General features: G+C 46.7%; 8 protein-coding genes and 1 pseudogene across 15 annotated transcripts; 4 read left to right on the top strand and 5 right to left on the bottom strand.

Moving 5' to 3' along the window:
• Window positions 1-27,100: 27,100 nt before the first annotated feature.
• On the bottom strand, window positions 27,101-79,754 carry TRIP4 (thyroid hormone receptor interactor 4). Of its 4 annotated transcripts, none has more exons than XM_074965943.1 (14): window positions 79,598-79,754; window positions 77,114-77,280; window positions 76,738-76,874; window positions 67,826-68,056; window positions 65,631-65,709; window positions 63,070-63,199; window positions 59,996-60,211; window positions 58,347-58,473; window positions 56,775-56,962; window positions 55,476-55,600; window positions 53,987-54,078; window positions 34,814-34,916; window positions 33,561-33,690; window positions 27,101-27,902 (listed from the first exon to the last, which is right to left on the bottom strand). In XM_074965943.1, exons 1-14 carry the CDS (start codon window positions 79,681-79,683, stop codon window positions 27,116-27,118), a joined length of 2,598 nt encoding a protein of 865 aa, XP_074822044.1. In that variant the 5' UTR covers window positions 79,684-79,754; the 3' UTR covers window positions 27,101-27,115. The 4 variants fall into 4 exon arrangements, with proteins under 4 accessions (XP_074822044.1, XP_074822043.1, XP_074822045.1 ...); XM_074965942.1 differs by lacking the exon at window positions 79,598-79,754 and adding an exon at window positions 78,085-78,197; XM_074965944.1 differs by lacking the exons at window positions 33,561-33,690; window positions 79,598-79,754 and adding an exon at window positions 78,085-78,194 and having other exon boundaries at window positions 27,708-27,902.
• A 32,228-nt stretch (window positions 79,755-111,982) lies between these two features.
• PCLAF (PCNA clamp associated factor) lies at window positions 111,983-117,955 on the top strand. Its single transcript, XM_074964718.1, has 4 exons — window positions 111,983-112,182; window positions 112,280-112,357; window positions 113,169-113,337; window positions 117,327-117,955. The coding sequence occupies exons 1-4, from the start codon at window positions 112,140-112,142 to the stop codon at window positions 117,388-117,390; spliced, it is 354 nt and encodes a 117-aa protein (XP_074820819.1). The 5' UTR covers window positions 111,983-112,139; the 3' UTR covers window positions 117,391-117,955.
• A 72,970-nt stretch (window positions 117,956-190,925) lies between these two features.
• On the top strand, window positions 190,926-422,692 carry CSNK1G1 (casein kinase 1 gamma 1). Of its 4 annotated transcripts, XM_074965938.1 has the most exons (14): window positions 190,926-191,010; window positions 242,399-242,796; window positions 266,331-266,371; window positions 278,146-278,215; window positions 328,947-329,098; window positions 352,042-352,276; window positions 355,439-355,524; window positions 365,104-365,188; window positions 369,870-370,018; window positions 380,103-380,210; window positions 397,422-397,532; window positions 407,921-408,027; window positions 410,878-410,901; window positions 414,542-422,692. In XM_074965938.1, exons 2-14 carry the CDS (start codon window positions 242,619-242,621, stop codon window positions 414,594-414,596), a joined length of 1,401 nt encoding a protein of 466 aa, XP_074822039.1. In that variant the 5' UTR covers window positions 190,926-191,010; window positions 242,399-242,618; the 3' UTR covers window positions 414,597-422,692. The 4 variants fall into 4 exon arrangements, with proteins under 4 accessions (XP_074822039.1, XP_074822041.1, XP_074822040.1 ...); XM_074965940.1 differs by lacking the exon at window positions 397,422-397,532; XM_074965939.1 differs by lacking the exon at window positions 410,878-410,901.
• On the bottom strand, window positions 332,280-341,644 carry LOC141994623 (uncharacterized). Its single transcript, XM_074964857.1, has 4 exons — window positions 341,062-341,644; window positions 340,269-340,482; window positions 340,044-340,214; window positions 332,280-332,346 (listed from the first exon to the last, which is right to left on the bottom strand). The coding sequence occupies exons 1-4, from the start codon at window positions 341,642-341,644 to the stop codon at window positions 332,280-332,282; spliced, it is 1,035 nt and encodes a 344-aa protein (XP_074820958.1).
• A 1,441-nt stretch (window positions 422,693-424,133) lies between the features above and the next one.
• PPIB (peptidylprolyl isomerase B) lies at window positions 424,134-434,022 on the top strand. The gene is made up of 5 exons (XM_074965934.1): window positions 424,134-424,323; window positions 425,670-425,783; window positions 427,273-427,366; window positions 433,057-433,241; window positions 433,656-434,022. The coding sequence occupies exons 1-5, from the start codon at window positions 424,165-424,167 to the stop codon at window positions 433,776-433,778; spliced, it is 675 nt and encodes a 224-aa protein (XP_074822035.1). The 5' UTR covers window positions 424,134-424,164; the 3' UTR covers window positions 433,779-434,022.
• A 1,799-nt stretch (window positions 434,023-435,821) lies between these two features.
• SNX22 (sorting nexin 22) lies at window positions 435,822-444,681 on the bottom strand. Of its 2 annotated transcripts, none has more exons than XM_074965936.1 (6): window positions 444,552-444,681; window positions 440,597-440,680; window positions 439,545-439,649; window positions 439,260-439,354; window positions 437,778-437,851; window positions 435,822-436,529 (listed from the first exon to the last, which is right to left on the bottom strand). In XM_074965936.1, the coding sequence occupies exons 1-6, from the start codon at window positions 444,621-444,623 to the stop codon at window positions 436,402-436,404; spliced, it is 558 nt and encodes a 185-aa protein (XP_074822037.1). In that variant the 5' UTR covers window positions 444,624-444,681; the 3' UTR covers window positions 435,822-436,401. The 2 variants fall into 2 exon arrangements, with proteins under 2 accessions (XP_074822037.1, XP_074822036.1); XM_074965935.1 differs by lacking the exon at window positions 444,552-444,681 and adding an exon at window positions 442,626-442,937.
• On the top strand, window positions 442,927-443,086 carry LOC141995479 (U4 spliceosomal RNA; annotated as a pseudogene).
• Window positions 444,682-474,106: 29,425 nt separating the features above from the next.
• On the bottom strand, window positions 474,107-514,412 carry SNX1 (sorting nexin 1). Its single transcript, XM_074965933.1, has 15 exons — window positions 514,236-514,412; window positions 495,697-495,799; window positions 494,329-494,465; window positions 492,431-492,497; window positions 491,198-491,241; window positions 485,784-485,925; window positions 484,918-484,996; window positions 483,612-483,687; window positions 480,990-481,103; window positions 480,743-480,836; window positions 479,741-479,946; window positions 476,938-477,081; window positions 475,824-475,904; window positions 475,126-475,197; window positions 474,107-474,515 (listed from the first exon to the last, which is right to left on the bottom strand). The coding sequence occupies exons 1-15, from the start codon at window positions 514,353-514,355 to the stop codon at window positions 474,465-474,467; spliced, it is 1,530 nt and encodes a 509-aa protein (XP_074822034.1). The 5' UTR covers window positions 514,356-514,412; the 3' UTR covers window positions 474,107-474,464.
• An 18,570-nt stretch (window positions 514,413-532,982) lies between these two features.
• Window positions 532,983-549,810, bottom strand: PATL2 (PAT1 homolog 2). The gene is made up of 19 exons (XM_074965932.1): window positions 549,684-549,810; window positions 547,389-547,491; window positions 546,643-547,052; window positions 546,164-546,232; window positions 544,809-544,874; window positions 543,632-543,799; window positions 543,093-543,179; window positions 541,306-541,460; window positions 540,621-540,701; window positions 539,171-539,312; window positions 538,146-538,266; window positions 537,966-538,063; window positions 537,504-537,548; window positions 536,494-536,642; window positions 535,800-535,959; window positions 534,915-535,055; window positions 534,594-534,691; window positions 534,307-534,456; window positions 532,983-533,444 (listed from the first exon to the last, which is right to left on the bottom strand). The coding sequence occupies exons 1-19, from the start codon at window positions 549,705-549,707 to the stop codon at window positions 533,405-533,407; spliced, it is 2,307 nt and encodes a 768-aa protein (XP_074822033.1). The 5' UTR covers window positions 549,708-549,810; the 3' UTR covers window positions 532,983-533,404.
• Window positions 549,811-551,165: the final 1,355 nt, after the last annotated feature.

Genomic DNA, 551,165 nt, shown 5'->3' with positions numbered 1-551,165 from the left:
TGGGTGCAAGGTGGGGCCCGCAGGCTGTGGGGCTCAGAGCATTTACATTTCTTGCTGAAGCTTTAACTCTTTGGAGCCTTTGCAATTTTTTTCTAAATGCCTGGTTGAACCCAGCAATTGAACATGTCATCACAGTATCCTCAGGACTCAGCTTTCTTGGATGCGCAGCAGCCTTCTGCAAAGTGCTTTTAGACATGGCCACCCCCTTTAACAGCCTGTTCAGTCTCTTTCACCCAGTCTGAAACCAAACCAATCCAGGAAGTTTTTTGTTCTTTCAGTGTATCTGCTCTCACTTCACTCCTCACTCCTAGCTGCTCATTTCCTTTCTCAGGTGCTTTTTAACAGGTTTACAATTCACATAAAATGTTTCCACTTTGTGTGATAGCTGAATGTCAATTAGGTGACTTTTTTTTTTTTTTCCATTCACGGTAGCTTGTTCTGGCCAGAGACCAACTTGTCATAGTCTAACAGCCTGTACTTTAACTGTGGGAAATGTCTTCTGCCTGATCTCTTTGCCGTGGTCAGTTATTTGTCATGCTTTGGTCATTTCCCATAGCTGGTAATCCCATAGGTACGTGGCTGTTACGTAGAAAGACTCTTCTATACTGCAGTGGTGTGTTATTGTTTATGGATAATCTTTATTGTGATAGCACCTAGGAACACACAATAAAAAGGCAGATTATAAGCCCTTTGAGCAGGGACAAAGTATAAGAAAGAGGTAACGGTAGAGACAAGCAGACAGGGGAGCCCCAGGAAATGAGACAATATTGGGCCATGATCTTAGCACTCTGGCTCCCAAGTGGTTGTCAGAGTTTTTGTTGGCCTCTTGTCAAAGGAGAGACTGAAGGAGGGCAATGAGGTGGGTTTGCAGATGTTCATTCCTTATTGGCTCTGGCTGAGGAGACACAACATATGAGAGAAGGTACAAAGGTGTGGGTCTGCCGCTGACTAGAGCTAAGTGTTAGAACTGGTCAGAAAATAGAGGGTTTTTTCCCTGGAAAATATATTTTTCAGTTAAAATTCAAATATCAAAAACTTTCAGTCAACCCCCCATGTCACCCCCACCCACTCTGTTCTGATTTGGAAACACTGCTGTGTCCTTCACGCTCCCATTCTTTGTGATGGGCCAGGCTCTCTGGTCAAACTACGTCTCCCATAATGCACCACAGTCTCCTTTCTTGAGAAGGGTGTCATGGGAAGTGTAGTCTGGCCTGAGAGCCTGGCTCTTAGAGGCAAATATCGGGAACGTGCAGGTAAGGAGTAGTTGTTTTCTCCATCCATTATTTTGTCTTACTGCTGGAAGGTTTACTCCTTAGCTGCCTCTCTCTCCAGCTTGTTCCAGAGCAGTACAATCAACCTTTCCAGACAACTGCACCCCTTTCACGAGTCTGATTTGTCTTGTGTGCTCCCAAGTTACACCTCACTTAAAAACTACTTGTTTAGAAAATCAGACATAAAACTACAAAAGTGTCACAGTACACTAGTACTGAAAAATGGCTTACTTTCTCATTTCTACTATAGAATTATAAAATAAATCAACTGGAATGTAACTACTTTACTTACATTTCAGTGTACAGTAGATAGAGCGGTATAAACAAGTCATTGGCTGTATGAAATTTTAGTTTGTACTGACTTCACTGGTGCTTTTCATATAGCCTGTTGTAAAACTAAGCAAATCTCTAGATGAGTTGATGTACCCCTTGGAAGACCTCTGTGTACTCCATGTTGAGAACCACTGTTCCAGAGGATCCAGTTATGTGTCATCACTCTTGACAGTGTGTCTGCAATTACTAGGCAAGACCTTGGCTGGAACTTCAGGGCCATATCATGCTTTCAGAGTAATTGAAGTTTTAAGTGTTGCTTCCTCAAGTCCTTTCATGTGATTGCAATCAGTGGCTTATGGTCAGTTTTATCCTTGAAGCTAGACCATAGAGAAAGTCATGAAACTCTATACAGCCATATGCAAGGCCCTACTGTCTCTCATTCACTTTGCATATGCCTCTTCTTTTCTCTGCCTCAGACTCTTGCAGCATCCGTACCTAGGCAGCCATTCAGTCCCACATCTGTGACCCAGCAGGAAGTATTGACCTGGGAATGTTGCAGGGGAGTTTTACTGGGACTGTCTGCACTGGGGATGGGAGACTTTCCTTGAGGGAAGATACCTGAGCATGTAACATGAGAGCCCAGGAGAGGGGTTGGGGCCCGGTGACACCTTCTGCCTGGGAAACTGGACAAAGGCTGGAGGAGGAACCAGGGGGAGAGGGTGTGAGACGGCTGGAGGGAGTTTCAGTTTGGAGCTGGCTGGGGAAACAGAGGGAGCCCCTGGACTGGGGTCTAAGCTCCCTGCCCCCCAGAAGGACTTGACTGAGGGGTCCTGGTTGTACCTACAAGCTCTGTTTGGGACTGTGTTCCTGTCATCCAATGAACCTTCCATTTTACTGGCTGGCTGAGAGTCACAGTGAATCGCAGGAAGTGGGGGTGCAGGGCCCTGACTCCCCCACACTCTGTGACAACTGGTGGTAGTGGTGGGATCTACTGCACCCTGTGGATGGTGCTTCCTGCAGTAAGTGACTGGAGAGCAGTAAAATGAAGGGGAATTGATCGGACCAGCTGTGCTGAAGATTCAGAGAGGAGCAGTCTTGGGGGGGCGGAGGAGCTATGCTTAACCCCTAAGAGTATGTGACCAGCGAGAAGGACTGTTGCAATAATGGGGTCCCCCTGGGGACTGTGGCGAGCAGACTTGGGGCAGAGGAGTCTGCAGCTCAATGCTGGGACAGAGGTGGTGACCTGGAGAAGGGTTGGCACACTAGGGGTTCCTCCTGGAAACCGTGGGGAGCTGTGAGCACACATGCCTGCAAGTGGCCAACAGGAAAATGTATAACTGTTGCCTTAAGGGCGACCTGGTCGAGCTGTGCAGGCAGAGGGGGCTGCACATTGGATAGCTCACCAAAGAACAGCTGATTGCCCAGCTGGAGGAGGAGGATCACTTGGATGAACTGATCCTTGTCTCTGAGGGGAGCAGCCTGGCAAATACAAGGTGCGCACCAGTGTCTGTCCCAGCTGGGAGGGGTCAGACTGCTACCGAGGGCATCCCAAGACCCCTCCTTCCTATGCCTAGGGTAGGGCTGGGAGGAGCCCAGTGAATACCAAGGGCACTGTGACCCCTGCAGCCAGCAGGGGATCCTCCCAGCAGAGCTCCCCATCCCTGGAGCTGAGGTGGCTGGAATGGGAGAGGGAGCTAAAACAGAGAGCTGGAAGATCATGAAAAGCAGCGACAGCATGAGCTGGAGGAGCAAGAAGAATGGGAAAAGCAGCGGCAGCATGAGCTGGAGTTGGCAAGGCTGAGCTTTGACAAGTGTATCCTGGCCCAGCGTAAGGAGCGGGAGGACATAGATGACTTCCTGAATGCTTTTGAGAATGCCTGTGAGCTGCACAGGGTTGACCCAGCAGACAGGCTCTGGTTTCTCACCCCTTTACTGGACCCCAAAGCCATGGCGATGTACAGCCAAATGGAAAGGGAGGAGGCAGGGGACTACGAACTATTCAAAAAGGCCTTGCTACATGAGTTTGGGCTGACTCCCAAGATGTACTGGGAAAGGTTCCGAAGTCAGCGTAAAACCCCTTAGGTCACATATCTACAACTGGCCATCCGAATGCAGGGATATGCCCACAAATGGGCAGATGGATCCCGGACGAAGGAGGACCTGCTTGACCTAATTGTACTGGAGCAACTGTATGATCAGTGCCCATCCGACCTGAGGCTATGGTTGGAGGACAAAAAGCCAGGGAACCCAAGACACACAGGGCAGCTGGTCGACAAGTTTGTGAAGAGCCTGTCAAGGGGTGGCAGGGAGGAGTCCCAAAGGAACAGGCCCACCATGATGCAGAGAGTCACCATGGGACCTCCCAAAGGGAGAATATGGAGAACCCCTTCCCAAGGGGAATATCCAGCATCAGGACCAACTGACCAGCTTATGTCAACAGGACATGAGCTGCTATCACTGTGGCCAGAGAGGCCACATACGGACCCAGTGCCCCAAGCTCAAGGACAGACTGAGCAGACCGAACCCACACAGGGTTAACTGGGTAGGGACACAGCCAGACAAGGGGCAGGCTTCCCAGGGAAGCGGGGCTGACAGCTTTCGAACTGCTCAGGAGGGAGGAGTTTCTCAGACCAGCTCCTCTGGAGGGCTGGGTGCTCCGGATTCAAGGTTCTCTGTTTATAGGGTGGCAAGTGCCTTGTTCCCCTGGAGGTGGCTGGGAGGAAGGTCAATGGATACGGGCACAGAGGTGACGCTGGCCCAGCCCAAGGTGGTGGCTCCAGATTGGTGATGCCCAACACCTACTTGATCCTGACGGGGGTGGGTGGGACCCCATTCAAGGTGCCTGTGGCGAGGGTACATCTGAAATGGGGGGCCAAGGAGGGCCCCAAGAATGTGTGGGTGCACCACCATTTGCCCACTGAAGTGTTGATGGGGGGGGACCTAGAGGACTGGCCAAGCAACCGCCAGAATGCCCTGGTCGTGACCCATAGCCAGAGCCGGTGAGGGGCACTGCACCCTAACCTTGGGAAGGGTACCTTACCAGAGGTGCAGGACCCTACCCTGGTGGGGAGGGAGTGCCCAGGGACAAGGCTCAGGGAGGCTGCCGCTTCAGACCCAACCGGCGAGAGAGAGCAGGTCTCCATTCCTTCCCCAGCTGCTGAGTTCCAGGCCGAGTTGCAGAAAGATCCTTCCTTACAGAAGCTAAGGGACCTGGCTGACCTCAGTGCGGTACAGAGCATAGGGAGAGGTTGCCAGGAGAGGTTCCTGTGGGAGAAGGGGTTCCTCTACCGAGTGTGGGCTCCCCCAGGGGAAATGGAGTCATGGGGGATCAGGAGGCAGCTGGTGGTCCCACAGAAATATCACCACAAGCTACTGTACCTGGCCCATGACATCCTTCTCACAGGGCACCAGGGAATCCAGCGCACCAGGCAGAGGCTGCTACAGAACTTTTACTGGCCTGGGGTCTTTACCACTGTCCAATAGTATTGCCGATCCTGTGACCCCGTCAGAGGGTGGGGAAGGCCCGGGACAAGGGGAAAGCGGCTTTGAGACCTTTGCCCATCATAGAGGAGCATTTCCAGAAGGTGGCTATGGACATAGTGGGACCTCTCAGCAAGACGACATGGTCAGGGAAGAAATACATTCTGGTGGTGGTAGATTTCACCACCTACTGCCCCAAGGCAGTGCCCTTATCATCCATTGAAGCAGACACCATGGCAGAAGCACTGATGACCATTTTCAGCCTAGCGGGGTTCCCCAAAGAAGTCTTGATGGACCAAGGATCCAACTTCATGTCAGCCTTGCTCCAGTGCTTGTGGGAGAAACGTGGAGTCCGGCACAGTTAGGCCTCAGCATACCACACCAATCCAACAGGCTGGTGGAGAGGTTCAACAGAACGCTAAAGATGATGCTGAAAACCTTTATGAATCAGCACCTGCAGGATTGGGACAAGTACTTACCTCACCTGCTGTTTGCGTACAGGGAAGTACCCCAGGAGTCTACCAGGTTTTCGCCTTTCGAACTGTTATATGGAAGGAGGGTAATGGGGCCCCTGGACCTGATGAGAGATGAATGGGAGGGGAAGGCCACTCCCAATGGAGAATCAGTGGTGGAGCATGTCTTAACCTTCTGAGAAAGACTTGCTGAGCTCATGGGCCTGGCCAAGAAGAATCTGGCCAGAGCCCAGAGGAAGCAGAAAGTCTGGTATGACCACATGGCATGGGCCCACGCCTAAGCCACTGGGGATCAGGTGATGGTTCTCATCCCCGTGAGAAAAAACAAACTACAGGCCACTTGGGAAGGCCCTTTTAAGATGGTCAAGCAATTAAATGAGGTAAAGTATATGGTGGAGCTGTCTAACCGGGCGCATCACCACCACCATGTGAATATGATGAAACCATATTATGACAGAGGGAATGTGGTGTTGGCTCTGTGTGGACATTGGGAGGAGCAGGGAGATGACCTTTTAGTAGATCTATTCCCTGAGACAGGAGCTGGTTCCTCCCAGGAAACAATTCCTCTCCCTGATCGGCTAACCCCTGCCCAGCAAGCTGAGATCAGAGCTGCACCTATACCGATAGCTGTTTTCCACCCACCCTGGACTCACTAATCTGACTGTTCACTGGGTGCAAACAGGATTGTACCCACCGATAAGATGCTTCCCCTTCCGAGTCACAGGGAAAACTGCTCAGGACCTGGAAAGAGAGGTCAGGGACATGCTGGCTTTGGGGGCGATCCAGCCATCTTTCAGCCCTTGGGCCTCGCTGGTGGTGCTGGTCCCCAAAAAGGACAGGTCGATCCGGTTCTGTGTGGATTTTCGGAAGCTCAATGCCATCACTGTATCTGATGCCTACCCCATGCCCAGGACTGACGAGCTCCTAGACAAGCTGGGAGGAGCTCGCTACCTTACCACTATGGATCTTACAAAGGGCTACTGGCAAGTGCCACTGGATGCAGATGCCAGGCTGAAATCGGCCTTTATCACCCCTCTGGGGCTCTATGAGTTCCTGATCCTGCCTTTCTGCCTCAAAGGAGCACCGGCCACCTTCCAGCGCTTGGTGGATCAGCTACTGAGGGGGATGGAGAGTTTTGCTGTGGCGAATATTGATGACATCTGTGTCTTTAGCCAGACCTGGGAGGATCATGTGTCTCATGTTAGACAAGTGCTGGACCAACTCCAGGAGACTGGTCTGGTCATAAAAGCGGAGAAGTGCAAGGTGGGGATGGCTGAAGTATCCTACCTGGGCCACCGGGTGGGGAGCAGCTGCCTAAAGCCAGAACCAGCCAAAGTGGAGGTGATCAGAGACTGGCCCGCTCCCCAAACTGAAAAGCAGGTCCAAGCCTTTATTGGGATGGCAGGGTATTATCGAAGATTTGTGCCCCACTTTAGCGCCATAGCTATGCAAGAAGGGTAAGCCAGAGAAGGTGGTCTGGACTGAACAGTGCCAGAAGGCTCTCTGGGCGCTGAAGGAGGCTCTGGTCAGCGGCCCAGTTCTGGCAAAGCCAGACTTTGACAAGCCCTTTATGGTGTTCACCAATGACCCACACACAGGGCTGGAGGCGGTGTTAACGCAGGAGGATAAAAAGGGGGAGAGACATGGCATTGTGTACTTGAGCGAGAAGCTGCTACCCCGGGAGCAAAACTATGTGGCCATCGAGAAGGAATGCCTGGCCATGGTGTGGGCCCTTAGGAAACTAGAGCCATATCTATTTGGTCAACACTTGACCCTTTTACTGGCTGGCTGAGAGTCATGGTGAATTGCAGGAAGTGGGGGCGCAGGGCCCTGACTCCCCCACACTCCGTGACAACATCCCTGTAGCAATGCAGCTTTCAGCCCTTTCAGAAGTGTCTGTGGAAAATCTGATCACTTCAGTGGGTCAAAGATGTGCAGCAGTGGTGTTGATGACAGTACACGGTTCAGCTCCGTGAACTCTTATGTTCTGGTATCTATGCCCATTCTGGTTATTTGTGAAGGAGTTTTCTTAGAGTTGTTTGAGCAGCACAGGGAGTGGGAATTTACTGCCGATTCAACATGCCTGCAGTCTTTGAGTTTCTTTATCTTTGGGGCTCTGCAATGTTTGCTATTGCTTGACCTGCAGCCCTGGTCTACACTGCAAACGTATGTTGGTATAGCTGCATCCACACCCCTGAGCGACGCAGGTATACTGACCCAAGTCCCAGTGTAGACAGAGGGCTTCTCCCATCAACCTAGCTACTGCCTGTCAGGGAGGTAGAATACCTACACGCACGGGAGAAACTCTCCCATCAGTGTAAATAGCGTCTTCACTAAACACTACAGCTTTGCCACTGCAGTGCTGGAGGTGTAGGCAAGCCCTTAGAATCATGAGGCCCTGAGAGATCAATTTCCCCCTAAGTAGGTGATTTCAGTTGTTTGAAATTGACAATTGACCTTGTTTAGTTTCTCCTTGATGTTCTCAGCCACTCCACAAATTTCCCTGGTGCTCTGTAGTAGTGCTGCCCCAGGCTGCTGTCAGCAACGGGCACCTTCACTCCTGTGAGAGGTTCACGTGGTTGGGCCCTTGTGTGTGGAGGTACTTCAAGGGCTGAATGTACTCTGAGAGGCATCTGACAGTGTACATCTGGGATCTCTCGGTGTCTGAAGGAATCTGCCAAACCCTGCCCAGACATCTGACTTGCTGAAGAACCTAGCTCCTGCCTTCTCAGCAAACACACACTTCCAAGTGGAAATGTTCCCTGCCTAGGTTCTTGTTCAATTCCCTGGGGCCCATACAAAGTCCCCACTACAGTTCCTGAGGAATGGGAGACCCAACTGACAGGCTTCCTTCTCAACATGGTGCTGTCTGCAATCACGCCCTGCAGCTCCCCCACTATGTTCAAGTGTATGGAACGTTTCTGATGGGGAAACAGGCTCCGTGGCTCCATCACTGAATCTGGTATGACACCAGGGGCTGCCTCTCTCATGGGAACCCTTCTTCATGGGATTTGAGTTTACTTCTAGCATTGCTATTCTGATGACCATCTATGGCAAACATCCTCTTACTAGACCATGTTTAAACCCAAGTCTATCTGCTTTCCTCATGGTGCTACCTACTGCCAGCTCTTGCTTCACTGTTTGCGTTGTACCTTGGTGACAGTCTGCCCTTGCCCAGGAAGGACTGCAGTTTGTTTTCCCCTGGCGGATTACAAGACATAGACTTTTTGAGCTCTTTGCAGTTTCACCTGTGCTCCTTTTTCTCTGACACAAGGCAGCAATTGGGGCATATTGTTATTAGCCATTCTTTCGAGTTGGCAGCTGTGTTTCTGAACACATTTCTTGAGGAATCCACCTCTTCCAGCCATATTTAACCCATACAGCCCCCTGCTTGATCTTCACATTTTTGCAAGGTTTACTCATTTGTGCACAAGCAAGATTCTTTCTATGCTTGTGTCCCAGCTTCACTGATGCCTGACTTTGCTTGTGCTAAACAATCTGTTCCACCTTGTATTTAGCTGTGAAGCTTGGGGTACCTTTACCAGTCCTGAAGAAGAGCTCTGTGTGGCTCGAAAGCTTCTCTCTCTAACCAACAGAAGTTGGTCAAATAACAGATATGACCTCACCCACCTTGTCTCTAATATCCTGAGACTAACACGGCTACAACTACACTGCACATATGGCCTTGTCTGTGTCATTCACCTTTTGATTTTCTGTAAACTGTCCCCTTCCTTGTTTAACTCTGGTGTTTACAGATGTGTGCTCTGGGCCTCTCTCTAGGGCCTTTAGGCGTGTTTCTGTGTCATTCTTTTGCTTGCTAAATGCCTGTTGCCTTCTCTGGGTCCCTGCATAGCCTTTCATATGCGTCTGTATTGCTGCAGCCCAGAGCTGTTTGGCTTTTAAGGTAGGAGTCATTTAATATGTCAGAGTCACAAGTTATTTTTGTTCCTCTCCCAGCCCCTTCTTCCTGGGTCCTTCTCTATGAAATGTGTCTTTCCCAGGTACCATTCCATTCTAAGGGCACAGTGATCCTCAAACCGCTCCATTACTCCTCAGAACAGTGTGTGTTTCATACACCCATTGCTCTAACAGCTGTTGCCACCAAGCAAGCCCACTCTTTAGCTTCCCTTCCATGGCCCCAGCCCCTAGGGCTTTCCTGTAGCATTAGAGCAGCTCCTCCCAGCAACAGAGGAGCCAACTGGCTCTCAGCCCCTTTCCCTCCCAGCCTCTGGTCCCCAACTGCCAGGGCACCTTCCCCGGGGCCATGTTCCATCCCCTTTCCTGTTGCAGGAGAAATGCCTTTTGTGTTCCACCCATCCCCTAACATGTTCTCCTGGCTGCCTGGGCAGCCACAGCGAGGATCAGCCCACGCTCGCTGTGAATGCCATTCTACCTGCGATGGCTGCATGGCACACGGCAAAGGCACAGCTCTGTCACCAGAACGCTGCCCCAGCCGTGGAACCAGCAAGCTGGATGCTTGGGACGGGGCAACTCTGCGCATGCTGCAGGAGGCAGTAAGAAGCTGCTGACCCCAGGCAAATGCTAACTGGGGCCAGTAATATAACTTCCCTGGGAAAGTGGGGATAACATACAGGGCTTTTGCTTCCAAAGCACCTCTACCAGCAGCCAAAGGAGAATCTCCTTGAACCTTTACATAGGCTAGATTCAAGGCCACAAGGGACCATTGTGATCATCTAGGCTGACCTCCTAACACGGGGCCACTGAACTTCCCCCAGATAATTCCCAGAGCAAATCTTTTAGACAAACTTCCAAGCCTCATTTAAAAATTGTCAGTGATGGAGAATCCACCATAACCTTTGATAAGTTGTGCCAATGGTTAATTACTCTCACTGTTAAAAATGTACGCATTATTTCCAATTGGAATTTGTCTAGCTTCAGCTTCCACCCATTGGGCTGTGTGATACTACGAGAAGTGGCTGAGTATCGGTGAGATTTAGAGAACCGTAGCTAGTAAGTCCCACTGAAACACAACTGCTTTTCCAAGTTGAGATGCAGGCTAACATCGTTAGCTAAATTTAGCAGGTGGAGCTAATGCCTGCACATAGTTGAGTTTATTTCAGCCTTAGCTAGCTTGTCTTAACTAAACCTGACCTTTTCCCTCGTCTAGAAAAAGCCTTAAATGACAACAGTAGAGGGCCCATAACTCGTACATGAAAAGTTCTGAGTCGATCCAGGAGACTGAAGGGACACAACAGTCCCACTAGCCAGTTCAACTCCACTATCCCCAGTAGTGAATTCCACCAGCTCGTGATAAACTGCTAGAGCATTATTTCCTCTTAAGCCATCCCGGTTGTTTTGGCGAGCGCTTCCTTGTTTTGCTATCACAGCTCAGGATGGACGGAGGCTGCCCCAGGGTATGTCTCAACTAGGAAAGAGGGTATTTGATTTTTCTTGTTAATCAAGTTACAAGGGTATGTTTCTCCCTACCCACTGGTGGAATTATGTTTAGCACCTAGTCTGGATGCAGTTTAACCCTAGAATCAATCCCCACCAGCTACAAGGCTTGTAAGATTAGATTAGGCCTTTCTGAAACAAAACAAAAAAGCCCACACACAGTGTCACACATACAATCACACCCACCCCTCCCCCGGTTAGACACCCCTGCTGTCCAGCTCTGCCCCAGGCATTGGCCTGTAGAAATCCACCCTCTCTTACTCTTCTTTCTTTCTGAGTGGGCAGGACCCAGTTTCAGGACTCAAAGCACAGGGCAGTTTACACCTGTACAAAGCAGGAGCCAGTCTGGCAGCACTTCGCACTCCCTCTGTGTGCGTGGAATGACAAGGTGCAGTCGATGCCTTCTCTATCCTGCTCCCCTTTCCCAGGCCTTGAACCCCCCAGCCCACGGGCAGGATCTGGGCATGAGGGGGACACATGGAACTTAAAATTGGCATGACATCCACAGAGAGGAGCCAATGGCCAGCTGCTCCCCAGCCCCCGTCTGCCGCTGATCACGTGCTCATGATCTCCTCTAGCTCTCTGGGACACCTAGACCCAGGCTGAGATGGGTCCCCCACACCATGATTCTTGTTCCCTTAGTTAATGTCACTTCAGATTTGGGAGATTCCCTAGGTAGGTGCGGCTTTTCTGAGTCCTCATGTGGATCCACACTGACTCTCCTGGCTTCACTACCATCACCTCCTTACTCTGCTCTGCTCCTTTTTCATCACTGAATTGGGAGCTGCGGTCTCCTTGTTAGGCCCCATCTTATCCACCTTCCAGGGCCCAACACAGGCTTGTTCCCTCTATGGGTGCGTCTATTCTGCAATTAGACACCCATGGCTGGACCCGTGTCAGCAGGCTCGGGTTAAGGGGCTGTTTAATTGCCCTGTCCTTTGTGGCTCCAACTGCAGCCAGGGCTCTGGGACTCTCCCACCTCACGGGGTCCAAGAGTCTGGACTCCAATTTGTCTTTCCCCTAGCCCTCAGGGCTCCTTTGGGTGCTCCCAGCTCCTTCCCAGCAGCCACTCCCAGGCCTTCCTGCCTGGAGTCTTTTCTCCCAGGTCTCCTACACCTGCCTCCTTGCTCTCTGCAGTCCTCTACAGCCTTCTCCCGGTGCCACTGTCTGTTGTCCCCAGGGATGTCACTACCTAGGCCCTTCCCTGAGTTATATGACCCCTTTTCCCCTCCTGGGGAGGCATGTTAAATATGTAACAGGTGGGGCTGAGACCCATCACCCCTTAAAGGGCCAGCCACCCTGTGGCATTCCTGAGGACCCAGGCTTTGGCCAGGCTGATGTTACAAGGCCAGGCTGATGACAGAGCTTGTCCAGCATCTCGGGGCAGGCTTTGCCTAAAATGACATACTGATTATCCAGAGAAATAGAACACCACAGAGCTACAGCCATAAATATCCTCCGAAGTACAAGTGCAGCGCTATTACCTGGGGTGTGAGTCATTGCAGAGCTCACCCAAACAACAGGGAAGGAGGTACAACAACATTAATGCAGGGCAAGCCATGCGGGGTCTCATTTATGTAAGACTGATGAAGTTCTTGGAAGGCAATAAATCTCCCCTGGATATAAAGTTGTTCTAAAGATAACATGCTGCTGTGGGTTAGCACGTTTCCCTCTGGCTTAAGGAGCTTTATTTATTGTATAATTGGATGGAAAAATCTAAACAGAAATCAGCCCTGTAAATCCTTGCCCAGATGAGAAAGGGTTGGTCTCCTCAGCCAGGGACTGCTCTGGGTTAATACAAGGAAAGGTTGGGCCCCAGGAATTCAGAATCCCCATCTGTGCCCGCAGAGAGGGAACATGTGCGTACGCACATGCACACTTCAGTGGGCTGTTAATGGTGATTTAATGTCTATGTTACAGTGGCACCCAGGGAACGGGGACCCACGGTGCTAGCAAAGACAGAGTATCCCTGCCCCAAGGAGCTGACTCCTAAGGAGCTTACAGTCCAGGCTAGGATACAAGCTGTTTTTAATAAAATTAGCTAATGCTTGTGAAAATTCTAGCATAGACAGGGCAAGTTGTATCTGACAGTGTGTTAACCAATCGAGGAGAGCCCTAGGTTCCCACCTGGGGGTGGGGCTCCCCCCGCTGAACTGAAGTATTATGATGATTTGTATCGTGGTACGGCCGAGAAGCCCTAGTCATGAACCAGGACCCCATTGTGCTAAGGAAGAGTGTACAATCTAAGTACAAGGTGTTAACCTGTGTCCTTACTCGGGAACAGGTCAAGGTGATTTAACATGTTTTAACTCCCCCTCACCTACCGTTGGCCACTGTCCCTACTCTAAACAAACCCAAAGAACGGTTCTCCAGAACCTGCGTCTACTTCTCTCCAACCCGGCCTGCGTCCAGACCACTCTGCACATACCAGTCACGTGACGTCTGTGAAAGTCACTGCTGTGAAATGCAGGCAGTATGGCTAATTCAGCGGATGTGCAGTGGAGAGAGATTAGTATCAGCACAGAGTGTTAGTGAAAATATGATGGCACCGATAGTGCATTTATGGTTGCAGTTAGATAGTTGCCTCATCCCCTGACTTGCACCTAGCAAAGGCTTTAAGGAAAATACAAAATACCGGGGCGCTAGTAACATTATTAAAGTGCAGAGCGGGGAGTCTGTGCTGCATCTCTAAGGCTAATTCCCCACAGTGCCCTCCCTGGGCTGCTCTGGAGAAATGGAAAGCCCCCCCCGCGTATTTGAAGAGAGTGCTTGGGGTTTGAAGGAGTTCGGGAAGCCTCCTAGGGCTGCCATAGGGGCCCCAGCACTGCTTTGAGTCTGCACAGCCCTACATGATGCAGCGCTACTCCCGACATGCCAGAGCTTGAGAAGGGATCCCCTCTGATCCCCAGGGCCTGCACAGCAGCAATCCTCCCTCTGCTAGAGCCAGGGCTTTTACTGGCCCTCTGTGCTGTTCAGCTCTCTGACCTAGTAAAGGGGCCAGAACTGGGGTGATGATCCCACTCACATGGGAACGTAACGTGTAAAGCACCAAAAGAGTACAAAGAACTGAGAGCCACTGCAAGACAATGGGAACGACATTGCAGGAAGTTACACACATATGGAACAGTGTGGAAGAGATGGTGTGACTTTACATTGTATTATTTGGGAAACAGACCATATAATTAGCCTGCAGTGTGATGCATACATATAAGGGGCAGAGTTAAGGTTGAATGTGCTGCCTTAACTTTGGCATTTCTGTAACCTGAGCAGCCTCATAACTCCCTGCTATTAAATTATACATTATAATATATTCCAGGTTTTTTTAAAATCCATGTTAACTGCTGTAGTTAATGTAACATAGTAGTTTCCATTTTAACCTCTGTTTCCCACCACTCATAACTTTCTGAAACCTTCCCCTTTTGGTGTTAGTCATCCTGGCTTGGTCTCTGCTCCAAGAGGAATGCAAAGTTCAAGCAAAATGGTTCTGCTGTTAGTGAATGCAAAGTGAGTGGAGTGAAAAAATACCCTTGACACTTTCCCTGTTATAAAAATTATTTTTGCAACCTTTTTAAAGTCTGTCCTGCCACTGAGCATGGGAAGGCAAGATTTGGTGCGTCCTTGCTGCAGAGGAAACTGGCTTGACTGTCACTGTGGTATAAGCCCTTAGAGATCACATACCTAGTGTTGCCAACTCTCATGAGTCTCCTAATATGTGTTTGTGTTTCTTAAAGCCCCAGCTCTTGGAGTCATGGGATTCCATGAGAATCATAACTTGCATGGGAAGGAAAAAGTAAATTTCTGGCTTTTGTGGTTGCAGAGAAAAGCTTTAGAAGTGAACTCTGAAGACCAAGACCCCATCATGTCAACAAAAAGCACCACAGACATATTACTGTTTACAGTCTCATGGTTTTTAAGCCAATCTCATGAGCTTTGGCTGCTGGGGATGAGTCACACCTAAGGTTGCCAACCCTCCAGGATTGGCCTGGAATCTCCCAGAATTCGCATTGATTTCCCGGTGACTATCGAAAGCAATCCGGGAGATTTTAAAAGGATATTTTAAGAGAATGACATTACATCATGTTAGGGAAAAAAAAATCTCCCAGAATAGCTTCAGTCAGAGTTGGCAACCCTACACCCCATACTCAGCATGCACAATGGAGGTTTTCTCACCAAGTCTGCAAAGTGCAGAGTGAAGGATGTCGTCACTGCGCAAGTCAGGTACGTAGTGAAAGGTCCAAGCAGCTACGTTGCTGGCACTGAGCAGGGCTAGCAGGGGAAAAGGCTCCTGCAGATCTTATGCAGTGCAAAGGGGCTGCCCTAAGGTGTTTGTATAATATCAAAGGAAGCCCAGGCACACAGGCCTATACATCTTCCCTATATCGCCCCAAGGGAACCTAATGGGGAATCAGCAGCAAACAAGAATACCCAGTACTCAGACAAAACAGGGGTGGGGATGGGGGTGAAAGCCCCAGCTCTTTCTATGGGGATTGTAAAGAGCCAGAGCTGTGCACAATTCAGCTGCTAAGAGGTAACCCACTGCTGCCACCTGGCTGGGGCATGAGGCACCTGGATGAATTCCCTGTTTGCAGTGAGTCTCATGCAGAGGGACCATAAACCAGGATCTCTGGGTTGGCAGATTAAACACACTGGGGGACACTTGCTGGCAGATGGATCTTGGCCCAGAAGGGGGTAGGCCAGACAGAAGGACTGCATTTTCAAAGCTTGCCCTGTCTGATAACTGAGAAGGGCGCTATCACCCCAGCAAACAATTCTACCTGCAGAATTCCATGAGAGGCAGTGATGGGTGGTAGTTATAACAGGGAGTCAGGACAGTTGGGGGTCTATTTACAGCTTTGCTAGTGACTTGCTAAGTGACCTTGGGCAAGTCACTTCAGCTGCCTGTGTCTCAGTTTCCCCATATGTAACATGGGATGATAACTCTCACTCACCCCCTCGTGGAGAGCTGTGACAGTTGGGTCAGTGCTTTGAGATCCATGTGCCAAAGGCACTAGAGGAGGGCAAAGGGGAAGTATGTCACCAACGAGTGCTGGTTGCTTTTGTCCAGCGATGCTATGAAGCATCAGGTTTGGATAGTGCTGCATCCCAGGAGTCCACATGGTGTGTCACGTACACGCTCGGTGAAGAGTGTCCCAGGGTCCCACTCACCACAAAGGCAACTGCTCCTGGTTGCTCCGGGGATCGGCTCCACTCATGTCCAACATCCCCTTCTGCTGCTCGTTTGCACACCCTGCTGCCTCTTTCTCTGCCACTCAGGGTGCCCCCTGCAGCTTGGCCCTCCTGCCAAGTCATCCTCATCCTCCCCTTCCAGGATGGCAAAGTCCCACTGGACGACTGTGCTAGGCAGTCTGCTGCTCCACTGCCCGGTCTGCACCACTTCCCCACTGACTGGTAGGGGAACCTGGGCCCAGCCACTACTCCAGGTTCCAGCCTAGGGACCCTACAACCAGCAGCCATGGTCTGCACTGTCCCAAACCTGGCTGCTGGTCCCCTGGCTACTCCTACTTCACTTCTATCAGGTTCTTTGCCACTATCCTCCTTTGGGTATCCCCTTCCACCAAGGCTAGGGCCGCAAGTCATCGTTCTCCTCTCCCTTTCCACAGCTAGAGACTGGCTGCAGGCCTCCCTGCTGCAGCCCCTTCTGCTTCCCTCTCCCTGGCTTTATTGTAGCCCTGCCTGCTTCTTCTTAGCTGGGTTCCATCCCTGGCCAGGGGTTGCTTATCCAGCCTCATTCCCCTCTAGTGTGGCCTATTGAGTTAATTGGTCCCCTTCACAAGGCTGGTGTGTGGTAAACAGAGGATAAGGGAGTGGCATGCACAGGCTCTGTTACAGCTAGGCCTGTGCGTGTGCTGGGGGTCAGTGCATCTGTGGGGAGTTCCCCAGAACAACACCCTTCTGTTCTGGTTTCTGAAAAGGGCGATTGTCCTGGGCTGGGGGCTTGATTTTTCTCCCCCCCTCCCCACTTTAAATGAAAACAGCCGTTTTCTGGTGGAAGTGGCTGTTCAGTCAGTGAGGCGTTTTCCCTCTGCAGTCATTGGGGCTGGCTTTGCTCTCTGGGCGCTGACACCCGCTCCCTGGAGAGGAGCCGGCTCTGGTGGGTTGCTCCCCCTCCAAATGGTCAAGGCCCCCTTGGCCTTCTCTGTCCCCTGTATAGGTGAAGCAGCCAGTTCCAGCTGGTGCACTGCCCTGGGGTCAGCTGTTTGCAGGCAGCTGTGCTTGGCAGTAGCCGGTGCAACAACCCCACGCCCCACTCAGCTCAGTGCCTAGGGGGAATCTGGCTGGGCAGTAGGGGCTGAGCTGCTCAGGTCCAATCAGAACCAAATTCTGCCCAACTCCCCAGCCTTTCCCACACCCTTTCTCCAGGAGGCCACTGGCCTCGTGCTCTCACACAGGGCTAGCTCCTCCTCCCCAACCCAGCGTGTCCTCCCAATGCACCTCTCCCCTGTGCTGGTTCTTGGCTCAAGGGGAGGCCAAGCCCCTCAGGAATGCAGGCCAGGAGAGGACTGGTCCTAGCAGAGCAGGACTCAGGCCAGGCACTGCTCTTGTAACCCGGGGTGGGATGGGGTAGATGTTACTGCTAAAATGATCAGCAATGAAATAATTGACAATCCATTCAGTTGTCATCATTAGGCATCAAAGTTAACAAAAGCAGTGTCCCATTGAGATGACTGGGAGCCATCTCTTAGAGTTATTGGGACAAATCCATCCCTGGTGTAATGCCACTGGGTGCCTTAGATGAGTCTGGGGGATGGACTGTGCTGACCTGCGTGCAGACTCACAGAGGCAATGCTGCATTGGACCATGCTCGGAAGGTGCTTGCAAGTCAAAGCTGGAATGTAATTTTGTTTCTTTTAATGAAATCTTAATTTCAATAGCCACTGCTGGGCTTCCCCAGTGCTACATGCCAGCCAGCCCCACCCTGCAACGCAGACAGCCACTCGGCCATGCTGCCTGCTAGGAGCTCCTCTGCCAGCCCCCAGGACCTGATGACTATATCTCAGTTTGCATCCATCCCGACGTGACCGGTGCCATCACCTCTCCATCCATCACACATGCTGGGGGAGGGGGATGCTAGCCAGGAGCAGCCCCTCCTCTGTGAATCATCACCTGGCTGTGGAAGAAGGATGGTGGAGAGGTCTTCCCCACTCAGTTGCATCTAAACAGGGGCTGTGCGGCTTTACCTACACTTTACCTTCACAATGGTACAACATTTGTGTGTAACTAAGGCCTTAATTGCTTTTACAATTCCCAGCTGGCTTTGGGGCATGGAGTGGGGCTAATTTATATGTATTGCTATGAGCAGAGGTGGATGGCACCAGTGTCCCAGCTTGAGTCTAGCCCAGGAAAATAGGGTCTGAAAGTTGTTTTCCTTTGAGGGCTTTTTGGCAGTCAAGGTGAGATGAGTTCTTAGGTCCCTGCCAGGCTGGGCCTGCTCTAGTATTGCTAACCCCATGCATTCAAAAATCTTCAGTTGGGCCTTAAAAACCAGGTGATTTGTTTTTTAATGAATCAGTGCTGGGTTCTCATTCTTTGTCGTCTGGTTTCTGAGCCTTCAGGTTGCACTTGGGTCACATTTTCAGCCTCTTCTCCACAACCAGCAGGAGCAGAAACTTGAAGCTGAGTTTCTTGTGGCCTCATGTGATTGCAGAAGCTGGGACCCAGGCTCCTGAGCCCTGTGGTAAAATCACAACTGAGCGCATGTGTAAAGAGGGTAAAAAGGGGGTAAAGAGCTCCCTGCCCAAAGCTGTCAGTCTGACACTAACTTCACACTGAAGTGAAAAGTGAGACATCTATGCCTGACGACTGTCCCACTCCTGGGGGCCCCGCAGCGTCATGGCTAAAGCCCCTCAGCTCTCACTAAACATTATGCTTTTAGCCCTCACAGTTACAAAGAAAACTCTGAAAATGTGAATGGCACGTGACTGACACAGCGATAGCTGCCTGAGTCTGAAGAGAACCTGAATCAGTGACTCCCAAAGGGGTGAGCCACGCCCCCCCCCCACATCTCAGAGGAGTGTTAGCTCAGAAACATAAAGGCCACTTCTTAAAAGTCAACATTGTCCATTTCAGGGCAGATCATGTTCGTTAATGTGCTGAGCCCACCACCCAACTGGCCGGATGAAAAGCAAGTGTCCTGAAGAGGCTCCCAGGACAACGGAACATCGCACACCGGAGTACGGCTGTCCTGGCACAGCTGAGCTGCCCCCTCACTTGGGGTCTGTCGACATGGCAGCTGGCAGCGAGCCTCCCAGCCCAGGTAGCCAGACTCACGCTAGCAGGGCTCACACCAGAGCACTTACAGGAGCAGCTCAGGAGGAGGCTCAGGCTAGTCCCCTGAGGTGAAGCCCACCCTACCCACTGGCTCTGAGCTTGGGTGACTTGCCTGAGCCACGGCTGCTGCCACAAAGTGCACAGAGCGATTCTGAGCGTGCTAGTGTGAGCTCCGCTCCCCAAGACTCTCTACACAGGCTGGGAGGCTTGCCGGGGGGATAGCCACTCGGCAGGGGCATGGGGCTGAGATGCAAAGCATTCCCTCCCCCCATACTTGGGGCCCCTGACCCAGCCCCCAAGCCATGTTTTTAGCGGACTATTTGGTACACAACACATGGGCTACAATAGGACTTTCTCCCTGGACCACCTCCCGTTCTAACCCAGAGCCTCCAACCCTCCCCAGACTAAGCCCTTGGCTGTGCCAGCCAATGCCCTGCCCCAGTCCCCTGTGCCCATTGCTTGGGCAGGCAGAGATCAGTGCCACGCTGACACTCCTGGCAGGGCGAGCAGAGGGTGGGAAGGGTGGCTGGGTTCTCACTGGCAGGGGGAGCTGCTGCAGGGAAGGGAGCAGCCTGGCAGGCTCCTTCTCAAACCCAGGCCACGGGGAAAGGCAGCACAGTGCCAGGGCTGAGAACAATCACTAGCTGTCCAAGTGCGCAATGGAGTGAGGTGACCTAGCGGGAGGGAAGAGGGGATCTCAGCAGGGCCAGGGAGATCAGAGCTGCCGAGTAAGCACCTGCAGCCGTGTGCGCAGCAGGAGTAATTTATAGGCTGATCTCCTGCAAACCTCCCCTGCTCAGCTCGTTTTCTCCCAGGATGTGGCGGCAGCGGGACTCGCTCGTGCTCTCACAGCAGCACTAGCAATAAAGGGTCCCTGAACAGGTGGAGGAGAAAGCGAGTGCTGGGCCAGCAGCAAGGAACGGGCAGACACAGCGGGGGGGAAGGGGGAGCTGTGTACTCCCTCTGCAGGCTCCCAGGGCAGGCTGGTCCCCCTCCTGCCCCGTCAGTGGCTCCAGCCGCAGCCCTAGAAAGGCCCAGGGACAGGTCCTCCACGTAGTGCCCACCTTGGGGCCGAGCCAGTCACCCACCAGGCTGCGCTCCATGCACCAGAGCCCTGGGCAAAACCAGTCATTCTGCCAGAGACACGCAAATACCGAGAGAGAGAGAGAGAGAGAGAGAGACACACACAGGCAGACAGACGCAGAGACACACTTTTGGGGGAAGGCATACAGACGCATACAGGCAGACACACATGGGGCAACCCAGTTCTCCCAGAACAAGCAGTTTGACTCCATCCTAGGCAGCAGATTCCCAGATTCCAAGGCTGGAAGGGACTATTGTGCTCCCCGATATAACAGAGGCCAGAGAACTGCCCCACAATAATTCCTGGAGCACGTGGCAGCAGGCTTTGCCATCGTCACTGAGTCACCATCTCTCCCCTCCAGGTGGGATGTACTGTAAGACGCCCTTTGTGCATCTACCACATGACCTGGCCAAATCACCAGAGCCGCCTCTGTCTTCTGGAGGCCACAGTGTGCTGCGCCGTGTGACGCAACCCAGACACAGTGACAGGGCCTTTCCCCAGGGACTCCACCTTGCCGTGGGATGGCTTGTGCGCTCTGAGGACCCTATGCCACTGGAGGTGTAACTCTTGGTAGGGCCATGCAGGCCAGACAGGGTGGAGAGCAGGAGCCAGGCTAACAGCTGCCCCCACCAGGCCACTTGGCACTGAGTCAGGCTAACAACCTGGCCACACAAAAATGAACCCACCCAAAAGCAAGCCGAGTCTGTCACAATCTGCGGACACACGCGCATTCGGGGGAAACTGACACACACTTGCTTGCCTGCAGGCAGGTAGGGCCACACAGCCAGACCCAGAGAGGAGGACAGAGACACACTGACAGACTCACACAGACACCCCCGCCACACACCGGGCTCTGCTGCAGTAAGTACCAGGCCAGACGTGTGCAGCCTCGCTGCTCTGCCCCGGCAGCTGCGTTGCTCTGCTCTCGTACAGTTGCCTCCCACGGAGCCGCGCTGCAGGCTGGAGCCCGGGGGCGACAGGGATGCCAAAGGGAGCAGACGGTGGTGCCAGTTCTCGCCGAGCCCTGCGTAATCCTGTGCACACAGTGGCGCTCCCTGAGCTGGCTTCATTCACTGCTGTGAAGTGGATTCATCACCCTTGGCCTTTCCTCGGATTTATCCGCTCTCCATGGAGACCCGCCGGCTCCAGCCAGGACGTGGGCACTTCAACTCAGAGCAGGCAGGCAGCACTCAGAGCGCCCATCTCCCTGGCAGATGGGCTGGACTGACAGGGTGATGCCGACAGCTTCAGCCTATACACTGAGCTAGGACAGCAGCCCTGCGGAGAGGGCACTCCAGTGCAAGGCCCCATTGGGCCAGGCCCCCTCAGCTGGCCGACACATGGCCTGCGGGTGCGCGTGTGTATGTGGCAATGCCTCTTTTCTTCATGTGTGTTTTGCTAAACAGTAGGTTCCCTGGAAAAATGGAGAAATGGAACCACAGATGTCGTGGTGACAGGGTGCAGCAGGTCCCAACGCCCAAGGGGTTAACTCCACTGCCCTGCTTCTGCAAAGGGCCCGCTCAGTGCCCCAGAAACAAGGCCAAGGAGATGAGCGCAGGGAGATTTTAAACGTGCAGGCTGGGTGAGGGCGGAGCAATCTGGGGGTGACGTTTGTGGTGCCAAGGCTCCATTCAAAGGCCTGCTAGACATATGCGGCCCTCTCCAATGCACTTTCAATGCTGGTGAAGTGCAGGATGGCTTGCTGGGGGTGTGGGGACCAGGCAGAGGAGTGATAGCTGTGCAGGTTGGTGGACCGTGTGTCTGGTTCAAACAGAAGGCCCCTTCTCTGCTCTAGTCCAAGCCACGGAGTACTGCACAGCCCATATGTGTTGATGCCCCATGGGCGCAACACCTGGGAGCTTAGTGCCAGCCCAATGGGACCAGCCTGCTCTCCCTTAAGGAGGGGACTCATCTCTCCCTGACGTGTCTGGTCAAACATGGCCAGTCCCCCCAGGACCCCACACACACCATGGCTGAGTTCTCCAATTGTGAGCCCCAGCTCAGACTCGCCACAGGACCACTGGGAGACAGCTGGGAAGAAAACAATTTCCCACCCTCTTGGGGCTCCTGAATGACCTGGCTTCTCGCCAGCCTTCCCCAAGGGGAGGAGTCCAAGCACGAGAAATCAGTGCCTCCCTGGTTACGAGGGGGAGGCAAGGCAAGGCGATTGGGAAGATACTCAGAGCACCCAAGGGCTGCTGTAGCCTCAGCCAGAGGGGTTACTCAGTCTCACTGGACTTTTATCCCTGCTGACCCCGGAGGCAGAGCAGGGGCCCCCAGGGAAGGTGAGCCCCTCAGGAGAGCAAGGAGGTGGAACTCAGCAGCCTGATACAAACAAGGGAAGTAGATGGCCTCAGGCATCACACACTCCTCCCCGCCCCCAGCACACATTGTGCTCTGGTTGCTAGTACTTCAGCTTGCCAAAGTTTTGGAGCATCGCCTTCCCTGCTGCAGCCCCTTCCCACAGCCCTTCTCCCTCAGTGCAGTCTCTCCCTGGGGCTGGCAGTGTATTTTGTGCTGGCCATCTGTGAAGTCCGTAAGCTTTGGGGGAAAGACTGGCTCCTCTTCTACGTCTTATGCAGCACCATGCACAAGACCAGCACTTCAACAGCAACTGCTAGCAGCCACGAGGCAATTTGGACGGGGAGACAATTTGGTTTAGTGGGTAGGGCCCTGCCCTGGGTTCAATTCCTGGCTGTTGCATTAGTCCGCTGGGTGAGCCTGGGCAAGCCACTTTCCTGCTCTGTGCTTCAGTTTCCCTACCTGTAAAGCCGTTTGAGATCTATAGCTGGAAAGCACTAGAAGATCAAGGGTTGTTAGTGGACTGTGCCCCCCATGGTCTAACCTGCTCCAGGGAGTCAGTCTAGGGCCTTGGGTTAATTTCACATCACAGGGGCTCCCTGATCTTCCTGTCCCAGGGGTGTTTCTTACAGGGGCTGGTGCCAGGCTCACGGCTCAGCAGTGCCTGATATCTGCTCCCTCTCACTTTGGCTTGGCCTTTCTTCGTCACCGCACCCAAAGGACTTTTACCCCCAACCCTCTCTCTCAAGCACTGGCTTGTAATGTCAAAGGCCAGTGGGGTGAGGGACTCTGGCGGCAGGAAATGGGCATGCGTCAGCGCAGAGGGGTTGCATCTATTGCAATCGCACAGTAGCTGGTCAATGCAATAAGAACGGGCAAGCAGCCATTGCGGCCTCAGAAAGCTGCCACCCAGCTGGGAGCTAGTCCCTGTGGCTGTGAGATAACAGTGGGGCCCAGAGGCCAGGCAGGTATCTGGGCACCACTGGAATACCCATAAGGAGTTAGAAGTAGCAGTAGGTACTACTAGGGGGTAGGTCAGGGACTGGAAGTCATGTGACCTACAGCCAACTTGAGCTCTGCCACTGTGATCTTAGACACATCACCTTTGGTTTCTGGGCATTTTCCTCTCACCCTGTCGCTTGAAACTGTAAGCGTTTGAGGCCAGGGACCTGCTGCGTATCGGCGCAGGGCCTGGCACAAGGAGTCACTGATCACAGCTGGGGTTGTCTAAATGCTAGTGCACTGCAACTCCCACACCACCACCAGTAACATAAAGAAGGCAAAGGCACTTTATTCCCTATAGGGTCTTTCATACAAACTGGAGCCAAGCTGGCTTCAGACAAGATCATGTGCGTTGTAAAACATGGGGAAATGACGGACATCATGAATAAATTAACTTGTGGGAGGGACTTTGAGAGGGCATGAGGGGTGCCTTGCAGGGCAGATTTCAAACAAGGGGGAGAGCTGCTAAGGCTGCGCACTCAAGGAGACTGCCCCGGAGAGCAGCAGAGGAGAAGGCTCTTGCATGGCTGAGACTAGAGAAGGGATGGGGGTGGGGGGAGATAGCAGCCAAGTGAGTGGGTGCAGGAGGGAGATAAGGAAAATTCAGTCCTGGAGATGGAAAGATCCTGATCTCCTAGCTAGCCCAGCTCCCTGGGGCAGTGGAGGGCTGTGACTAAGGCAAGCAAATCCAGGAAGAGATCCAAGGAACACTCCATGTCCTGCTCAGATTTGTTCCAGTGCCTCTGCTGGCTCCAGGCTGGGGGCACTCAGGGGGACAGAGCAGAAGCTGGCCCCAAGAGGTGATTCTCACCTGGATCTCCCACAGACCCAGGGGAGCTGTGTGAGAACAGGCTGCAGGTGGCACACGGCTCTGTACGTATGGGGAGAAGGGGGGCCAGCATCCAACACACACCCCGAGAGGGGCCTGGGGAGGGGAAGGGCAGATATCTTGGCTTCATTCCCCGAGTACCTTTCAGCCTTTGCAGTCATAGCGTCCAGTTCTGCTCTAACCTCCTGCACTGGGGCTGGATGGCGTGGCTTGGCACGTACATTACATGCCTAGACAAGGCTCACTTCCCTCAGCATCGAAATTCACCCACCACTCAGGAGCTGCACCATGGACCTGGGGGTACCAGATGGGAGCGAGAGCATAGGCTGCTTGCATGGAAAAACCATGAGCAGCACCCGCACCCCAAGGCAGAGCCCCCAAACCTCATGCCAGCCTTGGCTCCCTTTCTGCCCTCACCAAGGAGCTGGGGATGGGCAGGCAGGCTGTGCTGCGGGGGAACTCGCTGGCTGCCAGGTAACACTCAGTCGGCTGCGGGTACGGCGCTGGTGGGGGTTGTGTGTGAGGCTGGTGAAGTACAGATGGGACCAGGTGCCCGCCCCAGTTGGGGGTGGGGGAATCAGGGCAGAGCACTGTCTCCTGGAGGAGTTTGCACAGTCCTGTAGGGCAATAGCGGGGCAGGTCAGATCCTTGCTAGGGGATGGACACGCCCAAGGGATGGTCAAGAGGCCAGCACAGACTGAGGCCCAAGGCAGGGGCCCCATGTCCACCCTGGACACAAGCTGGCCCCTGTCAGTGCGTTGGGGAGCCCAGGGCTTCACGGGGTGCAAACCGGCCTGTCCACACTTCACCCCAGAACCGCGGCCCATGCCCATCACTACTCCAGTGCAGCTGAGGCCGCAGGATGGAGGGCAGGCTGGCTCCCCTTGGTTTGTGAGATCCCTCGCTAGCCCATTGAGCCTTCCCACACCCCTGAGTGGGGCACTAGCCCCACTTTACAAACAGGAAAGCAGAGGCACCGAGAGACCACATGACCTGCCCAAGCTAGAGCCAGGGATAGGGGCCAGAGCCCAGCACAGCCAGCGGGGAGGCGATTTGCCACCTTTACCGCTAGACTCAAGGACTCATAAATGGCAAGCACAGCGGGCAGCAGCATAGGCCAGAGCAGCAGCGGGGCCTGCTCGGCTGCTCCCCATGGAGTCATGCTGCATCCCCGAATAGCCTCCCAGAGTTCTTCACCAACGCTTGAGCTGCTCAGCACGTAGTCTACTGGGGGCTGGTCTAGGCCTGTTCTGGAAGCACCACACCACCTGGTGAGAGCTGTATTAACCACATACACCCAGAGAGTCAGTGCAGGGGGCTGCAGGGCCCCAGATCTCCTGCATCTGCCACCAGAGCAGTCTATATCTCAGCCAGTACAGGTGAGTCTCTCCTCCTTTCACAGGCCCATCAGCTGTCTATCCCCAATCACTACGGAGCAACTGCCTCTCAGCCCCTCTGATCCACCCCTCCACCTCCAGCTCAGATCTCTGCAGTCCCTGGAGATGCTTGGCTTAATCTTAAGAGCACAGATACTCTGGGGCAGGCAGCAGGTGAGGTTTGGGCAGCATCCAGCAAACCGGGGCCCTGACTGGAGTGGAGGCCATAGCTGCCTCTGGAGGAGAAACAGTTACCAAGAAAGCAGTTAGCATGAGGGTGCAGGGCTGCTAGGTCGGGAGGAAGGGCCTGGGGCCAACGTCCAGCTGGAGGGATTTTACCAATGGGTGAGCAAGGCCAGGATGGGAAGGGGGAATTTTACAGGCTGGGCAGGACCAGCTGAGGAAGGAAGGGAGAAACCCCCCCGTTTCTCCCCGTCCTAGGGAATAGCAGCTTCTCTGCAGTAACCTCAGAGCCAGCTCCAGGCAGAGCAGAGCTTGGACACCTTGGCTGAGATCTACATTTACTTGACTCCATAACAACCAGAGACAGAAGCTCAGACACAGAGTGACACGCACAACACAAACCCAGCAAAGGATGAGCCAGGAGATGGCGCCGAGGCCGAGGATGGCATTTGCATGTCGCCTGAGCTAATTCCCTTCTAGCTGAGACTGCCTATGGCTCCGGCTGCTCACCTCCCGAATACTGAAGTGATGCGCTGGGCCTTCTGCTGAGAATGCTCCAAGCCCTCCTGGCTCCCAGTGTGTTGTGGTAACAGACAAACAGAGCAGCAGGATCAGGGCAACTTAACCATTATCCGCATAATGAACTGAGTGCATCTAAACCTTGGGACTCTGGCGCTCCTCTCGGGGGATTTGCTGCGCACCGCCACTCTGGGCAGAGAAGTGACATCGCTCCGGGTTAGCGCTGTCGTCGTTGGAATGTGCGGGGGGGAGGTTCGGCTGGGAATCAGTAACGCTTAGGCCGTGTTGAAAAGGCGCCTGGAGCAACGCAGCACGGCAGGCACACAGCCCAGTGAGCACCAACGCACACAGGCATGTCACTGCACAGAGATGCTGAATATGAAGGATTAAAGACAGGGAGAATCAATCTTACTCCTAACACAGGGGGCGGTTTTTTTCCAAGTCATGAACGCAGCTACTGGAGGCGAGCCAGCTCTCACGGGCAGGCAGCTGGTTGGAATAAAAGCAGAGCAGAGACTGAAGGCTGGCCAGCTGCTGAAGATGCCAAAAGCTGCTACTAATCGCTCAGGGGAGCAGCCTCGCAAATAAAGCTCTGAGCAAGAGGGGGCAGAGCATCGAGTTCACCTTTCCCCTCCCACAGCTCCTCCTCTGGTCTGCACTCGGCAGAGGCAGGGATGGGGCTCGGGGAAGGGGCCCGGCCTTATGACATTCAGCCCCATCCTACTTTGCTCCTTTTTGACCAGTACGTCTCCTGCTATAACAGAGCGCACTGCATGCCAAGGCGGCGTTGGGCAAAGCCTCTCTGTGAGCAGCTGCAGCACAACTCCTGAGAGCCTGGTGCTGTGATGTGCCTGACCCGCTCTGGCCAATGGACCTGGAGTCACAGTCTCTCGTCCCCTAGCTGCCCAGGGAGAGGAGACTGACACCACCAGGGCTGAGCCAGCTCGGAGCTGCTGGCTGATGTTGGCCTGTTTCCGAATCCTCTGACCCAGTCCGGGGCGTGCTTTGAGTGCCATGCCCCAGCAGACAGAGCCAGATGCCAGCACTCCATTGAGCTTGCCATCAGACCAGCCTCTGCAGCCAAAGCCCCAGAGGTCTTTTAAGACCCAGGATTTCACCCGGAAACTCCAAGCTGCCAGACTGACTGGGTTCTGTGCACGTAGAGAGCGAGGCACAAGGCTCTCCTCGTTTAATGGCCTTGGAATACAACAGTCAGATATTTTAACAAAGCTTTCCTCTCCGTCCCCCTGGAAGCACCTGCCTTTCAGAACCTTCCACCTCCTCTCTGCTCCCAGGCCGGGGAAGAGCAGCTGGGCTGGGCTCCTGGTGGGTGGGGAGTTCAAACAATCTCCTTCTGCTTCATTAACCCCTTCTTTGCTCCCTGATGAATCTTTGAATCCAGTTTCCCTGTAGAAGGGGGGGAGAAAGGGAAAAAAAACAACAGAACATCTCATCACTTTATTTTTAAGCATCATTTGCAATGCAAATCAGCTGGAGGCAGCGAGGTCTCCTAGTTAGTGTGTTCCTGTCACATTCAATTATCCTGCTTCAGAAGCCAGGCATTTCCAAACTCATCCCTTCGCTCTGCAGGCGTGACACAGAGAGCGGGGAGGCACTGTGCACCACGCAGAAAAGAAATCCTGGGGGGGTTTCAGCAAAGAGGAGAGGAAATTAACATCCATTGCTCCCGCCGCTGCTGGGAAGAAACAGATCGTTCTGCTCACTGGTGTGACATGACATGTTTTAAGGAAACACTCGTACCCAGGTATCTTCTCCAAACTCTGTGCAGGAGAGACATCCCTGTGTGCTGGCCCAGTGGCCCCCTGTCAGAGCAGAGCCCCTGCTGAATGAGGGCAGTGACCTGAAGAAGCAGAGCAGAGCAGACTGGAGCCCTGCATGACTGCCCTACTGCCAAGTGGGAGAGGTCAGAGTTTGAAGCCTGCAGGGCTCCCAAGTGTAAAGCCCAGCCAAGGGGCCTCTCTGGGCTGCAGCCAGAATAGACTAATGGGAAGCACATCTCTAGCATCCCCCACCTCCCTCCTGGGAGCAGAGGGGGCCAGCAATTGTGAACAAGCAGGCTCACAGACAGCTGCACCCCGCTGGCAGCAGCAGGACCCAGAGCCAACACTACCTTCCTTGGGCTTTGCTAGCAGACGGGCTACGGCCCTGACAGAGGCTCTACCATGATTCCCAGCCTGCCAGCCTGTGCTTCCAGCCTGCCAGCCTGTGCCAGCCTGTGCTTCCAGCTTCCCTTCCCCAGCATGGAGGCAGGGGCAGGCCATTAACAAACGTGATCCAGTAACTGAAGCACAGACCCTGTTCAGGCCAAGGGCTCATGCAGAGGCACTGGGGGGGAGCAAGCTGGAGCCCAGAGTGCAGGGGCAAATGTTTGCCTCCCTGGGTCATGCCCAGCCCCCTCTTTCCCCTTACTTTCAATCCACGTTTTCCCTTCCATGTCACTCTCTCCAAAGCAATGCATGTGGCAAGGGCTGGTTTCCCTCCTGCCATGGAGGCCTTTGTTTGGAGGTGAGGGGAGGGTGCCCACTGCAAATTTACGGTGGTACACAAATGGGTCAGTACATCATCACATATCACACTGACAGCCCCACCCAGGGCAGTGCCCTGAGACCCTTCCACGAACTGGGGGACCACCACCAGTTAGGATAATCCCACATGGTCTCAATCTCTGCCCTAGCTTTCTAGGGGAGGCGCACTTAGCTCCACCCCCCGCCCGCCCACCATGCAACAGCGGGAGAGAAACAGGGAGCCCTCCTAAGCTGCCGTGCTCACTCCAGAGAGGGCCACGGGGTTGATGGCTCTACGTATGTTCTTTGATCCCTGTCAGACTGATGGAGGATGCACGACATCATCCCAGCCTGAATGGCAACGGCTCTCTCACTCCCCAGCACTGGCTGGCTCCTCTGAATGAGCATTGCTTCCCCCTGCTGACCAGCCAGCTTCAGCGCTGGGCGACAACAGCGCCTCCGAACAAGGCCATGCTGTCTACCCCAGGCCCCCTCCTCCCTGGTCCCAGGACTGCACCACCCCTCGCACTAACATTCATCTCACCGTGTAGAGTCACAACCCCGCCCCGCAGGGTTCTGCATGGTGGCGGGTCCCACCCTTTGCAAATACAGAGCTTGTCTTTGGCTTTTATAGCTGCTGTACACATTCTCCGCTGCCATTTGTATTCCTTAATCAATGTGCTGCAGAGCCCCTGACCATTGCTCCACACACAGAGCAATTCATCAGGGGGAAGCAGCCTGCACTGATCTCGGCTCTGTCACAGCACAAGCTGACTTTAAACACGCTCATCCATAACCAGCAGTAACTCATTAGCGCCATCCGTGGGGTCAGCTCCGTCTGCCTGCAGACACAAGCGGCTGTCCCAGCGGTGCTCCGACTGGCAGAACTGAGCATGCCCACTGTGGTTCAGAGGCGCGGCACAAAGGCGCAGGTGCTTGCGGCTGCCTCTAGAGGGAGCTCTAAGCAGCATGGAGATGTCAGGCAGTTTTACCAGCCTGTCTGCGAGCAGCAAAGGGCTTCTGGCTAGGACGGGTGCTATTGAAGACTGGTAGATAAAGGGCAGTTACCTGGTTGAATAGCAACTGCAGGCATGAGTGCCCTTAAGAGCAAAGAAACAAACCCTGCCCTGGAGTGCAAGGAACACAACAGGCAGAACTGCACTGGGAGAGGGGCTGGGGAACAGGCCAAGGAGCCAGAGCTGACATGCACTCCACTCTCCGGGTTACTCCATCTCCCTTCTGGGGGTTAATCAAGGTACCATCCCAGGACACGTATGATACTGTTCCAGGCAACAAGGGCATGTCCACTGGGAAATGGGACCATACACGGCCAGCTGTGTCTCCCCCTGAAAGAGCCGTGCCGCTGCAGCTGAGCTACACCTCAGCAGTGGGGGCCTTCTCGGGCCGGGGCAGCTGCGCGCATTTCATAGAATATCATGGTTGGAAGGGACCTCAGGAGGTCATCTAGTCCAACCCCCTGCTCAAAGCAGGACCAATCCCCAACTAAATCATCCCAGCCCGGACTTTGTCAAGCCTGACCTTAAAAACCTCTAAGGAAGGAGATTCCACCACCTCCCTAGGTAACACATTCCAGTGCTTCACCACCCACCCAGTGAAAATTTTTTTCCTCATATCCAACCTAAACCTCCCCCTCTGCACCTTGAGACCATTACTCCTTGTTCTGTCATCTGCTACCACTGAGAACAGTCTAGAGCCATCCTCTTTGGAACCCCCTTTCAGGTAGTTGAAAGCAGCTATCAAATCCCCCCTCATTCTTCTTTTGTTCAGACTAAATAATTCTGGTTCCCTCAGCCTCTCCTCATAAGTCATGTGTTCCAGTCCCCTAATCATTTTTGTTGCCCTCTGCTGGACGTTTTCCAATTTTTCCACATCCTTCTTGTAGTGTGGGGCCCAAAACTGGACACACTACTCCAGATGAGGCCTCACCAATGTCAAATAGAGGGGAACGATCACATCCCTCGATCTGCTGGCAATGCCCCTACTTATACATCCCAAAATGCCATTGGCCTTCTTGGCAACAAGGGCACACTGTTGACTCATATCCAGCTTCTCGTCCACTGTAACCCCTAGGTCCTTTTCTGCAGAACTGCTGCTGAGCCATTCAGTCCCTAGTCTGTAGCGGTGCATGGGGTTCTTCCGTCCTAAGTGCATTTCCATGTGTTTAGCTATTAACATTTCAGGGCTAGCTCCAAAATACAGCAAGCTGCTTGGGTTTGTGCTGGAGTGGCTGGGGAAGTGCCCTTGCCCCAGAGACAAACCCTGCGCCTGCCCAAGGAACAATGGTGTCTTGGGCTAACTGGCCTACTAATTCCAGCGCAAAGCAGCGAGAACCACATGCATGGCTACCATGAGAGGTTCTTGTTCACACCAGGCAGCTTTGCTCAGAACCTCCCACCAATAATGGGAAGAATCAAATCCCAGAGGCTTTCTCCTCCTGCCTCTCTCTCTCAGGTCCCCCTAAATCTCCCTGAAATTGGCTTCCCCTCCTTTGGCCTAGGTTCTGGGCTAAGTCTGGCTAGTCCTCTGCTACAATCTACACTCCAGCAGAAGCTTTCCGGGAATAGGGATGCACGGACTTTTCTGCAAAAAGGAATTTGCAAAAAGGTGTCAGCAGCTGACGGCAGTATCCAGCATGCAGATCACCTCTGCCAGGGTTTGCAGCCATCACCGGAGCCAGAAGCAAGGTAAAACCATGCTTGGGAAATTGGAGTGGCCATGGCCTGGGAGGATCTACTGCTGCAGGGAATCTGCACTGCCCTCATTCTCCTTCTGGTGACAGGCCACATCTAACAGCTGTCCCAGCCCTAGAGTCACCTCTGGCTGAAAAGAAAGCGTGATTAGCCACCACACGTCTCAGCAGTTGTGAGCTCACAGTGGCCGGACTGCCCAGTAGCCTCGCATGTCAGACCAGCGTGTTACCGAACGGAGGGCTCCTCACAGAGGAAGAACAGTAGTGGAGCTACAAACTTAGCTACACGCTTCCATCTCACATGGCCAAGAGCTCTGCCAAGCCTGGAACATCTTGGCTTCACATGTGGCACCAACTTCATTTACTAGTCTCAGGTGCAACTGCTTCTCCTTATCTCCAGAAACCAGGCTGATAAGAAAACACCCAGCACTATCAGCTAGTTAAAAAATTGTCAGCCAGTGGGTAACCTGGAGCAAGGACAGAGATAAGCACAAGTCAAAGGTGAATAGCGAAGAACAGGCATCAGGAGTCCGGTTCTCTCAAAACTTGATCAAGTCATTAAATGCCTTTCTATCTCACATTCCAGAATCCACGGAATGCCCCACATGCAACCTCTGCTCTCTGAACCCCAAAGCTTCCTGGACCGCTGCGTTCTACTGGAATGTCCGACCAATAGGGGGAAGCTCGTGAATGCAGGCAGCAGGACTTCTACAGGAGCTGGGCCTAGACTGTGGAACTCACTGCCACAAGAGTTAAGGATGAGCACAGGCCTCCTACACTCAAAACTAAGAGAAAATGTGTTTCTCCAACTCAGCTTTCCCTCAGTGAGTTTTGCCCACACCGCCTGCCCAAGCACACAGAAGCAATGGAGCTATTTCCCCTCCAATCTGGGGATGGAGAGAGATTGCTATTGCTATTTGTATCCCCCTGGGAGGCACTTGGACACCACAGTGATCAGGATCAGATCTCTACACGGATTAGACGGAGCCTTTCCTGCACAAGCCCCATTTCTGTTTGATCGAACTAGGGTCTCGTTTCCCAACAATGGGACAAACAGGCATTTGGGTCCCTGGCTGAGTGACGTTTACAGGAGACCCTGTAGCAAGTCAGTGTGCTCAGGTGGGGATGCTAAAGTGACCCGTACTCAGGGCCTTGTTTTAAGGCTCATGAGGCGTTATGCTTTTGAGGTTGACTGTATCCGATCTGAAGCGTGCCTCTATTATGACAGTGCATTACTGTGGTGAAAGCTCAAAGGTTCTCTGCTCCTTCCCGCACTTGTCACCAATATCATCTGCCTGGCCCAGAATGACTATCTCCCCGCTGAAGGGGAACATGAATCACGGCTGCTGCTGCTCTGCTTTACCCTGATGACAGATCCTGTGCAGAAGGAGTCAGGGAAGGCAAAGCCAGCAGTGGGAGTGGGACACTCAGACACCCTCAAGCCCAGCCGGCGTCCTTCCAGTCTGTTAAACTGCTCCCTCCTCAAGCAGGAAACTGTCACAACACAAAGGACGCGATGTGGCAGCCGGCATTTGTACGTGGAGCTGCAGTCAGCCCCTGCCCACACTGCACATCAGCATTCCACTCAGCCACTGCACCCTGCAGCCTCCTTGCCAGAGGTGGCTTGATGGAGGGAGGTGCGGGGAGTGCGGGCAGAGCATGAATCAGAGAGGGGAAGGATTGGACAGGGTTGGGGTCAGGCAGCTGATGCCAAAATAAATCACACTTGTAAGGATGTTCCAGCAACACAAAAAGCCCCTGTTACAAACAGCTCCTTTCACTCCCACATACATCCACCAGAATTGCTGCTCAAGGAGTTAGAGCACTCACCTTCCACATGAGGATGCTGGTGCCCGTAAAAGGAAATAAACCAAACAAAGCCACCTTGACCCCGGGCTCCTCTGGAAACATGCGGTGGGGGAGAACGATCCGCATACAGCCAATGAAAGGCAGACTAAAGCTACAGGGAGGGAAACATTCCTCTCAATCAATGGAGAGAGAAAAGACTCCAGACTGTACGTCAGAGGAGGTTAACTAGTCCCTAGAAACCCTGCTGCTTCCGAGTCTAACTACTCCCAGTGAAACACACTGCAAATTTGAAAGAAGACCTAGTGATCAGCTAGCGAAACAAAGAGCAGAGATTAGTTTTGCTTATGCTGATTTGAGCCTGTCAAATTAATTTTTCACATCCTCTGGAACCATGTGTGGTCCCTTCCCAAGGCTGGGAAGTGGGGATGCTGCTAATAAGGCCAGAGCTGACTGCAGGATCCCCAGCTGCTGCGCCCCTTTTCCATTCTCTTTATAGGGATGGGCAGTAATAGCCAGCAGCTGCGGATGGTTGGTTGCTCATAAAAGGGACTTACAGCACTAGCAAGCATAGAGTGGACAGATGCTCTGCAGCGTCCCTCACAGCTCTGCCAAGGTAGTTCTGCCTAGACCTGCACCCTCTTGCTATTTCACTCCTGGGTGTCCCATACTGATAGCCAGTCAAGCCAAACTGGGTGGCAATTTTGTAATGCAGACAAGTGTCTACTAGGGACTAGCCTAAGACCCATCTAAGCCATGTTCTTTTGATGGCAAGTTGAGACTTGAATCCAGGTCTGTGAAGGTGGAAGAGGAGTGCTATTACCCCTGTACCAGTGAGACACCATTCCCTTCATGCACATGGCTAGCATGGTGGGATCTGTAAGTTTGCTACTTGTCCTATTTGAAGGGATACTTTTGGCTACAAACGTTTATCATCGAATCAAACAACCTGGCATCCTCAGCCATGCTCCATGTGGTCGTGCCAAAAACAGATCAACTGCAAACATGTGTTTCCTACTTCCATGTGATGAGTCTTAAGCCTCTAGGAGCCTTAGCAAGGGAGAGGGAGAAGTCATGTGTTTTCAATGAAGCATCAGCTGGGGATAAGGGAACTGAAGAGGAAGCTACTACAGATGTGTTTGCATTATTAAACAAACACCTATGGATCAAAGCCTGTGAACAGCTACACAGAATGCAAGCAGAGCTGGAGGACAAAAACTGACAATAGCCTGCCAGAAAGGGAGAGAGGGGTGTGTCTGTGGGGTGCCATGACTTACAGATTTTGGGTTTTCCTTTGATGGGAAACTTCACGATCATCTCCTGGGGATTAGTGCAGACATAGACGAACGGAGACGCAGACTCCTGGCTCAACTCTGGATACTGAAAAGAACAAACACAAACTGCCTTAGACAAACTGCAGCGGGTGCGAGAGCAGCTCTAGATTCAAAAAGAGCACAGCGGGCAGGAACATTTGTGCGGCATGAGAAGGTAACTCAGAATTTAAGGGCTTGTCTAAACACATTGGTTGCACCAACTTAAATAGGTTTAAAAACTACACTGGGGCAAACCCTGGGTGGCTCTGATATCAGCTGGGCTTGCGTCTGATAAACGCCAGCTTTGGCAGATAAGAGTTGAATCCATTCACAAAGTTTAACCTGTTTAACTGAATCGCTTTTATCACTACTATTCAATCAGACCTATTCTTGCTGTAGAATGGACCTGTCTTGAGAACCTTCTGCTTCTGAGGAGTTGTTGACAGAATCTTGCTGGTATACGTAATGGTTTGCTGAACCCATCAAATGACAAGACCCCTCTTCCAAGGAGTTTATTCTAACTCAGGGTATGTGACTGCAGCATGTGTAGACATACATGAGTCAGCTTTGATCTAGATAGCCACGGCAGCATGGTTTAGCTGCTTCAGTCCATACCCACGGTCCCAGGAAGACTTGTGCAGCCCATGTTGCTGCAGATTCACTACTACTGTTATTGGAGCCAGCTAGATCAAAGCTAGCTTGGGTATGTCTACACATGCTGCGGTCACCCCTCTGACTGCAGTGTAGACATACCATCAGACTAATGTGACACTAGGAGCAGGTCTGCAGTTTAAAGAGGAGCCAGCACCCAGATGCAGTTGGGGAGGAGAACTGTTTTCTCCTTTTGAAATCCAGGGCATCTTCTGGAAGGAACTTACGTAAAGCAACTTCACTGCAATGAAAACATCTGGGGAATTTGTACAGGAAACACAGTCAACAGAGCTCTTCTCTTGCTAGCCAAAAAGGAAGGATTCACCAAGAAAGGGAAGGCACTGAAGCTCTGTCTGGACACAACTAGTTTAGTTGCACTGATGTTCAGAAGGTGTGTTTAAGTTCCTAGATGAGTAAGAACTAACACACACTGAGACATCTGCAGTTACAAGTCGGTAGGATACAGTCTCACCCCACTGTTCACCAATTACATTTGTGATTGGAGAACTAGTAAAGCTAATAAGTTACTTAAGTGAACCCTGATTCTTACTGGATGTTTTAGATTGCAACCAAATTACGAGACCAGTCAGACTGGAGAGAGACACCAATGACTGAAGTGGCAATTTAGAAATGCACTTGAGCAAAATTGAGAAGGCTATTTGCTAAATCTGGTGAACCCAAGGCATGAATGATCACCTACTCTGCTGGATCACCACTCCTAGGGACGTAAAACATCTTTGGAGCATCTAACATCAACTAGCTGAAGCCCCTCATTATTGCTATTTGAGCAAGCATGTTGTCCTCTCTCAATCTCTTGGGCTATCTGTAGCCTGACCTGGGGGCATGCAATGTAACTGATATATGTCTGTATTCTTCTGACTCGGCATTTGTACCAATCGGGTCATGATGTACGATGCTCTCTGGTCAGAACTGCTATCTCACCAGATACTATGGAATCTTGTGGGTGCAGTGGCACTCCCCCACTTCTACGACTTCATCTGTCCTTCCTGAATAATTCAGATCCCAAGTACTAGAGAATCCCATTGATATTTATCCTGCCACGCTTCTGAGCTGTCTCTTCTACCGCCGAGCAGTCTAGCTCCCCTACTTTTGCTTTTCAGCTTGCGCTGTCTGACAGAGATGCTGGCAGTAGAACACAAAGGTACAGTTTTCAGAAGTGCCTAAGTGAGTTAGGAGCAAAAGTTCCATTTCCCCCCCCCAGAAGTGACTTAGGCACTTAGGAACCTAACTCACACTGACTTTCAATGGGACTGAGGTTTCTAAGTGCTAGTCACCTTTGGAAATTTTTACCCTTTGCTTAGTTATATGTAACTTCTTTATCTGACCCCGTTACCTTTCTTGGATTGTACGTCTGAGCCCTCCTGCCGCTTCGCTGAGGCAACTGGAATGTCTCTCCTCTCCACTATGAGTGGACTCAAACACAGCTAATAGCAAACCCCAAACAAAAAGAGAAGGAGTACTTGTGGCACCTTAGAGACTAACCAATTTATTTGAGCATAAGCTTTCGTGAGCTACAGCTCACTTCATCGGATGCATACTGTGGAAAGTATAGAAGATCTTTTTATACACACAAAGCATGAAAAAATGGGTGTTTACCACTACAAAAGGTTTTCTCTCCCTCCACCCCACTCTCCTGCTGGTAATAGCTTATCTAAAGTGATCACTCTCCTTACAATGTGTATGATAATCAAGTTGGGCCATTTCCAGCACAAATCCAGGGTTTAACAAGAACGTCGGGGGGGGGGGGGGGTTAGGAAAAAACAAGGGGAAATAGGCTACCTTGCATAATGACTTAGCCACTCCCAGTCTCTATTCAAGCCTAAGTTAATTGTATCCAATTTGCAAATGAATTCCAATTCAACAGTCTCTCGCTGGAGTCTGGTTTTGAAGTTTTTTTGTTGTAATATCGCAACTTTCATGTCTGTAATCGCGTGACCAGAGAGACTGAAGTGTTCTCCGACTGGTTGATGAATGTTAACACTTCAGTCTCTCTGGTCACGCGATTACAGACATGAAAGTTGCGATATTACAACAAAAAAACTTCAAAACCAGACTCCAGCGAGAGACTGTTGAATTGGAATTCATTTGCAAATTGGATACAATTAACTTAGGCTTGAATAGAGACTGGGAGTGGCTAAGTCATTATGCAAGGTAACCTATTTCCCCTTGTTTTTTCCTACTCCCCCCCTCCCCCCGACGTTCTTGTTAAACCCTGGATTTGTGCTGGAAATGGCCCAACTTGATTATCATACACATTGTAAGGAGAGTGATCACTTTAGATAAGCTATCACCAGCAGGAGAGTGGGGTGGAGGGAGAGAAAACCTTTTGTAGTGGTAAACACCCATTTTTTCATGCTTTGTGTGTATAAAAAGATCTTCTATACTTTCCACAGTATGCATCCGATGAAGTGAGCTGTAGCTCACGAAAGCTTATGCTCAAATAAATTGGTTAGTCTCTAAGGTGCCACAAGTACTCCTTTTCTTTTTGCGAATACAGACTAACACGGCTGTTACTCTGAAACCCCAAACATGATCTAGGACTAGACGAGCACAGCCACTCGCACAGAAGCCAGGAATTCCTGGCTCGTTCCACCCACACCAGAAAGATCCAAACCCCAGTCTAAACAAGAGCACTGGGGGGACCTGAGTTTGTTACTAGGAGGAATTAAGGAGATCTTTTTCTCCTGCTAAACAAACAGACAGAGCTTGAGGCTAAATGCAGCATTTCAGTATCAGCTGGAAGTCAGCTATCTAGTCAGCTCCACAGAAGGCAGGCTGCCTACAGCTCCCACACTCCCTATGGATTCAGAAGTTCGAACACACAGCAGGTGGCTATCAGCCACTCCACACAGCCAACAATCAGGATGGAATCCACCACACTGAATGTTTCCATCTCTTTGCTCTTGACCTCTCCCCAGCATGCCGTGACCAACCTGTTCCATGGGGGGCCATTTTCATCCAGTCAAATTTAGCTAAACGACAATTTTCTGCACTTTGTCTTAATTCAGGGGAGCAGTGGAAACCCTGAAAGAGGCCAGGAAGGGGAGGAACTGAGAGCAATAGCTGTAGCTAGGGGGTGTGCAGATTACCCCAGAGATGCTTGGACATAACACATTTGGCAACAAACACTGGGTCAGATACTCTTGGCCTACTCTGCTACCTCATGCAGTTTAGCAGCATAAAGGAAGCAAAGACTGACTGCACCACTCAAGCTGGGATTCCCCTGGCACAGGAATTGCCAGCAGGCATAGATTGATGCCACTGGCTCCTATGCCACTCTTCCTGTAGCCCACCTGAGAAGGAGGCACAACTGGAGCACACTGCACTCCAGCTATTTTCAGCAGCAGGATGATTCCCAGGGGACTATTACTAACTGCGAGAGTTCAGAGTAGCCCCTCACAGCTCCCTCTCTCTGCTGCACCCAGCACAAACTGGATACAATAGATGACCTAGCCCATTCAGATTTTTTCCCATCTCCTTCTCATACTAGAATATTTGAATTTTCATATTATTTTACACAGGGTATTCCTGCTCCCTCATCCCATTTCTCCTTGTATTCCCCCACCTCCACTTCCCCACCTCCAGCTGATTACCAGTCCAGCGAAGGAGGGCTGGACAAAGCTCCTTGGAAGCCTGTAAACCATTACCATGTCATTAGCCTGAATGGGGCTCTCCCCATCCCCACCTCCAAGTCCCTGGCTCTACAGTGCGGAGTTTGCCGGTCTAAAAGGTGTCACAAACCAAGGTGGGCGGAACTGAAACAATCAAGGAAAGAAAAGTGCTAGGAGAACACAAATCACTCAGGCTGTGTCTGCACTGCCACTTTCAGCGCTAAAACTTTAGTCGTTCAGGGGCATGAAAAAACACCGCCCTGAGCAACAAAAATTTTAGTGCTGAAAAGCACCAGTATAGACAGCGCTTCCGCTCCCAGCGATAAAGCTACCACCCCTCATTTGGGGTGGTTATTTTTTATTGCTGAGAGCGCTCTCTCCCAGCGATACAGCGTGTCTACACTGCCCATGCCACAGCGCTGTCGCAGCCACGCTGTAATGTGGGCAGTGTAGACATACCCTGAGAGAGACCTGGTGTGGTTGAATCCTATCAGAAAACAGAGGCACAACCCATGATGGAGCAGAGGTTCCAGAGAACAAAGCAGGGAGCAAAACCTTTCCCAAGGAGTTTTACTAGTGACCTTTCAGGCTATTCTTTTGGTCTGACTGAGGTCTTAAGACAGGAAAGCAGAAGAAAATAAACAAATGCCCCAGAAAAGACCAAGGTATACAAATAATGTGTTAATAAGCCTAGTTCTTTTCTTGTCCCTGTCTTAAAGAAAGGCCGGCCTACAGAGCTCTGCAGTGCGGCCTGCCATCTTTAATATGGAGCTGTACAGGTCCCATGCTGATTGAATCAAGATGGAGAAAACTGCACACTGGGACCTGTAGTCTCTGAGAGCAGCTGCCATCTGTTCTATCCCATGGATGTTAGGGGTGGTCCTCAGACTCCTGGTAAGGTGCCAAAGGAGCCAGTTTGAGAGCCCTGGGGTACCAGAGAAAGGTGGGCATGCAGAGGGGATAGGGGCTAATGATGGAAACAGCTGAACGGCATTGACAGCTTTCCTTATCCGGGCCCAGAATGAGAAACAAACCTAAACTTTGTCACCCGCTGCTGATCCAGGCAGCCATCTTGAGGTCTGGGCTTCATCTCCCCTCAGTGCTTCTAAATAAAAGAGGCTACGCCAGAAAGCAAGGCTGTCTGGAAGGAATAAAGGCCAGCAGAGCCCATGTGCTAACATCAGAGCTGGGTTATTTCTCCCCAGGAAATCTAGTTCAAAAACGTCTTGGCAGTGATTCAGCCCCTCGGAAAGAGCATAGGGCTGCTGCGGCGGGGCCTGTGTGTCAATAAATCAGCCATCTGTGGCAGGCAGAAACACCCCATACTCCGTGCTGCCTGCTCCAAGAGTTAGAGCGAGAAGCCACTTGGCTGTCCCCAAGTCAGGAGGCTGGGAAGCAAAGCGTTCCCTGCGAGAGGAATGCGAGGGCTGAATAGCGTGCTTGTGACCGAGGACAGCCGGGGGAGGTTTGGGGAGCATGCTTGGCCAGCGGGCAACTTACTTCACCCAGTTTTCAGTGTGATTTGTGGGAAAGGCGGATCCACTCTTTTTTCATGCCTCATAAGCTTCATCGCTGTCAGACTAACATAACAGGTAATTAACTACTAAAGAGCCGTTTTCGCCTCCTCTCCTGAGGGAAATTGCTCACCATCCAGCTAGAAAATGTTGCTGTAGCGGTTTCCAAAAGAGAAAAAAAATTCTCAGCAGTTTCTGGCAAGCAGCATGGGAGCCGCAGCCAAACAGCAGCATTTATGCCAGCACTTGTAACCTGCTCTCCAACCCCACTACAAATGTGACCAATGGCTGAGAGGCAGAATAAGGAACTAGAGACCAGTAAAATTACACCAATGCTTATCTCGACCCCTTGCTTTTTTGTACTCCAAAAGGCCAGGACTGGGGTAGAAACACACAGACAGCGAGCAACAACTTCAGTACAATCTAGTGGGTAGCATGGGAGATCCCAGATCTATTGCTAGCTGTGCCACGGTGCGACCTTCCCCACCTCTGAAACCCAGAGCCATTTGTCAGTGTTCATAAGCCACTTTGAGAGCATCTGATGAAAAACAGAGAAAGGCGAAGTGTTGGTCTAGTGATGGAGCAGCTTGGCTTCTGGGGGCCATTCCAGGGAAGGGATCCAGACTTGGAAATGCCCAGTTTTAAATGAGAAATGTTATCTGCATGGGCGGTGTTCATCTGGCGTTGACTGTTACTCTCCAGGGCAGGGTTTCCACCATGCAAAATAATGGTGCTAGAACAACAACAGGGCAAACAGGAAACAAATGTTGCAATGATCATCCATTTTTTGTGTGTGTCAATGTCCTTTTGCTAGATCAAGCTTCAACTTTAAAGCATCATTTTCAGAATAACCCTCTCTAGCTGTTAGCTGCAGGGCCTGGAAGCAGGAGAATGCCAGATGCTTCTTATCCCAAACAACCCCTACACAGAATGCTAGATTTTTCAGATTATTCCTTGGGTAAATCATGCAACCTAGCCAGGTTCCTGTTCCAGGCACTGCACGTGAGTGTAGCATCTTGTTCTTGGCCAGTCACAGTCTCCAACGTTGTTTTTCTCCGGGATCTTGAAAATCCCCCGTCCTTGAAACTGTCTTCAGGAGGCTAGAGGGAAGCTCTAATCTGAAAAGCAAAGCTAAGAATGGCCTCTTGGGGTTCCGTTATCATCTCCCTGGCTTCACAGAGGAAACGTGCTCGGATTTACCAGTCAGAAGGTGTGTTTCTCTGACCGCAAGTGCTGTGAAGTCTGCCTGGTCTCAGAGAAGTGCTAGAATAATTCTGGCTCATACCTAAGCACCAGTAATCAAGATTCTGTCAGCCAGACTGTCCCCTCAGCCACACCAAGGTCTTCCACAGGGTTGCCCAGGTGTAACTGAAGGCAGAATTTGACCCAGCAGCTGGAACTCAATGAACCGATCTGCTCACAGTGCCTGGGCCAGACTTGGCACTGCAGGGCTTCAGGTGGTTTTTAAACCAAAGGGAAAACCCTTTGGCTCAGAAAGTCAGCAGCCCTGGTGCCGAACACACACCGAGAGCAGGTCTGTCGGTAAGGGTGCTGCCATTTTTAGTCACTTTCCATGACACCTTGGGCAAGAACTTCACCTCTCCTTGCTTCAGTTTCCCACCTTTGTAAAGTACTGGATTGAAGGAGCTAGGTGAGTGCAAACTGTTACACCTGAGACACTGGTTTCTCTCACAACACATTGGGGGATATTGGAACTTTGCATCTTCAGAGATGTTCTCTGCTCTGATTGCTGTTCCATCCATCACTATCTTCTCTAATTTCTCACTTCCACAGAGAGTCTATTGACTGCGATGAGCAGAGAGCTTCCCTGATCCGTACGAGGGGAGGCCAAACTTCAATGCCAAGTTTACTAGCCCAGAAACAAAGTATCCAGTATTCTTGCCAGAGATCTGGACTCTTATCGCTGATGCCCCATTTACCACCTCTTTGGGATCGAGAACCCAGATAACTGTCCAAAGCCACTGCATTAGCCATATGGCTGATGGGAGGGGAAGTGTTTCAGTGCAGTGCTGAGGCAGGCTGGGCTAGAAAGCAGCTAATCAGTGATATTCCACTCAGTTTGACAGGACTGGCAGAAGGAAAAGGAAGATTACAAACCAACAACAAAAGCTGCCAGCCAAACTTTCGTTTGAAAGCCTGTTCGGTCTAGACTGCAACAAGTGAGGAAGGAACAGCTCAGAACCACAGCTGCTAATGGTTATGGATTTGGCAATCAAAATGTCTTTGCTAAAAAAAGTTAACTGCCTTACCACTGAGGTTACAAACCACAGCCTTGATGCATTGTTGCAGTCAGCATCCTCCCTGCTGTTTTTGAGAGCTTACATCTGCTGCTGGCGGATCATATGCTGGCAAGCGGCACCAGCTCCTTTCATGGGGCCGCACAAGGAGCTTTGCTAGGCTGCCTTCATTTCCCCTTCTTCCCACAACTATGCCCTTCAGGTATCACATTTTTTCTCTGCCTGCTTGTGCAGTATTCCGTTATTCCGGAGCACAATCAGATCCACAAGCAGGAGGGAGGATAGGCGTGGGACACTGCTGCATTCTCTCCAGGATGGCCTTTTCCAGTCAAGCACCACTGCTTTCCTGGGGTGCTCTCTGCATCAGAGTTCCCAGCCCAGATCTACACCACAGCCTGTAGCTTGGTTGTGTAAGGTGCAGGGGGAAGTAATTATGATTTAATAGGAATGGGGCTTCAAAAGGTAGATGAACATTTAAACTAGTTGAACGGCATTTGATTTTAAAATGCTGAACAGACCCACACTGCTCAGTTCTCAGAAGGCTTGGAGGATGCAAGGGTGCCAGAAAACCTGGAATGTGAGCCGTCCTCCTCTGCTTTCCTAATTCCCAAGCTCACCACTGCCAAGTGATCGAGTGCCACTTAAGCCCTCAACATCTCTATTCCCTACCTGGAAAAACACCTGCCCGCCGTGAGCCAAGCAAGCTACATTTGAATGGGTTTGACACATTTGCTGGATGACTGATGACCAACAGGAGAAACTGGGTGGAACTGGAAAAACATTCACCAGTATGAAGGCCAAAAGGTACATTTCACACGTTTTCTTGTTCCATGCCATCCTCTCTTATGGCCAGACAAAAGGCGGGAGCAGGAAGAAAACAGGACTGGAATGGTGGGGGAAAGAGTGCTTGCTTCTACATTAGCAACTCATGGTAGCATTGTGGGAGTGCTTCTCTCAGCAGAATAAAGTCCTTTTATAAATGACTTTATAAAGGAATTAATAATTCACATTCCAACAACCACGTTAGGAAAGGGTTAAGGAAAAAAGCAATTGCAGAGTCCAGCTAATGCCATAAACAATCACACCCATTACTTACAAAAATTTTGCACCTTTAAGAAAAAGACCCCTTGGCTAGAAATTAACAATTAATGTATCCACCCAACTCCTTGCTCTGGTAAACTTCATCACTCACAATCACTCTACCCACCCAACCTTGGCTTTGACCCCTAACGTTGCTCTGTAATGAAAGCAAATTGTTAGATGCATGCTGTTTGTTTTCGATATTGTTGATTAAATTATATCAGAGTTCCACCAATTCTCACAGTGGGATGTACTGGTGGAATCCAGATATTTTTATAAATGGATTTGGAAAGATTGACCTGTTTGGGGTTATGAAATGTATTAATTACATGGTGATGAAGGCTTATATAAGTACATGTAGTCCTTGCACATCTGTATTTGAACTATATTAACTGTGTTGAATAACAGCTAAAATATTCCTCTCTCCCTCACACACACACAATAATTTTTCACTTGTGGGTAATTCCCTAGCCTTTTAAATCCATGTCACTGAGCAGAGTTTACTTTTTGGGCCCAGTCTTTAGCAGGACCTTATAGCAGGCCGGCAGTATTTGCCTGAAACAACCCAACGTCTCACCTGCTGCGGAATGCTAAGAGGGTTCTAATCATACAAGTGTAGGACTGGAAGGGACCTCGAGAGGTTATCTAATCCAGTCCCCTGCACTCAAGGCAGGACTATGTAATAAGTAGACCATTCCTGACAGGTGTTTATCTAACCTGTTCTTAAAAACCTCCAATGATGGAGATTCCACAACCTCCCTAGGCAATTTGTTCCAGTGCTTAACTATCCTGACAGTTAGGAAGTTTTTCCTAATGTGCAACCTAAACCTCCCTCATGGCAGATTCTTGTCCTATCCTAAGAGGTTAAGGAGAACAATTTTTCTCCCTCCTCCTTGTAACAATCTTTTACTCACTTGAAAACTGTTATGTCCCCCCTCAGTCTTCTCTTCTCCAAACTAAACACACCCAATTTTTTCAATCTTCCCTCATAGGTCATGTTTTCTAGACCTTTAATCATTTTGTTGCTCTTCTCTGGACTTTCTCCAATTTGTCCACATCTTTCCTGAAATGTGGCATCCAGAACTGGACACAATATTCCAGTGGAGGCCATATCAGCGCAGAGTAGAGCAAAAGAACTACTTCTCGTGTCTTGCTTCAACACTCCTGTTAATATATCCCAGCATGATGTCCACTTTTTTTCCCCCGACACCGTTACATTGTTCACTCATATTTAGCTTGTGACCCACTATAACTCCCAGATCCCTTTCCACAGTACTCATTCCTAGGCAGTCGTTTCCCACTTTGTATGTGTGCAACTGATTGTTTCTTCCGGAATGGAGTACTCCACATTTGTCCTTATTGAATTTCATCCTATTTATGTCACATCATTTTTCCAGATCATTTTGAATTTTAATCCTATCCTCCAAAGCACTTGCAAACCCTCCCAGCTTGGTATCATCCACAAACTTGTGACGTTTAATGATTCACTAGAATCATAGAATCATAGAATATCAGGGTTGGAAGGGACCCCAGAAGGTCATCTAGTCCAACCCCCTGCTCGAAGCAGGACCAATTCCCAGTTAAATCATCCCAGCCAGGGCTTTGTCAAGCCTGACCTTAAAAACCTCTAAGGAAGGAGATTCTACCACCTCCCTAGGTAACGCATTCCAGTGTTTCACCACCCTCTTAGTGAAAAAGTTTTTCCTAATATCCAATCTAAACCTCCCCCATTGCAACTTGAGACCATTACTCCTCGTTCTGTCATCTGCTACCATTGAGAACAGTCTAGAGCCATCCTCTTTGGAACCCCCTTTCAGGTAGTTGAAAGCAGCTATCAAATCCCCCCTCATTCATCTCTTCCGCAGACTAAACAATCCCAGCTCCCTCAGCCTCTCTTCATAAGTCATGTGCTCTAGACCCCTAATCATTTTTGTTGCCCTTCGCTGGACTCTCTCCAATTTATCCACATCCTTCTTGTAGTGTGGGGCCCAAAACTGGACACAGTACTCCAGATGAGGCCTCACCAGTGTCGAATAGAGGGGAACGATCACGTCCCTCGATCTGCTCGCTATGCCCCTACTTATACATCCCAAAATGCCATTGGCCTTCTTGGCAACAAGGGCACACTGTTGACTCATATCCAGCTTCTCGTCCACTGTCACCCCTAGGTCCTTTTCCGCAGAACTGCTGCCTAGCCATTCGGTCCCTAGTCTGTAGCGGTGCATTGGATTCTTCCATCCTAAGTGCAGGACCCTGCACTTATCCTTATTGAACCTCATCAGATTTCTTTTGGCCCAATCCTCCAATTTGTCTAGGTCCTTCTGTATCCTATCCCTCCCCTCCAGCGTATCTACCACTCCTCCCAGTTTAGTATCATCCGCAAATTTGCTGAGAGTGCAATCCACACCATCCTCCAGATCATTTATGAAGATATTGAACAAAACCGGCCCCAGGACCGACCCCTGGGGCACACCACTTGACACCGGCTGCCAACTAGACATGGAGCCATTGATCACTACCCGTTGAGCCCGACAATCTAGCCAGCTTTCTACCCACCTTATAGTGCATTCATCCAGCCCATACTTCCTTAACTTGCTGACAAGAATACTGTGGGAGACAGTGTCAAAAGCTTTGCTAAAGTCAAGAAACAATACATCCACTGCTTTCCCTTCATCCACAGAACCAGTAATCCCATCATAAAAGGCGATTAGATTAGTCAGGCATGACCTTCCCTTGGTGAACCCATGCTGACTGTTCCTGATCACTTTCCTCTCATGTAAGTGCTTCAGGATTGATACTTTGAGGACCTGCTCCATGATTTTTCCAGGGACTGAGGTGAGGCTGACTGGCCTGTAGTTCCCAGGATCCTCCTTCTTCCCTTTTTTAAAGATTGGCACTACATTAGCCTTTTTCCAGTCATCCGGGACTTCCCCCGTTCGCCACGAGTTTTCAAAGATAATGGCCAAGGGCTCTGCAATCACAGCCGCCAATTCCTTCAGCACTCTCGGATGCAACTCGTCCGGCCCCATGGACTTGTGCACGTCCAGCTTTTCTAAATAGTCCCTAACCAGCTCTATCTCCACAGAGGGCTGGCCATCTCTTCCCCATTCTGTGATGCCCAGCGCAGCAGTCTTGGAGCTGACCTTGTTAGTGAAAACAGAGGCAAAAAAAGCATTGAGTACATTAGCTTTTTCCACATCCTCTGTCACTAGGTTGCCTCCCTCATTCAGTTAGGGGCCCACACTTTCCTTGGCTTTCTTCTTGTTGTCAACATACCTAAAGAAACCCTTCTTGTTACTCTTGACATCTCTTGCTAGCTGCAGCTCCAGGTGCGATTTGGCCCTCCTGATATCTTTCCTACATGCCTGAGCAATATTCTTATAATCTTCCCTGGTCATATGTCCAACCTTCCACTTCTTGTAAGCTTCTTTTTTATGTTTAAGATCCGCTAGGATTTCACCATTAAGCCAAGCTGGTCGCCTGCCATGTTTACTATTCTTTCGACTCATCGGGATGGTTTGTCCCTGTAACCTCAACAGGGATTCCTAGAGCAGATGGTTCATTACCCCACTCTGGAATAAGGGAGCTGGGACTTATTCTCTAGAAATTGAAGATCGAGGGTGAGGGCTGAGCAGTCTGGAGGGAAGAACTCTAGAAGCACCGAAGTCTAGGAAGGTTTGAATTGAATTTTGTTACCTTATCTTTACTGTCAGTATTAGTAAAATCAAATACCAAGAAGGAGGTGAGTTTCGACTCTCCATAGAGTGTGGACTGTGTTTGAGAGCAAAGTTAAGTCCCGAACCACTGACTAGCTTGCTAAAATAGTAGCAAAGGCTAAATCTACAATCACCATTAATTAAGTCATATGCTTCGGCTTTAGCCTCAGTTCTTCCCCAGGGTCTCTGAAACCAGAGAAGAGGGCATGCTAGCCTCTATCAAATGCTGTAAAACTAACATTCAGTTCCTTTTGGCATGCTAATGTGTTCCTAAATTAATCATCAACTGGCAATTTCTCCTGCATTTTAACAGATTGAGCAGTAAATTTTTTATAACTGCTGGCTTATGCTGGGAAGCTAGAGTATCAGAACAAGCTCTTCTGAAAACTAGAGAGCTTTGGATAAGGAAAAATGCTAAAGGCCCTGGAGAACTAAAATCCAAATTAACTGTATTCCTAATTTGTTCTGCTTTGTCACAAATAAGCAAGACCCTGGAGGAGGACTCTCTTGCCTGAAAAGTATACTTAGAAATCTCAAACAGGAGGGTTGGTATAAACATACTCTTTGCAACATCTGTAGGACTCTGCAAGCCAGAATTAGACCTTATTCAACCTGATCTAGAATTAGATTACATGTGATCAATCCAGGTTCAGACACTGCTAATTTTGTGGGCCCCTGAGTTAGAAGGGCATGGATGCTGGCTACAATTGTTAACTGTGGCATAGATACATTACTTTCTGCACCAGGCTAGTCAAGTTCCAAACAAATCTCAAATCCTTGTGGAGACCTTTTAATGGTAGACATGTGCAACTTGGCAGACTCTCATCGGGAAGTAGAAGGTGTTAACTGCCACAGTGAGAAACAACGTCATTACTCCATCTTCAAAACACAGATCACCCGAGATGTGAGATGGAATTCCTACCCCCACAGAAAGTACACGCACACCAACAGACAGATGTTCTCACATGTGGACTGCCACTGCCTCTCACACATAACCCTCTTGTTTGAACCCTGTGTCAGGAAACTTTTACAGTCAGAAACTGAAACATGAGAGGGTCTTTGCAGCTCCCCCAGGATAACTCCTCTGAAATGTTGCCAAATCTCACAATTTTATCATGAGGCTCACAGTATTTGGTGTTCTTAAAGACCCAGCTCTTGGGATCAGATAACTGAATGAGAATCTCAGTTTTCTTTTAAAAAAAGGGGGGGGTGGGGGAAATGACATTCATGGTTACAGAGAAAAGCTTGAAACATGAGCTGAGTGTACCCTAAAGGCTCAAAACCCAGAGGGCAAATAAAATTTCCAAATTGACTGGTGGTTTGTTTTTTTTTTAATCTGATGATTTCTGAACACTTGGGATTGGCAATACTGCATCAGTGTGATTTTTACTTTGGACTTTTAGAATAAAATACTTAGGACTTGCACTCATTTTATAGTCACATGTTCCGGAGATGGTTTGTGCAGTAAATTATTTACATCTTTACATATCTATATCGTTTCACTATTTTATATTGTATACTTCAGTTACTGTGTTCCTGTTTGATTTCTTGTTCAGGAGCTGATTACTAGCATGTATTGGGACTGGTCTACACTACTGCTTAAGTCAACCTAACTTACGTCGCTCAAGGGTGTGAAAAAGACACCCCCCTAAGCGACACAAGTTACAGTGACCTAAGCGCTGTCCACACCGGCACTATGTCAGTGGAAGACGCTCTCCCGCTGATATAGCTTCCGCCTCTCGCGGAGCTGGAGTAATTATGCCGAAGAGAGAATGCTCTACTGTCTGTATAGCACGTCTTCACCAGATGTGCTACAGCAGCACAGCTGCATCGATGCAGCTGTGCGGATGTAGCGCTCTAGTGTAGACTTGCCCTTAGTCTCTCATCTGTAAACATTCCGAAGAATGTTATCTTCTGGATCCTAAGTACAGCAAGACCCATTTACTGTATTCCTGCATGGGATATTAATTGTTTCTTGTACTCCTGGCACCCTAGTATTTTTGGGGCACCAGGTTCAAACTCAGTGGAGTGGGAAAAGTAAAGCCTGCTGAAAAGGCACACTTGCCCTTCAGGCACAAAAATTTAGCAAAGCCCCCTTACACAGATTTAAAGTGGCAGGTGATTTTTCACTCACATGTGAAAAATAAATTCCTAATTTCTTTCCAGCATCATTATCTTGTATTTAATACCAAGGTTTGATATCTATCTGTAGTCACCCACTTTCAAAACCATTTAGAAATACTTAAATACCTGATATGAAAATGCTTTTTGGTAATTAAAATAAAAGCTGCTTTAGATCTCAGATCATCAACAGAATATGAATAGACCTCAGTGCATTAATTGTAAATCATCTCGTTCTTTATTTCCCTGCCAAGGCCTGCCTGTAGCATTCTGTGTTTCCCCAGTTACAACAGATGAGCTCACTAACACCTAACATGGGAAAAGGAAGGCAGCTCTCTGCTCTGCTTGAGGTGTTGGTGAGGTCAGCCTGGAGCAGGGAAAAGCAGCCCCTTAACTCAGCTCTTGGCAGGTCACAATTAGCACAGCTAAGTGCAACAAAGGGACCATTTGAAGTTGAATTTCCATTTTTTGAGGCACCCATTAATGAAAGCAAGTGAACCCAGAATACACTCCAGGAAGATGGGAGATCTGTCAGCACAGCCCAGACATTCAGAGTTAAGCCTGCCACATCTCAGGCTGTCTGAGCAGCAGAGCAGACTGGTAACCAGGCTGAGTGATGGGAGGAGTTACAGCTTCACTCTACTGTTGCCAGTACAATTCAAACCATTCATGTCAAGTGGATGTTGTATCTGATGATAACCCTTTGTATTCCGATCCAAGGATCACAAGGAATGACATCAGCCTCGCACCACTTCTGCCAGGGAAGGAGTACTCCATCTTACAGATGGAGACACAGGCACGGAGAGGTTAAGTGACTTGCCCATGTTCACACAGAAAATCAGTAGCACAGCTGGGCTTAGAGCCCATGTCACCTGATTGCAGGTCTGTGGTGCTTTTAGCCTCAAGACCATCTTTCTTCCCTAAAACCCCCCTAAGCCGCCGGGCATGTCATTAACACAGGGCCCAATCCTGCAACTCTTCCTCATACAGTTAGTCCTTAATCATGCAAATTGGTGCACTAAAATCAATGCGACCAGTCATGCAAAAACTACACCTTAGAAAGGGCTGAAAGATTGGACCCACAGCATTGATCTGAACATACAAATTCACAGTATACATACAGTAAGTCCTCAAATTAACAACTAATAAAGAATACACCAATTAGACTGTGAGATCTCTGAGGTAGGGACTACCTCTACCCGTCTGTTTGCTCAGCACATCGGGGCCTCATTCTGATTTAGCCTTCTGAGCAAATCTGTAATCTAAATATTAAAGGATGATGAGGAGTGAAAAACAGCAGCAGGGTGTCATGGAAATTAAAAGCTGGGTTTTACTAAACTTCATTAATACCTGACGGAGGAAGCAAACAGCAAGGAAAGAGAAACACCTTTGCCTACAGAAAAGATTAGACACAAGTAAAAACAAACATGTTGATCTTGAAAAAAACACGGCCTCCATCACCAGGCAATGTGCACACTGGGCACTTATTTAATTTTCAAACCATCATCCACTGATGTGGTCACATGGGATCTGTGTAATTACTCAATTTCCTGGAAATGTGAAAGACGTATCAAATGGGAGCTGAGGGGGTGGGGGGCAGATAATCAAAGGAGAATGTTTGCAAAGAAGTCTAGCATGTCTTGCTCTCATGGAGGGATCTCTGCTGCCAGGTTTGCACTGTTTAACTTACTGTATTGTCAGGTTTTAAAACATTTTCATTGGCTTTCTCCTATGATACAAATACAAGTGTTCAGAAAACTAGGTGCTCCACCCTGCTTACCCTGAAGCCAGCAGGGCTTTGTCTGCACTAGGAAAGGAACCCATTGCAACAGCTGGCTTCTGTATCAGGTGCTGCTAAAACTGTGTTGAAAATAGATGAGAGTAGACAAAACCACGTCACATGCAGCAGCGGTTCAGAAAGCAGGATTGAGCCCTGCTCCCAACAAGGTTCAATTCTGGTTTCTGATCGAGTGCTGAACATGGGTCGGTCCTGTCTACATACTAGGGATGTAAAATGTTAACCTGCCTTAACGGTTAACCCCTGGACCAGCCCGCCAACCCTAGTGACCCCACACCAGCTGGCCTGCCAACCCCAGTGTCCCTGCACCGGCCGGCACCGTCCAGAGCAGCCCCAGCCCCAGCCATGCTGGCCGGCCCTTTAATCAGTTAACCGTTTAAACAAAATATTTTTAATCGTTTAAATGGTTAACTTTCTAAACAAGATTTACATCCCTACTACATAGACTCAGGGTTAAACTGTTTTCACTCTGATTCAACTGCACTCATTATTGACAAGAGGCAACAACATCCTCATCACTAATTTAACTGGGAGCACACTCAGGTCTTCATATTAAATTCAAGCCAATACCTATGGGGCAAAATACCAAACCCACAAATAGTGACTCCTGGATAGCATTAATTCTGAAAGAGACAGCAAATTAGAGAGGATATACATTTACAATGCAGTATGGTAACAGAAAAAAGCCAGTGTGATTTTGGGCTGGACATGTAAAGGTAACATAGTACTGAGAGGAGAGGAAAGGAAATTATACAACTCTGGCGAGACTGCTCCTGGAATAATGTGTTCAATTCTAGTGCCTCAACAAAACAGAAAGATGACAGCAAACTGGAAGGAATTGTAAGACAGCAACAGAACTGATTAAGAGTCTGAAGGGCTTGATCTATGAGGAGAGATTAAAGGCTAATTACATACAGCTTGTGTTAACAAAAACTAGGGAAGCGCTATGACAACTGTCTACATGTACCTACAGAGAATAACCACCAAGAAAGAAGAGGAATTTTCCAGGGCATTTCCCAGGGGGTGGAACTAGGAGTGATGGGATTCAATTAAAAAAAGAAAACATATAGGCTGGAGATCAGGACATATCTCCTATCAATGCAACTGATTAGACTGGTGGAAGTTTCCCAAGGGCAGCTGGGAAAGGAAAAAGGCCCTCGTTTGAAACTAGACTGCACAGGGCATTGGATAATATAGCGTATGGAACAATCGTGCTCTGGCCCCAGGGGATGGAGGTGATGATCTAATTGGTCTACTCCCTTCACTTCCTGGGATTCTGTAACTCTAGGCAGGCTGCATGGTCATGACATTTAAGTGGCCTTTCTGATACCTCAGTCCCAAGGCGCCCTCTGCTGTTTAGGTTCTAACAGTCCTGTCCCAATTCTGAAAGCCAAACAGATGACAGGGAAAAGAAAAATCCCATCCAGTTCAGTATGTCGCCTTTATCTCTAGTCCCCAGCCACCACTCTTCCTGCTTCTGCTTGGTATAAACTCACAGGTCTGCGGGGGGGGGGGAAAGGGGAGAGCTCTCCCTCATGTGAAATGATGTCACACTGATCAGCTGCTTTTCGCAGCCCAAAGGAAACTCATCGCTATGGTATGTTCTGCTTTAACCAGAGCATTGTTCTCCTGGACAGCCACTTTATCAGCTTCTCTCCCAAAGAATCCACTTAACCTATGGATAGGGACTGGCAGTGACTGCTGCTTAACTGGGATAGCATTCACATAAATTCCTCTTAATAGGGACCAGTCAAGGAAATAAATGGTGTTTAATCAGATGTCACCTGGTGTGAAGTTTAAGCTCGTAGCTCTTAATACAGCTGGTGCCAAACAAAAGCTGAAATGCAGTGAGTATCGCTTTAATCCAGGACAGCAGTGCTTCTCATACAGCGGTTTGCAGAGTGTCAGCAGGTGTGCAAATGAGCCACATCTGTCACAACAGCCTTGTTGGCACCAGGAAAGCCAAGAACACCTTTCAGCATTAGTTCCCCTGAACCAGTGTTGACTGGATTAAACAGAGACAATAAGAATAATGTAGACTTGACAAAACTACTTCGAAAGCCATACTGGAGTCTGGCTTCCACCAGCATTCCATCATGCTCCCAGCAGCAGCAAACCCTGTTTTGTCTAGTCTGTACCAGCACTTAGACCACTTTCCACACTGGTCCAGAGGAAACTCTTGCTGAAATGTGTTCTCTTCCCAGTGCACACAAGAGTAGTGGTCTCCTCATCTTAATTTAAATCCTTTCTTCAGTATTCTCCTTACTTTCCCATGGATCAATGTACAGATACGAGTCAGGGTAGCTTGAAGGCAAGTAGGTAGACAGTTAAAAAGTCAGCTCAGAGAGGCTGGTTTTCCTAACTCACCTGCTCCTTGAATTGTTCTTGTGACAGACAATCAGCCAAGTCCACACAACCCAGGAGGCACCCAGAAGGATAATCTCTGGGAAATTCCACATCTGTGTCAAGAGAGAGAAAAGGATTGAAAACACACACACTCACTGTGATCGTCCCATTTCTCAGTAAGCTCTTAACTGGAAACACACGCTCATTTGCTCATCTCTCCCACTCAAACTTTTTGAGGCACAAGAAAATTTAGTGTTTATTTTCTGTAATTCCTTTCATATGTAGGGACACATGGTACACAGCTTAGGAAACATGGTCTTGGAGAACTGGCTTAAGCCAGACAGATGATGGTAAAGACAAAGACTGTGCATGGCTCTGCCAACACATCTCCATCCTGCCCTGCTACACCTCTGCTGTAACGTACCTGGGCTCCCAATACACTCAGTCCATGCACCTCGATCCTGATATTCACCACCCACATTATTCCAATCCTGAGCCAGCCCTTTAGCAGAAACTGCCGATGAGCAAACTACAGTGTTTTAGATCATGTGGTGCTTTGGAGATGGAGGCAACTGTCAACTGCCAGCTGAGCCAAAGTGACCTTAATAAAAATAAAATCTAGCTCCTGTAAAACACCGTCCGTTTGTAGATCTCAAAGCACTTTACAAAGGAGGTAAATATCATTAACCTCATTTTACAGATGGGGAAACTGAGGCACAAAGCAGATAAGTGACTTAGCCAAGGTTACCCAGCCAAGAATAGAACCCAGGTCTCCTGAATCCCAGTCCAGTGCTCCAGCTACTGGGCCATGCTGCTTTAAAAGCAAACACGCACAAAAATCCAAGATGGCCTGAAATTTGGGGCTCTCATTCCTAGCGAGGGATGGCAGCATCATGCTTTTGTGCATCTCCCCCCTGTTGTGGCTTTTCAGGGAGCAGTATGGCCGATGCACAGTGAATGCACAGTTCCTTGCTCTGGTGAGGCAGGAAGAAATCCCTAGGCATATTTGGGCTGACTAATATCCAGAGGAGCTGCACCAAGAGGCGACATCTCCTTGGCCATGCAGCCTGGACCAGGCTAATGTCTCAGGCTCACCTAGCCTCACAAGAGAGAGAGATCTGCATGCTAACCTGCAGCTTTTTATTCCTGGCCTCCAGGAGGCCAGAACATATGATAGCATTTGAACTTCAGAGCACCAGCTCCTTCGTACATTCACATGCAACGACTATTGCCTGAACCAAGAACGAAGAGGCATTGCTGCCAGGAGGTATTGTCAAAGTCAGATGCAATTCACTAGTGCTCACAGCTTCTGACTAGCCAAGAGGACAGAGTTGATCTGCTCCATGACTCCCTTGTGGCTGAAGAAATGCAGAAAGGAAGAGGGGAATTGAAAGGAGAAAGGAAGGTTAATGAGAGAAGCAGCAATAACTGCCCAAGAGTGCCTGCTTCCTGCCTCTGCTCATTACACGACTCAAGGTACCAAAATCAGAGACCCAATAGTGAGGTTCACCTTCCCGGAGCAGCATTCTGTAGGTGGCCTCTAGCTCAGAGATTTCTTGAGGGGATGGTCTTTTAGCAGTAGCTGCTATCCACAGCCGCCCTCTGTGGGATGTGTACCAGGTTCTGCCCTCCACCCTAGAGAGAACAGAAGAGAATGCAGAACTGACATGCCAGCTGAGATCACACATGGCCCAGTCTTCAATGGAACATTTCACCCTGTGATTCCTGTTACCAAGCTTTGCCCTGGGAAAGGACATTTTCCTCTTCAGTGAGGAGGGCTGTTAGTGAGAAGACTTCTGGAGCCAGTGAATCTCATCAAGCAACTTATTTACACGGTTTAGTCACTCTACTCTGACTTTTCAATACCCAGAAATCAAGTCTCTGTACTCCTAGGAGCTAGGCAGTGGTCAGTATGCAATCTAATGGGCAACATGGCCCACAGACGTAGACAAAGCAGTCAGCGTCTGCCCTTTTCTTTAGGTGCAGCTCCCAGAGACTATGGGAACAGGATGAAAGGCTCCACCTTTATCAGAGTGGCTGGCTTGCAGCATTCCCAGGCTGCTCAGATCCAGGAGCAGGGTAAGATGGGATCTGAAGTCTCTACAGCCTGAGGAACTGATAAGTCTGCTTTTCAGAATTAAAAGTCATCTCCTCAGAAACTTCAGAGAAAAAAAAAAAAATCTACAGAAATTCAGGGATTTCCCAAGACACACCAATTACACTGGAACAGGGAGACAGCAGCTGATTTGTCTGGAAAACTGCCTTGTAAAGGGGAAGCTTGTCTAGTAACGTCTCCTGGCCCTCCCTGAGGAACCCTGCTCCTAGGCATGGAGCACCACGATGCTGCAGGTTATCTACCAAGGAATTTGTACAAAAATAGCAAAATACTGGAGTATTTTCAGGCCTTTGTTAATTATCATCATAAAGAAGCTGACTCTTTCCAGCCTGCTCAGTTCCGAAATCAACAGCATGCTCGGATGAAGAAGTGCAGCTCCCTGTTCGTACATATCCTGCCCAAATATTTCCCCCAGGGAAGTGGGCTGTGTGTGGAATTAGAGCGCTAGATGGAAAGTGCCAGTGGGACTGTACTGAGCAATAGCTTAGGGCCACTGAAGTCCTCAGCACGTATCAGAACATCACTGCAATGTAACTGAATTCTATCCTTACTGTATGAGTTTTGGGAACTGTTCTCATTGTAGGCACTATGTTTTGGAGGGTGAGAAGGGAGGCGTGGATGGGCCATTACAAAGCTGTTGGCATAACTGCATATTGTTTAGGACATATCACAGTTCCATGTCTTTATTTTTACCTTTTGATTCCTTTTACCAGCAAAGAAGCCCAAGGCTGGTGCATGCTGAGACACCAGCCATCATCCGAGATCTCTTGTAATTCTCGATCCTGAATCCGTAACCTGTTCCTTTCGGAGGCAGACTCATGCCCAGTTTCTGCAGAATGGGCAGTTTTTCTGTGCAGGAGCAAGCCAGTCTGGTCTACCCACTTCACCATGTTCAAAACAAACACATAACAGAAGGTTTAACTCTTGGTCAAAATCACTAAGTTTTTCCTTTACTTAAGAACAACAGTGCAGAAGGCACCATGGCCTAGCCCTCCTGCTGGATTAGATCTTTGGCCCTCTGTATCAGAACCCTGCTCTTATCATTCTCTGGCTACTGCTGGGTAAGCCAGACTTGAACCCGAAAGGGGGGGGGGGGGGGAATCTAACCTGGGATGGTGCCAGTGCAGCCCAGAGCAAGGTGTGGGTCAGGTGGCCACCTTTGTCATGCCCCCCAGAGAGACCACAAGCCAAGCATACAAAGAGTGCAGACCACTCATCAAATGGAGCACTGCATGCCAAAGCCTGGAGTCTCTGCATGCCACACCCTGGTAGCAGTCAAAGCAAGGGAAACCGTAATCTGCTCTATGTAACCCTCACATTGGCTGCCCTTGAACTAAATGGCAGATTTAAAGAGTAGAACTATCAACCGACATTGTCCCACAGCATAGACGGCACATACATAGTGTGTTCACAACTGAGCAACACCCAGTTGGCACCACCTGCACTGGGGAGAGTTTAAGGGAGGCCAAAGGGATTGTTCAGACAACCAGCTGACGCAGCATCCTCCCCCTCCTCGTGGACTGCCATATGGGATATTGGCATTCAGAGCCAGCCTTCTGGTGCAGCCACAGACCCCTTCTGGGTGCACAAACAGTACACATGGCCACTTATCACATGCCTTTTCCTCTTGAGAGGGAATGAGAAAAAACAACCAGCTATAGCTCAAGAGCTCCCACAACTCTCGAAAAATACCTGGATGTAGAAAAACAGTTAAGTGGAGGCAGGAGAGGCACAAACCCTGGTATGAAGACAGGGATGGGTTTAAATTGCATTATCTGGCATGGCCTGTCACAGACTAAGAATAAGTGTATATTAATGCTTGGAAGTGTCTGAGCACAAATGCATGGTGCACAGGAACCAAAGAAAGACAAGAGGGGACACTAGCAAGTGGAGAGCGTGACTGAGGGGGCACAACTGAAATCTGGTGGGCAGATCCTTACAAAGGGAATTTTAAAAGGGAAACTCCTTTAGACTGAATGTCAGGAAACCTTCCCAAGAGCGAGACGCATCAGGCTGAGAAAGGGGGAGGAAACCCACTGCTCTGAGTTAAATACGCCACTGGCAAAAATCCTGCCCAGGCCGAGAGTTTGGGATGGACTAGCCCACCTAGCTGGCCGTGTCCATCTCTCGCTCAGATGATCCTAATCCCACAGAGGAGGCTTGGGGACAGGGAAGAGATGCCATCAACACATGGGAAGTTACAATACTTGGGCGCATGTCTCTTGGCAGCCACTGCTCGGGGAGGAATCAGAAATCGGCACTAACCAAGGGGGCAGGCTGGAGAAGGTGGGGATTCACCAGAAGCCCAGAGCTCACTTCAAACTTCCCCTGGGGTCTCCTCAATGGCTTGCTCAGAGTGCCACAGTTAATGGCATCAATTGTCTCATCCAACCTGCAAGGACACACAAACCACGTTAATACCCCCCGGCCTCCCGTCCCAGAAGCACTTCCTGCCATTTCTCCCAGCCAGGCTGCTCCCCCTGCTGCCTCCCTCCCTCTGATAGTCGGGCTCCTGCAGACACTCAAGGCATGTTTGCTGTAGATATACAGCTGCTCTGCTCTGTGTTCTCCCAGGGAGCTACCGGCCCGGAACGCTCACAAACGTGCCAGCTAAGGACAGTTCTGCCTGTAAGTCAGACAGAGTGCAATTCAGCAGGGACAGTCAGTACTGAGAGCATGGCCCTGCACAGCACAGGGTAGCCCTGTAAAACTGGCATCCAGATCACCCCTGGTCAATAATGATCCCAGGACACTGGTCACGAAGCAAGACTATCTAAAGGGACCCCATTTATCTGGCACCCCGTAGTATCTGAGCTTCACAGTCTTCAACAGCCCTGTGAGATGGGGATGATGGCACATCCTAATTTTACAGATGGGAAACTGAGGCACGGACACTCTAAGGGCAGGTCTTCACTACCCACCGGTTCGGCGGGTAGTGATCGATCCTCGAATGCGCTCCTCGTCGACTCCGGAACTCCAGCTCGCGAGAGGCGGAAGTGGAGTCGAAGGGGGAGCAGCAGCGGTCGACTCACCACCGTCTTCACAGCCAGGTAAGTTGACCTAAGATATGCCGACTTCAGCTACGCTATTCGCGTAGCTGAAGTTGCGTATCTTAGGTCGACCCCCCACTTCTAGTGTAGACCAGGGCTAAGTGACTTGCCCAAGGTCACACAAGAAGTCTGTGGCACAGCAGAGACTTAAACAGTCCCAGGCTTGTGTCCAAGCCACTAGACTAGCCTTCTGAGAGCCATAGTGGCCTGGCCAAACCCTAATGTGGGCAACTCCATTTGGAATGTGGTATTCGTCACTCCACCTCCTAAAAGCTGGGGGGGCAGTAGTGTACACATAGAATGGCTGCCATGTTCCACCCCAGAGGATGCTGAATTTCGTTTGTAGCGGAAGTGATCCTGTTACAGCGAGTCTGGAAGATGCCCAGGTATGCAAAGCTCTACAGAACATCAAGTTATTATATTGTTGCTTCCTTTTTGCCTCTTCTTTATTCCTAGGTATATTTGCACACAAGCAGATTTTTGCTCCTTAGGAGAGTAATCTGCTCCTGAAGCACAAACCCCTAAACTCTCTGTTTGTGCGTCATGACTATGGCAGATGTCTGCAACACCACAGACAGAGGGATGAGATTGCGAACAGGGAAATAAGCAGCAGGAGCAAATCGGTTGCTAAAGAGCTCAGGATCCTGTTTGTCCCAAACAATGAGATACAGGGAGAAGCACAGAACATTCTAACCGAGTGGCAGGGCTGCCTCTCAAGAGAATGGGCTCTGCAGTTTGTCGTCTGTTGCTGTTGACGGTAGCTCAGCTGCCTCGCTAACAATCACAGACAGCGTTTCTCCTCTCTCTGCTCTCCGGAGCGTACTCTGCTCCCTGCCAGCTTGGTGGCTGGTGCCACCTACTCACTTGTTGTGATATTCAGCCATGCTGTCCTGCTCCTCCAGGATCTGCCTGCCAGCAAAGTCGATGGTGATTTTTCTGGCAAGTCGAGAAGCATGGCGCAGCTCTCGCAGCTCCTCCTCTCTCTTCTGCAGTGCCTCACGCTCTTGTTTGGACAGCCACTGATTGGAGTCTGTAGCAAAGTAATCCGACTCATCATCGATGACTTGAGTACGGCGCACGCTGGTGAGAGACAGCCACAGAGAAAAAGCAGAGTGGTACCAGGTACGACAGCAAACAGCCCCAGACATACCTGGAAACATCACATCAGTCACGCAACCACCCCTCCCCATGCTCCCACGACCCCCTTGTCGTCTCTGGAGAACATGGCTTGTCAGTAACACGAAGCCAGATGCATGAAATTTTGCCCTTTTGAGGACCATGCTGACAACTTGTCAGGAACTCGAGGGAATAAAACGGAAAGAGAGCACAACTACTTCCATCTTAAATACAGAGGAGAACCTGTGGAGACTACACACAACAGCAAGCCCTGGACGCAGCTCTCATGGATTGAGACAGGGCATTATTGTTGTAGTGGCATGAATGTAGTAGAGTGTGATTTGTTCCCTACAGAGGCTGCCTCAGTGTCCTTTACAGATCCCCAAGATCCGCCCCCACTCATGCCCTTCCTAGGTTAAGGCCCCCTTTCCCTTGTAAGCCCCATTCTTCTGGCTGAAGGGGACTGAACAGTTCTCTCTTCCCCATTTCCACCCCAAGGTAGAGAGCACTTAGGCCAAAGCACCAGCAAACCTCGCAGACCTAGCAGGGGATGAGAGACCAGACAGGGAATTAAGCCCAAGGCTCCTGCAGAGCCCTGCCAACAGACCACCTGGCTGGCCCCTGGCCTCAACACAGTGCTTGAAAAATTCACTCAGTATGAGACTTCTTCCACCTGGTGACTGCGATCACGTCTCAAAGGGCAAGGATAGTGAGGCGTTTATCCACTGCAGAACACAGTCTGTCAACCCAAAACTACTTGTGAATTTCACACATGCCACTGGGCTATGGAAGATTCTGGGGCTGGGCTCTCTCAATCTCTCCAGCTGAAGCTGTTCCACTTTTTCAGTAAAAGAAACCAGGAGTGGCCATGGGGCTGAAGCCAGCGTCTGTCCCCCCGCAAAAAAGCCGGGAACAGCTTGGGGCTGAAGACAGCATCCCTCCTCCCCCCGAAGCTGGGAGCAGGTGCGGGGCTGAAGCTGGGAACCCCAATGGCCCCTCACGCCCCCACAGCTGAAGCTGGGAGCAGCGCGAGACTGAAGCCCCCAGCCCTGGGGCTCCCCGCAGGCAGAAGCCCTGAGCCCATGGGCAGAGTTCTGGGGGCATAAGGGTGTTGTCCCCCCCACCAAACTGCAGTGACTTACACAGAGTGGGGCAGTCCGGGGGCAGCTCCACCCCCCCACAACACAGAAAGCAAGGTGTCCTGCTGAGGTGAGTCACAGGGTGGAGGTAGCGCTCTCTCCCTGGACCCCACTGTGTGGAGCTGGCCCAAGCCCCGCCAACTCTTGCCCCCTCCAAAACAGAAGTCATACTACACCTATGCCCAAGGGTCCCCACCCTTGGCCCAGAGCCCTGAATCCCCCCACCTACCCCCATTGGGCCCTTGAGTTTTTATAGCATGTTGAGGGGGGGGCTCAAAAAGAAAAAGGTTGAGAACCCCTGGTTTAGAGTCCCCAGCACGGAGTTCCCACAGCTGCTGCAAGGCGAGTGCCGTCAGAACAGACTCAAACATCAGCAGTAGCTGAAAGGCATGTAAGGTGTGTGGTTATGTAGCAAGATGGTCATCTCAGCAGGAGAATTTTCACACCACTGCCTTTGCAAAGTTCCCATGGTTTTCCTTTAAAAGTGAATTGTCGGGGGGGGGGGGGGGAAGAAATGGGCTTGAGTCTTTCCGCGCCTCCGCCCACCCAACAACAGCAGCAAAAGTTTGTTCTTGTTTTTATATCAGAAATTCAAGTCTTGTCTGCCCTGGAACACCCTGTGGTGACCGGGAGAACGAATGAAACAAGATCACAAGAGAGTGAAAGTGGCAGCCATTGAGAGGGGAAGGGAATTTTACTTTGGCTGTTTAAAACTCTGTTTTTGCTATCATCTATTGAACTCCAGTGGCTACGGCTCATGGGAAAGAAAGGGTGTGTCTGTTAAAGATTCATCACCGCTGGCCTACAGCTAACTTGTAAGAGCTCACAATACACATCCTCGGAGACCCCCAAGAAAGCCGCACCAGAAAAGACCAGACTTGAAATTCCTGATCACTGCAAGGTAGTAAAAAAACTACTTAAAAACAACCACCACACCTCATTTCAGGCCTTCTTAACACATCAGCAGAAAAAAAGAGGAAAATACCAATTTTTTTAAATGTCCTTTGCTGGTCACCTTTAAATGACATTCTCCATTTAGAGAGACAATCTGTTCAGAGGGAAAAAACATCAGGAAAAGAAGAAGATGGACAAGCACAAAATTTAGCACCACAACAAAGACTGTAGCTCAAAACAAGAACCATCAATGGGTCAAAGAGAAATTCCTGTGAGAGCCAGGGAATCTGGGCAAATTTCATGTGACTGATCCAGCCAGCTGATGTACCACTTCCCTACCAATCTCAAGTCCAACAGCCACAGAGGAACCATGTTTTCCAGCAGAAATACTGTTCTCAGCAGTATACAATACCGGTGTGACCACCTGCCGGCTGGTCAGTGGCCAATATGAAATGTACTGATGCTTTCAGTGCAATTCCTAGTGGACAAAACTACTACAATGGGTGCACTTGCTGGAAGTCTCACCTGAGAGGTTAGGACTGGATGAGTCACAGAGACTAGACTCCCCTTCCCCACTACAGGGCCTCCATCTGGGGCAGGAGGCACCAGCTTGCCTGGACCACTCCCGTCTTGTGATATTTTCTCCATGATTGTGATCCCACCTATAAATTCAGGTTTAATAGATTTGCAGCCAAGGCAGTTTTGGAAGGGATGGAATGCTGATACTATTTAGATCAAAAGTGACTCTGGCCTGCAGGATGGTTTGTGCTATTTCAGCAAGCACCATACCTCATTCTGTCAAATTCCAGCAACTTGTCTTTATGTTTCACGGCCATCTCCAGACCTGTCTTAAGCCGAGCTTCCTGACGAGGCAGCAGGTCCTTGCTGAGGATCTCCATCTGCCCAGAACTCTCAGTACCTAGGATACACAGACACAAATCATGATCAGGTTCTTGGGGATGGGCTATCAGTTTAAACACTGCTCCTGCTGCAGCTGGGCACAGAGATACTCCCAAGAACATGTGACATTATAGGAAACTGAAGAGGTCACTTGTCCAAAAGTCCAGCACTTTTGAAATTGTCCTAACCCCCACCTCCCTGCTTCCCCTCTTCCATGTTCTCCTCTCATCCTCCTTTCTCCAGCAACAAATTAAGTGCTCAGATACCATGGTGATGGGCCTGGGATAAAAATCTAGACAGAAACCATTTACCCTTGCTGCTCCAGTCACTTTCCCCAGTAACTTAGTTGTTTAGTTTCTGTGGGAAGTAATTCTGCCTGTGTTCCCCCACTTCCCCTTATTTCCCTCAATTTTTGATTATGTCCCCTAATTCAAGCCCTCCTCTGGAAGCCCTGATTGTTCTCCTTTTCAGTAGGAACAGAATAGGGATTTCCAAAACCCTGACTGTAGAGTTCTTTGCCACAAAATGCTGCTTTTATTTTATTTTCTGATCCTCCGATTTCTCTTTTCTCCTACTCCCCACACCTTTCAACATGCAACCCCCCCCCAATCCTCCTCTTCCTCCTCCATCTAGCTGGCACTGTTTGATAGCCCCCCTGTGTCTTACACTGACTGTCCTCTGTCCCCATGCTCAGCTCCACAGATGTCTGTCCCTCATTAGCTATTTTGATTGGACCGCTCCACCTGAATCTTGCACGAGCCTTGTTTTCCAGTGGGATTGAAATCCAAAAGGCCTGGCAGAGCGACATGCGTTTCCAAAGTGGGTGATTTGAGAGGTGTGTGACATCTGTGGGTCAAGCCTGCCTTATGGGCTGAACATACTCAACCATTAACAGGACAGGAAAGCAGGGAGGAGATTGCAGCAGCACCCAGCCGGGGGAAGCAAGCACAGTTCCTGAACCAGCCAATGGGATTTTCCTCTCCGTTTCCTCTTCAGGAATATATCTCTTCTATTAGGGCCTACTCCAAAGCCTGGTAAGTCAATGGAAAGATTCCCATTGGCTTCAATGGGTTTTGCATCAGTCCCTTAGCAGATCCAGAAGCTTGGGGTCATTTCTCCTCTATGGCTGGACACTGGGAGCAGGTTTCATATTGATGGATATTTTACTCCTGGGCGTGTGGCTCTCTGTAACAGCCAGACACAAATCTGAAGAACTAGCTCAAGCACTGTAAATACTTAGGGATTTAGATTCTTTCCTGCTCGCAGGATGCTAATGAAAGCCTTGGTCCTGTGACAAGGACAGCCACACTCCAAGCAAAGTCTAGTGGCACTTGCAGGGAGAGGGGCAGAGCTGAGCCCTAAAGATGCCAAGTTAGGAGGCTAGTTCCATTGACATTTGTAAAGGAAACTAGGCTAGAGGCCCCCCCAATGAAATGGAGTTCAGCTCCTGTTCCCCTCCACCCACACCAGCAGCACTGTCTGAAATCAAATATGCAGCAATAAAGACAGGGAGATACTGAAAACACCTTTTCAGCAAGCTGGGGCACTGCCACTTAGCGCCAGCTCCTGCACCTCAGTCACTAGGAAGAGAAGCCTACATTGAGACCATAGAAGACTAGATTCCAGGCTCTAACCAGAGGACCTGGAAATCCAGATGTTTCAGCAAAATTAATGCAGACGGCCCCAGAATCCATAGGATTTCACCAGGGGGTTAAGTGTTGTTAGCTTTGCTTCTCCTCTTGGTCCTGTTCCTACATTTACCACCTCAGAAAAGTGTCAGACACAAAATTGTTCCAAAATATTAATATCAGCTGCTTCCATAGAAACCTCACAAGTCCCACTGCTGTAATCCCAGTCCCCGGCAGCAGACACTCTACATGGGACTTTTATTCTAATTTTTAAGGACTGCTGCAAGTGCCTCATTTCCACAAATAATTCCAGGCTGTCTAATGGCCAGCCTCGGTGCTTTGCGGTCAGTGCATCATGCATTGCCACTCAAGAAATTCAGACACTACACCCAGACCTGGTCTCCCCCGGCTAGTGCCTGGGAACCATGCAGAAGGGGAAGCACAACATGCTGGGCAAGAAACAGGACTGATGAGCTCCAGTGAGATTCTCATCCAGCCCTCCAAGGCCAAAGAATGCTGCCACAGGACTGCAGTGGCTTGGATACATTTTGGAGAGCTTTGGTCATCTTCTCCAGGGAGTTCAAATTCTGTAGAAAGCGTCCAGAGGGAGTCCCTGAATCTTTGGGAACTTTCCCACACACAGTTTTCTAGAGCCCCTCGCTATAACCAGAAGGAACAGATCTATACTGCTAAGAGACAAAAAAGATTTAGGCCCTGTCTACTACATAACACCAGTGAAAACATAGGCATAGGCTCTAGTCTAATGTAACAGTAGAGCAGAGCTGGAACGGTTTAACTGCATTACACATGATTGCTACCAACCTGCCATGAGCTTCTTCAGCAGCTTCTGGCTCTTGTTTGAGTCACGCTGCAGAATGTCCTGCTCTTCATTCGTGCACACCTAAAAGACAACAAGAAGATCAAGGCTAAGAGTGATACTTAGCACCTCATAGCCTCAAAGCCATTGACAAAAGTTAAGGGTGAGCTGTAAAGGATAATGAAGAGTGGGTCCACAGGATTTCACCAGGGTCCACAGGCCGTGGACCCTTCTGCATCTTCGCTGTGTATGGAAAGAAGACCTTGTTCTCTGCTCACCTTTTTATCTTAGGTTTCAGAGTAACAGCCGTGTTAGTCTGTATTCGCAAAAAGAAAAGGAGTACTTGTGGCACCTTAAGTGAGCTGTAGCTCACGAAAGCTTATGCTCAAATAAATTGGTTAGTCTCTAAGGTGCCACAAGTACTCCTTTTCTTTTTTATCTTAGACATCTCAGCAACACCAAGACTGGTTTTCTCTGTTTTTTTGCTGAAGGATTTCAGGGATGTGTGGTTCTCTCACAACTTCATTAAAGAGGTGGGTGGCATTTAACAAAGGCATCCTTTCTCTCAGGTGGTCACTAGGCACTGGAGTTAAACAGATATTTAAAATACTCTGATTAAAACTTCTCTCTCCTCTTACCTATTCAGTTTTCACTCTCTTGTGAAGTCAATTGTACTGGCTTTCCAGTCACTACACTGTCCGAGGGAGACAAAAAGTTCAAGGGTTTTTGTTGTTCTTTTAAACAAAATCCATCATAACATTGTGGGGAATAAAAGGTCGGACACCGATTCCCCTCCCCCTCCCCCCCCCCGGCTACCTTTAAAATGCCTTCATTTTGGTTGTTTTAAATAACATATTTAACTCCATTTTGTAGAGAACTCTCAGGAGAAAGGAACTCTCTGTTAAAGATCTAACCCTCCCGCCATTTTCCCTTCAAATAAGCAGATAGAATGCACAATATGCTGTGAGACTCCCGAGAATTCTTTCCTGCAAAACAAAGGTAGGCCCAATTTGACATTTTTCATATTCCTAAGGTAAAAATAAATTTAAAAATCCTTTTAAAAAAATGACACCTATGCACAGCCTGCCATAACCACCTTTCAGGGCTTCATCCATCACGAAACAGAAAAAAAGGGCCCAACCCCAATTTTTATTTTACTTTTCTTTATAGAGCTCTTTTAATTAATTAATTCCCACCCACCCTAAGGAATCAGAGAGCATCAGTCCATTTTATAAATGGGGAAACTGAGGGCCAGGAAAATGAAAACGCAACTCGTGTCCTCCTGTGGAAAAACACACATGAGCTTGAATGGCAAAGAAAATCTGATCACATAAAATCCTATTTGGGAGGCACCTTCTGATCTGACCCTGTATTGTCTCCCAGCCCTTCCAGAATGCAAAGATCATTAAAAAAAATTCTAAATATAGGAATGGAATGGTCATTTCTGCTCCAGACTCTTTATACTGGGTTAAAGGGCCGAAGTAGCATAAATACCCTGGTTCCAGCTGGAGAAGACTTCCCCCCCAGTGCAAGCACTGTGGAGGACCCCACTGCAAGCTCCAGCAGGCAAAGGGAGTGTGCCAGGGGGCTGCAGTACTGTGGCCCACAGGGAAGCCGCAGGAGGCTGCCATAATTTAGGTAATTTAGAGCTCTGTAAATTATGTCAGCAGCCTCTCCAGCCCTTGGAGTCACCCAAATTCAGAAGGGTGAACAGATGGCTTAAAACCACCTTACTCCTCCCTGCGCCGCAAGTTGGGTGCAGCACAGACTCTCACCCTACAGCCTGAGCGAGGATCCAGGTTCTAAAGCAGTGGTTCTCAAACTTTTGTACTGGTGACCCCTTTCACATAGTAAGCGTCTGAGTGCGACCCCACCCCCCTTATAAATTAAAAACACTTAAATATATTTAACACCATTATAAATGCTGGAGGCAAAGTGGGGTTTGGGGTGGAGGCTGACAGCTCGCGACCCCCCCCCATAGTAACTTCACAGCCCCCTGCGGGGTCCCAACCCCCAGTTTGAGAACCCTTGTTCTTAAGGGACTTTGATCTGAGCAGGCCAATTCGGAAGGGGGAAGAACTTTGCTAATTTACAGGAAAGATAAGAAACTAGTGGGGCTAATTCAGCCACATGCCATCTCCAAGACCCAAGCACGAAAGACTGCAGTTAAGTATGGCAGATAGAAAACAGTGTTACATACCAGTGTACTACAAAATAAGCAGGGGCCAGAGCCCTCCTGTTCGCAGACAATACGGCCACAGGTCAAACAGTTATTGATGAGTTTGTGCTTCTGACCCAGGCACTCACAGGAGTGGCGTCCAGGGATCAGGACTGCCAGTTTGTCCTGACCCTCCTTGGTGTACAGGTTGACGAATTTGGCCTTTTTCTTGGAGGTACTGCTGACGCTGCCACCACTGCCCATCTCTTGTGCCTAATTTAGAAAGAGCAAACAGTGAATTTAATCTGCATTCTCACTGCAACACAAACATCAGAAAGAAACAGGGGCCCTTTAAACAAAGAATGGGGATAAACAGCCAGACAGATACCTGGCCAGCTTGAGTGAAAGTGGGACCAGACTCCAAATTCAAACCAGGATGATATCACTGAACAGAAGCAAGCCTCAGAAAAGGTCAGCACCATTTACATGAAAGGAGGACTGCTCAGCTTCATGTTCTCTCTTTGCAAACTGGAATTGCCTGGGTTCTATGTGCCGGAGAGAAAGTTCTTGGATTCTGCGACCAAGAACCTACATTAGGTTTTGTTAAATCAAACAAAAACTATAGAAAATCAGACCAGCAATCAAAAGCCCAGCCAACACATTGCTGCAAGACACACTGCTAGTGCTGAACAAGGTGGGCAAATGTTATAGCATGGTAAATCCACATTCCTGACACATCTATAAAGTAACCTATGCACCTAAACGCAGATGGAAATCACAAACACCTGAGAGAGAAGAGACCTTTTAGCTCACATAGATTATGTATTAATTATATTGATCAGTTATGAATTCCCAGTAATCACTCAATTGACAGGTTCTTGTCCCAAGATCAGGCCAAGTATTATTACAATTACTGTTCAGTTAGGAATCCTGATGTGCACAGTTGCAACACTCACACTTTAGGAACGCTTCTGTATTTACAAATAGTTTATTAATACATTTAGCAAAGTCACAAACACGCTAACCCAGCAAGGTAGATAGATATGATACAGAACGTACCTCTGAACATCAACATACACTATCCCTTGCAGAACAACCTGAAATGTTACCCAATACCTTCCTCATCACCAGTAGCCATCATTCTGGCACCTTCCAATGGCTACCTCTCTCCTCCTGCCCACAGGCTGGATACAACTTTTATAATATGTTACACTGATACCACTATGCCAAATGCCTATTCAGTAGGGGTTTCTCCCCTCTTCCTTACTTGTATTTCCTCACACTACTAAAGTTGAGGTGTCCTTCTTCGGTAGGTTAGTATATTAATGATCTCAACTTACCACATACGTCAATTCATTACCATGGCACTCTTGTGGTCAGACCGCTGCGGATGTTCTATCCAAAAGAGGGCATTCGCTCATGTTCCTGTGGTTGGCTGGTGTTGTTATGGGCAAAATTCCCCTTTACACACTCTATTTCCAGTTCCCCAGAACATAGGGGTGATCGTTAGACTATTTATCTGTGCCAAAGTTCACAGGCTTCAAGCCCTATGCTACATGCTGAAACCAATGTCTTACAGAACACAGTCCTGTAGGTTTCTTACTGCTGAACAAATGAATGCTAAAGCTAGCACTATGGGCTACACATCTAATCCACAACCCACCTCTCCCACCTGAGAAGGATTTCTCTATGCAGTGTATATTCTTTGGCAATTTGACATACTGTAATTTATTATTGTTCTCATCTGAGGCACAATATTAGCAAGATTGGCATGTTACTTTGGATGTTTGTCTCTCTCAGGTGTATACTTTGTCTTATGCCAAGGTGACTCTGATGATAGATGGGACAGGATACCATGGATGATAGCTGCATGAGTGGCTGGTCAGTGGAATTCTCAATCTTTTCCCTCAAGTCCTCTTTCACCTTGAGCACTGAAATGAGTTCTCGCTTCCTTCAGGTCTCTAGCAGGCATTCTATAGGTAATGTTTCTGATAAAGTTTGCCTCTCAGTTATAGATTCCAAGGCCCTCACATCATGGAACACAGAAATTGCTATAACGGAACCAAACGTATCTCTAGCCTAATGTTACTTCTCTGATAATGGCCAACACCAGATGCTTTGAAGGAGGGTATAAACTTACAATAATGTGTCTTTGTGTGCAACACCATCCCCTGAGCCGAGGGGGAGGCAGATTTTCCTGATCCCAGCTGATAAGCAACTCATGGGTTGAAGCCTGAGGATCGATCACCCTTATTTTATCCTCACAATTGTCACTCCAGATTCTAGTCATGTTCAAACAGTGAATCTAGTCTCTGCCTGTTGTTTATCATCTGTGATATGCTTGAAAATCCTCTTGTGGTGCTGGACAGTTTCCCTCTGCCTCTATTCTTCCTAGTCTCTCCTAGACTTGGGGGAAGGGCCATTTCTAAGAATCCCTCCTCAGTACGGCCTGGCTCTATCACAGATGTAACACTTCACTGGCTCTGTTCACTGTATGTTGTTAACAGATCACTCCAACTTCCTGAACTTCACCCCAGCTACTGTTGGTTCTAGGTTCCCAGGTCTCCATTGTTGCTTCTGCCTCAGATGACGCCAGGTAACAGCATCAGGACACCTTCTCTCATGTCTCTTTCTTTTCCTGTCTCTGTTGCGTACAATGTTCTGACTCACTCCTCTTGTTTCAATGGTGCTGAGAGTCTGGTTTAGGGTTTAATGATGGGTGCTTCCTCCATCACCCCTGCTCTGTCCAATCAGCGCTATTTCCACAACCAGGCCAGAGCACTGCTTTTATTAACAAGAATGAAAAGAGACACAGTGACCTCAGTTTGCAGGCCTTGCCAGAGGTTTCTCAGCACCTTAATTAGGGTAACAGAGAAAACTCTAAGGAAATAGCTGAAACCTCCTAAGCCTGTTTGTTTAACCCCTTCATTTCCAAAACAAAGTCCATATTCCTTTCCCTTTCAGACGATTTAAAAACTTTAAAGGTGTTTTCAGCATTTTAAAGTATTCCCATAGAAAAACCTCTATTTATATTAAATAGTAAAACAGGGATAGCCAAAGTGCAACCCATAAAATTCTACAATTTGGCCTGTGGCAACTCTCACTTTCAGCATTCAGCTGTAACCCCTGGGGACTACATGTCCCAGCATGCAATGTTCCATCGTGAGCCAAAGGACTCAAATCAAGAACAATGCGTACTAGGACCCTTAATTTTTTGCAGGTTGCTCCATCACATTAAAGAGAACAATGGCTGCAACCTGCTCTATTTGATACAAAGTTATGGCTCCTATTCTACACCTGGACTGTGGCATAGGTTAACTGCTCAGGCCCCTGGTAAGCTGCCTATAAGTCTCCAAGTCAGATGCCCTGTGCTAGAAGCAAAGCCCAAAGAATGAATCTGGAAAACTGCACAAGATGACAGCAAAGATTCTCATTTCCTTAATGTGTACCCTGAGAGAGAGAGAACTATGGAACTGAAAGAGAAGGCGTTAGTGTGCTGTGTTTGTGTGTATCCCAGTGGTAGGGAGCTAATGCTTGGAGACTAGGATTGTGTCGGTTATGAACAATGTCCTAACTTCAGATTTCCTGCTTTGTAGGTTTGCATTTCAGTGTATTTCCACTTTGGTGACATATGCATGGGCAGCCTTAATTCTAACGGAACAAAGTTTTGTTTGCAAGTTTCCTAGGTTGGTTTTAAATGTAGGAAGCTAAGGACGCAGGGCTAGAGATGAGCTGCTAGGCTGGAAATGGGGGCTAGGCTGGGGCATAGGTGCTGTGAAGCCAGTTAAATAATCAGATCTCCTCCGAACTTTGCAGGCCAGTGGAGAAAGCTTTAACCAATGCTTCAGCTTCCTCTGTCTGGCACTCAAAGCTTTTCAAGTGAAGCAGCAAGAGCCGGAAAAGCTTTGAGTGCCCACTAAATCTTTGCCAGAGCACATATAAAGCTTTAAGCCAAGCAGAGGTGACTGTTTCACCAGCACGCCAGTTTCTTAGCCCTGCACCTGGACCAATACCCTACCAAGGCCCTCAGCCTTCTCCTTCCCCTGCTGTAAGCAGACACCTTCCATTGCTCACTATCTATTTGCATGTGTCCACTGCCCCATCCAGTCATCTTATAAAATAAAGCACTGTCCACACTGGCAAGTTCCTGCACAGTAAAGCAGCTTTCTGCATTGTAACTCCTGAGGTATAAAAAAAACCACCTCAACGAGAGGTGTAGCGCTTTCTGCGTCAGGGCTACGACGCTGCAGGGCCAGTGTAGACACCATGGCGATTACAGCACTGCGATTGGCCTCTGGGAAGTGTCCCACGATGCCTGTTCTCACCTCTCTGGTCATCGGTTTGAACTCTACTGCTCAGGCGATCAACCGTCATCCCCACCTCGTACATCCTTTGCAAATTTGAAAGTCCCCTTCCTGTTTGCTCGGTGATGCGTGCAGTGGTCTCAGCGCATCTTTCCAGATGGCCATGCCTGCTCCTGCCATGCACCAGGCGATCCCCCGCTTGGAGCAATGCCGAGCTGCTGGACCTCATCAGCATTTGGGGAGAGGAGGCTGTGCAGTCCCAGCTGCGCTCCAGCCATAGGAATGATGATACCTATGGACAGATTTCACGATGCATGATAGAAAGGGGCCATGACTGGGACACACTGCAGTGTAGGGTAAAAGTGAAGTAGCTGCGGAACGCCTACCACAAGGCACACGAGGCAAACCGCCACTCCGGTGCTGCACCCACGAGCTGCCGGTTCTACAAAGAGCTGGACGCGATACTCAGTGGCAACCCCACCTCCACTGCAAAGACCCTGTGGAAACTTTGTTGGCTTGCATGCCAGTCAAGAGTGGACCGAGCCAGAGGAGGAAATCTTGGATGAGGATGTGGAGGGGAAGGGGGACCCAGAGGCAGACATGCATGCAGCCAGGACCTCTTTTCTACTCTGGAGAAGGCTAGTAGGTCACAGCTGTCAGATGTTGGCGAAGCGCAAACAGGAGAGGAGGCCCCTGGTAAGTGGATTTGATTTTGGGAATTGCTGAGGCGAGTTGTCAGTGGCAGGAGGGCTGCAGAAAGCAGGCTTGTCTCTGTATGATGCAAGTACCACCACATGCCTAGTCTGAGTGGCAGAACAGGCTGTTGATTGCCTCAGAGATCTCCAGGAATCTCTCATGGAGATACTGGGCAATCTGCTGCTGCAGGATCCTCGGCAGAGCTGCTTTGTTTCTTGCCCCATTAACGGTAACTTTCCAGCACCATCGTGCCATCACTTGCGGGGGACCATTGCTGCATACAGGTGAGCCGCATAAGGGCCAGAGCAGAAGCCTTGGAGAAGACCCTCCCTTGTTTCCCTGCTCACCCTCAGCAGCAAGGTATCTTCCATAATGGTCAGATCCTGTGGATAACGTGGGGACAGGAATGATTATCAGGCCCCTCCTACAGTAATGGGTCTCCCCCAGAGCCACGTGCCCAGTGTACAGCAGGGTCCGGGAAGAGTGATTTACCCTGTCCCTGCGGCTACTCACCATTTTGGCCGTCTTGTGGCTCATTGTGCTTGCCTGGGGTCAGCCAGTTAGTGACAGGTGTGTGAATACTGGCTGTGTTTTAAATCACTGAATCAGTGTTCTCTGTGTTGCAAACAATACTGCTTCTGTAAAATGTTGCGTTTAAACTTCACAGAGATGACCTTGGGAGCCCAGCTTCCCTCTTTGTTATCGGTGGCTGAATGGCTGCGCAGAATTAGAAAGCGGCCAAGAAGAACTAAGGAGGACTTTCTGCGTGAAGTTATGATGCACTCCGCAGCTGAGAAAAAGGAACTGAAGGAGTGGTGGGATAGCGAGAAGAGGGACCTAACGGAGAATGCGGCATGCCAGAATGAAGCCACAGAGCAGCTCTTAAACGTTATGGAGCACCAAGCAGACATGTTCCAGGCGATATTCACATTGCAAGCTGAGCAGCTCCGCACCCTCCCTCCCCTGCAGCCACTGTCGCACAACTCTTTCCCATGCACCCCCCAGACACCACCAACAGACTCTTGTCAACCTCCTGGCTCCAGTCTTTACCCATGGCATTCCACTCCTGCCCCATCACAGTCCAGCACTGTGGATTCCCACCACCCACTGCACTCAACACCCATCCCTCTGCAGTTTGGCCCTGCTGAAGTACAGTACCTGCTGCATTGTACTACAAAGGAGAAGGTTGGATATGATCCCTGGACATACACAAATCTTTAGCCATCCTGGGATCCACCTCCTCCCACATCCCCCTCAGTGCTGATGGGATATTTTGTTTGACTCTCTCCTCTGGTTGTTGTTTTTTAATAAAATAATTGTGTTGGTTTGAAAGCAATCTTTATTCTGTTAAGTGAAAGCAAACAGATCTGTGCAAGGCGACAGGTAATTTTCTTAAACCTTCATAGTGCATCATCTGCACCAATCACAATGACCTCCTAGCATTACAAGCACTGCACTCCTGAGCATAGCAACAAACGTTAGTGGCTTTCAGCTTCAAATTGCTGCCTCAAGGCATCCCTGATCCTTATGGCTCCACGCTGCGCCCCTCAAATAGTCCTGTTCTCTGGCTGTTCAAACTCAGCCTCCAGGTGCTGAGCCTCTGCGGTCCAGCCCCAAGTGAAGCTTTCACCCTTCCCCTCACAAATATTATGGAGCGTACAGCATGCAGCTATAAGCATAGGAATATTGTCATCAGCCAGGTCCAGCTTCCCATATAGGCATCACCAGCGGGCTTTTAAACTGCCAAAAGCACACTCAACAGTCATTCTGCACTTGCTCAGCCTGTTGTTGAAATGCTCCTTGCTGCTGTCAAGTTGCCCCGTGTATGGCTTCATAAGCCACGGCACTAAGGGGTAGGCGGGGTCTCCCAGAATCACAATGGGCATTTCGACTTCCCCGACGGTGATCTTCTGGTCCGGGAAGAAAGTCCCTGCTTGCAGCTTCTTGAACAGGCCAGTGTTCCGAAACATACATGCGCCATGCACCTTTCCGGACCAGTCCGCGTTAATGTCCATGAAACACCCATGGTGATCCACAAGCGCCTGGAGAACCATTGAGAAATACCCCTTGCAATTAATGTACTCGGTGCCTAGGTGACTGGTGCCAGAATTGGACTATGTGTGCCATCTATCGCCCTTCCGCAGTTAGGGAAGCCCATTTGTGCAAAGCCATCCACAATGTCACGCACATTTCCCAGAGTCATTGTCTTTCGGAGCAGGATGCAATTAATGACCCTGCTCACTTCCCTCAACACGAGTCCAACAGTCGACTTTCCCACTCTGATCTGGTTAGCTACCCATCAATAGTAGTCTGGAATAGCCAGCTTCCACTGTGCAATCACCACGTGCTCCTCCAGTGCAGGTCAGCTCTCATTCTCGTGTCCTTGCACTGCAGGGCTGGGGCGAGCTCATCACACAGTCCCATGAATGTGGCTTTCCTCATGCGAAAGTTCTGTAGCCACTGCTCGTCATCCCAGGCGTGCATGACGATGTGATCCCACCATTCAGTGCTTGTTTCCCGAGCCCAAAAGCAGCGTTCCACTGTGGTCAGCACCTCCGTGAATGCCACAAGCAATCTCATGTTGTAGCTATTTCGCGTGGTGTGATCAATGTCACACGCCTCTTGCCTTTGTAATTTAAGGAATAACTCCACTGCCACTCATGATGTGTTGGTCAGGACGAGCAGCATACTGGTCAACAGTTCAGGATCCATTCCTGTAGACCAAAGAGGCAGAGCGTGCAGTACACTAACCGTTGAAAGCTGGCACCAAATCTGGACAGAAGCACAGGGATTGCTGGGATGCAAAGAAATGCATCACAGGGCATTGGGACTGGACCCATGATACCCCGCAACCCCATCCATCTTCCCACAATTCCTAGCGGCAGAAGAGGAAGAGATGCTCTGTGGGACAGCTGCCCAGAGTGCACTGCTCCGAATACCGCTGCAAGTGCCACAAGTGTGAACATGCTATTGTGCAGGCAGCTGACAGTGTGAACACACAACAGCGGTTTCCCTTCAGCACTCTCTGAGCGGCGCTGCAACTCCCAGCACTGTAACTGCCACTGTAGACATACCCTTAGACATGAGCCAAAATCTAAGATACATGCTACTTTTTCCATTTCAACATTAGCTGTGTATTCATTAACACTGCCAGGCACAATCATTTATGTTGCTTCTGGGGATTGATATCTTCACTGTCTATTACATATATTAATCCAAGCTTTCATTTTTAAAAAAAAATTATGTCTCTTGTCCCCATGGTTGTGCAGAGAAACTTGAAAATATAAACAGAGTATAAGCCAATGGAGTGCTGTGAGCATGAGTCTGCGGAGAGCCTGAAACAACAGTCCTAAAATGTGTGACCTGCCCCATTCATTCCAGTGGGACTATTTACTCTAAGGGCTAGTCTACACTGGCAGCGCTTTCATGTGGCTTGTGCGGTCGCGGCAGAGCACTAGGAGAGAGGTCTCCCAGCACTCTAAAAACACTACCTCCATGAGGGGCATAGCTACCAGCGCTGGTGCACTGTCTACAGTGGCGCTTTACAGCGCTCAAACTTACTGTGCTCAGGGGGGTGTTTTTTCACACCCCTGAGAGCGAAAGTTGCAGCACTGTAAAGTGCCAGTGTAGACAAGCCCGAAAACTTGCTGGAGATTTCTGCTAAAGTGATCAGCCCTGAAGGTCTGCTTTCTGCGGTCTGTTTGATCTGCTACCCTAGTCCAAAGTGGTATTGCTCCATGCCATGTTACATGCAGTTGTTTAGTAAAGACTGTCCCATGCTAGCAGTGCTAATGAGTCCCCAGAACAGTTACATCTGTTCACACAGTTAGCTCCTATTGCTGGAAGTCAGTTGCGGCTTGCACAAAGCCATCTGTTTCCTTCTGCTCCTCTGTGAGACCCATTTGCTCCGCATTCCACAGTTGCCACTCTGCCCTGGCTGCCAGGCACACTCACCTTGGCCAGATCAAGGGGTGTTTTTAGTTCCTCTGCAGGCAGATTGGGCTCAGCATACAGAGATGTTTCTTGCTTGTTCCTTCCTTTGCGCCTCCCCCTCTTGCCTTGGTCTCCAGCCCGATGCACATCTGAAACCTCTAAAGGGTTGTGCAAAGAGAGAGGAAGGTGTGTTAGCTAGCAGCAGTGAATATTGCTGACCTCTTGGAGAGAGTGATCACTTGGCTTTAAACCTTCAAAATGGGCAGAAAGGGAGATCCAGAACTAGCTGCAGAAGATGCTTCGTGGCCCTACAAGCATCTGCTGATCAAGTAATTAAGACAAGTTTTGGTTACTTTTGATACTTTCATCCTACCACCCACCCTCTACTCTGACCCACCATCTCTTTTTCTATATATTGGCAAAGGGTCGGAAGCCATCTGAGAGGACTTTCTCCATCGGGTTACCAGCTCTTCTATAAATCGACTTTTCTTCCCATCTGTTCCCTGGATGAGGTCAATTACATACTCTCGGATCTCCTCCTCATTTTCAATTGACAAGATGTACCTGGAAGGGGACAAAAAGAAGAAAACTGATAACATGAGTATATTTTCCAAGAGACAGGCAACACCAAAGCTAACCTCAACTTTCCCTCCACGCTCTTTGAATCAAGTTACTTCAGCGAGCATGGGAGAGAAGACGTTACAAAAAAGGCCCAAGAGGAAGACAAATATCTGAGGAAGATACGCTTAGAAAAATCCCTTGTTATTTCCGGACCAGTGAAAACAGGGGAAGGTCAGATACCTTTCCAACCCACCCCCTCCCCACCAACAATGACAACTGCACTCTTCCTACTACCAAAGGAAATTAAAACCACACTGGGATTCCTGCTCACTCCATACTCTCTAATATCGAACCACAAATGAAGTCCAAGACAATCTCATGGGTTTAAATATTATTGAAATAAATATTTCCTCCTTCTACTTGTCTACAAACGTCAAAATCTTTTGTCCTTCTCTTTCACCTTCGAATGGAAGAATATCAAAGCACTTTACAAACAAACACCCCTTCCCAAATACATGGCAGATGGAGTTAATCCTGATCTATTTCACAGAGAGGTTACCTGATATGCCAAAGATGATGCAGGAAATCATCAGAACCAGGAATACAAAAACCCAGGGCTAACAACTGCTTCATAACCTATACACACACAACACATCAAAACTAGATTGCCCACATAGAACAGACTGGACCTTCACTTTAAAAGTGACTGATGAAAGTGACGAGCGGCGGGGGAGGGAGAGGAGGAGGTTGTGCCCATGTTTGTTTCTTTATACTGCATAACAAAGGCCTGAAACATTTTACACATACTGGAGAATTTCCTGAGGGTCCCAAAGAGGTAGACTGAGAGCATGCCAGTCCTTCAGGTGCAGGAGTCCTGATTTTCTTCCAACTGTTTGTACCATAGTAGTTGAGTTACACAGGTGTTGAACAATAAACAAAATTTTAAACAATGTGAATTATCTGTCCTTTGCAAATCAAGTTGCACTTGCTTGGTATCTGCAGTGTCATAAGCCCATTAATTCTCTAATCACTCATAGTGTCTTCCAGGAAAAACAAGAATTTTGAATATAAAAGAAAGCAGGTGTAGCGGGAGGAGACAAAAAAACAAAACAAAACAAAAAACCCCACCAACCTTTCAGATTATCTTTATCCATAATAAAGAAGCAAAAGAAGAGCACAAACCCAGTTTTTCCTTTGCACGTAGCCTTACAGGGCTCATCCAAAGATGCACAAACAGTAAACTGCACAGGAGCTGCACTTGGAAGGCTGAAGGGCTAAATGAGCTCTGCTAGGAATCAGATACAACTAAGCCATTGCCTGTCCTGAGACACCCAGTGTCGCATTTAGAGGCTCGCCCTAGTAGGTTACAAAGTTACCTCTGGATTTGGACAAGGACTTCAGGTGAGGAAATACCAGCATGATTAAAATTGTCTCTCCCTTGGAAAGGGATACAAATCCACTTCATAATGTCTATATGAGAAAGACTGCAGGTGTGATGGGAGAGAATAACTGGCACATTGATACTATAGGGAGAGAGACTACAGATGGGTCTTTACAGCACAATTAGCTCGAAATAGCATACGCAAGTTTACTGCACTCGAGTACCTATCGAGGATCTACAATTGAATGCCTACTTGGTGTGGTGCTCTGTCCCTCTTTGGTAGCACTAGACTCAGGTTGGTCACCCCGGCCTGAGAAGGAGCCAGAATTTACCAATGTACATTGCCAAAGAACCACAGTAATACATCAGCAGCCCGGTCGATCAGCGCCTCCCCCTCCCTCCCCACCATAGGCGCCGACTCCGTGGGTGCTCCGGGGCTGGAGCACCCGCAAGGAAAAATTAGTGGGTGCTCTGATTAACCAAAAACCTGAGCCAATAAAAGAAAAAATGGAAAAGAGCAAAGACTCCTTTTCGCAAGAAAAGCTCCCTCTCTTCAACATCCAGGGAGCTTTAAGCCCATGAACAGTGCAAAACAGATGTATGTAGTAGAGTAGTTCCTGGCTCCCGGAGCTCCCAGGGACCAGAGAGTCAGAGGCAGAAGTCCCATCAGGGACCATCCAGGCCACCCCAATCCACACTGGGCGGGGGCCCAAGTGGGGTCAATTGACCCCTACAGCAGGATCTGTAGAGCTGCAACCTGACCAGTCCAATCTGAATCGGTCCTTGTCTCTTACCCCCCCCTCCCCAACGACCCGACCCGACCCGACCCGACCCGACCCTCTCCCTTCCCCTTCCCCTTCCCCTACCGACTCTCATCCCCTCCCCTCCCGCCATCTACCCGAGCCTCTCCCTTCCCCCGCCCCGCCCCGCCCCGCGCACCCCACGATCTCCTCGCTGACATCCAGCCCGAAGTCGCCGCGCAGCTGCTGGATGCACCAGGCCAGGAGCGCCCCGGCAGCGGCCATCTCGGCCCGGGGAAGGGAGATCTAGGCGCCCCGCCGGCGGCTCTGTGCAGCACTTCCGGGCCGCCGGGCAACACGGGCCGCGGCGCGGGGTTCCGCCGCCTCGCTGCGCCCAGCCTGAGCCAGGCCGCGGCAGCCGCGGAGGGGCAGGGCCTGGGGTGGCCCGGCGGGGGAAGCGGCCGGAGGGTGGTGCCCCCCTGGGCCCGGACGGGAGCACTGGGACCAGCGCGGCCTGGGCCGGGTCCTTCACACAAAGGCCTGGAGCGAGGCGGGGGCGCGCCGGGCCGCTCAGCCCCGTGGGGGGTCCTGGGGACAGTCATCCCCTGAGCCGGGTCGGGGCCTGCACTGGGAGGGGGCGGGGCCAGGTGGGGCCTACACTCGCGGGGGGAGGAGGGTGGGTCTGTAATGGCTGCGGGGGCGGGGGGGGGGGGAGGTGATGGACTGCATTGTCTGGGGGTTGCCAGGTGGGGGCCAGTACTGGCTAAGGGTGGGGGAGGTGGTGACCGTGGAGGATGGTATGAAAAGCAGGATAGCTTAGCAAAATAGCCTCGTGTGGAGTCCACATTGGGCTTTAGCTTCATTGCAAAAGTGCCGTTTTATACTGAGGTGACTAACTCGAGGGAGCACATTGCTGTAAAATCCTGGTGGAGACACGGTACAGGTTTTTCCAACCAGGCAGCTAATCTAGTTCAACACTGTACCCCTGACCTGGGGTTTATTTTGACTAGATTCATTGAGGTACAAACTACAGCTCTTGTCTCTGCTAGGATTTTACACTGAGACCCTATCTCAAGTTAGTAAAAACACTTTTTTCTGCAATGAAAATGTAGCCTAGGTGGCTGGCAGGAAGATAAGGACTTGGACTGGAGCACAGGTTAAATGTGCAGGAAATGGCAAAGGGAGAGAGTAGGTTTTGTTCATTTCGTTTCTGGCCAAGAGGGAGGTGAGTGAGACAAGTGGCAGCATTCTACCGAGTGCAGATGGGTTACAGCAACTAAATAAGTCTTTCATTAGTGGTATTAGTACTGAGTTCCTAGAAATATGCCCACCAAAGAAGAGAGGATTCTTGAGAGCCTAAGAAGGGTAGGAAGTGAAAGCTAGTTTCCCCCTCTGTGTGACAGAACTCATAGGCTCAGTGACAAACAGTAACAATCATAAACGTACACCAAGCACCACAAAATTAATAGGTGCATTGACAGTGTTATATTCATAGTTATACACCAACGACCACACAATTCCTAATAGGCACCAAAACTGCAGGATCAGATTGAGCACGGTACACCATAATGCATTACAGTGGCTCACTGTTAACATGCGCTTTCAAGGCTTCCTTCCCTCAGCCGTATAGCTCCGCATTGAGGTCTTCAAACACCCCTGGTGTCTGGCTGTTCAAACTCAACAGACAGCCCCTTCACCCAGGCAGCAGTTTCCCCCCTTTTGCCTCACAGACCGTATGCAGAACGCAGCTGGAGGCTATAACCACTGGAAAATTTTCCCCCCTTTGCCTCACAGACTGTATGCAGAACGCAGCTGGAGGCTATAACCACTGGAAATTTTTTCCCACAGAGATCTAATCTTGTGAGTAAACAATGCCATCCTCCCTTCAGTCTACCAAAAAAGTACATTCAACTGTCATTCTGCAGCTCCTGAGCTGGCAGTTGAATCTTTCCTGGATGCTCTTGAGAGGGCTGGTTTATGGCTTTGTGAGCCAGGGGAGGTAGGGGTAAGCTGAGTACCTGAGGATCACTACTGGCATTTCTACATCACCAATGGTAAGCCATCTGTCAGGAAAGAAAGTCACTGCTTGCAGCTTTCTAAATAATATAGTGTTCTGAAAGATACAAGTGTGATGCTGGCAGACCAGGTGCCAATTCAGATCAAAGCCCCTAGGCCTCAGCCAAACACTGACAAATACACAGGACACTACTAGGCTGGCAAAGTTACAGCGCCGGCAGTTAAAGTGCCACTCAGAGAGTGCAGAAGGAAAACCACTGTTGTGTGTTCGCATTGACAGCTGCCTGTGCAATAGCGTATTCACACTTGCGGCACTTGCTGCACTATTTGGAGCGGTGCACTCTGGGCAGCTATTGCACAGAGCACCTGTCATAACCATACAGCTAAGGGTAGCCTAGAATTCCTCCTTACCTGTAAGGGGTTAAGAAGCTCAAATAACCAGGTTGGCACCTGACCAAAAGGACCAATGGGGAAAGAAGATACTTTCAAATCTGGGGCGGGGGAGGCTCTGTTTGTGCTCTTTGTTTAGTGGGTTCTGTCTTGGGACTGAGAGGGCCAGGCAGAAATCCATCTCCTCCAAACAATCCTGAACAAGTCCCTCATATTACAAAAATAGTAAGTAAAGCCAGGCAAGGCGGGTTAGGTTATCTTTTGTTTTAGCTTGTTAATTTTCCCTTTGCTAAAGGGAGGTTTATTCCTGTTTTTTGTAACTTTGAAACTAAGCCTAGAGGGAGTTCCTCTGTGTTTTTGAATCTTTTGTTACCCTGTAAAGTTACCTTCCAACCTGATTTTACAAAGGTGATTCTTTTACCTTTTCTTTAAATAAAATTCTTCTTTTAAGAACCTGATTGATTTTCAGTGTCCTAAAGACCCAGGGGTTTGGGTCTGTGCTCACTTTGTAACCAATTGGTTAGGATATTATTCTCAAGCCTCCCCAGGAAAGGAGGTGTAAGGGCTTGGTGGAATATTTTTGGGGGAATAGGAACTCCAAGTGGCCCTTTCCCTGAACCTTTGTCTAAATCACTTGGTGGTAACAGCATACCGTCCATCCAAGGACAAATACAGATTTGTGCCTTGGGGAAGTTTTAACCTCAGCTGGGATAAAGAAGCTTAGGGGGTCTTTCATGCAGGTCCCCACATCTGTATCCCAGAGTTCAGAGTGGGGAGGGAACCGTAACAGCACCTCTTTCTCTTTTGCTGCTAAGACTTGTGGGAAGGCGGAGGGGGTCACGGGGCATCCTGGGTCCAGTTCCAATGCCTCATGATGCATTGCTTCACATCCAAGCAATCCCTGTGCTTCCATCCGCATTTGGCACCATCTTTCAACCGTTTGTGTACTGCATGCTCTTCCTCTTTCAGGCTGCAGGAATTAATCCTGAACTGCTGACCGGTATGCTGCTCTCTCTGACCAACAGGACACAAGTGGCAGTGGAGTTATTACTTAAACTACAAAAGCAAGAGGAGTGCGACATTGATCTCACCAGGCGAAGTAGCTACGACATGAGATTGCTTGTAGCATTCACAGAGGTGCTGACCACAGTGGAACACCGCTTTTGGGCTCAGGAAACAAGCACTGAGTGGTGGGATCACATCGTCATACACGCCTGGGATGACGAGCAGTGGCTGCAGAACTTTCGCATGAGGAAAGCCACTTTCATGGGACTGTGATGAGCTCACCCCAGCCCTGCAGCACAAGGACATGAGAATGAGAGCTGCCCTGCCACTGGAGGAGCGCATGGCGATTGCACAGTGGAAGCTGGCTATTCCAGACTGCTATAGATCGGTTGCCAACCAGTTCAGAGTGGGAAAGTCGACCACTGGACTTATGTTGAGGGAAGTGTGCAGGGCCATTAATCACATCCTGCTCCAAAAGACCTTGACTCTGGGCAATGTGCGTGACATTGTAGATAGCTTTGCACAAATGGGCTTCCCTAACTACGAAGGGGTGATAGATGGCATAAACATTCCAATTCTGGCATCGGACCACCCAACCACCGAGTACATTAATTGCAAGGGATATTTCTCAATGGTTCTCCAGGCGCTTGTGGATCACCATGGGCGTTTCACGGACATTAGCACGGGCTGGTCCAGAAAAGTGCATAGCGCGTGCATCTTTCGGAACACTGGCCTGTTCAAGAAGCTGCAAGCAGGGACTTTCTTCCCGGACCAGAAGATCACCGTAGGGGAAGTCGAAATGCCCATTGTGATCCTGGGAGACCCCACCTACCCTTTAATGCTGTGGCTTATGAAGTCATACACGAGGCAACTTGACAGCAGCAAGGAGTGGTTCAACAACAGGCTGAGCAAGTGCAGAATGACTGTTGAGTGTGCATTTGGCCATTTAAAAGCCCGCTGGTGATGCCTATATGGGAAGCTGGACCTGGCAGATGACAATATTCCTATGCTTATAGCCACGTGCTGTACACTCCATAATATTTGTGAAGGGAAGGGTGAAAGCTTCACTCAGGGCTGGACTGCAGATGCTCAGCACCTGGAGGCTGAGTTTGAACAGCCAGAGACCTATTTTCGGCTATTAGAGAGGCACAAGGGAAGATCATAAGGATCAGGGATACCCTGAGGCAGCAATTTGAAGCTGAAAGCCACTAATATTTGCTGCTAGGCTTGGGATTGCAGTGCTTGTAATGCTAGGAGGTGACTGGTGCACATGATGCAATAAAGGGGTTTAACATAACTGCATGTTGCTTTGCAGTGCTCTTTTTGCTTTCACTTAACAGAATAAAGATTGCTTTCAAACCAACACAATTATTTTATTAAAAGACAAAAACTAGAGGAGAGAGACAAACAACAAAAATACATCAGCAGGGAGGGGAATGGGGGAAAGGAAAGTCTCCAGAGGAGGAGGGGTCCCAGGATGGCTACAGATTTGTGTATATCCAGGGATCATACCCAGCCTTCTCCTTTGGAGTACGATGCAGCGGGTGCTGTACTCCAGCAGGGCCAAACTTCAGAGGGATGGGTGTTGAGTGCAGTGGGAGTCCACACTATTGGACTGTGAGGAGGGAGGAGTGGAATGCTGCAGGTAGAGAGTGGAGCCAGGAGGTTGATAACAGCATGTTGGCGATGTGGGGAGAGGGGTGCACATGGGAAAGAGTTTTGTGACAGCGACTGCAGGGGAAGGTGGGCATGGAGCTGCTCGGTTTGAAGAGCTAGTATCGCCTGGAACGTGTCCACTTGGCGCTCCGTAGCCGCTCCGTGGCTTCTTTCTGGTGTGCCACATTCTCCTTTCGGTCCCTCTTCTCGCTGTCTCACCACTCCTTCAATTCCTGTTTCTCAGCAGCAGAGTGCATCATAACGTAACGCAGAAAGTCCTCCTTAGTTCTTTGTCTGCGCTTTCTAATTCTGCACACAGCCTCCTCTCCCCAAATGCTGATGAGGTCCAGCAGCTCGGCATTGCTCCAAGCTGGGGATCGCCTGGTGTGTGGAGCAAGCATGGCAACCTGGAAAGATGCACTGAGACCACTGCACACATCACTGAGGCAACAGGAAGGGGACTTTCAAATTTGCAAAGGAATGCATAGGCGCCAACTTCTCCTCACACTGGTGGGTGCTCACGCTCCCCATCTCTTCCGCTGCCTCAGCCCCATTCCAACCCCTTTCACAAAGTCCCCGCCCCAACTCTGCCCCCTTCCTGTACCTATTGGACTCCTTCCCCAAATTCTCACCCCATCCCCACCTCTTCTCCACCTCCTCCCCTGAGCATGCCACCTTCCCGCTCCTCCCCCTTCCCTCCCACAGCTTGTTACACCATGAAACAGCTGTTTTGCGGCGGCAAGTGCTGGGAGGAGAAGTGGGGAAGGCACGTTCAGGGGAGGAGGTGGAGGCGAGCTGGGGCAGGGAAGCTGCTGGCGGGTGCAGAACACCCAAAAATGTTTCCCTGTGGGTGCTCCACCCCTGGAGCACCCATGGAGTCGGTGCCTATGAAGGAATGTACGGGGTGGGGCTGATGGTTGGTCACCTGAGGGCAGGCCAGTAGAGTTCAAACCAATGACCAGAGAGGTGAGAACAGGCATTGTGGGACACCTCCCCGAGGCCAATCGCAGCAGTGTAATTGCCATGGTCTCTAAACTGCCACTGCAACACTGTAGCCCTGGCGCAGAAAACTCGACGTCTCTCATCGGGGTGGTTTTTTTAGAGCGTTACAACTGCACAGTTTTTGCGCACTTAAGTGGCTTGGCAGCATGTGCACCTCGGGAGTTACAGCACAGAAAGCTGCTTTACTGTGCAGAAACTTGCCAGTGCAGACGGTGCCATCGCTGAATTAGTTGGGAGGAGGTATTGTTTCATAGTCTCTGTGTATATAATGTCTTCTGCAGTTTCCACAGTATGCATCCGATGAAGTGAGCTGTAGCTCACGAAAGCTCATGCTCAAATAAATTGGTTAGTCTCTAAGGTGCCACAAGTACTCCTTTTCTTTTTGCGAATACAGTGTTAGGCTGTTACTCTGAAATTTACCTCACTTATGTGTCAACATTGTTAAAAATAGATGTTAAAGTCTAGACACATTCTTACAAACTTATCAGAGTAGCAGCCATGTTAGTTTGTATCCGCAAAAAGAAAAGGAGGACTTGTGGCACCTTAGAGACTAACAAATGAGCTGTAGCCCACGAAAGCTTATGCTCAAATAAATTTGTTAGTCTCTAAGGTGCTACAAATCCTCCTTTTTTTTTTTTTTTTTTTTTTTTTTTTAGACTTTATGAAATGCTTGTAGGATCCTGCATGTATTAAGCACATTTATAACATCTGTATCCCCTACAAGATATTGTGATCCTCTGTAATTGTGTAACTCAAACAGGAAAGGAGCATTCATTGATGTAAAATGTTGGCTTCCTAGAAAAGGTGTTAGGTCCTGCCCACCAAGAAGGCCCATTGAAACTAAATGGCCTATTGTGAAACATCAAAGAACAAAGACTTTGTTAACTGCATTCCTTCCCCACATCCCCATGAAGAGGAGACATGCCTGTGAACTCATGCCATCAGCTTGAACTCTGGGGAAAACAGAATAAAAATCTCTTAACAAGAAGGACTTATCTCGATGTATAGCACTACAGCGGCACATCTGCACCAGTGGAGCTGCATTGCTGTAGCACTTTAGTGAAGACGCTACTACACCCATGGGAGAACTTCTCCCATCAGCGTAGTTAATCCACCTCCCTGAGAGGTGGTAGCTGAGTCAGCGGGAGAAGCTCTTCTGTTGCCATAGCGCTGTCTACACAGGGTGTTAGGTCAATATAACTATGTTGCACAGGGGTGTAGATTTTTCACACTGCTGAGCAACATAGTTATATCGATATAGGTCTGTAGTAGAAACATGGCCGAAAAAACTGCAATTCTACGTTGCATAGACTTTGGGAGGGCAAGGTTTCTAAGCATAAATGAGGGATCCCCAGCTACTTAGAGGGAGACCCTCAGGGATTGTTGAGGTTTACTGCCAGGGGGCAGCACCCCAGTGGGAGGAGGCACCGGATCCTGGGAGGGACTGGGGCTGGCGGTAAGGCGGATCACAGGATAGCAGAGGGTGCTCCAGAGGCTGACAAGCTAATTCCCAAGGACAACCAGCAGGAGATGCCGCCGGGTGAGTTCAGCTCTATTACAGACTGGGAATAACCAGAATATTTTTGGCATAAGGGGCCACTTGTCATAAAGGCAAACTTGCCTAGGTGGCGAGATAGATCAGAGTATCTAAGGAGACTGTCTGTGACTCCATGATAAAGCTAGGTTTCAGAGTAACAGCCGTGTTAGTAACAGCAGTGTTAGTCTGTATTCGCAAAAAGAAAAGGAGTACTTCAAGCATCCGATGAAGTGAGCTGTAGCTCACGAAAGCTTATGCTCAAATAAATTGGTTAGTCTCTAAGGTGCCCCAAGTACTCCTTTTCTTTCTCTTGATAGGCCCTGGGGAAATGTGGGCTAGTGCCAAAATAGGGACATGCACGCCACCTGTTGCTCCACTGCAGTTAATGGCCCTGCACATTTACATGACCATAACGCCACAGTGGATTTTCAAGTCCAAAGTGATTTTCCACTGACCAGTAGCAATCCAGTTTTGCAAGTTTCCACAGCATGAGCACCATTTGCTTCTTCACTGTCAGTGCAGCTCTCGGTCTGGTGTCCCTGCGCTGGAGGGCTGGGGCGAACTTGGCACACAGATCCAGGAATGTGGCATTGTGCATCCAAAATTTCTGCAGCCCCCTTTTCATTGCCTCAAATCTGCAAACTGGACTGAAAATCAACTGCAGTAAGACAGATATCATGACCTTTAATATTGCCTCACCAGTATGGATAGAGGATTATGTCCTTGCCAATGCAGAAACATTCACATACTTGAGCAGCACCATCAGCCCGGACATCCGGAACAAAATCAATAAAGCCAGATACACCTTCAGGAGCTTAAATACAGTCTGGAAATCAACAAAATACAACACCAAAACCAAACCATAGTTTGTAGTGTAGACATGGCCTGAAAGAGGGAGGTTTAAACCCATTTAGACTATTACTTTGGAGCCCATGTGGTCAACAGCCAGAATTAGTCACTAGAATAACTGCATAATCTTCCCACCTGATGTCATGGTGAGTGAACAAAAGAGTTCTGCACCCCTGTGTGGGGTCCTGAAACTTGATACCCTGTTACGGGGCTTTCCTCTTCTTGACAAGATACAGCTGATTTCTAAGCGAGGCCAGGTGCACCAGAGGACTTAACTCCTAGAGGTCCCCATGCAGGGACAAATGGAAGAAAAAGTGTTGGAACTCTACTTGAGTCCCAGTTCTCATGCACTCTCCCCTTTGTCTCTTCCTTCCCTCCAAAGAATACACTATAGGAAACATTCCCATGGTGACTACAGCATGAGAATGTTTAGCAATTCACTCACCCTGATGTATCACCTCCACTGGTGCAAGCAATGGGGGACTTCCACCAGCGTGTTGTCTAACACTGCTCAGAGCTAGACGATACCATACCTGTAACTGATCTATACTAGCACTTCCATCCGTGAAGATAGATCATTGCTCAATCAAAGTGGGAGAATTGATATAAATTCTCAGAGACAAGGCTAAAGAAAATAGAGATTCCCTCATCTAAGGACTGATCTAATATTAAAAATTAGATTGACCTAGCTACATGACTCAGCGGTATGAAAAATTCACACCCCTGAGTCCCATAGTTAAGGTGACCCTGACCCCCGGCGTAGACATGGCTAAATTGATGGCAGTCTGACCGAGCTGCTGCTGCTCAAAGAGGTGGGTTAACTACAACGATGAAAAAACCCCTTCTGTTGCTGTAGGAAGCATCTATACTACCCCAGCACAGCTGCAGCACCGTAGCTGTGTTGTGGTAGCAGCCATAGCATAGACATGCCCTAAGATGTCTGTGTCTCTCATATTTCTGTAAAATCCCATCATGTTTTGTGGTTCAACCCAGACCAGTGAGAGGTTCTGTCCCCACTTGTCCTGTAACCCTTGGTACCTTACAATGCTCTCCTGATGTAGCTCCCTGTATGGATGTTCCCATCCAGCATACAACCATCCACTCAACGTTTGCATGTTTAACTGCCCTGGTTCACCAATTTTGCCTACAGCAGCCTGCTTGTTCCATGACTGCCACACTCCAACAGCCTTGGTTACTACTAGCCCAGTGACCCCAACACACCCCTAGTTTCCACTTCCAACGAAACAGTCTGTCCTGAAATGTCCAAACTTCTCCTAGAACATTCAGAGGAATAATGAGGTCCATTGCTCCTTTAAAGAGACAAAAACATAACGGCTTGTAGCTTTAACTGGAGTTAACAATCACCTCAAGCACAGTACTGGGGTGGTTTAGATTAACAGTAAAGCAACTATTTAATCAAAAAGGGAGGCTCTGAGTTCAAGGATAAGGTATAAACACAAAAAGGTTACATGCAAATAAAAGTTAAAAATGCTTTCTAGTTGTTAAGACTTAATAAGCTACAGCATTGTTCCAAAGTAGATATATTCCCAGTCTCTCTTCTTTCTGGTCATGGACTCTCTCTCTCTCTCTCTATCAGGAGCTCAGGGGCAGATTTACCATGAAACACATAGTGCCCTGGCATGGGGCCCACCCAACAACAGGGGGCCGTAGGGCCGAGCACTCGGGCAGCTCAGCACTGGTGCACCCCCTGCGCGGGTGCTGCTCCATGGGAGGGGAGCTGCACGGGTAGAAGCTGTGGAGAGCAGGGAGGGAGGCTCACCCGCAGCCTCAGGGGTGCAGGTGGTAGGAGCGATGCGAACGCGGGCCAGAGGACTCAGGAGGAGCACAGGACAGCCATGCAGCCGGCCGGAGAGAAGCAGCGCTTTGAAGGGGAAACTGCTGCTTCAGGGCCGGATTAAGACCTTTAGAGGCCCTAAGCACTGAAAAAATTATGGTGCCCCCCATATGTAATTCAAAATAAAAATACTATACCGTAAAATAAAATTTTATTTTTCGAAATGACACAACTTACATGTATGCTGAAATTAAAATAGCTTCTTTCTAGATTTTCTGATGGCAACATTCTGGATAAGTTCATCGAAGCTGACTTGACAAAGCATGTCCGCTTCCATACACAATAGGGAAAGTGAATCAAGTCTGTCCTGACACATTGTTGTTCTGAGGGTTTTTTATTTTCAGCTGAGAAAAAAAGCATTCTGTGGAGCAGTTAGTAATCAATGTTAGAAAAATATGTAGTGGGATCTGTACGTTTGGAAATACATTGTATTCCGTCTTTCAATATTGTGTCATGAAGTTCGATGTGACTGAATTTCATTTTTCCTGTTTCATTAAACTTTGCTTGCATATAACAGTGGAACTGCTGTACTTCTCCAGAGATTCATGTTCAAGTCAACAGGGTATGTATGAGTCAACTAGCTTTTGGGAACCTTGTGAATATTGTTCGTCAGATAAGTCCCTATCATTTACAAAAGAAAATCTACTTGATACTACTTTGTACACTTCACCTCTCCTCTTCAAGTGTATCAATTTTAGCGTAGTAAGTAGATACTCAAAATTTGGCTCTAGGATTCAATGCTGTTTCTGTTGCACTGCTATCATTTGCTTGTTTTTTCCTGATTCGCTTGTGGGACTGGGCTTCTTTGTAGTTAGTATCAGGCAAGATATCTTTTTTGATAGGTCTTCAAATCTTTCAAAGTCATTCCTCAAAGTGTGTACGTGGTCTGCTAATGATTGACAGAGGTCTGCACATGTTTTCAAATCCAATTCTTGGAGAGCTTGACTTGTGTGGTAAAAGTGTTGTAAAATTTCATTCCACATGGTCAACATGAATACAAACTCTAGTTCTTGCATCTTGTTTGCAATGTTTTCTGCCTCTCATATAGTTTCTCCCTTTTGTGGTTGGTCTTCAGCTATACTTTCTAATGCATCCACAATCTTTGAGTAGGACTCCAGAATTGCACTTGTTGCCACTGCATGTGCCTCCCAGCAGGTATTAGAAAGTGATTTCAACGCACGATCATTGCCCAAATAAGTTTTAAGAACTGCCCATCAGTGTGCTGAGGCAGAGAAAAACGTATAAAGTAACTGGACTGTTAAGGAAAACACTTACTGCCACCGGACAACAATCAACAGCACTGCGGCCAACAAGATTGAGAGAGTGTGCAGCACATGGTAAGAACATGGCATATTTGTTCTGTTCTAAAAGCTTCTTCTGCGTTCCTTGATAACGCCCTGACATGTTGGCAGCGTTGTCCTAAGAAAGAAAAAAATGAATCAAGTATGTATAACTCAGAAGAATATATCAATAATAAAACAAGTTTATTGCAATACATGACAGGATCTGATTTCCTCGCATTATTTCGATCTACTTTAGTAGGACGCCCCCCGGTTTAGGTGGGGATAAGTAATAAAAAGAACAGAAAAACGGGGGAAGTGTGTGTAGTGGAGTGTAAGGAAGTCTAACAAAGTTCTGATTTTTCCCATGATGACTACTTCAATGTTTTTGAAATATCGAGTATCAAATTTAAAAAAAATTTTTTTTGCTGCCCCCTGCTTTGCTGGTGCTGTAAAGCACGTGTTTAGTCTGCCTATTGGGTAATTTAGCCCTGCGCTGCTTCTCTCCAGCAGCGTGGCTGCCCCTGTTCCTCCTCAGTCCTCCAGCCCATGCTCACAGGGCTGGATTCAGAAAGGGGGTGTGGCTTTAGGGGTTGCATCCCAGGGCTCCAGGGCCCACTTAACCCTGGGCTGCAGCCCCTAAAGCCCTTGGGTTCTGGCTCTGCCTGGCGTGGGGGAGGTGGATCCGAGAATCGCGGCCAGTTGGAGCTGCGGGGGGCAAAGGGGGTGGTGCCTGTGGGGCAAGCACAGGGCCTCACGGAGCCACCTGAACTCCCACACCTGCACCCTCTGCACCAAATGCGAGCTGCCCCAGGTAAATGCTCTACACCCCAACCCTCTGCCCCAGCCCTGAGCCCCCTCCTGCACCCTAACTCCAGGCCAGATTCCCCATCCCCAGCCTGTTCCTGCACTCTCACACCCTCCCAGAACCTGCACTCCCACTCCCACACCCTAACTCCCACCCAGACCCTGTAGCCCAGCCCTGAGCCCCAGGAGGAGAATGAAGGGGAAAAAATGAAAAACGGAGAGATAAGAGAATGCTCCCCCCTGTGGCGGGGGTGGTGGCAAAAATGAAGCTGAGCACAGGGCCCCACTAACTCTAAATCCGCCACCTCAGGAGCTTACACAGAATTTAAAGGAGTGGGTTTCCTTTTCTTCCTAGGTGATAGATCTTTGCCTAAGCAGGTTTCTCACCTATATTCAATTCCCAGAAACTTCAGCTCCTTTGGCTGAAGGACCTATTTGTCTCCACTTGCAAGACCTCTGGCCCCTCATGTCTATCCAGTGATAGATCCCAAGATGGTTTCTTCTGTCTTTGTATCTTCCTAAGATCACTGTTTTGTCCCCAGACTCAGGAGGACCATATGGCGTTCTTCCCATCCCCTTGCTGATTCATATGTAAATAGGTCTTGTGATGGGGTGTCTACCCTACAGAAGACAGAACAGATTGAGGTAGGTCATTTAACCTCATATGCTGCATCTGGAGGAGATCAGGGCTCAATAACACCTAATGGAAGATGAAGTTCAGCTTGGAAGAGGAGGTTGTGCCTGTATAAAGGGATGAAGCTGAGACTAGAAGGGGCCTGTAGGGGTAGTAGCCTGTAGTTACTTTTTGGGAGAAGGGAAGTAGTCTATAGTTTAATCCCTGGGGTGCTAGAGTTTGGGCTGGTAAATTTAAGGGGGCAAGGAGATAGAGAAGGGAAATAGGAAGGAGTCTAGGGAATAGTGACAGGGTCTTGGAGCAAACAGATTTTAGTTTCTGGGCATAGGGTCCCTAGGCAGGAACCCAGAGTAGTGAGCAGGCCCAGGCTCCCCTATCAGCTACTGAGAAAGTGGCACAGGCCAGGACCTGGTCCTAAAGCAGAAGTGTGTCTGTCTGGAATGGCATGTAGACAGTAGATCCTTTGGGATTAGGACTATAGCAGGACTATACAGTGAACTGGCTGGAGGGCTGAGCCAAGAAGATGGAGCACTCTGATCTTGGAGAGCAAGGGAGAATACAGTACAGTAACTCCTCACTTAAAGTCATCCCAGTTAATGTTGTTTTGTTGCTGATCAACTAGGGAACATGCTTGTTTAAACTTGTGCAATGCTCCCTTATACCGTCATTTGGCAGCCACCTGCTTTGTCTACTGCTTGCAGAAAGAGCAGCCTGCTGGAGCTAGTGGTGGGGGCTTGGAACCAGGGTGGACCAGCAGCCCCCCTAAGTTCCCTGTGCAGCAGCTGCCCAGCAGGCCATCTATTGCTGGGCAGTTCAGCTGTCCCTCCCTGCACTGCTGTGTGCTGCTCCCAGGAGCCTCCTGCTTGCTGTGCAAGGGGGGGCAGAGGGGTGCTAATGTAAGGGTGTGTCCCCCTTCCCCCCCCCACTTTACCCCATTTCCACAGAGCCGGGGGAAGACATGACAGGGCTCAGTCTTTTGTCTGTCAAAAAAAAATTTCCCTGGAACTTAACCCCCTCCCCATTTACATTAATTCTTATGGGGAAATTGGATTTGCTTAACATTGTTTTGCATAAAGTAGCATTTTTCAGGAACATAACTACAACGTTAAGCAAGGAGTTTCTGTATCAGTATTCATTGGAAGGGAAGGGGGTGTCAGACCTGAAAGGAGCTAATCCCCAGCCATGACCACAAGGGGATGCCCCACTAGTGAGTGAACCATGTTACAGCGCTTCTATTGTTTTTGGGGGGGGTCACACCTTGCTTAATTTCATTAGAGACAGGTAGGTAGGTGGCTGCCTTCCATCCTGTCTGGGAGAAAACCCATTTCTCCCTCTGTTTGGTGTGGCAAGATGGCCAATGTTAGTATGGTGGGTCCTGTGCTTTTCTTGGCAGGGGGCTAAGATGCCACCCCTTTCCCCTGCTCTTGGGCTGCTGAGGTCCCCAATAGTGGCCCAGGAAGGTAGTAGAGGAGGGAAGTCAGGGAGGGGTCTGGGTTTGCTCCTCACTCTGAGGCCCAGCCCTCTCAACCCCTGCAGGTTCTTACCCTCTTCCCCCTTGGGTGGGGAACCTTTGGCCCTTCAATGTTGGGGGAGGAAGTCTCCCTCCCCTGCTGGGGCAGGGTCTCCCTTACTTCAGTTCTCTGGCTTTTTTTAAATCTTACAACACACCTCCAAGCTCCAGTCCTGTGTGTGTCTGTCTGTCCTCCTCCACTGCCTAAAGCAGGGAGTTTCATTAGGTTCCTGACAGTGCTTAATTGATTACAGGTGCTCCAATTAACCTGTAGCAACCCTCCTAGTCTACGGGAACCATGCCTTAATTAGCCTAGGGCTTATATATTTCCCCTCTACCACTGGTCCCTGGCCCTCCTGTATCACATTGGTTACAGACTTTGAAGTATAATATACTGAGTATCCATAATTCCTCAGATAGTGTTACTGCATACATTTTACGATGGTATTAATCACCAGTGTATCATTGTCTTTAATAACAAACCTTACTTGATACCCTTTTTTTTTTTATAATTAGTTGATTCAGTTACTTATATCTGAGGTTCAGACCCCCTGTTTTTATAGCTAAAACAGATGCTAGCCCCGCAACTTGCTATGTTGATGGCTTTGTTTAGTTTTTATGTCTTCTTTGTTACTGCCTCATGACCAGACTGGTGAGGCAAGCAAATACACATGCTATTGTCTAGGGCAGGCTGGGTTTATAGGTTGCTTGCCAAACACATTTTAAGAACACAATTCTAGCACATATCCATAACTTTTTGTACGCACCACCTACATACATCACACAAGAATACTAATGATCAGTGGGCTCTGCGTTTTATACCATAACAACAGTGTACTGAATGTGTCAAGTCTGACAAGAGTTGCTGACACAGAGTAGTGAACTATAAATGGGCCCAGTGAATAAGCACATTAGCAGAGAAGTAATTTATGGTGTTATGTAAACTGCCATCCTCACTGAAGTGAATGGGGCTGTTCACACACACCTCCTGGAGTTATTGCTTTAGGCCAGTGGTTCTCAACCTATTTACCATTGTGGGCCACATATTCAGCTCTCTATATGTCATGTGGGCTGCATCCACACACATATATATGCTACCTATATGGCCCTGAGGATGTCATGGGCTGCAGCTGTGCACTGATCGGACTGCAAGCGCGCTGTGGGTTAAGAGCCACTGCTTTAGGCTATCTCTCTGCAGATTCGGGATGGATGAGATCCAGGCCATCACTTGGGTAGGGGGAGAGGACATTCCCCACCCCAAAAAAATAATCTTCAAGAGACCCCAAATTATCGTCAGGCTGAAATAAGTACAGGCGTTATCCTTTATATCAGTGGTTCTCAATCTGTGGTCTGTGGACTCCTAGAAGCCTTCCAGTATAATTAAGGGGGTCCATGAATGTGCCAGCAACCAGAGGTGACATGGGAGGGCATGTGGGGTGTGATGCTGTGTAAAAATTACTAGTTATACTATTACAATAACCATTGTTACAAAGTTGCAATAAATCTTGTACAAAGTACATCATGTAAAGTGTCAATGGAAAAGTTATGATTTGTCAAGTACGATGATCCTGTTTTCTGCATATATCATTTTTGTATCTGAAGTTATGAATATTGGCTGTGTACTTGTCACTTAAACATGCGTTGAAGTCATGGGTGATGCCCTCCAGATGTAAATCTATGTGTAGATGGCCCATTAAGGACACTTAACTCTCACAATGGGCCATAGAAGAAACTCATCCTGACAAATATGGGCATGGCTACACTTGCAGATGTAGAGCGCTGTGAGTTAAACCAGCCCTCGGAGACCGCAGCAGGGAAAGGGCTGCCGTGTGTTCACACTGTCAGCTGCAAGCGCACTTGCGTGGCCACATTTGCAGTAGTTGCAGCAGCATTGGGAATGGTGCATTATGAGCAGCTATCCCACAGAGCACCTCTTCCCATTCTGGCACTATGGCTTGTGGGTAGGGGGATGCGGGGCATTCTGGGTCCTGTCCCAGTGCCCCATGATGCATCGCTTTGCATCCCAGCAATCCCTGTACTTCTGTCCACATTTGGTGCCATCTTTCAGTGGGTTTTATACTGCGTGCTCTGTCTTGCCTTTCGGTCTGTGGGAATGGATCCTGAACTTGTGAGGAATATGCTGATGGGTTTCACCAGCACATCAGAAATTGCAGTCGAGTTACTCCTTAAGCTACAAAGTGACAATGAGGAGTCAGCCGATGATGTTGACTTGCATAACGCATATGACATGAGATTGCTTGTGGCATTCATGGACAAGCTCACCACAGTGGAACACCGCTTTTGGGCTCAGGAAACACTCACTGAGTGGTGAGATCCACGCCTGGCTGAGCAAACAGGCAGGGGAATTTCAAAATTCCCAGAGAATTTAAAGGGCTGGTATGATTGGTCACCTGAGGGCAGGGCAGTAGAGTTCAAAGTGATGACCAGAGTGGCTAGAACAGGCATTGTGGAACACTTCTGGAGGCCGATCAGAGCGTGTCCACATGTTCCCCAGCTGAAGCGCCGCAGTGCCAAGCAAGCTTTATGCTTCTCATGGAGGTGGATTACCGGGGCGCTCCAGCTATGGAGTCCGGGCGCTTTACATGCCTTGCCAGTGTGGACACCTCAGGAGTTAGGGCGCCCGGGGCTGATTTAATGCGCTCTAACTTGCAAGTGTAGCCAAGGCCTAAGCCTTTCCTGTGGATGCCTCAGACAGCATGGAGCCAATGGCTGCCCTTGTGAGTCAGCAAAGCATGTAAGGACATGTGATCCAAGATTCCATCTTAGGCCAGTAACTTTTCATACACCTGGTCTGAACATATGTAAGTGGAAGCTGTGACATTACTGCTTTGTCTTCATTTCCTGCTTCCAGTCTCTGGACTGGATTTCTAAGAAGGAACTGAATGGCCTCCAATCTGGGTGAATCCAGATTTACGTCGTTGTTATGATCCTGACCTGCACGCTCGGAAAATCAGTTGTAATGCATATGATTCCTTAACCATTTGATAACTCTCTACTTTTCTTTTTTATATCAATACATCTTTAGTTTTTAATTATTAAAAGATTAGCATCGGCCTGATTTTTGGGTAAGATCTGTGTTATATATTGACCTGGTTAGGTAGCTGATCCGTTGGATTGGAAGTACCCTATATCTGATGAAACTGGTTTTCAGTAACCTCTCATCATAAAGTCCAGTTGTCTGGGTGATGAGCCAGTGGCTGAAATGTATAAGGAGACTCCATTTATGACTTCTTGTTAACCAGTGTGATGATACAGAATTCACTTTTGTTACTGGCTTGGTGAAATCTAATGATAGAATAGCCACCAGTCCGGGGTGTGTCTGGCCTGTTTCTCAGCAGTCTGTCCTGAATTTGGTATTCTCAGCTGAAACCCATTGAGGCATAGTGACATGGGATCATGTGTGCCCTCAGATTTCTGCCTTCCATTTAGCACAGAGGTTTTCAAACTGTGGGGCATACCCCTTGGGGGACATAGAGGAACATTTTGGGTTTCAGCTGGCAATGCCAGGTGGGGTTTGGGAAGGGAGCACCATGTCCATCCCCAGCAGGTCACCCAGCTTGTCTGGATTGGGGGGGTGCAACCAAAAACTAACTCAAAGGGGGGACTCAGCTCTAAAAGTTTGAAAAAGGGGAGTTGGGAGTGGCACTGCTGGCCTGAGCCCCCTGAACTAGGGGTGTGTGCCCTACAGCTGGAAAACCTCTGTGCTAAATGGAAGACAGAAATCTGGAGGGCATGTGATCTCATGCACCCCACACACATGCCTTGCCTCTACATTCAAGAATGAATGTTGAAGATGACCTTTGCACTTGCCTAACTCAAATTACTCAGCCAGACAAGCTGTGGGCCGTCAAACAAGCCCAAGGATTGCATTAGAATTGGGTAAGCTGCCAATATTTTAATTTGCTGTGGTTTTTATTTTGTTGATCTGTTCAAATAATTTCTCTACAGTAATATTCATAGCTATGAAAGAAACAAATTATGAGCAACAAAATAATCCGGGAGAGAGCTCGGGGTCTGCAGGTTTGTCTACTTAAGTTTAGGGGTCCCCGGGTAAAAAAGGTTGAGAACCATTGTTTTACGTGAACTATAAATCACAACACGATACTGACAAAGTAGCCAAACTTTACTTTTTTAAAAAACTCTTAATATCTAGGATTTTCCAGGAGGTCCAAGTAGTCTCTGGACTCCTGTTGGTTTTTATTTTATTTATTTATTTAAATTGTGACAGCCAGTGACCCCAAAATACCCACTTTCCCTTCCCCTTTGAACTGGCCCTGATGAGATGTAGTAGGTTACATCCATTCCACAACCCTCCTTGCCCAGTGCAGGATTTTTCAATCCAGACTGAAATAGCAAACACCTTTAAGGATTGACTATTTGGAAGTTGCATGTAATTTGCATGCTGATGAGCAGTTATAGAAACACTTAACACTTCTGTTGGGCTTTATATTTTCAAAATATAAAGTCTTGTCTGCTCCCTCTGGGTTCAGCAGGGGCAACCTCTGCTAGGGGAAGAACTGCAGCCTGTATCTTGGGGAATGTCTACACTACGAAATTAGGTTGTATTTATTAAAGTCGACATCTAGCCTCCGATTTTAGAAGGTCGATGCTGCATGTCCCTACTATGCACATTCCATTGGCAGAGCGCATCCTCACTACCATGGCAAGCATCGACTCACGGAGTGATGCACTGTGGGCAGCTATCCCACAGTTCCTGCTGCCGATTGGAATTGTGGGTTAGGCTCCCAATGCCTGATGGGGCGAAAATGTTTTTGTCCCAAGTTGTTTTGGGTACTTATTGTCATCCTCACATGATGCATTTGCTTCCTCCCTCCCTGAAAGCAACGGCAAACAATCATTTTCGGGCTAAGCCTGGGTTACTAGTGCAGACGCCATAGCATGGCAAGCATGTACTCCGCTCAGCTGTAAACTATTGTTGTGAGTATCACAAACACCTTGCACATCATCCTGTGGTATTTGCAGAGCCTAGCCAGGAGCCGGCATGTGGAAGAATGTGATGCCACGCAAATAACCATGCTGGAAGCCATGGAATGGAGCAGTGTGCACATGCTGGCGCGATGGCAGACGGGCTTGTTGTTGACACAGTGGAACGCTGCTTCTGGGCCCGGGAAACAAGCACAGACTGGTGGGACCACATCGTTCTGCAAGTATGGGATGAGGAGCAGTGGCTGCAGAACTTTCGAATGCATAAGGCCACTTTCATGGAACTTTGCAAATTGTTTTTCCCAGCCCTGAAGCGCATAAATACCAAAATGAGACCGGCTCTGACAGTTGAGAAGCGAATGGCAATAGCCCTGTGGAAGCTTGCAACGCCAGATTGCTACCAGTCAGTCGGGAATCAGTTTGGAGTGGGTAAATCTACTGTGGGGGCCGCTGTGATCCAAGTAGCCAGGGCAATCAATTCACTTCTGCTAAGAAGAGTAGTGACTCTGGGAAACGTGCAGGACATACTGGATGGCTTTGCCCCGATGGGGTTCTCTAACTATGGTCGGATGATAGACGGAACGCATATCCCTATCTTGGCACCAGACCACCTTTCCAAAGAGTACATAAACTGCAAGGGGTACTTCTCAATGGTGTTGCAAGTGCCAGTGGATCACAAGGGCTGTTTCACCGACATCAGCGTGGGATGGTCGGGAAAGGTATATGACATGCGCATCTTTAGGAATTCTGGTCTCTTCAGAAAGCTGCAAGAAGGAACTTTCTTCCCAGAACAGAAAATTATCGTTGGTGATGTTGAAATGCCAATAGTTATCCTTGGAGACCCAGCCTATCCCTTGCTCCCATGGTTCATGAAGCTGTACACAGGCGGCTTGGCATCAGTAAGGAGCAGTTCAACCATAGGCTGAGCAAGTGCAGAATGGTGGTAGAATGTGCCTTTGGACGTTTAAAGGGGCGTTGGCGCAGTTTACTCACTAGGCTAGACCTCAGCAAAAGCAATATTCCCATTGTTTTTGCTGCTTGCTGTGTACTCCATAATATCTGTGAAAGTAAGGGGGGAAAGTTTCTGGCAGGGTGGGGAGTTGAGGCAGATTGCCTGGCAGCCCATTTTGAGAAGCCAGATACCAGGGCCAAAAGAAGAGCACATCAAGGAGCACTGGGTCTCAGAGAGGCTTTGAAAACTAGTTTAATGAATGATCCAACAGTGATGTGACAGTTCTGTGTGTAGTTCCTTACCAAGCCACTCCCTTTTTTTTGCATGTACTGCCCTGTAAATTAAACCCCCACCAACCACAGTTTGCACAGAGAATAAAGAGCCTCTTGTCTTCAATTCATGCATTTTCATTATGCTAACAAACACTGAACAGAGACAGCAATGAATAGCAAAGATAACCCGGGTCTAAGGGCCTGATAAAACAGGGGGGAGGGGCAAGGACACGTAGCTTACTACAATTGCACTATCTTGCAATCAAAGCTGTGGGAATGAGAGCCTTCTGCTTCATGAACCATCCCCTGGAGTTGAGTTCAAGGGATAACAGTACTCTTCCCCCCCACTCCCCAGCATTCTAGGATGTCTGGGAGAGGAGGATATGGAACTTGGTGAGGAGGGCAGCTGGTTCATCATTGGGTGCAGCGGGATTCTAAGGTCTAGCTGCCTTTCCTGCACCTCAACCAGATGCCTCAACATGTCCGTTTGCTCCCCCATAAGCTGCAACATCTCCTCTTGTGTGTTACGCTCTTGATCTCTGTATGCTTTCCTGCCCTCTTGGTCAGTGTGCATGCTCTCCGACAGTGTAAGCATTCAGCTGGGCCCAGTCAGTCTCGGAGGAATGCATCAAATCACAGAACATGTCTTCTCTTGTCCGCTTTTTTTTCGCTTTCTAATCTGGGACAGCCTTTGTGCTGGTGTGGTGAACACCCACAGACAAGGTTGAAGCTGCAAGGAAAAACATACATTGTTGAAAACAGAAGGTTAACTCTTGCAATGAGTGAAATACTTCAGCAGTAGATACATTCCCTGAGGTACACGGTCACATTTTGTCTTTTAAAAGAAGTGCCTATCAGTAAGGTACAAACACATGGCAGAATGCTGGGCAGCAGATTTCGGTTTGCAGGCAGGCATGTAAACACACAAGAAAGGGTAGGTGATGTCAGGGCACACCCAGGGACATTTTTTAGTGCGGAAACTCTTGGCACATAAACAGACTTTTCCAGGGAGCACCCTTTGCGTAGCTGGTCTGGCCGCCACTGTATCCCAATTGTTTACCTCAGCTTAAACACAATTGCATTTAACCACTGTAGAGTGATTATAAGTGTGCACTCACCAGAGGTGCCTGCCCCACCCTCAGAGTCCCGCAACTGTAGGTTCTGGGAGGGGATTGCCTCCAGAGTTAGGAAAAGATCCTGGCTGTCGGGGAGAATGGATCCTCCATTCGCCTGCTGTGCATTCTCCTCCTCTTCCTTATCAACAATGTCCTCCTTGTTACTACCCATGGCTGCCTGGGCCCCTGGGAGGTATCCACGGAGAGTGTTGGGGTCCTGGTGGGGTCCCTGCCTAGAATTGCATGCAGCTGCTCATCGAAGCAGCATGTCTGTGTCCAGTGGAGTAGCTAGGGCAGGAGCGGGGCAGCGGCCACTCCCACACTGAGCACAAGTGGCGCCTTGTCAATGTTTGGCGCCTTCTAAATTTTCCTCTGAGGGAACAGGGGGAGCGATCCACAAAAAACGTGCCACCCGCTGCAGCGCTCCGGGTCTTCGGCGGCGGGACCTTCAAAGTGCTGAAGACACCCGGAGTGAGTGAGGGCCGGCCGCCGGAGCGCCGCCAGGTGAGTAAAAGCGCTGCAGCGGATGGCGCCTTTTTTTTTTGGATTGCTCCCCCTGTTCCCTCCCCCTGGCTACGCGGCTGCCTGTGTCTCAGAACCAGAGTGACTGTTCACTTCCTTTGTCTTCTAGTAGGCTGGCCGGAGCGCCTTTATTTTTACACGGCACTGCTGTGAGTCCCTGGTGTAGCCTTTGTCCCCCATGCCCTGTGCAATTTTGGCATAGGTGTCAGCGTTTCTTCTGCTGGTTTGGAGCTCTGCCTGCACAGACTCTTCTCCCCACACAACAATCAGATCCAGTGTCTCCTGTATGCTCCATGCTGGAGCACATTTGCGGCCTTCGGCAGGCATGGTCAGCTGTGCTGGTGAGCTCTCCATGCTGATCAAACAGGAAATAAAATTCAAAAGTTCCCAGGGCTTTCCCTGTGTACCTGGCTGAAGTGCAGTGGAGTTGAAAGTGCTGTCCAGAGCAGTCACATTGGAGCACTCTAGGACACTTCCCAGAGGCCAAATCTGTCAAATGACAGAGTTGTGTCTACGCTACCCCTATTTCGACCTGGGAAGGTCAACTTTAGCACTACTCCTCTCACCAAAGCGGAGTACAGGCAGTGATGAGCTGCCAAAATCTTAACAACGGGTTCCCTCCTCACCCCACGAGGGGGTCATTGCCCACCCCTGCCCCCCGGGACTCCTGCCCCATCCAACCCCCCCGTGTTCCTTGACACCCCATCCAACCCCCCCGTGTCCCATCCTCCCCCCTCCCCTGTTTCCTGACTGCCCCCAGAACCGGGCAGGAGGGTCTCGTGGGCCACCGTAGTGGGTGCCCACCCGACCCCTAAGAGCCAGAGGCACCTGCCAGGGGGCGAGGGGGGAGTCCCGACAGTGCCTACCTGGGGCAGCTCCCAGGAAGCATCCGGCAGGTCCCTCTGGCTCCTAGGGGCGGGGGAGCGTAGCTAGGGGGGGAGCGGCCGCTCCCTCCACTGATCACATCAAAAGTGGTGCCTTAGGCGCTGATTCCCTGGGTGCTCCAGGGCTGCAGAGCACGCACCGACAGCTCCCCGCCCGGCTCCAGCTCACCTCACCTCCACTCCGCCTCCTCCCCTGAATGCACCGCCCTGCTCTGCTTCTCCGTGCCCCCTCCCCTGGCTTCCTGCGAATCACCTGTTCGGCGGGAAGCGGGGGAGGACTGAGAAGCAGGCTGCGGCTTCCCGCTCAAGCTGAGGGTGGCGGAGGTGAGCTGGGGCGGGGGTTGGTTCCAGTGCATGCTCCCCCCCCCCCCCGGTTACCTGCTGCGGCATGGGCCGCCCTCCTCACGCCCTCCCCCGCCCGAGCTCACCTCAGCTCTGCCTCCCTGGGCCTGAGCAGAAAGCCGCCGCTTGCTTCTCAGCCTGCCCCGGCTTCCTGCGCGAACAGCTGATTCATGGGAAGCCTGGGGTGGGCAGAGAAGCAGAGCGGGGCGGTGTGTTCAGGGGAGGAGGCGGAGGCGAGGTGAGCTGGGGGAGGGGCAGGGAGCTGCCAGTGGGTGCTCTGCACCCACCAAATTTTCCTCTTGGGTGCTCCAGGGCTGGAGGACCCGTGAAGTCGGTGCCTAAGGCGCCACTTTTGGCTGGTTAAATTTAGAAGCCCTTTTAGAACCGGTTGTCCCTCATGGAACAACCGGTTCTAAAAGGGCTTCTAAATTTAACAACCAGTTCTAGCGAACCGGTGCAAACCGGCTCCAGCTCACCACTGAGTACAGGCATTGATTTTTCAAGCTCTTTAGGTTGGTGGAAAGGGCTCAGTAGTATAGACACACACATTATAAATTTGACCTAACATGGCATATGTCGATCTAATGCCGTAGTGTAGACCAGGTCTTGCTTCCTGAGGCTTGGTTCCTAGAGCATATCCAATAAATGCATTCACTATCTCCTTTTGTGCAGCAGCTCCTCCTCACTTTGCTTAGGAATGAAGCTTTCCTGTCAGTGCATCCCCCACTAGTCTGTTTTTCCTCAGTTCCCATGTCTGTGTCCTGCTCCGTCGGGGCATTCTGAAAACTTCTAGTCTGATATTTCCAGGCATTCTGCATCCCTGACTCCAGCAAGCAATGCTGTCAATAGAGCAGTGGGGTTCGGGGTGGGGGGAATCCGGATCAATGTGCTAATGTTGTGCAGCTCTAGTGTGGGAGGATGAGCCAGAACCATGTACATGAAGCAGAAGGATGAAAGGCAAGGCTGTCAGTGTATGGGGGTGACATTGGTCTGTGTGGGTTGCTGTTCTGGGAACATTTGGCAGCTGGGTGGTGGATCAAGATGCTCATCTGGAGTAGTCGGAGGGGTAAGGGAGGAGGATTTAGCAACTGAGAGAGAGGATTAGAATGTTTTGTCTAAAGGAGGAGTGACATGAGAGGATTTGGCAGTTGGGAGAAGGAAAATCAGATTGCACAGAGGAGGAAGAGGAACATGCACTTGTCTGGGATGGCTGTGTTGGCACCAGGGGCCACTGCTACCCCTGAAATGGATCTTTACTGGCTCCCAGTGGCGCAAATTACTGTCCTATCAGTGAAAAAGGTCCACAGTAAATATCTTCAATGCACAGCAGTTTATTGAGTAGGAATTATACAAGCGATAAAGGGTTACATTAAGAACATAACTCCTATGTTAGACATTAAGAACTATACATTAAGAGCTATACATTCTTCTTAGTGAGCCTGTCCTTCACAAACATACACAAACAGGCCCTGCGCTAGCTTCACGCAGCTCCTGCTTGGCAAACAGAGAAGGTGATTACCAATTCTATGGATGCTGCTTCTCTCCAGGTCTGGTCTCCTCAGCCCTCTGGTCTATCTTGGATTTCTTCGAGGCAAGTCCTTGGCCTGGAAACCCCTCTGGTCACAGGTTTCAGAGTGGTAGCCGCATTAGTCTGTATCAGCAAAAACAATGAGGAGTCCTTGTGGCACCTTAGAGACTACCAAATTTATCTGGGCATAAGCTTTCGTGGGCTAAAACCCACTTCATCAGATGCGTGGAATGGAAAATACAGTAGAGAGGTATAAATACACAGCATATGAAAAGATGGGAGTTGCCTTACCAAGCGGGGGGGGGTGTCAGTGCTAACGAGACAATTCAGTCACAGTCCTACTCAAGCCCACGGAGCAGAGTTTTGGCTACTCTGTCAAACAGCTTCTTCAAGGGTCAGTTAAGAAATCCCAACAGTAATTTAATTTGCTTGATTTTTATACTTTTTCCTCAAAGGAGTCACATGTCTCAAAGGCATGCCCAGTGGGCATGAGGTTATTAATTTTATCTGATTAGTATTTTAGTACGGGCCGGGGAGTGGTACTGAATGAAGATCACTCCACGTTTACTCACTCATCAATCATCCACTCTGGCTCTCTGCATGATGTTATAAGGTCACTATAACCAGGTCGACCTATGCTCCTTGCTGGAACTTTATGCATGTGATGTTTACTTTTGCATGGCCCATACTTGCCGACCAATCGGTTCAATATTGATTGCACATGCAGGCTTTGCCAGTCCTTTAGCAAATCTGGTTCTGCTTAAGGGGACTCTGCTCCCAGGATCCTCTGCAGCCCTTCAACCATGTTTAAGTCATGTCAAGTTATGCTCACACCATTCATTCAGTATGGCCACACCAATTTGGCACCATCCCAACAGTTGCTGTGGGAGAGTTCAACAACTAGGAAAGGGAGAGGGGTTGTAGGATGGTTCTGCATTTAGAATGGGGATATGAGCTAGTCCATGGAGGTGTTGTGGGATAGCTCAGCAGCTGGGAAGGGAGGGGAATCAGGATGTCTGTCTGGATCTTCAACAGCTTAAACATGAGGTAGCCAGTGACTGCTCCCCTTCCATCTGCAACCCACCAAGACAGCTCATCTCAGTGGGATGCTACAGCTAGCAGAGCCCAGGTAGAACCTCTAGAAAAAAGGGCAGTGTTTTTTATCAGAGGGGCCTCAACTGGAATTCCAAGGTGTCAGACTGAGCCCAACCCTGAAATGCATACCTCTTCCCAAAGTGGAGAATCTGGGCCCTCTTGAAGCCATTGGCAAACTCCAGCATTTTACTCAAACGCCTCCCCCCCCCCCCCACCCATGAAGAGGGCAGAAGAATGAATTTAGAAAAACCAAAACACAAAACTTCCCAGCAGTGGCTAAACCTAAGAATAGGGGAGCGCAGTGTCCTTTCCAGACAACGGGGATGGGGCTTTGCATCTGGGGCCTAGATACTACAAAGCTGGTGCAATAGAAATGCTTAAATTATGGTAACATATCAATTAGGTCGGAAGGAGGGAGTGGCAATGAGAGGGTTCAGCATCTTCAGGAGGGTGAGTGTGGTGTCAGGGATCCATAATCTGAAGGGAGAGAGGTCAGGACTGAGCACTTACTGGGAGTGGGTTAGGTAGTAATAGGGAAGTTGCAACTAGGCAGGCACTTCTCTGCATGTGTGCCAGGGTACAGTCAGGGCACTTGCAGCTGTGTGATGTGGGGCGGGGCTTGACTGGGTGCATGAAGGTATTGGACAAGCATACTCCTCATATGCGGTGGAAGAGTTAAATGAAGTGCACACCCCTGTGTTGGCTGTGTGCAAGCTGTTAGTAGAGTTAGTTTCCTTGTTGTGCCACCAGCGCCCTTTGAATTGCACACAGACGTTGATCTTCCTTCATTATCTCAGGACTGTTTAGAAAGAAGCTTCTATTTTACTAGAAAAAAGAAAAGGAGTACTTGTGGCACCTTAGAGACTAACCAATTTATCTGAGCATAAACTTTTGTGAGCTACAGCTCACTTCATCGGATGCATTCAGTGGAAAATACAGTGGGGAGATTTATATACATAGAGAACATGAAACAATGGGTGTTTCCATACACACTGTAATGAGAGTGATCACTTAAGCTGAGCTATTACCAGCAGGAGAGCGGGGGGGGGGGGCGGGGAGGGAGGAGGTGGTCTGGATGAAAGCTGGATGAAAGTAGGTAGTCAAGAAATTCTCTGAAAAAGCACAAGAACAAATCCGCACAGACACACCCCTGGAACCCCAACCTGGGGCATTGCAACTTTTAGGTCTGTAATCGAGTGACCAAAGAGATTGAAGTGTTCTCCGACTGGTTTTTTAATGTTATAATTCTTGACGTCTGATTTGTGTCCATTTATTCTTTTACGTAGAGACTGTCCAGTTAGACCAATGTACATGGCAGAGGGGCATTGCTGGCACATGATGGCATATATCACATTGGTAGATGTGCAGGCGAACGAGCCTCTGATAGTGTGGCTGATGTGATTAGGCCCTATGATGGTGTCCCCTGAATAGATATGTGGACACAGTTGGCAACAGGCTTTGTTGCAAGGATAGGTTCCTGGGTTAGTGGTTCTGTTGTGTGGTGTGTGGTTGCTGGTGAGTATTTGCTTCAGGTTGGGGGGCTGTCTGTAAGCAAGGACTGGCCTGTCTCCCAAGATCTGTGAGACCGATGGGTCATCCTTCAGGATAGGTTGTAGATCCCTGATGATGCGTTGGAGAGGTTTTAGTTGGGGGCTGAAGGTGATGGCTAGTGGCGTTCTGTTATTTTCTTGTTAGGCCTGTCCTGTAGTAGGTGACTTCTGTGTACTCTTCTGGGTCTGTCAATCTGTTTCTTCATTTCAGCAGGTGGGTATTGTAGTTGTAAGAATGCTTGATAGAGATCTTGTAGGTGTTTGTCTCTGTCTGAGGGGTTGGAGCAAATGCGGTTGTATCGTAGAGCTTGGCTGTAGACAATGGATCGTGTGGTGTGGTCTGGATGAAAGCTGGAGGCATGTAGGTAGGCATAGCGGTCAGTAGGTTTCCTGTATAGGGTGGTGTTTATGTGACCATCGCTTATTAGTACCGTAGTGTCCAGGAAGTGGATCTCCTGTGTGGACTAGTCCAGGCTGAGGTTGATGGTGGGATGGAAATTGTTGAAATCATGGTGGAATTCCTCAAGGGCTTCTTTTCCATGGATCCAGATGTTGAAGATGTCATCAATGTAGCGCAAGTAGAGTAGGGGCTTTAGGGGACGAGAGCTGAGGAAGCGTTGTTCTAAGTCAGCCATAAAAATGTTGGCATATTGTGGGGCCATGCGGGTAGCCATAGCAGTGCCGCTGATTTGAAGGTATACATTGTCCCCAAATGTGAAATAGTTATGGGTGAGGACAAAGTCACAAAGTTCAGCCACCAGGTTTGCCGTGACATTATCGGGGATGCTGTTCCTGACGGCTTGTAATCCACTTTGTGTGGAATGTTGGTGTAGAGGGCTTCTGCATCCATAGTGGCCAGGATGGTGTTTTCAGGAAGATCACCGATGGATTGTAGTTTCCTCAGGAAGTCAGTGGTGTCTCGAAGATAGCTGGGAGTGCTGGTAGCGTAGGGCCTGAGGAGGGAGTCTACATAGCCAGACAATCCTGCTGTCAGGGTGCCAATGCCTGAGATGATGGGGCGTCCAGGATTTCCAGGTTTGGGTAGCAGATAGAATGCCCCAGGTCAGGGTTCCAGGGGTGTGTCTGTGCGGATTTGTTCTTGTGCTTTTTCAGAGAGTTTCTTGACAACCTACATGCCTCCAGCTTTCATCCAGACCACCTCCCCGCCCCCCCCGCCCCGCTCTCCTGCTGGTAATAGCTCACCTTAAGTGATCACTCTCGTAACAGTGTGTATGGTAACACCCATTGTTTCATGTTCTCTATGTACATAAATCTCCCCACTGTATTTTCCACTGAATGCATCCGATGAAGTGAGCTGTAGTTCACGAAAGCTTATGCTCAAATAAATTGGTTAGTCTCTAAGGTGCCCCAAGTACTCCTCTTCTTTTTGCGAATACAGACTAACACGGCTGCTACTCTGAAACCTGTCATATTTTACTAGAGAAAGCAGTAAACAGACTCTCTGTCTCTGAATCCCATAATCACAATACCAGATCTTTGTGCCTCACAACAGCAGGCAGCAGCACTAATGCTGTGCCAGAAACCCAGTTCTGGAGCCCACTCCCTATCTCTTAACAGTCATAGTTAATCACTGACTAGAGACCCGATTCTCCTGTCACATAGGTGTAACTCGAGACAACTCCACTGAAGTCAATGGCTGAACTTTGGTGTAAAACTGGTGTAAAGGAGAGGAGAAGTCCTGGGAGTGCTGTTTAGAGGCCTCTGGAGAGATGAGGGAATATCTCACTCAGCAGCAACTTGACCCGTCAAAGAAAGCCCCATCTAGGCCTCCTTGGCCAGAAGCATGAGTGCCATTTGGGGCCCTACAGATGGGGTGGAGAAAACTGATAGGGTTTCCTTGGTGATTCAGGAAGTAAGGGACCAGAACCAGAGATGGAACCTAGGTCTCCCACAGGGCTGTCCAGAACACACAAATAATCCCATTGAATAATTGTGAATTTTATTAATTACTTACTGTTTATTTATTTTATTAGCATCTTTCAAGGGGCTTGATGCCTTAGACAACAAAATAAACACCAGCCCTAATTTTGCACTGCCACACCACCACATGTCGTTATCTGTACTTGTGCAAAGTGAGTATAAAATACTTCCAAATCAGAGTGGTAACGTGATTCCTAGTTTGCACTGGCTTTTCACAGGTATCTTCAATGTCACAAGTTACAAGGTAGTTGAGTCTCAGGACCTACGTTTTTGAAAATATACTGAAGTACAATTTTTCAAAAAGTTAAAATGAATCATGAAAAGAATGCTCACTGGCTGCCCAGCTCTGAAGGCAGTGCCGCTGTGAACCCTGGGTGGTGGCCCAAGAGCAACCCTGGCCTATGTCCCCTTCACTGGGGCACACTACAGTGACTTGCTCTAGCCCAGGGTCCTTCCCCCACCTCCAGTCGCTGCTACCCGAGGGCTCTGGTGGCCCCGGAGCTGGGTCCCCTCACCTAGGCATCTCTTATTGGCTGTGAGCAGTCAAAAGGCGCTGAGGAGTAGTCAGAGCTCCATTCACGAGCAGCAGTGGCAGGAGGAGGAGACAGGGAAGCAGCACAGCTTCCTGCACCCTGGCACAGCCAAGCAGCTGCCCCGCACTGCCTGGCTCCAGCTTCTGACCTGGCTTGGAGGGGAGCCTAGTGGGAGGAGATGGTGCTGGCACTTGCCTGAGGAGGGACAGAAGGTGGGGTCACTTGTAGTGAGGGGAGGCACAACCCACAGTTTTCAGTCTAGCCTGCCTAAGGCCCCCCACCCCACTGGGAAGAGGCTGGAGCTGCCCCTGAATGGCTCTACTTAGGGCTTATCTCCCCATTGAGTTAAATGGAGCAGTTCACACCTATCAAGGTCACAGAGCTAGCTGCACCCATACACTGCTCTCTCCAAGTGCATCCCTACTAGTGCCAGACCTAATCCTTCATCTCTCCTGGAGTAGAATTTTTCAATTCTCTAATTTAGACCAGGACCTGGATTACAGCACTCTGTGTACCAACAACTCTAACCCTGCAGATCCAACTGAGTGGAATAATGTGACAGAACAGCCTGTTTAAAACATAAGTATTGTTTGTTTGTTAATAGGACAAAACATTGGAGAGAAAATGCATGCATCTGAAGAAGTGGGTTTTTTACCCACAAAAGCGTATGCCCAAATAAATCTGTTTGGCTTAAAGGTGCCACAGGACTCCTCCTTGTTTTTGTCTTACCTAAAGCTCTACCAGCTGTGCAGGGTGAGCTAGGCAGACCTGTCTTCTCTAGACAACCCCTCCAGCTTCCTATATGTAGTCTAGTTCCCCGCATCCCATTGTCTTCCCCTCCTCCTGAGTGTTCCTCTTTAAGCCCAGCTTGAGTTCTTTGTTCTCCTGTGTTTGGTGGGCCTCAATCCATCCTAGTGAAAGCTAACCATGTAGGCTTAACAGCAAGAGTCCTCAGACAGTCCTCGCTTGAGCTAATCCAACATACTCAGACAGTAAACAACCCCATAATTAGACTAATATGCAGTATTATTACAAGCGGCAAAGAGTCCTGTGGCACCTTATAGACTAACAGACGTACTGGAGCATGAGCTTTCCTGGGTGAATACATGGATGACATGCATCCGACGAAGTGGGTATTCACCCACGAAAGCTCATGCTCCAATACGTCTGTTAGTCTATAAGGTGCCACAGGATTCTTTGCCGCTTTTACAGATCCAGACTAACACAGCTACCCCTCTGGAGTATTATTACAGGGCACCTGCAGATCCATCACAACACCTCTTTAACTCTATTATTCAAGGCAGTTTACAAGATTCAGCAAGACACCACTCCATTGATTTACCTCCAGATCACATTCAGAAGGTTTCCTTTGCACTCCCAGTTGGCAGCTATACTCGGGCTTGTCTACATGGGGAAATTGACTGGAATAGTTATTGTAGAATAAGCTATTTGGTAACTGCTGTTCCCATGTGGACTTTCTGTTCTGGAATAACAATGATTTCCCCCCAGAATAATTATTCCAGTTTAGAAGTGCACTAATTATACCAGCACAGAGTGACATTTATTCTGGAATAGAGTGTCTGTGGAGGGAGCTATTGTGTAATAGCTATTCTGGTCAAATTCCCAGTGTAGTGTAGACAAACTCTAGACATAGGTGCTGAAACTAGGGGAGCTGAGGGTCCTGCCATGCCCCATTGCTTCATCGGATACAGGGTTGTATAGAGGGCAGGGGAGTTCGGGGTGTGTGTGTGTGGGTAGGGGTTGGGGCGGTCAGAGGGTGGGGAGCGGGGGGGGTTGAATGGGGGCAGGGGTCCTGGGGGGGCGCAGTCAGGGAGGGGGGTTGGATGGGGCAGTGGGGGGCAGTCAGGGGCAGGGGTTCCAGGGGTGGTCAGGGGAGAGGGATGAAGGGGTGGTTGGATGGGGCAGGGGTCCCGGGGGGGTTGGATGGGGCGGCAGGGGGCGGTCAGGGAGAAGGGGTGGTTGGATTGGGCAGGGGTCCCGGGGGGGGGAGTCAGGAAGAAGACGAGGGGTTGGTTGGGGCAGTCGGGGGCGGTCAGGGAACAGGGAAGGGTGGATGGGGCAGGGGTCCCGGGGGGCTGTCAGGGGCGGGAAGGGAGGGGGGGGTGGGATAGGGGGCGGGGGCCGGGCAACGCCTGGCTGTTTGGGGAGACAGCCTCCCCTAACCGGCCCTCCATACGATTCTGGAAACCTGATGTGGCCCTCAGGCCAAAAAGTTTGCCCGCCCCGGGACTGACTCATCACACCGAGAGCTGCTCCCGCCTCCGTGGGGTGGGGAAGCGGGGCGAGGGCGAGTCCCCGCCCACGCCTGCCGCAGAGAACCACTGAGTGGTCGGTTCTGGTTCCGCTCCGGGCCAATAGGAGCGCGCCGCAGGGCGCGCGCGGGAAAAGCTGTGTGGTGCCTGAGGAGTGTGCGGACGCGGGCTCTTTCCCGCTCTGTCCGCTGCAGGCAGCGCGCGGGCCGAGCTCCCCCTCCCCTCGGCATGGTGCGGACCAAGGCGGATTGCGGCGGGGCCTACCGGAAAGGTGCGGGTGGGAGCGGGGGGGGCTGGGGTCGCCCAGGCCTCGGGGGGCTGGGGCCGAGCGCTTGCCGCCGGGCACTAACCGCTCCCTCCCCTTGCAGTGGTCGCCGCCCGGGCTCCCCGGAAAGCGCTGGGCTCCAGCAGCGCCAACGCGGGACCTTCGCCGCCTGCCAAGAAAGGTGAGTGTCGAGCTGGCTGGGGAGCCCGCTGCTGGGGCCGCGCATCCCGGCCCGGGGTGAGGGACGGCGGGGCGGGGGCTGCCGCAGGCCTCGCAGCTCCTCGGGCCCAGGTCCCTGTGGGCTCCTGCCGGCCCAGCTGCCGCTCGTCATGGCGGGGCCGAGGGGACGGGGTCGCGCGGCGGGTTGGAGCCTTGCGAGGCCGCCCTCGCTTCTCTGTCCCGAGCTGCGGCTGCCTCGGGCGCTCACCCTGCGGCCGCTCAGCGAGCCTGTGCCGGGCTGGGCAGCCGGCGGTGCGACCCGTAACGGTCCCTCCGTACCCGGCGCGGGGGGGGGCCTCCCGAGCCCCAAAGCCGGGCAGGGAAAGCGGGGTAGAGACACGACAGGGAGTGATAACGGCGACCCTAAGTGAGCCCCTGGCGCTCCCAAGGCTTCTCGCAGACCCCCGTGTGAGACCTGCTGTGCAGTGAGGGCAGCCTGGTGTTAATCGCCCATGGACCATAACGAAACATGGGGTTGGGCCTTCTCCACGGAAGGATTTGATACCTTGCTGCAACGACGGGACATAGTTCAGCCTGCAAAACTTGCTACTGGCTGAGAAGTTGAGGTGTTTCCACTTAAGAGATAATTTGTCCGGAGTTTAGTCTGAAAATGGGGTGGGATAGAGCTGCAGCTTAACATCAATTAGCAACCGTGTTTGTTAAGGGGGTTATGGTGAGCGATTTATTGTTTCATCATTGAACTAGATGTGTCCAGGGTTGCCCAGCATACCGTTGTCTCAATGGCTAGCTTGATAAACTCATTTCCTTTGTAGTTGAAAGCAAGTATGCTGGTGGAAATCCAGTATGTGTGAGACCAACACCAACCTGGCAAAAAGGGATTGGAGAATTCTTCAGGCAGTCCTCGAGACATGCAGAGAAAGAGAACCAGATGCCTGATGATGAAGAGGCAGGAAGCAGTGGAATAGGAAGACTTACGAAGAAGTAAGGATTCATTTCTGTTAAGTTGGGTTATGGAGGAGAAATGATCTGTTGATTTTGTACTATCTTTTAATTTTTGTTACCGAGTATTTTGGCATCAAAGATGTCACCATGAAGGATATGACTTCCCCCTCATACTTAGGGTGACCATATTTCCCAAAGGGAAAGCAGGACACCATGGGGAGCTGGACTGAGCCCCCTCTTCCCAGACCTGTCCTCATCTGCCCGCTTGAGGTGCGCCGCCCCCCTCCCCCATGCGGGGCTGATGTTGCTGCTCGCCTGAGCCCTGCCTGCCCACTGCATGAAGCAGGAGCTGGCATCACTGCTTGCTTGAGTCCTGCCGTCTCTTCTCTCTCCCCCGCTTGCACGGTGCGGGGCTGGCATATCCATTTGCTCCCCCCATGCGTTCTTCCACCCTCCAGTTTTTTGACAAAAGTGGGCATTTGTCCCATTTGCTCTTGCCAAAAAAGTCACGACGGGGGGGACAAGGCTTAAAAACAGGACTGTCCCGGCCAAAATGGGATGTCTGGTCACTCTACTCGTGCTCTACCTGATCTCAGTACATGGTGTAAACATGCAAACTTGAAACTTCCCAGAAGCAACAAACGTCTAACGCACTGAACAAAGAAATGCAAAAGAGTTCTCTTTTTCTACTGGCCCCTGTGATTATGCCATCATAAAACAATATCCTGTCTGATGGAGAAGAGTGCATTTTTGGCTCACTCTTCTGTTTGATGAACAGTTGTCGCTGGCAAAGATCACTGAAGTGAGCCAATCTGTTGCCCCTGTAAACCTAATCTATTGAAAGACTCTATAGAGAGTGCCTCAATGGGTGTAATATCTAACTCTACTAAAGGCTTAGACTAGACAACAAAGCAGACTTCAGAACTTGGGTCTTAAATTGCCGTTCCATGTCTCAAAACATAAGAACAAAATGTGAAAACTGGCTTGTTTTGAAAGTAGCAGATGATGGTTCTTCTGCTTCAACTATTTTTCCTAGGTAAAATAGTAATGTTCTTTAATGACTTCCTTGTTAGCCTTGCACCACTGGGAGTGTCTGTGCTTAGGGGACAGAACAGGAAGTGGCCTGAGGTTGGCCGTGAAAGAAGCAAACAATGTGGCATATGATTGAAGTAGATTCAGTGGAGGGGCAGAGTTGAACACCTGGACAAGAAACTTAAACAAAATGCAGTGTAGACATTAGACTCAAAGGGGTATGTGATGGAAGATTGCAGCGATTGTTTCAAATGGACTGAAGGGAAGCAAGTTGGGAAGAAGAGGCAGGGACTGCAGTAATCAAGACAGGAGGTAGGGCGTGTGCAAGAAATCTTTTTATTTGAAATGGCTTACTCATTGGAACACTTACCCTGAATTAGTTGGGTAACTCATGTTCATTATTTGGGCCACAGTAAGGAAGCTATGGGTGGGGGTAGCCTTGTGTTGTGTCTCATCCGTTTCTATTGTTTTCGGGGGCAGGGTAAAGGTAAATAGATTACAGTAAAGTGCACAGTGTTCTTTAGAGTTGCACTTCCTTTTGATGAACAGGTTTTTGCCTGGTTTAAACCTTTGGCTGGATGCACTATGGCTGTCTGTATAAAATACTTGGACTGGCATCTTTGGCCCATCTTGAGAGTGGATGTCTGATAAATGTTAGTGCTGTCCTCCGATTAAGTCTTTCCAATGGGAAAATGTTACCAGAAAGCAAGGCACAGGGCTTGGAATAGCAAATGCTTCTTGGGAAGCCAACAATTTTCCTCTTGTATAAATGATTACTCTCCTTATCTTACAATAATTATGCCCTGCCTCTGGTTTTGCTCATACTGCTCCCTTCAGCAGTACAGTAGTACCTCAGAGTTACAAATACTTTGGGAATGGAGGTGGTTCGTAACTCTGAAACATTCGTAACTCTGAACAAAACATTGTGGTTTTTCTTTCAAAAATGTACAACTGAACATTGACTTAATACAGCTTTGCAACTTGACTATGCAGAAGAAAAATGCTGCTTTCCCTTTATTTTTTTTTAGTAGTTTACATTTAACACAGTACTGTATTTACTTTTTTTGGTCTCTGCTGCTGCCTAATTGTGTACTTCTGGTTCCAAATAAGGTGTATGGTTGACTGGTCAGTTTGTAACTCTGGTGTTTGTAACTCTGAGGTTCTACTGGAGATATGCATATGTAGAATAGCAAAGAGGGGCAACTTTCTACATACCGGTAACTGCAGTATGTTTAGAGCTATGAGAAGTTGCTATGAAAGTGGAAAAAATCGCTCACTGTTCAAAGAGCAAATAATCACTGAAGGGCTAAGATCATGGCCTCCAGAAAGGAAAGTCCAGCAGCTCATAACATCTTTTAATAGGGATTCATCCATCTCTTTCTGGTTTAATCTATAGAGGCTATCAGTCTCTTGTGATAAAACTTGATCTTTGAATCCACTGACTCTTCCAGAGGCAGCTGAAGACTGATGAACTAGCAATAAGGTGCTTAGGTAAAGTCTTTGCTCTGAACATTCTTACTCTGTAGTCTTTTGCTATTCTAACTTGGTGTAACTCTGATCTGTGCTCCGGGGAAGCTGTGGAGACTGTCTGCATATTTCGTATTTCAGAACCTGAAGTGCTGTCTCTGCCCTAACTAATTCACATTTCAGCTGACTACAGAACTCTTATTTTTAGGTTTACTAAAATAAGAGGCTGTATGATGTTTAACTCTGTGAAGCGGGTTCTTTATTTCCCCTTGGAGATCTAGGGGAACTGGGCTAGGTGCAGAAACTACATCGTGGGTCTTGTTGGGGGGAGTCTGACTTCTAACAGGAAAGGCTTTAACTTGGGTCCTTTAAGGATGACTGAAGTGCAGATCCCTCACCACTGTTTTATCTCCCTGCAACTCATCCCATACTTTTGTGCAGGGAGAGAAGTACGCTGTAGAGTAGACCAGTAGTTCTCAGCCTCTTCACACCAAGCCTATGAGGCAATACGGGAAGGGCAAGCTGAGAATCTATGCTATAGTTAGTTGCTTTTTGGTCCAGTTCCAAGGCCGTGTCTCCTTAAGATGCTGACCAGTGTGTTCTTGTTTTTTTTTACCTCTTCATCTGGATGCTCTGTACTGGGGTTTTACCCTTCAGTGAAGCAAAGGTTGTTTATCTAGTTCTGGGGTGGGCAAACTACGGCACACGAGCTGCATCCGGCCCTTGAGCTCCCGCTGGGGAATGGGGTCTGGGGCTTGCCCCGCTCTGGCACGGCTCCCAGAAGCAGTGGCATGTCCCCTCTCTGTCTCCTACACACGCTTCCCTGCCCCAGCCCTGATCCCCTTCCCACCCTCCAAACCCCTCGGTCTCAGCCCGGAGCACCCTCCTGCACCCCAAACCCCTCAGCCCCACCTCAGAGCCTGCACCCCCAGCCAGAGCCTTCACTCTCCCCGTGCCCCAATCCCCAGCCCCACCCCAGATCCTGCAACCCTAGCTGGAGAGCACGCACACACACACCCATCCATCCATCCAGACTTGTTTACTATGCTCAGACCTGAAACTTCAGTTGATAGCCTCTCAGCTCCACAGAAGCTATGAAAGGTGGGTGTGTGGTGATCTAGATAAAGAAGGGAAGGTGGCTGAACCAATTCCTGCCATCAAGGAAGGCTCTCAGGTGGGTACCTAATGCAGCATAAAATCCTCTGCACTTGAGTGAGCTTCCAAAGGAGAAAGGCTTCTTAGGAGCTCTATACGTGGGTTAGTTAAAGCTGCTTTTACCTTTTGGTTGCTCATTTGCTAAAGAGTGAGTTGGCTACTGTATATTGATTTGAGGGTTTCTTACTATATTTCATCAGTGTACAAAAGAATACTGAGATCTATTAAGGGCCACTAATTCTCGTGGTCTACATTACTTAGTCTTGTATGTCAGAGGCTCCTTGAGGAGCACTGTTAAAAGAACCTCTCAGTCAGCATATTTGTCAGTTATATTGGTTTGCTTTGAAAGATAAAATTCTCTCCTATCCCTACAGAGCTCGTCCCTTGACTCCAGATCCCACAGAAGATGATGCATCCTCTGAAGATGAGCAAATATGATTCTGTCCTGCCTCTATTTCTTACTGACTGTGCATTTCCTATACTTGAGTTGGGCTTTCTTGTACATTTTGTATATATCTTTTTTTACATTCAGGATGGCTTTTTTGTTTAGTTATTGTACAGAACTTTAAATTAACATTAGGCTTTTTACTCAATCATCCTTAGAACTACTTCAAAGGTTTGAGTGATTGCAAGGAAGTTTCTGGTAAAATTAATATATATATCTCTTGGAGCTTAGCATTCATTATAAAGCACTGTTTAAGTTGTCTTTTTTTATCATCTTGCTTAAAATGGCTTTCTTGGCTTCCCTAATGATTCCACTGTAGTGTGCTGCTTATGGTGTTGAAGACTGGTGCCATATTTGTGCTTTACTGTCTAAAAGGCAGTCTGATTTTTTTCTATTAAATGGAAGTATTTTATAAAGAAATCTGAGTTGGTATCTTCATTGAAATAATCTGTTGAGGTGCCTGACCTTGCCCTCTCAGGATAGTTAGGGCAGAGGTTGAAAATACACTTACACTTCTCTGAGAGGGGTCCAAAACACTTCATGGGAGAGAGGCCTTGAACAATCATGCTGAAATAACTCTGTGCTTAGTAGACTGCAACCTACATATGTAAATGGAGACGGGTGATCTGAGTACTGTACTCCACAGAACCTAGCCCAGTGAGGCCCTCATCCAGTTGGAGTTGGTAGGTGCTGTTGTGTGGAGGCTTGTAGTCTGACTTGTCCAAGATAAGTCCAACTCCGCTGGTAAATAAAAATTGTTCATAAAAAGTCAGCTACAGTTGGAGACAAATAGACTGGTGTAAACTAGATTGTTTTTAAACAGTGCTAAAGCTTTGAGGCTCCTGATAGTCATGTGTTATGACAAGCTGAAAAATCCTAGAAAGGGGAGGAAACAGTTGAAATCAACATGTATTTTGAGTGGCTAATGGAGTGAGGCTTCCACGCCTTCCTGGATACATTATCTGGGAGACACTCAAGGGGGGCAGAGGGTGTACACACTGGAAGGAGTAAGATTAACTACTATGACTGCCACCCCCACTGTCTCCTGAGACTAGATCTCCATTGTTCTGATCCTAAAGTGTCCTGGCTAGACGAGGCCAGAGAAGGAACCACAGATACTGCCACGTCCACAGTCTTCAACAAATCCTAAACATGTGAGTCTGCTGTAACTCCCTCCCTCGTGTCCCTTTTCTTCCATATCTTATTTCTTCTCTTTCATTTTCTTTTCTGCCTAAAAAGAGTCCAGCTTAGCTGGCCAAGTCTGTACCTTTTGCAACACTGCTGTGAGGCAGCTAAAAGCAATACCTTAAACAGATTGATGCTGATACAAGTGCCAGGTCTTAAAGTGACTAATCAGATTGAAGAGGCACAGGCACAGCATGCAATGGTGAGGTTGCAAGTGAGTCAGGACCAGAGGCAGAGGGTGTATTTTTAACACTGCCATTCTTTTGTCCTCTTTTTGTGTGCGCAGTTTTGTGTTTCGCCTTCACTGTCAGACTCCAGCAACAGCAACTCCAGACCATCTCAACTAACTTTTTTCTCTTTTTTTCCCCACTCCCAAATCAAGGGCAGTTAGTATATCTGAAATATCAAATGGGGTTTTCCCTAGAAAAATTATACAAGCAAAGGGAACAAGGGATATTGTTAAAATGAAAACTTTATTTAAATTTACATTTTAACTGTCTTAGCCTTTTATTAAAAAGATACAGAAAACAGTTTTTTTTTGTGGCAGAAGTTAGGATGGGAACAAGTGTTTCTTTAATATCTTATATCCTTTGTTGGGCTATACTCGTGGCCTTTAACACAACACTGCTGCTCTAATACAAACACAATGAGCAGCTGAAGAGAGATAACTAAATGCCTATGGATAAATCTTAAGTCAACTTAAACATTATATTTCTGTACCGCACAAAGGCATGTTCACACAAACTACTAACTGGTGTAACGATCTTTAGCTAGGCACAAATGGTGGTTTAAAAAAACCCCAAATCTCGCCATGCCTGCACAATGAATATATTGAACAAAACTGGTTTAAAAGCAGGCTGCTGGTCAACAAATGTTGCCCTTTGAGCTCTAAAGTACAAAATAAATCTCATCCTCTTTATTATGCATATAAGATGTATGGAAATTGACAGGCATGTTATAGCTATGCTGGTCTATTTCCCAATGTAAAAAAGCCCTAAAATAAAGAAGCAAACTTAAACCTTTTTAGGCTACCTTTATACAGCGTAAACACACAGTTCAATGCAAACTGCTCTTTTACATATCACATTTAAAACCTCAGCACTGGAAACTAACACCAAATGGCAATAACTGCAATTCTAACATCACACTTTGTATGCAGGTAGTAAAACCAAAACTAATCGATATTTGGAAGAAAAGCAAACATGCTTGTAAGTAGGGCTGTTGATTAATCACGATTAAAAAGATAAACCTGATTAAATCACACTGTTAAACAATAGAATACCAATTGAAATTAAATTTTGGATGTTTTTCTACATTTTCATATATATTGTATTTTGTTGTAATTGAAATCTGTATATTTGATTACAGATATTTGCACTGTAAAAATAAATTGTATTCACCTGATACAAGTACTGTAGTGCTATCTTTGTTGTGAAAGTGCAACTTACAAATGTAGATGTTTTGTTACATAAATGCACACAAAACCAAAACAATGTAAAACTTCAGCGCCTACAAGTCCACTCAGTCTTACTTGTTTCAGCCAATTGTTCAGACAAACAAGTTTGTTTACATTTACAGGAGATAATGCTGCCCTCTTCTTTTTTATAATGTCACCAGAAAGTGAGAGGAGGCATTGCAAGGTAAATGCACTGTCTACTCTTACTCCTAAAGAATAGGCCTATTTAGTGAATTGCAAGCTATGGAAAGGAGAAAAACATAAGAGCTATACTTGAAAAGAGGAAAAATGTGAAGGGCAACATGAATCAACAGAATACTCTCCCTGACCAACAAGCAAGAAATAAAGCTCTGTCATCTTTACCTAAAGCACCTGTGTTGTTCCATGCTACTGGAAGTGTTAAAGTAATACAGAAGACAATTCTACGATACTTTATTGTAAAGGGCAGAACATAAAGTGAACTGCATACTCCAAACTAATTCAAGATACAGTAACATACATGTCTACCCTGCCATAAAGACTAACAAGCAAACAAAACCTTGCAATGCTGAATACAACAGGGCCATGCAAATGTCTGCTCTCACTTTTTGGTGACGTTGTAAAAAAGAAGAGGGCAGCATTATCTCCTATAAATGTAAACAAACAAAACTGTAGAGTAGAGGTGCTAAAAGTGGTTTTGGCTTATAACAAAGCAATATACTTAGCAGAAATATTAAAAGGACACCTGATGAGCTTTAAATCATGAATTGAAAGTCTTGAAATAAGAACGGCCATGCTGGGTCAGAGCAATGGTCCATCTAGCCCAGTATCCTGTCTTCTGACAATGGGTAATGCCAGCTGCCCCAGAGGCATACGTAATAAATTTCACCCACTGATTACATGCTGCAGTACAGTTGAAACTTAGCAGCACCCATTTACAACACTCCAATCTCCTTTACAGACATGCATACGCCACAGAAAATAGACACGTTTCATTATTTTCTGAATCAAAATAAAGGAGACCGAGAACAATCTTTTCTTGTTTATCAAAAGGTGGTGCTGCTGCTGCCACCAAGTATATTAGGATCACTCAGAGGTGAAAGTAAACTGGTACACAGCCAACTGTACTGGCAGGGGGCAGCTTCCCCAGGCCAGCAATTTTAAAGGGCCCTGGGCTCTGGCCAGAGCCCCGGGCCCTTTAAATTGCCACCAGTCCTGGGGCTCCCGGTGGCTGCTACCGCTGCCATGGGGCTCCGGTGGTGATTTAAAGGGCTCAGGGCTCCCAGCCGCTGCTACCAGGGGTTTAAAGGCCACGCCCTTTCCAGTTGAGGCCCCGGCCCTGCGTACCGCTAAGTCACTTAAGTTACTTTCACCCCAGGTATCACTGAACACAGATTTATATCTTATAGATACAAACCTCCTTGACCCAGAGCCTTAAATTATGTTATTGTATGATGGTAAAAGGTCACAGAGTGTTATAGACAAGTATGTATAAAGCCAAGTACCTGTTGTACAGTTTGCATGTTGAGTATAGTGAATGTGGACAAGCAAAAAGGTGGCCTTTGTACCTCCAATATAAATTTTTAAAGACCATAGCGAAGAATACATTCTTGAAAACTTAAAAGGAATTATCAACTTGAAATCTAGTAAATAATAATATAAAAAAAAAAGGTCAAAATGTAGTTTCAGGTTTTACCTGACCTTGAGTTTCTCTGCCAATTTTTGTGGTTTTACCATTTTTTAAAAATGTTTCTTCTCTATTGCTATGTGTAAATCCACACAGTGAAACTACTAACAGTTTCATTGCTTCACCTGTAGAGTCAAACAGTACACAAAGTTTTGTCAAATTCACAAAGTAAAGAAACAGATGTTAGAATGTCTCTCTAATTTCATTCATGTATAGCATAGCCATAACCAGTAACATTTTCAGATTCAAATTTGAACTGGAAATAAGAATGGTGCAAAGATTTTAAAACCAGAGAAAGGGATATACTAGTTAGGAAATATGAAGGCAGCAAAAATGCTACCCCTGCTAATGCTGCCCATAGCTATTACACACTACAAGAAAAACAATGAGGAGTCTGGTGGCACCTTAAAGACTAACAGATTTATTTGGGCATAAGCTTTCGTGGGTAAAAAACCCACTTCTTCAGATGCATTGTCAGTCCATGCATGTTACTTTTCTCAAGAAATGCTTATGGCAATTAGGGTGGTGTTTCCCTTCTGATACTATAAGGTCACTTATGTCAGCTACATGTACACAGAGCTCATGTTCATACTTTGCTGTCTCAAGTATTTGTTCTTTTTGAACGATGTTACAGAAGAAATTCTTTTTTTGGAACTTCCTTCCTGTCAGAAAATGCAAAGGCTCCAGTTTGCTGTGGGGACCTTGCTCCAAAGCACTGTCAAGGTTTTGGTGGTTGTAACACAAGATAGGGTTTGCCGTTCACCCTTACTGGTTGATGAAGTAGATTCAATGGATTTACGAAGTCTGCTAATTTTACCTTTATCTGTGTAAGTTGCTTAACAGTTTTTATGCCAGTTTTTAATGATTTCCTGCCTTCAACTGAAGAGTCGCTATAATTCTATCAGTTGTATCCTTATTTTGGAAATCCCTAAATTTCTGTCTTGCATTTTTTGCCTCTTGTATCATAGCCAATCCCTGTTCACTAGAAGGAAAAAATTGTCCTTTTTTTCTTGACAAATAATGCATGTTCATAAGATACTGTTAAGAGATGCTCCAAGTTCAAAACTGCCTCCATTTTTCATCCATGGAATATCTTACAATAATAATAAATTAGGGCTGTTGATTAATCGCAGTTAACTCATGTGATTTAATTTAAATTTTAAATTAAATTAAATTTAAATTTAATTTATTTAATTTTTAAAAAATTAATCACGATTAAAAAATTTAATCGCCATTAATCGCAGCTTTAATCGCACTGTTAAACAATATAATCCCAATTGAAATTTATTAAATATTTTGCATGTTTTTCTACATTTTCATATATATTGTATTCTGTGTTGTAATTGAAATCAAAGTGTATATTATTTTTTATTAAAAATATTTGCGCTGTAAAAATGATAAAAGAAATATTATTTTTCAATTCACCTCATACAAGTACAGTAGTGAAACCTTTGTCATGAAAGTGCAACTGACAAATGTAGATTTTTTTTGTTATATAACTGCACTCATAAACAAAATAATGTAAAACTTCAGAGCCTACAAGTCCACTCAGTCCTACTTGTTGTTCAGCCAATCACTAAGACAAACAAGTTTGTTTATATTTACAGGAGATAATGCTGCCCTCTTCTTATTTACAGTGTCACCAGAAAGTGAGAACAGGCATTTGCATGGCACTTTTTTAGCCGGCATTGCAAGGTATTTACGTGCCAGATATGCTAAACATTTGTATGCCCCTTCATGCTTCCGCCATGATTCCAGAAGACATGCTTCCATGCTGATAATGCTTGTTAAAAAAATAATGCGTTAATTAAATTTGTGACTGAACTCCTTGGGGGAGAATTGTATGTCCCCTCCTCTGTTTTACCCGCATTCTGCCATATATTTCATATTATAGCAGGCTCGGATGATGACCCAACACATGTTGTTCATTTTAAGAACACTTTCACTGCAGATTTGACAAAATGTAAAGAAGGTACCTGTGATGGGTTCAGTCACAGAGACTACCTTGGGACTGTCACCTGACGTGCTGAGATTACCTCTGAGCCCGTTTTCTCTGGCAGTTTGGGCCTCCAGAACTCTGCCTTGTTGAGCCAGACACGCAAGCCTGCTGCAACACAGGCCCAGGGTCTGAACCACGCCCCCAAAGCTTCAGACTTAACTGAAAACAGCTTAAGAAGTGCTCCTGTCTCCAGCACCCAGACTCCCAGCTCCCAATGGGATTCAAACTCCAAATAAATCCATTTTACTCTTTATAAAGCTTATACAGGGTAAACTCGTAAATTGTTCACCCTCTATAACACTGATAGAGAGATATGCACAGCTGTTTGCTCCCCCAGGTATTAATCACTTACTCTGGGTTAATTAACAAACAAAAGTGATTTTATTAAGTATAAAGAGTAGGATTTAAGTGGTTTCAAGTAATAACAGACAGAACAACGTAAGTTACCAAGCCAAATAAAACAAAACACGCAAGTCTAAGCCTAATACATTAAGAAACTGAATACAAGTAAATCTCACCCTTAGAGATGTTCCAATAAGCCAGGGGTGGCCAAACTGAGCCTGAGAAGGAGCCAGAATTTACCAATGTACATTGCCAAAGAGCCACTGTAATACGTCAGCAGCCCAGCCGATCAGCACCTCCCCCTCCCTCCCTGCAATAGGCACGACTCTGAGGGTGCTCGGGGCCTGGAGCACCCACGGAGAAAAATTAGTGGGTGCTCTGCACCCACCGGCAGCCAAGCTTCCCTCACCCTCTGCCCCACCTCCCCCTCCCCTGAGCACGCCGCGTCCCTGCTCCTCTGCCTACCTCCCAGCGCTTCCTGCCCGGCCACCACCAAACAGCTGTTTGGCAGCGTTAGCACACTCTGGGAGGGAGGGAGAGGGGCGGAACATGGCGCCTTCAGGGGAAGAGGCAGGTCCAGGGCGGGGATTTGGGGAAGGGGTTGGAATAGGGGCAGGGCAGGGGCGGGGCCTCATGGAAGGGGTGGAGTGGGGGCAGGGCTGGGGGCAGAGGGGAGTCGATCACCCAAAGGAAAAGAGGGGAAGTTGGTGCCTATGCTCCCCGTACCTCCTGATCAGCTCTTTCATGGTGTGCAGGAGACTCCGCGGGGGCGGGGGAGGAGCGAGGGCATGGCAGGCTCAGGAGAGGGGGCGGGAAGGGGTGGAGTGGGGACAGGGCCTGTGACAGAGCTAGGGGTTGAGCAGTGAGCACCCCCTGGCCCATGGGGAAGTTGGCACCTGTAGCTCCAGCCCCGGAGTCGGTGACTGTACAAGGAGCCACATATTAACTTCTGAAGAGCTGTGGGCTCCACACCCACAGGCTGGCCACCCCTGCAATAAGCTTCTTTTACAGACTAGACTCCTTCCTAGTCTGGGCCCAATCCTTTGCCTGGTACAGACCTCGTTAGTTCCAACAGGCATCTTAGGTGAAAAGCAGGGGATTCCACATGACTGGGGACCCTCTTTGTTCTGTTCCACCCCGTTTAATAGCTTTGGCACAAGGCAGGAATCCTTTGTCTCTGTCTGGGTTCCCACCTCTTCTTCTAAATGGAAAAGCACCAGGTTAAAGATGGATTCCAGTTCAGGTGACATGATCACATATCCTATGAGACTTCATTTCCCACTCGCTGGCACCCACATATACAGGAAGTCTTACAAGTAAACAGAGGCATTTGCAACCAATTGTCCTGGATAATGGGAGCCATCAAGATTTCAAATCACCACTAATGGCCCACACTTTGCATAATTACAATAGGACCTCAGAGTTATATTTCATATTCCTAGTTTTAGATATAATAATGATACATTCATACAAATAAGATGAGCACACTCAGTAGATTATAAGCATTCTAATGATACCTTACAAGAGACCTTTTGAATAAAGCATATTCCAGTTACATTATATCCACTTACAGATGCACGCAGAGTCAGAATGAGCTCTACCCTAACATCTGGCAGTAAGCTGTGGAAAAGGACTTCAGGGGCTGATCTTGTTTGCATGGGCACACCCACCCTGCCTAGCATGATGGGACTGCTTGCCCAAATGGTCACTTTGGGTGCTGTGGGATCCCCAGGGGCAGGAGTAACAAAGTGTTGTTATTCTAAAGGACAGTAGAACTGTACTTGGCATTTTATGACTGAGGGACTCGCCCGCACCTAAGTAGCACTCGCTAGGCAAGGGACATGGGTTCCAAAGCCCAATGAATTGAGAGAGGCTAGGGACAGATATTTGTACCTGGTAGTGTGGGCCCCTAAACCCCACTTTGATCCCTCATCTCTCCACGGTGTAAGAACAGAGCAAATTTTGATTCCATTAGGAGTCTTGTTACATGCTGCAGAGCTGAGATCACTAATGCCTAGATCTAGGCATAAGATCTACTTTGGGCTGGTGGTTTTGAGTGCACCAGCACTGAGTCTCCCCTACTAACAGCTGAAATCACTGAGAGCTGTGTTAAGTAATGGGGGACCCTGAAGACATATTGGTGAGCGGCTAGCAGGATGGCTGGCGGTGAAGACTGCAGCAGAATCCCATGGAGAGGTGTGGCAATTGGCCGTCAACCCGAGGAGTATGTAAGGTGCCCCTATACCTTTTCCCCCCTTCCACCCAAGCTGGGAGGTAAACTCTGCAGATGAACTTCTGAACTCTGGGGGCTTCACTGACCAAGGACAGAAGCTGTGGGAGGGGTGACTTTTGGATTGCTGGACTTAAGACCCTGAGGGGAAAAGGACACTGCCAAACTTACTTGGGGGTTGGTCTTTTGCTCATGGTTTGTGTTATGAATCCTGTTTGTGGTGTTTCCCCAACATAATGCCGCATTGTTTCCCTCCTTTATTAAAAGGCTTTTTCTACCCTCAGACTCTATGCTTGCAAGAGGGGAAGTATTACCTCTTAGAGGCACCCAGGGGGGTGGTATGTAATTGTCCCAGCTCACTGGGTGGGGGCTCAAGCCGGTTTTTCATTGTGTTATTGAAAAGGAACCCCTAGATACTGAACCCAGCCCTTGTTGCTGCCAACTCTGATGGGCTGAAGGGTTACATAAACATTTTTATACAAATATGGAGTGCAACATCACAGTACCAATGTGAGATTTCTAAAGATAGCTACAGCACTCAACCCATGGTTTAAGAATCTGAAGTGCCTTCCAAAAACTGTAAGGGACAAGGTGTGGAGCATGCTTTCAGAAGTCTAAAAGAGCAACACTCTGATGCGGAAACTACAGAACCCAAGCCACCGGAAAAGGAAATCAGCCTTCTGCTGGTGGCATTTGACTCAGATAATGAAAATGAACATGTGTCAGTCTGCACTGCTTTGGATTGTTATCGAGCAGAACCTGTCATCAGCATGGAAGCTGATGACATGGAAGCTTCAACCACCTCTGGAATGGTGGTTGAAGCATGAATGGTGGTTGAAGCATATGAATCCTTAGCACATCTGACGTGTAAATATCTTGCGACGCCAACTACAACAGTGCTATGAGAACTCCTGTTCTCACTTTCAGGTGATATTGTAAACAAGAAGCAGGCAACATTATTTCCTGCAAATGTAAACAAACTTGTTTGTCTGAGCGATTGGCCGAACAAGAAGTAGGACTGATTGAACTTACAGGGTCTAAAGTTTTACATTGTTTTATTGAATGCAGGGGTTTTTGTACATAATTCTACATTTGTAAATTCAACTTTCATGATAAAGAGATTGCACTTCAGTACTTGTACTGGATGAATTGAAAAATACAATGTATTTTGTTTTTTACAGTGCACATATTTAAAATAACCATAAAAGAGACTATGAATTAGGGACTGTTGGTCCTTCCTCTGATTACTGCTATTGTCAGCATGCTGGTCTGTTGGTGGCTTTAGACCAGGGTAAAGAAAGCTCCAGTTCAGGCTGTATATTTGTCTGGGGTGGAAAAATGGTCTTCAGAGAGGGATGTGGACCTGATGTGTCAGGATGAATATTTTGCTTCTCCCTTTTTTGTTATCTGTGGCTCCACAGTCTCACTTGTACAGAGCGGCATGTACAGAGGAAGGCTTAACATTGTTTGCAAATATGTATAAATTAATACCAAAAGATATTGTTAAAAGAAATTTAATAAGGTTGCAAAGTCATGCACTTGAAAGTTCAGAAATGTTAGATTTAAGGTTCTTGTGAAACTCTAATTCAGCCCCCTTGTAAATTCGTTAGTCTCTAAGGTGCCACAAGTACTCCTTTTCTTTTTAGTCTTAATTATGTGATCACATACTCTTTTTTCCCTGGCTCATTCAGGGCACAAGACTGACAGTACCCAGGGAATGAGGCAGCTGTTCAGTATCACATTTTATTCTTGTCACGTGGCCTCTGCCTTACTTACTCCACGTCAGCCAAACCCTGCATTGAATACAGAAGTATTAATTTCCTCATGGGCTTTTCACTATAGTATCACAGACATTAATAAAGCTATCTTCACAACTTCCCTGTGAAAGAGATCATCATCATCATCCTCCCCACTTTACAAGCTGAGACAAGACTTCCCTCCAGCTATATAGTGACAGAGCAAGTTTAGAACTCAGGACAGTCTGGCTCCTAACCCTTTGCTCAGTTCTCCAGCGCCTAGCATGCTACTGCTGAACAGCCATACCTCCCATTGACTTCAGAGGCAGTACTGAGGGCTCCGCCTCTCTGCCTAATAACAGGCCACAGATATCTCAGGTTGGACAGGAGGCACACACAATTAGGGGCCACTAGACAAAATTTTACTTTAATTGATTTGCCCAGCATCTTATAGGAAGTCTGAAGTGGCGCTAGAACCTGCTTTTCCTGAGGGGCATTTAACTGCCTTAACCACAAGCCCACCCATTTTGCCTGCTGCATCTCAGCCTCCCCATTGCTCCATGGGGTCCTATTGCAGTGGGTGCTGAGATGAGACGCTGGGGTGGGGTACATCCATAGGGCTTTAGAATGTTCAGGGGCTTTTGGCATGCTCCCAAAATCAAGATGTACAATTCAAGCTACAGACAGAGGGGAAGAATCCTTTACAATGGAAAATGTCAGTCAACCTAAATGTAGGGGTTGCTGACAGTTCCCCTCATAGTAATAACTTGAGCAGCTATTGACTTTAGGCAGGCAGGAATGTGGAGAGGTTGGCAATAAGTCGGTGGGAAATGTGGAAGGTTAGAGATGGTGAGATGAGACTGTGTTTCTTGGTGGGGGTGAGGGAGAAGAGATGTGGGGGCAAACATGTAGCTGGAAAGAGGGGTGTAGCAGGGAGTCTCTATTTTTAAAAGGAGTGATAATGTAGTTCAGAGGAATCTCCCTAATACTCGAGAAACAATCTGACACTTTAAAAAACATGTACTCCTTTCAGAAAACCCATGTGTTAGGGGAAATCAGCGGTTAAAAGATCCTCCCTGTTCCTCATTGCCTTATAACCCTCTCTCTCTCTTCACCCAACGTACACCAACCTTCCAGATAGAATGTTACCCCATAAAATTTGATGATATACACCCAAATGTCAACATAAGGACTAAGAAGAGGATTTTATAACCTCCTAGTAGTTTATTTTTAGCTTTCCAGTTTTAGAGGGCAAAGTTAACTTTGGCTGGGTATTGCGGCATGAGAGGGAGTAATGAAGGGTGATATGGTAGCAGGCACTGGGTTCGTTCCCTTCCTTTTTCATTTCCAGACATTCTAGTGTTTGGAGTTGATTATCTTTTATTAAGGAGTACAGGGTAATCATAAAAAAAAAGTGCGGGTGCGTTGCTACTGACACACACTTTCCGCCTTCCTTTAGTGAGGGAATTGATTGAAATTGCACTTCTTGCTCCTCTCTGGGAAAGAATTGGCTGTAGAGAGTCTCTTCTGCTCTTCAGATGGGGTGGATCAAGCTGGAAGGAAAGGCTGCCCACTCCTGCTTCCCCTCTTCCTACACGAGGCGAGGCAGGATTAGGCCTGCATTCACAGAGAGGCAGATGTTTCATAGCAGAGGGCAGATGTCTCTACTAGGAGGAAGCAGACGGGTAGGAGGTATTTGCATGGGGGAGAGCGGGCCATCAGCTGTCATGCTACCACAATCCTCTCAGGAGAGGGGAGGGAAGCAGGCCAGGCTTTTCCCAAATATCCTTTGGAGGCAGAACCTTGTGACAACCCAGTGCATTATTTTCTGGATTTGTTCTTTCTTTGCCAAGTTTCCTGATGCTCAGGTCTCAGGTCCCCTCCAGACCCTGCTTGGTTAGGAAATCGCTTTGACCAATCTTGAAAGGCAAAAATAGGTGTGGCAGAGTAGAAATCATTGCCAGCCCATGCTGGGCAGTGGTGTGTGTTACCTGTATCTGTTAGGACTTGGTTTTTGGCTAATTACACCTTTACATGGAGAGAAGCCTCCCTGCTGCTGCAGAAGCAGCTGTTGTTTTGTGTTCAGATACAGCCTGTGCTCTCTCGTGTGGAGATTTTACTTTTGCTCTTTCTTTTTGTTCTCTTAATATAACAGTAAATGGTTCTCTATGGGTGTATGGAAAAACATAACATAGTCCATCTCAGCTGGGAATATTTCTTATGCCATATTCAGCACAGTTCCCTTCCCATATCTGTGAGTCAGTAGTGCACTGAGAAAAGGAGGATTTGTGGCACCTTAGAGACTAACCAATTTATTTGAGCATAAGCTTTCGTGAGCTACAGCTCACTTCATTGGATGCATTCAGTGGAAAATAGAGTGGGGAGATTTATATACACAGAGAACATGAAACAATGGGTGTTACCATACACACTGTAACCAGAGTGATCACTTAAGGTGAGCTATTACCAGCAGGAGAGCCGGGGGTGGGGGAGGGGGACCTTTTGTAGTGATAATCAAGGTGGGCCATTTCCAGCAGTTGACATGAACGTCTGAGGAACAGCGGGGGGGTGGGCATACACATGGGGAAATAGTTTTACTTTGTGTAATGACCCATCCACTCCCAGTCTCTATTCAAGCCTAAGTTAATTGTATCCAGTTTGCAAATTAATTCCAATTCAGCAGTCTCTTGTTGGAGTCTGTTTCTGAAGTTTTTTTGTTGAAGAATTGCAACTTTTAGGTCTGTAATCAAGTGACCAAAGAGATTGAAGTGTTCTCCAACTGGTTTTTGAATGTTATAATTTTTGACGTCTGATTTGTGTCCATTTATCCTTTTACGTAGAGACTGTCCAGTTTGGCCAATGTACATGGCAGAGGGGCACTGCTGGCACGTGATGGCATATATCACATTGGTAGATGTGCAGGTGAACGAGCCTCTGATAGTGTGGCTGATGTGATTAGGCCCTATGATGGTGTCCCCTGAATAGATATGTGGACACAGTTGGCAACGGGCTTTGTTTCAAGGATAGGTTCCTGGGTTAGTGGTTCTGTTGTGTGGTGTGTGGTTGCTGGTGAGTATTTGCTTCAGGTTGGGGGGCTGTCTGTAAGCAAGGACTGGCCTGTCTCCCAAGATCTGTGAGAGTGACGGGTCCTTCAGAATAGGTTGTAGATTCTTGATGATGCATTGGAGAGGCTTTAGTTGGGAGCTGAAGGTGATGGCTAGTGGCGTTCTGTTATTTTCTTTGTTGGGCCTGTCCTGTAGTAGGTGACTTCTGGGTACTCTTCTGGCTCTGTCAATCTGTTTCTTCACTTCAGCAGGTGGGTGTATTGTAGTTGTAAGAATGCTTGATAGAGATCTTGTAGGTGTTTGTCTCTGTCTGAGGGGTTGGAGCAAATGCGGTTGTATCATAGAGCTTGGCTGTAGACAATGGATCGTATGGTGTGGTCTGGATGAAAGCTGGAGGCATGTAGGTAGGCATAGCGGTCAGTAGGTTTCCAGTATAGGGTGGTGTTTATGTGACCATCGCTTATTAGTACCGTAGTGTTCAGGAAGTGGATCTCTTGTGTGGACTGGTCCAGGCTGAGGTTGATGGTGGGATGGAAATTGTTGAAATCATGGTGGAATTCCTCAAGAGCTTCTTTTCCATGGGTCCAGATGATGAAGATGTCATCAATGTAGCGCAAGCAGAGTAGGGGCATTAGGGGACAAGAGCTGAGGAAGCGTTGTTCTAAGTCAGCCATAAAAATGTTGGCATATTGTGGGGCCATGCGGTTACCCATAGCAGTGCTGCCGATTTGAAGGTAGTGCACTGATGTCCTGGCCCTATTCCCGGGCTGTTACAGTTAGAGAGATGTTATAGGTGATACCTGCAAGTTTTCTGAGGAAACTCTTAGTCAAACACACATAATCAACCAAACACTTATTTGTCAGCTGCAATCTCTTCCTAACACATGAATAGCCATTCACACACACAAAGACACCGCGGGCAGTGGGTGTATAAAATTCTGATAAATCTCTTGGATTATAAAAGGGTCAACAAGAAATTATACATTTAATTAATTTTACTAGCAGAACTACATAGACATAAATGGCTTGATGATAAACAACAGGCTTCAGAAGTAAGATCATCCTTGGGAGGTTCTGGATGGGTCAGAGCAGAAATCAGAAAGTTCAGATGATGAGTGACTTTTTTTGCCATGGATAAACTGTATTGTATTTAAAAATGTGAACATCAATACAGCCTTCTCTTTGAGCCTCCTGCTGAGGCACAGACTTGTTGAAAAGTCACACAAGCCGCTTCTGTGAATTAGCATCCATACTGCCACAGTTTAAAAAAATCAAATAGTAAATTTTAAAAGTCTGAAACACTTTATATTCCCCAACATCCTGCACCTGCATCACAGACAGGATACAGTAAAACTGACAGACAGGTAACATACAAAAAGAACAAAAATAAATTCCATGCAGTATAGTAGACTTCAATGGGCTATATTAAATCTGATAATATGGAGAAGGGCAATATACTTAGAAAGTTGAGTTAACATAATTTTTTCTTTTATATTTAGAATTTCATTGTTTGAAGGCATAAAAATTATAGTAAATAATTCAATAGACAGTGGATCTATAACAAGGGGAGGGTAAACCAAAAAGAAAGTGAAAAAACCCTCAAACTGATTTAAAAAAGTTATAATGAAAATAATACTGTATTATGCCTTATATATTACAATATTACAGACACATATAACAAATTCAGACTAAAAATGCTACACAGATAGGAAAAACATGATTGCTTAAATCACAAATTTGGCGTTTAAGTGAATTTCTCAGGCAAAATTAATCTGGAGTTAATTCTTGGCAGATGTAAAAAGTGTCAAAGTGTATTGTGTCTGTGTCTAGAGCATAGCAGATATAGAACAAGTTATTGCTACCAACTAATGAGGTTATTTCATTAGCTTAAGTGGTAGGGACCCATGCTTCGGTGATAAAGATTTTATGTACATGACCAATGGTAGGGTTGTTACGCAAATATAAAATTAAACTGTTTGCAGAATGCCTTACAGGAATTTTGCAGTTTTTAAAACAAAACCCCAAACTTGGAAATCTTTGAAATCTAAAGTGAAGGTTCCATTTAAAAAAACAGTGAAAATATAATCTTACACAGTTAAGGTCACCCAAGCAGTTTACACACTACTCCTATTCCACCTCCTTCCCTTGGTACCTATTGATACTATGTAAGATGTCCTTTTTTATTTTAAAGGACATTATTGACTTAAAAATTGCTTTTTTCTCAGAAAAATTGTTTTATCTATTATCATTACAAGTATCCCTTAAGAATACTATAACTGATATTAGAGAAAATGAAATATTTACCGCTATATTTTCTGTGTGTTTACTTTATGCATTTGACAGTGTTTTGTGTTTAGATTGTTTCCTTTGTAGAGTTAGTTTCCTCTGTTCTGTATTGTGGGTTTTTTCACACAGCAACTAAGGGCAGAAAAACATCTTAAAAATAGGAACATGTGGTTGTGAAACCACAAACAGTGACAGAGGGAATGCAGCGCAGATATATTACCTGAAACTTTAAGCCTTTGGGTGCTATCATAACATAAATAATTAATAACACTTTTAACTGGCTAGCTTTCATATAGATGGTTTAACCACACATCTTTAGGCAGCCTCATTATCCATTTCCTTTTCCTTGCATTCTTCTTGTTCAGAATTGTAATCTTTGTCTCGTAATTATACAGTAGAATCTTCTTGCACTTTACAACCTTGTACCACTCTTATGGATATTAATACTTCCCACTCCAGGCACCTTACTCAGTACGGGCTGGTTTATACTACAAAGTTAGGTTGATGCAAGGCAGCTTACATTGACCTAGTTGGGCACGTGTCCACACTTAACACCACCTCCCCGAGCGGCGTAGAGCCACAGTCAGTGTAGTTAGCTTAACGCAGTGCGAGTGTAGACACTGCAATACTTATGGTGACCCGAACTGTCCTCCAGCAGCTATGCCACAGTTCCCAACACTGACTGATCTGATTACCACTGTGAACTCAACTCCTCCTCCCCTTTAAAGTCCCACAGATTTTTGAAATTTCTTTCCCTGATTGCCTGGCTTGGCGAGCACACCTAGCAGCTCTCCATTGTTGAGTGCAACTACCCAGCTGACCATGAGAGCTACACGCTTCAGACATGCTCCTGCCTGGAGCAGACAGGAGATATTGGATCTCCTGGTTCTGTGGGGAGAAGAGGCTGTGCTCCGAACCAGCTGAAGAAACATCAACATCTACAAGCAGATTGCTTGGAGGATGCAGGAGAAGGGGTATGACAGGGACCTGTAGCAGTGCTGCATGAAAGCCAAGGAGCTGCGGCAGGCATACCAGAAGGCCAGGGAGGCCAATAATCAATCCAGTGCTGATCTGCAGACCTGCCACTTTTACAAAGAGCTGCATGCCGTACTCAGTAGAGACCCTACCACCACCCCCAACAGCACTGAGGATAACTCTGAGGACCCTGAGTCACAGGCCCCTACTGTGAACAGCAAGGAGGAGGAGGTGGTGGATGAGGAAGAGGAGAAGGAGTATGGGAGACCTCCAGCTGTGCAATGGGCCAGGACCTGCTTTGACTCCACTGCAATCCAGCCAGTCCTGCCAGTTGAGCATGAGCAATCCTGCTGCCTGATGCGGGGGAAGGAACGTTGGGTAAATGTGTAGATAAATTTTCAATTACAGGGATGTCCCTCCCAAAAATAGCAGGACACCATCTTTTGAATTTTCATTCATTTAATTATCCTAGAAGAGGTAGTAATACAACCAAGAGAGGGAGCGTTGCTAACTCTATTGTTAGTTGTAGTTAGCAGGGGCCCATTCTGGTTAGCTTAATTGGTGCAAACCCTAGATTGGCCATGTGTACACTTAGGCCGTGTCTATACTAAGAAAAATAGGAATGATTTTACAATGTGTTAGCTACCAACACCCTGTAAAATCCTAGTGTTACTGCTGCTGCAGGGATAGGTGGGTCTCTCTAGACCCACCCACAGCTAAATGCCAGCCCCCTCAACTGTGGGGGAGGAACTAGGCCACAAGTGATTACTTGGGACAGCAAAGGAGAAAAGAGGAATCAGAATGAGGTTAAATGTTAAAATCAGGGAACCAGAAGGGGACACTGAGCCGAGAACTCCTAACAGTGCCCACTGCTCCTCAAAGCATCTAATGAGTCAGTGGACAATGTCCAGAGAAACTCTGCCTGGAGATATGATTTGACAAGGGACCGGAAATAGGCCCCACATCACAGAGTACCCCCCCAGCCAGTATCCTCCTTTGGTGTGATGTATAGCTATCTTAGCTAGGGCCAGGAGGCAACTGATGAGACTGTCTCATGACTGCGGGGTGTTGACAGCAGGGGGCACTACTACCCTGAAATGGATTTTTACTGGCTCCTGGTAGAGCAGATTACTGTTATACCAGTGAAAAAGTTCTTTAATACACAGCAGTTTATTGAGAAGGAATTACACAAGTGGTGAAGGGTTATATTAAATACGTAACTCCTATGTTAGACATTAAGAGCTATACATTCCCCCAATGAGTCTTGTTTTACAAACATACACAAACAGGCCCTGTGCTAGCCTCATGCAGTTTCTGCTTGGCAAATAGAGAAGGTGGTTACCAATTTTATAGATGGCTTCTTTTCTCTTTGTCTGTTTATTTTAGCTCTCTGGTCTGTTCCGGATTTCCCCAAAGCAAAGCCTCGGTTGCCTTGAGACCTCTCTGGTTCACAGTTCTATTCGAACCCACAGAGCCTAGTTTTGGCTACTCTGTTTAGCAGTGTTGCTTCCTTAGGCATTAATTAAGGAATCCCAAGAGTAATTTAATTTGCTTGATTTTTATACTCTTTTTCCTCAAAGGAGTCACATGTCTTAAGAGCATGCCCAGTGGTTACTAATTTTTACCTAATTAATACTTTAGGAGAAGACTGCAGAGTGGTGCCAACTGAAAATTACCCCACATTCACTCCCTTATCAACCATTCACTTCAGCCTCCTGCATAATGTCCTTCAACAGGGTCAAAATGCCCCTGTCAGCCCATGCTCCACTCAGGATGTTCTACACATGATGTCTGCTTTCAGGTGGACATATTTGCTGACTCAAAGATCAGTACTGATCATACATGCAGCATGGAGCCAGTCAGTTTCACTTCTGTTTCCAGAATCCTCTTTCGCAGTTCAGTCATGTCAAGCCATGTTCTCACACCATTCATTCAGTATGGCCACACCAATTTGGCACCATGCCAACAGTCCCCCCATTTAATATTCAATTACCAAATATAATTGTAATATCACATCAATCATACCCGCAATTTGTACATTAACTATTAAATCATGTGTCTTCTTTTTTGGTTTTTATAAAACTTAAAGCATTATCATATGATTTTTAGTAACATAATTTAACAATTCAATTTTATAAGTTTTTTGCAAAGCTTGTTTTGTTTATATTGCTTACACATTTGATATTCAAAACAGAAACATACAAGGAATAATGCTGCAGTTCCAGAAATTTAAAATAACGTTTCCCATTTAATTCCATTCCATGTTGTTGCTTGACATATAACATTATACCAAGTACACATTTGAGATTTTATTTGTTTCATCACTTTTTCAACAATTTTATATTTTTGAACAAGCATGCCTTTTACAGATATTATTAGTATAGTTGACCATTCTGTTTAGTTTAGTGTGCCTTGATTAGGATGTATTTTTATATCCCAATTTGTATTATTCCACTCTATTTCCCTTAAATTTGGTGATGTTAATCTAGGGTGAGTTATAAATGTTTGAGTTATTTGAGGGTGCCATTGATATTGTTTATATTGGAAATGAGTTACATTTTTACGAGTACATTATATTTCTTGGTTTATAGGCCAGGTTATTTATTACTACATTACCCTTTTCCTTTTGATACCAACATACATTTTGATTTATTTTATATAGTTCCCACCAACCCTTTTTTAATTGTAAATTTATGGTGAGGTTATCCTCTTTTTAATTCAAATTATTTTCTTTCGTGATTAAGGTGCCCTGTTTTTATTGGGCTCCTATTATTTATTTTCCATTTTACCATGGGTCTTTACCATAATCCTGTTTTATTTTTCAGGTGCTGGCATATATTACCTGGTACACTTTTTGTTTTTTTTTTATTAGCTATACTGGAAAGGACATGGGTGCACTGGTGTATAGTACATGTATGCATTTGCACCTTCCAGGTATCTTGGAATGAATGATTAATATAAGAATAAGAACTTCATATAGAATATCAGGGTTGGAAGAGACCTCAAGAGGTCATCTATTCCAACCCCTGGCTCAAAGCAGCACCAATCCCCAATTTTTACCCCTGCTCCCTAAATGGCCTCCTCAAGGATTGAACTCACAACCCTGGGTTTAGCAGGCCAATGCTCAAACCACTGAGCTATCCCTCCCCCCTTAATACCCAGTTAAGTGTTTGGGGCCAAATTTTTTTTTGACTTTGTTCCAAGATTTTTTTTTTTTTACTGTTCTTCCAAGGTTTCCTGGGCTTTTATACACAATTTTTTTTAGGACAACTTTGAGCGATTTTTAAAAAATTTGATAAAACACTTTTAAAAACACTTTTTTCAATAGTTTACTTAATTTTATTACAGAACATCCTATTTTTTGGTTCATGATTTTTGTTTTGTTGTTCAGCATGTGCTGATTATATTAAGTTGTAAGTGAGTCTACATGAGTTTTGACTGTTTTGCATAAATACTGTGTGTGCCTTAGCTTTCCTGCATGTTGCACCAATGTGTAGGTGGTAGGAACAAGGCCGTGTGACTTGCTAAGACCCTTGGAGGCAGGTAAGGCTACTTCAGTGGCCTGTACATAAGCTATAGACGGTGTTCTTCATAACCTAAAACCTAGGTGCGTGGTTGCGACCAGGTGACAGTTTGCCCAGGAAGTGAGGCAAAGACCAGGAGGAGGGGCAATGGACATGTTGGAGATCGGGTTGCTAGAAGCTGGGCAGTCTGTGGTTGGGAGAGAGGCGGGGAGTCCAAGATGAACTTGGCTAAAAGTTACCGATTCCCGTGCCAACAAGACAGTTTTACATTGTGTACCTGTTAATTAATAAACCCTCCATTTTACAATGTTGGCTGAGAGTTACAGCTGACTACAGAGTTGAAGCGCAGGGCTCTTTGGCTTCCCCAGGATCCACGCCCAGGCCGACTCACTGCAGAGATGCCAAATGCACCAAGATAAGACATAGGAAGGCCAAAGACATTTAGGGTTTTTTTTGCCCCAGCAACAATGTGAGCGGAGGCATTCCTCACCAGGGTTTTGACTGGCTTTTCAGAGAGCAGTTTTAGAGCATTAGCCTGATTACTCTGTGACAGACTGTTGATTATTCACTTTTCAGGGACTAAGATTACAGACATTTTAAATTTAGATATGTTGTGTGTATATATATATATATAAAATGTAACCAAATCAACAGAGGAACATCACAATGTTTCTAAACAGATAAAATGGTTAATTCCAGATTGTAATCATAGTATACAGATATAATTCCAGATTGTAATCATAGTCTGGAATTAACCGTTTTATACGTTTAGGAACACTGTGATGTTCTTGTGTTGATTTGGTTACATTAACCCATGTTTATCCTCCCATATATTACATATTGTCCCCATATGAGGTATGACATCTTAAAGCATATTTATGTTAGGGTACTTTTGTTTGGACACCTTAAATACAGATTTATTACCATACCCCAGTAAACGTGTTCTGTGTGCACCAATTACATTTTTATTGACACATTTTTATATTTTCAGTGATGGTATACAATTTTACAGATGATTCTATATTTATGACTGGAATTTTAGCTTTATTTTAAAACCAAGCCCCTTGAATTATATATTCTTGGGGTGCTTTTTTCGATGGTGTTGATGTGTCTGAGGGGTTTCTTTATGTGGTGTATGTGGGTCCCACAATTCCCCAGTTTTGGTATTAATTGCTTGGGATACATTGGCACCCAATGCATATGCACCATTTGTTACACTTGAAGTCCCTAAACACCTTTTGTTAGTTGGATTATATTCCCTTTTAACTACTAAATCATGTTTTTTTGAAGTTTCTTACCACCCTTTTGTTAATATCTTGGATGTTAATCCCTGTACCAACACAGAAATACTTATTTGGTACACGAAATACTTATTTGGTACACGAAAGGTCCACATTTTCTGAGTGTCTTTTATGGCCTCAAAGGGAATAACAGATTTTGTTACCATAGGGTGCCAGATTTTCCCCTCTTCCACATTCTTCCTTTTTATTATCTCCTTTACTGTGTTTAGCATCTTGATATTCCTTTATTGAGTTGTGGAGAGTTTTTATACTGGAAAATCTGTTACCTGGATATAATTTTTTTTACTTTACTTTGCTTTCTTTTAGCCTTTTTTCTCCCTTTGTTCCTAGTGAAATAAATGCTGCTAGAGTAAATATTATCAGGGAAACAACTCTAACATGACTTTTCTATAGGACTTTTTGCAGAGGCTGGCCTCAAGTTGTTGCCCACAGTAAGGTTTACTCTGGCTAAGACTTTGATTAATTTTTCACCGTTATTTATCCCAATACTGGAATTTAGACTTTCCAAAAGCTCTCTTAGAACTTTCCCCTCCTTAGAGAATTAAGCCTGGAGGCTGTTTTCAGACTTTGAGATTTTTCTATACTGATAGTATATTAAAAGCAGGAAGACTACTACACAACCAGTGAGGGCACTGGGTGATTAAGGTTTTCTTAGTGCCTCGGAACACCCAAGAAGAATAAAACCAATATAGAAGAACTAAAGAAATTTGCATTTATTTTTACAGTTAAGAAATTATAGTAAAGATTAGTTTACTAGCATTTTTTGAGAGGATTAACAAGAATATAGACAAGGTGATTTAGTGAATATAGTGTACTCAGATTTTCAGAAAGTCTTTGAACCCTTACTGAAGGTTTTTAGGCAAGGTGAGCTGTTATAGGATGAGAGTGAAAGTTCTTTAGGGAACAATAACTGGTTAAAAGATAAGAGACAAAAGGCAAAAATAACTGGTTAGTTTTTAGAATGGAGAGAGGTAAACAGTGGTGTTTCCAGGGGTCTGTACTGGGAAAAGGCAGTACTGTTAAATGCTCTGTATATTAAAAAAAGAAGCAAACAATGAAATTGCAAAAATTTGCAGATGATACAAAACTTTAAGATAGTCAAGTCCAAAACAGACTTTAAAGAGTTGCAAAGGTCACAAAACTGGGTAACTAGGCAGATGAAATCCAATACTGACAAATGCAAAGTAATGCACATTGGAAAAACATAATTCCAACTATACATATAAAAGAATGTGGTCTAAATTAGCTGCTGCCACCCCCCCAAAAAAGAGGTTCTAGAATTATTGTGTATAGATCCCTAAAAACATTCACTTAATGTACAAGAGCCATAACTGAAAGAAAAAAAAAGCACAGAAAATAAAGCAACAAAAATAATCAGGGGTCTGGAACAACTTTATATAAGAAAAGATTAACAAGATTGGGACTTTCCAACTTGGAAAAGAGATAACTAAAGGGAGAATACAACAGAAGTCTATGAAATCCTGACTGTTGTTGACAAAATAAGAAAGTGTTATTTACTTCTTTTTTTTTTAAACACACAAGAACTAGGGTTACCAATAAGATTGCTAAGCAGCAGGTTTAAAATAAACAAGAAGAAATAAAAACAGGAAAATTAACCTGTGGAACTTCTTGTCAGAAAGTGTTATAAAGGCCAATATTAGTGTTATAAAGGCCAAGGCATTTTTTGTTGTAAAAGAAAGAGATAAATGTATAGAGGCTATTAGCCAAGATGGGCAGGGGTGGTGGCCCTGGCCTCTGTTTGCCAGAAGCTGGGAACGGGCTGCAATGATCATTGCCTGTTCTGTTTATTTTCTCTCAAACACCAGGCATTGCTCATTGTTAAAAGGCAGGATGCTGGATTAGATAGACCTTTCGTTTGACTCAGATGTTTTTATGCTTGTGCCCCTAAGAAGGGTGCTCATTGTATTGAAATTTGAGTAGCTTAACAATTTTCTGGCTTATTTTTCAGATGGAATCCTGTGGCACAGACAGGTCTAATAATTACATCACCAATAAGCCATCGCAAATTTCACAGCATACTTCTTGATTAACCTGCAAAAACATAAGCAAACAAAACACACAAGGCCTCTGACTGGGCCTTATAGGTTAGTACCTACTGTGCATTTATTTCTGAAAATTGTTTTATCTAGTCCCTTGGCAAGTATAATTGGATTTGATCAGAATGTCTGTATACATCTTCATCCGGAGTGGTTACAAAAACTGCTACAGGACTGGCCATGTAGTTTCCTTTATATAGGGTTTATTTTACTTTTGTTTACCAATTCTTAAGCTTAATTGTGTTTTCTATTTTTATTGATATTTTAATTATTCCTTTGGCTCTTCCTTTTGTTTGTGTTGATTTTTCTGTCCAAATGTTTTCAAATGTTTGCATTAAATTTGCTACTCAGATCATCTTCTGTACCTGCTCAGGCATTTGGTTTTTTTGGTGTTAACAGGAACTCAGGAGTTCTTATAATTTAGCCTGTTATTAATTCAAAGCGGTTAATAACATAACAAAGAAACAATTAACAACTAACAAATTTAGTACAGAGAACCATTTAGCCCTGACCACTGCTCTGGCCATTACAGTTAGAAGGCTGGCTTTAACAGGGGTAGATTTACAACTATATTTTATAGTATAATCATGGGATGTCATCTGCCATCCGGTTGCTGTACAAACGAGATTGGGGAGTTAAAGTGTCAAAGCCCCTGCACTACTACCCCTTGTGCTTTTAGATCCTGCAACAGTTTTTTTATGTGGGGAACAGCTTCTGCTGGATAGGAATGCTGAGGCGCTGGCGTTAAACTTTTTTTTCCCCCATTATCTTTACCACTGTGTTTTCTTTCTGGCCCAAACAATGAGAAATTCCCTTATCCACTATTTGTCTGGCAGTGCCACAGCTGCCATAGCTTTACAGGCTTACTTTCTTAGTCCTTCTGAAATAACCTGGTCATTTACAGTCTCTCTCTTCACAACGAGCCTTTCTGCCAAATTAATAATTCACTTTTCCTGTTGTATCATATCTACTTTTAGCATAGCTTTTTCAGTTATGCTGTTACAAACCACTGTATTTATTTAAAATTAGTTTGATCTACTACCCACGGCAGGTGTTTTAATACTTAAAGTTGCCTTCGCTCCTGTATTAATTAATGCCAGTAAGCATTATATGTTTCCTTCTGTCTACTCTTCCACGTAAGATTTACCAATTATGTGGGACTGTAATTTGGCTACTGTCAAGGTTCCTTCCCCACTCTGAACTCTAGGGTACAGATGTGGGGACCTGCATGAAAAACCCCCTAAGCTTATTTTTACCAGCTTAGGTTAAAACTTCCCCAAGGTACAAACTATTTTATCTTTTGTCCCTGGACTTTACTGTTGCCACCACCAAGCATCTAACAAATATAACCCGGAAAGAGCCCACTTGGAAACGTCTTTCCCCCAAAAATCCCCCCAAGCCCTCCACCCCCTTTCCTGGGGAAGGTTTGAAAAAATCCTCACCAATTTGCATAGGTGAACACAGACCCAAACTCTTGGATCTTAAGAACAATGAAAAAGCAATCAGGTTCTTAAAAGAAGAATTTTAATAGAAGAGAAAGTAAAAGAATCACCTCTGTAAAATCAGGATGGTAAATACCTTACAGGGTAATCAGATTCAAAACAGAGAGAATCCCTCTAGGCAAAACCTTAAGTTACAAAAAGACATAAAAACAGGAATATACATTCCATTCAGCACAGCTTATTTTATCAGCCATTTAAACAAAACAGAATCTAACGCATATCTAACTAGATTGCTTATTAACCCTTTACAGGAGTTCTGACCTGCATTCCTCCTCTGGTCCCGGCAAAAGACAATACAGAGAGAGAGAACCCTTTGTCCCTGCCCCCCACAGCTTTGAAAGTATCTTGTCTCCACATTGGTCATTTTGGTCAGGTGCCAGCGAGGTTGTCTTAGCTTCTTAACCCTTTACAGATGAAAGGGTTTTTCCTCTGGCCAGGAGGGATTTAAAAGTGTTTACCCTTCCCTTTATTTTTATGACAAATACTAACATTTACCTCTGGGGCAGGGGTTTCTAAGGGCGAGGCATTTTTACTGAAATGTGGAGCCACCCTGACAGGGAGCTGCCAATTTCATCTGAGCCAATTCAGGGATAACAAGCCATAAGAACTCAATGGCAAATCTTCTGTACCTGTTCCCACGGTCTCAACAACCTTAACTCCTGATTGCAGCATTGACTGTGATCTAGTCCTTGCCATCAAATCACTTAAAGCACCTAGCAAAGTCTCCAGAAGTTGCCCATCCAAACGATCCATATCTGCCCCTCTTTCCTGAAGTTGAGCCCATACCTGTACTTGCAGTGATCCCCCACTAAACACTCCACGTCTCCTACCATGATGTCCTTGTCCTTGTCCTATTTCATTGCAACTACCATGTCCCACATCAGTGTGGTTGCCAGCCATTATAGCCTGCTTGATTGCTGTAGGAAGCCTTACTAATCACTTTCCAAGAAGAACTACCTGCTCCACTTACTACCCTTTCTGCCTCCTGAGCTGCTTTAATCAATTCAACCTGATCTAAATCCATCCAGGATCCTATGAACACCTTAATAGGTTTCCTTAAACCATCATAGATCAAATCTGTCAGCTGTTTTTCCTCGCTTTCAGTCAGAGAGCATACCAACAACAACCTAGTATAATAAGCCATAACAGATTCTCCTTCCTTATGATGTATAACAAAGCTGTCCTTCTCAATTCAGAGAGGGTCCGAAAGTATCAAGCAACCCTCTGGATAACACCGTCTCTGTCACCTCTGTTTAACTCTGCCTCAATTTCTGCCAACAAAGCCATTCCTTCCTTAGGGCCAGCACAAATTATTATCAGTTCTCTTAACTCTTCGAGATCTAAATGTTTTCTAACCATGTATTCCAACAGCCAAGACAAACACATTCTCTTAGTCAAAGAGACCATTGGTTTAGCCAGTGCCTCTTTTTCAGTTTCAGTCAGAGGATAATTTACTTCCTCTTGTATTTGCGTGAAGGCTGAGACATTTTTACTGTCACTACTGGCAGGGCTGCCGGAGGCCCTGGAAGGGGCTCCTCTTCCTCTTCCACCTGTAAATTTATTCTTTCCGGACATGTATGGGTTAAAGCTGTTATCTGCTGAGCCTTGGTTACATTTTGTGCTACAGCAGTTTGCAAGTCTCGTTTCAGGCTTTCATTCTGCAATTTTAGTTTTTCCAATTCCTATCCAAACTTTCTTGCACAACATCTTGCTGACGTTCTAAAACATCTCACTCCTTTACAAGCTTCTCTACAGCACAATACATAGCACAGATAACATGTGCTGCTGTTTGGGCTTTCTTGGGAGTATAACCCTTTCAATACCCCAACAGCAAGTTGTCCAAAACTTTCTCATGCAATATGGGGACTCTATCAGCCAGACATGGATCAGACCCCAAGCTTTTAAACACCTGTCTTAACAAACACTCATTAACCACACCCTGAGGCTTGGGGGCATTCCCCTCGTCCTCCGGTTCAACAATCTTTCCCTGTCTGCGTTTGTGAAACATCATCGACTCCAAGAACGGCCAATACAACCCCACTCACTGGTATACTTCCCTCTCTTTGTACTGTAACTAAATCTGGCCCCTGAGCTATAATTAATATAAGTCATATCTGGACAGCACTTTGAACTCCGATGCACTAGCCAGGTACAAAGGAAAAGCCCTGGGAAATTTTGAATTTCATTTCCTGTTTGGTCAGCATGGTGAGCTCATGCTGCAATTGCAAACGAGCTCCAGCATGGACCAAACGGGGAGACACTGGATCTGATTGCCGTATGGGGAGAAGAATCTGTGCAGGCAGAACTCTGATCAAAAAGAAGAAATGCTAATATATATGCCAAAATCGCACAGGGCATGGTGGAGAGAGGCTACAACAGGGACACACAGCAGTGCCGCGTGAAAGTTAAGGAGCTCAGGCAAGCCTACCAAAAGGCAAAGGAGGCAAATGGTCGCTCCAGGTCAGAGCCCCATACATGCCACTTCTATGATCAGCTGCCTGGCATTCTAGGGGGATTCTACCACTACCCCACCACTGTCCGTGGACACGTGCAAGGGGGGAGTCTCACGCAACAGGGAGGAGGATTTTGTGGATGAGGAAGAGCAGGAGGAGGAGAATGTGCAGTAGGTAAGCGGTGAATCCGTTCTCCCCGGCAGCCAGGACCTTTTCATCACTCTGGAGCCAATACTTTCCCAAGGCGGGATCCCCGACCCTGAAGCCAGAGAAGGCACCTCTGGTGAGTGCACATTTGTAACTACAGTACAGGGTTTAAAAGCAATAGTGTTTAATGTTTGATTTGCCCTGAAGAATTGGGATGCATTCGCAGCCAGTACAGCTCCTGGAAAAGTCTGTTAACATGTCTGGGGATGGAGCGGGAATCCTCTAGGGGCATCTCCATGAAACCCTCCTGGAGGTACTCTGAAAGCCTTTGCAGAAGGTTTCTGGGGAGGGCTGCCTTATTTCGTCCTCCACGGTAGGACACTTTACCACGCCAAGCCAGTAGCAAGTAGTCTGGAATTATTGCAGCACAAAGCATGGCAGCGAATGGTCCTGGGTTCTGGTTGCATTCAAGCAACATTCGGTCTATATCTTTCTGTGTTAGCCTTAGGAGAGTGATATCATTCACGGTCACCTGGTTGAAATATGGGAATTTTTGTAAGGGAACAGTAAAAGGACGAACGTTCATGCTGGGCTGTTTGTGCTTGGTTAAAAGGGATCATCCCAGAGAATAGCCACGTGACAGGGGAAGGGGTGAAGGGATCATCCCAGAGAATAGCCACATGGTGGGGTGGTGGGAGGTGTGTGCTGCACATCCACCCGAAAACCGCAGCCCCTCCTTTTAAATGTGAAACCCAACTGGCATTGCTTGCTATGGGAAAGGAGGGTGCTGCAGTTTGAAAACATTTCCACATGTTATGAAGGTGTAAGAAGCCAACCCCACTTATCCTTTGGCTTACCATGGCTGCCTGGAAACCGAATTCTGTCGCCCAGCCATGTGTGATGTGTCACCATACTGGCAGGCGCTCAATATAAAAGGCAAAATGTGACCTTATACCTAAAGCACATGTGCTGTATGCTGTGAATTGCTTGATTCACTGTGAAAGAGTCTCCCCTTTGTTCTCAGAAATGTATCATCTTAAATTTTACTCTCCCTTTTTATCCCCTCACAGGTGCAAATGTTTCTTTGCTCCCCCTGTCATCTCAGTCCCTGAGGTTATCGCAGATTAGAAGGTGGAAAAAAAGCACTCACAATGACATGTTTTCCGAGCTCATGCAGTCCTCCCGCACTGATAGGGAACAGCTTAATGCATGGAGGCATTCAGTGGCAGAGGCCAGGAAAGCATTAAGTGACTGCGATGAGCAGAGGCAGGAGACGATGCTGAGGCTAATGGGGGAGCAAACGGACATGATGAGGTGTCTGGTGGAGCTGCGGGAAAGCCAACAAGAGCACAGACCTGCACCGCATCCATTGTATAACCACCTGCCCTCCTCCCCAGGTTCCATAACCTCCTCACCCAGATGCCCAAGAATGCGGGGGAGGCTCCAGGCACCTAGCCACTCCACTCCAGAGGATGGCCCAAGCAACAGAAGGCTGTCATTCAAACAGTTTTGATTTGTAGTGTGGCTACAATAAGCAATATGGCCTTGTCCTTCCCTCCTCCCCCACCCCACCCAGGCTACCTTGTCAGTTATCTCACTTTTAAAAATATTAATAAAGAAAGAATGCATGGTTTCAAAACAATAGCTACTTTATTTCCTTTGCCAGCTGTGATCAAAGGCGGGAGGGTGGTTGGCTTACAGGGAATTAAAATCAACAAAGTGGGAGGGTTTGCAGCAAGGAGAAACACACACAACTGTCACACCGTAGCCTGGCCAGTCATGAAACTGGTTTTCAAAGCCTCTCTGATGCGCAGCACGCCTAGCTATGCTCTTCTCATCACCCTGGTGTCTGGCTGCTCAAAATCAGCCACCAGGCAATTTGCCTCAACCTCCCACCCCGCCATAAATGTCTCCCCCTTACTCTCACAGATATTATGGAGCACACAGCAAGCAGCAATAACAATGGGAATGTTGGTTGTGCTGAGGTCTAACCTGGTCAGCAAACAGCACCAGCGAGCTTTTAAACGTCCAAAGGCACATTCTACCACCATTCTGCACTTGCTTAGCCTATAGTTGAACTGCTCCTTACCACTGTCCAGGGTGCCTGCGTACGGCTTCATGAGCCATGGGAGCAAGGGGTAGGCTGGGTCCCCAAGGATAACTATTGGCATTTCAACATCCCCAATGGTAATTTTCTGTTCTGGGAAGTAAGTCACTTCTTGCAGTTGCTTGAACAGCCTGGAGTTCCTAAAGATGCGAGCATCATGCACCTTTCCCGGCCATCCCATGTTGATGTCGGTGAAATGTCCCTTGTGATCCACCAGTGCTTGCAGCACCAATGAGAAGTACCCCTTGCAGTTTATGTACTGGTTGGCAAGGTGATCCGGTGCCAAGTTAGGGATATGCGTTCCGTCTATCGCCCCACTACAGTTAGGGAACCCCATTGCAGCAAAGCCATCCACTATGACCTGCAGATTTCCCAGAGTCACTACCCTTGATAACAGAACATCAGTGATTGCATTGGCTACTTGGATCACAGCAGCCCCACAGTAGATTTGCCGACTCCAAATTGATTCCTGACTGACCAGTAGCAGCCAAGCATTGCAAGCTTCCACAGGGCTATTGCTACTCGCTTCTCAACTGTCAGAGCAGCTCTCATCTTGGTATTCCTGCGCTTCATGGCGGGGGAAAGCAACTTACAAAGTTCCATGAAAGTGGTCTTATGCATGCGAAAGTTTCACAGCCACTGTGAATCATCCCATACCTGCAACACTATGCGGTCCCACCAGTCTGTGCTTGTTTGCTGGGCCCAGAATCGGCGTTCCACTGTATCAACCAGCCCCACTGCCACCATGATGTCCCAATTGCCACAGCCCGTGCTTTCAGGAACGTCTGCATCCATATCCTCCTCACAATTGTTGTTGTGCTGGCGTCTCTTAGCCAGATTCATACTGCAAGCTAATGTGCGAGGTGTTTACAATGCTCACAACAGCAGCGGGTTCCATGCTTTCCGTGCTATGGCATCTGCAAGGATAACCCAGGAAAAAAGGCACGAAACGATTGTCTGCCATTGCTTTCACAGAGGGAGGGAGGGGAGACTGACGACATGAACCCAAAACCACCAGCAACAATGTTTTTGCCCCATCAGGCATTGGGAGCTTAACCCAGAATTCCAACGGGCAGCGGAGACTGTGGGAACTGTGGGATAGCTACCCACAGTGCACCGCTCTGTGAGTCGATGCTAGCCACGGTATTGAGGACGCACTCCACTGACTTAATGAGCTTAGTGGGGACATACACAATCGACTGTATAAAATTGATTTCTAAAGATCTACTTCTATAAAATTGACCTAATTTCGTAGTGTAGACATATTAGACAAGACAGTAAACTGTCCTCTGCTATCAAATGTTGACACCAGGGGGCGCTACTACCCCTGAAATGGATCTTTACTGGCTTACGGTGGAGGAGATTACTGTCATACCAGTGAAAAAGGTCCACAGTAATTATCTTCAATTCACAGCAGTTTATTGAGAAGGAATTACACAAGCGTAAAGGGTTATATCAAGCACATAACTCTTATGTTAGACATTAAGAGCTATACATTCCCCTTAACAAGTCTTTTTTTCACAGACATACACAAACAGGCCCTGCGCTAGCCTCACACAGTTTCTGCTTGGCAAACAGAGAAGGTGGTTACCAGTTTTATAGACAGCTTCTTCTCTGTCTGTTCTTCTCAGCCCTCTGGTATGTCTTGGATTTGCCCAAAGCAAGGCCTCGGTTGCCTTGAGACCCCTCTGGTTCACAGTCCTACTTGAACCCACGGAGCAGAGTTTTGGCTACTCTGTTTAGCAGTGTTGCTTCTTTAAACGTTAATTAAGGAATCCCAAGAGTAATTTAATTTGCTTGATTTTTATACTCTTTTTCCTCAAAGGAGTCACGTCTTAAAAGCATGCCCAGTGGGTATGTGGTTACTAGTTTTTACCTAATTAATACTTTAGGAGGAAACTGCAGAGTGGTACCAACTGAAAATCACCCCACATTCACTCCTTTATCAATCATTCACTTCAGCCCCCTGCGTCATGTCCTTCAACAGGGTCAATATGCCCTAGTCAGCTTATGCTCTACTCAAGATGTTCTACACGTGTTGTTCACTTTCAAGTGGACATATTTGCTGACTCAAAGATCAGTATTAATCATACACACAGCATGGAGCCAGTCAGTTTCACCTCTGGCATCTGCCTGATGCTAAGAGAAAGATTCTGCTCCCAGAATACTCTTTCGCAGTTCAGTCATGTCAAGCCATGTTCTCACACCATTCATTCAGTATCGCCACAAAAATTTGGCACCATCCCAACACGGGGCTGTGGATAAGATGTGCCAGGATGAACAAATGAGGGGAAAAGAGAACCCAGAACCTCAATAAGAGGTTCTGAAGGAACTGGAAGAGGGGCTGCAGTCTGGTGCACTCTACATAGGCGTGCACTAGAGTCTTCCTCTTGCAGCAGAAGGGACAGGTGTCAGTGGATTCTGTGAACAGTGCCAGGTACATGCTTGTGCATGGAGGAGCTGCCAACTGCTATCCCTGGTGGGCGGTGGACCCAAAGTGGAATGCAGACTGTACATCAGTAAAATCCTAGTATGGACAGGGCAAGATCAGTTTGAGTAGCTACATCCAGCTAAAACTACAATTAGTCTTTTCTAGTCTAGGGGCTTGGCTACACTTGAGAGTTAGAGTGCATTAAAGCAGCCCCAGGCGCCCTAGCTCACTACTCGTCCACACTGGCAAGGTACGTAGAGTGCTCTGACTCCATGGCTAGAGCGCTCCTGGTACTCCACCTTGGCGACAAGATTAATGCTTGTTGCGCCTTGGCTGAAACACCCAGGCATCAGTGTGAATGAGGTGTTGCATTACTGTGCTCTGATCAGCCTCCAGAAATGTCCCATAATCCCCTTAAGTCAAGTGGCCACTCTTCTCATTGTTTTGGAATTGCTGCAGGAACGCAGATATGCCCTTTGAAAGCTCTGTTTCTGACAGGCGGCTGCTTATCGGCTCCAAGACAAAACAACCATTAATGTAGAATGCTGTGTGTGAGAGAGAGAGGGGCGGGGGGAGGAGGAGTCTGCTGCTGTCTGAACTTAAAAGACAGCATGCTGACATGCTCTCAGGCCCCCAAAACCCAGTCTCTCTCCCCCCACATACACACAACACACTCCCTGTCACACTCCACCTCCACCCCCACCCCCACCCCCCCCATTTGAAAAGCACGTTGCAGCCACTTGCATGCTAGGATAGCTGCCCACAATGCACTTCTCTCTGTGGCCCTTGCAAGAGCTGCTAATGTGGCCATGCAAGTGCGCTGTCAGGGTGGACAGATTGCAGCGCTTTCCCTACTGTGCTCTACCAAGGCTGGTTTAACTCAAAGCACTCTACATCTGCAAGTGTAGCCATGCCCTAGGATTTTTCAACATGGTAGTGCACATTGTGAGAAAACACCTATTTTTTAGGGTAGCATCAGAGTACCTCAAACTCTATATCACACTGATCCTCCCAACATCCCCATGAGGGGGGTATCATTATTCCCAATATACAGAGAAGGCACAGAGACAGCAAGCCACCCACCCAAGGGCACTCAGTGAATTTGTGACAGAACAGAGAGTTGAACGGAGGTCTCCTGGTCCTACACTAATGCCTTCACCACTGGAATGTCCTTCTTACCCACCCTTAAGCTTGTCAGAACAGCACCAAGGGCTGCACCCCTTGCTGGACTGGGCTACTGCAGCGCGGACGAGGCCGCAGGCGCCCTGGGGCAGCATTGTTCCCTACCATAGCACCGGTGCTTTCCGGCGATAATGGCGGTGTTCTCGTCTGCCCAGCAAGGTATTGGGTCTCTGCAGCAATAACAGTGTCTTACCCTTCCCCCCATCCCGCGGGGCACCGTGTCCCCTCCCCCATCCCGCGGGGTACCGGGCCCCTCCCCCATCCCGCGGGGTACCGGTGTCTCCCCTCACTCTGGACAAGGGTCACGAATGAAATCCAGCAGTTGAGCGGCTGCACTTCCGCATAGTAACGGAACGCGGTTGTTAGGGAGTGTCCGGCGGCGCGGTACCCCGGAAGCGGTTGTGTGGTGGCCGAGCCGCCGCGCTCGGGTTTCTCCCATAGGGCGCCACTCGCTCAGGGGCGTGTCCTCCGGGGGTCGTTTCCGGTTCGGCCCCTCCCCTTAGTGAGAGCGAAGGGGAAGTGGCCGGGCGCCGAAGGCGGAGCCGCCGGCGGGGGCGCAGGGAGAGCAGCGCCCGGGGCCCCAGCCCGCCGGGCCGGGGAGGAGCGGAGGAGCTGCCGCCGCCGCCGCCGCCGCTGCTGCTGCTAGGTACTCCAGGCGTAGCGGGGCGGGACCCTCAGTGTGGGGTTGTGGCTGGGGAGCGGGACCGGTGGCTCCGGGGGGTCTGGCTGTTTGTCCGTCCCTCTAACCACCCAGTGGGGCCGGGCTCGGCTGCAGGCTGCTCCTAGGGCCTTGGGGCGGCCGGGCGCTCCCCGGTCTGTCGGGTACGGGTCTTCGGCAGGGCGAGCGGAGGGGGGCCTTCTCCATGCGGGTGGGGTCCCGGGGTGGCACTTCCCGTCGTTGTGGCTGGGGGGCTCTTTCCACCGTGTGCGCCCGAGCTCCGGTTAATCGGGCCCATTTGTCTTCGGGGACGGCTGCAGGAGCAGCAGGCTTTTATGGGCTGCCTTGTAACACGTACCTGAACTTCCTCCTCCGCATCCTTAAGCTGCTCGTACCCTGGGGCTCCCAAATTTCCGTGGGCCAGACGTGTTGGGAAGCTGGGGGGCTCTGCGTGTACCTGGAGGTCTGGAGCTCTACCTTGTTGGGCAGGCATGTGGGCTTCCTATACCATGGAGACGACAAAGTCTCTTGTAAGCCTTGTTGATACAGCTGCTTCTGGCCAATTTCCCCCATTGCTCTGTAGTGCCTGGGCTAACAATGAGGTGGGAGTACTGGTGTATGATTGGTAGCTAATGCACCAGGAGCAGGCTGCCGAGATCTGCTCAGATCATTGTAAAAATGACAGTTGTAAAAATGATGGTGTGATGCTTTCATGAGTTGTCATACCATCGCTAGCTTCACCAACTGTGGGAATATTCAGAAGTTCCATGTTGATGTAGCCGTGGTGGCTGGCAGATCCTGGGTATGCTTCATTTGGCCAGTCTTAGCAGTCTGTTGTGAGTAGGTCTTAAAATTGCTGGGTTATTAGCCTTCATTTTTAGGCTACTACAGGTTAAATTACTTTAACATAAATTCAACTGCAAGATGGCTTCTTTGAAGAAGCCTCATAAACAGGCTTAGGAGTCCAAATGGTTCCCCACTAATGAGTATTCAGAACTGGGAAACAAGTTACTCTCTTGGTAGTTGAGCTATTCTCTCTCCTGCAGACTTTCTCAATGGATTGTTTGTTCCCTCTTTAATTCTGGATAGTTGAGTACATAATTTGCAGTGATCCTTTATTACTTACTTAGAGGCTGCAAATTAAATTAGGGACCCATTGTATTATACTGTGTACAGATGCAAAGACAGTCTTTGCACTGAAGAGCCTGTGGTCTAAATAGACAAGATGACAAAGGGTGGGATCAGAAAGAAAAACAGTGATTTGCCCAAGGTTGCACAGTAGATGAGAATCAGGAGTAGAACCTGGCCGCCTGACACCCAGTCCAGCTGCTCTGTCCACAAGACCACAGTCTCCTGAGTTAGGTTTGTCAAAAGGCATCTTTACCTGTTGGAGATTTACCATCTCACTAAGAGGAGTTTACATGATGTGGTGGGTTTTGTATTAGATAGGTTGATCTTATGATTTTAATACTAAAGTGTGTGTGATGCATGTGGCACTATACAAGTGGAATGCCTGAAATTATTGCAAAAGATGCTACAGTTAAAAACAGTGACATGCGCATCAGATGGTATTAGTTGATTTAGCATGGATCTGAATAAAAAATTAATATCTTAAGATTAGAAGAGTAAAAACTATTCTTAATACTTGTGTGAATGAGATAAGAGTGCTTGGTTTGAAAGCTTAACTCTGATTCAAATATAGACTTAAAATTTACCCCCACTTTAGTAACACAACTTTATTTCTAACCTCTTATTAGAATGTAATATAGGAAATCAGTTCATTGTAGTATATTTTAGTCCAAGAGATAGTAAAGTGTTTGTATCAAGTGCAATTCTAATTACTAGAGAGATAGGAAAGGAGTACTTGTGGCACCTTAGAGACTAACCAATTTATTTGAGCATAAGCTTTCGTGAGCTTCCGATGTAGCTCACGAAAGCTTATGCTCAAATAAATTGGTTAGTCTCTAAGGTGCCACAAGTACTCCTTTTCTTTTTGCGAATACAGACTAACACGGCTGTTACTCTGAAACCTGTCATTATGCTAGAGAGATAGGGTGTGTGAGTATATTTTATTAGACCACCTTTTGTTGGTGAGAAAGACAAGCTTTTGAGCTTGCACAAAGCTCTTCAGGGACCAACATGGCTACAGCATCACTGCATATTTCTAATTACTGGCAGGCAAAATTATATTCATGTGGTTGTACCTTTTGATGCAGTGTCAAAGCTTTGGGTTGTCCTGGTATTAAATTTTCCTGTAGCATTTTGACTTTATTTAAAATGTATTACATTGATAAAATGAAAACCAAATAACGCTGTCCTGGAGAGAGACAGACCACCTTTTTTTATCTGAGGGGAACTTGCTCCATAGCTCTTAGAAGAGGGGAGTCTCGTTTAAGAAAGTTGAATATAAGGAAGCAATAGGATGAAATGCTTTTAAGCATACATTAACAGCTTGTAAAATTTGCCACCTTTCCCACTCTTCAGACCACATAAGAGTGGCCTTCCCTTAGAGACTTCCTTAGAGTCTATTTGTAAATTACTGTTTGTCATAGCCTGGATCTCAGACTTGATTTTTATCACAGTATGTCTTAATCATTGTGTGTGATCACTACATGTGCAATCTTCCTTACTCCTACAGCCCCTTCAACATTTGTCCCTTCCTCTTTGGTAAATTAGATATTTACCATGATTTTCAGTCACAAGCAAACAGAATCCACCCATTGTGCATTTACTTCTGTTTAGTTGCCATATTTTCAGTACATTATTGATGATAAGATATTTGCCAAGCTGAAGTAAAGGATGCAGCTAATGATTTTAGGAAAAGAGTAAACTGTATGTACACATTCTGAAACCATTATAAAAGGTTAGGAGCCCTTTCCCACAGAAGCATGATAACATAGCCAAAAAATTCTTTGTGTTTCTTAAGGTAAGTTAACTTTCTATGGGTTGTAAGCCAACAAAAGCCATAGAGAAAACCTTGCTTTTTACTAGTTGCATCAGTAGCTAAAGCTTTGCCTATACTAGGAAGTCTGAGCGCAAATTTCCAATGTTGATGCTTTCAGGTCAGGTGGTGGTAGTAATGGTGTGTATCTATAACATCCTTGGCCATTTGGAGCCCTGCCTGTGTCAGAGCTGAACTGAAGGTTCACAGGGGAAATATTAGTGAAAAGTCCTTGTGTAGGAAAAATAGCCATGGAAGAGGTTAAACTTGTATACCATTCAAGGGACACTGAATTTAAAATAGCATTCTTTATCTGTTTAATTAAAATAGTCTTGGAAATCTAACTTGTAAAGCTAAGCTTGGAAAATAGCTATGTATAGCTAATGGCTGTATCCACACTAGTTTTTTGTCAAACATTTTCCAGTCCCACTTACACAGTGTGGCTTCTCTGGTGCTAGCAACAGTGGCTAGTTTAGTGTGGAGAAGTATCCTCTGATTGCTGGAGTTAACATGACATCTAATCCCACTCAGAACTTGTCTAAATAACAGTGTTAGAAATGCTGTATGGAAACCTTGGGTATGCCAGCACTGCTAATGTTTCTACCACTGGTGAAACTAAATCAGTAAATCATTGAATCCTTCAAGATGAAAGATGTTATATGGATGTCAAAAGACTATTCTTGTATCTCTAGCAAAAAGTTGATGAAGAAATGTAAATATATTGACCGTGTTCTCTCTGAACTTCAGCGAATAGTGGGTTCTAGATTCTGGCTTTATTTTTGTGTCAGGCTGGTGACTTATTCATCTGCTGGATGTAAACTGTCATATTTGGCATGTACACACAAGTCTGTTGCTGACTTGATGTAGATTCCCCAGTATAGATTCCTCTGTCCCTCACTTTTGTAGTAGAAGAGATGCTTTTTAACAGAGAGCTTACATGCTTCTGTAAATTATGTACACCTGTTTTATCAGCCGATTTCCATCCAGTGTGAAGTACCAGGCTCCATGTACTTTAAGAAAGAAACTGCTGTGTCATCATTGAAAGTTTTACAGATTGAATCCCACATGATACCAGAGTCTGTTCAAGTCTGAAACAGGAAAAATGTTGGCCCTGTGGAGGTCTCAGATGGCATATGTGCCATGCTGTACCTCTCCCACCAAAGTGTTTTTTAAAGAATGGGCAAAATTATTTTTCTAAAAATGTGTGGGTTAAAGAGCTATCAAAGTTATTTCAGCTGCAGCAGTCAAAGATGAAGTATGGCCTCCTAAACAGTGTAATTCAGGACTGTTCCCTTTTTTTGTGGAAGGACTCACAGTTGCAGCTGAAAGGTGGTGGTTAGCTTGATTGTTTCTTTAATTCTTTTCATTCAGTTGTCTGACCATGGTAGGAACATAGGAATTGTCATATGGGATCCTGTAGATGTGGAGTAACCAGTGTTCCATTTTACGTCTCCTAATTTTCTGTAGTTAGAGATTGGCTTAAATCATGAAGCATTAGGATTACTACATTTTATAACAGTTAATGCTAGTACATTTTATAGCTGTGGACATTTATATTGCTAACAAGACTATCCAGTCACTTTTTGAATTTTACTTAATTTTTGGCCACTGTGACATCATGTGGTAGTGAGTTCCATAATTTATTTTATTAAACTTTTTGCTATTGTTATAAGGATATGAATTAAGTGTAAATTTAAATTATTATATTTGCTCATCTTATTAACATTAACCCAATTCACATTTTCACACAAGTACAATAAATCTCATCCATAACTATGACAATTGTTTTATATAAGTTGCCTACTAATTCAGTCTTATTTAACCTGCTAAGAATTAGGAAGGCCTTCTCTCTTCTCTAGAGAGAAACAGCATGAATACAATTTGGAAGGTGTAGTCTATAGTCTGCAGCACACACTGTCCCGATTTAATTAGTTATTCCACCTTCTCCTGAAGAAGCTACCTTATGATTATATCTGTCTATTAGACCTTGTCAGGGTTCCTTCCCCACTCTGAACTCTAGGGTACAGATGTGGGGACCCGCATGAAAGACCCCCTAAGCTTATTTTTACTAGCTTAGATTAAAAACTTTCCCAAGGTACAAACTTTGCCTTGACCTTGAACAGTATGCTGCCACCACCAAACGTTTTAAACAAAGAACAGGGAAAGAGACCACTTGCCACCCCACCAAGCCCTACACTCCCTTTCCTGGGGACGGCTTGATAATAATCCTTACCAATTTGTACAGGTGAACACAGACCTAAACCCTTGGATCTTAAGAACAATGAAAAATTAATTAGGTTTTTAAAAGAAGAACTTTAATTAAAGAAAAGGTAAAAGAATACCTCTGTAAAATCAGGATGGAAAATACTCTACAGGGTATTTAGATTTAAAACACAGAGGATCCCCCTCTGGGCAAAACCTTAAAGTTAGAGAAAACAGGAATAAACCTCCCTCTTAACACAGGGAAAATTTACATAAAACAAAAAATAAACTAATTCGCCTTGCCTGGCTTACCTATACTGGTTGCAATATTGGAGACTTGGATGGGTTGAAGAAGATGGATTTTTGTCTGGCCTCTTTCAGTTTCAAGAGAGAACTAACATGTAAACAAAGAGCACAAACAAAAGCCTATTCTCCCACCCCAAGATTTGAAAGTATCTTGTACCCTTATTGGTCCTTTGGGTCAAGTGCCAGCCAGGTTAGCTGAGCTTCTTAACCCCTTACAGGTAACAGGATGTTGCCTTTGGCGAGGAGGGATTTTATAGCACTGTGTACAGAAAGGTGGTTACCCTTCCCTTTGTATTTATGACAGACCTCCTTGAAGCTTTCCCTCTACAAATAATGTAAGTGATAACCATCTGCTAAATGAAAGGGAGTACTTTACAGACTAACAAATTTATTTGAGCATAAGCTTTCATGAGCTACAGCTCACTTCATCGGATGCATTCAGTGGAAAATACTGAATGCATCCGATGAAGTGAGCTGTAGCTCACGAAAGCTTATGCTCAAATAAATTTGTTAGTCTATAAGGTGCCTCAAGTACTCCTTTTCTTTTTGCAGATACGAACTAACACGGCTGCTTCTCTGAAACCTGTCATCTGCTAAATGTGTCTTTGTATGGGAATCATCTGCATTGCTCTGCTTTTGCTTATTGCCTGGTAGGTCACCTTTAAAAGACCCATTTATGTTTGATTGACCTCAACTTCATGTTTGCATATTTATTTTGTTCGATCTCCAAATATGGTAGCTTTATCTATATGTGGTTATCTGTCACTTTTCCCAGTGCAATTGTTTCCCCATACCTTATTTCTTAATGCCACTAAGGTTGGGAGATCAGTCCTTTTACGAAAATGAGCTCTGACACATACGTGCTAGTGTTAACTGTTATTAATTGGTTCTTCCCTGAGTCAGTAACCTCTTTTGGATTGTAACCTAATAGAATCACTGTGGATTGTGTGGGTAATCCAATTTTAGTTAAAATTAGTTCCTCAGTTTATGATGTGCAGATAAAGTTTCATTTTATTGGCTTTGAATCTATCTCTTAATTTCATTGACTGTCCCCTTGCTGCTTGTGTTGTAAGTGGGCAGCTTCTGCTCTCCCCCTCTCATCTTTGCTATACCACTCATAATTTTATATCCTTTAAGGTAAAAAATCACTATCTCCCTAGTTTCTCTTCATATGAGTTTTTCCATGCTCCTGATAATTCATGTTGCCCTTTTCTGACCCTTTTTAATTCTGTAATTTCTTTTGAGATGGGATGACCCAGTACCGCACTCAATATTCTAGATGAGGCCACATCATTGATTTAATAAATGGCATTAAAATATTTCTATTTTCTGTCCTGTTCCTTATGCTTCCCAATAACTTGTCTGTATTATGTAAATCTTGATACAGTAATTATGTAAATTCACTTGTCTGAGACTTTTATGAAAGCTGTAGAGTATTCTTTGTACAAAACTATTGCTTTATTCTAGTTTACAAACCTACAGTTTTGGCCGAGAGCTGAGACCAGGTTAATCAATTCAGGCTGCAGCAAAAACATACTTTGAAACCTCATGGTAGCCCATTTTACATAGTGTCATCTTTTAATACCATTCATTATACACAGTTAAGATGTATCTGGTTTAATATCAATTTGCTCACTTCATGTTTGTGTAGAAAACCACATTTGTCATGTAACAGTGACTGCTTATGGATTTAAATTGCTTGCTTTTGTCAAATTCATATCTTTATCACTTATAGGAACAACAATATCTGGTTCAGTAAAAAGATTAAGTAAACATTGTTCACTGGTGGAGTTCACCTGTGGGTCACAAATCCGACTATACTGATTAAAATCTTCATTGAAGAGAGAGTGCATTATTGTACAGTAGGAGCTACACAAGGTTAACTGGAATGATAGTTGGACAAGACTAATAAATACAAGCTTCATTGTGAGAAGAGGAGTCTGTGCATCCAGAAGTTTTACTGCTTGCTCATATGAAATCCAGGTCAAAAAGAGTTTTATAGCTATGAAGAGCCCTGTCTTCAAAGAAAATTTTTTAGATAAAACATTGCTGGAAATCTTTTAAAACAGAGGCATTAATGCTCAGGTATAGTATGAATTTGCCTTTCAAATATCTTCCAGAGATTGGTTTGCCATCAGGTGAAACTGCTTTATCTTTAACATCTGTGCAGAATGTGTGCAATGTACTGGGGGTAGTTCAGTTAAATTTGCTTTTCATAAGTAGGTTCTCAAAGACTTTATAGAGGAGGTTAGTATCATTACACCCCTCTGTGCCTCAGTTTCCCCCTCTGTAAGATGGAAAGTGACTTGTCCAAGGTCACACAGTAGGCTACTGGGCAGAGCTGGCAATAGAACCCTGGTCTCCTGAGTCCCTGGGCCTGTGATCTGTCCACTAGACAGTGATGCCTCTCACAAATTATCATGTCCTCTGACAAAGCAGGGACGTGATTTTATCTCTGAACTATCAACATACAAGGCAAAGACCTTAGTTTTGTGCTAGGTAGCAGTCTCATTTAACCTCTGTATTTCCTGAATCTTTTATTTTAAGGGAAAACTGGCAACCTAAGAATTTGCAAAAAGAAAAGGAGTACTTGTGGCACCTTAGAGACTAACCAATTTATTTGAGCATAAGCTTTCGTGAGCTACAGCTACTCTGAAACCTAAGAATTGCCTTTCTGCTTGAAAACTTTCTCACTAATAGTCTGTTTTGTAACATGGTAGGATGCATACAGCTGAAAAATTTAGAGGGGAATTTTTTTTTCCAGTTTGTTTACTTGGTACTTGTTGACAGTACTCTGTGATAGATTCATTTTCTGTTCTTCCTGTTTATGTGGGTGTTTTGCAAAGCAAGTATGGATGAGGAGCTCCTTAAAATAAGAGTGTGATTTGTGAAACCTGGAAATTGAGGGGGAAACACAGTGGCAGGTATAGTACCTGAAATGGCTTTTTAATTGCTTTTTCATATTGTCTGTATTTCAAGGTTAAAGTTCTGCAGCAACACTACCTTTGCCAAGATGTTCATAAAAGTTTTCGGTTCCTGTGTTTCTTTAAAATGTGCCTTAATTTATATAAAGGTATAGCGTAAATTATATAGCTGTGCAATGTGTAAATCCTGTAGAAATTGTGTTTATTTCCTAGTTCTTATCTGGACAAGCATATAATGTTGCCTTAATGTAGTTCTTGCTGTTAATTTTCCATTTTAAAGACATAGCAGGGCAACAGTGCACCTGTTTATACTGTGAGAGCTGGATCTTGGCAATGGAAAAAGGTAGAAACTAAACCTCTTCAGATAAATTTAAGAGTTAGAGCATGCTAACATTTGGGAACATCCTAAAACCAAGTGGTAACCATTCTACATATCTACAGTTTTCTCTGCTCTAACATTGACTGTTGTTGGGAGAAGGAGAATTATGCTTAGATCAAAGATTTTATAATTTTTCTCATGGATGCTGTCCCAGTAGCATTCTTGGGCCTGTCAGAGGAATATTCTTTATGCTGAAGGGATTAGTTAGTGGACTGTCTTGTAAACGTTAGATGCTCACTAAGGATGCCCATGAATTTTTTTTTTGGGGGGGGTCAATGGCTTCTAACCTTACTATCTGATCAGTTTTCAGATTTGACTGTGGACGTATTCAGAATAAGTCTTTCTTGCATGCCAGCTTTCAAAGTTCAGGATCCGTCTCTGTGTGTGTATTTTTAAAGTAGCTTTATTCCAAGACCAAGCATGGGAAACTCTAGCTTAGAAGTATAACTTAAGTTATGTAAACATGATTCTCTCTCCCTTCACATAGCCCCCTCTACTATGGGAGGAGTGCATCAAGTACTTCATTTTGTGTAGCTTTTTAATCTTCTTTCTTCTGAACTATCAGAGTAAAATGCTTGAATATCATCAAAGGTTTTCTGTTTGCATTTGGGAAGTACTTATTGTGGGAAAACTAGGTTGAAAACAGTTTTTTGTATCTAAACCTGAACATGGTGGGTTGTAACTGAAACTTTCTGGTAGCCTTAATCATGGTGTACAGTACAATATACTATTGATGTGGCCTAATGGAAGAAAGTCTTGCTGTCTGATTATAACAGATTATTGCAATGCATAGAAGAGCAACTAAAGTGTTGTCTTCATGAAAGTGAAAACTTGGATGCTACCATTTAACACAGGAAATGATAAAATGCTACTTAAATATGTCACTGTTCACACAACCAAAGGGGGTGTGAAATGACTGCATACTGAAAGTGCAGACTAATTTGAGATGCATACTGTTAATTCAAGGCTTGACGGAGAGCCAATTTAAAAAATAAAATCATATGAAAGGATGTACTAAGTTCTGGTTCTGTTAACCTAGAAACTAAATATCTTATCACTGCCTCTTCTAAACTTATATGCAGTGTTGTAGCTGTATCCCACCTGGTCTTCTAAACTTGACATTCCACAGACTGAGCTCTGTAGAGGATTCCCATACACTGCCTTAAAATGGAGTTAAGGTTATAAATGTGTATAGTTCATTTAAATAAATGTTCAAGTCTTTGTGTATTCCTACTTGTGGGATTGACTCCTTCCTTTGAGTTGTGGAATCTTCTAGAGAACAGTTTCTTTTGGGACACTCTTTGTGCACAGTTAACTTGAGTAGCCCACTTGTCAGAATGCCCACTATCAGCAATACCTAGCTGCCATGCAGTCACAGGGTCTGGCTATGCCCAGCCTGTAAGTCTCTTGGGATTGACTCCTTTAGTGGGCTGCGCCCCAAGGACCCACACAGTTCTGTTGGGACAGGCCTATGGTCTCCCAGACTGGGCCTTCGGTACTAGTGATCCCTGTCTCTCTCTCTCTCTGTCTCTGACTCCCTCCAGCAAATCCAGCCAGGCCAGACTCCTGCAGGAGTCTTGTGCAGTACCCCTTCAGGGCACAGTGTTCCCAGTGGGTATTTACAGCGGCACAGGCAGCCTTTTCAAAACCAGATTAATCATTTATTAGTCACCTGGTGCACACAATCGGAAAGATTTTTAGGTCAGAATAGAGGAATGAAGGTTAACGTATAGTCCAGTCTGGTCAGGCCACAGCCACGCTGTAGTGAAAGTCTGTTTTCAGTCCCTCTCCCTGTGCGTGTGCATGTGTGTGTGTGAGAGACCTCCTTAGTTAGTCAGTTCCCAGGTGAGAAAGCTCCGAGCTTAACTCCAGAAGGTAACAGGCAGAGGGGCCTGGCATCTTGAGGAGTGGTCTTTTCTCAGCTCCCCTACTGAAAGGCAGCCAAATCTGAGTGTCACTAGAACTTGATTGTGTCTCTCACCCCCTTGTTGATCTGGATTGGTTTCAACTGTTCCTTGATGACTCTTCAATCCATTTAGACAGGGAGGTGACACACACACCTATGTCTGTGAGGGTACATCTATAGTACGAAATTATTTAGAAATTATTCTATTCGAATTTTCGGAAGCTATTTTATACATTTGGTCTTGTGTCCCCACTAAAGCGCAGAATTCAGCGGATTGCGTCCACAGTACCAAGGCAAGCATCGAATGTTGGAGCGGTGCACTGTGGGTAGCTATCCCGAAGTCCCCGCTGCCCATTTGAATTCTGGGTTAAGCTCCCAGTGCATGATGGGGCAAAAACATTCTTGCTGGTGTTTCTGGGTGTGTGTCGTCAGAAAACTACAGCGGACAAATGTTTCGCGCCTTTTTGGTGTGCAGATGCCATACTGCTTTGTGCAGATGGTGCACCGCTGCTCTCCTGCTACTATTAATCCACCTTTCCAGCTCAGCTCTGCTCAGCCATCGTGAACTGAGCAGCACAGCTTCCGCCGCCAACTCTGCTCTCTGGTTATTGCCATGCTTCCAAGCTTCTCCATATTGTCTGTCCTGGGCTCCCACCTCCGTGACAACGACAGAAGACAACCATTTTCAGCTGTTGTTCAGCTACTGTGAACCGAACAGCACAGCTTCCGCCACCAATTCTGCTCTCCCGCTATTGCCACGCTTCCGAGCTTCTCCATGTTGTCTGTCCTGGGCTCCCACCTCCGTGAAAGCCACAGAAGACAACCATTTTCAGCTGTTGTTTGGCTACCGTGAACCAAACAGCACAGCTTCGGCTGCCACTCTGCTCTCCTACGTTTCGCGCCCTTTTTCCAGGATTACCTGTGCAGGTGCCATAGCCATGGAGCCCAATCAGATCTCCACTGCAGTTTTGACCATTGTAAATACCTCGTGCATTATCCAGCAGTATGTGCAGTACCTGCAAAACTGGGTGAGGAAGTGCCGACAGCGCGATTACTATATTGATGAGGACATGGACACAGAAGGCACGGCATGTGGCGATTGGGAGATCATGGTGCTGTTGGGCCAGGTTCATGCCTTGGAATGCCGATTCTGGGCCCGGGAAGTAAGCACAGACTGGTGGGACCGCATAGTGTTGCAGGTATGGGATGATTTCCCAGTGGCTGAGAAACTTTCATATGTGTAGGGCCACTTTCATGGAACTTTTTGTGCTTCAGGGCAGAGGACAGCAAGTCACGGACACCAAAATGAGAGCAGCCCTCACAGTTGAGAAGCGAGTGGCCATAGCCCTGTGAAAGTTTGCAATGCCCGACAGCTACCAGTCAGTCGGGAATCAGTTTGGAGTGGGGAAATCCACTGTGGGGGCTGCTGTGCTGCAAGTAGCCAACGCGATCATTGACAAGCTGCTATCAAGGGTAGTGACTTTGGGAAATGTGCAGACCATTGTGGATGGCTTTAATGCACTGGGGTTCCCTAACTGCGGCGGGGTGATAGACGGACCGCAGATCCTTATCTTGGCCCTGGAACACCGGGGCGGCCAGTACATAAACCGCAAGGGGTACTTTTCCATGGTGCTGCAAGCACTGGTGGATCACAAGGGATGTTTCACCAACATCAATTTGGGATGGCCAGGAAAGGTGCATGATGCTCGCATCTTCAGGAACTCTGGTCTGTTTGAACAGCTGCAGGAAGGAACTTACTTCTGAGACCCAGAAAATTACTGTTGGGGATGTTGAGATGCCTATAGTTATCCTTGGGGACCCAGCCTACCCCTTAATGCCATGGCTCATGAAGCCGTACACAGGCACCCTGGACAGTAGTAAGGAGCAGTTCAACTGTCGGCTGAGCAAGTGCAGAATGGTGGTAGAATGTGCGTTTGGATGTTTGAAAGCGCACTGGTGCAATTTACTGACTGTTAGATCTCGGCACAACCAATATTCCAATTGTAATTGCTGCTTGTTGTGTGCTCCACAATATCTGTGAGAGTAAGGGGGAGACGTTTATGGCGGGGTGGGAGGTTGAGGCAACTCGCCTGGCGGCCAGTTTCACACAGCCAGACAACATGGCGATTAGAAGAGTGCAGCAGGGCGCGCTGCACATCAGAGAAGCTTTGAAAGCCAATTTCATGACTGGCCAGGGTACAGTGTGAGAGTTGTTTGTTTCTCTTAAAGTTACCCGCCCCATATATATAATAAAAAGGAAATAAAGTCACAATTGTTTAAAAACCGTTCTTTATTACTTGTTGCACAAAACGTTGAGAGAAATCAGAAGCTAGACAGGGGATGGGGGGTTATTGGATTAGGGGGATGGAGGAGGAGGGAAGGACAAGTCCAGAAACCAAATCAAAATTTAGGATATGCCAGCTTTCTGCTGCTTGTGCAATCCTCTGGGGTTGACTGTGTGGGTCCCCGTAGCCTCCCCCCGTGTTCTTGGGCGTCTGGGTGAGGAGGCTATGGAACTTGGGGAGGAGGGAGGGCGGTTATTAGGGGCTGCTGTGGCAGTCTGTGGTCTTGCTGCCTTTCCCGCATTAGATCCACCATACAGCAGAGCATGTCAGTTTGCTCCCCCATGAGCTTGACCGTAGCATCCTGCCTGCTCTCATCGGTCATGTCTCTCCTCTCGTCGTATTCATGTAACACTTTATATGACTCTGCAATTGTTTTCCTGCACACATTCAGCTGGGCCCTATCAGTGTGGGAGGACTGCATGAGCTTGGCAAACACGTCGTTCAGAGTTCGTTTTTTCCACCTTCTAATCTGGACCAGTCTCTGGGACGGAGTAGATAGGGGCCTCATTGAAACATTTTCATCTGCTGCAGGAGGAGAAAAAGGGGAGGGGGTAGTATTTTAAAAGATACATTTTAGAGAACAAAGGGGACACTGTTTCTCAGTGAAACAGGCAATTCATAGTACACGGCACATGTTCTTTCTGTACAAGGTCTCATTTTGCCTCTTATACTGAAGTGCCTGCCACTTTGGTGTGAGTAAGCCATCACATGCAGCCAGGCATGCCCCCTGCTCAACCATTTGGAGTGCAGCATGGTAGAGAAAATTGAGAGACTGTCTGTGGCATCTCCCTTCCTGGTTGAGTCCTGTGTAGAAATCTGTGCCTGGTCTGTGGCGAATCAGGCCCATCTCAAGTGGTCAGGCTGGGGCAGGGTTTCCTGAGGCCCCCTTCCCTGGAAGTAGTGACAGCATCTCGGCAGCAAAATCCCCCGTGCCTGGCATAGGCAGTGGCTCTGGGTCCAGCCCAAGTGGCAGCTTCCACCCCCCACCGCAAGTGGGGGAAGTGTATGTTGAAGTACTATATCAAAAATCCAGGACATCTTCCCATGCTCACAGTGATGACTTGCTGTAGAGCAGCTCCCCAGCCCCTGCTTCATGTTTATGCCTCTGCACTCTATATATCAATCAATTTTCCCTTCATTTTGTTAGGCTAAACAAGCCAAGGTCCTTAAGCCTCCTTTCATATAAGGTAGGATCTCCATTCCTCTTATCAACCTAGCAGCCCTTCTCTGCACCTGTTCCGGTTTGAATTTAATCCTCCTCAAATATGGGAGACCAGAGTTGCACACGGTATTTCAGATGAGGTTTCACCAGTGCTTTGTATAATGGTACTAATGCTTCCCTGTCTCTACTGGAAATAGCTTGCCTGATGTATCCAATGACTGCGTTGGTGTTTTATAGGGCTGCATCACATGTGTGGCTCAAAACCATGCTGTGATCATCCAATACACCCAGTTCTTTTTCCTCCTCTGTAGTTTTCAACTGATATATTCCCCAAATTATAGCAAAAACTCTTGTTGTTAGTCCCTAAATGCATGACTGCGCTATTAAATTTCTTCCCATTTCTATTACTCCAGTTTTCAAGGTCATCCAAATCTATGACCTTCCAGTCCACTATATTGTCAGTACTTCCCAAATTTGTCATCTGCAGATTTTTATTAGCATACTTCCAATTTTTGTGCCAAGGTCATTTAATGAAAATCTTAAAATTTGTCCCAAGACCAGTTCTTGAACTACACTAGTAACCTCCCTTCAGTCTGACACTTCACCTTGCCGCATAACTCATTGTAGTTTCCCCTTTAACCAGTCCCTTACCCGCCTTTCAATTCTTGTATTAATCCCCATCTTTTTCCAATTTAACTAATGTTGTCCCACATAGGAATTTATCAAATGCTTTACTGAAATGCAGTTAGATTAGATCTCCGCATTTTCTTTGCCTAGAAAATCAGTTACCTTCTCAAAGAGTTCAAGTTGGTGTGGCACGAACTCTTTCATAAAGAAAAAAGTTGTATTTTATCCTAATTAACATTTTACCTCAGTCTTCAGTTATTCGCTCTTTCAAACTTTGTTCTAAGACAAGTAAGGTCAACTAATGGGCCTGTATTTTCCTGGATCATTTATTTTCCTTTCTTAAAAATGGTGTGAATTCTCCAGACATCGGGTATGATCCTGAGTTTGTGGAGTCGTTAAAAATCCTTTCTATTTGGCTTGCAGTTTCATTTCCCAGTTCTTAACGTTGTTGGATGGAGATTATCTGGACCTGCCGATTTGGTCCCATTAAGATGTTTGTGTTTGGCTTCCACCTTGGAAGTAGTAACTTATACTTCCATATCCTTGTTCCCATTACTCACCCTGCCACTGCCCCCAAGCTCTTCATTACCCTTGTTAAAAACTGAGGCAAAGCATTCATTTATGTGTTGGGCCATGCCTGGATTATCTTGAATCTCCATCCCATCCTCAGTGCTTAGCAGTCCCGCTTCTTTCCTTGTTTTCTTTTTATTTATATGGCTAAAGAACCTTTTATTGCTTTAATGTCTTTTCCAAGATCTGATGCTGTTTGTCTTTTGGCAGTTTTCACTTTTCCCTTACACTTTGTGACCTTCAAGAGGTAGAACCATCCGTTCCTTTGTAGGCTTTCTGATTTTTCTTAATAACCTGTCTGAGATATTTTGATCTGCAATCCTTCCCTGCATTTCTCTCTCTTCCCCTGCACGCATGCCCATCCTCTCCCCCGCCACCACCACCTGCAGGCTTCAGATACTTTAAGTCAAAGTTGCAGAAACTAATTCCAAGCTGCCTCCGTATTCAGATCCTTGAGTTCCTCAATTCAGTCTACTTTCCAATCTCATTCCCTTAATTTTTTAAATGTTGCCCTTTAGAAATCAAGGACCCTAGCTTCAGACCTTTTTATTTATCCTTCCATTTTGTTTAAACTCAGTTAATTCATGATCACTCAAACCAAGGCTGTCCCCTACAACTAGCTCTTGTATGAGGCCCTTGCTACTTACCAGTACTAACTCTAAAATGGCATCACATCTTGTTGGTTCATTAACTGTTTGGTTAAGAAATCTGACTATCACAACCAGGAATATCTGGGCCCTAACTTTATTACTAGCATTTGTCCTCCGTTCTATATCTGAGAAACTAATCACACAATTCCTGGTAATATGTATTTCATTTAAAAATGTTAGGTCTCTGTCCATATCCAAATTGGATCATGGGGGTCTGTAAACAGACCCCAAGCACTATTGTAGTGGAGACTTTCTTACCTTTCTTCCCCAAAGTGATTTTGAACAGCTTTTGTTTTATTGATTCCGTTACTTCTAAATTCTGTAGTCAGTCTATCTTGCCATTCATATACAGTGGTACCCCACCACCTTTACCTTTGTCTTTCCTGAACAGCACATACCCTTCAATACCTGTATTCCAGTGCTGATTACTGTTGTATTGTGTTTCCATTATCCCTGTAATATCTGGTTTTACTTCCTGCACCAGTAGTTCAAGTTCCTCCATTTGTTACCCAGGCTTCTTGCATTGGTGCATAGACATTGTAGTTGATTCTGCTTGGCTTCACCCAGATTCTTCCCCTGATTAGGTAGTCATTTTACTGCCACTGTTGTTGTCAGTGATATTGGCACTATCTTTCCTCTTATTGTCCATTCTCCTTCCCTCTGTTGTTCTTGTTCTCCATTGCTAGAGCTTCTTTTAGTTAGTTTTCCTTTAACTCAGTATTAGAATCAGGCATGGAGATTACGTAAGCATCTCCGCTGAATTCCATTGCCTGAGCCATCTGTTGATCATCATAATCTTGTCTCACTTTCGCTGTCCTCTAGTTAGAATCCCACTGAAGATCACCTGAGCCGCTATTTCTTTAAGTGTCTGTCTCCAGCCTGGTGTAGTCTTCCTTGATGCATCCCCATCGCAGGGTAGGTACCCTCCATCAGGCATGTTGGGTTGTGGGGGAATTAAAATAGAGCTTGGGTGGCCAAGTGGCCTAGTCTCCCAAGTTGCCACAACAGCCCTGGCTCCTAGGGCAGCGTGGCCCAATGGTCGGAGACAATGCAGCTGCCCTTTGGTGCTGGACAGTATGGCCTGAGTCAATGGGAGTACCCTTTGCGGCAGGGCAGTGTGGCCCGATGGCCAGAGTCAGTGGTACTACCTTTGCTGCAGCAACCACCAATTAACTGCATGGCTGAAAGCTTTGTCTTGATTAGGAACTCAGCCTTTGGCCGTTGCCTGCCTGGTTCGAGCTAGAAGGTGAAAAAGATCATTTTGTCAAACCACCTGGTTGTTCTTGGCGGACTTAAATTCCCGATGTAGTCTGGTTGCATGAAAAGACCACCCAGGAATGAATTGTTGACAATCTGATGTATAGATTTCTTAGCAGTGGCAAGGACTTCATCCCAGAAAGCTTGGTAGATGGCACCTATGTAGTTCCAAATATCTGGCTCTGAGTCATTATCCACGAGTTGGAAACAAATTCTATGTTTTTGGAGGCCGCTTGTAGTTGGAATTTACACTGACCCACTGAAGGTAGTTTTCCAGCTGTTTTAATTGAAAACAAAAAGACACAAGGTCAGCAGAAGATGGACCTCAGGTTCTTCTCCTATGGAAAGCGGGTGGCTACTTAGGAACATGTTGAAGTTACAGGTTGACTGTTGACACCTGGCTCTCTAGCCTTACTCCATCCAGATTATCCTCATGGTATCCCCAGTGGGAATGGTGGGAATTAAAATTGCCACAATAGACTGAAGGTCCTGAGGAGGTGGATAGGACTGGAGTTGGCCAGTTGGCAGATGGAGACTTATAGATGCTGTTAAGAGTCAGGTTCTTCACTCTTACAGCTGTCCATTCAATAACATCACATTTGGTGGTGAGACTGGAGTTGCTAGAATATCTTCCCTGACTGGGAATGCCATCCTACATATTGCCTGTGATGGAGACAACAGCAAAACCATGAACTGATAGTGTCAGTAGTAGTGTTTCCTAAAGCAAGATGACGTGCTTAATGTTCTGAAGCTAGCTGAAGGAGGATGTATCCCTCTTGGTCACGGAGCTGTCCTGGATACTGAGATGCAGCACCTTGAGAGCCAACTCCAATGCTAAGTTTTGTTATGCTGCCCCTGAAAGGTTCCCCATTGGAGAACTCCAAGCTGTATTTGTCTTTCTATTTCTTTTTTACTATGAGAACTTGAGCTCTGATTTTGCATTTTTGTCTACATTTTGCGAGCTCTGTCTACCAGTGCAGTAAGTGGACCAAAGACTTCCTTTGGACTTCCTTCCTTTGGACCTCCAAGGGTGGAGCCTGGTGCCTGTGGCATGGAATCAGCCTAAGTCCAAGAATCTCCCTTGAGTAAAGCATGGGACCCTGGGAAATCCCTTTCTGGACCCACTCCAGCCCAACCCTCCAATCCTACAAGCAGCATGCTCACCCTGAGAAACCACAAGGTCCTCCCTTTCTAGCGGGACTGTCAGTCTGAAATATCAGGGGGTAGCCCTGTTAGTTTGTATCCACTGAAACAACAAGAAGTCCGGTGGCAACTTAAGGTGCCACCGGACTTCTTGTTGTTTCAATCTGGAATGTCTCTATTTCTGAGGAGGAACAAGAGAGGTATAAGAAAGCGGTCTCGCATGTTCAGACCCCTCTAGGTGCCACACACAAAGCATTAAAGGAAGGAGCTCTCCAATCCTCTTTATCTAATGAACAGTGTGATTTTTATTGTGGGGTTCTGTCAGTCTCTCCTGTTGACACTATTCAACTGTGGGTAATTTAATTAGGCATAGGTCCAGAGCGTGACTCTGTGGCCTAGGGGATAAGGGCACCCAGCTGGGAGGTGGGAAACCCAGGGTCCAGTCCCTCTGCTCTAGTGACTTTTTTTCATTATTTATCCATAGTGGAACAGCTTCCCCAGTAGAGACTGAGGGAGCCCCAGATCAGAATATCCTATAGCTTAGTAGTTAGAGCACACTCTCTTGAGAAGCCGTTCTTTTCCTCAGGCAGAGGAGGGAATTGAACCCAGGTCTCCCATATCCCAGGTGAGTGCTGAAATCATTCAGTTTAACCCTCCCGACATTGCTGTAGCAAGTGTCTTCACTGTGGTGCTACACTAGTACAGCTGCAGCACCGTAGCTGTGCCACTAACATCTGTGGTGTAGACAAGCCCTATTTGTTTCCTAAGCTCCCAACTGCTGTCGGTGGGTCGCAGAAAGCTGTGGGCATGAACATATCTTAATGGCTCAATCTGTGTTGCTTAGAAAATTCTGAACTTTGATATTGATGTTAAAAATCAGCTAGAAGTAGTTCTGCAAATGCTCACATCAGAGCTGAGTAACACTGGATTGCTATTTGTCTTTAGCTTAAAAATGTAAGTGCCTGCAAAAACTATTTTTTTACTAGAAATCAAAGCATCTTGAACTTCCTTTTTATAGGCAGCAGAAACTAATACAAAAAAATTTCCTTGCTGACCCCACATTTAGGAAGTTGCAGGTTAGAATTTTTGATTTTCAAATTATAAACCCAGGAGTTCATAATGGAACAGGCTAGTGTGTGTGCCTACCTACATCTATTACCTGCTACTGCAATCTAACTGATCTGGGCTAATTGCCTGTGCAATTATTCAAAAGGCCGAGGTATGTGACTTGCAAAATTTTATATTTTTGTTTGCTCTCTGTTCTTTCCTTTCCATCACAAGCAATCTGAAATGAACACAAGATGCTAGGGAGTTTTGACAAGTGTCACTGGGGAAGGGGAACTGAAGTAATCTGGCAGTCAGTTTCTCTTCAGTGTAGCTAGATATTCAGATATCCTGCTGTGTTGCTCTAACGCTCATTGGGTTGCTTTGACTGTGTTTTTTTTCTTGATTAACAGTTCTCCCTGTAAGCTGCCAACAATATCCTGTCAGCAAAGAGTGACTCAAATTTGTTCCTGAAGGAGTTTGTTTACTTAAGATCTGAAGGACCAGTCAGAGTTCTAAGCGCCATAAAATAAACATTAAAACAGAACCTTTAAAAGTAAAATGAAAAAAACCTAGTTTAAACAGACATCCAGAACCAAAGGATCTGTCACAAGGGCAAATGAGTGTCTTTCAGTCAACACCCCACTAGCTGAAAAGGTTCTGGTCCATATTTTTGATGTGTTTTAGGGAGGAAGGGGAAAGCTAACGTCTAGAGCCCTGTGTGGATACAAAATTTTTATCCACATCCGATTCACAAACATGGTCTGTGGATATCTGCAGATTTTCAGGGCTCTACTAATACCTGAAATGAGAGAACGATGAGGCGCATGGATGGTGGTGCAGAGATGAGCAAAAAAAATCAAGATAAGTTTGTCATAACACATGGAACTTGTATCCTTCCATAAAAGGATCATGTATGGACTCCTTTTTGGAAAAGTTCCATGGCAGAGGATCTTTGACCAAGGAAGTCTTGCACTTGGATCAAGAATTAGATTTACCCTGGCTGACTGATCCAATACATGGGTGAAAGGCCTATCATTTAAGTACTGAAGGCCTGGATTATGAAGGGCTTGACTGCAGTACTGATATCAAGACATTGAGTTATAGCATTTTGGGTATTGGTATGAGTGTGGGTGAGAGGATGGGCACATACCTGTTAAAGAGCAAGTTAGAAGTCTGTTTCTGTTTCTAAGGAAGCTCAGGTAAAAACATTACATTGACTTGGCATGAAGGTTTGAGGATGTCTTCACTTCCTTACCTATTTGAAGGCTGTTAGCATAGTATTTATGGTATATTGAAGCAATTGTACAACCTTGTCTCTTAAAAGCCTATAAGTGGCTGTAGAAAGCTCCATTTCAAATGTTCAGCATTGGAAACTTGGATACCAAAATTCCTTGGCCTAGATGGAAGACGAGATTGTGAAATGTACATGTGTTCAAGTTTGGAAAAAGAAATCTGGACAAGGGAACACTACCTTGTGACATGCCATCTCATATGAGACAAAGATCGCATTTTACAAGTCTCTTAAGGGAAGACCTTGACTAATGTTTTTATTCCTAAACAGGCCAGACACCCAAGCAGAGAGCAATACTCCTGGCCAGCTAAACAGGCTCTCTTTATGTGACTCTTTGAACAGTACAAGCTAAACAGTATATAACATTGTGTGCTGTATTGCACGCAGTTTCTTTTCTTGTGCAAGAAATATTGTAAAGGTAACTTCCTTATGTTGGTTGTACTGACAGAAATTTTTGAACAGAACTAAGCTAATTGCAAACGAACACAGGCTTTTGGAATGCAAAACCATCATGAGAAGTCTAGAGAGACTTGAAGAGATCTGGAGTCGGAAGATGATGGAACCTGTTAAAACTGCTTGGTTAGAATTGTCTGTATCTCTTTGTCTATTGACCACTTCCCGCATAACCTAGATAAACCAGTTAAATTTTAAGCACCTGCTTACTAGGATGCAGGTTTTGAAAAATAACTTGCTTTGAGTTAGGAATCTTTCCTGAATCAGTGCAACCAACTCTCGCAGTCTCGGGTTTCATGGTTTAAAAAAATAAAAAAATTCTAGTCTCGCTATATATTCTGAGAATTTCACAAATGTGAATCAAATGAAAACATAAGCAACGACGCATTCCTGATTATGCCGTTGGACACCTCCAGTGCTGTCACTGGAATTAGAGGAATGGCAACTACTTCTCTTAGGACTAGGGTGTCCTGGGGACACTGCTAGCCCAACTGTAGATGGGAAACAGTAGGGGGTACCATTCTCTTGATCGGAGGCTGAATTACTTCATCAGAGGGTCTGCATGTCTGTCTGTCTGACATTATCCCTATGAGGGGGGATTGTGTGTGAGACGGGGGAAGTGGTGGCAGGGCACCAAATATTGGAGTGCTGCTATGGTGGGTGAACAGGGCCTTCTTGTGTCTTATTTCATGGCTCCCTTTTCTGGAAGTAGGCTCAGATCCGGGTCCAGAAGGAACATAAGAATTGCCGTACTAGATCAGAACAGTGCTCCTGCACTCCAGTATCCTGTCTGTGACAATGGCTAGTCCAGAGAAAGGTGTATGGTAAACTTGCGGTAGGCAGTTATGGAATAATTTGCCCACAAAGCAAGCCTAGTCTTAAACCTGATTATTTAGATGTTGTCTGAAACAGAAGGGTTTATGAATATTCAAAAATTCTGCATGTTCAGAATTTTTCTTATCACTACTCATATTTTTTAACATTAAAAATATCAGTCCTTTTTTGAATTCTGCTAAACCCTTGCCCTTGATGTTCTGTGGCAAACAGTTCCACAGGGAAAAAAATGTTTTAGCAGTTTTAAATTTGCTGCCTTTCCATTTCATTGATTGGACCCTTGTTCTGAAAGAGAGTAAATAGAAAATGTTGATCTGTCTTTTCTATGACATTCATTTTGTATGTCTTTATTTGTAGCTCTATTCTGCTCAGAGACATCTACCTTAATCTCTTTTCACATGGAAGCTTTTCTGTGCCTATGATTGTTATTCACTCATGTTTGGATTCTTTCTGCTACATTCATTCTGAGATAAGGTGACCTGGACTGAAAACCAGATGAAAGGGATGCCATTGATTTAAACAGTAAATCAGAATTCTAAGATTGTGCTAACACGTTGCCTGTTTAACTACTGCTGTATGTCAGGCTTTGTTACACAAAGAAGCAAAAAGGGCAGAAGCCTACCTTTTTTCTTCCTTTGTGGGTCATCTTTAAAGCTTAGCTGAACTTCTCTGCTTTGGTTATTCTAATCTGTAAAGTGTTCTGAGCTCTATGGATGAAAAGCACTGGGTACGTTCAGAGCGTCATTTTTAATCATAGTTTTGTCAGTACGTTCTAGCTACCAGTTTATATTCTACCCATCACTACAGTATCTGTGCAGTGCCTTAGTCATCTAGCACATAAGTGTGTAAGGATAGCCATCCCTCCTCTTCTTTGTGTAGGAGAGGTTTCAGAGTAGCCATGAGCTGTAGCTCACGAAAGCTTATGCTCAAATAAATTTGTTAGTCTCTAAGGTGCCACAAGTACTCCTTTTCTTTTTGTGTAGGAGAGTTATTTAAGTTAAGTGAAGTTGAAGTGGCTGTTACTTCATTCTGTTATTTATTTACTTATCCAAGGAGTTCCACAGTCGTGATGTTCTGTTCCTTATAAATATATTTGACACTTGTTGACATGACCTTTGACATTCTTATTGTTCCAGAGAACTGTAATTGCTATGGGAAACTATGAAATGTGACGCATTTTCTGAGGTATCCTGGGCCAATTGTATTGAGGGCTTTGAAATGGAATTGAAATCTTCACTCAGTGTGAGCGTGGGAGCCAGTGTAAAGTGTGGAATGTTTGAAAAATCTTATTGGGCCACCGAGTAAACAGGGCACTGTATTCTGAACCAGTTAAACCTCTGAGGTAAGGGGTTTCATTTCAAGGTATAATGCATTGTAATAGTCAACCCTGAAGATAAAAATGAGTAAATCACTGTGGACAAGTCCAAATAGGGGCACAGTCTCCTTGTACAGCTGCAAAAACTTCTTGCCACCTACAGGTATCTTGAGGAGGGAGAGAAGAGGAGTATTCATTAGCAATGAGGAATCCAGAAAGATCCTAAGATAAAGCACTGTGAAGCTGACAGGGCAGTCTCCCTCTGTTGTGGTGATAGGTAGTAACAGGCTCTCAAGTATCTCAGTTTATGTGGATTTAGCTTCAATCAGCTGCTGTTCATTCAGATGCTGATGTAGCTTTAGTATTGATGACTGAAAAATGGCCGTGTTTGCCATGGATGTAGAGCTGGTTGATGCTTTTGTACTGCTAGGATTACTCCATCTCTAACAGCTGCATTGTCCCCGGTGTTCCTCTAAGACAGGACAGTGTTCTATGATTGTACTGAATACTGCAGAGATCTGGCAGCGTACATATGGATGTTTATGGCTCTTGTCCATGAGTGAAGTCCTCATTCAGAGTAGTCTATTCTGTCTTCCTTATCTTGCATAACTTTCCTGGAAGTGGGAAGTTAGACACCATGTGGTAGCTTAAAAGTCTGGCTCTGTCAAGCAGTGTTTTAAATACAGGCTGGACATTTGCATTCTTTAGGGTGACTAGTAGGTGTCCTTCCTCAAAACAGACTTTCAGAGTAGTGGTCCCACATATGCTTTGCTCTTTCACCAGCTAAGAAGAGCATGTATCAGTCCTAGGGGGTAGCTTGAGTTTCCTGTATTGCCTCTAGTATTTCCTGTTGTAAATAGGCCAGTGTTTTTTGAGAACAAGTTCAGTTACAAATTTTCTCAGCTGTGGACCTGTTATCAACCTGTCCTGCTACCTGACAAATTTAGCATAGCTTGCTTCTCAAGTATCCACTTCTCAAATAACCACTATATTCAAAGACAATCAAAGGGATGGGATGGAATGCAAACCGTATGAGCAAAGGCTTAACGGAGTGGGTGTGTTTAGTTTGGAAAAGAGGATATTAAGGGGGGACATGATGGCAGACTTTCAAGTAGTTGAAGACCGCTATAAAAAAGATGCAGAAAAATGATCTCTTGCCACAGAGGGCGGGACAAGGGGCAATGGGTTCAAACTACGTGATAGCAGATTTAGATTAAATGTCAGGAAAAACATCTAACTGTAAGAACAGTAAAACAATGGAACAAATTTAGGGAAGTCATGGAATCTCCTCCAATGGAGGTTTTCAAAAAGAGGCTGGGTAGCCTCTTGTCTTGGATGGCTTAGATACCACAAATGCTGCATCTTGGTAGGGGTTAGACTGGATGATCTTTGCAGTCCCTTCTAATCCTATAGTTTTATGATGCTACATGTTTCACCATCTGAGTCTCCATCCTTATAACATGGTGGGAAATAAAGTGAAAATCCTTGATGGCACCAATTTATTTGGGTTTATGCAGAAAAGGCAAGTGGGCTCCCACTAGTTAAAACTTGCTTTTTGGACTCATTTACTAAATGCTAAAACAATGGTATTTCAAATGATTTTAAATAGTGTATACTGAGGATTCAAATTAATTCGGACTAACCACAGTTTAGGTCAGCATGGGTGCAGGCCAAACAGGCTTTAGACAGTCTTGGAACTGACTCTCATAACTGGTTTATTAACATTTTAGCCCTAGTTCAGGTGGTGATGAATGGAGATAACCTTATGTTGCTATTTGCATAACAATCCCTTTCCTGTTTATTCCAGTACCCTTTCACTGCTTATTTAACTCTGGTCTAGTCTAAGACACACACCTGTAGTCAGTTTCTAATCACTTCACAGTGATTACAGAATGAATGAACTTTATACTCCTTAGTTTGTATATTACACTGGTTATAGAAGTGCAGATTTGATCATAGAAATGTTATGCAAATTACATATAAGGATCCATAGTATTCGCATAGTTAATTGAACACAACTGTTGTGGTAAAGGTTTTATTTGCTGTTACTGTCAGTATTTACAAATACAAGATAAAGGCCTAATCCTCCTTGCAGTGGTTATAGTCCCATTGAAATAAATGGGAATGCTCATTCAATTTAAGGGGATTGTGGGTTACACTTCAAAATGGGAATGCCTGGCTTTTGCAAGCAGCAATATTGGTGACCTAATAACTTATATCTAAATTCAGAAATGTAGTGGGGTTCCTGATTAACAACATTGCCCATGTAACATGGGTGGTGATGATGAAACAGCCTTTTTATGACTTTTTTGGTATTAACAAAAGCCTACTTCCAGATTAATGGAAGATGAATAGCACAAATAGTCTATAGATTATGCAGTCTACCCATAAAATACAACTCTGGTATATCTTCAGGATTATACCCTTTTATGGCACTCCATTTCATATAGCGCTAAAAATTTTTTTTTTAAAGTGTGAACTTGAAAGGTTAAGTTTAATTCTTGGTGAAAACAGAGTTCTCCTTTTGTCTAGGCAGTGTTACTTGCTACCCGTTTGAGGGCAAATGTAAAACATGCAAAGGGGCTTGGTGTTGGATGCTAAGGCATTGTCTACACAAGACTTCACTGTTAAGAGATTGGACTCTGTATTGTCCACAAATCATTGTTTTTTTGGTAATATTTTAATTTATTCATAAATTTTAATTCCTGATGGTGCTCAGCAAATAATGCTGCTTAGTTGGTAACTCAACCAAACACAGCTCCCACAGTGATATTCACTTTTCTGACAGAAGGGGGGATATCTTCTACATCAAGCATTAAAACCAATCCATTGTTTCCTAGACCCTCATTCTGGAGACCAGATCCTTCACTTTTTCCTATGAAAACTGGAAATTTTCAGGGAATTGTGGGAAGGCCATTAGAGGGCTATTAGCTATTTTTGCCTGTGTCCTTCCTACAAAAGGAATGAGTTCCATCCCAAATTACAGCCCTGGCTTTGCTTTAAGCTAAATCCCCCTAGGTAAATTAGTTCAGGCTTAAAGTGAATCTGGCTGAGTTTTTTCCTAACACCTAGGTAAGAGCCTGCATTAACTATGCAGTGAATACGTAACCTAAATGATAGTTGAAATGAGATTACCAAGACAAAGATTTTTTTTCTTTTTGTACTGTAGTAGGTAACGAACTTTTCAGAATGCAGTATATAAGGCATAACTTTGTGTAACAAAAGTTCTTAAAAGTTCAAGCTGCTTCTTGGAGTAGCTTATTCTGGAGCCCAGAAGGGGAGAGGCAGTTCTTAATTTAGTCCCAAGTGGCACACAGGATCTTGTTCAAGAGGTAACTATAGCTGAACTTCTTGGTAATACTGACTGTAATGTAATTATTCCCTTACAAGGATGTTATTTTTAATACCAAAAAACAGTAGCACAATAACATTTAACTTTAAGAAGAGGAACTACAGAAAAATCAGGATGTATGTTAGATATAAATTAAAAAGGTCACAAAGGCTAAATGCCTGAAAGCAGCATGGAAACTATTAAAAAATATAGTACTAGAGCATCACATTAAATGTGTATGCCAAATTAGAAAGGACAATAGCAGAACCAAAAGAATGCCACCATGGCTACATAGCAAAGTGATGGAGGCAGTTAAAGGCAAAAAGGCATCATTTAAAATTTGGAAGTCAAATCCTAGTGAGGATAATAGGAAGGTGAATGAACTTTGACAAGTCAAGTGTGTAAGTATAGTAAGATAGGTCAAGAGAGAATTTGAGAAACAACTTTCTAAAGATGCAGAAACTAACAATTTTTAAAAGTACACCAGAAGCAGGAAGCCTGCCAAAGAGGAAGTGAGTCCACTAGATGACCAAGGTGTTAAATAAGCACTCAAGGAAGACATGGCCATTGCAGAGAAAGCTAAATGAATTCTTTCCATCAGTCTTTACTGCAGAGGATGTGGGGGAGATATCCACATCAGAGCTATCCTTTTTGGAGTTGTCTGAAGTACTGTCCCATGTTGATGTGTCAATAGAAGCAGATTTAGAGCAAACTGATAAATTAAGCAGTAATAAGTCACCAGGACCAGGCGGTATTCACTTCAGTTCTGATGGAACTCAAATATGAAATTTCACAACTACTATCTGTACTATCGCTGAAAGAAGCCACTGTATCGGAAGACTGGAAGTTAACTAATGTAACTCTGATTTTAAAAAGGACTCTAGAGGTGATCCTGGCAATTACAGGCTGGTGAGTTTAATGTCAGTACCAGACAAATTGGCAGAAACTGCTGTAAAGAACAGAATTATCAGATGCATAGATGAACATGATTTGTTGGGGAAGAGTAAACTTTTCGTTTTGTAAAGGGAAGTCATGCCTCACCAATCTTATTGACACCCTCAAAGAATTCTCAGCATGTGGATAAGAGGGGATCCAGTGGACATAGTGTACTTGAATGTTCACAAGGACTAACAAAGGCAAATTGAAAGATTATGAATTAAGTCTCGTATACATCTGGCATCTCCTATCTCAAACTTCCTAGGCCTGGTGCACGCTACAAAGTCAGGTTGACGAAAGGCAATTTACATCAACCTATTTGTGCATATTTACACTCAAATTTTTTTCTGGCAGATGTAAGCACACTGTTACAGCCATGCAGTAAAGCCACCTCCGTGAACGGTAAATGGAGCTGGGTCAACATACTGAGGTCAATGCAGTAAAAGTATAGAGACTGTGTCAGCTGTGTCAACCTTAACAGCCCTACAGCAGCTGTCACACAATGACCCATTCCCTATGATAGTGACCGCTCTGGTCACAATTGTGAAACTCCACTGCCCGGGGTCACAGACTGGAAACCACACCTCATCCCTTTTAAAACTCCCCACATAGTTTTGAAATGCCGTTTCCTAATTGTCCACCTTGGTAAGCACACATAGCAGCTCGCCCTTGTTTGTAGCTGCCCACTGTCTATGCCAGTTCCACACTGTAGATGCAATACTGTCTTGAGTGGAGAGGAGGACTGGATTTCCATAGCCTGTGGGGAGAAGAGGCTGTGCAAGCACAGCTGTGGACCAGCCAAAGAAACCTGGACATCTACAAACAGTTTGCATGGGGGATACAGGCAAAGGGGTATGACAGGGATCAGTAGCAGTGCTGAATGAAAGTGCAGGAATTTTGCTGGGGAGACTACAAGGTCAGGGACACCAATAATCAATCTGGTGATGCCCTGCTGAGGAGGAGGGAAAAGCAACAGGGGTCTCCAGCTATGCCATAAGCCAGGGCTTGTTGGGACTGGCTAGACCGTGGTGGAGTCCACGTTAGGCAAGGGCAGATAAATATGATGAAAGGGAAGGGAACTCAGGTAAATATGTGCATGCATTTTTCTTCACAATATTTAAATACAAACATGGCATCTGGCCCATATCCAACTTAACAAGACAAAGGAGTTGGCTTTTTATTGTTTCTCTCATATGAGAATAGGTAGAGGTACAACAAACCAAAGGTAGAGTCAACATCTGCTTTTCATTGCTTTGTTGGCTTAGGTGAGGGGTCAGGGGGCAGATGGCCTGCAGAGCTCTTTATGTACCTGTGGCTGTTATCCTCCTGAAAGATCTCAATGAAAGTTTCATGAAGATACTCTGCAATCCTCTCAATGGAAAAGTTAGTCTATCAAGTATAATTATCCTGGTTAAATCCATGTATCTTTGTATCTAAAGTTATGAATATTGGCTATGACTTATGTCAAACGTGTTTTGTTCCTGGGTGACACCCCCAGGTAGAATTTACATGAGGGCTAGACAGCTATATGTTGGTGGCCCATTAAGGACACTTCACTCTCACAACGGGCCATTAAAGAAACTCATCCTGTCCAGACAGCTCTTCCTGAGGATGTCTCAGACAGCAAGGAGCCAATAGCCACCCCTGTAGTTCAGCAAAACAAGTGAGTATGTGATGTGGGCATGTGTAGGGCGACAAGATGTCTTGTTTTGTCCGGGACAATCCCTTTTTTAAGCCCTGTCCCAGTCATCCTGACTTTTTTGGCAAAACTGGGCAAAAATTTGTCCCATTTGCTCTTGCATCAGTTGGCAAAAGCAAATGGGATAAATGCTATTTAGCCCCAAAAATTGAGGTGGAGGGATGTGCGGGGAGGGAGGGCTTGATGCTTGCCCCTCCCCAACTGCGCAGGGCAGGCAGCTCAGTCAAGTGGCTTGGGCTGGCCCCACGTGGGTTTGTGTGTGTCAGTGGTGAGAGTCGAGTTGCGTGGGTTGGCCCCACGTGGGCAGGGGGACAAGCCACTCAGGCCGGCATTGCATGGGCGGGCTTGGTCCAGCAGCTAATGCCAGCCTGTGTGGGGGGCGAGGGGGAGAGGGGAAGGGCGGCATAGGGTTAGGGACAGCCCCATGTCGGAGGGGGCAGATGGGGGGGAGGGGGCCCAGGCGGTGTCCTGTGTTCCCTTTTGGGAAATATGGTTACCCTAGGCATTTGACCCTGGACTCCATCTTGGATCAGTAACTTTCCATACAGAGGGCCTATGGCTTTGTTTGGGACAGTAAATTTCGGTGCTCATGGCAGAGGATCTAAAAGATCCCTGAGACACCTCTGTTTTGCCTCATTCCTGCTCCAGTTCTCTGGACTGTGGATTTACAACTAAAAGGAGTATTTTGAACAATGGACTGAGGACCTTCCAATCTTCTGGAAGTTACAAGAGAGACTTTTGCAAGCCAGCAGTCTATTCCATTACTGCTACAAACTTTATAAGGACTTTGCAATCATTTGTTTGTGTATGATCGATTAACCATTTATAACTTATTTTATTAAGAGTTAGTTTACTAAGGATTGGCTGGCAGCATGATATTTGGGTGAGATCTGAGATACATATATTGACCTGGGGGTATATGTCTGATCCTTTGTGATTAGTAGAACCTCACATATGGTGAACTGGGTTTTTAGTAACCTCTCACTATATTAGATATGTCTGTCTGGGAGCCAAGGACTGGAATGCCTAAAGGGGACTGTGCTAGGCTTCTTGTTAACCAGTGTGGTGCCACAGAAGCTCTTTTTCTACTGGTTTGAGTTTTTGAGGATTATCTGCCCTGTTTCTTGCAGTCTGCCTTGAGGTGGCATTCTCAGTGTGGTCCGTTCCAGGCACTGGGTCACAGTACTTAAGACTGGTTCTAAAAGGATTTGACAAAGCTAATTCCATAATCAAAGTCTTTGCTGGATGAGATAACAGTAACTCTGTGAAAACTGCAGAAAGACAGTGCCAGACAGGATCTAAGATTGGATGCAAGAAAGACCAGGTGATTATTGGATGCCATGTGCATCCATGGAAAATGTTTCTAAACATGGCATCCAAAAAGCAGTCACTTTTAAAATTTCTCTGACTATATGGTCCAAAATGCACAAGTGTAGGAGCAATACAAACACTCCTTGCTGGAGGCATTTCCAATGATGAAGTAGCCAAGTCCATCAACAGTAGAGGTGTTGAAGCCCAAGACTTGTACAGTACTCACGGAGAAGCGGACACAAGAATGTTTTTGCATGCTGTATGTGCCAATATGGATTTTGAGTCTTTTGGTGACACAGGACCCATAGTTGGTTGTTTTGGTCCATACTGTTCATTGCTTTCCAAAAGAGAAAACAGAGATAACATGGATTGAAACAGGCACCATTATCTGCATAACTGACAAGTATTGCTTTATATCTGTGCATGCAATTAGTATGCACTCACTCCTGACTTCTGGAACTTACTTCTTACTGTCTACACATTAACAGGATGTGACTCCATCATCCCTATTTGGTATTGGGGGGCAAATATCTGTTTTAATGTTGTCAAAACAACAGGAGCATACCACTTAGATCTTCTCAAATTGGGAGAGAGTGATGGACAAGTTTGCAATTTCTGCAGCAAGGAAGTTGATAGCAGTGCTGTATGACCAGAGAGAAAAGGAGAGCCACAGAAACCTGAATTACTTCTAAAACTCTATCCATCCAAAAATGACAAGTCACTGCCCAAATTCTCACCATGTGATGACAGTTTTGAAGAGCATGTCAAAAGCGCATCTTGGCAAACAAAGATTTGGATGCCTTCATACATAGGGGGACAAGATATTTGATCCATCCATGTTGAAATGGTGATCCATATGGATGATGAACTACTTCCTGTATTCTTCAAGGGCTCAATGACATCTGAGCTTCTACGAGACTTTATTTGTGCCTGGAGCAGTACGGGTTGCTGCACAATCATCAGTAGTCAGAATAATCTTCTCTGCATAAAACTGTACGTGCCAAGGCAGTGACGACTATGGTAACCCCCACACTCTCTTGACAGAGATAATGATGAACAAGATGACAAGGGTTGACTAGAAATGTCCCAACTGCTATTACATTTTAATGATTACTAGATTTTTGTTTTACCCTTTAGATTGTTGCTGTGATGCTTTGCGGTCACCAAGAAATCCAATTTGATGTCATTAAACTAACATTAATGCAGATGTTTCAAAGTGGTCATTGTTTATCCCTGTTTCTATGATGATAGCACCACTTGACAGCTCCACATCATAATTCATCTTAAAGTAGACATAAGCATTCAAGTGAAGTGTGTAGAAAGGGTTCATTGCTGACCAAACTGGTGGTGTCTGCCACTTGCCTATATACTCATACCCATACCAATGGAATAGGGACTGAAATTTTCTTTCAACAGAACAGCCTTCCCCACCTCATCCCTGGGAGGCCATACTCATCATGGCTGGGCCATACTCACTGGAGTGGTGCTGTGCTGAGGTGCTCCAAAGCTGAAGTGTCAGCAAGCATTTTTTACTAAAAGTGTTTATGGGACTAAGAGGAAGGCAGTTTTGAAACTTATCTTTCCCTTTCCGTTGTGACTGTGAATCCAATGGTGCATCTGTTTTTTAATCAACAGCTTCTGGTGTGGCAGTCTTGAGGGGTGTGATCTCTGCACCTGCAGAACACCTGATCTTGATGATGAGGAGGAAGAGGATTAGGGAGGACATGTTCAGCAAGATCCTGCAAGCTAGTGCTGTATTGGAATTGTGAACAAAGGGCTTGGAGGGCCAATATGGCAGTCAGCATGGAGAAGAAAAAAGCAGACAGAAGCAGGAAAAGGAGTGGGAAATGTGCCATGACCTAATGGGTCTTCTCAGGCATCAAACCCAAATGCTGCAGACCTTGATTGACCTACAGGTCCAAAAATCCTAGATTCTCCAGCCTTTGCTGTTCTTGGAAAAATGCATGGTTGGTGCTCCCTACAGCCCCCAACATACCACATAAGAATGGCCATACTGGGTCAGACCAAAGGTCCATCAAGCCTAGTATCCTGCTTTCTGACAGTGGCCAAAGCCAGGTACCCCAGAGGGAATGAACCGAACAGGTAATCATCAAGTGATCCATCCCCCGTCACCCATTCCCAGCTTCTGGAAAACAGAGGCTAGGGACACCATCCCTGCCCATCCTGGCTAATAGCCACTAATGGACCTATCCTGCATGAACTTACCTAGTTCAGGGGTGTTTTTTTTTTTTGTACCTTGTTATAGTCGTGGCATCGCAGTCTGCGTCTTTACCCCCTATCATTCGATGCCAGAAGACAGCAAGGAAAACCACTCCTTGGCATGCGCTGACCTGTGAGAACCATGGTTGGTGTATGTGTAGCCACAACAGACTACATTTGTGCACTGAAATGGACAAATGTTTACTTCCTTTCCAATTTAAAAATTCCATTCTGTTAATTTGTTAAAATGTGTTACATTGCCTGTGGTCTGTTTTGCACACTGTTTTTCTGCAGTTTTCCCCACTCAATAAAATTTATTTTTGGAGAACCAATTATCTTAGTACACAGTACACTGGTGAATGCATAGTGGTACTCACACAAACAGGACTTGTTAATGTACAGTAAGCACAACATAGTTCATAGGTTCAAGCAAATACCCAGTCATATCTAATGAATTGTGTAGTGCTTGCCACACATTTAAAGTGTCCAGAGAACAGTACAGCACAGAACACTACCATGGATGCCCATTAATGTGCTGTTTCAAAGTCTTCCTCAACTGCTTAGCTCCACATTGGACTCTTGTAATGGCCTTTGTGTCTGGCTGTTCAAGGTAAGCAGACAGCTGCTCCTGTTCCACCTTCACCATGGCGGCAGCTTCCCCCCTTTGCTTCACAGATATTATGCAGGACCAAACAGGTAGCAACAATCATTGGGATATTTTTCTCACTGAGATCCAATCTAGTGACTAAACACCGCCAGCGTCCCTTCAGTTTACCAAAAGCACATTGAACTATCATTTTGCATCTTCTGAGCTGGTAGTTGAATTTTTCCTTGATGCTAGGGAGGTGGTCTCTTCATGAGCCAGGGGAGCAAGGATTGGCTGGGTCCCACAGAAACACTATTGGCATTTCAGTATCACTGATGGTAATTTACCAGAATATCCATGCTTGCAACTGTTCTTAAAGATGTGAGGGTCATGAATCTTTCCTGACCAGCCAACATTGATATTGGTAAAGCACAGTTAAATGGACACTGGGATATCCACCTTGGGGGCACAGCACCTTGCTTTGACACAAGTTTTCCTAGTGAGCACATGCAGCGCTGATCCAAGTAGGCACATGCTTGAATAATATACAGACTTTTTTTTGGTAGCTGTATGCCTCAACCAGTTTGTAGTGTAGACATGGATATAGTCTTTGCTTTCAGGGTTACCATGTGATTGGAAACTGTGGTATCTAGATAGAGAATATTCTGTAAGAAACTTACTCTGCTTTAGTAAATGACTGTCTCACTGCTGTCCTTGCTTTTGCAACCATTTGGAGGTAAATGTGCTAATTATACTGAGATGCACTTTAGAAGAGTTAGGAATTGGATTCTTTGATACCTTAAATTTGAAACAGACTCCTGTAATGGCTCTCAAACACTTCCCCCCCCCCCCCCCCCCCCGCACATAGAAGTCCCTGATGCTCTCTTGTACTATCGAAGTGTTGCTTCATCTTGCTTTAATAGCTTTGGCTAGCATTTATAATCCTAGACTAGGCAAATTTATGATTTTTTTTTAAAGTGTTGGCTAGCATGTTTTAAAAAACCACTAGTGAACACTAGGTTTAATAGATTAGCTTGTTAATCTGTCACCCTTCTGCTCCCACCAGTGTTGACCATAATCAGCGAAGGTGTTTTAAAAGTTATGGAACTCTATGCTAGTGGCTTTTAAAACATATTAATGTAAAAAAAAATGCTACCTATTTTCTTAGTCTAGATAGGGCTTTACTGTGATCGTATATTGGATATGGAATAGTGACACATTCCAGGTACTGTGCCAAATTATTGTTGTAAACTGTATTAAGTGGCCCTGAAAAGAGACTTTTCCTGCATATTACTAGCAAATGATTTATAGAGATTGTATTTTTTTTTTTCAATCTTCAGTACAAAACTGCTTGATCCAAAACATTTGGGAGTGCAGTGTTTAGTAAAGTGTAAATTTGAAAATCTTTGAGGATTTTGACCTCTTCCATTGTTTTTGGAGGAGCCTAGTCAAAATTCTAAACATTGCCAAATTGAGCTCTTTTTTTTATAGTAGACTTGAGACCAGATTCTCCTGTATTCAAACTCTGCTGGGCACAAAGGTGGGGGCAGTGATATGCTCCTATGCTGAGGTGGAGCAGTTGGCACAGGAGATGGCTGTGCCAAGGGAATTCCGATATTTTTGCAATGCTGAGTGTTGTAAAACAGTGGTTTTCAATACTTCTCATTTGCGGACCCCTAAAAAAATTCAAATAGAGGTGCAGACCCCTTAGGAAGTCTTAGAGTTTGCGGACCCCAAGGGGTCTGTGGACCACAGGTTGAAAACCACTGTCGTAAAGGATTTGGAGCAGAAATAAGCATCTGGACAATATTAATCTGGAAGAATAGTGCAAACAAGGCAAGTGTAGTAGTTTTAAAACCAAAAATAAGTGTCTGAATTCGTTAAATTTCTAATGCCTTTTAGTTCACATTTATATTTATCATAATAAGTCCAGAGAGGGCATAGGTTTGACACTAGCAGATAACTCTGAGGAGCATAGAAGACTGGTCACTACAAAAATATTAAATCCTTAGTGAATCTTTTATCTGAAAACCCAGAGAAAATATTCTTCATACTTCTGTATCATTGCACCACTTTCTCTTAAAGAGATGGTATTCAAGGTATGGCACAAATGGTAAATGTATTAGACCACTAATGGCCTCTAAAGCTCAATTACAATGACACTTTCCATTACCGATTTGCTTATGAAAATATCAAGCCATTAACAGGTAACAGATTTTAAAATAAAAAGCACTGAATTCTTAATGAATTTAGAAGTTTAACAAATCCATGTTCTCACATGGAAGACACAACTTGATATTGCAAAGACTGAAACTGTATGCAGCCTCTTAAGAAAACAAGAATTTGAAATAACTGTTCACTACTTATTTGTGTCCTCAGACACTCCCATTCCTCAGTTATTACTTCGCAATAGTAAAAGCTGTGTCCCCTTGGAGACCAAAAAAGGCATATCCAGTTAACTCAGAACTGGCTGTACGTAAAGAATTACAGTCCGGAAGGCCATTTCTTAATTCTTTGGCATGAATCTTCTTTTTCAGAAGTGAGGTGGAAACTGGTTAGATGCTAATAGCCTAGTGATAAGCCAAACCTTTCATTTCATGGATGTCTTCAGGACACTAATAGATTCTGCACTCATCAAAATGGTGTGGAGTATGCTAAAAAGCTGACTTATCCTTTTGGCTTCATGCTGTATAAAAAATGTAATAGGGACAGAACTGCTGCTAGAATCTAAACATTAAATTTTCAGTGTTGCTTTTTTACTAGCAGCTGACAAAGCATCTTCAGTGCCATCAAGCTAGTTGGTAAGGAGCCAACTTGAATGCTTGAGCCCTTAATCTAAAAGCAGCTTTTTTGTTTAAGATGGCAACTTTCCATTTTGAGATATTGTGAACATAAAAAGTGAAGGTCACAAGTAGATCTTCTAACCAAGTGAAGTGATGCAAGAATCACAAAGGAGGGCTTTAATCTCTTGTCCCAAAAGGTGTTTGCTGAACTTGTGGCTGCTCCAAATTCTCTATATTTACATTCCTTCCTCCTCAAATCTTCATAAATTTTATACTTATGAAAATGCGTTTGAAATTTAGTGCACTCTGAGCTGGCCCCCTGTTCAGAGTCTCAGTCACTGCCATTCACAACAGAAAAAACATTTTTGCCACTTTCTGCCATGGACAGGATTGACTGAGGTGTTCCTGGATTCTGATCCTGACTCTGCCTGTGACTTGCTGTGTGGTCTTGGGCAAGGCCTTTCACTCTCTGTAGTCAATTTCTGCATCTGTAGAATTAAGATGCTTACTTCCCTTTTATACATATAAAAGCCAGTTTGAAATGTAATGGCACCTGGCACCCCGTTTTCCTGTTGTGGAGGGCATTGTTTTTAGTGTCTGTATTTCACATGGTTTCCATGAGACTGGGACACTGTGCTACAAAGTGAACAAAGTACATGGGGTTTGGGACTCTTGCTGTCTACAATATATCAGGTTGAAAGGTCTGTTACTGGAAATTGTTTTATGCCTGACGTACGGATCTCAATTATTGAAATAATTCATTTACCTCATTTCATTTCAATAATTCATTCATTTCAGCTGAATGCTGTGGAGACTGGTCCATTGCTGGGCTTGTGAAGAGGGGTGTATTGAGAAATCTTTTACCTTGCTGCACTTCCAGTTTTTAATGTTTCATTAGCCATTCCTGAGGCATTCTATAAATGCAGTTTACAAAAGTTCTGACTAAAACCCATTAATTCTAATAGCGCTTGACAGAAATGATTAGACATATCTTGAAATAATACAAAAATCACAAATACAATAGATCAGTCTCATTTAATTTACAGCAAGTTATAAATTAATGAACCTCTAAACGGTAAGCATTTTGCATTCTTTCCTTTAGTCTCTGCACTGTAAGGTATGAAAATATCAACTTCTATTCAAGATATTTAGTGAACTGAGGCAACTTGTTTGCCAAAAACATCCCTTTAATAAAATTTGACTGTATGAAGAAGTCTGTATTAAGTGTTCTTTTAGATCAGGCATAAGAGAATCTTTGTTTCCTAGCTTTTCCCCACAGTATTGTTCCATTTAATGTTGAATATGGCCTATTCTAATTATTTGTTCATACTTTGTGTATACCATAAATGACTTGTTTTCTCTCTTCTTCTCTCCCCTGCCCCGCACTTACTCCATTTTTTTTAACCTGGTGTGCTATTAGGATCCATGTTGTCAAAAGCAAATATCTCTATTCCATAAAAATTTTGTACACACATGGGGACTGGGAAGGATTGTAAATACTACAGAAAGTTTTATAAGTATTCCATGAACTTTATAATCATAGGCTTATAAAGAATGTGTGTTATAAGTGAGGTGGTCTTCAGTCTCTTTCGTATTTCGCATCAGATTAAATGGCCTAGTTTTAGTAGACGTGGGAATGGCTACGTAGAGTTATTCTAAAATTTTGTTTGAAAGAACTCGAGCATTTGGCAAAATATATCCGGCTGCCCAACTTCTTCCTATTCATCTATCTAGAGCAGGTTTGTTATGTACAGTATGTAAAACATTGCTACATAAAGATAATCTGGGGCCTTAGAAAAATAAAGCCTTCTGTCTTCTGCACCAAGGAGTCAGATTCAAAATTTGGTGGTGAATAATTTTTCAACAAAGGTCTGTCTAAAAATTAAACAAAATTTCTCAGATTTTCCTAGGAATGTTTCTAAATTTTGCTTTCTGGATCATTGGTGGGGGAGTTATGGTTGGATGACATCAGGGGCATGTATAAGATTTTATTCTGGGCTAACTACATAAACACTTTTTAAAATATTTTTTAACATGAGGGAATATCTGCAGATATTAAACAGTAAATTTTACAATAAAATCCTGCAGAATTTTAAAAAGATGTCCTATTGAAAAAGCAAATCAGGTTTATCCTTAAGCTTTCCCGTAAACTTTCATTTCTAGAGCTGGTTGGAAATTGAATTTTCCATTTGAATGGCATTCTGATGGAAAATAAAATATTTTTTCAATTTTCTCAGTTTGACCTGAATTGGAGTTTTTATTTTGTTGAACTGATATGAAACATTTTGTTTCAAAACAGTGCCTCATTAAACTCTATTTCCTGATTGTGGTGTGTTGCCTCATGGGAGCCGTAGTTCAGGCCCCTGTTTGCTGGTATGGGCTGGAGGACTACATCTCCCATAATTCAGTGCAGAGACTCCTCTGACCAAGCTGTTTGGTGTATCATGGGATATGTAGTCCAACCAGGAAATCTCACTCAGAGGAGAGTGGGGGACATCAGGCTCCCAAACCACAATTCTTATGAAGCGGTGTGTTACAATGGGAAAATGCAGTTCAATAAATCAAAAGGGAACGCTTCTATTTTAGGATGTCAGTTTTTTGTTGCAATCAAAATTTTTGTCATTTCCAAATCAATATATTTAGAAAATTTTGATATTTCAACTTTGTCCTCATTTAGGATGAAACAAATGTTGAAATATTGGAATTTTCTGTGGGACAGAACTTTTACATTTAGCTCAGATGTAACTTTATAGTACACGCACAGAATAATACTGTGAAAATTTAAAAGTGACCTACCACTTTTTCTTTAAGGGCTTGATCCCGCATCACTTAAATAAATGGGTATTTCATCATTCTTCTATTTAGAAATGGCATCTGACCCTACATGAAATGTAAAATTATGTGCTGAGTGCTTTAAACAGGCTAAAGAGGGAATTCACTTTTTTCTAAATTTATTGTTTGGTGGTCTGGGTTCCCTGAAGTCATGGTCCGCTATCTTTCTTGGTTCTAGAACTCCCACAGTTATGACTCCTGTTCTGCTTTGATGGCCTAGCGTATGCTGTGCTGTGACTTCAGGGGACCTAAAACAAATAGGTAAGGTTAGAATCTGTTAGGGTGAGTACCGTTGCTATATTCAGTGCCTTAGTGTATAACTATACATTTCACTCTTCAAAAAAATAAAAATTGCAGTTCTCCTTCTACTCTAGTTCCCTTTTTCCCTATATGACAGGTTTCAGAGTAGCAGCCGTGTTAATCTGTATCCACAAAAAGAAAAGGAGTACTTGTGGCACCTTAGAGACTAACAAATTTGAGTATAAGCTTTCATGAGCTACAGCTCACTTCATCAGATGCATGCAGTGGAAAATACAGTATGATGAAGTGAGCTGTAGCTCTTGAAAGCTTATGCTCAAATAAATTTGTTGGTCTCTAAGGTGCCACAAGTACTCCTTCTTTTTTTTCCTTATAGTTCACATTCAGCAAATATCTATGGATGGGAGTAGGAAATGTCTGTAAAGGATATACAAGAACATTTGCGTAGTTTTTTTTAATTCGTGATTTTTATCTGTTCTCCCTTCCTGTTCCCCATTTTCCTTAATTCTTTCTTTCCCTCTCATGTATCCACTGACTTCACCTTTTATTCTAGTGTTTGTTTCCTTGTGTTTTCCTGACCAGTCTACGTTAACCAGTAGTGCTGTCCAGTGCTGTTTCTGTATAGTTCTTCCCAGGAAGGTGCTAACAGTTTCATCTCTCCTTCTCTGGCTGGTGTAGACCATGCCTAGCAGATGGGCTTTCTTACAAAGCTATGTTCTACATAGCTAAGCTGGGTCTGTGCCAACAAGGAAACAAAAATAGGATGTTAGAGGCAAGAACTGTTTTAAAAATTTTTTCTGATTATAAAGGGGTTTTCTTTTAGCATAGGTATTGCCTTTTGTTTCTGGTTCTGTCCTTCTTTTCTCTAATACTGCCTGTTCACTACTTGTGTTACTGATATGGTTATTGTCACTGCATGGATGTACCGTGCAAATTCATTCTCTGCTCTGGTGGACTGGTTGGAACAATAGCAGATTGTACTGACGCAACCTCACTTTCACTGCAGGTAAAACAAAATTCTTGCTTCTGGGTAGAGGTTTTTGGAGGACCATCAAGGCCTCTGTTAAGAATTTCATTTTGAGGCAGAGATTCAGACTGAGAATCTTCCCCTTTCCTTTTGACTATAGCTTTTCTATAGAAAATCTCCTGAGTCAGAGGTGGTTGTGTAGTTGCCGGTTAGAAGCTTCATCTTTAATTTTCTAATAATAATTAGTATTATTGACTCAGCAAGCACTGAGTTGCTGTTACATTCTGAACAATCTGTGTGTTGTGCATTTGATTGTTTGTGAATGCACCGAGTTATTTACATTGCCTATAAAGTTGGCATTGCTGGGTTTTTAAAACTACTAAGTTTAAAACTAAGTAGTTTTTGAACTGCTAAGGATGTGTGCAGGAATGCTGCAAGCAGGACTTGAGAACAGTTCAGGCTGATAGTAAACCAGCAAGCCAGGGTGAAAAATACTTGCAGCCCCACTCTTCTGCAAATGGAAAGGATAACAGTTGTACTTAACTGGCAGTGTTACTGTCAGCCATTTATCTAATCTCTTAGAATGTAACTTTTGCTTTTCATATCTTTTGTTTCCTGGTTTGACCTCACTTCACTGTTTTTGTGTTCGTTCTTACCATAGATTATGTATTTCATTTCTTGCACTGTGTGGGTTCCCTTTTCTTTCACTCCTTGACCCCTTCCTCCTTCTTTACAATGTTGTCTGCAGTCTTTCTTATTTTCCTCCCCCTTTGACTTCCGAAATCTCTGTCAATTCCCTGTTGTTCTGAGATATCCTGTCAATCTGTCTACTCATGTCGTTCAGCCTCCCGCCTACCTCCTATTGTCATTTCTGCTTTCTCAGGCTTTGGCTGCTTGAACACAATGTGAAGGTCCTGATTGCTTTGTAGACTGAGGCACTGGCAGTTCAGCCAAAGATAAAGTTTAGATCACCCATAAACTGTCTGTGACAAGACTATCCAAGCATAAAGTTAGAATATCTATTTGGATGTTACCATGGTGCCCCGTATTATGTAGTCAGACCACCACCAAGCGTAATGCTGCCAGGTCGCAAGAAGAAGAACAATCCATAGCATAGGTCCCACTTGCTACCTGGCAAATACCCTCTTATTAAATATTTATTGCACAGAATTTGTGCAGAACACTTCTACGGGGCTTTGTGGAGGCTGCCACCTTTGTTCTTGTAATGGTGAATATGGATTCATTCAAGAGTTCACCTCTCTGTGTGGTTTGTCACTTTTTTTTTCTTTCCCTCCCTATCCTAAAAGGTCCTGCTGGTTCAATCCCAATCCCACTGCATTCATCACTTACAGATCTAGGTCCCTTCCTAGACCCTGCTCCAAGTACTTTATCCTCTGCTATAACTTCTCTCCCTGCTCCCTCTTTCTTTCAATGCTTCCTCTCCTACAGACACACCAAGAGCAAAGAAACTGCTGTGTGAAGCTCAGAGAAATTTCCCTGCCCCTGGGGTTCTGTCCGCCGGTTCCTGCCAGCAAGGGTCCCGGCTGCCGGCCCCCGCTCAGCCCGCTGCCGGTCTGGGATCCTATCCCTGCTCACATAGGTACCTACCTTCTCCCTGGTTGTAGCCAGTGATGAGCTGCCAAAATCTTAACTGGTTCCCTCCTCACCCCACGAGGGGGTCGTTGCACACTCCTGCCCCATCAACCCCCCTCCCCTGACTGCCCCAGAACCGGGCAGGAGGGTCTCGTGGGCCACTGTAGTGGGTGCCCACCCCACCCCTAAGAGCCAGAGGGACCTGCCCGGGGGGCGAGGTGGGGAGTTCCGGAGGTGCTTACCTGGGGCAGCTCCCAGGAAGCATCTGGCAGGTCCCTCTGGCTCCTAGGGGTGGGGGAGCGTAGCTAGTGGGGGAGCAGGGGGAATGGCCGCTCCCCCCACTGATCACATCAAAAGTACCGCCTTAGGCAGAGCACCCACCGGCATCTCCCAGCCCCGTGCCCGGCCCCAGCTCACCTCCGCATCCACCCCTGAATGCACCGCCCCGCTCTGCTTCTCTGCCCCTCCCCCCCGGGCTTCCCGCAAATCAGCTGTTTGGCAGGAAGCCTGGGAGGGCTGAGAAGCAGGCGGCGGCTTCACACTCAGGCTTAGGGTGGGGAAGGTGAGTTGGGGCGAGGAGCGGTTCCCCTGGGCCTCTCCCCCTCCCGGGTTATCTGCTGCGGTGTGGGTGGCCCTCCTCGCGCCCCCCAGCTCACCTCCGCCTCCCTGGGCCTGAGTGCAAAGCCGCTGCCTGCTTCTCAGCCCTCCCCAGCTTCCCGCATGAACAGCTGATTCGTGGGAAGACTGGACGGGGTGGTGAAGCAGAGCGGGGCGGTGCGTTCAGGGGAGGAGGCGGAGTGGAGGTGAGCTGGGGCTGGGGGTGGGGTGGGGCAGGGAGATGCTGGTGGGTGCTCTGCACCCTCCAAATTTTCCCCTTGGGTGCTCCGGGGTGGAGCACCCATGGAGTCTGCGCCTAAGGCGCCACTTTTGGCCAGTTAAATTTAGAAGCCCTTTTAGAACCGGTTGTCCCTCGCGGAACAAGCGGTTCAAAAAGGGCTTCTAAATTTAACCGGTTCTAGTGAACCAATGGGAACTGGCTCCAGCTCACCACTGGTTCTAGCCCACTCTCTTCCCCCCCCCCCACCCCCCCCCGCACTGAGCACAGTTGGGGGTGAAGGAACAGGCTGGGGGTTGGGGTGCAGGGTCTGGCCAGGAGCTAGAATGTGGGAGGGGGCTCAGGGTTGAGGCAGGAGGTTTGGGTGTGAAGTGCTTACCTGGGCAGCTCCCATTTGGTGCGAGGGGTGCAGGTAGGAATGTGGGGGGGGTGCAGGAGCTCCTGTTTGGGGTTGGGGTGAGGGTGAGAATGTGGGGGGTGCAAGAGTCATGACATGGGATGTGGGGGGGCTGGGTATGTGTGGGGGGTGCAGAAGTCAGGGTGTGGGGGGTGCTGGAGTCAGGGCTGGGGTCGTGGGGAGATGCAGGGTTCAGGGCAGGAGACTGGGGTCATGGGGGGGTGCAGAGATCAGGGCAGAGGGCTGGGGGTGTGGGCTAGGGTCGTGGGGGTGCTCCCAGCCCCCTGCCCAGAGCGGCTTTTTCTACATAAAAGTGCATTCTTGTTGGTTGTTATAACCTTAATACATATCCTTCACAACTCAGAGATAGATGTAGGTTTCATTTATAGAAGGTACACACTACACATTTTTGAAATGATTTATTTTGAAAACTTTTCAGATTAGTTTTACAGCTATATCAGAAAATGAATGATTGTTTGGTTATCTCATTTACCAAAGGTAATTGAAGCAGATAGTTCACCTCCCAGTGACTTCATAAATATCTCCAATTCAACAGGTTACTCGTTAATATTTGGAGGATTTTCTTGCTATGCTGTATTAGGAGGAGGAGATCACCAGTCAGACATCTTAAATTGTTTCATTTAACTAAAACAATGTTATGTATTCTGTATTTTTTTCTTCAACAGCAAACATATAATTTAACAACAATCATATGAATTTTTGAATTTAGTTAAACATTCAAGTTTTTTAAAATCAGGTTTGTTTTTGTTAAAATTGTTTAACTAAAATAGTTAAATCAAATATTAAAAAAAAAAAATTAAATAGATTGTGTCAGCCAAGTCAACATGAGAAACTTAAAATATTGGCTTGTGCAGCTAATTCAATCATCTTCACCTTCACCGTCATTTTCCTGTTTGTTCATAATCTGGAAAAGAAGAACAAGCTTTCCTGCTTTTTCAAGTCCCAAACGATTTCTCAATTTAGAATGAATTAGTCCAAAGGAAGAAAATATTCTTTCTACACCCACAGAAGAAGCTACTGTTAAAAGTGAGATGATCACTTCAACAGTCTCTGAATCCAGGTGCTTAAGTGACTTCCACCAGTTCACTGGTGTGACTTTCTTTAAAACGTCGTCAGCAAACACGTATTTCTTGAATGGTTCACCCTTAGCTCTGAAGTTTATTATAGCTGGTGTTATGGAGGGATGATTGCTGGATGTCCATGTCATAGCCAACTCCTCTTCTTCAGCAGTTTGACCCTTGTACTGAGTATTGAGAATATTTGCAAGAAAATGAGCTGGAGATAGTGCTTGTCCCATTTGTTTTTTTTTAATGCTTGTAATTTAACTCTGTCATTGCATATTTCTCTTTTTAAGATCTAACTCAGTTCCTTCCAAATTTCAACAGCATTAGCAATAAAACAGCTATTTCCCTGCATTTTGTTCAAGGCTACAGAAATAGGCTTCAGGGTACTCAGCATGTGTTCAACATTTCTCTTAAGCCCAACGTTGAGCACTTTGGCTGTTATAGTGCCATGTATTTTTTCACAATTTTGTTCACAAACTGTCATCTGATTAGGCCAGTTGTTGATATAGTGCTCAAAACAGTCCACTGCTGGGTTTCATTGCACGTCTTGTGGGAGAGTTAGCTTGGTTCCTCCCACTTTTTTCAAAGCAGCTGCTGCAAAGTGGTTGTTACGGAAGTATTTTGCAATTTTAACAACGTGAGCTTTTATTTCTGAAACACTGAAGTCTTTGGCTAGGAGGTGCATCAAATGAGCACCGGAACCGTATGTTGTTAGCTTGGGACTCTCTTCAGAATTATTTTGATCTCATCTTGGATACATTTTCAGCATTGTCTGTGACCAAGTTACGTACTAGACATTTGAAATTTTTCCCCACAGTTTGTTATAGCTTTTACTGCTACTTCTTGTAAGTATTCTGCTGTGTGCGCATTTCCTGACATATCAATTGTTTCTGTAAGGAAGACATTCCCTTCTTCTGTTGTCACTTAAGCACATACAACAGGATTATTGTGGACATTGCTCCACTCATCAAGACTCAGGTTAACAATTTCACCCTCTAGACCTTTTGAACACTGCTCAATTTCTCTTTCATACACTTTATCCAGCAATTTGCCTGCGACATCTGCTCTGTTGGGTGGACTGTATCCTGGTCTTAATGACTGAACCATGTTAATGGAGTGTGGGTTCTCAGTCATACAGAAAGAGTTTGTTGCATAAACAAACCGGGCTATTTTTTCTCAATTACCTCTTTTTGTAATCTGCTGGTTCTTATCACAAACTTATCTATGGTTGTCTCTGGATGATGCAGATTTTTTTTATTTTCTTTTTGCTACAGGTGATATGCTGTGGCTATGTGACATACATGATATGACTGAAACACATGTCATTGGCAGATAACTCTGAAACTATAGGAAATGATGGTGATCTTGAAGGTGGATAGTCTTCAGAATCCTGTATGTTGAGGATAGATTCTCCTAAACAAAATAAGTCAATGCAGTTAGTTATTACCATACTGTTCATTTAGTATTAGTCATTGCATTCACTGACACTCAGTACTACTTTAAAGATGAAATTGTAAAAGGAAGATCTGCCAATTTCAGCTATTTATTTTTTTTATCACAACTGCATCGGAAATGATAGTACCATAGAGTAACAACTATATTTTTCGCTCAAACATGAGAATTCAAGAATAGTCCAGAAGGAAGACAGGCTGTCCTTAAGAAGTATGAACTAAAAACATTTACCAACCCGAAGAGAGATCCTGCTTGTTCAGACATGTTCCCTTCATCGTCAACGCAGCTTCCTCCTGAGAAGGAACACTTCTCATGATATTTCATTTGGGAAACCAGGCCTTGTATTTCTTTGTTGAACTGTTTGCATTTTGCATGCATGCCTGTCTTACCCACTGGTAGAGGAACTTCATTAAAATGTTCCCAAACTGGGTCTCTTTTATGGCCTGCTGCCATTATAGGTTTTCCCTTCTAGCGACAGAATGGTGTGGTAGATCTCAAATCAATGAAGGCTACGCTCAGAAAGACCTCAAGACTTCTGGAATATGCTGCTCAAACAGTTTCACTTTTGTTTCCACTGCCTGCCCCTCCCTTCTCACACTTATCTCCAGACTTCTTCTTGTCCAGATCTATTCTGCCCCCAACAATCTTCTATTCATTGAACTTTTTGAAATTTTTCATTTTTAGACAGAAGAGAGGTAAGGGATTGACTCTGTGTACACAAATTTTCAGAGGGACAATAGGGTTGAGGTCTGTTATTTCACACCTCTATTTATTTATTTATTTTATTTATTTATTCATTTATTTAAAAACATTTTTGCTGTTAACAAGCATGTTATCTCTGGAGACACAAATCCACAATTTGAGAACTGCGAAACTAAGCATCTCTGATGGTATCTTCTAGACTGAGCACTGATTTCTATTGAGTTGATAGAAAGATTAACCTAAATAATTTGTACAGAAGCCCCTGGAACCCGATAAGATTGAGTCCGTGAAGTATTGGAACTCATTTAAAAAACTTTTCTTAAACATTACATGAATATATTGTCTCATACTACAGAATTAGAATTTATAATCCGTATTCCATGATGAGGTACATTATAGCTCAAAGATATTGTAATTAAAATTATCTTTAGATAGGTGTTTTCCTCAAAAAGCATTTTATGAAAAAATCGGTTTTAAATTAAAAAATTTGATTTTTTTAAATCATTTTTTATCCACCTTGCAATTTTTAGAATAAAACAATAAAACAAATCTTGCTTAAGCCATGTTACAAATACTTTAACTCCTGTTATAATAGACATCAAATCTTTTTACCCCTTGCTTAAATTTAAGTATTAAAACCTTTATTTAAATAAGAAAAACTTGCTTTACGTTGCTGAAATTCTATTTATGACCAACTGACCAGAGATTGTTCTCCTGCAGATTACCGGTCTGTTTTTTAAAAATTTTTTTTACTTTTGTGCACTGAATCCCACTCACAACAAACCACATTTTTACCTGCTCCTGCTATTATGGCAGCAGGTTCTGTGGGATCCCAGTTTCACTGCAGGGCTCTGCTCTAAAGTAATAAATTAAAACCTGTAAACAGTAGTATTTCAAGGTGTTTAATAAAGAATACTACAAGGAAAAATTCAAGTTGGAGTTCTATGGTAGTGTAAATCAGGCATGCAATTGTCCCTGTATTGTCACTGGAAGAGGATGATCCCATCCAAAATACCTTGTGTGGGATGTAGTCTTGGTATACTAAGCTGGCACAATGTGTTTTAACAAATTAGAAAACATCCTCTTTGCAATTATTGTTAAGAAAATCAGAGGAAGTAGTTCTGGATTTTTCTTCACCTTTGTGATGTATAGATAGCATCCAAGAGCCATTCAAGTTTTCTGTGTGATGTTTGTTACAAATAACTTGGTTCTAACTTTCCTCTTCTTCCTGGAAGGCCTGGTTATATCACTGGAGCTATAGCTCAACCTTGAACCTTTCCTGTCTTCAAGGAGGGAGTTTAGTTGAGGGCAGCATGGCTTCAGCCTCTGGGTGACCTGGTTGGTTATGTCCCAAAACATAAGCAAAGACCTTCAGCTAAAAGAGGGCAGTGGCATGAGCAGTGTGTTTTTCTGTATCAGAAAATTTCTTCTGCAAGGTGTGGGGGACTCTGACGCTATCTTAATAAATCAGAAATGAACGATAAAGGTCACATTCTTTGCTGTTCTTCAACTAATGTTAATGTGTACTAACCATAGAGCTGTCTAGCAGCTGAACAGAGAATGCTATATAATTTTTAAACAGTACAGTTAATCCTTTGTCCTTAGCACACCTTTCAAATTTAATAGATGCTAGCTAGAATACTAGTTACAATAGAACATCATCTTGTCTGTTTTCATGTATTTCTAGGATAACAGAGTAAGCACCCAGAATTGTAATTAACTTGTATGACTTACTCAATTAACCATTTATTGGCTGGTTTAGAATATAAAAGACACACGACTTCATGTAACATGTCTAGGACAGGGGTGAAAGTAACTTAAGGGACTTACCAGTATGCAGGGCCGGGGTCCTGAGCAAAGGGTTTTGGGGGGCTCAACCGGAAGGGACATGGCCTTTAAATCTCTGGGCCTTTTAAATCACTGCCGGAGCCCTGGGGTTCCCAGCCATGCTGCTACTCCAGGACACCACTGGCGATTTAAAGGGCCCGGGGCTCTGGCTGCAGTAGCAGCGGCTGGGAAACCCAGGCCCTTTAATTCACTGACAGAGCCCCATTGTAGCGGTAGCTGTGGTGGCGGCCGGGAGCCCCGAGGCTCTGGCGGTGATTTAAAGAGCCTGGGGCTCCAGCTGCTGCCGGGAGCCTGGGGCCCTTTTGAATTACTCACCTGGGGAAGCTGCCCCCTGTCGGTACAGTTAGCTGTGTACCAACCCTTGCCGGTATGCCGTACCAGACCATACAGGCTTACTTTCACCTCTGGTCTCGGATCATAAGGAAAAACTGGTGAATTGCGCTCGCTTACTCAGTCTGCTCTTACATAACTCATTGCTGTTGGTTGTTCAAGTCTCACAGATTGTCGTACTTTGTTTCCACTAGCAACAGCCATCAGACATTTAGCTGAACAAGACTTAATTATTTTAAATTGACCTACAAGAAATGTATGAAGGCGAATGTGGGGGTGGAATAAAGTGGTATGTCGGCATGGTTTCCATTAATATGCGAAGAAGTCTGTGGCAAACCTTGTTCTGAGCCTCATGATCAAATCAGCAAAGGACTTTTTTGTCAACCTTAGACCTCCTCCCCTGCTCTTTTTGCCATTTCCCCCAAGAAATTATCTTTGGGGGGGAGGGGTGGAATCAAAGCTTACTGTGCAGATTGAATTTACTTGGACTTGTATCTAAGTGAATTCTCAAATACAATTAAACTGCAGGATCAGACCCCGATGAAGTGTGTCTTGAATGCAGTTTTCTTTATTAGTATCCTGGTGTCACTTTTGCCAGTGCAGCCATTGGGTGTGTCCTTAGTGGTCAGCTGGGCAGGTGCCACCTATGCAGACCCAGGACTTTCATGTTCAGTTCTCTTTTGTTCTTCTACAGGCAGGTGCTCTTAATTGTTTCCTGTCTCTCTCAGAAACAGCAGCTGGTTCCCCAGTTTCTCCCTCCATCAGTCTTGGGTTATTCTCAAGAGCAGAGATTTCAAACTTTTTGCTGAGACCCCCTTCAGAGATTCATGTCCCATACATTTCCTCCTCTTATGAAGAAACGGGGCAGGGCCAGGGTGCCTGGTTCCTGTTGGGGTGGGGTACTGACCATGTGGTAGTTGAGGATGCCTTCTGCTCCCTGCAGGGGTTGAGCAGTCTCAGCTGCTGAGACCTGGCTCTCCTCCAGTTGTGCTGCCACCTCCCCCATGTAGGGGCAGCAAACAGGGCTGAGCTGAAAGGCCAGGGCCAGCTGGGTACTTGAAGGCTGCACCCCCAGAGTTCTGGCCACTCTCCTACATCCGGCCCTGTCTGCTTCCCCCGCATAGGCTGTAGATGGGGCTCTGTGTCCTGTGGCCATACTGAAGGGCAGGGTCAGGAGGGGGCTGTGTGCAGCAGGGATGTCGGTACTCAGTGTGTAGCCTTCAGTTCCACTCTTGCAGAATTCTCACCCCCTTCCAAGCAGAGGAGGGTATGTACCAGTTGGAGGTTGCTGCAGCTGGGGTAGAGCGGGGGTGAGATGGGCAAGGAGTCTGATAGCCAAGACCACCCACAGAACTCCGTCCATTTCCCCTGTCTGACAGAGCCCCCTCTTGACCTTGGGCCTTCAAGTGCTGCTCTGTCAGGTCCTCATGCACCCGATAACTTCATCTTGCTCCCTCCACTTGTCCCAAGGGGTCATGCCCTATGCTTTGAGAACCTGTGCTCTAGAGTAAGGAGACAAGGTTGGAAAAAGCAAAGGGAAAAAGGGTCCCTGAATTTGGCACTGCTTTCTGGCCATGTCGTGTCCAGTTCTGATGTCAACAATTCAAGAAGGATATTGGTAAATTGGAGAGGGTTCAGAGAAGAGCCACAAGAATACTTAGAGGACTGGAAAATATGCCTTATAATGATAAACAGATTAAACTCTTTGATTCTTGCTTAACAAAGAGAATGTGACTTGATCAGTTTGAGTACGTATATGGGAAACAGAAATTTGACAATGAACTCTTTTTAGAATAGGAGACAAAGGTCTAAAAAGTATCAATGGTTGGAAATTGAGGGTAGACCTATCCAGACTGGAAATAAGGTGCACATTTTTCACAGTGATGGTAAAGTCATTTTCAGTCTCTTTAAGGGAGACCCATAAAGGAGAAAAAGCTTCTAGATCTGTTCCATCCAGTTTGCATACTCTTTGGCTGGTTTCCCATGCCACATCAAGCTCTGATCTCCATCAGATACCTTCGAGACCAAGAAAAAGATCTGTGGATGTGCACTATAGACTTACCACCTAGTTCTCTATCCCAACTGTCTTTTAATCAGGCCTAGTCAGTAGAACTTGGATCAGAGCCAGGTGAAATGGGCTTGGGTAGTTATTCTGTAGTAGACCTAAGGATGCTGGTTCTGGGGAAACAGATTTGGCCTGGGGTCACTCTCTCTTTTGCTTCATCTCAAGCCTGTGCTCATTATTTCAGCCTGGCTCCCAGTCCTGGAAGATGCATTGCTAGGCATATCTAGGGCTTGTATTTAGTAGCCTGGTGTTGGGGTGTACTTGTCTAACCTGTCTTGTGAAGTGGCTGCACCACTTCAGATTCCTAGGATGCCTTATGCTGTGGTACCTAGGTGAAATGACTGTCTGTCTTTCTGCTTTGGAAATTCATCTGGGGAGAAACAAGAGGGGGACTGGTTGCAAAAATCCTGTATCTGGAATAGGCTGACACCTGCCTAAAAGCTGAGAAGGTTCTGCCCTAGTTTTGTCAGGTCATGGGAAATAGCTAATGCGTTTGTTAGATCTTTCACTTTTTAGAAAGTGTGTAAGTTCTAATTTAGAAACATTCGCTGTCCTGTTGAATCTTTTACCTTTCTGTTGTGCTCCAGGACTTGAACTTGAATTGAAAAAGTAGTGGAAAAGTTGAATTTTAAATATACATTCAGTCATCTGAAACTACTATAAAACCCAAAAAGTAGTATACGAGGAGTTTCAAGCGAGTCACACCTGAACTCGCTGTGTGTAAGCAATACTGTCAATTAATGGATCTGTGGTAAAGTTTCACCTTATTGAAGCATAGACTCATTCTGAAATGTTAACTTCACATTTGAATTTATGAACTGCTTTTCTACAAAAATACAAATTGAGGGAAAAAAAAATTGTTAAAACCTATACCACATACCATATGGGCTTGAGTCCGTGCTTGATGGCTGTCACAACAGGGATCAGCTATAAGCTGCTTTCATACACCAACTTTTAGCCTTAAAAGCTTATCTATATGTTTTACGCTACAAAAAATTGATTTTTTGTAAACATCTAAAATATGCTCTAACATATTAAGCGTCTTTGCACAGATTACACATGGTGAACTAGGGATTTAGTAGTCCAAGGGGGGAGGAATCCTCTGTGTGTGTGTGTGTGTGTGAGAACTCTTTAGTCTCTTTTATGGAAACCTATAAGCAGGGCTGGAGGAAAGATCCAGGCACAGTGAGTGTTACTTGTTTAACTCGCATGAAGTCTTAAGAATACAGGACAATGCCTAAAGTCACCCTTACATTCAGCTCTTATTCAGTTGGTCAGTGATCAACAGCTGCTGCCATCTGTAGTTTAAGCCTGGATAAGGTCCATGAATTTACTTGTTGTCAAGACCTGTTTGGTGGATTAGGTGGCTCTGTGAGAGTATGTTTGGTAGCAGACTCTGTTCATAAGAGCCATTGCTGGGGTTCTAGTACCTTGCTCTGAAGCATGAGACATCAGACTAGGTGGACTATTGGTCATGTCTGATATGCTAGCTCCTGTATTTATGCCTTGTTGCACCTGCATGTGTTCACTCTGTATATAATCAGCTAACGTTCTGACAGTGGCTAGCCAATTTACTTCCTGGCCTGCTGCTGAAGCAAAGCAAAGGATGCTTAGAAAACCTTAGATAATGACTATCTAGTTGTCACTTTCCTGTGATGCTGCCTGAGGCAGATAATTTATCAAAAAGTGTGGTTTACAATATTAAGGCCAAGAAGGCACTAGCACTGTGGTTACAAGTCTAATGACAAAATTTTGAGTTCCTTTGAATAAAAATGGAGCTAAATCAATTCTTCTAGGACATGACCAAGAATAAGAACTCTTACCAACAATGGGATCTCTATCCTCTAACAAATTCAGGAAACTTTTCCTTCACTCTTTCAGGGGATACCTTATCTCCAAGTGCAGAATTGCACAAGGAATAATCCATTCAGCTGGTTCTTTTGAGACTTTCTACTGAAAAGTAAAGTTGAACTCCTGAACAAATTTGTTTTCTGCTCAGTATGTGAAGTTCTAAACCATCTTCTTCTTCTTTTTTTTTTTAATCCTTTGTCAAGGTGAGTAGAACTGGTAGATAGGAAGGCAGTATCTCGTCACAGAATATGCCACTTCCAGTTAAAGCAAGTTCCAGATTTGTCTGACTCACGGGCAGAAAAGCTGAACATCTTGTGAAGAAATATGTAGGGAATTGCTATTCATTTACCTTGCACTGCAAAGTAGGTGTCATTTTTATCAGCAGATGTCGTGTTTGGCTGTAGAGTTCTGCAAACAGCTGTTCTGTCTTGCAGCTCTCCTCTTTAATTTTGTCTTCTATAATCATTAATTTCCAAAAATAATTTTAGACTTTGTAGGAGAATAGGACAACTTTTGTTCCTTATCTGTATATTCAGCATTGCCAGCTGCCAAGTGTTCAAAAACCAAGTATGCCTCCAAAAATCAGGACACTTTACATTTGGTTCTTTTTATTTGCCCTCTGGTTTTGGAGCTTTGAGTTCACGTTTTCAAGCTTTTCTTGGCAACCGTGACTAGAAATCTGGTTTAATAAAAGCTGACTTTCATGAGTGTATAAGCTGGAGTTTAAGCACCAAATATGATCAGACTTGTGATAAAATTGCAAGAGTTAATACTAATTCATAGATTCTTTTTTAAGGTCAGAAAGGACCAGTTAATCATCTAGTACAGTGGTGGGCAGCCTGTGGCCCATCAGGGTAATCTGATTGTAAGCTGCGAGACACCTTGCTGACGTTGACTGTGTGCAGGCATGGACCCCCACAGCTTCCAGTGCCCGCGGTTCACTGTTCCCGGCCAATGGGAGCTGTGGGAAGCGGCGGGCCACAGGGACGTGCTGTTCTCATTGCAAGGCATCTTTTCAGGCCTGAGTCATTTGTGTCTAGTGTACCCTCTCTTGCTCCTTTACCATCCTTTTCACATGCATACAGTTCTGGTATCCACAGTATTCCAGTACTGGGCTCATTAGTCCCATGTACATGGATAAAATCACCTTCCGATTCCTTCCCTGTTTATATATCCAAGGATTTAATTCGCCCTTTTTACCACAGTGTTGCCCTGGGTTGTTTACCACTCTGACTTCTAAATCCTTTCTAGTCACTGCTTTTCAGGGTACAGTCTCCCATTATGTTAGTATAGCCTGCATTCTTGGTTTCTAGATGTATGACTTTCCCTATATTAAAATACATCTTAATTCCTTACCAAGCAGTCCCAGATCACTCTGTATGACTACTCTGTCCTCATTATTAAATTATTAAGCATTAGTACACTTATGTATGTACACCAGTTGTCAGTACCTTTCCCCACACCCTCTTAAAAGGTGAGCTAGCAGAGAAAACATCTCCCTGAAGCCCTCCCTAGGGAATTTTTAACCCATTTCCTGGAGTAATCTTTTTATATGAAGTGCCTCTGTTTAATTCTCATACTGTTGTCTCCCCTAATCCCCCTCTGAGTCTACTTTCATGCTGCCTCAGTCTTCCATTTGTATACTGTCAACGATCTCTCAATTAAAATCTCTGCTTAAAGCCCACTTCTTTTTGACAGTCCACCATAGAGAAACTTATAAGTTTAAACGGCTATTACTATAGACATCTATTACTTCGCATATATTTGCACCTTCTGCTCATTGTGCGGAAAACTGCACTCTACAGCATTATTTCTCACCATGATATTTTTTTAACTCTGGTAAAACTTAGCTCATAAGCCCCTTTGGAGTAAGGACTATCTGTCTGTTTGCCTGTAAAGCTCTTTGCATAACTTTATAACTCCTGTTCATACAAGCATGTTGTGTTTCTAGTTCTTATGCTTCATGCCGCTCCTTTCTACTTATTATTATTATTATTATTATTATTTATTATTATTTGCACTCTCATGTGCATTTTAAATATGCATGTTTCAAGTTTATAGCACAAACCGACTGTGGACTGTGTGAAGCCCATAGCTGTGGGGAAATTACCCAGATAGCTAGGAAAAAAATTAATCTTGTCCCCCTAAAATAGCCAAAATATTGTGTAGTTTTCTAAGTGGAAATGTCGTCCGAGAAATCACTTCAGCTTGTTCTCCTGTATCTACATACGGAAATATGGTTTCTTTTGTTTCTCAGATGGAGCTATTCAGCTCTGTTAACTCATATTGTCTATTTAGATCAATGGTCTCAAGCTGTTAGTTTGGAAATTAACAATTCAGATGGACACGCACAACTGGAAGCCTGAGCCTAAATTACTGGAATTCTGTGCAAAAGATGGTTCTCCGTGTAATCATGCAAAAAATTGGGGAGATAGAGATTTCTGATTCATGACAGACATCAAGGATCAGGAACAGGTTCTTACAGCAGCACAGTGCAAGAAAGATTTGATCCTGGAATTTAATGTTAATCTTTAATGTTCTGTAACTCAAGCAGAGAGATTCCTCTTTAGCAACATGTGGCTTTATTGGAAACATAGTAGGGAGGGAGAAGCTAATCAGTTAGAACTGCCTTTCCCACCGATGGCATGAATCATTTTAGCAGGACTTTGACACGGATAGCAAGTGTGGAAGACTGCTCTTATTAAGGAAACAGTTCATGCTGGGAAATACCTCTTAAAGATGTGGCAGTATTATAGACTCTAAGAGCTGTCATTTGGCTCCTCCTACTTTAGAGTAACCTGTTTTATTCAAGTCGAATTTGTAGGGTAGGACTCAAAAGGAGCTGCAGGGCATCTGCCCAGGGTGGAAATTGAAACTCTCTTGTCCTTCTTAAGAGCTAAGCTTTCAACTTATACTGGTTATCTGAGGAAAAATAAGCTATAACAGCAAAACCACTCTTATGCTGGTATAGTGCATCTACACTGCTGCTTTTGCTGATATAGTAATGCTGCACCTCCCTCCAACTGAGAATACTACATGGCAAAAATATCTAATGTAGACCCATCTGTAGTAATTTCTCTGTTTGTAGTGGGGGGGAGTGGACTGAAATAAGACCTAGTATAGTCAGCTTCACTTCTTTCTGCAATCAAATAGGAAAATCTTTACTTTAACCAGAATTGATTCTCAAACTTACATAGATTCAAAAGTGTGCTCACATTAGATTTATTTAAAGAGTGCACTGATCTGAGTCTGCTAGTCAGGCATTCAATGTTTCTCACATGTGGCCACCAGCAGATTTTTTGTGGCATGGGCGGAGGTTGGGGTGGGGGGAGCAGCAGCTCCTCCCTGCAGTTCCCAGCTGTTGCTCCTGAATAGCTGTTACCAAAGGCAGCGAGATGCGCCGCCTTGGTGTTTATGCTGGCACCGCCAGCAGGGATGGGTGCCTTGCACTGCACAGCCTCCTCGGAAGCTCTGGGCAGCACCTCTGGAGACATGTGGGGCTGGTGTGCGCAGCTCTGGAGGTGGCTCTTCTCAGTGGAGGTGGCTGCGGCATTTGGTTGCCGGAACACTTCCATGTGCAGGTCTCCCTCTCCTCCTGAGGCAGGGCACGGGGAGCCTGGGGTTCCGCAGGTGGCCAGTGAGTTCCTGACCCACCTTCCACAGGGTGGGTTGCCAGGGGAGGCACGGACAGAGATGGGTTTGTCAGAGGCCATCAAAAATGTGTTGGGAGAAGTTTAGTGAATGTTTTGATGCTAAATTAAACTTCCTCCACAGTTTATTTAATTCTCAATAGACGAACCATTAACCGCCTCCTCAGCCCCCCAAAACAGCTTTTTTTCCAGCATTCTTGACTCCCATTTGCTTAAATCAGACTCTTTGCATGTTAGTATCTGTTCCATTGTGGTCAAAAGTTTAGTTTCTTTGACTTCAGGTGTCAGATTTATAGCAAAATAGGACTTCAAGTGATTTGTATCAAGATCTTGCCAAGAATGTTAACAATAAAAACTGCAGTCTGTGACTCAACAAAGGTTAAATGAATTGAGGAAGTAGGCACCTATTTTCCTATTATGTAAAAGGTTCTCTTGGTAAAGTTGAAGATAATGCCATTTATAACTTCTAATCTTTATCTGCTTCCCTAGAATGTAGAACTCTAGGATTTAATCCAGTGAAAGAAAAACATTAAGGAGCTTCTATATCTGTAAGAATGAATTGTGAATCAAACAGCCTGCTTCAACATTTAAAACACAGGTTTCAGAGTAACAGCCATGTTAGTCTGTATTCGCAAAAAGAAAAGGAGTACTTGTGGCACCTTAGAGACTAACCAATTTATTTGAGCATGAGCTTTCGTGAGCTACAGCTCACTTCATCAGATGCATACTGTGGAAGCTGCAGAAGACATTATATACACACAGAGACCATGAAACAATACCTCCTCCCACCCCACTCTCCTGCTGGTAATAGCTTATCTAAAGCGATCATCAAGTTGGGCCATTTCCAGCACAAATCCAGGTTTTTTCACCCTCCGCCCCCCCACAGACAAACTCACTCTCTTGCTGGTAATAGCCCATCCAAAGTGAGCACTCTCTTCACAATGTGTATGATAATCAAGGTGGGCCATTTCCTGCACAAATCCAGGTTCTCTCACCCCCTCACCCCCCTCCAAAAACCACACACACACAAACTCACTCTCCTGCTGGTAATAGCCTATCCAAAGTGACCACTCTCCTTACAACGTGCATGAAAATCAAGGTGGGCCATTTCCAGCACAAATCCAGGTTTTCTCACCCCCCCCCCCCCCCCAAACACACACAGAAACTCACTCTCCTGCTGGCAATAGCTCATCCAAACTGACCACTCTCCCCACAGTGTGCATGACAATCAAGGTGGGCCATTTCCAGCATAAATCCAAGTTTAACCAGAACGTCTGGGGGTGGGGGGGGTGGGTAGGAAAAAACAAGGGGAAATAGGCTACCTTGCATACCAGCAGGAGAGTGAGTTTGTGTGTGGGGGGGCGGAGGGTGAGAAAACCTGGATTTGTGCTGGAAATGGCCCAACTTGATGATCACTTTAGATAAGCTATTACCAGCAGGAGAGTGGGGTGGGAGGAGGTATTGTTTCATGTCTCTGTGTGTATATTTAAAACACAGAAATTCTTTCTTCTAGTTTTATAATGTATATATTGTAATTATCTCTTGATCCTGTCATCTTTAGCTATAAAGATGAGTTTTAAGAGAGCTTGTTTTATGCCCCGAATATCAAGTAAGCATAGGTATGTAACTTACATAAAAGAAATGTCATAAGTTTGCTGCGTCACTTTACTGTGGTAGCTCTAAACCAGTTACTCTATATGAGCAGCTATTGTGACCTTTATCTGGTATGTTTACTCTTTAACGCTTTATTTATAGTATGTACAAACTTCACCCTTTGATTACCTTTTTGAAGATCAAGATCTTTGTATTTATGGTAGCTTCCCAGTATTGTTTCCATCTTTATGCATGAAAAGTTGTCTTAAAGGAAACAAAGGGATAATTACTCTGCTAAATGTACTCTGCACTATAAATACAACTGAACCAGGATTTTCCTCTGAGCCCGCTGCAATTTGTAGTGTTGATAGGACAAGTGCATTTCCTAACTTAGACAAGCCCTGAGACAGGTATAGTCAATTACTTTTTGTCAAGGTCCAAATTTCTTGGTCAAGGTCCAGACTCCAGAGAAATATTTTTCACATCACAGTAACAATAATAAGACAAGTCTACGCTGCAGAATTAAGTTGGCCTAAGTTAAGTTGATGTTCAGCTACTGCAGTAATTACTGTGGTTTTTCATGTCATACTATGCCCCTTCTGTTGGCGGTCTGCGTCCTCACCTGGAGCGCATCCACTGATTTAACTGATGGTGTGAGGTGCTGGGAGCTCAGAGCCCTGCACTTATGTAGTCTGTTGCTGCCTTTGACAGCCTGACCTGTCATCCCCACACAGCTTCATTTGTCAAAGGCAGCAACGGGCAATGTAAATATAAATAAATAAAAGGACTTTGCAGTCTGTTCAAAAGTGTCTGGTGGTCCAGATTTGGCCCGCGGTCTGCCTATGGACTAACCCTGCTGTAAGACGTGTTCAGAGCATTGGCCAGCTATTAGTTGTAGCAGCTTAACTACATTACTTTCTAGACTGATTTAGTTGAGTGAGTTAAACCCTGTTGTGTGGACACTTCTTAAAATTGGTTTGAGTGGCTAATAGCCATTTAGTTGTCATTTGCTGTGACTCATGGATGTCAGCAATAGCATGTTCTTCTCCTGAGGGAATTCTGTGCCCCCCCCCCAAAAAAAATTCTGTGCACAATATTTCAAAATTCTGCAAAAATTTTGCAAATTTGTCAGTGTGGAGGCTCCAGCATGAGAGTGGGGAGCACAGGCCACTGGCTGCATGGAGGTGAGAGATCACCTTGCAGCGTACTCTCTTCCCCATCCTGGACATGGATTTGGTGGTGAGGCTGCACCTGACGCTGACACAGTGCAAGAGCCAGGCATGCCTCTGAAGCACTCTGAGGCCCTGCCCCTCTGCACCAGGCACACCAGGTATAGGAAAGCATGCTCAGCGTCGCAGGATCCTAGTGTGGGGGCATCCAGGTGTGGGGTGAGGGGGTTCCTGGTGGGGCAGTCTGGGTGCGGGCGGTGCAGTGGGGGTTCCAGATGGGGGTAAGATATGGATGCACAGGGGCTCATTGGGGAGCTCTGGATGTAGGGGTAATGGGACTCTGCATGGGGTCGAAGTGAAGGTGGTTGGAACTCAGCGGGGGTGTCTGGATGTGGGGGTTTTTATGGGGATCCAGATGCAGCTGGTTGGGGCTTGGTGGGGGTGAGGCTCGGCAGGGGGGTCTGGGTATGGGGGGGTCCAGATGCACAAAGGTTGGGTGAATGGGGGAGCAGAAAACGGGTGGGGGCAGAGCTTCCTGCAGACGGGGAGGTTTCTGGGGGACGAGTCTGACTCAGCATCTGAAACCATATGCCTGTACTGCTGGGGAGGGGTGTGTGACTGCTCTTGTGGCTTCCCTTTACTTCCCCTTCAGAAAGTTTATTTTTCTTTGGGGGATGTGAATTCTGTGGGCGTGCAGTGGCGCAGAATTCCCCCAAGAGTAGTGTTCGTTTTAGGCTGGGGAATTATTCTTAACTTGAAGCAAAGCTCTTTATTTTCCAGCTCTCTATATTGTTCCCATATCAACTATCTCTTTCTTATGCTTCTGGGCGTCTGGCAAATAAACATCTAACTTTGCAAATTGAACATGGCCTTGTTCAATACCATTTTGATAATGTTGGCAGGGCTCCTACAAGTCAGGTACCCAAGGAACTGGGTATAGAGACTGAGCCATGGTGCATTCATCCAAGGACAATAAAAACTTTCTGAATTTAGGACAAAAACTGGGGGTGTGGTAAATAATGAAGAGGCCAGGTCACTGACACAGTGATCTGGATTGTTTGGTAAGATTGGTGCAAGCAAACTATGTATTTTAATATTGCTAAATATAAATTGTAGGCCACTATCTTCACAATGACCCCCAAATCTTTCAGTCTCACCGATTTCCCAGGATAATCAGCTGAACATGTGCACCCAATGTGATACTGTGGCCCAAAGAGCTAATGCGATCCCCAGGTACATAAACAAGGGAATCTAGAGTAAGAGTTAAACCAGTGGTTTTCAACCTTTTTTTCATTTGCGGACCCCTAAACATTTCAAATGGAGGTGTGGACCCCTTTGGAAATCTTAGACACAGTCTGTGGATCCCAGAGGTTTGGGGACCATGGGTTAAAAATCACGGAGTTAGAGGTTATTTTACCTCTGTATTTGGCACTGGTGCCACCGTTGCTGGACTGCTGTGTCCAGTTCTTCTTGAATTGTGGGCACCAGGATGTTGATAAATTGGAGAGGGTTCAGAGAAGAGCCAGGAGAATGATTAAAGGATTAGAAAATCATGCCTTTTAGTGATAGACTCAAAATGCTCCACCTATATAGTTTAACAAAGAGAAGCTCAAGGAGTGACTTGGTTACAGCCTGTAAGTACCTACATGGGGAAGAAATATTTGATGAGTTTTTTTTAATCTAGTAGAGAAAGGTATATCACTGTCCAATCGCTAGAAGTTAAGCTAGACAAATTCAGACTGGAAATAGTGTAAATTTTTGATAGTGAAGGTAGTTAATCATTAATACAATTTACCAAGTGTTGTGGTGGATTCTCTGTCATTGACAATTTAAATCAAGACCAGATATTTTTCTAAAAAATTAGCGCTAGGAATTATTTTGGGGAAGTTCTCTGGCCTGTGTTATACAGGAGGTACTATGGCCTCTGTTGTGCAAAGTATAATGGTTTCTTTTGCTATTGGAATCTATGAAACCTACTATGAAATCCAGGCCTAATCCACTGAAGCCAATGGAAGCTTTGCCATTGAGTTGAAGAGGGGCGCGTGTCAAGATTTCACCTCAGGTTTAAGAAGAGTATAGGTGAGTTACATCATATGCGCATTTAACTTACACGAATTCAACTATACGCGCTCGGGGGGGGGGGGGGATTGATCAAGTTACACAACTTCAGCTACGTGAATAACGGAGCTGAAGTTGAAGTACTTAGATCTACTCACCGCGATGTATTCATTACGGTGAGTTGACTGCCGCTCCCACGTCGACTCTTCCTGCACCTCTCGCTGTGGTGGAGTACAGGAGTCGACGGGAGAGCGCTTGGGGGTCGATTTATCTTGTCTAGACTAGATGCGATAAATCAATCCCCGCTGCATCTATTGCTGCCCGCCGATCCAGTGGGTAGCGTAGACAGCCTCTACGCACTGTTGAAACCTCCTGCCGAAGAGGGACAGCCTTCTGATGAGAAGGAATTCAAAGCCAGCCAAGGTTGGCTTAACAGTTTTAGGAATGGGCAGACTACTGGTGAAGCTACATCTGCCAATGAAGAGGCTGCAAAAGCCTACCCTGAACAATGAAAGAAAGTCATAGACGAAAACGGCTATCTTCTGGAACAAGTTTTTAATGCTGACAAGACTGGGCTCTTCTGGGGGTGGGGTGGGGGGGAACTGTTCAATCGCACTTAAACTTTGAAATCAGAAAGACCAAGCCCCTGGCTTCAAAGCAGCTAAAGACCGTGTGACTGTTGTTTTGTGGCAATGTGGCTGGGCATTTAATAAAGCCGGGCTTGCTCTACAGGGCTGCAAATCCCCATGCCCTAAAAGGCAAGAACAAAAATCTCCTGCCTATGTTCTGGCAATCAAATAAAAAGGCTTGGGTGATGGCAGCGTTATTTCTGGATTGGTTCCACAAGTGTTTCATTCCGGAAGTCAAGCGGTACCTCGAAGAGAAAAGACTTGACTTTAAAGTGTTGCTGATCGTAGACTATGCTCTTGGTCATCCTGTGGCACTCCTGTTTGCGCATAACGATGTTGAGGTCATCTTTCTCCCTTTTTTATTCTTTCATTCTTCTGTCTTTCTTTTTTTGACTGTTTTTTGCCTTACACGCTGACTTTAGAACCTAATCCCCGCGTAAAATGCGACTCCACTGTACTCCAATCTAGACACCAATCTGCTTTGTCTTTGAATGCCAAGCTGCCCTGTAATGTTCTTGCTACCATGATCTACGGTTGTAGATTGCTTTCTTTCTAACTTTTTAAAAATAAAATATATATGTATATAGAAAAAGGAAATTAGACATAAGCGTCTCAAAATGTATTAACTGTTTGCTACCTAATCTTAGCTATACTTGAAACTTTTAATTATATATAATATGAATGCTGAAAATATTAATCAATTATTTGTATTACACTTTATCAAGTTTGTTTATAAAAATCCAACTCGTTAAAGAAAACTTAAAATAAACAATGGAAGCAAAATTGAGGATGGGGAGGGAACTATTAAGTAGAGAGAAGGTGGAGGTGAGGCTCATGCATTTAATAGGATTATTCAGATACTTCCAGGAAAGCACTCCATATCTCTGAGAATTTTTCTTGGGTATTTTTGTTATGACACCCAATTCTCTCCTTGGTCGCCATGCTTATGATGTCTGTGCTCCAGTCTTCAATTGTTGGTCACTTTTTGGATTTCCATTTTTGTAGTACTAATCCTTTTAACAGTTATTTGTGCTCCATTTAGCCAAAGTTTTTTTTTCAAATTTAGTCAGCTTCCAGTTAACATCTACTAGGTTTAAAATGACATGTTTAGCTTATAACAGTTTTATTTTGGTAGGAAAGAAATTAATTCTGCAATTTAAGTTCTGCCCAAAACTTGAGTATAGGATCATTCCCAGAGCATATGCATTAAGTTAGAATCAGAGCACCAATATTTGCCTGATTTAGCAGTGCCTGTTTTGAACAGTCAGAGAAGTGTCCAATGCATCCTTCATAAGATTTTCTGTTGAATTAATCTTAAATGGAGCTTCAAGAAACAGTTCAGAGCACAGGCTAAAATTTGTTTCCATTGATTATCAGAGAATGATTGGCCTAGTTCCTCCTCCCATTTCTTTTTAGGCAATCCATGTTTAATTCAAATTTGATGGCCAAGTATGCATATAGTATTGCCATAGATTTGGCAATCTGGGTAATATTTGGAGAAATGAAAGCAGTTCAAGTGGGTCAGGGGTAGCGTAGCCATCAGGGCCAGACAGATGGGAAATGGCATGTTTAAGTTGGATGTATTGTCACACCTCTTTAGTCTCTAGACTGAACCTTTCTTTTAATATTGTAAAAGGGAGGAAGGTATCATTTTTAACGAATTGATGGTCAATCCCTTTCTTAATCCAGTTTGCCCAAATGATGGTGTTGTCTACTATAGAGTTTCATATTACTCCAGCTAGAGGTCTTGGTATGTAGAAGGGGGTGATTTTTAAATTCAGTAGCTATAATGTGTTAAGTATTTTTGGCTTCCACAATATTAGTAATTGTTCATTAGGTAAATGGTAATAATCTGAGTGCAAAGTATTGGAAAGGGGTAAAGAAAGGAGTGACAAATTCTGCTTCTAGACGGAGTCAATCTGGGGCTCTACAGCACAAGGGAATGAGCTGCTGTGCTGCTTGGCTAAGAATTATTGCCTGATAAAGTTTAAAGTTGGGAAATCTAAAACCACCTGTTCTGACATGAAGCTATAATCTTTTTAAGGAAAATCTGGACTTGTTACCAGTACCCCACAAGGAGGACCTGAACGTGTTGATTTTGGTAAAATAAAAGGGAGAGAAATATGAATAGGGAGGGAATTCAGAATAAAAAGGATCCTGGGAAGGACATTGATTTTATTTCTTTCCCCAAAGTGGGAGGGGGACATAGTGCCTGCTGTCTTTTTAAATCCTTTGCTAACTGCATGATGATTGGGGCTAGGTTAACCTTGACTATCTTTTTCAATTCCTTAGGGAAGAGAATGCCAAGAAATCTGAGGTTAGTCTGTTGCCATCCTAATGTCCCTATAGGAAAGCTGCTGCCAACTAAATCCAATGAGATCTTAATTGTTTCCAATTTATCAGTTTATCTTGTATCCAGAGAATTTGCCAAGTTTATATATTGTTTGTAAGATATTTGGAAAAAATTGAACTGGATTTTTAACAAATAGAAGGATTTTTTGTCTCCTGAGTCCCTGATTTGATCCCTTGAATACCGTGGTGTTCATTAATTAGTATTGCAATTGATTCTAATGTTGTATTGAACAGGAGTGGGGGTGGGAGAGGGGGGCATCTCTGTCTAGTTTCCCAAAACAAATCAAGTGCGGGGATGTTGTGCTATTTCTTAGGATGCAAGAATTGGGATTTGTATTTAACAGCTTTATTCATGGGAAAAAAAGGATTTCCCCAACCCAGATTTATCCAGGGTAAGAAACAAATGTTGCCAGTTGACTCTGTCAAAGGCCTTCTTTCCATCGAGTGAAGTGACTGCATGGGAATTTCTAGAATGGAATCCCCTAACATTAATCAACTGATGCATGTTATCTGAACCGTGCCTTTTTAATAAATCCCACCTGATTGAGGTGAATTGTATCATTGATTACTTTTTCAAGCTTCTTAGTCAATATTTTTGAAAGTATTTTTAGATCAGTTGTGCTTAGAGATGGTTTTATAGGTATTACACTTCTCTGCATCCTTACCCAGTTTTAGTAGTACTGTAATTAGGGCTTCCATCTTAGGAGGAGGTAATGTACCTGTCTTCAAGGCATCTTCATGAATGTATAACAATTTAGGAACCAGAATTTCTTTGAGACTTTGCTAGAATCCTTTCAAGAGGCCATCAGGGCCTTTTCCAGACTCGTTTCCTCTATGGCCTGATTATTTCCTCTGATTTAGAGGGAGAGGTCAGCTGGCCTGCTGCTCTTCTGAGGTTGAATTTTAACAATTATTCAGTTCTACTGAGGCAGATGGTGAATCATGATTGTTAAGAGACTGGTAGAATTTCAAAAATTGATCACTGATCTTTTTTACATTAGTAATAACCTGCCTTTGTACCAATTTAGAACATAAAGGCTTGTCTGCACAACTGATGATGAAGTTGATGTAAGTTACATTGCTCACTAACTTAGGGTGTGGAAAAAAACTCCCCCCTGAGCAACACCATTTACATCAACTTAAAACTGTGTCCACAATGCACTACATTTGCGGGAGACACTCTTCCACCGATATAGCTTCTGCCTCTCATTGAGGTGGAGTAATTATACTGACTGGAGAGTGCTCTACCACTCGCATAGGGTGTCTTCACCACATGCGTTACTGGTGCAGCTGTGCCGATGCAGTGCGGTAGTGTAGACTAGCCCTAAGAATGATTGTACTGTGTTTAAACCAATGATCCATGTAGCCCAGTATCCAATCTTCCAACAGTGGCCAGTGCCAGATGCTTTAGAAAGAATGAATAGAACAGAACAGTTACTGAGTAATCCATTCCCTGTTCTCCAGTCCCTGCCTCTGGCTGTCAGAGGCTTAAGGGACCCAGAGCACTGAGTTATGTCCCTGACCATCCTTGCTAATAGCCATTGATGGACCTATCCTCCATGAATTTATCTAATTTGTTTTTTTGAACCCAGTTATGCTTTTGGCCTTCATAACATCCTCTGGCAATGAGTTCCACAGGTTTTCTGTGTATTGCGTGAAGTACTTCCTTTTGTGTTAAACCTGCTGCTCGTTAATTTCATTGGGTGAGCCCTGGTTTGTGTGTTGTGTTAAGGGATAAATAATACTTCCTTGTTCACTTTCTCAGCAACCTTCATGATTTCCTAGACCTATCCTATATACCCCCTTAATCTCTTCTCTGAGATGAACTGTCCAAGTCTTTGTAATCTATCCTCATATGGAAGCTGTTTCATATTCCTAATCACTTTTGTTGCCCTTCTCTGTATTTTTTCTGATTCTAATATACATTTTTTGAGATGGTGTGACCAGAGCTGCACACAGTAGGTGTGGGCATACTATGGAGTTTGTATAGTGGCATTATGATGTTTTCTGTCATCTTATCTATCCATTTCATAATGGTTTCTAACATTGTTAGCTTTTTAGATTGCTACTGCACATTGAGTGGGTGTTTGTAGAGAACTATCTACAATGACTCCAAGATCTTTCTTGAGTGGTAACAACTAATTTATACCCCATCGTTTTGTATGTCTAGTTGGGATTATGTTTTCCAATGTGCATTGCTTTGCATTTATCAACACTGAATTTCATTTGCCATTTTGTTGCCCCATCACCTAGTTTTGTGACATTCCTTTGTAACTCTTTGCAGTCTTAAATATGTTACATAATTTTGTATTGTCTGCTAATTTAGCAACCTCACTGTTTTTATCCCCTTTGTTAATCATTTGTTAATATGTTGAACAGCACAGATCCCACTACAGATCCTTTGGAGACCCTGCTATTTACCTTTCTCCACTGTGAAAACTGACCATTTATTATCAGAGGGGTAGCTGTGTTAGTCTGTATCACAAAAATGAGGAGTCCAGTGGCACCTTAAAGACTAACTGATTTATTTGTGCATAAGCTTTCATGGGTAAAAGACCCACTTCTTCAGATACATGGAGTGACATGCATGGAGTGACCATTTATTCCTATTTTGTTTCCTAGTTTTTAACCAGTTACTGATCCATGAGAGGACCTTCCCTCCTATCCCATGACTGTTTACTGTGCTTAAGAGCCTTTGGTGAGGGAGCTTGTCAAAGGCTTTCTGAAAGTCCAAATACACTATATCCACTGGCTCACCCTTGTCCACATGCTTGTTTGACATGCTCAAAAGAATTTTAATAAATTGGTTAGACATGACTTACCTTTACAAAAGTACAATTGATCCTCTCCCAACATACTGTGTTCATCTGTTCCTGATAATTCTGTTCTTTATTATAGTTTCAACCAGTTTGCGTGGTACTGAAATTAGGCTTACTGGCCTGTAATTGCAAGGATTGCCTCTTGAGTCTTTTATGTGACCCCAATTTTTTTTAGTTATCCCCCAGTCATCTGGTACAGAAACTGATTTAAGTTAGTAACTACCACAGTTAGATGTTCTGTAATTTTCTATTTGTGTTCCACTCAGATTTCAAAGATACTATTTGGGACCTTTGACCTCTCACTTTTAATCTGTATGCAAGACTTTTTTCTGCTCTTTACCCTAACTCCCTGTATGTTCGAGTCTAAAAAGAACAAATTCAGCTTGTACTGAAATCAGTCTATTTACTTCACATGGAAGACTGATTAACTTTTAAAGATTTCTGTGGGAGGGATAGTTTGCACATTCAAAATTAATAGCTTTAAGTCAGAGGTGGGCAAACTATGGCCTGCGGGCCACATCCGGCCCACGGGACTATCCTGCCTGGCCATTAAGTTCCCGGCTGGGGAGGCTAGTCGCCGGCCACTCCCCTGCAGTCTCAGCTTGCTGTGCAGCCAGTGCTGAGAGCTCCTGCTGGGCAGCGTGGCAGCGGGGCTGGCTCCACCTGGGTGGCAGGGCTGCCAGATATGCTGTTCTGAATGGCATGGTAAGGGGGCAGGGAGCGGGGCAGTTGGATAAGGGGCAGAGGGTTCCAGGGGGCAGACAGGGAGCAGGGGGGTTTGATAGGGGGTGGGGTCCCAGGGGCAGGGGGTCCTGGGAGGTGGCAGTCAGGGGACAAGGAGCGGGGAGTTTGGATGGGTGGGGAGTTCTGAGGGGGGCAGTCAAAGGGCAGGAAGTGGGAGGGGGTGGATGGGGGTGGGGGTCAGGCTGTTTGGGGAGACACAGCCTTCCATACCTGGCCCTCCATACAGTTTTGGAACCCTGATGTGGCCCTCAGGCCAAAAAGTTTGCCCACCCCTTCTTTAAATTGTTCAGTTAATTCCAGCAACTGAGCCTGGTTAGTCTTTCTGTTAGCGGACTAGGAAATGATCTTCCCTCTAATAAAAGCTTTTAATGTATCCCATAGGGTGGATTGGGATCTCTGTATCACTTTTTTAAAAGAAAAACTAAATTTCTTCTGTGACATAGTTTTGAAAATATTTACCTTGTGAGAGGGAAAGGAAAGAGGAGTTGTTAAGGCGGAGCAGGGAAGGTAAAAGATAGAAAAAGAGATTGTGGTGCAGGATCACTTAAAAATACGTAACTCTTATTCAATTGGAAATAGGAACTAAGGAGGCTGACAAGGGGTTGGCCTTGTCACTCCCTTCCTCATCCACCAGAACACCAATTCGGAATATAACTGGATTCCCTTAGACTATTTCTTCTTTATAAAGACCAATATCAAGGGAGGGCATGGTTTCTGCTCTGTTTGCAACAATGACAAAAGGGGGAAGAAGGCTAGCATCTAAATTTAAGAACAAGTCCATCATGGATATATGTTATACAAATGATTTAAATAACCTCATTCTAACGTAACTGGACCGTTTGCTGGTAAGAGTTCGTTGGCAGAACAGTTCTGCCTAAACTCTGCCCCTGAGCCTTGTCCACACTGCATTATAGTGTGAATGCCATTGCCCAAGTATCACATCAGCAATCTTCTTTAGAGTATAGACAATATGCCCCAGGTGGCACGTGACCAGGATTCATCACCGAATTTGGTCTGCTGGTTAGATCATTAGCTTCCCCGGCCTGGGCCGGGTACTGCCGTGGGGAGTGCGATGTGAACTCTGATCTATGTCCCCCACATTGGCAATGTAAATCAACATAACATTTATAGCAATTTAACAAAATTAAAAACTAAAGAAAATTAACTGAACTAATATTGAAAAAACTGAGTCTCCTACTAACACATTCTCAGTAATTCGGTGAATTATAACCAACAGGCTTTAAGAATGATAGGATGGGATTTTAGGAGATGAGATTTCTTTACCAATGCATAATTGACTCAGATTTCAAGGCCAGAAGGGATCATCTTGGTCATCTACTCTGACCTGCACATCACAGGCCATAGAACCTCACCTATCCACTCCTGTAATAGATCCATAACCTCTGGCTGAGTTAACAAAGTCCTCAAATCATGATTTAAACACTTCAAGTTACAAAGATGCTACCATTTATTCTAGTTCAAACCAGCAAGTGACCCATGCCCCATGCTGCAGAGGAAGGCTAAAGAACCAAACAAACCCAGAGTCTCTGCCAATCTGACCTGGGGGAAGATTCCTTCCCAAATATAAGAAAAGGAGTACTTGTGGCACCTTAGAGACTAACAAATTTATTTGAGCATAAAGCACAGACTAACACGGCTGCTACTCTGAAACCTTCCCAAATATGGCAGTCAAACTCTGAGCATGTCAGTGAGACCCACCACAAAAGAACTTGAAAAGAATTCACTGTAATTACTCGGAACCCTCCCCAAACCTCTGGCCTTTGGGGATATTTTCTGCTAGCAGTCACAGATGGGCCACATGCTATTGTATGCAGTCTTAGCATACCATCCCCTTCTTAAATTTATCAAGCTCAGTCTTGAAATCAATTAGCATTTTAACTCCCCCACTGCTCTTCTTGGGAGGCTGTTCCAGAACTTCACTCCTCTTATGGTTAGAAACCTTCATCTAATTTCAAGCCTAAATTTGTTGGCTAGTTTATATCCATTTTTTCTTGGGCCTATGTTGGCCCTTAATTTAAATAACTCTCTCCCTCGCTGGTATTTATCCCTCTGATGTATTTATAGATAGCAATCATTTCTCCCCTCAACTTTCCTTTGATTAGGCTAAACAAGCCAAGCTCCTTAAGTCTCCTCTTGTAAGGTAGGATCTCCATTCCTCTGATCAGCCTAGTAGCCCTTCTCTATACCAGTTCCAGTTTAAATTAATCTTTCTTAAACATGGGAGACTAGAATTGCACACAGTATTCCAGATGAGTTCTCACTAGTGCCTTGTATAACGGTAACTACGCTTCCCTATCTCTATTGGAAATTCCTCACCAGATGAATCCTGTGATTGTATTAGTCTTTTTTGTGGCTGTCATCCTGTGATCAGCCTATATACCCAGGTCTCTCATCTGTTGATTCCAACTGAGCTCTCCACCTTGCTCTCCACCTTGTAACAAAAACTCTTGTGCTTCGAGTGATTGCTCATGTATATTCCAATACGTGCGCACGCGCAGCATGCACAATCGTTGGAAGGTTTTTTCCCTAGCAATACCCGTTGGGTCGGCTGTGGAGACCCCTAGAGTGGTGCCTTTATGGCAAGGTATATAGGTCCTTGCCGACCTGCCGCCTGCTCAGTTCCTTCTTACTGCTAATGACAGTCGTTGGAGCAGCTCAGTCTCTTGCATTTGCAAGTGCTTACCTAGTGGTTCCATTTTCTTAGTTGTATATAGTTGTTTGTTACATATTAGTTTGTAGATTAGTTGGACTTACTTCGGGAGGCTTCCCCCTGTTGTAGTTTCCTCAGGCACTGGGGCATGCCTCAGTTGCAGGGGTTTAAGGTGTGTGAGAGGGGTGCGAAACCTGTGCCCACAGGTGATCCACACGCTGCCTGTCTCAAGTGTTTAGGAGAGGCCCATCAGACAGATAAGTGCCCAGTTTGCAGGAGCTTCAGACCCAGGACTAAGATAGAATGGGACGATCATTTGAAGCTGCTCCTGATGGAGTTGGCCCTCCACCTGCAGGCGGCACCGGAAGCGGCACCGGCATCATCTGTGTGCAGCACCCCGGCCTTGGTGCGGGATGTCCTGGCACGAAGGAGGACTCCTCCAGGGAGCACCAGTGTTGCTCCCCAACCTGTAAGGCCAATGCCACCAGGCAGCACTGTTCGCAGTCCCCGGCACCACATAAGAAAAAGAAGGCGGACAGGGGTTGTTCCCCTGTCAAGCTGTAAGGGGACTCCAGTGGGGTGCGTCCTGCGGTGGGACACTCACGGTCCGGGCCTCTGGACCCGGCACTATTGACTCCGGCCCCAACGGGAGGCCCATCAAGTCTGGTGCTGATGGACTCCCCAACTTGGGAGGAAAAGCGTAACCTTCCCTCCATGCCAGACACCTACGAGGCAGTGCGAGACCTCATTGCCATTATGGTGCGGTCCCCGGCCCCGCAGGTGTAGGGCCCGGCACTGCAAGCCCAGGTACCATCAGTGGCACCAGTGGCAGCACCGGGTGCAACGTCCAGCCCAGCACCACATGTGGCTCCGGCGCCTTTTGCTGCACCGATGGTGGCACCGCCTCTGGTTCATCATTGTGGCAAGCCTATGATGTTTATGGTGCCACTCACCATCTCCCCGGTACTGCTCCCTGGCACAGTCTGGCTCCACCCCCCACCCCCACCCCCCGTGGTCGGGCACAGACTACTCGTCTGAGTCAGATGACGAGTCTTCTGTCTCTCGATGCAGCCACTGCAGGTCCCAGCACCGGAGACCGGTGGAATCATTGGCACCGGCAGTCGCTTGGCCACCCCAGTGGCAGGGCCCAGTCCAATGGCCCTTTTAGACCCCTTGGGCCTGCCACCAGGCTCAGGCTCAGGACTCCAGGCCGGCATCGGTGGCATCTTCACCACGTGGCCCCTTTCAGCAACATCACTGGCTCATCACACCCCCAGGACACCTGAGGACCCAGTAAGAGACAGGGACTCTGGGCTGTCATGCTCAGGTGCAGCACCTGATCCAGCGCCATCAGTGGCACTAGAGCCACCTCCAGTCATGGAAGGCTCCGAGGTACCTGACCTGACCTCCAGAGAGCCAGAAGGGCAGGAAGACCCTGTCCCATGGGCCGCTGCCGCCTCCTCTACAGATGAGGCACCACCACCACCCGACTGGCAATGGACACCAAGGATCACCAGGACCTCCTTAGGATCTCAATCTCCAGGTAGAAGAGGTGATGGAGTAGTCAATGGTGGACATCCTTGCCCCTGAGGGTCCTTTTAGGGTGGCCTTCCCATCATAAGAACGATCCATAATACCTCTAAGGTGCTTTGGCAGATTCCGGCCTTTATACCACCCACCGCTAAAGAGGTGGAAAGATGACATTTTGTGCCGCAGAAAGGGTATGAACACCTTTTCACCCACTCCCAACTGGGGACTCTGGCGGTCGATCTGGCAAACCACGAAGAGCAGCAAGGACAGCTGGGTCCCGCACCGAAGTCACGGGATGCTAAGAAGCTGGACCTTTTTGGCTGGAAGGTCTACTTGACTGGGGGGCTCCAGCTTCGAGTGGCCAACAAGCAAGTGGTACTCAGCTGCTAGGCTTTCAACTCTTGGAGCTCGCTGGCAAAGTTCCTCCTGGCTGACTCGCGCAAGGAGTTTAGCATGCTCCTTGAGAAGGGCAGGGTGGTCTCTAGAACCTCCCTCCAGGCCGCGTTAGAAGCGACGGACTCCACGGCTCGGACCATGGCTACCGCCATCACAGTGAGGCTCAGTACGTGGCTCCTTGTCTCGAGGATACCACCTGAGGTCCAGAACACAATACAGGACCTCCCCTCTGACTGTGTGGGCCTGTTCGCCCAAAATACAAACTGTTGCCTGCACAGCCTTAGGGACTCTCAGGCGACTTTGAAGTCTTTGGGGATCCACACCCCTGCACCTCAAAGAAACTCTTTTGAGCCTCAACCCACATCCTTCTTCTACTCTGGGCCTCCTAGGTGAGACTTGTCAAGGAGACGGGGCAGAAATAACAGGAGGCGCCCACCACAGTCCTCTCCAGGCCCCCCCTTTTGTGAATTGACTCTCCCGCTTCTACCGTACTTGGTCCCAGAACACATCCGATCGTTGGGTCCTCAGCACGGTAGGGGTGCGATATTCTATCCAATTCTGTTCCCTCCCACCCCCGTCCCTCTTCAGGGACCCTTCTCATGAGCAACTCCTCTTCTAGGAGGTGCAATCGCTCCTCACTTCAGGGGCAATAGAGGAGGTTCCTCAGGAGTTCAGGGGCAAGGGGTTCTACTCCCACTATTTCCTCATCCCCACAGCCAAAGGTGGGCTCCGGCCTATCCTGAATCTGCGAGATCTCAACACATTCATAAGGAAGATGAAGTTTCGCATGATCTCTCTGGCCGCCATCATTCCTTCCCCAGATCTGGTGGTCTGGTACGCTGCCCTTGACTGAAAGATGCATACTTCCATATATCTATTGTCCCGGCCCACAGACGATTCCTGAGATTTGTAGTGAGTGGCCAGCACTATCAGTTCAGGATGCTCCCGTTCGGGTTCTCGGTGGCCCCCGCCCCGGGTATTCACCAAGCATATGGCGGTCGTGGCAGCCTTCCTCCACAAACATCAGGTGCAAGTATTCCCGTACCTAGACGACTGGTTCATCAAGGCCCAGTCCCAAGCATGGGCCTCCGAGCATGTCCCTGGCCCAGGCCACATTCCACAGGCTGGGCCTCATATTGAACATGTCCAAATCTACACTGGCCTCGATGCAGAGAATAGAATCGGGGTTCTCTTGGACTCCACACAGGCCAGAGCATTCCTGCCAGAGCTGTGCTTCCAAGCACTCACGGACATTATCGAAAACCTTCACTGGTTTCTCACAACCATGGCCAGAAATTGCATGAAACTGTTGGGGCATATGACAGCCTGCACATATGTGGTCCAGTATGCCAGGTTACACCTTCGGCCCCTACTGGTATGGTTGGCACAGGCCGGGCAGGGACCCGCTGGTGGCTGCAACCACAAGTTGTTTGGGCCAAACCCCATCCTATGCTATCCTTAGTCACGGATGCCTCAGCGCTCAGTTGGGGAGTGCACCTGGGCAATATCAGAACCCAAGGCCTTTGGTCCCACATGGAACTATCACTGCATAGCAGTGTAAGGGAGCTGAGGGCAGTTAGTCTGGCACGCCAAGCGTTCCAGGTCCACCTGCAAGGCACGTGTGTTAGTGCTGACGGACAACACTGCAGCCATGTTCTGTATAAACAAACAGGGTGGTGCCTGTGCCAGGAAGCACGTGAGCTGTGGGATTTTTGCATTGCCCACTCAATTCACCTAGAGGTGTTGCACCTTCCCAGGGTGCGAAATGAGCTAGCCGACAGCCTCAGCCGCTCATTTCATGGTCACAAATGGTCCCTCAGTCCGGCCATCGTGCACTCGATTTTCCGGAAGTGGGGCTCTCCCCACATAGACCTGTTCGCAATGCGGAGCAACAGGAAGTTCCAGCGGTTCTGCTCCTTCCTGAATCACAGCCCAGGCTCCATTGCGGATGCCTTTCACCTTTCATGGTTGGGTCACCTGCTGTACACGTTTCCGCCCTTCCCTCTCATACACAAAGTCCTCCTCAAGATTCGCCGGGACAGGGCTTCCTTGATCCTCATAGCGCCAGCGTGGCTCCTCCAGCACTAGTTCACCATGCTGTTGACACTCTCAGTGGACAGACCAGTGGTGCTTCCTGTATGCCCGACCCTCATCACACAGGACCACAGCCATCTGCAATACCCCAATCTGGAGTCCCTCCACCTCACGGCGTGGAAACTCCATAGCTGAACCCTCTTGAGCTTCAGTGTTTGGACCCAGTGAGGGAGGTCCTGCTGGGAAGTAGGACCATAAGAACATAAGAATGGCCATACTGGGTCAGACCAAAGATCCATCCAGCCTAGTATCCTGTCTACCGACAGTAGCCAATGCCAGGTGCCCCAGAGGGAGTGAACCTAACAGGTAATGATCAAGTGATCTCTCTCCTGCCACCCATCTCCACTCTGACAAACAGAGGCTAGGGACACCATTCCTTTCCCATCCTGGCTAATAGCCATTAATGGACTTAACCTCCATGAATTTATCCAGTTCTCTTTTAAACCCCGTTATAGTCCTCGCCTTCACAACCTCCTCAGGCAAGGAGTTCCACAGGTTGAATGTGCGCTGAGTGAAGAAGAACTTCCCTTTATTTGTTTTAAACCTGCTACCCATTAATTTCATTTGGTGGCCCCTAGTTCTTTTATTATGGGAACAAGTAAATCACTTTTTCCTTATTCACTTTCTCCATAGCACTCATGATTTTAGATACCTCTATCATATCCCCCCTTAGTCTCCTCTTTTCCAAGCTGAAAAGTCCTAGCCTCTTTAATCTCCCCTCATATGGGACCCGTTCCAAACCCCTAATCATTTTAGTTGCCCTTTTCGGAACCTTTTCTAATCCCAGTATATCTTTTTTGAGATGAGGGGACCACATCTGTACGCAGTATTCAAGATGTGGGCATACCATGGATTTATATAAGGGCAATAAGATATTCTCCGTCTTATTCTCTCTCTCTCTCTTTTTAAATGATTCCTAACATCCCGTTTGCTTTTTTGACTGCTGCTGCACACTGCGTGGATGTCTTCAGAGAGCTATCCACGATGACTCCAAGATCTTTCTCCTGATTAGTTGTAGTTAAATTAGCCCCCATCATATTGTAAGTATAGTTGGGGTTATTTTTTCCAATGTGCGTTACTTTACATTTATCCACATTACATTTCATTTGCCATTTTGTTGCCAATCACTTAGTTTTGTGAGATGTTGTTGAAGTTTTTCAGTCTGCTTTGGTCTTAACTATCTTGAGCAGTTTAGTATCATCTGCAAACTTTGCCACCTCACTGTTTACCCCTTTCTCCAAATCATTTATGAATAAGTTGAATAGGATTGGTTCTAGGACTGACCCTTGGGGAACACAACTAGTTACCCCTCTCCATTCTGGAAATTTAGCATTTATTCTTATCCTTTGTTCCCTGTCTTTTAATCCATTAAAGGATCTTCCATCTTGCCATGACGACTTAATTTACGTAAGAGCCTTTGGTGAGGGACCTTGTCAAAGGCTTTCTGGAAATCTAAGTACACCATGTCCACTGGATCTCCCTTGTCCACATGTTTGTTGACCCCCCTCAAAGAACTCTAATAGATTAGTAAGACATGATCTCCTTTTACAGAAACCATGCTGACTTTTGTGCAACAATCTATGTTCTTCTATGTGTCTGACAATTTTATTCTTTACTATTGTTTCAGCTAATTTGCACGGTATTGATGTTAGACTTATCAGTCTGTAATTGTCAGGATCACCTCTAGAGCCCTTCTTAAACGTTGGCGTTACATTAGCTATCTTCCAGTCATTGGGTACAGTAGCAGATTTAAAGGACAGGTTACAAACCATAGTTCTGCAATTTCACATTTGAGTTCTTTCAGAACTCTTGGGTGAATGCCATCTGGTCCCGGTGATTTGTTACTGTTAAGTTTCTCAATTAATTCCAAAACCTCCTCTAGTTACACTTCAATCTGTGACAATTCCTCAGATCTGTCTCTTACGAAAGACGGCTCAGGTTTGGGAAACTCCCTAACATCCTCAGCCGTGAAGACTGAAGCAAAGAATTCATTTAGTTTCTCCGCGATGACTTTATCATTAAGGGCTCCTTTTTGTATCTCGATCGTCCAGGGGGCCCCACTGGTTGTTTAGCAGGCTTCCTGCTGCTGATGTACTTAAACATTCTTGTTGTTACCTTTTGAGTTTTCGGCTAGCTGTTCTTCAAACTCCTTTTTGGCTTTTCTTATTACATTTAATTTGGCAGTGTTTATGCTCCTTTCTATTTACCTCACTGGGATTTGACTTCCACTTTTTAAAAGATGCCTTTTTATCTCACTGCTTCTTTTACATGGTGGTTGTTAAGCCACGGTGGCTCTTTTTTAGTTTTTACTGTGTTTTTAAATTTGGGGTATACATTTAAGTTGAGCCTCTATTATGGTGTCTTTGAAAAGTGTCCATGCAGCTTTGTGGAGGCGCGGCCAGGCGGCTCTGCGTGCTGCCCCATCTGCAGGCACTGCCCCTGCAGCTCCCATTGGAGCACGTAGGAGCCGGAGCAGGGCCATGTGTGCCGTGTGGTGCGGCCCCAGCCCCTGCACCCCAGCTGGAGTGCTGGAGTGGGACTGAGCCTGGATCCAGCACCCCAGCCAGGCCCCTGACACGGCACACCGGCTGGAGCGGGGCTGAGCTGCGCGATGCAGCTTGTGGGCCAATGTAAAACGGCTCGCTGGCTGAATCCTGCCTGCGGGCCATAGTTTGCCTACCCCTGGGTTAGCAATATCATTTCTTAGGGTACACCTTGCTGCCATTTCAGGCACCCAGGGGCAATGGGTGGGCCGTCTCTCCCCAGCAGCCACAGCCTTGGAGCTGGGGAAAGTTGCCTCTTTCTCTGGCCGCCGCAGCCCTGCACGTCCCAAATTCTCTTGACCCCCCCGCCCCCCCACTGCCCCCCCTCACCTACCCCCTATTCCTACCAACACCACTACCTCCCCTTACACGTGCATCTTCTCCAGGTTCCAGGCACCTAATTAGTGGAGCTACACTTGTGCTGCTTCACTAATTAGGTGGATGGCCCTTCATTCTTGTGTGTGTGTGGCCGCCCAGGCGCACACCGTAGAGGGAACTATCGGCGGACCAACTGAATGGAGCTCGCAGGTCCCCGTACCGCAGTTTGAGAACCTCTGGGCTGAACTATATATCCCAGGATGCGCTGCCTCCCTATCCAAAAAGGAGATCATGGTGTATCATGGGACATTTAGTTTGAGTGCCTCATGGACCCATTTACCCCCACCTCCTATGAGGCATTGTGGTAGTATTTCCAAATAAAAATATTTCAGTTTTTGGCAAAAACTATTTTGGTTCTTTGTTTTTTTTTTGGCAAAAATAAATCCAATTTCTCTGGGGAGTTGGGGAATGGTGTTTTCAACCAGCTCTATTTTTGACACTGCTGAGAGGAGTGTCTTGGAAGGGATTGCTAGACAGAGTGTAGCAGCTTAGGTGACATTGGATATAAAAATCTGGATTTGTGTGTGTCTGTAAATGATTCTGCACCCCCATTATCCCAGGCTGACCTCACTGGTATTCACTATTATAACTGCTTGGCTTCTGTCTTGACTTGTCATACCCATTAAGAGTTGGAAGAATCCATTAGCTTCCTTTTAGTTCTTCTCTCTAACATTCCTCAGTTACGTGTAAGCATTTTCTGGAGGACATAGAAAAAACAGTGGAGGAAGCCCAGAATCCAGGGGCAACAGCTCTAGTGCAGTCTTCTGGTCCTTTTGCTGATCACTCTGAAATGAGTATGTCAAATTTCAAGGTGACTATACTTCTGTTCCCTCTCTGGTCCACTAAAGGTCTACACTTTAGGCTTCTGGTTCCCAGCTATCACTTCTCTTGGGCTGAGATTTGTGTCTGACTCCTCCCGGGTATTTTAAGGCCGCACAGCTCCTTGCCTTATACTGTGATATCCCCAGCAAACCAGGTGCCTAAAAAGCCAGTGCCTGTGCTTTGCTGACTCTCCAAGGGATATAAGCAGCAAATTGCTCACAGTTAAATTATCACAGCTCTTTCTAAGCAAGCACATTTATTCTCAAGGTAAAAGGGTTACAGAAAAAGCATTAAAACAATAAAAGAACCTGCACGCATGTTGAAAAGCTTACTGGAGGTCACCCCCAATTCCAGCCTAGGGTTCTGATAGGTTTTAAGAAAAAAGAAAAGGAGTACTTGTGGCACCTTAGAGACTAACCAGTTTATTTGAGCATGAGCTTTCGTGAGCTACAGCTCACTTCATCGGATGCATAGCATATCGTGGAAACTGCAGAAGACATTATATACACACAGAGACCATGAAACAAAACTTCCTCCCACCCCACTGTCCTGCTGTTAACAGCTACTACAGGCTACAAGGGGCCACAGCAATGGTCCCCCTCAACCCACCCAGCAATATTGTTAACCTATCCAACTATACTCTCAGCCCAGCAGAAGCAGCTGTCCTATCTCGGGGTCTCTCCTTCTGCCCCTCCACCCCCTCGAACATGATACAGTTCTGTGGTGACCTAGAATCCTATTTTCGACGTCTCCGACTCAAGGAATATTTCCAAGATACCTCTGAACAACATAATGATCCACAGAGGCCTGCCTACCAACATTACAAAAAGAAGGATTCTAGGTGGACTCCTCCTGAAGGTCGAAACAGCAGACTGGACTTCTACATAGAGTGCTTCCGCCGACGTGCACGGGCTGAAATTGTGGAAAAGCAGCATCACTTGCCCCATAACCTCAGCCGTGCAGAACACAATGCCATCCACAGCCTCAGAAACAACTCTGACATCATAATCAAAAAGGCTGACAAAGGAGGTGCTGTTGTCATCATGAATAGGTCGGAATATGAACAAGAGGCTGCTCGGCAGCTCTCCAACACCACTTTCTACAAGCCATTACCCTCTGATCCCACTGAGAGTTACCAAAAGCATCTACAGCATTTGCTCAAGAAACTTCCTGAAAAAGCGCAAGATCAAATCCGCACAGACACACCCCTGGAACCCCGACCTGGGATATTCTATCTACTACCCAAGATCCATAAACCTGGAAATCCTGGACGCCCCATCATCTCAGGCATTGGCACCCTGACAGCAGGATTGTCCGGCTATGTAGACTCACTCCTCAGGCCCTACGCTACCAGCACTCCCAGCTACCTTCGAGACACCACTGACTTCCTGAGGAAACTACAATCCATTGGTGATCTTCCTGATAACACCATCCTGGCCACTATGGATGTAGAAGCCCTCTACACCAACATTCCACACAAAGATGGACTACAAGCCATCAAGAACACTATCCCCGATAATGTCACGGCTAACCTGGTGGCTGAACTTTGTGACTTTGTCCTTACCCATAACTATTTTACATTTGGGGACAATGTATACCTTCAGATCAGCGGCACTGCTATGGGTACCCGCATGGCCCCACAGTATGCCAACATTTTTATGGCTGATTTAGAACAACGCTTCCTCAGCTCTCGTCCCCTAACGCCCCTACTTTACTTGCGCTATATTGATGACATCTTCATCATCTGGACCCATGGAAAAGAAGCCCTTGAGGAATTCCACCATGATTTCAACAATTTCCATCCCACCATCAACCTCAGCCTGGTCCAGTCCACACATGAGATCCACTTCCTGGACACTACAGTGCTAATAAACGATGGTCACATCAACACCACCCTATATCGGAAACCTACTGACCGCTATTCCTACCTACATGCCTCCAGCTTTCACCCTGACCACACCACACGATCCATCGTCTACAGCCAAGCCCTGCGATACAACCGCATTTGCTCCAACCCCTCAGACAGAGACAAACACCTACAAGATCTCTATCAAGCATTCTTATAACTACAATACCCACCTGCGGAAGTGAAGAAACAGATTGATAGAGCCAGAAGAGTTCCCAGAAGTCACCTACTACAGGACAGGCCTAACAAAGAAAATAACAGAACGCCACTAGCTGTCACCTTCAGCCCCCAACTAAAACCCCTCCAACGCATTATTAAGGATCTACAACCTATCCTGAAGGATGACCCAACACTCTCACAAATCTTGGGAGAAAGGCCAGTCCTTGCCTACAGACAGCCCCCCAACCTGAAGCGAATACTCACCAACAACCACATACCACACAACAGAACCACTAACCCAGGAACCTATCCTTGCAACAAAGCCCGTTGCCAACTGTGCCCACATATCTATTCAGGGAACACCATCACAGGGCCTAACAACATCAGCCACACTATCAGAGGCTCGTTCACCTGCACATCCACCAATGTGATATATGCCATCATGTGCCAGCAATGCCCCTCTGCCATGTACATTGGTCAAACTGGACAGTCTCTACGTAAAAGAATAAATGGACACAAATCAGATGTTAAGAATTATAACATTCATAAACCAGTCGGAGAACACTTCAATCTCTCTGGTCACGCAATCACAGACATGAGGGTCGCTATCTTAAAGCAAAAAAAACTTCAAATCCAGACTCCAGCGAGAAACTGCTGAATTGGAATTCATTTGCAAATTGGATACTATTAATTTGGGCTTGAATAGAGACTGGGAGTGGCTAAGTCATTATGCAAGGTAGCCTATCTCCCCTTGTTTTTTTCCTACAAACCCCCCCCCCCCCCCCAAGACGTTCTGGTTAAACTTGGATTATTGCTGTGCACATTGTAAGATGAGCTATTGCCAGCAGGAGAGTGAGTTTGTGTGTGTGGTTTTTGGAGGGGGGTGTGTGTGTGGGGGGGGGGTGGTGAGAGAACCTGGATTAGTGCTGGAAATGACCCACCTTGATTATCATGCGCATTATAAAGAGAGGTTTCAAAGAGGGATGGGCTATTACCAGCAGGAGAGTGAGTTTGTATGTGTGTCTGTGGGGGGGGGGGGGGGGAAGGGTGAGAAAACCTGGATTTGTGCTGGAAATGGCCTTCCTTGATGATCACTTTAGATAAGCTGTTAGCAGCAGGACAGTGGGGTGGGAGGAAGTTTTGTTTCATGGTCTCTGTGTGTATATAATGTCTTCTGCAGTTTCCACGATATGCTATGCATCCGATGAAGTGAGCTGTAGCTCACGAAAGCTCATGCTCAAATAAACTGGTTAGTCTCTAAGGTGCCACAAGTACTCCTTTTCTTTTTTCTTTTTACGAATACAGACTAACACGGCTGTTACTCTGAAACCTGATAGGTTTTAGTCCTTCAAAACCCATAACTGGGTTTTCCTTATGGCTGCAAGATTTGGAGGGCTTACACCATTTCCAAGGATTTTTATGCGGTAATGGATTTTGTCTGGGAAGCACTCCCAAGACCAGAAACCCATAAAAAGTTGTTCGTGTGTTCATATTCAGAATATTCTTGTCATTTCCTTTTCACTTAGACATCTTTGGAGAATATTGGGACAAGGTAGGTGCTTGTGCTGACCTAAAGCAGTGTACTCATCTCTTTTTTTCTAAATGCTTGAGATGCTATGAAATGTAGGGAGTCTCCTGTTTATAGATCCATACTTCATCCTGAAGTTTCCTACTGAAATGTCAGGAGAACTCATGAGCTGATCAGACCATTTTGGCTGGTTCAGTCACAGCCTTATTCTCTAAGCGTTAACATTTTGGCTCCAGACTCTGGGTTTCTGACTGCCTGTATGTTGCATCTATGGATGTGGTCAGTGGGACCTTCTTTCTAAATCTGACATGGAGGAGGGGGTTTCTGGTTGAAGTGATGGTGCCAGAAGTTTCAGACTAATCAGATGCTCATAACTTTCCTTTTAAAAACGAGTCAAGCTTTTGGGGAAGTTTTGGATCAAGATCTTTAGGGCTTTCAGGTTAAGAATGCCTTTCCAGGACAACATAAGTTTTCAGCAGTTCCTTCCTGGCATTGCTCAGGTCTTCACAATCACAACAGCACCCCCCCCCCCACCCCCCCGCGAAGCCTTGGTACAAGATACTTTGTGGAATCTCCAGAATCTTAACAGGCTGAAGATGACTGAGCCCATCAGACTGTCTAGTAATTGCTTAAATGCTAGGGGAGCAAGAGAGTGGGGAGGGGAGATAATTATTTCCCTTTCTTCTGTCAGTAGATCACAGAGGACTGCTGGGCATCCTCTGCTCTTCTCAGGACAATTGTTATCTTCCAGGTTCCCACAGATTTCACCCAAAAAATTGAGAAGCAGTGGACAGTGTTTTCTGGACATCAGGCTGTCTTGGAAGTGCCAGCACAGGTGTGCATTACAAGGGTTTACTCTATGCTATTTATCATGCTGTAGACGTAGTAAATCTTTGCTGACTATACAGAACGCATAGTACTGCTTGGTTGCCTTGCATACGTTTTGTCTAGTTCAGGATAGGTGTGGCAGCAGTGTCTGACATTGCCGTTAGGATGGAGGTGCTCCCATTTGCGACTTAGTCCTCCATCCTTATTCATGGAGGCAGGGGAATGGTTTTAGTTTTTAAGTCCTGTGTTTTTGGGAATAATATATAGGGTATTGGAGGTGTTAGTTTCATTGCTAGCTGAGCTTTAAGAGCTTTATTTTTAACCAGTGTCCCTTTATTAGATGATTGTTTCCATGTTGTGATTGGGTTTTGACTGAAAGCTTCTCATGTTGTTGCTGAAGTGAAGAATGTTACCTTAATGTGTCTAGTGAATTGTACTGAGTCATGATAAAAGTCAAGCATCCTCTAGATGCTGACCTGCTTAAACTTGAGTAACTTTTTCACTAGTTATCTTGTTGAGTGGGTGGTGAGTGGGGAAAAAGGAAAGAGGGAAAATCACTTCTAAAGGATTTGCAGCATGGCAGGAAATAAAACTAAAATCCTAGTGTTCTGACTATTGGTCATATCTCCATGTGACTGCCCTCACTACAATCTAGTCTTTTCCCTTCCCTTTCCCATTCCTCCTTTTAAAATTGAACAGTACTTTTCCTTTTAGCTAGCCTGAGGAATGATTCTTGAGGCAAGATTTACAATAAGGGTGAGGTACTAAGTTTTTTCCAGAAAGTGACATGACAATGGAATTGTTGTAACTGGAATACAAACTTTGATCCAATCCATTGCCAATCGGTTTAATTATGTTGTACTGGCTTTCATAACGGGGTATCACTGATTTAACACAACAGTTTTTATCACAAGCTTGAAGAATTTCCTCAGTTGAGCTTCATAGGTGCTACCCAACTACTGGGAAAGGAGACTTCTCCTTCAGCAAGAGATGATCCCATACAGTCCTTGTTCTTGTCAGGTTTTTATATTAGACTAAAATGCTCATAAGTTAGGACCTTGTACAGTTCTCAAAGTTGGGGGCTGCAATACAAACTTAGGTTTTCATCCCAAAGGCAACTTCAGCTTTCATCAGGAAGACACTCCATTATCTGATCTCAATTTAGGCAATGTAATTTGTGCACTGATGCCATATTCCTACAATTATTTACAGGTTGGGTACAACTGAGCTTTCCAACTTCTGTCCACACTGTTTCCGGGAGCCTGGTTTAATCACTCAAGATGTACTCAAATTCTATGGTGCTAAGTTCCTAAATAGAAGATAGAGGTAACATTTTCCAAAGCTCACAAGTCAGTGAGATGCTTTGGAAAATTACTCAGGGATACCATTTTAATTAAACCTCACCTTCTGTTCTGAACTGTAAGAATAAAGTTTGGGAATTAATGCAGCTGCATCAGCCACTCTTCTAGAAATGATACTAGTGGGTGTCGACATTAATCATTCTATTGTCAGAAAGCCTTTGTCAGATTATTTAGCAGTGATTTCTGTTAATTCAAGTCATTTAGTTAAACTTTGCTATTCATTAGATTCTAAAACCACCTTTCAGTGTAACATTTATGGATACTAGAATTCTTAATACATGGTGACTAAATTGGATGAACAGATTTTTCTGTGAGCATAGAAAAGATTTATTTTTGTACCTGTTAGAAATTATTGAATTTTTTAAAGATGTTTGCAGCAGTGAAGCTTGTGTGTAGAAAAGCATGCATGTCTTTAAACTTACCATTGCCTAAAGTCACTCCTCTTCCCTACTGCCCTCCGAGTTTGTAGTAGTGAGCCTCCTCCTAGTCGAGAGACAAAAGGATTTGCTTTAGTCCAGGAGTCGACAACCTTTCAGACGTGGTGTGCCGAGTCTTCATTTATTCACTTTAATTTAAGGTTTCACGTGCCGGTAATACATTTTAACGTTTTTTAGAAGGTCTCTCTCTGTCTATATATTATATAACTAAACTATTGTTGTGTTGTAAAATAAACAAGGTTTTCAAAATGTTTAAGAAGTTTCATTTAAAATTAAATTAAAATGTTGATCTTACGTTGCCGGCCCGCTCAGCCCGCTGCTGGTCTGGGGTTCTGTTCACCTAGGCCGGCAGCAGGCTGAATGGGGCCTGTGGCCGGGACCCGGGCCGGCAGTGGCCTGAGCGGCTCATCCCGCTGCTGCTCAGGGGTTCCATCCGCCGGCTCCTGCCAGCCGGGATCCCAGCTGTCTGGCCGCTCAGCCCGCTGCCGGTCTGGGGTCCCGGCCCTGCCCACATACAGTGGGTACCTACCTTCTCCCTGGTTCTGGCCATTCTCTTCCTCTCTCTGCACTGAGCTGAGGGGTGGGAGTGCACTAAGCACAGGGCTGGGGGTGAAAGAGCAGGCTGGGGGTTGGGGTGCAGGGTCTGGCCAGGAGCTAGAATGAGGGAGGGGGCTCAGGGTTAGGGAAGGAGGTTTGGGTGTGGAGCGCTTACCTGGGCAGTTCCTGTTTGGCAGGAGGGGTGCAGGTGGGAATGTGGGGCAGGGGGAGGTGCAGGAGCTCCCGTTTGGTGCTCAGGGTGGGGGTAGGGATGGGGATGTGGGGGCTGCAAGAGTCAGGATGTGGGGGGTGCATGGGGTGTGGGGGTGCAGGGGATGCGGGGGCTGCAAGAGGCAGGATGTGGGGGGCTGGGGCCATGTGAGGGGGGTGCAGGTGTCAGGGCATGGAGTGTGGGGGGCCTGGGCATGTGTGGGGGTGCCAGAGTCAGGGCTGGGGTCATGGGGGGGGTGAAGGAGTCAAGCAGAGGGCTGGGTGTGTGTGAGGGGGGCTTAGGGCAGAGGGCTGGGGGTGTGGGCTGGGGTCGTGGGGTGCTCATGCCAGGGGGCTGGAGGGAATATGCCTCGCTTCTCTGCCTCCTCTGGGAGCAGTGAGCATGCTGACCCCCTCCCCCCCTCCCTCTCCCTTGCAAGGGCCGGCAGGGAGGGAGGGATGAAGAGAAGGAGCAGGAACCCAGCACACTGTGGGAAGAGGCAGGGGAGCCAGCAGGACAAAGCTTCTGCCCCCGCTCCTGTGGGAGGGGGCGGGGAGCAGAGAAGAGCAGGCCGGCCCAGATTTTTAATGGCATGCTGCTGCCTGCTGGGACCCTGGCAAGCAACAGCATGCCATTAAAAACAGGCACGCGTGCCATAGGTTGCCGACCCCTGCTTTAGTCCATTGCTTCTGGCTTCCATAGGGCCTGCTATTGAGCAGCATGGTATGTGTCCTCCTATCCACTGGGTGAGCACTCTGCCTCCATGCTTGCAGCCTTGAGAGTAAGGGTATGTTTTCACTATAAGCACTACAGTGGCACAGCTGTAGCTATGCTGCTGTAGTTATAGACACTACAATGACCGGGCTTTTCTGTGGCTGTAGTAAATCCACCCCCTTGAGAGGTAGTAGCTAGGTTGTATAGGAGAATTCTTCTGTTGACCTAACTGCATCTACAGTGGGGATTAGATCAGCCTACCTGTGTCTCACAGGATGTGAAATTTTTCACAACCCTGAGCAAACCGTTCCATGGGCAGGGAGTGGGGGACAGAAACAGCAGCGTCTGTAGACAACAGTGGAGCAGGGCAGTGGGGGCGGAGGGGCACCCCTCCTTTTGGAGGAGTTACCAGGCTGGTCCCAGCTGCCCACCCTCCCCCCCCATGCAGCACGATCAGTCTGCTCTCTCCAGCTGCTGCCCAAGCTTCTTCTAAACCCTGCTAGCAGTTGGCAGGTCTGGTGGGTGGGAGGTATCAGCACAGCGCCCCCTGAATAAGACGTCCTGAGTGGCAGCCCGGCCCAGCCCACCCACCCACCCCTAAGGCCAGCCATGCTTACAAATGCGTATCAGAACACATGGTGTACCTCATCCAGTGCACGAAATGCTCCAATAGCAATTGCGTGGGTGAAACCAGACAGTCACTTCACTATTTTCACACAGGAAAATAAGACAAAAACACCATGTCACTTGTGGGTGAACACTTTTTTTTCACAAAGCAATCAGTCCATATCTGACCTGTAAGTCCTCATCCTCACAGGAAACCTGCACAACGCTTTCAAAAGATGAGCCTGGAAGCTTAGATTTGTAACTTTGCTAGAGACTAAAATTCATGGACTGAATACACACACTGATTTATGGCTTATTACAACAGTCTATAACCCACTCACAACCCCTTCAGCTACTTCCCCTCTGACTGTGGAGGGGTGTTAATGGGCCACTTCACCTTGAAGGGTGACTTGAAATGTGTTAACTACTTTGCTAAACGATCTGTTCCACTTTGCATTTAGCTGTGACACCAGTGTTTCCCACACCTGAAGAGCTCTGTGTAGCTTGAAAGCTTGTCTCTCTCACCAACAGAAGTTGGTCCAATAAAAGATGTTACCTCACCCACCTTCTCTCTAAGGCCTGGGCTACACTGGGGTGGGGGTTCAAACTAAGATACGCAACTTCAGCTAAGTCCAAGTATCTTAGTTCGACTTACCTGGCCGTACTCATGGAGGTGAGTTGACCGCGGCAGCTCCCCGGTCGACCCCGCTTACTCCTCCTGCCGAGGTGGAGTACAGGCATCGATTCGGGGATTGATTTATCATGTCTAGACGAAACAAATTGATTCCCCGATAGATCGATTGCGCGCCGATTCAGCAGATAGTGAAGATGTACCCTAAGGAAACACTGACTTTTTCTACAGAACCAAATTTGTATCCCAAAATTTCCAGACACTCCCAGTCTAAAGACTGAGCTTAAACTTGAACAATATTTCTTCATGGAAAAGTACTGTCTTGTTATACCTTCAGTACCTGTCTTGTTGTAGTAGTGTCCTGCTTTTCTTTCCGGAAGAATCTTGCTAACCCGCACGTTGCTAATAATGCATCAAGTCTCTCCTGTTCTTTCCTTGCAGCACATAGTTCTTCTTTGAGTTGTGTCCCTATAGGTGCTCCACTGTAGGTGTATCCATGTCCCTGCACCTCAGATCAGTCTGAGGCCCAGGGACGTGGATATACCTACAGTGGAGCACCCCTAGGGCAGAGGTGGACAATTTACGGCCTGCTGGCCACATCCGGCCTGCAGGACCCTCCTGCCTGGCCACTGAGCTCCTGGCCCTGGAGGCTAGTCCCTGGCTTCTCCCCTGCTGTTCCCCCTCCTCTGCAGCCTCTGTGTGCCATGCTCCCGGTGTAGTGTATTAAACTGCTCCGCATAGGAATGTGCTACTGGTAGCAGTTATGGAGAGCAATTTACTACGCTACACCAGCGCAACGCTCTGGGCGGCCAGGCAATGCTCTGGGCAGTGCAGCTGTAGCACCGCCAGCCACTGGTGCTCCAGGCAGCGCGGTAAGGGAGCCGGGGGGGGGGGTTGGATAGAGGGCAGAGGAGTTCAGGGTGGTGGTCGGGGGTGGGGGTGTGGATGGGGGGGCCCAGTCAGGAAGAAGGGGGGGGTTGGATGTGGTGGGGGGCAGTCAGGGGCAGAGGTTCCGGGAGTGGTCAGGGGACAGGGAGTGTGGGGGGGTGGATGGGGCAGAGGTCCTGGGGGGGCCCGTCAGGGGGTGAGAAGCAAGGGGGTGAGCAGATAGGGGCCAGGGGCACAGCCTCCCTTAACTGGCCCTCCATACAATTTCGGAAACCTGATGTGGCCCTCAGGCCAAAAAGTTTGCCTGCCCTTGCATAGGGGGACACATCTCAAACCACAGTTACTCAGAAGGCAAGTAACCTCTTCTTCTGTCTCCTGAGGGCTAAAATGCTTTAGCCTAATTAAAGCTATTGGGATCAATACAGGGTAATTGGGTCAAATTTAATAATAGAAACATAGGGTTGGAAGGGACCTTGAAGTCATCAAGTCCAGGCCCCTGTGCTGGGGCAGGACCAAGGAAACCTAGACCATCCTCAAACATCCAAGGTGTTTCTCCAACTTGTTTTTAAATGCTTCTAATGATGGGGACTCCACAACCTTCCTTGGAAGCCTATTCCAGAGCTTAACTACCCTCAGTCCTGGTCTACACTAAGAGTTTAGGTCGAATTTAGCAGCGTTAGATCGATTTAAACCTGCACCCATCCAGACGACGAAGACGACGAAGCCATTTTTGTCGACTTAAAGGGCTCTTAAAATCGATTTCTGTACTCCTCCCCGACAAGGGGATTAGTGCTGAAATCGACATCGCTGGGTCGAATTTGGAGTAGTGTGAATGCAATTCGATGGTATTGGCCTCTGGGGAGTTATCCCAGAGTGCTCCATTGTGACCGCTCTGGATAGCACTTTGAACTCCGATGCACTAGCCAAGTACACAGGAAAATACCTAAGAACTTTTGAATTTCATTTCCTGTTTGGTCAGCGTGGCGAACTCAGCAGCACAGGTGACCATGCAGTCCCCCCAGAATCATAGAGCATAGAATGTTTCTACGCTCCCCCTATCATCTCCGTCCCTGAGGTTATCGCAGATTAGAAGGCAAAAAAAATGCACTCATAATGACGTGTGTTCCAAGCTCGTGCAGTCCTCCCACGCTGATAGGGCACAGTTTAATGCATGGAGGCATTCAGTGGCAGAGGCCAGGAGAGAATTGTTGTGTTTACTTAACAGCAAAAGTATCATGCCTTGCTAGCGATCCTGCCCGATCCAGGTCGCTGCGTCACATGCACTCAGCCCTGTGTCAGCCTTGGGCGGGGGCATGACCGCTTTGTGAGCAGGAAGGCCACAGATACAGACATTGCATTAGGTAGCTTCTGTAGCTAGAGAAAACATTCCTGTGCATTCGGCAAAGTCTGTGGCAAAAAAGGAGAAGCCCCATGACACACCAAACTATTAATAATACACAACCACACATTACATAAAGTATAATAGGTACTATGCGAGGGCTACATTCAAGTTGGGTTTCCGTAGGGTAGTGATTATCACGTTCACCTAAGTGTGAAAGGTCCCCGGTTCAACACCTGGTGGAAACCGGTCACTGTTCATTTTTCTGACTTCCCTCCTGCATTTTTAGTCTTAGAACAGACCATGCTGTGAAATTTTACTTTGAATTATATTAATTATGACTTAAATAATATGGAAGCTCTCTCTAAGTTGTAGGCCCGGGTTCCTTACCCTTTCAGCTGCTCTGATAAATTAACATTTTTGCTAGGGGTGGGGAAAAATTTTCGTGACGCCTTTTATAGGGACTAAATGCTCTCTAGGACTCTGAAATAATCTTAACGTGGCCCATTGAGTGCAATCCTTCATTCTGGATTTGTCATTCCACAAGCTGAACTGCTCCTTAATACTGTCCAGGCTTCATGAGCCGTGGGAGCAAGAGGCAGGCTGGGGTAGGTGTGACCGAGCGGAGCTGCCAGCTGGGAGAGCAGCCTGAGGCAGAAGCCTCCAGCTCTCATGATATTCCAGGCAGGACTGAATCTCCATGAGATGAAACTTGAAGAGAATGACCTGGAGTCTTTCCCATTCGGTGCTCTAAGAGGAGGGTAGCCACGTCTGTCCAGGCGCCCCTGATCGATCTCACCGAGGTCTGCCAGGAGCACCCAGGAGACATACAACGGCTATCAGTCCTACTGCACTCTCTGCCCTGAAGGCAAGGATCTGCTGTGTAGCAATACAGTACTGCGTCTACCAGAAGACGTACGGTGATGGTGAGCTGAGCAGGCTCCATGCTTGCCATGGTATCACAAGCATGGCAGATGGCTGAGCAGGGCCGGCGGCCGGGACCCCGGAAAAAAATGATCATCTGCCGTTGCTTTCATGGAGGGAGGGAGCAGGGCCTGACAACGTGTACCCAAAACCACCCGCGACAAAGTTTTTGCCCAATCAGGCACTGGAGGCTTAACCCAGTGTTCTAATGGGCCGCAGAGACTGCGGGAACTGTGGGATAGCTACTCACAGTGCACTGCTCTTTAAGTTGATGCTAGCCACGGTAGTGAGGATGCACTCCGGCGACTTTATGTGCTTAGTGTGGACATATGCAATCGATTTGTATAAAACTGAATTCTAAAAATCGACTTCTATACAATTGACCTAATTTTGTAGTGTAGACATACCCTTTAGAGTTAGAAAGTTTTTCCTAATATCTAACCTAAATAGCCCTTGCTGCAGATTAAGCCCATTGCTTCTCATCCTACCTCTGGTGGATATGGAGAATAGTTGATCACAGTCCTCTTTATGACAGCCCTCAACATATTGGAAGACTATCAGGTCCCCCTCAGTCGTCTTTTCTCAAGACTAAATGTGCCTAGTTTTTTTTTTTTTTCAGCCTTTACTCATATGTCAGGTTTTCTAAAACTGTTATTTTTTCCACGTTTGGTTAGCAGTAGATATTTTCTTAATATGAAACATTAATTGATTTTATTCTTGCAATCTCATATTTCCTTTTTTCTTTTCAGATTCTAAAGATCTGCCTTTACTGAGTTCTCCAGGAGGTAACCAACCACTGTGGAGCTACATTAGTAGTCTGGAGATGGTGCCAAAAGAACTTCATGTTTCTGTGACTTGTATTGTAACCTGACTCAGTGATACTTTTGGATATATATTTCTATTCTAAGGAGAAGAGTGCGTACTCCCAATTCTGCCAGTTTACTGGCAGAGATTTTGTGTTGTAAGATCATGGACCATTCAAACAGGGAGAAGGATGAAAGGCAGCGGACAACAAAAGGAATGCCAGGGAGGAGTGGGCATGGTTCTCGACCGAGTTCCGCTACATCCTCTGGTGTTCTTATGGTGGGACCCAATTTCAGAGTGGGCAAGAAGATAGGGTGTGGGAACTTCGGAGAGCTCAGACTAGGTAAGAATATAGCTGTCTTAGTGGCTTGCATTACATGAGCTTGTATCTCATAATTGGTGCTTAAAATCTTAAGATAGAAAGTAATGAATATTTAAGTACTTTTAAATTTAAATAATTTATTCTGGTGTTAAAGCAACATGATTCCACAAAAGCTGATGCAGGTTGAGTGATAGAAAGGGGTGATTGTCACATGCCACAATTTCCTTGCAACTACAGAGTTGCTTTTTCTGTGACTATTCAGGTATGTAATGGACTACCTTTGTTCGAGTTTTGGAGTGCTTGCACATGAACAAATCCACAGCAAGTGGCAGCTGTGTATGCCCAAAGATGTGAATTCTGAACACTCCCTGACAAACCTTGTGTAATGCATATGAAGGCTTATCTCTTGTACACCTTTTAAAATCCATTTTGCCTGTTCTGAAAAGTGTTTTTTATTAAACCTTTGAGCAACACAAAAAACTTACTGTTAACATGCTTACTCTTGTTACAAGTAAAATTCATCCAAAGCAAGGGACGTGTTCAATAAAAGATGTTGTAGTTTTTTGATATCATCTTTGTATCACTCTCCAAATGGTTTCTCTGTTACTTGGATCCCGAAAGCATAACTTGTTGAAGATTATTCTTGCATCTGTCAGAAGGAAAATGTCTTTTGCTTTTTGTTTTATGCACCTCTTATGCTTCTGCTTCTGTTAAAGGGGTTGCATCTCTATTTTGTTTTGCTTTTCTGTATCAGCTGTATGTTAGGTTGCAATATTTTCCGAACAGTTGCGTAACTATTATTCCTGCTTTCTTACTAACTCTGTGAAAGGAGCACTCACAGCCTGCTTGGTTTTCTTCTGGATCAACTAGTTTGTTCTGTTCACAGGATTGAGAATAATTTGAAGGCAATTGGACCAAGAATGCTGACTTCTGGCGGTCACTTAAAACTATTGTTTTAAAGCAATGTTGTTGTAGCCTTGTTGGTCCCAGGATATTAGGGGTATTATTAGCATTTCTCTCACCAACAGAAGTTAGGCAAATAAGATATTACCTCACCCACCTTGTCTCTCTGTTTTAAAGCCAAACATTTACTTATGTGATCAAGATGTTAATGTTGAGATGTTCCCAGCCTCTTTGGAGCCATAGGGATCCTCATGCGTGGTGACAGTTCTTTTAGCCAAGAAGGCCTGGATGTAGCTCCTCCTGGAACTAGTTGGTGTCTATTTTGTGGACTAGAAGGGGTGGTTCATCAGTGCTGTATGCCTCAAGAAGCTGAGTAAGTGTCCTCCATGGCATTTCTCAACTCCTCTAGGTTTGGGACTGGAGGACTGAGCTGCAGCTTGATACCAGAAATCCCATGTATTGTGCTTATAGATGATGATGTCTGATTACGAATAGATTACAAAGATTCATAGACTCACGGAAATAATGAAACTCCAGTCTAGTAGAGCATATTGGTGCTGTCCTGCAGAACTGCCACTCAAGTGCAGTGGGAACTTCTCTCTGAGATGTTGAGGACACTTATGAAGTGAGCTCTGACAAGTGGTACATATGGTTATATTAAAGGCTGACCTCTTTCCAGATGGGAACCTCAAAGTGATATGCTACTTTCTCAGGCTAACTTCTCCCAAAGTAATATAGTTTTCATTCTTGCTTCCTTAGCTTTTCTCAGTGACTTGTTTTCATTTATTTTCAATGCTGATGCCTTTTGAATCTCCAGGCTTAAAATTTGGACAGTTTTCCCTTCAGTGGCCTGGCGGAATGGTGATTTTACTTGAGGTTAAGAAATGCACTGTCTCACAAGAAGTGGGCTGTGTGAATGTAGTAGTGTGCATTTTATAACTCCTTGTTAAATGGCATGGATTTGAGAATGTTAGTATGTAAGCTAGTCTGTGATGCATGGAATTTCTGGATCAGTGGAATAAAATGAAAATACCAAAATAATAAAAATAAAAAGCTAGGATCAGGAATTCAACTTGGGTTCCCATTTTGGGGTAAGCGATGGGGGAAGAACTAACCAGCGCTTTGGTATCAGGAGGATGATTCTTAAGAGGTGTTTGTAAGAGCTATGTAAACTTGATCTCATGCATAGATTTTTTTTTTTAACTAGAAAAAAAATTACTAGCCTTGAAATGAATGGAACCTATAGATAAGTACTGTAGGCATCTACTTAGTTCAGACATGACTAATCCCAGGGCTTTTCATATCTGTCCAATGACAAATCCTTTGCTAGAGAGAAGAGAATTTGTGAAGCTAAATTTAGGATTTAGAAAATCATGTTACTATTTATGAGCACCTTAAAACATGTTAGGCTAACAATCCCTGCTCCACAGTGTTTACAATATAAATGGGACATGATGCAATAAATGAAGGTCATGGACAGGCAAAAAGTGGGCAATGCGAAGAGGGAAAAAGAGTGTAACAAGAAGATCTAGTGGCTGTGCAGTAAGCAGTGTGCAAAACTTGATGGTTCCATTAACATGTTTACTCACTCTTGCTTCTCACTGACTCCTCCTGGACACAGTAGTAGAAACTAGCTCCAGCTGGCCCTATACTGCACCAGTGTCAGTGGAAACAGTGGAGTGTGAACATGCTTAAAGAGGTCAGGTCCCTTCTCTGCTTCTCCTCTCACCCCCATGGGAATGCAGCAGCAGTGGTGCGAACCACCTCCAGGTGGCCCAGCACACACCCAGTCTTACCTGGAAGCAGGACAGCGACTGCCATTTACTCTTGAAGATTTGGAAATGAGAAGAGAAGAAAATGACATTTTCTAAAATTTGGAAGTGAGGCTGTGACTGCTGTTCCAGCCCCTCTGCACTGCACAGAAACCACCACTGGTAAGGAGGCTGCCAGAGGGATCCATCTCTTATGGGGAAAGAGCCCTGAGCCTCAGCCTTGCTCCTCCTGCCTTTGCCACCATTTCCTGGTCAGGAAGCCTCTTACAATTATAACTCAGACATTACTAAATGGTCAGTGCTTTCTGAACTTTACCTCTTCTCCAAAGCATGTAAGAACAACAGAGTTGTCATGGACAACAGAAACAGCTTACTTCAAGGAAACCGATTGTCTGATGCTGTTGGTGATGAAATAATACCTTTGACTTGATGTTGCCCTGGCAGACTTAATTTATGTTGACAAGGCTGTGGATGAAAAAATCCAAAAACTCAGCTCTTCACTTGTCTCTGTAGGACCCTCACAGGTTCTCTCTGGACCAACACACACAGCTGGTCACGCCCTGGACCTCATGTTTTGTTTAGTTATCAATATTGACGGCATCACAACCCATGCTTTGGGCATGACTTCATTTAAGGCAGAGCTCTACAATCTCCCAGGAAACAAGAAAGGCCCATGATCCTGATTCTACTACCAAGACTAATGGACACCATCAAATTACAAAGCCTGCTAAAGGACAGTAGCACTGAACGTATAGGACAAGGACTCAAGGATCTGGTGAACCATCATTGCATTCTAGCCTTTGACACTCTGACCCCCTAAACAGCTCCTCCCTTCCCATCGCGCAACGGTGACCCCATAGTCTTAGTAGTTTAGTCTAGTTTTAATTAGCTTTAGGTAGGAGCAGTAGTTTAAAAAAAAAAAAAAACAAAACTTTTTTTCAAACTTTTTTTCCTAGTTTTTAAGGACCATTGTCCATTTAAATTTTCTCCCTCCCTCCTTGGAGCTTTACATTACTGGGCGGTCATGCCTAGTTCTCCTAGTTTTTTTTTTAAACACTGCCTATCATGGCAGAAGGTAATTCCAGTGAGTGACAGATAATCCCGGTGTATCCGTTGCCTCTGGAAATCTCACTTACCCTCAAAGTGCATATCCTGTCTGGCAATAAAATCTAATGCCAGAAAAAACAGGGAGGTCAAAGTACATCTTGTCACGATGGAGAGCGCTCTTCGCTTGGCCTCTGATCCAGGCCAAGAGACATCATTCCTCCCCCTCCCACTCAATACGTTAGTCTCCAAGTAAATCAGGTACTTCTATTGCCTCAGCAGTGCACTCCCTGGGAGCAGTTAAGAGGAAAAGTCAAGATTCCTCTAATAAGGTCTCTGAAGAACAAACCTCTAGCCCTCCTGGTAAGGAACCTACCTTGAAGAAGCCGCAGTTGCTAATGACACTAGCCGTTTCAGCACCCATTGGTCTCCAACCTGATACTGACAAGGCTTTTGGTTCCTCAGGTACCGAAAGAATCGTTAAGCCTAAGGACTCCAAATGTTGGACTCCGTCAAGCCATTGGTACTGTCCGGGGAGCAAAGCGGTAAAAATTATTTCTGCTCAGGCCACTGCCACAGTACCAACAACTTTGTTTCAGTACTAAAGGAATTTTGATGTCCTTGACCTCCCTGTGTCCAAGATGCATGACTCACCATAGTTTAGTACTGATCTGTTCTCAGTACCAAGGACCTGTAGGTCTCCAGACACGTCTGGTACCAATGGACTTACCTCCTGTTTCTTTCAGTGCTCTGCTACTCCTAGAGTAATGTGGAAGAGAAGGATTCTGACGAAGATCTTGCCTCAGTTTCTCAAATCTGTTAAAGGTTTGCCACATCTCTAGAGGGATACTTTTCCAGAGGTCTTTGAAGAAGCCAATTATATTTGTGAGAAGTATTTACAGACACCACTTTGCTGGTTTGAACACCCATGGGTCATATGCACCCTGTCAGCCATACTGGAATCCCTGGGTGGCTTACAATCAGCATTTTTCAAGGGACTCGAGTACCACGTGGCATAGAGATAGACAGTCTCTATCATTTTTTCCTTTCCAGGAGACCTGAACCTTTGAAGAACAGGAAGCGAGGTCTGATTAAGAGGTCTCCCCACATAGCCAACATCTCTTCTTCATCCCCAGATGAAGCTGTAATTCCACCTCCACCATCCCTGGCTGACTACTTCAAGCAGTTTCAGGATCTTATTAAGAGGACAGCAGACTCCTTACACATCCTGCTTGAGAAGATTAGAGAGTCTCATCAAAGCTGTTTGACATCCTACATACAGCATTATCTGCACAGATTGCCTTTCCTGTTATCGAAGCCTTCCTAGACCCAGCAAAGGCAATCTGGCATACACCAGCCACAATTTCACCCCGCTGCAAGAGAGTGGATAAGAAATACTATATTTCCTCGAAGGACTTGGAATTTTTATTTTCTTATCGCTCTGCCGATCCCCTGGTATTTGAGGTGATAGATGAATGTGGAAGGGCAGCACCACACTAAATCTATGCCCTATGATAAATATCATAAGTGCCTCAACCTGTTCTGGTACAAAGTCATACTTGTCATCCACTCTACTTTTCAGACTCGCCAGCTACCAGATGTTAATGGTGAAATACATCCACCCAAATTATGCCAAGCTGAATTCCTTTATTGAGCATCTCCCATCAGAGCATAGAGAACAATTTCGGGAGATCATTGCAGAAGGCTGGCTTCTTGCCAGAACATCTCTGCAAGCCTCCCTTGAAGCTGCTGAGAGTGCTGTTTGTTCTTTCTCTGTGGCAGTAGTTATGAGACAAACCTTCTGGCCCAGCTCTCAGGATTTCCAAGGGAGGTCTAGAATACTGTTGAGGACTTTCCTTTTGGTGGCTCCAAACTGTGGAGAGCATCAACGAGTCTTTGCACATGTTAAAGGATTCCAGTGCCTCTCTGGGAATTTATACACCTACTCATAAAAGAAAATTTAAGTACATCCCAGACAACTCAGGGATCTTGCCCTGCTCAATTCTCTGGCTTCCAGAGACTCTGTGAGCCCCTACACCAAAGACAAGTTCCAGAGGAAGAAATCGTCTATCTTCATCTCCTCTTTAGCCTCTAAGCACCAGTTTTGATGGGATTATCCTGCCTTCCTCCCCTTGGTGACCACCTTTGAAACTGCTGATGAGCTTGGAAGTTTATCATTACAGACATGTAGGTTTTGGCTATCCTCTCCACAGGATACTCCACACTATACTTCCCTCCCACCTTCCAACCCTCCTTCCCCGTTCCTTTTCAGGAAACCCTCTCATGAGCACCTTCTAAAACAAGAAATAGACTCTCTCCTACTCTTGCATGCTATAGAATGTGTTCCTGTGCAACTCAGACGGAAGGTGTTTTATTCCGGGTACTTCCTGGTTCCAAAAAACAAACAAACGGTGGTTGGAGATCCATCCTAGATTTAAGGCTACTCAGCACCTTTTTGAAGGCACAAAAGTTCAAAATGGTAGTACTTCCCTCACTAAACCAAGGGGATTGACTCTCAGCCCTCAACCTTGAGGATGCATCTCTTCATATAACTACCACCTCTCCCACAGAATGTTATATATTTCACTTTAGGTCAGGACCACTTTCGATATAGGGTACAGTGGAGTCGCATCATATGCGCATTTAACTTACACGAATTCAACTATACGCGCTCAGCAAAAAAAAAAAAACTCATGGCAGTGGAGTACTGTACAGAAGTCGACGGGAGAGCGCTTGGGGGTCGATTTATCGTGTCTAGTCTAGATGCGATAAATCAACCCCCACTGGTTCGATCACTGCCCGTCAATCTGGTAAACATCTCTCTGCGCTGAGTGTGATTCTAGTGTTTAAAGATACGTATTTTTTGTACAACTTGGCCCCTAAACGCAAGCCAACTACTTTAGCTGGTGCTCAACTGAAGAAACCGTGATCTGTTCCAACTCTGCAGGAAAAACTGGCTTTGTTGGACTTATTGAGAGACAGTATGTCTGTCTCCAGCGTGGCGCTTAAATATGGCCGCAACAAATCTAGCATCCGTGCCATCAAGATTCGAGAGAGAGAAATTTGTCAAGCCATGGCATCGAGTGCTCCAATAACTGCTAAGGTGACAAGCCAGGTGCGTGATAAGACTTACTGAAGACTGAAAAGGCATTAAACTTATGGCTGGAAGACATGAACCATAAACGTGTGCCTATCGATGGCAACGTTGCGAGAAAAGGCTCTTAGCCTCTACGCGCTGTTCAAACCTCCCGCCAAAGAGGGACAGCCTTCTGATGAGAAGGAATTCAAAGCCAGCCAAGGTTGGCTTAACAGTTTTAGGAACCGCTTCAACCTCAAAAACGTGTAGACTACTGGTGAAGCTGCATCTGCCAATGAAGAGGGAGCAAAAGCCTACCCCGAACAATGAAAGAAAATCATAGAAGAAAAGGGCTATCTTCCGGAACAAGTTTTTAATGCTGACGAGACTGGGCTCTTCTGGAAAGAAATGCCCAATCACACTTACACTTGAAATCAGAAAGACAAGCCCCTGGCTTCAAAGCAGCTAACGACCGTGTGACTGTGTTGTTTTGTGGCAATGCGGCTGGGCATTTAATAAAGCCGGACTAGCTCTACAGGGCTGCAAATCCCCGTGCCCTAAAAGGCAAGAACAAAAATCTCCTGTCTGTCTGTGTTCTGGCAATCAAATAAAATGGCTTGGGTGACGGCAGCGTTATTTCTGGATTGGTTCCACAAGTGTTTCATTCCGGAGGTCAAGCGGTACCTCAAAGAGCGAGGATTTGACTTTAAAGTATTGCTGATCGTAGACAATGCTCCTGGCCATCCTGAGGCACTCCGGTTTGCGCATAACTACGTTGAAGTAGTCTTTCTCCTTTTTTTTATTCTTTCTTCCGTCTCTCTCTCTCTCTCTCTCTTTTTGACTATGTGATTTTCGCCTTACGTGCTGACTTTAGAAACTAACCCTCCCGCGACTCCACTGTACTCCCTTTCAGCCTTTCATCTGCCTTAAGAGTCTTTTTGAAATTTGTCAGTAGTAGAGGTGCACCTCTACAGCAAAGGAATGTTGGTAGTCCCTTACCTTGACGATTGGCCTCTGAAAGGTCACTCTTGCAGAAGTTTCACTGGTTAATCACAAGGCCATAGACCTCTTCCTCGAACTGGGGCTACAACTGAACATTCAAAATTCATCTTGACTCCTGTAGAAAAGTTGGAATTCATAGGAGCTTACCTTGATTTGATAACCGTGAAAGTCTACCTCCCAATGCGCAAGTTTGTGGCCCCATTCAGTATAGTCAACACAATCCAGTTCAGCGCTTAAACATTAGTCAAGAGCTTTCTACAACTCCTGGGACATAAGGCAGCTGGTACTTTTGTCATAGGCCATGCAAGGTTGCGAATGAGTTGCCTTTAGAGGTGGCTCAGGACAGTTAATTCACCGAGCAGAGAGTCTAAACAAACTACTGTCCATACCCACGTTCATGAAGGAATTTCTCTATTGGTGGTAACACCCTCACAATGTCTGTGCAGGAATTCCTTTTGCTCACCTTTCCCCAGCAATATTTATAATAGATTTATCCCTGTTAGGTTTGGGACGACATGTAGACACTCTCACAGCCAAAGGCAGGTGGACACCTCTTGAGGCCATTCTGCACATCAACTTGCTGGAACGCAGGGCAATGAGATATTCCTGTCTCCAGTTTCTACCATTGATCAAGGCAAATACATAAAGATCATGACGGACATGTCATGCACATTCTGTGTCAACTGACAAGGTTGTACTTCACTGCATATTTCAACAATGGGGCACCCCTCAGGTAGACTAGTTCATCGTAGCCAGGAACAAGAAATGTACACAGTTCAGTTCAGGGGCAGGCTGGTTCACCAGTCCTTATGGGGATGCTTTCTTCTTCGCTGGTCATCGGGTCTTCTGTATGCGTTCCTGCTAACTCCTCTAATATCCAAAGTTCTGGTCTAGATAAAGAAAGACAAGGCCAGGGTTATTCTAATAGTCCCGAGCTGGTCGATATAGACATGGTTCCCTTACGTCATTCAGATAGCTAGTTGCTCACTGATCACTCTTCAGACTGCCCCTTCTCTTTTCTCCCAAGAAAACAGGCAGATCCTTCACGCGAATCTGAGTTCTTCACCTCAAAGCATGACTGGCCGTTGGTTCGCAAGATTAGAACCAACCTGTTCAAAGGCAGTAAAGAGAATACTATTTCACAGCATAAAACAGTCTACACACTACACTTACTTGCAAATGGACAAGATTCAGTTACTGCAGTGACCTTAAACACATTCCACCAACATCCTCATTGCTGTCAGATGTACTGGACTACATCCTAGAGTCGAAAAGCTAAGGACTATCTTTTGAGCTCCATTAGAGTCCATTTGGCAGCCATCCTGGATTTCCACTCCCAATAGAGAGTTTTTCTATATTCACTCACCCAATGGCGGTGAGGTTCCTCAAGGGAATTAGAAGATTTTTTCCACAAGTCAAGTGGTCTATCCCAACTTGAGACCTCAGTTTGGTTCTTAAATGCCTTACAAGACCACTGTTTGAACCAATGGCTACCTACTCACTCCTCCATTTATCAATGAAGAGAGCATTCCTGGTAGTTGTCATGTCTGCTTGATGAATTGGGGAAGTAGGAGCCCTTGTGACATCCTCCTCTTCCTCCCTCTCCCCCCCCCCCCTTCCCCGCGCCTTCACAATATTTTTCAAAGACAGTCAGGTTATGACTGCACTCCAAAAATATCTTCAGAACTCCATATTAAACTGCCCATACATCTTTCTGTCTTTACCCTAAACCTCAACTGGTAAGGAAGAGATGCTGCTTTACACACTGTCAGGAGGGCTCTGACCTTTTACCTTGGCAGGACTAAATCTTTTAGAAAGTCTTCCAAGTTGTTTCTCTGTGCATCTGTGTTCTAGTACACATTGACTTTTATTCATGAAGGAGACATTTCATCATTGTTAATTAACTAATCCATACGTTCAACAAATATTACTTCCTGGACAAATATGTGTAATATACCATAAACTGGATACTCAATTGGAGAGTATGCTTATAAAATTTGTGGATGACTCCAAGTTGGGAAAGATTGCAAGCATTTTGTTGGACAGAATTAGAATTCAAAATGACCTTGACAAATTGGAGAAATGATGGGAAATCAATAAGATGAAATTCAATAAAGTGCAAAGTACTCCACTTATAAAGGAAAATCAAATGCACACCTTTAAAATGGGGAATAACGGACTCTGTGGCAGTGCTGCTGAAAAGGATCTAGGGGTTATAGTGGATCACTAATTGAATATAAGCCACCAATGTGCTACAGTTGTGAAAAACACTAATATCATTCTGGGGTGTATTAACAGGAGTGCCATATGTAAAACACAGGAGGTAATTGCACTGCTCTATTCAGCATTGGTGAGGCCTCAGCTGAAGTACTCTGTCCAGTTCTGGGAGCTACAGTTTTGGAAAGATGTGGACAAATTGGAGACTCCAGAGGAGAGCAACAAAAATGATAAAAAGTTTAGAAAACATGACCTCTGAGGAAAGGTTTATAAAACAACAACAACAACAAAAAAAAAAACCAGGGGATGTATAGTCTTGAGAAAAGAAGATTGTGGGGGGGGGGGGGGGGTGGACACGACTCAGTAAGTCTTCAAATATGTTAAGGGCTGTTATAAAGAAGATGGTGATCAATTGTTCTCCATGGCTGCTGGCACTAGGACAAAAAGAAATGGGCTTAAACTGTGGCAGGGAGATCCAGATTAAATATAGTTTTTAACTATAATACTTATTCTCTGGAATAGGCTTGAGAATTCCCATTAGTGGAGGTTTTCAAGAACAAGTTGGACAAACACCTGTCAGGGATGGTCTAGGTTTACTTGGCCCTACATCAGCACAGGGGGCCAGTCTTGATGACTTTTCAAGGCCCTTTCCACCTCTACATTTCTGTGATTCTAAATTGAGCTCAAGGATAAACAAACTTTTTTTTGTTCTAGAACTTGTTTGTGGAATGTCTTAACTAGTGTTTAACAACATGTTGATTTAGCTCATTTAATTGGCAATTAAACAGTTAAAACAGGACCAGAAACTCTAAACTAGGTATGTCTTCAGATAGCTGGGTCCTCTTCTCAATTTGCGTAACCTCTCATTCTGATATGATACCCACAGAATTAACATCAATAAGGAGGGTGTCTTGAACTCCAGTTCCCAACCCTCTGCAGTTTCCCATAGGCTGAAGGGTATTTTGATGCAGGAATATTCATTTTATCTTTGTCCCATCTGGACTAGTTCTGTGGCATGGTGAAGTGAGATATTGTCGTGATGCATATACAGTGCTAATGGAAGGCTGCTGCATTTTGGAATTAAGCCCGGGTCAAGCTATACTAAACAAAACAGATGGGAAACTTTTGATTTTCAATAGCTTGTAACTTGCTCAAATCGGAACCAATTTTGGTGGGTTTGTCAAAGACTCCGTTCTGAAACTCAGGACTATTCTTTGACCAAATTTTAAGTTTCTGCTGCTAGCCATGGAAGTATGAGAGCTCTTTTTTTAACGTGTATAATGGCAACCGAATTATAAGGACTGCTTCTGTTTCCTGTGTAATATCTGAAACTAATTGTTGAGTCACATATCAGACTGAACAGCACTCCCAGCTTGCATAGATTGCTGTCGCTTTAAATTGCTGCTTGTTAGAGGTTAAACTACCATGAAAATGTGGAGTGAGAAGGTCAGCTAGCTGGCTGTTCTTCCTATAATAAACAAAAATAGACAAAAGTCTGGAACATCTGCAGGGTCCAAACTAGAGGTCACTACTTGCAAGTGCATCTGCTTTAAAAATGACAGCAAATGTGGCAATGCTAAATTCAAACTATTAAGCTCTAAAGATTTGAAGGAAGAATACTGGTTCACATCTGGAGAGAGGTATGGCTGTACTCTGTTAGGAATGTGTAGTGTAGACACATCCATAGTTATTCACTTGGAAAAGCTTCTTAATGCTACTAGCTTATTAAAGAAATCAGTTTTTATTTTAAAATTTTATAGCTCATTCTGTGAAAACAATCCAAACCTGAATCAAGCATAAACTGATGCAGTGCCATGTCCCCAGCATCCTTGTCTCCTCTTGTAAGGTGTGCCAGTAAAGCTATGCCAGCAGCTTCCTTAGTGAAGACACAGCTTATACTGGCAAAAGAGTTTTTGCCAGTATAGCTTAAACAAGTTACTGGAACAGAATAATTTATCCTGACAAAAATGAGCACCCACAAATTTCACTGACGTTAATGGGAATGATAGGTGTGCACAGTACTTTTGAAAATAAAATCCCTTTTTATTTGCGTGCCTAAATATAGTATTAGGGACCTATGTTTTATGTGTATTTGGATCTCTGTCTAAATGTTAAGTCATTGTGCCTAAGAATGCCTTTGAGAAGGTTTTTAAAAATAAATAGTAGGGTTCTAAAACATAAACATCAGAACACTAACCAGGCATCATGCTGGAAAATTTTGGTCATTTTCTTCACTGCAAAGAATGTGAATGAGAATCCCACATGTGAGCCATTCTTTTTAGGTGACAGATCTGAGGAACTGTCCCAGATTAAGGTGTCAGTAGCGGAGGTTTTGGAACAAACTGATAAATTAAACAGTTTTATGTCACCAGGACCAGCTGGTATTCACCCAAGAGTTCTGAAGGAACTCAACATGAAATTGCAGAACTAACAACTCTGGTTTTTAACCTATCGCTTAAATTAGATGCTTTCTAATATCGTTTTCTATTAGATGCCTGGAGGATAGCTAATGTAACACAGATTTTTTAGAAAAGGCTCCAGAGGTGACCCTAGCAATTACAGGCCAATAACCCTAACTTCAGTGCAAGGCAAATTGGTTAAAACTGTAGTAAAGAATAGAATTATCAGACACATAGATAAACACAATCGGTTGGAAGAGTCAACACAGCTTTTGTAAAGGGAAATCCTGCCTCGTTGATCTATTACCTTTGTGGGGATCAACAAGCTTGTGTACAAGGGTGATCCAGTGGACGTAGTATACTTGGATTTTCCGAAAGCCTTTGACAAGGTCCCTCATCAAAGACTCTTAAGCAAAGTAAGCCGTCATGGGATAGAAGGGACGGTCCTCTTATGGATCAATAACTGTTTAAAAACTAGGAAATGAAGAGTAGGAATAAACAGCCAGTTTTCACAGTGGAGAAAGGTGAGTATCGGGGTCTCACAGGATCTGTATTGGGACCTTTGGCAAAATTTGCAGATAATACACAATTACTCAAGGTAGTAAGATCAAAGCTGACTGCAAAGAGTTACAAAGGGTTCTGAAAAAACTGGGTGACTGGGCAACAAAATGGCAGATGAAATTCAAAGTATTGCACATTGGAAAACATATAGCTAGCTATACATAAAAAATGATGGGGTCAAAATTAGCTGCTGCCACTCAAGGAGGTGTTGTGAAGGCCAAAAGTATAACCGGGTTCAAATAAGAATTCGATCAATTCATGGCAGATAATTCCATCAATGACTATTAGCCAATATGGGCAGGAATGCAACCCCATGCTCTGGGTGTCCCTAAATCTCTGACTGCCAGAATCAGGGACTAGATGACGGGATGGATCACTCAGTCGTTTTCCTGTTCTCTTCACTCAATCTGAAGCATCTGACACTGGCTGGTGTTAGAAGGCAGCGGGGGGAGGGATAGCTCAGTGGTTTGAGCATTGGCCTGCTAAACCCAGGGTTGTGAGTTCAATCCTTGAGGGGGCCATTTAAGGATCTGGGGCAAAAATTGGGGATTGGTCCCGCTTTGAGCAGCGGGTTGGACTAGATGACATCCTGAGCTCCCTTCCAACCCTGATATTCTATGATTCTAAGACAGGTTACAGGGCTAGATGGACCATTGGTCTGACCTAGTATGGCCATTTTTATGTTATATTCCAATATAATATTTAAGTATCTGTCTAACTGTTACAGTTTAACAGATCTGCAATGAAAAATTTGACTCAGATTACTTTCTCTCCATGACAATTGTAGGGCATCCATATGTACTCTCTGCACATCTTTGAAAAGACTTGAGCTATACCTTAATCGTGCATCATTTCAAAACAATTCTGGAACTCATGACGTTTTACAAGTGGGATTACCCATTATAACTCTTGAGCTTTTCCTTCCCATTCCAGCTGGAGTTTATAGAGACTTCAGAATTTTCAGATAATTTCTAAGACAATGAGAAGATAGGAGAAGTTAGTTCTACACCCTGACCTCAAATAGCTCTACTGGTGTTCAGTATTTATATTGCTGTAACCCCAGAGGGTCCACTCACGTTAGGGCCCACAGTTTCAGGTACTATCCAAACATGTAAAGACACTGTCTGTTTTTACCCAGTCTAAATCTGTCTCTCAAACTTTTTAAATTCTGAGCTGCGGTTGTTGCTGTTTACGTCCCACTTAGGCACACAATTTATTTGTACAGTAGTTGTAGGGTTCAGACTGTGGACATCAATAACTAATTTTTATTAAATATTAAAACTTACTACTTCGCAAAAAGTAAAGAAATCAATTCATCTACAACTATTATCCTAATTGTATTTTTCAGTCTGGTGCTTTCAGTCCAAGTCTCTCTGATTTGCCTAATGGCTTTATTCTAACAGTTCCTTCCTGTCAAGCTCTTCAATTGCATCCTGAAACGATCTGATTTAGGTAGCAATTCAGTCAGTCTTTAGAGGAAAACTTGTGTCTCTTCTTAATTTTTAGCGTCTCCTGCCCTTGTACCAACTGCAAATACAAGAAATAGTGCTATTCTGCCAGCCCTGAGAAAATGAAAATGGAGCAATTTAAATAAAGACTAATTCATTCTTTTAAAAATAATCATTGTTTTAAATTGGGTCGAGGATTTGTAAAAACTAATGTGAAAATCTGTGCCACTTCAACTTTAAAATCCACCTAACTAAAAATGTATACATCTGTTTTTTTTAAATGCCACTATGGATAGAGTATATTAATTTTACAAAACTGCTATAGGCATAAACCAAATATTGAAAATGAAGGCACTGATCCTATGAACACTTGAACAGTTATGTAATTTTACTCACATGATCCATTGACTAAGCACACTGGGTCGACCCATTGAAATGTTAAGCATGCGGATAAGTGTTTGCAGTATCAGAAGCTAAAACTTCATTATTCTTTATTATTTATTAATGTTACACATTAACTTCCAGATGCTCTGGAAGGCAGGGTGCTGAGTTCCTCTAGGGATGCTGTTCCAGGATATTGCTGTAGAGCTTCAAACTTTTATATAAATCTCCTGCCTGGTAGAAGTCAGATCTGAAAACTCTCTTTGCTGGAAGTGAGATGGTGCTTTCTCTTAATTTCTGCTCTGCACCTCTGTTTCCTGGGTGTTGTGAGGGGTGGCTTTTTACTACTTTGTACCCTTTTCTCAAGCTTTTTTGTGCATGGGGTGTGTTTGCTATTCTACCCATTGCCTAGCTTGTTTCTTTGTGTTCTTATTCACCATGAATAGAATACAAGAATGGTCTCACTCAATATGGCGAAAGGTCCATCTAGCCCAGTATCCTGTCTTCCGACAGTGGCCAATGCCAGGTGCCCCAGAGGGAATGAACAGAACAGGTAATCATCAAGTGATTCTCTGTTGCCCATTCCCAGCTTCTGGCAAACAGAGGCCAGGGACACCATTCCTGTTCATCCTGGCTAATAGCCATTGATGGACCCTGTGACGTTGCACTCCATATATTTTATGGAAATATGCTTATGAGTGTGAATATGATATAACTGGAATATGCTTTATGCAAAAGATCTCTTGTAACGTATCGTAACAGGTTATAAACTACTGAATATATTCCTCCTATTTGTATGCGTGTATCATTCTTGTATCTGAAGCTAAAAATATGAAGTATAACTCTGAGATCCTATTGTAATTATGCAAAGTGTGGGCCACTAATGGTGGCTTAGAATCTTGATGGCTCCCATTGACTAGGACAATTGGTTATAAATGGTTTATTTACCTGCAAGCCTTCCTGTCTACGTGTGGGCCAACCCAGGAAAAATGGAGACTAGGGGTCTTACAGGGACATGTGACCATGTCACATGATACTGGAATCCATCTTAATCCTTGTACTTTTCCATTGATGAGGCAGGGGTGGGGACAAGCACAGACAAGATTCCCGCCTTGTGCCAAAGCTATAAAAGGGGGTGGAGCAGGACAAAAGGGGCCGCCAGTCATGAGAGAACCCCTGCTTACCACCTGAGATGTCTGCTGAAACTATCAGGGGAAAGGATTGGGCCCAGACTAGGAGGGAGTCTAGTCTGTGAAAGAAGCTTATTGGTGATGGTGAGATGTTACCTGTAATCAGTTTCTTAATGTATTAGGCTTAGACTTGGGTGTTTTTGCTTTATTTTGCTTAGTGACTTACTTTGTTCTGTCCGTTATTACTTGAAACCACTTAAATCCTACTTTTTATATTTAATAAAATCACTTTTGTTTATTAATAAACCCAGAGTAAGTGATTAATACCTGGGGGAGCAAACAGCTGTGATATAGAATATAGTGATATAGAAGGCAAACAATTAATGAATTTACCCTGTATAAGCATTATACAGAGTAAAATGGATTTATATGGGGTTTGGATCCCATTGGGAGCTGGGTGTTGGAGACAGGTAACCTGTTCAATTAAAGTCTGCAGCTTTGAGGGCATGGCCCAGACCCTGGGTCTGTGTTGCAGAAGGCGAGCATGTCTGGCTCAACAAGGCAGGTTTCTGGAGTCCCAAGCTGGCAGGGAAAACAGGCTCAGAGGTAATTTCAGCACATCAAGCGACAGTCCCAAGGGAATCTCTGTAACCAAACCCATCACAGACCCATCCTTCAAGAATTTATCTAGTTCTTTTTTTGAACCCTGTTATATTGTTGACCTTCAACATCCTCTGGCAAAGAGTTCCACAGGTTGACTGTGTGTTGTGTGAAGCAATACTTCCTATTGTTTGTTTTAAACCTGCTGCCTATTAATTTCATTTGGTGACCCCTAGTTTGTGTGTTATGAAAAGGAGTAAATAACACTTCCTTATTTACTTTCTCCACACAAGTCATGATTTTTTTAGACCTCTGTCATGTCCCCACTTAGTTGTCTCTTTTCCAAGCTGAAAATTCCCAGTCTTTTTAATCTTTCCTCATACGGAAGCTGTTCTATACTTCTAATAATTTTTTGTTGTCCTTTTCTGAAACTTTTCCAATTCCAATATATCTTTTTTGAGATGGGGTGATCAGAATGCACACAATATTCAAGATGTGGGTGTACCAGGGATTTATATAGTGGCATTATAATATTTACTGTCTTATTATCTAGCCCTTTCCTAATAGTTCCTAACATTCTGTTAGCTTTCTTTTCTGCCATTGTACATTAAGCAGATGTTTTCAGAAAACTATCCACAATGACTCTGAGATCTCTTTCTCGCGTGGGAACAACTAATTTAGACCCCTGTCGTTTTGTATGTATTGTTGGGATTGTTTTCCAATGTGCATCACTTTGCATTTATCAACATTGAGTTTCATCTGCTATTTTGTTGCCCAGACAACCAGTTTTGTGAGATCCCTTTGTAGCTCTTCACAGTCTGCTTTAGACTTAACTATCTTGAGTAATTTTGTATCATCTGCAGATTTTGCCACCTCACTGTTTTACCCCTTTTTCCAGATCAGGTATGTATATATTGAATAGTACTAGACCTAGTACAGACCCTTGAGGAATACCGCTATTTACCTTTCTCCATTTTGAAAACTGACCATGTATTCCTACTCTTTGTTTCCTATCTTTTAACGAGTTACTAATCCATGAGAGAACCTTCCCTCTTATCCCATGACAGCTTACTTTGCTTAAAAGCCTTTGGTGAGGGTCCTTGTCAAAGGTTTTCTGAAAATCTAAGTACACTATTTAGTAGATGTAATAGCTCCAATGTCTGCTTCAGTTGCATACTACAAAGCTTTGAAATATGTGGAAGATGACTGAAATGTAAGTATACCAGTGCTTTGTTGCATGTTACACCATAAATGGACTATTATAATGGTTTGAACCTACTAAACCTTTAAAAACCATGTTGTATTGTGTGCTTTCACAAAGGTCTCCTTGGTGGTCGCCCTGATGAGACAAAATGGCCACACAGTCTGTCCATAAGTGGACGACTGGCTGCTGATGGGCAGATCCAACAAGGAGGTCCAGTTGGTAACGCTATTCTTGCTTTGTCTCCTGGAATCATTGGATGTCTGTGTAAACAATGTAAAGTCCCATGTGACTCCCATGAAAACCATAGATTTTATAGGAGCAACCCTGGACTCAACATCAGTGAAGGCCTACTTTCATATGAACAGATTCCAGGCCATGAAACATGAAACATTCCAGAACATAAAACAGCCTACCATCTGACCATGGACCATAGTCAGGGTCTGTCTTTCCTTATTAAGGCTGCATGACTGCTTGTGCCTACGTAATGCCATTAATAGAATCATAGGACTGGAAGGGACATCGAGAGGTCATCTAGTCCAGGCCCTGCACTCATGGCAGGTCTCAGTATTATCTAAACCATTCCTTACAAGTGTTTGTCTTACCTGCTCTTTAAAACCTCCAATGATGGAGATTCCACAATGTCCCTGGACAGTTTATTCCAGTTCTAAACCACCCTGACAGTGGAAAAAGTTTTTCCTAATGTCCAACCTAAACCACCCTTGCTGCAATTTAAGCCCATTGCTTCTTGTTCTATCCTCAGAGGTTAAGGAGAATAATTTTTCTCCCTCCTCCTTGTAAAAACCTTTTTATGTACTTGAAAACTGTTATGACTGTCTCAGTCTTCTCTTTTCCAGACTAAACAAACCCATTTTTTTAATCTTCTCTCATAGGTCATGTTTTCTAGACCTTTAATCATTTGTATTGCTCTTCTCAGGACTTTCTCCAGTTTGTCCACATCTTTCCTGAAATGTGGCACCCAGAACTGGACACAATACTCCAGCTGAGGCCTCATCAGTGCAGAGTAGAGTGGAAGAATTACTTCTTGCATCTTGCTTACAACACTCCTGCTAATACATCCCAGAATGACGTTTGCTGTTTTTGCAACAGTGTTACACTGTTGATTCATATTTAGCTTGTGATCCACTAAGTCCCCCAGATCCCTTTCTGCAGTACTCATTTCTAGGCATTCATTTCCCATTTTGTATGTGTGCAACTGATTGTTCCTTCCTAAGTGGAGTACTTTGCATTTGTCCTTAATGAATTTCATCCTATTTTTTTCAGACCACTTCTCCATTTTGTCTAGATCATTTTGAATTTTAATCCTATCATCCAAAGTACTTGCAAGCCCTCCCAGCTTGGTATCGTCCGCAAACTTTATAAATTTGCCGTTATCTAAATCATTGATGAAGATATTGAGCAGAACCAGGCTTCATCTCCGTTGCACGCAGGCCTGGGTCCCGTCTCATCAGACAGACACAACATGAATACCAAGGTGATAGTCCTTCTCAAGGTCACAGCTTCCCTGCTATGGTGTATGTGTGCACGAGAGTCCCTTTCCTTCCACCCCCAGCCGATATAACCATTATCTCAGATGCATCTCTTGTATGTGGGCTTCCCATCCTGGACAATCACTCAGCACAAACACATGGTCTCCTTGGGAGGCCAGAATGCATATCAATTTTCTGGAGCTGAGGGCAGTCCACCTAGAGTGCAGCGCTTATACGGTTTCATCATATCCATAATGTCAGACTACGTGACAACCATATTTTACATAAAACCAGGGTGGAGCAAAATCGCATCCTCTCTGTATATAGGCAGTCAAGTCATGGAACTGGTGCATCAGCAACCACATCACACTCTCAGCACCATAACTACCAGCTACACAGAATTCTGTGGCAGTTTCAGCAGGCACCTCTCCACAGACCATGAGTGGGAGATATGTAGTTCCGTCCTGAATGACTTCTTCGCCCAGTGGGGAACACCATCTTGGGACCTGTTCATCTTTCAGATGAACAAGAAATTCAACTAATATTGCTCTAAAGCAGCACTAGGTCCAGGACTCCAAGGGCGATGCCTTTCTATTATCCTGGACAGACCACCTGAGGCACTTCTGTCCCCCTGCTACCTCAGGTTCTGTGAAAAGTTTGTCACAATGGGGATGAAATTTGTATCATTTTCATTGCACCCAACTGGCCCAGACGGTTCCTGTTTCTGGATCTCCTCTGAATGTCAGCCCATCCTCCCGTCATTATCCGACCTCTTCTGGGTCAGAAAAGAATGTCATCTAGACCTTCTTCATCTTGTGGCCTGGAATTCAGAGGGGTGCCAGACCTAGAGCTTTCATGATTAGAAGCCATTCAAACTATTCTCCATTACAGCAGAAAAGTCTCCGCTAGAAAGTGCTGCCTAGCTAAAGTGAGACATTTATTTATTTGGATGCAACAAAATCAGTTATCCCCAGAATCAACAGGTATCCTTGCTATTTTAGACTATCTCCAGGACCTCAGGACTTTCTGTCAGCTTGCTGCAGGGTCTGCCTCCTCCAACAGAAGCCTCTATCTTTACTCACCCTACCACAATTCGATTCCCAAAAGGTCTTGTTAGAACCTTCATACCAGTGTTGAAACTCGCACTGCAATAGGACTTCAACCTGATACTCTCAGTATGTACTGGACTACCCTTGGAACTGATGGCCACATGTTCCATGTCATATCTATGCATGAAGGTTTTCTTTTTAGTCGCCATCACTTCAGCCAGATGCATGAGTGAACTGGGAGTGCTCATGGCTGACCTACAATACACCATATTTCATGAGGTTTCTCTTTGTGTATGTCTACATGGCAATAAAACACCCACAGTTGGTCTGTATCAGCTGACTTGCGCTTGAGGGGCTATAAAATTGCAATGTACATATTCAGGCTCAGGCTGGAGCCCAGGCTCTGGGACCTTGTGATCCCTGTAGCACTAAACAATATGGCTTTTTAACGGATTGAGACTTACAGCTCTATGCATCTTTGTAGTAAAATCCAGCTTCTGGAAAATGTTTTTGACCAATGAACATTACTCAGTGTGGCATCTTTCAGTTAGGCATCCCAGGTGGAAGCCCTGAGAGGCAGCACCTTTCATCCCTGTCAGCTTAGGCAGCTGGACTGCTGCATTTTAAAGTTGGTTATAGAATTGTTCTCGTGGCTAGACAAATGGAGGGTGGGTAGCTGGCAATCCTCCAGATATGATAGCACATTTGGATGGCCCACTATGCACAACTTTTAGCTGGCTCCAAGCATGTCGCTAATTGGAGACAAATTTGTCGTCTTACCTCTGTTGTCTTACCTTGGCCTTGAATACCTCATTTACTGCAGAAACTGAAGTGAATGCTTAGCAGACCCAGGAGAATACTAATACTGCAAACTAGCTCAGTCTCATGAGGTCTTCTGCCTCTGCTTCATTTACAATGTAGGTTCCTGCTTGCTATTGTCTGCTGAAATTCACACTTTCAATATTTAGTCCCTGAATTCCTAGATTGATGTAGTAAAACAAGATTCCCATTGATTCTTAATTAAAAATGATTTCATGGCACCTTTTGAAAACTTGGCAGATGGGAGGCAGTGTGGCCTAGGGCATACAACACTAGACTTTGACTGAGATCTGGGTTCTATTCCTGGCTCAGTCACTAGCCTGTTGGGTGACCTTGGACAAGTTACTTCACCACCCAGTGCCTCAGTTTCCCCATCTGTAAAATGAGAGCAATTTTACTGTGAGATCTATGATGGAAAAAAACTGATATGCTCCCCATGTTTTGAGATCCTGAGAACACTGATTTTTACCTCCTGTGCCGTAGTACATGCCCCATTTTCCTTCATTACCTGCAAGTGAATAATAGTTCAGCTTTGGGGCAGTTCAATAGTATTTCCATTTTGCAGCCATCAGAGCTCTATTGATCTTTCCAGATTCTAAGGATAGTCTTTGTGTTGTTAAAGTACAGAAAATATGTCTATGCAAGTGCTGTGCCAATGCAGTGCAGTAGAAGTAAAAGCAGTATGCCTGTCACGTTATTAGGTAGGTGTACCTCCATCATAGGCCTCAGCATTGAAAACCAGTAAAGCGACTGCCTATAATTTCTAGCCTGATTCATGCTCCTAGAGGAGACTTAATTCTGAAAGCAGTAAGATTTAGTAGCTTCTCTTGGTTTCTTGTGATGCGAATGCATTTGTAACAAACTGTAGAAAGGTGCCTCGCATATCTTTTGGGTGTGGTACAAATAAAAAAGCATAAAATGCCCAGGGAACATCACTCAATATATGTTTTGAACATAACGCTGCACAGATAATAAATCAGTCAGTGTATGTAGAGAACTGCAAAACTTTGGTACCTTGCTAATTCGTGCAGGGTGGATTTATTTAAATCACCAACTTTAATAACGAGGTTTTCTGCTTGGTGATTTAAATCTATTTAAATAATTGACTTGAATTGTGCTTAGTATTTGTACGCTAGTTATCTTTCTAAAGAGAGGTTGATTTTCATTAATTAGTAACTATTAAAACATGTTGATTTTCAATTTAAGGCTTGTGCGCGCTGCGGCTCCGTGCAGACTACGGGGCTGTGAATTGCAGAGCGCTCCAAAAAGTTGCACTCAGACTGCCCCGTGTGGACACTGCTGGTGCAAACTAAAAGGTGCCTCATTCATGTTAATGTAATTCTCCATGTTAACACAGAGTAGGTGCCTTTTAATTTGCGTCAGCAACGTCCACACGGGGCAGTTAAAGTGCAATTCTTTGCTATTTGTATCCCCATAATCTGCACTGCGGTGCAGAGTAAATGTAACCAAAATAGACCCTTTACACTAAATTTTGTGCTGCTCTTTGTTAATCAGGAGAACAGTGTCTATACAAATGTATTTAAGCAATTAGTTAGCTTAACTGAATTTATTCAGCTTCCTAATTGTTACGTTTTATTATTTTAGAAAACTATGAGCATTTCTTAATTACAAGTAAAAAAAATGAATCTAGTAATTTGTGTCAAGCTCTGTTTGGATGGAAATAAATAAATTGGTTAGTCTCTAAGGTGCCACTAGTACTCCTTTTTTTTTTTTTGTTTTTGTTTTTTTTTTTTGCGGATACAGACTAACACGGCTGCTACTCTGAAACCTTTAGAATTAGTATATCTCATCCTCTCACACCTACTTGATTCTTAGATTGGAAGAGGAAGACAAGATTTTTTTTCTTTTCAACACCCATTGGTTTCTTAACTTTGAATTAACTAGTTATTGAACTAAACTAGTTGAATAAACTGAAATCAAGAAAATATTTTCTCTACACTTGCAGAAGAGGCTACTACTTTCAAAAGCTGGTTTAACACTTCAACAAACTCTGGTTTGATGTGCTTTGTCAGTGACTTCTACCAGTTGAGTGGCTTGACTCTATTTAAAATGGCAGTGGATGTGTACTGGTTAATATTTGTTATAGATGATAGTATGTTTAGGCCTTAACGTAGCTTGTCATAATCTATTCTAAATGGCTTTATTTTCTAAAAAGCCTTTAATTTAAATAAATCCAATTTAAGTAAAAATCAACGTTAATTTTTTTAAATCAATTTTTATCCACCCTGAATTAGTGCAAGCTGTTTCTATTCTACCCTGGTGAGCTATAATACTTATTGTGGATTATTAATAATTATACCTATGTTCGGTCTGTTCATTGTATTGTCTAAATTGCTCTTTGCACTTACAGTGCACAATGAAACTTTATCATGCATGACTCCTTAGGCTAGGAATATTATCTGTCATACATGTGATACTGAAAGTCTTTCTTTTTTTCCACAGGCAAAAATCTCTATACCAATGAATATGTAGCGATCAAACTGGTAAGTAGAACCTTAATTTAATGGTTGTATTACTTAAAAATATCTTGACAGTTGCAAATGTCATGCACAGAAGGCAGCTTTTTCACCCTATGCTTATTTTATACTGAACTGTGGCTGAACAGAGGTGAGATCATCATCCTAGGCTAGGGTAATATATTGAATGAGAACAAGATTTTTCAATTAAAATAGATGCTTAGAGAATTTTAAAAGCATAGCTGTGGCACCTTTCTTAAACTGGAATGATGGGGGTGTAGGGGATATCATGTAGATCCTAGTGAATGGTGCTGTTTGGGTTATCACTTACATGTTCAAATGTTGCCACCTTAGAATTATGGTTGTCTGTGTCCATGATTTCATTGCCCCAGCAATTTTTTTTTTTTTTTTTTTTTAAAGATTGCAAGCCTGTTGTGTCAGGTACTGTGCCTTCCTTTGTACTGCACTTAGCACATTGAGCACTTCCGGAAACATGTTATCAACCAGCTATTTTTCTGATTCCATAAAAACCCAAGTTGTATACTTTGAAAATATAAAGGACAACCAAAAAGTCCTCATTCCCCAAAGCAAATTAATAAAAAAAAGCAATTTCTATTTTTAATAACCTATTTAAGAAAACTCATTTAAACTATTCTAATTCTTTAGTTCTCTGTCTGTATAGTTGATTTCTGAACAATGTCTGAGTAAGCCATAGTTTATCCATGGCATGTAAGAAGCTTTCCATTTTGTATGCAGTGCCCAAGTTACCGATAAGTTGTCAGGCTGCAGCAAAACAGGTTAAAAGGTAGAGACCAAGCTGTGCAGTGCTCCATATTCGTTGTGAGCAGTGATGGAGGAAGCAGGGGAAAATCTCAGCTGAAAAGAGGTCTCTTTTGGTGATGGTGCAACTCCAAACGTATGGTGTCATACCTTAAACTCCTCAAATGACAATGACAGGAGTTTGCTAGAGTAGGCATAGCGTTGTCTGCCACATCTTCCAAGAGCTTGGTTTCCTTCCACCTTAATTTGAGGAGTGCCCAAAATTGAAGACCCTAGTGCTCCCTGAATTACTTATACCTTCATCCAGGCCACCTTATATATGCATAATCAGATGGACAGCTATAGAGGATTTATTACAATGAAAAACGTGAAAAATGGCTGGATTCTGTCCTTTTAGTGGCATGCAATTGACTTTTGGGAATCTGGATAAAGAGTGCCTGAGTGTTTTCACATGTCCAGTATTATATGCCTCAGGGGAGATGGTGTTCAGTTCATGTACAATGCCTGTAATGTGGAGCACACATGATGTGGGTTCTCGTGTCTCTTCCTTCTCCCAACAGCTGCAGTGAATTGTGATGGACATTTTTTTTAAAGAAGCATAGCAAATGGCTGGAATACAGCTTTCCTTTTGATCAATTGCCCCTCTATAATACAAATAGACACATTGTAGTCTGACAGTCGTTAAAACATGAGAGTGGGAGTCAGGGAAATTGTCTAACTTGGTTAAGGTCTAACAGGTCTGCCAGAGCCAAGTTGCCTATCCTCTGTGCCCTGTAAAATAAGAACATGTACTACACCAAACTGAGGTGTTTCACAACACTTAATCAGGAAAGAGGTGCAAGAGACACTTAACTGGAACTCAACCATTTAGGACCAGCTTCAGGTATTCTTTAATTACAGAAATTTAAACAAAGCTTGAATATATAAATTTCAACTTCCATCTGTGTTACACTTAAACAAACAAAAACAAACCTAATTCAGGTATTTAGAATTCTTAGTCTTGCATTTTATATCAGTCCATCCCTTCATTGGCTTTCCTAGTTGTGTGCAGCTGGCAGATGTTGCCTACTTGTTAAGTGTGGTCAGTGTGTCCGTCTCCTTAGGAAGCTCCAAACTGTTGCTTGGAGGAGATTGACCAACTACATGTTTCCAAACCCTCTGTTCTCAAGGCCAGGAGGAGAGAAGTAGAGAGATTTCACTCTCAATTCAGGTAACATCTAAAACTATCTCTTGATTCCTGAAAGCTTCAGAGGTGCACGCCCTTCTCGCACAGGCAGCACCAAGCAATCTAGTTAGAATCATAGAATACCAGGGTTGGAAGGGAGCTCAGGTGGTCATCTAGTCCAATCCCTTGCTCAAAGCAGGACCAATCCCCAATTTTTGCCCCAGATCCCAAATGGCCCCCTCAAGGATTGAACTTGCAGCCCTGGGTTTAGCAGGCCAATGCTCAAACCACTGAGCTATTCTGTCCCCCTAGACATTAGAACAAAGGGCAGAACATGAACTGCATGCCCAACTTCTCTGGTTTTGCACTGAAGGAGAGCTATGCTACTTCTGTGCACAGGCAGCAGTTGAGAGGAATTCCGCTGACAAGACAGTCCTTCCTTTTTTATGGAGGGCAGAAAGGCAGTTCCTGCCATGAGAACCTAGTGTTTGCAGGTCATGTTGGATAGGCATACAGTGCATTTGCTTCTTGGGCTGCCCCATCTCTACTGTTGTAGTGTCTGGTTTTGAGAGTAGTGTCAAGGGACCAATGTGCACTATAGCCTGTGCCTCTGTAAATTTTGGACCTTTTCCTTGGGAGTAAGTCCAAACTATCTGGTCTTTTTATGAAGACCAGGTCAGCGGTAAAGAGAAATGTCCTTTTGCAGTACTTAGTTGGCTGTCCATCGGAAGGGGGACAAGCACACTACTTTCTTGTAAAGCTGTGTAAACCCTCACTGTTTCTACCCCACCTGCATCTCTTACGATACTGAGCTAGTTTGGAACCTGTGGCTTCCTTTTATTTTTTGTTTTGAAGTAAAAACATCAGCTGGACCATTTTGGAGGAATACTTCTAGTTGCTCCCAGCCAATCTGAGGGCTCTCAGCGTAGATGTGGTCTTCTTTGTACAGTGAGTTCTTTCATTGTCTTGCGAAAGACTTCTTGCAAGACTTCTCCTGTAGTGGATGTTTCTCTTTATATGCTGTGCAGCTGAAGGTATGGCATCCTACCCAGTACCAAGGAAGTGTGTATATACTGAGAATTGGGAATAGATTCTCTAGTCATATTAATCGTGGCATCCAAACACTGAGCAGAAAATTACTCAGAACTTTTTGACAAAACCATGGCAAACTGACTGAAGAAAAAATGCTTCTCGCAAGCAGCCAAAGAATTTCAATTCTTCTGTTGATTGAAGCGGCCCTTCTATGGCTTTAATGCAGGGGTGGGCAAACTATGGCCCACAGGCCGTTTTAAGCCAGCCCGTGAGCCGCACCACGCAGTTCGGCCCCGCTCCAGCTGGGGCGTGGGGTCGGGGCCTGGCTGGGGCACCAGGTCGGGGGCCGAACCATGCGGCTTGGCCCCACTCTGGGGCTCCAGCTGGGGTACAGGGTCCCGGGCCGCACCACGCGGCTCCCAGAAGCTGCGGCATGGCTCTGCTCCGGCTCCTACATGCTCCAATGGGAGCTGCAGGGGCAGTGCCTGCAGATGGGGCAGCATGCAGAGCCGCCTGGCTGCGCCTCCACAAAGGAGCCGGAGAAGGGACATGCCACTGCTTCCGGGAGCTGCTTGAGGTAAGCGCTGCTCAGAGCCTGCATCCCTGAGCCTCTCCCCACGTCCCAACCCCCTGACCCAGCCCTGATCCCCCTCCCGCTCTCCGAACCCCTCAGTCCCAGCCCAGAGCACCCTCCTACACCCAAACTCCTCATCCCTAGCCCCACCCCAGAGCGTGCACACCCTTCCGCACCCCAACCCCAATTTTGAGAGCATTCATGGCCCTCCATACAATTTGTATTCCCTAATGTGGCCCTCAGACCAAAAAGTTTGCCCACCCTGCTTTAATGCTGTCTATTATTGGAGAGACCAGTTACAATTCACAAAACTGATGGATGTGAGAACCTGAAATACATGTAATTGAATAGATGGTTATCAGGGAAAGAGGGAGGGAACTCAGAAATAGGGACCAGATTTCTTGTATTCGTGAAGTAGCTCTGAGTGCATAACTGCTTAGTCACTAACTTGTTCAGATAGCTGTACAATTGAAATATTGGCACAAATGATACTGGCACAAAATAGGGAGAAATGGGGCCAAGAGTGGACAGCAGTGCTTAGTGAAGACATGGTTAAGAGAATACTTAAGGTGATGACTGGGGAGCTGGTCCAGAGCTGAATGTCTAATTCATTAATTAGAGAGGAAGCACATTACGGTTGGATCTGGTGGATTGTGAACTGTCAAGGTGAAAAGCCAGGAAAATAGTATTGAGATGGGAAGAGAAGGAAGAGCCCATAATCAAAATCAGGATGTCAAGAATCTTCAAAACACTTTACAAACATTAACATTTCTTTCCATTTTCACAGATGTGGAGTCAGAAAAGTTTGGCACCTACTTTCTGAAATTTTTGAAGTGTGCAAATGTGTTTCTAGCTTGCACATGCAGCTAACACACTCCGTTCACTGCACATAGAAATTAAGTGCACCTGATGCTTTTAAAAAGCTGGTGTGGGTGGTGTTCCCAGTCTACCTGCGGAGTCTGTCAGAACCAGAATTAGGTCTTGTGGGCTCCTCAGATCATACTGTACAATAAAGATCCAATTTGTAAACTCATTCATTTAAAGAGTGTACATGAAATAGGCTCCTGCAGCTTTAAGAAAAACAGAAATCCAGCTGTTCTGTGCTTTTGTTTTCTACACTAAGCAGGTTTTATGAAGATTGTTTAGCAATGGTATAAATAATTCCCTTCATGGAAAGAAGCCAGTAATATACAAAGGACTCTTAGACTAAAAATTATTACACGTAGTTCTGTCTCACTCGCTAGCAGAGCCTTCTACAAGGCTTTCTTTTTAAAATTTTCTTTGGCAATGACTCAGCTGAGCTAAAGTCCTAAGAGACTTTTCTGTCCTTGAAAATAACTTGAAGGTTGACAGGGAAATAAAATAGCTGTGTGATCAGCATATTCTTCTGAAGAAGTTTGCTTTAGGGGAACAGTCTTTTCTTTTTGTGTGCATCATTGGGGTCAAGTCAAAGGAGAGCATTCTGTGCAAAATCTCCTACTGCTCTGACTGTTCTTGGGATTCTCTCTGGAATCCGAGAGTCAGTGCTGCAGTTCTGCCTGTATTTTTTTTATCCCTCCAGAGCCCCCTGTAAGGGAATCTTAGAATTCCTGTTAAATCTAAATGGGAAGCAAGTTTAGGAATCATGGTATTATCTTTGATAAATAAAAGCCAGCATTCCCTGATCTAATCTGTGGAGAGTTACCTTTGTGGGTGTTGGATTGACAAAACTAAGAATCTTTGTAGATATTGTCGTGCATCTTCAGAGTTTTTTCTTCTTGCAACTTTTCTGCCAGTTGAAACCATCCGTCCCCATTCCTCCCTGCATAAACACTTTTTGCCACAGAATTTACTTCCACCACTTAAAGGAGGTAGTCTGGTTAGTGGGTCTACTGGATGGATAGATTTCTCACCCAGTTCTGTCACACAACCGGATTCCAACTTGAAAATGAGGGGTTTATGTAACAAAGCAGTAGCTTATTTCTGTTCCATGCATGGGCTGAATAGCCTTGATGATGATAGTCCAGCTGTCTCTTTCTAGACATTTAATCATGGATTAATCTCTGGATATTTGAGCAATAGAGATTTCAGCCCAAGGCAGGTCTTTTCTGCCAGGGAACAAAGAGGCTTGGCTGGGGTTTGAACAGCTTGTAGGCAGTTCAAGTTCCAATCAAGATCTTTCTACTAATTGAAGGGGAGGCCTTTCTCACTCAGTGGAAGTCTCTTACTCAGTGGAAGTCTGTGGACATTGGGGCCTAGAAACCTTGCAGGACAGGACAGGACATCGTTTGAAAATGAGACTAGAGACTGAATTATCTGCTCAGGTCTGCCCTTCCAGTCAGAGCTCAGCATATTGCATCAGTGTGGGGAAAACCTGTACAACTATTGCCTGCACTCAGTACCTTCTGTGGAGGCCTAGAAGTCTTAACTCACTGGGGCTGCAGTTTAGCATCTTTTAATCAACATTAAAATCACTTATAGATAGCAATTGGTTTCTTTACAGGCAAACTTCTGCTAAGGTCTAGGTTGATTTAACTTTCCCATACTTTTAAAACTGAATTTCAGAAGCAGACTAGGTAGATCTTTGTCTTATTGGATTCCTTGTCAGGTTGTGAACCTGTTAAAAAAGTTGAGAGTAGGAAATGCTTGCTTTTTTTCCATATGTAGGAAATGTCACCTCTTTCCATCTCCCCCATACCTGCTGGGATTCTTTGTGTTCTGTATTAATCTTCTTTCTTGGAGGCCCTTGCTCTATTAACAATCCTACCATGGCCATAGGATCCCTCTCCGCTTTCATTATTACTGCAGTGTCAACACTGGGTATGAGCAATAGGTTAATGCACTTATAGCTGAACCGTGTTCAGTCATTGGTTTTCAGATGTAGGGTGGATTTGATTTAAATCACTAGTCAGGAAGACTTGATTTAATCATGGATTTCTACATAAGTGCATTCTTGTTGGTTGTTCTAACCTTAATACATATTCTTCACAACTCAGAGATAGATGTAGGTTTCCTTTTTAGAAGGTACACACTATACATTTTTAAAGTGATTTATTTTGAAAACTTCAGATTAGTTTTACAGCTGTATCAGAAAATGAATGATTGGTTGCTTCAATTACCTTTGGTAAATGAAGCAGATGTTTGAAGTCACTGGGAGGTGAACTATCTCCAATTCAACAGGTTACTCATTAATATTTGGAGGACTTTCTTGCCATGCTGTATTAGGAGGAGAACATCATCAGACAGGCATTTAAATTGTTTCATTTAACTAAAACAACTACGTTATGTATTCTGGATTTTTTTTCTTCAATTTCAACAAAAGGAAAGAGTGAGCCCCTTACTGAATGAGGGAGGCAACCTAGTGACAGGATGTGGAAAAAGTTAATGTACTCAATGCTTTTTTTGCCTCCGTCTTCACAGACAAGGTCAGCTCCCAGACTACTGCAGTGGACAGCACAGTATGGGGAGGAGGTGACCAGCCCTTTGTGGAGAAAGAAGTGGTTTGGGACTATTTAGAAAAGCTGGATGAGCACAAGTCCATGGGGCTGGATGTGCTGCATCCGAGGGTGCTAAAGGAGTTGGCGGATGTGATTTGCAGAGCCATTGGCCATTATCTTTGAAAACTTATGGCGATCGGGGGAGGTCCTGGATGCCTGGAAAAAGGCTAATATAGAGCCCCTCTTTAAAAAAGGGAAGGAAGAGGATCCAGGGAACTACAGGCCAGTCAGCCTGACCTCAGTCCCTGGAAAAATCATGGAGCAGGTCCTCAAGGAATCAATTCTGAAGCTCTTTGAAGAGAGGAAAGTGATCAGGAACAGTCAGCATGGATTCACCAAGGGCAAGTCATGCCTGACTAACCTAATTGCCTTTTATGACAAGATAACTGACTCTGTGGATGAGGGGAAAGCAGTGGACGTGTTATTCCTTGACTTTAGCAAAGCTTTTGATACGGTCTCCCACAGTATTCTTGCCAGCAAGTTAAAGTAGTATGGGCTGGATGAATGGACTATAAGGTGGATAGAAAGCTGGCTAGATCATCAGGCTCAGTGGGTAGTGGTCAATGGCTCCATGTCTAGTTGGCAGCTGGTATCAAACTGAGTACCCCAAGGGTTGGTCCTGGGGCGGTTTTGTTCAATATCTTCATTAACGATCTGGAGGATGGCGTGGATTTCACCCTCAGCAAGTTTGCAGATGACACTAAACTGGGAGGAGTGGTAGATATGCTGGAAGGTAGGGATAGGATACAGAGGGACCTTGACAAATTAGAGGATTGGGCCAAAAGAAATCTGATGACGTTCAACAAGGGCAAGTGCAGAGTCCTGCACTTAGGATGGAAGAATCCCATGCACTGCTTCAGACTAGGGACCAAGCGGCTAGGCTGCAGTTCTGCAGAAAAGGACCTAGGGGTTACAGTGGACGAGAAGCTGGATATGAGTCAACAGTGTGTCCTTGTTGCAAAGAAGGCTAACGGCATTTTGGGCTGTATAAGTAGAGGCATTGACAGCAGATCGAGGGACGTGATCGTTCCCCTCTATTCGGTATTGCTGAGGCCTCACCTGGAGTACTGTGTCCAGTTTTGGCCCCACACTACAAGAAGGATGTGGAAAATTGGAAAGAGTCCGGTGAAGGGCAACAAAAATGATTAGGGGTCTGGAACACATGACTTATGAGGAGAGGCTGAGGGAACTAGAATTATTTAGTCTGCACAAAAGAAGAATGAGGGGGGATTTGATAGCTGCTTTCAACTACCTGAAAGGGGGTTCCAAAGAGGATGGCTCTAGACTGTTCTCAGTGGTAGCAGATGACAGAACAAGGAGTAATGGTCTCAAGGTGCAGAGGGGGAGGTTTAGGTTGGATATGAGGAAAAAAATTTTCACTGGGTGGGTGGTGAAGCACTGGAATGTGTTACCTAGGGAGGTGGTGGAATCTCCTTCCTTAGAGGTTTTTAAGATCAGGCTTGACAAAGCCCTGGCTGGGATGATTTAGTTGGGGATTGGTCCTGCTTTGAGCAGGGGGTTGGACTAGATGACTTCCTGAGGTCCCTTCCAACCCTGATATTCTATGATTGTATGAAACAAGCATATGAATTTTTGAGTTTAGTTAAACATTAAGTTTTTTTTTTTAAAATCAGGTTTGTCTTTGTTAAAATTGTTAATTAAAATAGTTAAATGAAATATTTAAAAAAAAAAAACAAAAATTAAATCTACTACATCAACCAGGTCAACCTGAGAAACTTAAATTGTTGGCTTGTGCAGCTAACTCAGTCATCTTCACCTTCATTTTCCTGTTTGTTCATAATCTGGAAAAGAAAAACAAACTTTCCTGCTTTTTCAGGTCCCAAACAATTTCTCAATTTGGAATGAATTAGTCCAAAGGAAGAAAATATTCTTTCTACACCTGCAGAAGAAACTACTGCTGTTAAAAGTGAGATGATCACTTCAACAGTCTCTGAATCCAGGTGCTTAAGTGACTTCCACAAGTTCACTGGTGTGACTTTCTTTAAAACGTCATCAGCAAACATATATTTCTTGAATGGTTCACCCTTAGCTCTGAAGTTTATTATAGTTGGCTTTATGGAGGGATGATTGTTGGATGTCCATGTGATAGCCAACTCCTCTTCTTCAGCAGTTAAGATTTGACCCTGTTACCGAGTATTGAGAATATTTGCAAGAAAATGAGCTGTAGATAGTGCTTGTTCCATTCGTTTTTTTAATGCTTGTAATTTAACTCTGTCATTGCCTATGTCTCTCTTTAAGATCTCACTCAGTTCCTTCCAAATTTCAACAGTGTCAGCAATAAAACAGCTATTTCCCTGCATTTTGTTCAAGGCAACAGAAATAGGCTTCAGGGTGCTCAGCATGTGTTCAACATTTCTCTTAAGCCCAATGTTGAGAATGTTGAGAACTTTGGCTGTGACAGTGCTATCTATTTTTTCACAATTTTGTTCACAAACTGTCATTAGATTAGGCCAGTTCTTGATATAGTGCCTAAAACAGTCCACTACTGAGTTCCATCACACGTCTTGTGGGAGAGTTAGCTTGGTTCCTCCCACTTTTTTCAAAGCAGCTGCTGCAAAGTGGTTGTTACGGAAGTATTTTGAAATTGCAACAACATGAGCCTTTATTTCTGGAACACTGAAGTTTTTGACAAGGAGGCACATGAAATGAGCACCCCAAGCGTATATTATTAGCTTGGAACTCTCTTCATTCTCTCCTAAATAATTTTATCTCATCTTGGATACATTTACAGCATTGTCTGTGGCACATAAAACAGGATCATTGTGGACATTGCTCCACCCATCAAGACTCAGGTTAACAATTTTATCCTCTAGACCCTTTGCACTCTGCTCAATTTCTCTTTCATACACTTTATCCAGCAATTTGCCTGCTATATCAGCTCTGTTCGGTGGACTGTGTCCTGGTCTTAATGACTGAACCATGTTAATGAAGTGTGGGTTCTCAATTATACGGAAAGGAGAGTTTGTTGCATAAACAAGCTGGGCAATTTTTTCGTGAATTACCTCTTTTTGTAATCTGCTGGTTCTTATCACAAACTTATCTATGGTTGTTTCTGGATGATGGAGATTTTTTTTTCTTTTTGCTGCAGGTCATATACTGTAGCTATGTGACATACGTGTTGTGACCGAAACACTATAATTGCCAGATAACTCTGAAACCGTAGAAAATGATGGTGATCTTGAAGGTGGATAGTCTTCAGAATCCTGTATGTTGAGGATGGATTCTCCTAAACAAAATAAGTCAATGCAGTTATTTAATTATTACCATACTGCTCATTTAGTATTAGTCATTGCATTCACTGACACTCAGTACTACTTTAAAGGTGAAATTGTAAAAGGAAGATCTGCCAATTTCAGCTATTTATTTTTTATCACAACTGCATTGGAAATGATAGTACCATAGAGTAACAACTATATTTTTCGCTCAAACATGAGAATTCAAGAATAGTCCAGAAGGAAGACAGGCAGTCCTTAAGAAAGAAGGATGAAATGAAAAAAAATTTACCAACCTGAAGGTAGATCCTGCATGTTCAGACATGTTCCCTTCATCTTCAACAGCAGCTTCCTCCTGAGAAGGAACACTTCTCATGATGATGTTTCATTCGGAAAACCAGGTCTTGCATTTCTTTTTTGAACTGTTTAGATTTTGCACGCATGCCTATCTTACCCACAGGTAGAGGAACTTCATTAAAATATTCCCAAACTGGGTCTCTTTTACGGCCTGCTGCCATTATAGGTTTTCCCTTCTAGCGAGAAAATGGTATGGTAGATCTCAAATCAATGAAGGCTACACTCAGAAAGACCTCAAGACTTCTGGAATATGCTGCTCAAACAGTTTCACGTTTGTTTCCACGGCCTGCCCCTCCCTTCTTACATTTATCTCCAGACTTTTTCTCCTTTTTCAGATCTAATCTGCCCCCAGCAATCTTCTATTTTGAAACTTTGCACTTTTAGAGAGAGGTAAGGGATTGACTCTGTGTACACAAATTTGCAGAGGGACAATAGGGTTGAGGTCTGTTATTTCTCACATCTATCTGTCTGTCTATCTAAACATTTTTGCTCTTAACAAGCACGTTATCTCTGGAGACACAAATCCACAGTTTGAGAACTACAAAACTAAGCATCTCTGATGGTATCTTCTAGACTGAGCACTGAGTCCCATTGAGTTGATAGATTCACTGAAATAATCTATACAGAAGCCTCTGGAACCCGATAAGATTGGGTCCGTAATCCATGAAGTATTGAAACTCATTTACAAAACTTTTCTTAAACATCACATGAGTATATTGTCTCATACAATAAATTAGGATTTATAATCTCCATTCCATGATGAGGTACCTTTGAGCTATAATCTATCTTTAGATAGGTTTTTCCCTCAAAAAGCATTTTATCAAAAAAATCCGATTTTAAATAAAAAATAAGATTTAAATAAAAATAATTTTAAATAAGAAAGCTTATGCTCAAATAAATTGGTTAGTCTCTGAGGTGCCACAAGTTCTCCTTTTTTTTAAAAAAGGTGAGTTGTCTGAAATTAGAGAAGTTCTTCATAGTAAGTGATATAATGTTCTCATAGCAGCTTCTGGGTTTTTTATCCATTCATTTAGATGACCACTAGTAGTCGGTTCTTGTGTTTGACAATTACATGATGTAGTTTAACTGTCTGGGTGGCAATGGGTTGGCGTAAAATTTAAAAATGTCCATAGAACCAATTTTATTTAAATTTGACCATCATTTTCTCACTCTCTGGTTTGCAGGAACCAATAAAATCCCGTGCCCCTCAGCTTCATTTAGAGTACAGGTTTTATAAACAGCTCGGCAGTGCAGGTAAGTGAGTTTTTCCTCTCATCTCATACAGAATGCTTATGCCTGGTTTTCAAGCAAATGTTACTGTAATAATAACTGATGTTTGTGGCACATAACTGTCATTTGAAAACTTTATATGGGGCAAATGAATCAGGCCTACCAGTAGCAATCTTTTAGAAGAGATTTTACTGGAATAGTAATTTAGCAGCATGATAAATAAATCCTATGACATTAAAACCTTATAAAGTGACCCACACCCTCCTCTTGTGTAATCTGGGCTATCCAACCGCTGATAATCGCTATGCTTGGTGAATTTGATAACTGCAGATGAGGGTCATAAATCCATAGACTGTGATTGTGTTCGTAATACATGGGGACCTTCACTGATCTAAAAACAATCTAGAACCAATTTACTTTGTACATACCTATGTACAAAGAACTGTAGTATGTCAAGGCACACTCCAGGACTTTCAGTGCTTTGTAACATTCCCACGTGGGATATTACTTCATGGCAAACTGATGTGCTGTAGGTTTACACCCTGGTTTGCTATGCAGTAGCTTGCTCTGTAGACAAGCCCTATCTTGAGGCCTCTGTGCTGTGCTGAGAACTAGGGTAGGAAGACACAATCTGTTCACAAGAATACACCACTTCTAAATATATTCTGATGTACAAGAAATATTCAGGACTAATTTTGATGATAGTTCATTGACTTAGGGTTTTATATTAAATTTTAAACAGAATTAATCACTGCTTGGATTACTTCATTGATTGAAGTGGAAACTGCCTTTAGCTTCTAGCGAATGACTCATCTGACTTGTGGTGGCCTCTGCTGGACAAGTCTGGCTCTTCTGAGGCCTGCCTCAAATTTCCCCTTAACTCAGGCTTTCTTAAAAAGTCCACTCAATATAGATATTCAAAACATTTCCCCTTCTAGGGTCCAATTTATTAAGTCCTGCACCAAGTCTTTCTAAAGAAAACTTTTATAAAGTCTTCATTCCAGTTTCGGCTGTGCCCAGCCCCTCTTCCCTTAAAGTCTTTAAGATTTCATTTTTCACCCCAGTCACAATCTGGGCAAAGCCTGTCCTTTTTAATGGTCTGTCTTCCCTTCAGAGTTCAAACACTCTTCTGTTCCAGTTCCGAGCTGGGCATAGCCCTTTCTGCCTGAGGGTCTGTCTTCTGCTCTCCCAGCAGCTGTTCCTTATTGGTCAGCCTTCTCCACAGCCCTTCTGTGCTGGTATCTTCTACCTGTTATCTTAGAGCCCTACAGGAGCCTTCTTACTCCCTGAAGTGTTGGCAGACATCTGCCACCAACCCACCACTGTCTGTCTCCCCCATATAAGGCTCACGTGCCTTCCCAGCTGGGCAACAGGTAATCAGACCCGATGCACTGGACCCTGCTCCCTTTCTTTCAAGGGCCATTCACTCTGACAACTTTCAATAAGCAGGAGAGTTTGCTTTTGTAAGTTTAAAAAAGTAGACTTGTAGATGGAAGGCTTACCAAGGTAAGTGATGTGTGTCCAAGAGGTGGGTACACACTTCAGTCACAGGGCATGTACAACAATAAATAAATTGGATGTTTTCCATATTAAAGCTTGGTCTACACTTAAGTTTTGCTGGCATAGCTATGCAGTTAGAAGGTGGAAAAAAAATGATATCCCAAACTGACTTAGCTATGCCAGCAAAAGCCCTTGTGTAGACAGTTATACCAGCAAAAGATTGCTTTTGCTGGTGAAGTTTATGTACTTCATGGAACTGGTATAAGAACTCTGTTACAGGTGTAAGCTGTCTTCCCACTGAAAGGATTTGCTGGTATAGGAATAGCCTAGATAAGGCCTAAATTTGTTTTCCTTTTTTATATGTAGCATTTGTGGTTGGGGCCAGCTGTGGAATTGGAATTCAGGTGTATGTGTTAGGAACAGGGCAAATATTGAAGTTGCATGTCCAATCAGCTTTTTAATAAGGCACTTCTAATATTTGAGCGCATCTAGAGGTTAAAAAGACCATTAAATAGAACACAACACATTAAAAGGAGGACCAACTCTTAAAAAACTTATTTCTCTGCTTCCAAATTACTAGAAATGTGGGCTGTTGTGAGAAATCCAATACAGAGGCAGAGTGAATGCTTTCTAGATCTTTGTTTTGTTGATAAACCAGACTTATAGCCTCAGCCCTATTACTGAGGAATTGTGAAAACTCACTTATTTCCCTTGGGGATTCTCTATCCCTATTCCACAGAATTAAATTTCCAGCATACAAATCGGATGGCAAAGAATTATCTTCTTAGTTTTTTTTTTTTGTTTTTTTTTAATAGAAGCATATTCTGGAGTTTGTTGACTACATAAACTGGACAAGCACAATATGTGGTCGTTTAAAATGTGCAGGCAAAGTAGCCACACTCTTAATTTCTGCCAGAAGGCGAAAAGTTTGTACTGCTGTATTCGTTTTGACGGAGGTTCAACAATCCGATCAGACGCTACTGAAAGCAGTAATGGGAGGCAGAAATTACTCTTGTCCTAACAGTGTTGTTGTGCAAAAGAATGGTTATTTCAAAATTCCTACCTCTGTGCAGCTAAATATTTTATCTCTAGGCTACCTAAATAAAATTTCCAGGAAGGTCAGAGCACCAGCAGCTGGAAGAAGGTGTGCATGAAAGAACAGAGATGCTGTTGCTTCAAAGTGGCAGCTGTGTCAACTGCTTTGCATCCCTTTTCATTGAAGGGATTGAGGCAGGGTTTATCCATTGTAACTTTTGGCTGCTGCTGTAGCCTCAAGGAAGAACTAATTTATGATGCAGCAGCAGACACAAACCAAAATTAAAGTTTTTACATACTTTTCCTGAAGAGGGCTTCAAAATTCAGCTGTTTAAAATGACTGTTGTGGCTGGGTTGGTCTTTTTAATGTTTTTTACTATTGCTGTGCATGAAGTAGTTTAAATTGTTATATTCGCAGAAATTCGAGGTAGAAGAGCCCCCTTAAAACATCTGAGCCATCTTTCTGCTGATGCAGGATTGTTCTCTACAGAAGATCGTTTTGTCCAGTCTAGTTTTTAAATGTCTCAAGTAATGAGGCTTCCAACTCTTCCTTTGGTATACTATTTCATAGCCCAATTTATCTGTCAGAACAAGTGCCAGCTTCCTCCTTTCTTCGGGGGTGCTCAACCCCCACTCTGGCTCAGGACCGCCACCACTCCACCCCTTCCCCAATTCCCCCACCCTGCCCCACCTCTTCCTGGATAACTTCACCCCTCCCCCCAGCGCCTCCTGCACACCACAGAACAGCTGATCGTGGCAGACGGGAGGCGCTGGGAGGGAGCGGGGAGGAATTGATCCCCGGGTCCGTCGGTGGGCGGGAGGCGCTGGGAGGGAGGGAGGGAGGGAGTTGGCTGCCAGTGGGTACTAAGCACCCACTATTTTTTTTCCCGTGGGTGTTCTAGCCCACTGAGTCTGTGCCTATTTCTGTTAGGATTTGTTTCCCGGTATTTAGCCTAAATTTTATAGATTTCTTATAATGCACACCCCTGAGCGATGTAAGTTACATTGACCTAAGTACCCGTATGGACAATGCTATGTTGGGGAGAGAGCTTCTCCCACTGAAATAGATACCACCTCTTGTGGAGGTGGAGTAGTTATGCTGATGGGAGAGCTCTATCCCGTTGGCATCTTCACCAGATGCGCTACGGCAGCTGCACTGCTGTAGTACTTCTAGTGTAGACTAGCCTTCAAATGACCCCAAATTTGGGTCACTTCCCTACCCTTTACTCCCATGAGGTATAGCAAATTTCAAAACAATTGGTGTAAATCTACAGATTTTAGGTCACTTAGCAGAGTTGTCTTTTGAACAAGAGGGGCTTCCCCTCCTCAGCTAGAGCAGAGGTGGTACTTCAGTGTAATACCCCCAACTCACATTGCTTTCCAAGAGAGTTCTGCAGCTCAGCACCAGAGGCATTGTCGCAAGTATGTGCACAGAAGTAATTCTTGAAAAACAGTTACCAGTAAGTAATTAACCCTTTTCTTGGAGCACTTCCTTTGGTCACTGCTAGCTCCTTACTGTTTCCCTTGTCCCTCTTACAGTAATGTTTTCCCCAGTATGCCTTTCTAGGACTGCCCCTTTAAATTTGCCAAATAGGTGCGGCCCTGAAGTGGCCGTCGTGCAGTTTACTTCTGCTTGCTGCAGCTCTCTGCTTGCAAGCTGGTAAGTATCTTTCTTCCGTCAGCTTTTTTTGTCTTTGTTGAGTGAAACCTCTAGTGGTAGGGTGACCAGATGTCCCATTTTTTGTATATAGGCACCTATTACTCCCAACTCCCGTCCCATTTTTTCTCAGTTGCTGTCTGGTCACCCTATCTAGTGGCCTACAACCTTTGTCTGTCTTTCTGCCATTTTACCTCAGTGTAGATAGTCATATGAAAGTCCTTGTTTCTAGTCTGTACTCAACTGGCTAGTTCACATAGCCTCCTACAAAAGGAGCTACTTTTCCTGCTGTCTTTATAAAGGGCAGAGAGTGTGAGGTGTGGCTGCCAGAGGCAGTTGGACTAATTTGTGTTTTAATAACCTCTATGCAAACTAACCATATTTACTTTTCCTTCAATGTTGATCTTATAAGGAGTGGCCTGTCAGAAAACTGCATCAACATGACTACATCTGAAAGAGGAAAAAAGCCTTTTAAATGGTCTCTCCCTATAGCTCAGTAGTGTGAGCCTGAATGAACGCTTGTGAGCATGTATCCTACGTAAAGGATGCTGAGGCTGTTCCCAGCCACATACTGTATTGAGGTAAAACAATCTTACTTGCTGGAGGGTTGTCACCTGGGAGCTAGTGTTCAGTACTGCATCCATCCACACTCCTTTTGAAGGTTATGGGAGCACCTGGACACTTCTGCCATGAACTTAAACCAGTTCTAGTCAGGTACAGGACCAAATGCTTAGTCTGAGGCTTGGTTCTGTGCCCTGCGGGCTCCATTTTAAGATCATTGCATTCCATGAACCCCTCTTCTTAGTGTGGCAACTTCTCCACTCTACCAGCAATGGGTTGGCCATTCCTGGCCCTTTAAGAACATAAGAATGGCCATACTGGGTCAGACCAAAGGTCCATCCAGCCCAGTATCTTGTCTGCCGACAGTGGCCACTGCCAGGTGCCACACCTGACCACTGGACTTCCTTCTTGCTGTGAGGCTTTGGTCACATAATTGGCCAGCCCTTCTGTTTCTGTACTGGCAGGGTAATTGTGACACTTCTCAGAGGCACACAGGGTTGTGAAGTACCTTGCTACCACCTCCTATTAGCATGAGGAAGTTTTGTTTCTGTCTGCCATGGGTCAGCTCCTTGTCTCCCTGGGCAACACAAGCATTCTCCTCTAGGCCTTGCACACCCTGCTTTGTCTTCAGGTTGGCAATAGGCATACTCCAACATCTGAGTGTGTCCAGTCCCTGTTCTACTGGACATTCACAGTATTCAGATTTTTTGCTCCCAAAGGAGCAGTACACCCAAGTTTATCAGTTACAGTCAGATCACCCCTCCACTTAACACACAACACTTAAGTAAGTTTATAGTGAAAACAAGTGAAAGTTTATTTAACCAACCACAAATATTTGAGTAATAGCAACTAGAAGTATTGGAAGCAAGTGCTTACATATGAAATAAAATATCATGCATTCTAGACCATAAACTTTATTAAGATATTCTTATGTCTAATGAAGTATGGCTTGCCGGTGTTTTTTCAGCCAGGCAGGCTGTGATCCTTTTTTCATGAGACAAGCCATTCTGTCTGCTTGTTTCCTAAGTGAAGTCTTCCAGGGTGTCTTTGGTATCCTTAGGTGGATCAAGATAGTCCTTTGTTCTTTTCATAAACAGGACACCCTCTGCTGATTGTTTTCTTCTTGTGGCCTCCCTCTCCTTGATTTTTGCAGTCTTTTAATCAGCATCTGGCTCTGTGTGAGACACACAATGACCAGACAGAGCGATTAGTGTCTGATACTTCCTGCTAGAAAGGAACCTGTTGAAGACCTGTTATCTCTTGGTTTCCTGCCTTAACTCCAAGGCAGTGAGAAAGTAATTTCCAGTAAAGATACATATCTCCTTCAACAATATCTGTACTTACATTTTGAAATGATTGCGACGCCCATTGGTCTACTGTTTCTTGATAGAGAACTTACGTGGCATCCTTTGGTGAATTTAAGTGTGCATATGTGACCCAGGCGATCCTTGTAAAACCTTGTGCATCTCCTGTGCCAGTTGGCACCAAGAGGTTCCAGGGTGACAGTATTGATGTAGAAGTCTACACCATATAGGGCGTTCCAGTCAGCCCCCAATTAGGCCCCAGCATGTCTCTTGTGGCTGATGAAAGTGGTCCAAATCCAGCTCTGGTTTCCCCATGCACTGTCAATCCCAATCACTCATATATAACCTTTTTCTTGAAGCCTCTGAAGTTAATGTCTGGGTAACAGAGTCATAAGCACTCTCTATTAGTTGTCCTGCCAGCTGCCTCTCAAGGCTAACTTGGGATCCATCGGTTCAATACACTGAAAGGTCAGTTTGAAGCTGGTTATTGTGTGTGACACTAAAACTGTATCACCCCTTCGTCACAGCTGCTGAAAAATCTTTGCTGCTTTGTCCTTTTGGTCTGCTTGCCAAGTCTTCCCTTCATTCAGGGCAGCTCCCTTCATTCAGGGCAGCTCCTTCCAGCTGGCCCAACAGAATCCCAAACTTCTGGTACTCAGGTAAGCAGTGTCACAGTTCAGATCAACTGTACTTGTATTTCCCCCCTCCACGGTCTAGCAAGGGCACCCACTCTAAGCTCCATGCTCCTCAGCTGTCACCTCTCTTGGGTGGAGACATGCATTTCCTGTCTGAGGTATTTCAAGGCTGCACAGTTCGCTGATTATACTATGCTATCTTCCAGTGAGGCAGACTGCCTAAGTGGTCAGTATCTGCATTTTGCTTTGTCTTCAGAGACTAATAACAGTGTAGTTGCCAACAGTTACAAGTTACTACACAGTTTTTTCTAAGCAAGCACCTTTATTCTTATATCAAATGTGTGATAGAGAAAACATATTAAAAACAAAAACCAGAGATCACCCACTAACTCCAACAAGAGTTCTGGTTAGTGACTAGTCCTTCAAACACACAAAGGGGTTTTCCTGTGGTCACCAGTTCATAACAACTTTTGCTCAGAACTAGCTCTGTACTGTCTTACGAGTCTTCAGGGGCCAAAAACCTTCTGGCCCTTCCCTAAGGATTGGGGCTCTCTTGGACCACAGGTCCTGTCCATTTGCTGGATCAGAAAGAAGGCCCTGAGTCAGTTTTAACTCGAGCTAGTTAACCAAAAACGCTTTTTGTCCATTGGTCCCTGGAGAATTCAGTTTGAACTAGTATATTGTGAGCCTCTCTCCCCCCTGGGCTCGTTCCCCAGCCCAGAGCTCAGACTCTCAACCTGGTGTATCCCTGCAGCAGCAGCCATTGCTGCATGTGCTCTCTAGCAGACCATGTGGTTCCTTCTACAGTATATGAGGAGAGCAGGAAGTGAGGCCAGGGTATCATTTCTGCTCTATAGCTAAGGAGAGTGGGGAAGGAAGACTGGAGAGAGGCCACCCTCTCTCCCGTTTCCTCATCTTCTCTCCCCTTCTCCCACCAACCAGTCGGGGCTCTCTGGGGAAAGGGACAGCTTTCAGAACACAAGTGCAGATCTATGGAGTGTGGGACTTCACACTAGGAACTGGATCTTGCAGGGCCTCCCTTCCCGTTCACAGGATGATTTCAATATCAGCTGCTACATAAGCTATTGGAAAACAATGAAACAGAAAATGCACGGTCTGGTTGAAATAAGGTGGATAGAGATAGATATGTACTAAATTCACTGCTGTGGGTAAGTTGGTTAGATCTAGAAGTTAATCACCTGGACAAATCACAAGACATCTCTGGAGTAAAGCAACTGCTATGGGCAGAACGTGGAACTGAGCTCTAAGAGAGCATAGTCAGGAGCATCATGAATATAAAGTAGGGCTGTCAAGCGATTAAAAAAAGTAATTGTGATTAATCGCGCTGTTAATAATAGAATGCCATTTATTTAAAGATTTTTTTAATGTTTTCTACATTTTCAAATATTGATTTCAATTACAGCACAATACAAAGTCTACAGTGCTCACTTTATATTTATTAATATTTGCACTGTAAAAATAAAAGAAATAGTATTTTTCAATTCACCTAATACAAGTATAGTAGTGCAATCTTTGTCATGAAAGTTGAACTTCTAAATATAGAATTATGTACAAAAATAACTGCACTCAAAAATAAAACCATGTGAAACTTTAGCGCCTACAAGTCCACTGAGTCCCGCTTCTTGTTCAACCAATCGCTCAGACAAACAAGTTTGTTTACATTTATGGGAGATAATGCTGCCCGCTTCTTGTTGTCAATGTCACCTGAAAGTGAGACCAGGCATTCACATGGCATTGTTGTAGCTATGCAAGATATTTATATGCCAGACGCGCTAAAGATTCATATGTCCCTTCACGCTTCAACCACCATTCCAGAGGACATGCGTCCATGCTGATGACAGGCTCTGCTTGACAATGGTCCTAAGCAGTGTGGACCGACGCATGTCAGTTTTCATCATCTGAGTCAGATGCCACCAGGAGAAGGTTGATTTTTTTTTTTTTTTTTTTTGTGGTGGTTCAGGTTCTGTGGTTTCCGTATCGGAGTATTGCTCTTTTAAGCATTCTCCACACCTCGTTCCTCTCAGATTTTGGAAGGTGCTTCAGATTCTTAAACCTTGGGTCGAGTGTTGTAGTGATCTTTAGAAATCTCACATTGGTACTTTCTTTGCGTTTTGTCAAATCTGTTGTGAAAGTATTCTTGAAACGTACACCATGTGCTGGGTCATCATCTGAGACTGCTCTAACATGAAATATATGGCAGAATGCGAGTAACACAGAGCAGGAGACATACAATTCTCCCCCAATCAGTTCATTCACAAATTTAATTAACACATGATTTTTTTAACGAGCGTCATGAGCATGGAAGCATGTCCTCTGGAATGGTGGTTGAAGCATGAAAGGGCATATGAATGTTTAGCATATCTGGCATGTAAATACCTCGCAGTGTCAGCTACAAAAGTGCCATGCAAAAGCCTGTTCTCACTTTCAGGTGACATTGTAAATAAGAAGGCAGCATTATCTCCCATAAATGTAACAAACTTGTTTGTCTTAGCGATTGGCTGAACAAGAATTAGGACTGAGTGGACTTGTAGGCTCTAAAGTTCTACATTGTTTTGTTTTTGAGTGCAGTTATGTAACAAAAAAAATCCACATTTGTAAGTTGCACTTTCACAATAGAGATCACTCTACAGTACTTGTATGAGGTGAATTGAAATACTATTTATTTTGCTTATCATGTTTACAGTACTAATATTTGGAATAAAAAAATATATAGTGAGCACTGTACCCTTTGTGTTGCAATTGAAATCAATATATTTGAAAATATAGAAAAACATTCAAAAATATTTAATACATTTCAATTGGTATTCTGTTGTTTAGCAGTGCGATTAAAACTGCGATTAATCGAGATTAATTTTTTTAATCGTGTTTGATTTTTGAGTTAATCACGTGAGTTAACTGTGATTAATCAACAGCCCTAATATAAAGATTTTCCAAAATGATTAGATGTTCACAATAAAATTCCTGCCAAACTGAGTTTAGTTTTGAGGAGACAGGACTTAGGAAACAGTTCTACATTGCCACTGGGTTCCACAGAGAATGGAAAGGGAACAGAGCTCCAAGTGAAGGTTAAGAAAAGCTGTATTTTCAGATTCTCTCAATATAGAGCATCTGAACAGCACTGAGTAAGGAAGATGTGAGTGAGAGGAATAAATTGATTGTCCTTCATCTATCCCAGCAGAATGAACTGCAGAGAAGGATGTTTTAGAGTACTTTAAAAAATGCAAATATTTCTATGCTGAATGTCAGGTGATCTATCATATTCCATTAAGATATTTCCATTTGGGTACATAATTCTTTCTCCACAGCTACTAAAAAAGGAAATATGAATCTATCAATGGGAACCCCCACTCCCTAGAAATCTTAGAATTGTAGGAATGGAGGAACCTCGAGAGGTCATCTAGTCCAGTCCCCTGCACTCAAGGCGGGACTAAGTATTATCCAGACCATACTAGACAGGTGTGTGTCTAACTTACTCTTAAAAACCTCCAATGATGGAGGTTCCACAGCCTCCCTAGGCGATGAAAAAGGACTGAGATTTATACCAAAAGCTTTACTTGCCCCCCACTTACCTCCTTGCAGTTTAAGTAGTAGCTTGAACTCTGTAATAACCTAAAGTTGCTTATCTGTAGGGTCACATTGAAAAGTTTGTATAACAAATTGGACTAAATTCTGACTTTGGGGCATGTGTGCCTGAAAAGCTGTAACTAGGAGACCTGTGGAATGAAAGTACTGTATCCTGATTCGGGGTTACCCAAACCTGAGTTGGCCCCCAAAGTAGGAATTGGGGACACAGCCCCTCCATTTGTGTGTACCCCTGATTTTATTAATCACTCCTCTTCATTCTCCCCCATTGAGTACTCGTGTTCTTGCTCAGAAGCCCATGGCCAGCCCATGGTGTTGGAACAGATGATAAATACTTTTGCACTTCTAGCACCTTTCATCTGAAGATCTCAAAGGGTATTTCAAAAGTGAGAATGATATACCACTCAACAGCTTGAGCGAACTAAGGGAGAAGCAGTGGCTTGCCAAGGGTTATATAGCCAGTGGCAGTGTGTAGAATAGTAACTAGGTCTCTTGACTTAACCACCAGACCACACTGCCTCGTGTGCGATATTCACATTTTGAGACCAAATGGGAAGATAACATTTCCCCTAAAGAAGAAACAAAAGGACTAAAAAACATCCGTTGCAATATTTTGGATGTTTGGTGTTTTCTTGTCTCTGGTTAAGAGGCTTGTGCTGAAGAGTTAAAGGTTTTCTGAAGTTCTCAATCTGTGGATGCTACATGTTCACTAAATTTTCCATGATAGGGTCAGAATACTGACAGCAAACTTACCATATTCCTATTGTTGCTACTCTTCTAAAGAGAGGATATACTGGTTGCCATTTCAGAACATTTTTTAACAGCATTGTCTAAGATACTATTGTGACGGTGCCCCCCATAAGGCTTTATGGAAATATGCTTACGAATGAATATGACATAACTAGAACGTCTTTTATGCTACATATGCCATGTAACATATCTCTGTAAAGGTTATGATCTACTGAATCTATTAATCCTATTTGTATGGATGTATCATTTTTGTATTCGAAGTTATGAATATTGGCTGCATACTTGTTTGTTTGATTTTGAGTAGGTTTTAGCAGTTGGTCAGCTTCCTGAGAAAAGACTATTCTCAGTAAGTGCCCAGTCAAGAAGCCCTTAAGCCAACAATGAACCTGGAGATGCCAGTCCACATCTGGGCTTTCCCAGGAATGTGGCTTGGCTGGTAAGAAACTCAGTCATGCATGGGCGTGTGACTTGCCCAGTTGATTCCAAAACTCCATTTTATAGCTGGACTTTGCATAGGAGAGAGGAGGGGGTCTCCACTCACAAGAGAGAGTCTATTTAAACCCCTGGGAGACCCCTCCATTTTGTCTTCAGCTGGCTAAAGAGAGAGCCTGTCCACCCCCAAAGATAGCTGAAAGAAACTGGAACAAAGGACAGTAACTACAGGGGGTGTGAGTGATTGCTGGACCCAGACTAGAAGATTAGTCTGTAAAAGGAAGCTTACTGGAACTGGTGAGGTTTTTATCTATATTCAGTTTGATTAGAAAAAAAACTTGCATCTTTTATGTTGCTTGGTAATTCACTTTGTTCTGTCTGTTACTACTTGAAACCACTTGAATCCTACTTTCTGTATTTAATAAAATAACTTTTTACTTATTAATTAACCCAGAGTATGTATTAATACTGGGGGGGGGGGGGGGGGACAAACAGCTGTGCATATCTCTCTGTCAGTGTTATAGAGGGTGAACAATTTATGAGTTTGAGGTAAAACAGATTTATTTAGGGTTTGGACCCCATTGGGAGTTGGGCATCTGAGTGTTAAAGACAGGAACACTTCTGTAAGCTGTTTTCAGTTAAGCCTGTAGCTGTTAGGGGAAGTGGTTCAGACCTGGGTCTGGGTTTGCAGCAGGCTAGCGGGTCTGGCTCAAACCAGGCAGGGCACTGAAGTCCTAAGCTGAGAGGGCAGGAGCAGTAGTAGTCTTGGCACCTCAGGTGGCACCTCCCAAGGGGGTTTCTGTGATCCAACCCATGTCAACTATATTTTAATCCTGTACTTAAACTCAAAAACAACAAAAGTATGTGTTAGCAAATGTTGACTTTCTATTGGTGCAAACTGCTCCATTGGAACAATCTCAATATTTTCTTACAGCAAAATAGCTAATGGAACTGTTAGACGTTCAAGAATACCCTGGGCTTCTTCCCAGTCTCTAATTCTTAAACCCTTATTCAACATTTTGACCTTAACTTATGTAACTTGAACAGTAAGATGTATTGCCATCCATTTACAGGCTTCACTTTAATGCATTGAGATAGTGTTTAAACATATACCTAGTGCCAGACTGTTTCTGCTTGATGCATGTGCAGTGAAAACAAGTTTATTTCTGTTCAATAGCGGCCTATTTTTATACTAATCTGCTTGACATCTGACTTACTCAAAGAAATTGGGCCTTGACAAAGACTTGGTTCCTGGGAGTTTAGTATCAACATTCTTGCATTGTTAAGTAAAATAGCTTAATTTAGCTTAAACCTGGAGTTTTACTGTGCTGCCACTCATTTTGTGAGCCGTATTCTACCTGGACAGATAAAATATTGTGACCACCAAGTGCTATTACTTCCTACCCCCACCCTGTCAAGTTTGAAATTGTTCCTGCAGACAACTGGGGAGAATGTTGAGACTATCCCTGTTTTGTCTGGATTTCTCAGTCTGTCAGAACCTTGTCTGTCTTTAGTACAGCAAAATCCCATGAGGCCTTGTGTGTCTGACCAGCCATATAACATATGTCACAGCAGCCAGGGACCGAGGAAAGGGTTGGGCCTACTTTCTTTACTTCCCTAAGAACAAATCTGTTATCCTGGGACACCAAGTCCACTGGGTAGTCTCATCACCCTTCAGCCCTGCAGCTTCATCCAGTTAAGTGTCTCAGCAGCCTTCTGACATGAGCAAAATTGAGTCAAGATTATTCTGTTTTCATTTCTTTTTACATAAACTGAACACATCCTTTTGTCCTTCTGCTCAGTGTGACCCTTCTGCCACTCTTCCACATCTTCTGGCCACAATGGATCCTAGCCTTTTCCTCTTTCGCTGCCCCATACTTATCCCCCCTTCTATACTTCCGTCTCTTTCCTTTCACCCCTTTGTTGCACTCTCAAACCCTACCTCTTCCCAACCTACACAAGCCCACAATAATTATACTTTTTTCATAAACAAAAAAACAGTAGATTGAGTGAGGGATAGTCTCTATATTTTATACTAGTATATCTAAGGGTTCCACTGTTTTTAAAGTTTTATTTTCACTCTGTATACCAGTTTTTTCTGTAATGAAATATTTGAAGTCCTTATCCATTACTGTTTTGGACCCTTTCTGATTTTCTTTGTATGATGATATTGAATGATGAAAAACATCTCAACTTGCTGTTTGAGAAGCAGAATCTTTGTCAGAAACGATACCCCAGAGAACTATATAGGATAATGTAGAGAACCGTCATCCTGTTCATGCAAGTCATTTAGTATGTCTGTGTATTTTCCCATATATTTGTAGATGTATGCTAGTCTATAGTGTATATTAAATAAGCATCTTCAGAATGGATATATTTTCAGTAAATTTTATTTTCATCAGTGAGTGCCTTATTTGCAATATTCTGTTCACCTTGTGCACCAAACTCTTAATTCTGCTCACCGTTGATTTTTTTGGATTTACTCTGGCACAAATTGACTTGTAAGTACAACTATGTAAATGCAGAGTGAGGAACTGGTCTGCAGGACTCTTCCCTCTTTCTCTGAACACCATTCAACAGTGCACCGAATGTAGCAAATGTTCTGCAGTATTCAAAAATTTGATTATGTAATTAAAGACACTAAGACATAATTTAGATTTTAAGACCAGAAGGGACCATTATTGTGTAATCTGACTTCCTGCATAACACACAGGCTATAAAGCTTCACCTAATAATTCCAGCATCCACTCCATAACTTCTGGCTGAGCTAAAGCATATTATTTTTTGTAGAAAGGCACCAATCTTAATTTGAAGACTTTCATGTGATAGAAACCCCCCCACATCCCTATGTAATTTGTTCCAATAGCTAATTACTCTCACTAAATTGTTTTCACCTTTTTCTAGTCTGAATTTGTCCGGTTTCTAGCCATTGGATCTTGTTATGCCTTTATCTGCTAGATTAAAGATCCCTCAACCAGCAGAAATCTGGCCCATGTGTAGTTATTTGAAGACTGTGATCAAGTTACCTAATAGCCTTCTATTGTAGGAACTAAACAGATTGAGCTTCTTTAGTCTCTCCCTAAGGAGAGGGAATTTGGAATTTCATGGGTTTTCATTTAAAAAAAATTTCTGTTTGTTAGCACTAGAATAATCTATCCTGCACAAGATGTAAAGTTGTTAAGGCAAGGGTTCCTGCAGAGTACTGTCTCAATATCAATATGAGAAAGGGATCATCAAACGTCTTAGTATGTTCCAAAATTCCACATTCACTACTGCACCTTTCTTTTAAAATGTTGTTTAGCAATTTACTGAACATGCTTGTAGTAATCCAACTAGAAGTCAGGCAATTCAAAACTGACTTTCACTTAAATATTGAAAAGCACCACTTCTCCAAAAGGGCATCTCCCTGTCAAATTTAAATGTTGCCACCCCCAACATCTAGGCATTAGAGCTGAAAAAATATTTTAAATTTTAGCAAATTCTAGTTGCTAGAATTATTTTTATAATTCTCAAAACTTTTTTCTATTTTTGCTTAAACTTACAAAAAAACTTACCCTCAGACCAGACTTGGGATGCTTCAGCAAAAAGTGAAAGTTGTATAGTTCAAGCAACTGAGTAAGAGCCTTTAGAATGGAAATACATAGACAATGGACAAGCAGGGGGACAAGGGAGGTGGTGTTGCATTATAAATCAAGAATATGTACTTTTTTTTTCTGAGGTTCAGAAAGAGGTGGAAGGCAGACCAGTTGACAATCTCGGGGTGAAGATAAAAATGGAAAAAAAACAAACCAAATCAGCCATGTCATGGTAGGGGGTCTACTATAGATCACTTCAGCAGGAAGAGGTGGATGAGGCACTGCCAAAACAAAAGCAGAAATATCCAAAACACAAGACCTGGTAATAATGAGGGACTTTAACTACCCAGACATCTATTGGAAAATAATACAGTGAAACGCAAAACATCCAGTAAATTCTTGGAAAGTATTAGGGACAGATTTTTGTTTCAGAAAATGGAGGACGTAACAAAAGGGTCACCCATTTTATACTTGATCCTGACTAATGGAGGGATTGGCGCAAATGTGAAGGTTGAAGGCAGTCTGGGTGAAAGTGATCATGAAACAAAGATTTTATATCCTAAGGAAAGGAAGCAGTGAGGGCAGCAGAATGACAATAGACTTTATCTCTGCGGCTTTTTTTTTTTTTTTTAATTAGTAGATACAGTTCCGTGGGAAGAAAATCTAATCCAAATGCAGAGGAAAAATAGGAAGAATAGTAAGAGGCCAGTATGGCTCCATCAGGAGCTCTTTAATCTGAAAATCAAAAAGGAATCCTAAAAAAGGTGGAATCATGGGCAAATTTCTAAGGATGACTGACTATAAAAGAACAGCACAAGCATGTAGGGACAATATCAAAAAGAAAGGCACAGCTAAGACACAAAATTAATTATACTTAGCAAGTTCCATAAAAGGCAATAAGAGGTTCTGTGAATACATTTGGAGCAAAAGAAAGATGAGGGAAAGTATAGGTCCCCTACACGGGAGCTGATAACAGACAACATCAAGAAAGCTGAGGTGTTTAATGCCTATTTTGCACCAGTCTTCACTAAAAGGGTAAATTTTGACCAGATACTTAGACAATATTAATAATGAGGAGGAGGAGAAACAAACTAAAATAGGGAAAAAATAGGCTAAAGAATATTTAGATAAGTTAGATGTAATCAAGTTGGCAGGGCCTGATGAAATGCATCGTATGGTACCAAGGAACTACCTGAAAAAATATCGGAACGGTTAGCAATTATCTTTCAGAACATATGGAGGATGAGTGAGATCCCAGAAGACTGGAGAAGGGCAAAGATAGTACCTATCTTTAAAAAGAAGACCTGGACCAATAATAGATCTGTCAGCCGAACTTTGATATCTGGAAAGATACTGGAACAGATTACTAAGCAATCAGTTTGTAAGCACGTGGAGGATAAGGAATAGCCACCATGGATTTGTCAAGAATACATCATGCCAAACCAAACTAATTTTCTCCTTTGATGGGGTTATTGGCTTTGCAGATGGGGAAAAGCAGTTAAATGTGGTATCTTGATTTTAGAAAGGCTTAAGACACAGTCCCACATGACATTCTCATAGGCAAACTAGGGAAATGCGGTCTAGATTAAATTACTATTAGGTGGGTGCAAAACTTGAAAGACCACACTCAGAGTACTTATCAGTGGTTAGCTGTCAAAATGGGAGGACGTATCTAGTGACATTCTGTAGAGATCTATCCTGGTCTATATATTTTCATAAATGACTTGGATAATGGAGTGGAGAGTATGCTTATAACATTTGCAGATGACATCAAGTGGATAGGGGTTGCTCTCACTTCGGATGATAGGATTAGAATTCAAAATGACCTTGACAAATTGGAGAATTGGTCTGAATTCAACAAGATGAAATTCAGATATGTTAAGGGCTGTTATAAAGAGGACGGTGATCAGTTATTCTCCATGTCCACTGAAGGAAGGACAAGAAGTCATGGGCTTGATCTGCAGCAAGGGAGATTTAGGACATGTCTACACTGGCAAAATTACAGCCCTGGCAGTTACAGCACTGCTCAGAGAGCACAGAAGGAAAACCTCTGTAGTGTGTTCACACTGACAGCTACCTGCACAATAGCTTGTTCACACTTGCGGCACTTGCACCACTATTTGGAGTGGTGCACTCTGGGCAGCTATCCCATAGCGGCAAAATAGAGAGGTGCTCTAAGACTTGTGGGAACACAAAGGGGTTCGCAGGGCATCCTGTTTCTAGTCCCAGTGCCCAGTGATGCATTGCTTCGCAGTCCCTTCTGTCTGCATTTGGCATAATCTTTCAACGGTTTGTGTACTGCACACCTCTTTCTGACTGCAGGAATGGATTCCAAACTGCTGACCAGTATGCTGCTGGCTTGGACTAACACGTCACGAGTGGCAGTGGAGTTATTCTTTAAACTGCAAAGGCAAGGGGAGTGCAACCTTGATCTCGCCATGCGAAGTATCCACGACACAAGATTGCTTGTGGCGTTCTTGGAGGTGCTGCCCACAGTGGAACACTGCTTTTGGTCTTGGGAAAGAAGCACTGAGTGGTGGGATCATATCGTCATGCATGTCTGGGATGACGAGCAGTGGCTGCAGAACTTTTGCATGAGGAAAGCCACATTCATGGGACTGTGTGATGAGCTCGCGCCAGCCCTGTGGCGCAAGGATACAGGAATGAGAGCTGCCCTGCTGTTGGAGAAGCGCGTGGCAATTGCACTGTGGAAGCTGGCTACACCAGACTGCTACCAATCGGTCACTAACCAGTTCAAAGTGGAAAAGTTGACCCTTGGAGTCATGTTGATGGAAGTGTGCAGGGCCATTAATCGCATTCTGCTCTGAAAGACCGTGACTCTTGGCAACGTGTGTGACATTGTGGATGGCTTTGCACAAATGGGCTTCCCTAACTGTGGAGGGGCGATAGATGGCATGCACATTCCAATTCTGGCACCAGACCACCTAGCCACAGAGTACATTAATTGCAACAGGTATTTCTCAATGGTTCTCCAGGCGTTTGTCGATCACCATGGGTGTTTCACAGACAGTAACGCAGGCTGGTCCGGAAAGGTTCATGACACACGCATCTTTCGGAATACTGGCCTGTTCAAGAAGCTGCAAGCAGGGACTTTCTTCCCGGACCAGAAGATCATTGAAGGGGAAGTTGAAATGCCCATTGTGATCCTGGGAGGACCCCACCTACCCTTTAATGCCATGGCTTATGAAGCCATACACAGGACAACTTGACAGCAGCAAGGAGTGGTTCAACAACAGGCTGAGCAAGTGCAGATGACTGAGTGTGCGTTTGGACATTTAAAAGCCCGCTGGTGATGCCTGTATGGGAAGCTGGACATGGCCGATGACAGTATTCCTATGCTTATAGCTGCGTGCTGTATGCGCCATAATATTTGTGAAGGGAAGGGTGAAAGCTTCACTCAGGGCTGGACCGCAAAGGCTCAGCACCTGGAGGCTGAGTTTGAACAGCCAGTAACCAGAGCTATTAGAGGGACACAGCGTGGGGCCATGAGGATCAGGAATGCTTTGAGGCAGCAATTTGAAGCTGAAAGCCACTAATTGTTGCTATGCTCAGGATTGCAGTGCTTGTAATGCTAGGAGGTGATTGATGCTCATGATGCAAGAAGTTGCCTTAACATAATTGTATGTTGCTTTGCCGTGCTCTTTCTGCTTTCACTTAGTAGAATAAAATTGCTTTCAAACAAACACAATTCTTTTATTAAAAGACCTCAATCTGAGGAGAGAGTCAAATGAAAAAATTCATGAGCAGAGAAGGGAAGGCCTGCAGAGGCGGAGGGGTCCCGGGACGGCTACAGATTTATGTACGTCCAGGGATCATACCTAACCTCCACTGGAGTACGATGCAGTGGATGCTGTACTTCTGCAGAGGGATGGGTGTTGAGTGTAGTGGGTAGTGGGAGTTCACAGTGCTGGACTGTGAGGAGGGAGGAGTGGAATGCTGCGGGTAGAGAGTGGAGCCAGGAGGTTGATGACTGCGTGTTGGTGGAATGGGGAGGGTGCATGGGAAAGAGTTTTGCAACAGTGGCCGCAGGGGAGGGTGGGCGCGGAGCTGCTTGGTTTTAAGAGCTAGTATCACCTGGAACGTGTCCACTTGGTGCTCCATAATGTTTAAGAGCTGCTCTGTGGCTTCTTTCTGGTGTGCCATGTTCTCCTTTCGGTCCCTTTTCTCGCTGTCCTGCCACTCCTTCAATTCCTGTTTCTCGGCGGCGGAGTGCATCATAACCTCACATAGAAAGTCCTCCTTAGTTCTTCGTGGCCGCTTTCTAATTCTGCACAGCCGTTCTGCCGCCAATAACAAAGAGGGAGGCTGGATTCCCAAGGTCATCTCTCTGAAGTTTAAATGCAACATTTTACAGAAACAGTATTGTTTGCAACAGACAACACTGATTCAGTGCTTTAAAACACAGCCAGTACTCTCACACCTGTCACTAACTGGCTGACCCCAAACAATCACACATGAGCCACAAGACCGCCAAAATGGTGAGTAGCCGCAGGGACAGGGTAAATCACAGTTCCCGGACCCTGTTGTACACTGGGCACGTGGCTCTTGGGGAGAATCGGCACTGTAGGGGGTGGGCCTGATAACCACACCTGTCCCGACACTTTCCACAGGATGTGACCATTATGGAAGATATCTCGCTGTTGAGGGTGAGCAGGGAGTCAAGGGAGGGTCTTCTCCAAGCCTGCAGCTTCCACCCTGGCCCCTATGCAGTTCGTCTGTGTGCAGCAATGGTCCCCCCACCATGACAGCACAGTGGCATGGGAAAGTTACCATTAATGGGGCAAGAAGGAAAGCAGCTCTGCTGAGGAACCTGCGACAGCGGATTGTCCAGTATCTCCACGAGAGCTTCCTGGAGATCTCTGAGGGAGATTCCTGTGAAGTGAGGGAGTCTATCAACAGTCTGTTCCGCCACTCAGACTAGGCATGTGATGGGAGACAAGCCTGCTTTCTGCAGCCCTCTTGCCCCCAACAAATCGCTTCAGCAATTCCCAAAATCAGATTCACTTACCTGGGTCCTCCTCTCCTGTTTGTGCTTTGCCAAGATCCAACGGCTGTGACTGGCTAGGCTCCTCCAGGGGTAGAAAAGAGCTCTTGATAGCATGCATCTCTGGCTTCTAAGCCATCTGCTGCCTCTGGGTCCCCCTCCCCCTCTTCATCCAAGTTTTCCTCCTCCTGGCTTGGTCCACTCTCAACTGGCACGCAAGCCAATGAAGTATCCACAGGGGCCTTCACAGTGGAGGTGGGGTCGCCACAGAGTATCGCATCCAGCTCTTTGTAGAACTGGTGGCTCGTAGGTGCAGCACCAGAGCGGCGGTTTGCCTCCTGCGCCTTGTGATAGGCGTTCCACAGCTCCTTTACTTTTACCCTACATTGCAGTGTGTCTTGGTCATGGCCCCTTTCTATCATGCATCGTGAAATCTGTCCATAGGTATCATAATTCCTACAGCTGGAGCACAGCTGGGACTGCATCGCCTCGTCTCCCCAAATGCCGGTGAGGTCCAGCAGCTCAGCATTGCTCCAAGCAGGGGATTGTCTGGTGCATTGAGCAGGTATGGCCACCTGGAAAGATACGCTGAGACCACTGCACGTATCACCAAGTAAACAGGAAAGGGACTTTCAAATTTGCAAAGGAATGTATGGTCAGTTGGTCACCTGAGGGCAGGGCAGTAGAGTTCAAACCAATAACCAGAGAGGTGAGAACAGGCATTGTGGGACACCTCCCGGAGGCCAATTGCAGCACTGTAATCACCACAATGTCTACACTGGCATCGCGGCACTGTAGCTCCAGCGCAGAAAGTTGTACACCTCTCATCGGGGTGGGTTTTTTTAGAGCGCTACAACTGCACACTTTCTGCTCACTAAGTGGCTTGGCAGTGTGTACACCTCGGGAGTTACAGTGCAAAAAGCCTAAGGTTAGATATTAGATAGTTAAGCACTGAAATAGACTTCCAAGGGAGGTTGTAGAATCCCTGTCATTGAAGGTTTTTAAGAACAGTTTGGACAAACATCTTTCAGAGATGGTCTAGGTTTACATGGTCCTGCTTTAGCACAGGGGGCTGAACTAGATGACCCTTCAAGGTCCTTCCAGCCTTACATTGCTATGATTCTATGACAATATTTTCAATAGCTGATGCTCTAGTTCTTTGGATGTGCAATACATAATTTGGCTTCCCCTGCTTAAAGCAGTTTCTTCAGTCTTCTTGACTTGTACTCGTTAGGGGAGAGTGATATTAAGCAGTTTCAAGGCTTTTCCTGTTTGCTCGTGTTGTAAAAGTTAAATTGGGGTGGACTGAGCAAATCTAAGTTTGAGGAGAGTTTGAAACTTGGCTCGAGTGTATTTGAATTGCAAGACCGAAACACAATGAGGCATTGTTTACATTCAGTTGAAAACCAGCTTTGTTTTAATACCCTGAAGCTGGCCTGCTGTTAATCTCTAAGGACTAATGTTTTACCTACTTAAGAATATATAGCTTTTAATGTGACAGTTCCATTGTTCAAAAGGACTTACTGAGTCTACACAGTTCAGCATTTTCTTAACATCAAAAGCTTTAACAAAACCCAATTTAACCAAAGGAAGTTAATCACAAATGGCTGCACAAAAATTTACAACTAAGGCATTAGGATTTGAATGAACCATTTCATTCAAAAGTCATACTTTCTGTAACCTTCTCAATACTAATTTGAGGTGAAATTTCACATACTTGCTTGTAGCCCAAATTTGAATCGTTCTTGAACGTTTCAAGAAAATCTGGGTCATTTAAATGGGGTGGGTGTATTTTGCTTTAATATTCACAACCAATACAGGAAAAAATATTTCTCTGGAAAAGTTCATAAGTGTGTGCTGCAATTGATAGAGCTTTTTGATAGTGTAAAAGGGCCATGACTCATGGCTAGTTCTAGAGCAGTGGTTACCAACCTGTAGATCATGATCGGCTGGTCGATCCTGGAGCCTCTGCCAGTCGATTGTGATCTCTGGCTGCTAAAAGTCCGGTGGCGCAGCAGGACTAAGGCAGGTTCCCTACCTGCCCCAGCCCCATGCTGCTCCTGAAAGCAACCAGCATGCCCCTGGGGGGGAGCCAGGGGTCTCCATGCGCTGCTCCTGCCTGCAAATACCGCCCCCACAGCTCCCATTGTCCCAGAACAGGGAACTGCAGCCAATGGGAGCTGCAGGGGCAATGCTTGCAGGCAGTGGCAGCATGCGGAGCCATGTGCCACGCCCCCCAGGGGCCGCAGTGGTGTGTTGGCTGCTTCCAGGAGCAGCATGGGCCTGGGCAGGCAGGGGGCCTGCCTTAGCCCTGCTGCACCGCCGCCCAGGAGCCGCCCGAGATAAATGCCACCCGGCGGGAGCCCACACCCCAGCCTTAAACCCCTTACTGGAGTCAGAACCCCAGACCCCCTCCTGCACCCCGAACCTCTGCCCCAGCCCGGAGCCCGCACTCCCTCCTGCACTCCAACACTCTGCCCCAGCCTGGAGCCCCCTTCTGCACCCAAACTCCTTCCCAGAGCGTGCACCCCTCACTTCATCCTGCACCCCAATGCCCTGCCCCAGGCTTAGCCCAGAGCTCCCTCCCACACTCTGAACCCCTCGGCCCCAGCCCAAAGCCCACACCCTTCCCCAACCCCAACCCCCTGCCCCAGCCTGGTGAAAGTGAGTGAGGGTGGGGGAGAGCGAGCAATGGAGGGAGGGTGGGATGGAGTGATCAGGGTGGGGCTTTGGGGAAGGGGTGTATTCATTATAAGCACTATTATGCAGGAGCTTATACCTTAGCTATTTAAAATTTACTTCAGAACTCAAGGAAGTTTAGCAAAAGAATCATCCAGAAGAGATTTTGACTTTTAGAAAAATCCAGCTGCACTAATGAGGCAGTCACCTCTGCATCAAATCTAAATTATTGGCTACTGTATTGCAGTGCAATGGTCTCTCCTCTGAGCGCAGGGAAGCTATACAATTAGTTAGGAAGAAGTAATTCCCAGTTACTCAAATAATTATGCTCTAGTTAGCTGTTGGTGTTTTGGAATGATCACTGAACTGTTAATCACAATATAGCTGAGTATGAGCATGAAAATCCTGCTGTATGTGGTAAACTACTGTAATCCTACTTCTCTACTCAGTTTTCACACTTTTTGCCAGCAACAAAGACACCACCTCAGCTTTTCACTCCCTCTAGCTAAAATAGGAAAGTTCTACCAGAGGGAAAGCCCCAAAAGCAAAGCAAGTAAGTCTGCTGAAATTCTAAGATGTAATGGAATTTATATACAAAGTTAAATTCTTTGATTTGATTCCTTTCTTCCTTCTAATCATGTACTTGTCCCTAGCTATGAAGGAAAGGATGAATAATTAACTCAGTAATCAACTTACGCTAAAACTCGTCAGTGATAAGATTATCTCACAAACAGTAAGTACCCTCAAATTGTATTGATATTTTGGGCTTCCCTCTAAGCAGTTGCTTTATATGCAAGCTGTCATCTGCCAGAAATGAGAAAATGACAGATTAAATACATTGTAAGATTAAAAACCCCATCTGCATTTTATGGAGTGCCCATTGAAATAATTGGCCCTATATAGTTCAGTATCTGGATCTATTCAGTCCTTGTCTTATTTGCTGAAATGTGCAAAAAGGGTGTTGATTGTGATCGTGTTCTTTGGATCATTCTCTCCTCTCACTGAATTGAAATACTATCTCAGACTTGCTTGAGTCTGTAGGCCACTGATCACACAGCTATGATTTTGGAAACTGCACTGAATCAGTTCCAGCCTTGGTGGATTTCAAACAGGTGACATTGGAATGATTCTCTCCATAACTCACTCAGTCCCTTGAGCTACCTAATTTCCCTGTATGTTGACATTTCTTAAACAATACTGACTTTTGACTATATTAAGTGCCCCAGCCTACTGTGTGATCATCTAGGGTTATAATAGACTTCAGAGAAATAGCATGAGCAGAACTAATAAAGAAAGCCCAGTGTAAATTGTATCTGCCATATCAGCTCGAGGGGCGCTCAAGAACATTTAGCTTTAGTTAGGTCCTCTAAACAGATTAGTTTTTCACTGCTTTCTTAATACATTTTGAAATACAAGCACTTGCAGCATTTTGCTCATCTTTGGGTTGTGATTTACTATGTGAAAAGAACATTTAATGTGTTTGGCTAGAATCAGAATTCATTTTTATGAATAAAAATGTGAACATTTCTCAGTAATTTCTCATAATAAAAACTCTGTTTTCACTTGAAAAATGTGAAATGCATTACTTATCAGAGCCCAGTTATAATGGCAGCAGATTAGCATGTCCAAATAGTCAAAGAAAATAAGAAATGCTACTGCTACTTATTATTTTCAAAATTACTAGGCGATTAGGTTCTTCTCTCTGCTTGAGGTGAAATCGAGATCATTTGTGTTTTTGCTAGTGGCAAAGCCAGACAAAGCCCTGGCTGGGATGATTTAATTGGGGATTGGCCCTGCTTTGAGCAGGGGGTTGGACTAGATGACCTCCTGAGGTCCCTTCCAACCCTGATATTCTATGATTCTATGCTCTTTCTTCTGTCCCCTTCTCCACCTGTTTTCTAATCTTTTTCCTCTACCTCTTCAACATGTACTCTCAAATTGCTCCAACGCTATTCAGTATACTGGATTCATTATACCATTACTTCCTGCTAAGATACAGGAGGTATCCTAGTTGTCTCAAATAGATCCGAATTCTTCTAAATTAACTTTTCTTTATGTAGTTTGGGCTGCAGTGAAGTATCAAATAAATACAAAAATTGCTCTCACATTTCTGTGAAGTGGAAGAGGCAATAAAGGTAAAACTTGGGAAAGCTGCAGGTGAAGACCAAGTCACAGGGGAAACGCTGGAAGCTTGCTGTGAGCCTATTGATAAAATTGCTGAACTTTTCAACAAAGTATGGTACCAGGAAAAGCCTCCTGACAATGGGAAAGGCATTATAATCAAAATAGCAAAGAAAAGTGACCTAAGCAATAGCAATCTCTCCTTTTAGTGATTGGTAGTCTTCTGCGGTATCATCATAAGCAGAATAAAGCATGTGGTTGAGACAAAGGTAAGGGAAGAGCAGAAGATCATTTGTCAACCAGATTTTTATCCTGAGAATAATTATAGAAGAGAGCATTGAATGGCAAGAACTACTCATCATAAACTTCATAATTCAAACAAGTATTTGATAGCCTCCGTTGTAATTCATTCTAAAACATCCTGAAGTTTTGTTGGTATGCCCGCAAAAATAATCATCAAGGGTTTATAGCAAGGTGCAACATGCACAGTAAAGAAAATGCAGGCTTGAGTGAATGGTTAAACCTATTAGGAGATTTAGATCTTGCAGCTGATCTTGTAAGTGACAGCTCAGCCAACATGCTAGTAAAGACTGAAAGACTGTCCAGCATTGCAAACCCCCTACCCCAAAACAGGGTTAAGTTATGAAAAATCAATCCTAATGAGAACCCCAGCAACTACCAACTCAAGCATTTCTTAAGAAGGCAAAGGAATACAAGAAGCAAGTCAGTTCACATATCTTGGCAGTAACATGCAAGCCAGTGGGGATGTCCAGAAGGAAATGTCACAAAGGCTGCAGCTGTGTAAACAAGATTTGGTCATTGAAAATCTACAACTTAAAGACCAAAAGATGAACCTTCAACTCAAATGTTACTTCCATCTTGATATGTGGATGTGAAAGCTGGAAATCCACCAAAGATACAGACATCTAAATGCCTATTAAAGCTGGTGCCTTAGACAAATACTAGGTATTAAATGGAATGAATTGATGACAAATGCTGAGATTCATCAGTTTTACAGAAAGCTGCAAACAGGGACTTTCTTTCCAGACCAGAGGATTACCACTGGGGATGTGGAAATGCCAGTAGAGCTCCTGGGCCACCCAGCCTACCCCTTGCTCCCATGGCTCATGAAGCTATACACTGGTTACCTTGACAGCAGCAAGGAGCGCTTCAACAACTGGCTCAGAAGGTGCAGAATGATAGTTAAATGTGCCTTTGGTTGCTTAAAGGGTCACTGATGCTGTCTCCTCAGGAGATTAGACCTCACTGAGAACAATATCCCATTGATCATAGCTGCCTGCTGTGCGCTTCCATAATATATGTGAAGCAAAGGGGGAGAAGTTTCCTCAGGGGTGGAACATGGAGGTGGATTGGCTGTCTGCTGATTTTGAGCAGCCAGATACCAGTGCTATAAGAGGGGCTCAAAGGGCAGCTATTTGGATCAGGGAGGCTTTGAAGGACCATTTTAACAATGAGCCACAGTAATGTGAGTTGATGTAATGTAACAATGTGGCATTGTTTTTTGGGACCGTGTGGGTGAAGACTTGTCAGAAAAGAAACTATCACTTTTGAGGAAAATCACCTTGTCCTGATCACAGAAAAACATCCCAAAGGATCGCTGCTGCTGCCAAACTGTGTAATAAGTTTGCTAGTGTAACAATGCAAAGGCACTTATTGCTATTGTGTGTTAGCATCAGTCACCATATTTAGGAGAATAGTAGATTCATTCCCTTTCCATAAGTAGATTTTTATTCCACACCCATGCAAACGTTACCCAGGTAGTGCTGAGGTAAACTTAATGCATACAAGGAAAAGTACCTTTAAAGGGGAAGAAACACAGAATTCACAAGCACATACACCCAGCTGTGAAGCCTCACTGGTGTATGTGCAGCTGTCAGTGTGTTTCATCTCCCACGGGGTGGAGTGCCTGGAGTACTGTTGTGGCCCCAGAAGATATATGGAAAGTGGAGGAGGGGGAGCAAAGGGAGGTCCTGGAATGCAATCCTATATGGGCTGCAGTGGGAGACTAACATGGATGTGTTCAGCCTGGTCAATCAGAGACTGCAGCATGTTTGTTTGCTCCCTGAGCAGAGTTACCTCCTGCTGCCCATTTTTCCTGTCCTCACTATCTCTCTGCATTTTCTCATTGATTGCTACCCTCCAAGCTCTCTGCTCATAATCTGAAGTACCAGAGGCTTGCAGGACCTCCTGGAACATGTCTTCTTTAGTCCTCTTCTTTCTCCTCCTTATCTGGCGAAGCCACTCCACCAGTGTGCATGAAGAGACCCTCAAGGCCACATCTGCAGCTCATAAAGAAACTGTGTCAGTGGACTTACACCCCTTGATCCAAAGATGTTACAAGCACAACTTTCTCACTTTCCCTTGGGAGTCTTAGAGCACTGTGGCAGCCCCAGCCATGGTCAGCATGGCCTGAGGGGGAAGAGGCGAGATGGGATAACAAGTGCGGGTAGCACTGGATTATCAGTACAAGCGCAGAGTGTTATTGTACTGAATACTGAAACCATTTTCCACAGGTGGTGGTTGTAGCTGATATTTGACTCCTGAGGGTAACCATGGCTGCAGTGGAACAGCTCCTGCATCCATCTGGCTGCTGACCAGGTCCATATGCTGCTAGCGTGTGCGCTGCAGTGGTGCCTGCTGAAGTAATTGCTGAGTGGTGTGGCAAAGTATCCTATCATGGGGGAAGAAACCAGGCAGCCCACCCAAGAAACCTTCAGCAGAGGATTGCAGATTACCTCCAGGAAAGTTTTCTGGAGATCTCTATGGAGGATTCACAGGACATCCTGGTGTGCATAATCAAACTGTTCCGCAGGGCCCACTCTGCGTAGCTCTACAGGGGAATGAGAAGCAGATAGCAACTGTACCTGTATTGGTTATTTCTCTACCTCTTCTAGCCTGATTTTAAGAAGTAGTACATGAGCCGATGTGTCCCTGCAGTATTGAAGCAAACTGAGTACTTACCAGGGGTTCCCTCCCAGGCATCAAGCTCAGAACAGCTGGACTGCTGGGAGTGGCTAGACTGCTCAAGAATCAAAAAGAGGTCATGGCTCGCCACACCACTGGATCTCCCTGTCGCCTGCCCCCCATCCTCTTCCACCTCCACTTCGTCGTCTGGCACATCATCCTTGTGGTTCACTCCTGTCATAAATATAAAGGGAAGGGTAAACCCCTTTAAAATCCCTCCTGGCCAGAGGAAATCTCCTCTCACCTGTAAAGGGTTAAGAAGCTAAAGGTAACCTTGCTGGCACCTGACCAAAATGACCAATGAGGAGACAAGATACTTTCAAAAGCTGGGAGGAGGGAGAGAAACAAAGGGTTTGTGTGTCTGTCTACATTTTGTCTTTGCCGGGGATAGACCAGGAATGAAGCCTTAGAACTTTTAGTAAGTAATCTAGCTAGGTATGTGTTAGATTATGATTTCTTTAAATGGCTGAGAAAAGAATTGTGCTGAATAGAATAACTATTTCTGTCTGTGTATCTTTTTTGTAACTTAAGGTTTTTGCCTAGAGGGGTTCTCTATGTTTTGAATCTAATTACCCTGTAAGGTATTTACCATCCTGATTTTACAGGGGGGATTTCTTATTTCTAATTCTATTTTTATTAAAAGTCTTCTTGTAAGAAAACTGAATGCTTTTTCATTGTTCTCAGATCCAGGGGTTTGGGTCTGTGGTCACCCATGCAAATTGGTGAGGCTTTTTACCAAACCTTGTCCAGGAAGTAGGGTGCAAGGTTTTTGGGAAGTATTATGGGGGGAAAGACGTGTCCAAACAGCTCTTCCCCAGTAACCAGTATTTGTTTGGTGGTGGTAGCGGCCAATCCAAGGACAAAAGGGTGGAATATTTTGTACCTTGGGGAAGTTTTGACCTAAGCTGGTAAAGATAAGCTTAGGAGGTTTTTCATGCAGGTCCCCACATCTGTACCCTAGAGTTCAGAGTGGGGGAGGAACCTTGACAACTCCAGTGACTCCAACCCTCCCCATCCAAAGTATCCACAGGGCTCTTGGCGGTGGAGGTGGGGTTACTGCTGAGGATGTCATGCAGCTCCTTGTAGAAGCAGCATGTCTGCGGCTATTTGCCTCCCTTGCCTTCTGGTATGCCTGCCACAGCTTCTTGATTTTTAACATGGCACTGCTGCATGTCCCGATCATAGCCCTTCTCTTCCATGCCCCAAGCAATTTCTCCATAGATGTCAAAGTTCCTGTGGCTGGAAAACAGTTGTAACTGCACAGCCTCCTCTCTCCACAGACCTGACTGATCCACCATCTCCAGTGTATTCAAGGCAGAAGTGCACTTACTCTGTGGAGCTGGGAAGTTGCTATGTTAGCTCTCTGTGCTAAGCAAACAGGAAGAGCAATTTGAAAACTTCCCAGGGCTTTAGAAGGGGAGGGGTGTATACCTGTGTATCTGGCTGCAGAGCAGCAGAGTTCAAAATGGTGACCAGAGTGGTCACGGTGGGCATTGTGGGACACCTCCTGGAGGCCATTTATGTTGACATAAGCACATAGTGTCTTCAATGAGGTGGTATTTTTTAGGTTGGCGTAGCAGGCGAGTTAAAGCCGTGGGAGGAGCCATTGTAGTGTGTACACCTCCATAGTTAGGTCGATGTAAGCTGGCTTCTATCGACCTAACTCAGTAGTGTAGACTAGGGCTCAGTGTTGCAGCTAAATACAAGATCAAACATAGTTAAGCATAAGTGGTTAGTGGGTTACAGATTGTTGTAATAAACCATAAATCCCCCTTTTTGTCCTGTTTCAGAGTAACAGTTCCAGTTCGAGTACCCGGGCTCAACGGGTAGTGATCAATGGCTCCATGTCTAGTTGGCAGCCGGTGTCAAGTGGAGTGCCCCAGGGGTCGGTCCTGGGGCCAGTTTTGTTCAATATCTTCATAAATGATCTGGAGGATGGTGTGGATTTCACTCTCAGCAAATTTGAGGATGATACTAAACTAGGAGGAGTGGTAGATACGCTGGAGGGCAGGGATAGGATACAGAGGGACCTAGACAAATTGGACGATTGGGCCAAAAGAAATCTGATGAGGTTCAATAAGGATAAGTGCAGGGTCCTGCATTTAGGACGGAAGAACCCAATGCACCGCTACAGACTAGGGACCGAATGGCTAGGCAGCAGTTCTGCGGAAAAGGACCTAGGGGTGACAGTGGACGAGAAGCTGGAGATGAGTCAGCAGTGTGCCCTTGTTGCCAAGAAGGCCAATGGCATTTTGGGATGTATAAGTAGGGGCATAGCGAGCAGATCGAGGGACGTGATCATTCCCCTCTATTCGACATTGGTGAGGCCTCATCTGGAATACTGTGTCCAGTTTTGGGCCCCACACTACAATTGGAAAGAGTCCAGCAGAGGGCAACAAAAACGATTAGGGGTCTGGAACACATGACTTATGAGGAGAGGCTGAGGGAACTGGGATTGTTTAGTCTGCAGAAGAGAAGAATGAGGGGGGATTTGATAGCTGCTTTCAACTACCTGAGAGGTGGTTCCAGAGAGGATGGTTCTAGACTATTCTCAGTGGTAGAAGAGGACAGGACAAGGAGTAATGGTCTCAAGTTGCAGTGGGGGAGGTTTAGGTTGGATATTAGGAAAAACTTTTTCACTAGGAGGGTGGTGAAACACTGGAATGCGTTACCTAGGGAGGTTGTAGAATCTCCTTCCTTAGAAGTTTTTAAGGTCAGGCTTGACAAAGCCCTGGCTGGGATGCTTTAATTGGGGATTGGTCCTGCTTTGAGCAGGGGGTTGGACTAGATGACCTCCTGAGGTCCCTTCCAACCCTGATATTCTGTGATTCTATGATTCTAACAGCCGTGTTAGTCTGTATTTGCAAAAAGAAAAGGAGTACTTGTGGCACCTTAGAGACTAACCAATTTATTTGAGCATAAGCTTTCGTGAGCTACAGCTCACTTCATCGGATGCATACTGTGGAAAGTACAGAAGACGTTTTTATACACACAAACCATGAAAAAATGGGTGATTATCACTACAAAAGGTTTTCTCTCCCCCCACCCCACTCTCCTGCTGGTAATAGCTTATCTAAAGTGATCACTCTCCTTACAATGTGTATGATAATCAAGGTGGGCCATTTCCAGCACAAATCCAGGTCCGTCCCCCCCAACACACACACAAACCCACTCTCCTGTTGGTAATAGCTGGAAATGGCCCACCTTGATTATCATACACATTGTAAGGAGAGTCATCACTTTAGATAAGCTATTACCAACAGGAGAGTGGGTTTGTGTGTGTGTTTGGGGGTGGGGGGGGGAGAAAACCTGGATTTGTGCTGGAAATGGCCCACCTTGATTATCATACACATTGTAAGGAGAGTGATCACTTTAGATAAGCTATTACCAGCAGGAGAGTGGGGTGGGGGGAGAGAAAACCTTTTGTAGTGATGATCACCCATTTTTTCATTGTTTGTGTGTATAAAAACGTCTTCTGTACTTTCCACAGTATGCATCTGATGAAGTGAGCTGTAGCTCACGAAAGCTTATGCTCAAATAAATTGGTTAGTCTCTAAGGTGCCACAGGTACTCCTTTCCTTTTTGTCCTATAACTACAGGGGTGTTAACTGGCCACGTCACCTTGAATAGTCCCTTTAGAATGTGTACTAACCACTTATGCTAAACTATGTTTGACCTTGTATTTAGCTTTGATTCTCTGAGTACCTTTCCCAGACTTGAGGAAGAGCTCTGTGTAGTTCAAAAGCTTGTCTCCCTCACCAGCAGGAGTTGGTCCAAAGAAGATATTACCTTACCTACTTTGTGTGTCTATCCTGGGACCAACACGCCTACAACATTGCCAAAGTATGTTAATTGCTGCTAGAAGCACACTGCCTTGGCTCTGCAGGACTCAAAGCCAGAGGACAAGAGCCATTCTCACCTGCTTGAAGGCTCCATGCTGTACCCAAGTGGAATGTGCTACTGTAGCTAATCAGACTGTGCAGTAACATTATGGCATTAGCATTTTTACAAAGGAGATGACTCAATACCTCATCAAAGGAGAAGGAAGATGTTGTAATGAGGGTTGGCAATAACAAGAGAGCTCAGTTCAGAAAGCAAGTGGTGCACTGAGATGGAGAGGGGAGAGTATGAATCAGAAGAGATCATTATGGCAGTGTCAAAAGGGTTGCTGAGAACCCATCTGGAATAGGATGAGCAATTTCAAGCACCATTTACAGAGAGGATATGCAAGAATGGGGACAATAAGGTAATAAGAATGACAGTGTCTCACAAGAGAGGTTAGAGAAATTAGAGTGAGGGGTACATTCATATGGATACCACAGTAGTATGAGGATAAGAGGCTCATAAACCAGAAGGGCAAAGAGAAAGGTACTTCGGGTTAATTATATATTAAAATGTTCTTTGCCAATGTTTGTTTTAAATATAATTTAATACTTCCAATTTACGTTTCCCATTTATACTGTTTCACATGGACAAGTCAGTTTAACTTTCTGCTTATAATGTATTAGCATAATGCTGCAGTTCTGAGATGTAAACAAGTTCCTGCAGTCTTAAAAAAATAATTAGGAAAAAAATTTTTGTCACTTAATTTATTAGGTGTTTTTCAAAACACCTACCAAACAGGAATTTTAAGTCTAAAGTACCTGAAATTGCTAAAAAGATGAGTCACTAACAGGCGTTCAAGAGAAATCATGTGTACACAGATTAATGTTTGGCATGGACTCCAAAAGACAGGAATAGAATCTGACTCTGTGAACATAACCAGAAGAGTTGGACACACTTTTGTCTTTTCTCTCTCGAAAAGTCAGTATGGGCTATTACTGCCTGTTGTCTTAATATTGGAAAGAAAAAAAGAATTAAGGAGAAGGCTACATAATCCAATTAGTATAGCTTTGAATATTTCGTGAGCATAGTGTCATTATCTACTGTATGCAGAAGAGAGAAGTTGTATGTAGAAGTGGGAATTTTATTCACTGATTCCCTTTTATTCTTAGCAACATTTTTGCTATTATGGTAGTGGCTTTAATTTTTAAGAACTTCTCACTGAATTTTCGAGGTGGATGATGGATATAATATTTATACTGTGCTAATCCCAAAAGCTTGTTGTGCAGAGGCCTGTACCTAAGTTGTCCAAGTTTACAGAAGATACCTCAGCCTGTTACATTGTTTGTCAGCAAAAGTTGGAGTCAAATTGACAGATATAAACTGGATTGTTTAAATAAAAAGAATGGTGGTAAGGGGTCTTCTAGTCTCCTGCTAGTGACAGGTTGGCATGGCAATGAGCTGAAAAGTTCTGGATATGATAGAAGGATGTTTATGGTAGAAATCAGATGTGTTTTGATTTGGTTAATTCAAATGGAATGAGGTTGCCATCCCTTCTTGGACATTGTTTATCCTATCTGATGGTCACTAAATGGGGAGAAAGTGACACCTGGACTGGAAGAAGTAAGCTTTACCATCATGGCTGATGCTAGTCCTACCCTCTCCTGATACTGTTGGGCCTTTGTCATTTTGATTCTGAAAGGCATCTTGACCGGAGCTGAAAGAGGAAACCAGATGACAGTGCTGCCTTTGTTGGCTTCATCCCGGGGCCGCACAAGGGGGAGAAGCAGGGGTATGCCGACCCCCACCCCCCATCTGTCCCTGCTGCCCAGGGAGGGAGGAAGCAGCAAAGCTGCTGGCTGCTGGCTAATCACCTCCTCCCTACAGCTGCAGCTTGCTTCTCCTTCCCTACTGCTGGAATCCCACCTGTTGCCTCAGCCTTCACCACCTGACTCACCTCAGCAGGGGATCTGCAAAGCAGGCAGCAGCACTGGGACTCCAGCAGCAGGGAAGGAAAAGCAGCAGCTGTAAGGATGGGGGGAGGAGGTGCTCATCTGGCAGCTAGCCACCCTGCTGCTTCCTCCTTCCCTGGGTTGCAGAGACACAGAGTGCTGCTGCCAGGGGTAGCTGCTGCATCCTCGCTGCTGGAGAATGCAGAATGCTCCAGAGGCTTCTGGAGAAATGGCGGGATGGGGGTGGAAAGCAAACCTTTCATTTGTGCTTATTTAACGTCCCCTTCCAGAAGCGGTCAAATTAAAATTCCTGCATGTGCCCCTGGCGTCATCTAAAACCTGAATGACACCTGGGACATGAATCTTGGATTTGTGATGTAGTCCCTCCTTTATGTGTCATTTTCCTTCCTCGCCTTATTTCTCCTCTCTCCCCCCTTTGTCTTCTGTCTAATAAGAGTTTGGCTTATCTGGACAGGACTCCTCCACCTTCACAACACTGCTGTGAGCCTGTTGCTGGTAGGCAAACTAAAAGCAATTCTTTAAACCAATGTTTCTCAACTTTTTTGATACCAGGGACTGGCTTGCTGTCTTCCTAAACTGTGTCAGGGAGATCTCAGGGTCCAGCACCGGTCCATGGACCGGTCGTTGAGAAACACTGCTTTAAACAGCCCGATGCTAGTACAAATTCATTAAGTCTCAGAGTGGCTGATATTAGACTGAGTGCTTGGCCTATTTTTCTCCACCAGCAAGACTGCAAGTGAAAGTCAGTACCAGAAATGCAAGCTGCATTTTCAGTGTTGTTTCTTTTCTTTCCCATCTTGCATGCGTTTGTCTCAATTTCCCTTAAAGGAAGCTGGATTGGACTTCAGCAGCAGCTGCTCCAAAACATCTCAACTTTCTCTCTGTCCTCCAAAAGGCAGTTAAGTGTGTGTGTGTGTGTGTGTGTAATATATGGCTAAAGGGAAAGAAATAAGAAATTATTAAAATAAAAGCCTTACTGTACATTTGAGATGTTTAAAGTATTTACTTTGTGTGTTTAATATACAGCTGAAGATTTTTTGCTAGTGATTGTTAAAAGGGGATTCTGTAGTGGTAACTTGAATGTGAAAGTTAGTATTAAAAGAAAAGGTAGCTGTACCAAGGCTATACAATTTCTTAAACCCCAGTTTTTACCATTTGAATTTGGTGATGAGTGAACTACAGTGGACACGTGCAGTTGCTTTGTAAAGAATTCTGTGCTCTAAAAACGAAGAAACATTTTAGGTAATACATAGTTTGGCAGGAGGGTTAGGAGGTAGTCATGGCATAAGGAGCCTCTTAACTGCCCAAGTTTGAAAATAACCAGAAATTATTTTCAGTTGGTACCATAGGGTAGCAGTTAATTGGTTTGTGAAGTTAGCTGTAGTCTGTCTTATTCCTGGGGGAGAGCTTCACTTCACAAAAGCAGTCAGTATCTCAGTTGGTCCCCTTGTGGATGTCTCAGCAGAGAAAGATCAAGGATCAAATGGGTCACAAATTAAAGTATTCTTCTACAACAAGATGTAGGCACTTTAAGGTGCAAGTCTTCACTTTTCAGCTGGTTAAAGTTCGGTGTGATCTTTAACAGAGAAGGTGGTCAATCTTGGTTACTGTCAGTCTGGAACTGTTCATTCAGCTCCCAACAGTTAGACCACAAAATCTGCCTTGTATTGGTAGGTACAGTTACTCAGTCAAGTAGATCTTTCAGAACATGGGGGAATGTACACTGCTGGCACCTGAATTGAATCTGTTGCATTTAAAATGGTTTTGTTTCCAGAGCTTTCGACTTATTCCTGTCCATATTTTTGCAGGTCCATTGGTATCGCCACTGTTGGCTCTCTGTCCAGCAGGTTGACCTCTCAATGTCATTCTGATAATGTCAAGTTGTAATGAGTCTGTCTCACGGCTAATGATGGAATCCCTAGTGTTGTAAACCTTTATTACTGTGTTGGGATGGTGACACATAGCTGACATTATTCAGTGACTTCAGTGAATGGCAGTGTTCTTCTGCTTCATTTGATTCAGCTGTTGCCAGAAACTGCTTCCGCTATGTACAATGTGAAATATATTGGAGAGAACTGGTGACACGCACTTTTTTACTGCTTGCCTAAGGCTTTCCTTATGATGTCTTCAGTTTTGAAACAGTCTGAGAATTAACTGTGATACAGGGTTTTTCAGTCGTACCTTGAGATATAAAAAATAATTTCATGGCCTGTTAAGTCAAGTTTAAAGGAAGCAGCATTTAGGAAAGTTGTTTAAAATTTATTCCTTTTAACAAAACTTGATCTTTCGTAACGCTTTTGCTCTCCTGTTTTTATAGTTAGTACTTCATAGATTCATGGATTGTAAGGTCAGAAGGGAGCATGCTCACCATCTTAATAGGACCACCTGCATAACACAAGCAGTAGATTTCACCCATTGTTGGGCTAAATGCAGAAATTCAACCTGTGGTTGAATTGAAGCTTATCTTTTAGAAAGACCATGTAGAGGGTAAAATCCTGGCCAGTGCATGTCCACACTGCAGTTAGACACCTGTAGCTGGCCCATAAAAATGACTTGGGCTCATGGTGGGCTTGAGCTAAGGGGCTATTGAATTGCGGTGTAGATGCTCAGGTGGGAGCGTGGACTTCAGGAGCCTGAGAAACAGGAGAGTCGCAGAGCTCCAGGTCTGCACATTAATTAAACAGGCCCTTAATCTGAGCCTCAAGAGCCCCAGTCAGCTGGCATGGGCCAGCCACAAATGTCTGACTTCTGTGGGTATGTTTACATTGCAATTAATGGCAAACTCTTATTGACTTCAGTGGGGAGACCGAATTTCACCCTGATTTAAAGACTATAATTAAGACATCCTTCTCCATATAGTGTAATCTGTTCCCATGGCTTAATATGCTCATTTTGTTTTAAAAAAATGCCCTATTTACCATTTGAAGTTTGTCAGCTTTAACTATGACCCTGTGTAGGGCTACTTTACATATTTGCTGTTTGTCATCTTGTTTATGTATATCCTATAATTATGAGTTCTCTTCCTTGAAAAATTAAACTTTTTCTCTAAATAAGAACTTCAGGTTGCAAAGTCAAAAGTCCTGTTCACTGCTTTTGGTTTGAGATCTCACAATAGGTTTTATTTTGTTCATATAATACTTATGCTGATGTGATGCAGCAGGGAGGGGGGAGTGTTGACCTGGGGATGGGAGACCTGAGAGCCTGTCACCTGAGCCAGGAGGGGGAGGTAACACCTTTGCCCAGGAATGTGAACAGAGGCTGCAGCAGAGAACCTGCTGGGTGGGTTTTAGTTTTCAGTTTGGGGTGGGTGGAGGAACACAGGGAACCCCAGGGCTGGGGTCTAAGCTCCCTGCTCCCCCAGAAGGACTTGACTGAGGGGTCCTGGGTGTACCCACAAGCTCTGTTTTGGACTGTGTTCCTGTTGTCCAATAAACCTTCTGTTTTACTGGCTGGCTGAGAGTCTCAGTGTATCCCAGGAAGAGGGGTGCAGGGCCTGGACTCCCTGCTTTTTAGTGCCTGTAGCAGAGATAGCCTTTTGCAAGATTTCCACTGGCTAATCTGGTACGATATATCCTTGCATCAAATGCCAGCCCTTTGTTTAGGGTCAGATAGCTTTTCCCACATAAAGTATAAGAACGACCATACTGGGTCAGACCAAAGGTCCATCTAGCCCAGTATCTTGTCCTCTGACGGCGGCCAATGCCAGGTGCTTCAGAAGGAATGAACAGAACAGGCAATCATCAAGTGGTCCATCCCCTGTTTCCCATTCCCAGCTTCTGGCAAACAGAGGCTAGGGACACCATTCCTGCCCATCTTGGCTACTAGCCATCGATGGACCTATCCTCCAGGAACTTATCTGATTCTTTTTAGAACCCTGTTAGAGTCTTGACCTTCACAGCATCCCCTGGCAAAGAGTTCCACAGGTTGACTGTGTGTCATGTGAAGTAATACTTCAAACTGAAAAGTCCCAGTCTTATGAACCAATCTATATATGGAAACTGTTCCATACCCTTATTCTTTTTTTGTTGCCCTTTTCTTTACCTTTTCCAATTCCAATCTTTTTTGAGATGGGGTGACTAGGTCTGCACACAGCATAAAAAATGGTGGGTGCTGAGCACCCACTGGCAACCCCCCTCTCAGCACCTCCCTCTCCCCCCTAGTGCCTCCTGCCCGCTGGCGGGCCCCGCTGATCAACACTTCCTCCTCCCTCCCTGCGCCTCCAGCCCACTGCAATCAGCTGTTTCATGGCATGCAGGAGTCTGGAGCGGGAGGGGGGAGAAGTAAGGACGCAGCATACTCAGGGGAGGGGTCAGAACGGGGCGGGAAGAGGCAGAGCATGGGTGGAGTGGGGGGGTGGGAAGAGGTAGGGCAGGGCAAGGGTGTGGCCTTGAGGGAAGTGGTGGGGTCTAGGGCAGAGCCAGGAGTTGAGCACCCCCTGGCACAATGGAAAGTCCACGCCTGTGGCCCGCAGTATTCAAGATGTGGGCGTACAATGAATTTATATAGAGGCAATATGATATTTTCTGTCTTATCTGACTAAGGATTTTTTTTTTTTAAATAGCATCCTCCACTGTAGTAACTGAGTGCTTAACTTAGAAGGCTGCATTAGAGAAGTTCTGGACTCTTAACTAGAAGACTGGTGCTGCAATTATTCTTGTTGAAATGGAAGATGGTATTGCTCCCTTGACTGGTGGTGGTAGTTTTTTGGACTATGTGGGTCAGTTTTCCACACAGTGGGAGCAGAAACGGGTGACTCAGAACCAAGGTATCTTCTAGTGTGAATTGTTTTTAACAAAATGTACACATTGATTCCTTGAACAGAGATCAGAGACTACATACAGGCATCTCCAGTATTGCCAACCCCAAATGTTCACAGATCATGAGTTGGGCTCACTAAAATCATGAGATTATGAAAAATAATAGATTTGGTGTTCTTTTTATTTGCCTTCTGCTTTTTGAGTCTTTAGGGTGCAGAGAGGTCACATTTTGAGGCTATTTCCACAGACATGAGGGCTAGAAGTTTACTTTTTTTTTCTTTTTCTTTTCAATGAAGGCTGAAATCATCACATATCCACATGACTCCAGGAGCTGGGGCTTTAAGGAAAACCATAATTATCATGACTCATGACAAAATCCTGAGAGTTAGCAACACTGCAACTCCCACTTGCAGAAACTTTGATTAAAGCACCACTGTCCTTTTACCAAGAGATATCTTGGGCATCTATCTCCCTTGGGCTCTCCTGGAATCCCAGTTTAAACATACTTGCATTGTTTATAATAGGATTTAAGGCATAGGCATCGGCTGCCTCCAGGCCCGGGGAGTGCTCAACCCCCTGCTCCACCTCAGGTCCCGCCCCCACCCCACCTCTTCTCCCAAGTCCCCACCCCTTCTCCGCCTCTTCCTGGCACCACTCCACCTCTTCCTCCCCGAGCCCCCTGCATGCCACGAAACCGCTGATTGTGGCAGGTGGGAAGAGTTGATTGGCGGGGCAGCAAACAGGAAGGCGCTGCGGGGGAGCAGGGAGCTGGTTGCCAGTGGGTGCTAAGCACACATTAATTTTTTTCAGAGTCAGTGCCTATGATCGAAGGCAGTGGTCTCCAACCTTTTTATGCCCAAAATCACTTTTTGAGTTTAAGGGCAAGCCAGGATCTACTCTGCCCCTTCCCTGAGGCTCCGCCCCTTCCCCAAAGCCCTGCCCCACTCACTCCATCTCCCCTTCACTCCGTTGCTCACTGTCCCCCACCCTCACCCACTTTAACTGGGCAGGAGGTTGGGGTTTGGGTGGGGGTGCAGGCTCTGGGCTGGGGCTGAGGGATTTGCCATGTGGGAGGGGGCTCCGGGCTGAGCCTGTGGCAGGGGATTGGAGTGCAGGAGGGTGTGGGCTCTGGAAGGGAGTTTGGGTGCAGGAGGGGGCGGGCAGGGTTGGGGCAGGGAGTATGGGGTGCAGGAGGGAGCTCAGGGCTGGGGCAGGGGCTTGGGGTGCAGGAGGGGGTATGGGGTGCAGGCTCCTGCTGGGTGGCACTTACCTCAGGCGGTTCCCAGTCGGCAGCGCAGTGGGGTTAAGGCAGGCTCCCTGCCTGTCCCAGCCCCATGCCATGTCCAGAAGGAACCAATGCACCCCTGCAGCCCCTGGGGGAGGCACGTGGCTTTGCACACTGTCCCTCTTTGCAGTTCCCTGTTTCCGGCCAATGGGATCTGCAGGGGCAGTGCTTGCAAGCAGGAGCAGCAAGCAGAAACCCCTCCACACCCGGGTCGTGGGGTCATGCTGGCCACTTCCGGGAGTGCTGTGGGGTTGGGCCCAGCAGGGAGCCTGCCTTAGCAGCAGCCCTGCTGCACTGCCGGAGATCGTGATCGATTGGGAGAATCTCCAGGACTGACCAGTCTATCGCGATTGACAAGTTGGTGACCACTGATTTAAGGTATGGTATTAGCACATACTAGTTACCATGTGTATTAAAATGTCTAGTCTTAACAAGGCACATTGTGCTTAACACGTGTTAACTGGTCAAGTTGTATTAGCTAATGTGCTAAAATCACCCCTTTAAATCTTCATGTAGGTGACACCACATGTCCCTCCCTCAGAACCTGAGCTTTTCACCTGGGAAACCCTTATCTAAAAACTAGCCAGGTAAGACCAGATGCCCTGAAAAGATAAGCCTGGGTATTTATTTTGTGCAGATGCTTTGCAATACAAAGGAACCTCAGGAAAGATTTCACTGCCCAGGCAAAGGGTACTTAAGCTCACATAGTCCCCTTACTTACTGTTTGTGTGGTGTTTCATCCTGAGTGTTTATACAGCAATTTAGCACAACATTACCATCTATTACCACAACAGAGTCTCTGAACTTGGAGACACATACTGTATGAATAAACTGTTGGGTGCAGGTAACATTTACATCATAGGATTTGTCTGGCAGAGTAATTGAAAGCCACATATAAAATCCTGAATGATATGGAGATGCTCTTGTATCTGTCGCTAAATCATGAGTTCCATATAGATTTCTCCATTAGGAGCCACTCTTTACTTGCATTGCTCCAGCTAGTAGGGAAGAACTAAATCGTAAGACCAAAAGGATCAACTAATTGGACCACTTGCGTAGCACAGGCCAGTGAACCCTACCTAGCAATTTCTGCATTAAACCTATAACTTCTGTTTGAGCTATAGTACATATATTTTGAAATATATCCAGTCTCTATTTAAAAACTTTAAGTGATGGAGTATCCACTATGTCCCTAAGTAAGTTATTCCAGTGTAAACAGAGGTCATGTTACCTCTTTACTTGATATTCCCCAGTTTATACATCCAAGAATCCACATTAACCCCCTTAACTGCAGCATCATATTAGGAGCTCATGTTCAACTGGTAATCTGTCATGACTCCTAAATCCTTTTTCATTGTCAGTGCTTTTCAGGATATGGTTCCCCATTTTGTAAGTGTGATGTACACTTTTTCATCCTTGTTAAACTTGCATTTGGCTGTGTTCAAATGCATGTTCAGATGAGTCCATCTACCCAAGTGATTCAGCTCAGTCTGTACAACTGACCTGTCCTCAACACTTACTGCTCCCACTCTGCTATATTGAGAAGTTCCACCATATCCCATAAAGGAATTTGTTCAATAAGAAAGAAGCATGTGCAGCATCATGCTTATGATAAGCTCCAAGTGGAGGTAATTCTGAAAGCAGCTATACTTAATAAATAATAATATATCAGTCTTTTGTTATTTTTATCACATCCTGGGAAGAGAGAAGTGACTGGCCAAGTCTGAATACCTGAGGTGGTGATCTTTCAACTGTAATTTTTGTCCTTTTTGAAGATATCTTATTTCTTAAAAAGAAAAGGAGTACTTGTGGCACCTTAGAGACTAACCAAGTTATTTGAGCATAAGCTTTCGTGAGCTACAGCTCACTTCATCCGATGAGCTTATGCTCAAATAAATTGGTTAGTCTCTAAGGTGCCACAAATACTCCTTTTCTTTTTGCGAATACAGACTAACACGGCTGTTACTCTGAAACTTATTTCTTAAAGGATTCAACTTTTTGGCTATTTTGAAAGACAGGGTGAATTCTTGTGCTTTTTTTTCTTCCTCTGAGAATTTTGTGTTCATATAATTTTAAATTAAATTTTTGCAGGTTTAATTTATGTGATTAAATGAAATGCATGTTTACACTCCAGCGACTAGTCCCTGTCCCTGTTCTGCCAGATTCTCAGCACAAGGCAATGTTTTACCTTCTCACCCAGAGCTGGCAGTCAAAAAATGTAACTATCATATCTGGCTTCCCAAATCAGAGTCTCCTAGCCAGGTTGTAAAAGCCCTCTCTGTCAGTCCATGCCACTGACCATCCAGAACAATGTTTGCCCCCTCAGATTATTGTTACCTGCTTTTGATAACGAACATTTCTGAAAATAAATATTTTAATCTGAGATACATGACTGGCTCCTGGAAACTGAGCTACATCTGTCCCTGAAAACACACAACCCAGATCAGGTACAGTAGCTTCACTGCGTAGCATGAACCCAGATGCAGTGCAAGGAGCCTCACTTATGCCAGTTTTATTCCTGTAGTTTGGATGGTTCTGGAATAAGTCACAGTATTGGTTATAGTATAGACATACACTTGCTGGATCTCTTCAGGATGTCTTCATACAGTTCTTTATTTTCTGAGTTATTTTTGTTCAGTTATTTTGGGACATCTTTGAATGACCTGTTAATTCCCTGTGACAATGTGAGTGAGATTATATCATTTATTGGACCAACTTCTGTTTTTGAGAGAGACCAGCTTTCTAGCTACACATAGCTCTTCCTCAGGTTCCTCTGGCTTTTGGCCAGTTCTGTCTTTCAGCAATGGAACCAGATTTGGATACTATCAGTATTCAATAGATGCTGCTCTCCCACTGGGCTAGACTCTGTGCTTTTAATGCACTGTATAAAAAGAAAGGCTTAAAGATCAAGATTTGTATAGTAGCTTATGTTTTCTGCTTCAACTAAATCATATCCCTTATACAATATAATACTACAAGAGAATCCACACAACTAAGTAGCGTTGTCAGTCAAAGTCATATTCAGGTGAACAGTTGGCCTCTTCTTTGGTCTAAGGAAAGCTCGTTGAGGAGCAATATTAAATAGATTCTAAATCTTCATTTTCCCAAATTCTCACTGGAGTTAGGAGAAGTGGGAGGAGAGATTCCAGGGATGAGAGCACTTTGGCGGGGAGAATTTTTTTTTTTTTGAAGTAGCAAATGTGATGCACTTCAAGTCAGAGTGTTAATTGGATACAATTGTCATATCTCCGTTTGCACATTACTTCATGAAGAGTGAATTCAAATAATTATTCATTTAAATCATGGTACATTGGGCTGCTTTAGTTGGTGGTGCTCTGTTATCTTGATAAACAAGAACTCAGCTTCCTGTCCAGGGCACAGGGACTGGAAATGCGATAGAGGTGACAAGGTTAATGTCTACATGAGGAGAGTCTCAGTATGCTCAATGGCAATCTCTCCAACTAGCATCTCCAGCCTGTGAAGGAAGATTGTCTAGTTATTAACTTTAATAATAGGAGTGCTTGAGGGTGGGGAGAAATGGAGACTAACCATGGAAGCTTACATTCATGCACTGACAAGTACTTCTGTTTTGAAAAATACTTAGACAAGAATGACTTTAGTTGTGCATCTTTGCAGCCTGTTTGCATGTCTAAAATGCAAACACTTTGAAACTGAGGCAATAAGTCTGGTGGGATTACTAATTTTGCTTGGCAGGACAGCTGCTAAATAAGCAGAAAATAGAACGATATTAAGAGAATCCATATTCTGAGTAGTGTCAAATGTCAGGCAATGGTGACTGCCAAGTTACCTATAGCATAATTAAATTAGGCTTGGTAAAGTGAGTAAAGGATTGCAGGAACCCTTAAAAACAGTGGGAACCCTTAAAAACTTGGCATTTACCAATATTACCATTTAGATGTTTCAGATAATACCCCTTTTTGGTAAGTACAGGACAGACCACAAATGGCAGTTTAAAGAAAAACAAAGCAAACCATAGGGCAAATGGCCATTTTTTAATGGCATTCATGATGAATACCAGCACATCCAGTGTATCACTTTGCTAACAACTGGCAGTGTTTGCAGGTTGTGAAGCATGTGTTTGGCCCCAAGTCTTGCCTCTCAACTGTTTAGAGAGAATTAAACCAAAGAAAGTGTCCACTGATCTTTTTTGGAAACATCTGACATAATAATAAATAGCATTACACTACACAAAGTCCTCCTAAGATAACTAAGATCAAACTAACTTTCGAAATATAAGTGCTCTTCCATCTAACATATTGAACTGGGTATGTGTGGGTCTGACATCACAAACTTGTGGCTTTTTGGTCTTCCCACCAATTTGAATCCTAGACCAGGTCTCCTGTAGAAAAGGTTTGCTGGTATAGCTGTACTGCCAAATCTTTCTGATGCAGACATAGGCTATACTGGCAAAAAAGTGCTTTTGCAGGTATAGTTTATACTAGTTTGGTAAGTGAAATAAGCTATACTAGCAAAAGCCCTTGTATACCAGTATAGCTGCTCCTATTCTGTGGCTTTTGCTGGTATAGAAATGTCACCAAAAATCACTCCCTTAACCAACATTGGCTGCCAAAAGCCAGGCAGGTGAAACACCAGGTGTGAGAGGTGTCTGTTGGTGAAATTCCTCAGGAAGCAGGTAAGACAGCTGCAGAACAAGGTGGCTCATCTTCGTAGCATCCAGGAGCATGAGGACTTTGAGAGGATGCACATGGAGACATCTGAGATGGAGGATGCTAGCCAACTACAGATGACTACAGCAGCACAAGAGGAGGAAGGAGAACTGTCTGCTCTGCAAGGAGCAGACTAGCTGTTGGCCACCTCAGGCAATAGACTGTGCTTCCTCCCCCAGCCCTTCCAGGTCCCTGTCCATCTAGTTGAAGAACTGGTATACTGTACTGTCAACACAGGGTGAGGAGCAGAACTCAATGACTGAGGAGGAGAAGCCATTTGTTCCCAAGGCTGAGAGGTTTGCAGCTACTGCACCTGAGAGAAGGAGACAGAGTGCTTGTGGTTGGGGACATCTGTCTGAGGGGAACGGAAGCATCCATGTGGCAACCTGATACGATGTCCCAGGAAACGAGCTGTCACCCTAGAGCTCATGTCCAAGACATTATGGAAAGATTGCTGAGGCTCATCGCCCCCTGATAACTACCCCATACTGCTCATCCACATAAACACTCATGATGCTGCCATGTCTGACCCTGAGCAGATCAGGGCTCTGGGAGTCAGGGTGAAGGGGTCAGGGGAGCAGGTTGTGTTGCAGCAGTTTGTGGAGGATAAGGACCCAAGCAGGGACATGTGCATCCTGGAGATGAATTAATGGCTGTGCACATGGTGTCAATGAGAGGGCTTCGACTTCCTTGACCATGGGATGCTGTTCTGGGAAGAAGACCTGCTGGGAAGAGTTGGGGGTCCACCTGACCAAAAAGGGGAAGAGCATCTTTGTGCACTGACTCACCAACCTAGTTGAGGAGGGCTTTGAACTGGGTTCAATAGGGACAGGTAACAAAAGCAAGTATAAAAAAGGTGAATTTAACAGAGGGTTAAATATTAGTGGGGGAGCATGGAAAATTACACTAGGGTCATAGGAGTGACGAGGAAAATCAGTGGGGAAATCCATAGGCACCGGTTTCCTCCGGCCCTGGGGGTGTTCAACTCCTCGCCCCCACCCCACCCCTTTTCCCAAGTTCCCACCACCACCACCCCCTCTTCCCACCCTGCCTCTTACTGGCCTGCACAAGAGTTTGTAGCCTAAAACAATAGGATAAAGGATGAAAGAGAGAGAGAAGAATGGTGAAGTAACTTGCCCAAGATCATGCAAAAAGTCTGGGAATAGCTAGGAACAGAACAAAGCTCTGAATCCTAGTCCAGTAGCCTATCCACTAGACCAGAATTTCCCAAACTGTGGTACATGTACCAGTGGTGGTATGTGAGCTTGATGTTCCATCCGTTCACTTCCCAGCAAGTTAAGGTGGTGTTTCGTCATGAACTAATAAAGTTGCTTTACTAGACTGTGTACTAAGGAATTATTTGTTTTGTGTGGTCATTAAGTGATAAGTCAGCATTCTGGAACAGGAACAGGGTGCATTTTTCACTCTACAAATCTTACAGAACAAGAGGAGCTATCCCTTTAGAGTGGACCCACTCCCTTGTTGCCTACGATAGTTCTTGTACAAAATCATATGTTGGTCATTGAGTAGGGGCACGGTTGTCCTTTATTTCCATACTGCAAGTACTCAAACTGTGTGGGGGAGAAGAGAGGAGCTGCCCTCCTTTCTTCCAGCATTGCCATCGTTCCAGTTGGCAGTTAAACGGACTGTTCATGGTTCTTCCAATTGTTGTCTGCACCTCTTACCATTGCACCCATGTTTTTCAGAAAAATATTATAAATGAGTGAGTGTACGAGTTCTCTTGTGGTGTGTAAAGTATCAAATGGGCAATATGAAATGAATGGCCTTGTAAAAATATATACACATACTTTTGTCTCTTTTAAAAACCCTTTGGTTTCACCAACTGCCCTGTACATGCTTGCAACCAGGAAGCAAGCTCCATCCCTTCTCGTGGAAGAAATAAGGCAGCACAAGGAATAGAAAAATGGTTTCTGTGTGGGGAAGTCCACGTGGTTTTAGTGAAACAAAACCCTGGAGTCAAAGATTCAGCAGGTAGGCCTAAGCATGTTCATTGTTTATACCACATAGTTGTTTCATTAACATGCCAACACTTCAGGTGACATGTATTACAGCCATCCCCCTCGAGGGACCTCTGTTGGCAGAACAGGATAGAAGCAGAGGGTGACTGCTTTAGGATTGGATCCATGACCCTTTTCTCTCCCATTCCCCAAAGCATCAAGGGAGAGACAACCTCAGCACAGCCCGTCTGCTAAGAATCTGGAGATACAGGGTCATGCTGTGGTTGCCTAACTGTTGCCATCACTGATATTGAGGACCATTTTATTTGCAAGTGGAGATGGATCTTGTAAAGAGCTCCACACAGAGAAGGAGCTTTGGGGAGTTAGGGACAGTGGCATTTAGGGGGATACACACTGAGCCCTCACATTTAGCACAGAGGGGTTGTTAAAGCGACCTTATTTTCTCTCTCTCTAATCCTTTCGGCTTAACAATTTCCTCTTGTATTCCTATCTTTGACCTCTTCTTCATCTGGGAACCCACATTTTTCCTAGTTCTGCCTCCCCCCTCCCAGCCTTCCACCCTTCTCTGGCCTGTGTTAGACAGGAGGTCAGACTAGATGGTTCCTTCTGCCCTTGGAATCTGTGAAATCTATGAATCTGTCTTCTGCCTTTTTTTGTTGCCATGAGTCTACCAAAAACCCCTCTTTCTCCCCACTTCCAATATCTGTTGCCATTCTTCAAGCTCTTCCTACTGTTGCTTCAGTTTCCTCCTGCTACTCATCTTCTGTCACTTGGTTTCTTTTTGTTGCCCATGCTGGTGGATGGGTTTCCCAATATCAGATTGTCAGAGCTTCCAATCTGCCTCCTCTTTGTCCCTCCAGCACCGTTGGTGACCTGCTTCTATTATTGGAACCCAGTATGAGATCAGGGCACCTGCTGGGAAGTTAGATCATATTGGCACTCATTCTTTCTGACAATAAACAGTGCCAGTAAAGTGTACTAACTAATTCCAGCTGTGCACATTGAGATGACCCAGTCCTTACTAATGAGGTATTGCTGGTCTCTGAAATGGGATATTTAAAACCCTGCTGGAGATGACTTGTCCCAGTGCTACTCATGCTTTGCTCTTTGAATTGGTTCTGTAATGAAGAAAGAGAACACCCTTGAGCTGGACTTCTCTTTTCTAAAAGAGACAATACATTCTTTTTATGGTCTTACTTCAATTGTTTGGATCAAATCCGAAGATCCATTAAGTGTTTCAGCCCACAGAGGTCATCCTTTCAACACTGTAAATGTTTGTGTAACTGTTGAACATAAACATAAAAATTCTAGTGGCTAGACATGCAGTTTCTGTAGGTATTTTAAGTACCTCACTAATTTGTTCCAATGACTGGCAGACTACAGTATAAATCCCCAAAATTAAGTGAACATAAGTGAACAAACATTGTTTTAAAAAATATAGAATAATCTTTGACAAACAGTACTTTGTGTGAACAAAGCTTTAGTTATACTGGACAAGCTTTAGGTATACTTCATAGTATGCTAGTAACAGTTCAATAGGATTAAGTTTTAGTAATAAGAAACCTCTGTACAGCATTCATTGCATTTTTAAGAACTGGGGAGTGCTATTGTTTGTTGTGAATCATGTATTGTGTGGATTAGCTGGATTTTCCTAAAGGTACAGTAGAGGCAAAAATTACTGTAGTTGTGAGTTTGCTCTAATTTTACATGTCCTCCTGTTATGTTTATAAGAAGCACATGGGATCTTTTTCAGGGAAAAAGGCAATACGCCACATTTATAGAGAATACAGCAGTTAGCATATGCTTTTCAGTCTCTCACACACACACCCACCATTCACACAGTCCTGCCAGTTGATGTTTATAGTTACCAGTCCAGAGTCTGGATCAATCTAGTGGCCAGCCAGATTGGTCATAGAGGGGAGCCAGGCTCTGTCAGTTGCGATCCGATGCTCCTGGAGTTGTGGCAAGACGAACCCGAAGTCCCATGGCCAAGCACCCTGTTCGTATAGTCTTTTTTTCTCTGTTGAAGTCTATGGATTTTGCTGTGTCAGTTTGTGACCGGTTACTCCTTAATTGGTGTTATCTTTTGATAACATTCCAAAACACCTCCGAGAGAGTCACTCCGTCCTGGTTTCGATTTTAATCAATTGTCTTGTATTTAGGGGTGCCAGCCTCCACCTCACGGTTGTCAATCTGCCCTTCCTCACTTATGGATGCGTGTTGATGGTTCTCTGGTTAAGTTTCTTCACTCCTCCTTCCTTGACCATCTGACTTTAACAATGGCCTTCACACCTTATCTTTTCCTGATGCATGCATTCGTCATTCACACAAACAGTCTTTTACAGAGGCCTTCAAAGGTAGACAAACAGCAGTGTTTTATGTTGAGCAAGAAAGGCATTGTAAATTAAATTTTACTAAATCTTGTAATCAAAACGGTTCACATTGCGGCCCGGGCCTTCAACGTTCCTCTAGTCTCATTAACATAGACACAATACAAAATCCTGTCTCTTACTTACTAAACCTCAAAACAAAGAAATGTATATTTAACTAGAGTGCCTAATTTATAATGCATATAGGAAACCATAGTAGACATTATAACTTATCCTAAAACAAAAGGGTGATCATAATTAGTCATAAGGATTGTTCTGGTCTGTCCCTGCCTTAACATCAGTACAGACACTGGCAGTCTGTCAGATGAATTTCTACAAATGTCCCTGAGGGTCATTCCTTTCTAGTATTCAAAAAGGGTGGCTGGCAGGATGATCAAATCATACATTAATTCTTATAGTACAAATACAAAAGCCTGCTCCTACACTCCTTCACACCAACTTTGCTCATGTGGAAGAACATAGTATGTGATCAAGTAACTAAAAATGGTATAAGGTACAAGCATGCAGAATTAAGGTATATGGGCTACCTTAATTCTGGCACTTCCTAAATTTTGGGTACATGATTCTTGCAACTTAACTTCCAATATAGTCTTTTTGCCTGGAACAAATTATATGTTATATATACATATTTGATCCCTTAAACATCATGTAATATACTGTTCTGTGGCTCTTTGGCTTCACTGATGTCTGAGAACAAATTGTTTAAACAAACATCTAATTCTTGTCTATATGTGTAATTAATGTTATCTGAGCAGCTGGTAATCTATCTTTTGTATGTTAAAAATTGACAAGTCAATTTGGCATTGGGCTGAACTCTTTGAGGTTGTGTTTCAAAATAAGTATCCCCTCTCCCCGTTATCTTTTCAAACTGTTTATGAAGCAAAGGCTGAAAGCATGTTCTATAATAAAATACAATGCTTCTGCTGCATTGTCTCAAACAGATGCAAGGAGGCTGAGTTCCTGTACTAGAAGAAACCTTGGAGCACTAGCTGTTGGCCCATATCACATAATATTGAATCAACTCTATGTAGTGATCAATTAGAATTCTTTCACAGGGCAGCAAATTCAAGAAGTACAACTCTGCTTTGGTTAATTCAGTGAGTGTTCAAAACAGACCAGTGCAACAGGAATCTGCAAGATCAGCCTTGTGTTGACTGAGCCATTGTTTCCCCCTTTCTGGTGCCCTTTGGAAAACAATTTGCGTTTATCATCCAACATTGTCATCAGAGTTGAATATACATTTTCTTTTATGGGCATATTGAAAATGTATTCCTGTGCCTTTTTGCAGTCAGAGAACTGACTACAGTTAACAACCACTTACAAGGGTTTTGTGTATGATTTAGCAAAATAATTTTACGGATAAGTTTGACTGATTTGATAAATTTCTTATTTCACCAAGTGAAATAAGATATAAAGATTAAAAATCTTTGCATTTTTAAAGGAGAGATTACTTATAGTGCTTATGTGTGTTTTGAATTATAACTCTTATTAAAATGCATGTATATTAAGATAAAACAGATTATGTAAAGCTATGCTGAAAACAACATACTTTGGTTTACAAAGGAGCCCTTTCTTGACCATATTTTTTTTTTTAAAGTAAAAAGGTTTTACCTCTTTGCAGCTGCTTGAACTAGTCACAACATAGACTTGTTTGGGGTTCATGGCCCCCAAATCTTTAGTGTAAAGCAGGGAACTTCTTACAAATTATATCTTCTATGACCCAAACTTTTGCAGTGCTAGAATTAGATATTTCATGTGCTTATAGTATTTGTTGCCCTAAAATCCATATGCTTTAGAAAGGCTTTCTTTGAGAAGAACATGTACTGGTTTGCACTTCTTTCCATCCATATCAATAAATACATGTGGAAACTTTTTTCTGCTTGCTGTGCAAGATCTGTAATGGGGACTATGAGTTAAGCGATAAAAATAAAGCTTGGGGACAACAAAGGGTCTGACTTGACAGGAGTAATACTAGTGCAGTCCTGCTCACTTGTTTAATTTTTTCCCCTGTTCTTACAGCTGAAGGCCTCCCCCAGGTGTATTACTTTGGCCCATGTGGAAAGTACAATGCCATGGTACTAGAACTACTTGGTCCTAGCTTGGAAGATTTGTTTGACCTCTGTGATAGAACTTTCACTTTGAAGACGGTATTAATGATAGCCATCCAGCTGGTGAGTAGTGACATTGCTGGCAGGGCCTCTGCCACCTTTTTGAACTATTCCAATTTGTGTTATATCCAACAATATCTTAACTATTGATGGTGTGACAGGGTCGGGCCAGATGGCTATAGGAGAGTAATAGAAGGCAGATATATCAGCCCCAGGCTCAGTAGGTCCCTTTTCCCTGGGTAAGGTAACAGGGAAGGTTCCAGATCAATCAGGAACCTTCTGGAGACAATTAAGACAGGCTGATTAGAACACCTGCAGCCATTCAAGAAGTTGCTAGAATCAATTAAGGCAGGCTAATCAGGGCACCTGGGCTTTAAAAAGGAGCTCACTTCAGTTTGTGATGCGCGTGTGAGGAGCTGGGAGCAAGAGGCACTAGGAGCTGAGAGTGAGAACGCGGACTGTTGGAGGACTGAGGTGTACAAGCATTATCAGACACCAGGAGGAAGGTCCTATGGTGAGGATAAAGAAGGTGTTGGGAGGAGGCCATGGGAAAGTAGCCTAGGGAGTTGTAGCTGTCGCACAGCTGCTCCAGGAGGCACTCTAGACAGCTGCATTCCACAGGGCCCTGGGCTGGAACCCGGAGTAGAGGGTGGGCCCAGGTTCCTCCCAAATCCTTCCAACTCCTGGTCAGACACAGGAGGAGTCGACCTGGACTGTGGGTTCAGAAAAACAGCCAAGCTGAGGGCTGCCGTGAAGCTCCAAGACGAGCAAATCCGCCAGTAAGCGCAAGACCCACCAAGGTAGAACAGGAACTTTGTCACAATGGGTAAAATTAATAGCCATTGGCCTGTCAGCCCTTGCTGTAATACTCTCTTGAAGGATTTGTTACTCAGACATAACAGTCTGAATAGGGTACAGAATCTCTAGATATAGGAGAAAACTACTACTTCCTCCAAATTTGAATAAAATTCTTATTTAGGAGGGATGGATGGTTAGTTCTCTGCTCTCCCCACTCTGTATTAAGCTTTGATTAGTCTTTAATTACTTTCTGGATCATTAATATGTACGGATATTACCACTCCTTAAGTACAATTGGTCAGAGGGTCATTGAATGCCTAGTCCTCAGCTGAGAGATTGTATCGTTGCTGTCCCGAGCATCAAGAGTAAATCAGAATGGGGAACTCTGTAAGGTTCCAGGATGTACTTGAAGGAAAGATTCCGTTAGCAAGAAAAAGTCAAGTTGTAACTATGCTATTAAACCACTTAATGACTTGTTAGCTGTGGAGTAAGTTCATATTAACACTGAATTACTCCATGCATTTAACTGTAACTATGGTGCCTTGAAACATTATAGCATGACATGAAACAAATGCAGGGAAACATACACTGTATTAAAGTAACACTAGTCCTCACTAAGTGATGTAAATAGTGGGGTTCAGAATCCAGGCAGTTGGTAACTCACAACACCACCACCTCCCTGGTGATCAATGTGTGTGTACTTCAATACTTGGGCATGACAAAGTGAGACAGGTTCAGTGACAGGTTTTAATTTTGATTTCCTTGCTTATATTGTGCTTTACAGTGAATCTGAATTAGAACACTATTTTAATTCTCATCTTGACGTAGCCATTGACTTGCTATATGGAAACATCACTTTGCCTGTTTGTGACTGTTTTTCTTCCCATCCCATGTCTTGTCTATTTAGATTGTAAGCTCTTCAGGGCGGGGGGACTGTTTCCTTCTATGTGTTTGTACAGTGCCTCACACGGTGGGGCCCATATCTCAGTTGGGCCCTGTTGATGCTGCTGTAACAACAATAAGTAAAAATAATAATGTAGCTGTTCTGTATATTGTGTCTGAGAAGTGCACTGTCAGTTCAGATCTTTAAGTTAATTATCAGAGGGAGTGGAGGAATGAAAGATCACTTGGGCCCAATGTGCACTACCATAGTAACTATGATCATGGCTGAACTTACCAGATCCATTCTTGTTTGTATAGCACAAATAGGTTACAACTGTGAAAGAGAACCTAGCAGTTTTAGCCTAGCAGTTTGGCCATACCACCATCTACATTACAAATGGTAGTACCATTTTCTTCAGGAGAGTCTGGTCCCTTTTCTCCTGAGCTATGTTTTCTTTTCCAATTTCACCCACTGTTCTCAGCAGTTTGATCTGCAGGGTTGGCCTGAGAGTCCAAGAGCAGCCCAGATGGTTCCTATAATGGTCCCCTTACTTTGCACTCTCATCTAGATCAGCAGGACTAATCACTGTGACAGACACATCTCAGGCTCTTTGGTGCACGTGCAGCAAGTTACAAACTGACAGAAAGCCTCAGCATCTTGTTTTTCATGCCAAGGGATCAACTTAATACTTCCTGTGACATATTTAAAAATAAATTTGTTCTATGAATAAATATGAAGAGCTAAGTACATATAGCTTGGCTAAGAAACAGCTAGGGGCTAGAATGGGGGACTTAGATTTATAGGTATGTGAAGGGAATAAACAACCAAAAGAGAGAGGAATGAGTTATTCAAGGAATGTAATTAGGAGTAACGGGAGAAATTACAAAGTAATTGTTAAGCTCTATATCATGAAAATCTTCCTGGCAATGAGACCTATTAAATTTTTGTATAGAATCTCTAGGGAAGAGATGAAAGCCTCTTGTTTAGAACATTTAAAATTAGACTACATGATAGGAAATAATCCTGCCTTGGCAGGAAGATTAACTAGGTGGGTCTTAATGTCTTTGCCATCTCCAATTTACACTCATATACAGTGAGATAGAATCTTAGGGGCTTTTTTTCTTACTATAATACACCCTTAAAAGTAGTGTAATAAATGTGTGTGTTGAAGCAGTTTTCTCCCTTACTTTCCCACTGAGAATTTTATAAGTATATTAATCCTGAATAACTCATTCATCATGGGTGCTTTATATTGTCCCCTTAACAATATCAAGCTGACATAGCATTCTCCTGGCCACCGCTGCAACAGAATCCCAAGATAATTTACTTCAAGGAGACAACATTCCTGAAGTGAGGCAAAGTTTTAAAGTTTAAAATGGCTTCTTAAGTATTGCCAGTCCCAAAATTCACAAACCATAAGTCAGACCCCAACAGATTGCAATTATTTAAAATGATCAGATCATGCATTTGGTCTGTATTCTGATTTTTGAACTCCCCTGCCCACCCCAAGGTGTGTGACTACAGCATTGTCAAACTATCAACTGAATCATGAGTAATGCGATTTTAGTCTTTGTTGTTAACATTCTTGCTAGAGAAGCCAACCAAGATCAGGTCCCCATTGTGTTGGGTACTGGACAAAGAGGAGACAGCCCTTGCCTCAGAGATTGCAATCTAATGCAAATCATAATGGTGAGATATTGATGCAGAAACATGACATGTACCCACTGAACCCATTTCATTTTGGGGTCACCAACCATCCATCACATAAAAACGGCTTTTAATACCTGTTGAGCTGATCTGGATTCAAACAGGTGAACTACAAATCAGACTGTGTACTTCATTAGCAATGCCCTGCGGCATATCATCCCCCACAAACACTAATGATACACCTTTGAGAAGAGCGATTGCTTTCTAGAAAGTAAAGCTTACTAAATCAAGCTGTGATCTTTTGGCGCTTAAACAGGCACGGTCTTCCATTCTCTGGACACAAACAAAATCTCCCACATGTTGCTGTCACTCACTAGAGTAAAGTGCCCCATCCGATTCTTAAAGGGACAGCTCCTATTAACCAAAATACAGATGCTAAACATACAATAAAACCGATATAACACAACTTCCAAATTCACTTCTAAATACAATGCTTTATGATATAAAATGAGTCCAACAATTACTCCTGGATGCTAGCACTAATGCTTACACATACATACGTTTTTTTTGTTTGTTTTTTTTTTGCGTCCAGAGGTCATCAGCACATTGAACTCAGAACCTTCATATCGACAACACAGGTTTCTTCTGCTTCAGCTATAAATACATGGGTATAGCCATACTGGATTAGACCGAAGGTCCATATAGTCCAGTATCCTGGAAAATACAGAAGTAGGGAGTGGGGAAGTCCCATGCTGTTTTCTCTGTATGGACCAGCCCATACAGGGGAGACAACATACACTCTGCTGGAGGGTTACACAACTATTAGTGAGGTGGTAGTGGAATGCTGGGCATCCTATAAAGGACAACTACTGTGTTAATTAAAAACCCTGTGATTTGGAAAATCTGCCTTGGCTTATGTGGACTAGATAATTTTGTTGCAATAACTATCTCCTGGCATGGTGTAGAAATGGAGAGTGGATGATAGCTGAACATGGAGCCTTCCAGTTTATAGGACTAAAGAATTGGAACTATAAAAGAAATTCTACTGCTTTTTCTATCTTCCCTCCCTTGCACTTCATGGGCTCTGGATGTAAAGGAGCCAGATCAGTATCTTATAATGCTGCTGGAGTGCATTAATTCAGTGACTACATAATCTAAAAAATGTTTGATCTTTCCAAACTCCCACTTTGTCTCCACCTACACATCTTGCTGTGAAAGTACTTTTTAAAAAATAAATTGAAGAAGGTAGTACTGGTTTTCATTTGAGCATCAGCTCGGCATCCTTTTTTTTTTTTTTTTTTTAAAGTTGACCATCCCAATAAATGACCTATCCTGGTAGTAAAGACAAAGTACTCATACTGCATTTTAAACCTTACTTTGTATGGGGGTTAGCCAGCTCTCCAGCCCCTTTTAAAGGGACGCTTTTCCAGGTTGAATGTATTCCAAACATACCTTTTGATCTTCAAACCTACCACTGTGTGAAACAAATGATTGAGATGTGTGACAAATGGCTGAAATGTGGAACATCTGTTGTGTTATGCATCATACCATAATTATTTTATAATGGTTGTTAACTATAAAACAATCTGATTTAAAAGATTTTTTTCTCTGTGTATATTAAATTACTTTTTAAAAGAAAACTAAAAAAAGTTTCAGCATGTAGAAATGAGTTCTTTGCATGGCGTCTGCATATTGCCATTTATGAGATCAAGGCACTCACGCTTTGAGCTTCTAGAATCATCTAGAAAACAGTGTCTTTTGGGTCCACTTGCCTATCCTTTCCCCTTTTATCCTGGATGGCTCCGAGAGTATAAAATGAAGAGTGGCCCAACCACCCTTCAGTTCCTTCTAACTTCTGACGGTCCGGTGAGCTTAGATTGCACACACCATCCTCAGTGCTTTCCTCATCAGTTTTTCTTATTTCTATTTCTTCTCTTTTGGGGCAAATTTTGTTTATAGCTTGTTAGTTTTTTCAGTCACATTTTTCTTCTAAAAGTAAAGAGGAGATGCCTGACTGGCATAGGCTTTGTCTGCACTTAAGAGTAGGAGGGCTGCCGCAGGCCCCCCCTACTGATGGAGGAGGCTCCCTGGGCCTGGTCAACTAACTCTGGCAGTCTGTAAATAGAGCTTGGTTTAGGGATCTGGTCACAGTCAAGGTCCCCTGATCTGTTCAAGGTGACCTAGGAGAGTTAGTTATATGTCTAAACCATCTCTCTGGACATTGGATCTGGATCTTCAGAACTCAGATCCTTCAGCCAAGTGTTGACCTGAGGCTGCAGAGCATGGATGCAGGGGTCACGAGATCCAGAAACCACAGCCAAGTTGGATCCATAGTTAACACATTTGGATCTGGATCCAGAGGCAGAAACCAACTTGCAGCAGGATCTAGCAGTCAAACATGGATCCAGTGTTAGCATTTGGATCCAATTTTGACAGCCATACAGGAATAACTGCTAACCACAGTTGCCAAGAAGGGATCACGTTGGCTGGGATCCAGCCAGCATGAGGATCAACTGTCACTTGTCTAGTGGTTCTGTACCCCCTGAGTCCTGGACCTACTCAGGTCATTAAGGTCCAGTACTGCAGTTCCAACAGCATGATCTTTGTGAACTGCTTTCCATATTGATTCTGTGTACGCCACAGTGGTATGAGCAAGCAGATCCATTCTGGAGATCCTCACAACACTGGAAGGGGGAAACACATTACAGTCTTTTAGAACAAATTTTGAAGGACAGATTAAATTCACAGGTAATTGGAAAAGCAGATGTAATCCATTTGCGTTCACCAAAGGTAGATCATGCCAGACTAACATGATATTCTTCTTTAAGAAGATAAGTGATTTTTTTTTAGGCAAGGGAAATGCAGCAGATCTAATATACTAGGACTTCAGTAAAGCATTTGACGCTGTAAAATTAGAGAAGATGGGGATTCGTCAAGAATTGTAAGGTAGGTAAGGAGAAAAGGAGTACTTGTGGCACCTTAGAGACTAACCAATTTATTTGAGCATGAGCTTTCGTGAGCTACAGCTCACTTCATCGGATGCATGAGCTGTAGCTCACGAAAGCTTATGCTCAAATAAATTGGTTAGGGTATGTCTACACTACGGAATAAGGTCGAATTTATAGAAGTCGGTTTTTTAGAAATCGGTTTTATATATTCGAGTGTGTGTGTCCCCACAGAAGTGCATTAAGTGCATTAACTCGGCGGAGTGCTTCCACAGTACCGAGGCTAGAGTCGACTTCTGGAGCGTTGCACTGTGGGTAGCTATCCCACAGTTCCCGCAGTCTCCGCCGCCCATTGGAATTCTGGGTTGAGATCCCAATGCCTGATGGGGCTGAAACATTGTCGCGGGTGGTTCTGGGGACATATCGTCAGTCCCCCCCTTCCCTCCCTCCCTCCCTCCGTGAAAGCAAGGGCAGACAATTGTTTCGCGCCTTTTTTCCTGAGTTACCTGTGCGGATGCCATACCACCGCAAGCATGGAGCCCGCTCAGGTAACCATCACCGTATGTCTCCTGGGTGCTGGCAGACGTGGCACGGCATTGCTACACAGTAGCAGCAACCCATTGCCTTGTGGCAGCAGACGGTACAATACGACTGGTAGCCGTCCTCGTCATGTCCGAGGTACTCCTGGTCGCCTGTGTGATCAGGAGCGCCTGGGCAGACATGGGCGCAGGGACTAAATTTTTAGTGACTTGACCAGGTCATTTTTTTTAGTCCGGCAGTCAGTCCTATTGAACCGTCTTATGGTGAGCAGGCAGGCAATATGTCTTTCTGCACTGTCTGCTGCCAGCCAAAGATGTAAAAGATAGATGGAGTGGATCAAAACAAGAAATAGACCAGATTTGTTTGTACTCATTTGCCTCCTCCCCTGTCTAGGGGAATCATTCCTCTAGGTCACACTGCAGTCACTCACAGAGAAGGTGCAGCGAGGTAGATCTAGCCATGTATCAATCAGAGGCCAGGCTAACCTCCTTGTTCCAATAAGAACAATAACTTAGGTGCACCATTTCTTATTGGAACCCTCCGTGAAGTCAACCCTGTAAGCCGTGTCCTCAGTCGCCCCTCCCTGCGTCAGAGCAATGGCAAACAATCGTGCATCTGAGTTGAGAGTGCTGTCCAGAGCAGTCACAATGGAGCACTCTGATTGGGCTAAAACATTGTCGCGGGTGGTTCTGGGTACATATTGTCCGGCCCCCGTTCCCTCCCTCCCTCCGTGAAGGCAAGGGCAGACAATTGTTTCGCGCCTTTTTTCCTGAGTTACCTGTGCGGACGCCATACCACCGCAAGCATGGAGCCCGCTCAGGTAACCGTCACCATATGTCTCCTGGGTGCTGGCAGACGCGGTACAGCATTGCTACACAGTAGCAGCAACCCATTGCCTTCTGGCAGCAGACGGTACAGTACGACTGGTAGCCGTCCTCGTCATGTCCGAGGTGTTCCTGGTCGCCTGTGTGAGGTCGATCAGGAGCGCCTGGGCAGACATGGGCGCAGGGACTAAATTTTTAGTGACTTGACCAGGTCATTTTTTTTAGTCCGGCAGTCAGTCCTATTGAACCGTCTTATGGTGAGCAGGCAGGCAATATGGATTGCTAGCAGTCCTATTGCACCGTCTTCTACCGAGCAGCCATGAGATGTGGATGGCATGCAGTCCTTCTGCACCGTCTGCTGCTAGCCAAAGATGTAAAAGATAGATGGAGTGGATCAAAACAAGAAATAGACCAGATTTGTTTTGTACTCATTTGCCTTCTCCCCTGTCTAGGGGACTCATTCCTCTAGGTCACACTGCAGTCACGCATAGAGAAGGTGCAGCGAGGTAGATCTAGCCATGTATCAATCAGAGGCCAGGCTAACCTCCTTGTTCCAATAAGAACAATAACTTAGGTGCACCATTTCTTATTGGAACCCTCCGTGAACTCTACCCTTGTAAGCCGTGTCCTCAGTCGCCCCTCCCTGCGTCAGAGCAACGGCAAACAATCGTGCATCTGAGTTGAGAGTGCTGTCCAGAGCAGCCCAATGGAGCACTCTGATTGGGCTAAAACATTGTCGCGGGTGGTTCTGGGTACATATTGTCCGGCCCCCGTTCCCTCCCTCCCTCCGTGAAGGCAAGGGCAGATAATTGTTTCGCGCCTTTTTTCCTGAGTTACCTGTGCGGACGCCATACCACCGCAAGCATGGAGCCCGCTCAGGTAACCGTCACCGTATGTCTCCTGGGTGCTGGCAGACGCGGTACGGCATTGCTACAGAGTAGCAGCAACCCATTGCCTTCTGGCAGCAGACGGTGCAGTATGACTGGTACCCGTCCTCGTCATGTCTGAGGTGCTCCTGGCCACGTCGGCTGGGAGCGCCTGGGCAGACATGGGCGCAGGGACTAAATTTTTGGTGACTTGACCAGGTCATTCTCTTTAGTCCTGCAGTCAGTCGTATTGAACCGTCTAATGGTGAGCAGGCAGGCAATACGGATTGCTAGCAGTCGTATTGTACCATCTTCTGCCGGGCAGGCAAGAGGTGACGATGGCTAGCAATCGTACTGTGCCATCTTCTGCCGGGCAGGCAAGAGATGAGGATGGCTAGCAGTCATACTGTGCCATCTTCTGCCGAGCAGCCATGAGATGTGGATGGCTTGCAGTCCTTCTGCACCGTCTGCTGCCAGCCAAAGATGTAAAAGATAGATGGAGTGGATCAAAACAAGAAATAGACCAGATTTGTTTTGTACTCATTTGCCTCCTGCCCTGTCTAGGGGACTCATTCCTCTAGGTCACACTGCAGTCACTCACAGAGAAGGTGCTGCGAGGTAGATCTAGCCATGTATCAATCAGAGGCCAGGCTAACCTCCTTGTTCCAATAACAACAATAACTTAGGTGCACCATTTCTTATTGGAACCCTCCGTGAAGTCCTGCCTGAACTACTCCTTGATGTAAAGCCACCCCCTTTGTGGATTTTAGCCTCCTGAAGCCAACCCTGTAAGCCGTGTCGTCAGTCGCCCCTCCCTCCGTCAGAGCAACGGCAGACAATCATTCCGCGCCTTTTTTCTGTGCGGACGCCATACCAAGGCAAGCATGGAGTCCGCTCAGCTCACTTTGGCAATTAGGAGCACATTAAACACCACACGCATTATCCAGCAGTATATGCAGCACCAGAACCTGGCAAAGCGCTACCGGGCGAGGAGGCGACGTCAGCGCGGTCACGTGAGTGATCAGGACATGGACACAGATTTCTCTGAAAGCATGGGCCCTGCCAATGCATGCATCATGGTGCTAATGGGGCAGGTTCATGCGGTGGAACGCCGATTCTGGGCTCAGGAAACAAGCACAGACTGGTGGGACCGCATAGTGTTGCAGGTCTGGGACGATTCCCAGTGGCTGCGAAACTTTCTCATGCGTAAGGGCACTTTCATGGAACTTTGTGACTTGCTTTCCCCTGCCCTGAAGCGCATGAATACCAAGATGAGAGCAGCCCTCACAGTTGAGAAACGAGTGGCGATAGCCCTGTGGAAGCTTGCAACGCCAGACAGCTACCGGTCAGTTGGGAATCAATTTGGAGTGGGCAAATCTACTGTGGGGGCTGCTGTGATGCAAGTAGCCCACGCAATCAAAGATCTGCTGATATCAAGGGTAGTGACCTTGGGAAATGTGCAGGTCATAGTGGATGGCTTTGCTGCAATGGGATTCCCTAACTGTGGTGGGGCCATAGACGGAACCCATATCCCTATCTTGGCACCGGAGCACCAAGCCGGCGAGTACATAAACCGCAAGGGGTACTTTTCAATAGTGCTGCAAGCTCTGGTGGATCACAAGGGACGTTTCACCAACATCAACGTGGGATGGCCGGGAAAGGTACATGACGCTCGCATCTTCAGGAACTCTGGTCTGTTTCAAAAGCTGCAGGAAGGGACTTTATTCCCAGACCAGAAAATAACTGTTGGTGATGTTGAAATGCCTATATGTATCCTTGGGGACCCAGCCTACCCCTTAATGCCATGGCTCATGAAGCCGTACACAGGCAGCCTGGACAGCAGTCAGGAGCTGTTCAACTACAGGCTGAGCAAAGTGCAGAATGGTGGTAGAATGTGCATTTGGACGTTTAAAGGCGCGCTGGCGCAGTTTACTGACTCGGTTAGACCTCAGCGAAACCAATATTCCCACTGTTATTACTGCTTGCTGTGTGCTCCACAATATCTGTGAGAGTAAGGGGGAGACGTTTATGGCGGGGTGGGAGGTTGAGGCAAATCGCCTGGCTGCTGGTTATGCGCAGCCAGACACCAGGGCGGTTAGAAGAGCACAGGAGGGTGCGGTACGCATCAGAGAGGCTTTGAAAACCAGTTTCATGACTGGACAGGCTACGGTGTGAAAGTTCTGTTTGTTTCTCCTTGATGAAACCCCCCGCCCCTTGGTTCACTCTACTTCCTTGTAAGCTAACCACCCTCCCCTCCTCCCTTTGATCACCTCTTGCAGAGGCAATAAAGTCATTGTTGCTTCACATTCATGCATTCTTTATTCATTCATCACACAAATAGGGGGATGACTACCAAGGTAGCCCAGGAGGGGTGGTGGAGGAGGGAAGGAAAATGCCACACAGCACTTTAAAAGTTTACAACTTTAAAATTTATTGAATGACAGCCTTCTTTTTTTGGGGCAATCCTCTGTGGTGGAGTGGCTGGTTGGCCGGTGGCCCCCCCACCACGTTCTTGGGCGTCTGGGTGTGGAGGCTATGGAACTTGGGGAGGAGGGCGGTTGGTTACACAGGGGCTGTAGTGGCAGTCTGTGCTCCAGCTGCCTTTGCTGCAGCTCAACCATACACTGGAGCATACTGGTTTGGTCCTCCAGCAGCCTCAGCATTGAATCCTGCCTCCTCTCATCACGCTGTCGCCACATTCGAGCTTCAGCCCTCTCTTCAGCCCGCCACTTACTCTCTTCAGCCCGCCACCTCTCCTCCTGGTCATTTTGTGCTTTCCTGCAGTCTGACATTATTTGCCTCCACGCATTCGTCTGTGCTCTGTCAGTGTGGGAGGACAGCATGAGCTCGGAGAACATTTCATCTCGAGTGCGTTTTTTTTTCTTTCTAATGTTCACTAGCCTCTGGGAAGGAGAAGATCCTGTGATCATTGAAACACATGCAGCTGGTGGAGAAAAGAAAAGGGACAGCGGTATTTAAAAAGACACATTTTATAAAACACTGGCTACACTCTTTCAGGGTAAACTTTGCTGTTAACATTACATACATAGCACATGTGCTTTCGTTACAAGGTCGCATTTTGCCTCCCCCCACCGCGTGGCTAACCCCTCAACCCTCCCCCCTCCCTGTGGCTAACAGCGGGGAACATTTCTGTTCAGCCGCAGGCAAACAGCCCAGCAGGAATGGGCTCCTCTGAGTGTCCCCTGAAGAAAAGCACCCTATTTCAACCAGGTGACCATGGATTATATCTCACTCTCCTGAGGATAACACATGAACGGATGTTGCTTGAACGCCAGCAAACATACACTGCAATGCTTTGTTGTACAATGATTCCCGAGTACGTGTTACTGGCCTGGAGTGGTATAGTGTCCTACCATGAAGGACGCAATAAGTCTGCCCTCCCCAGAAACCTTTTGCAAAGGCTTTGGGAGTATATCCAGGAGAGCCGCGAATGCCAGGGCAGAGTAATCCTTTCACATGCTTGCTTTTAAACCATGTATAGTATTTTAAAAGGTACACTCACCAGAGGTCCCTTCTCCGCCTGCTGGGTCCAGGAGGCAGCCTTGGGTGGGTTCAGGGGGTACTGGCTCCAGGTCCAGGGTGAGAAACAGTTCCTGGCTGTCGGGAAAACCGGTTTCTCCGCTTGCTTGCTGTGAGCTATCTACAACCTCCTCCTCATCATCATCTTCTTCGTCCCCAAAACCTGCTTCCGTATTGCCTCCATCTCCATTGAAGGAGTCAAACAACACGGCTGGGGTAGTGGTGGCTGAACCCCCTAAAATGGCATGCAGCTCATCATAGAAGCGGCATGTTTGGGGCTCTGACCCGGAGCGGCCGTTCGCCTCTCTGGTTTTCTGGTAGGCTTGCCTCAGCTCCTTAAGTTTCACGCGGCACTGCTTCGGGTCCCTGTTATGGCCTCTGTCCTTCATGCCCTGGGAGATCTTGACAAAGGTTTTGGCATTTCGAAAACTGGAACGGAGTTCTGATAGCATGGATTCCTCTCCCCATACAGCGATCAGATCCCGTACCTCCCGTTCGGTCCATGCTGGAGCTCTTTTGCGATTCTGAGACTCCATCATGGTCACCTCTGCTGATGAGCTCTGCATGGTCACCTGCAGCTTGCCACGCTGGCCAAACAGGAAATGAGATTCAAAAGTTCGCGGTTCTTTTCCTGTCTACCTGGCCAGTGCATCTGAGTTGAGAGTGCTGTCCAGAGCGGTCAAAATGGAGCACTCTGGGATAGCTCCCGGAGGCCAATACCGTCGAATTGTGTCCACAGTACCCCAAATTCGACCCGGCAAGGCCGATTTAAGCGCTAATCCGCTTGTCAGGGGTGGAGTAAGGAAATCGATTTTAAGAGCCCTTTAAGTCGAAATAAAGGGCTTCATCGTGTGGACGGGTGCAGGTTTACATCGATTTAATGCTGCTAAATTCGACCTAAAGTCCTAGTGTAGATCAGGGCTTAGTCTCTAAGGTGCCACAAATACTCCTTTTCTTTTTGCAAATACAGACTAACATGGCTGTTACTCTGAAAGGTAGGTAAGGATTTGGTTAAAGGGAAGAAAGCAACCAGTTGCTCTGAAAGGTGAGCAGAGAGACTGAAGGGAGGTTATTAGTGAAGTTCCTCAAGGATCAATCTAGGGACAGATCTTATTTAATATTTCTATTACTAACCTTGGCATGAAAGTAGAAGTGTGTTAATGAAACTTATTCATGTTACAAAGTTGGGAGACATTGTCAATACAGAGAAACATCAGAATATTATGCAGGAAGAACTGGATGACCTTGAAAACTGGAGTAACAGAAACGGGATGGAATTTAAAATGCAAGGTCATGTACTGAAGGTCTAATAAGAATTTATGCTATATACTGGAGTATCATCAGTTGGGAGCGACACAGGAGGTGAAAGACTGAGGTGTGTTGGTTAATCACAAGATGACTGAGCTACGAAAAAGGCAAATGTGATCCTAAAATGTATCAGGTAAGGCATTTCCAGTAAAGATAGAGAAATATTTCAACTATTCCCGTATTGACTGGATATGTGTCACCTCAGGACAGGGTGTAGAGAAGTTTCTAGACATCATAAATAACTGCTTCTTGGAGTGGTTGGTCCTGGTACCCACAAGGGGAGAGGCAATTCTTGATTTAGTCATAAGTGGAGCACAGGATCTGATCCAGGAGGTGAATATAGCTGAACCGCTCAGTAACAGTGACCATAACGTAATAAAATATAACATCCTTTTGTGGGGGGAGATACCAAAGAAGCCCACCACAGTATATTTAACTATAGAAAGGGGAACTACACAAAAATGAGGAAGCTAGTTAAATGTAAATTAAAAGGTACAGTCACAAAAGTGGCATGCTTGGAAGCTGCATGGAAACTTTTTTAAAAACATCATAATAGAGACTCAAATCAAATGTATACCCCAAATTAAAAAACATAATAAGAGGAACAAAAAAGTGTCACAATGGCTAACCAACAAGGTAAAAGAAGCAGTTAGAGGCAAAAGGGTATTCTGTAAAAATTGGAGGTCAGATCCTACTGAGGAAAGTAGAAAGGAGCATAAACGCTGGCAAATCAAGTATAAAACTATAATTCATCATCATCATGTTCCTATTATGCCTCTGGCATTTAGGGCAGTGATGAGGCTCCTCCACTCCTGTCTGTTTCTGGCAAGTCTTTCAATGGTTCCCCAGCTGTGCCCCAGGTTTTTCAGGTCGGCTTCCACAGCTCTTCACCATGTTGGTTTTGGGTGGCCTTGTTTTTGCTTGCCGTCCAGTGTTCTCTGATTGCTACTCTGGTGATGGAATCAGTTTCCATCTGAAGCACATGACCGATCCATCTCCAACGCCTCCTGGCAGTGATGGTGCTCAGATCCTCTTGGCTGCACTGTATCAATAGATCTTGTTTGAGATTGTTCTGGGCCAAAAGATGCGGAGGATTTTTCTGAGGCAGATTGTATGGAATGAAGACAGTTTGGACATGTCCTACTTTCTCATTTCCCAGCATTCTGCACTTTAAAGTAGTGTTGAAAGTATGCAGCTCTGATAAATCATGAGTTTGGTTTGGGGTAGTATTTTGATGATTTCCAGACTGTATTTAAGCTCCTGAAGGTGTTCCTGGCTTTATTGATTTTGTTACGGATGTCCTGGCTTGTTCCACCATCCTGGCTGATGATGCTGCCCAAGTATGTGAATGTTTCTACATTGGTGAGAACATAATCCTCTGTCCGTACTGGTGATGGTGAGGCTATATTAAAGGTCATGATATCTGTCTTATTGTGGTTGATTTTCAGTCCAATTTGCTGGCTGAATGCTTTGAATCAAGTTGTTTTTTCTTGTATATGGTGTTGGGTTTGTGATAGAGTGACATCATCTGCAAAGTCTAGGTCTTCAAGGAATGAGAAGTGTGTCCATTTAAAGCCTCTTGGCATGTCTTCTGTTGTACGCTGCATTACCCAGTTGATGGCAATGTTGAAGAGGATTGCAGACATGACACACCCTTGACGTACATTGTTTTGACTTCAAAACTGAGCTCACTGTGATCAACACTGCATGTAAAGTTGAAATAGAAGCTTTTGATGACGTTGATTATATGGAAAGGAATTCCATATGCCCGTAGAATGCTCCATAGGCTGGTCCTGTGAATGCTATCAGTTAGGTAGGCCAAAAAAAAGAATTTGAAAAGTAACTAGCAAAAGACTCTCAAACTAACAGCAAAAATTTAAGTACATCAGAATCAGGAAGTATAATTAAGTTTTAAAAAAAAAGTTATGTTTTTATGCAGGATAGGTCTATCAGTGACTGTTAGCTAACATGATCAGGGATGCAACTCCGTACTTTGGGTGTTCCTAAGCCTCTGACTGCCAGATGCTGGGACTGGGGATGGATCAGTCGATAGTTGCCCTGTTCTGTTCATTCCCTCTGAAGCACCTGGCATTGGCTACTGTTGGAAGACAGGATACTGGGCTATATGGACCATTGGTCTGATCCAGTATGGCGGTTCTTATGGTTTTATGTTCCTAAGTATTAATGACATTTTACAAGGCACTGGTAAGACCTCCTCTGGCATACTGTGTACAATTCTGGTCACCCATGTTTAAAAAAAGATGAATTTCAAGTGGAAGAGGTACAGAGAAGAGCTACTGGGATGATCAGGGGAATGGAGTGTCTAGGAGACTGAAAGAGCTTGACTTGTTTAGTCTAGCAAAACAAAGGCTGAGAGGATAAGGTTAATCTCTAAAAATACATTGGGGGTAAACACCAGGGAGGAAGTTCTTTACAACTGGCCATGAACGAATTTAGGCTGGAAATTACAATATTTTTAACCATCAGAGAAGAGAGGTTCTAGAAAAGCCTCCCAATAGGAGTTGTAGGGCAAACTATTAGATTTGAGAGAGCACTGAACAAATGTTTGAGTGGGCTTGTATGACGTGGTTGATTGTGATGGTGGGGAGCCCTTCTGGCTCATGTCTGATATTCCTAAAATCTCATCTCTCATCTTCAGCCAGTCACCTGCCAGAGGTCAGACAGGAATTTGTTTCTCCACATTGTATTCTGGGTGTCTCTCCAACCCCCACCCCTTCCTCTGAAGCATCAAAGATGGCCACAGCTGGAGATGGAAACACTGGCCAGGGCTCTGAGGTGGCGCCGAGCATTCTTTCTCTTAGGTTCTTGGTTGGCTGGTTTTTGCTCATATGTTTAAGGTCTAACTGCTTGCCATATGTGGGGTTGGGAAGGAATTTTTTCCCAGGTCAAATTGATAGTGACCTTGGGGGAAGTTGCCTTCCTCTTCAGCATGAGATGGAAGTCACTTGCGAGGATCATTTGGGAATATATCTCTTAATTCGCTGTTATTGCAGGGGCCTCAGACACTGTTGCACCTCAGTCCCTCCTGTTCTTTGCCTGTGGCATATAATAGTTTTTAGGGCAAGTCTACACTACAAAGTTAAGTCAACTTAATTTAAGCTCACATCCAGCTGCCGTGGTAATTAAGTTGGTCGGGCATGTCCACCCCACACACATTGTGTCAGTGGAGTGTGTCTTCACTAGCAGCACTTGCATTAATGCAGAGAGCAGTGCACTGTGGGTAGCTATCCCATAATGCAACTAGCCGAATGGGATTTTGTGTAGGGCTTGCAGTGCCTCATGGGACCAAAACATTGTTGCAGAGTGAAATGGTAACATGGCTTCGACCTCCCATGATGCCGTTTTCTCCCTCCTTCTCTCCCTCCCTACCCTGATATCAACGGAAAACTACCCAAACTTTTTTGTCCCTTTTTTTCGAAAGCCTGGCTTAGCTGCGCATACTTCATGGCTCTAGAAGCATGGACCCCGTTCAGCTGTGCACTCTTGTGAGCATTACAAACACCTCGTGCCTTATCTTGCAGTATTTCCAGAGCCAAGACAGGACCCGCTGTGTGGAACATTGTGATGTCCTTCAAGCAGCCCTACTGCAAGCCATAGAACAGAACAATTCTCAGTTGCTGCTGGCAGTCGCACAGCAACTGACCATGGTGAAGCGTTCTTTCTGGTCCCAGGAAAGCTGACTTGTGGGATTGCATCATTATGTAGTTATGGAATGATGAGCAATGGCTACAGAAGAACTTTTGAATGCCGAAGGCCATTTTCCAGGAACTTTGTGCAGAGCTTTTCCCAGCCCTGAAGCGCAGCAACACTAAAATGAGACCTGCTCTGACAGTGGAGAAGTGAGTGGCGATAGCTCTGTAGAAGCTTGCAATGCCAGACTGCTACTGGTCAGTGGGGAATAAATTTGGAGTCGGTAAATCCACTGTAAGAGTTATGATCCACGTTTGCAGGGCCATTGCTCGACTTCTGCTAAGAAGGGTAGTGAAGCTTGGAAATGTGCAGGATGTAGCGGGTGGTTTTGCTGCAATGGTGTTCCCTAACTGTGGTGGGGCAATAGATGGTGCACACATTCCTATCTTGGCACCAGAGCACCTCGCCAAAAAGTATATAAACCGGAAGGGGTATTTCTCGATGGTATTGAAAGCACTGGTGGATCACAAGGGGCATTTCACCGATATCAACATTGGATGATCAGGTAAGTGGCATGATGCACACATCTTTAGGAGCATAGGTCTGAAAGGTGCAATAAGGGACTTTCTTTCCCGTTTGCAAAATAACCATTGATGAGGTAGAAATGCCAATAGTGATCCTGGAGATCCAGTCTACCCCTTGCTCCCATGGATCATGAAGCTGTACACTGGCCACCTGGCCACCAGTAAGGAACAGTTCAACAATAGGTTGAGCACGTGCAGAATGGTGGTGGAATGTGCCTTTGGATGTTTAAAGTGTTGCTGGCGCAATTTGATTACTAGGTTAGACATCAGTGAAGGCAATATCACCATTGTTACCACTGCCGGCTGTGTGCTCCATAGTATCTGTGAGGCAAAGGGAGAGAAGTTTCTGCAAGGGTAGGGCGTGGAGGCAGATGGGCTGGCAACTAATTTTGATCAGCCAGATACCAGGGCATTAAGAAGAGCCCCGCGAGGAGCTCTGAATCTCTGGGAGGCTTTGAAAACTTATTTCAGTAATGAGCCACAGTAATGTGCGCCCCTTATCTGCATTGTGCCTTCCCATACTGTAACACTGCGCTTCATGTTCTTCACAGTGATGACAATATGATAGGATTATGGCATAATTATGATGCATTTTGTACAAGATGATAAGTCATGTGAGGTGTCATTGAAAGAGTTATGATTTGCTGAATATGATTATCCTATTATATGCAGGTATCATTTTTGTATTTGAAGTTATAAATACTGACTATATATCTGTACTTCAGATGTAGTTACGCCTGGGTAATGCCCACTAGACAAGATGCTTTCAGTCTAAATAGCTGGTTGGCAAGGGCTTATTCAGGGCGATGACCCATTAGGGAAAACAATAAGCCTTACGAGAAGTTTATCTCCCACTTGGAGAACACTCCAGAAAGCCTGTAAGTAATGGCTGCTATGACTCTACAAGGATGTGTCCAGGACACATGATGCTGGACTCCATCTTGGGATGTCAGTATTTTCCACAAACCAGTCTGGGAACCAAGCTTTGAAACAAAGGGTTCCCGTCATATGCTAAAGTTGTATAAGGCAGGAAGTGACATCATCTGTGGTTCTTCACTCCCCACACAAGAAGACAACTTGAAACACCTGAGGAACAGACTGAACTGGGGGGAAGTGCTGGATCCAGGCTAAAGGGATTTGTAGCCTGTGTATGAGAGATCTAGGGGTTCCAAGCTGTAAAGCAAATGCAGCTTGCCCCTTAAGAATCTGCAGCCTGCTTGTATCATCTCTCAGGGTGAGAATCTGCTAGTTCATACACTATCTTTCTAGTATTTTATACTTGGTTTGTGTGTTGTTTATTTACTGGGTAATCTGTTTTGGTCTGTTTCTTATCACTTATAATCATTTAAAATCTACCTTTTTTGGTTAATAAACTTATTTTATGTTTTAATCCAAACCAGTGAGTTTTGACTGGAGTGCTTGGGGAAAAAATTCTGCTTGGTTACCACAAGTGTGCATTGTTCTCTTCACATTGAGGGAGAGGCGGACTGGATATTAAACCCATATACTGGCCAGATTTGACCAGGGCAGGATCGTACTGCTCTGGGGCCCTAGGCTGGGAAGCTGGTGGTTAGAGAGCCTGTGTGTAACTGCAGCTGGGTGAGTCCCTACCTGTGTGAATGCTGGTGAAAGTGCAGGCTGGAGGGCTTTGCAGCTTGTCACAGCAGCACAGTGTGAGAGGGAGCCCAGGCTGGTAGGTCAGAAGGCTCAGTGGTACCCCAATTCCAGGTGGCACCCCGGGGGGAACCCACCATCACACAAACTATCCCCACCATTGCTTCAGTTTCCCTACACCTCCCTTCTTCCTGCCTGCCTGCCCACCTTCCCCCCCCAACCTCCATGCTTGGAATAAATAAAGAGTATTTAATTCTTGAAACATTGACTTTTATTGCACAGACAAACTGAAAGATCACGAAAATAATTTAACCTTGGGGAAACAGTGTGATAAAATTGAGAGAGGAGAAACCAAGTCAGCTTAGCTGTAAGCACAGAAATCTTGCCCATCAAAGGTCTTTGAATGGCCACCTTCTGTTCTTAATATCCTCCCCCAATGTTGAGTGAAAGGGGTACTGCACCTCCTCCCCTTGCCTCCTGGAACATTTGGGGGGGATGGGGGCGGGGATTGGGAACAGGGCGATGTTTGCAGGCTGTTCTGCAGGGGCTGCAGATGGAGTCTAGCCTCAAGCTGTTTTTCTTGAAACTGAACCAGATGTCTCAACATGTCTGATGGATCTTTCATAATCCAGAGCATCTTATCGTGAACAGCATGCTCATACTCCTGGGATGCTCTCCTGCTTTCCATGTCCATTTTTTCAGACAATGAAATCCTCCAGGCTCTTAGCTCAGTGTCAGCTCTCCCAGAGGTATTATCAACTTGCTGAACATGTCACCATGCATTCTCTTTTTCTGTCTTCTAATCTGCTGTAGCCTCTCCACCGGTGTGGGGGTTGTGTTGCAGGCCAAGCTTTCCACTGTAAGGCATGCAAAGCACAAGCAACCATTGTCAGTGCATACTGGGGGTCTAGTACCAAGTTGCTATTTAAAAATCACTCCCCTTATTACACTGACATGCAAGCCAGAACATAATCAGTATCCCTAGCTCTTCAGTGACCTGGTTTGCTGTTCCAGCGATGGTGAGTATGGCCTGGTGGCATGGGCAATGGGCCTTGTGCTGCAACTTGTGGGCAACCCACATCAGGAGCACAGGTGGGCAATACCCTCTCCCCTTAGCAACATGGCCAGTGCATGGAGACTGGGGACCAGCGTAAAGCCTTCCAATGTGCGGTCTTCGTCCACAGCGGCTCCGGGATGTGGGCTGCGATGACAAGAGAACACAGGAAAAGCACACACACCCTTCATGCTGCTGGTAGCAGTCACCCTGGACTTGCAGATTCTGAGGTCAACACTGATCCCTGCCACCCAAACCACCGGCATGTTAGGGGAAGCCATGGTTGAGAGACCCGGATATCACTATGGGTGGGGATCACATGCTCTATTGTTTGCGGTAAGAGCACTTGTAATGAAAATTTCCGCTGTGTCCCCAAGGTGACCCTATGTGATATCAGTCTCCTGAGGGTAACAGAGGTGGCAAGGGAACAGACACTGCAAGCGTCTGGGTACAGACCTGGTCCTCATGCTGCCATGCTGTGTACCGCAATGATGCCAGCAGAATTAATACTGGAGTGGCATGGGAAAGGTTAAGGGGTGATGGTTACAATCTAAAAACCTACACGGGGAACAAATACGTAATAATAGGTTCTTCAATCAAGCAGAGAAAGATATGGCTGAAAGTTGAAGCTAGACAAACTCAGAATGGAGATGGAGTGTAAATTTTTGACAGTGAGGGGAATTAACCGCTGGAAGAATTTACTGTGGGTATTAGTGGATTCTCCATCACTCTGCCTCAGTTTGTTGTGCTGCTGCCTTTTCTCATACGAGTAAAACAATTAAAAGTTGATACCTGTGTCTTGTAAACTTGGGGATGGGATGGACGCCATCTTCACATTTAAACATTGTAAGGAAAAATGCATGCACACACTTTCCTGAGGTGTCTTCTCCTTTATTGGGCTTGCCATGCTCAGTGGGATTGGGTAGACTGTGGTGGAGTCTCAAACAGGTCCTGACTTGTGGCATGACTGGACACCTCTCCCAACCACATTTCCCCTTTCCACCTCCCTGGCATCTTCCTCCTCCTCCTCACTGTTCACATCAGGGATCTCTTGTCTCAGGCTCCTCTGAGGTATCCATGGTGCCTTTCGGGATGCTGGTATGGTCTGTGCCAAGTATGGCATGTAGCTTGTCAAAGCAGCAGGTCTGCAGCTTGGCACGAGACAGGTTGTTGGCTTCCCTGGCCTTGTGATATGCCTGGTGCAGTTCCTTCACTTTCATGCAGCAGCGTGGCTGATCCCTGGCCTACCATTTTGCCTATATCCTCATGTGATCTGTTCATGGATGTCCATGTTTCTTCGGCTGGTCCATAGCTGTGCTTGCATAGCATCTTCTCCGCCCAGGCCCAAGAGATCCAATATCTCCTGTCTACACCAGGCAGTGTCTAGTGTGTGGAGCTGGCCTGGTGAGTTGTGGAGTTGCACACCACAAGGAAGAGCTGCTAGGTGTGCTTGCCAAGCTGGGCAATCAGGAAAAGGCCTTTCAAAAATATTTTTAAGGGGCTTTAAAAGGTGGTGGCTCACACATCTACGCTCACTGTGTTGACCTCAATAGACTGACCATGCCTCCACGTCATTCAGGGAGGTAGTTTTACTGCATTGCTCTATCAGGGGACTTACGTCAGCTGGAGACACATTTGAGTGGAGACATGCTGAAACGGGTCAACACAAGGCAATTTAGGTTGACTATGTTTGTAGTGTAGACTATGCTGAGAGCAATTGCACTGCAAAACGCTCAGCTGCACATAGTGATTGGATTAGCTGCCCAGAGTACCTGCATCCCCACTGCATCGCTAGCTGAAGCATCAGCAGCACTCAGGCTCAAACCCACACTCTTCTGATGGGCTAGCTTGCTTGAGTTTTAAACACCTTTACTCAAGCTTGAGACTTGTATGTGGATAGGAGTCGGGTTGTAGGCAACATCAGAGTTTTATGCCTCCAGCTAACTCTGCAGTGAAGACAAACCCTAAAGAAAAACAGTGCTTATGGCCGCATTGGAAATCTTGGGCCATATATGGAATGTGGAAGTGTAAAGGATTTTAAGCCTTTTTCAGGAGTAGTGCCAGCATAAGAGTAGGATTGGGCAGTAATAACACTTTAATTCATTGATTGTCTGAAAGTTTTCTTGCTATTTCTGATTATTGACAGCCGACATGATGAAGTCATTATTATTCTTAGTGCTGTTACATAGGAGACTTTTTTCCCCCTTAAGAACTTGGCATGGTCTGAGGCAGCATATGGGATGAGGGAGGAGATTGGTGAGAGTAGGAGCAGTAAAGCGAGGCAAAAAGAGCGACAATTCTCAGTAATCTGGGTTTAGAAGTGTTTTTAAAAATCAATGCAAAAATGTCTGGCTATTTGTTTTAGTCCTGCATGGAATCATTCCAAGAGTTATGCTCTGTTGATTATGTGTATTTAAAAAAATCCCCTCTGAATATTTTTACATATTTCATTCCTTCACATAAAATAGAGGGAGTGTAATGTAGTGTTTAGAGCAGGGGTCTGGGAGTCAAGAATTCTGGGTACAGTTCTCAGCTCTGTATATGACTCTCTGACCTAGGGTAAATCATGTAATCTCTGCCTCAGTTTCCCTATTTGTAAAATTCCATTCCTTATGTGTGTATTGTATTTGCAAAACACTTTGAGATCACTGGGTGTGAATGGCTGTGTTAATACAAAGTATTAATGGGCCATTAGCAGCAAAGTGTGATTAGTGTACTGGATATGAATAACATTTGTCTCATACTTCTGCAGATATCTCGAATGGAATATGTGCATTCAAAGAACCTCATTTACCGAGATGTCAAGCCAGAGAATTTCCTTATTGGCCGGCAAGGCAATAAGAAAGAACACGTCATTCACATCATTGACTTTGGATTGGCCAAGGAGTACATTGATCCTGAAACCAAAAAACACATACCTTACAGGGAACACAAGAGCCTAACTGGAACAGCAAGATATATGTCCATCAATACACATCTTGGCAAAGGTTTGTTCGCTTTATGCTAACTTACTATGCTTTGTACTCTTTTTAATAAGAGCATTACATTCTCCTTTAGAGCTCCAACTATAGATTGGCCCATGGTGTTCCAGTACCAGTCAAGCCATCTCTAAACTATTAAATATTATATGCGTTTATCATGATGGTCTCTTCTTTTAAAACTAGGCAAGGAATAATGCAGGAGAATATACAGAGGGGAACAGTTCTGCACTGGTGGAAGGGGAGGTTTGAGTAATTATTTTATATAAACATTTAAAGCAGCAGTTCTCTTCTGCTGCACAGTTCTGTGTATTTGTTCGGTTTTGCCCAGAGCCTTCCATTTTCAGTGGTTGCTGAATCAGTCCGTCACTTTGTGTACTGTTGGTAGAAGGGGACAACTGAATTTTCATAATTTTCCTAAATATTTTACATTTCCTTGACTTCATTTTACAGAATCTCAGTCTCCCCAGCCCCTGCTTCAACCTTCCATAATAAGAGGGTTGTCCCTTCAGCCAGAGAAACAAGAATCTTGCTCTAAACACTTGCCGGTCTCAGAGAAAGTTGGAACAGCTGGCAGGCAGCATGTTGGGATTGTTAGATTATCTAGCCCATCACATGCCTCCTCCAAATAGCAGCTAAAGTAGGAGAACGCCTTGCTCTGGTTTCCACTACATTTAACAAAGCATCACTTCGCTTTACCTGATTTTAATATCTTAGGAGAAAGAAACTTCTTTGCCCTAGGTGACTAAAATGTTGCTGTTCTAAACTTGAAAGCAATTGCTTTCGAAGTTCCAGATCAACTCCATTTTACTAAATATTTATGTTCACTTAAACTTTTAGGTTAATGGAATATTTCGTGAGTGGCCTCTCTACGTCCCCATTTATGAGATCAAGGCAAATACACTCCTTTTGGAAGCTTCTGGAGAGTGGTGTCTGTTTGGGCCAATCCCTCCTCACTCTCCTATTTTATAGCCTCAAAAATGTACACAAGGAGGTAGGCAGGACAGGGAGTGTGAATAGTCCCCATGGATGCTGCTCTTTAGAAGAGGTAGAAAGCTGATGGTACAGATTCCTTGATCCTACAATTGGGAATGTGCAGAGGCTGTTCACAAACTCTACTAACTGGTGAATAACCTTGATTTTTATTGTTGGTAGGGTGACCAGATGTCCCAATTGTATAGGGACAGTCCCGATTTTGGGGTCTTTTTCTTATGTAGGCTCCTATTACCTCCCACCCCCATCCCGATTTTTCACATTTGCTGTCTGGTCACCCTAATTGTTGATGAACACTGATTTGTAAGTATGCAGGATGTGAAAGGAAATGTTTTTAAAAGTTTGGGTGATTTAACTATTGCCTTCAAAACTATTTTTGCACCAAGTCACTCAAGTCCCAAAAGGAGAATAGTACTTGTTTTTATATTTTAAATTATTAATTATACCATGTACTTTCTGTATGCAATGGATTTATTTTCATTGCAGCTTTTCTAGCTTACTTTAAAGGCCTTGCTTTTGAAAAGTATAGTTATTTCTAAGATGTTTTTAATTTTGGGAAGGTGGTGTTGGGCCCTTATTGTCTTATGTGGATAGTTGTTCCACCTAGTTTAGACAACATGTTAAGACCTCGTACAGTGCATCTATCATCCTAACTACTTAAGAGGGGCCTATGGTTACAGGAAGACGTAGCAATTGAGACTCTTGTAATAGGTTGGAGGCATTGCAGGAAGCCACAGTATGAGTGGTGTCTTGCTAGTGAATTTGACCCAGATGAAGTTTCCTCCTGCATAAAGGTGGGGAGAGTGTATAATCAAAGTCCTCCCTAGATCATCATTGCCAATTTCTTGTTAATGATTTAATGCTGAGCATTATTACTCTAATCAAACTGACTATGGCATTTTACCAGTCCTTTTCCAAGGTCAAAGATCCTGACTCTCTTACTCATAACTGTATCCATATTGTAATTATTTCCCCCATTGAATTAAGAGTTGTATCCTTCCTATTTACAGCTACATCAGTAATATGCAATAGTTGCCTTTTTAGCCTCTCCTCTTCACATACTATTTTGAGAGCTACATTTGCTAGGTAGTTTCCAAGACACATCATGCTGTGCAAAGGACTGCTTGCTCCTCTTCATGCAAATTACACAGCACAGGGACAGCTCTTTAAGCATATTGTGTTTCTACATGTGGGTTGGATGACTGGATTTGCTCCACATGCCTGGCTCTGAATGTGTGAGCTACCTGCAGGTGGAAGTAATGGCAGGCTGGTCTGTAACCTAGCTTAACTTCAGTTTTTTAATTCCTGGGGACAGCAGGTTGATCCATAAACTGCATCTTAAACAGAGTTCCGAACTTTTTCTAAAACATCATAAACTAGAAATCAAACATATGGAAGCTGGGGTCTCCTAGCTTTGAAAACTTGAAATCAAGCATTTTGGGTCATATTGAACTATACAAGGAAAAAGCTCCATTTGTATCTGAACTAATAAATGAAATACTTAGGATCGGTGTCCTCTATTGCATCGGTTCTTGAACTTTCATAATGTAGGCCTGCATCTTAATGGATTATCTTCTGGACACGTCCCCTCTCACCTGTGATCATATGGACCACCTTCTCTCCCCTTCACAATCATATAACATCTTTGTGGCAACTGCAGCAAACACTTGTAAGGAAAAGAAACAGGGAAGTATTTATTTTTGATTGCTGTGATGTAATGAGCTATAAAAACAGTTGGAAAAGAGCCAGCAACATGTGACCTATCCATTCTCTACAGGATGGTCATCAAATGCTTCAGACCACCATCACTCATGAGATCACAGCTTAGGGACTGCTTTTACTCTTGTACTATTGCCACTTTAATCCTCCATTTTGATCTGAGTAACATAAGAATTTTAACATTCTCTGTTGTACAGCATGTCCAGCCTTTGCGTAGGCCAGTTACCACTAGCTGATTTTTTTTTTTTTTTTTTTTTAATTTGGCATTTATTTGTTTTGGCCAGTTTTAGGTATTCTTATACAAGAGGATGATCTGAGCTATAATAACTTTTGTGCATATGGAAAGATAAGTAAATAGACTTTTCATGTAATAGATTTCAGAAATAAATCTGGTTGCTGAACCAGTTAGTTTTACTTCAGTAGCTGAAGCAATAACATGTAGTCTCTTGTACCTTTCAGAGCAAAGTCGGCGAGATGACTTGGAAGCCCTTGGCCACATGTTCATGTATTTCCTTCGAGGCAGTCTGCCCTGGCAAGGGCTCAAGGTATATGTTAAAATGTATCACTTAGTGAATTTTAGACAGCAAAATCTACTTTCTTGTCCTCACATTTTTCATTCTTCTTCTCTGCTGGAGTCTTTTAGGAAAATTTGAACAAAATCTCCATTTTCTTTGAGATCCAGGAAGTGGGTGGGAAGACTCTTCCAGCTGTGTGTGCTTAAAATAAAAAAAACAAAACTAACCACACGTGGACATAGTAAAAATGACCAAAGATTGAAGCTTTGCAAAGATGTAATTATCTCATTATGAACTAGTGTCTCTGTGTGTGTAAAACCTTTGGGATATGATTTGACAGCTATGACTGTTTGAAAGCAGCACATGAAACATGGGCACTAAAAATTAAGGCTACAGTTGCATGATACCAAGGGGGGTGGGAAATCATCACTTTTGTAGTGCAAATGAGGCCAATGCAATCAAGGTGGCCAATTGACAAGGAAGTGTGAGTATCCCTCTGCTGATACTTACACCCTGTCAACTGTTTGAAATGGGCCACCTTGATTGCACTGGCTTCATTTGCACTACAAAAGTGATTTTTCCCCCTCCCTTGGTATTCACCCCTACTTGTCAACTGTTGAGAAGAGGCCACTTCCACCTTAATTGAAATGGCTCGTTAGCACTGACCCCCAACCCACCCCGCCCCCGCCCGCACTTAGTAAGGCAACTCCCATCTTTTCATGTGCTGTGTATTTATACCTGCCTACTGTATTTTCCACTCCATGCATCTGATGAAGTGGGTTTTAGCCCACGAAAGCTTATGCCCAAATAAATTAGTTAGTCTCTAAGGTGCCACAAGGATTCCTCATTGTTGTTTTTTTAAAAACACAATTCTACTCTGAAAAGTCACTGCATAAAACATCTTACTCAGACCCTTGTATATTCAGCCAGCTCTTCTGATTTAAGAAATATACTATTTATCTTGTTAGCACTGCAGAGCCAATATCACTTTGGGAGAGAGAGTTGGATTCTGTACTGAACAGCACAATTGTTAACTAAATTCCAATTACAGGGGCAAAAATCTTCTCATTTACACCTTTGAAATCCTGCTGTAGACAGGGTTAGATATGGTAAATAAGGGCCATATTGTAGGAGTTTTTGAGTGGAGGTGTGTGAGCCAGAAATAATAATTCTTTGCACGTAGGTTCCAGTTTGAATTTGCAGTGCTAGCAATTAGGAAATTATCTTGTAAACTGAGAATTCGATCACTATTTGTGTAGCAAATCTACTGAGTCACAAAAATGGAACACATAATGGAATTTCTAGAGCTCATGTCTAGTAGCACAGGGTTCTCCACCTTTTTTTTTTTCTCTGAACCTCCTACCCCAAACGTGCTAAACTCCACAGCCCACCTGTGCCACAACAACTGTTTTTCTGCATATGAAAGCTAGAGCCAACGTTGCGGGGTAGCAAGCAGGGCAATTGCCTGAGGCTTTGTGCCGCAGGGGGCCCTGCAAAGCGAAGTTGCTCAGGCTTTGGCTTCAGCCTCTGTGGCATGGCAGGGTTCTGGGGCAGCTGGGCTTCAGCCCCCATGGGGCAGTGTAATTCCAGGGCAGCTGACAGTTCAACCCCCATGGGATGGCAGGATTCAGGTTGAGAACTGCTGCAATAGCAAAATTAACTCAGTTGCATCTTACTTGTATACTATTTTGTGTTCTTGTTTTCCTTAAATATGTAACAAAAAGTAGTAAAGTTATGTTGGAAGGTGTTAATGACTGCCATCAATCATGGACCTGACTAATGTCAATGGGTATAATAAGAACCCTTCAATCAGTCTAAAAGAAGCAGCAACTAAATGCCTCTTTGTGTAGTGATAGTTGAAACAAGTGAAGCTACCATCCAAGGCAGTGATCATCATGTCAGGGCAGGAGCAGAAGCTAAGTCATGTTGCCTATGGGGTTTCCCTGGAGACCGTTTGCAAATGCAGGGGCTTTGACACTGATTTGTTTCAACAGTGTGTGTCTGAGACAGAAAACTAGTAAACACTGAGGGAAACCGTCATGAGCATGGCCCTGACAGGGAACAGAAACAGAGCTCCTTGGGTCACAGGACTCTCTGGAAATGCAAGCTTGGGGATTATGGACAAGGAAATTCTGTTTGTTCCTACTTTGTTCAGGAAAACAGAACTTTGGGTACATTCTTCGTAAACACGATTTCCCCAGAGAAATATCTGACTTATATAATCAATTTATCTTCCTAACTGAAAAAACCTGGCAAGACTCTGAATATTGGCTAACTGCCAATATTGGACCAAGAGATCATGCTATCTCAAGTGACACATTTGAGCAAGAATACCAATAAGTACTCATGAGGCTATCAGAAAATGAAGTTTTTAATTGCCCGACTTTCTGTGGTCTTAATCATGAATCTTTGATATTGTTATAATTTTTACATTTAATTCTTAAATTAAAAGGGGAAAAATTAGTGCTCCTTTATGATGTAATGTCAAGAGCCTCAAGTTTTTTCTTGCCTGAGAAATATCAGGAATATCACTTCTCAACTTCCCTACTTCTGCTGGAGACGCAATGGAAGACCGGATAGAGGTTTAGGGGAAAACTACTGAGCTGAAACTTGAGCTACTGCTTTCCCAGCAATTAGGGGATGCTTAGTTAAATTCTTTGGGTTAAAATTTGTTAAAACCTGTAATACAAACTCAGGCACTCAGCTAAGGTATTTTTCATAGTTATAGATTCTAAGGCCAGAAGGGAGTCCACTATAATCATCTAGTGTGACTTCCTGTGTAACAGGCCATAGAACTCCTCAAAGTAATTCCTTCTGAAGAGCAGATCTTTTCAAAAAACATCTAGTCTTGATTTAAACATTGTCAGCGATGGAGAATCCCCAATGACCCTTGGTAAGTTGTTCCAATGGCTTATTACTTTCACTGTTGTTGATAATTCTCCCATTTCTATCTAGTAATGGACAAATACCATTGTTAGGATTCTTTTTGTTCCTAATATAGTTTTAAAACTCTCATTGCCCTTAACTCTGCTGGCCATAAATTTCTTCTATTGTCCCTTTGCTTCCCTTATCAATTTTCTACCATTCCTACATTCTGATTTATATTCATGACTATCACTTTCCACTTTCTTGTATTTGTTATATATAATGTTTTTTTTTTAATTGATGGGATCAGTATGAGAAACTGATTAGGATAAAATAGAAACCCGGATTACATTTGATAAAAATATTATATATTTCTAATTAAACGTTCTCGCTCTTCTAATGGAGGGCTGGAAAGTCTGTAGCTCAGGTTTCAGTCTGTTGTGATCTCCCTTTCCCACACTGGGTTTCCAGTGGGACCTCCATGAAGAAAAGTAAAGTCCTATTCGTGAATGTGTTTTTAAAACACAAACACACAATTTTTAGATACTCTATAAATCATAAAGCAATAAAAATATCAAGAACGTTTTTCTTTGCACTTCTCCTATACTTGTCATTTAAAGTGTTTCTTTGGCATTTGGTTCCTGGCAATTACTTTTTACAATGTTTTGTTCATGAATTCTGATAACATATATTTGTTTCCACATATTAGTCTCTCTTCCTCCTTCCCGTTTATGATATATTTAACTTTTGTCATTGGACTTTGTGTTCATTACATCACTATGTATAATGATACTTTTTTTCCCCCCCTCACACAAAATGTTTAAAACCAGACAGACTTTAAAGTAGGTTACAGGTTTCAGAGTGGTAGCCGTGTTAGTCTGTACCAGCAAAAAAAATGAGAAGTACTTGTGGCACCTTAGAGACTAACACATTTATTTGGACATAAGCTTGTATTTTCCACTGTATGCATCCGATGAAGTGGGTTTTAGCCCACGAAAGCTTATGCCCAAATAAATGGGTTAGTCTCTAAGTGCCACAAGTACTCCTCATTTTTTTTAAAGTAGGTGAGTTTGCTAGCCTCTCAGTTACATGGTTTGTTGTATGTTCAGCTTACTTACAAAATGCAAATGTTTTAACAGGCACACTTAGCATTTGAGTCTCCAAGTGCAGATCGATGTAGGAATAATCATTTAGACACAGGGTAAATTGCTCGGGCACCTTCCCACCCTGCAGATGCCCTTTTCTTAGAGTGGGAATGCATGTTGGACTGTAGTAGTTGAACTGAAAGGAATTGGCAGTTACAAGCCAATTTTAATTTTATGTATGATCATACATGCCTGCTGCTGTGGGTGAGGGATCTAAATGTCTTGGAAAGTGTTGATCACTCTACCGTGCCACAAGTCAATATCTGTATGGTTGAAGAATGGGCACTTCTTGAAAGATCTATGATGTGATCCATTATTTGAACATTTCAGTGGTTTAAGATCAATGATGAGTGAACGGACTTATTAGGCTGAGGAAGCAGTTATTTCCATAGTCACCACCTTGACATCTGCCTCCAGACGCTGTATCCTCTTTGGAGCACTTAGTTTTGGGTTTCAAGCTCTTAAAACATCACATAGCTTCAACCCAGCCTAATCTGTTAGAGGCTGTAACATTGTGGCCACTTACTGCCTCCCAAGCATTCCATCATGGCCAGAGTTGCCTCTGTAGCCACCATTCCTCTGTTTCCCCTTCATCTGTGCCCCTCACACCATGAACTCACTGTCTCCAGTGACCTTTTAAGCTCAAGCCTTTAATTCACTCATCACCAGTTCTCCTCAGGTTAGGAACAGAGTCTGTCAAAAGCAGATCTCAAAAGTCCAAAACAAACACACAGTTTTTCAGCTCATCTTCCCTTCTTTAACTCTCACTCACAGTTTTTATCTGGCCAGGGCTCTGCAGGAGCCACGCTTGCTCCTCTTACCTGCTCCTTCCACCAGTCCCATCTCCACACAGTCTTCTGTTTCCTGAGCTTCCCCAGCTTTCTGTCGGGCTTCCTTTCCTGCCTTTCGTAGTCTGAGCTACTGTCTCAGTCACATCCTCCCTGGAGCTTTCTGCTGCCTTTTATATTGGAATCACCTGATTTCTCTCAGGTGGGGCTCTTCTTGTAATCAGGACTGACTTAACCCCAGGGTCTCCAGCCCACAGGCAAACCACCCTCTTAAGTACACCAAACACTTCTATTGGAGGAGACTTCCTATAACATGCTACGGCCTCATGCTCACATGAGTTATTTCAGAATAACATAGGGTATGATTTTAAAGTGGAAGAGCTAGTCTGGAAAACCTGTGTGTGGACACTCTCTTATTTCTAAATGAGTGCCTTTTTCCTGAATTAGCTTAATGCACTACCAAAATTTATAGACAGGCCCTGAGAGAAAGTAAAGACTTCCTCTATTTAAAAAGTTGATCTCTCCAAGGAAGTGGGGAGGAGTGTGTCTCCACCCTGTGTGGTCTGCCTCATACATTCCCTTACCTGCAGGCCAAACACACATTCTTTGATTTGATCTAAAATAATGCCGGACAGATTATTGTATTTTCACACTTCCAGATTTCTCCCGCCATAGAGCTTTGTTCTCCCCCTTCCAAACTAAAACCTTGAGGAGAATCCTTTCTAGTGCTTACACTGATACTTCTAACATGTTTCATTCATAAAAGGAGTATTTTAAATAACTTTTGAGAAACTGGAAACTGGACTCTCTGGAACGAGGTACTGAAATGCAGACTGAGCAGCTTTGTTCTTGGGGTAGTGATTGAAATGGAGTTCACTGCTTCAGGATGGACACACTCAGAAAATCATAACTAAGTGTGTTACTTCATATTCTTTCCTGGTAACCAGCTATATAGTTAATGTAGTCTAGACAGTAGACAAATGTGTAGTAAGGAACAGTTAATCACATAATAAATCAAATGTAGCCAGGTTTTGGCAGAAGTGAAAATCTGATGCTAACAAATGTGCCAAAGTCAGGCTGGGGAGCTGGAAGAGAGTGGTCTTTTTAGCGGGGCCCTTACCCTTCTTTTCACCCTTGCCCTTCCTGGCGGCTGGGGGGGCTTCCCCAGAGTCGGAAGGGGCGAGGGACCTGGCAGCAGCGGAGGTCATCCCGGTGTCCGCCACTGCCAAAAGGGGTGGGCTGGACGGGGGGCAATCAAGGGCTAGGGGTCAGTCACCGACATGGGGTGGAATTCCGGCTCCTCTAGCTGTACTAGGGGAGGGGGGAATACAACAGCATTGGGGGGTGCAGTGAAGGGGGTCAAACTAAAGTGGGGAGGGGCACAAGCGCATGGGAGAGGGCATAGGCACACGGAGCGAAAGGCTAAGCAGACTAGTGGAAGGCAGATACATTAGCCCTAGAACAGAGGTTCTCAAACTATGGGTTGGGACCCAAAGTGGGTCATGACCCCATTTTAATGGAGTCTCCAGGGCTGGCAATTGACTTGCTGGAGCTCAGGGCTGAAGAGAGGGGCAGGGCTCGAATGGGCTCAGGCTTCAGTCCCGCCTCCTGGGGTCATGTAGTAATTTTTGTTGAACGGGGTCACGATGCAATAATTTTGAGAACTCCTGCCCTAGAATGATAAAGGCCCTTTTTCAAGGGTGCCATTTGAGGGGGGATGGGCGGGCTCCTCTTACCTCCTCTTCTCCCTCCCGCCCCGAGTTTCATACCAGAAGTCTGCTCACAGTGCATGCCCTAGCCCCAGAGGAAGCTCTTAACTGCAACACAGCTTCTGCTCTTCGGGTAGGGAGTTTGTTTATAACCACAAAAAACCCAGGAGTACTTGTGACACCTTAGAGACTAACAAATTTATTAGAGCATAAGCTTTAGTCTCTAAGGTGCCACAAGTACTCCTGGTTTTTTTTGCAGATACAGACTAACACAGCTGCTACTCTGAAACCTGTTTATAACCAGAGGCAGGGTGATTAAGATAACAAAAGGCTTGTCATTAAATTAAATTGAGGATTGTTAGATGATCCCGAAAGCATTGCTAGGCACTCCAGTTAAAAGATAGGAAACAAAGGGTAGGAATAGATAGTCAGTTTTCAGAATAGAGAGGGGTAAATAGGGATAAACATTGAGGTGGCAAAATTTGCAGATGATATAAAATTATTCAAGATAGTTAAGTCCACAGCTGACTGCAAAGAGTTACAAAGGGATTGCACAAAGCTGGGTGACTGGGCAACAAAATGGCAGATGAAATTCAGTGTTGATAAATGCAAAGTAATGCACATGGCAAACTGTAATTCCCAACTATACGATCAAAATGATGGGGTCTAAATTAGCTGTTACCTGTCAAGAAAGAGTTCTTGAAGTCATTGTGGATAGTTCTCTGAAAACATCTGCTCAGTGTGCAGTGGCAATCAAAAAAGCTAACGGTATTGGGAATCATAGGAAAGGGATAGATAATAAGACAGAAAGTATCATATTGCCCCTATATAAATCCATGATATGCCCACATCTTGAATACTGTGTGCAGATTTGGACACCCATCTCAAAAAAGATATATTGGAATTGGAAAAGGTACAGAAAAGGGCAACAGAAATGATTAGGGGTATGGAACACCTTTTGTCTGAGGAAAGATTAAAAAGACTAGAACTTTTCAGCTTGGAAAAGAGATGACTAAGGGGGAATAAGATAGAGGTCTATAAAATCATGAATGGTGTGGAAAAATTGAATAAGGAAATATTTACTACTTCGCATAACACAAGACGAAGAGTCACCCAATGAAATTAATAGGGAGCAGATTTAAAACAAACAAAAGAAACGGCAGAGTCCTGTGGCACCTTATAGACTAACAGACATATTGGAGCATAAGCTTTCGTGGGTGAATACCCACTTCGTCGGATGCAAGCTTATGCTCCAATACGTCTGTTAGTCTAAAAGTTGCCACAGGACTTTTTAGTCTGGATCTGTAAAAGCGGCAAACATGGCTACCTGATACTAAACAAAAGAAAGTATTTCTTCACAGCATTTCTGTGGAACTCTTTGCCAGGGGATGTTGCAAAGGCCAAAATTATAACAGGGTTCCAATAAGAACTAGATCTTGTGCTTTCATGAAGGATAGGTCCATCAATGGCTATTAGCCAGGATGGGCAGGGATGCAACACCATGTTCTGCATGTCCCTACCCTCTGTTTGCAGGAAGCGGGCAACGGGATGATTGCCCTGTTCTGTTCATTCCCTCTGAAGCACCTAGCATTGGCCATTGTTGGAAGACAGGATACAGGGCCCCAACCCCCTGCCTTGAGCCCCCTGCCGCACCCCTTCTGCGCCCCAACCCCTTGCCCTGAGCCCTTTCCTGCACACCGCACCCCCTCCCACACCCCAAACCCCTGCCCCAGCCCTACATTCATGGCCCTGCATATAATTTCCCTACCCAGATGTGGCCCTCAGGCCAAAAAGTTTGCCCACCCCTGGTCTAATATTTATTTAATTTTCTTTCTTTTATATAGGAACTAGATACGGTGTTCCTGTATGCTAATTGCTAAGTTATCTGCCAAAAAACTAGAGTTTTCAGCTTCCTAAGTAGCCCCTGGAATCACGGTTAAAGTTGCCCCTCCCCCACCAAAATCTGGAATGTTGCTCCTGCCCTTTTTCCTATAAGCTGATAAGGGGTTAATTTAGGTCAAATAGGGACACCTGAGTGACCAAAGCTGAATACCTGATTAGGGGAAGAATTGGCGCCCTGGGGCCAACAAGGGGAAAACGCCTCCCCAGTGAGGGGGCAGGGAAAGGGATTCCCCCTTTGTTTTCTGTTTATAAATTGATTTATTTTTGTTTGGTGGAGAAGCATTCCTTGGGCATCCCCTGAGGCCTACCTTGAACATGCTAATTAGAAAATACAAAGGGGGAAGGCAAATACTGTCCAGAGTGGGGCTGATTTACCCCAGACCCCACCACTGCCAGAGCGGGATCTGAGTTACTACAGAGAATTCTTTCCTGGGTGTCTGGCTGGTGAGTCTTGCCCACATGCTCAGGGTTTAGCTGATTGCCATATTTGGGGTCAGGAAGGAATTTTCCCCCAGGGCAGATTGGCAGAGGCTTTGGGGGGTTTTCGCCTTACTCTGCAGCGTGGGGCACGGATCACTTGCTGGAGGATTCTCTGCATCTTGAAGTCTTTAAACCACAATTTGAGGACTTCAATAGGTCAGACATAGGTTACAGGAGTGGGTGGGTGAGATTCTGTGGCCTGCGTTGTGCAGGAGGTCAGACTAGACGATCATAATGGTCCCTTCTGACCTTAAAGTCTATGATTCTATGCTAAGTCCAGCAAGACAGTGGAGGTGCCTTGCCACACCAGGCTAACTGAGTAGTTGTTACTTGCTGAGCAGCTAGACATTCTGTTACACGCTCTAAGGTGAGAGCCCAAAATGCCTTGTCTGATAGTTGATTTTTAATATATTAAAAACTCATTCTCATGAGAGCGTGATGTTCAGCTAATATCTGTAAGCTTAAACATGTTCTCCCTTTCAAATCTTAGCAATACCTTCAGAAACTCTCTAGGTGGTCTTTGCTCTTAGCAAGTGAATTGTACGGTAGCTACTTCATATTTGTGTTTCATAAGGTGCAGTTTGGACAAAAAGTTCTTCTATCTTGATATGTGCAATATACTGTATAAAATACCTTTTGTTTTCACCCTCATAGCGAGGTCAGTTACCTGCTGTTGGATTCTCTGTCTCTAAACTTACACTTCCTCTTTGTACCCTACAGGCTGACACCTTAAAAGAGAGATATCAGAAGATTGGGGACACGAAGAGAAACACTCCAGTTGAAGTTCTCTGTGAGAACTTTCCAGGTAAGGCCCAGTTGGAATTGTTATACCGGTTGTACTCTCTGTGTAAGGTGTCAATTAGGAACTGGACATAACCCATCCTATTGTATCATAGAAGATTAGGATTGGGAGAGACCTCAGGAGGTCATCTAGTTCAACCCCCTGCTCAAAGCAGGACCAACATATTTGTTCTGTCAGAACATATTTGAATGATGTTTGTTACATTGCTCCTGTCAATGGCAAACACCAGGAGCTACTACCACTGTCAATCAGTAGTAGTCTCTATTCCCTCACTCTTCTCCAGTCCTTCAGTCCTTACTTGCAGTTAATTGCCAACATGGTCCTTTGTATTGAGGTGGTTGGAGAATACTCAAGTGCCCACTGTTGCTCTTTCTTCTGTGAAGAGGAATGGAAACAGCAGCCCCCACTTGGCCATCTTCCAAAAAAGTCTGTGTCATGTTTGTTAATTGCTTCTCTGAAGTGACTGCCTCGGGTATATGGAGTTTATTCTCCGCAGAGCTCTGATATTTTTGAAGCAGTGAAAGAACTGGGTGGCCAATTTAGCAGACCCTGGGTGTCAACCTTGAGCAAGTTCCCTCAGCTGGATACTGACCAGGCCACCGGTGCCTCCGGGCCATGGGGGTGCTCAACCCACCCCTCCCTCCGCCATCACAAACCCCCTTCCCCAAGCCTCCACCCCTGCCCTGCCTCTTCCCGCCCCCACTCCATCCCTGCCCTGCCACTTCCCACCCAGCTCCCCCAAAGAGGAGTAGCAGGCACAGTAGGTAATTATTGTTGTTTTAAGTAGCACTAACTTCCCAGCAGGATTTTGGTCAGAAATCCACTGGGTCCCAAGATCAGATATGCCTTTGCGAGTGGCTGCTCCCTTGTTCTGCCCTCTTCCATCCTCACTCCAAAAGCCCCAGAGCTCCTGTGGGACAAAGTGGAGCTGCTGCTTCTCGTTGCTGGTTTGGAACCTTTGCTGTCTTCCAGGCTTCAGATCAGAGCAGAGCATATATGGTCTGATAGCAGCAACAAAAGAGGGACCCTAACCCCCCTCCCATCCCACCCCCGTCCTTTCACCTCAGTGAGTGTGAACTACAAATAGGGTGACCAGATGTCCCGATTTTATAGGGACAGTCCCGATTTTTGGGTCTTTTTCTTATATAGACTCCTATTACCCGCACCTCCTGTCCTGATTTTTCACACTTGCTGTCTGGTCACCCTAACTACAAAGCCAATCTGCACCATTTCAAAGTTAATATTGCTAAGGGGGGCAGTTCAGTTTTTCTGTCTGTAAAGTGACTAAATGCAAAAACCATGCTGATGCAACGTTAGCAGTAGTATTATGGCGGCACCTAGAGGACCAAGCCTCGTTGAGCTCTGCACTGTGCAGACATAACAGACAGCCCCTGCCCTGAGAAGGGCACAGTTTAACAGTGTGAATTGGAACAGGGCAGTAAATTCAAAAGTTATGAATCCCACAGTAACTAACTCCTCAGCACATATAAAGTGCTAAAAAGCTTTAGGTCAACAGTTAACTGGGCAAGTAATCAGAATATTGTATGTGTAAGAGGGAACAAGTTAATGTTACTCATTATGACTGTTGTATGAACAACTTATCCATAATATAACAATTGCATTTTTCTGCGTACAATATACCGTATATACTCGTTCATTAGCCCGTTCATTTATAAGCCAACCCCCCAGGATGGATAGGTAAAAATAGTAAAAAAAAAAAAAAAAAAAAAAACTGTATGACCCTTTCATAAGCTGACCCTATATTTCAGGGGTTGGCAAACTTTGGTTCCCGGCCCATCAGGGTAAGCTGCTGGTGGGTCGGGACGTTTTGTTTACCTGGAGCGTTCACAGGCACGGAGCCCCTCAGTTCCCTGTGGCCGCGGTTCGCCGTTCCCAGCCAATGGGAGCTGCGGGAAGTGGCACTTCTCGCAGCTCCCATTGGCTGGGAACAGCGAACCGCAGCCACCGGGAACTGAAGGGCTCCATGCCTGCAGGCGCTCCAGGAAAACAAACCGACAGTGTGTTAGATATTCAATTCAATGATCTGATAGAGTTTAAAATCATCAAATTTTGGTGTAGACCCGTTTATAAGTCGATCCCCCGCTCTTTGATGTCACTTTTTTACCAAAAATATTCAGTTTATGAACGAGTATATACGGTACATTGGATGGATTTCATGGAGGGTATGCTGACATTTGGATTCCTGATGCCTTTGCTTTAGTGCTTCCCAGCTCTTCTGTTATCATATCATTCATGGTGCATTCAAATAGCCATGTAGTTCTGGGCAGGGACAGTCTTTTTGTTATGTATTTGTACAACACCTAACACAAAGGAGCCCCAGTCACAGACCGGGCCCCAATGTGCTACTGCAATTCAGCTAATATAAATAGAGACTAAATCGCCACCTAAGTAACTTCACGCACATACTGTACATAGCCTTATAGTGCAAACATCTCTACAAGAGCAATATTGTGACTGTCCTGGGATGCTCTCATGCCTTACCTGCAGCTACTTGAAGTCACTGTATGCCACCACAACAAATACTGTTTTTGTGCTGTTGAGACTTAAAATTGCATTTATCACAAAAACACACATTTTATTAAATAATTGTTGCATTAATTAATATGCAAAATAGAACTTACATACTTGAATTAAAAATCTACACTCCAGGGGAGGGCAGCAGGTGTCTGGAGCAGGCAGAAAACTTGACCTTTAAATAGTGTTATAAAATTGTATTGCATGTAAAGTATTAATTATTTATCAAAGCTTTTTTTAAAAAAGGAAAGCAGGTAAGCACTGGACAAGGTAGTCAAGGCAGTTGTTTCATCACATGAGGCTGTGAAAAGGATCAAATGATTCTAAAATTAAAAAAAACTCAGCTCATTCAAACATTAAAAGAATCAAAATAAAAGGAAAATATTGCTAGGTTTTGGAGAAAGGCTTTCCTGAAGATGCTGATGTGGGAATGAACAGCAATCAAACATGGTGGCAGATGGGCTGGCTCAGGAGGGCAGTGTACTGCCTAGCAAGAGACTTGTGTTTGATTCACAGGGTCGGATCCTTAATTTGTGTCAGCTGTCATAGCTCAAACTGAAGTCAGTGGAGTTGTGACCATTTACACCATCTGAAGATCTCGCGCCCCCCGCTCCCTCGCTCCCACCCCACTCCCAGTCTCTTCCTTTGCCTGGCCTACAGAGGAGGGGGGATAAGACTGATCTGTCATTCAACAGCTACCATATGTCTCCAGCCAACGAAGCGGTGCTGGCAAGTGATTCTAGGGAGCTCTGTAAGTCAGAAGCATGCTGACTGTGATGTGGCACGTAAAGTCGGGGGAAGTGACACACTGCCCAAGCTTCAGGATTGGGGCACGAGGAGGAAGATTTCCAGAAAAATGATGTGGTTTTCTTGCTTCCATAGCCTTTGATGCTGTCAAACTAGCACTGCTTTTATGTATTGTGTGAAGGAGACTTCACCTGCCTGTTCCAGCAGGGGATGCTTTTGTGCATATTTTTTAATATGTATTGTGATAGACCCAGGCCAGTTGGGTACAGCAGAGTAGTAGAAGGCAGATATACTGGCCCCTGGGTAAGCAGTTTTCCGTTCCCTGACTGACCAGAGCAGGGGCTGCTCCAGGCTAGGCTGGACACAGGTCTCCAGTTAGCCTGCAAAAGAGTCAGTTGAAGCCGTTAGGCTAATGAGAACACCTGACTCCAATTAACCTGCAAAGAGTCAGGTGAGGCTGTTAAGCTAATGTGTACACCTGACTCTAATTAAGGCCTCTCTAATACTATAAAAGGGCTCACTCCAGTCAGGCCAAGGCGAGCCAGGGGAGAGGAAGTGTGGCTGGGTAATGAAGACACCCTCAAGCCACTGGAAAGGGAGCCCTAAGGTAAGGGTGAAGAAGGTGTTGAGAGAGAGAGAGAGAGAGAGAAGTGGGAGAGCTGTGGGAGAGCTGTGGGGAAGTGGCCCAGGGAAATATAGCAACTGTGGCAGTGAAAGGTCGGCTGCCAACAGCTGCTGCCATTAGGGTACCTGGGCCGGAACCCGGAGTAGAGGGCGGGCCCAGGTTCCCCCCAACTCACCACTACAGAAACACCTCCTGGGAGGGGAAGACAGGCCCCTGTCAGGACAGGAGGCTTAACTGTTCTGGAATAAGCCTGTAGGGACAACAGAGACTGTGGGAGTTCTCTCACCAACTTCCTTGCTGGCTTATGATGAAAATGGCTCAATAGGCTGTGACCCTTGCCTCTAGAGGGAGAAGGGCTACGTAGAGGGTTATGGTGAGCCTCTGAGGCTAGCGTAATCTGCCAGAAAGTGTGGGACCCACTGAGACAAGGTCGGAGCTCTGCCACGGTATACTTTACCCACTTCTATTCAAACTCCCCCTAAGTATCAGCTCTGCTTTTAAAGATGCACCTCCTCTTACAAGATCACTTTCATCACTGCTAAAGACTGGAAGGCCAAGTTTGCCCAATAGCCTCCAGCTGGCTTCTCAGGGTATTGCAAAGACTAGATCCCACCAGTTGTATTCCTCTCATGCTGGAGGGGCTTGTAATCTGTACAGAGACATGGCGTGAACAGCAGGTGACTTTACTGTGTGTGCTGCTCTAGGTCTTTTAGTCTGGGCAGAGATATTGATACTCCTTTTTTTTTTTTTCCTTTTGTCCTTGCCTTTTTCCAACAGAGGAGATGGCCACATATCTTCGTTATGTCAGGCGATTAGACTTCTTTGAGAGACCAGACTACGATTACTTACGAACTATCTTTACAGAGCTATTTGAAAAAAAAGGCTACACCTTTGATTATGCCTATGACTGGGTTGGCAGGCCACTGGTAAGTTTTGTTTGCAAAACAAGCACCCTCCTTCCAGAAATAAGTCTCCTAGTTCCTCATGGTTGCTTTTCCAGCTGTGTGGGCACATAAGAATTTCCTTTCATAGCCTCGAAAACCAATTGCAGCCTCTAGGTAGGATGGTCTCTTCACCAGCTTTGCACTGATAAGGCTTTGTAAAATGGTAATAAGAAAAGGAGTACTTGTGGCACCTTAGAGACTAACCAATTTATTTGAGCATGAGCTTTCGTGAGCTACAGCTCACTTCATCGGATGCATACTGTGGAAACTGCAGAAGACATTATATACACAGAGACCATGAAACAATACCTCCTCCCACCCCACTCTCCTGCTGGTAATAGCTTATCTAAAGAGATCATCAAGTTGGGCCATTTCCAGCACAAATCCAGGTTTTCTCACCCTCCGCCGCCCCCCCCCCCGCCCCCCCCCACACACAACCAGCAGGAGAGTGAGTTTGTGTGTGTGGGGGGGGTGAGAAAACCCGGACCCGTGCCGGAAATGGCCCACCCCGACCACCATGCACACTGTAGGGAGAGTGGTCACCTTGGATAAGCATCAGAGTAACAGCCGTGTTAGTCTGTATTCGCAAAAAGAAAAGGAGTACTTGTGGCACCTTAGAGACTAACCAATTTATTTGAGCATGAGCTTTCATGAGCTACAGCTCACTTCATCGGATGCATACTGTGGAAATTGCAGAAGACATTATTATATACACAGACACCATGAACCAATACCTCCTCCCACCCCACTCTCCTGCTGGTAATAGCTTATCTAAAGTGATCATCAAGATGGGCCATTTCCAGCACAAATCCAGGTTTTCTCACCCTCCGCCCCCCCACAGACAAACTCACTCTCTTGCTGGTAATAGCCCATCCAAAGTGACCACTCTCTTCACAATGTGTATGATAATCAAGGTGGGCCATTTCCTGCAGAAATCTAGGTTCTCTCACCCCCTCACCCCCCTCCAAAAGCCACACACACAAACTCACTCTCCTGCTGGTAATAGCCTATCCAAAGTGACCACTCTCCTTACAATGTGCATGAAAATCAAGGTGGGCCATTTCCAGCACAAATACAGGTTTTCTCACCCCCCCCCACCCCCATACACACACAAACTCACTCTCCTGCTGGTAATAGCCTATCCAAAGTGACCACTCTCTCCTTACAACGTGCATGAAAATCAAGGTGGGCCACCCCCAGCACAAATCCAGGCTCTCTCGCCCCCCCCCCCCCAAAAAAAAAAACCCCACACACACACAAATTCACTCTCCTGCTGGTAATAGCCTATCCAAAGTGACCACTCTCCTTACAACGTGCATGAAAATCAAGGTGGGCCATTTCCAGCACAAATCCAGGTTTTCTCACCACCCCCCCCCCCGCGCGCACACACACACAAACTCACTCTCCTGCTGGCAATAGCTCATCCAAACTGACCACTCTCCCCACAATGTGCATGACAATCAAGGTGGGCCACCTCCAGCATAAATCCAAGTTTAACCAGAAGGCTGGGGGGGGGTTGGAAAAAACAAGGGGAAATAGGCTACCTTGCATAATGACTTAGCCACTCCCAGTCTCTATTTAAGCCTAAATTAATAGTATCCAATTTGCAAATGAATTCCAATTCAGCAGTTTCTCGCTGGACTCTGGATTTGAAGTTTTTTGTTGTAAGATAGCAACCTTCATGTCTCTGATTGCGTGACCAGAGAGATTGAAGTGTTCTCCGACTGGTTTATGAATGTTATAATTCTTGACATCTGATTTGTGTCCATTTATTCTTTTACGTAGAGACTGTCCAGTTCGGGGGGGGGGGGGGGGGAGGAGGGTGAGAGAACCTGGATTTGTGCTGGAAATGGCCCAACTTGATGATCACTTTAGATAAGCTATTACCAGCAGGAGAGTGGGGTGGGAGGAGGTATTGTTTCATGGTCTCTGTGTATATAATGTCTTCTGCAGTTTCCACAGTATGCATCCGATGAAGTGAGCTGTAGCTCACAAAAGCTCATGCTCAAATAAATTGGTTAGTCTCTAAGGTGCCACAAGTCCTCCTTTTCTTTTTGCGAATACAGACTAACACGGCTGTTACTCTGAAACCTAAAATGGTAATGACTCCCCAAGCAGCTAGGACAAATATTCTAGTGAAGTGATGATGTGTTGCAGTTGGGGAATGGAAAACTGAGTGCTGGGATGGCTTTTCTTCAGAAATCATAATGGTTCACTCTCCCTGTCAATCAGGAGAATGTGTCTATCTTTCTCCTGATGGAAATTAGCACAGGAGATCTTCTGCATCCCTGATGGAACCTTAAACACCCTTCCGTATTTGCCTCTGGTTTTACTCCTCCCCCTCTCACTTTCTGGTTTAGAACAATGGGGGTTCTCTTCAAAGCCCATCACACTGCTGTGCAATGCCTGCATAGATCATAAGGCTCTCCCTCTTCCTCACTGAGCATGCTATAATGAGGCAATCCAACCTGAGTGTCCCATATGGCAGTTGCAGGTCATACCACAAGAACAGCTGGCAAATTTTAACACATTCATGTGCATATTAACATTAGCTACAGAGTATTTTGCTGCAGCGACACTTCTTCTCGCTTCATACACAAGATCACAAAAATCATTACTAGATTGTTTGGCAAATTTGTTTTTAAATGAAGTATTACCCTTCTCAGTCAAGCTTGGATGCTCCTAAGGTTCCATCCCTCAGGACCTTTCTGTTTCAGAACATAGCACCCAAGTCTGTTACATGCAGGATGGACTCATAATGAGCCACATCTGCCCAAGGGAGTCAGCAATAATTAAACTGCAGCTTTTTGTAGTGTTCCAACACTTAACAGGCTGGAGACTGCTGCCCATTACAGAATGATTAGAAGTCATGGTTTTTAGACGCAGAACCTCCTGCATGTGGACACTTTCATCGAGTTTTGTTTTGTCATGAGAAATAACCTCTCCCTTACAATGGTCTGGGGATTCTAAAAGAGGGCAAATCCCAATACCAGTGTGTTTTTAGATTGCTCTTCTATTCATGGTGAGGGCCATAGGGAAAAGGGGAAATGCAGAATGCTCACGTTCTGGAGTCTGCTAACTCCTTAACTTCCACCCTCTCCTTTTCTAAGCATGCTGTCATTGTTCCCTTGTTCATCAGCTTGCAGCAGAAGATTAGTTCCATGGTCTGTCACCACCAAACAGAACATGCTAACTACATTCCTGACATGTTGCTTAGAAATTTTGGGACCATCTGTATGCAGAAAAAGCTTTGCCAAGAGGCCCACTGATGCCTCTTGAAGAACTCTCATAAAACATATCTATGTAGAATCCATTCTGCTGGTTGCTCATGCAAAGGACAGTCACTTACTATGTTTGTGGGCCACAGTGCTTTTGTGGTTTTTACATGAATACTCAGTCATTATATACAACATTTCCTATGCTTGCTTATTTTGCACAGTAACATTATCTTTTAAAAGGAAGTCATTCTTGTAAATCTCATTTCTCTTCACTAATGTTTAATTTCAGAGGCAATGGGCAAAAAGCCCATTTTAAGGCAAGTTTCCTATCACTCCTTTAACAATTCACCATTGGTTGCTATGGAGATCATGAAGTTACAAGCTGAGATTATGATTTAGTTGGGAACTGAGCAGATGAAGCCTTAATTAACACATCCTGTTCCTAAAAGTAAGAAGACATGAGATGAGGAGGAAAACACTATGCATAAAACTATCCTTATTTGCAATTGTAATTAACTCAATTTAAAGCACACTAAAGTGTGCTCAGATACCATGGAGTTGGGTACCTTTATAAATATATTGTGATGGGGCAAGGCCAGATGGCTATAGAAAAGTAGTGGGAGATAGATATATTAGCTCCAGGCTAAACAAATCCCTGGTACCAGGTTAAGTGAAATGGAAGCTGCTCCGGGTCAATTAAGACACCTGGGGCCAATTAAGAACTTTCCAGAAAGCAGGGAGAATGCTAGGTTGATTGGGACACCTGAAGCCAATCAGGGGCTGGCTGAAACTAGTTAAAAGCCTCCCAGTCAGTCAGGAGGGTGAGCATGTCAGGAGCTGTGGAAGGAAGTTGCGCTGTTGGAGAGGCTGAGTAGTACACACCATATCAGGCACAAGGAAGGAGGCCCTGAGGTAAGGGTGAAGTGGAGCTTGAGGAAGGGAGGGCTGCTGTGGGGGAAGTAGTCCAGGAATTGTACATGTCATGTCTCTAAAAGGTCAGCTACCATAGCTGATACTATTAGGGTCCCTGGGCTGGAGCCCGGAGTAGAGGATGGGCCTGGGCTCTCCCCCCCACCCCCCACCTTTGCCCTCTGATTAATCACTGAGACTGGGAGACAACAGAGACTGTGCAAGGAAGGATAACTTCTCCTCACCTCCCTTGCTGGCTTATGATGAAAATGGCTCAGTAGACTGTGACCCTTGTCTCTAGAGAAAGAAGGGTTATGTGGAGGGTCACAGTGAGCCTCTGAGGCTAGCGAAATCCGCCAGGAAACACGGGACCCACAGAGGCAAGGACAGAGTTTTGTCACAACTGGTGTCAGAAGTGGGATTTTGTTCACAGCTTGGCGGAAGAAAGAGGTTTAAAAAAAAGAAAAAAGTGCACTGGGGTTTTGGATTTTTTTTTTTTTTTTTGGTTTTTGTTTGTTTGTTTTGTACCACAATGGAGGAGGTGGTAAGAGCTCTGGTACAAGCCACGGCAGCCCAGCAGGAGGCCACCTGGGTTCAGGCAATGGCACAACAGGAGTCTATGCGGCTACAGCATGAAACCAATCAATTATTGATGAGCCAGGCAACCCAAAATCATGCCCTCTTGAGAGGGGTGGTGGACCAGCTGAAGATCCTCACCACCCAGGCCCGATGGGACGCGAACCCTGAGGGCCACTGGTTGTCTGCCAAAGATGACGTCAGGAGATGACATAGAGGCATATCTCCTCTCATTCAGAAGGACTGCTCAGCGTGAGGCATGGCCCCAGGAGCAGTGGGCCAGCATTCTCGCCCCTTTTTTGTGTGGAAAGGCCCAGAAGGCCTACTTTGACTTGCCTGCCACGGATGCCACTGACTATACCCGTCTGAAGGCAGACATCCTAGCACGATCAGGGGTAACGGCAGCGGTAAGGGCCCAGAGGTTCCATGAGTGGAAATACCAGGAGAACAAACTCCCGAGGTCCCAGCTATTCGACCTCATACACCTCGCACGGAAGTGGTTACAGCCCAAGGTGTGCAGGCCGGAGGAGATTTTGGAGACCCTGGTCATTGACCATTACATGCGGGGACTGCCGCCAGATCTCCGCAAATGGGTAGGCCAGAACGATCCGTCCACGTACGACAAGATGGTCACACTGGTAGAAAGACGGATGACAGCCAGGGAACTGACCCGACTACCGAAGGAAGGCCCCTTTCGAAGCAAGCACCTGACCCCAACCCTGGAAGGTTGGGCAGCCAAACCCCTAGGGAGTCCTAGGTGGAAGAAGGTGGGGGGGGGCCAATACCAGCAGGGACCCTAGAAGGAAGGGATTGGCCTGAGTGGGGGGAACCCTGGGACTAAACCCCCTGACCCCCAGGATAGGGGAGTGATTAAAAGCAATTATAGATGTTATGTATGTGGGGAGTGGGGACACATAGCAGCACAGTGTCCCAGCACCGAGGAGCCTATGCAATGTAACTTGGGGGATTGGGAGGTCCCAAGCTCCCTTATCCACCTCACCAGGGTCGCATTAGCCCCGCATAATTACACCAGGCCAGTGAGGATAAATGGAGCAGAGACTACAGCGCTTGTGGACTCTGGGAGTGCTATCACCCTCATATCGGGTAAACTGGTAAAAAATAGTCAGCTGCTACTAGCCAAACGCATAGCAGTGACGTGCGTGCATGGGGCCGTGAGCCATTACCCCACCATCCCAGTGGAGATAGAGGTTCAGGGAAACCCCATTGAGGTGACCGTGGGCATAGTTCCTAAACTTCCATATCCTGTAGTTATTGGGAGGGACTATCCAGGGTTTGATAATTTTACTCCCCCCGGAGAGGCTGGAGGGAGATGGGGACCCTGAGGACAGCGACTCATTACCAGGGGAATGTCAACCCCCAGTGTTCGCTGAGATTTCTCAGGATCTGTTCTCAGCCCCCCCGGAAGACCTGGAAGACAAAAAAAGAGAGGAAGGCTGCGAAGGCCTTGGGAACCCGGATCCTGACCCAGGGCCAGAAGACCTCCCTAGTAGGCAGAAGGACATGAGCAGCCAACAGAGAAACTTCCACCACAGAAGGTGAGCCAGAAGCTGCCCCCAGCCATGATGGCGGCGAGCCGTTGGAAGAAGCAGAAGCCGGCCCTGGGAGCTTGGGCAGGTTAGTCCCGGGAGAGAGACTTTTGGGCGGGACCAGGTGGAGGACCACAGATATGATAACGCCAGGAAAGAGGTGGCCGAGATCGATGGGATACCCGTGGATGGGAAGGTCCGGGGTCCCGGACCTTACTTTATAGTGAAGAAAGATCTCCTGTACCGCGTGGTGCAAATGCAGGAGCAAGTGATACAACTACTTCTGGTGCCACGAAAACATCAAAAAGCCATATTGAGTCTCGCCCACAGTCACCTGTTTGGAGGACACCTAGGGGTACAGAAAACCCAGGCACAGATCCTGTGGAGGTTCTTCTGGCCAGGAGTACATGAAGATGTCCAGCGATACTGCGCCTCCTTGTCCGGAGTGTCAGTTACATAGCCCTTGGTCGCACTTGCGGGCTCCTTTGATGCCTCTTCAAATAATAGAGGTTCCTTTCGAACGGATAGCCATGGATCTGGTAGGGCCCCTAGAGAAGACAGCTCGGGGCCACCATCGTGTGCTTGTTGTACTGGACTATGCAACCCGGTACCCGGAAGCTGTTCCCCTGGGCAACACAGCTTCCAAGACAATAGCTAAGGAGCTAGTACAGATCTTTGCCCGGCTTGGGCTACTCAAGGAGATATTGACTGATCAAGGGACACCTTTCATGTCCAAGTTGATGAAAGATCTCTGTTCATTGCTCCATGTACAAGCCCTACGGACATCTGTATACCACCCGCAAACAGATGGCCTTGTGGAAAGGTTCAATAGGACCCTCAAGGCCATGATCAGGAAAGTGGTGAGCCGGGATGGGAAAGATTGGGATACCCTATTGCCTTACCTCATGTTCACCATCCGGGAGGTTCCTCAAGCCTCCATGGGTTTCTCTCCATTCGAACTACTATATGGGCGCCACCCTCGGAGCATATTGGATATAGCCAGAGAAGCCTGGGAAGAGGAGCCAAATCCCAGAAGGAACATAGTTCAGCATGTACTGCAGATGAGAGATTGGATAGCCCAAGTTACGCCCATTGTACGGGAGCACTTGGAGAGAGCACAGGAGACCCAACTAACCCATTATAACCACCAAGCAAAGCTTCGACGGTTCCAACCAGGGGATCGGGTGATCGTACTGGTACCCACAGCAGAAAGTAAACTGTTGGCCCAGTGGCAGGGACCCTACAAAATAATCGAAGCCATGGGAGAGGTGAACTACAAGGTGTGGCAGCCAGGCCACCGGAAATCGGAGCAAATTTACCACATAAATCTTCTGAAACCTTGGCACGATCGAGAGGCATGCTGAGTCATGCAGGAGACCCTTCCCCAGGAGGATAATTTACACGAGCAAGTGAGGATATCATCCGACTTGACGCCGATTCAAAAGATCGAGGCAGCCGACATGATTAATCACAACAGAGATGTGTTCTCTACAAAACCAGGGTGGACGACTGAGACCTATCCCCATATCCACACGATCCCCGGACCCAAGGTAACATTGAGACCCTACCGAATCCCAGCAGCCAAAAGAGAAGAAATCAAGGCCAAAGTGAAGAAAATGTTAGAATTAGGGGTTATTGAAAAATCTTAGTCAGTGGTCCAGTCCAATTGTTCTAGTGCCTAAACCTGACGGTACCATGAGATTCTGTAATGATTTTCGCCGACTGAGTGAAATATCCCAGTTTGATGCATACCCCATACCACACTTCTACGAACTGGTTGACCGACTGGATAGTGCCCGATTCTTGACTACGCTGGATCTGACAAAAGGGTACTGGCAGATTCCTCTGACCAAAGAAGCTAAAGAAAAGACAACATTCTCCACCCCAGATGGGCTATTCCAGTACACCGTCCTCCCTTTTGGGCTACCTGGGGCCCCAGCCACATTCCAGCACCTCATGGATAAGCTGCTGCGCCCCCATACTAGTTATGCAGCTGCATACCTAGATGAAGTCATCATCTATACACCAGACTGGGGAACCCACTTGGAGAAAGTTGAGGCAATACTGCGTACCTTAAGGAGGGCTGGCCTCACTGCTAATCCTGCTAAATGCTCCATAGGGCTAGCAGAGGCTAGGTATCTGGGATATATTGTGGGATGGGGCATAGTGAAGCCCCAAACGAATAAGCTAGAGGCAATTCAAAACTGGCCCCAGCCGACCCGAAAGAAGCAGGTCCATGCGTTCCTAAGTGTGGTAGGCTACTACCGATGGTTTATTCCCCACTTCGCCACTAGGGCAAGTCCCCTAACAGACCTGGTGAAGGCCCGAGGTCCAGACATGGTAAAGTGGACCGACGCAGCAGAGGGGGCACTTACAGACCTTCGGACGGCCCTCTGTAATGACCCCATACTCATAGCCCCGGACTTTAACAGGGAATTTATTTTACAAACAGACGCTTCCGAAGTGGGGTTGGGAGCAGTTCTGTCGCAAATGATGGGAGAAGAGGAACACCCGGTCCTCTACCTAAGCAGAAAGCTTCTCCCAAGAGAACAGAAATACGCAGTAGTCGAGAGAGAATGCCTTGCTGTCAAATGGGCTATGGAGACACTGTGTTATTACCTCTTAGGCCAGCGATTTACTCTTGTGACAGACCATGCACCCCTCCAGTGGATGCAGCGGAATAAGGAAAAGAATGCAAGGGTGGTTCTTATCCCTCCAACCATTCCAGTTCCGCACACGGCACAGGGCTGGATGCCACCACGGCAACGCTGATGGGCTGTCACGAGCATACTGCCTGGTGTCCCAAGTTGCCCAACTCTATGGTGTTGAGCAGGGGGGGGCAATATCTGAAGGGGCAAGGCCAGATGGCTATAGAAAAGTAGTGGGAGATAGATATATTAACTCCAGGCTAAACGAAATGGAAGCTGCTCCAGGTCAATTAAGACACCTGGGGCCAATTAAGAACTTTCCAGAAAGCAGGAAGAATGCTAGGTTGATTGGGACACCTGAAGCCAATCAGGGGCTGGCTGAAACTAGTTAAAAGCCTCCCAGTCAGTCAGGAGAGTGTGCATGTCAGGAGCTGTGGGAGGAAGCTGCGCTGTTGGAGAGGCTGAGTAGTACACACCATATCAGGCACAAGGAAGGAGGCCCTGAGGTAAGGGTGAAGTGGAGCTTGAGGAAGGGAGGGCTGCTGTGGGGGAAGTAGTCCAGGGAATTGTACATGTCATGTCTCTAAAAGGTCAGCTACCATAGCTGATACTATTAGGGTTCCTGGGCTGGAGCCCGGAGTAGAGAGTGGGCCTGGGCTCCCCCCCACCCCACCCCCCACCTTTGCCCCCTGATTAATCACTGAGACTGGGAGACAACAGAGACTGTGCAAGGAAGGATAACTTCTCCTCACCTCCCTTGCTGGCTTATGATGAAAATGGCTCAGTAGACTGTGACCCTTGTCTCTAGAGAAAGAAGGGTTATGTGGAGGGTCACAGTGAGCCTTTGAGGTTAGCGAAATCCGCCAGGAAACGCGGGACCCACGGAGGCAAGGACAGAGCTTTGTCATAATATATAACAGTATTGTGTTTCAGTTTACCATTAGATGTTAGTGTTTGTAAATGTCCAGCAAGCCTTTGAGTCTCATAGAGATTTTACAGCATCTGCTGTGATTCTCTTTGGCTGTTCAAACTATTCTAGGCCTATATTTTCCTGGGTCTTCCACACTGAATTTCAGCTAACCTAGTAGTAGAGCTTATGCATGTAGCGTGGGAGTGAAACCTAGGCAACGCATTGGTTTCTATGTATAATGGGTGCTTTATTTTGCAGCCTACTCCAGTGGGGTCCATTCATGTAGATTCTGGGGCATCTGCAATAACAAGAGACAGCCACGCACATAGGGATCGACCGTCACAGCAACATGCTCTTCGAAATCCGGTGCGTTACTTACCACTGTCTTTGCTTTAGCGTACTTCCACAATGCCTCCCCCAGCCCCTGTTTGTGTGGAGGGAAAGAGGAGTAAAAACCTCTGGTGAAGTTCATTTCTTAAGAAAATTTAATATGCATAAAGTGAAGGCTTAAAACACTCCAGTTCACAAAAGTAGGTCAGTGTTTTATTCCTCCGTCCGTCCACCTATGGGATGTCCGGAGGCCATTTATGTTGACACCTACCTCACTTCCAGCAAGTAAATTTCCTCTTAATTTAGGAAGGTTATAGTTTGAACTGAATTTTATTTTCTGTAAGTGAGGAAAAATTACTGAAATGCTGTTTATCATAATAGAATTGAGGAGGTGCATGACCTAGGTGTATGGATTTAGAAGTCTACAATTTCAAGTGGATCATTTTTCTTCTTGTTTGTATTTAAAAAATTTTTTTTTATATAAAAAAATATATATTTTTTATTCTAGAAGGTTGCTGGGCTCTATTTCCAAATTTAAGGATTAAAAAGTCAGTCTATGACCTTCTCCATTTTTTTCCTTAATGTCTTTTTCATATTTCATGGCTGTTGAGAGTTTGGATTTTCTATGTTAATGCAGAACATATCAGAAGTTCAGCAGATCACTGGAACTGATAGTTCCTTGTTAGAGCTGTTGGTACTCCATACCTCCCACAGTGAGTGGTTCTCGGCTCACTGGGCCTTTCTCTCCATCTGCATGCTGCTTTTGTTAAAGTCCCTACACCATAGACTATGTCCTCAGCTATTCCATGTTAACTGTTTTGTTGTTGGTGTGGATTTAACAATGCTTATTGCCATAACCTGTCTAGGCTCAGCTTTTCTTATTCATGCAGCTATCCTCTGAGTGGAAGAACAACAAATTTAGACCAGAAATACTTCTAAAGCTGTGGGTTAACCATAAAACAGGAACGTATTTCCCTCCTGAGAAGTGTTGCTTTTTGGCAGCTGGATTTTTAAAATAGTTGCATGTGAACGTTTATTTTTATGCATGCTTATTGGTGCAAATTGCTGTGTAACAGGGGTTCCATAGTAACCTGCTTTAAAATGTTAGTTAATAAATACACTGTAGTCCCTTCATGCTGAGTTAATCTGGGTGGCAGCTTCTGACTGCCTGCTCCTGCCAACAGACTTTGACACTGTGTGCATACACAAAGTATCTCCTGTTTACTTTTCACTGCCTGGAAGACATTCCTGGTTTAGCTTTCAGGCATATTAGTGCATATATTTCTAGTTCATAACACATCTTTCATGTCCTAATAATGACACTCGAAGATTACTTATTCCTTGTTCTTTTTATTTCCCCCCTAAATAAACCCTGCTAGTATATGGCACAGCAGTGTCCCTAATTCCTGCATAATGCTGAGAATGAACAGCCCATCTCTCAAGGTGTTGAGGTGTCGCCATCCAAGTATTTGACTGGAAAATAGTTAAGCGGTAATTTCTTGCTCTGGAATTCGTCTTGTACAAACATAACAGTTCCTCCTCCAAGAGATGATCCTCTTTAAATGCTGATCAAACCACTTCTTCGCAAAAAGTCACTTAAAGAAACTTCTAGGGGCATGTGTGTTTGGGTAGAGTGAACCCTCCTGAACTCCAAGAGTGATTGTTTTATTTTTACTCCCCGGCATGCAAGTGAGTCTTTTACCAACCATAGGCACCAAAACCAGGCAGCATGTCGTAGGTCCTGTTCTCTCTGCAGTTTTTCCATTTAAACAGCTACAGTCAATATGCTTATTCTCCAGCAAAGCTGGGTTGCTCTGTGAATCGGTAGGTGGCAAGGGGATGGTCAGAGTTGTTAGGAACTCTTCCTCCAATTCCATGTGTATCATCTCTGCAATGTACCTCATGAGCTCAGGTAGTGAGAATCAAGGCCACTCCTAAACTGGTTCAAGGTGCACTGTGCTGCATAGCCATAACCCAATGGTCTGGTCCTAATGGCCTCTTCTAAAGAGTTTCTTCTGAAAGTAAGAAGATTCTAAGCTCTGAGGCAGGAGTGTGTTTCCCTTAACGTAAGCTACTATTTCAGCTACCTATTTAGGTCCACGCAACTCCATTATAAGGAGCAGCTCTCTGGCATGTCTATTTTCTCTCCACTTCTTGAATCTAGAGGCCTAAGTGATTCTAACAGTACTGTTTCTAACTTTGTCTTTGATTTATAGCAGTGAAATACATTTCAAGGAAAGTGCATCTGTAGTAGTAGTTTTATGTATATCGGAATGGTACTCCTGAAGCAAGTGAGAGTCCAGCCTGACCCGAGAAAGTGGGGGAAGGGATTTAATCAAAGGGAGGTCCTGAAGAGACCTTCCTGGTAAAAATAAGACTTAAGATCTGGATTTGTTGACTTTGTATGATCTGAGGGAGGTGCAGTGTGTCACTCAATGCTTTGCTAAGGTATTTTAAAGCAGTGGTTCTCAACCAGGGGTCCAGGGCCCCCTGGGGGGGGCTGTAAGCAGGTTTTGGGGGTCCTCCAAGTGGGTCCAGCATTAGACTTGCTGGGGCCCAAGGCAGAAAGCCAAAGCCCCACCCTACATGGGGCTGAAGCCCAGGGCCCTGAGGCCCACCACCTGGGGCTGAAGCCAAAGCCTGATCAACTTAGCTTCATGTGGGGCCCCAGGCAACTGCCCTGCTTGCTACCCCCTAACACTGGCCCTGGCTTTTATATGCAGAAAACCAGTTGTGGCACAGGTGGGCTGTGGAGTTTTTATATCATGTTGCGGGGGCCCTGAAAGAATAAGGTTGAGAACCCCTGTTCTAAAGGAGATTCCCTTCCCCTGTTATCCTAAATCAGGAAACTAATAGGAGCATATATCTCCTACTGCTACGAGAGAGAGAGAAGGGTGAACCTCTGACTAGGAAGGTGCCGTTGTTAGCGACTATTGCTAGGTGGAAATTAAAACAAGCCAGCACAGACCTAATTGTGCTGAATGTTTTTAAAAGGCAGATGCTGTAGCTTTGAAAACAGAAGCCTGATTAACTCTCTGTTCTGCTTCCTTTTGCAGACTCTGTTTAGTTCTCAGCAAGGTTCAGGGTTTCCTAGTTGAAGGGTGGACAAGTTTGCTCAAGAAAACTTGGCTCCTTTTTTCCTGTGTGTAACTGCCTAATATTCAGACTCTCACCCAGTTTGAACAAGGACATTCAGCCTGTGTGGCTGTGCTCCTCCTCTAGCCAGGATAAGGCTCACCTTCAACAGCTTGAGTAGAGTAATGTTCTGAGGGAGCATGGTGGGGTGAGGAGGCAGGGAACTGGATTTCAATCGCATTGCTCATATCTTCTACTTACTTGAAGTAACCCCTACAGTCCTTCATTCTCCCACCAAATTAAAGCTTGCTAATTTGATACATTTGCATTTTTAGTTTTGTTTGTTCAATATACCTGCTCTCAATCTGGGTGAAAAGTTAATCAAAATCTAAAAATGCTCTTCTTCTGTTTCTAGCTTTCTTTAACATTTGGTTTAAATTGGACACATTTGCTTAGATTTAGATGGCTTCCATCGCTACAGCTTTGAAGCAGTTTATATAATCACAAATAGCAACGTATCTATTATGAACTTCAGAGTTCTTGAAAGAGACAGCTCTGCTCATGCGTGTTGGGTCTGACCAACAGCACAGCTCTATCTGTTATGTCCTATAGCTCCCCCTGCTACTTCAGTCTTGGAGTAGATAAATTGACCACTTACACTATTGGCCACATCAATTGACCACTTTGGCAATTAGCCACAGCAAGGTGCACATTCCTAGGATATTCATGAATGTGTTGAGTCACAAATGTGGAATGAACTCACAGGAACAAAGGACCATCACAAACCTCGCCAGCTTTCACTCCAAGCATAAGGTGCACTTCTTTGACCGGCCTTCTGATATAAATGCAGAGCAGCATGTTCATTAAAAACACTTCACTAAACACACAGTTCTTCACCTGGGAAGAGGTTGATACCAAACGTGAGATGTTAGTCGTGCCATTTAATGAACTGCTGGATGGCACTCAGTTTCTGTGGTGGTGAGGTTGCTATATGAACCTGGATAGAATAGAATAGGCATGTAGATGTAGGTAAAGTGCCTTTAACCCCTGCAAAGTGCAGCAGTATAGCAATGCACACCCTGGCATGGCTCATTTCCACTGGCTGTTTTTTAAAATCTAGAGACCATTTCAACCATTAAAATGTAATTTTTAAAATCTACTTTTCTGTGAGCTCCAATGTCTGTCTTGAGGTAGACATGTTAATGAATGTTCTAGATGGACTCTATGGACCTTTCTTTTCTTTTTCTGAAAATCACCTCTTTTCCTTGATGGAAGAGGGAGTGATGAGGTGTGGCGTCAGGAGCCCCTGAATTACAGAAAATCCTGGTTGATGTTTCACTACGGGTATGTCTACACTACGAAATTAGGTCGAATTTATAGAAGTCGTTTTTTTAGAAATCGGTTTTATATATTCGAGTGTGTGTGTCCCCACAGAAAATGCTCTAAGTGCATTAACTCGGCGGAGTGCTTCCACAGTACCGAGGCAAGCGTCGACTTCCGGAGTGTTGCACTGTGGGTAGCTATCCCACAGTTCCTGCAGTCTCCGCTGCCCATTGGAATTCTGGGTTGAGATCCCAATGCCTGATGGGGCTAAAACATTGTCGCGGGTGGTTCTGGGTACATATCGTCAGGCCCCCGTTCCCTCCCTCCCTCTGTGAAAGCAGCAGCAGACAATTGTTTCGTGCCTTTTTTCTTGAGTTACCTGTGCAGACGCCATACCACGGCAAGCATGGAGCCCGCTCAGGTAACCATCACCATATGTCTCCTGGGTGCTGGCAGACATGGTACTGTATTGCTACACAGCAGCAGCAACCCATTGCCTTGTGGCAGCAGATGGTACAATGGGACTGGTAGCCGTCATCGTCATGTCAGAGGTGCTCCTGGCCACGTCAACCAGGAGCGCCTGGGCAGACATGGGTGCAGGGACTACATTAGAAGTGACTTGACCAGGTCATTCTCTTTAGTCTTGCAGTCAGTCCTATTGAACCATCTTATGGTGAGCAGGCAGGCGATACGGATTGCTAGCAGTCCTATTGTACCATCTTCTGCCGGGCAGGCAAGAGATGTGGATGGCTTGCAGTCCTTCTGCACCGTCTGCTGCCAGCCAAAGATCTAAAAGATAGATGGAGTGGATCAAAACAAGAAATAGACCAGATTTGTTTTGTACCCATTTTCTTCCCCTCCTTCCCCCGTCTAGGGGACTCATTCCTCTAGGTCACACTGCAGTCACTCACAGAGAAGGTGCAGCGAGGTAAATCTAGCCATGTATCAATCAGAGGCCAGACCAACCTGCTTGTTCCAATAAGAACAATTACTTAGGTGCACCATTTCTTATTGGAACCCTCCGTGAAGTCCTGCCTGAAATACTCAATGATGTAAAGCCACCCCCTTTGTTGATTTTAATTCCCTGTAAGCCATGTCATCAGTCGCCCCTCCCTCTGTCAGAGCAATGGCAGACAATCGTTCCGCGCCTCTTTTCTGTGCGGACGCCATACCAAGGCAAGCATGGGGGCCGCTCAGCTCACTTTGGCAATTAGGAGCACATTAAACACCACACGCATTATGCAGCAGTATATGCAGCACCAGAACCTGGCCTCCATGGGTGAGGAGGCGACGTCAGCGCGGTCACGTGAGTGATCAGGACATGGACACAGATTTCTCTGAAAGCATGGGCCCTGCCAATGCATGCATCATGGTGCTAATGGGGCAGGTTCATGCTGTGGAATGCCGATTCTGGGCTCAGGAAACAAGCACAGACTGGTGGGACCGCATAGTGTTGCAGGTCTGGGATGATTCCCAGTGGCTGCGAAACTTTCGCATGCATAAGAGCACTTTCATGGAACTTTGTGACTTGCTTTCCCCTGCCCTGAAGCGCATGAAGACCAAGATGAGAGCAGCCCTCACAGTTGAGAAGCGAGTGGCGATAGCCCTGTGGAAGCTTGCAACGCCAGACAGCTACCGGTCAGTTGGGAATCAATTTGGAGTGGGCAAATCTACTGTGGGAGCTGCTGTGATGCAAGTAGCCCACGCAATCAAAGATCTGCTGATATCAAGGGTAGTGACCCTGGGAAATGTGCAGGTCATAGTGGATGGCTTTGCTGCAATGGGATTCCCTAACTGTGGTGGGGCCATAGATGGAACCCATATCCCTATCTTGGCACCGGAGCACCAAGCTGGCGAGTACATAAACCGCAAGGGGTACTTTTCAATAGTGCTGCAAGCTCTGGTGGATCACAAGGGACGTTTCACCAACATCAACGTGGGATGGCCGGGAAAGGTACATGATGCTCGCATCTTCAGGAACTCTGGTCTGTTTCAAAAGCTGCAGGAAGGGACTTTATTCCCAGACCAGAAAATAACTGTTGGGGATGTTGAAATGCCTATAGTTATCCTTGGGGTCCCAGCCTACCCCTTAATGCCATGGCTCAGGCAGCCAGGAGAGTAGTCAGGAGCTGTTCAACTACAGGCTGAGCAAATGCAGAATGGTGGTAGAATGTGCATTTGGACGTTTAAAGGCGCGCTGGCGCAATTTACTGACTCTCTTAGACCTCAGCGAAACCAATATTCCCACTGTTATTACTGCTTGCTGTGCGCTCCACAATATCTGTGAGAGTAAGGGGGAGACGTTTATGGCGGGGTGGGAGGTTGAGGCAAATCGCCTGGCTGCTGGTTACGCGCAGCCAGACACCAGGGCGGTTAGAAGAGCACAGGAGGGCGCGGTACGCATCAGAGAAGCTTTGAAAACCAGTTTCATGACTGGCCAGGCTACGATGTGAAAGTTCCGTTTGTTTCTCCTTGATGAAACCCCCCGCCCCTTGGTTCACTCTACTTCCCTGTAAGCTAACCACCCTCCCCTCCTCCCTTCGATCACCACTTGCAGAGGCAATAAAGTCATTGTTGCTTCACATTCATGCATTCTTTATTCATTCATCACACAAATAGGGGGATGACTACCAAGGTAGCCCAGGAGGGGTGGTGGAGGAGGGAAGGAAAATGCCACACAGCACTTTAAAAGTTTACAATTTTACAATAAAAGTTTAAAATTTATTGAATGCCAGCCTTCTGTTTTTTGGGCTATCCTCTGTGGTGGAGTGGCTGGTTGGCCGGAGGCCCCCCCCACCGCGTTCTTGGGCGTCTGGGTGTGGAGGCTATGGAACTTGGGGAGGAGGGCGGTTGGTTACACAGGAGCTGTAGTGGCAGTCTGTGCTCCAGCTGCCTTTGCTGCAGCTCAACCATACACTGGAGCATACTGGTTTGATCCTCCAGCAGCCTCAGCATTGAATCCTGCCTCCTCTCATCACGCTGCCGCCACATTTGAGCTTCAGCCCTGTCTTCAGCCCACCACTTACTCTCTTCAGCCCGCCACCTCTCTTCCCGGTCATTTTGTGCTTTCCTGCACTCTGACATTATTTGCCTCCACGCATTCGTCTGTGCTCTGTCAGTGTGGGAGGACAGCATGAGCTCAAAGAACATTTCATCACGAGTGCATTTTTTTTTTTTTCTTTCTAATCTTCACTAGCCTCTGGGAAGGAGAAGATCCTGTGATCATTGAAACACATGCAGCTGGTGGAGAAAAAAAAAAAGGGACACCGGTATTTAAAAAGACACATTTTATAAAACACTGGCTACACTCTTTCAGGGTAAACTTTGCTGTTAACATTACATACATAGCACATGTGCTTTCGTTACAAGGTCGCATTTTGCCTCCCCCCACGGCGTGGCTACCCCCTCAACCCTCCCCCCTCTCCGTGGCTAACAGCGGGGAACATTTCTGTTCAGCGACAGACAAACAGCCCAGCAGGAACGGGCACCTCTGAGTGTCCCCTGAAGAAAAGCACCCTATTTCAACCAGGTGACCATGAATGATATCTCACTCTCCTGAGGATAACACAGAGAGATAAAGAACGGATGTTGTTTGAACGCCAGCAAACATACACTGCAGTGCTTTGTTGTACAATGATTCCCGAGTACGTGTTACTGGCCTGGAGTGGTAAAGTGTCCTACCATGGAGGACGCAATAAGGCTGCCCTCCAAAGAAACCTTTTGCAAAGACTTTGGGAGTACATCCAGGAGAGCCGCAAATGCCAGGGCAAATTAATCCTTTCACATGCTTGCTTTTAAACCATGTATAGTATTTTAAAAGGTACACTCAGCGGAGGTCCCTTCTCCGCCTGCCGGGTCCAGGAGGCGGCCTTGGGTGGGTTCGAGGGGGTACTGGCTCCAGGTCCAGGGTGAAAAACAGTTCCTGGCTGTCGGGAAAACCGGTTTCTCCGCTTCCTTGCTGTGAGCTATCTACAACCTCATCATCATCATCATCTTCTTTGTCCCCAAAACCTGCTTCCGTGTTGCCTCCATCTCCATTGAAGGAGTCAAACAACACGGCTGGGGTAGTGGTGGCTGAACCCCCTAAAATGGCATGCAGCTCATCATAGAAGCGGCATATTTGGGGCTCTGACCCAGAGCGGCCGTTCGCCTCTCTGGTTTTCTGGTAGGCTTGCTTCAGCTCCTTAAGTCCAGAGCGGTCACAATGGAGCACTCTGGTATAGCTCCTGGAGGCCAATACCGTCGAATTGTGTCCACAGTACCCCAAATTCGACCCGGCAAGGCTGATTTAAGCGCTAATCCACTTGTCAGGGGTGGAATAAGGAAATAGATTTTAAGAGCCCTTTAAGTCGAAATGAAGGGCTTCATCGTGTGGACAGGTGCAGGTTTACATCGATTTAACGCTGCTAAATTCGACCTAAAGTCCTAGTGTAGACCAGGGCTAAGTGGGAAGTGCCCTTGTGAAAAACTGACCTTGTGATATGTGGGCTGCTGGATATCTCAATTCTGACTCTTAAGGGAGTCTGCTTGTCACAAAGGGCAGCATAGCCAGGAAAATGAGTGTCTCACAGTGCAAGGACTCCACAGCAGATTGCTTCCTCTGACTCCTGAAGGGGAGAGGATGCTATTTAAAGCAAGAATATGGCTTTTAAATGACGTGTCCTTTTAACTCAGTCGGGTCTGTGAGTATGGGCAGATGAAGCTGAACCACAGGGACTTCCAGTTTCATGTACATACTGTGAGAGTTTCAGCCTTGCACCATAGAGATCTAGTGACATCGCCACTTGTCAAGCTGTTAACTGCTGCTTTCTCTCAGCGATGGCAACCTCTGTAGTCTGCCTGTCTGCTTCTCCCCCAAACACCAGTGTGCCTTTTCCCATACTGCTCTGTTTAGGAAACCTTCCATGTCAAAATTTCTAAAGGTGCCAGCCCTGTAATCCTTTCAAAGCTGCCTCAGTCATGATGCCTACAAGGGCATGAGTCTGGCCTTGATTAGATAAGGAATGAACTGAAACTTCTGTTTTGTTAAACTCTGATCATTTTATTACTTCATCCTCCCTTGCCCTGGCTGTACAAACAAATAACAGTGTAATCCTTGGTTGGGTCTCTAGGTGCTACCATAATGCCAGTAATGTCCAGAAAGGCCTCGCTGGCCAATCTGTGTCCAGAGTGGTACTCTGATGCACCTCAGTACTGAACTACAACTCCCTCTCAGCAGTTTGTGTTGTGCTCGTACACAGCTTGTGATACTGCACCCTGGCCTCAACTGCTGGTTTAGATGAGGGAGAAATATGGTGTCAGAACAGTGCTGTTAAACATCCCAAACCTGAGGCATAGTAGAAATTAACTAAAGAAAAAGGTGGAAACATGCACTCGAAACAATGTACAAACAAACCTAGGACAGGTGCAGCAAAGCAGAAATCAGATAGGAGCACTATGAACAGAGATCACATTCTGCAGCCTGGGTTTCTTACCTGGAAATCTTATCACTTCATGTGCCAATCCTAGGCTCATCAGGAGGATGAGAGCCCTGCCCTTCCCCTCCACCATAAATGAATGAGATGCAAGCCACATCACCTGATATGCATGTGCAGGTAACTAACTCCCTTCCCTCAACTACCCACCGCAGCCTAACAAAAAACACTGGCTCCAAAGCCAGTAAGTAGCAGGAGGTATGGTACTCTCTCTAAGTCATCCCAGCTCCTGGAGGTTTACATATGGCCTTATACGAACTTACCACAAGATTCCCTCCCGAGCCAGAAGGGATGAGGACCCTCTGCCCATTCGTCACTAAGGACCCTGATTCAGACTCTTGTGTGGGGCTTAAGATACTGGCTGAAGGCACAGATCTTCAGACCATTTCCTATATTGCCAGAGAGTACTTTGTTCTACTTCCATTGTTTGATGGAGGACAGTTTCTCTTGTACCCTTGTTGGTGAAGTTGTCTCAACATATAATTCCCTGCTATATTTCTGTGCCTGTTTATGCCTTATTGAGGATATGTATGGCCAGGGTAACTCTGTGAGCTACTGCTGTTAATTTCCTTCTGTTCTGGGAGAGATTTGTGCCTTGTGGGCATTCTCCATGATGAAATGGTGACACTGGACAAGCTGTGCAAAGTCCACTTGATCACCAGACTTCTCCACTGTGGTGTAATCAGTTTCTTCTGGAAACATTTTCCAGTGCTCCTTCCCGTCTTCTAAAAGAACTAACTATATCTGGAAAGTCAACCTAGACTACAAATCCCATGTCAAAATCTGACCTCTTTGGAATAGGTTCCCCATCGGTTCGCAGGCACATCTTGTGAATATAACAGCCATTGTTTTCTGTCCATTTTCTTTCTCCTTCCCTTTTCACTCTCTTGTTTTCTGGGGATTTTTTGCTGGTTTTGTCTCTCCCCTTCTCCCGTTCTCTTTTGCTCTTATTTTGTGGCACCCCCTCCCTGTTCTGTTCTGGGCAGAAAGCCACGTTCTGTTTGGATTTGAGATGTTCACTGTTAGCTGTAAGAGGCCAGGTCACAGACGGTATGTTGCAGTTTAGCTGAGTTCCATAGAACAACTTGGGCCAATAGACTTCCTGCCTCAGTCTGTAGTTCTATACACGAGCTGCTCCTGTGTGCTGTTTCAAAAGGACAAATTATACAAAACCAAGACCAGAGAATGGAATGGCACCAGAAGCGAGTTTGGATTCTCTTCACTGTACTTTACTAGGTACTTTCCTAAGTGAAATCTGTTCTCTAAGGTGTCTGTATCTGCCTCAGAGTGATCAGGTGCTCAGAATATTTATCCTTCCCAAAAGCATTTTGTACCATGGAAAATTATTTCTGCAGCACAGCACGTTTTGACAAAGCATAATTAAAGAGTAATTCATTTTAGCCCACTATTAGCCAAGCCATAGATTAGGGTGAAGATCTTTGCTTAACTTTGGGTTAATTGACTGACTTAACATGCAGTTATACTCTCAAGTATCGGTGATTTATCCTGTGTTCCCAGAAGCAACTAAACATTATTTTTCTCCATTTAAAACAAAAATGAATTGTTGGGGCAAGTTCTTCTCTCAGATACAGGTACCCAACTCAGAAGGAGGTGATGGGAGTTATATGGCTATTTCAGAATGCTATAGCATTTAATGTATGTGCTAACCTGTAACCTTTGTAAGTAGTGCAGAACTAAGCTGAGCTCTCTGATTATAGTTATACATCGGGCCTTTCTTCCTAGAAAAGTAAAAACTTGCAGGTAGGCTGGCCAGGATACCTGAGAGCACAAGACCCTATGTAACTAAATGATTATTGGCACAATGAGGAGATCACGCTCAATCTGTCATGAAGAGGGCAGCCACCTACCCTGTTAAGCTATATCTGTCATTTTGTGCCAGGGAATATCAGAGCTTCCAACAGCCATTGTTTGACTTCTTCCCCTTCCATTACTAGAGACCAAGAGGGTTAAAACTCCAAGCTTGTCTGGAGTATGGAACTTAATGTAGGCTCTAGCTCATCTCAGCAGCATCAGATCTTAACCCCCTGCTGCAGCAGCAATTAAAGCTCGAGTTACTGCTCTGTGTGCTGCCTTTAGGTCTATTCATTTTTCATCTTCAGTGGGTTTTAGTGCACTCGCTTATGTCTAAGTATCTACATAGTGATTCTGTGGCTGTCCGGGGTAATATTGGAGCACCTTACAATCATTAATGGATTTTATCCTTAAAACATCTAGCAGCCAAAGGCATAATGTGATTCAATGGCTAGACGCTGAAGCTAAACCAATTCAGGGTAAAAATAAGTGTGCTACTGGCCACACCACTCCCAACTGCAGACATGTTTCTGTTAGCAGTAGGTAGCTGCCAAGCTTGCCTCTTTCGGAGACCTCTGCACCCTGATCAGCATGATGCTTGGTAGTAATTCCATTTTAAGCTCTCTGCGGCAGGAAGTGTCTTTCTGTGGTTTGCACAGTGCCTAGGACAATGAAGCCTCTATCCCTAACTGGTATGTCTGCAATATAAATAAAAACTAGGGTGGGGGAGCAACCACGAAAGGAGACAGAGAAGATCATCGCCAGCAGCATGAAGCAAAATACACATCAGAGAGAGAGAGAGAAGGAATAAGCAAGAAACGAGAAGATGAGGGAAGGGAGTGGAGAACAGACAGAAAAGGATGAGAGGCTCCTGTTGGGGTAGGGGAGAGTGGGCAGAGGATGCAATATCTAGGTTCTTGGCCTTTCTGTATATGAGTCAACAGTGTGCCCTTGTTGCCAAGAAGGCTAATGGCATTTTGGGCTGTATAAGTAGGGGCATTGCCAGCAGATTGAGGGACATGATCATTCCCCTCTATTTGACTTTGGTGAGGCCTCATCTGGAATACTGTGTCCAGTTTTGGGCCCCACACTACAATTGGAAAGAGTCCAGCAGAGGGCAACAAAAATTATTAGGGGGGCTGGAGGACATGACTTATGAGGAGAGGCTGAGGGAACTGGGATTGTTTAGTCTGCAGAAGAGAAGAATGAGGGGGGATTTGATAGTTGCTTTCAACTACCTGAAAAGGGGTTTCAAAGAGGATGGATCTAGGCCGTTCTTGGTGGTACCAGATGACAGAACAAGGAGTAATGGTCTCAAGTTGTAGTGGGGGAGGTTTAGGTTGGATGTTAGGAAAAACTTTTTCACTAGGAGGGTGGTGAAGCACTGGAATGGGTTACCTAGGGAGGTGGTGGAATCTCCTTCCTTAGAGATTTTCAAGGTCAGGCTTGGCAAAGTCCTGGCTGGGATGATTTAGTTGGGGATTGGTCCTGCTTTGAGCAGGGGGTTGGACAGGATGACCTCCTGAGGTCCCTTCCAACCCTGATATTCTATGATTCTATGAAAGGGACAGGAGAAAAGGTGATAACAGCATGGGGTGGGGGGTATTCCCAGTTGTTTGTGTCCCAGGGAGACTCCAGTTAAAACCATTAGGAATCACTGCTATAAAGTGTATTGGGATAAAAGGCGTTCCATTCATATAAGCTAATATGACCTCCTTCAGCCCCTGAGAGGTGGAGGAGGAAGGGAGGCATTGCTTCCCCAGACTGTTCTATGCCAGTAACTTCATAAAGGGGAAAATCTGAGTGTAGGTGTACTCTGCACAGAAAAAACTGTGGGACCGGGTCAACTGAGTCAGGCTTCTGGGACACAGGCTGTGGCACTAAAAGTAGCAGTGTAGATGTTAAGGGTTGTGCTAGCTCCTGAGCTCTGAGACCCTGCCCTCTCTCCCACCAGTGTCAGACCCGGGCTCTGAGACTCGGTGCCATAGGTCTCTTAATGCAGTGTAGATGTACCCTTAGAGTCTCCACAATGTTTTTAAAATGCAAACACTCCTGGCCACTTGATCCCTTTCAGAAGTACTTTGAGTCCTAGGGGAAGACTCCTGAGGTGCATGTCTTTATCGGCTACATATTGCCACTTCTCGAGGAAACTGCAAATAGTTCATTTGAGTTTTGGGAGGAAAACTCCCACAAGACTAGTAATACATGCAACTTTTAACTTACCCAGGGCATTGCCCAGGGAAGTAGCGTCTCACCAGACTCTCTTCTGCCAATAAATCTGTAATGAGAGTGTTAACTTTTTCTGGACACTAGAGTAAAATATCCTCTTCAGTCAATTCTTCTGGCACGAGCCTTCTCCTTTCACCCCATACTGGAGTGCATACTGGAGAGCATAACCCCCTAGGGCTTGAGCATGGGGAAGCAAGTTTCTTACAGCTGTGTCGTCCAAAACCAAACTGTACAATAATATCCATCTGTTTACCTCAGAACAGAATCCAAGAGTATTTCAAACCAGACCTCTTGATTCTGTGAATTGTGAATCACATCATACTCAATAGATGGCTTTCAAAAAGGTCTTCCCCGCTCCTCCAGCTTCAGGCAACAGCAGTCTGAGCTGTTAACCCCGATCTTTTGTTTCCGGACTGTGTTTTTTCAGGTGCACAGTGAGTTCATTTGTCCTCTTTGAACTAGTGCTGGTTCTCGTGCATTTTCAACTGCACCTTTCTCATTCACCTTCACTTTTCATTAATAAAGTTGTGCTTAATTGTCCATATGCTATGGGAATCTGAAAACTCAAGCCTTAGACATCAGTTGACCTCAGTCTCAGCTCTCTGCTCAGGACTTCGTCTCAGCATTCCTCACCTACATCAGTATTAGTCACATTTCATATCAGAACAAGAAAGTATTCTACCATCTTTGTCTGAGATTTCACATATGGCCAACACCCTCACTGCTTCAGATATGTGCAGTCAGTCCACTACTACCTCCACAGAACCAACATAAGTTCAGAAAGTCCAGAGCCTTGTTTGTTTGTTCCTCATTGAAGAGAGAGAGGATGGAAACCATATAACTTGAGCAAATCAAATACAAATTAGTCTCAAGTCTATACATTCTGAAGCCCTGTGGTGTATGTGACACTCATGAAAGGAATACCAAGTGTCCTGCCCTAGTAGCACTGGTGTGTGTGTGTTTTGTGGTGATAGTAATACAGCTAACGGGTGTTTCATTGGCTGACTTGTCATGTAGTCTACTGCTGTGTGCTTGTCTAAATCAGTGGTTCTCAACCAGGGGTACACCTAGGTCTTCCAGGGAGTACATCAGCTCATCTAAATATTTGCCTAGTTTTACAACAGGCTACATAACAAGCACTAGCAAAGTCAGTACAAACTAAAAGTTCATACAGCCAATGACTTGTTCATACTATTGTATATACTATATGCTGAAATGGAAGTACACCATTTATATTCCAATTGATTTATTTTATAATTATATGATAAAAATGAAAAAGCCATTTTTCAGTAATGTGTGGTGTGGCACATCTGTATTTTGATTTCTGATTTTGTAAGCAAGTAGTTTTTAAGTGAAGTGTAACTTGAGGTTATGCAAGACAAATCAGACTCCTGAAAGGGGTACAGTAGGCTGGAAAGGTTAAGAGCCACTGGTCTAAATGAATGCTTAGTTCATGGCAAGCTGGGATGTAAATGAAGGCCACGCTCACATACGGCATGCTAAGTGTCCAAGTGGCCCCAGCTGCTGTGCACTAGAAGCTCCTTAGTGCACTTTGATCTACACCACTTTGAAAGAGTAGATCAAAGTGCACTAAGGAGCTTCTAGTGCCCAGAGTAGTGTCCACATGGGCACTTAGTTTGCTGTACACTAATGCAGTGTAAATTTACAGCCAGTTGGCCACAAATTATGTTCCTGTAGACAAGCCCTGAGAGCATTGAGAAGTATTTGCATTAGTCTCTCCAGTTTAGAGAACGTTCCAGCTCTATTGTTCAGATAGCTGAATTAAGCTTCCTAGTAAAGTGCTGTATTTATAAGTGGATGCCAAGCACAACAGTCTCTCACCATTAATTTGAGCTAGTTCTACTTTGTGAGAGGTACTGATTGCACTTGGGGCAGAAAGAGCATGTGACCCGGCAAAGAGTCTACTCTTTGTGCAGTATTAGTCTTTAGATGTAGCTTGTATCTCTCTTCCCAAAAGTTACGCTTTGTGAACTCCACTGTCCAGTTATATTAATTTCTGCAAAGGTATATGAAAAGCACTGAGAGAGGTCAGTTTTTCTGTATGTTCCCTGATTGTTTAGATGGAGTGTGTCCCAATAGTGTTCCATTCTTCTCTCCAACCAGTCCTTCTCTTTTTCCTTACTGATGCTTTTTTACTTTTGTTTAACACACTGGTTTGATAGTTCCCATGGTTAGATAGATGCATTGGCCACATATTGCATAGAGAAGACCTTTGTTTTTATGGGAACATATGATTTACCATTATGGAGCAAGCCATTGTTTCTTCTGTTTTAGTGGCTAATACTTGACGTTTCAGGAGTAGCTAAGGGTTTGTCTACACTGGCACTTTGTTGGCAAAATTTTTGTTGCTCAGGGATGTTAAAAAAAAAAAAAAAAAAAAAAAAAAAACCCAAACTCCCCCCCCCCCCCCCAAGACAAAAGTTTTACAGACGAAAAGCACCAGTGTGAACAGCACTTTGTTGGCAGGAGCACTCTCCTGCTGACAAAGCTGCTGCCACTCATGGGGGGTGGAAGTTTTTTGTCGGCAGGAGAGCTCTCAACAAACAGCAGCTACACGGTGTGCCTTTTAGCAGCATGGCTGTAACAGCACAGCTGTGTCGCTAAAAGCCTCATAGTGTAGCCAGAGCCTACGAAACTTTCCTGCTAAGTAATGATAGCTGAAAGCAATGGCTTTGACCTCTTTGACTAGTTTAGTACTTTTTGTCTCCATTTGGAAGAAGAGAACATTATAACAACTTCTGATTTACTAGGACTTGTTTTCAGGCAAAACTCACACTTTTGCAAAGTAGGTGTGAAAACTTTTGAGCACATTTCTTTCTGCATTATTGGGTGTGTTTTGAAACCAGCTCCTGGTATAATAAACGTGGTTTCTCATCAAACATCTTGTAGTTTGGGCTCCTGGGCTCAAAAGCCCTATGTCCTGTGGAGGCTGGATTTGTGTGTCTGACCCCACTGCAGACAAGCTGTAGCGTCTGTGTCCTGACAGGCCTAGTTAAAAGTACGTTACAGTTCCATTCATTAGTTTATAAATTCCTTTGTCAAAATATTTAAACAGAACCCACACTGAAGTAGCTCAGATGTTTTCTGAAAATTCATTTCTCCATTTGCTGGGTTGAATTAATCCTCTCCAACACGTACTGCTCTCAAGCGTGCAATGGTAAAATGAACTTCTAACCAACCTAAATGTTCTTTAAATGCCTTGCTTTTTTCAGTGAACTAACCCCACTAACTAATATATTTTCATTGCTTTGCCTGGGCTCACCTTTATCTTTCCTTCCATCTCTTGCTGTCATGCTTCTGAATGCCTGAGCAGACAGCATCATCAGACCGCCGAGGAGAGTGGGAGATCCAACCAAGCCGGCAGACAAATACCTCGTACCTGACATCTCACTTGGCTGCAGACCGGCATGGGGGATCAGTACAGGTATTACCTCTTCCTGACCTGCACAGCTTTGCCATTAGAATCTGCTTAAAATTCCTGAAGTCTCATTGAATCTCAGCTACAATATTCCTGTGATCAGGAGAACTGTGTGCACTCAGAAGCAACTGTGCTTTTTGGGTGCTCTTCACAAGCAGACAAGCCCTGTCCTGCAGTAGCTTAATGCTTAAACTACAGTCTCATGACACGCAAGAGGACCAATGACTGGTCAACTCCGCTTACTGCTACAGTCCCTGCAATATCTTTCGACCAGGAATTATTTAAAATAAGATACATGGAGCTATCTACCAAAACTTGATTGTCAGATAAACTGTTAATCACAGTTTAGTGTATATGAAGAAATTCTATTCCTGTTTACACTCATAACTAGTGGAGAGAATACGGAATGGGATTGTATACTGACTATACAACTCTCCAAAATGATGTAATTAAGCTATAAGACATAATTAGGTATGTAACTGACAATTGACATAAAACGAAGTGGGTTGTTGCATACAAGCACAAAAGTGCTCGGAAAAGTTACTGCTCTTCTTCAGTTTTTATATGTAGACTGTGTCTGAGCAGATGGTTGAATGCATCTGATATGAGATATATCCAGGGGCATCACTGGGTTGACTGTAGTGATGGACTGTAGAATGGCTAGTGGGAGGAAGATGTACAGTTACTTTTCCCTTCAGACTGATGAGAGAAGCTCATTAAAATACTGTCACTAAATGGCATCACAGCCAGTGATGCTACGTTGAGGTTCTATTGACTTTGTATTTCTCCAGCTCCCCAATGTATTACCTCATAATTGTTTGTTTGTATTTGAGAAGCAGCCTAAGGACCCAGTCAGGGTTGGGGCCCGGTTGTGCTAAGTGTCGTACAAATGTAAAGTGTAAGCTCTTTGGGGCAGGAGCTGTGGCTGCTTAAGAGCTAGGATGCAACAAGCGACGTAATAAACTGTGGTAATGAAGATGGAATGAGTAATAGTAGTAAACGCTATAAAGGTTAACATTATGCACAACTCCGTAGTTCCGAATCAGTGGAAAAAAATTTTCTTTTTCATAAATCAGCTATCTCTTACTGCCTTCCAGCCTAGCAAAGATTAGCTTTATTACACTAGTGACAGGGAGGAATAAGTGCAAAATGCATTTAATGCAGCCTCCTCCTGGCCTCTATATCTAAAATGAAGGAACACAAGCCATTAAAGCATAAGGAGAGCCATGTACCATCAATGCTCGTTTTAGTGGTGAACTGAATTCCTTCGTGGTTTTTAGCCATGGCTGTTAGGGGACAGCTGCTTGGCATGTTCAGTTCTGGTTTCTGTGACACAAGCTGTGGCTTGGCCATATGAACTGGATGTATAGAAGTGAATGTGAGGAGATTTCTTCCATGGTGTGTGCCAGAACTGGAGGGAGTGAGAGAGGTCTGAGCCTTTGAGGAATTGAGCCTTGTTACTTTTTGAAAATTCTTCAGAAGCGTTATACACATCGCACAGTGAACTAGTTTGTTCTTAATTCACGCTGATATAGGGAGGGTGTTTTACAAAAATGCTATTTGAATATTCAGTCATAAAGGATTGGTATGCTGGTCTGTGGAACTGCATGCTGTTCTTCTCCCTCCTTCCTTCTAGGTAGGGTACTATGTGCAGCACAGAGTAAACACTTGTCAAATGCCAAATACAGTTCTACACACATGGTTATGATTATGCCATACAGAATCCTTTGCATCCTCCTTCAGGAGGGATTTTAAAGGTGTTGCTTCTCACCAGCCAAAATGGCACATAGGGTCTCTCATTGGCTGAAGAATGATTCTGAGGTGAAGTTATTTCCTAGAGCTCTCAGAATGCTGTAGAATCCCAATTGAAAGTGCAAACTACAGACTCTACTGAGAGAGTAATAGCACCAGTAAATTAATCATTGCTTACGGAAATCTCCTCCTGGGTAGGATGATATTATTCTCCACATGCAGGTCTCAGCCAGACTGGCCATGAGGTGACTCTTACGCTATATGGCATGCTTATAAGTCCCCTTTATAGGTGTGCACTAAGAGATCTAGAAACTTTCAAGCTTCCCAAGAACTTCTGTGTGGAAAGACTGCTTGCAGCTTTAGTACCAGTTCTTGCTGAGGTATAAATCTTTGCTGCTGATACTTGTGTTTTATAGTCCAGCATTTTAGTGCATCTTTTCACTTAGAGAATTCTCTGGGCACCTGAGAAATTGAAAGCTGGGATGAGGAATTAGTGTCTGCAGGATATATGTGGCTCTGTTCTACATTGACTCAGCATTTGTCTAAACAAGGAAAATGTATAGACATACATTATACCACTACAGCTATACCAGTGGTATACCCTGGGTGGACACTCTTATTTCAGAATAAAAGTGCCGTTTTGCAGTTTAGCTTGTGTGTTTGAAAGTGATATAAGCTAAACTGAAAAAAGGCACTTCTACTCTGAAATAGGAGTGTCCACAGGAAGCATTATACCAGTATAGCTATACTGATATAATTGTACCAATATAGTTATGCCAGTAGATTTCCCTGTGTAGCCAAGCCCTTAGTCACTGCAGCCTCTTAATCTCTGCAGAGACTTCCTCCATCATGTGGCCAACCCTTAAATCTCTACCTGATTTCGATTAAATCTCAGGACAAACTTCCCAACTGTAAGAACAGTAGGACAATGGAACAGACTGCCTTGGGAAGTTGTGGAAGCTGCTTCGCTGGAGATTTTCAAAAGAAGGCTGGATAGCCATGTGTCTTGGATAGTTTAGACTCGGTAAATCCTGCATCTTTCCCAGGATTAGACTAGATGAGGTGGTTAGGGACTATTTAGAAAAGCTGGACGTGCACAAGTCCATGGGGCCGGACGAGTTACATCCGAGAGTGCTGAAGGAATTGGCGGCTGTGATTGCAGAGCCCTTGGCCATTATCTTTGAAAACTCGTGGCGAACGGGGGAAGTCCTGGATGACTGGAAAAAGGCTAATGTAGTGCCAATCTTTAAAAAAGGGAAGAAGGAGGATCCTGGGAACTACAGGCCAGTCAGCCTCACCTCAGTCCCTGGAAAAATCATGGAGCAGGTCCTCAAAGAATCAATCCTGAAGCACTTACATGAGAGGAAAGTGATCAGGAACAGTCAGCATGGATTCACCAAGGGAAGGTCACGCCTGACTAATCTAATCGCCTTTTATGATGAGATTACTGGTTCTGTGGATGAAGGGAAAGCAGTGGATGTATTGTTTCTTGACTTTAGCAAAGCTTTTGACACTGTCTCCCACAGTATTCTTGTCAGCAAGTTAAGGAAGTATGGGCTAGATGAATGCACTATAAGGTGGGTAGAAAGCTGGCTAGATTGTCGGGCTCAACGGGTAGTGATAAATGGCTCCATGTCTAGTTGGCAGCCGGTGTCAAGTGGAGTGCCCCAGGGGTCGGTCCTGGGGCCGGTTTTGTTCAATATCTTCATAAATGATCTGGAGGATGGTGTGGATTGCACTCTCAGCAAATTTGCAGATGATACTAAAGTGGGAGGAGTGGTAGATACGCTGGAGGGGAGGGATAGGATACAGAAGGACCTAGACAAATTGGAGGATTGGGCCAAAAGAAATCTGATGAGGTTCAATAAGGATAAGTGCAGGGTCCTGCACTTAGGATGGAAGAATCCAATGCACCGCTACAGACTAGGGACCGAATGGCTAGGCAGCAGTTCTGCGGAAAAGGACCTAGGGGTGACAGTGGACGAGAAGCTGGATATGAGTCAACAGTGTGCCCTTGTTGCCAAGAAGGCCAATGGTATTTTGGGATGTATAAGTAGGGGCATAGCGAGCAGATCGAGGGACGTGATCGTTCCCCTCTATTCGACACTGGTGAGGCCTCATCTGGAGTACTGTGTCCAGTTTTGGGCCCCACACTACAAGAAGGATGTGGATAAATTGGAGAGAGTCCAGCGAAGGGCAACAAAAATGATTAGGGGTCTAGAGCACATGACTTATGAGGAGAGGCTGAGGGAGCTGGGATTGTTTAGTCTGCAGAAGAGAAGAATGAGGGGGGATTTGATAGCTGCTTTCAACTACCTGAAAGGGGGTTCCAAAGAGGATGGCTCTAGACTGTTCTCAATGGTAGCAGATGACAGAACGAGGAGTAATGGTCTCAAGTTGCAATGGGGGAGGTTTAGATTGGATATTAGGAAAAACTTTTTCACTAAGAGGGTGGTGAAACACTGGAATGCGTTACCTAGGGAGGTGGTAGAATCTCCTTCCTTAGAGGTTTTTAAGGTCAGGCTTGACAAAGCCCTGGCTGGGATGATTTAACTGGGAATTGGTCCTGCTTCGAGCAGGGGGTTGGACTAGATGACCTTCTGGGGTCCCTTCCAACCCTGATATTCTATGATTCTATGATTCTATGACCCCTGCGGTTCCTTCTAGCCCTGTGATTCTACATTACCTGTTAGTGGAAATCAGAGCTGCTCCGCTGTGCCCATAAACATCATCTACTCTCATTTCTGTATCATGGTCACCTAAAGAGTTCCTCAACTGATGCCTGGTGATCTCTGGGTCTTCTAGGGGGTCAGTTTTTGAACAGCAGCTGTTTTTCCTGGAAGGAATTTGCCATGTGTGACATAGTAAATTGTTACTGGGTAAAAAACAAAGAGAAAACCCAAGCCCACTGAGAAGTTAGGCTTAATGAAAAGCATCTACAGAAAGTTTAACTGCCCTAGGCCTGGTCTATGCTATAAAATTAGGTTGACATAAGCTACCTTGCATCAACCTAGTTGACACTTAAATTTGTCTCACACCAGGCTTCCCTTTCCACCGACATAGTAACACCACCTCTCTAAGCAGTGTTGAGCCATGGTTGACGTATTGAGGTTGAAGTAGCTTGAATGTAGATGCTACATAATCTGTGTCAACCGTAAGAGTCCTCTAGAAGTTGTTCCACAATGTCCAGCACTGACCACTCTGGGCACAGTTGTGAACTTCACTGCCCAGGAGTCACGGAGACCAGAAGGCCCCCCCATCCTTTAAAGCCCTGCAGATTTTTAAAATGCCTTTTCCTGATTGTCCAGCTTGGTGAGCACACCTAGCAGCTCTCCACTGTTGTGTGCAACTGCCCAGCTGACCGTGATGGTTACGTGCTCCAGACATGCTCTGGCTTGAAGTAAACAGGACAAATTGGATCTCCTGGGTCTGTGAGGAGAAGAGACTGTGCAAGCGCAGCTACAGACCAGCTGTAGAAACGTGGACATCTCAGAGTAGATTGCACAAGGGGTGCAGGAGAAGGAGTATAACAAGGATCAGCAGCAGTGCCATGTGAAAGCAAAGGAGCAGCGGCAGGCATACCAGAAGGTCACGGAGGCCTTTGATCCAGAGCCAAGCCACAGACCTGCCACATTTACAAAGAACATAATGCCATACTTGACAGAAACCCCACTGCCACCCCACATGCCACCATGGATACTTCTGAGCAGCCTGAGTCTCAGGCCCCTGACGTGAACAGCGAAGATGAGGAGGAGGATGGGGGACATGCAACTGAGGGGTCTAGTTATGCCGTGACCCAAGACCTGTTTCTGACTCCACTGCACTCCAGCCAGTCCTGGCAGTCAAGCAGGGGCAAGCTTGATGAAGGGGAAGGAAAAGTGTGTAAATTTATTTCCCATTATTCTGCTGGAACCCCCAACTTAGCAGGACACAGTTATCGACTTTTCATTAATTTACTGGTACTAGAAGAGGCAGCAGTACAATTAAGCCAGGTAACATTATCTGCTTTTCATTCCCCTGTACAGTTAGGCAGGGGGCCATGAAGAGCAGTTTATGTACCTAGGGATGTCTCTTGAATCCTCCTAAGAGATTTCAATGAAACTTTCATGCAGGTCCTTTACAATCCTCTCCAGCAGTTTTCTGGGGATGGCAGCCTTATTTCTTCCTCCGCAGTAGGACGGTTTCCCGCACCAGTCAACAATAACTTCAGCAGACACCATTGCAGTACACAGGCTAGCAGCACACAGGCCAGGGTGGCTTAAAGGACGCCAGCAGCAGCTGTGTTCTCTGTGCCTGTTACCCTCAGGATCCCCTGTGGAAAAAGTACCAATATTCAGTACCAATATCTTGTTACTCATCATTTCATGCAATTGAGCAATTCCTTCCTCATTTCCCTCACCCCTGGCAGGCTATAGTCATCACAGCAGGATCTGTGCATGGAGCTGTGCACAAGCACTCCGAAGCAGAGGTGTCAATAAGCATGTCTTGTTTAAAACTTCAGGCATGCACAGGAAGGGAGATCTGTATCTTAACTTTCGCTTTTTGTTGTGACTTTGGTACCTCTGTGTTTTATCTGTAGCTGCTGCCATTGCAGCCTTCAAGGGATCCCCTCCACACTCTCAGAATGCCTGAGTCAGATAAGGAGGAGAAAGAAGAGGACTCGGATGACATGTTCAGCAAGATCCTGCAAGTCAGTGCTGCATCAGGCTGTCAGCAGAGGACCTGGAGGATGAATATTGCAGACAGCCTGGAGAAGGAAAGAGCTGAGAGGAGAGAGGCCACAGAGTCAGAGGAAGTTGCACCAGTTTATAATGGGGCTTCTGCTGCAAACACAGATAATACAGGCTCCTGTGAATCTACAGTTTCAGTAGTCCCGGGCTTGCCTCCCTTTGCAGTCCATGGAGAACTCCAATATAGTATCTCCCTATACCCCCCCCCCCAATATTTCACATGGCATCAGAGACCGCATCTCTACCCCTACTATGGCACACCAAGGGACAGTAAAGATGACACAGCTTCACATACGCTGACCTGTGAGAGCCACGGATGATGCGTGCGTAACCAAAATGGACATGAATGTTCCTTTCCTTTTGTTAAATTCTGTTACATTAAAATCCTACTAAATTTATTAATTTGCTTTTAACGTGCACAGAAGTTTTGAAGTGTGTTTGTTACTCAATAAAACTCTCTTGTTTGGAAAATAATTCATCTTTATTAGTTCCCAACATATGTTGCAGAATGACTGGTGGTATCAAAGGCATCCACTTACTTTACTGTGACACAATTCACAGGATCAGTGACAAAGAGTGTAATAATCATAAATGTACAGCAAGCATCACAGCAGTACTTTGTCAGTGTTCTATTCATAGGTGTGCGCCAAGCACCACACAATTCCTAAGAGGCCCCAAACTTCAGGCCTAGGTAGAGCACAGTCCACCACAACTGTGACTTGCCATTAAGTGCTCTTTCAAAGCCTCCCTGAGCCATGTAGCTGCACACTGAGCTGTTATGATAGCCCTTGCATTGGGCTGTTCAAATTCAGCAGACAGCTGCTCCACCTCCACCCCAGTGGCAACTTTTCCCCTTTGCCTCACAGATATAGTGCAGGACACAATAGGCAGATATAGCCAGTGGGATATTTTTCTCACGAAGATCCAGTCTTTTGAGTAAACCATGCCATCCCCCTTTGTCTACCAAAAGTGCATTCAACTGTCATTTGGCACCTGCCGAGCCGATAGTTGAATCTTTCCTTCGTGCTGTCCAGGTGGCCGGTGTACAGCTTCATGAGCCAAGAGAGTAAGAGGTAGGTTGGATCCCCCAGGATCACTGCTGGCATTTCAACATTGCCAATGGTAATCTGCTCGTCAGGAAAGAAAGTCCCTACTTGTAGCTTTCTGAACAGTCCTGTGTTCCTAAAGATGTGAGTGTCTTGCACTTTCCCTGATGTTGGTAAAAGGTCCCTGGGGATCCAACAGCCCTTTCTGTTGAGGTACTCTGTGGGAAGGTGGTCAGGTGCCAAAATAGAGAGATGTGTACACATCCCTGTTGCAGTTTGGGAACCCCTTTGCTGCAAATCCATCCACTATATCCTGCACATTGCTGAGAGTCACAGTCTTGCGTAACAGGAGATGATTAATTTGCATGAAAATGGCCCCCACAGTGGCTTTTCCAACTCCAAAATGATTTCCCACTGACCAGTAGCAATCCAGCATTGCAGGTTTCCATCGTGCCATCACCACTCGCTTCTCCATTGTCCGTGCAGCTCTCATTTTGGTGTCTCTGCACTGGAGGGCTGGGGCGGGCTTGGCACACTGATCCTCGCACATCCGAGAGTTCTGCAGCCGTCATCCCAAGCCTCTGTTACATGTGATTCCACCAGCCAGTGCCCAGTTCTTGGGCCCAGAAGTGACATTCCACTGTTTGCAACTGCTCCTTGAGCACCACCAACAATCTTGAATTGGTTCTCATTATGTCCCACCGCAATCTGACCTCCAGGAAATCACCCTGTTTCCCATGGCTCTTCTTGCGACTCTGCAAATACTGAAGGATCAGTGTGTCTTGTGCTTGCAACGCTCATGGCAAGAGTACAGAGCTGTGCAGGCTGCATGCTTCTCTCACAGATGGCAGACAGTGATGAGTCACATGTGGGTTCATGGGATTTTCAAAATAGGTGCAAAAATTATGGGATAGAGATGACATTTTGGGGTGGAGAAAGTTGCATGATGGGAACTTGACCCCTTGCTCCCAGTCACCCCTGCACAACTCATTTCTGGACCACCATGCATTGCCAGAACTTCCAAACAGACAGTGCACTGGAAGGTGGCGAGTTGCACAGCAGGATGGTGCATCGCATGGTACACCGCACTGTGCTTTGACATAAGCACTCCTGGCGAATACACGCTGTGACAACACAAGGTGCCAAGTATGCACCTGCACAAGCAATATGCTAACTTGCTACCTGTGGTGGCTTTGTGTCAATGTCACTTGCATCAGCAAAAGTTTGTAGTGTAGACATGCCCCTAGAACTTACAACTAGGGGATGGCCCTGCTGGCTTCAATTAACTATTAACCCTTAGCAAAACCTTCCAGGGCACGGGGGGGCTGAGGCCCTACATAAATCAGCTCATTCCAGAGTAGCAGCAGAAGAGGCAACACCAGAGAAGGCGTAAATAGCACCAGGGTCAGCATCTGCGGAGAAGCAACACTTGGGAAAGGCACTGAATTTGGAAGTGTTTAGGCACAGGTTGGGTGGGGTCTGCCACCCTCCACCCCACTTAATGTCTCTGGTGATCAGGTCATCCCAGCCCAACAGGAAGTACCTGGTAACACCATGAGTCCTGACATCTGACAGCAGCGTAGGCCATACTACTTCCCAGACTTGGTTATCACCATTACAACCTCAATCTCTAACTCTTCCTAAATGTGGGATAATAGCAAGTGGTATGCATGGTACTTTGTCTTTGCCTTCTGACAAGGTAATAGGAGTGGGAGCAATCATACATCATTCACCACTTGGCCAGGATGTGTAGTCACTTCAAGAATCTGCAGTTGTAGAGGTTTTCAGTAGTACTCAAGAGTCCTTGGTGCTTTCCAGATGAGTCTGGAGGGTCAACCAGAGTAGCTACAGTCTGGTCTTCAGTGAACCTGTTCCATAATCATTGTCATCATAGTTGCAGCTGCTGTAGTATGGTGACTGAGTTTCTCAGAACCTCCTCCTTGTTCTCCTGGTTACAGTATCTCGGACTCTGAGGAGCTGGAGAACTGGGTGCTTTAAAACCACCAATGGTGAGAATGGTTGAGCAGCATATGATGTGAATTATATGGAGGGAAATGGAAATTAGGGTTCAAGTACACACCTTGCCACAAGAAAATTATTTTAAGCAAAAGAATTCAGTTCTCTGAGGAAAATGAGGTAGAGTATGTTCCCAAATCAGTTCCTCTGCCATCAGCAGCAGTGACAAGGGCAGAGGAGTTACTGACGCTCAGGCTCCTGGTGTACCATATTCAGACGGTGCCTTTATCAGTTTGGTATCCAAGTCCTAAGGAATCCATTTTGCCTCCACAAGATAACTTGCTACCTAGTGTCAAAACCCTTAGACCTATTTTGTATTGACCTCTTCAGCTGTTTCTCAGCTGCTGGGAGTCAAAAGCTTGGGACTCAGAAGTTGGTGACTATAGAAAAATCTGCTGTAAAAGTGTTGGGGGGGAAATATTCAGCAGAAATGTCCCACATAACCAGATATTACAAGGGCAGAAGTAGGAGTCATGGGATGAAACGAGGAAAAATTAGTTTGAATATAAGAGACACATTGTGGCACAGCCTCCCAAAGGAAGCAGTGGAAGTCCCATCGTTTGATCCATTAAAAACGAGCACTGTGGAGAACGTATTGTAGAGAACAGGCCTACTTTGGCACTCAATCACTGCTGTGGGAAGTCTCATTGAATCCTACAGACTTCTAGGAGGGTGTACCGTGGCCAGAAGAAAGGAGTAAACAGTCGAAAGTGCCTTGTATTCATGCTGTAGGTTTCACATGTTCTTTCTACAGTATCCATTGTCGGGACAGACCTACCACTCAATTGTGAGCTGTTGACTAACCCTGCCAAAAGACTTCATTACTAGCTGCTTTTGTTTTGTGTTTCAGGTGGTCAGTTCGACCAATGGAGAACTGAATGTTGACGACCCAACAGGGGCACACTCCAATGCACCAATCACAGCACAGGCTGAGGTGGAAGTGGTGGAAGAAGCTAAGTATGTTTGCTTTACAAATAGGCTGTTTATTGATGTGGTTTTAAATCCTCTGTATTTGAAAGGAGTGAGGATTTTACCTGTTTAGATATTTGATGCTTGTATCCATAACTTTTCCTTGAATATCGCTGCTTTTTGCATGGTACCTCAGTGTTGCTGCTGCCTCTTTTCTCTATGATGCCTGGAGAATGTAACTTTTGGCCAGAGCATGCGTTGCAAACGAGATAGTGGTAAACAACAATGTGAAAATCGAATGTGAGACTTCTGGTGCACCTTCCCTGATCTGGAGGTGTCTCCTCTGCTCTTGCTGCGTGCACACAAACAGCTCAGCCCCGGGACAGTGAAGGAATTGTCAATCTAGCAACATTGTATTCCTACCTGTGAGAGCTAGAGGCCATGTAGGCAGAGTGGTCTGAAAATAGCCCTTGCAGGGCTTTTGCCATGAATCTTCCCTGGTCCAGTCCAGTAGGTGCTGAATGAGGCTGAAATTGTAAATAGCCCTTCTGCCTGTGAGGCTAGTAAATCTCCCTTTGAGCTGCCAGCGTGGGGTAGCAGGATGTTCCCTCCATAGCTTTTCAGAAAATGGGGTGGGGTTGGGGGAGGGATTGCTGTCTTGGCCATTGTGCTTCTCTTGCATGTGTGCTGCCCTCCAGCACCACTGTGTGGCACTTTGCATGATCTTTGTTAAACAGGAGCTAGGACGTGGAGCCTGCTGTCCACTTGAGCGGCAGCAGAGTGCCTGCCCCCTCCTCTGAACCAGGAAGGGCTTTGAACCCCGCTGAGTCACTGGAATGGGGTTGAAGGCTCAGTCATGGCATGACAAAACTGACTTCCCCCACAGAGGGCTGAATGGCTCGGAGGCTGCCTTTGAACTGGCTCATGTGCCGGGAATTGCTCCATGATCTGGGCCAGAGCTGGGGGGGGCGGGGGAATGGACATGCAGGGTCACGTGCCCCCTTGATTTGCTGCTTGGCGTGTTCTGAGCAAGCTTATATGGACTGAGCATGCTCAGTAACACTGCCCTCACTCTGCCTCCCACTATTGGCAGGCACAGGTCATCTCTGATGTGGGCCACAGTGTGGCTCAGTGGAATTCTTATCGCTCGGCAGGCATTGTGTTTCTTGGCCTTTTGGGGGGGGTCTTTTGCTGGAAATGGATTGAAGGAAGATAAGAAACTGCCTGGGTCATAAAGGCTTGAGGTGCAAAGCACCTGTCGAGCTGGCTCCAATGCTAAGCACCAGTCTCACCCCTGCTATCCCTGAGAGTGAGTGGCTCTTTGTCATCGTCCATTTCTTTGACCCTTGGAAATCACTTCCACAGTGCCCATGTCACCATTGACCCATGTGGGTAGTGAGCTACAATAATCATCTTGCAGTGAGGAGCCCTAGTAACATCTTTCTGTTCCCTTCCCAGCCAGGGGATGCAACAGCTGAAGGGCTATGTGCCTCCTGTAAGCTGGGCAGCTACAAAAGGGCAGCTTGCGGCATTGGCCACTGCCCAGTATGGACAGTGCAGCCAATAGGGACTATGGGTCCTAGCTGTCTTGATCGGAGAGACTATGCTGCATTGCTTGCTGGGATGTGTAGTCCGTGGCTACATCTCTAGTAGAGCAGAGTGGCTGCAGTCCTGTTATGCAAATTCCATAGATGGGGCCTTCAGCCTCCTGATGATTTGCCAACACAGCCCTCAGCTGTGCACAGTTTGGGCCCCACCCCTAGCTTATGGCCAGATGTAAGAAAGGATCAGCAAGAGTTTCTTTGGGGCAGGGACTATCTTTTTGTTCTGTGTCTGTACAGCGCCTAGCACAGTGGGGGCCTGGGCCATCACTGGGACTCCTCAGTGCCACCACAGTACAAATAATCAATATATCCTATTAGCCTGTCTTGGCATCAGCAGTTGTTTGCTTTATTGTGAGGAAGGACAATGGTGCCCTACACATCCCGTATGAGATGGTTAGGAGTTGGTTTCCCCTTTCCAGTCCCTAGGTTTGTGGTTTGAGTCTCTTTTTGGTGATCATGTGGCATTCCAGTGGAGACTCTCTTGTACTGGCTGATTTAGTCATGATTACCCGGTATAGACTACTGGGTTAGTGTTAATAAGCGAGATGTCCCCTCGTCTTTCCCTGCAAGTTGTCTCTGTCACACAAGTCCAAACTTGTCCTCCCTTCACTTATCTGAGTATGTCAGGAGGCTGGAAGTCTTGTGGACACAGGCAACCTGAAATGTGCTCCCAGTTGGCCTGGTGCTACTGTTCTGTAGTAAGATGGGCCACTCAGAGGGAGGGCCAGGGCTAGCTGGATTGCCTGGCTCCCTGCCAGTTTTTGAGGTAGCATGTTGGGAAAAGTGGGGCTGTGTCTCACCTCTCTGCATCTGTGGGCAAGCAGGGAGAGCCAGAGCAAATGCTGCAGACTCTGCTTGTGGTGTAAGTGAATGAAGGGGCTCCCTCTCCCCGGCAGCTGTGGTCAACATGGCATCTCATCCAGGCCATAAGCCCTTGTCTGACTGTCTGTGGTTTGGGTCCCTTCCTGGTGGGCCAGCCACCCTCTCAGCCACAGACTTCCCTGATGGCTACTCCTTGTTGACACTCTGATGTCCCGGTATGTTTATCCCAGGCAACAGGACAGTGAAAACACATCCTACTTCTCAGCAGTGACTTGTCAGGGTATCTCTTGCAATGAGCTGTGGGGGCCTCAGATGGAATAGGGAATAGAGAGGGTGGGTGGGCAAGGCATATGTGTCTGCCGATCTGCACTGCATGTTTGCATGGCTCGCAGTGACATGCTTTCATCCCACCTCTGTGAACTAATTGCTCTTTCTTCCTTTCTGTGTTTTTCTCTCTACACACTCTCTGTAGCTGCCTGAAAATGCTCAACTTGTGGTGAGTCCCTCTCTCCAGTCCCCGGGCAAGGGGGAGCGGACCAGACTAGACTGGGATTGGCAAAATCAAACCAACCAAAACAGTGTAATAGCTGCACAAGTTAGAAATACAACCCAGTGCAGCTATTGCTATTACAAGGGTGGGGAACACATGCAGGATGGGCGTGTGTGTGTGAGAGGAGGCCGCAGTAGGCCAAGCAATTGAACTAATCTTTGGACTGATCCATTGAAAGCTAAAAAAATTTCTCTTCCTTTATCTGTTCAGCTTAATGTATTCACCAAACATGCAAGTGTATGAGCAGATAATGTCTAAAGGAGTTAGGCAGAGTCCGAACCAGGCTGAAAAATCCCTCACGGGAATTCCTCACAACAGATGGTTCTGCATGGAAAGCTGTGTATACCATGCCCGTCTCCTGGGAGCAGTGTGCGTGTGGCTCTTTCCTTGGGAGCCTTGCTTATATGAAAGTGAGCAGGGCAGGGTTCCCATCAACAGATGCGGTGGTCTAGAGCCATGGTCCTCAACCTCTTCCATATTGGGACCTCCTGCCTCCTAGCTGGGACCTTCCTCTCATTTGGCAATCTGGGAAGGGCATGGTGGTCATGGCCCACAGGCTGAGAACACCTGATCTTGCTCCAGGTTGGTGGGGAGGAGGTGGTTGCCTTCAAGAAAGTTTCTGCAGCTCAAGGACTGAGGGGGAAAGACCAGGGTTTTCATCTAGGAGGGCATGCAGGCTGGAGTAGCTGCTTTCTGAGCCTGCTGTTGGTGTTATGCTCTTCCCCTTTATCACCATTATCCTTGAGTTCCAGGGGGACCCTAAATAGTAACACTCAGCACTTTTATAGTGTGGAGTGCTTTCCGAGCACTAGCTAAATTGTAATCCTCAGGACACCCTTTTGAGGGGGACATGAACCCCTGGTTTTACAGATGGGGAAACTGAGGCGCAGAAGTGAAGTGAGTTGTCTTAGGTAATACAGAAGATCAGTGGCAGAGCCAAGGATAAAATCCAGGAGTTCCAGGCTCTCAGTCCACTAGTTCATCTTGCCTCACAGTGGGTTTTGAGGGAGCCCATGTTCAGCTACAGAGACAGGAGTAGAATGTAGGAAGTTCAAATCTCACGGCCCCATGTGTGGTGAAGAATGTCCCTGCGTGGTGGCAGACTGGTCCTTCTCTGCCCTCCTCTCTACTGGCACTGCCTCCAGTACCGCTGGCATCTCTTTGGCTTCTCTGTGTGTCGTACTCTGGGGCTGTTCTTAAACATTGTCTGCACGCACAAAGGTCACATTCTGTATAATTGTCAGCCTGTCTTATTCTTTTATTTTGACGTTTCTGCCTCTGCCTGTGTTAACAACTCTAAGGACTTCCTTTCCTGAACCCTTCCAAACTGAGCAAAGGGGCCCTCTGTCTGAGCAACAGGGGCCAAAAGAGAGCAAAGGAATCACCAAGGAAAGAGATGGCTAAAAAGAGCAGCTAGAAATCAGTCAGGCCCTTGAAATCTGGGGCAGAGAGTGAATCTTGGCCTTGGTTCTCCTTCCCTGATCAGATACGTGTGTTCAGTAATCCCTCAGACATACTCCTGTCCTGTTTCTCACCATGACAGTTCCTTTCTCCTTTTACTGGTGCCTGAGTCCTGAAGGAAGGTGGTTACTGTGGGAGGAAAATAGAGTGCTACTGGACGGTTAAAATGAGTGAGGGCACATGGGTGGCTCAGGACATTGGGGTACAGAACACTTCACCAGGAGGAAATTCTCTAGACTGTGTTATGCAGGAGATCAGATGAGATGTCCCCTCTGGCCTTCCAATTTATGAACCTCTAGCGGTCTCATTCAAAACCAGCTTAGGGTGGTAGTGACCAAAGTCACTACCCATCTGATGGCTATCCAGGACCTATGTGAAATCATCCATTTGCTAGTGACAGGATATTCATGTCACATGTTCACCACCCCACTCCATAACTGACCCTCCCATGGGAAATCTCTGGAGGGAAGCTAAGGATAAGCCATGGAGACTGCTGCTGGCTAGGGCTGAGGCACATAAGCAGGCATGGTGTATGTACACTTGCCTTCTTGTTGCCATCTCTGTATCTGCTCAGGGCTGTATGGAGGGTATCGCTCTCCCGGGCTGCCAGTCTAGCACCTCTCACTAGCAGTAAGCATGCTTAATAAGGAGATTAAGTAGTTATTCCTCATTTTCAATCACCTGTAATTGGGCTGAGACAGGAGAGGACATGCACTCCTCAGGGGCAGTAGTGTATATTTCAGCTCTCAGATAAATACCAGTATTAAAAGCTTGTTTAGAGCCACCACTGACCCAATAGCAAATGAGTCTGCCTGCAGATGCTGCTGCCATTCTGTGGCATAGCTTCTCAATGTCTTTACTCCTGTGTGCTTGTTAGAGGTATTTGCATGAAAACGGGATTTTTGCATACCTCTCTGCCTGTTCCTTATTCTTCTCCTCCCTCCTCAAAGGCCATAATCCTAATATCACAACTGGTCACTGACGAAATGGTTGTGATGTCATGGGGAAGAAGATAAGCAGCACAGGAGCAGGTGAACTTGCTAAGTACAAAGATCGTTCCATGCAGATGTTCCTGACACTAGAACCTGAATACAGAGTTGTCTTTAAATACCATGTAATTCCTGAGGAACCACCTGGAGCTGACAGACTGGGTGACTCATTTTAGTATATTCCACAAATGAAACCTCCATCTTTTAAGGATCAGCTTTGAAGGGTGTTTATTTCACACCACCTCTATCTCCATCATCCCATCGTTTTGCCTCCCTGTTCGCTGTGCACTGTTAGCCTTCCCTGCCCCAGATCAGGGAAGAAGCAGGGGTTGTATATTTGTAGACTAAACTATTGGTCTTTAAACTGAAACTCTTATACCATCAGTCAAGGGTTCAGTAAAGGAAGCTGGCCCCGAATCAGATCTTTTCAGAACTAGTCCTTTTCAGCTTACCATGAGCAGTTTAGAAACACAGCACATCATGTGATTGGAAATATTTAGTCAGGCCTGGCTCAAACCATTCCAGCACCTTTTAGGGCACAGTCAATTAGTAGTTTTGGGCAGAGGGAAACAGCCTGTTAGTGTATCTCGCCTGTTTCCTTCACTCCCAGCAACTGGAGAGCCCTGTTCTGCTGCAAGACTTCATCTGCCTTCCTGTTGGCTATTGTGCCTTATTTCCTTGTTCCCAGTTAATTTCCTTGGGGCAGGGACCTTGGCTTCATACAGCATCTGGCACAACCAGTCCCTGATCCTGAGCATGGCCTTTGGACATCAGCAAAACATAAATAATAATGATCAGTTGAACCTCCTCTTCCATAAGAGCAAATCCCAGTGTGTGATAGCACTTGGATACCTGCCTTTATGGTGATCCATTGGCCCTTGTCTGAGCACAGTACTGCTGCCCCTTCTATTGCGGGCTAGACTGGTCTGCTGCTGGCCTCGTGGACTTTCCTTCTATTGGAGGAGGTGTTGGTAGGTCTGTTTTGTCCTTAGTGCTGAACATGTTGAGATCCCATTGCATGTACTGTGAATGAAGGGAAGAAGCCCACCCTGTGCAGTTTATGGAAGTCAGGTGGCGGGGGGCCTGCTGTAGGGTCTAGTCCACTCTACTGACTTGCTGTGTTCTTTGTGCTCCAGGTGCTGCTGCTTCTTTAAGAGGAAAAGGAAGAAGACTGCCCAGCGTCACAAATGACCGGTGCCTCCTGGGTTCTTGTAGGAACTCCACCTACAGCTCCTGCCATGTCTTACTGAAAGGAGCTTCTCTCTAGGGGGAGGAGGCGGCGTAGGAGGAAGAGAAACAAGTGACATTTTAAACCAAAAAGAGAGAAGAAAATAGTTCCAAAACAAACCGCTCTGGGGTGGATCTGCTCCATGGTCTCCTCATTCGCTCCAAGCCTGAAGCTCCTTTTGGGATCAGGACTGCAGCTGGCTCAGGCCTTGGTTGCCCAGTGGGCAGGTGGGCTGGCTGGCTGACCCTCCTTCCCATTGTTTACGGCAGAAGGCATCATTCACACAAACCTGAGAACTATGCTTTGTTTCCTGCTCACTTTACTCCCCCTCACACTCTCTCTGCCCATCCATCCTCCTCCCTCCCAAATGGAAATACCCCTGGTAGGCTTCTTTGGCTAATGGGAGGTGATAGGTGGTTGTCTGAGCAGGAAAGACATGTGGGAGAAGGTCCTGGCTGGTATGAGGCAATTTCTCCCCCAGGTCCCTTTCAGCGTCAGCCTGTACTGCCAGCCTGGCCAGGTACAGCAGTGGGACGTAGGCTCCCTCCTAGGCTCCTTGGGAACAGTTATACTGTAGCGTGAGACTTGCAATCTACTGTTCCAGTCCCTTAGGTTCTCTGGCTTCCTTGTTCACTCCCTTCTCCAAATGGTAACAGAGCAGTGCGGATTGTTTTAAAGAAACTGACATTGTTGCACTTTTTATTATTTTTTAGCATTACAGATGCATATTGTGTCTGTAGATTTTTCGCATGGACAAGTGATGCCGGCACAGACAGACATTCAGCTTGGAATGTGGAGGGGTGCAAAGAATGTCCTCAACAGAGGGTTTGCTTGCAACATCCAGAAAACCCTAAAGCTAATCACCTATTGTTGGTCATGCGCTGAGAGAAACCTACTTGAATTTTGAATCACCCTTTGTAGCTGCCAGTGAATGTCCCTACCATGGTTTCCTACTTGGTGCCTGACATAACCAGCCTGGAGTTGGGGGGCACTAGCTTTCTTTTTGAGCAGGGAGAGGCATCAGCCTTGCTGAGCTGGAGGAGTTTTCTCTGGGTAGACAAGCAGATATGGATTACATAACTGAAAACCTGATGTTTCCCAAACTGCAGATATTTTGTATGGCAGGGTGGCCGCCTAACCTTCTCAGATGGTTTCTGGGAGGTTGATTATGGAGTAAGCACCTTTCTTTCAATTTACTAAATAGTCTACAATGGAAGTGTTTGAGAGAGCAAAGCTACCCAAGTAGGGAATGGACACTTAACTGCCTTACAGTGACTGCATCTGCAGGTGGCCAGATAAGCTACTCAAATCAGACTTTGTGTAGGTTTCAGTGTGCTCTGCAAGCTGCCTAGGCCTGAGTGCAGGCTCAGAGCTCTGTCTGTGGGGCCTGGAGCACACACCATGCAGTTCTCCCTGTAGTGGGAGCTAAGGTCTTTTTAACACACCATTCTTGAGTCAAACCATTATTTAGCAAAGGGCTTAGGGCACTTTGCACATGAACTCTCATATCCCAGTGTAAGGATTGCTGAGCTCTGAAGAGGCAGCTGCAGTTACTCCTGGGGGGAATTGTGTGGGGTCTGTGTGGCAAAGGTTTACAAGAGCTAAAGAAGCTTTTTTGTGGAGGCTAGGAATTGGTTCCTCGTGCTTTGCCTGTTTGCATATCACATCAGCATGGGATCAGACCCCTCATTTCAGGGGCTGTAGTTGTCATGTAATTAGGGCTCTCCCACCCCAGTGCTTGAATTACGTACAGAGGCAGAGTACGGAGGCTCTAATATACCATCTCTTCAAAATGGTGGTCCAGCTGCCTCTGAGTGCGTGTAGTGACATGCACTGAAAGGGAAGCGATGGGAAGAAGCAGGGAAGGAGTGTTTGTTTCGGGGTGGGCAGAGACTCCCTCCCCCTTCAGGCAGAGCAGCAGTAAGGCAGGCGAACACACTGCTGCAGTTCAGTGGTTAGGATTTGTAGCTTGAAACTCAGCCCCTTTTTCTATCGTGGTGATTCTGCTCTCCCAGAGAATCCCTTTGGGGTGTTTCTCAGCTGCTAGCCATTTTCTGCTGGGATCTTAATGCCTTATTCAAATGGAAAGAAAGCAGATATAGCCAAGCGTTTTGCTGCTCTTTCCTCTCTCCGCCACTGGGGTGAAGTTAAGCTGGGGGCTAGCTTGCTCTTCATTCACTAACCCACCAAGAGATTTGTAAACCCACCTTTTTAATTCTGCAAGAACTTTTCCGTTAAGTGTAACAAGTGGGGTGCAAAAGGAAAGGGCTTTCCATTCCCCATGAGTGTGGCTGCTTGGACTCCCTAACCCCTTTTCTTTCTCCCAAGGAGAGGAGGGCAGGGGACATTTAATCACTTAGTTTTGTTGCTCTGCCTCTTCCTGAACTCTTCTACTGCTGTTGACTTTCTAAGAAGTCAGGCTGTTTGAAATGAGCATTTCCTCATACCCTCACCATAGGAAACCATGGTTCGGCATCTTGGGGGGAGGGAGGCGCAGGAATTTGTGGGGAGAAAGCAGTTGTATGCTCCCAGCTCTCCAGATTGTACTGGGCCCTGAGACACAAGCATTGCTGCCCTCCTAAACCCCATTAAGTGCCTGTCACCAAAACTCAGAGGAGAAACTCAATTCCTTCTGCATTTCCTGACATTGTTCAGTCATTCCTAACTATTTCCAATCAGGGAGTAGCTTGTAGTTTGCAAAGTATGTATGGGGAGGGAAGTGTGTCTGCATTTTTTTTTGTTTTTGTTCTTAAATATTATTTTTAAGTAAGTGAATGTATTTGATTGGTAGAAATTTTCCCTTGTTTTTAAGTGGGTCAGTTTGAAAGCCATTTCATGTTGACCACACTAGTGCTTTGCTCTGGGGAGTTGATGTTCTTTTAATCCTATGATGATGTATATGAAGGGGAGAGAATGTATCTCCCCAAGGCATGCTGGTAATGCTCAGTTATACCAAGCCCTCTTGCACTATAGTCATACATTGGACTCTTCAGAAGGGCAAAGGATGTAAAAAGCGGGTAAACAGTAAATCCTATTCTAAGGAAACTATTCGAACTCATAAAGTTCAAGAAGTGACTGGTGATAAAAACCAGATCGAGCGGGCCATCTTACAGTAGGAATTAGAGCATTAAACCCACCTACATTAATTCCCTGCCTCTCCTCCCCACTGGAAACTAATATATTAGTTGGTATATACCTGCATTCTTCCAAGAAAATGAGAGGAGAGAATCTCAGATCACAGCTGGCCAGTGGAGCTGCTGAGCAGGAGCATCATCTGGCTGTCCTATGCTTCCTTCGCATGGCCTAATACTACAGCTGGATTTCCAGATGTGGTTCCCCTGCAGCAGGGACCCACCAATGTTCCATTGCAGTCTCCTGAGGCCTCAAGTGAGGTTTTCAATAAAATATTGCACTGCTGTATTGAACTCCATGTATAGATGTAATTATTACCCCTTCCTGAGAACACTTACTTATGGATGTTTTCTTTGCTTCAATCTGGGCTCTCTTGGTAACCCTTCCATCCTGTATTAAAGAACCTCTGAAACCCTCTTCGAGGGGACCATGTACAGTGTGGGAGCTTTTGAAATTCTTTTTATTTCTTTAAAGCCATGAACAGTCCAGCCTTATGCAGCTTAGTTAAGGAATGCTGGAACTAACCCTCTTCTCCGCACACTTCCCCTGTCCCACTTCCCTGATAAAAGAAAGCAGGCACCATCACTGGTGACTTTGCTGTCTATTGTTTGGACACAAATGGATGTGAACTAATCAGAAATGTGCTAACCACATGCAGCATAATCAGTAGTCCTTTTGTATATCAACTACAGTGTGGCAAAACATCAAATGTGTCTTCCCCAAATGGCAAGGGCATGACCTAGTCCTGCCTCCTGGCCAGTACACTACAGAACTGAAAATTCAGCAGCAGCTCTCACTTTAGCTGAACTCTGGAGTTATGCTCAGTCCACATCAGAATCTAAGCAGAACATAACATCAGCATGTTGTGTGCAACCTTGTGAAACCCCAGTCCGCGAGGGAGGGTGGGAATGACTTGCACTCATGTTGAGCATGGTCTTCCTCGTTGTCTGTCCATAATTTAGCCGCTCTGTTGTGTGTAAAGTGGGGGACAGGTGCTTGTGAACCAGATATCTAGTAAGCAATGCTTGGGTAGTTGAAATGAATCAACTAATCTGCTGAACTGCCATGATCAAGAGGTTTCCAGCATGCAAATAGCAATTGCTTATTTATTCTCAGTACAGTTGGAAAAAATGCATTAAAGCAGCTGCTCTTTATTAGCCAAAAGAAGCATCTTCTAAAAGTAGCTTTCAGTATACTTAAACAGAAAAAGCACATATAGCATTCTGTCCGTGATGATTCTGTGTTAGTAACTGCTTAATGCCAGGGTCTGCTTAGCTGGAAACCTTACTCCTACTTGATCACAACCTTCAAAGTAATCACTCTTTTAGCATGAACTGTATCACCTAGTTTCCAGAATCACTGCTCCCAGGAACACTAGTGCTCTTTGAGAAGGAAAAGAAACCTCAAAATGTCTTTCCCCTGGCCCTTTAAAACATCTATATGAGGCCATCTCCTCTTTTGTGGTTTGATTGTTTCCAGTAACCAATTAGCAAGCAGTAACTTCATAGTATTCCATTTTGACTTAGGATTCTGACATGAGTAACATGCCTGGGTCCCTGAGCTTGTTGCATGTTGTTAATAGAGAGCAAGCTGGAGACTGCTGAGCTGAGCCCTCCCTTGGTAGAGCTTGTTATTTCAAATTGTGTTTTGGAGGGAGTGCTGTTTGAACGCCTAAGAAAGTGTCCATACAGCCATAGCTGCCATCCTGTTTTCCCCTGCAAACCAGCATGTGTGTGGTGGGGGGGGGGGGGGGAAGAGAGCGTTAAAGGCACTATAAATGGGGAAACTTTGCTTTTCCACAATACCACTGAAGGTTTCAGGGAAAGTCTTGAATGCGGGTGACAGCTGCCAGCTCCATCTCTTTGTCAAGAACGGTTGGTTTGAAAGTGAAGTTTCAGTTACCAACTTCTAGGTGAGCATTCCCCTCTGCAGGGTGCTTGCAATTTGCACAGTGTTTGGCGGTACCGTGCCCTAGGACTCTTACTGTTCTTGAGTGACTATGTGGTTTTAAAGTGTTGGGTGTTTTCAGTTACATTTCCAGGTAACTGACTGCAACAGAATTGGTTTCTCAGGCTTCAGTTTAATAGTTGTACAGTATAGGTGATAGATACTGATTCAGATCTATTTGAATAGAGAACATGAAAAATGTATTCCCCACATCCAAAAGGAAACCCACTCCAGTATTTGTGTGTAAAGGTGTGTGAAGCTGGGCTTCAGGGTCTGAAATAACAGTGAACACTTCTCTGTGGGTTTCTAGTTTGGTTGACCAAACTTCATATTTTAAAGAGACTTCAAACTCTCTGACCAAGATTTTTTTTTCCTTTCTCACTCCTCTCCCTACCTTTCTGGGGCAGTCCCAACATGCTCTTTAGTACATCACAAGTATTTTCACGGCAAGAGATCAGAGCCTTGGGACCTCACTGAATTAATACCAATTGAAGTAAGGGACTGGTTCTGATCGCCAAGAGTAGGGAGAAACCACCCAGAAAAGGGACAGTTCTCTGTTATGTCTTTGGCCTGCCCAAATCACAGGTGAAAGCCAAGCCAGGAGGAATACAGGCAGGAAAAGGCTTTAAAAGACGTCTAATCCTTTTGGGAGTGTCTCAGGAAAATTATCTTCACAGTAGAGGCTCGTTCCCCACCTGTATAGCTCTAGCTGCACAGTGCAAACAACTCTGAGAACCTTGGTTTTTCCAAGTGTTCTTGTAAGAAAACAAGTGACAAGTTCTCTCTTCCCAAATTAGAACAGCAAGCTGGTACTGATAAAGTCTTATTTGTAATTATGAGACAGAGAGAAGAATATCCTCTGGGAACATGTAGATTATACCAAATACATTATAAACCACAAATCCCCAAATAAAAAATACTGTCAAGTGATTAATTCCCACTGGAAACTTTACAAGCTATAATTTATTTTGTCTATTACTTTAATTTAGCCCTTTGTACTTCTGAGGGAATGTTAATTGCAACTTTTTTTACTGTAAAATACATGAAAATCAGCTGTGGAAATCATTTTTTAAATATTGCGTGGATGTCTGATTCTTGTTTAAAATGCCTCGAGTTTTTTATCTTTTGTTTTAAATATGTAATGCAATGTTTTATTCATATTTCAGGCACTGGTCTCAAAGCTCAGCTGTGAACATGGAACTTGTAGTATTTTTTAACATGAATGTCAATTTAAAATGTGTTTGAAATGGTTCAACCAGGATAAGGGCTTATATCATGGGGAAGACCCCTCCAAGGGGAGCTCCTTTCCATCAAGAAAATGGGTCCTGCTTACTGTTGGTTTCTCTTTCTGATTTGCCCATTTATTGGGGCATCATGAGAAACACAACAAATGTGATCTTTAATTACTCCCCTTCCCCTTTTGGGGGGCAGGGGCTCCCGTTTGCACCCTTTTTGTATGTAAAATAAAATGTCTTACCTTTACTCTCTGTTCCCACTCTTTAGTCTTTTATAAAGTTTGATGTGTGCATTCAGGATCCAATATGGGCCAACTTTCCCATTTGAAATGTCAGGCAAATGGAGGCAGCTGCTCCTGTGGTGCAAAGCTTGTATGCATTGTTGATCAGTAGCAACAAGGGAGTATGCTTACCCCAACCAGACAAATACCAGTAGGACCAAATACCTACCAGTCTCACTCCTCTCCAGAGGAAGTGTTCATCTGAAAAATTTAAATGTAATACACAGCTTTGCAAAATAGCATGAAAACTTTAGTCCAGGCAAAAAAATCTAGTAGCTAGGCAGACCACCCTGTTACCATTAGCAGCCCATCATAGTGCTCAAAGCGACCTGAATAGCAAACTCTCCTTTTCCCTGATCACTTTTGCCTCCTTCATGAGAGTTACGTAGGGCCCCTAAAGACCATCACACTCTCACAGGACACTTGGGTTAGGTGGACTGATGACAGGATCTCAGCATGCTGCTCAGTTGCCCTAGTGCTTCAATTGTTGTTGATGCCTCAAGACTGGGGCAGATCTTGAGCTTCCTACTGCTGAGGTAGTTTAGAGGTCATTCCATTGCAAAGGCACAAATTATTCTGAGCCCCTTCTAACAGGGCCTTAGGGACCTCTGTATACGAGTGGTTTCCTGCTTTTATATTTCTTAACATTTTTGGGTTCTATGTTGTCAGTGAAAACTAAACATGTTGTTTTGGGGTTTCTCCTCTAGATGCATGTAAGGCTACTTCCAGTGATGTCATCCTGCATTCCAGTTGTACTTACAGCTGAAGGCACCCAAACAAAGGAAAAGCTAAAGGCCCAGACATGCTTCCTGCCTGCTGTACTAGTATTTTACAATAGGTTACAGACATGTGATGTTTGATTCCAAAAATGCTTGGGTCTTTTCTGCTAACACATGAGACCATCACACCTTAAATCCTACTTTAGAGAAGGCCTTTGAATATGGTGAAGTATTTGCTGAGCTGGGATTCCACCCACCTATGCAGGTCTGGCAGTGTGTCCCCTACAGCATGGTAGTGCACCCCAGTATGGGGAAAGGCTGGGTTTAGAGTGCTGGGCTCCAGGAGTGATTCTCTGCTCTAAGTATCAGAGGGGTAGCAGTGTTAGTCTGTACCCACAAAAACAACGAGGAGTCCAGAGTCAATCGCCCTAGACATCCAAAAGTAGCCATCCTTCAACAAAAAAACTTCAAAAACAGACTTCAAAGAGAAACTGCAGAGCTACAATTCATTTGCAAATTTAACACTATTAATTTGGGCTTGAATAGGTACTGGAAGTGGCTGGCTCACTACAAAAGCAATTTTCCCTCTCTTGGTATTGACACCTCCTCATCAATTATTGGGAGTGGACCACATCCACCCTGATTGAATTGGCCTTGTCAACACTGGTTCTCCATTTGTAAGGTAACTCCCTTCTCTTCATGTGTCAGTATATTTATGCCTGCATCTGTAATTTTCACTCCATGCACCTGAAGAAGTGGGTTTTTTACCCACGAAAGCTTATGCACAAATAAATCTGTTAGTTTTAAAGTGCCACCGAACTCCTCGTTGTCTCTGCTGTAACTAGCTGTAGCTGGGTCCTGAATGCATCCCTACCACAAATGAGTGAATCCATGTGACTAAGCTCTAGTTCCCACAGTGGGTTACACCTTCCCTTGCTTTCCTTTGTGTGCTGTAGGAGTAACTCGGCCCTGGACATTCAAGGCCAGAGCCAGGGCTAGGCATTAGCAAACAAACTAATTAACAGGGTTCAAAAAAGAACTGGATAAATTCATGGAGGGCAGGGATGGTGGCCCTAGCCTGTTTGCCAGAAGCTGGGAATTGCCGATGGGGGATGGAGCTCTGTTCTGTTCACTTCCTCAGGGGCCCCTAGCATTGGCCACTGACGGAAGAAGGATACTGGGCTAGATGGACCTTTCGTCTGAGCCAGGATGGCTGTTCTTATGTTTAGGGCTCTGAGCAGCTCGAAAGGGCCCATATTCACTTTTTATTGTAAGAACTTGGCTGTTTGAGGGGGGGGGGGGGATATATTCCTACTAAGGGCCTCTACGCAGCTAGTACCAAGCTGCAGCATTCGTCTGTCTCCTTGCAGAGAGCTGAGGAACCACACCAGATGGCCAAGAGCCCCCTGCTCACCATGGGTCAGGGTCCGGTTTGTAGGGTGACCATATTTCCCAAAGGAAAAACAGGACACCATGTGGTGCTAGCCCAAGTCCTCCTCCCCTCCCCCGGTCTTGCCTGCCCTGAGCCTGCTTCCTTCCCTGCGGGGGCCTGGCACGGGCACTTCCCCTGCCCCCGCCCGTTCCTCCACCCCCAACTACGGACAAAAGTGGGCGTGTGCCCCGGCCCCCTGACCCAGTGGGCAAGAACAAGTGGGACAAACGTCCCACTTCTTCCAGAAGAGTCAGACTGGCCGGGACTGGGATTCGAAAAGAGACCGCCCCGGCCACACGGGACATATTGTCATTGGTCACCCCGTCGCTTTCGGCTGCCACGGGCAGCCGCTCCCGCGGCCCAGCTCAGCCGCGCGCTCCTTGCCGGGAGATGTAGTCCCTGTACGGGGCGCGCCGTGCATCCTGGGCGCTATCCCTCGTGGATGACAGTGGGCCCAATCGGCGCGCGCCGCTGCGCCCCGTCCTTCCGTGCCCGCTTCCCATTGGCTAAGACGTGGCCCAATGAGAAACTGGAAACGTGGCAGTTTCTGGGGCCGGTTCCTGATCCCCCTCTGTCCGCGATGGAACGCGCTATCCTGGCTCGCTGGGCGGGGGGAAGAGTGTCGCCTCCCCTTCGGGATCGATTTGTTCCTTCAGTCCGGCGCTTGTAGGCGGCAGAGCGATTCGGGCCGTACCACTGCCAGGGCGGGGGAGCGGAGGCGTATCCGCCTCGGGCTGGGAGTGGGCGCGCAGGTGGGTGGGGCGAGCGGCGCGCGGGGGTCCCGGATGCTGGCGGCGCGGCGGGCGCTGTGGTCGGGCTGCGAGCGCAGGAGGATGAAGCTGCTGGTGGCCGCGGCGCTGTTGGGCGGGTCGCTGCTGGTGCTGCTGCTGCCGGCCGCCTCGCGGGCCGAGGAGCGCAAGAAGGGGCCCAAGGTCACCGCCAAGGTGGGCCGCCCCCCCCCCGCCCTGATCGCCTCATCCCCCCCCCCGAAACCTCTCCCAGGGCCCCCGGTCTCCCCCCGCCGGGCCCCCACCCCTCCTGGAATCTGCCCCCCGGGTCCCCGTCCCTGCCGGCTCAGCCCCCAACCCCTGCCCCTACTCCTCCGGGCCCCGAGCCCCGCACCGCAGCCGGGGCAGGCTGGACTCGGCTCCCCTAGAGCGGGGCGCGGTGCCCGCTGCCTGGCCTAGCGGCCCCGGAGCCGTGACCGCGCTGCCGGGGCGGCCCCCGGGAATTCGTGGGTCCCGAGGCTTGGTCTGGCCCAGCGGGGGTGGGTCGGGGCAGGGAAGGGGTGCGGGCTGCTGGCTCCTTGGGGAAGGCTCAGACGGGTGTCCCGGAGCCGCGGGCTCCGTCCCTTCCCGCCGGGCTCGCGCGGCCACGGCTTCTCTGGGCAGCCAACAGGGGCGGCGGGCGCCAAGGGTGGGGAGCCGGAGGTGCCGCCGGCCTTTGTCGGTGGCTCGGTTAACCCTGGCCTCTCCGGAGCCCTGCCCCAACCCGGGCCGAGAGGCACGCGCCGGGCACAGATGGGATCAGCGGGAGGGTCTGTCGGAGGGCAGGGGGTGAGATGCCCGGGTTCCTTGAAACAGCTGGAGTCTGGGATCTGCCGCAGTCCCCCGTGCACGGGTGTGGGGCTGCAGGGAAGGGGCAGGCCAGCCTGTGAGCTGAGCCCAGCGCTGTTCTAGGAGTGGGAGCCCCAAAAGCAAGGGTTCTGGTGGCAATTCTCTCTGAGCCCATTCAGCGTGCTGCCATCTTGTTGACTCCATGCCAGGCATTGGGGGCGGGGGACCTGATAGCCAAGATTCCTTAGGCAGGAATCCCTGCCAAGCTTGGCTTAAGAGCCAGCTGGTGCATGAGTCTCAGGAATAGAAAGGTGCGTAGCTCTGAATATAGCCCTAGAGTAAAAGACACAGGCCCTGCCCTAAAGGGCAGATAATTTGGTCTAATGGGGTTACTTGTGCTCCAGATGGATGGGGTTGCTGTGGAAAGGTCTTCAAGGTGCAGCTAACCGAACACTAAAGAGCTCTGAGCTTTCTAACCCCTCCCGATGTTGAGCTTAATCCTCTGCCCCTCTTGCTGCTTCTCAGAGTTGGGATGATTTACAGCTCAAGGGCTGACTTGCAGCTGGATCCCATGAGCTGGAGCTGCTGTAAGCCAGCCAGCCAGATAGGCTCAGTGCCTGCGCCTGGCATGGTGGGGAGGTGTCATCCGACTGGCTCCATTTGGTATTCCAAGTACCACGTCTTGACAGGAGAAACAGGAATCCCTGGCTAACGTTGCTTCCCTTGTACCACAGGTGTATTTTGATCTGCGGATCGGGGACGAAGATGTTGGCCGGGTCGTGATTGGCCTTTTGGGGAAGACCGTCCCAAAGACTGTGGAGAACTTCGTTGCCTTGGCCACAGGAGAGGTGAATGGACCGCTGGGCAATGGCCCTCACTCTGGTTTCCCAACTCACCCGGAGTTGCAGTGTGCCATTCAGCATAAGTTGGTGTTGGCCCTGGTGTGCATACGCACACCCGCCCCCGCCGGAAGCAGGGAGAAAGTCAGGTGCTGGGCTGGGGACCAGTAGTGAGGTCGTTCCAGCAGCACATGGGGTGTGTTTGTTGGCAGCCTCCATATTAATTACAGGTCAGATGTGCTCACTGGTTGAGCAGACCTTCCATTTCTCCTTGATGGGGTGTGCCAGCTGCCAGGGTAGTTATCCTTTGCAGGCTCATCCTGAGAGTTATGCTCAGGTTTATTCTAAATACACATGAGGGGGGTGTTGCCTCAAGCCACAAAGACCTGTAGAAGGTCTACCAGCATTGCTCAGCATCCTGGCACTTCAACCCCACTTTTGATACCCCCCACTTCTAGTTCTGCCTAGGGGGAGGAGGAGTGAGTGGGGGAGCATGGTCTAGAATGGGGGAGTCACCAAGATACTTCCCAGTCTCCTGCTGCTGCACTGCCTGTGAACCAAACCCCAAGGGAATAGCAGTGCGGCATGTCCCCTTTTTTATATAACTGGCTATCAAAAGGCTGAAGCCTGGGGCCCAAGACTGAGATTTCTGAGTGCAATGCAGAAGGCTGTTTGCTACACCCCTTCTCCCATGGGTAAGGTGGAGGGGTCTGTGCACAGCTGCCTGCTGCGGAGAGATCAGATCCCTCACTAGCTCCCAACACTTGGAGCCTTGATTCTTGTTCACTGCCTGCTGCTGAGGGCCAGGAAGTGTTCTCCAGCAGAGCCCTGGGCTCCGGTCACTCGATCATCGTGGTGAGTGCTGGGTTGGGGCCTTTCAGTGGGAGTTGGGTGTCTAACTCCTTTTGACCCTTCTAAAAATCACAGCCCCTAGCAGTACTAAACTCTTCTCGGCTCTGCCTTGCACTGGGAATGGAGACAAGTCCCATTACCCTCTGGGTTTGCTGGGGGCTAAAGCTCTTGGGACCCTGAGCTGGGATGCGTTGGAGAAGATGCAAAATTGCCCCAGGTTCCCATCCCTACCCCTTCACCGAACCAGCTCCTGTCCTTGCCCAATTGCCTACCGTAGGACGGAATTTGCTACTCTCCTGGTAATCACTGCTCAGCCTGCTCCCATTGAACTGTTCCTGGACTCCCCCTCAACCCTGGCTGCAGGTTCAGGCATGCAGTGCTGCAGTATCAGTCGCATTTGAAAGGGTTTCTTCCCAACCAGGAGGGCCAGAGACATAAATGGACACTCTGTACTGCCGCCTGAAACTGCAATCCATAGGAAGAACTGGCTTCGCGCACCAGCTCAACCCACCCTGTCTGGGGGGAGCACCTCTTTGGGGAGATGGGTAGGCAATGAAGCAGTGATTGTGGGGGTGGAGCAATCCCTTAGCTATTGCCCAGGCACTTGCTCCTCCCCTGGCCTCATGTTCACTCTCCTCTGTTCCAGAAAGGGTTTGGGTTCAAGGGCAGCAAGTTCCACCGTGTGATCAAGGACTTCATGATCCAGGGAGGAGATTTCACCCGCGGAGACGGCACCGGAGGTAATGCTGGGCCTGTGCCACCCTGCCACTATCCTGTGCTCCAGGCTATGAGCCTCGCGCATGGACTCCCTCAGGCTGTGAATCTGCTGCACTTGCCCAGCGCTCTGCAGAGCCACTTTGGAGTTAGAGACATAGGCGCCGACTCTGTGGGTGCTCCAAGGCTGGAGCACCCATGGGGAAAAATTAGCGGGTGCTCCGCACCCACCGGCAGCCAACCTGTCCCCTCCTCACCTCCTAACAGCTGTTTGGTGGTGCTTAGGACTTTCCGGGAGGGAGGGGGAGGAGCGGGGACATGTGTGCTCAGGGGAGGAGGCGGAGAAGAGGCGGGGCAGGGGCAGGGACTTGGAGGAAGGAGGTGCAAGGGGGCGAGACGGGGACTTTGGGGAAGGGGTGGAATGGGGGTAGGGCGGGGCCGAGCACCCACCGGGCAGAGTGGGAGTCGGCACTTACGGTTACAGGGGTTCTCCTGAGTCCTGCCATTCCCCAGCACGGACAGCGCACTCAGGCTCTTGCTCAGACACCGCCCGACCAGGGATCACCCTTGGTAGGGGACTCCTGGTTGTGCTGTGGAGAAGGGTGTCGCAGTGAGCAGCCAGGCCTGAGCTGAAGCATCTCCCATCAGCTGGTGTAACCAGAGCTCCTGCTTAGGATGGGCACCTCCCTGAGAATGGGCGCTTGCAGAACAGGGTAATTATTGACTGGTCCATCCCCAGTCATCCAGTACCAGCATCTGGCAGTCTGAGGCTTAGGGAAACCCAAACATGGAGTTGTATTCTTGATCTTGGCTAATAGCCGTTGATGGTCTTATTCTGCATAAACTCATCTAGTGCTTTTTTGAACCCAGTTATACTTTTGCCCTTTTACAACATCCCCTGGCATCGAGTTCCTCAGGGTGACTCTGCGTTGTGTGAAAAAATACCTTCCTTTTGTTTGTTTTAAACCTGCCTATTAATTTTATCGGGTGACCCCTGGTTCTTGTGTTACGTGAGGGGGTAAATAACACGTCCTTGGTCACTTTCTCCGCACCAGTCATGATTTTACTGACCTCTGTCAGATCCCCCCTGAGTTGTCTCTTTTCCAAACTGAACAGTCCCGGCCTTTTTCTCTCTCCTCACACGGAAGCTGTTCCATCCCCCTCATCATTTTTGTTGCCCTTCTCTGCACCTTTTCTGATGCTAATAGATCTTTCCTGAGATAAGGTGACCAGAACTACACGCAGTATTCAAGGTGTGGGTTTACTTTTGATTTATACAGTGGCATTATATTTACTGTCTTATTATCTATCCCTTTCCTAGTGGTTCCTAACATTCTGTTAGCTTTTTTTTATTTTTTTACTGTCACTGCACATTGAGTGGATGTTTTCAGAGAACTATCCACAATGACTCCAAAATCTTTCTGGAGTGGTAACAGCTAATTTAGACCCCGTCATTTTGTGTGTCTTGTCTGGATTATGTTTTCCAATATGCATTACATTGCATTTATCAACATTTCATTTCATCTGCCATTTTGTTGCCCAGTTACCCAGTTTTGTGAGATCCCTTTGTAGCTCTTTGCAGTCAGTTGAGTAATTTTGTATCTTCTGCAAACTTTGCCACCTCACTGTTTTACCCATTTTTCTAGATAATTTATGAATATGTTGAACAGCACTGGTCCCAGTACAAATCTCTGTGGGACCCTGCTGTTTACCTCTCTCCATTGTGAAAACTGACCCTGTATTCCTACCCTTTGTTTCCTGTCTTTTAGCCAGTTACTGATCTATGAGAAGACCTTCCCTCTTATCCCATGACAGCTTACTTTGCTTAGAAGCCTTTGGTGAAGGACCTTGACAAAGGCTTTTTGAAAGTCTGAATACGCTATGTCCACTGGATCACCCTTGTTCACGTTTGTTTGACCGCCTCAAAGAATTCTAATAGATTGGTGAGGCATGATTTCCCTTTTCAAAAACCATGTTGACTCGTCCCCAACAAATTGTGTTCATCTATGTGTCTGATAATTCTGTTCTTTACTGTAGTTTCAACCAATTTGCCTGGTACTGAAGTTAGGCTTACGATCCTGTAATTGCCAGGATCGCCTCTGGAGCCTTTATTTAAAATTGGTGTCACATTATTTATCCTCCAGTCATCTGTTACAGAAGCTGATTTAAGCGATACATTACACACCACAGTTAGTAAGTTTTGCAGTTTCATATTTTGAGTTCCTTCAGAACTGTTTAATTTATCAGTTTGTTCCAAAACCACCTCATTCTGGGACGGTTCCTCAGATTTGACACCTGGAAAGAGTGGCTCAGGTTTGGGAATCTCCCTCTCATCCTTTGCAGGGAACTCCATGGCAAAGAATTAATTTAGCTTCTCTACAACGGTCTTGTCTTCCATGAGTGCTTCTTTAGCACCTCGATCATTCAGTGGCCCCACTGATTGTTTGCCAGGCTATCAGCTTCTGATGTACTTAAAAAAAATTTTTTTTGCTGTTTTTGTCTTTTGCTAGTTGCTCTTCAAATTCTTATTTGGACTGCCTAATTATACTTGACTTGCCAGAATTTATGCTCCTTCCTGTTTTCCTGAGTCAGATTTTACTTCCAATTTTTAAAGGATGCCTTTTTGTCTCAACCACCTCTTTTACTCTGCTTTGCCATAGTGGTGTTTTTTGGTCCTCTTACTATTTTGGGGTTTTTTGGTTGGGGCATACATTTAATTTGAGCCTTTATTATGTTTTAAAAGTTTCCGTGCAGCTTGTGGGCATTTCACTCTTGTGACTGTTCCTTTTAATTTCCGTTTAACTAGCTTCCTCGTATTTGTGTAGTTCCCCTTTTTGAAGTTAAATGCTACTGTGGTGGGCTTCTTTCATATTTTTCCCCCCCTACAAGGATGTTAAATTTAATTACATTATGGTCACTATTACAGAGCAGTTCAGCTGTATTCACCTCTTGGACCAGATCCTGTTTGCCTCTTAGGACTAAGTCAAGAATTGCCTCTCCCTTTTTGGGTTCCAGGACTAGCTGCTCCAAGAAGCATTCATTAATGGTGTCTAGAAATTTTATCTCTGTATCCTGTCCTGAGGGGACATAGTTGAAATCTGCTGTTATTATTGACTTTTCTTGTGTTGTAGCCTCTCTAATCTCCCTGAGCCTTTCGCATTTTCCATCACCATCCTAGTCAGGTGGCTGATAGTCTATCCCTCTGCTAGACTGTTGTTCAAGCATGGAATTTCTGTCCACAGAGAGTCTATGGTTTATTTCATTCATTTAAGATTACTGTATTTGACTGTTTTCTTTTACGAATAGTGCCACTCCCCCACAACGACCTACTCAGTCGTTCCTATATATTTTGTACCCTGGTATTACCGTATCCCGTTGATTATCATCATTCCACCAACTTTCTGTGATGCCTGTACTATCAATAGCCTCATGTAATGCTAGGCACTCAAGTTCACCCATCTTAGTATTTAGACTTCTAGCATTTGTATACAAGCACTTATAAAAATAGTCAATATTTAGTTGTCTGCCTTCATGTGATGTAACTGAATGGGACTCCTTCTCCTTTGACTTTCTCTTCAGCTCCCACCTGTACTCTCTCAACTTCTATCCTCTCCATTAGGTAAAAGAAAATCCCCGTTAATAGATCCTCCCCTAAGAGAAATCTCTGTCCGAACCATGTGCCTGTGTGTATATATACACCATATACCTGTTGGCTTTCCCCCAGCCCTTAACTTAAAAACTCATCTACAACCTTTTTAATTTTACCTGCCAACAGTCTTGTTCCATTTTGGACTAGGTGGAGCCCGTCCTTCCCATGTAGCCTCCTCCTTCCCCAAAAGGTTCACCGGTTCCTAATAAAACTTAAAACCCTCCTCCCTCCACCATTGTCTCATTCATGTATTGACACTCTGCAGTTATGCCTGGCTAACTGGCCCTGCATATGGAACTGGAAGCATTTCAGAGGATGCCACCATGGAGGTACCTAGCAGCCTAAATTTGGCCTCCAGAACCTCTCTCCTATCTTCTCTGTGTCACTGGTATCTACATGTACCACGGCTACTGGCTCCTCCCCAGCACTGCGTATTAATCTAGCTAGATGTCTTGAGAGATCTACAACCTTTGCACCCAGCAGGCACTTCACCATGCAGTTCTCCTGGTTATCACAAACCCAGCTGTTTGTGTTTCTAATGATCAAATCCCCCATTACTATTACTGTCTCTTCCTAATAACTGGGTCCCCTCCCCTGGAGGGGGCATCCTCAGTGCGAGAGAACACCATGACATTATTTCGAAGGAGGGTCCCAGTCATGGGATCATTTCCCTTTGCTCCACTTTGATGTTCTCTTTCTCCAGGACTTTCATCCTCCTCAGCAGCACAGAGGCTGTCAGACTGTGCGGTGGGGCTGCTCTCCTTGGTCCCAGAAAGTGTCTGTGTACCTTTCTGTCTCCCTTAGCTCCTCCAGTTCAGCCACTCTGAGCTCAAGGGCCTGTACTCTGTCTCTAAGGGCTGTGAGCTGCTTGCACTAAATGCACATGTGCCACCTACCCACAAGGCAGGTAATCAAACATGCTGCATTCAGTGCAATAAACTGGGTAGCCCCCACTCTGCTGCTGGACTTCTGCCTGCATTATTTTTACTCTTGCAGTTTTTTTTTTGTTTTTTGTTTGTTTTTTTTTGGAGTGGGGGGAGAGGGAAGTTTGATTGGCAGAACATGAGGGGATCTGGTCCTCACACTCCTCTAAAGTCCCTTCCAAAACTCTGCTGTTCGCTAGCTCCTCTGGTTGCTTAGGAGTTGGCTTTTTAACCCCCTGTTCTCCTTTAGGGTCCCTTGACAAAGGGGTAGGACTAGTCATGGGATTAGGAATGAGAGGCTGGCAGGCTAGAACCTTATTAAGAAGCTCCCAGCCTGGCCTCGCAGGCGGCTAGGCTTAGCACTCTGCCCCCCAAGACAAACCAACCACACCATGAACTTCAGTCAGTGAGGCACACAGCAAGCGAACAGACGAGCAGCTCCCCCAAGGGTCACTTAGTCACTTCTGCTCCCGCTCAGTAGTTCTAGCAGCTGCCCCTTGATGCAGTGTCTCTCTGCTCCCTACCCTGACCCTTGCACTAGCAGCCAGGCAGGCACGTGGCACAGTATGAGCACTAGATGCCCTTAACAGTTCAGTCTCCCTCGGGGAGCCCTGGCCAACGCTCCTTACACAGGAACTAGGAGGGCTTCCACCTGGGACCCTTCCCTCTTGTTCATTCCTAAAGCTGAGCCACTGCTGTTTAAGCAAAGACTAGCTCATTGCTGCATATCTGTATTGTGACTTGCAGAGGGTGGGTGTCCCCTGGCTCCTGCCCTGGGAGCTGTCCATGGAGTGGGACCCATCCTTGTGTGTTTTGAAAGTGCCCATGCTCCTGTCAACCACAGCACTGCTCTCAGCCACAGCTCAGTGCACCCCTAGCCTGCCAGCATGGGGCTCCCTACCCATATCTGTGGCACTTCCCCTCCCTCCCAGAGGGTGTGTTGGTTCCTGTAGATGGAGGGAGGACTTCCCAGGAGCCTCACTGAGGAGCTGAGCCCTGCGTGATGGGGGTAGATGCGGTCTCTTCTCCCTGATGGAGGCTGCTGCCTCTCTGGATGTGCTAATACGCTCGTCTGGTGCTAGCAGTGGGAGCTGACCTACATGGAACCCATGACTGTAAGCTGCTCCTCTTCTCTCGTTGCCAGGCAAGAGTATCTATGGTGACCGTTTCCCTGATGAGAACTTCAAGCTGAAGCACTATGGACCTGGCTGGGTCAGTATGGCCAATGCTGGCAAGGACACCAACGGCTCCCAGTTCTTCATCACCACAGTCAAGACCCCCTGGTTGGATGGCAAGCATGTTGTGTTTGGCAAAATCCTGGAAGGGATGGTAAGGAGGAAGCCACATCCCTGGCGGGGTGGAGGGGAGATGCCCAGGGGTGATGTGGGGTGGGGGAAGCACCCTCCCTGGCATGGCTGACGCGCAGTTGGCTGTTCGCGCCCCTGAGGGAATGGGGTCTGGGCTGCATGTTAGACCTTGCTAGAGGGCCAGACAGAGCCCATGGCTGCTGTGTCTCTGGAAACAAAGGCTGAGGGGCGTGAGTCTAGTATTGTCTTGGCTCCTGGGAGAGGAGGCTCCTTTTCTATATTTTCTGGAGCAGGCCTGAGGTGAGACAAGGGAACAGCTGGGAGTTAAAGTTGGAGCTTGCCAGCTGGGGAAGGGGTGGAAACACCCCTCTCAGCTTTGGCTGTCAGGGGACCCTGTTTACAGGGACATCCCATCCTCACTGTGGGTGTCCCCTAGGATGTGGTGAGGAAGGTGGAGCAAACCAAGACGGACGCTCAGGACAAGCCCCTGAAGGATGTCACCATTGCTGACTGTGGCACCATCGAGGTGGAGAAACCATTTGCCATTGCCAAAGAGTAAACCATCCTGCCCAAGCACCAGGGCAGGACCGTGCAGCCAGGGCTGGCCTGTGAAGGCTGCGGGCTGTGATGCTCCACAGGGCTCCTTGGATCTAGCTACCATCTGGGTGAGCAGCAGCTGTACTGTGCCACCAACCTCCTGTTCTCTGTGACCCAACACATTCCACCTGGCCAGCAGAGGGGGTGTGGGTCCATCACTTTTGTAAGAAGCACATGCACCAATAAATGTGATCAGTGTGTTTTTTATAGGACTGCCTGGAGTGCGCTTCCTGTAAGGCCTGAATGCACCCCTGCAAAAATAGCTCCTTCCCAGGCCCTTCTGCCTGAGCAGGGCAACAACCAGCCTTCTGCTGCTTTTATGCCCCACTACTGTGGCTAAGGCATTTGAACAGAGAGCTTGGAGGCACATGATCTGCTTTGGACCTCAGGCAAGGCCAGGGCTGGTGTCTGCACCTCCCCCTGTATTGCAGCATGGTGCCTCTGCTGGGGGCTGCACTTCCTGCTCCTGTTAGTACAGTCCCTGGGACCTGTTCATTTCCCCCTTGGTTAAGGTGTGGCACAGGCAATGCACCCAGTGGTGGAGCTCTGCCCAGTACCTTAGAATCATAGAATATCAGGGTTGGAAGGGACCTCAGGAGGTCATCTAGTCCAACCCCCTGCTCAAAGCAGGACCAATCCCCGACTAAATCATCCCAGCCAGGGCTTTACCAAGCCTGACCTAAAAACTTCTAGGGAAGGAGATTCCACCACCTCCCTAGGTAATGCATTCCAGTGTTTCACCACCCTCATAGTGAAAGTTTTTCCTAATATCCAACCTAAATCTCCCCCACTGCAACTTGAGACCATTACTCCTTGTTCTGTCATCTGCTACCACTGAGAACAGTCTAGAGCCATCTTCTTTGGAAGCGCAGCTATCAAATCCCCCCTCATTCTTCTCTTCTGAAGACTAAACATCCCCAGTTCTCTCAGCCTCTCCTCATAAGTCATGCGTTCATCCCCTAATCATTTTTGTTGCCCTCTGCTGGACTCTTTCCAATTTTTCCACATCCTTCTTGTAGTGTGGGGCCCAAAACTGGACACAGTACTCCAGATGAGGCCTCACCACTGTCGAATAGAGGGGAACGATCACGTCCCTCGATCTGCTGGCAATGCCCCTACTTATACACCCCAAAATGCCATTGGCCTTCTTGGCAACAAGGGCACACTGACTCATATCCAACTTGTCGTCCACTGTAACCCCTAGGTTCTTTTCTGGAGAACTGCTGCCTAGCCATTCGGTCCCTAGTCTGTAACAATGCATTGGATTCTTCCATCCTAAGTGCAGGACTCTGCACTTGTCCTTGCTGAACCTAATCGGATTTCTCTTGGCTCAATTCTCCAATTTTTCTAGGTCCCTCTGTATCCTATCCCTACCCTCCAGCGTATCTACCACTCCTCCCAGTTTAGTGTCATCTGCAAACTTGCTGAGGGTGCAATCCACACCATCCTCCAGATCATTTATGAAGATATTGAACAAAACCGGCCCCAGGACCGACCCCTGGGGCACTCTACTTGATACCGGCTGCCAACTAGACATGGAGCCATTGATCACTACCCATTGAGCCTGACAATCTAGCCAGCTTTCTATCCACCTTAGTCCATTCATCCAGCCCAACCTTCTTTAACTTGCTGGCAAGAGTACTGTGGGAGACTGTCAAAAGCTTTGCTAAAGTCAAGGAACAACATGTCCACTGCTTTCCCTTCATCCACAGAGCCAGTTATCTTGTCATAGAAGGCAATTAGATTAGTCAGGCATGACTTGCCCTTGATGAATCCATGCTGACAGTTCCTGATCACTTTCCTCTCCTAAGTGCTTCAGAATTGATTCCTTGAGGACCTGCTCCATGATTTTTCCAGGGATTGAGGTGAGGCTGACTGACCTTGTTCATGAGAACATCCAGTAGTTGCAACTAGGCTTTTGTCCTCTTTCACCCCTTGGCTGAGAGGCCAAACAGGGCATGTCACACCCAGGACACAGCTCTTTATAGGCCCAGATAAACACAGCACAGCAGCCATCTCCAAACCAGACCCAAGTGATTTATTGCCTATACACATCTGCACAGCTCCCTTTATCCTGCAGGAGGCCAGCCCTTCCCCTGGGGGGCTCTGCATGGGTCTGGGACACCACCTCCTCCCCCCATAGTCTCCATCTAGCCTGGCAGGAGCTGCTGCCACAGCTGTGGTTGGCATAAGGCACTGGCCCCCCCAGCCAGAGTGCAGGTAGCAGCAGTTCCGCTTGCTGTGGCTCTGGCCTCCCTTGCTTCTTGGAGCTGTGGCCAGAGATGGCACTGGTGGAGCAGTTAGGGTCTGGCCTGACAGCTGGCCTGTTCATTACAAGTGCTCAATGAACAGTCCCTCAGGAGTTTCCAGCCCAACCTCCGTGTGTGTGTGAAGCACCTGCCCCCAGGCTCAGCAGCAGCTCCCCATTTTGTCCATCACCCCTTGCGTGCGGAGGGCAGGAACAAATCCCAGGAGAAGGGAAGGTACAGCTACTGAGATACAGGAGCGATCCCTAGATGGGACAGCCAAGCAGTGCTCCCCCTCCAGTAGTGGTGCTGGTGAAGCCCGAGCAGTGGCGGATACCCTCATGAGCCCTGCTGGCTAAGCATGTGGGGCCCCACCAAGCACTTTGGGGCTGCCTTCCCCCAGCAGGAGCTTGCTGGTCGGTAGAAGCCTTGTAACACACCACTCAGAACTATGTCTGGCAGCAGCTCTGCAAAACAGGAGAGGAAAGGGGTTAAAAGCACAGCCGTTTCTCAGTAGCAGCAGGAAGACTGGAACTAGACCAGACTCTGGGAGCAGAGCTCTGCAGGGGATTTTTTTTAAATCTCATTCCTGCTATTACAGCAGCAGGTCCTGCAGGGTTCCAGTCCCACTGCAGCAATCTAGCCTGCAGGAGTTAAAGGGGGACTAGATACCAGATTCAGCTCCACACCCTCTTACATTAAGATTTAGAATCAGGTGACAGCTCAACAGCTGCCCACTGTTCTGGTTTCCAGCCTTGCTGATGCCCTGCAGCCCTGTCTGGTCAGATCTTCTTGGAAGGGAGAGACTGCCAAATGAACTGCAGCTAACCTATTCCATCCGCCCCACTGGCCCAGCTGGGCTCAAGGGCTCCAAGAAGCTCTTTACAAGCTGAGCCAGTTCTAGGCTGTATGGTACCCCCAGGACACATGTTGGCCCCATCCCTATATGCAAAAGCACTTCACACCCAAGTAGAGCATGTCTAACAGCAGCCTGCAGCACTGCATGGCAGGAAATAAGAGTACTGCATACTTCTGCTGCCCTAATTCCCCCCCACATTGTTTCAGAATAGACCCCACTGCAAAATTTGGCAAAAACTTCCCCTTAAAACCTCAACAGCCCCAGGCCATTGTTCTGGACAGTGCAGCTGTGGGCAGCAAACTTTGTTTTTACATCTTCTCACCAGGGCCTTTGCCCTCTTCCCAGCCTTCTAGGGAAGGATGGGGCAGGGGGTGGGCTTTGAGTGGTTAGAAAAATCTCTTTTCTCCTGAAGACGTTCCTGCCAGGCTGCAGCAGCTGGACTGCACAAGAGGGGAAAGAGTTCAGGCCCCATTGAGACCTTTGTTCTTCTTGGTTTTGTGAAATGTGCCTTTTGGAAAAGCAGGTGGGTCCTGCTCTGCTCCCAGTAACACTCTGAACAGCCACTGTGCAGGGAGCAGTTGTAGGGTTTAAGTCTCAGGCACTGGCCAAGTTCGCTGCCAAGGGGCAGTTTTGCTACAAAGAGAAGATGAGCAGAGGGGCAGCACCTCACAGGACACCCCTCCTTTGTAAAGGGAACCAGCTTGCAGGATGCCAGCATTCCTTTGGGAGCGGCAAACACCCAGAAGAGGCCGTTGGCAGCAGCCTGCCCAGGAGCAGAGGAATCCATGCCTTCAGCCCAGCACACAGCATTTCCATTGCATTGCCTGCCCCAGGACCCCAGTGCCCCCTGCCTTACCTGTGGGGGAGGGGAGCACATAGGGATCTTTGTGGAAGATCATAACCGGCCGGTGGGAGAGCAGGAAGCCGTGGCTGCAATGAGAGAGGCAGATGAGGACCTGGCTCCTTCTGGGGCAGTGACATGAGTGGCTAGTGAGAGCAGCCTGACAGACTGCCCCCACACTGCCTCTCCAGTGCCTGGGTCCTGGCAAGGTGGGTCCTCACCCATCAAGATGGGATTGGGCAGGGGGCACAGGTTCACTCGTGCCCAGTGGGGCTCTCCTGTGCCTGTGGATCCAGGGCAGATTCTCTTTTGCTCTATAAGGGGGCTCCTTAGTGCAGTCCATCTTCCTCCATTGGGGGGGGAGGGGGGAGGACAAGGCTGCTGGGGGGCACAGGCTCCCTGTCAGCATATCGGCTCTCCCAGCCAGCTGCGGCTTCCCTTACCCACAGGGATCTCGACAAAGCAGTTGGAAGGTGGGGCTGTTTCTTTCAACTGAACCAGTGGATGGTGGGGGGACAATAACTGCAAGTCGTTTGACAAGGGAGCTGAGCCTCCGCTGCTGGGAGAATTGCTCTAGAAGCAGCCAGCCACTAGGGGGTGCCCTGGCTCTGCAGGTGGCCCAGCTAGCAGAGATAAGGCCAGCGCAAGCAGGAGGGGTCTCTGGCAACGAGCCCACAAGCTAGGAACCCCATCCAGAGCTTGAGGAGGTTGGCCAGCAACTGGGAGCCCTGCCACCAGGCCCCTGCAGCTGGAGCAAAGCCCCACCACTAGCACTGGGAGGAGGCAGAAGGGCAACTTCTCCCTCCTCAGATTAAGTCACACAGGGAGCTGCAAGAAAACAGAGCCAAGGGAGTGAAGGGCCCAGGCCCTTTGTGGTGGGGGGGAGACAGGTGCTCCCCTCTCCTATATGTTAGGCAGAGCTGAGGGAGGGACATACTACCTTGAAGACGTCAGGGAACAGGTTCATCTCATCTATGGCCGAGTTTGCACACAGGCAGTAGTTGCCTGAATTTAAGTCTGCCCTAGGTCGGCAAGCACAGTTCAATAGCTGCTAAGAGCTGCAGCTGATGAGCCCTGTACTGGTGCACTAAGGGCAGGGCTGCTAGGACAGCCCCCTGCTGGAAAGGCACAGAACTGCTCTGCTGCACAGGTGAGAGGCCGGGCAAACAAAAGAAGAAATCCCCATTGTAACACATTGTCCCTCTCTGGTCCCTCCCAGGGAGCATGAGCAGTTAGCCACATTTCTCAGGTGGGGAAACAGCATTCGAGAGAGGGGATGGTACCTTTCCAGGGTCACTAGCAAGTCACTGGCAGAGGTGGGATTAGAAGCTAGTGGCTCCAGCCACTAGGCAGTGCTGCCTCACATGAACACTAACCCCACCAGCCCCTCCCATGCCCAAGGAGGGCACCAAGGAATCGCTTGAGCTCTCTGATGTCCCAAGTTCATAGGAGACCTTGGCTTCCACCAGTGGGTGCCCCAGGCCTCAGGATACTCACTCCAGGCTGCTGGCCTTTGCATCCTGCTGAAAGTGCCTGAGCTTCAGGAAGTCCAGCAGTTCCTTAGGCAGCTCCTTGTTGTAGTACAGGACACCCTGCAGCAAACACAGGGGGCAGGTTAGACCTCACCAGAGCCCCTTGCCCCATGGCGGCAGGACACCCCAACAAAAAACACGTTGGGCCTTTCTAAGGGAGCAAGCCCAAATCCACTCCAGGGGGCTCAAACCCAGCCCAGGAATCACCAGTGGCAGAGTCCCAGGCGTGGGCTACGGGGAAACATCCTACCTGAATGTAAACCTCCAGGCCCTGCCGCCGCTGCTCCTGCACCTTCGACATCCAGTTGGGGACTCGCTTGGGGGGGAAATCTGGGACCTTGCACATCTTCTTTATCTAGGGCAGAACGTGGCATTACTATCAGACCAAGTCACAGCCCACCTGCTGCTTGGAGCCACAGGACGCCAGAGTCCTGTGGCTCCCTGGGCTAGAGGCTCTGCTCTGGGGATCCATGCTCCACACCATGCAGGCAAGACCCTGGCCCCAGCCACACCATGGCATGAGGACCCCTCCCCTCTGACACACAGCAGCACTGAACCCCCTCAGGAGCTGCAAAGGTCTCTTCTCTCCCCAGCACCAGCAGGGGTGGCAGTATGCCCCAACCTCTCCAATATTACACCTCAGCTGCTTGGGTGAGCCCCTGCATTCCTCCCCTCCTGCCAGGATCCTCTATCAGGGTGGTGCTGGTAAGACCCTGAGGGGTTTTTGCATGAATACCCCAGTGAGATAACACAGGTCCCCTTCTCACAGCAACGAGCCCAGGCTCAGGCATGCGTCGCCATGTCAATTATACTCCGCCATATTTTCAAACCCCTTTAAATAAAATTAAAAAAAAAAAAAAGAAAGAAAGAAAACCACCACAGAGGGCGAGTAAACAACTCAGCGCAGGCCGATGCTGCCCAGGCCTTAATCTGGTGCTGGCTGAAGGGTAGGCACAGTCCGGTGTGGGGAAGAGAACTACACAGAGGTCCATGTTATCCTATCTCCCTGTTCCAGTCACACAGAGCTGTGGGCAGGGACGTGCCTTCCCTTGTAACTGGCACGTGCCCAATCCGCGAGCATACCCTAGAGGAGCAGAACATGGGCAGGGAGACAGACTAACAGCTGGCGACACATGTGTGGAGGGAGTGTTACCATTCAGCACACGTTTGCAGGGATGAATTCCGCAAAGGCAGCAGCTGAGCCCTGTGGCAGTGGAAAGATCAGTTCCCCGGGGTTTGCTGTGGATAACTAGGAGTTAAGCCGTGTTCCCCATTCCAGCTGCTTGCCCAGCCGGCCCTCACCCTTTTATGCAGGGCATGGAACTCGCTGTAGCGCTTCTCAAGGATATGTTTCCGGCCATTGCACAGGACCTCCACCGTAAACACCTGCAATGGAACAGGAGAGATGTGAGACGGGCCTGCCAGGCCCCAGCCTTAGAGCAGAAATACACAATAAGAGCACCCCATTCCCAGTACCCCCCAACCCCCTCTCCCCAGCTGCCCAAACTGGAGAAGGGACATTGCTTCCCCATAGCCCTCCGGTCGGGCAACTGCTCACAGGGCTGTGAAACTGCAGTGTTTGCTTAGCAGCTAAAGCAGTCGTGTTCCCTCTCCCAGAATGCACTGCAGGTGTGAAAACAGAGTCACAAAAGGCTCTTTCAGAGCAGGCTCTGGCTCCAGCCAGGAGGGGAGCAGTGCGGCTAGAGACACTCCCCTCTTGCAGGGCACAGCACTGCCATCCTTAGCATCTGAAAACCGGCTGAAATGCCTCATGCAACTGACAGGCCAGCACGGCTCAGCTCCCTGAGCTCAGGAATCTAGCGTATCTCCCATCCTACCAAACCCTACGCACAGGAGATGCTGCCACCGTCACGTGTAGGGTGGCGCATGCTCTGCCTGAGCAGTGCACAGCTACATCAGAGTCACACTAGGGTAGCACATGAAGAATTGCAGCCAGCTGGCACTGCAAGGAGGCTGGGTGTAGGCAGGACGTAGCTAGGAATTGGGCCAGACCACTAGGCTTAGCACCCACCTGTCAAACAGTGGGACCGATCATTAATGATCAGCTGTCAGCACTGCCTCACATTGGAATATGGCCCCTTCAGCAGCGCAGCACCCCATAGCCTCACACAAGGCACCAAAGTGAGATCGATACCATGGCAGCGCGGAGGTTTCCCCATCTGAGGGCTGGCCATGTTTATCCCCGTTTAGCGCATGAAATCTGATCAAGATTGCACAATTGCACATTGTGTGTGCACGCATCCATCTGACACACGGTGGTGGGAGAGCCAAGCTAATGCAGCAAGGCTCTTCCTGGGGCCCGGCAGTGAGTTTGCCTGCACCATGCTCACACCCGTTGTGCATTCATTTCGCTCCTCCTAGTGTTGGACGCAGCTCACAGGAACGCAGCAGGTCACACACGCTCCTGCTTGAGGGTTGGAATTGGCTCTCTGGCTGGACAGTTGCCCTGGATGGGGTCTGGTCACTGCCCAACACAGCAGGACAGGACTCTGAAACCCCTCACCAGAGCCCTGGCACAGAGGACAATTAAATGAGCCAGGCAGGATCTGGCCATGGCCTCCCCAGCCATGATGGTACATAATTACTCAGTGCCCCATAGCAACACATCAAATTCCAGCCAGCACCCAGCCTAGATGGCTCACAGCAGCCTCATCTCCTGTGAGTGACTTTCAAACCAGGCCTGGGCAGCCAGTCAGGGGAGCGTTCAACATCTAGAATTCCCGCAGGGGCCCTTCAGCTCTCCCCCCACACACACACAGGCCAAGCACCGGGGAATCCTCAGTCCTTCCTCATCCAATCTCACAATCAACTAGCTGGGACCAGCTCACAGACCCCCAGCCTCCATGTGGTGCCCAGATGAGAAGACGTGCCTGGTGCATGTCAGGGGTGCGGTGACCTGCTCATGCCTATGCTGGGAGCAAGACGGGAAGTCCCTCAGGTCAACACCCAGTGCTGGGCTGCTGGCCAAGCACAGGTGCAGCGAGGCAGACCCTGTTGCCGGTCACGTCAGGGTGAGGCTCTCCAGCAGAAGCAGGACATGAAGGGAGACTGACCCAGCATAAACAGGGCTTGGGCAGGCAGAGAAGGACACTGTAGCTAAGACAGCCAGTGCGCTCCATGGATTTATAAGCAAGGGAACAGCAGGAGTGGGGAGTGGTATTGCCTCTGCACACAGCACTAGTGAGACCATTCCTGGATCCTGCATCCATCTGCCCTCTACTCTCAGCCTGATGCTGACCCGGGACACAGGGGACTGTGAAGCAGAGCAGGCCCAGACAGTGTAGGCAGGAGGGGAAGTTTGATCACTTGCCTTCCCTAGCTGCAGGAAATGAAGGGGGAAATGTTTAACAGCTGTGCAGACAGACAGCCACTGGCTGGGGTCAGAGCTGGGGAGGGGCTGTCGAATCAGCCGGTTGGGATAATATTGAGTATATTGGCTGGCACCACATGGGGCTTCTTCAGCAGCCTGCTCTCCTGGGGAAGGCAGGGAGCCCATAGGCCAGTGCAGACTCCTCGGGCTTAGGGCTGCAGGAGAGAGGAAGGAACAGAGAGAAAGTGAACTGAAATCCCCAGCCCAGGCTGCTCTGCTGCCAGTCAGCCACGCAGACCAGGGAGTTTTGCAGTGGCAGTATCGTAGCCAATGAGGTTAATCCGAGGCGTGATTATTGCTAATTGAAAACTTTTCCCAATACCCCGCCATGACAACTTGAAATATAGTCGGCATTGGCAATTTTTGACAGTCCCACCTTATCAGTGTGGTTGGAGCAGGGAGGAGATGATGACAGGCTGCTGACTGATGCCATAAAAGGGCCTGGAGGGGGCCCTTCTCTGGGCCTTGGCTTCATCTTGCTCCATTGCCCTCCCATGCAGAGGAAGGAGCTATGAAGGAGTTATGGGAAGGGTTTAACCCTTTCTCTGTCCTACAGAGGACTGGCATGTTTATAACCAGACAGGGACTTGTGCTTATGCCACACGCCAGCCCCAAGCCCTGTAGCTTTTACAGGCTGCTGAGGGGCGGGGGGAGGGGAGGGGTCAACCCACAAGCCACAGCTCCTGAGCCCCCAGCCAGCTGCAGTGCTGCATCTGGCTCCTGCAGAGACCCCCAAGTCAGACCCCGGGAGAGCAGCACCTAGGCTGGCAAACACACACAACTCTCACCCCGCTGGGCAGGAGAGGGCTGGGACAGCCCGGCCCTGGGGACTGCCGAGAGTGCCAGCAAGGGGGGGTGGGACAGGCCTTGGCTCACGGAGCCCCCCGGGGGGGAGGGGGATCTCTAGTGCCTCAGAGAGGGAGAAAAAGCCATGGGTCGCTCCTTTACTATTAACTGGCTGAGACTCTCCCTGCGGAGGGGTCTGAGCAGCTGTCGGATGGGAACCGCTAATTACGGACCTGGCTCCTCCTCCTCCAGTCCCCTGATCTCTCCAGCGGGGTTTGTCTCCCTATGGGGGGGGGGGGCACTTTGCAGCCGCATTGCCACGGCCCCTCCCCCTCCCCCTCCCCCACCAGGGCAGAACCTGAAGCAGGTTATAAAGAATTTCCTGCGCCCGGAGAAGTTGCCACAAACCCCCCGCCCCGGCAGCAGGAGCCAGGTGAGCCCTGGGCCAGCCGCGGCGGGCGGGCTGGTACCGCCACAGGGCGAAACAAGCCCCGGCCTCGGATTTCTGTTACTCATTAATGGGGCCGGGGCCAGGGCCGGGAGCCCGGGCACTAGGCGAAGGGAGAAGCTCTGGCGTCTCCATGTCCCATCCCCCCCCGTGTCCCACTTCAGGCCCCCCGGCAGGGCACCGGCCCCCCGGCAGGGCACCCTCGGATCCCCCGGCCGGAGGCTCGCCCCAGCTCCCCGACCCGCCCCGGCTGAGGGCAGCGAGGTCCCGGCGTGACGGGACCTGGCTGCGGACCGGGGCTGCGCCGGGCCCCGGCCCCGGGACTCGGCACCTGTGGGGTCCGCCCACGAGCCTCAGCGACTCGGCCCTGGACCCGCAGCGCCACTTCCACGACCCCAGGCCAGATCCCCGCAGCCAGGTGCGGTCCCGGGCGGGCTGAGCCGGACGCCGGAGCCCTCCTCGCCGGGCCCCCCAGCCGCGGGGCCGCACGTGGGCGCCGGGCTCAGCCCGGGTGCTCCAGGGCGACGCACCCCGGGCCAAGGGGACCGGGCGTAGCGGCTGGGAACCGGGGAAAGGAGCCAGCGCAGCCCGGGGCCCCCCGGGACCGGACCGGACCAGCTCGGCCCCCTCACCGTGTGCGTCTTCTCCGGGCTCGGCTCGGGCTCGGCCCCCGGCCCCACCGCGGGGATAGACACCGCGATCATCGCGCCGCCGGCCGGGCTGGCGAGCCCGCTCCATTCATCGCCGCCCCGCCCCGGGCTCCGCCCAGCCCCGCCCCCGGCGCCCACCCGGAGCGCGCGTCGACCCCCCCTCGGGACTGGCCCCCGGACCGCGCCGAGCGCCCGAGAGAGCCTGGGGCATGGCACCGAGGGGCTGCACCGTAGGGGGGAGCGGGCGCCCTGCCCAGCGGGTAGCCTGGCACCGGGCCACCACACGTCCCGGCCAGCAGCGGTAACCCTGGCAGGGACTCCAGCGAGGGCGGGCAGCCTGAGCACGCACCCAGGGGCTGGATCTTCCCTGCTAGTGTTCCCTGAGCTAGCACAGGTGTGCCTCCCTGGACCCCAGTTACACTGTACCCGGTGCCTGCCTGCCAGATGCCTTTGTTACTTCCCCGTTCACAAGTGGCAGATGAGGGTTCCCAGTCTGGGCGACAGGGTAAGGAAGAATATAAAGTCTCCCCCTGGGAAGGGGGGCGGGGGGTAGTGGCTATTCACTGCAACCTTCTGCATCTACATGGAACTACAACCTGGGGCAGGGAGAATCCTCTCCCGTTACAGGTGCAGTGCACAGATAGCCCAGGGACATGCCCCCCCCCCCCCCCAGGTACGTGTGTAAACACCCACCCACACCCACGCTCAGTGCTGGTGGTCAGACACTTACTTGGAAGCCTGTATCAAGAGCTCAGGCCAAAGGAGCATGTTGCTGCTCCTCCCCCTGGAATAACTGCAGGGCCTACAAACAGAAGGGATTTCCCGCTGTTCTGTGTCCATGTAAGGGGTCCCCATCCCATCCTGTGTGAGTGTCGAAGCCTGGCCCCACAGCTCAGGTCTCTTCCCAGCAGGAGAGGGAAGTGACACCTCGGCCAGCGCTGGTTTCACTCAGACCCCCAGGGAAAAGGCGAAGCAGAATCCCCTCATTCCGCTTTCACTTCTTATTTCTGCTAAAGGCCCTCACTGCTGTGAAATGAGCAGAACAGCAGAGTCCCTGGAGGGAAGAGGAAGGCCTGCGCACACGGCCCCAGGAAGAGGCGCTGGGGCTAGGAGGGAGCAGGGGGCACTTGAGATACCCTGGGGAGCTAATAGTGCTGGCTAGACAACCACAGCACAGGCAGGAGTTGGCCAAGCTCCCCCTGCCTCTAGGCTTGCTGATGCCCTTCAGCCCCCACAGCCCTTGGCGACTCCAGCCCAGGGTGCTTCTCCCACACCCATCTGCTGGTGCCCCTCAAACCCAGCCTGAAACCCCTGCTGTTCTAGTGCTGGGTTCCCCTTCAATCCCCCCAGGCCAAAGGAGCTGGTGTGCCTGAGCTGGCTTTCCATGGTGGCTCAGTGTTATCTATTTAGCTAATCCCTGGCTGCTCCAGGGTTTACCTCCATTGCTGATGCCTGACTCGGGCATTAGTGGGGGGGGGGCTGGGAGGCACATTCTCACAGCACACCAGTCCAGACCCAGTAAAGCAGGGCAGTGAGGGACCCCATATGATGCACTTGAGCACATGATCACTGGGGAAGGGGTTCAGGCCGTAATCCCAGGATGGGTCGGGGTGATGAAGTTTCCTTTGGCAACAAGGACTTGGTGGAGCCAGAAGGATAAGATGCCACTGCTGAGGCTAGGAGCCTGAGCCCACCCTGGCCAGCTCTAGACAAGGCTCTGTCATGCAATGTTGTGGGATGGGACTTTTCCTGGGCCTGTTTTCAGGCTGGGTTGGCATCACTCATGTTCACGGCTGCAGGTGGATTTGTGGGGTCCGCTTGGAGGTCATTTACAGGGCCTGAGGTTAATGTGTGTGTGGGGGGGTGCTGTTAAAGTTAGCTGGTGCTGTGCTCCTCCCTGGGATCAGTGACACAGGCTCTTCCTATTCTTTGGTCCCGCTCTCGATGTGGGTTCGTTTGGCAGTGACGAGACCAGCTCTGAGCTGGGGCTCAAATCCCCCTGGGGGGGTTCTGGCCTTGCCTCGCCTGGGGAAGGGAAAACTCAGAGGGTGGGAATCAGCATAGCCTGCAAGGCAAACAGGAGCCGGCGCAAGCGAGAGCCACAGCCAAGTTCCATTCCATCATCCCAGGAGCAGGCAGCCAGTACGGTGCTAAGCCAGAGAACAAGGGCTCTGCTGTGCCTCCCTGCAGTGCTGGGGACATCAGCACGTGAGCCACTGCCAAGGCAGCAGCCCAGCAACACTTCAGCAGCCAGCGGGCATGCTCAGGGAAGTGAGTTCGGCTGTGGTTCCTGGCCCCTCTGCTGGGGCAGGGCAGACAGGCTCAGAGGCACAGAGACAGAGCCACAGTGTGCAGTCTGCTGGCCTGTCCTTCCCTTCAGTGCCGTTGGGGCCACATCCAGTTCTGTTAGGAGCAGGCCCAGGCCCAGGCCCAGTGAAGTCAGTGGGAGCTGTGCCCTCTTACACCATGTCTGAATTTGACCCAAGGTCTGTGCTTGGACTCTGACCCCTGGCATTCAGCCACCCTTTGTTCTGCTCCTTTGTTACCTAGCTGCTTTCAGAGTACATGGCTCCTAAAGCAAATACACCATCTCTTCCCAGCAGCACACACTGCAAGCAGTGGTGCATTTGCCTGCCAATTACATAGGGCGGAGTGGGCAATAAGGGCAGGTGTTTTCCATGCAAACTTTGAACAGAGGCACAGAATGGGGAGCAACAAACGGCTGCTCCTCTGCAACTGCACGGGTCTCGCTGTGGCAGGGAGGGAGTCAGCATGCACAGCTCCAGGTGGGGGAAGAGCTTCCTGTGCTCAGCAGCCCTCCTTTCTGGTCAGTCGGGGCACTGCAGTCAGCACCTGCAAAAGGGAGCTGGCTGCCGAACAGCAGGAGGTGCCAGGTGAGCGTGTGCGAGGAGGAGATAAAATAAGGAGTGGGCTGGAAAATGTGACTAGCCCCAGATCACTCATTGTGTCTCAGTCACGGTCAGCCTTGGGGCTGCGGGGGACTGGCTAGTGAACTTGGACCTATGTTTGGGTGCCCAACTCAAGACAGCTGTGGGCCTGCTTCTCTGAGGGGCTGAACCTCTGTAATGCCTGTTGATTTCGCCTCGTGCCATGAGTGCTGCAGAACCCTAGGGCTTTCCACGTAGGCACCCCACCTTAGAGGACACCTTTCCCAAGGCAGGCCTTGCTGTCCCCTGACAAGGCTGTTGCAAAAGTCACTGAGAACTGGTCAGCACCAGGAGATGGGAGTGGAGCTAAGTCTTCAAAATGGACAGTCAAAGTGATCCTGGGCTGGCTCTCTCCCTGGGAGAATGGACCAGCTCCCAAGAGGGAACAATAACTGTACCTCTGGACGACTGTGGAACTAGGTGTGGTGCACAGCAAGGGGGACATCATGTGAGCAATGGGGCTGGCCAAGAGTTGTAATCCCAGCAATTGAAGCAGTGTGTGAGGGGGTATGTCTGACACCGCACCCAGCAGCTGGAACGCGAACAGGGGGCTGGAAACTGGCAGATGTGACAGACAACACAGCATGCATTGAGTTGGGGGAGATGCCTGGCCATGGGGCTGGCACAGTCAGGCTGTGCTGGTCCCTGAATGCCCTGGGTGCACTTCAGTGCACGCTCTCCTCAGCCCTGCAGAACAAGGCATTCAGCCAAAGGCTTCCTGGGTTGATGTGGATTATCACAGAGCTCTGGGAGGGGACGGGAGGCCCAGCCAGGCCTGTGTCACGTCTCCTGGGCTCAGGCCTCCAGTTTGGTTGGAAGACAAATGCCCCTCACTGCTGCCAAGCGACAGGGTAATGGCAGCACGGGTGGACACCCGTGCCTCCTTTGCCAGTCCCCAGGCCTGGAGCACGGGCACGCCTCTGGGCCTGGTGCTGTCTGTGTAGAGATCACTGGCTCTTCCTATGGGCTGCCCTGTGAGGCTGTGGCACCCTTGGCAGTTTAGGAGAGGGTGGCTTGGCAAGCAGGGTCCTGCTCCCCTCCGTCTGGGCTGTCCCATTGCAAAGCCGGGCCTGAGCAGCCCTGCTAGTTGGGTGCAGCAGGCAGAGGGTGCTCACCCCAGGCTGCTCTGGGCTCAGGGTCGCTGCTAGCGCTGTTCTTTTCACAGTGGCAGAATGGGAGCCTTGGGCTGGGTTGGGAGCCGCTCCAGAAGAGGAAGGCTGTGGTTGTCCCTCACCCCCACAGCTGGCCACAGCATGTGACATAGGCTGGCGTCATTATCTCCTTTGTCGGGTCTGCATGTGTGGGGCTGGCTCCTGGACTCAATGAGCTCCCCCGCCCCACCTTCCCCATCGCACTGGGTCAAAGAGCTAGAGCCGGCTGGCCAGGCAGCTGGGAGGGCCCCACTCAGCAGAACAAGAGCTGAGATCAGCAGGTTGTAAACTCTGCCCTTGCTGCAGCACTCACTGCCCGCTTAGTACAGCCCTCTGGCCCTGCCGCTGCCTCTCCATCCCCACCCCCACCCCAGCCCTGCTTCTCTTGCCCCATCTGGCCCTGCCTCCCCCCAACCCCCATCCCTGCCTCTGTGGCTCCATCCCCACCCCAGCCCTGCTCCTCCTGCCTCATCTGGCCCTGCCTTCCCCCGCCCACCCCCCATCCCTGGCTCTGCAGCTCCATCCCCACCCCAGCCCTGCTTCTCCTGCCCCATTTGGCCCTTCCTCCCCATACCCTCCCTCCCCCCACCCCCAGGCCCTGCCTCTGCTGCCTGGTATGGCCCCTCACCTCACCTCTCCTGCCCCAACCAGCCTCTGGCCCAGCCTTTGTTACCAAGTGCAGGTTGGATCCCGTTCCCCTCTGCCCTCGCTAACAGCGGGGACCCGAGGGGAGAGGACACTGGTCCCATGTTAAGGGATTCAACTCTCAACTCCCAGCTCCCGGGCCATGTTTTCCTGCTGCTGTTTTGCTGCAGCTTCTGTGTCACACAAGGCAGAGCCTGGACTGGGCAGTGCTGAAATCACTGCTCCTGTGAGCCACGCAGGCTTCCCGATTCTTGTTACAGCCACCCCCAGTGGCAGTGACCCAGGACCGGGGACATGCTGCAGCTGAGCCCTCTGAGCTGAGCTTCCCCAAGCAGTGACTCTGTCCTGGGCCCCATCAAGACAAACTTGTGTCTCTATTCAGCTACCGTCCTGGGCAGGTTCTGGCCCTGGCTGAGGACTCATGGCTACAGGCTCTCATCACCCAGAGGCTGCCCGCCTCATCAACTGAGCCTCCTGTCCCTTTGGTCTGAGCTCCCAACTGGCTACAGCATCTCCCATCAGTAGCAGTACTTCCCATGCCACCATCTCCCCAAGGGGCTCAGCACCTCCCAAAGCTCCTCACTTGCCTACCAGAGCACAGGACACAGTGGGGGAGGGATAGCTCAGTGGTTTGAGCATTGGCCTGCTGAACCCAGGGTTGTGAGTTCAATCCTTGAGGGGGCCATTTAGGGATCTGGGGCAAAAACTGGGGATTGGCCCTGCTTTGAGCAGGGGGTTGGACTAGATGACCTGAGGTCTCTTCCAACCCTGATATTCTATGAAAGGGGGGAAGGAAGAGCAGGAGGTTCCTTCACCCCCCAGGCTGCTACATTGTTCGCATCAGCAGATGATTTCTCACTGCCGCCCACCACAGAATCCCTCCATGGCACAATGCGTGTGGCTGGCAGACCCTGCCTTGGACAGGCTCAAGAGCAACTTGGTCTTTCCTACCCAGTTCATTGTGGTTAACCCCAGCATCCTTTCCCCCCATCTGTGCCGCTGCCCTTGCTGAGTCTGTGCAGGGATAATGGACTGGGGGGATTGGGGTGACCAGATGTCCCGATTTTTATATGCTTTTTCTTATATAAAAGCCTATTTCCCCCCCCCCACACACACACACACACCCTGTCCTGATTTTTCACACTTGCTGTCTGGTCACCCTAGGGGGGATTGATTCCTGGGGATGCCCTTCGAGCCCAGCTGGCAGAAGACGCTACAGCCCAATGCTGACGGAAACCAGTTTATGACCTAGTGATCCAGCACTTCCATACCCTGGCGATGGGCACTAGAGCAGCACCTGATGCTGCGCCACTAAAACCCAGGGGCCTTGTCTCTGAAACCCCTCACAGTTCAGGGTAGAATTACCCTTTAAGGCTGTGTTTCCAGCACTCTCTGTACTCTTTCCCCAACATAATTTACTTCAGGCCAGGTCCCACACTGTCCCTACATGAACCTCTTAGCGCTGAGCGAATGGCTGGTGCAGGGAGAGGAGTTTGGCACGAGGAGCAAGAATGAGGTTTGATGTGACGACTGCCCACAGTATTTTTGTGTGTCCATTTCTAGTGATTGGCTCACATAGTCTTTAATCTGCTGCCAGGTGACTGACATGAGTCCAGGGCAAAGCAGCTCTGCTGGCATCCCCCAGGGATTATTTATAGCCTACTAGCAAGAAAGGCTTAAAACCAGCCCCTTTGACAGGCTACAGATGCAAATTCTAAAACTAGCAGCAAACTCTGCCTCCCCCCACACACATCTCCCTTACCAAAAGTCGCAGTAAATGGCCTGGTTTGCGGCACACCCTGAAAGATCAACAACCCCAGGGCTCTGTCAGACCAAGAGTGGAGTTGGGTCCAAAGCTGAAGGCCACTCGCAGAGAGCACCCTACTGCTAGCAGTCCCCCGCCTTTAAATCCAGAGGAATGTAGCTCAAGTGCCTCTGGTGACTGTCTCTGTGGCCTGGGGTGGAGGCATCACAAATAGGCAGGTCCAAGGCCAGTTAGGGCTTTATAAAGCCAAATAACTTAAAAGCCACTTGCAAGCTAATAGGCAGCCATGCAGTTCCTAGCACTCCCACAGGGAAAGCACCTTCTGTGCCAGCCTCTGTTTACAGTGTCACCCCATTATGGCACCTTTGGCCCATCTCCCATGTCACTTCCTCAAAGAGCTCAGGCTACCCTGACTTGTTTGTAAAAGGAAGGGGCGGGTTGGGGGCGGGGCAGGGCAGGGAATCTCCTTCTCCGAGCCTGGCTCTAGCCAGCCATTCACCAGCTTTGCCCCCAAGGCATGGCTTTCATTGTCCTTGGCTCATTTTTGGGGTTTCCAGTGTTGCTGTACAGAAACCTTGCTGCAGGATCCAGGCCTTTATGTGGCTTCCCCCTCTCCCCACAGAAGTTTCAGAAACAAGTCACTGACCACAGCTTTCAGGACACGAAAGAGCTGATAGAGACAACTCTAGCCAATGGGAGAGCCAGGATCTTGTCTGAGGCTTGGTATGTGTCACCGTGGTCGGAACATCTGGCCACAGAGCTTTGGCGTATGTGGGGATACAGCCCATCCAGCTATAAATCCCACGTCCCGCTGCGTCTTAGGAGAGGTTTGACTTACTTACACACAGTTATGGGAACCTGAGTGGGAGCTGCGATTTTCCCCCCACACCGAATGGCTATTAGCCCTGAAATTTTGTTCTGTGTCTGAAGAAACTCATTGCCTCTGTGTCCCCTACCACAAGGAATTACTAAATACTAGGGCTGTCAAGCAATAAAAAAAAACTAATCACGATTCATCGCACTGTTAAACAGTAATAGAATACCGTTTATTTAAACATTTTTGGATGTTTTTACATTTTCGGATGTTTTTACATTTTCCAATATATTGATTTCCATTACAACACAGAATACAAAGTGTACAGTGCTCACTTTATATTTTTGATTACAAGTATTTTCACTGTAAAAAAACAAAATAGTATTTTTCAAATCACCTAATACAAGTACTGTAGTGCAATCTCTTTACCATGAAAGTTGAACTTACAAATGTAGCATTATGTACAAAAAAACCTGCATTCAAAAATAAAACAATGTAAAATTTTGGAGCCTGCAAATCCACTCAGTCCTACTTCTTGTTCAGCCAATCGCTCAGAAAAACAAGTGTGTTTACATTTGCGGGAGATAATGTTGCCCACTTCTTGTTTACAATGTCACCTGAATGTGAGAACAGGCGTTCACATGGCACTGTTGTAGCCGGTGTCGCAAAGTATTTATGTGCCAGAGGCGCTAAAGATTAATGTGTCCCTTCATGCTTCAGCCACCTTTCCAGAGGACATGAGTGCATGCTGACAACAGGTTCTGCTCAATAACGATCCAAAGCAGCGTGGACTGATGCATGTTCATTTTCATCATCTGAGTCAGATGCCACCAGCAGAAGGTTGATTTTCCTTTTTGGTGGTTCAGGTTCTGTAGTTTCTGCATCCGAGTGTTGCTCTTTTAAGATTACTGAAAGCATGCGCCACACCTCATCCCTTGCAGATTTTGGAAGGCACTTCAGATTCTTAAACCTTGGGTCAAGTGCTGTAGCTATCTTTAGAAATCTCACATTGGTACCTTTTTTGCGTTTTCTCAAGTCTGCTGTGAGAGAGTTCTTAAAATTAACAACATGTGCTGGGTCATCATCCAAGACTGTTATAACATGAAATATATGGCAGAATGAGGGTAAAACAGAACAGGAGGAATGTACTTCCCCCCCCCCCAAGGAGTTCAGTCACAAATGTAATTAACATTTTTAATGAGCGTCATCAGCAGGGAAGCATGTCCTCTGGAATGGTGGCAGAAGTATGAAGGAGCATATAAATGTTTAGCATAGCTGGCACGTATATACCTTGCAATGCTGCTGTTCAAGGCTGATTCCCCACTCTGGCACTTTGAGTGCAGGAGGTGGGGGCCTGCAAGGATTTTTAAAAATTAATACTTGCCACTCCAGGCTTGTATTAAACTCCCAAGGTTACAGTTTCTCTCTGACCTTGGATGGGTAGATGCTGCCACCACCCAAGTGCAAAACCCCCTTTTGGAATTTAGGAAGGCGCACTTGGGAATTCCTTCCTGTGGGGTACCCTCAAGCCCTTTCACCCCTCCCCTCCAGGGAAGAGCTAAGAAAGAAAACAAAAGAAATCAGCTGTTGTCACCAGCTAATTAAAAAACATGTGCACAAACCTCTTAGGACACCAAAAATCCAATCGTGTTCTTAAAAAAGGTAAATTTTATTAAAAACAAAAAGAAAGAAAATACATCTGGAACTTAGGCTTTTGCTAGATTTTAAAAGAGCAATTCCAAAAATTAAGCACCCAAAATAGCTTTCTTGGGAGTTCAGCTTAAAGGTTACAAGCAAACAGAGGGTTAGCACAGAGGAGTCCACTTAGCCATAGGAAATAAACAGAAATAAACCTAATTGCATCTTTCTAAACATTCCTAATCTACTTACACATTTCGGAGTTCCAAATAGTAGTTCTAGGTATGATCTGATGATTTATGATCATACCTGGCTTAAAGCTTCTCATAGCATAACTGCTCCCTGTTCCCCTCTTTCCCAGAGAACAACAGAGATGTTGCCGGCACCCAGTGCCGAGAGGCTGAACAACAGCTTGAGTTGGTTCGTTACCCGGTGTGCTACACCCAATAATCACAACGGGGTGGAGAAGCAGAAAAGTTTATTTGCAGCTGCAAAAAAGGTACAGGGAGAATAAAATCTCAAATCCTGCACCCAGAGCAGGAAGTTACACAGGCTTTTATACATCCTTTTTTCCAGCATACTTATCCAATAGCAAGCTGCCCCAAGTATCCATATAGCTAGCCAATCCAGTTCCCAGCTAGTTCCCTGATTTTTTGTATCATTTGTTAAACTATACATAAAGCTGCTTTATTCAGCATTGTTCTTCCATATCTGCCTTGTTTGGCCTTGCTTAGTTTCAGGCAGTCTGACTCTGCAACATATTGTTGCAGATTCTCAGCATAACTGCTGTGTGTGCCTCCAGGCGGGGGGGCCAAGGACACTTGGGCCTAGTACGCAGAGCTGCTGCGAGTGCCTCCAGGCGGGAGGGGGGGCCAAGGACACCTGGGCCTAGTGCGAGGGGGCTTCATCGACACTCGTGGTCTTCCATCCCCTCGAGTTACCTAGTGGCCGTGCCCCAGTGTCCCCAACAACTCCTCCCTTTGAGAACACTCAACAGCCTTGGCTCTGAGTTTTCTCACTTGGGCTACTTATTTCTTTACAATAGGACTTTGCATAAGCACTTTGTGATAGCCCTGAAAAGAGCGACTTATTAACTTTTGCACAAGGGCCCTAACACATGATACTGCACAGCATAATACCAGTAATACAAGCAATACAGGAAAGAGAATTTTCAATAGCAGGCTAAATAAACCACCAAGCCAAGATGACAAACCCCAGCCTGAAAACAAGGTTTGCAACCAATCGCTCTCTGGGGCAGTATAGGCAACCTGTGCTCCGGCTCGGGCATGGGCCTCAGCCTGTACCACCTTTTCATAGATCTCATAACTGCTATCATTTACATATACACAACATCGGGGCCCGATGAGGGCACAAACCCCTCCTTGGGATGCCAAGAGATAGTCCAAAGCCAGCCTGTTTTGGAGGGAAAACGTCCTGAGCTGCTGTACCTCTTTATTTAATGTTTTTACTGCTGACCCTAAATCACTAACCGAGTCCTCTAACTCTAAGGCCACCTTCTCAAGTACCATCTGCAGCCTTATAGTATAGCGGCCTATGCATGCCATGGCTGGCCCGGAAACCAGTGGCGCTATTCCCAGTACAGAGCACCCTACAAGCTTCTCGGTTGTGAGGGGATTTTTCATATTGCCCTCCAATGCCTTAGTCAGTCGCCGCAGGGTCTTTTCTCGTGACTCAACAGAGGTGTCTCGGGCATTTCTAATCTTTCCTTTGGGCAGTGTGGCAGTTATGGAAAGATGAGGAACTCCATGAGCTATATAACAGCTACCTGTCCAGTTGACTGGCAGCACCTTGTAAGCCTTTCGGCCACATACAAAATAGTGACCCTGTAGGGCCAGTAAGGACTGTTTCTTAAGGGGATTCCTGGGATATTTAAGGCTGCTTTTCCAAACAGTTCATATGCCCCTAGGGGGGCATCCCATCCTCCGAATTGGGTACAAGTGGGGGCGTTTCTAATTGTGCCGTTCAAATTACACTCGCCATAGGGACCACTACAAACCCACCATTGGCTTGCTACATTGGAGATGTTAACTGGACGGCAAGTTACATTTCCAAACCCCTTTCTTGTGGTAAGATTATTTGTAAGAGTTTCCCTAAAAGGGGAGGAACCATTACACCCACATTGTTGGCCTCCCCTGTTGGTCTTTATCCAATAACCATCAGCCCACTGTGTAATAACACAGGAGCTTTTCCCCACAGGACGCCCATAGTGATCAGATTGGTTTCGGGTAAAACATAACACTCCCTCAGTGAGTACTGCAACTGAATACTCCTGGTCCTGATAGGTGGCCTGCTGTAAAGAGGTCTTATTCCAGAACGGCGAGTCCGTTCTTTCCTGCTCTTTGGTGGTGGCTAATTCTGCTAGGGTCAGGGGCAACATGTCAAGGGGCATTCCCGTTTTGGGGGATAGTGGAGTTGGAGCACATACCCAGCAATCAGTCTGGTTTGTTAAATTAGCAACATGGTGCGCAAGCAAAACAAAGGAGTTATGCTCCCGATATGCACAGTTTGGAAATACCAATACAGAGAATAACAATGTTACCCAATTAATTATCAGCAGAGTCTTCCCAACCCAGGGTCTCCAGTACCTGTGTGGGCCCATTTTTAGCATTAAGGTGCCCGCTATTTATGTCTTTTAAACAGTAGCTTTAGCCCAAGATCGTCACTAGATGAGGAGTCAGCAGGTTGGACAGTCCACTGTTCTGCTGACGAGGGGGTGGGTACTGCCTTCAGACGAGAGTGATGGATCCAGTTCTTGTGTCCCTCGATCTTTGCCTCTGTATGGGAGACCAGCAGGACGGTATAGGGTCCTTTCCACTTTTCCTGGAGAGGCTCGTCTTTCCAGGTACGAACAAGCACAGAGTCACCGGGCTGTAAGGAGTGGATGGGAGTGTCCAAGGGGAGAGGCTGGGAATCCTTGGTATACCTGTGAAGAGACAAAAGAACAGCAGACAGGGAACACATATACTGTGACAAAAAACCATTACCCAACTCCCATTCCCCTGACAGAACCGGGGTGCCATTCATAGGCCATGCCCTTCCAAACATAATTTCAAAGGGACTGAGCCCTAATCTACCCTTTGGGAGAACGTGGATACGGAGTAGGACGAGGGGCAAAGCATCAGGCCATCGCAGTGAGGCTTCTTGGCACACTTTTGAGAGATGCCGTTTAAGGGTCTGATTGGTACGCTCCACTACCCCACTGGCTTGCGGTCTCCAGGGTGTATGGAGTTTCCAGGGGATCTGTAAGGCATGTGAGATGCTTTGAACGATTTTTGACGTGAAGTGTGTCCCGTTGTCAGATTCCATCCACCGGGGGAGTCCAAAGCGAGGAATGATCTCCTTAACAAACTTGAGGGCCACTGTTCTGGCAGTGCAGTTACGGCATGGGAAGGCTTCTGGCCATCCGCTGAACCGATCCACTATAACTAGGAGATATTTGAACCCTTGGGTCCGGGGAAACTCAGTAAAGTCTATTTGCCACACTCGTCCGGGGCCCGGAGTGGGTTCTAGGGCAGCTGGTGGCACAGGATGTCCCGGTCGGGGATTATTCTTTTGGCAGACTAAGCAGTCCGCTTGTACCTGGGCAGCCAGGGGTCGGAGTCCGGATGTGATAAAGTATTTTCCCATTAGTTGAATAAGTGCTTCCCTGCCAGCATGAGTGGTTTGATGTAGTTTCTGCAGCACTGGCCGGATTAGGCCCTTTGGTAAGAGGACCTTCCCTTCGGGGGAATGGAGCCATCCCTCCTTTTCCCGGAGACAGAGTTTGTCAGTTAGCTGTTTCTCCTCCCCAGAGTACTGAGGGGTTGGAAGTTCCCCTACTGATGGGATAAGGGCATGCATATGGGCGTTCTCAGTCTGAGGGGATGGCAGGGTGGCAGCATGCTTAGCCTCTCTATCTGCCCGGGCGTTACCTCTGGTCACATCTTGATCCTCCCTTTGATGGGCTTTACAGTGTACCACCGCCACTTCCGAGGGGAGTTGTACGGCTTCTAGGAGCCGGAGGATTTGGGGCCCATACTTGACTGGGGAGCCTTGGGCTGTCAGCATTCCCCTTTGCTTCCATAGGCCAGCATGAGCATGCAGCACACCAAAAGCATACTTTGAATCAGTAAAAATGTTGACCCGCTTTCCTTTTGACAGTTCAAGTGCACGGGTCAGGGCTATTAGTTCGGCAAGCTGGGCAGAGGTCCCAGCAGGCAAACCTTCAGCTTCCACAGTGTCATGGAGGGTCACAACAGCATAACCCGCCCTCCTTTGCCCATCTATTACAGTACTGCTACCATCAGTGTACCACTCATAATCTGCAATTGGGAAGGGTACATCCTTTAAATCCGGACGGCTGGAGTACTGGACATCTATGATCTTTAAACAGTCATGTTTCTGTTCCCTGTTTCTGGCAAGAGAGTGGCTGGGTTAAGGGAGGGGCAAGGCTGTAAGGTGACTTCAGAGTTCTCTAACAGCTTAGCCTGGTACCGAGCAATCCGAGCCTGAGTGAGCCAGAGCCCTCCCTTTACATCCAATAAGGCTCGGACCATATGGGGAGTATAGATTTGCATAACCCCTCCTAATGTTAGCTTCTCGGCTTCCTCAAGCAATAGGGCAGTAGCCGCGACCGCCCGTAAACATGCCGGCCAACCCTTTGCAACCTGATCCAATTGCTTAGAAAAATAAGCCACGGGACGTTTCCATGCTCCTAACAGCTGTGTAAGCACTCCTAGGGCCACCCCCCTTCGTTCATGTACATACAACTGAAACGGCTTAGAGAGATCTGGCAGGCCCAGAGCCGGGGCTTCCATCAATTTTCTTTTCAGGATTTTAAATGCCCTGTCAGCCTCTGGGGTCCAATAGAAGGGGTCATGATCTGCTCCTTTTACACAGTCGTACAGGGGTTTAGCCCACAGTCCAAACTCTGGGATCCATATCCTGCAAAAGCCTGCCATACCCAGAAATGCCCTCAGCCACTTACGGTTACTTGAGGTAGGAACTTGACAGATAGCTTCCTTTCTTTCGCTTGAAAGCTGACGCTCCCCTTGTCGTATGTGAAACCCGAGGTACCGTACCTCTGGGAGGGCAATTTGAGCCTTACTCCGTGCTACCCGATATCCCCGGAGTCCAATAAAATTCAGGAGGCTTATGGTGGCTTTAAGGCAGGGTGTTTGGCCCACAGTGGCAATTAACAAATCATCTACATACTGCAGAAGGAGGGCCTCCTCATTATCCCACTCCTCTAGGTCCCTGGCCAGAGCCTGGCCAAAGAGGGTGGGGGAGTTTTTAAATCCCTGGGCCAACACTGTCCAGCAAAGTTGCTTTTTAACCCTTTTTCGGTCCTCCCACTCGAAGGAGAAGATCTCCTGTGACGGGGTGGCAACTGGGATGGTAAAGAAAGCATCTTTCATATCAAGGACTGAAAAATGGGTATACTGTCCCCCTATAGAAGCCAATAAGGTGTACGGGTTAGGGACAAGAGGGTGCAGAGTCTTAACCCATTCATTGGCTGCCCTTAGGTCCTGTACCAGCTGATACGTGCCATCAGGCTTCTGTATGGGTAGAATGGGAGTGTTCCAGGCTGACTGACATTCCCGGAGAATACCATACATTAGAAGTCAATCTATAGTTTCCTGTAAACCTTCTCTGGCTTCCCTCTTGATTGGATACTGTTTTACTTGCACTGGGCCTTTCCCTGGTATGAGCTGAATAGTAATGGGGGTCTGGTGGGTGGCCTTTCCTGGAATCCCTGATGCCCACACGAGGGGGTACACCTGGTCTTCCCACAGGCTCCATTCTGGGGCTTGCATGGCTGAGTGCTCAACTGCAGGGGTCATGATCCATGCATTCTCAGGGGGTAAGGTAAGGGTTATTTCGTCCTCAGTAAAATGCAGGGTGGCACTGAGGCGACAAAGTAGATCCCGTCCCAGCAGAGGCATTGGACACTCAGGGAGGGATACCAGCTTGTGGGATATAGTCCTGTTTCCCAAAGCGCATTCCGCTGGGGCATACACTGGGCACTTGGTGTCCCTTACTGTGGCTCCCACCACAGTAAGGGAATCTGCTACTGGCAACTGAAGAGGCTGATTTACGGCAGTTTGGGCCGCTTCAGAGTCCACTAAAAAATCTATTTCTGAGCTTCCCACCCGCATCTTTACTCGGGGTTCCGGGGGTAGGGTGGTCCATCTCCCCTGACACCCTTATTCCTGCTCCGCCATCGCCATCATAGGGGAACCCCCATTTTCTTTCCTCTTTGGGCACTCATTTTTCCAGTGTCCCTCCTGTCGACACAGGGCACACTGGTTGCGACCCAGTCGTCTCTCCTGCGGGCCCGGACGGTTGCGTCCACGGCCCCTTCCTCCCCGGCCACTTCTCTTAGTGCCAGCCTGTACCGCTGTTACCATCAATCTCACTTGCTTTCTCTCCTTCTCTGTCTCTCTCAGACTATAAGCTCAGTTTGCAGTCTCTAAGATTTGTGCCATGGTCATGCCCATTAAATCCTCCTTTTTTTGTAACTTTCTCTTAATATTAGGGGCTGCTCTGCTCGTAAAAATTCCCTTAATAATTGACTCAGTTGCCTGATCATCGAGGTCTACATTAGTGTTCTGTAGAATGGTGTCCCGAATACGCTGTAGAAAGGCCCCTGGGATTTCTTTTAAATCCTGCATTACTTCATATGGCTTTGCCCAATTATTATGTCGGACAGCCGAGTGACGGAGTCCATGCAAAAGCAACTCCTTATAGGAGGTAAGGCGGGTCATATCCCCATGATCATTTGGATCCCACCTGGGGTCTGCTTGGGGGACTTGTGCATCCGGGTCAGGGACATTAATATGATCCCGGTCGTACCGTCTCTGCGCCTCCTCCCTTGCCTTGGACACAACCTGTTGTCTTTCAACCTCAGACAATAGGGTTCGCAGGAGGACGTTACAATCATCCCAGTCCGGCTTGTGACTACTGAGGCACCCCTCAAAGACTGATATAAACCTGCTTGGGTTGGTGGAAAACTCTCCTGCCTGTGCTTTGAAAGCAGCCAAATCCACAGGATTAAAGGGCACATGAGTATAAACCTGCATAGTCGTGGCCGGACGCCTGTCCGATCCAGACCGGGCGACTTTAGTTTCGGTGATTAAGGGGTATAGGCCAACCATTGGGGACTTACAAGGTGTGGGTGTAGGGGCGGAAGGGGACACCGGCTCTGCCATTACAGTGGGGGTGGGGGTCTGGGGACTAACATTAGCTGCTACCGAACCAGTCGGAGTCAGATTACAGCGCTGTAAAATATCTGGTCGAGTACATAAAGTCAGAAACAAATGCGCATACTTATGTTCATTCCATTTCCTTGTTCTCTGACAGAACAGGAGTAACTGAAGGATCGTGTTGTAATTAATTGACCCTCCTGGTGGCCACCACTCCTGGTCCTCTAGTTGATATTGAGGCCAGTCAACTGTACAGAATCGTTTTAATTGGCTCTTAGTCATCGGATCCGCACCAAATACCTTCCAGTTTTCTAGAATGCACTCTAGGGGCGTACACCGTGCCCTAACCCCTGAGCTCTGTCCCTGTCCCATACCTACAGGGTAACTCTGGGCGTCCCCAGGTTCCAACAGAGCATACAATCCGGATTTCAAAAGGTTCCTACCTTATCCAAGGGACCAGCTCTTCACTGATGTCCACCACAACTGCTTCTCCACTATATGAGTGCGTTGCACCGTTGTGCCCTCCGGGGTCGATCAAATCGCGTCTCCTCCGAGGCCCCGGTGAACTCACCGGTGCGCACTGGGCGTCGGTTCTCGCCGCAATCCTCGACCTCCAGGAGGGGTCCGGGCAAGGCTAAATTGCAGCCTCGAGCCCACCCAGGGACACCAAAAGCTGTTGCCGGCACCCAGTGCCGAGAGGCTGAACAACAGCTTGAGTTGGTTCGTTACCCGGTGTGCTACACCCAATAATCACAACGGGGTGGAGAAGCAGAAAAGTTTATTTGCAGCTGCAAAAAAGGTACAGGGAGAATAAAATCTCAAATCCTGCACCCAGAGCAGGAAGTTACACAGGCTTTTATACATCCTTTTTTCCAGCATACTTATCCAATAGCAAGCTGCCCCAAGTATCCATATAGCTAGCCAATCCAGTTCCCAGCTAGTTCCCTGATTTTTTGTATCATTTGTTAAACTATACATAAAGCTGCTTTATTCAGCATTGTTCTTCCATATCTGCCTTGTTTGGCCTTGCTTAGTTTCAGGCAGTCTGACTCTGCAACATATTGTTGCAGATTCTCAGCATAACTGCTGTGTGTGCCTCCAGGCGGGGGGGCCAAGGACACTTGGGCCTAGTACGCAGAGCTGCTGCGAGTGCCTCCAGGCGGGAGGGGGGGCCAAGGACACCTGGGCCTAGTGCGAGGGGGCTTCATCGACACTCGTGGTCTTCCATCCCCTCGAGTTACCTAGTGGCCGTGCCCCAGTGTCCCCAACAGAGACACAAAGGGGTAGTTTTTCCCCCGCATTTTAAAAAGTTCTAGCCTTCCCATTGGCTCTTTTGGTCAGGTGCCCACTCTCTTTCCTTTACCTGGGGGACTTTATTAACGCTTTACAGGTAAAGCAAGCAGAGAACAGTCACCCAGTGGGATTTTATAGCTAACTGGCTGGCTGGGTGCCCAAAAAAGGGAGCTACCTCCATCCACCCCCCGCACCCCACCCCATTTATCACAGCTGGCTACAAAAGTACCATGCAAATACCTATTCTCACTTTCTGGTGACATTGTAAATAAGAAGAGGGCAGCATTATCTCCTGTAAATGTAAACAAACTTGTTTGTCTTAGCAATTGGCTGAACAAGTAGGACTTAGTGGACTTGTAGGCTCTGACATTTTACATTCTTTTGTTTTTGAGTGCAGTTATGTAACAAACAAAAAATCTACATTTGTGTAAGGTGACTATTGCCCCTTACTAACATTCAGTGGGGGTGTTTTGGTTAGCTAGTTCCCAGTACTAAAAGGGGGAAGGGTGGATGGGGAATGAGGACCCTGAGACTGACAGCCCCCAGGAACAATGGGGAGAGGCCAATGCTCCAGGTCAGCCTGAATGACAGGGTGGGCAGGCTAATCAGGGAGTCAGGAGGCTATGGAGGGCCCGTCCTTCATGTGAGCTGGAATTGCCTGGGTCAGACAGAGTGGGGCCGAGCTAAGGAGAAAGCAGGGGCCCAAGCTAAGCTGGGGAGCAGAGCTGTGCCAGATCCAGAGAGAGCAGACCCTGTCCTGGGAGCAGAGCTGCAGCCCCAAAGCCAGAGGCACAGCCCAGAGAGAGCAGACTTGCCCTGGGAGCACAGCTGCAGCAACCAGAGCCAGAGGGTCCAGAAAAGCAGCCCAGGAAGCAGGTCAGTGCTGGGAGCAGAGTCACAGAAGCAGCCTGCAGAGCAGGCCTGTCCTTGGAGCAGAGCTGCAGCAACCAGAGGCAGAGGGGCCAAAGAAGCAGCCCAGGGAGCTGGAGACAGAGCAGCAGAGACAGAGTGGTGCAGCTGGGGCTGGAGCAGTCCGGATCCGGGTGTCGTGAGCAGCTGGGGAGAGCGAGGGGGACCCTGGGCAGCAGGCCCAGCACAGGGAGACACCTCAGCCAGGAGGCTCTGCAGGCCAGACTCGGGGGGGGGGATTGGTAACCCCGACAGGGCGGGGGCGACGCTGGGAAGAAGGGCCCTGCCACCTAGAGCCTGAGAGCGTCTGGCCACCACCAGAGTGAGTGTCCAATCCACAGCATCCCTGCAGCACAGCCAGGGCCTGAGAAGGAGGCCTGGGACTTACAAGGAACAGACTGTGAACTGCCCTGACATTCCAGAGACGCTGCTTGTGATGTTCCCTGCCACAGAGCAGGGTGATGTGTTTCCTTTAACCTTTCCCATTTTTCCTTATTCTTTTTAAAATTAATTGTCGATTAAATAACTTGCATTTGCTTTAACTTGTATGTCATGGTCAGTGGGTCAGAGAAGTGCCCATTGCAGAGAGAGTACCCCCGAGTGGGGATATCCTAGCCCCTGTCCTAGGTGACCACAGCAGGGTTGGGGGTCGAGCCTCCCAGGAATCCTGGGCCCAGCCTTGTTGGGGTTACGAGGACGCTGCCAGACAGGAGAGTGGAAGGGGAGTCCTCAAGGGCAGGGAGACCACTGGGTAAAGGAAGTGGGAGCGAGGACTCAGATCCTTTCGCTAGCCCACTTCACCGGGGTAGTGCAGAAGTCAGGAAAGTTCCCCACAATAGCGGGGCTATTCCCTCGCTTACATTTGTAAGTTATACTTTCACAACAAAGAGATTGCACTACAGTACTTGTATGAGGTGAACTGAAAAATACTATTTCTTTTGTTTATCATTTTTACAGTGCAAGTACTTGTAATCAAAAATAATATACAGTTTGATTTCAATTACAACACCGAATACAATATATATGAAAATGTAGAAAAAACATCCCAAATATTTAATACATTTCAATTGGTATTCTATTGTTTAACAGTGTGATTTAAAACTGCGATTAAGTGCGATTAATTTTTTTGAGTTAATCGTGTGAATTAACTGCAATTAATTGACAGCCCTACTAAATACCTAATTCAATGGAGCCATCAGAATGTGGCCATCCCTTAGACCAGCGGTGCTCAAACTTTTTGGGCTCAGGACCCATTTGAAAATGTTTATGGCCTGTTGTGACCCAGTAAATAGTCTGGGGGTGGACGCTCCGGGGTGGTTTTGCTTGGGTCCTGCCCGGCCCTCTCCCCACAGTGGTAGCTCCTGTGCTGTGGGACGGGCTGGGCTTGGTTCTCCGTTCCAGGTGTTGCAACCTCCAGGGCTGCAGCACTGCTCAGGTTTGGCCCTGCCGCCCTGACTGGACCAAATTTGTGTGAGGGGCTTGTGACAGGACTCATGGGGTTGCGGGGCCACTCACTCATATTTGGACTACCCCGGCTCCCTTCATCATGACGGCTGGGCCAAACCTGAGTGGCGCTGGGACCCAGAGGTTGCAGTGCCTGGAGCAGGGAGTCGAGCCCGGCCAGCCCTATGGGATAGGAGCCCCAGGAGCTGCCACACCACCCTGTGAAACATTCTGGTGACTGCCCCATCTTCCTGGGAGCCTGGCCTGCCTCGTCCCTTCCCTACCTTTGTTATGACCTTCACTAGTAGCAGGATGGATTAGAGCATGGTTCTCAAGCTGCTAGGATTCAGGCCCCAGGCCTAAACCTCAAGGGCCTCTTATGACCCACTAAATAGCTTCAATGCAAAAACCATCCGGCTTACTGAATACCCATGAGATACACTATCCCTATTAACACAGTAAGTACTAAACAAGTATACTGTGTACCATAGCAGCGGCTCCTGACCTGCAGGACTGGCTGAGCTTGGCTTCCAGCCCCTCTTGTTGCAACCTCTGCGGTAGCAGCACTGCTCAGCTTGGGGATAGCCCCCCCTGCCAGGCCAAATTTGCATGAGAGGGGTTGTGACCTAGCACATGAGGTTGCAGTGCCACTCACACATTTGGCCCAGCCAGCACCCCACACCATCATGATACTGGGGGGTTGGGCCAAACCTGGGCAGCACTGCAACCCCGTGTACAAGATGAGCCCTCTCACAGTCCCGTGGGACTGGAGCTGCAGGAGCTGTGGTTGGGCAAGTATGGGGACAGACTCTACAATCCCTCCCCAGGGGCAGGACCCAACCCTGACCACCCCCCTCCACGCCTCCCACACAACTTTGTCATTCTCGCAATGTAATTTGCGGTCATGACCCAGAGGTTGAGAAGCCCTGAATTAGACACTAGCGGAAAGGCTCATGTCTTATTTGTTTCTGTAGGGGGACATAAATGATCCATACCCTGCACTGGTACAGCAGCTATCCCAATGCTTAGCCCCTAAAGCCTTTCCTTGAAGGCAGCTCACAGCGAGCCTAGAGGAAGGGGTGAAATTTATGCTCTGCAACTATTCCTGCAAATGACTAGGTTCAAGGAAAGCACCGCTGGGGTGGTTGCATGCCAGGTTCCCCTTTGCTGCTAGGACAGGAAACAGGCAGTTTGAGAGTTTGGATCTGTTGCATCTTTATCCTCGACCTGGACACCCTCGCCCCAGCCCTCAGCAAGGCAGGACCATACTGTGCTTGGCTTCTAGGGGAAGGTAGGATCTTGGCTGGGCAGGGGCAAAGGGAGAGTGAAATTCAGCCCTGAGAGATGTTAAAGCACATCTTCCGAATAATCCCCGTGGGGCTCATTCTCTTGTCTCAGGCCTGTGGGGTGTTGCTGTGCCCACAGGTGGCTGCCCTTCAGAGAAGGGTGACATGCTGGGCAGGGTAGGTAGAACATTCCTTTAGCAGCTCACTGGCTGTAAGCTACCATATTCTGTGGACTAGCTGCTTGTTTGCAGACATCATTAAATGCCTTGTCCCAGGCTCAGTGGTTCCTTCACCCCTTTAGTATACAGAGCATGGGGCCCATATTTCTCTGCAGGGTTGAGAGATAAAACATGGCAATTCTAGACATATGGGCAGGGGACTTGCAGTGCTCCACAGCACACTCTCCCTCCAGACAACCGGGGGGTAGCCTTGCTAGGTCAGAGGTTTTCAACCTTTTTTTTCTCATTTGCAGAACCCTTAAAAAAAGGGTCAAATGGAGGTGCAGCCCCCACCCTCACCAGGTTGAAAACCACTGCTCCAGAGGAACATTTATGGCTTTACATGTCGCTTTTACCATTTTGAATCTGTCACGGCTCACAGCAGTGACACTAGGCATAGCCTACACCAGGTTTCTCCTTTGTCTTAGCCCTGGTCTACACTAGGACTTTAGGTAGAATTTAGCAGCGTTAAATCGATGTAAATCTGTACCCGTCCACACGATGAAGCCCTTTTTTTCGACTTAAAGGGCTCTTAAAATCGATTTCCTTACTCCACCCCTGACAAGTGGATTAGCGCTTAAATCGGCCTTGCCTGCTCGAATTTGGGGGTACTGTGGACACAATTCGACGGTATTGGCCTCCGGGAGCTATCCCAGAGTGCTCCATTTTGACCACTCTGGACAGCACTCTCCACTCAGATGCACTGGCTAGGTAAACAGTAAAAGAACCGCGAACTTTTGAAGCTCATTTCCTGTTTGGCCAGTGTGGCAAGCTGCAGGTGACCATGCAGAGCTCATCAGCAGAGGTGACCATGATGGAGTCCCAGAATCGCAAAAGAGCTCCAGCATGGACCGAACGGGAGGTACGGGATCTGATCGCTGTATGGGGAGAGGAATCCGTGCTATCAGAACTCCGTTCCAGTTTTCGAAATGCCAAAACCTTTGTCAAAATCTTCCAGGGCATGAAGGACAGAGGCCATAACACGGACCCGAAGCAGTGCCACGTGAAACTTAAGGAGCTGAGGCAAGCCTTTCAGAAAACCAGAGAGGCGAACGGCCGCTCCGGGTCAGAGCCCCAAACATTCCGCTTCTATGATGAGCTGCATGCCATTTTAGGGGGTTCAGCCACCACTACCTCAGCCGTGTTGTTTGACTCCTTCAATGGAGATGGAGGCAACATGGAAGCAGGTTTTGGGGACGAAGAAGATGATGATGATGATGAGGTTGTAGATAGCTCACAGCAAGCAAGCGGAGAAACTGGTTTTCCTCACAGCCAGGAACTGTTTCTCACCCTGGACCTGGAGCCAGTACCCCCCGAACCCACCCAAGGCTGCCTTCTGGACCCGGCAGGCGGAGAAGGGACCTCCGCTGAGTGTACCTTTTAAAATACTATACATGGTTTAAAAGCAAGCATGTGAAAGGATTAATTTGCCCTGGCATTCACGGCTCTCCTGGATGTACTCCCAAAGCCTTTGCAAAAGGTTTCTGGGGAGGGCAGCCTTATTGCGTCCTCCATGGTAGGACACTTTACCACTCCAGGCCAGTAGCACGTACTCGGGAATCATTGTACAACAAAGCATTGCAGTGTATGTTTGCTGGCGTTCAAACAACATCCGTTCTTTATCTCTCTGTGTTATCCTCAGGAGAGTGAGATATCATTCATGGTCACCTGGTTGAAATAGGGTGCTTTTCTTCAGGGGACACTCAGAGGTGCCCGTTCCTGCTGGGCTGTTTGCCTGTGGCTGAACAGAAATGTTCCCCGCTGTTAGCCACGGGGCGGGGAAAGGGTTGAGGGGGTAGCCATGCGGTGGCGGGAGGCAAAATGCGACCTTGTAACGAAAGCACATGTGCTATGTATGTAATGTTAACAGCAAGGTTTACCCTGAAAGAGTGTAGCCATTGTTTTATGAAATGTGTCTTTTTAAATGTACTATAAGGTACATTTGTGATGAATGTACTATAAGGTGGGTAGAAAGTTGGCTAGATTGTCGGGCTCAACGGGTAGTGATCAATGGCTCCATGTCTAGTTGGCAGCCGGTGTCAAGTGGAGTGCCCCAGGGGTCGGTCCTGGGGCCGGTTTTGTTCAATATCTTCATAAATGATCTGGAGGATGGTGTGGATTGCACTCTTAGCAAATTTGCGGATGATACTAAACTGGGAGGAGTGGTAGATACGTTGGAGGGCAGAGATAGGATACAGAGGGACCTAGACAAATTGGAGGATTGGGCCAAAAGAAACCTGATGAGGTTCAATAAGGATAAGTGCAGGGTCCTGCACTTAGGACGGAAGAACCCAATGCACAGCTACAGACTAGGGACCGAATGGCTAGGCAGCAGTTCTGCGGAAAAGGACCTAGGGGTTACAGTGGACGAGAAGCTGGATATGAGTCAGCAGTGTGCCCTTGTTGCCAAGAAGGCCAATGGCATTTTGGGATGTATAAGTAGGGGCATAGCGAGCAGATCGAGGGACGTGATCGTTCCCCTCTATTGGACATTGGTGAGGCCTCATCTGGAGTACTGTGTCCAGTTTTGGGCCCCACACTACAAGAAGGATGTGGATAAATTGGAGAGAGTCCAGCGAAGGGCAACAAAAATGATTAGGGGTCTGGAACACATGACTTATGAGGAGAGGCTGAGGGAACTGGGATTGTTTAGTCTGCAGAAGAGAAGAATGAGGGGGGATTTGATAGCTGCTTTCAACTACCTGAGAGGTGGTTCCAAAGAGGATGGTTCTAGACTATTCTCAGTGGTAGAAGAGGACAGGACAAGGAGTAATGGTCTCAAGTTGCAGTGGGGGAGGTTTAGGTTGGATATTAGGAAAAACTTTTTCACTAGGAGGGTGGTGAAACACTGGAATGCGTTACCTAGGGAGGTGGTAGAATCTCCTTCCTTAGAAGTTTTTAAGGTCAGGCTTGACAAAGCCCTGGCTGGGATGATTTAATTGGGGATTGGTCCTGCTTTGAGCAGGGGGTTGGACTAGATGACCTCCTGAGGTCCCTTCCAACCCTGATATTCTATGATTCTATGATTCTAAATACCGCTGTCCCTTTTTTTTCTCCACCAGCTGCATGTGTTTCAATGATCACAGGATCTTCTCCTTCCCAGAGGCTAGTGAAGATTAGAAAGAAAAAAAAAAAAACACACTCGTGATGAAATGTTCTCTGAGCTCATGCTGTCCTCCCACACTGACAGAGCACAGACGAATGCGTGGAGGCAAATAATGTCAGAGTGCAGGAAAGCACAAAATGACCGGGAGGAGAGGTGGCGGGCTGAAGAGAGTAAGTGGCGGGCTGAAGGCAGGGCTGAAGCTCAAATGTGGCGGCAGCATGATGTGAGGAGGCAGGATTCAATGCTGAGGCTGCTGGAGGATCAAACCAATATGCTCCAGTGTATGGTTGAGCTGCAGCAAAGGCAGCTGGAGCATAGACTGCTGCTACAGCCCCTGTGTAACCAACCGCCCTCCTCCCCAAGTTCCATAGCCTCCACACCCAGACGCCCAAGAACGCGGTGGAGGGGCCTCCGGCCAACCAGCCACTCCACCACAGAGGATTGCCCAAAAAACAGAAGGCTGGCATTCAATAAATTTTAAAGTTGTAAACTTTTAAAGTGCTGTGTGGCATTTTCCTTCCCTCCTCCACCACCCCTCCGGGCTACCTTGGTAGTCATCCCCCTATTTGAGTGATGAATGAATAAAGAATGCATGAATGTGAAGCAACAATGACTTTGCCTCTGCAAGCGGTGATCGAAGGGAGGAGGGGAGGGTGGTTAGCTTACAGGGAAGTAGAGTGAACCAAGGGGCGGGGGGTTTCATCAAGGAGAAACAAACGGAACTTTCACACCGTAGCCTGGCCAGTCATGAAACTGGTTTTCAAAGCTTCTCTGATGCGTACCGCGCCCTCCTGTGCTCTTCTAACCGCCCTGGTGTCTGGCTGCACGTAACCAGCAGCCAGGCGATTTGCCTCAACCTCCCACCCCGCCATAAACATCTCCCCCTTACTCTCAGATATTGTGGAGCGCACAGCAAGCAGTAATAACAGTGGGAATATTGGTTTCGCTGAGGTCTAAGCGAGTCAGTGAACTGCACCAGCGTGCCTTTAAACGTCCAAATGCACATTCTACCACCATTCTGCACTTGCTCAGCCTGTAGTTGAACAGCTCCTGACTACTGTCCAGGCTGCCTGTGTACGGCTTCATGAGCCATGGCATTAAGGGGTAGGCTGGGTCCCCAAGGATAACTATAGGCATTTCAACATCCCCAACAGTTATTTTCTGGTCTGGAAATAAAGTCCCTTCTTGCAGCTTTTGAAACAGACCAGAGTTCCTGAAGATGCGAGCGTCATGTACCTTTCCCGGCCATCCCACGTTGATGTTGGTGAAACGTCCCTTGTGATCCGCCAGAGCTTGCAGCACTATTGAAAAGTACCCCTTGCGGTTTATGTACTCGCCGGGTTGGTGCTCCGGTGCCAAGATAGGGATATGGGTTCCGTTTATGGCCCCACCACAGTTAGGGAATCCCATTGCAGCAAAGCCATCCACTATGACCTGCACATTTCCCAGGGTCACTACCCTTGATATCAGCAGATCTTTGATTGCGTGGGCTACTTGCATCACAGCAGCTCCCACAGTAGATTTGCCCACTCCAAATTGATTCCCAACTGACCGGTAGCTGTCTGGCGTTGCAAGCTTCCACAGGGCTATCGCCACTCGCTTCTCAACTGTGAGGGCTGCTCTCATCTTGATCTTCATGCGCTTCAGGGCAGGGGAAAGCAAGTCACAAAGTTCCATGAAAGTGCCCTTACGCATGCAAAAGTTTCGCAGCCACTGGGAATCGTCCCAGACCTGCAACACTATGCGGTCCCACCAGTCTGTGCTTGTTTCCCGAGCCCAGAATCGGCGTTCCACCGCATGAACCTGCCCCATTAGCACCATGATGCATGCATTGGCAGGGCCCATGCTTTCAGAGAAATCTGTGTCCATGTCCTGATCACTCACGTGACCGCGCTGACGTCGCCTCCTCGTCTGGTATCGCTCTGCCAGGTTCTGGTGCTGCATATATTGCTGGATAATGCGTGTGGTGTTTAATGTGCTCCTAATTGCCAAAGTGAGCTGAGCAGGCTCCATGCTTGCCATGGTATGGCATCTGCACAGGTAACTCAAGAAAAAAGGTGTGAAACGATTGTCTGCTGCTGCTTTCATGGAGGGAGGGAGGGAACGGGGGCCTGATGATATGTACCCAGAACCACCCGCGACAACGTTTTAGCCCCATCAGGCATTGAGATCTCAACCCAGAATTCCAATGGGCAGCAGAGACTGCGGGAACTGTGGGATAGCTACTCACAGTGCAACACTCCGGAAGTCGACGCTTGCCTCGGTACTGTGGAAGCACTCCGCCGAGTTAATGCACTTAGAGCATTTTCTGTGGGGACACACACACTCAAATATATAAAAACGATTTCTAAAAAACCAACTTCTATAAATTTGACCTAATTTTGTAGTGTAGACATACCCTTAACCATAACTAGTTAGACCTGGAGCACAGCTGATGTTCACTAGGCCCTGTGTGAAGATGGCCCCCCCAAGGAGTGCAGAAGTGTATATATAGTACTGCAGCTAAGATTTCTGTAGGGTCAGACACTACTTGGAATGAGGTTATAGGCCCTACCTCTTCTTAGGGACACTACCCCTGCCCCTCCAAAGGGACATGGCTCATTCCCTGCTGAGGAAAAGGAAACAGCTGTTTGCATTCCACTCATGCTTTGTTCAGGGGAGGAGGGGTATCAAGTGTGAGTTGATTAGAGCTGTTAAGACAATGCAGCCCTCTGCAGTCTCATACACAACGCCTTGAACTACCACCATTTGAGCAAACTCTATGCAAGCTGGCCCTCAAGGTGCAATGCTGAGTGTAAATGCCTGGCTAGTGCTTTGCCTTCTTACTGCTCAGGATGCCAAAACAGCTAAAATTGAACCTGTTAAGCTAAGGGCAGGAGCTAGCCTCTGGCTAAAAACTTTTAGCCCATAGGGTCAAGACCTCCAACATGATGGCAGCCCTATTTAAGAGAGAGGAGCTGTGATCAAACCATTTCTCCTGCACTGCCTGTTGCTAGGTAACAGATTCCAAAAGCACATGACAGCAGCATCTAGCAGAATTAACCTGCGTTAAAGGAGTTCACCAGAACATGTAATTCCCTACTGAGATTGGGACACTGAAAGCTGGTGGAGGAACACGTGTAAACAACCTTGCAGCCAAGGCCTTTTGATGCATTGTTCAGATCCTTCTGGTGACAGTTTGCATTTCATAGAATATCAGGGTTGGAAGGGACCTCAGGAGATCTAGTCCAATCCCCTGCTCAAAGCAGGGCCAAGCCCCAACTAAATCATCCTAGCCAGGGCTTTGTCAAGCCTGACCTTAAAAGCTTCCAAGGAAGGAGATTCCACCACCCTCCTAGTGAAAAAGTTTTTCCTAATATCCAACGTAAACCTCCCCCACTGCAACTTGAGACCATTACTCCTTGTTCTGTCATCTGCTACCACTGAGAACAGTCTAGATCACCATCTTCTTTAGAACCCCCTTTCAGGTAGTTGAAAGCAGCTGTCAAATCTCCCCTCATTCTTCTCTTCCACAGACTAAACAATCCCAGTTCCCTCAGCTTCTGCTTATAAATCATGTGCTCCAGCCCTCTACTCATTTTTGTTGCCCTCCACTGGACTTTTTCCAATTTTTACACATCCATCTTGTAGTGTGGGGCCCCAAAACTAGACCCAGTATTCCAGATGAGGCCTCACCAATGTTGCATAGAGGGGAACGATTACATCCCTCTATCTTCTGGCAATGCCCCTACTTATACAGCCCAAAATGCTGTTGTCTTCTTGTCAAGAAGGGCACACTGACTCATATCCAGCTTCTCATCCACTGTAACCCCTAGGTCCTTTTCTGCAGAACTGCTGCCTAGCCATTTGGTCCCTAGTCTGTAGCAGTGCATGGGATTCTTCCGTCCTAAGTGCAGGACTCTGCACTTGTCGAACCTCAGATTTCTTTTGGCCCAATCCTCTAATTTGTCAAGGTCCCTCTGTATCCTATCCCTACCCTCCAGCATATCTACCACTCCTCCCAGTTTAGTGTCATCTGCAAGCTTGCTGAGGGTGCAATCCATGCCCTCCTCCAGATCATTAATGAAGATTTGAACAAAAGCAGCCCCAGGACCAACCCTTGGGGCACTCTGCTTGATACTGGCTGTCAACTAGACACGGAGCCATTGATCACTACCTGTTGAGCCTGACGATCTAGCCAGGTTCTTTTTTCTGCATAACAGTCTACTTTGATGAATCTTAATATGTAAGACAAGGGTGATAATCAGTGGCAGAAGGCAGAAATGGAATACTAGAAGCCCAGGGAGTCCTGCAGCTCCCTGTGATCCTAAGTCAAAAGTCTTATTTGAGGAAGCTTGTTTCCCCACAACACAGCTCACAAGCAAGAGGCACAGCAGTCTCAGCCTGGGGTTTTGTCAAGTGTCCTGTGATATTTGGTATTTTACAGTGTCAGCTTCTGGAGTCACACAACCAGCCAAGTTCCACATTTAAGTGAGAGCAGAGACTCCTGGGGTCAGGCTTTGGTTCTGTACTTGGGAGCTGTACAGGCTCCAGCAAGAAAGCAAGTTGAAACATGTTTGGTTTTTAGTCCTGGGGTCCAATTCAGTTTTGAATGCTCAGGGCTGGCAAGACAGAAGGATAATAGGCTCTACAGGTGCAAGATACAGAACAAAGGCCCATTGCACAATGGAGGGCATAGTGCACACTAAACTTGGGTGGGGTGGAGAAAGCTGGTGATTAAGGGTTTCCTCTAGGAGTCCTGTCTCACAGACCACTCTCTCTCCCCCTCCCCCACACGAGTCTGGAGGGTTAGAAAATGGGGTTACTGCCTGGCAGAGACAGAAGGTCCATTACCCCACTGAGCAGTTAAGTCTAACACCTGTTGCTAGCCCAGGGAGGGTTTGAAGTGATATTCGAACCAAATTTCCACTCCAGAACTTCCAGTGTTTGTTTTAATTGAGAACCTGGTTTCCAGCTTCCCACAATATACTTAAAATAAAAGCCATCCTGTGATAAACTTTAGCTTAGTTTGACAAGACGCTCCACCTCCAGCCATATGGCACCTATGCTGAAGAGACAAGAATTAGCTGGTTTGCCCTGATTTTTAAATATTTTATTACATAATCTTCATGGCACTGCAGGAGTAACAGAAAGCCATTATTCCCAGGTCCTAGAGCCCAGCCTGAAAAATATACATTGTTTATATACACACACACACAACATATCATTAACCCCCTCCCCACACGCACCACGTACTGTAGGTCTTGGCTGAAAGCAGGAAATTAGTCTCTCCATTAAGAAAATATATATATATATATATGAAGCTAAATCAAAAATACAGTTAGAAGAGTTATTGTCTGGGCTGCTGCTCATTTGGGGGTTAAATCTCTAACAGCTCTGCAGGATGCATTCAGTTAGGGTCTGTCCGTAAAAGGCAAAGAGGTACAGTGTATAAAAAGGCAAAGTTCAGGTGTGTTCTGGTTTGCTTGGTCTGGTTATGAGATGGCCTTCGCTTCAGGTAGGAATGCCTCCCAGTACTTCACCAGCTGCAGAGACCACAAGGAGACAAAAAGACAAACAGTCAGCAAGCAAGCTGCCAGTCATCTGCCAAGACAAGTTCCCAGTTGTAGTCTAGTGCTTTAAGGAAAAGGCCTGTTCCTTCTACAACATGGGAACAACTATACTGTCTATAGAAGAATTTGCAGATAGTGGTGTAATGGAAGTACACTGACCCTTGCTCATTTTGACTGATCGAGGCAGACCTCCGGCTATATTGATGGCCTGGCTTGTTATTAAGTAGCCATGCTTAACTTCTCTATTTCCTGCCGCTTGTACCATCACTATGATACAAGTTTCCAGGTTTAGCTTAGCCTCTGATGGGACATGGTTATCCAAAACAGACACCACTCATCTCTGCTCAGGAGCATCACCACTTCTCCATACACTCTGGGGCTGGGTAAGTCTCTGGATTGCCAGGGTAGCCAACACTGCATTGTGCATGCACTATATAGGAGTCTTTAGTGGATGTTTTCAGAGCTAGGCTTCACTTTGCCAGGTGTAACCCAATTCACATCCTCCTACATTTGACTGGACTTGTTGCTGAAGTCAGGAACAAACCAGCTGAGGGATTTTGAGCTGCTGGTCAGGGATTCTCACCTGCTGCTGTGAGTTTAAGAGTGTCTCAAGGTATTTAGTCACATGATTTCTGAAGTCCTTTGATTTCTCTCTCTGCAAGAGAGAGGACATTAATTAATTAATTCAGCCTTTCATATCTGCAGTGTGGTTCATCTCCAGCTGGAACAGGCAAGACTCAGGAAGAGCTGCAAAGAGGATTTTGCTTCAAGTTTTCATTTAGGATTCTTAATTTGAGCACCTAGTGGTTATATCAGGCACATTCAATACAACAGATAATAAAGCTGCCATAGGACCAAAATGCAGCTTAAGAGCTTGGTACAGATTAATCTGATTAGAAGCAGCTGGGAAGAGGATAGCACTCCTGTCAGTGGCCTGAAGGGGCTACCTGAAGTTGCCAGCAATAAGCTGCTGGGATACTTGCTACCCACTGGAGGGGCCGGGTGAGGGACGGAGAGAGGAGTGAAACAGAAGTTGATTTTTGCCCAATCAGGCTGGATTGTCCAGTTTTATAGTCCTCACTGAATCCAGAGGACACTATCTGGGAGGAGCACGGAAGGGCTTGGGAGAACTCCCTTCTACCCACCCCACCATTAGACATCTCAGTAGCAGTGGCTAGGGAAGACTAATGCCCCTCTGAAGGCAGAAGGGAATGCAAGATGGGAGCGAGTTGCCAGGTTTGGTTATGTGCATGCTGCAGGAAGGACTGGGATCCACTGTACCTCAAACCGTATCACTTCCTTGCGGACCACAGCAGAAATCCGCTCGAAATCCCTTTCATACTGCGTCACACGAGACTCCCACTGCAAAGAGTTGACAGATCATGTTATTTCCTTCAACTCGCAGGGCAGGGCAGATCCCATCTGGATTACAGTCACTTCCTCTTCCAATACATCCACTGCTGAGCTGCTTAGTGCCACCTACAACTCCCAGCAGATAACCTCAAGGGAGATTCCCTGCCGACTTAAACGTCTCCCCTCAGTGGGGAACAATCTGGCTCTTGGGCTATTACAGCAGAGCTCCCCAGGATGCACAGCCCCTTTGTCCATCAGGTCCTCTCATTACGACTATACAGCCAGCTGCAGCCCCTTCCCCATGTCCCTCAACTCTTGTTGGATACTGCCATGCCATCAAGCTGGAGGAAGACAGAGCTAGGTCGCTTGCTCTGCATCGGACATGGTCCCTCTGTGGGCGGAAAGAAGATCTTCCCCTACAGAGCCTTGCACTGACAGGCCTCTGTTTAAACCAGGCTTGGGTCTTACACAAAGAGGGGCAAAATTCTTGTCACTAGCCAGAAACCCATCCCTTCCACTGATGGGATGTCCTATCTCCTAGGCCAGGGGTGACCAAAAATGTCCTGACCCTCTGAGCCGTATATGACAAATCTTCAGAAGTTCGAGAGCTGGGGTGCACCCTGAGACACCACCCCCGCCACCCCGCTGGGCAGAAGCCACTATTCCACTGCAAGGCAGAGGTCCCAAGCTCCCACTCCTCGTAGGTGGAAAACGGGGAAGGGGGCTCCACAAGCCACACGTTAACAGTAAAAGCCACGTGTTGCTTGGTCACCCCTGTCCTAGGCTCAGGACATGCTGGGGTGGAAGCAGAGCCAGTGTCTGGTCTAGAGAAGTGGCCTGGACTTTTTATTTATAGTTCCTGTGCAGTGCTACTTGGTAACTGGGCTTGTTGGGATGGTGTGCAGAAGGGAAGGGTCATTGCACTGGTTTGGCAGCCAAACCAAGGCAATTGCAGAGCACAATGAGACATTAAACCAAGGCCTGCTTGGCCGGTGCCCTGGTTTGAGGCAGCTTGCCTCCCACCCCCCCCAAAGTTCCTCACCTCAGAGATCTCCTCTTTGGCCTGCTGTAGCTTGTCAGGTTTGTTGGCCCACAGCAGCCTGGCCTCAGTCTCCCGCTTCTTCTGCAACATGGTCTGCGCATCCTGCCAACGCTGCCAGGTCTTCATGCGCTGGTCAAAGGCACCCTGCCAGTGCCGGAGCAGACAAAACATTAGACCAGCAATTTGCCCTCACAGCTGCATTCAGTGCATCTGTGTAAGGGGATGGTCACAACATTACAAGAGGTTTGTTATGCAGTCAAGGGGGGGGCTGTATTAGGCAGTGAAACTAAGCTATTGTGCCAGTCCCCTCCACTGGCATGCTCCAGCCTCTGCTAGGAGAGCTTCATTGCTCTGCATCTGATAGGACACTGCCCCCTGGCTCTGGGATGGGCCAGTGCACAGTTTACATTACCTGTAACTGACTGACTTCCAGGAGTCTCATAACAACCTTCCTTCCTGCTCCAGTGACGGTCACCCACCAAGCTACTTTTGAGCTAGTAATCCCAAGAGGATAGTTTGATCTGGGTAATTTACTGTCTCCGCTCTGGAGCTCTCAGGGTGTGTTTCAAGGCAGTAGAGCACCTTTGTCTCTTGACAAGATCTGGAAGACCTTCCCTCTGGAGAGAGGGACTCTGAATTGAAGACTCTGGCTACATGTTGCAGAATTTCAACAGGTGCAACCTGCTCCTTCAGAGCTCTGGAACTGGAGTTTCAGACTGGAGGAGCCAGCATACTGCATGGTAAGGCCAGAGACTTTGTGCTTCAGGAAACCCAAATCTTGCCCCCTTTGGGATTGGAAAATCCAAAGGCCACATCAACTGGTCTGTTAAGGTAGGGAGAGACCAGTGCACATGAATGGCCCAGGACAGGTCATGGATCTGCAGGATGATGCTGCAATGAAGAAAGCTTTTCAGAGTCCCCGTTTCTCCCCTATATCCCCCGTTAGGAAGTTAGAATCACTTTACAAACTGAGCAAGGCAATTGAGCAGGCCTGAGTCTGCTGCATAGCACAAGTCTCGTATATAGTGGGAGAAGAAGGTCACTAGATGCTACCTGTTCAACAGATGTCCCCTGTGCTGTTATGAATGCTACCCAGAGAAAGTGAAGTGCTCAAAAGTAGAGATTTGCTCAGATCTGGTAGTGGCCCTTGCTCCCAGAATGCTTAGCACAGCTCCAGAGACTAGGGGTACATGCTCCTTCCAGAATGTGGCTCTTCCATTAGATGTCACAAGTGACATTTCCAATCATGAGGCAGATGCTAATCCCATGCAGCAAGGGCACATGTAAGTGACTGGGACAGGCTATTCCTCCCTGCAGGCCCCTTGCCCCAGTATCTTTAAGGCTTCACAGATAAGCTGTCCCAGGACTCAGCCAGCACTTTCAAACCCAAGTGCTTGGAGTTAAATGCTTAATTTTCAAAGGTGCCAAGTACCTGCAGCTCATATTGTTTCCAGTAGGATTTATGGAAATCAGCATTTCAAACTCTGGCCATTCAGGTACTGATCTGTAACCTGGGTGTTGACCATATGCTTTAGTGGTATGTTTGGTATCAGGTGATCTGCAAGAGCTGCCTGTGAACAGATAACCCTCACCAACGTTGGTCAGGAGTGGGGGGTTAGCACCCATTTCAGAACACAGGAGACAAACTACTTGGGCTTTGGTAAAAGCCCAAGAGCATTTCAGACACTGAAGGATAAAGACAACTTAGGGGGGAAACAAAGGTGTAGAAATCCTGACCTTCCTGCTGGAGATTTCCCCCAGCAAAAAGTCAATACATCTTCCCTACAACACAGTTAGAACCCAGACAACATCTTAAACTTATACAGGAAGTGTCTGAATTCTCAGCTCAGTTTGTGTGTATTTATCCCCCACAATTCCCTCCTAAGTATGCACTATTGCCCCATTTGACAGATAGAACTGCGGCCCAGACACATTAAGTGTCTTGCGTAAGGTGTCACAGTATGAGACAGAGCCCAGATTAGGACCCAGGTCTTCCAAGCTCCGGGCGAACACCCTAACCACCAAGCCAGCCTTCCTCTCTGGACTCCCAACGCAGTGTACGGCACTGTCAAGGAGAGAGACGGGAAGGAGCAATTTATAACAGTTTGCAAAGATTGGACAAAATGGCATAAGTGGAAGTGAGAAATCTAGAACAGCAGCAAGAAAAGGAAATCTTTAAAATGAGCTGAGCCCCAGATACCACCTGGGCTCCACGTTCTGTGCCAATGGCTAATGAAGCCAATCCCTTTCCTGGGCTCCCAGCTACTCTAGGACTTTGTTCTTTGTACCAGTTTGTAATGCATCCTGAGGCTGACTGCATGGGTCAGAGGGGAGAATTCTAGAAGAGCTAAGCTTGGCCCATGAAGAACATTTACCAGGTCAGTGCATTGGGCTCTTGCAGCACAAGCTTTACAGCAGGCCTGTCCCACCTTGCCCAGCCAAGGGCCATAGTGAATTTTATGGGAGCTACACATGGTTTATATTAACTCAGGTAGAACAGTTTCCTCAGCTGTACTACAAAGCAACAGCACAGACTCTAGGTCCCTGTATGAAATGCAGCCAGACCAAGGCTCAGATAGTGATCTACAGGGCCCAGCATGTAGTGTTGCATCTTGATCCTACATGCTGTTGGCACATAGTTCTGGAACCTGTAGTCTGGGCCTGCACTCCACATTAAGAATGAAGGTGGCCACTTCCTGGCTTGTCCCAACTCCAAGGGCCATGTTCTGGCCAGCCCTGCTCTACTCCTGTGGCAAGATGCCAAAGGTTTGCCTGCAATGGACAGGATGTGAGGATTGCTTACCCTTACAACTGAGAGAAGGCGAACGTAGTCACTCAGGAGCTCAGCCAGGAGGAAGAAGTCATTGCTGGCCTGTTCCTGGTGCAGCTGTTCTATCTTCTCTTCCACCTCAGCCAGTTGGGAGAGTGCCCGAGACAGGGCTGTGTTGTCTTCTGAACTCCCTAGCATGGCCAAACTCTTTGCAAACTGTGCTGTGTTCAGTACTAACTCTAGTGGATGGAATGAGAGGAGTGTAAATACAGCTGACTGCAGAGCACTCAAAGTGAAGCAGTGGCCAATAAAGTGACAACCCAACTAGAAAGATTAGCCCAGAGTAGGGGGAGAGAAGGCTAAAGGTTGCTTATCTCTGATTTAGTTACCAACACAACTGCCTTCTGACCACCCATGTGGTCAACTGAAAAGAGCCAGTGATCCCACAGCAGGAATCAACTGCCTCTTGGGGCTTTGACGGGGAAGGGCTAGGTGCCTGTAGCTAGTAGCAAGAGTGGAAAAGTTGGCAGAGAAATAAAGTAGGAGGCCAGACACACTAGAGATGCAGATCCCAGGCAGCCACTATGTGTTTTTGTATATTTCTATGTGAAGAAAGAGTGAAATTGCTGCTCCGCACTGCATATAGTTGCCCTTCAGAGAGCTCACAATGAAAAGCAGCAGAATGAACAGCTTCTTAGGAGTCAGGAGAAGCTGGAATTGGAATTTATTCAATTACAGCAGCAGCCTCTGAATCCAGATCAGGACATTATTTAACCTTACTGATTCTGCCCCTTCTCTGCTGCACATCATGCCTCCTGACCAGGAGATTTTACAGGCCAGATGTATTCTCCCACCCCTTCCAGCTCTGTTTTCCTACCCACTGCAGACATGGTATTAGCAAAGGTAACTCTAGGAGGGAAGCACCATAATGCAGAGCAGGTGCTAGTGATGAGCAGATCTCAACCCCCACACAAAGTCAAAGCTCAGCAGTGTCTATAGTTCAAGCTGCGAGTTCTGAGACAGAGACCCCATTACCTTTCCTGTGGTTGACTAGCGTTTCTACTGCAGCATGTAGCTTCCGTAGGCGCTGCTCCTCACACTCCACCTCCTGAAGTTTCTCCTCAAACCACTGAAATGGACAAATCCACAACTGAGGCGAGTTCACACATTCTCATGGCATGAACGAGGACTGAACGAACGGTTGCAAGGTTATATTTGGGTCTTAGCCAACCCGTTTTCCCTCTTTGAGGCTGCCCACGGAGAAATGCCACTGACTACTTACGATGTCTGATTCATTCATCTTGATGGTCATTTTGCTGACAGCATCAGTGGCTTTGTTGAACATCTTTAGTATACCTGCTCCACTCAGTGTCTGGGTGCCTACTGCTCGGGGCAGCTGTAGAGAGATCAAAAAGCCTTTGGTTGTTTGCTATAGTGACTGAATTCCTGGTTATGTTGATCATAGTACCACATGGACACTAGATTGACTGGCTCCATGATAATCATTGCAATGACTGATTGGGAACTGAGTCAGTGCACTTCAGGAGACTAGTTCTGGATAAGGCTAGTTAAATGACACATTGCCTGTAATTTAGAGGTACGAATTTGCATTTGCTAGTATGTTTTCTGGTTATATAGCTTTCTGTAGTTCAAGTCACTCAGAATTTAAACGCTCTGGAGTGGATCTCCAAGAATCAGGAGGCATACATGGGGCCTCAGGGCAATGTTTGAAGATTTACTGTCTGCACAGTGCCAGAAGCAAGAGCTTTGCTATCTTAGAACAGTCTAAATCCCCTGGCATGTTGCAGAGTGTCATTAGGAAACCCTGCTATGACTGGCATGCTCATTTGAAACTCAGACTTTTAGTATTTTAATGGAGATTAAATTTCAGTTAACTGCTTGCTGATTGACCAGGTTACCTCTGTCAATCCCACCCTCAGAAGCGAGCTCATGACTCAGTCATCAGAGTCTGGCATATGTTGTATGCAGTATTGGTCGCAGGATATTTGAGACACAAGGTGGATGAGGGAATCTCTTTTACTGGACCAACTTCTGTTGGCAAGAGAGCAGCTTTTCAGCTACACAGAGCTCTCCTTCAGGTCTGGAAAACCAGCTCAAAGTCTAGCATAGATCGTCTTACCAAGGGGACTATACATGCAGTCGTGTACAGCTGAGAAGGTGGTTCTACAATGAATAATTCTACTTCCATGAGTGGAATCATTGTTTAATTTTAAAAAGTTTATTCCCATTGGCCCTACAGCACCAAAACGGCTAATATGGAGCCAGATTTTATTGCTCATGCATCATTTACTATATCAGTTGGTTGCACTTGTGCACCCTCCTTTATAAAGTGTGAGTGTCAATCATTTGATCTGACAAGAAGAGAACACAGCTTGAATCAAATACCAGGGCAAGTTTGCTGGGATGGCACAGAGGTTTAGCTGTGAATTGAGCACATGATACAGGAATAAGTGCGGAGCCCCAGAGTAACACTGAGTCACTTTAGCTAGAAAAGAACTTTTAAGACTTATGATCCAAGAGACAGTGCAGTAAAGCAGAGTGAGTCACAGTCCCCCATCCACCCGATTTCTTTTGAGCATTTCATAGTTTGAGACTAGCGAGTCTGTTGATTTGACTTTGGCCAACACTGGGCAGCCAGCTGCAGCTCAAGCACCTGGACAGCTTGGATCTCATGCCTGCATGTTTTCAAAGACCAAGGACTACCCTACCATCTTATGAAAGCATTCCCTTTTCCCAGTAACTCGAAACTAGCCACCCTAAGGTCTCTGGAGCGCATTCAGAGATCAGCCTCTGAATGAGACTCTGCATGACTTGCTCAAGGTCAGTCAGTGGCAGCAAGACCAGGTGTCTGGTCTCCTAAGTCCTAGATGTGTGATTTCACCACATGATTAGGCATTTATCCCCACTTTGTTTTTGTAGAAGTTGAAAGAATTTGATTCTTGTAATTACTATGTGTTGAGAAGACCTCTTATAATCTGTGCAAAATAAGTGAAAAGGCAAAAGTGTAGATAGCTTTGACACTCAAGTGAAAGATGTAGAATGTTACACCCTAACAGTGAAAGTTACTTAACTAATTCCTGAAGTGTGTAGTTTCATTTGAATCCTCTTAAGACATGTAGGTAGACAACCGCAATACACTTCCAGAATACCTGCAGCTGTATTTATGCATTTTCTATGGCCTTGGCTACACTTTCACATTATACTGCAATAAAGCTGCCTAGAGCGCTCTAACTCACTCCCCGTCCACAATGGCAAGGCACATAACTCCGTGGTTAGAGTGCTGCTGGTACTCCACCTCCCTGAGAGGGATAAGGTTTACTGCATATTGGGTGAGACTTAGTGTCAGTGTGAACCAGGAGTTAGGTTACAGTGCTCTGATTGCCCTCCAGAAACATCCCATAATCCCATTAACTGAAGCTGCCTCTTGTCTTTGTTGTAAACTCCGGCAGGAATGCAGAAGTAGCCCTTTCAAAGCTCCGTTTCAAAGTGCCAACTGCTTATCAGCTCAGAAAAAAAAACAAACAGCTAATATTTGCTTTGAGTGAGAGGTGGGGGAGGCAGGGGGTTCTGTACTTACAAGACAGCATGCTGACACTCAGCATCCCAAAACCCCACTCTCTCACACCGCACGCGCGCACACACACACACTCCACCCCACCCCCCTCCCAATTTTAAAAGCACGCTGCAGCCACATGAATGCTGGGATAGCTGCCCATAATGCACTGCTCCCAATGCTACTGCAAGTGCTGAAAATATGGCCACACCAGTGCACTTTCAACTGGCAGCGTGAACAGACTGCAGCGCTTTCCCTACTGCGCTGTACAAAGGCCGGTTTAACCCAAAGCACTCTACATCTGCAAGTGTAGCCAAGCCCTATACGAACCTCTTCTTTTTCTAAGAACTCCCTGACATCAGGGTCCTGCAGCATGGTTGGATGGTTGACTATTCTCTGAAGGTACCTATAGAGTGAAAATGCATTAGTAAACAAGTCATTTGGTCTATCCAGACTTTCCTCCTTTACCTCTATCATTACTAGCAGTTATAAAAAGCCTCAAGTGAAGTCTGCATGGAATCAGTACAGCATGTTATAACAGAACTGGTAAAGTGCAATTTAGCCACCAAGACAGGACCAGCAAGCCAACTGTAGGCTAACAAGCTGTTCCCACCCAGAGATCTGTTCCTTACAGATTACATACAGAAGGGACCATTACAATCTAGTCTTGACTCGTGTCACAGCTCACAGAATTTCACCAAATAATTCCTGACTCTAGCCCATAAATTATGGTAGAGCTCTAGTAGATTTAAAGAGACCAATCTTGACTCAAGGATTCAAAGAATCCATTGTGTTCCTGATATTCCCGAACTTTGGAAGATTGAGCTGCACCACAGTTCTGAACGCTAGGAGTCAGTCTGCATGTGACTAAGATCAGAGGCCTCCTTTGGCAAGATTAAGGGTTTGTCTAGACCGAGTTAGTGCATGGCAAACAGTGCATACATCTATAGCAGCCTAGCATGCGGTGCACTAGCTGGCCTCATGGACCCTGCTACTGCACACAACGATCTCCTCAGGGAACATTTTAAATGGGAGTAGCTCAAAGTGCACTAGGGAGTTTTTAAATGCATAGTAGCAGGGTCATGCAGTGGGCTGTACATTTACAGCCCAGCTTGCTGCACACTAACCCTCCATCCAGACAAGGCTGAACACCCCAGTTTCACTGCCATCTACCAAGGATGGTTAACAATTCCATAATGAATTCTTCCCTACCCCAATCCTGCCCAGTTTATAAGCCTCCTGGGCATTCATTTACTACTTTACGTTTGGTTTTAGAGGAGAGCCATTTCTGTTTTTAAACAAATTTTGTAACCTACATTGGAACTAGTGCCCTTTGATGTCTAGAACCTGTCTGTACTATACAGGATCTCCTGTAACCGAGGTGAACACAGTTGGCTGAAGTGATGGGGTCTCGTCTTGCTGTAGTCATCTCACAATGTATTAAAAACCCAGACGGGGGTTTGAGCTGATTCCCATTTAGGTCAGTGAGCTTTGCTAGCCTGTGTCCATACTCAGGAGACATCTCACTGACCCTTCCTTGAAAGCTTCCCCTCTGAATCTCTGCTTGTATTAGGGGTAGCTACACTGAAGAGGCAGGCTCTCCCAAGGACAGCATCTCAGAGGCAATGGCCCATACCTTTCCAGAGCAGCCCGTCTCTTCTCTAGGAACTCCGCAGAGGAGGAGTCTTCTTTCCCAACTTTCACTTTGGTCATTCCTGGAATGACAGACAGGAGACACTACTTTATTTGAAAAGCACTGGGTACTTTCAGACAGACACAGATGCTTCAGGGAAAGGTAACAAATATGGCAGATCGATCAGAAACATCTTTCCTCTGAGGCAGCAAGAGGATCCTGTAACAGCAGCAAGGCTGGGAAGGGACGAGGGGATGCTGCCAGATAAGCAGATACAAGGAGAAAAGCCACATGCATGGAATGAGATGGAACAAGCCTGTGCAGGGTTTGAGAGAGGGGTAACCGATCTGGATCCTGAAGAGAAAAGCAAGTCAGTGACGATGTTCTAAGTTCAAGTGTACGTAATGTGGTACACACGACCAACTCTGTGTACAGAAAACTACAGCAATGTGAATAATTTTATTTATTTATTAAGGCTATTTATTCAAATGTTTGCCACGCTGTTCACAAGTTGCTCCAAGAGAAAATTTTAGGTTTGTCAGAAGTTATTTATTAATAGCTTCTCCAAAGCTACTGACAGATTAAGAGTTTACATTTGAAGGTTGAGCACTTGACCAGAGACTGTTCTGACTGCCTCTTAAGCCAGATGATCATTACTCAGAATCCAGATTCTGTGGCAGATGCTCTTACGAACGCAAGATTTGTTTTCCCACTAATATTCTGCAGGATTTGTCTCTGTTTTGCAGTTTGAGAGAACATGCCTGCCAGTAAACCCAATGCACTAGTGCATATTCATGGAAAGCTAACAGCTCACCTCAGGTTTAGAATTAATTGCATTGACTGGCAGAGTTTCTGGACATCACCCTCACCTATTAAGCTCTTTTCTGGAGGTGGTGGGACTACGAATCCATTCTGAGAGTGCTTCTCCGATAGCTTCTCATACAGACCCAAAAAGTCACTGAATCTCCTTTTCACAGAGAACTGCTTGCTCCTGAACATTGGCAAACTGGTCTGCAGGAGAAAGACAAGAGTCAAACAAGACTAAATACAGTACAGCTGATCTAGCCAAGAACTCCTTTACAGGATGTTCAGCTAACATTTTACCCTTCCTCACTGAGCATCTTAGCCAGGAGAGGACAGTTTCCCTCCTACAAGAGCCAAGAGTGGCCTCTCCTATCCTTCAGCATTCCCCACCCACCAAGACTTAAACACAATCTACATTAGCTCATTTTGGCAAGCTTGAGCCTCTTTACTCAAGCAAGACTGAAAAGAAACTGTTACTGAAGAGTCACTTATCCTCTAAATAGCAGTGTTAAGACCATCTGAGGACAGGATAGCTCTATAGTTGTGTTAAGTCTCATGGCACAGCAGTTTTGCCAGTGAGCTCCTGTTAGCCTTTAGAGTCATTTATAGCACCTCAGAAATTTGCTCCATATTTCTTCAGAGAGCTTACAAAGCTTGACAAGTAACACATGGGAAGATAGAAATAATAAGACCAAGCTGTTGGGATGCACACATGGAGGGCTTGAGAGTTGTGTTGCTGTCATCCCTCAGTCAGTCATGTACAAGGAAGAGTGAATGGCTTTGAGCAAATTCTTGTTAGAGTGACTGTTGACTTGCCAAGTTCTTTTCTATAGTAACACAGCCTTTCAGTGTTAAGCATCAGCAGCTGAAAAGATGGAATTGTAAGCCTGTGGGCAGAGCTGTGTAGGGCAACTGCTTCAGACTCCACACTTTGGGGGAGCCCCATGGGCTAGTGTGGTCGGTCCTGGAAGAGATGAATCTATCACTTCTACCCCCAGCCCTGCACCCCCCCCCCCCCCAAGGGACAGCCCTGCCTGCAGGGCAGGCAGCAGAAGTGGTGTTAGAGCAGGGGTGTGCAAACTACGGCCTGCGGGCTGGATCCGGCCCCTCAGGGCTTTGGATCTGACCCATGGGATTGCCCCCCCGTGCAGCTCTCAGAAGCTACCAGCACCACATCCTTGCAGCCTGGGGATGGGGCAGAGGGCTCCATGCACTGCCCTTGCCTCCAGGCACTACCCCCTGCAGCTCCCATTGGCCAGGAATGGGGAACTGCAGCCAATAGGAGCTTTGGGGGAGGTACCTGGAGGCATGGCAAGGGCAGCGCTCAGTGCTCTGTGCCACCCCTCCCCCCCGGCCCGTGCAAGGACATGGCTCCAGCCACTTCCTGGGCAGTGCGGGGCCAGGGCAGGCAGGGAGCCTGCCCTGAGCCCCCTCTTGAACCCTACACCCCCTCCCACACCCTGCACCCCAACTCCCTGCCCTGCATACAGTTTCCCCACCCCAATGTGGCCCTTGGCCCAAAAAGTTTGCCCACCCCTGTGTTACAGTAACAGATACAGTAATCACATCTATTGTCTTGATCACACACAGTATGAGAATACTGGTCAACGCATGTGTGTCCCCTCTGTGCCAAACCCAGAAGATGAGCATCTCAGTTTGAAAGCCTGGCTCTGCAGCTCACGCTGTAGAGATTCAGGTTTGTAGCATGAGATTTCTGGTGCTATGCAAGATGGCTGCCATCACACGTGCAACTTGTCTTCAACTGACAGCTCCTTGGAGTAGGGACTGGCTCTACAATTATGGGCTCTCTGGACACTACCGAGTATTACTGTTCACCAATTACAATCTTCAGACTCACCTTCACTCCCAGTGAACTCATGCTGTTTAAAGAAGGTACCACACAACAGCAGCTTTTAGGTAGTTAACTGAGCAACAGCGAGTTACTAGTGCTACCAGAGCATAAAATCCCCAACAGATGGGGAAGATGCAAATGTCACCAAAGTATTTACGATTTGTGACGTATTTCACTAGCCTTGGCTATACAGACAAGAAGTGGGTGTGTTTGGTTTGGGAAGAGGCACTGCACTCAGGACAGGAAGTTGTCATGTCTCCTCCCCCCGGGTCAGCAAGAGGACAGTTATTTCAGTGTAACAAGACTGTAGTCTGCCCATGGTCACAGATCTCTGACACAGAATTGCAGAAAGGTATAGTCATGCCATTCCTCAAAAACAGATGTCATTATATATAGCTCATGCCTTAAGGCTTGGCTAGGATACCTATGTGGAGAAAGTAGTAATTGACAGAGGTGACAGTAATTCAGCTGGGTTGGCAAGCTTGGGCAATAGCCTGCTTGAAGCCATTGAGATATAACCAGTGCATAGCTGGCCTGTTTTAAATCATTCTTCCAGTTTTTAAAGCCACAAGAGGGGAAGCAGGAAGATGTGTCCAAGCCAATACACTATTAATTGCTGCTCCCCTATTGCCCCAGGACTTGTTTAGGACAGTCACTTCTCATGAGGGATATCAGGTAGTGAACTTTGGGGCAGGGACTCATTCATTTCTGCAAAGCAGTCAGCAGCCCCACAGTGGTGTAGAGTTAACTAACCTGGAGTTGTTAGTACTCTTCATGCCTTTACAGGAACAGGGAAAGGGCAGTGGCTCTTCAGTGTCAAGTGAGCAGAGCCTGAGTTCCTTATATCAGCCTGTAAGGTTCCCTCATAACAAACTGAGCCATTGGGTCATGGCTGACTGAGGGAAAGCCACCTACTGTGCCACAAACACCATTCCTGGCAGCATTCTTTCCCCCCCACAAAGAGCTCCTATCCCTGTACAGGCCAAGTGCAACTCCTATTAGCTTATCATAGAATGTCAGGGTTGGAAGGGACCTCAGGAGGTCATCTAGTCCAACCCCCTGCTCGAAGCAGGACCAATCCCCAACTAAATCATCCCAGCCAGGGCTTTGTCAAGCCTGACCTTAAAAACCTTTAAGGAAGGAGATTGCACCACCTCCCTAGGTAACCCATTCCAGTGCTTCACCACCCTCCTAGTGAAAAAGTTTTTCCTAACATCCAACCTAAACCTCCCCCACTGCAACTTGAGACCATTACTCCTTGTTTTGTCATCTGCTACCACTGAGAACAGTCTAAATCCATCCTCTTTGAAACCCCCTTTCAGGTAGTTGAAAGCAGCTATCAAATCTCCCCCCCCCATTCTCTTCTGCAGATTAAATAAACCCAGTTCCCTCAGCCTCTCCTCATAAGTCATGTGCTCCAGCCCCCTAATCATTTTTGTTGCCCTCTGCTGGGCTCTTTCCAATTTTCTACATCCTTCTTGTAGTGTGGGGCCCAAAACTGGACACAGTACTCCAGATGAGGCCTCACCAATGCTGAATAGAGGGGGAATAATCATGTCCCTCCATCTGCTGGCAATGCTCCTACTTATACAGCCCAAAATGCCGTTTGCCTTCTTGTCAACAAGGGCACACTGTTGACTCATCCAGGTTCTTGTCCACTGAAACCCCTAGGTCTTTATGCAGAACTGCTGCCTAGCCACTTGGTCCCTAGTCTGTAGCAATGAATGGGATTCTTCCATCCTAAGTGCAGAGTCCTGCACTTGTCCTTGTTGAACCTCAGATTTCTTTTGGCCCAATCCTCTAATTTGTCTAGGTCCCTCTGTAGCCTATCCCTACCCTCCAGCATATCTACCACTCCTCCTAGTTTAGAGTCATCTGCAAACTTGCTGAGGGTGCAATCCATGACGACCTCCAGATCATTAATGAAGATATTGAACAAAACTGTCCCCAGGACCGACCCTTGGGGCACTCCACTTGATACTGGCTGCCAACTAGACATGGAGCCATTGATCACTACCCGTTGAGCCTGATGATCTAGCCAACTTTCTATCCACCTTATAGTCCATTCAATCAAGCCCATACTTCTTTAACTTGCTGGCAAGAATACCATGGGAGACAGTGTCAAAAGCTTTGCTAAAGTCAAGGAACACCACATCCATTGCTTTCCCCTCATCCAGGACCAGTTCTCATCACAGAAGGCAATTAGGTTAGTCGGGCAAGTCATGCCCTTGGTGAATCCATGCTGACTGTTCCCAATCACTTTCCTCTCCTCTAAGTGCTTCAAAATTGATTCCTCGAGGACCTGTTCCATGATTTTTCCAGGAACTGAGTTGATTCTGACTGGCCTAGAGTTTCCTGGATCCTCCTCCTGCCTTTTTTAAAGATGGGCACTACATTAGCCTTTTTTCCCAGTCATCTGGAACCTCCCCCGATTGCCATGAGTTTTAAAGATAATGGCCAATGGCTTTGCAATCACATCTGCCAACTCCTTTGGCATCCTCGGATGCAGCGCATCCGGCCCCATGGACTTGTGCTCGTCCAGCTTTTCTAAATAGTCTTGAACCACTTTTCTCCTCAGAGGGCTGATCACCTCCTCCCTATACTGTGCTGCCCAGTGCAGTAGTCTGGGAGCTGACCTCGTTTGTGAAGACAGAGGCAAAAAAAGAGCACTGAGTACATTAGCTTTTTCCACATCCTCTGTCACTAGCTTGCCTTCCTCATTCAGAAAGGGGCCCACACTTTCCCAGACCTTCTTGTTGCTAACATACCTGTAGAAACCCTTCTTGTTACTCTTAACATCCCTTGCTAGCTGCAACTCCAAGTGTTATTTGGCCTTCCTGATTTCACTCCTGCATGCCTGAACAATATTTTTAATACTCCTCCCTGGTCATTTGTCCAATCTTCCACTTCTCATAAGTGTGTGTGTGTGTGTGTGTGTGTGTGATCACCAAGGATTTCTACTGTTAAGCCAAGCTAGTTGCCTGCCATATTTACTATTCTTTCTACACATGGGGATGGTAGAGGTTGCTGGCAGGGCTGGGGGAGGAGGAGGGGAGAAAAGAGGGGTTTTAAACATGCCTAGCTTCGGTTTCAGAGCCTCTTCAAAAAGGAGAGAATATTTAGACAGGGTTTGTGTACAGAACTCATTCCCAACAGGCTCTTTGAACTGGCTTTCTGCCAAGTAACAGTAAAGCCCCCTTATTATCCTGCATGGAGCTGGTGTCTGACAGTCCAGTGAAATCTGACGTAAGAGAGAGACACATTGTGCAGCTTTATAGAGGAGAACAAACAGTAGCTAGACTGATCCTTCATTGTGCAAAAAGGGAATAAGGAGTCAGCCCTAGAGAGCTTGCAAAAACTGAGCCAGTTTTTAGGTCTTCAGTACATCATTGTTTTGCCAGGCTACTAAGGGGTTACAGAAGGAGCTACAGCAGTTTGGGGACAACATGCAGAGCAGAAGTCTGACCTATGAAGGAGATTGCTGAAGACTTCACATTTTGTAGGGAAATAGCCCAAGATTCTACCTTAACTGCCTTACACTGATCTCAGCAATTGCAGAGTGAAGAAAGGGTTCGTAAAATCCCAGTGGAGGAAAGGGGCTTCTTCCCTTATTAGACGTACACGTACCTGTGTTGAGACTTTGTAGGCTACGTATGCATTCATGCCATCCCCTACAGAAAAGTCAAGAAAGCAAGATTAGTTCTCCATACAGACTATTTACAATTTATTTCCTACCGATGCTTTGTATATATACACACTAGTCCCTTTCTGAAGCAGGGGATGGTGTTCCAACCTGCTGCATTTAGAACTTCTGGACAGCTCGTGGGCTCAGTTAGCCCATTGACAGTATGGGCCCAAAGGCATGCTGCAGCTCACATTATAGGAGCTGCTGGATTCCTGCCAGTTAACAGATCTGGCTGCTTGATGCTGCAGAGCCCTCTTTGTATTTCCTAGAGAAGAGAGCTGGACACACTGACAATTAATCATTTGTTGCCCTGCCAGCATTTGGGCTAGTTCCACACATCTGTTTAAGCGTGAACAATTCAGTGGCTGTATGGAACAGGAGGCAACCTATTTAGAAGGAAGCTAGTTGCTAACCTACCCCTTAGCTACATGTGATCTGCCTTTTCAGAGATTCCATCATAGCCAGAGTATTAAACCAAAGCAGACACTTCACTTTCTTCTAGTGAAACTAAGCGGCTATCTACAGTGCTCCAGCTGCAGGGAAACACTTCTACACCCTTCCTTCTTATAGGAGTAATTGCTTTAGAGATGACTTTGACTGGTGAATGGGTCAAGATCTGTGTCCAGACTCCTGACCTAGCCAGTTTAGTGGATACCTGAGCTACTGATTCCACCAAAAACCACCCACCAATGCAGGAGGCCACTGTGCTGTCCAAGATCAGGGTGCTGTCAGCCTTGATGCTGGTTCTCAGAAACATCCTTTGGGTGCAGCGTGGGTCCTACAGACTCTGCCATCACTGGTGTTTTAGTCCTTATATGCCCTGAACTACCAGTCTCTCTAATGGAGAGCTCCTATCTGAATAGCCATCCACTGATAGGCAGGCAGGCATCCTCTTTACAATAAAGCTAGAAGATATGCTGCTAAGTCAGGCTATCAGCCATTGAGTGCAATGCATTTACTAAAAGCTCAAGTTGGTAGGTACAGAGGAGTCTCCAGAACCAGCCACCAGCAAGAAAGCAAACCAAAGAGACTGACATTTTGGGAATGGATAGGAGTGGGACTTGGTGGTGTATTCAGGAGGGAAGATAGTGGATTGGCTGCACTACATCCTGCTAAGCTCCACTTCTAGACTCCATCTTACCTCCATGCACACTATACATTGTGCATAGACTCACCGATTTTTTCTGGGTCACTTACTCCCACAGTCAGCTCAAACTTGTCCTCCTGTTCCTCTTCCTCCAGCTGTTTAGGAAGAGGAGAGTACATATAGCAAGTCAGTACAATCCCAGATTAAGGTTTCAGCCTGCCTCAAACCATGCCAAATCATTAAATATTCAGACGTGCTTATCTGGTGTTTAGATTACAAGTTCCTCAGGGCAAAGCTGAGCTGTTGTCTAACAGCACAGACAGAAGCTTAGTGCTGGACCTGCAGACTGTTCCCAGAAACGCAAAGCCACATCAAATGCAGTTTACTACAGTTCATCCCACTCTTCTGATCCACCCAAATTGGTTCCTGGATCTCATGCTGGGCACAAAGGCAGTTTTGACACCATTTCATTCTTCTGACCTTGTGGGAAAGTGTGACAGAGTAGCCTCAAGGCTGTATTACATTGCACCTGGCTGTGTAGGGTACCCCCAAGAACCAGTATGGCAGCCTGGGATAACTATATTGGAGTGGCACTTCCACCATATCCCCTACCACACAGGCTGGGATAGAGGATGGAACAGAGCCAACTACACCAGGTATGCCACCTGTGGATTGTCCCATAGGAATCTTAAACCCCCATAACCTCCTAAGGTCACAGGAGCAGCACACAAGTGGCTGGATGGAGCAAGGCTGCAAAACTAGTCCTCAGTACGCTTCAGTCTAAAATGTGAAAGGAGGCAACTGATTGGTTCAGTGAGCAGCATCTCCAGCTGTACTGCACCACTTTAGGAAAAGATAACACTGAAGTGGCACTTGAGATTCAGAGACCCCTTCTCCAGGCTAAAGGACTCTCCCACTAGAGACCCTGCTACTGCACCCATCATCCTGCCAGAGAGATCAGTCCACGGTTGGACAGGTGTGTGCGGGGAGAAATAGGAGGCGTTGAACAAAGCAAACCTCTAGAGGAAAATGGGTCCTCTGTCCAAATTAGAGTCTCTTCTCCCACACAGCACTACAGAGGTACTTCATTTGGCCTTTATTTATAATCATACCCTCGCTGCTGAGACAGGGTCAGAGAGCCCAGCCTGCATACTACAGACATAAGGAGACTATGTTAAAGCTGGCTTGCAGGGAGACAGACTTTTACAATAAAGAAAAGCTGCTCACCCTTCTGGATGGGAAGGCAAATAGGTAATGGAAACAAGCAATTATACTATCTGCCCTGGAAATATGCATGCAGGTCTGTTACTTTAAAGTCACCTCTAAGCACTGTATAACCGTTTTGGCAAATCAAGTCATGCTTTGTTTTGAGAAGTGGTTTGTCTGTCTGCAAATATATGCAGACACAGGCTTGCAAAGAGAAACTCAGGCAGGTCCTAGCCCAGCTGAATCAAGCACAGTTGGTACCAGGGACTGTAACCCAGGTCCCTAGCAGAGTACACAAATTGCAGAGTTGCATACCAGAAGAGGTAAAGGCCTGAGGCCTGACACCTGTGGAGGTGCCCCACGAAGGGATGGTAGTGAAATCTATGACACCATTACAAGCAACTTTGTATTGAGCCAGTATTGCAGCATTAGAAGTGGTCATCTGACAGCAGCACTGCACGTCCACAATGAGCAACAACTTGGTCACTCACTCGGGCTGACCTTTGTCCCTGAAGTGAGTGACAAAGTGAGTGACACTCCATCCTTGCGGAAGCTTTCAGCAGTGTCCTGCTCTCAGCCAGCAGGCATTGCCATCTCGCAGGGAGAGGATAATTAAGTTCAAGGGAATCTGAGCCCCCTTCAAGTTAACCAGCTTTGGGGGAAGTGCCCCTGACATTTTACCCTTCAATCACATGCAAACCACTACTTTCCGACGCCAGTCCCAGACTGGCAGAGGTGAACTGGACAGAAGGCAACCAGCATGGAAGTAGTAATTCTCACCTCCTCGTAGCTCTTTGGCTGGTGTTTGGAAGAGGAACTTGCTGCTACTTCTAGAGGAGGGGCAGGGCTGGACACTTTGGCAGGCTCCTTCTTCTGGTTGTTTTGGGTACTGTCCAGAGATAGCTCCACCGTGGCATCTGCAAAGGCACAAGGGTCACCACCAAGGGAGTCTGTAGCTTTTCTAATCTGAGTCACCTGGTTCCAGAGAAACTAGTAGAGCTCTTGTTCCAGGCAGTATTATACTCCCCAGTCTCAAGACTTTACACATGTAGGTATTTGACAGTGTTCACCTCTTGGAGGAAGTTTCCCCTGAACACCTATATGCCCAGGGCTTGGCTTTGGCTTCCAGTAGTGCTATCACCTTATGGAGTTTTTAATCCCCCCCCGCCCCTCACTTTTTAGAGAGAGAGTGACCAAGCCATCAGCCCAGTGAACGGCTCTTTTCTGCTCATACTGGCCAGGGCACCAGTTCTTACCTTATGCTAGGCCATACTCCCCTCTGCTTGGCTGTACATAGAGGGGAACAGCAAGGGCAGCTGGAATGGTAGAATAGATTCTTGAATGGCACCTGCTCCTGGCACCCTCCCTGGTGGGAGTTTATTCCCTGCTACTCGTAGAGCAATAGTTCTGAGATCCCTACCAGGATGCTTTCCATGGAGACTGCTTTGGTGCACTCTTCTGCCAAGTCTGGAGCCCTTATGCTGGCCACTGGAGAGTGGAAGTGCTTCATGCAATCTTTCCAGCCTCCTGGCTGCTGCAAGGAGCTGAGGACCTCTGTCACTTTTGGCTTCTCCTCCCCAGTGAGCAGCTCTAGTGCCATCGGGACTGCTTCAGAAGTCTACAAGTAGCTGTACTGTCCATGCCACTGACAGTCACAGGATTCTGAACAGCAACAGTTTAAACTGACCCATGTGTTACTTTCACTCCACAGCTGGTTGGGAACCCTAAGCTCCAGATGCTACTTGCTCTGCCTGCACACTCCAGAAGGACACTGCAGCAGATCACAATGCTTACATTCTTTAGAGTTTGGTGTTTAGGCTTCTCCAGGCAGTTGCCACAGGCCAGTAGTTTTCCCACTACAATTTAGAGCTGCCCCTTTAAGGCAGCACTAAGGAAACCTGTACCCAGCTTTCCCAGAGAGGCCAGGAGAGCTTGTTACTGTTTCCATTTTCAAAGGAACATAAGCAGATGCACGGAAGGGGCAGGTGCCACCCTTACCAGATCCCCTCCTCCACTGGGTATTTAAACATAATTAAGTAATGACAAGCCTCCTGCAGCTTTTAGCTCTTATCTAGTGGCTGCAGTCACCTCTCACCCTACTTGGAAAAAGCCTGAGTTGTGCTTTGCACAGAGCGCAGGGAAGCTTACCTGCAAATAGGTCCTGATCATCCTGTTCCACACGAACCCCATTTTCTTTAGAGCTGCTATTCACTGGGAGAGGAGACTCCCTCTTGGGTGACTGGGGCTTGCTCTGAAAGCAGAGTGGCAGTCAGTATGAACATCACGAGTTGCACAGAGATCACTTATACCTGCCAATAAGAGGAGTGTTCCAGTTCCCAGCCAAACCTCCCTCTCCCATACCCCAACCAGGGCTGGCCTTACAGGTGGGTGACTGACCTAGGTGCCATGGTCAAGAGGCAAGGAATGGGATGGGCCTGGAGTGCAAGGCTACAGAAAGAGCTCAGTGCAATGGACGTGGAGAGCCATGGGAGGCAGTGGGGACTGGAGCTCCAAAATACAAGTTCGCCCAGGATACCATTTTCCCTAAGGCTGGCCCCAACCACACCATTCAGCCCAGAAGATGTGGTTTGATTTCACACAGCTGTCACTCTGCTGCTCCTGCCACATGGTCATGCTTGGTCACCTTACTGCTAATCGGATTTAGAAATGGGATGCAGAAGTGCATTAAAGCCTGCAAGGAAGAACTCAAAGTAATGGAGGAAAAGGATCTGTGCAAGGAACAGCATGGGCAATCAATACAGCCAAGCTCCAGGTACTTCCAGCACCTCTACCTTATGACCATTCGATTTACAAGTTGTGTCACTGGATTTTGTTCTTGCTCTGTTAGGAAGAGTTGCAGAGGAAGATTACATTTGCTCAGAGCCTCTGCACTCCTGCCACAAGTGAGTTCTTAGACCCTCTCTGCACTATAGCTGCAACAGCAGCGGTATTAGGTGTTGAAAATAGTTGCAGCAAGTAAGATTTAGTAGGTTTTCCTGACCAGCAAGGACAGGTATGTACAGAGACCACCCTCCTGCCACTATGAGACACTGCCTGCTGTAACAGCAGCACTGTTGATAACATCCCCAGAAGACACTGTTTCTTCCTGGAGGCACTGTAATACCAGGTCGATGTGTGGGGTGGACAGAGCAAGCTCCTATTTCATCCCCTGTTCCAAAGAATCAAATATACAGTCCTCAAATAAAGGACATATCAGAAGGCACTGTCCATGCTAGTCAGATGGTGCAGACAGCTATTTACACATAGATATGACTAGTACCATTTCAAAGATGCACGGACAGGGTCAGAGTTTAAATGCACCATGCACTGCTCAGCATTGGACTCTACATACACTGGGCAAGTTAGTGCCTATAATTCCAGGCCTGGCAGATCCACTGGTAGCAATGGTGAAGCTCGAGTATTTTCACTACTATGCAGTCAGCTATGTTCAGAGCAGGCCTTTTTAGTGGTCAGGATACCAGTGACTTGAGATTGCTAATGTAGACAGTGCTCAAGTGTCGCTACCTGGTCAAGGGTCATTTCCTGAAGTGCAGGAGAGGCCAGTTGTGAAGCAAACAGGATTATGTTTTCAGATCAGTGGGTTTCTATCCATTACACCAACCACAGACTGCTACACAAAGAAAGAGAAAAACGGCCATTCTATGGATCTATTTGCATGTCCTGCTCACCGGGCATGGTTTGGAGCCAGATCTATACCAGGGAGCCAGTAATCTGTTCTCCTAGAACAATTCTACAAAGGCAGAGAAGGCTGCACTGTCCAGAATTTCTGTCCCAAGTGCTTAGAGATTTCACTTCAAAGCCATGCGATGCACAGTGCCAGTTTTTGAAGCTGACACCAAGCCCTAACACAAGGCACATACACATCACTATGGATAATGTTCCTTTTGAAACCCAGGGAGCTCATTCTTTCTGAAAGTTGCCCCCCCCTCCAACCCCCACCTGCACTTTGCAGTGTCAGTTAGTACTGAGCTGTCAACAGGGCCAGTCCAACCTTGTGACTCACAAGAATGAGTTTGCAGGGCTGCTCCACCCACAGCACACAGAATACTGCCATTTGAGCAGGCTACTCAATAGGCAAGAGACAGTGACTTGGCAACACAGAGTGGTCTAAGGCAAGATGAAAGTCTGCCCAGGGAAACCAGTATGCCAAGTAGCTAGTTACATGTTAAAAGTAGTCCTATACTTCCACCACAATGAAGTCCGTAAAAAGAAAAGGAGTACTTGTGGCACCTTAGAGACTAACAAATTTAAGTCCTTAGTCTCTAGAGAGTTCACAAGGGAGGAAATAAAAATGCACCCGACAATTAGTTTTAGATCCTGGCTGGGTCAGAGGCAATTACAGTGACTGGTGGTCCCAGTTACAGAGGTGGAGCCAGACACTGAGGCGTAGCTTGGCCTAACGAGAGGACCCTTGAGCCTCTGGATACTGGTTTTCTGGACAGTTATGCCCATATAGCCTTTATACACTTTCCTTTGCTGTTACTGAACATTTACATGAAGGTACGGCGATATTGTCTTCAGAGCCTGCTCTTCTAACATGAGGCATAGTTGTGGCACTGTGTATAGTGCATTTCTGCTGGCACCTGCCTGTATACCTGCAGCACAACACGGTTTTGCAGCAGAGACCATGCTATCCAAAGACAGATAACTGAAAGTGGAAATAACCAACATCAGTAGTGTCTAACCACCTTACCATGAGGTTTTATCAACAGATCAGGGATCTTGAAACTGGAGTGGAGAGTTTCAGCCCAACCAAAGATGGAGTGGCAATGAGCACTTTAGCTCCCTGCTCCACTCTGCCACCTGCTAGAAAGAAGACATTCTACAGCAACAGAACACACTGTGCCCTTGCTGAGATCATCTGTCCCAGGGCTGGCTTAAGGTAATCCAGACCCTTAGCTATACCATGGCATGGGCTCCCTGCTGTGGGGCCAGCCCTGTGCAATGGGGCCACTCCCACTGAGTATGGGTGGGGGAAGGAGGCCCTCCTGCCCTTCCAAAAAGGCAAGAAAAGCAGCATGGGCTCACCTTCAAGAGCAGCAAGGGTCCCTCTCACCTCAAGATGCACAGGTGGCATCAAGGGGAAATCCCAGTAACTTGCCCAAGCAGATACTCCCACAGCCATAGTGGGAGTGGGCTGGACCTGCTGCAGAGGGACTCAATCATAGAAGTGTCAGGCTGAAAGGGAACTCAAGAGATCATCAAGTCCAGTATCCTCTGCTGAGGCAGGACCAAGTAAACCTAAAGCATCCCTGGCAGGTGTGTTCATCCAACCTGTTCTTAAAAGCCTCCAATGACAGGGATGCCACAATCTCCATTGGAAGCCTATTCTGGTGCTTAACTACCTTATTAGGAAATCTTTTCCAGCTATATTACCTACATCTCCTTGCTGCAGATTAAGCCCATTACCTCTTGCCTTATCTGCAAAGGATACAGAACAATTGATCACCATCCTCTTTACAACAGCCCTTAATATATTTGAAGACTTAACAGGTCCCCTCTCAGTAGTCTTTTCTCAAGACTAATCACAGTTTTTCTGGTTTCAGAGTAGCAGCCGTGTTAGTCTGTATTTGCAAAAAGAAGAGGAGTACTTGTGGCACCTTAGAGACTAAAATTTATTCTGGGGGTTTTTTTCGTTTTAAAAATCCTTCCTTACAGGCTAGGTTTTCCAAGTCTTCTCATTTTTATTGCTCTCCTCTGGACTCTCTCCAATTTGTTCACCTCTTTCCTGAAGCATGGTGCCCAGAAGTGGACACAGTACCCCAGCTGAGGCCTTGTCAGTGTTAAGCAGAGAGGGAATGTACCTGCCGTGTCTGACACTTAATAAGTGGTGCAGCTGCATGAACAGCTACCACCACATTGCTGGCTCATTCAGTTTGTGACCCACAGAAGGTTTATGCAGGGTCCTCTATTAGAGTGTGCATTGGTGGGGTTCCCCAGAGCACTGGGGCTTGGAATTAACACCTCACTGAGCTGCATGGGGCAGCTCATCCCCTCAGAGCTATTGTTTTGGGCTGTCTGAAGACTAGCAATCACCAATGCATTGTTTACATTTCAGCTTTGCTTTACAAACATTAGGCCTAGAAATTTACATAAAAGCTGAGATGCGCATGTACAGTACTCATGTGACTCCAGGCAGGAGAGCCCTAGGCATTGGCCTATGGCGCTTCAGCCCCAGCCCTGCTCTCTTCATGGATGCTGTGGTGATTGACTTCTGTTGAAGCAGGTGCAATTCAGATCTTGTTTTTCTGCAGTTAATCTTACCATTAAACTAGGGAAGAAGGGGCACAGATAGATGACATAGGCAGGATTGTAGCAAGAGACTGGTTTCTTGTACTCTGCAGCCACCTCTTACTTAAATGAAGGGGAAGCGCTAACTGCTCAAATGTCTCAGCATCACAGTGAGTTTTTTTTTATTAAAGTAATCAGGTTCCAACTCATGTCTGTTAAAGATGCCAAGCTATTTTGTTTATATCTAGTTTGTTATTAAAGAGTACTATTGATTTTACTATCTCCAACTCATATTCCTCTGTAGTGTCCATGTCTACACTGTAGTACTGACTAAGCTGTAGCTTTGGTAACTTCTATAGGTTTCACTATTCTCCCATCACAGTGCATGATGGCCCACCTATGCTCACTCACTGGAGATGCTGGATTTAACACATGCTCAGCAGTAGCATGCTCCCCTTGGGAAGATAAGGGCTTGTGCGGTTTGTAAGTATGGCAAGTCAGACTCTACCCAGACCCCTGATGTGAGCACTACCTTGCGATGAAGTCTTTGTTTAGCGCCTCACATGAAGATTTGTTTTATTTGCTGGAACATGGAAGAGTAATGGGGCATGGCAAAGAGCTTAGCTCAGAACAAAGAACAGAAACAAGACAGGCAGTCCTCTCCTGGGTGTACTTTGCTATGGACGTCAGCATAACAGCCAAGTTTCAGCTCTGGTTCTGCTTATAATGCTTGGTCCAAAGAAAGTCACTCAGTTCCAACTCACTGCCAACTGAGTCATTGCTGATTAAACTGGCTGCTGGAATTTTAAGAGTCCAAATGCATATGTCCTAGCTGAATGCATGTTGCTTCACGTAGAACAGTGAAACTGGGGTGGCTAAAACAAACTAACATTGCTGTTTTAGTAGGCAGGACTGCTCCAACTGAAGTCAATGGGAATCAGCCTGTGTAAGTACCTAGCAGTGATCAGAACCAGATTTTACAGCACGCTGTAGTACAGCAATGCAGGCCTGCAGCGATATAGCAGGGTTCCTACACTTTGCTCAGCAGAGGTCTGCCTTAGCACATTTAGCTAGGAGCTCAACAGGAGCAGAAAAGACTGGAGACTTGCAATGGAGTTCAGGTGAAGGAGGTGGCCACAGGATCCTTGGGGGTGAACTTGTCAGTTTGTTGTGTGCTTGCTTGATTAAAGATTATAGTGAGATCTGGTGTGGGGTCTGTGTGCTGAGCCAAGCAGCCTGCCTGGCTAGGCTGAGAGCTCACTAAGGAGGCTCTTGCCTGCTACTTTTCGATCCCTAGCCCCTTTAGGTTCCCTTGACAAGGGGGTAGGGCTAACTTGGGGGAAGAGGCATTAGGAAGCTAGCTCCTAAGCTACCAGAAGCAGCAAACCAGGGAGTTTAGAGGGCCAGATACACCTACAAACATTCTAAACAACCCCAAAACCCAAACCCCTGCAAGAGTGAAAAGGCAGGCAAAAATATCAGCAGAGTGGGGATTCTCCACTTTACCTGCCCACAAGGCAGATAATCGTACATGCTGCATTCAGTGCAATAGTGTACATGCACATACAGTGCAATGAGCTCATGGAACTCAGATGGAGCACAGGCTCTTGAGAGCTGAGTGACTGAACTGGAGGAGCTGGGGAGACAGAAGTACACAGATAGATTTCTAGGGACACAGCGTGGTCCCATTCCCCACTGACAGCCTCTGTGCTGTGGAGGAGGAAAGTCTTGAGGAAATCAAGCTGCAGCAAAGGGAGACAATCCCATAGTTCCAGACATCATCATGCACTCAGGGTATTCACCTGAGTGATGATGACTATAGCCCAGTGGTTAGGTTACACATTCACTGGCCCAATAATTTAAACAGTAAGAGGAACAACTTCAACAACATTTAATTTGGTTATTTAATTAGGCCAGAAAAGTGAGAATGACAATAGCCCTGAGGTTAGGGCACTCACCGGAGAGGTGGCACATCCCTGCTCAAATCCATTCTGATCAAGCAGAAAGGGGACTTGAACTGGTGGTTTCCCACAACCCAGGTGAGTGCTCTAGCCACTGGGTGAGAGGTTGTCAGAAAGGTCTTCCTCCTGTCTCCCCCCAGCTGTTTTGTGCTGAGGTCAGCAGCCTCTGAGCACACCTCAGTCTGGTGTAGGGCCTGATTGGTAGGAGTCATTAGAGGAGGTTTTGGAACAAATTGATAAACAGTAATAAGTCACCCAGACCAGATGGCATTCACCCAGGAGCTCTGAAGAAACTCAAATGCGAAATTGCAGAACTACTAACTCTAGTTTCAGAGTAGCAGCCGTGTTAGTCTGTATTCACAAAAAAAGGAGGACTTGTGGTAGCTTAGAGACTAACAAATTTATTTGAGCATAAGCTTTTGTGAGCTACAACTCACTTCATCAGATGCATTCAGTGGAAAATACTCTAGTTTGTAACTTATTTAAATCAGCTTCTGTACCAAATGATTGGAGGATGGCTAATGTGACACCCATTTTTAAAAAGGGCTCCACAAGTGATCCTGGCAAATGTAGGCTGGTAAGCCTGACTTCAGTATGGGGCAAACTGACTAGAGCTATAGTAAAAAGGACAAAATCAGACATGGACAATGTTCCCTCTCATTTTGCATATGCATGCAAAAAATTATGTGCACCAATATGGAGGTGATCTGTGGTGGGGTGGGGCCAAGGGGTTCAGAATGTGGGAGGGTGCTCATGTCTGGGGCAGAGGGCTCTAGGGATGAAGTGTTTGGGGTGTAGGCTGCTCCAGGGCCGTGGTGGGGAGAAGACTCCCTGCAGCCCTCTCCCTGGCTGCAGCAGCTCCTGGGCAAGGGGAGAGCCGCCTCCCTGTCTCTGCATGGCTGCTGCAGCTCTGGGGCTGGGGCCAGGGGAGAGGCACCTTTCCCTGCCGCAGCCCTGAGCGTCTGTATGGCCCTTGATAGGCTGTTGCACGTCCACGCTGCTTAGAGGGAACTTAACACACAGATTAACATAATTTGTTGGGGGGGGGGGGGGGGAAGAGGGGAGAGAAAGTCAACATGGTTTTTGTAAAGGGAAATCATGCCTCACCAATCTACTAGAATTCTTTGAGGGGCTCAACAAGCATGTGGACAAGGGGGATCCAGTGGATATAGCAGGGGCTGGGAAAATTATTGGCCTCAGGGCCACATCGGGTTTCCGAAATTGTATGGAGGGCCAGTTTGGGGAGGCTGTGCCTCCCCAAACAGCCAGGCATGGCCCAGACCCTGCCCCCATCTGACCCCCCTGCTTCTCATGTCCTGATGGCCCCCACCAGGACTCCTGCCCCATCCAACCCCCCGCATTCCCTGATGGCCCCCCAAGGACCCCTGCCCCATCCACCCCCCTGCTCTCGGTCCCCTGACTGCCCCCAGACCTCCCACACCTAACTCCCCCCCTTCCCCCCCAGACCCCTGCCCCATCCAGCCACCCCTTCTCCCTAACTGCCCCCAGACCCCTTGCCCCTAACTGCTCTACCACCACTGCATTCAACCCCTCCTCTCCTTCCTTACTGCCCCCCCCTGGGACTCCTGCCCCCATTCCACCTCTGTTCCTTGCCCTCTGACCGCCCTGACCCCTATCCACACCCCTGTCCACCCCCGAACTCCCCTGCCCTCTATCCAACTCCCCACCCATGCTGCCTGGAACACCAGTGGCTGGCAGTGCAGCTGCACCAGGACAGGCAGCCACACTGCACAGAGCAGCAGGTCAGGCCAGGCTCTGCAGCCCTGTTGCTCAGAGTGTCATGCTGCACGGCAGTGTGGCTGGGGAGGGGGTCAGCCTCCCAGGCCAGGACCTCAGGGGCCGGGCAGGATGGTCCTGCAGGCTGTAGTTTGTCCATGGGCCCTAGTTTGCCCACCTCTGGGATATAGTGTGCTTATCTTTTCAGAAAGCCTTTAATAAGGTCCCTCCACCAAAGCCCCTTAAGCAAAGTAAGCTGTCATGGGATAAGAGGGAAGGTGCTCTCACATATCAGTAACTGGTTAAAAAAAGAAACAAAAGGGTAGGAATAAATAGTCAGTTTTCAGACTGGAGAGAGGTAAATAGTGGTGTCCCCCAGGGGTCTGTACTGGAACCAGTCCTACATAAGATTCATAAATGATCTGGAAAAATGGGTAAACAGTGAGGTGGCAAAATTTTCAGAAGATACAAAACTACTCAAGATAGTTAAGTTCCAAGCAGACTGCGAAGAGCTACAAAAGTATCTCAAAACTGGGTGACTGGGCAACAAAAGAGCAGATGAAATTCAATGCTGATAAATGCAAAGTAATGCCCATTGGAAAACAATCCCAACTAGATGGGGTCTAGATTAGCTATTACCACTCATGAAAGATCTTGGAGTCATTGTGGATAGTTCTCTGAAAAACATCCATTCAATATGCAGCAGCAGTCAAAAGTGACTAGAATGTTGGGAATCATTAAGAAAGGGATAGATAATATATTGCCTCTATATAAATCCATGGTGTCGTAAATATAAAGGGAAGGGTAAACACCTTTAAAATCCCTCCTGGCCAGAGGAAAAACCCTTTCACCTGTAGAGGGTTAAGAAGTTAGGATAACCTCACTGGGACCTGACCAAAATGACCAATGAGGAGACAAGATACTTTCAAAGCTGGAGGGGGGGAGAAACAAAGGCTCTCGGTTTGTGTGATGCTTTTGCCGGGAACAGAAAAGGAATGGAGTCTTAGAACTTAGTAAGTAATCTAGCTAGATATGCGTTAGATTCCGATTTCTTTAAATGGCTGAGAAAATAAGCTCTGCTTAATGGAATGTATATTCCTGTTTGTGTCTTTTTGTAACTTAAGGTTTTGCCTAGAGGGATTCTCTATGTTTTGAATCTGATTACCCTGTAAGGTATTTACCATCCTGATTTTACAGAAGTGATTCTTTTACTTTTTCCTTCAAATAAAATTTTTAAAAACCTGACTGCTTTTTCATTGTTCTTAAGATCCAAGGGTTTTGGGTCTGTGTTCCCTTATGCAAACTGGTGATGATTTTTATCAAGCCTTCCCCAGGAAAGGAGGTGTAGGGTTTGGGGAGGATTTTGGAGGGAAAGACGTTTCCAAGTGGGCTCTTTCCCTGTTATATATTTGTTAGACGCTTGGTGGTGGCAGCAATAAAGTCCAAGGGCAAAAGGTAAAATAGTTTCTACCTTGGGGAAGTTTTAACCTAAGCTGGTAAAAATAAGCTTACGGGGTTTTCATGCAGGTCTGCACATGTGTACCCTAGAGTTCAGAGTGGGGAAGGAACCTTGACACATGGTATGCCCACATCTTGAATACTGAGTGCAGATGTGGTCACTCTATCTCAAAAAACATATATTGGAACTGGAAAAGGTTCCGAAAAGGGTAACAAAAGTGATTAGGGGTATGAAATGGCTTCTGTATGAGAAGAGTAATAAGACTTGGACTTTTCAGCTTGGAAAAAAAAAGATGACTAAGGTGGGATATGATAGAGGTCTATAAAATCATGACTGGCATAGAGAAAGTAAATAAGGAATGTTATTTACTCCTTCGCATAACACAAGAACCAGGGATCACTAAATTAAATTAATAGGCAGCAGGTTTAAAAACAAACTAAAGGAAGTATTTCCCACACACAATGCACAGTCAACCTGTGGAACTCCTTGCCAGAGGATGTTGTGAAGGCCAAGACTATAACAAGGTTCAAAAAGAAATAAATTCATGGAGGATAGGTCCATCAATGGCTGTTTGCCAGAAGTGGGGAATGGGTGACGGGGATGGATCACTTGATTATCTGTTCATTCCCTCTGGGGCACTTGGCATTTACCACTGTCAGAAGACAGGATCCTGGGCTAGATGGACCTTTGGTCTGACCCAGTATGGCCGTTCTTATGTACATATGAATTAGATGCTCCTCTGCTTATCTTCCCCTGGCTTATGAATTGCTCCAGTGCTTAGCTGGGAGATAAATATCTGGACAGCTAGAGTGAGGCAACAGTGCACATGCTCAGTGGCAGAAATACAGGCTCCAGGGAACTTTTACCGCATCCCCTGCCCCAATATAGGAATCATGTGATTTTAGGCAGCAGCCAAGTAATAATTGTGGATTGCAGTGGCAGCTAAGAATGGGACTTAGGTGCCTAGTTTCATCTGTGGATCTAGGCCTAAGTGACTGTCAAACCTATTATGTAGGCTGCAAATACATTAAGGGGACATATCTAGATTACAGGTCAGATGCTAAAGGTCACCTAGGCAGGCATGTCATTCTCACTGTAGCGTTAGCAGTCATAAATTTATACAGATCTAGACAGGTTGCCTTCATGTTAGCCAGAATTATTCTTCCCCTTCTGGAAGGAAAAGATTATTATACAACCATGGGAAAGACACAGTAGGGAGATGGTCTTTTGTTCTATCCATGCAGGCAAGAATTTCAGTTCTGCAAAAAGTGCCTGCCTGCAACCAGCATAAAGGTACCAACAATGTTAATTTGCCTCACATATGCCTAGAGCAGAAGGACAGGAATTATAGTTCGGTCAAGCATTTAACATTAACCGCTATAATTGGGACCTCCAAATTTGCATAGGTCTGGCAGTTCAACAGTGTTAAATAGATAAGTTTATAAGATGTTCCTATCACCTACAACAGTAAGTGTTGGTGGGAAGAGATAGAAAGGGAGACAGACTGGGTTAATCCAAACAGGCCTATTAATGTAACAGTCCTTCAGTTAAGGGCATGCCCAGTAAACAAGAGGCATATAGGACTGAAAGTCAATGGACCAAAATTGGTACTTTGGAAGTTAGGCCTAATTGATTAACAAAATAAGGTAAGAATGGAATAGTCCATCCACCACCCCCTTTGGGGGGGGGGCCCCCTAAAGAGACTGTGTGGGGAAAAAAAGTGATCCTCCACCACACCTGCTGCCAAGGGATTTTCATCCTAAACACCCAGACCTTGAAATACCAGTGGGTATGCCTGATTGCTGTGCGGTGGTGGCAAAGACCTCAGCCTGATCCATGCAAGAGCCTGCTCCATCTCCCACTATCTTCCTCCTGTCCTGTTCCTTGGCTTTTCACGTGATCCTGTGACTAACTACACAGCACCAGCATAATGAGATGTTATGGCCCATCCAACTCTGACCAGCCTGAGAAGGACCCATGAAGGGAAGGGACTGGACCAAGAAGCCAGATACTTCTCTTTCAGGGATGCTGAGCCAGATCCAGAGCAACAGCTGCTGTGGCCACTCTCCATAACTGACTAGTCACCCTGCATCCTAAAATGTATCAAATGCACTCCACCCCACCACCTTTTGTCATCCTCTCTTCTACCCTGTCTGATTTGTTAAAAGCAAGAAAACAAGTCATTCTTGACTCAAATGACTAGAACAAATCCTTTCTTCCCCATCAAAAAGGGAAGACTGACAATAAGAGATCATATCCTCTGAAAAAGGGACTTTAATATGTACGCCAAACACGTCATTGAAAAAATCAATTTTAGTGCTTTATATTGATTATTTTCCTTGTATATATCCCAATCACAGTGCCATTTCCTGCAGCTCCCATTGGCTGGGAACGGCAAACCACGGCCACTGGGAGCTGAGGGGCTTCATGCCTGCGAACGCTCCAGGTAAAACAAAACAACAATGTATTAGATATTCAATTCAATGATTTCATAGAGTTTAAAATCAAATTTTGGTGTAGACCTGTTTATAAGCTGACCCCCACTCTTTGGTGCATCACTTTTTTACCAAAAATATTCAGCTTATGAACGAGTATATATGGTACGTATTTATGCCCTGATACCTACTAGACAGAGGTGGATATGAAAATTTAAGCAAACCACAAGCAAGAGGAAAGGGCAAGACCCTAGTGACAATCTTAGCTCCTTCTGGCTCTTGTCTGTCTTGCCTGGGTCAGTAGGCTGCTGGGGAAAACAAAAAAGCTACCAACAGCAGTAGAAACTCCTGGTCTGCAGACAGCTCAGAAGTCACCAATGCATTGGTCATGATCACAAGCGAAGAATTCTCTTCACAGTCAAATGACAGACTTAAGAAATTGTTCCCCAGGATTGGCTAGCTTGGCTTCTGTACCCTTCCCTCCCACAACTCACCAGGGTAATTCTTCTACTGTCATTAGCAAGTGGCTTTTTCAAGTCCTGCTTTGTGATCCTCCCTAAGCGCTGCTTGTTGACATGTACGTCTAAGCCAAGAGGACAAAGACCTATAATGGCTAGAATACTAGGAAGTATTAGCCTTGTGAAACTGCTACAGGATATCAGTGCAAGAGTTTAGTAAGATCCAAGAGGATCATCCATTTGTCTAAATGGGGATCTCACCTGCAATTAGACTAGACAGGAAAGCCATGGGGTTTGTCAGCCCATATACACTTTGAGGTACAAGGTGGTGTTCAGGGGAGGCCAGGAAGGAAGTTCCCACCACCAAAATATTGCATTTATGTAAATTTTGGAAGCTAGCTGAGCTCTCCTCCAAAGCATCTGGCAAGGGCTGCTGTTGATAAAGGATACCTAACTATATGGATCATTGCTCTGTTCTGGCAATTCCAGTGTGGCTGTACATTCTTTTAACAGTCTCTTTACTATGGGACTCCAGCTTATGTGCCTACACAGCAAGCCTAAGAGCTACTTATCACTACTGGAACTCCCACAACTTAATAGGCAGGGGCAGGAGCAACAGATACAGATCTAGTCAGTTGGAGAGCATGAGTTAAACAAAAACCAAGGACTTTCCTCTACCTGTCTAGGGATTCAGACACACAAGGTGGAGAAGGGGTCAAGGAAAGGCAGAGTCCAGCCAGGATTCACAACATGTTTATCCAGACTACCAAATCACTGATTAATTGCTGAATGGCCAGGCCATTTCTGGGCCCTCATCTCTCCATGGCATTGCATTAATTAAACAAGGGTTCTCTTTTAGCTCCTAGCAGTTTCTACTCATTTATGACCTGAAGGGCTTAAAGTGCACATCTATTTAGCAGCAAAGAGGTGCAGACAGCAGTTTCATACCGCAGCTTTTAGTTAAAAAAAGCAGCAGACCAGTGTCATTCAAGAATGATCCTAATGAACTGCACAGCAGATGGAGCTGTAGCACCACTGTGTAGTGTTTGGGGAAACATCTCTACATGGAGTCCTCACTACTGTTTGTTTGCCCAGTATTATCTGCAAAGACTGCTGCCCCCGAGCACACAACTCCTGTTTGTTTCCATTAGCTAAAGTACAGCTGTACGTGGACAGGAGAGCTCTTTCAGAGAGGAGAAGAAACTTAAGTCACTGCATGAATCTTCAAAGCTTTGCTCAATATGGCAGAGTGGGCCAGAGAGTTTTGTTCCAGAGAGTCCCTTCCAGCCATCATGATGCCGAGTAGAGGAAGAACTAGAACTCCAAAAACAAGGGGAGAATGAGCTCTAGAAATGAATTAGGATTTAGGATATTCATTTTGCTGCAAGCTGGGGGTTACCGTTCTAAAGTTTCCTTAACGCAGAGCTGGATTTTTTTTTTTTTTTAAAAGCAAAAGACATCCAGGCTGTCTACAATAGTTCTGCTTTCTAAAAATGTTCAGCTCTTGCCAACACTTGTTCAGCTTCTGCCTGCATTACCAACACTAGAAACAGTGCATACTGGTTGCTGCCAGCTTTTGATACCAAGTTGATTAGACACGTTCCACACATGTTTATACAGTGCTAGAAGCAGCCATGCCAGCAACCCACCATTCTATTTGAAATAGGTTCTTATATCACTCTTGCCACCACAGTACCAAGCACCTTCCAGAAGTATACTAAGGGCTAGCCTACACTAGAAGCACTGTGTGTCACTGTAGTGCATCAGGTGAAAACGCTCTATGCAGACAGGCAAGAGCTCTTCCGTCGGCATAATAAATCCACCTCCATGAGAGGTGGTAGCTATGTCAGTGGGAGAAGCTCTCCCACCAACAGTGCTGTCCACACTGGTGCTTAGGTCAGTGTAACTTACATCGCTCATGGGGGCAGCTTATTCACACCCTGAGCGACAAAGTTATAAAGAAGTGGTAGGGTTGACCTAGCCTCAGTGACATGACTCACTTCTGTCACATGTTCATCATTCTCTCATCCTCTCCCCAGGCTGAGGCTCAACACTGCTAATGCTGACCAGTGTTAGCAACAACAGGAAATGTAGCAGGATAGACAAGGCCCAAACATGAAGACTAAAAGGTATGACGACACTTAAAATACTACAGCAGTACCACTATAGCACTTTGGCATAGATGCTTTCTATAGCAACAGGAGGGGCTCTCCTGTTGCTGTAGTTAATCTACCTCCGAGAGTTGGTAGCTGGGCTAACAGAAGAATTCTATCCACCTAGCACTGTCTCTACCAAGGCTTAGAGTGGCATAGCTGTGGGTCTCAGGGGTGTCACACCCCTGAGATAGGCAGCTATGCCCAATAAGTTTTCAGTGTAGACCAGCTCTACAGCTGCTCACAAGAAACAAGAGATCCAAGTGCAAGGCCTTTGGGAAACTCCTCCTGACACCTCTCATGGCTCCATCTTTCACATCAGCCTTCAGCTAACTGGCATCAAATCTGATGTACCTACCCCCCCTAGCTGTTGAAGGAAAAATGCAGCTGTCTTTCTTCTTCTCCAGAGCCACCTTACTGCTGTGGTGGAGAGGATCTGCTATTCTACCCCTAAAGGAGTATCCTAGTACCTGCCTCTGCTGCTCAGAACTTCTGCCTCAAGTAGTAGCATAAGAACATTTGTACTGGGACCCACAGATTACCCCATTAGCTCAGAAGGAGACCAGTTTTGTTGATTTCAAACTGCTGCTTAGCAAAGCTATGAGCAGAGGCAAGACACTGAAGCTGGTCTACTAGCAATCTCAGGTCACATTTGGAATCCTCTTCACAGCCATAAAGCTGGCACCTCCAGGTTTTAAGAGACCCTGTTTCTGCAGAAGTTGACAGATCAGCACCAATACACACTAGGAAAAGCTTCCCACTCACAACTGGGTTACTTCAGCTATGTCCTGACCAAGCTGTTTTCTTATGCCTGCAACCTACAGATTCCACTCTGTCCCAGACCAGTTTCTATTTTAACCCTTCCTGTGTAACTTGTAGGTTTGTGTAACTGCAATCTTTCCCACAAAGCAACCACTACTATCCCTGAATTTCAGGTGTTCATTTTCAAATTACAGCATCAGTGATGCTTTGCTACAAACAGTTCTTTTATTACAGAGATAGTGAAGAGATTCCCAAAATAAAAAAGCTAACCTGTGAAATCTTGTGTCCTTTTTCAAACAATTTCTTCCAGAGGACTTAAGTCCTTAGGGAGTAAATGTACATATTACTCTTGCACGCAAAGCTGGATTTTGAGAGCTATGTTGCCTGTAACAAGATGTTTTGCAATAGTCACCAATTAGTGTTATATTTGATGGAGGTGACAATGTCAAGCCTTCCGTTACATGTTAAGCTATTAGACAGGAATACAGTTTTTAATATTTGTTTTTCCTAGTCAAAGAGTACTTAACTAGAGGATTTTAGAAGCTGGTCTTGCGCCCTTTGCTTCTTTGAGCGGAAAAAGGCAAGCTACAAGGTTTTCCTTAGGAATATCAACTTTGGCATTCCCTGTTGGAAAACTTGCTGGGGTTCTTCATGAAATATGTTGTTAGCCCACACACTTTGACTGGGCGTGGGGGTCTAGAAGTTTTAAGACTCCGTTTCTCCAAAGTGTTGGTTCATTGAACTTCAATCTGTTAGCAAAAGAACGCTGAAATAGTGATTTAAAAACCCTTCTTTTCTTGGTTGTTCAACTTTTGTTCTTGGCCATTATGAGGTTATTAAACTAGTCTCAGGCTAGATGGGACCAGATTTTCAAGTGTAAGATGGTTTCAGAAACTTTTGCTTCTCAAGTGTATAAAGGACAAGAGAAAAAAAAAGGGAGAGGCCACAAGCCTAATATCCTCTGCTACCGCATGTTCAACCAGCTTCAAAGGTGACATTTTCTGTTAATGCAAAGAATCAGAAGTAAATTAAAGGTAACACTTTCACACAAGAGTGAGAAGGCCTTAATGCACTCAGAGACCCCTCTCCCTTTCACCCTACCCCTACATCCTATTCTGGAAATGCACAGTCTTAAGTCTGGCCAGGAGATTCCTGACTCCTACAGGCAATTAAAGTGGCAGCACCTCCCCATCCTTATGTGGGACAGGACTCTCTGGGACAGTCTAGGCCAGGGGCTCTCAATCTCTCTTTGAGTCTCTCCCCAACCCCCGATGCTATAAAGATTCCGCTGAGCCACAACAACTGGTTTTCTGCATATAAAAGCCAGGGCTGGCATTAGGGGATAGCAAGCAGGACAACTGCTTTAGCATTCTGCCCTAGGGCCCAGCGAGTCTAATGCTGGCCCTGCTTGGTGGACCCCCTGAAACCTGCTCCCAGCCCCCCAACCACTGGTCTAGGCAGGGTGTGCTGCCAAGAGCAGAGGTGGCCAGGTGTGGAAGGGCATTCACAAGCAGGAGGAGAAACACTAGAATTCCTTTGCTTTCTCCCAGCAGTTATCTAGAGGGGACTGCACGTGCAGGGAATCACAGGAGACGGTTGTGGGGAAAACCAACAATTCTTACCAGCTCTTTCCTTGTATGCCTGATAAGTTAGTATATTTAAACCTTGCTTGTTTAAATGTAATACAGGGGTGCGCAAACTTTTCGGCCCAAGTGCCACATCAGGATTGCAAAACTGTATGGAGGGCTGGGTAGGGAAGGCTGTACCTCCCCAAACAGCCTGCCCCCCCCCCCCCATCAGAACTCCAAACCCATCCAACCCCCCCTGCTCCTTGACCCCTGACCGCCCCCTCCTGGGACCTCCTGCCCCTTATCCAACCTCCCGGCCCACTTACAATGCCGCTCAGAACAGCATGTCTGGCAGTCGCACTGCCTGGCCAGAGCCAGCTGCACTGCTCAGAGCACTGCCCGGGTGGCTGCAGGGGAGGGGCCAGGGGCTAGCCTTCCTGGCTGGGAGCTCAAGGGCCAGGCAGGATGGGCCCATGGGCCATAGGTTGCCCACCTCTGATCTAATTCTTTAGATATTGAGCCACTAGAGCATTTCCAGAAGATAATGGTGGTACATATTAGAACAGTAAATAAAATGGAAACTGGCCTCAGGGGGCCAAAGTAGTATCCACTCTGTCAGCTCTCCTCATGATGCAGATTAGTCTGATGACTTTCCACAAGTATATCATGTCTCCCTCGATCACTTTTCACACAGCCTGAGAATGATGTGCTGATGTGAATATGCAACTGATGTTCATAAAGCCCCTGACAGGTCATTTTTAAAGGCAGCCCACTTTACAATATAGAGTGACACATTGTTCACTCAAGCACTATCCTCCCTAGGAAATTCCCTCTGCCACCCTCTCCCCACCAAGTTGGGTTGAAAAGAGTTCACTGCTGGTACAAGCACAACAAAACTCTCACCATAACACAAAGCCTGATGAAACATGCCAGCAACATGCATTTCTTTAGTGTACCCATACCCAGACTGGAAAACTAATTTATCTATTGTTAGCTACACCAAGCCATGTGGTTTTGCCAAAAATTCTTAAGCAGCTAGTTACAGAGTGACTCCCTCCAGGGCTTCCCCCTGTGTCCTCGGGATGCTTAGATTTCTCTGACTACATGTATTAAGAATTAGGGCTATTTGTTATGTGGGATATTATAACCAAAAAAGTCAAGATTTCTCCTAGCCCATGTTTAGAGCTCCAATGGTAATCCATTTGTATTAAATTATTTCTAAGCAGCTGATCTAATGTAGATTAAGATCTAGACAAGCAACACAGCAAAGCGACTGGTTTGTAACATTTTAGTTTTTATCTACGCAACAGATATTCCAGTGAAGGCCAAAATGATAAGCAGCCACTGGATTTGCATTTTCAGATCTCTTTGCAACCTAATCTTCACACCCCTTTAAAAGGCCAGTTATTATCCCTACTTTACAAATAAAGGGGCACAGAGAGGCTAAGTGATGTGCCCAGCGACACACGCCAAGTCAGTGGCAGAGCCGTGAATCAGCTGTACTCTAGCAATTAGGTAGCGTCCCTCCCTGCCTGCTCCTGCCTTACTCCGCACTTCGGTAAAGGGATGGGAGAGGACCTCACGGGAGACCCTGCCACCCGAAAGCCCGGCCATCAAGGGCTGGTCACGAATTACAGGCACTTCCCAGCCAGGAGCTCCTGCCCCCGCCCCAGCTCGCGAGAGGAGACCCCCGACCCGGCTTCCGCCAGCGGCGCTGAGAACCGGGGCCCAGCGGCGTCCCGAGCGCCTCCCTTGGGGGTCAGGCCCTCTCGGCAGAGCTCGGCAGCGGCGCCGACGGGCGGGAGCTCGCTGCTTTCCACCGCCCAGCGGCCTCCGGGCCGGCTCGACACGGGGGCAGCGGCGCAGCAACGCTCGGGAGTCCCGGGGCCCGGGCGGACTCACGGCGCCGGTGAAGATGTCCTCGCCCTCGGTGTCGCTGTCCGCGTCCCCTTCGGCCCCAGGAAAGGGCGGGGGCAGCCGCTCCGCAGAGGGGCTGGAGCTGCAAGCGCCGCCCGACGCCATGTCCCTGCGCTTCTGAGGCTGCTTCCGCCTCCCCACTGCTCACTGCGGCGGAAACGCCAACGACAGCCTTATGAGGAGAGAGCGGCGCCGTGAGCGGGGGCGGGGCTTGGCCCTGCGGGCCAGGGGGAGGAGCCATGCCCAGGGGCGGGCGGGGCGAAGGGGGCTCAGGGGACGCCCTTGAGGGGGAGGAGCCAAACACAGGGCGGGCCCGCCAGAAAACACAGAGAGTCAGGAGAGGGTGCGGGGCTGGCTGCAGTGGGTGGAGCCAGAATAGGGGCGGGGCTCTGCCGTGTCCAGGTGCTCTCGATGGTCTCGTTCTGAGGTAGTCACGTGCCGTGCTCAGTGCTCTCTGCAAACCGTTCAGCGCGGTAAGCTTGGCGTCCTGGCGCTCGGCACGCGGTCCCTCAGAGAAGGGAGGGGGTCGTGCCAAATAGCCCCGCCTGATTGGCTGCCCTTCCCCGCCTGCTCAGCAAGGACAGCCAATCAGAGCTGCTGACTGTGGCAGGAGGCGCTCTGCCACTGAGCTCGGGGAAAGACCCCTCCGCCCCCGCGGGAAGGTGTGTGAGCCCAGCCTGCTGGCTCCCTCCTGCCCCGCACTCTGCGAGCCCAGGCCCGGCCCGAGGGGGGTAGGGTGGGGGAAGGGTTGTGGTGTGTGTCTGTGTCACTGCAAGGCTGAGAGCACTGGCATTTCCCTGGGGTCAGAGCAAAGGCGGCTGCCTTGCAATGGCACCTGCATTTCCTTACACAGCTAGTCGGGGGGGCTCCAGTCTTTTCCACGGCCTTCTGTAGGTTCGGGCAGGGCACCAAACCGCACGGTTCCACGTCGCCATTGGTGACATGACAGCGGCCCATGTTGCACACTGGCAGAGCTGCTGGGTACCACCGGTCCAGGTTCTCAGCTTCTCCTTGGTCCCCTTCTCACCTGCGCTGCCCTGGGGGCAGTATGGGGGATGCCCCATCCATTCCTAAGCACCCCCTAGCTCCAGGCAGAGCCAGTTAAACTCATATCCTGCTCGCTCTGGGGCGCCCTCCAGGCAGCGGAGCAGCCCGTATTGCTTTCTCTTCCCCCCCCTGGAATATGGCAAGTGCACTGTGCGGGAGTGTCTGGGCAACTGGACTGTGGGAGGCAGCACCCTCTAGCTCCTCCTATAAGAATGGGGCTCAGGCAAACACCTTCTGCAGGTGTGGCTCTGGAAGCAGGTCTTCAGTTCTCCAAGCAGACATTACCTGTGCATGATGGTCACTCTCAAGACCCTCAGGTTGGCCACCCCTTTAAGGCACCGGTTATGTCTACCTCTGTATAGTGCTTGGCCCAAGGGGCCTCAATCTCTGTCGGTGCTATCATCTTGTAAATATTAAACTACTTACAAAAAAACCTATTAAAATAATGTTATTTAGGTTGCAAAGTCAAGCATTTGAGAGTTAGGAATGGCCAGTGTTACCATTGCCCCTGCAACCTAATCCCCCTGTGTGTGTATGCACTATGACGCAAGTCTTTAATTACACGATCACAGATTACTGTTTCCACAGGACCCTGCCTCACTCACTGCACAGGAGGGACACATAAGGGAGCTGAATTCAGATTGCACGGGCAACTGTAAATCTGCCCTTTTTATTTTTCAGGTGTTTGACTTTGCACCCTAATGAATGTTTATTGGATGTAGGTTTTTTGTAGGTAATTACCTAGATATTTTTGAAGGAAAAATATAGTAACTATAACCATCCCCCCCATCATCATCAGTGTTTGAACACTGACCTTCAGCACTGAATTATAGCCCTTGAGCTACAGTACTAACTATATGATCTAGCAGCAGAAGATTGCTACCCTAGGGAGGGACGTGTGAGAGCTGCTGGGCCAGTTGCTGGGTTTGAGGGGGGTTGGGGAGCAGCTGGTCTGTCTTACTCCTCTCTTATCCTGGGAGTTGGGGGAGGTCCTGCCACATGTGATGCTCTGGGGGTGGAGGGGCAGGGCACATGCCATCTTGAGGTAGGTGGTAGGGCTGGGCAATCAAGGTGCTCACCCAGGGTGCTAACATCTGGGGGTCATCACCACATTGGTCCAATGTGTGGCCAGCTTTTGGTTGTATTTGTTCAGCCAATTGGTCAGGAGGGACACTGAAAACATTTTCCACCATGGACAGCAAAACAATTAGGGTGGTCATGGTGGGAAAAGCTAATAGTTACAGCTTTTCTGATAGCTTTGAGGTATTGGCCCAGTTCTTTAGAGTGTTAATTAGTTGGTTATTTTGGGAGGATGCCAAATTTTTCCTGAGACACCCAAGCTGCCGCAGAGAAATGGTGATTTTGAAAAATTTAATATTTCAGCAAAAGCTGAATAGGATTTCGTGGGACAAAGGCACTTGTCTAGTCCAGGTTTCAGAGTAACAGCCATGGTAGTCTGTATTTGCAAAAAGAAAAGGAGTACTTGTGGCACCTTAGAGACTAACCAATTTATTTGAGCATGAGCTTTCGTGAGCTACAGCTCACTTCATCGGATGCATACTGTGGAAACTGCAGAAGACATTATATACACAGAGACCATGAAACAATACCTCCTCCCACCCCACTCTCCTGCTGGTAATAGCTTATCTAAAGTGATCATCAAGTTGGGCCATTTCCAGCACAAATCCAGGTTTTCTCACCCTCCGCCCCCACCCCCCACACAAACTCACTCTCCTGCTGGTAATAGCCCATCCAAAGTGACCACTCTCTTTACAATGTGTATGATAATCAAGGTGGGCCATTTCCAGCACAAATCCAGGTTTTCTCACCCCCCCACCCCCAGACACACACAAACTCACTCTCCTGCTGGTAATAGCTCATCCAAAGTGACCACTCTCCCTACAATGTGCATGATAATCAAGGTGGGCCATTTCCAGCACAAATCCAGGTTTTCTCACCCCCCCCCCAACCTCACTCTCCTGCTGGCCATAGCTCATCTTACAGCAAAAAAACTTCAAATCCAGACTCCAGCGAGAAACTGCTGAATTGGAATTCATTTGCAAATTGGATACTATTAATTTAGGCTTAAATAGAGACTGGGAGTGGCTAAGTCATTATGCAAGGTAGCCTATTTCCCCTTGTTTTTTCCTATCCCCCTCCCCCTCAGACATTCTGGTTATATTTGGATTTATGCTGGAGGTGGCCCACCTTGATTATCATGCACATTGTAAGGAGAGTGGTCAGTTTGGATGAGCTATTGCCTGCAGGAGAGTGAGTTGGGGGGGGGTGAGAAAACCTGGATTTGTGCTGGAAATGGCCCACCTTGATCATCATGCACATTGTAGGGAGGGTGGTCACTTTGGATAAGCTATTACCAGCAGGAGAGTGAGTTTGTGTGTGTGGTTTTTGGAGGGGGGTGGGGGGGTGAGAAAACCTGGATTTGTGCTGGAAATGGCCCACCTTGATTATCATACACATTGTAAAGAGAGTGGTCACTTTGGATGGGCTATTACCAGCAGGAGAGTGAGTTTGTGTGGGGGGTGGGGGCGGAGGGTGAGAAAACCTGGATTTGTGCTGGAAATGGCCCAACTTGATGATCACTTTAGATAAGCTATTACCAGCAGGAGAGTGGGGTGGGAGGAGGTATTGTTTCATGGTCTCTGTGTATATAATGTCTTCTGCAGTTTCCACAGTATGCATCCGATGAAGTGAGCTGTAGCTCACGAAAGCTCATGCTCAAATAAATTGGTTAGTCTCTAAGGTGCCACAAGTACTCCTTTTCTTTTTGTCTAGTCCAGTGGTTCCCAAACAACCCGTGAACCCCTTTCACTAAAATGTCAAGTCTTATGAACCCCGTCCTAAACATGAATATTTCCAGGGATTTTCTCCCTTACCTCAGCATAAATTATAAAAGCTGTGATCTTGGAAATATAAAATGTGTTTTTATGACACGCTTATTACACACTATTTATTAATTGTTATTTATCATTACAGTATTTTTATCACATTATGAAAACAGCAACACTCTTCCAAGATCTCACTTTTGTAGCTTGTATCAGTTTTGATTAAGCCTGTTATAAGACAAGGCTCCTATCAGAGGTGCCAGTAGAAAAAAGGGGCGTGGGGGTACCGCTGGAAAAGTGGAGGGGCCCGCAGGGGCCACCGGAAAAAAAAAGAGGGACCCACAGAGGGTGGTCGTGCCGACGCGAGGGCAGCACGTAACCCTCGTCACACACACACCCCCGTACTGGCTCCTCTGGCTCCTATGTTACATCAAGGAGTATCAGATGTGAAACAACATGAAGCCCTCTCAGGTATTTAAGAAGCCAAAGAGTTCCTCCTACATAAGCATTCAGGTCTTGAGCAGTCCAGGCAAACAATGCACATTACAACAAAGCTTAAACTTGTTCTTCATAATAATTTAAAAACAACACTAGCAGCCTATTTAATTTTAGAAACAGCAAAAACTATCCATCTCCCTTTCTGTTTTGTATAAGGAGTCTTGAAGTTTAAATCGCCTCAGTGTGATAGATATGCTTGCTTTGATCTGCTTAGCTCTTGGAAGTCCCCAAGGGCTGCTGGCCCCGTGCTGCCTGGGGTCCCTATGGACAGCTCTGTCCGCCATTGGGGAATTTTTTCCCAAGAACCCCCTCTAACATTTCGTGAACTCCCAGGGGTTCACAAACTCCAGTTTGGAACCCACTGGTCTAGTCTGAGCGAAAGTGCCAAATTTCTCCTGAGAAATTTTAAAGGCCCACCACAATCAGTGGAGGTATTAATCTTTCTTTAAAAAAGGATCAGGACTCACATTTATAATGGAAAGTATCAAGTAACCTACCTGTGGGAGCTATTACCAGCTCCCCGTCTAATAAATAGTAATAATAATGTGGTTGGATCAAAATAATGTGTTTGTGGTTGTTCCATGGGCAGTGTAAGCTTTTGGATCTACCTAATTGCTCATTTCCTAGTTTTAAAGTTCTTGGGTTTGTAAATGATGTGATAGGGGAACCCACTGTTCAACCTTAATTGGCTTCTGAAATAAAGCTTTTTGGTTTGGAAATTTTCCAGGTTCCCCCTTCCCCCCCCACTTTCATTTTTCTTTTAGGTAATGAAATGAAGCAAGTGTTTTTAAAAATTAAATAATCTGAATGGATGAGTCACCAAGCTATTAAAGAAGCGAGTAGTGCCAGCCAAGCTAACTGCTCCCTTTTCAATGCACACTTGACAAGCAGTGCATGGTCAGCAGGTAGATAAAGTTCACCAAACATGCATCTGCATCACAGTTACTTGCATTCCCATTGCTGGTAAAAAGAAATAGTAAAATAATCAGACCCAAGGCTAGACGACAAAAAGAAAAGGAGTACTTGTGGCACCTTACAGACTAACAAATTTATTTGAGCATAAGCTTTCGTGAGCTACAGCTCACTTCATCGGATGCATTCAGTGGAAAATAGAGTGGGGAGATTTATATACATAGAGAACATGAAACAATGGGTGTTACCATACACACTGTAACGAGAGTGATCACTTAAGGTGAGCTATTACCAGCAGGAGAGCGGGGGGGAAAAAACCTTTTGGAGTGATAATCAAGGTAGGCTGTTTCCAGCAGTTGACAAGAACGTCTGAGGAACAGTGTGAGGGGGAAATAAACATGGGGAAATAGTTTTACTTTGTGTAATGACCTATCTACTCCCAGTCTCTATTCAAGCCTAAATTAATTGTATCCAGTTTGCAAATTAATTCCAATTCAGCAGTCTCTCATTGGAGTCTGTTTTTGAAGTTTTTTTGTTGAAGAATTGCAACTTTTAGGTCTGTAATCGAGTGATCGAAGAGATTGAAGTGTTCTCCAACTGGTTTTTGAATGTTATAATTCTTGACGTCTGATTTGTGTCCATTTATTCTTTTATGTAGAGATTGTCCAGTTTGACCAATGTACATGGCAGAGGGGCATTGCTGGCACATGATGGCATATATCACCTTGGTAGATGTGCAGGTGAATGAGCCTCTGATAGTGTGGCTGATGTGATTAGGCCCTATGGTGGTGTCCCCTGAATAGATATGTGGACACAGTTGGCAACAGGCTTTGTTGCAAGGATAGGTTCCTGGGTTAGTGGTTCTGTTGTGTGGTGTGTGGTTGCTGGTGAATATTTGCTTCAGGTTGGGGGGCTGTCTGTAAGCAAGGACTGGCCTGTCTCCCAAGATCTGTGAGGGTGATGGGTCGTCCTTCAGGATAGGTTGCAGATCCTTGATGCTGACACCTAATCCATGAGATCATGGTACCTCCCAAAGAAAGTCTACTACTTGCCGCCTTAAATCTCTCCCTTCCTCTGAAAAAGGAAATTGGTAATAATGTTTTGCACGAATCTAAGCTCTCTTTCAACTGTAGATCTCAAAGCTTTATTTTAGACAAAGTTACACTTTATCTTGAAAAATTGCCACATTTACTCTCAAGGCAAAGGAAAATGCAGGGTAGGACAGTACCAGAGCTCAGGCTCCAGCCCAAGTCCAGAAGTCTACAGAGCAATGAAACAGCCCCCCAGCCCCAGTTGCCTGGCACAGGCCAGGTGTGGGTCTTTCTTTGCTGTGCAGACATACCCTATGAGTCCCTCAATGCCAACTGACAGGGCCACTGTTCTGCAAACTCCTGCCACCTCTGACACACTCACTACACCTCACACGTTGCCATCATAGTATTTTCTGCAAAGAGTGTCGTGTAGGGTCAAATGACAGTTGGTGCCACACTGCTCGTCAATAGCATGGCGTGGGGTACGTACTGATGGCGTGTAAAGAGTTGTGTATGTGTGCTGGAAATATGTTCGTAAAATGCTTTTTGGGAGCAGACTTGATAAACAAGTTTGTTCTAGACAAAGGAAATTTGTTTTGCCTGTTTGCCGGAGCCTATAATGTAAATTGAATGGGGCGCCGGCAGAGATAGTGGGCAGTTTATTAGCATCTGAGGTATCGCCAGTTACCAGGAGAACTTCAAAAGAATATATCTCAAATTTTCACTGGACTATAAGAAGAAGGGGAGAGAACCCCTTTGCTACCCAGCACTGAGGGAACAAAACAGTCAGTGCTCTTTGCACTCTATGAACGGTGGATGCCTGGCCATGTGGGTTGGTGACATGAGAAGTAGCTGTAGGTGAGAAAACTGCCTTAGACAAAGCTTGGCGCCTGCTACGGTTATCTATAGGCTCTAAGAAGTGTGCTATGCCTCTGTCTCACCAATCTGGGTTCCCTCTTGCACTGTGATGTTGTGACAAGCTGCAAAGCCCTCCAAGTTTGCCCTCGCACCAACCTCCCCAGGCACAGACCACACCCAACTGTGTTCATGAATGCTCTGGCCATCCACTCATGAGCCAACAATAGAGAGGCTCCAGCCAGAATGCCCCCCAGTTCCTCAGCCTCAGACTCTGGAGCTGTACAGTCCTGCCTTGGTCAAAAACCTGACCAGTAAAGATTATTACAATTACCCAGTCCACCCCTCCCTCAATGTGACCACACTGTTTTAGATAAAAAATATACAACAGATTTATTAACTACAGAAAGATAGATTTTAAGTGATTATAAGTAATAGCAAACAGATTAAAGATGGTTACCTAAGAAATAAACAAAACTGCAGTCTTAAGTTTTATGCACTAGATAGGATTTGAATCAAGCAGTGTCTCACCCTGTATAGATAGTACAAACAGTTCATCAAGCTTCCATACACAGGCTAGAAATCCCTTTAGCCTGGGACCAGCACTTCCCCCAGTTCAGTCTTTGTTCCTCCGGTGTTTTCTTGTGTGGGGAGTGGGGGCCCTGTGGTGATGTCACTTCCCCCTTTTGTAATTTCTTCCATATGGCAGGAAGCCATTTGTTCCAAGCCAAGTTCCCAGGCCAGTTTGTGGAAAAATACAGGTTCCAAAATGGAATTTAGTATCATGGGACCTAGTTACATGCCCTTGCATGCTTTGCTGAGTCACGGCAGCCATTATCCACTGAAGCGTCCCCAGGACAGTTAGTTCATCAGGTGAAGATAAGTTTTCCCCATGGCCCATTGTCTTTGCTGATGGGCCATTCAACTTGAAAAGGCCATTCACAGTGTGCTAGCAGACTATGTAAAGCTTTGTGTGAGCTACCCAGGTGCAAGCACATTTGAAATACGAATATATAGTTAATATTCATAACTCCAGAAACAAAAATGATACATTCATACAAATAGGATAATCATATTCAGCAAACCATAACTTTTCCATAGACACCTCATATGACATATCATGTACAAGATGCATAATAATTGTAATCATATTATTATGGTGAATATGGGGTACAAAGTGTCACCACCATATAGCAAAACAACCCTAGAACTGCTGTGGCCACATGTAGGACTGGAAAGACAAGAGATCACCTAGTCTATCCCACTATGCTGCGGTAAGAGAGTATCTCTTGTCCCAGCTGGGACTTGAACACACAAACCCCAGTTTAGAAAGCCAATACCTTATCCATTAGGCCACTGGGATTATAGGGAGAAGGGGGCACACTTGCTTCTGTTGTGCAGCAGTGACAGCCTCTCCAGAATTAAGATTGCAGCCATGATCCTGTGTGATTCCCCTTTCAAACTCTTCCTTTCCCCTTCCCACTAATTATTCCTGCTTTCAAATCATCAGGGTTAACTCTCACTGGCAACTAGAACCTTTCCTGAATGTTGATTAGGTTAAGTACATTTTTGAGATTAAACTACTTTAAGTTTTAAAAACTGTTTGCAAAGTGTCTACTATTTCTGCAGTGAAATCTCATTAAATCTTCCATGTGAAACGGAGCAACCCTTTCTGATATTGGCTCATGCAAAAACAGTTCGTAGGGTCAAGGAGGGCAACATGGGGCAGAAATGGTCATTACTGGAAAACAAACCAATTATGTCAATTAAGCCAGATTGGTGGAGAAAACATGGAACAGAAGGTGTATGGGGCTCTCCTTCAATGGGCTCGAGCTACTTTACAGAACGGAGAGGCAATTCTGAGCTACTCCATTGACTCCTCCTCCTGCATTCCCCAGCTAATTGCCTTGATGATCTACAGGGATCACATCCAGGTCCGTTTTCTGGATGGGATAAATGAGGAACATAGAGCTTAAGTGACTTGCTAACCATTAGCCATGTGTGTAGCAGACATGGGAACAGAGCACTACAGCTCAGGGTCTCTTATGCAAATTAGTTTAAATCTGTAATCATTTCAGCCAGCTCTAAAGCAGGCCAATAATACTAAATTGCCACCATAAAGGGCTTTGAGGCAGACAGATGAGAAAATACAAAAATTAACCGCATATCAAAAGCATAAGGAGTCAGTCCCTGGGCAGCATGGGTTTGTGGTTTGGGCATCAGCTGTGGAACCAAAGGAGCTGGTTTGGAGCCTTGAGTCTAGTGATCCACCTTCCGCTGCTGGGAACAAGAGTGACTGTGCTGAGAGCAGCTTAGCTACAGGGACCATGCCTCAGTGGTCAGGTTTCCATTGAATGAGGCAGGGCTTTGCAGGGGCCTGTTTTTAGTGTGGACACCAACACTCAGTCACTTAATAATCTGAACTGTTTTAAGATGCTTTAGAATGATGTCTTCATTTCCCTACATAAATGTTTTTGTGACCCAGGGACCCTTTGGTGCCAACTGGCAGAGGGTATACGGGGTGCACAGGGGTTGACAGGGATCCCCTGCATTAGAGAGCTGCATAAGAGTTCACCAAAGGGTGGCACATGAGGTCTCTACTGAGAAATAGTAGCCCACTGATCATCATAATCACTGTAAAATGTGTGTATGGAGAATACTGAAGGAGTTCTGTATCTATACAGTCAATTATGCCCTTAATGTCTTGGAGTCAAGGCAGGTCACCAGGAGGTGCCATACCTCAGAGATGTTCCTTTCTGCCAGGTGGTAACTGACACCTGTCTCCCTGACTGGCCATGTCTGTTGTGTATTGTCTGTTTGACACTCTGCCTATCTGCATACCAAGCCAGGTGTGAATTGCGAGATTGTAAAATCTACAAGAGAGGAAATCTACCCAAGAAAGAAACAGCAGGAGGTGTCCTATTTATGAATAAAGACAAACGGTGGACTAATATGTCTTAGAGAGCAGAGACACATTGCCTCCTTCACCGAGGAGGCAAACTGACAGCATGTTTGTCTCATGAAAGGAGGGTCACAGCCATCAGGTTGTAAAGTGCTGCAAGGATTTGGGTGAGCATCACTCTAAAAGACATGAGAGTTGTGACACCTTCTCAGGGCATCTAGAATTTTAATTCGCCTTGTTACCCCTTGTGACACTGGTGGACCAGGTGCCAGCTTAGGCCAAGGCCCACAGGTCTCACTGAACACTGAAAAATGCACAGCTGGAAACCAGTCTGACCTCCTTGTGTGGTAGTATTGTTAAAACACATATTAGAGTTATAAGAATGTGTTTAGTATTTGGACTTCATGAAATGCTTATAGGATGCTGCGTGTATTAATCTTGCTTATATCATCTGTATCCTATGGTATAAGGTAACGTTTGAATGTTTGCTCTGTAACTATAAAAGCATTTGCTAAAATTGTAAAACCCCAGAGTCAGGGGAGAAGCATTACCAAGTGTAAAATACTATTTCACCACCAGAGTTGTCATCTCCTCTCCCAGCAAACAAAGGCCTATAGACATCAGACAAGCCCCTGTGGAACATCAGTGGACAAAAGACTTTGTTGATTAGTCCCCCAACATTTATGAAGTGGAGATGCGCACAGACCATTGTCCCATCAGCATAAGCTCTGGGAGAAGGGAATAAAAATCCCTGTCAAGAAAAATGGTTCTCACTGTGCCGCTTGAAATTCAGGGAAGGCAAAATGTCAAAGCATAAGCAAGGGATCCCCGAGCTGCTTGCTTTGGACTAGCCCCACAGGACATACAGAGCTTGCGTATTGTAACAGTTACTACTACCTTTGGGAACTGAAAGCTGCATCTCATTTGTGTGTGTGTTTAGTTGCTTTAACTATGTAAATAATTAAAATCATTAGTTGGTATTACAGGATTGGCTACAAGCTTTGTCTTTGGTGTGCGATCTGAGGTACAATTGATCTGGAGTAAGTGACTGGTCCTTTGGGACTGATAGTAACCTGAATAGTGATTTTTGGTGTAGGGGACCATCTATCACAAAGACAGGCTTGCCTGGGTGGCAAAATAGACCAGAGGGCCCAAGGGGACTGTCTGTGACTCCATGTTTAGGCTGGTATAGCGACTGAGGAGTTCACACACTTTGGGGTTTGTGCTCTGGTTCTTGACAGTCTGCCCAGAGGTTGACACTCACCGTTGTGAGCCACTCCAGACAGACTGAGACCCCTCTGCCTCAGTGAATGAGAGACTGGCTTCTACCAAACTGTGTGTCAGTTCCCGACCACTGCAGTCTGTTAGCCAGCCCACAAGCTCCTGAGGACTCTGCCAGGCCTTGCCTGACAGGTAACTCTTGGCACCCCCCAGTTCCTGAATCTCCTGGAAGAGCATTTCTTTGCCATGTCCAGTCCCCATCACTGGACACTCGCAGAAATCACCCAGTCTGCTGTCTCCAAAGCCCAGAACACACACTACCCTGCTGGCTCAGTTGGAGACACTCCCTCACTGTAATACAACAGCATGGAGAGAAATTTGTAACGAACCAATAATTATATGTTTTTATGCAAGGCACTGCATTTAGCCGTATGGAGTGGAAATCTATCAACTGCATGATAGTCTCTAAGGTGCCACAAGTCCTCCTTTTCTTTTTTAGACATTTAAGTGATACTAAGCAGAGATAAGAGACACAGAAATGATCACAAATGAAACAAAAGCCTAACACACTTCTTAGAGCCTATAGTCAAAGCTTGGTGCCTGCTAGGGTTGTCTAAGGCAGTTTTCTCACCTACAGCTACTTCTCATGTCATATACCCACATGGCCAGGCATCCACCGTTCATAGAGTACAAAAAGCACTGACTGTTTTGTTCCCGCAGTGCTGGGTAGCAAAGGGGTTCTCTCCCCTTCTTCTTATAGTCCAGTGAAAATTTGAGATATATTCTTTTGAAGTTCTCCTGGTAACTGGTGATACCTCAGATGCCAATAAACTGCCCACTATCTCTGCCGGCGCCCCATTCAATTTACATTATAGGCTCCGGCAAACAGGCAAAACAAATTTCCTTTGTCTAGAACAAACTTGTTTATCAAGTCTGCTCCCAAAAAGCATTTTACGAACATATTTCCAGCACACATACACAACTCTTTACACGCCATCAGTACGTACCCCACGCCATGCTATTGACGAGCAGTGTGGCACCAACTGTCATTTGACCCTACACGACACTCTTTGCAGAAAATACTATGATGGCAACGTGTGAGGTGTAGTGAGTGTGTCAGAGGTGGCAGGAGTTTGCAGAACAGTGGCCCTGTCAGTTGGCATTGAGGGACTCATAGGGTATGTCTGCACAGCAAAGAAAGACCCACACCTGGCCTGTGCCAGGCAACTGGGGCTGGGGGGCTGTTTCATTGCTCTGTAGACTTCTGGGCTTGGGCTGGAGCCTGAGCTCTGGTACTCTCCTACCCTGCAGCGTCCTAGAGCCCAGACTCCAGCCCAAGCCCGGAAGTCTACACAGCAATAAAATAGCCCTGCAAGCCTGAGTCAGCTAGCGTGGGCCAGCCACGGGCATCTAGTTGCTGTGTAGACAAACCCTTAGGGTCACAAGAGTATCTTGTTAATTAAGTCTAGGTTCTAGAAGGCATGTTATGATTTTATTTGGGATGTAACCATTTGTTTCCAATACTTTCACATGCTATTACTTAAATCTCTGGGCTTTGCTAAATCAACTTATCCCTGATTTCACTAGAAACCAATCTCAGTGCTCTGTTAGGTGGAGCGGGGAGCTGAGGTGGAACTGGCAAGCTGTTTCTCTGGAAGCAGCAAATCTGTGAACACTGCAATTGTCCAGTGAACCAGGGCTGGACTCTCCAGGGAGCTGCCTGCCGAGTTTGAGGGGTAGCACGTGCCTATTGCTAACCTGCAGCGAGAGCAGGGCCTGTGTAAGCTGAGAAGGCAGTGCTTGCATTGCCAGGGCCTTGGGGAGCTGACCTCTGGCTGGCACAGACACAGCTTCCTCACACTAAGGGCAAGCGGTAACAAGGTGCCTCCCACCTGTGGGAACCCCTGGGAAGCATCACAGCTCCAACGCTCAGTCACTTACTAATCTGAACTCTTATGTTTTTTTAGAATGCTGACTTCATTTCCCTGCACACACGTTTGTTGTTGATGGAACAATCTATAAACTCATGGGATACAAATATCCGCAAAAAGAAGGAGAAGAAATCACTGATTTCCCAGGCACATCATTAGAGGGGAAGCTGGTAGCAAAGCCAATATTTAGGTTGCCCCCCACTTTCTGTTATAACAGTTTCTTGTGACCTTTTCCTTGAGAGGCTCTCACACCACCATTGTTCACAGTGAGCCTTTAATATTCAGCAGGGGGCAAACGCTCAGGCTAGAGAAGAGCCTTGGCTCTGCCCCATGACATTCTGGTTGCTATGATGGTGCGTCTTAACAGTTTCTATTTCCCTTCTCTCACTTTCTTTCCTCAGGATAGCAGAGGCAGCAGCCAGAGTAGCTGAACCCTGGGCTGAGGTGGAACTGGCAAGCTGTTTCTCTGGAAGCAGTGAATCTGTGAATACCGCAATTGTCTGGTGAACCGGGGCTGGACCCTCCAGGGAGCTGCTCGCCGAGTTTGAGGGCTAGCACGTGCCTATTGCTAACCTGCAGTGAGAGCAGGGCCTGCGTAGGCTGAGAGGGTAGTGCTTGCGTTGCCAGGGGGTTGGGAAGCTGACCTCTGGCTGGCACAGACACAACTGCCTCACCCTAAGGGCAGGCGGTAGGTGGGTACCCCCAGGAAGCATCACCGCACTGATATTTAGGTTGCCTGGCCCTTTCCTTTACTTTAACAGCTTCTTGTGACCTTTCCTTTGAGAGGCTCTCACACCACCATTGTTTGCAGTGGGCCTTTAATATTCATCAGGGGGTGAGGGCTTCAGCTCAAGAGGAGCTTTCTCTCTGTCCCATGCCATTCTGGTTGCTCTGATAGAAAGAGTTAAGATGCACCATTTCCCTTCTCTCACTTTCTTTCCTCAGGAGAGGAGAGGTAGCAGTCAGAGTAGCCAAATACCCCACCACACCAAGGCTGGGCTCACACTGCCACCCCCCACACAGTACTCAGGAAATCCAGGAGCTGCCAGAGCCACTGCAGAGGTAGGAGCGGTGGAGGAAGAGGCTGTGAGAGCAAGGCTGGCTCAAGAACATCACAGGGCTGGAGCAGCTCTACCTCCCCAAGAGAGCAAGCTTGACCCAACCCCCCACCTCCCCACTGGATCCAGCATATGGCCCAAGCAATCCATCCCACCTCTACAGACACCATGGGGTGGGTGCGGGCTGGAGCTCCCCCTACTTCTGGTCAGAGGGGAGAAGAGACATCTAGGTCAAGTCAGGCTCCCCACAACCAGCAGCACCTCCATGGCTGGGATCTCAAACAACTTCTGCTTTCAGCTACTGTTGAGAGACAAGGGGGGGAAGGGAATATCTTTTATTGAACCACTTTCTGTTGTGGGGAGAGAAGCTTTCAAGCTTACACACAGCTCTCCTTCAAGTACGTTCTGTGTCAGCTCAAAAACTTGTCTCTCTGCTATCCTAGGACCAACAGCAACACAGCATCCAGCTAATGTAGCTAGTCTTGTAGCAGGCTGGGCTGAAGGTTAAGGGGTCAAATGCTGCAGGCAATACTGGGGTAGGTACAGTTGTACAAAACAAACATTTTATTTTAAAGGACCCCAGGGCCCCAGCAGGGCAGACTGAAGACTAACAAATCTGGCCTTTCTTAACCTTTCAAGAGACTGAGTTTTTAACTTAAATGTTCTTTCATGTAGTTGGGGGCTGTGTATTTTCCTACTGAACATGTAAATGATTACAAAAAGCAATGGTTCTCAGATCAAGTATGGCTCCCACCACTGGCTGCTTTTGGAATAGGTTTGGTTTTGAAATAAAAGTGCACTGAACTTCGTTGATTGGCAGTATTGCAGTGCCCCCTCCTGAATAGAATCAGAGCTACTCATCTCATGGGTGATGCCTCTCTCAAAGATTGTCCTTCCACTCAATTGTTGATCCTGTATGTTTGGAACCAGAAGATTAATTTTAGGTGAAGTCTTCCATTCAGACAGCTACCTTGATGGTAGGAGACTGTGCATGGATGGCCACCGTATGAGACTCCCTCATGGGGAGGGAAGATGACAGGGACACTTCTCTCATTGGGTGAGCTGCTTGTGATCAGTCGAGGGTAACCTGATTATAGTGAGGATCTTCTAACACCTTTCAAACCACCATTACTCCACCCCATGTTAGATAAGCTGTTTTTTTTTTTTTTTTTTTTTTTAAAGAAGGACCCAAACCAAGCTAGCTAGTGCGCAGACAAGGGAGATCCTTGTGCTGAAGAACTTTAGGGCAGTTTAAGACGTTGAGCCTAATCTTCAAAACAATGGATCCAGCCCCAGCCACATTAAAGACCAAATGTCAGTCTCTGAACCATCACAAAAGCTGCGCTCTTCTGGGACAATGCAGCTCACAGCACAGAATGAAGCATGAGAGCTGGGACAAAACATTCTCTGCTCGAGGGATCCAGCTAGGGAACAGTCTTCCAGAGAAGATTAAGTGAATCAAGACTAACTGCCTTGATGGAACATTGTAAAGAGAAGGCCTTTCCATCATAAGAATGACATACAACAGTAACTCCAGTCAAGCAGGAGTTACTCTGAAACAAACTAGCCAAAACAGAGTAAATTAATAAAAATCTTAAAAAAAAAATTCAAACCACCTCCTACACTTAGAGTTTTGACCCCCAAAAGGGAGAAGAGCCAGAGACTCTAAGAAGTTCACTAGTAGCGTTGCTATTGAGTTTAGGAGGAAGGTGCTCAGATACTATGGTGATGGGCAGTAGTAATATAAAGCCCTGAGACAGATATAAAAACTAATTACACAGAGAGGAGAGAAATGGAACAGCACAACCTTCCCCCTCCCTGTACACAACTACTTCAGCATTTTAAAACAACTTTGCCCCGTCTTTTTAAACCCTCCACCTCCTGGACTAGGTTCTGGGGGTTAAACTTTGAGCTATTGGCTCCTTGTGCATTACAGACACTTGCCAGCTATTTCCATTCCAACTCCACATCTCACCCTCCCTCTGCTTTGCACAGTAAAGCCACCACCCACTCCCTCCCCTCTGGGGTTGACAGCAGGCACTGGCTGCTGAATAAGGAGGCAGCAGGATGAAGTTCTTGAGCCTAGGAAGGGGTGTGCACCTGCTGCTGCTCAATTCCCTCCCCAGAGGATCTCTGAGCCAGCCGCAGAGGTACTAGGGGCCAAGACCTCCAAAGCATCTGGTCCTCCACTGAGAGCTCCTTCTCCTTTTATAAAGTCAGCCCCATGAGGGGCTGGTCTGGCAGGAGTCAGTGTTAAAACTGAGATAAGGAAACTGGGGCACAGACTAATGCTTGGTAAACCCCTCACATCCAAGTCATGGCTGAGTGAGGAATGGAGCCCAGGAGTATAGGCCCCCAGGGCCCCCACTGGGCATTGAGGTACACTCCCCTCTCCAAGCCACATACGACTTGAGTCCCTGCCCATTCTAGTAGCCGCCTAGTGCACGAGCAGAACTCCCTCACAGGAGGATTTTGGAGCTGGGGAGCTTCCATACCAAGCTGCAACCCATCACTTCCCCGGGAGGAGCGAAGCAGTGAGAGTCTTACACATTCCTCCAGCAGCAGCAGGGGAGCCCCATGACATGTCTGCCATGGCCTGCCTTGTCTCCCCACCACATTGCTACATACGACATGAGTGAGGAGGGACACTTCCCCACTAGAGACATGCCTGAGCACTCAGCCACAGCTTCAAGACCTGACTCAGCTACCCTTCTTTGTGCACTCGGCATTGGCCTTTCCCTGCTAGGAGCAGCACCAAGCAGTTCCTTCCCTCTGTGCTGTCACAAACAGTATTTCTCATGTTCCTTTCCCTGTCATTCTCCGCTGAGAATGTGTTTTGCTGTGGTATCACCCCCTTCACTGCTGACTCTGGCAGTCTGGGCGCCTGGCAGGGGCCTCCATTGCAGGTACTTGCAGCAGCCCAGGCACAAGGGGGCAGGGTATTGTTTTCAGGTTCAGGGGGTCACCTCTGATTAGCCAGCAAAATTCCACCACCCTCCCCACTTCTCACATTCCCTCTTACGCCAGGTCTCTCCTTCAACCTCGGCTAGTGCAAGCTTCCTTTTGGCAACACCTGGAACTGGTGCAGTAACCTCCTTTGGATTCTTGCACTCTTGGCAGCCTTACCTCAGATGCCAGCAGTAGCATCCCCGGCTCAGCTGCTGCCTTGCACTGCACGCCTGGCACCACAATGTCCAATTCAGCCTGACCAGTGGTTAAGAAAGTAATAGGGCAATCACCTTGGAGATGGAGACTGTACCAGCGCTGAGTTGGACAGGCTTGGGAGCCATTCCACTCCCTTGGTAGAGGCCATCTAATTGTCACTTGTATTCCAGTCGCACCTAGAAGGCCCAGTCATGCACCTTTGTTCAGGGTGCTGCACAAACATGTAGTGAGACAGTTCCTACCCCACAGAACTCATTGTCTAAAACAGTAGTTCTCAACCCTTGGCCCAGTCAGCACACAGCTGCGGTCCATGTGGCTCTCAGGGCCATACAGATGGTATGTATGGATGTGGCCCACATAACAGAGCTGCATATGCAGCCCACAATGGTAAAAGGTTGAGAACCACTGATCTAAAGAGACATGACGACAAAGTTGGGGGGTGAGGGGGAGAGACGGGGACTGGAACCGGAAAGGTAATATGACTTACCAAGATCACCCAGCCAGTCAGTGCAGAGACAGGATTACAACCCAGGTCTGAGTCTTGATCCAGTGGTCTAGTCCCAGGCTCCAGAATTTCAACTTTCATTATAAAATTAAGTTCATGGTTGTGAAGGAAACTTTCAATCTGTGACCCACGTATAACTTGTGTAGTGTCATCTGCCTGAGTCTGCAGACAGCCTGCGACAGTAAGTTTGGGACACATCTGAACTGCTTCTACTCAGCTCCCTGGATAGCTGTCTCTGAAGCCTAAATGATCACCTTTAAACTGCCAGCATCATTAACTAATTCCCAGTTGATCAGAGCATGCAGGTAGTGAGGAGGGACTATCCCATTAGGATGACAGGAAACCTGAGAGTGGCAGCTCATTGTTGTGTCCAGAGTAGATGGGGCATGGGAGCTTTCCACCACTGATTGTTCTCCAGGCTGACCCCAAACAGACCACTCAACATAAGCTGGCATTCTGTGCGCCTGCCTCGGTGCTGCATCTGAGAGGGAGGAGTTAGATCGGTCATTTGCAGAGCCTGGAGCTCGGGCAGCCAGTCTATCCACATGCCCCACTCCATGCCGACACACAACTGTTGCGGTTTGGCCCAGGAAGGTTCTCTGTGGGGGCTGCACACACCAGAGCTGTGCCCAAACAGAGAAGGTGTGTGACGGAGCAGCTGCTGAGAGCCATGTGCCAGGAGCTTGGTGGGAGCATGTGGTCTCTTGGCTGCACTTCCATGCCCTGTGACTCCAACTCCTTGTTCACAGAACCCTGGGGGCTCGCCCAAGCTGGAGACTTCACATACCGAGACCAAGGGGTCTTGTTAATCGCCTTTATTTTAGCGAGTGCTGTACACAGTCAACCTCAATCGCCCGCCACCAGGTGCTCCCCGTGCCCACTGTACAGATCTGCCTTGTGCCCGCTGTGCTCCAGTGCTTGCCTCTGCGGGGCGAGGCCCAAATAAGTTACCCGGTGTCCCTTGTGCTGTGCCCCCAGACACCAGCGCTGGAGAGGGCTGTGATCAGACCCTGAGTCTTGCTCCTCCTGGTGCTGGGGCAAAAAACACGAAGTCCCCTTGTGCCGGGGATAGTGTCTGATTTGGAAACAAAGTCACAAGGTGATGCCCCCTGCTTGTGCGTCTCAGAAAAATGGGCACTGCTGCCCAGGAAGCTGGTCTCATCCACTTTCCCAGGGCTGGGAGGTCTCAGCATGGCATGGCAGCCTCCGAGGGCAGAGGGGAGCACCTGCAGGGCAAGACCAGCCTATTAGGAATGGGCTAATGCACCAGCTGGGATATGGCCCCTGCAGGCCCCATGCTCTAATGCCCACTGTTCTGGGTTGGCAGCATTCAGGGGCTGCTCTCGCTTCATCCCCAGCTAATGTTACTGTCACAGACCACCTGCCACCGGGGAGTCATTTCCCCTTTCCCCGGCCCAGACCACGTCTGGTACAGGACAGAGCTATGCTGCTACACGGGCCTCTTGCTTGGTACCATCAGCATGTGTTACAGGAACATGCCTGGCCCCTCTGCATGTGACGACTCCCTCGCAGCAGATGCCAGGCAGCCCCCACCAGGGAAGACAGACAACAAACCAGTCACTTGAAATGACTGGACCAAGGAGCTGCCCTGGTGTAGGAGGAGCCAGGATGTCCCAGGGCACCGGGATGGCTGTGTAATGCTGACAGCCTGGCCAAGCCACAAGCCACTTACAGGGCTCCTGGGCTGGGCCAATGCTTGCCCACCCCTCACATTCCTGCTACCACGCTGGGAGGTTACTGGGCAGCCTGAACGGGCAAAGCTCAGACAGCCACAATACCAGGCACCTTCCAGAGGATCCAGGCCCAAAAGGCCTGAAGGCCCACCTAGCAGTGTTACCCTTCATCTCTTTCCCACTTCGAAAGGGCTCTGCCTGGCTTGTGTTCTGACAGGAGAGCTACACCCCTTCCTGCCTCAACAGCCCAGGGGAAGCCAGTGACTGCCCCAGGCAGCTCTGGCACGCCTTCTGTGGGCAGCCATGGGCACTGGTCAGCACGACAGCTACTACAGCCTGGCCACAGCCAGTGCCCCAGGAGCCCCGCAGCGCAGCACAGGAGACCAGCACTCACTCCATCTTGGCCTCCAGGTGGTGGATAGTCTGCTTGTCCAGGTAGCGGCAGAACAAAGAGAGGAGGTTGCTGGGGAGGAAGAGAGGCTCCACCAAGGCGGTCTTGGGCACTTGGGACAGCTCCCTGGCAACCAGGAACACTGTGTCCGTCCTGGGGAGACAAACCCACCAGTGAGCGCCTGGCTGCCCCCCCCCCCGGTGCTAGTCAACATGGCATGCTGTGTGCTACCCAGAGACCCTTCCCCACAGGGAGCTGCCTGGGCCGAATCCCTCCCTGTGGCCCCTCACCACTTCTCGAAGTCCCCGCTGTGTGGCTCCAGTGGCATGTCGGAGGAGAGCAGCCTCTCGCCGTGACTCAGCAGGGCGTACAGGAGCGAGATCCCAAACTGCAGGGAAGCACAGGAGTGGCCATGGGTTAGAAACGGCAGCCACAGCCAGGCCAGGCCCAGCCCGAGGAGGGAGTGTGCCCTCCGCAGGGCCCAGTACCCACCCCAGAGTGCCTGGAGAGGGGTGCAGAATCTCATCCTCCAGGGCAGTGCTGAGCTCACTGGTTTCCCCTCCCAGAGGCCCTTCTGGACTCCGCTTCCTGCCCTACCCAGCCCCACACACCTGATTCTTAAAGGTCATGGTGAGCGGCAGCTCGGTGGAGCCGGCCAGCGGCCTGGTCAGCTCCTGCAGGACCTCGATGAGCTCGCTGAAGGTCATCCGGCCCACCATCTCGCTGAGGGGGCCATACAGGACAGGCAGGGACTAAACACCAGCATGGGGAGAGGGGAGACAGCAAGGTTAAAGCCAGCCCCCAGACCCAACACCATACAGGTGGGCTCAAACTCTACTCCCTACAGGGGACACTGGGGAGCGCTATCGAGTGCTCCCCGGGGCCAGGAGACCTGCCCCTCCCAACTGAAACAGGAAAGCGTATGTGGGCAGCTGCAGGTGTAAACAAAGTGCCCCCCTCCCAGCCCAGAAGCAGGGCCCACACACCACAGATCCTCCAGCCATAGGCCTGGGGCCAGGGCAGGATTGCACCCTACAGTCTATTCCCCGGATCAGTCGAACAAGGGACCCGCCAGCACCGCAATCTGCAGACTAGGCCACAGCCTGGCCATGCCCAGCCAGGACCTTCCCTGCAGCCCTGGCTACATCCCCGCTTTCCCAGCTTCTCCCCATTGCCCTAGTTATAACCCTGTATCCCTCACCCATGCCAGGCACTGGGATCCCAGCCTTAGACACACTGTCCAGGCAGACCCCTCTGCCTCATGCCAACTCTCTCTCATTCCCCAGTTTCCTACAATGGTCGAGGCCTTCTCCTGAGCTCCCTCCAGTTCATCAGTCCCTGGTGCCTGCAGAATGGCCCCTCTAGGATCTAGGGCCCAGTTTGGATTGCATGCGGAGGGCAAATTCCTTGCTCTGCTCCAGGGGAGTGATATGGGGGAGGGGGAAGTGGTGCCCCAACCTGGGGCCAGCCTCTCCCTATCCACAGCAGGCCGTTACCTCATCCAGCACGTCCTTCCTCATGAGGAAAGGCAGGTGGCGGGTGACAGTGACCAGGATCTTCTCCGCCTGCTCCCGTGCCAGGTGCGGCAGCAGCCGCGCGGTCAGTTTCTTCCCCTTCCGCACACATAGGACCTGCAGGAACTCGTCTTCCGCCTCCCTGTGGGAGATCCCTGAGCTGCCCAGACCCCACAGGACCCAGCACCCTCCCATCTACCCTTACTCCACTGGCAGCGGGAAGTGCTGCCAGGGAAGTGGGGACCTGGGGTTACAGGCAGAGGCCTGTGCCTCCAGCAGGGGAGTTTTAACAGGATCCTGCATGGCTTGGATGTGGGAAGGAAGTAGCCGCCAGAAGGCAGCACAGGGCCCCAGTGTCTAGCAGGGGATCTGGCTCCCATCAGGTGGGTAGCTGGCTTAGCCCCAGAGTGTTTGATGTGGCACAGCCGGATGTGGAGCACTGGGTTTGCAGACAGGAATGTATCTGATTCCCAAACTCACCAGTGCCAGGTGACAGGGAACAGGGCGTTCCCATCTGGCCCAAGAGATCTGCTGTTCTAACAGCATTTCCTTGGGTGAGGGGCATACTTCGCCATGGGGCTGGTACCTGCCACCCTCCCCAGATGGCCCCTCTGCCCCCTTCCCCAGGGCCAGCCGTGCACAGAGACAGTGCACAAACGTGCACCAGCAAACTCACTCCTCACTGTCGCATGCCCTGATCTTCAGGGCCTGGTAGATGCGACCCACTTCATGGCTCTTCTTCTCATGGAAACGAGGGTGCTGCTCTTCAGGGAGCAGGCTCATCTTTCGCTGAGTCTCCTCCACTTCCAGCAGCTGCAGGAACATCTGGGGAAGCAGGAGAGAAGCTAGTAGGTGGGCTGGGGGAGGAATAATGAGATCCCATATGAGCCCCAGTAGATATGAAGGGGGGAGGAATAATGAGATATGAGGGAGGGGGGAGGAATAATGAGATACCATATGAGCCTCTCTGGATAGACAGTAGCCCTACACTCTACATTCCTCCCCCAGCACTCGGCCTGTGACAAGGAGCCTGGCTGTGAGACACAAGCAGCTAGGACATCCCAAGAGATCCCAGCCACAGCTCCTACGTACAACAGAGACTGCCATTGGAGTTGGGGAGGGACCTGAGACCCTCAGGTAAGTCTCACCCCACCCCCACTGCAGGGATCCAGGACCTCCATCAGCCAGGGGTGCTCACTCAGCCACTTGGGTCTCCTGGACTAGCTCTAATACATAGCGTCTTATAGACTTGTGAACTCTGCAGGGGACTCAGAGAAGCCAGAGATCCACTGTCCACAGCCTCTAACATACTGACTATCTGACCTTCTTCAGAATAGCCCCGTGCCCTAGGCTCAAGGAGGCAGATGAATATGGCAGAGCAGGCATGTCTGCACCAAAGCCACATGCAAGCTGGGATCTTCCACAGAACATCCCCTGGCTTTGCCCTGAGATGCTGTCGGACTCGTCTCTCAAAACCCTCCCCACAAGCATCTCTGCCCTGAGATGTCAGACACGCCAAGTTCCAGGCCACACAGGGCTTGCAGAAGTTGGAGGGAGCCGATATCCAGCTTCTAATGAACCCGCCTTCCACCGCTGCCATTCCCCTGCCCTTGCTCTCCCCAGCACATCAGCTGAGGGCAAACGTCTTGCCCTGAAGCCATGGCGGTGCCCAAGGCGCCCTCTCACCTTCTCGATTCTGTGCAGCGCCCGAAGTCGCTGGTTCCCCGCAGCCTTCAGATCCAGAGGGGAGAAGGGAAGACAACCAGTTACAGCCATTGCAAGACACAGCAGTCTCCAGGCCACAGTTCTCTGCTCAAGCTACTACCAGGCTTGATCAGATGTGATGGCAGCAGAACACTGAGCAACCCACATGGGGAGCACTTCAAAGGGCCTCTGTCAAGCTGCGTGAAGCCCAGGAGCTGACCCCACCTGACCCAGCTACTTGCCCCATCCCCAATGCTCGGCTAATCTCACCAGTGACAGAGCCAGAGCCATGGGTGTTGGAGACTCACTAGCTAGAGCAGCTACAGAAGGGGGCAGGGGTCCCAATCTCCTCCAGGAAGCTTTAAGGCAGCTGAGAAAGCTCCCACTGAGTGGCTGCACAGAGAGCCAGGGCAGGCTCGGGGAGCACAGCCGCCCCATACGTACCTCCTCCTGCAGGGCGTGGTGCACAGCGTCGATGGCCCTGCGGGGGCTGTAACACGTGGACACAGCAACCTGGCCCAGCGAGCCTGCAATCCGCACCACTGAAAGAGAGGCAGACATGCTGAGAACCTACCCAAGGCCCCTTCTGCCTGCCTCAGGCAGTGCCCTTCCCCTCATCCTTACCAGAATCATAGATCTCCATCTTCTGGATGTACGGTGTGACCAGCTTAGGGGGCTCCTGCTTGTTGCGCCCTCCAAGTAGCTCCTCCTCGGCCTGCTTCCGCTCCAGCCTGTGGTAATAGGCCTGTAAAGGACAGGACGGCAAAACAGTTGTGAGAGGAGGCAGCAGGCCAGGCACAGGCCTGCTATGGGGCTGAGCGCGCTACAGTAGCCGTGGCCACTGGCACCGGGGGACGAGGGGTCTATGCCCCTCCCCCACAACTTTTTAACAAAAGAAACATGAGACCTGAATTCATGTCCCCTGCAGAACAACAGATTCTGCTGGGGTGGTAATGCAATTACACCTTTTGCCCACTAGGGGCTTCTGTGGCACCAGAAGAGGGCAGCTGGCTCACCACTGCAGCAGCCAGCCCCGGAGAGGGAGGGGGCACTTTGGTTTTACCCCCCGCCCCCTTCTCAAAGGTTATGATGCCCTTGCAAAAAGAAAAGGAGGACTTGTGGCACCTCAGAGCCGAAAATTTATTTGAGCATAAGCTTTCATGAACTACAGCTCACTTCATCCGATGCATTGCAGTGGCCCAAAGTGGGGGAAGGGCTCCACCCAGTCCAACATCAGCCCCGGGGCTCCTGCTGGGGTGGGGAGCAGTTTAATTGGTCCATCTGCCCCAAGTGGGTTTCTGCACCAGGAGGGGCCAATCTGGCCAGTCTAATTCTCCTGCCTCCACTCTCAGTCCAGGGCTCCTGGCTGCCCCTCTGCATCCTCCTCACCAGGCCCCATGCTCCGGGAATGGCCAGCATCAGGACAGGGTACAAGCACCCTCCTCCACTCCAACAGCTGGGGCAGAGCTGTGCAGTGGTGGATCCTGTGGGGCAGAACTGACCTGGCTGGGGAGCAGCCTGGGGATAGTGGGGTCTGCCCAGCTGGAGCTGTGGGGGAAACCCAAGCCCCACCCAGCCAGGGAGGTCTCTGCCCACTCTAGGGAGAGGAGGCATTGGATGGGCCCTGCCACCCCCACTCCACCACTCACCTGGTAATAGTAGTCATCCAGGTGAGGATTCTCACTCTGCAACTGCATCATCTGCACCTTGATCACCCAATCCTTCTCCTTGCGTGTCATGAGCCCAGAATAGGGATCCGCCTTCAGGGACCATGCCTTCTTGGGGGAGATGCTGCAGGGCAGGAGTCACCCCCCAGCATTACTCCCTGGGGACTCCGCCTGGGGAACACCTGTGGCAACCAGCTACTCCCATTGGGCAACCCCCCATCAATTAATGGGCTCATATCAGGCCTCTGCCTGGAGATGTGGGTGGTAGCAGGGGGACTACGCAGGCCCTGGGAAGGCCTAGCAAGAGAGGAACCAATATGTGGGGAGCATAAGGGCCTCTGGGATGGGTGGGAGTGCACTGAGCACAAGGAGGTGAAAGGTCCTCTGGCTGATTATTCTGCTGGCTGCTCCCCCTCCAGCCCATGCTGCTCACCTGGCACGGGCCAACCCCCTCTTGACCTCCCCCCAGATGGGTCAGCTCCTTCACCCTGGAGCAGTGCCGGGGGGGGGGGGGGTGAGAAATCATGGGCAGAGCCCCAGCTCATATAGAGCTGGCCCTCTCTCCAGCTGCTTCTCACACCCGAGTCCCCCTGCCCATGCAGCACCCTCAGCAGATCTGCCTGGGCCTCAGCCCAACCTGGGGAAGGCCAGGCCACACCCCTCCAGTGGAAGTATTTCCAGCAATGTACATGGAGGGAGGAGCACGGGGAGACTGGGGCTGAGGAACCAATATGTGGGGAGCACCAGGGCCCCAGGGACTGAGAGTTACCCCAGCACCAGGGCAGGTCCCCAGCTGGGTGGAGGTCTGGAAGGCAGGGGGATCCAGAGCAGGCACTGCCAGATACCCCCCGACTGGTGCCACATTAAGGACAAGGTGCCCCTTTACAGGCAGCAGGTGCACAGAGCCTGGGACAGATCACAGGGCCCCAGCTGCTCAGGCCACTGCTATGCTCTATGCCAACTGCAGACCATGGAGCACAGTGAGCCAACCTGGGGCTCCGTAATCCCCTATACACAACCCCCGGCCCACATCACAGTGAGCCAGCCTGGGGCTCCATAACCCCCTACACATGACCAGGATCACAGCAGGGCACAGGCACAAACATCCAGAGGGAGACATCTCAAGCTTCCTTGCCCTGGGCACGGCACTCACAGCCTAGTGCCATCTCCTGGGGGGCTCAGCTGCCCCCCAGGTCCCTAGCTGAAAAAGCTCCAGGGGAAGCCCTGGAAAGGCACCGCAACCTCAAGAGAGCAGGGAGTAGCCTGGAGTGAAACATCTGGACCCCATCAGCAAGCTGCACCCACACAGCTAAGAGCACCAGGGTGCCAGGCTCAGGTCTGTGCCAACCTCACCACGTGCCAGCTGTGCCTCCCAAACTCCTTACAGGAGCCCCCAGTCTCTCTTTCCTCCTTGCCCACCCCCCCAGCTCACCTCTGCGCCTGCCCTCGCTGCTGCCGCTGATTCAGGATCCGCTGATGCTGAGGGTGCAGCTGGGTCATGTGACTGGGCACACTGCAATGAAAGGCAGGTGGTGGGGATGAGACCAGCAGCAGGAAGGGCTGATAGACGATATGGTAATGAAGATGCCTGGGGGCAAAGGGGCGGGGGGGGGGACTGACACCAGGCCAGACTCAGGGCTGGCCACTGCCTTCCAGAGTTGGGGGCTCTGCATCTGGAGCTGCAAGGGGCCCTGCAGGATGGTGCCCTGTCTCTTCCCCCGACTGCCCTGGGGGTGACCTGGGCCCATTCCTGGAGGATCCAGGGGAATGTCCCAGCCAGCCTGCTGGCTAATTAAGGAGCAGCAGCACCAGTTCTATTCCCACCCTGCAGAATCCTTAGCCATAAGGTGCGAGGGCTGCAACATGGAACCTCAAATCTCTTTGGGGTTCACAGGCCACAATGCCTCCTTAGCCCCGCTCTGGTAGGGGCCCTGGCGCCCAGCTCCAATTTCAGAGCATGCACCAGCTATATAATCCAACCTCAGTCACCAGACTTGGGCCCAAGCCCGGTTTGTGGAGTTAGCAGGGAAAGCCGCCCTCCCTGCCCCCACAATCAGTGTGGAGATCAGAAAGGCTGGAGCCCTGGGTCACAGGGATCCTGCCCCCTTCCATGTTACCTGAACTTCAGCTGGCAGCCGGCTGGCGGACTGAAGAAGAGAGGGGGCTCCAGAGAGGGAGACATGGGGCCAAAGTGCATAGCCAGGGGCTGCATTGGGGTGCTGATGTTGCGTGACATGGGCCTAAAGGGGGTCGGAGACACATACCCCGAGCTCTGAAAGAGGAGAGAAGGGTTAGATTTCCAGAGCCGGAGCATCCCCTTCCCCTAACTAAGAGACCCAGGAGCCCTTGAAGGCCCAGGATGGATGTGGGGCTCTTTCATTCATCTGGCACTAGGGAGAAGTGGAATGCCCCATGGCCAGAGGTGGTGGCTCCTCCCTGCCCCCCCTGCATGCTGTAGTGGAGCTGCCTCGTCCTCTTCACCCTGCTGCATGCTGATGAGAGCGGCACGGGCTGCATGGCAGCACGGAGCTCCTTCACCTCTCTCCCCCACAACTGCCAGGCATGGCCAGGAAGTGCCCAGTGCTGCATGGGAGGAGTTTTGTTGCAGGTCCATCTCCAGTCAGGAAGGATGGCATGTGGACAGCACCCCCTACTGACTGACAGACATTGCCCTAGTTGCTCATCAGGTCTGAAAATTCCTGCTCCCAGCTGTTCCTCGAGGCCCCAGTGGGATCCTGTCCTCAGTCCCATTACACAGACCATAGCTGGGACTTCAGCATCATGCTGCCAAGCCAGCAGAGATGGTCAGGGGAGGAGTCGGGTGACCTATTAGTGGGCTCCAGGGATCCAGTCTGATCCCCTTCCACCCATACTCCAGGGGTAATTGTGCCCAATGTGGGGCCCAGTTCCAGGCCCTGAATGGCTCCTAAAGACATACTCTTCTTGCCCTGTGTCCTGCTGCTGGTTCAGCCTGTCCCTGCTTGCCCTGTCCATGCTGTTCTCTAATCTCCCTGTTGGTCTGCAGGGCCCGTCATCTCTCTAGGCTGAACGTACCCAGGGCTCTCACTTCTCACGCCTTTGCTTACCCTTGCAGCTCAACTGTCAACCTCACCCCAGTCTGGCTTTTCCAAAGCATGATGGCTGGAACTGAAGGTGGGGCTTTGGCTGAGGCCTAGAGCGACCTCTCCACACGATACACCCCAGGCCACCCTCCAGCTCCTCCACTATGTATTGTGCTTGGTGCTGCCCACCTCATCCAACAGGGGGCAGCAGGACTGAGTGAGGCACAGGGGACAAGGGCTATGGCTCCAGAGGAACACCCTCAAGAGTGAGAATGTGTCAGGGGGTGGGGGCAGGATCCCAGAGGAGGAGACACTGAGGATGGCTATGCTGTTTAGAAAGAAGAGACGAGACGTCTGTAAGAGAACGGCTCTGCAGAGGACTATTTCCTTTCCCCATGAGACAACAAAAAAGGCACTTGGAATTAAAAGGCAGAGCATTTGAGATGGATGAAGGAAGTGATTCTTTATGTAACCACCTGTGGAACTGCCTGCTGGAGGAGAACAGCTTATGAAGTTACTAAGAAGGACCAGACAGCTGCACCTGCAGTGACACTGACCAGGATGAAGTCACAAGGGCTGATCCTGCCATTTCAGGGCAGAAAGATTCCTTGGGCTAGGGCTTGCTCAGAAGAAACACCCTCCCTCCCCCCAGCATAGAGCTGTGCTAGCAACCAGGTCAATAGGCCTTGACACCTTCCCCAAACTCTCTGGCGCTGCCGCAGTGGGAGATGGGCTGATCAGCTCCAGCAGCTCCTGTGACGCATGTACAGGTGCAGATTGGAATGGCCAAAGCTTCCTGAGAGGTCCTGGACTGGGAGGGAGGAAGCAGCTTGGGGTGCTACCTGATTGGGGGTGAAGAGAGGCGAGGCTCTGCGTGGCGGCGTGTACGGTCGAGAGGAGGCCATGGAGCGGGGCATCATGGGAGACTGCTGCAGGACAGGAGACAGGAATGTTACTGGAAGCAGGAGTCCGGTGGCACCTTAAAGACTAACAGATTTATTTGGGTATACCCAAATAAATCTGTTAGTCTTTAAGGTGCCACCGGACTCCTCGTTGTTTTTGTGGATACAGACTAACATGGCTACCCCTCTGATACTGGAAGCAGGGCTGTGGCAGGCTAACAGACTGGGCCAGCATCAGGCCCTGCCCTGCAGCTCGCCCTGCTGCATTCAGCATCAATGGTGTAAATAGCACATGCGAGACAGACACTGTTGGAGCAGCACTGCTGTGAGGATGGCCCAGAGCACTGGCTGGCTCAGCATGGGGCAGAGCGACCCAGAAGTGTCACAGGGCAGAGAGAACCAACAGAGGAATAGCAGGGACACAGGAGCAGGGGAATGAAGGGCAGAAGGCAGAGGCAGAAGGTGGGAGGTCACTTTACCTGCCGCATAAAGCGCTGAGGGAAGGATTTCGGGGACATCATTCTGAAGTCTGGGCGCTTGAGTCCAGGGCAGCCCAGGTATCCCCTCTGCGCTGGGGAAACAAGGAAGTCCAGGTTCATATGCGACATGGGGGGGCCCCTGTCCAATGCCTGGAGAATGGCTTTGTCCTACAGGAGAGACAAAGAGAGAGCCTTTCCGCTGTACCCCAGGGTATACCGGGCCACTGCTGGAGGGAGAGTGACAACCCTGGCAGCCCCAAGGACTGATTTCAGCTAGCACTGCCTGCACCCAAACCAGGTGAGATGGGCCCTTGAGCCCCCCACAATCCCAGGGATCTGGGAGCGCTCACTAAAGGGATCAGCAGTGAGACAGGGCCGACATTCCCAGGGTCACCCCTAGGCCAGGCCCATGTGAGCCTGGGTGGGCGCATGGCTGGACAATCCCTGCTTCAGAAAGCAGTTGCATATACCTGCCTGTAGGCCAGAAAGCCAGCCAGCCCGCCCTGGGGTTTGGAGTCACAATGGAGCGGGACTAGGGGCGAGCTCTGTGTATGGGCACGGGCAGCTCCAGCTGTGTAGCTGCTAGAGGGATTGTGGAGCTGATACGCTCCCCAGAGGGCTGGCTGGATTTCCTGTGCCCACAAGGAGCTCTGCAGCTGGGGATATGCCCACCCCACAGAGCTTCCAAATTCCACCACAGCATCAGCTTGGCTCTAGCAGGGCACAGGAGCTCTGCAGGGCCAGTCCCTTCTCCCACAAGACTTTGCACCAACCCCACCTCAGGGGGATGGGCCAGAGGAGCCTCTTCCATGCCTCCAAACTCCTTCGGGGCCACCAAAGCCCATTCTCCATCTGCCGCCAGGACTGGAACACTTCCATGTTCCTACAGCACCTTCAGCCTCAAAGAGCCCTCTGCCCACAGGCCATGCCAGCTCCCACCCACCCTTGGGACAGTCCCCCACCATATCCATCAGTCCCATGTACCAGCCCCTGCCTGAAACTCAGCAAGCCCTTTGGTTTGGGCTCTGGACCCACAGATGTTCGGGAGGTTGGGGAGGAGGAGGAGACCTCCATCCTAGGCAGCCTGATGGCTCCAGAGCATTGGATGGTTCCATGCTCACAGTGCCCAGTGATGCCCTCTTCTGGATACGGGGAGAAGGCAAAGGGCGGTGCTCACCTCCAGCATGTGGCGCGACAGGATGCTGCTTGGGGACGAGGTCCATGCACATGAATCTCCAGCCATCTGAAAGGGACTGGGAGTTAGACTTGAGGGAAAGATCCACTGAGCAAAGGTGGAGGGAGCAGGAAGAAAAGAACAGCTCTAGTCCCAGCATCTACCAGCAGGAGGCGCAGCAGAGAACAGCTTAGAACAGGGATGTCAAACTCAAATCACCAGGAGGGCCACATTACTGACACCTTTACATATAAAGATACAAAAGCCCCCCTCCACCTCTTCCCACCCCTTCCCCGCCCCCATTCCAACCCCTTCCCCAAAGTCCCCACCCCAACTCTGCCCCCTCCCTGCCCCTATTCCAACCCCTTCCCCAAATCACGGCCCCTGCCCTGCATCTTCTCCGACTAGTCCCCTGAGCACACATAGGGTGACCACACATCCCAATAAAATTGGGACTGTCACGATACTGAGCAGTTCATCCAGCGTCCCGACCAAAGTATGGTCGGGACGCCATTTGTCCCGATATTTTGTCTTGGGTACATCTTTTTTTCCCCCCCCTTAAGCAGCAGTGACAGGCGGGGGGAGCGCTTTTTCAATTGTTACACTCACCCAGCACGTCCGGGTCTTCGACAGCACTTCGGCAGCGGGTACTTCTTTCTTCACTGGCAAGATTTGTTTCTCACCATCGAACGTGGCGGGTGAGCGTAACAATTGAAAAGGCGCACCCCCTGCGGCAGTCCCGATATTTTGTATTTAGCATCTGGTCACCCTAAGCACACAGCTCCCCGTTCCTCCCCCACTCCCTCCTGGAAAGCGCTAAGCGCCAAACAGCTGTTTGGCAGCGGGAAGCGCCTGGAGGTAGGCAGAGGAGCGGGGACACGGCACACTGGCAGGGGAGGGGGCGGCAGGTGAGGGGAGCTTGGCAGCAGCAGAAAATAACTCGGGGTGGGGAAGGGCGGTGAGCTTGGCAGGCTGCAGCAAATAACTCCACAGGCCACATGTGGCCCGTGGGCCGGGTGTTTGAGACCCCTGGCTTATAAGCACTGTGGGTGAACCTACAGCTACTCCAGGCCTCGCCTCTTCCAGCAGGAGGTGCTGTAGGAGCTACAACTATCAGAGGAGCTCCCAGCCACTCACCCCAGTCTCTTCCAGCAGTGGGTGCTGCAGGTACAGGGACATCAACTGAAGCTACCCATTGCTCCAGTCCCAGCCCCCTCCCTAGAGGAGATGCTCTGAGGTGCAGGAGCACTGGTTGTGGGGGAGCCCCCAGCTCCTCCCATCCCCCCCCGCCAGCAGCACTCCAGGGAAGGGGACAGGCATGAACCAGGTCAGGCAGGGGGAGGTGACCTCACTCTTACCAAGTCATCGCCCTCGAACTCTCCCCAGGTGGAGCCGATCCTGCTGTCGAGAACTGCTGAGTCCAGGCTCTGCAGGGGACAGAAAAATTGCACTCGTTCCCTGGGATCTGGAGAATTCAGCTTCCCTGCCTCCCTCTGGACCTGGGGGAGAGGAAAGGGGACTTGCCCCCAGGGAGAGTGGGGAATCACTCACTGCCAGCATGGGGGGATCTGTCCTCAGTCCCAGAATGGCTGACCCTGGGATTAGTGAGAGGAAGGGGCAATGCACATGGCCATATCCCAGCAGACCCCCTCACCACCTCAGTTGGTATCTTCCCAGTTCGCAGGGGCTGCTGAAGTTAATGGGGAGACTCCTGCTGCGTATGGGAGGGAGGGACCCCCTGCCCAGAGAGCCGGGAGGAAACAGCACCACTCCCCAGACACTCATGGAGAAAGGACAAAACCCACATGCCCTTCTGGAGCCCCCCTGCCTGTCTCACCTCCAGCGTGGGCTTGCTGTGCACAGCTCTCATCACTGCTGGGTCTCCCAAATCATTCTGCTCCTCATTGTCCTCATCATGCTGCTGCTGCTCCTCTTCTTCCTCCTCCTCCTCCTCCTCTTCCTCCTCATGTTCATCTATCCCTATCTCCTCCTCCATGTCAGCAAAGTCATCATGCCGAGCCCCAGGCTCTGCCTCACCTTCTTCCCCTGCCTCTTCCATCTCCTCCAGCATGGGCTGCTCCTCTTCTGCCCCCAGGCCAGGCTGCTCAGTGGCCTTGTACTCATCCTCATCCTCCACCGCTACCGCTGCCACCACCGCAGCCTCATTTTTGCCCACAAGACTCAGCTCGGGGCCTTTATCTGGAGGAGCCGGGGCTTTTGCCACTTCCTCTTCCATGGAGTCTCGATCTTTGGAGGAAAGAAAGGAGGGTTCCAGTCAGGGGCAGGGAGCTGGGGGATTGCACAGCAGCTCCACTGCCTGTGGTGCTGCCCAGTCTGAACTGGGGGAGATGCTGCCCGGACCAACAGGGGGAGCTAGATGCTGGGAAATTGACCTTTGAGCCTCCTGCTCCAGAGAGCAACTCCCCAGGTGTGGGATCTCTCCCATAAGTGATATCCCCAAGCCCCAGCCGTCAACACCTCCCAACAAGCCCAAGTCACACTCCAGCTGCCCAACCTTCGTGTTCCCCACTGCCCTCTCTTTCCAAATTCTGCTCATCCTCTCCTGCTGCCTCCAAGCCCTACCTAACCCAAATGTCATTTCATTGTACAGGTCAATCTCCTCATCTTCCTCCGCCATTTCTTCCAACAAAGGAGCATCTTCTGCCAGAAGGTAGTCTTCTAGGATCTAGGAGACAGAGCGAGATGGGGAGTAGAGCATTCCTTCCCCTTCTGGGAGCCAGCTAGTAAGGAAAGACAAACATCCTGACCTGCCCCAAGCCAGAGAGGGGGATGAGCACCCACCTCCTCCCCCAGCCGAAGAAGGGGTACTGAACTAATGCCACGGTATAGACAAAGATCTCCCTCTAGCCAAGCCCCAGATGGGGCATGTCCTGCTGGCTAACAGCAGGTATTTAGAGATCTCTGACAGCCCCTACTGCTAACCCCAGACCCCGGCACCTCCAAGGCACTAGCTGGAAGGGTGATGGCAACTTAGTCTACCAGTTTTTAATCTCTCAGCTGCTCCACTGAAATCAATGGGAAGTTTAGCCTGCTTCAGTAGCACTTAACTGAGAAGCTCCGAGCCTACAACTTGTTTCAGCGACTCAGAGAATCCATGTGGACTTTAAGAGATTTCTGTGTGGGCACAGGATCCACCCACATGGTACAAGTTGGAGGACCAGGGTCTCAGCCGGTAAAGCACCTGTTGCACACAGCATGTCACTGAGTGGAAAAGCAATGCCAGAGCTGTTAGAAACAAGGCTATGTCTGTCCTTTTGCTGAACTGGCCATTGGTACATGCAGTTCCTCAGTTTGTACACACAACTGCTGTACTTGCACAAATTAGCCCAGTGCTGCATCTGCACTACGTGAAAAGCTAGCTCTCAAAGTATCACTGGTAGGTTTAAGAGTTATTGCCCCACTGATATTAATGGGGGGAGTTCATGCTCCTCAAAGCTAACACTGTCTACCGACTCGGGGACAATTGTGCATTGGTCTTGCTCAAGTCCCATTTAGAAGGCTTGCTTGGTAACCATGAGGGCAAGAAGTTTTTCTTAAAATGAAAGTGGAGATTCTGCAGAACTTTTATTGGTCAAGGGGCCAAGATGAATCCATCAAGGGGGTCAGAGGCAGCCCCACTGATATTGGGCACAGAGGAGGTGGTGTGCAAATCTGATGCAGTGAACCAGGGAGCCAATGGAGGGAGTGATGTAGTTTGAGCAACAGCAGAACAAAGGATCTTCAGCAGCAGCATTTTTGCTAGACTCCAGGAAGCGGAAGAGGGAAGGCCAGAGAGGATGTTACTGTGATAAAGGCAAGAAGTGACCACTACAAAAAGAAGGGGTTTAGCTGTGAGGACAGCAGGGAAAGGGGGACATTAGACAGGAGACAGGCTCTAGCAAGAGGCTGGATATGGGGGAGAAGAGCCAAGAGGCTGCCCAAATCACAGGCCTGGGGGATGGGGAGAGGTGTGAAGCTGCCTGATAGGGGAACAGTAAGAAGCTCTGTCCTGATGAGGAGGAGGTAGCGGTGGGACATCCCAGAGGAGTGCCCAAGAGGCAACTAGAAAGAGGAGTTTGGACGAAGGAGGAGAGGGTGTGGATTTGAGAACCAGCCTCACAGAAGCAGTAGCTGAATCTGTAGGACATGAAAAGGAGCTGAGAGGACTCTGGCTCAGCACCATGAAGAAGCCCTTTGGCTTCATACCATTAGGCTCTAAACAGAGACAAGCAGCCATAGTCTGGGAAAGGCTGAGAAGCAAAACCAAGGACCAGGCTATGAGCTAGGAAAAGCAAACTCCAGACTAGACATCAGGACAGACATCCCACGAGGGGACCAAGATACTGACCTGACCAGTCAGAGCAGGGCTGGAGCCACTGAGCAGCCAAGTCACACCTGTCATCTGGGGCTACACAGCCATAGCCCAAGAAGCCCCATCCAGTGGCTGGGCATGGATGAGCACTTGACTCAGCACCGCACCAGGGGACCTGCCTAGGGCCAAGAGGAGCAGCTCTGCCCCAGCTGGGAGTTCCCCACCCACGAGCCCTGCTGCTCTCCTGCCTGGGGCACTTGCCAGGGCCAGCGGCTGCCCCGAGCCTGGTGGCTGGTAACAGCCCCCTTCCCTGCACAGCCAGGCGCCTGCGGGCCGAGGGGCAGAGCCAAGGGGCAGAGCAGCTGCAGCAGGCCAAGGGGTGACTGCCAGGCGGGCCAGGGGGCTACAGGTGGGGCTGGGACGGGGCAGGGCAGCTGTCCAGGAGGGGATGTCCTGTCCTCGCACTACACAGAGGGAGCCCTCCCCTGCCCCAGACGCCCCCAAAGCAGGAGACTCTAGGCTCCTAGGGTGGGGGAAGAACCGGGGCGGCAGTGGAGAACACTTACAGCCAGCTCATTACTCTCCGCCATTGCACCGTCCCCACCCACCGCGATTTCCCTCTATGGGGCCGGGCTCCGGCCGCCTGGCGGCTTTTGAAGGGCAGAGGCAAGGGGAGCGAGGCTGCGCCACTGCGCATGCGCGGAGCGCTCTCAGCCTCACAAGATGGCGGCGTGCAGTCGAGTAGGCAGGAAGGTACACCTGTGTAAGTGTGAGGTCTGCGGTGCCTCACCTGTAGCCCCTCTCGGCGGTGTCACCGGCCAGGGGCTCCCATTCCCCCCCCCGCGCCGGCTCTGTGTAGTGGTGCAGTCCGGGTTCCCCGAGGGGGGCGGGCACTCCAGCCTGTGCATTAGGCTCTGCCCTGGCTCCTCGCAGGTGGGCGGTGCACGTGCAGCCCCAGAGCTCCCGAGGACCCCTCCCCCGGCTTGGCTGCATGGAGAGCCAGGGTGGGGTCTGATACCGTGCTGGCCCCAGCGGTACCTCTTCCGGGGGCTCCAGAGTTGCACTGGCTACAGTGCGTGGCTGGGCCCTGGGCCCCTGTAGTGGGGCACTTTGTCTGTTGACCCCAGGCTTTGGAAACGCCAGGTTCTAGGGGGTCTCTATCAGTGGGGCTCTGGGTGCCCGCAGCACTGGGGTATGAGCAGCAGTTAGGGTTGGATCAGTGCCTAATTTGTGCCAGGGCTGAGCCCCAGCACCTCTGGGCTTGCTGCATCAGTTATGAATGTAAACAAATTGCTTGAGCGCTGCCACCGCTTTCATTACAAATTAAGCACTGGATTGGGGGCTCCTGCTGTCATGAGAGTGGCAGCGGCTGCACCCATGATCGCCTCCAGTCCAGCTGCAGTGAGGAAACTCACCCTCAGGGTGGGGTGCTTTCCAGCAGTCACTCTCCTGCCTTGCACACACAGCAGCTGGCAGGCTCAGGGCTGGTCACGTGATCCCAGGAACATGTTTCTGTTGGTGCTGGCTCAGATCCTTAAGCAACTGACTTCCATTGTCACTCAGCTAGTTACAATTCAGAACCCAACATCTCAGCACACACACACTGAGTTGGGGGTCTCTTCTGTTGGTTCTAATCTGCTCACATGTAAAACCAAGGTTTAACTGGTGAAGCAGGATTCAACCAACCATATTGGTCCCTTGTGCCTCCCCCATCTAACTGCCTGTATTCACCTCTTGTCTTATATGTAGACTGTAGCTCTTTGGGGGCAGGGACTGTCTATTTGTTCTGTTTTTGTACCACACCTAGCACAATGGGGTCCTGGCCTGTGACTCAGACTCCTAGGCATTACCACAAAACAAAAAATTAAAAGTTCTCACCCAGATAACCATAGCCAATTTTGTAGAAAGAGATGATATTCCTAGAAATACCATTGGTAGAATAAAATACGCACACTGTGGATCTAAATCACAACATGAAAATACATTTTGTCATTTAATACCCCTGAGGCTGAGTAGTATTTGGCATCTTTGTCTGCCCCAAGCTATAC

This window comes from Natator depressus, chromosome 10, assembly GCF_965152275.1.
Source record: "Natator depressus isolate rNatDep1 chromosome 10, rNatDep2.hap1, whole genome shotgun sequence".
In the NCBI taxonomy this organism is placed as follows: Eukaryota; Metazoa; Chordata; order Testudines; family Cheloniidae; genus Natator; species Natator depressus.
Note: the sequence above shows the minus strand (reverse complement) of the source record. Positions and strands in the feature narration are given on the sequence as shown.

Bases quoted from the DNA above. Each gene is read 5' to 3' on its own strand.
- TRIP4 (XM_074965942.1), bottom strand. From the start codon at position 78,179: ATGGTACAAACAGTTGGAAGAAAATCAGGACTCCTGCACCTGAAGGAC. The intron at 76,875-77,113 runs GTGGGTCAGAGT...ACAACCCTTTAG, and splicing joins AATATATAGAAAAAGAGATG to AGGTTTCAGATGTGCATCGG. The intron at 65,710-67,825 runs GTATGTAACACT...GTTGTCTTTTAG, and splicing joins GCTTATTTTGTAGTACACTG to GTGTGCACGAATGAAGAGCA.
- PCLAF (XM_074964718.1), top strand. From the start codon at position 112,140: ATGGTGCGGACCAAGGCGGATTGCGGCGGGGCCTACCGGAAAG. The intron at 112,183-112,279 runs GTGCGGGTGGGA...CTCCCCTTGCAG, and splicing joins CGGCGGGGCCTACCGGAAAG to TGGTCGCCGCCCGGGCTCCC. The intron at 112,358-113,168 runs GTGAGTGTCGAG...TTTCCTTTGTAG, and splicing joins TTCGCCGCCTGCCAAGAAAG to TTGAAAGCAAGTATGCTGGT.
- CSNK1G1 (XM_074965938.1), top strand. From the start codon at position 242,619: ATGGACCATTCAAACAGGGAGAAGGATGAAAGGCAGCGGACAACAAAA. The intron at 365,189-369,869 runs GTAAGGCCCAGT...TTTTTCCAACAG, and splicing joins TCTCTGTGAGAACTTTCCAG to AGGAGATGGCCACATATCTT. The intron at 380,211-397,421 runs GTGCGTTACTTA...ATGCCTGAGCAG, and splicing joins AACATGCTCTTCGAAATCCG to ACAGCATCATCAGACCGCCG.
- LOC141994623 (XM_074964857.1), bottom strand. From the start codon at position 341,644: ATGCAGAGCTCATCAGCAGAGGTGACCATGATGGAGTCTCAGAATCGC. The intron at 340,483-341,061 runs GTGAGTGTACCT...TTTCTCCACCAG, and splicing joins AGGCGGAGAAGGGACCTCTG to CTGCATGTGTTTCAATGATC. The intron at 332,347-340,043 runs GTGGGGGGGCCA...CTCTTTGTCCAG, and splicing joins CCCAGACGCCCAAGAACGTG to TACCCAACACAATGGGGACC.
- PPIB (XM_074965934.1), top strand. From the start codon at position 424,165: ATGCTGGCGGCGCGGCGGGCGCTGTGGTCGGGCTGCGAGCGCAGGAGG. The intron at 424,324-425,669 runs GTGGGCCGCCCC...CTTGTACCACAG, and splicing joins GGCCCAAGGTCACCGCCAAG to GTGTATTTTGATCTGCGGAT. The intron at 433,242-433,655 runs GTAAGGAGGAAG...GGTGTCCCCTAG, and splicing joins GCAAAATCCTGGAAGGGATG to GATGTGGTGAGGAAGGTGGA.
- SNX22 (XM_074965935.1), bottom strand. From the start codon at position 442,811: ATGGGCTCCCTGCCTTCCCCAGGAGAGCAGGCTGCTGAAGAAGCCCCA. The intron at 437,852-439,259 runs GTGAGTATCCTG...CTCTCATTGCAG, and splicing joins GCAAAGGCCAGCAGCCTGGA to CCACGGCTTCCTGCTCTCCC. The intron at 436,530-437,777 runs GTAAGGCAGGGG...CCTGTTTTGCAG, and splicing joins TGTGCTCCCCTCCCCCACAG to AGCTGCTGCCAGACATAGTT.
- SNX1 (XM_074965933.1), bottom strand. From the start codon at position 514,355: ATGGCGTCGGGCGGCGCTTGCAGCTCCAGCCCCTCTGCGGAGCGGCTG. The intron at 495,800-514,235 runs GTGAGTCCGCCC...CTCTGCTTTCAG, and splicing joins AGGACATCTTCACCGGCGCC to AGCAAGCCCCAGTCACCCAA. The intron at 475,198-475,823 runs GTACAGTGGATC...TCTCTCTTGCAG, and splicing joins AGGAAGTGATACGGTTTGAG to AGAGAGAAATCAAAGGACTT.
- PATL2 (XM_074965932.1), bottom strand. From the start codon at position 549,707: ATGGCGGAGAGTAATGAGCTGGCT. The intron at 539,313-540,620 runs GTGAGCTGGGGG...CCTGCCCTGCAG, and splicing joins CAGCGAGGGCAGGCGCAGAG to CATCTCCCCCAAGAAGGCAT. The intron at 534,457-534,593 runs GTGAGGGGCCAC...TTGTCTCCCCAG, and splicing joins AGCGGGGACTTCGAGAAGTG to GACGGACACAGTGTTCCTGG.